This window comes from Panonychus citri, unplaced genomic scaffold (genome assembly GCF_014898815.1).
Source record: "Panonychus citri isolate SS breed McGregor unplaced genomic scaffold, ASM1489881v1 Contig00141, whole genome shotgun sequence".
Lineage (NCBI taxonomy): Eukaryota > Metazoa > Arthropoda > Arachnida > Trombidiformes > Tetranychidae > Panonychus > Panonychus citri.
The window spans coordinates 3625780-4169952 of NW_026515546.1; the positions used below are offsets into that span (position 1 = coordinate 3625780).

General features: G+C 30.8%; 72 protein-coding genes, 2 long non-coding RNA genes, 1 other non-coding gene and 2 pseudogenes across 96 annotated transcripts in view; 37 read left to right on the plus strand and 40 right to left on the minus strand.

The window, feature by feature from the left end:
- LOC128395522 (transducin-like enhancer protein 3-A) overlaps positions 1–9695 on the plus strand; it is a 39681-nt gene extending 29986 nt beyond the window's left edge. For both annotated transcript variants that reach the window (XM_053355955.1, XM_053355954.1), the window contains 4 exons: positions 7045–7401; positions 7707–7789; positions 8412–8592; positions 9065–9695. In XM_053355955.1, coding sequence (XP_053211930.1) covers positions 7045–7401; positions 7707–7789; positions 8412–8592; positions 9065–9172 — 729 coding nt within the window. In that variant the 3' untranslated portion in view covers positions 9173–9695. The remainder of the gene's footprint in view (positions 1–7044; positions 7402–7706; positions 7790–8411; positions 8593–9064) is intronic.
- Positions 9696–10228: 533 nt separating this feature from the next.
- LOC128395118 (transmembrane protein 220-like) lies at positions 10229–10729 on the minus strand. Its single transcript, XM_053355520.1, has one exon. It carries the CDS (start codon positions 10727–10729, stop codon positions 10229–10231), a length of 501 nt encoding a protein of 166 aa, XP_053211495.1.
- A 2579-nt stretch (positions 10730–13308) lies between these two features.
- On the minus strand, positions 13309–18412 carry LOC128395520 (semaphorin-1A-like). Of its 2 annotated transcripts, XM_053355950.1 has the most exons (5): positions 17598–18412; positions 16701–16721; positions 16276–16380; positions 15961–16188; positions 13309–15542 (listed from the first exon to the last, which is right to left on the minus strand). In XM_053355950.1, exons 1-5 carry the CDS (start codon positions 18151–18153, stop codon positions 14224–14226), a joined length of 2229 nt encoding a protein of 742 aa, XP_053211925.1. In that variant the 5' UTR covers positions 18154–18412; the 3' UTR covers positions 13309–14223. The 2 variants fall into 2 exon arrangements, with proteins under 2 accessions (XP_053211925.1, XP_053211926.1); XM_053355951.1 differs by lacking the exon at positions 16701–16721 and having other exon boundaries at positions 17598–18411.
- Positions 18413–131202: 112790 nt separating this feature from the next.
- Positions 131203–132704, plus strand: LOC128395535 (28S ribosomal protein S15, mitochondrial-like). The gene is made up of 5 exons (XM_053355966.1): positions 131203–131672; positions 131738–131786; positions 131863–131953; positions 132026–132087; positions 132181–132704. The coding sequence occupies exons 1-5, from the start codon at positions 131404–131406 to the stop codon at positions 132577–132579; spliced, it is 870 nt and encodes a 289-aa protein (XP_053211941.1). The 5' UTR covers positions 131203–131403; the 3' UTR covers positions 132580–132704.
- A 44-nt stretch (positions 132705–132748) lies between these two features.
- On the minus strand, positions 132749–133493 carry LOC128395543 (nucleolar protein 12-like). The gene is given in 4 exon segments (XM_053355975.1): positions 132749–133027; positions 133030–133095; positions 133098–133124; positions 133250–133493. Coding segments are annotated over 4 exon segments (408 nt in total). The 5' UTR covers positions 133329–133493; the 3' UTR covers positions 132749–132791.
- An 858-nt stretch (positions 133494–134351) lies between these two features.
- Positions 134352–146301, plus strand: LOC128395529 (uncharacterized; annotated as a pseudogene).
- A 76-nt stretch (positions 146302–146377) lies between these two features.
- On the minus strand, positions 146378–147222 carry LOC128395545 (uncharacterized). The gene is made up of 3 exons (XR_008326666.1): positions 146792–147222; positions 146656–146684; positions 146378–146564 (listed from the first exon to the last, which is right to left on the minus strand). It is a non-coding gene; the product is annotated as an uncharacterized LOC128395545 (long non-coding RNA).
- A 126-nt stretch (positions 147223–147348) lies between these two features.
- Positions 147349–148610, plus strand: LOC128395541 (probable RNA polymerase II nuclear localization protein SLC7A6OS). Its single transcript, XM_053355973.1, is given in 3 exon segments — positions 147349–147745; positions 147960–148185; positions 148187–148610. Coding segments are annotated over 3 exon segments (621 nt in total). The 5' UTR covers positions 147349–147534; the 3' UTR covers positions 148371–148610.
- A 139-nt stretch (positions 148611–148749) lies between these two features.
- LOC128395540 (coiled-coil domain-containing protein 124-like) lies at positions 148750–150422 on the plus strand. The gene is given in 5 exon segments (XM_053355972.1): positions 148750–149120; positions 149123–149158; positions 149161–149253; positions 149256–149472; positions 149561–150422. Coding segments are annotated over 5 exon segments (630 nt in total). The 5' UTR covers positions 148750–149047; the 3' UTR covers positions 149772–150422.
- Positions 150423–151361: 939 nt separating this feature from the next.
- Positions 151362–154662, plus strand: LOC128395526 (phosphatidylinositol 3,4,5-trisphosphate 3-phosphatase TPTE2-like). The gene is given in 6 exon segments (XM_053355959.1): positions 151362–151506; positions 152582–152901; positions 153042–153155; positions 153357–153754; positions 153757–153810; positions 153903–154662. Coding segments are annotated over 6 exon segments (1536 nt in total). The 5' UTR covers positions 151362–151482; the 3' UTR covers positions 154529–154662.
- Positions 154327–156624, minus strand: LOC128395537 (iron-sulfur cluster co-chaperone protein HscB-like). The gene is made up of 6 exons (XM_053355969.1): positions 156511–156624; positions 156176–156400; positions 155891–156098; positions 155691–155811; positions 155247–155600; positions 154327–154472 (listed from the first exon to the last, which is right to left on the minus strand). Exons 2-5 carry the CDS (start codon positions 156382–156384, stop codon positions 155356–155358), a joined length of 783 nt encoding a protein of 260 aa, XP_053211944.1. The 5' UTR covers positions 156385–156400; positions 156511–156624; the 3' UTR covers positions 154327–154472; positions 155247–155355.
- On the minus strand, positions 154991–155059 carry LOC128395861 (small nucleolar RNA SNORD31). The gene has a single exon (XR_008326738.1). It is a non-coding gene; the product is annotated as a small nucleolar RNA SNORD31 (small nucleolar RNA).
- Positions 156625–156699: 75 nt separating the features above from the next.
- On the plus strand, positions 156700–158634 carry LOC128395531 (nucleoporin p54-like). The gene is made up of 3 exons (XM_053355963.1): positions 156700–156854; positions 157082–157305; positions 157403–158634. Exons 2-3 carry the CDS (start codon positions 157291–157293, stop codon positions 158501–158503), a joined length of 1116 nt encoding a protein of 371 aa, XP_053211938.1. The 5' UTR covers positions 156700–156854; positions 157082–157290; the 3' UTR covers positions 158504–158634.
- A 170-nt stretch (positions 158635–158804) lies between these two features.
- On the minus strand, positions 158805–161069 carry LOC128395524 (dihydropyrimidinase-like). Its single transcript, XM_053355956.1, has 2 exons — positions 160883–161069; positions 158805–160701 (listed from the first exon to the last, which is right to left on the minus strand). The coding sequence occupies exons 1-2, from the start codon at positions 160984–160986 to the stop codon at positions 158964–158966; spliced, it is 1842 nt and encodes a 613-aa protein (XP_053211931.1). The 5' UTR covers positions 160987–161069; the 3' UTR covers positions 158805–158963.
- Positions 161070–161298: 229 nt separating this feature from the next.
- On the plus strand, positions 161299–164224 carry LOC128395119 (polynucleotide 5'-hydroxyl-kinase nol9-like). The gene is given in 5 exon segments (XM_053355521.1): positions 161299–161870; positions 162058–162089; positions 162171–162620; positions 162622–162722; positions 162816–164224. Coding segments are annotated over 5 exon segments (2250 nt in total). The 5' UTR covers positions 161299–161480; the 3' UTR covers positions 164093–164224.
- On the minus strand, positions 164042–165649 carry LOC128395532 (biotin--protein ligase-like). Its single transcript, XM_053355964.1, has 2 exons — positions 164924–165649; positions 164042–164702 (listed from the first exon to the last, which is right to left on the minus strand). The coding sequence occupies exons 1-2, from the start codon at positions 165537–165539 to the stop codon at positions 164227–164229; spliced, it is 1092 nt and encodes a 363-aa protein (XP_053211939.1). The 5' UTR covers positions 165540–165649; the 3' UTR covers positions 164042–164226.
- A 115-nt stretch (positions 165650–165764) lies between these two features.
- LOC128395528 (CXXC-type zinc finger protein 1-like) lies at positions 165765–167402 on the plus strand. Its single transcript, XM_053355961.1, has one exon. The coding sequence runs from the start codon at positions 165903–165905 to the stop codon at positions 167265–167267; it is 1365 nt and encodes a 454-aa protein (XP_053211936.1). The 5' UTR covers positions 165765–165902; the 3' UTR covers positions 167268–167402.
- LOC128395542 (actin-related protein 2/3 complex subunit 4-like) lies at positions 167319–168554 on the minus strand. The gene is made up of 2 exons (XM_053355974.1): positions 168407–168554; positions 167319–168279 (listed from the first exon to the last, which is right to left on the minus strand). Exon 2 carries the CDS (start codon positions 168053–168055, stop codon positions 167483–167485), a length of 573 nt encoding a protein of 190 aa, XP_053211949.1. The 5' UTR covers positions 168056–168279; positions 168407–168554; the 3' UTR covers positions 167319–167482.
- Positions 168555–168643: 89 nt separating this feature from the next.
- Positions 168644–170487, plus strand: LOC128395536 (40-kDa huntingtin-associated protein-like). Its single transcript, XM_053355967.1, has 3 exons — positions 168644–168971; positions 169159–169339; positions 169426–170487. The coding sequence occupies exons 2-3, from the start codon at positions 169211–169213 to the stop codon at positions 170080–170082; spliced, it is 786 nt and encodes a 261-aa protein (XP_053211942.1). The 5' UTR covers positions 168644–168971; positions 169159–169210; the 3' UTR covers positions 170083–170487.
- Positions 170488–170541: 54 nt separating this feature from the next.
- LOC128395516 (potassium channel subfamily T member 2-like) lies at positions 170542–198071 on the minus strand. 2 transcript variants are annotated; one of them, XM_053355945.1, is made up of 20 exons: positions 197111–198071; positions 177848–177927; positions 176945–177044; positions 176737–176850; positions 176563–176671; positions 176379–176453; positions 176214–176297; positions 175636–175730; positions 175213–175561; positions 174998–175134; positions 174871–174934; positions 174679–174787; positions 174489–174597; positions 174233–174382; positions 173252–174160; positions 172832–173182; positions 172229–172475; positions 171835–172152; positions 171615–171753; positions 170542–171532 (listed from the first exon to the last, which is right to left on the minus strand). In XM_053355945.1, the coding sequence occupies exons 1-20, from the start codon at positions 197254–197256 to the stop codon at positions 170706–170708; spliced, it is 4512 nt and encodes a 1503-aa protein (XP_053211920.1). In that variant the 5' UTR covers positions 197257–198071; the 3' UTR covers positions 170542–170705. The 2 variants fall into 2 exon arrangements, with proteins under 2 accessions (XP_053211920.1, XP_053211919.1); XM_053355944.1 differs by having other exon boundaries at positions 171615–172152.
- A 2375-nt stretch (positions 198072–200446) lies between these two features.
- LOC128395525 (T-complex protein 1 subunit alpha-like) lies at positions 200447–203158 on the plus strand. Its single transcript, XM_053355957.1, has 6 exons — positions 200447–200633; positions 200797–201011; positions 201212–201420; positions 201501–201688; positions 201795–201921; positions 201996–203158. Exons 1-6 carry the CDS (start codon positions 200564–200566, stop codon positions 202846–202848), a joined length of 1662 nt encoding a protein of 553 aa, XP_053211932.1. The 5' UTR covers positions 200447–200563; the 3' UTR covers positions 202849–203158.
- Positions 203159–203234: 76 nt separating this feature from the next.
- On the plus strand, positions 203235–204357 carry LOC128395538 (PSME3-interacting protein-like). Its single transcript, XM_053355970.1, has 2 exons — positions 203235–203483; positions 203605–204357. The coding sequence occupies exons 1-2, from the start codon at positions 203384–203386 to the stop codon at positions 204267–204269; spliced, it is 765 nt and encodes a 254-aa protein (XP_053211945.1). The 5' UTR covers positions 203235–203383; the 3' UTR covers positions 204270–204357.
- Positions 204358–204504: 147 nt separating this feature from the next.
- Positions 204505–205946, minus strand: LOC128395534 (uncharacterized). The gene is made up of 2 exons (XM_053355965.1): positions 205772–205946; positions 204505–205644 (listed from the first exon to the last, which is right to left on the minus strand). The coding sequence occupies exons 1-2, from the start codon at positions 205802–205804 to the stop codon at positions 204781–204783; spliced, it is 897 nt and encodes a 298-aa protein (XP_053211940.1). The 5' UTR covers positions 205805–205946; the 3' UTR covers positions 204505–204780.
- A 2436-nt stretch (positions 205947–208382) lies between these two features.
- On the minus strand, positions 208383–209967 carry LOC128395530 (heparan sulfate 2-O-sulfotransferase 1-like). The gene is given in 2 exon segments (XM_053355962.1): positions 208383–209587; positions 209590–209967. Coding segments are annotated over 2 exon segments (1134 nt in total). The 5' UTR covers positions 209642–209967; the 3' UTR covers positions 208383–208505.
- Positions 209968–210269: 302 nt separating this feature from the next.
- On the minus strand, positions 210270–213104 carry LOC128395519 (U4/U6.U5 tri-snRNP-associated protein 1-like). The gene is made up of 3 exons (XM_053355949.1): positions 210793–213104; positions 210604–210710; positions 210270–210525 (listed from the first exon to the last, which is right to left on the minus strand). Exons 1-3 carry the CDS (start codon positions 212971–212973, stop codon positions 210504–210506), a joined length of 2310 nt encoding a protein of 769 aa, XP_053211924.1. The 5' UTR covers positions 212974–213104; the 3' UTR covers positions 210270–210503.
- Positions 213105–213242: 138 nt separating this feature from the next.
- LOC128395527 (U4/U6 small nuclear ribonucleoprotein Prp4-like) lies at positions 213243–215540 on the plus strand. Its single transcript, XM_053355960.1, is given in 5 exon segments — positions 213243–213680; positions 213778–213899; positions 213971–214245; positions 214337–214683; positions 214686–215540. Coding segments are annotated over 5 exon segments (1380 nt in total). The 5' UTR covers positions 213243–213514; the 3' UTR covers positions 215156–215540.
- A 304-nt stretch (positions 215541–215844) lies between these two features.
- Positions 215845–222547, plus strand: LOC128395518 (patanin-like phospholipase domain-containing protein atgl-1). The gene is given in 5 exon segments (XM_053355948.1): positions 215845–216040; positions 216477–216587; positions 216590–216708; positions 218672–219849; positions 220597–222547. Coding segments are annotated over 5 exon segments (2406 nt in total). The 3' UTR covers positions 221399–222547.
- An 879-nt stretch (positions 222548–223426) lies between these two features.
- Positions 223427–227902, plus strand: LOC128395521 (ABC transporter G family member 23-like). 2 transcript variants are annotated; one of them, XM_053355953.1, is made up of 2 exons: positions 223427–224428; positions 225554–227902. In XM_053355953.1, the coding sequence occupies exon 2, from the start codon at positions 225554–225556 to the stop codon at positions 227711–227713; it is 2160 nt and encodes a 719-aa protein (XP_053211928.1). In that variant the 5' UTR covers positions 223427–224428; the 3' UTR covers positions 227714–227902. The 2 variants fall into 2 exon arrangements, with proteins under 2 accessions (XP_053211928.1, XP_053211927.1); XM_053355952.1 differs by having other exon boundaries at positions 223429–224428; positions 225544–227902.
- Positions 227903–231819: 3917 nt separating this feature from the next.
- LOC128395082 (threonylcarbamoyl-AMP synthase-like) lies at positions 231820–232745 on the plus strand. Its single transcript, XM_053355475.1, has one exon. The coding sequence runs from the start codon at positions 231896–231898 to the stop codon at positions 232589–232591; it is 696 nt and encodes a 231-aa protein (XP_053211450.1). The 5' UTR covers positions 231820–231895; the 3' UTR covers positions 232592–232745.
- Positions 232746–234167: 1422 nt separating this feature from the next.
- On the plus strand, positions 234168–238838 carry LOC128395081 (lethal(2) giant larvae protein homolog 1-like). Its single transcript, XM_053355474.1, has 4 exons — positions 234168–234431; positions 234766–235395; positions 235560–235741; positions 235868–238838. The coding sequence occupies exons 1-4, from the start codon at positions 234351–234353 to the stop codon at positions 238125–238127; spliced, it is 3153 nt and encodes a 1050-aa protein (XP_053211449.1). The 5' UTR covers positions 234168–234350; the 3' UTR covers positions 238128–238838.
- A 2149-nt stretch (positions 238839–240987) lies between these two features.
- Positions 240988–242674, minus strand: LOC128395301 (ras-related protein Rab-7b-like). Its single transcript, XM_053355715.1, has one exon. It carries the CDS (start codon positions 241880–241882, stop codon positions 241259–241261), a length of 624 nt encoding a protein of 207 aa, XP_053211690.1. The 5' UTR covers positions 241883–242674; the 3' UTR covers positions 240988–241258.
- Positions 242675–243610: 936 nt separating this feature from the next.
- LOC128395293 (SLIT and NTRK-like protein 6) lies at positions 243611–261575 on the minus strand. 2 transcript variants are annotated; one of them, XM_053355702.1, is made up of 8 exons: positions 261362–261575; positions 261010–261331; positions 252236–252477; positions 251868–252125; positions 249256–249472; positions 248688–248868; positions 244073–244212; positions 243611–243941 (listed from the first exon to the last, which is right to left on the minus strand). In XM_053355702.1, exons 2-8 carry the CDS (start codon positions 261236–261238, stop codon positions 243691–243693), a joined length of 1518 nt encoding a protein of 505 aa, XP_053211677.1. In that variant the 5' UTR covers positions 261239–261331; positions 261362–261575; the 3' UTR covers positions 243611–243690. The 2 variants fall into 2 exon arrangements, with proteins under 2 accessions (XP_053211677.1, XP_053211676.1); XM_053355701.1 differs by having other exon boundaries at positions 261010–261575.
- A 376-nt stretch (positions 261576–261951) lies between these two features.
- LOC128395128 (TIMELESS-interacting protein-like) lies at positions 261952–262901 on the plus strand (the record flags this gene model as incomplete). The annotated part of the gene is made up of 1 exon (XM_053355529.1): positions 261952–262901. A coding segment is annotated over one exon (924 nt), but the record flags the coding sequence as incomplete, so codon positions are not given.
- A 64-nt stretch (positions 262902–262965) lies between these two features.
- On the minus strand, positions 262966–266503 carry LOC128395290 (uncharacterized). Its single transcript, XM_053355695.1, is given in 3 exon segments — positions 262966–263375; positions 263378–265328; positions 265875–266503. Coding segments are annotated over 2 exon segments (1791 nt in total). The 5' UTR covers positions 264867–265328; positions 265875–266503; the 3' UTR covers positions 262966–263073.
- Positions 266504–266707: 204 nt separating this feature from the next.
- Positions 266708–269897, plus strand: LOC128395289 (uncharacterized). Its single transcript, XM_053355694.1, has one exon. The coding sequence runs from the start codon at positions 267645–267647 to the stop codon at positions 269586–269588; it is 1944 nt and encodes a 647-aa protein (XP_053211669.1). The 5' UTR covers positions 266708–267644; the 3' UTR covers positions 269589–269897.
- On the minus strand, positions 269897–271336 carry LOC128395299 (uncharacterized). 5 transcript variants are annotated; one of them, XM_053355712.1, is made up of 3 exons: positions 270955–271336; positions 270519–270579; positions 269897–270454 (listed from the first exon to the last, which is right to left on the minus strand). In XM_053355712.1, exons 2-3 carry the CDS (start codon positions 270568–270570, stop codon positions 269964–269966), a joined length of 543 nt encoding a protein of 180 aa, XP_053211687.1. In that variant the 5' UTR covers positions 270571–270579; positions 270955–271336; the 3' UTR covers positions 269897–269963. The 5 variants fall into 5 exon arrangements, with proteins under 5 accessions (XP_053211687.1, XP_053211686.1, XP_053211685.1 ...); XM_053355711.1 differs by having other exon boundaries at positions 270519–270628; XM_053355710.1 differs by having other exon boundaries at positions 270519–270660.
- Positions 271337–272647: 1311 nt separating this feature from the next.
- Positions 272648–275213, minus strand: LOC128395300 (ras-related protein Rab6). The gene is made up of 7 exons (XM_053355714.1): positions 275053–275213; positions 274586–274698; positions 274362–274467; positions 274146–274257; positions 273859–273952; positions 273674–273737; positions 272648–273414 (listed from the first exon to the last, which is right to left on the minus strand). The coding sequence occupies exons 1-7, from the start codon at positions 275120–275122 to the stop codon at positions 273347–273349; spliced, it is 627 nt and encodes a 208-aa protein (XP_053211689.1). The 5' UTR covers positions 275123–275213; the 3' UTR covers positions 272648–273346.
- A 26251-nt stretch (positions 275214–301464) lies between these two features.
- Positions 301465–304468, minus strand: LOC128395292 (putative uncharacterized protein DDB_G0279653). Of its 3 annotated transcripts, none has more exons than XM_053355698.1 (3): positions 304185–304468; positions 302261–303417; positions 301465–302018 (listed from the first exon to the last, which is right to left on the minus strand). In XM_053355698.1, the coding sequence occupies exons 1-3, from the start codon at positions 304231–304233 to the stop codon at positions 301626–301628; spliced, it is 1599 nt and encodes a 532-aa protein (XP_053211673.1). In that variant the 5' UTR covers positions 304234–304468; the 3' UTR covers positions 301465–301625. The 3 variants fall into 3 exon arrangements, with proteins under 3 accessions (XP_053211673.1, XP_053211674.1, XP_053211675.1); XM_053355699.1 differs by having other exon boundaries at positions 301465–301970; positions 304185–304466; XM_053355700.1 differs by having other exon boundaries at positions 302261–303428; positions 304185–304466.
- A 99-nt stretch (positions 304469–304567) lies between these two features.
- LOC128395294 (WW domain-binding protein 11-like) lies at positions 304568–306476 on the plus strand. Its single transcript, XM_053355703.1, is given in 4 exon segments — positions 304568–304965; positions 305046–305825; positions 305828–306095; positions 306187–306476. Coding segments are annotated over 4 exon segments (1458 nt in total). The 5' UTR covers positions 304568–304677; the 3' UTR covers positions 306309–306476.
- Positions 306471–308858, minus strand: LOC128395295 (zinc finger protein neuro-d4-like). The gene is made up of 3 exons (XM_053355704.1): positions 308443–308858; positions 307269–308304; positions 306471–307187 (listed from the first exon to the last, which is right to left on the minus strand). The coding sequence occupies exons 1-3, from the start codon at positions 308496–308498 to the stop codon at positions 306825–306827; spliced, it is 1455 nt and encodes a 484-aa protein (XP_053211679.1). The 5' UTR covers positions 308499–308858; the 3' UTR covers positions 306471–306824.
- A 329-nt stretch (positions 308859–309187) lies between these two features.
- On the plus strand, positions 309188–314974 carry LOC128395288 (E3 ubiquitin-protein ligase UHRF1-like). The gene is given in 8 exon segments (XM_053355693.1): positions 309188–309628; positions 309758–310130; positions 310133–310429; positions 311864–312454; positions 312457–313130; positions 313208–313306; positions 313397–314664; positions 314747–314974. Coding segments are annotated over 7 exon segments (2370 nt in total). The 5' UTR covers positions 309188–309466; the 3' UTR covers positions 313571–314664; positions 314747–314974.
- A 52-nt stretch (positions 314975–315026) lies between these two features.
- LOC128395291 (zinc finger protein neuro-d4-like) lies at positions 315027–318522 on the plus strand. 2 transcript variants are annotated; one of them, XR_008326588.1, is made up of 6 exons: positions 315027–315168; positions 315505–315656; positions 315964–316820; positions 316884–317107; positions 317190–317811; positions 317971–318522. XR_008326588.1 is itself a non-coding variant. In XM_053355697.1 (5 exons), exons 2-5 carry the CDS (start codon positions 315601–315603, stop codon positions 317655–317657), a joined length of 1605 nt encoding a protein of 534 aa, XP_053211672.1. In that variant the 5' UTR covers positions 315027–315168; positions 315505–315600; the 3' UTR covers positions 317658–318522. The 2 variants fall into 2 exon arrangements, 1 of the variants encoding a protein (XP_053211672.1); XM_053355697.1 differs by having other exon boundaries at positions 317190–318522.
- A 3120-nt stretch (positions 318523–321642) lies between these two features.
- Positions 321643–323381, plus strand: LOC128395302 (DNA (cytosine-5)-methyltransferase PliMCI-like). Its single transcript, XM_053355716.1, has 2 exons — positions 321643–321807; positions 322444–323381. Exon 2 carries the CDS (start codon positions 322471–322473, stop codon positions 323044–323046), a length of 576 nt encoding a protein of 191 aa, XP_053211691.1. The 5' UTR covers positions 321643–321807; positions 322444–322470; the 3' UTR covers positions 323047–323381.
- A 61-nt stretch (positions 323382–323442) lies between these two features.
- Positions 323443–324155, minus strand: LOC128395129 (uncharacterized). The gene is made up of 2 exons (XM_053355530.1): positions 324124–324155; positions 323443–323923 (listed from the first exon to the last, which is right to left on the minus strand). Exons 1-2 carry the CDS (start codon positions 324153–324155, stop codon positions 323443–323445), a joined length of 513 nt encoding a protein of 170 aa, XP_053211505.1.
- A 333-nt stretch (positions 324156–324488) lies between these two features.
- On the minus strand, positions 324489–326793 carry LOC128395297 (uncharacterized). The gene is made up of 6 exons (XM_053355705.1): positions 326480–326793; positions 326091–326404; positions 325528–325961; positions 325254–325460; positions 324901–325099; positions 324489–324826 (listed from the first exon to the last, which is right to left on the minus strand). The coding sequence occupies exons 1-6, from the start codon at positions 326552–326554 to the stop codon at positions 324670–324672; spliced, it is 1386 nt and encodes a 461-aa protein (XP_053211680.1). The 5' UTR covers positions 326555–326793; the 3' UTR covers positions 324489–324669.
- A 5219-nt stretch (positions 326794–332012) lies between these two features.
- On the minus strand, positions 332013–335090 carry LOC128395298 (tyrosine-protein kinase CSK-like). Of its 2 annotated transcripts, none has more exons than XM_053355707.1 (3): positions 334323–335090; positions 333148–334110; positions 332013–332808 (listed from the first exon to the last, which is right to left on the minus strand). In XM_053355707.1, exons 1-3 carry the CDS (start codon positions 334542–334544, stop codon positions 332632–332634), a joined length of 1362 nt encoding a protein of 453 aa, XP_053211682.1. In that variant the 5' UTR covers positions 334545–335090; the 3' UTR covers positions 332013–332631. The 2 variants fall into 2 exon arrangements, with proteins under 2 accessions (XP_053211682.1, XP_053211681.1); XM_053355706.1 differs by having other exon boundaries at positions 333148–334113.
- A 123-nt stretch (positions 335091–335213) lies between these two features.
- LOC128395286 (sarcolemmal membrane-associated protein-like) lies at positions 335214–338375 on the minus strand. Its single transcript, XM_053355692.1, has 3 exons — positions 337952–338375; positions 335873–337859; positions 335214–335794 (listed from the first exon to the last, which is right to left on the minus strand). Exons 1-3 carry the CDS (start codon positions 338204–338206, stop codon positions 335487–335489), a joined length of 2550 nt encoding a protein of 849 aa, XP_053211667.1. The 5' UTR covers positions 338207–338375; the 3' UTR covers positions 335214–335486.
- Positions 338376–345692: 7317 nt separating this feature from the next.
- Positions 345693–350691, minus strand: LOC128395762 (SKI2 subunit of superkiller complex protein-like). The gene is given in 5 exon segments (XM_053356245.1): positions 345693–346486; positions 346563–346703; positions 346779–348535; positions 348538–350042; positions 350148–350691. Coding segments are annotated over 4 exon segments (3681 nt in total). The 5' UTR covers positions 350036–350042; positions 350148–350691; the 3' UTR covers positions 345693–346201.
- An 833-nt stretch (positions 350692–351524) lies between these two features.
- On the plus strand, positions 351525–353529 carry LOC128395763 (uncharacterized). The gene is made up of 5 exons (XM_053356247.1): positions 351525–352042; positions 352112–352229; positions 352307–352934; positions 353029–353310; positions 353388–353529. The coding sequence occupies exons 1-5, from the start codon at positions 351649–351651 to the stop codon at positions 353505–353507; spliced, it is 1542 nt and encodes a 513-aa protein (XP_053212222.1). The 5' UTR covers positions 351525–351648; the 3' UTR covers positions 353508–353529.
- A 182-nt stretch (positions 353530–353711) lies between these two features.
- Positions 353712–355084, minus strand: LOC128395765 (protein twisted gastrulation-like). 2 transcript variants are annotated; one of them, XM_053356250.1, is made up of 4 exons: positions 354769–355084; positions 354322–354581; positions 353996–354252; positions 353712–353908 (listed from the first exon to the last, which is right to left on the minus strand). In XM_053356250.1, exons 1-3 carry the CDS (start codon positions 354980–354982, stop codon positions 354016–354018), a joined length of 711 nt encoding a protein of 236 aa, XP_053212225.1. In that variant the 5' UTR covers positions 354983–355084; the 3' UTR covers positions 353712–353908; positions 353996–354015. The 2 variants fall into 2 exon arrangements, with proteins under 2 accessions (XP_053212225.1, XP_053212224.1); XM_053356249.1 differs by having other exon boundaries at positions 353712–354252; positions 354769–355083.
- Positions 355085–355209: 125 nt separating this feature from the next.
- LOC128395766 (uncharacterized) lies at positions 355210–356122 on the plus strand. The gene has a single exon (XM_053356251.1). It carries the CDS (start codon positions 355510–355512, stop codon positions 355882–355884), a length of 375 nt encoding a protein of 124 aa, XP_053212226.1. The 5' UTR covers positions 355210–355509; the 3' UTR covers positions 355885–356122.
- LOC128395764 (DNA methyltransferase 1-associated protein 1-like) lies at positions 356107–358046 on the minus strand. The gene is made up of 3 exons (XM_053356248.1): positions 357516–358046; positions 356944–357433; positions 356107–356867 (listed from the first exon to the last, which is right to left on the minus strand). Exons 1-3 carry the CDS (start codon positions 357882–357884, stop codon positions 356263–356265), a joined length of 1464 nt encoding a protein of 487 aa, XP_053212223.1. The 5' UTR covers positions 357885–358046; the 3' UTR covers positions 356107–356262.
- A 624-nt stretch (positions 358047–358670) lies between these two features.
- LOC128395218 (U6 snRNA-associated Sm-like protein LSm7) lies at positions 358671–359340 on the plus strand. Its single transcript, XM_053355616.1, has 2 exons — positions 358671–358829; positions 358940–359340. Exons 1-2 carry the CDS (start codon positions 358827–358829, stop codon positions 359282–359284), a joined length of 348 nt encoding a protein of 115 aa, XP_053211591.1. The 5' UTR covers positions 358671–358826; the 3' UTR covers positions 359285–359340.
- Positions 359341–359597: 257 nt separating this feature from the next.
- Positions 359598–360285, plus strand: LOC128395217 (alkaline ceramidase 3-like). Its single transcript, XM_053355615.1, has one exon. It carries the CDS (start codon positions 359598–359600, stop codon positions 360075–360077), a length of 480 nt encoding a protein of 159 aa, XP_053211590.1. The 3' UTR covers positions 360078–360285.
- A 191-nt stretch (positions 360286–360476) lies between these two features.
- LOC128395131 (uncharacterized) lies at positions 360477–361559 on the minus strand. Its single transcript, XM_053355531.1, has one exon. It carries the CDS (start codon positions 361557–361559, stop codon positions 360477–360479), a length of 1083 nt encoding a protein of 360 aa, XP_053211506.1.
- A 1114-nt stretch (positions 361560–362673) lies between these two features.
- LOC128395216 (keratin, type I cytoskeletal 9-like) lies at positions 362674–364510 on the minus strand. The gene is made up of 3 exons (XM_053355614.1): positions 364266–364510; positions 363590–364132; positions 362674–363144 (listed from the first exon to the last, which is right to left on the minus strand). Exons 1-3 carry the CDS (start codon positions 364435–364437, stop codon positions 362792–362794), a joined length of 1068 nt encoding a protein of 355 aa, XP_053211589.1. The 5' UTR covers positions 364438–364510; the 3' UTR covers positions 362674–362791.
- A 910-nt stretch (positions 364511–365420) lies between these two features.
- LOC128395234 (uncharacterized) lies at positions 365421–368420 on the plus strand. The gene is made up of 2 exons (XM_053355639.1): positions 365421–367335; positions 367399–368420. The coding sequence occupies exons 1-2, from the start codon at positions 365670–365672 to the stop codon at positions 368253–368255; spliced, it is 2523 nt and encodes an 840-aa protein (XP_053211614.1). The 5' UTR covers positions 365421–365669; the 3' UTR covers positions 368256–368420.
- Positions 368421–369785: 1365 nt separating this feature from the next.
- Positions 369786–372902, minus strand: LOC128395235 (alkaline ceramidase 3-like). The gene is made up of 2 exons (XM_053355640.1): positions 370836–372902; positions 369786–370757 (listed from the first exon to the last, which is right to left on the minus strand). The coding sequence occupies exon 1, from the start codon at positions 372044–372046 to the stop codon at positions 371252–371254; it is 795 nt and encodes a 264-aa protein (XP_053211615.1). The 5' UTR covers positions 372047–372902; the 3' UTR covers positions 369786–370757; positions 370836–371251.
- A 3095-nt stretch (positions 372903–375997) lies between these two features.
- LOC128395383 (uncharacterized) lies at positions 375998–376852 on the minus strand. The gene is made up of 3 exons (XR_008326622.1): positions 376480–376852; positions 376317–376425; positions 375998–376236 (listed from the first exon to the last, which is right to left on the minus strand). It is a non-coding gene; the product is annotated as an uncharacterized LOC128395383 (long non-coding RNA).
- Positions 376853–377382: 530 nt separating this feature from the next.
- Positions 377383–378084, plus strand: LOC128395382 (U6 snRNA-associated Sm-like protein LSm7). The gene is made up of 2 exons (XM_053355801.1): positions 377383–377540; positions 377649–378084. The coding sequence occupies exons 1-2, from the start codon at positions 377538–377540 to the stop codon at positions 377991–377993; spliced, it is 348 nt and encodes a 115-aa protein (XP_053211776.1). The 5' UTR covers positions 377383–377537; the 3' UTR covers positions 377994–378084.
- Positions 378085–389554: 11470 nt separating this feature from the next.
- Positions 389555–453982, plus strand: LOC128395825 (dual specificity calcium/calmodulin-dependent 3',5'-cyclic nucleotide phosphodiesterase 1A-like). 2 transcript variants are annotated; one of them, XM_053356307.1, is made up of 16 exons: positions 389555–391100; positions 391415–391879; positions 438138–438200; positions 440508–440703; positions 444295–444408; positions 446445–446711; positions 450599–450848; positions 450931–451047; positions 451117–451257; positions 451488–451588; positions 451670–451795; positions 452009–452237; positions 453004–453085; positions 453187–453409; positions 453488–453633; positions 453764–453982. In XM_053356307.1, the coding sequence occupies exons 2-16, from the start codon at positions 391444–391446 to the stop codon at positions 453844–453846; spliced, it is 2574 nt and encodes an 857-aa protein (XP_053212282.1). In that variant the 5' UTR covers positions 389555–391100; positions 391415–391443; the 3' UTR covers positions 453847–453982. The 2 variants fall into 2 exon arrangements, with proteins under 2 accessions (XP_053212282.1, XP_053212283.1); XM_053356308.1 differs by lacking the exon at positions 446445–446711 and having other exon boundaries at positions 390306–391100.
- Positions 419158–424471, plus strand: LOC128395826 (uncharacterized). Of its 5 annotated transcripts, none has more exons than XM_053356313.1 (3): positions 419158–420631; positions 421850–422147; positions 422684–424471. In XM_053356313.1, exon 3 carries the CDS (start codon positions 422707–422709, stop codon positions 423967–423969), a length of 1263 nt encoding a protein of 420 aa, XP_053212288.1. In that variant the 5' UTR covers positions 419158–420631; positions 421850–422147; positions 422684–422706; the 3' UTR covers positions 423970–424471. The 5 variants fall into 5 exon arrangements, with proteins under 5 accessions (XP_053212288.1, XP_053212289.1, XP_053212285.1 ...); XM_053356314.1 differs by having other exon boundaries at positions 421850–422052; XM_053356312.1 differs by having other exon boundaries at positions 419161–420631; positions 422619–424471.
- A 330-nt stretch (positions 453983–454312) lies between the features above and the next one.
- On the minus strand, positions 454313–476862 carry LOC128395824 (uncharacterized). Its single transcript, XM_053356306.1, has 15 exons — positions 475437–476862; positions 460675–460749; positions 459544–459618; positions 459241–459318; positions 459085–459159; positions 458951–459016; positions 458802–458870; positions 458655–458729; positions 458338–458562; positions 457882–458155; positions 457067–457789; positions 456315–456974; positions 455832–456198; positions 455371–455639; positions 454313–454995 (listed from the first exon to the last, which is right to left on the minus strand). Exons 1-15 carry the CDS (start codon positions 476489–476491, stop codon positions 454525–454527), a joined length of 4557 nt encoding a protein of 1518 aa, XP_053212281.1. The 5' UTR covers positions 476492–476862; the 3' UTR covers positions 454313–454524.
- Positions 476863–478151: 1289 nt separating this feature from the next.
- On the minus strand, positions 478152–480018 carry LOC128395411 (acyl-protein thioesterase 2-like). Its single transcript, XM_053355837.1, is given in 4 exon segments — positions 478152–478704; positions 478835–479330; positions 479332–479396; positions 479563–480018. Coding segments are annotated over 4 exon segments (681 nt in total). The 5' UTR covers positions 479632–480018; the 3' UTR covers positions 478152–478653.
- Positions 480019–481276: 1258 nt separating this feature from the next.
- Positions 481277–485359, plus strand: LOC128395676 (alkyldihydroxyacetonephosphate synthase, peroxisomal-like). The gene is made up of 6 exons (XM_053356137.1): positions 481277–481796; positions 482158–482341; positions 482615–483461; positions 483772–483911; positions 484007–484126; positions 484366–485359. The coding sequence occupies exons 1-6, from the start codon at positions 481552–481554 to the stop codon at positions 484804–484806; spliced, it is 1977 nt and encodes a 658-aa protein (XP_053212112.1). The 5' UTR covers positions 481277–481551; the 3' UTR covers positions 484807–485359.
- On the minus strand, positions 485328–492016 carry LOC128395132 (uncharacterized). Its single transcript, XM_053355532.1, has 5 exons — positions 491668–492016; positions 489221–491460; positions 488934–489108; positions 486862–487299; positions 485328–486682 (listed from the first exon to the last, which is right to left on the minus strand). The coding sequence occupies exons 2-5, from the start codon at positions 491106–491108 to the stop codon at positions 485488–485490; spliced, it is 3696 nt and encodes a 1231-aa protein (XP_053211507.1). The 5' UTR covers positions 491109–491460; positions 491668–492016; the 3' UTR covers positions 485328–485487.
- LOC128395133 (putative lysozyme-like protein) lies at positions 491237–492106 on the minus strand. The gene is made up of 4 exons (XM_053355533.1): positions 492046–492106; positions 491668–491902; positions 491312–491460; positions 491237–491265 (listed from the first exon to the last, which is right to left on the minus strand). Exons 1-4 carry the CDS (start codon positions 492104–492106, stop codon positions 491237–491239), a joined length of 474 nt encoding a protein of 157 aa, XP_053211508.1.
- A 635-nt stretch (positions 492107–492741) lies between these two features.
- LOC128395677 (uncharacterized) lies at positions 492742–495095 on the plus strand. Of its 2 annotated transcripts, XR_008326697.1 has the most exons (3): positions 492742–492921; positions 493049–494739; positions 494939–495095. XR_008326697.1 is itself a non-coding variant. In XM_053356138.1 (2 exons), exons 1-2 carry the CDS (start codon positions 492870–492872, stop codon positions 494608–494610), a joined length of 1614 nt encoding a protein of 537 aa, XP_053212113.1. In that variant the 5' UTR covers positions 492742–492869; the 3' UTR covers positions 494611–494944. The 2 variants fall into 2 exon arrangements, 1 of the variants encoding a protein (XP_053212113.1); XM_053356138.1 differs by having other exon boundaries at positions 493049–494944.
- Positions 495096–496492: 1397 nt separating this feature from the next.
- Positions 496493–497469, minus strand: LOC128395678 (COP9 signalosome complex subunit 8-like). The gene has a single exon (XM_053356139.1). The coding sequence runs from the start codon at positions 497349–497351 to the stop codon at positions 496773–496775; it is 579 nt and encodes a 192-aa protein (XP_053212114.1). The 5' UTR covers positions 497352–497469; the 3' UTR covers positions 496493–496772.
- A 6659-nt stretch (positions 497470–504128) lies between these two features.
- LOC128395655 (uncharacterized) lies at positions 504129–509611 on the plus strand. 2 transcript variants are annotated; one of them, XM_053356116.1, is made up of 8 exons: positions 504129–504486; positions 504951–505083; positions 505401–505460; positions 505551–505894; positions 507129–507519; positions 507646–507687; positions 507789–508302; positions 508383–509611. In XM_053356116.1, the coding sequence occupies exons 1-8, from the start codon at positions 504475–504477 to the stop codon at positions 508996–508998; spliced, it is 2112 nt and encodes a 703-aa protein (XP_053212091.1). In that variant the 5' UTR covers positions 504129–504474; the 3' UTR covers positions 508999–509611. The 2 variants fall into 2 exon arrangements, with proteins under 2 accessions (XP_053212091.1, XP_053212092.1); XM_053356117.1 differs by lacking the exon at positions 507646–507687.
- Positions 509612–509824: 213 nt separating this feature from the next.
- On the plus strand, positions 509825–513645 carry LOC128395656 (phosphopentomutase-like). Its single transcript, XM_053356118.1, has 4 exons — positions 509825–510371; positions 511263–512753; positions 512849–512982; positions 513179–513645. Exons 1-4 carry the CDS (start codon positions 510261–510263, stop codon positions 513264–513266), a joined length of 1824 nt encoding a protein of 607 aa, XP_053212093.1. The 5' UTR covers positions 509825–510260; the 3' UTR covers positions 513267–513645.
- A 53-nt stretch (positions 513646–513698) lies between these two features.
- Positions 513699–520773, minus strand: LOC128395653 (GATOR complex protein Iml1-like). The gene is given in 15 exon segments (XM_053356114.1): positions 513699–514341; positions 514429–514521; positions 514627–514796; positions 514865–515562; positions 515639–516053; positions 516056–517336; positions 517435–517682; positions 517811–518056; positions 518177–518253; positions 518318–518514; positions 518592–518922; positions 519018–519510; positions 519612–519702; positions 519950–520059; positions 520735–520773. Coding segments are annotated over 14 exon segments (4587 nt in total). The 5' UTR covers positions 519993–520059; positions 520735–520773; the 3' UTR covers positions 513699–514137.
- Positions 520774–521300: 527 nt separating this feature from the next.
- LOC128395654 (G patch domain-containing protein 1-like) lies at positions 521301–524292 on the plus strand. The gene is given in 3 exon segments (XM_053356115.1): positions 521301–522090; positions 522168–523167; positions 523170–524292. Coding segments are annotated over 3 exon segments (2460 nt in total). The 5' UTR covers positions 521301–521583; the 3' UTR covers positions 524123–524292.
- LOC128395657 (uncharacterized) lies at positions 524201–525115 on the minus strand. The gene is made up of 2 exons (XM_053356119.1): positions 524972–525115; positions 524201–524888 (listed from the first exon to the last, which is right to left on the minus strand). Exons 1-2 carry the CDS (start codon positions 525030–525032, stop codon positions 524305–524307), a joined length of 645 nt encoding a protein of 214 aa, XP_053212094.1. The 5' UTR covers positions 525033–525115; the 3' UTR covers positions 524201–524304.
- Positions 525116–526522: 1407 nt separating this feature from the next.
- On the minus strand, positions 526523–527467 carry LOC128395658 (uncharacterized; annotated as a pseudogene).
- Positions 527468–527969: 502 nt separating this feature from the next.
- On the plus strand, positions 527970–530308 carry LOC128395320 (small glutamine-rich tetratricopeptide repeat-containing protein beta-like). Its single transcript, XM_053355732.1, has 5 exons — positions 527970–528189; positions 528428–528546; positions 528623–528783; positions 529178–529415; positions 529508–530308. The coding sequence occupies exons 1-5, from the start codon at positions 528090–528092 to the stop codon at positions 529967–529969; spliced, it is 1080 nt and encodes a 359-aa protein (XP_053211707.1). The 5' UTR covers positions 527970–528089; the 3' UTR covers positions 529970–530308.
- Positions 530305–532280, minus strand: LOC128395321 (UBX domain-containing protein 1-like). Its single transcript, XM_053355733.1, has 3 exons — positions 532129–532280; positions 530919–531630; positions 530305–530824 (listed from the first exon to the last, which is right to left on the minus strand). The coding sequence occupies exons 2-3, from the start codon at positions 531486–531488 to the stop codon at positions 530438–530440; spliced, it is 957 nt and encodes a 318-aa protein (XP_053211708.1). The 5' UTR covers positions 531489–531630; positions 532129–532280; the 3' UTR covers positions 530305–530437.
- Positions 532281–544173: the final 11893 nt, after the last annotated feature.

Below are 544173 nucleotides of genomic sequence, written 5' to 3' on the forward strand. Positions count from 1 at the left end.
TACTATCATGTTGATAGTTGATTACCTTTGTTATTGATTATCATGGTTAAAGTAGATTCTTGATTGATGGTTTGGACAAAAGGATCTCTCTCACTCTCTCATTGATTGTAATTGTTAAGATGATTATTACTATTATGATTATCATTGTTAACCATGATGATTATTATGGTTATCGAAGCGATATCAAAGGTACTTTGGCCGTGCAAGGACAAAAAAAAATTACGAGTCACTGGCAAAAAAGGCCACCATATGATGTTATTAGTACAACAACAACGGACTTTTCAAGTTTTACTGGTTCAACGATAACAACAAAGGCCAAGTTATCGTAAAAACCAAATGATGATGATAATATCGTCTAAAGTTATATATTATCAAGAGGATGATAAGTTTCTCTCTCTCTCTCGCTCTATGTGTGCTCAGTCACTTTATCATCCATTAACTTTCTCAGCTTAACAATGGATTCTCGTTGTATTCATTGTTGTGTTGGATCTTTGGTTGGTAAAAAAAGGTACATCATCTCACGATAATAGTTAACGATAAGCAATCAAAACTAAATCTATTTTGGTGCTTTATCCTCTCATCGGTGTGGGTTGGGATTATGACTACATTTCTGGGCTATCGAGACTCTTGACTGGACTTTTATTTAGCTGAAAGAAGCAATAATTTGACCTTGTCAATTGAACGTTTGTGGCCTTTTGTGTGTGTGTGTTAAGAAAATTTCAATTGTTATAACTTGTGTAATATTGGACAAGTTTTTTTCTTACTAATACCTGATAACAATAATGATTATGATGATTAAGATGATGATGATGATAATCAACCTAATACTATTATTATTACCAGTGACCTAATGTTAAGTTGTAATAATAATATTATTAAGGTAAATGTTAAAAGGTAACAAAAAAACTAGGTAAACATGAATGAGAGTAAGTTAAGGCTCTAGTTATCAGGGTGTTTCATTTTCGAGGTGGATAATATAATAATAATGATAATAAATGGATTGGTCATTGTTGACAGTAAAAAGCGTGAAGAGAAGGGCCAAAGTGGGAGGGGATGAGGGAGGATAAAGAAAGTAAGAAAAAAAAGAGAGAGATGATGATGATGATGATGATGATGATGAAGAAAAGAGCGAAAAGTGAGAAGAAAGAAAAAGAAGAGGAGGAGATGAAGATGAAGATGGAGATGGAGATAATGGAACACAGAGAGAGAGAAGATAATTTATATTTTAGCGGTTGAGAAACTGGACTCCCTCTCTCTCTCTTTATCTCTTTCAGATGATAATGATGATGAGAGTCTCAACAGATTTGTTACTTTGACAAGGAGGAGAGTGGGGAGTGGGTTGAACCTTTTCCTCGGTACACTGAGCACAACAACAACAACAACACATTGGCACAACAGTGGAACGGCTTTTGACATATATACCCATTTATATTTGTATTTGTATTATAATCATTTATATAACCACAACATCGCTTCGGCCTTTTGGCCTTTTTACCCGTATCTTAATAGTCTCTCTCTCTCTCTCTCTTCTTTCTTTCTTTTCATGCTGTTAATTTTCACATAGGGTTGATGTATAATCTATGTGAAAATTTGAATACATTAGTGGATTTAGTATGTAAATTTATCAACAATCAAATAACATTATCAATACAACAAAAGTTATTCATATTGTATTGTAATAAAAATACAGTTTGTCCTCCCAACCTCCTTCTCATCCTCATCATTATCATCATCCTCCTCCTTTATCCCTTTATCATTATCTTTTCATAATCAATTTTTCACATCCGAGAGAGAGAGAGAGAGAGAGAGAGAGAGAGAGAGAGAGAGAGAGAGAGAGACCTTTACCACCTCCACCAAATCGCCACCATCACCACCACCTCTAAATATATTATGTGAATATCCATTAACTCAGTTATCCTTGAAGTATCTTGTTAATATATTAACTGATTAACAGTTGGACTTTAATTACTGAACCAAAGATAACATGATAAACCCTCACTTGTAGTTTGAAATTTAATATTAATTTTTAAATGTTGGAAATTTAATCACCCATGACCTTGAACAAGCCCTTTTCAATATCCTCATGATGATGATGATCCTTCATCTTCATTGATTGTATTATTATTATTTGTAAAGATATTGCAAAATGCGTTTACCATCATCAACATGATTGTAATGTGTATTAATATATGATAATTATGATGAAGGGTATGCATAAAATGCATAACTAAATTGATTAGTTTCTTTTAATAATTCAATTTTATTACTATTGCAATATAATCAATTGAACCTTTCAATTTGATTTCTATTCAATCAAATCAATATAATCATTACAATCAACTTGAAAACCTTTTGCATATCAATATATATAATATAACAATTGCATTCTCAATATAATATGTTGGTGACATTTTTTTTTGTTAAATATCTTCTGTATATGTTATGACAACAATATCAATAATAATAATGATGTTGATGATAAAAGGAAGATAAAAATTAATATAACTGTAAATTGTAACATAATATTAAGCTTCATTTTACATCAATTGTCCTTATTGATAATTTAACCTTTGCCATTACACAATCAAATCAAATTAACTGATTTACATTGTTGATCATTTGTATCAATGTTAATACATAATATCTTTGGTTCATCTTTCATTATCACCGATTCAGAATGATGATAATCATGATGAGGGAGACAACGAGTATGATGATTATCGGTTCAGGGTAATGAATTTTTCGAGATCAACTTTTTTTTTCCTCATGATGATGACAAAATTTTCCTTCATCTCTTGTGATGAAATGTTATTTTCATCCAACAGTTTATGTCTCTATACATATTAGATTGTTATTACTATTATTACATAATATTATCATGAAGATGAGGATGATAAATATTATTCATTTATCTTCACTATTTTATTTGAATAGGATATTGAGTATCTTTGAGCATCATTGGGTAAATAGTAATGGTTAGTATATCAAAAATAAAAGGTATTGGATTATTGTTGTTGGTTTAACATATCGGGTTACCTTTTTTTTACCTTGAAACTTAATCCGTTAGAATTGTATTCAGGAACCAGAAAAGATGATTAAGACTGAGAGAGAGAGAGAGAGAATTGATTCTAATCAATTCTATCATCATGTTACTTTGAACTAATATCAAAAGTAAAGGAAGACAAATTGATGAAGATTTAGAAAATCTTTCAAGGTAAATCTTTTATTTTCTTTTTCTTGTTTACTGTTTGCTCTTATTGTTTTCTAACTGATGATGATTGAGATGAAAAACTATCATCATCATCATCTGAAACTTAGGTAATCCTGGTTACGATTGACCTGTTGTTGATCTTTGCTTTTCATGTTGATCATCATCATCATTAGATGATCAGACAGAGTGAATAAAAAATTGTTTCCAACTTGTTATTACAACTTTATCTTCATCATTATCAACTCTCTTATTAAATGAATCTCTCACTCTCATCATCTTTACAGAGTTAATTTCATCATCTCTCTCTCAGTTGCTCTCTCACTTTTTGATTGAATGTTCAATCATCCATTCAAAGTTAATTCTTGATGGTAAAAACATCATAACCTTTTAATTGTAATCAAATTGCTCACATTCAACATTATCATTATCATTTCACTCTCACCGCTCCTCTTCAATCCTCATCTCTATCGTATTTGTATCATCATCATCATCATCATCATCAACCAATTCAGATATAATTACCTAAACTACCATTCATTATAATCACAATTATTTTATCTCGTAATTACCATGAAGATGCTTCCGAATTGTTTTTTTTTCTACCTTTTTTTGTTGATGATGAGAGGTGGAAAAACAAAGTACTAAGTAAAAAAGTAACATGATGTTACTTTTTTGTTAATCTCTCTTTTCATGTTTATCCTTCCCTTTCATTATGATAAGTTCTGATGAAGATAATGAATCAATACTAATATTGTAATTTAGGTAAACCCTTTTCAATGAGAAAAAAAAGTCACTATGATGATGATAAACACCCAAGGACTCATAGTGATCATCATTAGCATTATCATTAAAGTCTCATCATTTGTTTTCCCTTTCACAATTTGACATAATTTAACTTGATCATCCTCATTATGATGATAATGATAATCATTATCATTATCATTATTATGCAAAAAAAAAGAGTCAAAGCAAATTAAAATGTTCATCATTGGTTGCATATAAATGGCAAAATTACAAGTCTATCAATTCACCAACAACAATCATGATTATCATTGAGTGAATAGCTACAAAAATGATGAATTAGTATAATAATTATCAAAGTTTATAGTAAAACCTCAAGTAAACTAATTGTAATTATGATTGGACGTTGATGTTGCAAATATTAATACTCAACACGTTATGAATGGTGGTGGGTACACACTTGAGAGAGAGAGAGAGAGAGAGAGAGATGATAAAATGAACACAAACCCTCCACCACCATCACCAAAATCTGCCACCAACAGAGCAATTTATTAGCCTAACCTTTTCTTATATTCATCATTTTCATCATCATCTTAATCATCATCAGCATAATCAACTTTTCCTCCTTCTCTCAAACATCATCATCACCATCATCTTTATTCATTATCACAATCATCATCATCTTGAAGGTCAAATGATTTCATCATTTCCCATGTTATTCTGAGTATAAATTGGTATTACCTTCTGCTTGATAATGATGATAAAGATGATGATGATGATGATGATTACTTTGTTATTATATTTTGCTTTTTGAAATTTATTAACTTTGCAATAATATAAATATAACTGAGAACCTTTTTTTTTAAATTAACCAGCAATATATTTGATATTATGTATTGAATTGTGAATGATGTGTTGATTGTTGCTATTAAATTAGCTGAATTAATGAGCTTATATATTTGTGTGTGTGTGTGTGTGTGTGTGTGTATTTATGTTCAAGTTAATTGTTGCAAACGGTTAGCAATCAAAGATGAAATGGTTTCTGTCTAACAGTCAACTTTACATTAGCAAACAAATAGAAATCTTATTGATCAGTAAACAACCATAGTGCACGTTTTTCTTGCTGTTTATGGTTGCACGCGTTTTCGTGTGCATCAATTATCACTTAAATTGCTTCTGGTTTCAATTATTATCATTACTGTTTATTGCAACAACAACAACAATCAACAGTAAATTACAATTACCTTTTTTCTTTCTGCAACAACTTCACTTGCATTTGGCACGTTGTTTGATATTATTACTTTTCAATTGTAATTCATTGGCCGTGCCAATGGATTTTGTCTGCTCTCATGCTGAGCCAAGATGATAAGAAGATGATGGGAAAAAGAATATATTTTTTTTTTCAATTCTCTCTTCCATTAGAACTTATTTTCATGTTATCATGTTAACTTTACGATGCCAAGAATCATGTTTAGGTGCTCATGTTGATTCTGTTGGTGTTTTTTTCTCTCGCCATCTTGTTGTTATTAATTTTTCATTGCAAACAATGGAAATGAATTAAATATTAATTATGATTCTCTTTCGTCATGTTTACTGTTGATTTTTTATTCGCTAATGAATTTTTTTATTCTCTTCCTACTCTTCAATTTGTGTGCGTTTAATTTAATTGAAACGTTGATTCAGTTGATTATTTAGATGATGAGCAAGAAGATTTTGTTGTTGTTTATGATGATGATGATGATGATACAGAATAAAAGAGATGAAAGTATTTTCTTGATAATCAAAAGGTTATACAACCATGATGATGAGAAGAAGAAGAAGAGAAATGATCCTGAAATGTTATTACTCTTTTTTCATCATCATTTCTTGTTCTTCAACCCAAAGATGATGAGGATGAGGATGATGGACATGATCAAAAAGAAGAGAAATAAAATGTTGTAACTTAGTGTAAAAGAATCGCCTTGAAATTGGAGGTTTATGTTTGGAGGAAAAAAAAAATAATCAAATTGATGAGGAAAAAAAAAAGATTAGGAAGATGAGAATGATGATGATGAAGTCTAGTTAGTGTATCATCATCATCATCATCTTGATACAATAATAGTGAAAAAATTAACTAACAAGTTGTGTAATCATTGGTGTGTCTCTAATTGTGGTTGAATAATTCATTCACCAAATTGTTTCAGTGAAACTTTTTTCTTGTTACATGATGATGATGAGAAGAAGATGAAGATGAAGATGAAAAAAAAGGTATCCTTATATTTTGACTCTTTTCTCCTTTATCATCTTCATCTTGCTCTTTTCTGGTCTTTGACTTTTATTTTTCTTCCAATCATCATCTTCATCTTGATCACTTTTTCATCTTCCATTGAGTCAATTTTTTTGTATCTCACTTGGAAACCCAAATTTAACAAGGTTACTTGTGAATATATTTTGTTGATTATCATTTGTAGAGATGATGATGATGATGATAATGATGATATCTTATATTTCACTTTATATGCATGTGACATTGTTGTATTGACAGAGTAAGTGAGTGAGACTTGTTTATTAAGTAGGTGGGGTGGGTTAGAGGGGCTTTTTTTTCAGGAGGTGGGAGGATTAGGTTGATAATGATAATGATTTAAATCTCAACCAAGCTGAAAGTCAAATGTTGTCACGTAAATGAGAAAAAGGTTTAACTTAAAAGTATATTAATCAACAATCATTAAATTAAAGGTTGTGTGTACTTGTCTGTCCTTGTGTTGATTGTTGTCGTTGTTTTGATCAAATGAGCGGCAAAATTGTCAACATGCGTGTTTGTCAACTCACTTTTATCGTTAATACATGATAACTCATTTTCTTATTTCATTATCACCACAATCACCAGTCATCATATTCATCATAATGATGATCATGTAAGCGCAACACCATTCGTGTTGTAAGATGATGATGATGATGATGATAAATTAGCTTCTTCTCTTTGTCTCTCTTTCATTTCACTTTTACCTGAAAATTTTATCCCCTTTACATGATAATCTAATTTATGATAAATTGTGATGACAATTCAATTTTAATTTAATTTCTTGTTTCTGTTTTTTTGTTTGTATCAATAGCAAAGAGACAACTACATTAGATCGTGTAAATTGTTACCCGATGGTCGAACCCTAATCGTCGGCGGTGAGGCCAATGCCATTTGTATCTGGGACTTGGGTCAGCAACCTCGTATTAAAGCTGAACTTACCTCATCCGCACCGGCTTGTTATGCTTTAGCCATTAGTCCAGATTCAAAGGTTTGCTTTAGCTGTTGTAGCGATGGTAATATCGTTGTATGGGATTTACGTAATCACTCAATCGTTAGACAATTTCAAGGTCACACTGATGGTGCTTCCTGTATCGATATAAGTTCCGATGGTAGCAAATTATGGACCGGTGGTCTTGATAATACAGTTCGCTCATGGGATCTTGGAGAAGTAAGTTTTCCGTTTCCTGTTTCATTCCATGATGATAAAACTGTATTAACCATTTATCTTTTTATGGTCATTATCATCATCATCATCATCATTATTATCATTATCATTTGCATTTCCATCATTATCATGTTCAGTTGATGTGTAATACAAATCAACCATATCATTATAATGATGATGTTGATGATAATTTCATTAGTATCAAATTGATTTTGCAAAAATAAAACTGATGATTGGTGCCAATAAATTAATGATAATCATTTAATCATCTCTCTCTCTCTCCCTCTCTCTCTCTAAACAATTTACAGGGTCGTCAACTTCAACAACACGATTTCTCATCACAAATATTTTCATTGGGCTACTGTCCCACTGGAGATTGGCTTGCTGTCGGGTAAGTTATCATCTTTTATCATCTCTATCATCATCATTACCAACAACAAGATTAACTTTTATAATCTCAGGATAAGGAGAGGGAAAAATGATTAACATGAAAAGATGAAGTTAATTTTGTTTGGCAAACTTTTCCTATTGTAAATAATCAAGTTTCCAGAAAAAAAAACCAGAATCAACTGAATGAACCTGAAAATTGTAACAGTTAACACAATTTAATCTAATACAAATTAGAGCCTCAGTGATTACAGTGATTAATTATAATCAAACTAATATATTAATTAACCATTTTCTCTTGAATTTCCTTTTTACAACCTTTTTTATCAAAGACATTCACACTTATTAATAGTAAACTGAAATGATAATAATAATAAAATGATATCATTCAAATACAATTCATATTACAATCAAGTCAGATTTGAATCGCATCCTCATCCCTTTGTTAATTTGCTAAACACTAATCAAAACGATCCATCTATCAAATACTAACAACAATAACAATCTAATTCTTGGTAAATTGTTATCTATTACAATCAATGGTATCGAATCTCGTATTCATCTGATTGTATTGAATTTCTTTTCACAATTAGATTAATTGAAATTTTCTCTCAATTGATTCACAGAATGGAAAGTAGCAATGTTGAGGTTTTACATTGTTCTAAACCCGAAAAATATCAATTACATCTCCATGAAAGTTGTGTATTATCACTCAAGTTTGCTTATTGTGGTAAATGGTTCGTCAGCACTGGAAAGGATAACATGCTGAATACATGGAGAACACCTTATGGAGCATCAATTTTCCAGGTAACAATAATCATCATCATCACAATTTCACCTTAATCATATTTATATCATTCTCTATGAGAAAAGTTTTTCTTGGTCCTGATGATTTACAAATGATAATGAAAATGATACTTTTCCTTCATTTTATTATTATCATTAACGTTATCATCATCATTTCAATCATTATCATCATGTCTTCATGTTTATCATCCTTACAAATCCATTGTTAACCTTGAGCAAACAAAAGGTAAACTAAATATTACCTTTGAGATGATTATCATGATAATAATACCTGATGATATATTAACTCAAGTTGTCATAGTTACTTTCATATTATTGTTACTATTTGATGATGATTATTATGATATAATCAATTTAATGTTACCTGTTGGGAAGGTTTAATTGTCCATCCTTTGATTTGTTTACTTTCGCTGATTGTTATAATATAATTATATTAATTTTTCCAACTTTTCTTTTCTCTTTCTTGATTCAGTCTCGGGAACAATCATCGGTACTCAGTTGCGATATATCTTCCGATGATAAATACATCGTCACGGGTTCGGGTGATAAAAAGGCCACCGTTTATGAAGTTATTTATTGATTCCTGTCTCATCTTCATCTTCATCTTCATCTTCATCTCTCTCTCTCTTGCTCTCATCCCTGTGGTCTCATCTTCATCATCTTCTCATCATTGACTCATTGATTTTCGATTCCTAATATAAATTGTAAACAACAAAAAACCAAACCCATTGTAGTTTAATTGAGACACAATTAGTTTACAAAACTCGATTATTTCAATTATTTCATCTTCATCATTAATCCTGTCATTTTTTTTTGTCTCTTCCCTTTTCATCCTGATATATATACACATACAAATATATCTTCTCATCTTATTATATCATTGATTGATTTTAATTGATTGCTTCGAATCAACTTTTAACCCTTATGGAAAACTTAATCAATTTGTTTCCAAACTCAAAAAATCAAACAAAATTTTGATCAATCTTAATCATCTCTCTCCCTATTTCTCTCATCCCTCTAATCTATTTGATGTAATTGTCGATGAATATTGATTGTGTAATAAATGGACAATTGACAAATAAAAAAAGAATTACAAATTTCAATTAGATTGTTTCATTTTCTTTCCATTTAATTAAACATTTTGTTTTCCAATTTGAAACAATTTATCCGGATTACGAATACACAGTCGCCATCTATTGGTTGAATTGAGCGGAAAATGGAAAATCAATTTCTATTCAAATCTCAAGACCAACAGATGGCGATGAAATAGAAACAGAAATCGATACAATTTAAATGTCACTCTTATCCCAAGTTGAAGAATTTGTAAATTAGTGTCGCCATCTATTGGTGAAGAATAAAATGTTTCTTTGGGTAACTAATTTCGAGAATGAAATTAGATTTGAAATGAGAATTTAATTAAACTGTTCAATTAAAAGAATCGATAAAATTTTTGCTTTTAAAATTCAATTTAATTGGTTAATGATTTTTCCATTAATGAATTGGTAATTATGATTGGATGTTGTAAGAAAAATTTTACAGAAACACTTAAAGAATCGTGAAAGAAAAAACAAATTGTCAAGTTAATCGTTAATCTTTTACTTTTCTTGAATTGAATCCAAATCAGAGAATCAAGGAATCAACTGTTACTCTCAAGAAGATATAAGATAAACCATAAGGTTAAAGGTGAAATGGTAAAGACGAAAATGAGTAATTTAAATCTCCTGGAAATGGCAGAATCGCCAACAGTTGAAGTAGTCGTTAAATAGATTGAGATGATTATCCAAATTAGAGCAATTAACGAACCAAGAAACTCTTTACCTTCCTCAGTCTCCAGGATGGTTAAACTTTCTCGATTCTCAATGTCACCCACCGAGGGATCGATCAAGGGAACGGAAGATCCCGAGGCCATGAAAGTACCGCCATTGGATAGGAAATAAAATCCATGGATTAGAACCAAAAGTGAATACAAGAAGCCACAAGATCTTATGAAAGCCTGGTAAACATAATGAGCGGCAATCGATGGACCAAAGGCCTGAATGAACGACATGATCGCGGGTATAATGTAGACGGTGCCCCACAAGTACCAATCGGGATCGTTATGTTGGACAATCGTTGCGAGAATGAAAAAAATTCCCATGATAATGTTGATAAAACGAGAGTAAATTGTTACCATGGTTGAATATTGATTAATCTTAATCAGTGTTATCATTAAATCAGTGAAAACAAATAATTATAATTTGAAACTTTCTCCTTGTTGAGTTGATCACTATCAGTGAATTAAAGTGTATAAACATTTGTACACTTATGATTTTGAAACAACAATTAACTGATTGTGATCAGTGTCTCTCTTTTTCACTCTCTCATCCTAATTGTAAATGATCAAATCAATGTCAATTAATAACCATTGGTAATCTTAATTAGTTAATGGTGATTTCATTAATAACCTTCATGTGTAAATCTCTAGTGTCTTTATTGTTTCAAATTTTGCAACAATCAAAATCAATTCATGATTAAAGTTGACAGTTAGTCAAAGTTAGTTGTTGGCAATTAGTTGATTGTTAGCAATTTGATTACATGAGATATATAAGATTTTAGTGACTGAGTTAATTGTTTCATTCATTTCATACAATCAGATAAATTAATATGATTACCTTTCAATCAAAATTTGATGACAAATGAAAACGCGATCATGATTAAGGTTAATCATCATAAATAACATTGGTCAATATAATTTAATTGTCTTAATTTAACTATTGATAGTTGAATGATTAGCTATTGATTTTTTTTTGCTATTACGCTGATCATAAATATTGATATTATCATAATTATAATTGATTGTTTGACTCCATTAGATATTAATTTGATTCAATTGCAAAAAAAACATCATGAAGGTTATATAATATATTGGGTGTTTACATAGAGACACCAAATTTGATGGCAAGTTAATCATAATAATTAACGAAATTTGATCACGATATAATAATAATAAAACAATTAACATCCAACAATCAACATGTATGATGATTAATTTACTGGTTGGGTTAAGAAAGTGATCGATTTAATTGTTAACCATTTCCTCTTGATGATGATGATCAATATTGATTAATCCAAATGATTCCATTGATTGATTGATTGTTGATGATGATTATCTTCATCATCATCATCAACATGTTAACCTTATCATGAGAGAGAGAAAAAAATTGAAATTAGATTAACATTACAATTTAAGTTGAACAATTTAATTCAATTATTATTAATAATACATTTTACTTATTATATTTACACAGGAACAAAGTTTTTTCAAACTTACATATTTTTCATGAGGAAATGAACTTTTTTGTTTCTCAACCTGAATCAATATGATGATGATGATGATGGATGATGAATGAAACATAGATCGATAACCTTTTCATGTTTATCTTTAATGCTGATGTTGCATTTATTCATAATCAACTTGATTGTTGGTTAAATTGTTACAATGGAAACTAAATAAGCCAAATTGAATGGACGTTCATTTGTGTGGATAATATTTTCCGATTGATTTTCTGTTTGATTCGTTCCTGTTTCTAACAATTCAACTTTTGGAATTGTAACTTTCCCGCTCAATAGATGTTGCTATGTGTTCATTAGTCTTGAGTCTTTCTCTCTCATTTGTTTCTCTATCATGTAACATGAGATGCTGATGATGGTTAAGATGATGATAAAGGGATGATAAAAAAGGAATAATAAAAACAAAGAAAGAGAGAAAATGAGTCACGAGTAGAACTTAAATTGGTTAGAAGGAGAAGAAAAGAAAATATTTTAAAGAGAAAATGAAAGAAGATGAGGGATGAGAATGAGAAGATGAAAGATGAGAGAAAAAGTTAGAGAAAATAAACAAGATGATGAGGATGGAAAAATGGGATGGAAGATGATAGAATCTGTAAGATGATGAAAAGGAAAAGTAAGAAATGAAGAATCAACCAGAGTGAGAAAAAGAAACTAATGAGAGAGAGAGAGAGAGAGATAAAGGTGAGACCAAAGTCAGTTAATATGATGAGATGATGATGATGAAATAAACAAATAACAATCATAACAAGATGAAAACATGATGATAATGAGAGAGAAGGGTAAGAATAAGTGAAAGTAAATGATAATGGATTCAATTATTATCTGAATACATTGAAAGTTCAACATGATGGTTATGTTGATGATGAGAGGAAGATTTTTATGAAGATAAACAGGAAGTTAGAGTTGATCAGGCAAAATGGTTAAGCGTGAAAATGAATTAAAGTAACAATGAAATCATCATCATAAATGATGATAATGGTTCATGATGATTAACAGGAACAGGAAAAAAAACAAGGCAACAATAATAATAATAGTTTACAAATTGATTGGAAAATTAAATGAACGTAAACAGTTAGATTAATGAATGTAAATTATTTCAATTCGAGTGAATTAAATTATCTGATTATTTAGGTGATTATCATTAGTGTTCATTTATTATTCTCTTGTCTTATTCAGATGGTCAGTGAAAGAGAGAGAGAGAGATGGACATTATTGATTCTATTAACTGTTTGGTAAATTGTTTTGGATTCCGATGTAAATGAACTTTGCAATTGACCCACTGGTGGGATTTACTTTTATCGATTTGGGTTACGATTGTTGTTGTTTCACCTGACAATGAAAGAGTGACCATCAGAATGAAATTGAAATTATGGACATTGTTGGGAATTCATTTGTGGAGAAAGAAAAAATTGTTTTTTATTATTATTGTACAATTAGAGAGCATGAAAACATTTCTGACTTGTGAGTGTCTTGTCCTTACATTGGATTTTTTTCTCAGATTTATACAAAATTATCAATTCCATTGTCTTTGTTTTGATTAGCTTGAGTTTGCTTTTGTATACAATAAGTTAAAAGAGAGAGAGAGAGAGAGATAAGATCCTTGACTGATGATGAAGGTGGTGGGTAAATGATGATGGCGATGCTAATTATTAATAAGATGAGCATGATGATGATGATGATGATGATGGTAAGCAGATGAAGGATAAAATGAACACAAGAGGAACAAGATATGAAAAAAAGTTGGCGAAAATGATGTTACATTAAAAAATGTTGTTTGTTTGTTTACCCTCGGCAGAGGCAACATTGAATTACGAGTACCCTTTCAGAGTTGAAGGCTTGAATATCCAATGAAATGATGAAGTTTTAGAGAAAGAAAGTCAACCGATGTCATTTAACTTGAACTTGTTAACCAGAAATTTTGACACAACACAAAAAAAGACATCAGCCTAAGATGAAGCTTGGATTGGGTTTGAGATCGATGTAGATCGGGATTGTGAGTCCAAATCTTCTGGTTTTCAAGATGACTATGAGCTGGTTGTTTGCGATAGATGAATAGCTTTTAAGATTGTGGTTTCGTTGTGGTTTGTTGAGTTAATTAAAACTTTAGAAAAAAAAACAATTCAATGGCTCAGAGATCACTTATATCTTCATAATCAGAATCATGATACTCAGTTTCATGTGAATATCTATTTACAGTTGATTCCCATTGTTGTGTAGGTTGATAAATATGTGAATGTGATTGTTGCTGTTGAAGTTGTTGTTGTTGTTGTTGTTTAATTGAACCACGATGAAGCCTATTCTCTATAAATATATCTTCTTCACCTTCTGAAAAGGTTTGTTGTCTGCCGAGCTGTTGGCGTTTTTTCCGTTCTTGGGTGGAACATTTAACACTAAATTAATTGGTTTATTAATTGATGGAACACCTATCCCACCGTAAGAGTCATTTGGTAAATGTCTACTTAATGTCCTATGGTCAAGATAAGCTCGACCATCGGCGTAAGGTGAACACACCCCTGGATCCTTTTTACACCGGCTACTAAAAATGTAGCCAAAAATAAAACCAATAACTAGCGAGGAAACTACTGAGGTCACTATTCCAAAGGCTAAGGTATCCGATGAGAAACACTGTGAAGCTGCAATCTCACAATTGGCTCCAGCTGAGTTTTCATCTGATCCACTGGCTCTTTCTGCTGTTAACGGCGGAGAACCACCATTACCACCACCTCGTTCACCAGAAGATAAACGATCACCTGGACGATCACTATTTCGATAACCATCTATTCCCGCCTCATTTGGACCTGGCGGTCTTCCGTCTGGACACCTATTGTCCCAAGCTTCTTCAACATTTTGAACAAAATTATCTCGATTCCAGATTCGTACTCTGGACGAGGTACATAGTGACCTGGAAATGTCCCATGCACAATATGGATCTTGAAGGGCAACACATTTTCCACAGGAATTGGCACGTTTTTCACATTTAGATAAGGGAATACCTTGTACTTCACCATCAGAGACAACAATTAACTTTGATTCAAAAAGAGTTCGGTGTATCATTAAATTGACTACAGGTCGTCCCGGGAAAACTGGTATCTCGGTTATAACCACGGGTAAAGTTTTATTATAATTTTCATGTCCATTGGGTGCATTAGAGGCTGAATTGATTACTTTCAGCACATGTCCATCAGTTGTACCAATAAAAAGTACATCAAAACGTGACCCGGACACGGTTTCTACTTGAGAGTCAACGGTAATTTTGGTAAATCTAAATTTTGGATTTGTTTGCATAATAATGGGTACACCAAAAAGTGGACGAACAGAACCCGCCATTAAGGGTTTATCTCGGGTAAAGATGACCCGGGCATCTGATGTTGCCCGTGAATCTGGAACACATTGACCTGGTCTAGGTGAGGGAACCTGTGACTCAGGAACCTCTGCCCAGATAGAGTTGAACCTTTCTTGACCAAGGAAACGACCATTGTCAAATATATCTTGAACACTTCCCATGGTGTAGGCACAAATAGCTGATGCAGATAATGCATTATCGGGTGTTGTGAAGACTCCATAGAAAATATCAGCATCTCGTCCACTATAACTTCCTCTAATTATATCACTGGTTGATTCTGTTTAATTGTGAACACAGATAATAGTTTGAAAGAAACAAACACATATCCACACACCAGCAAATCCATTGAAAATAGGAGAGAAAGAGAGAGAGAGAGAGAATCCATCAAAGAAACCAACAAAATCATAGGAACCATAAGAAGAGAGTAGTTAGTAGTTCAAAGTATATAATTTTTGCGGGTGTGTCCAAATTTAAGTGAGTTAATGATATTATCGGGGAGAACAACAAAAGAGAACATGAAAAATAGAGAGAGAGAGAGGTAAAAAAAGACCAATTAGTTTGAGTGAAATCGATAATGATTGAAAAAGACAAGGGGAGTTAAAGGTGAGGTCATCAAAATTCGCCAAAAATATTAATCGGAACCATATTGATGAAGGGAAAAGAAAATACATAAAGACGATGCTAATTAAACGTACGTAATTCATTAAATTGGAAAGGAAGTTTTCCCGGAATGGAACAGTCGAGACGGACTTTGTGATAACTGGTCCATAGACTTTTGAATGAGGGATGACCTTGATCATTGATACAAACTCGAGCAACTCTTGGGTAAATAGCTTTACCACAGTTACTGAATTCAACGGAATTTTCACGGAAGAAAAAGTAAACATGTTGACCATAAACCTGAGAATTTACAAAATTGGGCTCTGAAGAAAGAAAAGAGAAACAAACAGTTAATAGAGTGAACACAATCAATTGCCAATGTAAATAGTTGATTGTTTTACAGTATTTACCATTTAATTGTTGAACATCAGAAGTTCTCGTTTGCAAGGGTAATCTTGAAATTGAATATGAGCTTCCCGCTCTATCGGTGGGTGTAGCTGCATAAAGTTTGGATTCTAAAGAGAGAGAGAGAGAGAAAAAGAAAAGAAAACAATTAGCAAACAAAACGGATTAACTGCATAATCTTTGTTAACAAAGGGAATAAAACAAAAGAAAAACGGTCAAGATTAAGAATCAAAAATCAGAAGAGTGAAAAGTCAAACAAGAGAAAAAAAAATCAAAGTAAACGAGATAAAAGGTAAACACAATAAAGAGCCAAAGGGATGAGAAAATAAAAACAAATCAACATGCTGATGATTCTAATTAGTAAGATGAATTAAAATTTGTGGAGATTAGAATCGGAAAGGTGAGTTAATTAGAATTAGTGAAAATGTACCTGGTTTATCCTTTACAGGTTCTGGTGATGATTAAATAATCAATTGTTAGTTAGAGAGAGAGAGAGAGAGAGAGAGAGAGAGAGAGAGAGAGAGAGAGAGAGAGAGAGTTATTATCATTAATAAATTGATGATGATAATAAATTAGAGGTGAAAGGAATATCTGTTTTTCTGGTTTTCCAGGAATCAGAATTGTTAATTGTTAACCATCAGGTCAAAGAATCAAAAACTCAGCTATTTAATCAGATTGTCGACAACAATCTACACTGTTCAATATTCAAGTTGACCTCTAATTAAACTAGTTAAGGTTATTGGTCATCGTAAGGGTGTAGATGAATATAAATAGTTGAACATAATTATAGATCAGAATTTGAAGAAAAAAAAATCATTGTTATATTTTTAGTTAATTGTTTTGAGTTGTTACAACTAAACAACTGATTATATTGATGATGGTGATAATTATGCTTGGTTTTCATCATCATCACCATCATAATCATTATCATCTTATTGTTGATCAACTCAATTTAATCACTAACTAACTTCAATACCTACTGTTTAAATCGTAATTGTAAAAAAAACTGTTATGTTAAAATACTTGATTTTAACACCAATACATTAAAAATCTCATCTTTCAACCATCATCATGATGATTGGAACCTGATTACTTTAAATGTAAAGTAATCATTGTTAAACTAAATTAGGATGAACCTAATCAAAATTAACCTTAATTTCTCAACACTATCTCATTGAATTGTAATGATTGGATTATTTCAATAGTTTTTTAGTAAAACAAAGAAATGGATCCTGATGAATTGACGATGGAAAATCTCACACAAACATTGAGAAACAAAAACTGAATTCATGTTGATGATCAGGATGAGGTGATTGATTGATGTTACCTGCGAAAATTGCTGTATTATTTTGATCTGGACCAAATGGACATAAAGCATCTCCAGGGGTTTCATTTCGATATTCATATCCGTTCACTGTTTGCACATAATCTCGACACTTTGGCCTGTAAGCATGAGTACCACACACAAAAAGGCCTCCATCTGATTTTAAAACTAGAACACGAATATAATTTTGACAGCGTTTCTCCCTATTGATTCCCTTAAGAACACAAGAGTCAAGATCTTTTTCCGTTGGATACCATTCAATTTTCTTAACCGGTTCAAAGGTTGACAAGCTAATATTGTAGATTAAATTTTTCGATCCAATAATTAGATAATCACCATCACGAACAATTAACCTAAAATCATCTGAATGACTTAAATTTCCACTGAATCTTTGAATTATAGATTCACCACCACCACCACCACCACCATAACCAGTAGAAGATGAAGAACCAGCAGCAGAAACAGGAGAAGATGATAAACCAAGTAGAAGACACAGTAACAGTATTAAACCATAATATAAATGGTGGTGGAGAAAAAGCTGACACCAATGGTAGAACATTTGGAAAAGAAGAAAAAAAAATTCTCTCTAACCAGTGGACCTAAATAACCATTTATATGGTATATTTGGTGCCATGGAAAAGAAACTAAAAGTTACACTGTTTATACACAACAAAGAGAATTTAAATCCAAAAATGATCAATTTCAACACCAAGAATAAAAAATAGAGAAAAAGAAAAACAGAAAAAAGAGATTATCAGTTAAGCTAAAAAAGAAAACAACAAAAATGTTCAATGTTCAACCTTAACAACAGAACAAGAGAAAGAGACTAAACTTTCCTGGTGAAGAAAATAAAGAGAACCAGAAATTCAGTTGATCGAATCTGCGAATGCGCAGTAACCGTTTTCTTCATTGCGCAAGATCAGAAAAAAATTCAATTTCTTTTCTTTTTTTTTTATTAGTCGATCCCTTGGAACAACAGAAAAAGATGATTAATATTCAAAGTGTTTCGATTCGAGATCGAAATAAACTTTTTGCTCTTCTCTTCGTTCGAGTTGGTTTTGTTTTCTTTTTGAACTTGAATTTTCTGTGAGAGAATTTGAGAGAAAAGAATTTGTTTTTTTTCTTATTGAAAAATGAACGAAAAGGAAAAACGATTGTAACGATTTCCGTTCAAATGTTTAATTATCTGTTATTCTAAATGATTCTAATCACGTAGAACAAAAATAGCGAGAAAGAGAGGAAAATTCCAAGTTTAAGTATCATGAACATTCAATTGGAACCAGGAATTATTTCATCTTCTCACCCAGAACAATAATAATTCATAATAATAACTGAGAAAATGAATAGAGAGAAAGAGAGAGAGAGAGAAAAGAAAAAAAGTTTAGAACTTTTTTATTTTAACATATTCGATGGTTAAAACTACATAAGAATAAGATAATCAACTAAATAAAGATTCTGATCATGACTAAATTAACTGAATACTAATAATGTAAGTAAAAATGGTAAATGATAAAGTTTAACAATTTAAATTGTTTACCCATCTAATTGTTGTTTAGACAGATAATCAAAGCAAATTATATTCACATTGATATCATTGAATAAATATAATCATTAGGGAATGAAATTCAGAATCAGAACTTTTCTGTTTCATGGAAAATCGTTATTACCTTTGTTTATAATAATAAGAAAAAGAATCCAAAGAAAATCATAAAAATAAGAGTAACAACAAAGATGAAGATAAAGATGATGAGGCTGAGGATGAAGATGAAGATGAAGATGAAGATGATAACATGTACAAAACATTTAGAGTAAGATGTTACCATGGTTAAAATTTTCATTCTGCTCCTTTTATCCTTCATCTTGCTGAATATTTCTCTTCCCCTGTAAACAATAATAACAACAATGAGTCTAAGAACATGAGATGATGATGAGAGATGAGGATGGAGAAAAAGAGGGAGAGAGAGAGAGAGAGAGAAAAAAAAAGAATAAAAATAATATTGGTTCCTAGGAACGTGCTTTGAATTATATGGGAATTTCAAGAGAAAATTCTTGTTAGTTGCTTCCTACTCCACCCATTATCCACCATGTACCTTTTTCCCCTTAAAGATGAAGAAGATGATGATCATCATTTAGTAAATCTCTCTTCATTCTCCCTCATCAACACACATATATACACAAGAATTATCATCCTCATCTTTAAAGAGGAAGAGAAATAGGATTATCATCAAGAGAGAGAATAGAAGAATAAAAATATGAGAATATTTTTCATGGAGAGAAAAAAAGTTTGAGGTAAATTCTGTCAGAACTTTTCTTCTTCTCCCTCTCCATACCTACGTCTTCATGATCATCCCTTTCATCACTAGAATGATGATAAAAGATGAGAAGAAGGAGAAAAAAAACAATTTTCAATTCAATATCTTTTCTTCATCTCCACAAAAACCAATATAAAACCAACTAAAATCCTCTTTTGTCACTTTTTTTTATATTTACTCCTTCATCCTTATCATCATCATCATCCCTTATCTTCATCTTCATCTTCATCTTCATCATAATCATCACTCTCTATTTATTTTTCCCTTCGTTATCAAATAGCCTCAATCTACCTTAAGATTTAATATTATCATCATCATCATGTTCATCTTAAAGTTCAATTGCGATAATGAACAACTTCAATCAGCTTATTGATTGTTAATAACCAGCCATTCATTGGTAATTAAAACCATGATTATAATCACAATTAACCATTGGAAAAATATTGTAATCATAATTCACTGCAACAATTTAGTTTCAAAGTTTTTTTTTCTCATTCCGTTATCTGTTAAATGTTCAAATTATCAATTTAAATTCATATAAATGTCAAAATTAAATTGATCATAAATTGTTGCAAAGTTTTTTCCTTCATCATCAACATAATCACAATCATACTCATAGGTAATCAAATCAATCAGAATGATGGAAAAAACTAGTAAGCTAAATTGTTGATGGAATTTATTTTCCAACATCTTGTTAATCACAATTAACTAAATCAAAATCCAATTTATCAGCTGAATTATCAGATAGCTCAGAATTATGAAGATAAAAGATGATAAAATATCTTTTCTCTCTCTTTCTCTCTAATGACTTGAGCACAATTCCAAGAATTTTATAACTTGTCATCTTTATCATCTTCTTTATCATCTTACCCTTTGCTTCCTCATCCCTTTGGCTATTTGATGATAAAAATAATCTCTCTCTCTCTCTCTCATCATGTTACCCTGATTGTTTACCTTTGTTATTGGAAAAATTTTTTACCATGTTACTGTAATCAGACACATGGAAAGAGACAGTTAAAGGCTCAGGTGAACAGGTAATGATGATGACGATAAAATATGTAGACACCTTGAAGCAGATTGACTAAGATGATAAGAAACAATAATAATAACGATAATTTATTGATTAATTGTAAAGAGAACTTTTTTTCCTTCTCAAAAAAGAAGAAAAAAAAACTTTTTTCTTCTTCTTTTTCTACATCAAGATTCACATTCTCCTCACAGAGTAATTAGTTTTGCTATTATACAATGATGAGGATGGAGAGATGACAATGCAATGGTAATTATATATATTAATGATAGAATAATGATAATAATAATAATATCATGAAGATTCATCATAGTTAGAGTTGGATGATAATTTTTTCATCGACTTCCGTTTGTTTAATATCTTAGGTGTGGGAAGATGAAACATTACTTCCGCTTTTATCTTCTCTCTCTCTCTCTCTCTCTCTCTCTCTCTCTTTCAATCTTTATCTTTATCTTCATCATGATGATGATGATTAACTATAAAGGTGTTAAAATTACCTGGACAAGTGTCTTGTTTTCATTATCATCATTATCTTCATCCTCATCATCTGAAGGCATTCAACTTGCATCCTGATTTAATGATGTTTAAATAATGTTATGTAAATGTTTTCTTTACCTGAGTTTCAAGGTGCAAATGACAAGAAGATGATGATGGAGATGATGAAGATAAGAGGATGGACACTTTGAATGTCTAATAATGATGATGATGATATTTAATAAACATAATAACCTTTAGCATCCATTGATTTTTAACACAAGTTTACATTGGAAAACATTAGATGCTAATTACATCAAAACTAATTGATATTCAATCGTAATGATGATTGATCTTGTTCATAGATAATGATGATAAATCTCAATTTTTTTGGACCACAATTTGTTGATTGTTAATCACTTTTAACTTCCTATTCTGTATCATCTTCACTCTCGAACTCAACTAAGTTCGAGAGATGCTGGAAAAAAAAACTTTTTTTTTCACTCGAAAATTTTACCTTCTAATTAATTATCATTATAAGTTAATCAATTTGATTTAAAGCATAGTAATTATACTTAATTTAGGTTAACAGTTTCAAGTATTAGATATTTAAACTTTGATTGTTTCATAAGCCATGAGTCTATGTAAGCATAATAATCATGTTAGTATATATCAAATGAGCTCAATCCTTGAATTCTGAATGAACTTAACTGAATTTTCAACCTTCCATTTATCTAACAAGTCTAATCTTACATTGGAGAAACAAAAAAATATAAACTCTATTTACCTTGAGGTCAATCGGAATGAAACTATGGGTTATATTACATTCACCTAATACATTAGGGATTCAAGAGAAATATATTCATGTTCATATGTACACAGGAAAAGGAAAAGAGATGAAGATGAAGATGAAAAGAAAAAATTTCATTCTCATCTTCTTATGGTAACTTATCATCTTATGCATCATTTTCATCTTCACGAATACACATGGGTATTCAATGGAGGTTACAGAGGAACAAGAATAACACCAACAAAGTGAAGGGAAAAACAGTAAAAACTAACGATATCGTTAACAAAGAGAAAAACGAAGAGAAAAAATAATAATAATGATAAAAGACTCGAGAACGAAGCAAGAACTCAGATTATCATTTATCGTACCTGTTCAGTTCATTATCGAGTTCGAAGACACTTTAACCTCATCCTTTCGGAGATCTTGCACCTTATCATCCTCATCTTCATCTCTCTCTTTACCTTTTTTCCATCTAATCTATTTTATTACTATTCCAAGTAAACATTGTTGGTTTCTTATTCCAAGAGATTCTGGTTATTCAGTTTTTCTTGTCTTTCTCCTTATCTTTTTTTGCCTTTTTCTTTTTACATGGTAAACATGATTCTCTTTGCTTCATATTCATCATGAAAACACTAAACAAGTCCCTTGGACAATAATAATTCCCAACTAATCAAGTGAAAATTGAGAGTAAATAATATATACAATATTGTTTATTATTATATTTATTAGGCTGATAATTATTTTCCAACATCATGTACATGATAATGTTGTTGCTTGGTAATGGTGATGAGTAATAACTGAATATGAACATCATCATCAGTAAATTGATTGAAAAGCCAAAATATTACAATAATCAAATCTATCACTAATTGAGATACAAAAAGATGCGACATTAATGGTGATTGTTTATTTTTAGAACTCGAAAAGTAACAGTAAATTTACACATTCGTACACAATAATAATCATCTTCATCTTCATCTCCATCTTCATCTCGCTCTCTGTTTTTCTTGGCACTTTTTGGATACAATCAACCTCTTTGTTCATTATTATCATGGTCAAGCTTCAATTAGATTATTAGCCAAGAAAAGATGATGAAGATGAAGATAAGGATGAGAGAGATAAAGTTTTCCTTTTCTCCATATTTACACTATTTGTATCTTCAACTCCTTTTATATCATCAACTTGTTATCATCAAGAAGAAAAACAACAACAACAACAACATGATGTTTACTTTATCATAATCATCGTCATGATTATAATCATGATAACTAATTAACCCAACATCATATTAAGATTGAAATAAATAATAAAACTTTCCAACAATTGATAAGAAAGAGACGAAAAAGTTTTATTTGTATGACCAAAAGTAATAAGAAAAATATATGGAAAAATAAATTCATCGAACTAGTTTTTCCAGGTTGAGAAAAAAGTTCTAATATTTATTTAACGTTATCTACACATAGTCAACGGTTCATTTACCATGTACATGTATTATTATCATCATCATCATTATCATTCCCATGGACAGTTACTATTCAATATTTACCCGAAAATAACATAGGGAACCAACTACAGTAAAGAAAAAAACAAACTTTAACCTCGTCACAATATTTACCTTTACATTGATAGTCTAATAATAATAACATGTTATCAATAGTAGGCAAATGTCCTTGCTACACCGACCCTTTGACCTGACCTTTACCTATGAACTTTTCAAATTGTATATTGATACACAATTGTTATCCTTGGTAACTAGATGATAATAAATGTCATCATTATCCTCAGTTAAATGGTAATAATATCAAAGTTTAATGAAACTTTACAAAGTTAGAACTTTTTTTTCGCTTTCATTTCGATACAAAGGAAAACATATTACAATGAGAAGATGAAGATGATGAGGATGATGATAATGAATCTTGACTGTTTATGTTGAGAATTGCAATGGCTTTTGGTTACCATTGAATAATAAGATTCATCCAGTTGGTCTCATGCCAACAAATCCCATAGAGTCTCTGTTAAAGTCTTGAGGATTATCCGCTGAGCTCATCTCATGGTCTCTCTCTGTAATTTTTGTTTTGTTTCTGGTTCCTTTTTAAACCTTCATCTTCATGGGGACTGTTTATTATCATCGACTGATTGACCGTGAATCAGAAACAGAAACAGTTTAATGATGAACAAAATGATTAGAGAGAGAAAAGTAACAATAATAATTCGTGAAGATGAAGATGATGACCTTTACTTTGAGTTTTTCTTCTCCTTAGGAGGTTTCGCTTTTTCCTTCTTGTATATTTTCCTCTTTTTTTTGCTTCTCTGTGAATATAAACATGAAGATTCTTAGAATCAGAAATTAACCTAAAAGATGAAGATGATAAATGATGAACGATTATTCTTTTCATCTTTTCGCTTTCTATTCACTCACTAAAGATGGATAATGTTTCCTTGATATTCATCATTTACCGTCCACAGGTAAAGGTCATTTGATTGCAAGAGATACATAGTGGCCATAGTAACTTATTGTGATTAGTTCTCTTGTTATTATTATTATTATTATGCTTATCATCAGCATCTTATTGTTATGTTTAAGCTTTAAATGTGTTTAAACGGTAACGCATTTCTATGGACAGAACAGGTCAGTAGTAGGGTGAGATGGGTGCAAGAATAGTGGACACTGTGAGATCCAATTGGTGACCAATAGACATGAACAAAATATTGATAAGAATGATAAGTTGTAGCTCTCTCTCTCTCTCTCTCTCTCTCAAGGTAATGCCTTACATTAAGAAAACGATCACAACAATCAATGGCAATAAAAATGATGATACGAGGCAAAAGGAAGCCAAAATAACCAAAGGGTGGGTGGGGAAGGAGGAAGATGACAAAAGGAAGACAAAAATCAGGTAAATGCCAAGAAAAAAATCTTCACTCTTTTCTCATCTTCTATTCATTTCCCTTGTTGTTGTTACTGTTGTTTGGTAAACAAAGAGACAGTAGATGATGAAATAAGAAAGAGAATGAAAAATAAGATAAAGATTGCTCTCTCTCTCTCTTTCTCTTTCTTACATTCACCTTAATCTTCATCTTCCAATGTGATATATGGTTCTATGGGAATACAAAGCGTCTCCTAAGGAGTTTTACCTTTACCTCCTTCTCATCCTCCCACTTCTCCACCTACTTTTTCATCATCATCATCGTTATATTGTCTATTATATTCATTCATCCATAGGTGAAAAAACAACAACAATAAACAAGTATTTCTTTGAGAGAGAGAGAGAGAGAAAAGTTCGAAAGAAAAAAGTTCTAACATTTTCTTTTCCCTCTTCCATAGTAAATCATTCAATCTTTCATTGTTATAATAGTTTCCTTTTCTTATTAGAAATTCAATATTATCATCAACTATTGTCCTACTCTTACCCCACCCTCATTGTCCACTATCCATTCACCTTATGTCCAGTGTCCTGTTCCCAAATTGATTTGAATCACATTCAAAATTTACCTTTTATAACTTTTTTTTTAATTGTTATTTAGGGTAAAAAATTGATTACCATTGATTCATTGTTATCGTAAATTGTTACTATTAATTGTTTATTCACAATCAATTGTTGACAATTGTTATCGGTCAATTTATTCAAAGGCCATCACGTTAACGTGATGATATTTATATTGTTACAAAATATAAATTGTTGGTTGATTTTCAGTTTAAATCACAAATCAACTGATGATCATCATGATTAGTGATTTGCTGTTGATGAGGATGATCAACAATATAATATAATAGTTTCTCATGGTGATAATAATAATCACAGTAATTGAATTAACAGCTAAAAGTTAATCTAATTATTGAAGGTTAATTTGATTTTGGAAATAAATAAAAATCAACAATCTATTGTCAGTTTATCTTAATCATTATCATTGATTTGAAACAACACCAAACAATCAATTTAATGATAAGTTGACCGTTTTATCAAAATAATTGCTCTTTCAATTTGTCCAAATTAAACTGTGATTAAATTTAATCACTAATATCGTTTAGAAAAGCAGAATCGATCATGACAATCAATTGATTGAAATTGTTACGATTATTGAATTGATCTGATGATTACATTTTCAGGAAATGAAATTGAATCAGTTTTGAAAATAAAGTTATCGTTAAAATTGAATAAGAAAACTTTTCTATCAAGATCCAAATATTTATGGATAACCATCAATGACATCAATTAATATCAAATTAATTGAGGTTAATTAAGATTCAATTGACTGGAGTTCACCGATTCCTAAGGTTAAATTCAAAGCGAAGATGAAAAAAAAAATTGATTGATAAACTTATTGATTATCAGTTTCAAGTCTCAGTTATCATGTTTATCCCTTTGTTTACATCTTTCCACCAACATCTCCACCGCCATTATCATCATCAATTTCCCACCACCACCACCTTGAACAACATCTTATGATAGTGTATTTAGCAGGATGATGAAGAGGAAGACAAGTTATCCTAATAGGATCTAAAATTACAGTTGATCCACTAAATGAGCCATATACCATTCAATTCATTCATCCTTTTATTTTTATCTCTTGTTCACTCTGTCTCCATATCATCATCATCATCATCTTCATCAAGATCACTTTGTATATATGAAAAAAAACACACACTCAGATAAATATATTTTCTTATCTTCATCATCATCTATGGTTGATATCCAACTGAGAATGTCTTTGAAATACAATTCCATTCAGGATAACTTTTCTTCCTCATCTTCCTAATCATCTTTATCCTCATCCAGTTCTCTCTCTGTCTCTCCCTGAGCCTTTGGCTTCTCTCAGTCCAATACTTTTCCCTCGATTACTGTTGATATTATTCTGAGAGTTCAGCTCTGTTCTTACTCTTCGTATCATGTGAAAATGAAGAAGATGATAAAGAAAGAATCAACTATTTCACTTTCTTCCCTTTCGTCATCTCTTTTAAATCATTGATCGATTCTCATCGATCCATGATGATAATATAATCATCAATCTACGCATGATGATACATTGGAATTGAGAATAGAACCAAAAAAAAACATAAGATCGAATTTACTTTTTCTTTAGTTTGATAATTTCCATTCTCAAGATGTTACCTTATCATCATCATCATCATCAGAATCAAGAGAAACTTTAAATTGTTGAAACAATTGAACATTTTCTTGGCCAGGTAACAGTTTTAATTGTTAATCGTTGACAGTGAATTGTAACAATAATAATAAGTATTAGATAAAAATCTCAATTTCTCATTCTAACGGTAAATTGTTACTCTCTCACACTCACTAACAATCAGTCAACATTATTTAGTAAATCAAACAATTGTTACAATCAAGACGATAATGAATTAATTAATTATCATTTCAAAAAGTCAATTGTTCATGTATAAACTTGAATTGAAAATAGAAAAAAAAAACTTTTCTTTTTCTTGACAAAACAAATTATTCAATTTAATGATTCCAGGTAACTGGGTCAGTGTGTAATTAAAATCAACACCAATGACCATGATCATGATGATGATCATCAATTGTTTTCCCATGATGATAATGATGATGATAATAATCATGATGATCAAGTTGAAAATGACAATCAAAAACAAAAGAGTAAAAGTAAAGAAATGAAAAGGTTAACCATTTGAATGGAAAACCTTTTCTTGGATACAATTAACTTACAATTCTGGTGCAACAATTTACAGCAATTAAGTTAATCAACAAAATACTATAAGGATTTACTTGTATTGACAAAACAATAGTAAGATTGACTGATCACAATTAAAAAAAAAAGTTAAACAAAAGTTTTGGTAATCATTTGAAATCAGTTGATGATTTAAGTTTTTCTTGTCACTTGATAGATTATCATCTTAAAAGGTAAACAATTAAATCTTTCTCTGTCTATTTTGTCTTTCTCATGATGATAATGATGATGATGATGATGATAATCACTATTCTGTATGTTAATGGAGGCATACAATTTACAATTAAGAGAAAACCGTTTACCTGTAATTTAATTGTGAATCAATTTGAATGATGATGATGCTGATGAAAAGATTTTACTTTTTTCTTGAATCAATTTGAAAGGAGAAAAAAAAATAATGAAAAACTTTAAGTAAATGAGAGAATCAGTAAACCTTGAAGATGAAGATAAGGATGAGGATGATGATGATGATGATGATTAAACTGGTTCTCGAAAGGATGAGGATGATATATATTATTTTCCTTTCTCTTTTATCATCATCACCATCATCTTCATCTTCTTGTTTACACAATGTTCATCCTTGGAATCAATGATTTTCCTTTAAGATTTATCTCTTCTTCTTATACACTTTTTCCTGTTGATTGTTGATTGTTGATTGTAATTGTTGTTGATTATGATTAACTTATTGACGATGAAAAGGAGACCAACTGTGTTGATAATAGAAAATTTAACAGAAACATAAAATTAATTCTCCATAATCAATTGATTGTAAATCTTATTCTGACAATCAGAATTGAAGGGAAATTGGTAAAATCATGATTCAAGAATCAACAATTGAATCGAGAAAGAAACATTTCAAATTCTAAGTCAATTGTTATTGTAATTGTCCATTTAATATAAAGATAATCAGATAATCTGATGGTGATTAAGATAAGATGATTAAAAGTGAGATATTTTTGCTTTTGATTTACTGTAAACAACAATTAATACAATTGAAATTAAATCAACATCATCATCAATGAAGATTAACCAATAAGCTGTTACTCATTTAAATTGGAAACTGTTATCATTATAATTTTATCATTTATCATCTTCCTCATCATTATCATCAACATCTTAACCTCTCATTTTGATTACACTTCATTTAACTTTGACCAAATTGCAGTTCACTGATTTAAAGGTGATTTAATTAATTGTTTCTCGTTTACCTTTCATTTACTGTGAATGTTAATGATTCATTGGAAATGAATCCAAGATTAAATGTATCGTCACCATGATGAAGTTGATTAAATTAGATTTTGAACATTCCAACCTGATCATCATCATCATCATCATCTTGATCCTTATCCTAATCATAATAATCATCATCCTTAATTAATAGTAATCAGCAAATCATTTTAACAGTTAATGGTGAAATTTGATTCGGTTTCACAAGAAATTTACTCTTGACTTGTATTGAGAAAAAGTTTTCAATTTCTGATTAACTGAACAATTAGAAATTTAAATTGAAATTTAAATTTCCATTTTTTTTTCTTCAACAATTAAAATTAATCATGTTCAATCAAGTAAAAGTTAACCTTGATTCTGGTAATATAATATAACCATCATGATGATAACTTTGAATTTCTGTTGAAAAAACTTTTTTTTCGCATTAAATTAGTTGAAAAAAAAACAAGCAAAAGTTTTCACACTTTTCTGATTCTTTTTGATTAATCAACAATCAACAGGAACAATTTAAATTGCTCCAGGCAATCAAATATAGCTAAGGAAACAATCAAACAACACAAGGTACAACCTTGTCAGTTAATCAATTGATTCATAATTTAAATCACAAACATGATTTAAAAATCATCGCCTTAATTGTTTGCAATTGAATAAAAAAAAATAGGCCAAACATTTAAGGTGCTTAGGATTTTTTTTAAATTGTTGAAACAATTTACTCAAGGATTCAACTGATTAATGTAAACATAATTTTTAATCTGATCTTTTAATCACAATCAAGGCTAATCAACAACAACACCAATTTACTTTTCCAATTAAGAATCAGAAACAATTCAATTTACTAGTAACGGTTTTTTCTTGGACTTGATAATATCTCTATTCGTAATAATAACCGTAATCATTTAATCACTTGATTAGTTTGATAAAATTTGATTATCATCATCAATGGATAACAATTAGATCATCAATCTAATAGCTGAAAAAATTGATTGATTGAATAGCAATCAAGGTAAGTTAATGATAATTAAGATTCATCTAAAAATTGAACTTAAATTGTTATCGTTGGATCAACAACTAATTCAATTCTGGTTATTAAACTTATATTTATTTATATCTATGATGATAATCAATTAATACAAATATTATCATGATATCTGATACATGAAGAGTATCAAATGACTTTTCTGAACTGAATAATAAACCGGAAATAGGAAACCAAGATGATTGCAGTTTTGGAAACTAAATTGTCATCATTTTCATTTTGGTCAAGATAAATTGTCCTTAATTAGGTTTTTGATTGTTGACCTTTAACCAGAAAAAAAAGTTTCATTAATTTGAACCGTCAAATTTTGATGAATTACCTGTTCAACTAATGATGATAACGATGATGATGTTGATGATTATGATGATGATACAATGTCCATAGTATTGACATTTTGTCATCTTTAAAGATACCTAATGGTTATCCTTTTATTACAGAACCATCTTCATGGTGGAACTGATTGAAATTATGTATCAAAGGTCTGAATCTATCTGAACATTTATCATTATTTTCATCTGAAGAAGAGAGGAAAAAAATGTTCCAATTTTAGGATTATCATCTTCATCTTTAAGATTGACCCTTCAGGCAGTATAATGGTCACTTAAATTATGTAACCTCAGATAGTAAAATGATTAACCATCAATCAAAGTTTGTTCATTTCATCATCAAAAGTGAAATTGTCATTTGCAAACATCTTCAACTACTGAACTTTTTTTTCCTCAGCCCCGTTCATCATGAAATTCATGATGATTATTCATTATCAAACTGATGATTATGTAAATTAAATTGATTCAATTGCTTCTCATGCTTTAAAATTGAAGGATAATCAGGATGAAGATTGGTCATCATATCTTATAATTATCCTCTTAATTGTTGCAATTAAAATGATCTTCCTGGTTGACAATTAAGAGTCTCTCTCTCTCTTTTCAATAAATCAGAATCTTAAATCTGATTACAAGAGTTATCATTATGATTCAAATCTAAATTGCACTTTAATCATTTTCCAATCACTTTAATCATTTGGAACTAATCAATTGAAACAATTTATCAAAACTTATTAATACTCTAATAGCAATTAAAGGTTACCAATTCCAATTTTCATAACTCACATATGAAATCAAAATGATTAAAAGTTTATCTAAACTTTAATCATAATTAATAATAAAATTTTTCCTAAATCATGTTGATTAACGTCAATTATACTTAAATTAAAATTAATTGTTGATTCCTAGTAAGAAATTGGTTTGTTCAATAAGTTTTATGATTAACTTTTTTATTAATAAATCTACTTAAATTGTTAACCTGGACAAATAAATAATCACGACAGTTTGATCCTTAATTGTGATTAGAATTAAAAGTTTTCAAATATAACATGAATGATATACTTATGAGACTGATAACTTTAATGATAAATTAACTTGATTAACCAACAGTTTAACTATTAAAAATCTTACACCAAACTTGTAATCAACTAATTTTATGTTGATTGTAATAAAAATATTAATGGTAATCAATTAATTTGAAAAGTAAACATTTAAAAGTTTCATGTTGATAATAATTTTCATCCTCATCTTTTAATTTTGTAAGAAAAACAAAATTTATATATTAATATAAATTATCAAAGTTTTAACTGGACAATCAAGATTAATTATTAAAGTGAGATGATGATCATCAATTAAGGTCAGTTCATACTTAATCAATGAAGATAAAGGGGGGAAGGAGATGTAATAATATTTACACATTGAGTGACCATAAGATAACAATAAGATGAGGATGAAGATGAAGATACCATTGCAATTAATGTATTTGTATAATCGCGTGATGATCAACGTGCAAGAATTGATGAGAAAACTTTTTTTTTTGCAGAAAAAAATAAGAAATAATCAAATTTAAAATTGCAATTTAATTGCATTCGCAAGTTTAATTGTTGTTAACAATTTTACAATCAACAACAATCAATGGTCAAGGCTATAAACAGAGAGAGAGAGAGAGAGAGAGAGAGAGAGAATCATAAAACCCAAAATTGACCAGAAACCGCAACAACTTTGCTTTTTTATGATCTAATCGTGAGTCTAAATTTTACCTCGACCCTCAGGGCATATTAACGTGCTAAAGGTCACATCCGTTTCTATGTAATATCTGTTGATGTTGTATGTCTTTGTATTTACATAGATTTCTAGATTTCATTTAAACTTGATTGTTGGCTGTTATTGATTAACAATCAACCTTATATTTGGGTCAATAGTTTATTATTATCATCATGTTGGCTTGTAATCAACAATATTGCTGCTCATCTTTTTTTTAATTATTGTTGCTAAGTGTTGACTATCAATCAACAATCAGCTGCTCTGGTTAATTGTTTGAAAATTGAATTAAATCAAATTTCAAGTAGAGTTGAGATTCATCTAGCCGAGCAATTTAAATTCAAAGTTATCAGCTGACTTTTTCTTACAAGATAACAATTAGTTAATAATTAAGTTAAACATATCCAAATGATGTCTTATTGTGATCCTAATTGTTGTTAATTGAATTTAATTTCAAGTTTAAATGGTAATCGTATCCATGGTTAACTAATTTATCATCTTTAATCAATACAATCAGTTTACAGATTTGATTTTCCTGTTAATTTCCTACCAATCAATTAGTAAATTGACCATTTAATTACTAATTGCAATTAAGTTATAAAAAAACCTAGTTAATAGTTGGTTAATAATCATCAGATTGATAATATTTAACATTTAAAAAAGTTAATCATTAATTGTTGTTATCTTAGTGATAATCGTTTACTTAATGATTAAGTCAGATTTTAATTACAATTAAAGTTGATCATTTCTACTGATTAATTTGTTGGTTATAATTGAAGAAAATTTTATTATTATTTATATTTAATTATCAAAGAAACTTTTGATAAGTTTCCTATTCTTATTAATTCCTTTTGATTATCCTCATCAATAAGTTTAATTGTTGTTGATTAAAAGATTTGATTATAAGCAGATTAACTTTCAACTTTTCCAGAAATTGAAATAATTAAATTGCCATCATGATAAGACAATTAAGATTGTATTTACTGAAACTTTAATTCAATTGATAACAAATTCAATTGGTCAAGCGTCCAGTTCATCTCATGCAAATGAATCATCATCTGTCCAGTTTCAAGGTGCTGATATTAAGTATGGGAAAAAAACATGATCAGATTTACATTAATTTCCTGATTACTTGATGACCCAAACAATTTACCGTTAGATTTACCTGAAAACCGGAAAACTTTCACTAATCCTTTTTCATGATAATCGCGTTCATTTGTTAGTGTAATTGTTTATCATAATGATCATCATAATGTTCATTATGCTAATCAAAGGGGATGATTGAATTAAACTGTTTCCATTTAACTGTAATCAGTAAACAATCAACTTGAATCGCAATTAGTTAAATAACATCATTTTTTTATCGAAAATTTTTTCTTAATATTTCCTCATCTTCTTAAGATGATGAGGATGATAATAACAAGGTAGAGAGAGAGAGAGAGAGAGAGAGAAACCTTTCCAAAGCTAAATACAAGAGTAATTAGTGATAGTGATTAGCATTATTAGTTAAATTAGTAGTTAATATTATATATGAACCTTAATTGTTTACAATCTGCTAAATCATTTGCAAGGTAAATTAAGTTAATCAGTTCTCTTTTTTTATTCTTGTTTAGTTAATTGTTAGTCAAGGTAAGATGATGATTATAACCTTGTCTAATCAATCAGTTTACAGTTTGATTGTTGAAATAGAAATAAGTTAATTTAATATTTAAATGTGGAGAAAAGTTAATTAATTAACTATCATCGTCATTTATATATATAAATCTAATTTTAATTTTCAGCAATTAACTTTTAACCAATTTACAATTTAATCGCTGCCTCTTGATGATGATAATAATCAAGGTAATCAGTTGATTAATTTGATTCCTTTCAATCACAAGGCTTTAATTTTTTTTTTCCTTCTTTTAACTTAATTGTTGTTAATTTTCATTGATCAACAAAATCAACGCAATCAAATCAAGTTAACATTTCAATCAAATGATGAAGATTAAGATTTTGGTTGTTATATTAAATTTTTTTAATTGTTTCAAATTGGATGAATTTACAATTTGTTATCAAACCAAAATCAGAAAAGTTAATCAAGTGAATGATTAAGTTGATTAACAAGAAAAGGTAACAACAATCAATTACAAGTAATACAATTAAAGTTTGATTTGCTGTTAACAAAACGGCAACAATTAATCAATAGGTAGTTGTTGTTACCCTTGAAATAATTACATCTCTCACCTTAATTAAAACCCAATAAATGAGAATCAAATTAAATTGTTATTCAACTGAATTAAATTGTTGTTGAAACAGTTAATCAAGAAAATGACCAAAAAATTTTTCAATATACAAAAAAAAACATTGGACAAAATTAAATTAACCTTAAAAACCATTTCCTACTTAATGATAATCATCATTAACAAGCAACAATCAAATCAATTGAATTGTAAACAACTAAACTACTACTGCCAAATAATATAACAACAATCATTAAAAATGATTTGCAAACACAAATCAAACAATTTTAAACAGTAACAATTAAATTAAACTCGCCGTTGGCAGTAATTGTAATTTGAAAATTATCATCATCATGATAATGATTATGTTGATACAACAAGAAGACTTGAAAAAAAAACCTTGAAGGTAATCAAGTTTTTCAATTGCTTTTTTCATGCTTATTTAACTTTGATGCTTTTTCACCCAAGACTACAGTCATTACCATCACCACCACCGCCAACACTACAACAACACTTACCTCATCATCAGTAAAACTTTCATTATCATCATCATCATCATCATCATCCTCATCATTGGATTGCAATTACTTTGTAGCAGCAGCAGCAAAAAAAACCGTTACTTTTAAACGGATTTTGGTTTTTGTCTTGTCGTCAATCATATTGAGTTTCATTGAGAAAGTTGAAAAATTGTAAATTGTCAATCTGATTAATTTTAATCATCTTCTTGTATTATATTGACTTGTTAACACTAAGGGAATGGCTTTTGATAATCTATTGTCATTAATACAGTTGATGTTAATCATGATTCTAATCAAATGTCTCATTGTCATTTAAAAGCAACAGGGTAACCCTAAGGTGGGTAAAAGTTTGACGGTAAAAGGTGGTTGGTCTTGGGTTGAAGTGTTTAGTTGTATTGGTTCAGTGAATTTAGTCAATGAGTGAAAATTTAACAATTATAATCATTTATCATCATTTTAATAGAAAAACTTTTTTACTATCTATTGATGTTAATGTTGCACGATGTATTTACTAAACTGTATTGTTACATTGATTGTGCTTAGGTGCCAACATCGTAATATAAATTATCACAACAATCGAGAGGATAATCAAAAAAAATGATAATATCTTATTATTATTACAATCGCAATGGGTTCAGGAATCATTATGAAAAAAAAATACGTTACCGTTTATTTTGTTTATTATTGAATAGGTTTTGAGGTGATGAGGATGAGGATGAGGATGATGGATGAGGTTTATGAGGATAAACATTGTCACCTCTTAAAGTCAAGTAACGTACTGACCTCAAGACTCGTTTGGGCTACTTCTTGTTCATCATCCGCATCCTTATCATCATCATCATCATCATCATCATCATCATCAATTTATCTTTTGTCTTCTCTTTCTTTTCTTACCTGTCAAAGTCATTTATGGATAACTCCCTTAGCTGAGTGTGTGTGAGTGTTTTTATTTGTGTTTCTATGATGAGGATGAGGATGGAGATGAAGAGGATGATGAGGATGATGAAAGTGTTTCAAAAAACTTTATCCTCCCAAATTGTTGGCACCTTAACACTGTTACAATTTCAACAATCAATGAGCTCCAATTAACTAATTTATTATTATATCTTCGAGAAGTGATTATCAAATTGGGACAAAGGTGTAACTAAATTAACCAACAATCAATTGTAGCCATCAGGCTTATGATCAACAATCATTACTCATTATCATCAACTGATACAACATTTCAATTTGGTTAATCACTTTTTTTTTTACTTGATTAAAGTTGATTAGTTTTTTTTTCCTTCTCGTTACTTTAATATAAAGTAAATTGTTTTTATTAATTGTTAAGAATAATGTTTTTAATAATGATTAATCATCCTACTAATACAATTTGAATTAATTTGGTTTGACAGTAAATCAATTTAATTTTTTTTACCATTCAAATTTCCGTTTACAATTAACTATTCACAATCAATTATCATTATTGTTATTAATATATGGTCATTGGTTTTGTCTTAATTTGATTGTGGTCAATCACGATCAATGATTAAATCCTCCCAACAATTGTAATTATTTTTAAATCAATTACAATCAATACAGCAAAAAAAGACTGATTAGTTTTACCATTAATTGATTTGGTTTATTGGAAACTACAATTTGGTTAATTTTAATTGGGTTAAATTGTTTGTGAATAATCAACTTTGATTGTATTTGTAACTTGAGGTTAAAGTTGATAATATTTTTTACTCCATCTCATAATTAATTAACTAATCCAGTTCAGTTAATTTAGTTTAATTAACTGTTACGATAACAAATGAAAATGATTCACATGAAACAAAAAAAATACTCAAATTAAACATCAATTTTTTTGCTACATTATCAAAACTGGTCAGTTAATTATGATATTGTTAAATAGCCCGAGGGCAAATTGAATAACTGTCAACCAGGAAGACGATGAAGATGATACCAATTAATATGATGAAATTGTTTATAATTAATCAAGTTAATCAATTTAATTGTAATGGTAAACAATTAACTCTGTCTAGACTGTTAATTGTGATACAGAAAAGTTAATCCTGATTACTGATCATCAGGTTAGGGTCAGTTGTTAATTTGATTATTAATTATTGACAATTACACTGACCAAATGTTTATAACTGATTAAAGATACAGAGTCAACAATTGGATTGATTAACTTTTACCATTTGATTGAGTTAATGATAATGTTTAACTTTTTGTTTGTACAATTTGGTGAAAATCAAGTTAATTTAGTTAACTCTGCCATCCAAACGGTCAAGAGTGACCATTAACAAGCCAACAAAAAAATGGACAATCATTTTCACCAGTTATTATAACCTAACAATCAATTTTAGTTATTATAACAATTATTGTTATTAATCAATGGGTAACATGTAATTGTCCTAATGTGATTATTGACCAATGGTCAGCAATGAGTAAAATCAAATGTTGAGTTGATAACATTTATGATGATAATTATTTCCAATGGTCAATTTTGTAGGCAAGGGTCAAGAATAAGGCTTAATTGTTAGAAGGAAAAATTGTTATGAAGTAACAATTAAAGTTCATAGGTGAAAATATCTTTTGATAACAACAGACAGAAAGCGAAAGGTCATCAAAAGGTGATGTTTGTTGAGATCTGAAGGTTCATCATTATCTTAAAGGAGACAAAGATGAAGATGATGAGGATGATAAAGGTGAAAAAGGGAAACCTCTTCAAGGTCGCCCAGTAATTTGGGCCTAGGAGAAAAGGTAAGAAGACCAAGAAGCCGTTTTCCAGGTAGCAGCTCAAGAGACACATTAGTAAGATGCTCAGGATGATGAAGATGAAGATGAGGATGAAGAGTGAGCTTGATAATTATACAGTTTCGAGAGAAACAAAAATAGGTAGGAAGATGTGAAGACTACACTTTGAAGATGATAAAATTGATGATGATTCTTTGGATGATACTACAACAAAGGTAACAGCAAAATCATCATCATCATCATCTTCTTCAAGTACAACCAGAAGCAGAGGTTCAGGTAAAAATAAAGCCTCAAGGTATCATCACATTGCAAAGATAACCAACCAAGAAATAAGAAAGAGACTTAAAAACATACAACAAATATAAAGAAAGAAAAGTTTTAGGTCATCTTCAAATTATAATGATGATAATGATGATGAAGATGAGGATGAGGATGAGCGTACAAAATGATTACCTTTGATATTCAACGAAAGTAGATAAAAAAACTCAGGTAAGATTAGATTACCAAAGGTATTATAACATTTACGACATTGGACTATCTTAAAAATGGAAAATGTTTTTATCTTTTCAACGAAAATCTCTTGACCGTTTCTCGCTATTCATCTGGTGGTCAGTTTGACCCAATAGAGAATCAAGTCTAATGGTCATTTTGTCTTTCCTCTTCCTTTTCATCTTCTTATCATCATCATCTCTTCTCTCTCTCTCTCTCTAATGTGTCTCTGTTAATCTATCCTGTTAATCAATTTAACTGCTCATTTAACTAATAACTTAATGATAATCATTTACATCCCAAGGTTTTAACTTTGTTTGCATCTTAATCCTGTTTCCTCAAACCAATTCAATTATCAACAAATTAACTAATTAACTAATATTATATCCTCATGATAGTAAACAATTTAAAACTAATCATCATAAATTATTTGTCACAATTGATTAAAATTATCATTAAATTAACAATGACAAGGTTAAATTGTTGACTTTATTTACACATTTACATTTGTATTATAATTGTTTTGTTTTTATTAATTTTCCAAAGACTAATTGTAATTTGAATCGTAATTGATTGTTAACAATCAATTTACACAATTCAGTTATTTATTTTCTCTGTTAATTTGATAATCTAATTGTAACATCATATTACTTTCAGTTAATTAAATGTGATGATTAAATTCAATCAGTAGCACAATTAAAATTTATGTTACTTGATATTCAAAGAGTTTATTTTATCAAGGATAATTTAATGTAAACAACAATTAAAGTTGATTCTAAATTGTTACTAATTGTTTTAAGGATTAAGATGATGATTAGCAATATTTACTTTCCGGGTTAATTGTCAATCAATAATTTGCGAGTTTGGATTAACTTTTCTAGTTGAATTTTCTCAATTGATTATACAATTGTAATACAAAAATAAGTTTTCTTTTTGTTAGAAAATCAAATTTGATGATTGATGGGGCACAATTAGTATTAATAGTAATTAAATCCTAAAGTTAATTGTGATGTTGAAAGATGAGAAAAAGTTTCAATAATGACAAGTTTATCATCCATTGAGCTTTTAAATGGATAAGTAATCTTGCTAATCACAATTAAAGAGCAACAATTTAAATGGAAAATATAAGAAAAAAAAATTCCATCGATTTCAGATATCGAAATCGTAATTAGACTTTGATATCGATATGCTTTTCTTTCACTCGAACTACATCTCCATCTTTGTGACACAAGGATGAAGATGATGACAACGATGATCTTCATCACTCATACACCTCTCTCTCTCTCTCCTTATCATCATGATGATAAATTGAAATAGTTAAGTCACTTGGAAATATTATATTTGAGATTAAAATTGTTTCCATGTAAGTTTTTTTATCTTAGCTTCAAGTATCATCTCTGGTCAAGGAAGTGAAGTTAAGGGAGAGTGAGAATAAGTGAGTGAGAGAGAGATGACAATCAGGAAGACGATCGAGAGAGTGAGATGAAAAAATCTGAAGATTAAAGAATTACCATTAATCCTGTTAGATGATTGATCCTTTTTCACATTGAGCTAACACCTAAATCCATATTGCTTTTCAAACGTTTATCTACAAGAAGAAGATCTATCTTCTCATTTTTCTCTCTCTCTTCATCATCATTCTTAGAATTAAGAGTCTCTTGATTATCTTCTTCATCACTCATAATTCTGGTTTTCCTGAAGTTCAGGCATAAAAGGAATAAAGAATACCATGAAAAAAGTGAGAAGAAAAAAAGTTTTTCAGAAAATTCCGAGAAAGAGCAAAAAATATGACAAGATACAAGTTTTTCTCTTTCTTTTTCATCATTATCTTAAATGAATTTTCATCTTCATCATCATCATCATCATCATGAGCTACACCATATCCACCCTAAAAGAAATAACAATTCTCGGTGTCAAATCCTCCAAATCTAATCTCCACCTTGAGTCTTTATTCATTTCATCTTAAAATAGTAAAGTGAAAATTTCTCGTAGGATTAAATTCATTTCATTTTCTGATTATCATGATAACGATCATCATCATAAGCCCACCATGATGTTTGATGATAATCACGATAGTAATGAGTGGGTCATATGTCATTTTAACCTAATTGAGTTTAATCTGGAGGCGAAAAGATTATCACCAATATTTATCCCCAAATTAAATCTAATCAACTTTAATCATCTTTTTTTTCATCTCCTTCGTTTGTGAAAGTAAAAGTTTCAACAAAACAGAATTCATTATGATTCCTTAATTGTTTACAATTTAATCAAAATATCTCATGATAATCATCATTACAATGATGATTGAATTGTCTGGGCAAAGCAACTTTAAATTGTTACTGTTAACCTTTGATTAGTACATGATCATTAATCTGATCATTACTGTTGGATAGTTGATTACAATTAGTAAATTGACCACCCAATCGATGTTGTTTACATGTTTAATGATTGATAATGATTAAAATTTTTACTCGATTAACTTAATCATTTTGGTAATGATTGATAATGACTGATCAATAATCAAGGATTTACTAATCATTATCAATATTAGATAAACAATCAATATAAATATAAAATGAAAACAACAGTTGATTGTAAATCTTTGCAAAAAGTTTGACAAACTTGATTGCAAAGTGTTAACCAATTGCAATTAGGAGTTTGATTAAATTATACTTTAGCCCAAAATTTAATTGTAACCCTTAATTATGTTGATGATTTGATTTTCACTTAAAGGTTGAGATTGAAACACCAAAGGTTATCGATCTTGAATCTAAATCATAATGAATTGACTTAAGTCCAGGTGAAATCGACATTGTCTTTCAATAGTAACCTTTATATACCTTTGATCATCATCATCATCATCAACTTTATCTTCATCATCATCTTAGGTGCCTTAAGCTTGTCTGCACGTAACGAGAGGCATTAAGATAATAAAGATGATGATGATGATGAAAAAAGTGAAAAATAAAAATAAATTAATTGCGAAAAGAAAATGAAAATTATGAAACCCCCAGAGGCCCTTTTACCCTGAAGCCTTCCCACTGCCTCCCCATTTCCACCTCTTCTTCATCTTCATCCTCATCCTCATCCTCATCTTCTTCATCGCCATCATCATCTCCATCCTCATCCTCATCTTCATTATCTTAATCATCTTCACTTTTTAATCAATAACAACAAATTGTGGAAGTTGTTTTGACAACGATTAAAACTTTCATTCATCTACTGTTACAATTATGAGTTGAAAATTGAAGCAAAAAATCACTTAATTGTTTCAAATTAACTAACAATCAATTTGGTGATTCAATTTTTGCTTGATTTTGATTGTTACAATTAGATTTTGCCTTTGTAATAATAATCAACGATTGATGTTGATTATTGATCCATTAAAGTTGATTTATATTAAAAGGTTTGGCTGAGAAAATGTAAATTTTTTTTCTGGAAAAAGGTTAAATTGTTACAACAATTAACTCAACAATCAATTAATTCAGGCTTGATTATTCAAACTATTATCTTAATCATTGATGGACAAGCCCAAGTAATCAGATTAAACATTCAAAGTGTAAATTTTTACTTGATTGTTTGATTTGCAATGAGAAAAGTTTTCCATTCAAAATGATTAATGATTAATTAAATTGTTTCGTTAACAAGAAAAAAAAAATGTAACACAATCAGTTTTTAAAAGTAATTAACTGTTAATTAACTGTAATGATGTTGATCTAATTTCACTTCAACAATTAATATTCTCGGATAAGTGATAAACAAATCAAAGGTAACAATTAATTTCTGTTGATATTTTATACAATAATATCATTCGTTTGATCACAATCAACAATCAAGAAGAAAAAATCAAGCCAAGTTAACCAACAATTAAGTTGAAAACAAAACTTTTAAAAAATCACAATGATAATCATCATGACAATTAAATTTAATCATGTTAACTAAACCAAATCAAAATTAAGTTCAATCAACGAAACAAAAACTAAATAATATTTGGGCAACAATCTGATTCTTAAAATTTAACTTGTAAAACTTAATCATATATTTCGTGATTATAACTAATTAACTGGTGTAATTTATAGTAACAATTTAGTTAGTTAATTATTTACTTACAATTAACATTGGAAAATGATAAGAAAAGTAAAAAAGAAACAACAAAAACTAATAACCGAATCATTTTAATCTTTTCATTTACTCATCTGCATCTTCATCTTCATCCTCATCCTCATCTTCAAGGTGATAGTCTAACTCAATAGGAAGTCTATGCTCATAAATATCATCCTCATCCTCATCTTCATCCCCATCATTTACCTATTCATTTATATTTATATTAATATGCCAAAGGTAAGAATCTAATATATCATCATTTAAGTTTTTATCCTCATCCCACTTATCCATAATTAGGTTAATATTATCAATTTAGCTTCGTTACTTCAAATGAGATGGGTAAAAAAAACGAGTCTATGGTAATTAAAATGTCTAATAATTCATAGGGATAAGAAAGTGTTTATGTCTTACCTGTGGATTAAATCAACTCAAGATGAAACTTGAAACTTTGTATAAACTTTATTAATATTAACTCATGAATCTTGATAATAAATCAAATCAAATCTTTCCAAGTCTCATGATAATCATAATTTCAATAAATTCTGGTTTAAACTTTTTTTTTCATTCCATTTATTATATGAAACTTTTTAATTCATCATGAAATTATCATGTTTATTTTGTAATTTTTGTTACCTTTTGATTTTGATGCTTCTGATTGGTCAGTGATGGGTGATGGTGATGATGATGGAGATGATGATTAAATTATTGAGATTAATTTGAATAGTAGAATTGAAATGGTTTGATAATCAATTGATTGTATAAATCAACAATTTTTCACTTATTTAATGGATCAGATTTTGAAATGATTTTTATTTTTCAATCTAACATTTAATTTATATCAGAAATTTGAATTGAAAAGTTTTGAATTGTGTTGAGTGATGAGGATGCTGATGATAAGAAGAGGATGATGATTAGATTGGTGAATTTGAATCATCATCATCATCAGATTATCATGACAATGAATAGTTTACATAAAGGGAGAAGTTCAAGAAAACTCATTATTCTATTCAAATTTTTCTCACTTTCTCTTTCTCTCTCATCTCTCTCATCTTCCATCATTTTGTATAAGTTGTTGAATCGATTTCATCATCTTCATCATGGTGATGGAAATTAACTTATCTCCTCCTATTTTTCACCCTTTTAAGCTTCTTCATTTAGATCAACCTTCAGGCATCTTCGAGAATTGTTTTCTGTCATCATAAAATTACCATATATTCACTTAAATATGATAAAGCAATTGATTCTCATCATTTCCGTTTCCGTTTCGGGAGAAAAGTTCTGCATCCTAACAATTGGCCACAGCTATTGTTTAGTTAGAATTTCTTGTGAGTGTGAAACAAATTAAGATGCTCACAATTAAGCAAGACAATCAACTCAATGATGATCAGTATTAATTTCAAGTTCATTTGTAATCAAACCTTGAAATTAAATTGTTAATGAAAACAATTTTGTGTCTATTGTGATTAAATTGTTACAACCGATTTAAATTATTGTGACAACTCAAGGATTCACTTTCCTTTTCTGCTGCAAATAAAACTAATTGCAAATCAATTGTAAATCCAATGAAATTCATATATATTAATTTAAGTTAAGATTAACAATCAATTTTGATTGTTGTTCCCCAAAATTACTTGATTGACAGAAATTAAGGTGAAGTGTTTGAAAACTGTTAATTTAACAATAATCAACAATCAAATATCAACAAACCTTATTTGTTATTATCTTAGTTAGTCTGTTGTTTACTCTTGATGATTATGATGATTAACTTATGATTACGTTGATTGTTGAGGATAAATTAAAGGTTAAATGAAATTATGATGAAATAAATAAATTACTGTTACAAAATTGATGGTGTTATTACAATTTGAGTTAATTGCAACAATTTATTCATAATTATGATTGATTAAAAGTGGTTTGTATTGAGTGTAATCAAGAAAGTAAAAAAAAAGTAATAAATGATTAAATTGAATTGAAATTGATTTAGAAAAAAATTAAACCAGAAATTATTGAATTTTGGGGAAAAAACCCCGAAAATTTAATAGTAATTAAAGTTAATTGTTAAAAGAAATCAATATGATATTAATGGTTTACAATAAATCAATTAATTGGATTGATTCAATTCAACAATTTAACTTTTGACAATTAAATGTGATGATTTGCTTTCGGCTTTGAACTTTACTTGATTATCATCATGAGGATAATAACTGTTACTTGATTGTCGGAGGTTGAGATTTACGAGTTGTAAATTGATTCTGATAAGAATCAGTGATCACCATGGCGGTGGGAGAGTGAGTGAGAGAGAGAGAGAGAGAGCTATTCCGCCGTGGAAAGAGTGAGAGGATAAATGGTGAAAGATGATAAAGATGACAAGAGGGAAAGAAGAGGAAAATGAATTGAGATCAACAAGTAAAAGTTTTTGAAAACTTTTTTATCTTTATCCTGTTAACTTCCGTTCGCATCAGAATCAGAATCTACTGGAATCAGAGGTTCGTTATCATGATTATTATCATCATGAGGATTAATATGAAGATAGTAAACAGTTAACTTTTTAATCCTCACAATCGGATTGTGTATTTTTTACTCATCAAAATTTTCAAATTCATGATGTTTTCTTGGATCACTTAGTCTGAACTTTTTATTTTCTTCTCTACTATCTCATCCTCATCTTCATTATCTTGATTGTTATTAATGAAAGTTAATCTTATAACTAATGATGTGAACTTTTTTTCATCATTACCATGATAATGACAATGAAAACAAACACAATCTTCATACAGATTTTTACAGTAAATGAGTGTCCAAGGTTGTGTCCAGTTTTTGAGAAAACTATTTCCGGTTTCAAGTTGATAATGATGAGAAAGACTCACACTAAGGAAACTCTTGAAACACAATAGATGATAATGATAATGAAAGATAAGAGATATTCTTATATAAATAATGACCAGTGTCTTGTAGTGTCCACTACAATTACTACTTGAATATTTGACCACCAGTTCATTCATTAATTATGTGGACATATAAAAACTTGATTACAATTAAGTCTCATTTTAAAGTCAACAAGGGAATTGGATGAACTTTTGGTTTCACTATTTTTTTTGTATGAATCTAATGTTCAGAATCGTTTGATTACCAAATGAATTATGATTAGTTGATTATGATTAGCTGATTGCACGGAAGTTTGCATGTCATGGTGTTTTTTTATCATCATCATCACCACGATCGACATAATCATCCCCATGTAATAATCTCATCATGCAATAGAAAAAAAACAAAAAAGTTCTGGAACTCATGATGAAAATTTAGCTACTCAGAACTCATGTTGAGAGAGAGAGAGAGAGAGAGAGAGTTACACAAATATAAACAATCAAAGTACTAGGAAAAGTAAATTTGATTTGCTTTTGTGAATTAAATCACAATTAAGCCAAGAAATGAAAAGAAATCAATTCAACGAATCAAAAAAGATGAATTTTGATTTGATTTTTTGAATTGAAAGTTTGTTTGTTAATCTCATTAATCAACGACAATTTTGTTATTCACAAATTAACTTCCGGTAATTAACAATCAAATCAACATGATAACGTTAATTAAGGGATGATTAAGGTAACAGCAACAACAGATTGTACTCGAGTCCGCATTTGTAAACCTTGTATTTAAATTGTTTGAATTTCCCTTTCCGGTTTTTTTTTTCGTTAAAAAGTTTCAAAAAAAAACAACTGACCATTATATAGCTTTTTTCGTATGACAGGTCAGCCTAATTAAAGGTTAATGATGATGATTTGGATGATGATTATGATCATCATTTGTAAATAATATCCAAAGACAGGAAATTGTAACATTTAAATGTAGATAAAAGATAAAGATGATTACGGATTAAGATGATTGTCTTAATCATTGCAAAGACAATTTCTCTTTTTTTCCTAATTATCTCAAGGTAACCATTCGTTGTTGTTACCTGGTCGATTTATTAGTTGTTACTTGGATGATAAAAAATAGTAAATGGCAGAGAGAGAGAGAGAGAGAGAGAGAGAGAGAGTTGAAAATTCATCTTATCTTTCATCTTCTTAATGATGATGATAATTAGATGGATGATAATGGAAATAATACTTTCGTCGTCATCTTAAATTTCTGGTTCCAATCATTGATTAGTAACATCAACTCAGTAATTAATCAATTAGTGACTCTAGTGGACAATAGATTTGAATAATTATCCTCATCTTCTTAATTATTTATCATCATGAAAATCTTAAAACCTTATAAGTCTTCAATTTGACTTTTCTCTCTCTCTTTCTTTTTCATGATTAACCTTTCAACCATTTTCTTACCTTTTTCTGGTTATCACCTTAGGCTATTTAAGTGACATCAGTAGTGTCTCTTATCATCTTCATCTTCATCAAGAAGAAAAGATAATTTCTTCTCTTCTTACCTCTGTATTTCTTAAGGTAAAGACTCTCTCTCTCTCTCTCTCTCTCTCTCTCTCTCTCTCTCTCTCTCATTTTCTTTATCATCTTCATCATTCTGACTCTGGATCATTTTTCATTTTGACCTGAGGCCATGATCATGATGAAGATGAGGTAACATTTTAAGCATCTGGCTCCCTCTTATCATCTTAATCATAATCATTAGATTGTCATTCAGTATAAATTTAACCAAACAATTTACAAGAAAAAGTTATTTACCTTAAATCAACTTTCACTTAATCATAATTCATGATGATGTTCATCATGAAACTAAAAAATTGAAATATTTCTATTAATCTGTAACAATTTAGAAATGAATTATTAATCAATAAAATGTTTCCAATGTTAATTAATCCGATTTCACTTTTTTTTGATTGATTTTGATTGGCGAGAGAGAAAAACAAAAATAATTTTGTCACAATCAAACAAATCGTGATCAATGATAAACCATCATGAAAATATTTCCCAAAGTTCAGGATTCATGATAAATTGCATGATAATTTAAATTGCTACAATAAACTAGACATTGATTATAATCATTTCCATCAATTTGATTCAATTACTTAAATATTGTTATAGATTCAATAGTTTAACTAAATTATAACTTTAAATTGTTACCATTTATTTATTAACCAAATGAGAAACTTTAAATTAATAAACTTATATCATGATGATGCTCATGTTGGGGGTGGTGAGTGGTTGGGTTATTTTCATCATGATAACAAACAGTAATCATGATTATTATTATTAATCAGAATTCAGGAAATGAGCTGATAACTTTAATTTCAAGTGTAACTTGATTACTTTTTTTTTGTTTTCATTAATTTTACTTTTCGCAAACACTTTCCAAATTGAATTAAATTAACTAATTAAATTGAACGTGACAATGGTGATTATCGTACATATGATAATTTAATTGTCTCAACGTTAATCAGTCTTAATTTAATTAGTAACGTGCTAATTAATCTTGTTGTTGCTTTATCCATATATTAATTATCTGTAAAAAAAAAATAATATATAAATGATATTCAATGATAAATGATGATATTGTTTTCCGTTAACAATTAAGTATTCAAGAAAGAGAAAAGTTGTTCGGAACAATTAAATCAACAATTAGTTAAACAATTAAATATTATAACAATTTAGTAACACACTAACAGTATCTTTGATTAATCATTTTGAAAGATAATTGAAAATCAAGTGATAACAATTAAAAGGAAGAGGGAAAATAAAAGTTTATCATAATAATAATAAATATCGAATCGGAAATTAAATCTTAATCCAATTGAAAGTATTTAATTTGTTTTTTTTACAACAATTGTAAAAGTTTCATTCACTTGGCAATTAATTTAATGATTATCGTTAACAGTTTTTCAATTCAATTGAATGAAAAGTAATAAAATAAAAAAATAGTTATCATGAACTCTGCTGAAAGTAGGGAATTCTGTATAAAGCATACAGAATTCATATTGATTCAATTGAGTTTCATATTCTCAGGTAGCAAATCTTCACCCCACTGGAATCCTCATGATGATTACCACCATGAGTTCAAGGTCTACTGAGCTGATGATAATGATGATGAAGATTGGATATCATTGGTAATACTAAAAAGTATTATATCACATTAGTAGGAAAGGAGATAGGAAGTGGAAGATGACATTTTATCTTCATCATTCTGATAAAGATTCAGAATGAAATGGTCCATGTCAATCATGAAAAGATATTATTTCAATTGAACAACAATAAACGCAGAGAAAATCGTTGAATGAACAGAAGAAGAAGAAAAAGTTCTAATAACAAGAGTTATCGAAATATCGTTTCTCTGTGTATCTCAAGTGTAAAAGCTTTTTTTTATTCAGAACTTTTCTCCCCTGAAATCCTGATGACGAGTACTGAACAACACCAAGAAGTTGAAAGAGTTTCATTTGGGAACATGAAGTTTATGATGATGATGATTTGGTTGATGGAAAAGTTGTCAGATTTTCAATTCTGTTTTTCAATTACTACTAAAAACGATTTTTTTCTTACTTTTCCCACCATCATGATGAGATTATCATGTAATGAGGATAAACATGATGATATTCATTTGATGACCCATATAACGGTTCAGCTTAATTGACATGGTAGCCGATTCGTTTCTGTTGTTTCTTAATAGTTGATTGAATCAGCATGGGCTCAGAATATTCAAATTCATTATTTGCTACCTGGTAATTTCTAAAATTGATTCTGTCAAAATTGTAAACGAAAGTTCAAATTCTGAATGCTGTTAACTTCACATCATTATCTATTACAGGAACATTAAAGTATTATCTCATTAATTATTTGGTTGATATGATGACCAATGAATAAATGAATAATGGTGAATAGCATGATGATAAATGATGATAATGGTCAAGAATACAACTTATTTTGTCTGACCAATCAAACAAATTTCAAGTCTCTTTTCATCTCATTGTTGATGTTATCGTTTATTAACATTAGTTAATCATTGGATTGATTAGTTAATGATAGTTTATCAGAAAAAGAAAATGAAAGATTAGATGATGAGAAGAAAAAATCGACCAAAAGTTTAGTCTTTTGTTTTCTTCTATTGGAAAATAAAGTTCATTTAATCAGCTGATTACTATGATGATGATTACTGATTTCGAGGTGACAGTTAATTTAGAATCAAATTGAACTTGTACTGAAGTGAAAAAGGAAAAATAAATGAACTGATAGTTGATCAACAATAAGGAAACCATGATAATCATCAACAAGAATCAAAATAATAACAACCAGATGATTCAGTTGATTGGGTGGAGTTAAAACTTTCTCTCTCTCTCTCTCAGTTGAAAACCTTTTCTATGGATGATAAATGATGACGATATTGATTTGCTTTCATGAGGCAATATTTATTATCATGGAAAAGTTCATGTTTGTCTCGGTGTTTCTTTTGGAAAAGAGAAGAAAAAATAAGAAAAACAGAATTTTAAATTACTCTTAATATCGTTTATTGTTATTGTCAATTTTTTTCTTCTTCTAAATGAAAAGTTCAGTTGAGATGATTTTCTGCAGACTCAGAATTCATCATGAAAACTATCTACATGTAAGTGTATCTTTCTCTCCATGATTGGTAATAATAACAACACAAGTAAACATTAAGACTCGTGAAGAAGTTGAGAAAAAAGTTCAGTCGACCATAAACAGGAAAAGGCAAAGTTTACTCAGAATCTTGAGTTTTGTTAGTAGATTTTTTCTCCCTCTACCCTGAACTTTTTGCTTTTTACCCTGATGATGAAGATGAAGACTTGATGAAGACAATATACACTGAACCTTTGTCGGACGAAGAGGTGAGTGGGTGAGCAAGTTGAATTGGGATATTATTGAATTTTGTCAAACTTTTTTTTATTCTTTTTCCTTTTTCCCCTCTCAACTTCATGATGTTTGCTGAGGAAAAAAATTCCAAGCGTAATGAGAGTTAATTTAAGGTCAAAAAATCAGTGACATACGTGATTCCATTGAATTTCATGATGCTCATCATGAAGAAGAAAAAGTTAACCTTTATTATCTTTTCTCTCAATCTTATTCTTATTACTTTTGTTTTCATCATCATGTTGATTCTGTTTATTGTCTTTTGTTTCTTTAACATCACTTGCCCTTCTTCCATCTTCTTCCTCCTCTTCCTTCTCTTCATCCTCGTCTTCCTCTTCTTCATCTTTTCTGTTTCCTTTCCTTTTCATTTCTTTTTTTACTCAGTTCAATCATGAAAAAACAAGGTAAAGTTCATATACACATGAAAGCTTCAAATCAAAGCCCATGGTTAATATAACGTTTTTACCGTTAATCTAATCAAATTAGTTAGGCTTCAGGTCATTCATTTAGGTCTTTTGATTTGTTTCCCTTCTTCTTGTTTTAACCCTGGTTTCATGATGATTTCAGGATATAAGATGAATCGATTCATACTCTGGAATGATGATAATAAAATTAATGAATAACAAGCAAATTGGACAGAAGATGAGCAAGAGAATGAAGAATGATGAGAATGAGAATGATAGAGAAAAACAAATGATGGTGATGACCAATTTCTCTGTCATCCAAAGCTCTCTCTCTCTCTCTCTCTCTCTCTCTCTCTCTCTCTTTTAGTGTACATCTTTCTTGTGGTCAGGATCATTTATCATTTCATCTTCCAAAGATAATGATGATTATGTGTCTAATCTAATCATCAAAACGAGAGAAGTAAAGAAATGAAAAGTTTTAACTCTTGAGAGAAAAAAAACTATTCAGTAGAATTTGAATTGATTCACCTTTTGTCAATTCTGTTTGAAAATTCTGAATGAATATTTATCTCCCTTGGAAAAGTATCTCATATATTAAGAAACTGCAACGGTAAAAGAGTTTCATCTTACTTTGTTACTCGCCACTTGACCTTGTTCTGATTCTTGATGGACATTGAACAAGAATTACAACAATGAATCTTTGAAAATGACCAATAGAACAAAAGAGGAAAAAGATATTACTCGAACACTGAACTTTCTCCAAGAAGATGGAACACCATTTTTTTTCCAGAATTCTTAACATTCTTACATGAACTGACCATCAACAATTGATAATAATAAGAAAAAGCATCAGGTTATTTATTATCTATTTTCATCTATTACATAAACTTCATCCTTAACGATAGTCAGATAAGTGTAACAACAATAATGATGATAAAAGTTACACCATTATCAATGTTAATCTCCTTTCCAAACTGAGGTCACCCTGAAATCACCATGATAAACATAGACTAATAACATGGAACAGATTCAAAGACAACAAAAAGGACAATGAACACTTTGAATCTGTCAGAATAAACAAAATGTCAATATTGTTCTCATTCAAATCGAATGTAAAATCATGTTCAAAGTTTATTTTCCCTGAATTCTGACGATTCAAAACATCCAAATACACTTATCATGATTTAATTGTAAACTGACCGGAGGAAATGTTCATTTTAATCTGTTGGAATTATCGATAAAGCTCAGAATTATCTTGAAGTCTAACTCACCATCAGAAACAATCCAAAGGTAATCTATGGATTCTTGGAAAGAAAAAAATTATTTCTAAGATTACTGAGATTCCTTCAGGTTGAATACTATTATTATTATTATTATTTTTGTTCTAATCATTATAATCTAAACATGAAGTTGTAAACATTGATAATCATGAGTTTGCATGGTGAAAGAATCCATAGTTATTAAAAGCTGGAATTTGATGCAAGTATGAATTGTGTAATAATCATGAGATTCTGAAGCTTAGAGCAAATTCTGTACCTTCACTTAATGTTGAACAACTATTCAGATCCAATGAGATAAATCTGATTGTCAGAACTTTTTCTCTTCTTCTTCAACCACCATCATTTTGTTAGATTGTGAATTATTTTCCGATTATCGAAAACATGAGAAACATGAATGTTTATCGTCATCATTCAGATGGTTGAGTTACATGTTTCATGGAATCGGTATGTTTGTATATTCATTTATTATATACAATCATGGTGGATATTTAAACTCAATATGTTTTCATTTATCATGTAAACAATTTAATTGATGCTCTTAAATGGTCTCATCTAATCACGATAAACAAAATGTTTAGCATTTAATTTATCTTTCTGTTAATAGTTGAAAATAAACAAGCATCAGGGTGATGATGATGATGATGATAATCCTCATGACTGAAAATTTCATATCATGAACTAGAAAATCTTTATTCAAAGTTTGAATGGTATTCCCATTGAAAGGAAAATGACAATAGTAAATCATAATTGGTTAACAATGAGAAGACAAAATTAAAAGATGATGAGGATGAATGATGAAAGAAAGAGAGAGACAGAGAGTCAATATCTCTCTCTCTCTCTCTCTCTCTCTCTCTCTCTCTCTCTCAGCTCAATTTCTATTCTTTTGTTGGTTAAATTTGACAGAGAAAGAATTCTTGTCATCGAAATGATAATTTTTCGTCTCTTCCTCTTCCTCTATCAGATAAAAAGGATGAAAATGAAAGATGAAGATGATGAGGAAGAAGAAGTGACAAAAAATTAAACTTGGATGATTTGGAAGAGACACTGATAGAAGACAAGAAAGATGATGAAGATAAAGAAAAGATGATAACTGTGGGTGAATATCCTTTCTTTCCTTATCTTCATCTTCTCTCTTTCTGTTTCTTTCTTAATTCAGAGACAAATCTTAATAGTAACACATTTTCTTCACCAAGAAAAAGATGAGGATGAAAAGGCAATAACAACAGTATGTTTTGTCGAAAAAAATTTTTTCGAACGTTTTTCCTCCAACTCTTTCGAATACTCAAGAATACATATAAAAAAGAAGAAAATTCTTTCGTTTTTTTCCTTCTCACTCCTATTCCTTAAAGTTCTAATAGAAAATCAATCCCGGTTGAAACACTTATTCTCATCTTCTGTCTTCATCTTCTTCTTGTCTCCTTCTCATCATCTTATGTCTTATTTCCTGTAACTTTAACGATTTTCTTTTCATTCGAATTTTTTTTTCATCATCTCTCTTCATCCAATGAATCTAAGATGATGAAGATTGAAACAAAAACCTTAAAACTAGAAAGTAACAGTGAAAAACAATTCAACTTACAATAGCCTCTAGACATTGTATCCAAAGTTACTACTGTTATCATGAGCTTTATGAATTCCCTGAAAAAGTTCTGATATAAAACTTAAAGTGTTTTCGACTCCTTGGATCTCAATCGTTTTTTTTTTCATCATCTTCTCTTAGTATATCTTCTTCCATGAATCTGATTATCGAATTTTCTAATTTCTGATTATAACACTTGCATCGTTCGAGTTTCAAATGGTTCATTATGAAGATAAATGATTAGAATATTTTTTCGATATCGAATCTTTTTTTCATTCTAATCTTTTTTTTTCATTCTTCACCTTTTTCATTAAACCCTGAAGCGATAATTTCACAATGTATCTCCGATTTAAAATCAATTACAGAACCTAAATTGTTGGTGGCTCGAGAAATTTGCATAATTGAGATTCAATTTTCATGGTAAATCGTTTCCAATTAATCAATTGTATAGTTGGTAAAAAAAGGGAAACGATAATTTTGATAAGGAAAATATATAAAAAAAAAAGTTCTAAATTGAATTGTAAATTCAGAGAATGGCGATTGATGATGATGGTGAAAAAATGGATCAGTAACAGCTTAACTCATGGAAAGTTCTATTAATACCATGGATGGAAATGAGAAAATTTCATTCGATCAGATAATTTATTCTTCATGGACAGAGTCAAGTTCAGGAAAATTTTCGAATCTGTATAACCGTAACTCTCAATTCATGATATCATTTAGAGGTTCGAATTGCTTGACCATCATCATCATCATTCTCATTTGAAAGAGAAAAAAAAGCTCAAAATAAACAGTAGAAAATGAGAGAAAAAAAAGATTAGATGAGAATTGGAATGAATTCTTTTCAGGATTTTTCCCCTGAAAATTCATTGAATGAATAATCTGAGATAAGCAAGGAAAGTAAACATCAACCACCCCCTAGAAAACAACAATAATAATAACAAGATGAGTTGATAATTCAGTTTGGAGGAGAGAGCAAAAAAAAATTCGAATGTGAAACTTTTATCGATAATGGAATCAATGGTAAACCATGGAAAAGAAGATGAAATTCAGATGAAAATTCTGTTGGATGTGGTAATATTTTTTTCCAGAAAATTTCTTTGCAATCTTTTTTCTTCTTCCATTCTTTTCGGTTAACATTCTGCTCTTCATCTTCCTTTCATGAGGATATCATTTTTAAATCCACAAGGATTTACCTTTCTCTCTTTTCCGAATCATCATCTTCTTCCTCTCTCATCTTCAGAATTCATGGGATATTATTTTAAATATCATTTTCTTTTATTCCACAAAGTACAAACTCTAAATTTTTTCGAAATCGAGGAAATATGAAGATTCTGTCTGAATCTTGCCTTCTAAACATATTCACTCATATTCACATAGAGTTTCAATTCCAAATTTTATCATCATCTCTTATCATCTTCATTTTCATCTTCATCTAATCTCTTTCCACTTCCTCCATGTTTACTCATAATACACCAGTAATATAATAGAAATCGAGAGAGAGAGAGAGAGAGAGAGAGAGAGCAAAAATCATATCGATATTTTTGCACATATAATATATGATTATTATTTCATCTCTCTTTCTCGCTCTCTGTATATTAATATACAACCATAGGAATTCAATTCTCTACATGATTAAGCACAGATTTCTGTTCAATCATTTGAATATATTACATGGTGGAGAGAAATAGTGGAAAAAGTCATGAAAAGTTGAATCTCTTTCCTCCACTGGATCATTATCATCATTCATGGTGATTGTCATTGTTTTACCATCATCACCAGTGGTTGTTATTTCATGTGTAATCATCATGATATTATTATCATTTCATATTCAGATTCTGATAGATATTGAACTTTTTTTATATATATTTATTTCAATCACTCCCCCTGGACAACAATATATTGAATATTTTTACATATTACAATAGTATGATAATCACAATTCAAGAATCATCATCTTAGATATTTAAATTTTTTAGCTTTCATAAAAAGTTCAATATATATCATCATGTTTATTGTGAACAATTATCATGAAACTCACATTCATTTTTCTCAACAACAAAAACAATAACAAAACAAAAAGTTCAATCAATCAGTTTTGGGTTAGAACTTTTCTCATATTCAATTCGAGATGAAACTTTTTTTTGATAACCTACAAATTGAGTTAATTGCTTGATTTTATCTGACGATTATCTAATTGTGGCTTGATTTTCATAGTTTACTCTTAGTATTGACCATTGAGGGTCGAAAGATAGAAGAGAAAGAGAGACAAAACAGTTCTCATAATAAATTAATTGAATTTATATGATAATTCACCAAGGGAATTGATGTCAAAATAGATTCACAATTAATTAATGACTTTCAATTGAATCTGTACAGAAAAACTCATTAGATAAATACACTCACAGGGGAAGGTTTAAAAATAGAGATTGAATATTCAGCTAAATTCTGTGAGTTTTATTTTTTTTATTTTCCATCAAATAATTAGTATAATTTGTAAGAGGTTGATGGTCAGTTGGAAATTAGATTATCATCTCATTTAATCAATCTCCAGATATGAGATTATCTTTTTCCATCAAACTGACCAGTTGACCTTTTGTTTATCTCTACTAATCATCATCATCTTTTTTTTTCTTGATAACAATTGAATCATTTATCCTAATTAAGTACAAGAATAGTTTACCATCATCAATATGATTTAAGAGGATGGCCATTGATTCAATCTAATGGTCAATCATTATCATCTATGCTGTTGCTGGTTCATTTTAAATTATTATCATCATCTTATTATATTGTCAAGGGTTCAATTGGATTCTTGTCAATATACAATAACAGATGATAAATATTTGACTGGTCAAGGTGATGATGATACAATTAAATTTAACAAAATCATAATTTATATCTCTTGACCATTTGACTCTCGTCGCAACGATAATTTAGCAAGAAAGGTTAAACTTTTTAATGGTCAACACAAATGAAACACAGAGATAAACACCCAATAAATCAAACTGACCAATATCCAATTTCCAACTTACTCTTATTGTTAATATCTAAAAGGTTAAAGTTATAATAATGAGAAAATATTACTCTCAAATTGGACAGTGGTCAAGCCAAAGGAGGAGGAAGAAAATGAAAAAAAATTTGTAAGAGAAACAATAACTTATCAAAAATGATCATTAACTTTAGACTTGACCATTAAGAATCAATATTAAACAAAAAGAAAAGGCGAAAAAGAAAAATTCTGTTGAAAAATTCAGAGTTCCCATGAAATTGGATTGATGATCTTGATGTACATGATAATGAAGATAATATTAATGATGATGATGATGATGAAGGGGAGGATGATAGACCTTTTTTCAAGGGTGTTAAGTAGGTGTGTCCGAGATGATGGTGATTGTGTGTATATTGTTGTGTGTGGGATTTAAATTGAAATAACAACAGATAATAATGATAATGATAAGTGATAATATTGTATTGAAGATGAGGATGAAAATGACAAGCGAATGATAATGATAATGATGATCAAGGCATAAAGTTGATTGAGGATGTAACTTGATTTTACAATGAGAAAGTGAAAACATTATTAACATGATCAATAATTTTATTTGTTGATAAACATGATGATAATCATCATGAAGATGAGCCACTAGCCACATAGAGATAAAGGAAAAAGTAATAAGATGAGGTTGCAACACGAGTTTCTTTTTTATCTTCTTCCTTATCATCTCTCTCTCTCTCTCTCTCTTCATCTTCTTGGGTCAATCTATCATTTATCATCTATCTTGCTTTTTTCTTTCTCATCATCATTAACACAGACCAACCATCAAGGACAATCAACGGATGTTGAGTGATTATTTGGTTCATCTTCATCTTCATCCTAATCATCAATATATTTTATTATGTAAGTAAATTGAAAGAGGCTTGGCAACATCATCATCATCATCCTCTAGCATCCTCTCGCCAACGGATGTACTAAGATCAAAAGTTAACTGTAACTTTCTGTTTATCTATTGTTATCATTAAGGGAAAAAGATGAACAATAATAATCAATAATAAAAAGTTTTCATTCCTTGCAGATTCTGGTTCAATGTTTGATAGTTTATAAACACGATCATCAACATTGCCGATAAACCTTCAAAGATTAAAGCTTTTAAGCCATTAGGTTAAATCCAACATCACATACAGAGAGAGAGAGAGAGAGAGAGAGAGAGAGAGAGAGAGAGAGATGAACCATTTGAAAAGCTTGTTAAGATTGATGTTGGCTAATTGTTGATGTTTACCGGCATCACCATGGGTTAGGTCAATATAATCTGTTGCTCTCATTGATTTAAAGTGAAAAATAATAAGTAAATTTGTGGTTCCTTTACTTTGCGGTTTCTCATCATTATCATCATCCTTATCCATTATCTTCATCATCTTCCATCACCTTCCCTTTTTGTTTATCTCACTTTATTCATCCTTCTTCCCACCTTCTCTCACATTATGGATTCACCTTTGTTAATTGGATATGAGATTATCTCTAACAAACATGATAATATTACCTTTTCCTTTTTCCTCTAACCATTTAATATTTATCCTAATCTTGACCTTTTGTTGATTAAATCAGTTAATTGAAAAATTTCATTTCCATTCTTAAATTAAATTAATACCAATGGATAATGGATATCGGATTGTATTATCTGATAATCACAGTTATTATGTTTTCTCATTAATATAACTTCATTCATTTAGATAAGATTTGCTTAATCTAATTGTTACCATGTAATTTTATATAATATCTTGAATGAAAATAAGACTAAACTGAATGTCATGTTGATGTTTGCTGATGATGAGCTGCTAATTAATTGTTTCAAAGTAAACTTTGATGATGTTGATGATGATAGATTATTAATAATGAGCTGAATATGATATTAGCTAATTTCATGAGATGAATAGTTCTGGTGTCAACTGAACTTTTTGTTACTCTCTCTCTTGGTGAAAACTGAACAAGCGATTTATTCATGATCAAAATTGAATCATGAGGATGATGGAGATAGAGATGATGAAAATCATTTGACATTCTTAAATTTCTGTCAAAGTTTTTTTCTTCTTCTAAATAATATCAATCAGAACTTTTCAGGCTGCGAGAAGAAATTTATTCACCATATGATAATCGTGAACTTGAAATGATCATGACTACGGTGAATTCTTAAACATTATCATGTAAATTGATTGAATGTGATTCTGAATGTTTCAAGAGTAATAAATACAAACAGACATCATGAATCATTCAGGGAGTAAATATTATCATCATCATTATTATGGTGACTATATAACCAGATACTACAGATAATAGATTAACCAGAAATATTATTTTTCTCATCATGAATACTCTGGTGGTGAAATTGTGATATTTATTGAGAAAACTTCATTAAAGGTTTATTGTCAAATGAAGATTCAAAGTGAAAAAAAGTTCTTGAAACTTTGAATAATCTTAAAGTTTATTTATCTCTCACCTGATGAATATTAATTATGATCTTGAACTGAATTGTGAGAATCGTGGAAAAAATTTTCGAAATTTTTTGTTCTCTCTAACTAAGATTGAATTTGTGAACTTTTTCAGGAACATTTTATTCATGGGGATAATGATGATGATTCTGATGATGAATCTCTGTTGACATTTACTTGACACTTAACAGGATGACAACAAGAAAGTATGAAAACATTTGAGTGTTAATTCAGTAGTTTCAAGTGATTCCATTGAAACAAATCAAATTTTATCATGGTGACATTAATAATCCTTGATGATGATTCAAACGAAAGTGTTACCATGATAAGACATCATGTTATCACCAAGAGGTTAATTGAGTATTTCAAACTGAGCTTTAAGAGAGAGAGAGAAAGACAAAAAAACTTTCAATAAAATTGCATTAATATTGAGTTCTATTCAGAATAATCTGAATTCATTTTGTTATAAGTTTTCATCTTGATGATGGCGATGATGATTATGGTAAATGAAAAAGGAAACTGTCTTGTATTTATTTTGGAAGAGAAAAAGTTTCAGAAAAGTTTCAGGTTAACTTAAGGTAATCCCATCAATGAGATTTGAAAGCTTCTTCTCTCATGTCATCTTGATGATGGATTCGATTCAATATGAATTAAGTTCATTCTGAGGTGATAATGATAATCTCATAAAGCTTTGGTGGATGATAGATGATGAAATCAGTGTGAACTTACCTGTTGTTGTGCAACTTGCGTGTCCGAACCTCCAAGTTAAGAGTAATGTGGTTATCGACTTGTATATTTGTATTCAAGAGATTTTTCTCTTTCAATTTCTCTCATATTGGATTTTTTTTTCTAGCATTGGATAAAGATGATGAGAAAGAAAATTGAAATTCGATTATGAAAAAAGTTTTCTAAGCTCGAATTTTCTTTAGTTCTAAGAAAATTCGATTATTTTCTTTTCGAGATTGAAATGAAAACATATTACACATCTCATAACACTCGCCTGATAATCAATCAATTGCTCATTGAAACAATCACTGATTAACCATGATGATGATTTTTATGAGGAAATAAGAATGAGAAAGATGAAAAAAAATCTCATCATCAGAACTTATCCCATGTAATACTTTCGAGAGATTTTGTTTCTAATATGAATTCTGATTAATTGAATTCCATATATAAAAAGAGATACAATTTAAACGACCAAAAAGAAAAAAAGTTTCGTTCGATTTCAAGTTATTTTTCGAAATCTTTTTTATTCTTTTCCTCGAATCCCTTTGAATTGATTGAACGAACTCTCATTGTAAATTGATTGAGAGAGATGGTGCCATTGGTGAGTAATATTATTGTAACGACAATGATGATAGATTTTGAAAGGTAATATTACAAAGGTAATGTTGAAATGAGTTCTATGGAAAAGATGATCAAGAGAACGAAAAAAGATTGTGCTAATCTTTTCTCTCTTTCTGTTTCTTTCCATCAGATGTTTTCATGGAAACAAAGAGGAAAACATGAGATTCAGAGGATGATGATGATATGATGATTATGCTGAGAAGGAGCAGAGAAAAAGCTGCAAAGGTAAGGAAAAAACTGTCAGGGAAGAAAAAGATTCCAATAGAAAAAAAGTAATACTCATGAAACTGTTTCTTTCCATGTCTTTTTTTTCTTTCAAGAATCGATTGAGTTTTTTCTCTCCTTTTTTCACTCCTACATCCGCATCCTCATCTTCATCTTCATCTTCATCCTTCTCATCATTTTGCAGATTTCTATTTTCTCTCATAAAGAGCAGCATCACCTCTTCACGATGATTTGTTTTTATGGTTCAAAAGGCTTCTAGTTTTCGTGGATTGGTCTCATTCTGGTTCTAAAAACTGGAGAGATGATGATAACGATGATGATGAGAAGGATGAGAAGGATGAAGATGGAAGCTGAATCAAAGGAAATAAACATGATCAGCCGAATGGAAACGAGAAGGGAAAAGAGACAATAACAAATCGGATAAACTTTCATTCGAAGAGAAGATTTTTGTACTCACTTTCTCTCTCTCTTATCATCATCCCCTTTCCAAAGGGACCTGATGAGGAAGATGAGGATGAACACACAAGTTTATCTCAGGTTAATCCTCTTGAGTCGTAGGTGAGTGTCCTTTTACTCAGGCTACTGAATTTCAGGGAGGAAAACAGAAAAAAACTGCTTACCTTTTTATCTCATATTTTTCATCTAATCAATTGACCTACAAGATATTGAAACAAATTCTGAATCATTGAAACTATTATTTTCCCTTATCCCCCAACTCAACCTTCACTCCCATGAACAATACACTCATGGATAAATATCAAGTTATTACATAATAATAATAACAATGGAATATCAACATTCTCATCATCAGATTATTGGTTAACTCTTGTGAACTAATTGCATTGTTCATTTCATTAATAATCCAGATTATCAATGGATTAACGATATCACCTTAGTTTCATGATGAAAACTATTATCAGGATTACAAATATTCAGAGTTTCAATTGAAGAGGATAATTATTTTTAATATATGAAACAATATCTTCACGATAATATTAATTATCATCACCTAATCAACTTCAATCGTCATTTAAATCATGTTATGATTGTTAATCAGTTGAAATAATTAATATCTTGTTTGTTGACAATCAATCAAGTTGATTGTTGTTGTTGATTAGTTTAATATTGTAATAATTACCTTATACTCAATGTCAACCAAAGTTTTGATTCCAAATTGAGTTAATTGTTTCTGATTTCATGATATCGGTCAACAATTATAAGGCCTGTTAATTGTGATCAAGAGGCTCAAGACAATTTAATTATAATTGTTGATCACGTTTTTGTTTTTCTTAATTGTTTGCAAAAATTGTGATGAATTAGTTTGATTATAGTTATGATTAAGGAGAAATTAATAAATTGTTGTTGGGTTTTTTATTTTAATCTTTGATCATCTTTGATACTTGATACTGATTTAATTTTCCAATGATTTTGACCTGATCTAAATTAATTGATTAAACCATTGAAGTTGACTCAATAGTAATTAGTGATTTAAAGTTAATCAACTGTTTGAGAAAGTATCAATACAATTAAATCAAGTAAATAAATGTTAATCATAATTAACTGATTAATTAATAATTTGATATGAATATGAAATCAAATATCCTGATACAAGAAGAAAACAAAAAATTATATAATCATTATCATTTGCAATATTAATCAATTATTAATTGTTAATGGTTAAAGGGTAAATTGTATTATTGGGTTAATATGAAACTGATAATTAACATCATGATTAATTAATCAAATCAGTTAATCATCTTGGTGATAAATCAATATTTCAAGTTAAATAATAAGTTTAAAAGTTTGGCTGAAGTTTTTTTTCTGGTAAATGATTAAAGTTAATGAATTGAGTTAATTGTTTGAATTGAAATTAATGGAAAAAGTTAAACAAGTTTAACAAACTTTACAAAGGTGAACAAAAAAAAACTTGATTAGTTAACTAATTTATTGTGATTAAGACGAAAATCAATTGATAGTTTTAATCATCAATAGGATGATAATCTGTATCATAAAAAGTGTCAAGTATGGTGATGATGATTATGGATGAAATTGTCAACAAGCTTATTACTGGTGTTGATGATGAAGAAGATGAAGATGAAGATGTGATTCTTTGCAATTAAACACGATGATGATAAATTTACTTCTCTATTAGATCAATAATAGCAGGAAGGAGATGATGATAAGGATGAGTAAAGAGAGAGAGATAGAGACAGAAAGAGTAAACTTATTATCATCATCAAGAGTTAAATATAACAGTAAATGTGATGAGCTGAAATTAAAGCTCAGACTAGTAAGTTTATTACCATTATTATCACAATGGTAATGATGATAAACTAACAGAGGAAACAGTAACAACAACAGATGATCAAAGTGGGAGGATGAGGACGAGGATGATGATTATACAAAAGGCTATTGTAGTGTTACCAAAGGGATGATGATGATGATGATGATGATGATGATGAAGGATGCTGGTTGTGATGATTACCATGTTGTACCATCTAAATGAATACTCATCAGCTTAAAAAAAAGAGGGAAATAGGAAATCCCTTATGAGCTTTTGCTTTACCTTTTTCACAATTGTTTGATCATAAATTGTCTTCCATCATCTCATAACCCACTCTCTCATCATAATTATCAATGGACCTTCTCTCTCAGTCATTTACTCTTGATGATAATTAATCAGTTCCAATGATGATTAATATTTATTTCAAATTTATAATGAGAATCACCTTAGGTTACATGAGATTATCATCTAGATTATATTGATGATTTTCAACGAAAACTTTGATTCAGATTGTGATTGTGTTTGTAAAAGTGGAAGTGATATCACAAATAACAATAGAATTTGATTCTAATTTATTCAAATTAGAATTGACAAAAGAAGAAATTTATATAATAAAAAGTTTGAGACTAGAACTTTCGATGAGAGTAATTAATTTTCACAATGGAGTACGATAGAAAAGGGATGAAAATTTCATCCCTTTTATCATCTGAAAACTCTTATTGATGAAGATCATTTAATGACCTTTAATCTGTCAAAAATTTATCACCATTGGGAAGTTAAAGGTTATCTCAATTAATGTATTTCACTTCAGTAATAACAATAATATTATCCAAGTTTATTGTCATCATCATCTTCATCCTCATCACATTTGTCTCGGTTACTTAACCATACACAATATTTATTATTATATTAACAGTGCAGAGAAAAAAAAAACTTTTAATCATATTAATATTATGCTAACATGAAATAATAATATCGATATGGAAAAAAATCATTCTCTTACAAGTTCGATGGCAGAAAAAAGTTCTAAGGATATAATTCATTCTTCAGGCAACAGTTTTCTTTGACATGAAAGTCTCTCTCTCTCTCTCTCTCTCTCTCTCTCCCTCTTAGTCTTTATCATCTTCATCATCATCTTCATCCTTAAACCATCAAAGTCTCTTGATGAAGATGAAGATAAACTTTACTTCCTTGTTTTCGTAATGTTATTGTTAAGATTATATTGGAAGAGAAAAAATTTACCAAACATGAATCATACTCACACAGAAACAAATTCAAAGGTGATCATCAAATTCATCATCCTGACATTCATCATCATCATCATCAATTGATTGTTCAAACCCAATCAGTTTACCTGATTGATTATCTTTAATTAACAAGCGCTCGTTAAACACATTGTAACATATAATTCTTGGTTTATGTCTAAATGAAATTCAGCTTTTTCATTTTCTTATCATGAGATTACCATGATGAACAATCAAGCAAATAAACCGGAACTTTTTTCAAGATAAACTTATCAAATCTTCACTCTCTCATGCTCCCTACATGATGATGATGACACAATAACAATAATATTAAACATTAAATTGTCTCAATGAATAAAATGTTTACTATTTTTTTTCCTTCTCTACTTTGTCAATAATTGAATTGCAATTGAATTTCAATTTCAATTCTTGCTGTTTTTTCATCTTCATCATGCAATTGACATAATGATAATGCTGAGACAATCATCATCATCGTATTAATATTAAATTATCATCATCTATTATTAATCATTGTTATTAAGGAAACGAGATGAAAAATTTACCCAGAAGATGGTGATGAACAAGAAGAAGAGGAAAAATAATAAAAGAATTGAAATTCATTCAGAATTATTCAGAATTCATCATGAAATTTTCTTGCTTCTTGGGAAAATCATTTCAATTTCATTTTCCATTATTACTTTTTTTTTATTTCTTCATTGTTTTCTGATTGTACTTAAATATTTAATTTGATAATTGCAATTAACTTTCTGCACTCACTTCCTCCCACAATCACAATCACAAGGCAAACCTAATTAACTTTTGAATTGCAATCAGTTGCAATTGAATTAACTACAATGTTAAAATAACTAATCAATATTTAATTATACAATTATGATGGCCAATTAAAGTGATTTAATGAGTTTTGTAGGTTAAAAGATTCTGAATCTGATTGAGATTAGATTTTTTTTTCAGCAAAAATGAACCAAAAAAATTCTGGACTCTCGAAAATTCAATTCATTGGGATCAAGTTTAAGGAAATAGATGATTATCATCTTGGTGACAATTGACAACTATTATCACCGGCATCATGATAACCATCAGGTTCAGATAATGAAAATTGATGCTGAAGGAAAGTGAATTTTTTTACTCGTTCCTATGATTCAATATCGATCACAATTGAAACAAAATTTATCATTGATTCAATTTCAATGAGATGTCAAAAGAGTTTGAAACTTTATCATCTGCATCATCAGAAGGATGAGGATGTTAGAAGATGCCAAGAAAAAGATGGAGGAAGAGAGAGAGAGAGAGAGAGAGGGTGAGGGTGAGGGTGAGGGTGAGTATCTTCAATTGCTGAGGAGAGTTTTTTGTTTTCTCTTTCATCATTTTCGATGAAGTTTTCATGAGTTGTTCAGAACTTTTTTCTGTCTTCAGGTTGACTAAATTTGTTTTCATCTTCTTCTCAACTGAATTGATAAGATATTTATATACAATATCATCATCATCATAATGATGATTATCTTCATGAGGATGACAAAGGAAAACAATGAGTCTCCAAATGTTAATGTGAAATTTAAACTTGTCAATGAAGTGAAACTTTAGGAACCAGGAAGAGAGACACACATAGACTTTATCATCATCTCATCATCATAGGATGATGACAATTTACAGATGACAAAATATGAGACCATGATGATAATGACATTGATGATTATTATGATGATAAGGATGAAAAGTGACTCAATCTCATGGAAAAAGTTTCAGAAACTTTTTTAAGCTGAAAATTCAATGTCACAATTTATCTGGAAACTCATTTATCTAAGTTTGTTTTTTTATTATTCCTGATCTACACTTAACTTTATTACATCGTCGGCAAACAATTACTAAATTACTCAATCAAAGCGAAAATTAAATTATCAGATTATAACATTGATAACTTTACATAATTTCCAATGACAATCATGATTAAAGTTAATTGTGTCCATGAGAAAGTAAATCAATCAAAACTCATCAGTAAAGATGAAATTTCATCTTGAATTGAAAAACTCATTGAGCGATAATCATGTAATCATTTGAATTATTCACCATGGATGATGATTCAGAGAAAGATTGTTGAATCTTTCTGATTGTTAATTATGTAATTAATTTGATGATTAATGTAAAAAAAATGATTTCAATTCTAATCGTTAATCAAAGTTAATTCAGCTTCTTCTGTGATAATAACTACAATTTGACTCTGAATTCTTGTTCCTTGGTGATAAATGGAAACCATTTCAATTTTCATGGTAAAGTAAACAAACTTTATGATGATTTTCAGATATTAATCAAGATAAGATGATGATTAAACTGATTAGTTAACCACAAAATAGTTGATCAAGTTTAAATTGTTTGACCTTAGGCTTTGAAAAAAAAAAGTTGAGTCTCATTTTTAGCTCAATGGTGTAATTTTTTTCACCCAAACTTATCAACTTACAGATGAGATTCCAAGTCTTCATGGTGATTTCCATGATAATGATGAGAGTGGTTAATGATTGATTATATTGATTTTCCTGTGGGTGCCAATGAATATTTTTCCCACTCTCCTGAAACCCAATTAACTATCTGGTTTGTTAAATTATCATCAGTTAATCAACTCAAATAGTATTAATAAATATGTTCATTGATATTATGAAAACAATCAAGGTTAAAACATATTATATGAATTGTAAGATAATGATCAACAATCAGAGGGAAAAAAAATTAAATCAGTTAATCATTTCAACCTAAATTGTGAGACTTGAACTTTTTGCTGATTCTTGGTGAGATTAATCATCTCCAATGGTCATAATATGATTTATTTATTTGATTTAGTTAATTAATTTGAATGATGATCATGTTGATAATGAGGATAAGGATGATAAAAAGCGTTACATCAATTATCATCAGCAAGATATGATTCATTAATTATGTTACCTTATTTTTCATCCTCATCAATTTTTCTAGCATCCTCATCCTCATCATCATCATCACCATCACCATCACCATAGTTAATGATAATAATAATCAACTAATTGTATTAGACTTTTTTTTATTCAATTACCAGTGAAATTAAATTTTTGTTTTTTTCATCAACTAATTAACTTTCAATTTTCCGAAACAATCAATCCAAAATTTCAATGACACAAATTTAATTTCTCTCAATTGACAATTAATTGATTTTCCTCTCTCACTCTCACTCTCTCACTCTGACTCACTCACTTACTTTCTCTCATGAAACTTTGTAATCAAATTTTGATGATTTTGTAATGAAATTATATAAACAATCAGCTGATTAATTGTCTGACATCAATAATTGTAATTCAATTGTAATTTCATGTGGGAAAATAAATTGTCACATAAAAATGTCAACCTTTTTATTCAAGTGGACAGTTGATTTGTCCAGTATTAATTTTGATTTTTACTGTCCACTTGTTAGACTTTTAATCATCATCATCATCATCATTATTCACAGTTTTCCCTGTGAATTTCAAGCTGAGTTGAAACATATGATTGGATAATGTTATTTTCCCATGGAAACAATCATGTTAATATAACTGTAAACATAGCACACAATTCACATAAAGACTTGGACTCTTACCCTGTAGTTTTTTGTCATCACCACCACCACCACCACACTATCATCCTTATCATCCATCCTTCTTTTTTAACATCATCAATGGTTTTTACTATTATATCAGAATTGGAATCGTAATCACATTTACCTCCCAATGATTTTTCATATGATTGCCTTGGGTGCCACAGATGATAATGATGAGGATGAAGATGATTGGGTTGATGATGAATCAAATTGTTCTTGGATGATAAATCTCTTGATAGCAATAAGATAGATGATGATGAAAAATTCTGGTTAAACAATAATAACAATCCAAATAAGGTTTTGGGTACAGAGTAACCGTTTCTTGATCAACCCTTTCCTTGTTTAATCTACTTCTTATCATCATCATTATCATCATCATTTTATGTCCATTGACAAGGATGAGGCTAATAATAATAATCATTATCCTTTTACCACCATGAAGTTCAGAATTGCTGAATCAGAAGTTATCTCTCATGATGATGATGATGTGATTCTGACAACTCAATTAAACTACAAGTTTACAATGATAATAACAAAAGGTCAAGCTGAGGATGATGAAGATAATGATGATGATCCACATCATCTTCAAGGTGATGAGGATGCAAAAATGACATTTAATGTCAGGATATATAATCATGATCAAAGTGATGTAATGAAAAGTAAAAACTTCATCATCATCATGGTCATCATCAATTTCAACCCTCATCCATTGAGGAAAAGGATTAATCAAACACAAAAGACACTGAGAGATTTTAATTTACACCCTCATCATCATCATCATCATCATCATCACAATAGATAATGATTCATTCAAATTACCTTTATCATCCACCTTGATCAATCATCATCAGCATCCTCATCACTTTCACCATCATGGCAAAGGAAAGAAAAAAAGTCGAGGCCAAACAAAAACAGATTCATCTTCATTCAAATTTAATGAAGATAATAAAAAACTTTAAATATAATATAAGATGATAATGATGATGATAATCCATCTTGCGTAAGGTTAATTATCTTAATCTTGTCAAAACTCATTCACTTTGAACCAGTTCAACATCTTAATCTTTACCATGGGATCAATTAGATTGGCAAATTTTCATGCAGAAAATTAATTTTCAACTGGAATCAAATTATTCTTGTATCAATCATTTCAAAGGTTTTCTACAATAGAAAATCAAATAATCAAAGGTAGAGAGAGAAAATATTTTACAAACCAAATGAACAATTCAACTAATTGATTACAATTGTAATCCTAATCTTATATCAACAATCAAGGCAAATATCGTTGATTAATGAGGTGCTAACGTAAACATAATCCAGATAATTTCTGTTTCATTATTTGCATACACAATAAATATTAACAATTTGTCTACCTGAGTATGTATCATATATTCATTATCAAGATAAATAATCATCATCATTTGACTATAATAGATGACCTAATGAACCGTATCAATGGTCAATCTAAACAGAAAAAAAAATATATAACAATAGGTAAATATTGAAAACGATTCATCAGTTAGTAGAGAAAAAAGTTTTTGTCTACTTTTATAGTGGTCATTTGAATACTTGGACATGAAATGTAAACAAAAATACTAAAAGATAAATACTAGGATAGGTCAGTGGAAAGTGACCTCTGTAACGAATTGAGATTTACTAGAGATTGTTTCTTTCTAAGGTCACTTGACACTTTAATTGTGCGAATAAGGTCATAGACACAACACAAACTCAGAAAACCATTGTTACTCTTGAAGTAGCAGTTTAAAACTCTAGGTTAGGTTGGGTTAGGTTAGGATTAAGATTAACCTTAACTTATGGTTGTCATCTGATTACCATCTCATTTTTTTGGTGAGATAATAGTGTAAGTAAAAAATGAATGGTTGACGATATAAAATTGTCTCACCTTTTTTTTGCATTGAAACTCATGAGCTGTCTCATTGACGATGATAATGATTTGGTCTGTTGGGTCAAGGGCAATTTTCCAGTAAGAAAATAAAAGTAGGAGGTTAATTCACTTATGGGACATTTAGCTTCCATCATGATAGTGTATCTATCCTTTCCCACCCTCTTTTGTGTCAATATCTATGTGAGATCCACCCGGTACCTCGTCTCTTGCTGGGCAAGTTATGTACAGATCCATTGTTACCCATCACCCTCTTCTTAATACCTTAGGTTATGAAATTTTTTTCTCTGTAAATTTTTTACCATCAATATGTTACCTTTGTTGTTGAATTTTTTTTCTCACTTCTTTGATTTTATATTGAATTTGATTGACTCTATTATGCTATTGATTGTATATTAATAGTAAATGCATTTCTCACAATTAACTCTGTTTAACTTTGACAGTTAATTTCTTCCTCTCTCTCTCTCTCTCTCTCTTTATGATGATGATATTAGCAACAATCAGTGAACAAAAATTGCAACAATTTAGCTCAATCAAGTTTAAATCACTGGTTAAGGTCATTTGTCTATGTGAGTGTGTGAGTAATCATATCAATCATTTAATATTTATCATGACAATCAAGAAAACAAAAATCAAATAACGTGATCAACTAATCAAACTTTATTTGTTTGCAATCAAACCTCATATCGTCTTATCATTAGATTGAATTATGATTGTTTGATAATTGTTTTTAATTGTTGAGATATCTAATTATAACAATGACTGAAAGATTTAGATCTATTAATAAATTGTTATGATTAATAATTTGGGTGCTCATTATTTTCACCATTTTAAGTTAAAATGCTAAGGTGCTATTCTTAACCCTTATTATTATATTACATTAAGAGTTATCTCTTATTTTGATATAATAATTTCATTATTAACCTCAGATCCATCATTTGTTTACCTGGAAAGAAAAAAAAAATTAAAAAGACAAGTTGATTGAAGAAACGTGCAAATAAACATTTCTACCTGTACTTTTGTTTGGTGTTACCTGTGTAACCTTGTTTAGGTTCAAGTGATTATCAAATTTTATCATTGGTAAGATGAGGATAAAGATGATTATCTGAGTTTTCTAGGTTGGGTGATGAGGATGATTAAGCTTTTTTTTGTTCATCTTCTTCAAGGGAAAGAGACTTAATCACAACAGAATCAAATCAAATATAAGAAAAAAAAATTACCTGAGATGAAGATGGTGATTGAAGAGATGAGGATAAGGATGAGAATGGAAGATAAGTGAATGATCCAGATGGAGAAGAGATGAGTTCTCTCTCTCTCTCTCTCTCTCTCTCTCTCTCTCTTACTTATTTCATCGTTTTCTTTTGATGCTTTTTACTTTGATTGTAATGATTAGTTACCCTGAGGGTCAAACTTTATTGATCCAAAGAGTTAATTTAATTAATCTGATCTCTTATGGTTTAGATGAAAATTCAATTGATTAACATGAAACTTGAATCTCATCTTTGGTTACTATTAGCGATGAATATAAATTAGATTGACAGAAAAGATAAAAATTGGTCAGTGTTGGATTTAATTAACAACTTTTCTTTCAGTTAAAGAGACAAAAATCTTCGAGATTATTACAATTAAACTAGAGAGAGAGATTAGTGATTAACCCGGAAATTGAATTCATCCAATGAATCATGATAAGCTTATATTTATAAATATAAAGAAAAATTGTCAAAAAGCTACCATGTGAATCATTGAATTGGACATGATAAAATGTCATGATCAACTGATTAGTGAGAAAATTGAATAATTAAGAGAAAAAGTTACTTTCATCCTCTCCTACAAATCTCAAAGATTTAGGATTATGTTAATCACTTGAATATGAGTGAATTTCATTCGGGTAACTCATAATCTTAATCATTGTTAGTTAATTCAACTAATCAGAAATAGTAAAGTTAATATCATATCTTTTTGATTGAGTCTTGACAGGAGGTTTTATCATCCGCATCATTTTCAGGATTAAATATTGATCAGTAGAATGATATAAACCACAAATGAATAAATGAAAACGGAAACAGATAAAAAAATTATAAGTAGTCAGAAAAAAAAACCTAATCTCATGTAACCTAAACCCCAATGAAAAAAACCTGATGCCCTGGAGCTAAATGATAACATTGATATTGAATTTTAGATTTTTAATCATAATCATAATCATAATAGAGAGAAAATCTCGTTTCTCCTAATCTTAATTGTCGATCATCATAATTTCTTGAGATGAGGATGAAAATGAAATAAAAATTTTCATAATCACGAAAGATTAAAGTTGAATATGTAAAATAATTGTTATCCTTTTTGGATTAGGTAAGAGAAAAGTTTACTTTCCTCTTGATATAATTAATCTCAACCACAGGTAAAAGATTAAAGTTAATTCCTGACAATTTACAAAAGGAAATCAAAAAGTTTTAAATTGATATTAAATAAGATATATGATTAATAACTAGTTTCGATTGTGATGATTAGATAATTACTTTACATTTGATTATCTTTTTTCCTTCTGATCATCTATGGATTAACTGATAATCTTATTGATAATCTCAACACTAAGATTGATGTATTATCATAATCAGAGGGAAAAGATTAATAGAAAAAGATTAATGAAAATTAGATGAGAAACAATTTGTTCCAATTGACGATATTTCACAGTTTAAATCATCCTAGAGTAGGTGGTCAGTTTACCTGAAGATGACCAAGTGAATTTTCATCAAATGTTCAGAACGCATCAATAGCCTTAGGCTATTGGAAAATTGGAAAAGAAAATTTTCTTTTTCTCTTTTTCTTTTTCTTTCGCAATACAAATTCACCTTTACCTGTGATATTATCCATTTGAAGGTAACAAATGATAATAATCAAAAAGTTTAAACTGTAAACAGAGAATTAAATTACAATCAACACAATAATCATCATTAATTAATTGTAGTAAGTAAGAAACCTTCTGGATAAGATTAACTATCTACAATTAAAGTTTCATAATCAACAGATTAATTTGTTAATCTTTGGGAAAAAAGTTCCTCAATTCTAAAAGGTAACCTTTGATTTCTATTAGTTTCAAATTGTTTCTGTTTGTTTATCAACATTAATTCATCTGATAATCAAAATGCTGATGATGATTACAATTTTTTCTTCTCTTTACTATCATCATCATCATCATTATCTTCCTCATCATTCTCATTTTCATCTTCTTCATCTTCTTCTTTTTCTTCATTTGCAATCGATTTCTATCTGATAACCATTAAGATTGATGAGTTTCTACTTTTCTCTTATTTTCTTTGAATACTCATGACTCTTTTTCAACATCTTCTTCATCTTCATCTTCCTCTTTCATGCAATTTTCTTCTTAACACTTCTCTCTCTCTCTCTCTCTCTCTCTCTTCATCTTCTTTCTGATTTTACCTTTTTTCTACTCTCATTTTCTTCTCATGATTTTAAGGAGAAAACACTTTGCTTTTATATATTCATTCATCTTCCATCCATTGCATTTGTATATATTGCATGATAATGAAGACAGAATAAGATGATGATGATGATGATGAAAAATCCTTAAGACAAGATCCTCTTTCTTTTCTTTCTTTCTTCACCACTGGAAGATAAATGCCCAGGTATGTTTACTTTTTATACTTTGAGTTCCTCTTTTTTTTATCAAACTTTTGATTTCCATTGATGTTGATTTTATAACTATGATGATAATGATTCTGTTAATGATGATGATCACCTTAAGGATGATGAAGTTGTTGTTGATAACTTTGTAATGTTTATCTTGAGCCTACTCATTGTCATTGAATCTAATTAATCATTGATTGTTGATTTTTTCTTTGCCTCTTGTTTAATTCACACTGTGAATCCATTCATTCAATAGTTAGTTAATCAGTTTGTTGAATATTATTAATACCATTCAATTTGATAAACTCAGACTGATTAAATCAAACGAATTCAAATTGAATCAACAAACTTGTTTACCTTGCACTTTTACCTGTTAATCAATAAATTATTTCAATTGAAATGATTAACCTTGATTATTGAAACTATTTGATTTTCAATTTATTTCAAATATTAAATTTGTTGCCTTTTAAATTAATTCAACCAGTTATCACAATTAAGCTTTAATATTCATAATAAAATTATTGTTAATCCATAATTATTATCACAATAATCTGATCATTGATAATCTCACAAGTAATCAATTGAATAAATAATAATAATAAAATAAGCTTCACTTGACCTGACATGAAATAATTAGCAAACAGAAAATCAATGATAATAATCAATAAATTAAAATTGATTTTAATCTTGTCAAACAATTAATCTGATTGTGCAAAGACTTCAGGTTGTTGAGTAAAATTAAATTAACTATATAACCCAATTAGTTTTATTTTTTGGTTACATTAATGGTTAACAAGTAACAATCAAGTTAGATTGTTAAATCAAAAGCCTTACCTGTGTTGATAAACATCATAAACATTAAAGGTTTGGCTGACCAATGGTCAATTGAAAAGGATTGGTCAAGCTTAATCTTGATACATCATCTTCAACATTTAATATCTTCAATCTTCAACACCTTAAGAAGATGAGAGAGAGAGAGAGAGAGAGAGAGAGAGAGAGAGAGCTAAAGATGAGATAAAAAAGCTTATCATCATAATCACCATCCATCTATCTCTTGACCATCAGAAAGGAAAAAAACTGACCATAGAAAAGGCAGAAAGTAATATAAGAAGCAAAGATATTACCAAAGACTGAGAGAAAAAAATCCCATAGAAAAACAGAAGCCAAAGGTAATCTATTGCGATGAGATATTAACCATTATCCATGAAAAAAAGGATGACCGATGGTCAAGCAGAGGGAAAAGAAGCAAAAAGTTGTCCATCTTCATCATAAGCTTATCATAAGATATATATAATATCATACATCCATACATACCCTGTATAATAGTACATGTTGCTAATCCCTTTTCTTTATCTTTGCCTATGAAAATAAAAGATGAAAATATCTTAATACCAAGAAGATATTGTTAAAAATTTGACCATCATATGGGTTTTACTTATCCTCATCTTTGACCATCGCTAATGATATCAAATATTATGTGTCAAAATTGGTTAAACACATAACAATGTACAAGGAATCATATGTTTCCAAATGTAAATGTTGATTGACAGTTGAATGTTTAACTAGGAAAATTGTAATTCTCTGTGTGGATTGTAATTGTATCAATGTTGATTTTTTTTTCTTTTTCCATTGTTATCACAATTTATTAAGGTTATCATATGTTGCATTTGATGATGATGTTAATTGTTATTGAAACAAATTGAAGATTTAAAGTGATCATTGATTGTTAACATTTTAATCATAAGTTTTGCCTAATTGTTTCCTTTCATCGTCAGTTATTATTATTTGGGTTATTTCATTGACAGATATTAATCTGGTTGTGATTATCTTGATTGTCTCTGGGTGTTATCCTTGTTGTATTATTGTGAAATGTTGATCATCTTCTTGATGAAATTTTCTAAATCTTTCTAATCGAAAATTTTTTTTCCTCTTCCTTCATCTTCTTCATCAAGATCTAGTTTATTCTATTCTAGTGACGTTTATTTCTTTTCATCTTTTTTATGCTTCTTTTGTTAGAGAAGAGGATGATTATTCCATGGTGGTGGTGGGGATGGAGAGGGAGATGAGAAGGATAGAGAGAAGTTATCAGAATTTAAAGTTGCTCTTAGATCATCTTCTTAAAATCCATAGTAAGAATGACAAGATGAGGATAAAGGAAATAGAGAAGAAAGAGAAAAAGAAAGCAAATGTAATATCGATAATAGCGAGGAAAAAAGGTCAATGAAAGAAAGAGTATGATAAAAGATGAGGATGAAAATGATGATGAAGATGAAGATGATGCTATTTTCGTGAGCATTGGCAAAGAGTTTTTTATTTCTCATTTTGAGTTCTAACCTTTTGTTGTGTATATATATAAATATACTTTGACTTATTGATAATCATAAAAACTTTATCACAATAGAGTGAAAATAACAATAATAATAAGAAAAATACTGACCAATGGAAACCAAACTGACCAGTGATTTTGTGTTCAACAATCAAAAGCAAAAGCAAAAGAAAAAAGTTTTTTTCTGGAGACCAGTGACATCTAACGGTTGGTTTAAGAGTTTTTCTTGATTAAAATTAATCAAAATCTAATTCTAATTCTTGAAGATGATTGAGATTGAATTTGCCATGCCCAGTGGTCAATTTTCTAATTCTTATTACTATTAGATCAATATCCAATCGTTAAATGCGTTAATTGTTTCAGTTGATTGGTAGTTAATTGTATAATCCTTAAAGAAATGAGAAGAAAAAAATTCACAATCAACTAAGCAAATGGTTAACCAATTAATTGAAAATTATCCTTGATCACGGACATTGTTTAATAATAGATTTTAATACATAATTAAGTTGCTTAATTGTTACCCATTAACTATCATCATTATGATAAAATGTAAATGAAGGCTGGTAATTAAAAATGGTGATCATGATCATCATTGTTTATTGTTAATCAATATAATCAAACTATTATATACACTTTAGGTTTATTAGAATTAGCTGATTGTTACCAGAATCAAATTATAATTAAAACATTAGTTGAGTTTGAATTTTATAATACAATTATGCTTTAAACTTGAATCAACTGTTCAAAGTAACAACAACAATTAACTGGATGCAATTAACCAGGGGAAAAAAATCTCAAATAGATTAAATTTACTTTGTATTAACCAAAGCAGAGATTAATAATAATAATTGTAATCACTTGAAAAATTAATAAAACAATTTAAATCATCTGTGTATGTGTACTAATTGAATTGCTTTAGTAACTGTTTACATTATATGAAACTAAATCAATCATGATTAGTTGATTGTTATGATTAACAATGGACACACTTGATTATGAGCAAGAAAAAAAAGGTTATCATTATTTATATAAAAGATATTTAATCCAAAGGATTAGTTTATCAAGCTTTACTCTCAATTGATATTGATAATGTAAATTATTATTATCCATTGTCCAGTTACAGTTTTCACACAGTTGACGATGATGATGATGATGATAGATGAAGACAAGATGAGAGAGTGAGAGTGAGTGAAAGAATGATAAAGGATGATGATTGTTGATATAATCGTATTAAGGTTTAGTCTATAATGATTATTGGCTTTTTTATCCAAAAAAGGATAATCTGTCCTCTCTAATCTTCCTCATCTTCAATCAAATCCGAGAAAAATTTTCCAAACTAACTGTAAGCTCGGTGATAAAAGAGGAGGATGAGGATGAAGATGATATAGTTTAAGCGTCAATTTTGGGATGAAAAGGAGGAATAAGAGGAGGAGGATTGGTAGGAGTGGATGAGGATGAAATTGTCGTTGTGGACTCTTTTTTTACCATAGAAATTGACACAGATAAAGTTCAATATTGATGGATAATTTTTCAGATGTGATTCAATTGAGGGTAAACCCATTGGGTTAGAGGTTGGGAGTTGACTCTCTTATGATGAAAAAAGATGATATATCATTTCAGGATGATAATGATAATATACTAAGAGTGTGGCAAGATAAAAAAGCAATCTAGTAGAGATGATAAATATTAGGTTAGTCTTTGATTTATATTTTTTACATTTGCAGTTAGACAATCAAAATTAACGGTTTAAAAATTTATCCACCTCCTAGTTGATCATTATTACCTTGTTTTTATGTGTAACCATCAAAAATTTAGACAATACCAAGTTTACAGTGTAGATTGTTACATGTTGTTGATGATAATGGTAATCAATCGAATTGTGGAGCGGACTAAACTTGATTGAGATATTGATGAAATGTTTAATTAAGGTAAAAATTTTGCTACTTCTGTTCAAGTTTGTGGTCAATTTCGTCCTTTTTATTAACTTAATTCACTGTGACATTTATCATTGCTAGTTACTTGTGCTCTATTGTTGAATAAGGTTGTTGATAATGATGTTGATCGAATGATTAAATTGATGTGGGAGTGATTTCCAGTTGATAGTAATTGCAGCAAAAAGTTACTTTTTTCACGAACGGTCAATGATAAAACTTTATCCAATATCGATCCATTTGTCTTCCTGTTTGATTATAAAGATAAATATTGAATTCAATGGACACATGATCAATGGTCAGAATTTATGGGATAAGGAGTATTCTACAGACCTACAAAAGTCAACCGTATTATGCCTTACTCAACCTCATCTTTTCAAAAACGCAAAAAAGTCACCTTTACTTGTTTTGTTGGCTCTTGGTCAATAAATTGTTATTTCATTTTCATTGGTATTTTGTTTTTTTCTATCAGATATATCGCTACACTTGATTGTATTGTTAAAGTTTAGCTACATGGAAACTATGAAGATCAATTTAACTCTTATTGAAAATCGACTAGCGGCCTTCATTTCCTGATTATAAATGTAGCAGAATCTGCTAAGCAGATACAAATAACCAAAACGCATCGTATCTTGTTATTGTAATGTAATATCTTTCTTTAAATATTTGTACAGGGCGTTTTGTATCCACTACGGCTATTTTATTGAATATCTCGAAAACCAAAGATCATAGCAAGTTCTTATTTGACCAGTGGCTTTATTAAATCTGAAGAGCTACAAATCCTGTTTTGAGATGATGACTCCTGGAATTCAGAATTGTAATAATAAGAAAGATAAACATCATTTATGACAGTTAAAATTCGATAAACAACAGATCTTTCGAACTGGTAGCTTGTTTCACAGAAAGTTTAGCTACACAATACCAAATGGACAGATTTGTCATCTGCTAGATTATGGAACCTCCAGCACGACTAAATTGTCATAAATCCATTTCAACTTATAGACCAATTAATGAAACAGAAGTGCAAGCATGGTATGCTTCAAGTTGCGGTACGGTAAGGTACGCTTCAAGCAGACAAAAAACAAAGATAAAAAGTTTTAAATTTAGTAAAAACTAATATAGATTAAAATTCAGGTCAATAAGTCTGGACAAAGTGAAAGAAAACAACTCTATTTATAAGTCAAACATGCCAATGTGACCTGTGTCGAAAAAATTCAATCTACTTTGATTGAATCTATATAAACCCAACCTAGTAAGTGTTTATAAGAATTTTATTCAAATATACCAATGTGACCTGTGTCTAAAAAAATCAATGTACTTTTATTTTATATTCTGAAGAAGCCTAACTCAGTTAATATTCATAAAAATATTAGTCAAATATACCAGTTTAACCTGTACCTAAAAATTTAAATACAGGGCTATTCCCCTTCATTTTCAACAGATTTTTAGTTATAAGTCCGGAACCAGTGAGTTTAAAAAAATCAAACCTCGTACAAATATCTATCGGGATTGAAGGATTACATAAAAAAATTTCAAGGTCATTGAGGTCATTTGACGATCTAGAGGTCATTTGAAAGGTTTTTTTAGTAAAGAAGAACAAAAAATTATCCCATCTTTGAAGTTTTGATTTCGATGTCAGTTCGAATAACGGAGATCTGTCAATTTGAATGAAAAAAGCAGTGTTTTTTAGTACGGCATGAATCTATTTGTGTTTTTTGATCTGAAGAGACTAGGCTGAGCTTAATCAAGCAGACAAAAAAAAGAAAAAAGTTAATATAAAGTTCGTTTAAAAAGTACAAACTAATACAGGTTAAGATTTGGGTTAACGTTATTTGCGATTTCATCACAACTAAAGCAGTTAAAACAGCTGAATAGCCCTGTCTATATCTCATTTTGCCCATAGCAATGTGATCTGTGTAGAAAAAGAATTTATTTGTTATTTTTGATCTGGAGAGACCTAACCTATTATATATCTATATTAATAAAAATAAATTTTTTGCTCATTCCAATGTAACCTGTGTCTAAATGAGAATTTATTTGAGTTTACTAATCTGCAGAGACCTAACCTATTATATATCTATATACTTGATTGTATTGTTGCAGTTTAGCTACATGGAAACTATGAGGATCTATGAAGATCAATTTAACTCTTATTGAAAATCAACTAGTAGTCTTTATTTCCTGCATATAAATGTAGCAGATACAAATAACCAAAACGCATCGTATCTTGTTATTTTGATGTTTCTTTCTTTAAATATTTTGAAAGTCGTTTTTTATCCACTACAGCTATTTTATTGAATATTTCGAGAACCAAAGATCATAGCAAGTTCATATTTGACCAGTGGCTTAAGTAAATCTGTAGCGCTATCCAAAGTCTATGTTTCAAGATCATTCAAGGTCACTGCTGAACAAAAGCTCCTGATAACCCCTGGAATTCAGGAAGGTCACAATAAGAAAGATAAACATCATTTATGAACATTCGTTGTTCTGAATTAAAACTTTCAGTGCACATCACAATAAAGCAACAAGTTTTTCTTGATAGAAACAGTAATATAATATTTGGCGTAAAAGGTACTCAAGCTAGCTCAAAAGAACCTCTATTCAAAAATTACTAGATCAAGCTCATCGTTAAAATAACACATTTCAATGTCATTATAAGTCAATTTTTCTTATTCAAATTGTTTTTTCTGAATCAAGTTAAATTTTACCTTCATCATTTCTGGATCTGCTTAAAGTCTTGTATAACATTGAACAGTCTTAGGATAACAAAAGAATAAGATAAGAATCTATCCAAATTATTTCTAAAACATTTGACCTTGACCTTGAGTGAAAGTCAATTTAGTAACTTTGTTATTTTTCGATTTATCATCAATTTTCATTTCAAAGAAAATGGGTTCGCTATGTGACAGACTCAGCGGAGTCTTTTTGGTAAATACGGTTCCACATATCAACAATTCGTCGCGTTTATGACAATTTGTTGACCCTTGGTCAAGTTACAAGACCTAGTGGAGGATCTCAAAGATTAGTAACTACCCAAAGGGAAATAAGATCAGTCCGGAAGCAGTGAATTCTGCAACAACTGATGGTCAACCATCAAGTACACGGCAAATCGCTCGTGAAGTCGGCTTCAGTCATGTGTCAGCTCAGAGAATATTGAGAAGGAACTTGAATTACAGGGAACAAAACAAGCTATTAAATTATTCAGGACAGTTAGATAAATGGCAAATAGTAATGTATTTACTTTAGGGATTTGTCCACCTCGCGTTCTTGGTTCATTGTTCCTGGAGTTGATAGAAGTAATCCGATTAAAATGCATTTTTCACTTCTCTAGAACGAAAAGTTTGTGTGCAATCAAGCACAACTATTAAATAAGTCATAACGTTTGGGCCCTGACACTTATTTGTGGAACTATCACGGTGTGATAGGATGATATTATGATAATCCTATGTTATAATTTAACTATATTCGCGCATATAAATAACATGTATATTCGACAAAAAGTACTTGTATCAAACAACGTAAATATGCAATCTCAATTATTATCTAATCTCCCTCGAGAAATTAAAAAAAAATGAGCGAAAAATAAAATGCAGGTACATATAAGAGGGTTATATATGGCTAGGGTGTAGAATAGAGTTTATGGGTGAATTTGATATGGATTATTATTATTATTAGTTATTAAATCAATAATTTAGTAATTTAGTAATAGACCTTCTAACATGCAAAGGTCATCACTAACATATCATTAATTCAGACAACATATTAATCAGCCACATGACCAATCAATAATTTCGTTACATTACCCCCGTCCTCCAGACGAAAGGTCTCTCTTTCGTAACAATAATCGGTAAATCGATAAGCACAATATTTGCATAAAACAAGCACAAAGAATGCGATAAAACACCAATACAGTCATACCTCTCTTAAGTTATAACTCTCTTAAGTTACAAAACAGAGCCATCTCTTGTCGAAAGAGGAGCAACTCGTAGCATAAATAGAATTAAAATTTTTAATTTAATTCTAAATTCGACTGCTGCCACCTAGCGAATTTGTGACTCGTCCTTATAACTTAAGAGAGGTAAGACTGTACAATATTATTCATACTTAATATTAACCTTTACATATTCAGAGTTACAATAAACTTGATTATGTTCAGAAATTATAAACTGAAGAACATCTTCAGGTACATCAAATTTAATTACATTAAATAAAGCAGCAAATTCTAATAAACACTCACGAGCTTTTTCCAAAATTTTCGCTTGTTGATCGAATTTACTGTTGATTTCGTCTTCAACAACGAAAATAAGCGTATTTCATCAGAAATTGATTACATTTTATCCTACCTTTGATCTTTTCCTTGACCGATTTAGGAGCAGGTCGTTTCAGTGTTTCAACGTCAATATTTGATCGATGGCAATCCCTACCACCTTGACGAAGTTATCATTTTTATCCTGTAATTCCTCTGAGGTCATCTTTAGGTTACTGTTAGAAAGCAGAAAACAGCTAATACAATTACAATTAGATTAATAACAATTAATAACATGTAATATAGTATTAGAGCATTCGGACATGGCCGGGTCTGAATAAGATATTATCATCATAGAAATTTTATTTTATTGCAAATTAATCAGCATACATTTCTGATCTTAAAATGAATTTCATTGAAAATTCAAGATGGCGTCGAGTTTTGGCGCCAAATTAAGTAAAATAGGTCAAAATTTCAAATATCTCGAATTCGAACTTGCAAATATTCGAAAATACCTGCTCGAAATCGACAATTTTTTTTCTGTGGAATTCATAACTCCTCATATTCGAAATGTAAAAAAATTTAATCAGAATTCATAACAGAAAAATTTTTATAGCGATTTTAATCGAAAGGGTGAATAATTTTAATCAGATTAAAATCATGTTTTTGTGAGTCCCATGTTAAATTTCCCATAGAGAAAAAGGGGTAAAAACGGTCTTTTTTAGCCTGAAAATTGAACGCCATATTGGATTTTCTTAAAAAATTCATTTTTGGGTTAGGAAGTTAGCTGATTCATTTGAAATAAAAATTAAATTTCTATCATGATCACAACCTAATCAGACCCGGCCATGTCCGAATGCTCTAATAACATTAACATTAAGAATGTTAATTTACAAATAATTCATTCCAATAACAAACTCTCTCAACATTAATCCAAGTTAGAATGAGAAATTGCAATAAGATCTCCATTAACTTGATTATCACATAATTAATTATATTAAAACTAGAATTTGGTATATAAAATTCCCATGGATCCATCGGCCACGTAATTTGAAAACCATCTCCCTTGCCACCAATAACGCAATGAGTTAGATAAGGAGGAGGCGACTGTTGACGCGACAACCAGTCCACTAGGTACCATCTCCTAAGTTTAAACCCAATTCCTAGTAATCAATAAAACTAATTAATTGAGTCGAGAAGCTAATTTATCAATATTAGCTTCGATTTGATTGATCTCCATCACCAGACCATCGATTGAATTACTTGAGCTTTGATAAACTGTAAGGGTTTACAAAAAATTATAATAATAATAATAGAATTCGAATTGAGGTTTTCACTTCGAAGTCAAACAGAATGATGAATGGAGCGGATAAGGCAATAAACAGGAGACTCATTTAAGTCCTTACTTCTTAAATAACAGATTCGGATCACGGACCTTCGTTATTTATTTATCGAAGATATAACAATTAACAGATTTCTAGAGCTTATCGATAAGATAGAAATTAGAAGCACTAACACGGGATAAACGTGATTAGATTTAACACAATTGGAACAAATGTAATTCGAATTACTAACACGGGATAAACGGGTTAAAGTAATAGTTGAGATTGAGATTGACTAACACGGGATTAAACGCGATTAGATCAGGGTTAACTACCACGGGATAAACGTGAATAGCTGGGGTTCTACCACGGATAAACGTGAATAGATGAGATTAGTAACTACCACGGATTGACGTGAATAGCTGAGGTTCTACCACAGGATAAACGTGAATAGATTGGGGTTCTACCACGGGATTGACGTGAATAGATTGAGATGATAACTACCACGGGATAAACGCGAATAGTTGAGGTTCTACCACGGGATTGACGTGAATAGATTGGGGTTTCTAGAGCTTGCTTTTAAGATAGAAACTGAGAGTACTAACACGGGATAAACGTGATTAGATTTAATTGAAAGTTCGAACTTAATTCAATTAGGGATAACGATGAATTGCACTGGCGTACTCGCTACAGAATTACCAATTACATACACTAATTAGAATTAGAACAAAACAAAAGATGAGCTCGAGCTAAATTAAGCTTTTATTGAGCGTTAACACAAATGTGGAGTTGAGGTTGAAACACTTTGATCACTTGACCAATTTAACATGAATACAACAGTAACAACTAAAGATATGATGATTGTTGTGGCTATTTATATCACTACAGAAGGAAAAGGAAATTAGGAAGTTGAGGCGAATTGGAATTCGGAAATAGTTAGTAACTAACCAGATAACCACAATTAAACTTTGATTAATTATCAAGAGAATAGAAAAAATGAAAAATAGAAAATAGAAAATGAAAAATAGAAAAGAACAAAAAATGTGAATCTTAAGGGACCATTAAATAATTATATCCCTTAGGATCTTAACAATAGATTAACCAATTGATTAAGAGGGTAAAGAAGATTAACCCTTTCAGACCCCCGAACCATGACTGAGATGACACCTTCTTAATTAATGGGTTAATCCCAATCATCGAGCTCTTGATTTCCTTGAGGTTCTGGCTCAGGTTCAATTGATTGTTCTGGAATCTTTTCCAAGGCTTGATTAGAATCTTTTAGTAATAGTCTTGGAATATGCTTTAACTTGGGTTCCTTGTCTTCCCACTTTCCATCGTCTTCACGGGTAAATAAATGAGGGAAGTCGAACTTGATCTTTTTGATTTCATTTTCATCACTTAATTCCGAACACTTTTGTTGGAATAAAATTCGAAGTAGGTCACGATCAGGAACAACACAATTTGATTCGATGTAAAATGGAATGGTTCTTATTCGGGAATTTCTCCGCCATTCCATTGGCCATGATAATCGTTTAGCTTTGACTTCATAGTCCATGAAAAGTAGTAGAGCTGAAGTAATAGAGTTACCACAGGTTATTTCAGAGTTTTCATGATGAATTCCATCTGATGTGTTTTCACATTGAAATTCAATTTCTTTATATTGTAGTAGATACAAACGAACAGCAGTAATTGCCTCTACTACGGGTGAATGAGGAATAGAGGGGATAGTGTAGCCGGTGAACCAAAGGTAGGCGATTGAATGTAAATTCATTGGTGAATGATAGAAAGGTGAATAGAAGTTATTAACTTCTCGACAAATTGGTAACAATTTCTTAATTTCCATCTCAGTTAAACCAATGTTATGAAATTGATTGATTAGACCATAACCAATGATCTTAGTAGCACAGGCCAAATATCCAATGATTTGATCTCTTACCGTTCGAAGGTTTCTCGAAAAGCGAAGATCAGATTTGGTAAGTCCATGGAAACGTTTATCAATGAAATCGATTTCAGTGTATTTTACAAACGTTTCATAGATGATTTTACAATTAGCATCAACGATTGAGACCCAACATGGTCGTGGTTGATCTTTTTGTCCTTCTTTGATTCGGACACAGAATGAATTCAGGCAGAAAATAGTATGTTTATCAGGGACTAATTCAGCTGCTTCTTTAATAGCTTGAAGATGATCATCAGCCATAGAAGGTAACATAGCCTTAGGTCGTTTAAACCAAGCATCAGCTAGTAATCGTCTTCTTTCTTCACGTCCTTTAATTGATCGATGTGAAGTAATTTCCTTCGGAGGAAAACAATTGAAATCATGATTGATTGCTGACGGAAATTCTTTGATGAATTCAGTAGCCTTTTCTTTTTGTTCAGGATTTAAGAGTTCAAATGGATTAATACGAACAAATGGAGACTCTGGATCTTCAATGTTAGTTGAGTATAAAACAATGGAAGATGCATCTGAACAAATAGAATCAATATCGTCTTCGTAGCAATTTTTTGCGAATCGACGCCAATTAGTAGATGAATTGGTTAAATATTTCGGAATTGATTGCATCCTTGAAGTTGGATACCTTGAAGCTGCAGGTTCTCTGGGAAAGGTAGAAGTTGATTCGAATCCAATACTTTGTAACCATTGTTCATGTTCAGCCAAGGGATTAGTTGGATCTTTTGAAAGCTCTCTGTTATTCCAATAATTAATTCGGGTATTGGTTTGAGCTCTGATCGCATAAGGTGATTTTAAATATGGATCATTTTCATTGAGTTTCTTTTCTCTTATTAGAAATGCAAATGATTCAGCTTTTCGTTGCCAATATTGTTGATGAGTTTGTCCTTTTTCTCGAACTTTGAGATGATGAGGAACAAGATTGGCCAAAGATCTTTTTTGAGAGACTAATTCTTTTCGAATCGGTCCAGAAATAAATGGTAAATTAAGATCTTTATCAAATGTATAATCGATTGGTCCTAACCGACAATGTTTGATGTGATGAGAATAAACGTGAAATCCAAAGGCAATTTGACACCAATCACGAACACAAATGAATTTTGATTCTTCGTAGAATTGTTGGATTTCCTTATTAGTAACTGGAATTACTTGAGAATAAACTTTAGTAGTAGCGGTTGTAACCAAACATTTCTCAGTAATACACAAAAAGTCAGATGATGAGTTTGGTTTCTCTAATTGGGCTTTGATGATAGCGTTTTTAAGCCAAAGAGCACAATTAGCACAATAGAGGCGACAACAGTTATTACATTGAATGGGAGAGATACAAATTTGTTCACAAAAGTAACATAAGATTTTGTTAGCAAATTCAATTAGATTAGGATGAACGACTTTAGCCTTGATCAATCCTTTAGGAACTTCGGAAAAGTCCAAGAATGAAATGTCTTCAAGAGCATTAATTCGAATTTTCTCTTGGATAAATTTAGTATACCAATGTTGTCTCTCGTTGTATTTTTGAAGGTTTTCTTCAATTGATGATTGAGCTTTTAAGAAAAAGTCAACTTGTTGGTAATGCGGAAATTGGTCATCAGTCCATCCCATTGGGTTAGGGTAATGATGCTTTTTATAGCCAAACTCGTGAGGTGGAGGATAATCTGATGTATCGGGCAAGTTTTTGGGAATACTTCGAAGTGCATCAGCGGTTAACCGAGGAATAGGATCTCGTAAGTTTAAACGAATATAATTTTCATGACTTACATCAATCTGGAAATCAGAATTAGAATTGCCAACAGCACCAAGTCTTTCGGCTTCTTCGATATCCCAATCATTTGGTTCAACAATTACAGAATTAGCACCAGAATTGTTACCAGAATTATTAACAGGATTGTTAATAGAATTATCATTCAATTTATTCTGAGAATCTCGAGATTTAACAGATTCAGAGTCACTTTCACTTGAATGATTTGAGCTTCTTTCAGCCATTGTTAAAGATGAACTTTTTGTCACCAACACAATTTTAGATTGATTTAATTGATTAATTTGATTTAAGATGTTAACAGTTAACACTTTTAGATTCGAGTCACAATTATAAATTGATTGTTGTAAATGGTAAAGATGAAAATCAAATTGACTTGAATCAATTAAAATTCGGAAGTTGATTAAGTGGTAATTAGAAAAGAACAATGGAGAAGAGGGAAAATTTGTTCTCTTTTGTTGCTTAGTAACGAGCGACATTAACTCCATCGATTGTCCACTTTTGTCTTTATCAGCGCCAATTTCGATTAAGCGATTAATTTTAATTAGAAAGACAAATTGATTCTTTCTTTGTCTTAAAGAATAACGTTGATTGTCATTATCACAATTATTAATTTCATCGATGATTTTGTTATCAGCAATTATCTCTCGATTAGCAGTAACATAAGGTTTTCTTGTTTTCTTTTGAATGAGATTTGTTTGATTAGAATCAAGTGGATTATCATTTGATTCATTATTATCAATTTCGAAATTGTTAATGTTTGAATTTAAACTTAAAAAGGAATCATTATCATTAAGTTTATCATTGTCATCACTCGAGTGTTTATCAAAAGTATCATCTTCGAGGATTTGAGGATTAGTATTAGTAAATTTTGTTAATGGGAAAATTTCGGTTTCTAAACAATCATAATTATCTATTAACCAATCATCACTATTAGAATCAAAGTATTTGTTTCTAATAGCAAGTAAATTTTCATTAATTTCGGAATGAATTGGATTAGTTTGAGATAGATTAACAGTAAAATGTTCATAATTGATTGGATTCAATAGTAAAACTGAACCTCTTTTAACACCTAAGACGAGAAAAGGGCCTAAGTATTTAGCTGTTAATTTCTTTGTAGTTCCAAGTGATGGACCTAAATTTTCAATCATACAGAAATCTCCAACTGAATAGGGATTAGGATTAGTATTTTTAAATGCAATTTGTTGATAGTACAATTGTTGAGCTATCAAACGAGCTTTAGTTATTTTTCGAGCTTCGTCAATCGATTGGTTAGTAATGTTAGTAAGATTAAGTTGATTATCTAATGGCTTATTAGGATGTTTACCATAGACTAGAAAATAAGGTGAGAAACGATGTATCTTATGAATTGATGAATTGATTGAAAATATTGACCATTGAAGTACTTTATCTAAGCCTTCTTCAAGTCCGTATTCGACTACATAAGTTCGCAATCTCTCTCCGATCGTTCGGTTCATTCTCTCAACTACACCCTGAGATTGTGGGTGATAGGCATTAGAAATCTCATGATTTATTCCTTTCTTTCGAAGGAACTTTTCAAGTTCATCAGATACAAAATTTCGTCCACGATCAGTTTGAATGATCTTTGGATAGCCGAAAATAGAAAAATATTCTCTGAGGAAAGTTTTAACTGTAGCTGAAGTTTGATTAGGGTAAACTTTTGCATAAACGAAACGAGTTAATGAATCAACTAAAACAAGAATGATTTTTGATTTACCTCGTTTATAAGTAATTGGACCTTGAGCATCCATTTCAAGTCTTTCGAGAATATTATCTGGTATTGGTTTAAGAGTCGGCTCTGAATAAGTAATATTAGATGATTTAGAAACTTGACAAATTTCACAATTTTTGCACAATCTTTTGATTTCGTCATACATGAATTGCATCCAAAATCTTCGTGCGATTGAATTATAAGTTTTATCGACACCAAAATGACCTCCAATTGGTGATCCATGTTCTTCGTCGAATAATGATTTTAATAGCTCAGGTGTAATCACAACACGATCATTTTCGTAACCGTATAAAGGCTTACGATATAAGATACCATTCTTAATAACGAACGATTGATGAAAGTTACTATTTTGGTCAGTTTGAAGATGATTGATGATTTCAGCTATCGTGGGATTTTTAGCTTGAGCTTGAATCAATTCAGTTTTAGTGTCAGAATCGATTTTGAAATAGTAAATAGTAGCACATTTGAATGGGCGACCAAGTTGATTAATTGCATTTGTTGAAAATTGAGCACCAATTGTTTGTGGATTAATACAAAGCAATTGTTCAATATAATCTTTTTCAGGATCAGTGTATTTGCGGTGATGCCATTCAGATTGGTAACAGCTAAAACAATCACTCAGGTGTAAATTACCTTTTTGTAAATTACCTTGTAATTATAAGATCCCATAATGATACTCCATCGTTGAAGTCGTTGATTTTTGAAATTAACTTTCGGTAGTTGACATAAAGCGTGATGGTCGGTCTCGATAACGAATTCATCACCTTCCAGAAAATGTCGAAATTTGCTTATTCCAATTAGAATCGCCAAAAGTTCTTTTTCTGATACCGAATAACTGATTTGATGAGGTTGAAGTTTTTGCGAGAAAAATGAGATTGGTAACCAATGTTGAACTTTATCAATTGGTATCTCATTAAGAGTTTTAAATTCGTCAGGAATTAATTGATTCGGATCTTCCTGTAATAAAATACCACCAACGGCAATGTCACTTGCATCAGCAGATAATTTTCTTCTCAAATTTGGATCGAAATGAACCAATAGAGTAGTTTCGATTAATGAGTTTTTTAATGTTTCAAGAGCTTCGAAGTCTTGTTTTAACATTTTAAATTTTCTTTCTTTGTTCACAAGTCGATATAACGGTGAAGCTAATGTAGAAAAGTTAGGAATATATCTAGAAAATAATTGTAGCAACCAAGAATACTTTGTAATTGTCTTACAGATTTTGGATATGGAAGTTGTTTTAATGCTTCCACTTTCTTTGGATCGGGTCGGATACCTGTACCATTTACCAAATGTCCAAGTAGTACCAATTCACGACATCCAAATTTGCATTTATCAGTTTTCACTTTCAAATTCCAGAGTCTAAGTCGACTTAAAACTTGTTTAGTGTTAATTAGTAGATTTTCCCATGATTTTCCAATGATCGGTATATCATCGAAATAGCCTAAACATTCAGAATAGTTTAGACCTTCCAGGACTTTGTTCATTAAACGTTGAAATTCGAAAGGAGCACAGGCTAAACCCATTGGTAGCCTCTTGTATTGGTATTTTCCGTCTGGGGTAACAAAAACGGTTTTACCTCTTTCTTCAGGGGGAATTTCAATTTGGAAATATCCTTGATAAAGATCAAGCATATTGAAGAATTTACCATATCTAACTGCTTCGAGGCAATCGTCCACTCTGGGCATAGGATGATAAATAATTTTCGTCATTCGATTAACTGCCCTTAGGTCATTGAGTAAGCGATAAGTTCCATCAGTTTTTCCAACTAATAAAGCAGGACTACCACCAGGAGCATCAGATGGTTCAATGATATCGTTATCAATTAAATTTGATATTAAATTTTGATAGGCTTTTCTGATTTGAATCGTACACGGGTAAGGTTTTTGATAGGGAACTTGATTATCACCTATGTCAATTTTAATCGGCCATTTTTGCCATGGTACGAATCCTAGATCAGATTGTCTTTGAGAGAAAACATCAGAATATTCCAATAGTATTTCCATTAATTGATTAATTTGATTACCATTAAGATTCGAATCCATTCGTTTTAATAATCTTTCTTCTAATGGTTTTTCTTTTGATTCATCGATGAAAAATGAACTTTCATCTAAAGTTTTGTCATTGGAAATTAATTGATATTCAGGATTAATTGATTTGATGAATTGTTCATGATCAACAATTCGATGAGATGAAACCTTTTGTTCATCTTGATTGTAAGGAGAATCAGGAAGTTGATTTAGTTGTTCAACTAAATATTGTTCAGTTTGTGTTGATATTTCACATACACTTTTCACTTCATTTTGATTTTTACTTTGATTTTCATTCTTATTTTCATTCGAATGAATTAATTGTTTGAGATACATAATAGTAGATTCAGGTTGTGAACACAAATCGATTGACTCTTCGGGAGTACAAAATCGAAATAACACTTCACTTGATAACGGCTCACTGTCGATATATTCTTGAATTGAAACAGAATATTTTCCACCGTTATTTTTAATGTTAGCATAAAAAATATCACAAAATCGATTTCCAATTACCATGATAGGTTCCAAATGTTTCACTACTTGAAATCTTAACGCTTTCACAGTTTTCATGGTTGGATGTTTAATGAAGGCAAATGCAGCACCAACAACTTGAAGATAATTATCAGGTACAATACCTTTGATAGCGATATCAGAATGCATCACATAGGCTTTTAATTGATTAGCCAATTCATAATCGATACAGGCTGTGTTAGCTCCAGTATCTAACAACACTTCGCCAGTTTTAAAAGGTTGACGATCAGGGTAACAAAGATGCATTAATATCATCGGTACATTAATTATATCAGAACTAATTTTACTAATTCTTGAATGATGTGAATCGACCATAAACAAATGGTTTAAGGTATTCGGAGAAGCACTTGAGGCTGGATTATTTGCAGTAATTAAATTATTAGAGATTGATGATGAAGATGAGGACATCGATGTATTGTCTTTTAATTGAACACCACTCATTCGAAGTTGATTTGAACCAGGAAGAGAATTTGATGAATCTTCTGGACAATAACGAGCACTGTGTCCACTTTGATTACACTTTTTACACTTGAAATCTCGATAATCTCTAATGTTAGATTTCATTCGATTGTATTGATTGTTATGATTCGTATCATTTGAAATTTGATTAGATTGTTTGTCATTAGAAGGAGGAAGATAAGCTTTTCTCGGGAATCGATCGCTTTTATTGTCTTTTTGTTTTTCTTTTTCCTTCTTTTGTTCGAGGTGATTATAATATTTATGAATTAGAACACCAATTAAAGCATCTAAATCTGTATTAGCTCGAACTTCAACAAGATTGTCACGTAAATTCTTTGGTAGATGTTCCATGACTTCATAAAGGAATCCTTGACGTGAAAGATCACCTTTTACTTTGGTAACTCGATCCTTCAATCTATCGATAAATTGAGTAGGATGTTCGTCAAATGAATAAGTTAGAGAACTTAATTCGGCTTGAGCGGTAGCTAAAGCAGCAGGTCCTCGTAGATAATTTTCTAAACCGATAATATATTCATCGTAGGTGAGATCTTTCTCATCCAATGTTTCAGCGGCGGTTAGAAATTCAAAAGCAAGAGCTTTCTTAAGCACACGAAGTCGAGTGTCATCACTGACATTCTCATACTTCAATTGTCGTTTAACATTTTTAAGCCAATGCCAAGCGTCAGCGTTTTGTTTAAATTGAGGTAAAATTGGATCTTTTAAAGAAAACGGGATTTGATAAGGTTGAGGTAAAGAATTATTTATCATAACAGGTTCATTAACACTTGAAATTCGTCTCGGGACAGAATCGGTTCTTGGTCTTGGGACGATTGGTACATTTGATTGAGAGGGTAGACTAGCTTCGTCTCCAGATATTTCTTGTTGATCAACACCAGTTGGATCATCGCTAGCAATTAACTCTCTCATTAAACCAGAATCACCAGGAATTACTTTTTTAATTGTACTGGTAATGGGTTGAGAATCTGAATTCCATCTTTTAATTAGATTCCAGATAATTCGCTTTGTAGGATTGTTGACATTGAGTCGTCTACAAGCTTGTTCAGTGGTCAAGGCAATAACGGATTGTCTTGTTCCAAGATTTGAAATTATTTCTCTAATTTCAAATTCACTTACACCTTCTTTTCTCAATTCGAGAACCCAATCAGGAGTAACAATACCAACTAAAGATGAAGCAGCAAATTTCGAAACGGCGGCAGGAGTAATTGGTATATTAAGGGTAGCAAGTTGAGTAACAGCGGCGTCAATAAAAAGTATTTTACCAATTTCAGAATTAGGAGAATTCAATCCCCATTGTTGTAAATAAGCGGCTTGTTCATCTTGAGACAGAGCACTAATTTTTGGAACAGGATCTTCATTAGGATTAGCCATGTAAATGAATAACGGAGATCCTGGTATCCTCGCCATTTTGTAAGGGTTTACAAAAAATTATAATAATAATAATAGAATTCGAATTGAGGTTTTCACTTCGAAGTCAAACAGAATGATGAATGGAGCGGATAAGGCAATAAACAGGAGACTCATTTAAGTCCTTACTTCTTAAATAACAGATTCGGATCACGGACCTTCGTTATTTATTTATCGAAGATATAACAATTAACAGATTTCTAGAGCTTATCGATAAGATAGAAATTAGAAGCACTAACACGGGATAAACGTGATTAGATTTAACACAATTGGAACAAATGTAATTCGAATTACTAACACGGGATAAACGGGTTAAAGTAATAGTTGAGATTGAGATTGACTAACACGGGATTAAACGCGATTAGATCAGGGTTAACTACCACGGGATAAACGTGAATAGCTGGGGTTCTACCACGGGATAAACGTGAATAGATGAGATTAGTAACTACCACGGGATTGACGTGAATAGCTGAGGTTCTACCACAGGATAAACGTGAATAGATTGGGGTTCTACCACGGGATTGACGTGAATAGATTGAGATGATAACTACCACGGGATAAACGCGAATAGTTGAGGTTCTACCACGGGATTGACGTGAATAGATTGGGGTTTCTAGAGCTTGCTTTTAAGATAGAAACTGAGAGTACTAACACGGGATAAACGTGATTAGATTTAATTGAAAGTTCGAACTTAATTCAATTAGGGATAACGATGAATTGCACTGGCGTACTCGCTACAGAATTACCAATTACATACACTAATTAGAATTAGAACAAAACAAAAGATGAGCTCGAGCTAAATTAAGCTTTTATTGAGCGTTAACACAAATGTGGAGTTGAGGTTGAAACACTTTGATCACTTGACCAATTTAACATGAATACAACAGTAACAACTAAAGATATGATGATTGTTGTGGCTATTTATATCACTACAGAAGGAAAAGGAAATTAGGAAGTTGAGGCGAATTGGAATTCGGAAATAGTTAGTAACTAACCAGATAACCACAATTAAACTTTGATTAATTATCAAGAGAATAGAAAAAATGAAAAATAGAAAAATAGAAAATAGAAAATGAAAAATAGAAAAGAACAAAAAATGTGAATCTTAAGGGACCATTAAATAATTATATCCCTTAGGATCTTAACAATAGATTAACCAATTGATTAAGAGGGTAAAGAAGATTAACCCTTTCAAAACATTATCACTAGCTCGTTGAAGAGTAGCCTCAGCTCTCTGCGCTCTTTGAAGTAGATCATGAACTGAATGAATTTCAAATTGGGCAAAATATTGAGAAATTTCAGGCTTGATTCCTCGGACGATCAACCTTATAACCTTCCTCTCATCCACTTGAACATTAATTCGTTTAAAAAGTTTAATTTGTTCCAATATAAAAGACAAAACTGACTGATTTTCCTGTTGTCTTCCTTGGTACAGTTTATTCTCCAACAATTGAAAGTAATTTGGGTTTACGAAATCACCAAATAACATCTCTTTCATGGTACTGTAGTTGATAACATTTTTATTTTTTACATAAGATAAATACCAAAGTTTGATCGTGCCAGTTATAAACATTGGAAATCGTTGTAATCGAACATCATCATCCCAACCAACGGCCATCGTTTCGAACTCGAAATTCTCAAACTATTCGAAGATATCTTGACCTGTCACCACTCAGTCGATAGACATTCAGACTTTGCTCAAGTGAAAGGTTATTTTGAAAAATTTGACATTTTTTTGCTCAATCATTCAAATTCTACAATTTATATTATTTCAAAAATAACCTTTTAATTCATAACACCTTTTATATCAAATGATCTCAGAACAAAATATATTGATAAATAATTTGTACCTAAACTTGCTTTTGAAGCTGTTCAAGGTATTATATTTATATTATCAGTTATAACAAAATTATTCTAGTATTCAAATTGCGATATATTTCATCACCCTGACTTGCTCTTTAAGCTGTCTTAGGGTATTCTATTATATCACAATAGTAGACACAGAAACTTACCAGTCCAATGTACGAACCAAGTTAGCAATCGTTAATCAGGTTGAATAATTAGTTCTGAATTTAAAACGATTTTTTTAAAAACAATATAACAAATCAAATGATTAGCAGAAACTCTCGATCTCTGATATGTAAAACAAATGCAATTGGATCAAATCAATATCTTATGATGAATATCAAATCACTTGAAATCACTATCCTGCCTGGGTCGCCAAATGAAACGATAGTTTCGTTATTCACCTTAAGAATTAACAATATGAACTAATCACAATAATAATAAATATAACCATTAATGTAAAACTCTTAACTTTAAATATAAACTTCAGGTTTAATGTTATTACTAGGGAAAGGGAAGTGGGACTGAAATAATACATTGTATTACAATATGTAACGAAGGTGATCATGATACTCTGATCATGATCACCTTCAGAAGTTTCTAGAGCATTATTATAATCAATAAATAAACTATTATCGTGTCATTATATGAATGACCATGAGTATCATGGTCATCCCCATGGTTACATAAAAGAAACATAGACAATAATCAATAATTTCGTTACTGTGTTCTGATTTTGCAAATTGAGCCAGCAGACAGAAACAAAGAACCTAACAAAGTAAAAACTAATGAAGATTAAAGCAGTATGGACAAAGTGAAAGTAAATAACTCTATTTATAAAAATATTAGTAAAATAAACCAGTGCGGCCTGTGTCTAAAAAATTAAATCACATTTTATTTTTAATCTGTAGACGCCTAACCTAGTTAATATTTATAAAAATATTAGTAAAATAAACCAGTGTGACGTGTGTCTAAAAAATTAAATCACATTTTATTTTTAATCTGTAGACGCCTAACCTAGTTAATATTTATAAAAATATTAGTAAAATAAACCAGTGTGACCTGTATTAAAAAAATTCATATATAATTATTGATCTGAAGAGGCCTTTTCTACTAAACATATGTGTTCAAAAATGAATAAAATACGGTTAAATTATAGGAAGAAGAAGATGAGAATTTTCTTCCTCGCAGACTTTTTATTATAATATTTGCGTAAAAGGTACTCAAGCTAGCTCAAAAGAACCTCTATTCAAAAATTACTAAATCAAGGCCATCGTTAAAATAACACGTTTCAAGGTCATCTGAAGGTAATTCAAAAAAAAATATTACATTCAGATGACCTTGTTCTTTTGGTATGACTAACAAGTACCGCTCAAACTCATACCACTCAAGTCTCGTGCATCTTTAACTCTAGGTTGCTGAGAAAATCGCAAAAAACATCGGTAAAATAGCTGAATAGCCCTGTATATATCTTAAATATCACTAAAGAGGCCAAACCTATCAAAATTTGATAAAAATATAAATTTTGCTCATCACAATGTGATCTGTGTCTGAAAAAAAATTTATTTGTAATTTTTGATATGAAGAGGCCTAACCTATTGAATATTAATAGAAATAGAAATATAATTAATAACCATCACAATGTTGATCTGGACCTAAGCTATTGAGTCATTGAGCCACATATTTACATTCTGAATCCTGGATTCCTAAAATGAAAAGCCCGCCAATTATGAAATTGAAATTCATCATCAAGGTTACAGCAAACGGCCAAGTTTCCGCTAGTGCAGAAAAAGAGAGAATTACGTAAAAATTTAGTTTGCTACAAGAAGATCACTGATTGATTTTAATCCTGGGATCCTATCTAACGGAATCGGTTAATTAATTTATCTAATCATTTTTACCCTGCTATTCTCAAACAGTTTATCGATAACAATGTATATGTAATAATATATTTCTTTTTACACTTGATTAAATTAAATAAGCAACAGCTTAGGCTAAAAAATCAATCCACTACAGCCATTCCCCCTCTCCTTTTTCATACTCAACCCACCCTCAAATAAATACGATATTCTATTATTATACATTGACAATGATTTCAAATGTGAACAAAACTCAATCACAATTATGCTTAAGTAACAGCTTTTGTCTGCTTAAGATCTGAATTTTCAACCTTTAATGTTATGCAATGTTCTAGTTTTTTTATTTTCTTTCGGTTATCACCCAATCAAATGAACCTTGTGAAAATGGGGAACGGAAATTATGATGAGGTTGCTGATGATTCTGTACTTTAAGTCTATTATTTATCCTATTCAATGGGTATTGTCATTGAAAAAATGTTTTTAATCAACAGTATACATGGAAATCCGAAAATCTTTTATCATGGCTTCAAATTTTTTGTCTTAAACATTTTCTTTTTTTGCCTGCTAATGAGTAAAAGAAACAATTTCAATGATTCATGAATCAGTGAAAATAACAAATGACCAAGAAAGTAGTTCCCAGTGGCTCGAGAATTCTGTGGGAGTGTTTATCAACGGTGGTAAGGTTAATATAAAATAACTTCTCTGTAGCAAACAAAGGGAGTGATATGTGTTCATTCATGAGTTTGTGAGTGAGAGTAATAATTATTAATAATATGATTTTCTGTTAATTTTCAATTTATAGTTCTCGTTGTTGAACAGGGTGGAAAGTATGAGGTTTGTTTAATCAATCATTATCAACTTGGAATCAGGGGGATGGAGTCTGTTAAAAACAAGTCTCACATAATCATCATGATTATTATTAATATAATTTGAGCTGTTGCTCTTGGGTGATGATGAACAGTGGGTGGTTGTGGTGATGGTGGTAATTGAATTTAATGGTAAGTTTAAAATGGTATACATGAGCTGGTAAAGTCATTGGATGAGGATAAGAAAGATGATAAAGGGGGGAAATACATGATTGAATCAGAAAAGTGACAAAAAGAAGAAGAGAAAAAAGACGAGAGGAAGATGATCTTGATTGGGGATTATCCTTTCCTTTTTTCGCCCCTCTTTCACCCATTGCAACCAGAGAGGGAAAGTGATGTTACAAGAAGCCCTCACATTTCATCTTCTACTCCTTCTTCTTCTTCTTTATCCTCGCCATCTTTATCTTTATCCACCTCTGGACAGTTTGACAAGTTTCTAGACAAAATGTTAATCTTGTAATCTCAGGGAATTGGAAACTAAGGTTTATCCAACTTGGAAAAGGCTAAATCTTTATATTGCCTGTTATCGGCTGAGCACATACACGCATATGATCAGTTTAGCCTCCCAACCTTCATCTTCTTTCACCTCCTCCCTTCCATCATTCTCTCTCTCTCTCTCTCTTCCTGGTCGTGTGGTTAAATCATCTGAATGCATCAGTCCAATGAGTCTAAAACTTTCCATTGGGAATCAACAGGGAATCCTAGTTAGCAGTCGATATGACAAAAAAAGAAAGAGAAATATATTGAGGATGATGATTATGATGAAAAAGTTTAGCTTATTATCATCATTATGATTATTTAGCTTCTCTAGCTTTGGACTAACATTCACATTCAATTTCCCTGGCGGGTGACTAGTAGCAGTCTCGGTGTTGAGCTTGGACTTGACTATTTATACAACAAGTATGACAGAGAAAAAGGAGGATGATAACTCCCTCTCATCATCATCATCATCATCATAATCAACATTATCCTTGGGAGTCCTTATTTAAATATTGAATTTGAATACAAACCCATTTTAATAGATTGTAGTAGTTAAAGTAAATCAATTCCCACACCAATCAATGAGCCGCGAGCTTTAAATAATAATCAACAACAATCATCTTTTTGTGGTTACAAGGCAACAGAACAAAAAAAAACAAAACGCCTCAGGTCATCAGACTAAATATTATCATTGATTAAATATGAATATGAATATCGACCCACCGGTGGGTACACACTTTCAAGTGTGATTAAATTGCATCACTTTGATCATTTAGGCTTAGTTTTAACTTGAGAATCAAATGAAAAGTATTAAAGATGAAGATGATTATGATGATGATGATTAAAAAGATAAATAAATCATTGAGCTAACGTAATAGATGGTTACAATTGCGTGAAACTTTTGGGCGTGATTAGTGTGATGGTGGGGTGGAAATGATGAAGATAATGATCAACTTTAATCAATAAGTTGCATCACTTAATCATCACCATCATTTATATTCATTATTTACATTTATTACAACTAAATCAAACAAATGGTAATGATTAAGTTATCACAATTTACTATTTATCATATTGCTTATCAAACAATCAACTAAATAATTTTCAATTTGATTAGTTGAAACAGAGACTAATTATTTTCACTAAGATTTTGTATTACAGAAATGAATTAAAAGTAATCATGTTAAGGTTTTTTTCATCTTGATTTTCATTGAATATTAATTTGATTGAATAAAACGATGATGATAATGGGTGAGTAGTGGTAAGTGTAATGTGATATATGTAATACAGAGCTCATCATGTTAATCACAATCAACTCTGGTGGGTTATCTGTCTCATGGATTTACATGAAATCTCATGAGAATCTATGAGAAGTATTAGTTTCTATAAGTATTTCCCATGTAGTATTATTATTAAATATTATCATCATTGTACTTTGGGTTCATTGTAATGATAAGTTATCAGACACTTGGATGAGCAGGTTTACATGGTGATGAAAATGATAATAATACAATGGTGATGAAGATGATGACGAGTATCATGAATGAATTGTATTATCATTATCACCATAGAGGGATAAATATGTAAATCGTATTGAAGTTTCCCACTCATTATAATTACAAGATTAGTAGTAGACTATTATTTATCAATGGAAATTGTTTTGTTGGTTCATGATTAACATCAAAATTGTCCTTTGAAAATATTGATAATGATTATAAACTGATTTTCTTTTATTCTTATTATTAGAACTCGAAAATTTGAATATTCGATTAGAAGGAAATGAAAAGAGAAAAAAAACAAATAAAAGTCTTTTTTTTCTCTTTCAATTCAATGATCACTATTTGTTTACAATGTTGATGACATTTACTTTTTCTGTGTTGTTGATCTGTTGTTGACTTTGTTAAGAGTTGATTGCAAACTCCTTTGTGACAATTTTTAATTAACCTCCACACTAATGAGCTACTCTCAAATAGTTGCATTGTAATGATCACAATTAAGCTTAATCATCAACTTTTATCCACCTTTTCCGTAAGGGGATGTTTTAATGTACTATTATCATTAGTTATATACAAATTCTAGCTTACAAAAAAAAGAATCCACTTCTCATAAGGAACCATTGATTTCCTTTGGAGGAAAAAAAACAAAAAGTTGAATGAATTTTTTTTCTCCAACTTCATCAAGATTTTCAGCTCATCATCATCATTAGCAGATTCAGGATAATCTGAATCAACTCTAAGGTGGGACAAGGTCAACAACATTGAAATAATTAGTGTCTATGAAGGTAAAGTGTAAGCCTTGATTCACACCCCATAATTTTCCGTTGAATTAACAATTTAATTCATATCACGTTGATTAGTAGGAGTGTGAAATTGTGACTCAAGTGATTTAATAGATTGATTAACATTCAGTTGGCTATAAAGGTTACTTGAATATCCTACCATGATCATCGTTTACCTCTCTGAATGTCAATTATTATTCATATTTGAACTTTGGTTACATCTCAATTTAGTTAATTGTCCAATCTCATATTTAAATCATTACAATGTAACATCATTAACAACAATGGCAACACAAGCTTGATAATCATGTTAATTAGTTAATCAATTGTTATCACATGTATGTTACAATGAACGATGAAAATAATTAATATTTTAAATAATATCCATCTAATTATTGAGTATATTTTGTTGTTATTAAAGATTACCCTTAATTGTTGACGAGCTAAACTGTAATCATAGAAATTTATGATTCTAATTGTTTTCTCATATTTCATTGTACACTTGGCCAATTAATTAATTATAAACTTTAATCCTTATCATCTAATTTATAATTAACTTTTCTTTGTCTTAACAAGCACAATTGATCAACGAATATGATAAATTGTCAAAACTTTTAAGCTTAATGAATTCATGATAGATAATATTTTTTTGCTCGATAAAAATCAAAATTCAATCATTGGAACCTTTTATATTTTCAATAAAAAGATAGAAAAAGTTATTACTTTATTAACTGTGTTTCTTTTATTTACTTTACCCATCTCAATGCCCTCAGGCAAATTGTAAACCTGTATGATTATGAAATCCAACTCGAACCTTTCAATATCCAACCAATATTAACCATGAGCATGATGACTAACACCTCGTACACAATTGATTTATCTTCTGATATTTATTGTATTTCAAATTCAAATTGTCCATTTTAATCATAATCTTTTATCCCCTTAGCATCCTCATCATTTTTACATTAGTCTCTCTCTCTCTCTCTCTCTCTCTCTCTCTCTCTCTCTCTCTCTCTCTCTCTCTCTGATATCTATCAGGCAATATAAAGATATTAAAATCCAAGGCAAGGAAAACCATGAGTCCCACCACATGTGTCAGAAAATTAAATTGAATATAAGATAAATTTAAAATGATGAAGAAACAAAAACATCTCGAATGTTACAACATCAGAATCAATCATCATCCCTCTCCTCCCATTCCCACTCTGTAATCCTCATCTTACACCTCTCATCCTCCCACAATCTAAATCATAATCACCATCATCATAAGTGATAAAATTTCATATCTTTTAATGTTTACATTTCAAGTCATTATAATCATCTGTAACAATAACATAAGAAGATGATTATGATGAAGATGCTGATGATACAATTGATGAGACATAACAATGTGATACAATGTACACAATGTAATAATATATTAATAAATTGTTGTCTATTTGATTTGGTGACATTTATTATCATTATCATTGATCAGAATCAAATTTCAATGATTGAATCAACAACAGAGTAACAATCAAATTTAATAGTTTCAATTTGAAATCTAATATTTATCTAATGATTAACTGATGATGATTAACTAAAATTATCTACCATGTAAGGTTAATCTTTGTAACAATTCATATATAAATTTTAATCGGTTAATTGTGTCAACTGATATCCAATGTTGATTAGATTGTTAATCGTTAATTTTTTTAGTCGACTGTCTTTTTTTCCTCATTGTAAATGCTTGATTTTTATCAAATCTCTGAATGGGATTATATGGATATTGGTATTTGACTGTTGATTGTTGTTGATTAATTTTAATTGGATTTGAAAATTTTGATTTTATCGTTTTTTTTAATGTCTCTCTCAATGAGATTTTGATGAAGATAAAATTGTCAAGAGGGCAACAATGTTTTTCTTTGACACATTCAGCACGTAACACGTACCAGCACAAGGACAATTGAATTAAAAGGTATTGAGGATGTGAAAGGAGTGGGAAAGATAAAGATGACGAAGATAAACAGTAGATGATGCGTGAAGATGAAAATAAAAAGTTCTAATCGAATTTTTTTTTCTTCTCTTCCATTCTTATTAGTCATCCAGCTGAAACAACATTTAAAAGTGACCTTTACAATAGGTCTTTTTTTCTCGAATCAATTGTTGTTTGTCATTCCCTTATCATCCTTATATCATTATCGAAAGACACACTTTCGATTATCATCATCAGCTGAGTGAAAGTTTTGTCACATCTTTTTAACATCTTCCTTTTTGCAGTCTCTCTCTCTCTCTCTCTCTTTGAAAATTCTCATTAATGGAAATGCCTTCGATGGTTTTGATTAATTGAGCAAACAGATTTTTCTCTTTTACTATTACTATTTTCGAAATTGAATCGAATCGTAAACAAGGTTGCGAAACAAAAAATTGTCGAAAATTCTGTTTACTCCCACAATTGCAGTTCCAAGCATTTTCTCTTTCCTTTTCCTCTTTTTTATCTTCCTCTTCTTCTTCTTCTTGCTAATATCGAGTCATCTCATTGATTGATTAATACATAAATCACCTAAAAATCTGCATCCAAATCAATGTCAATCTTCCTCTTCCACCCCACCCACTTTTCCATCCTCATCTTTGTGATTCACTTTCTCTTTTCATCCTCATCTTTTTAAAGTTCATTTCCTGTTACCATATGATTTCACATTTACCATACTTTTCAATACATTGTTATAACTTTTTCCTCAAATTAACTTAATCAGCATAATAATCAAATTTAATTGCAAACCCTTGATTACAATGGGCCTGATTAAACAACTTTCCCTTTTTTAAAATTGCATTAAAAGTTAATTGTTTACAATTTAATAGTAAATTAGACAGGAATGATTAAAATTCATTCCATGATAAGGTCACAATTCACCAATTAAATTTCATGATCCATTTATCTTAACCTTTAAATGTGATCAAGATGAGAATTGAAATGAATCAACTTAATCGCCACAGTTAAATTATAATAAATGTCTTTCTATTTAAAATTCATATCACAATTAATATTTAAATTGTTCAATTAAATCATTTGCTTCAACACCTTGTGTGTTATTTCATTTATATGAATTCAATGGCCATTTTCTTGACAGATTTAATTGTTAAGATTACTGTTAATCATGATCAATGAACAATATATACAGAAACTTAATCTAAAACTCCTAATCCCTTACATGAGACACTTAACTGTTTGAATTGTGATTTTTATTGATCACCAACTGTAACTAAATTGTAACAATTTGAAAATCAATTGAGATTAACATGGACCGTTAGTTGTTAAATTTATTTGCCCATGTAAAACTTATGAATGATAATAAATAAATTGTTACAATTGTTAATCATTAACAATATTGAAAAAAAAGACTCTAGGACTTGATCATATGGATCATTGATTTTTGATTGTTGATTATGTTAATCATTTATTTTTACCATTGGTGATAATAATAAATAGTCAATGGTGTTTAAAAATAACAGATTAGTCAAACAAATGTAATTGTAAATTGTGTCCCCTTTGATTTGATTGTGAAAGTTAAATACATAATAGTATTTATATGAACGTAATGATTAGTGGGTAACAATTAAAGCAAATTGTTTCATTACAATTTATTTGACTTGTGAGGGTTAAATGTAAATTGTATCACAGATTAATAGGCTTGACGGTGATTTAAGTTAAACAATTTGATTTGATTGTTGACTAAAAGTAATCATATTGAGGAAACTTGAAATTTGCATGAGGATAACATTTGGTGTGGTGGAAAATTGGAAACTGGGATGATATGAATATGAGGGCGAAAGATTTTGCATTTCAATGAGATGCTGATATCACCCATTGGATTCGGGGTGTTGAGCTTCATGTTTGGAAGGCCATTCCAATATCGATTATGTTCAAGTGCCTTTTCCGAAATATGTCTCATCATTCAATCAGTGCTGATGATGATGAGCATGATTATCCTAGAGGATGATGACTCACTTGATAAGCTTGTTTAGATAACGGTTTATCAGGATGATGAGGATGACAATGAATTTATATTACTTTAAACAGGGGGACAAAAATTGCCTCTCAAATTGATAACAATTTACATCAATTGATTACTATTCATATTCAAATTTTGACGATTGATATTATCAAAAAAATTGAACATTAAATTATCCTCGAACATGAAAAATGACTCAAACTTTCAGAACTTTCGATAAATTTACTTTTTAACTCCTAAAGTTACAATGTAACTTTATGAACATTCACCATGATGACACATTGGACTCAAATTGTTTCGTTTCTTTTTTATGGAGAAAAAAAAATTTCATTCTCTCTTCATTTTCCATACAATAATAAGACTTTCGAGTAATTTATTTTTCTCAATTTACCATTACACATAATTCACGTAATTTTGATCGTTTACCGTTATAAAGAATAACCTTGAAATGTTATCAACTTGATAATCTGATTATCGATATGAAACAATATCAGCGATAAGTTTTACTTCTGATATTTTCGTTTTAACCCTTGAAAAAAATATTACCCACTCCAACCTTGGTACTCCCACTCTACCCTCTCAGATATTGTTTATTATTATTACACTTACCACACCTCATAAAGTGTATCCAATTGACTGAACTGTGATTATTATGAAACACCAATGTTGATAATAACAATACATAACATCAAGATGAAGATAGGAATAGAAAAAGAAATCAAAATCAAAGAAATCGTAAAAAATTTCGACATTATTATTATATGGATATTATCAAATTGTTACTTTCACAATAAAGGAAACTGATCTTATACTTCAACCTATCAAATTTGAACAAAAGGAAAACATTTCACGAACCAATTACTCATGATACTAATTCCATGATAATGGGAACTCATGGAAATCTTTATCCTTACCATTATTGTTATCGAAATGTCCAAGGTAATTGGTCCATAATTTTAGAGCCCATGATAGAAAAAAACAACAAAAATGTTCCCTAACCAGTGAATATAATCATTTGTTTTTCCTTTCAAAGCTAAAATCTAAATTCTGTTTCTCAGCCTTGCAAGAGAAATAAGAGATTAATAAATATTTCCATGAAAAGGAAAATGAGATAACAATGAACATGGAACAAAAAAGAGAACCCAGAAAAACAATAAAACCTTTTTTTGTTCAATTCTCTTTTCGTCTCTTCCTCTTTTCCTTTCCTGTGTAAATTATAAAATAATAGCATCTTCCAGAATTCACCATCACCATGGTAATATTATCTATCCAACAATATGCATACAAAATTCATAATAACTTGGATCCATTTGCATTTTTACAATTTTCAGGGTAATATCTGTAAATTCAGTTCTCATCAGGCCTCATCCTTTTCAGATTAATCGTAATGGGTTGTTATTATTATCATGTTGTATATATACTGTATGGTAAATGTGATCACTAAATGATGTTGTAAATCTTGAATTTAAGATGAACTTTTTTTTCTTGCCTCTTCTCATGAACTTGTATTATAATCTTAACTCTGAGGGTTTTACCATGAAAAAGGTTAAATTATTATCTTGCATGGGTAAAGTTTTTCCATGTTGTTTATCTGATGAAATGTGCTACTCATGGAAAACCTCATGATAATGACAACCCATAACAACCACAATAACATACTGAGTGTGTAATAAGATTGTTCCTGATGAGTTTGAGCTTTTTTCTTTCCCCTCTTTTTTTATCGACTTGTTGTTGTTGTTGTTTTCTTATTAAAAAGAGTTCGAGGTTGAGTTCAAGTTCGTAAACCTGAAATCTGTCAAAGGGAAACTTTTGTGAAGAAACTTGGAGAGTTGGATAGATGAAAAAACTCTTGTATGGTGTTGATGGTAATTTGAGTTAACAGGGGATGGATGAAGGTGAAGTGGGTGTGGGAGGATGGAGAGTGTGTTAGGTTAGTGTGATAGTTTTGTCGTTTTCTTGATTCTCTCCTCTCTCTCTTTTCTTATATGGTGGGTATTCAAGGAAAAAGGGATAACTTGAAAAGTATCAGAACTTTGATTATGTCAAGAACAGAGAAAGAAAAGAAAGTGAACAAGAAAACTGTTCTTTTAAAAGTTCTGAAGATAAGGAGGAGGATAAAGTTCTCATGATGATGATGATGATTAGTCAAAAGTCGGAAGCAGAGAAAAAAACTCTCCATGTGAATATGAGATTCTCTGAACTAACATGATGAACATCAGCTAATGAGATGCCCAATTAAAGGGTGGGAAACTTGAGTAATCATTGATAAACCTGATCACGAACAGTTAAGAATCAACAACAATTCATGATGAAGAGGAGGAGAACAAAAAAAATCTAATCCAACAATTTTTATCCTGTTTAATTACTGTTACCATGAAAAAAAGACCCTGAATGAAAATAATGAACCAGAATTTGGAATGACAAAGAGAGTGGGAATTATTTCAAATCCATATTAATTCTGCCATCAAATTGTGTGATGAAGGTAAAACAATTAAGATGAGTTGTCAGCCTAAATTGTCATTAAGATTTTGTTCCAATCGATTTTTTCATTTCTCATGAAGTTCAAGAAAACAAAAAATTCGGCCCATTTCCATGTATTCCAAGTTGAAATTATTTCCTAACCATTGGAAACTTGATTGATATTAAATTATATCATGATGATGATGATAACAATTGGAATTAGCTAGATAATGAGGTTTCTCACGAGATCGACATGAAATATACAGGGTGAACAAGAATATAATGGTTATATCTGAGAGAAGTAGAAAGGGAGAAAAAATTATTCGAAAAAAAGTTCTATGCTCGATAATTTATTTCCATTTGTTATTATTGTTTCAGTGGAACCTTTAATTACGCTAAATGATGCGATTAATAGTTAAATAAATTGCATCCAATTTTTTTCTTGCTTCTTTTCTCATACTGATTATCATCGTAATCAGTATGATCACCATGGAAAAGTTCAGTTCAAGGTGGAAGAGAGATAATAATAATCATAACACCCCCACTCTCGATTAGATGTTATCTCTCTCTCTCTCTCTCTCTCTCTCTCTCTCTCTCTCTCTCACTCACTCTTAAGAATCTATGGTTTGATCATTATCGTAGGAATGTACAGGGGACATGTTATATTTGTTTGGAATTTCCTCTCTTTCTCTCATTGTAGTTTTTTTGTTCGAATTCTAAATTCTAAATTAATTTGGTTTGTTAATGGTGTGATAAAATTACCATTCATGGTGATGATTATCATGGTGCGTTATCAGTTCTGACTGAGTTGATGCTTATTGGAATCATGTCAAGTTGATCTAATATATTGATACAATTGTTGGTTGTCAGACTTAAAGATAATCATCTGAGTAACGATTTGAATTGATTTCTCGAGTTCTGTTCAAGTTCGAAGTTTTTTTTTGTTGATTCTGCTTTTAAGAGACTGGAGATCTATTTTTTCTTTTTCTTCTTTGTTTTTTATCTTCATGATTAACTTTTGATTCTCTTCTCGATAATTATCCAAATCCCTTTGTTGCTTATTGTCAGAGTTTTATCATGATTTCAGGTTGAAAAGATCCATTTTCATGAATCATTTAGTTGATTTCATATTAGATTCCTTTACCATGATAATAATAGTGCCTTTTTCCAGCTTCATGTTAGATGAGTTGAGATAATTTAACTTCTGATTAGGGTCCAAATGTTGATATTTTTCGAGAGATCTGAGGATATAAATTCTGAACAGAATGTGGAGATAAAAAGTTTCGAAAGGCTCATTTGTCTCTAGAGTTTTCATTCAACCGAAATAATTAGCGATTTTATCATCAAGTTTTATTTATACCTTGATCATGATCTACATTAATTCAGTTCATTTGATAATCAACAATTGAAATAAGATTGAAAAGTTTATCGCGACCTAAACGCCATCTATCATCTCATTAGAGTATAACAATGAAATTATTTTCTAATATTGTTAAATTTAATCAATAAAAGTATTTTCATCTAAATTATAAACAGTAATTTACTAATTACCAACTACTCTACAACCCATTAATTGAGCTGTTAGTTGATTGTTGATGTTATTTGTGTCCCTGACAATCAATTGACTCGGTTTTGTTGTTATCAAATTAATTCTGTTTTCATATCATGATAATGAGTCGATGCTGAAACACAGCTAATTGTTTGCCATAATTTAGTTGCAACTTTTTTAATTGTTTTGAAAAAAATGATGTCCATACCTTGGCCTTTTATCTTTTACTAATTATGTTATTAAATTGTTGAATATTTTTTTTCATAATCTCTTGAATAATCAATAAGGACTAACAATCAACTTGAACAATTGCCCATATGATATGAATACTAATTAACTTTTACAAAATTCACTAATAATTTTCAATCATATTATGATTAACGCATCAAACTAAATATATATATAATTAACTGGTCATTTAATTGCTGGTTTAAATTAAACAATCAACAAACTCAATTAGATTTGGTTGTTTTTTACAAATGAAACAAACAGTAACAGAAATCAAATTAAGTTAAATTATCTCACCAAAATTTAATAATTAGAAAAGTTAGCGACACCATAGATTTTATGGCTAATCAATATTGATCATTACTAAATCGTTCAACTAATTAGAGTGTCTAACCTAATTTACAATCTAAAACAGTAGTTAATATTAGTCTTGTTCTGGGACAAACTGTCCACTCTAGGACAGACACTCTGGAACAAAGTTTCCGTTCTAAGCCAAAGTTTCAGTAAATGAATAAATGATATTTTCTAACGAACGCCAACATTCGGTACCGTATTTGGAATATTTTAGGTCAAATTTTCGGTGGCAAATTTCGTATAAAAGACGATGATCCTCATGAAACATAACATGATTTTACGAATCTCCATTTTCATAATTATAACAGTCATTTTACTATTAATATTCCATACAATATTTTTTGATAATATTAAATATGACCAAATCAATCTGGCCTGATTATCGTATTGATAATATAGTTTCAATATGGTCAGTTGGGCCAATAGATATCAAAGTCGATAATACAAACCGAAAGAAAAAATTATATGCTCAGGTTATACGATAATGGTGTACTGCTAGTTTTTGCATCTGGAAAATTCATAGCAACTGGATTCAAGAGTCTACCCATGACATTTCCGATATTGATAGAAAAATGAACTTTTAACGTAAGTGTAAACATTAAAGCTAATTAGAAAATCGTAATCTGGTTGTATCTTTCATTTCAGTGAATTGAATATGGCAGTTCCTCTATCTCTGCCAAAATTGGTATTATTTCCAAGTTATGGAATCATATCCGACATTGGATACTTCTGACAGAATTTTGCTTAAGCAAAGTATTACTCTACAAATAAAACGACTTATTGACTTTGGTATCACCTCCAAGATGATTGGTTTTCGGGTTGAAGTAAATGAGTTGTTTGAGCGAATTGATCAAATAACCCCAATCAACATACATTTTTTAAAGAGTCAAAATGATTAGATTTTGACTCTCTGGTGACTCTTTTTTAGACTCAAATTTTTTTCAAATTTTTTTTGAATAATTTTTATTCAAAAATATTCAAAAAAAATCAAAATTGAAAATTTCACCCAATTAAAATTAAAATTAAATTTAAATTTATTTAAAGCATTGCGCATTTAAAACACTCAAAACGCGTAAATGTTATTGAATCATAATTCCAATTAGATACATGATTCCAAATAATATAGAATCATAATTCTAATTGCAAATAATCACGCAAATTGGAATCATAACTCGGCTAATCCATATTATAGCCCCCTATCTGATTGCCCTTGAATATTTTGTATGCATAGACAATACTAACATGTGTATTCATGAGTAGTATAAAACTTGCGGAAATGTCTAGTATAGAAGTTACAGGGATTCAAAAATACAAATTTGCATTGAGCTTTATGGGATACTTACATTATTCACTGTAGCTGATTCTTGAGTACAATTAGTGTAAAACTTATTCACATTATTTCTGTATACGTAAATTATCTTCTGGCAAATTTTCAGTTTTGAAAAATTCTGATTAGGGTTGGTGGTGGTTATCAATTCATTAATGATTAATTAAAAACTTTTGCAAAACTAATTTTGAAATCAAAGTGATAACTGTTACAATTTTGGACGATGACATATGAAAAATAATTGATATTGAGGAACAAATACAACAAAATAACAAATAAAAAGAACTTTAACATTGTGCCACACCCAAGGAAAACAACTTCACTGTTCTAACAGTGTACACAGTGACTATCAACTTCGCCTGACTTAAACTTCAACTTTTACAATCATACAATGTTAAAAACTCTTTAAAGAGACTTAAATCTAACTGATTCACGCGTTCATTATTTGCTTTGTTTGCAAATTTCATTGCTTCAAACTTTACAGTTTCAGTTTACAACTGCAATTTATTTTAATTGGTAATTTGAACAATAACTAAAAGGATATTGTAGTTTATTTGTTTTTCAATTTTTCCATTCTCTTTGTTGTAAACAAAATTAGCAAAGCTGCCGACTATTTCTTGGAAAATTGTTGGATCATTTTACTTTGTACTTAAGCTGCAAAGTTATGCAGAATAGTACTATCAATGAGAGTTTGCATTGAGTATAAAATGAGAATTCATCATTTCGAAACTCTCATTTTCCATTTATCCTTGTACAATCAAAACTCTTCTCACAATTTCTCTTGACACTAAAGGGCCCTTTCATCTTTCATCTTTCATTGTAAGGTTTGTTGAACTTTCTTAACTCATATTGTACCTTTTCTTACTTTTCCTTAATTATTATAAACTAATTTTGTTCTCTGTTGTCTTTTCTCCCATCCCAGATAATGTATGTAATGTAAAGTTAACTTTTGGAAGTCATGAAATGTTACATTGGTGATAGACCAACACAATTCCATTGGTATGATCACTGCCCCTTCGTTGCTGATCAAGATCAAAGTACCAATGATGATCAAGCTGATACACCCGCTGCTAATCAAGTCCATCAAACTGGTGATGAAATTGATTATATTCAAATTGACTGAATACCACTGATAACCCCGTCCGTTTAATCATAAGGGTGGGGATGTAATGTAAAGTCAACTTTCGGAAAGAGAAACCAAAGGATAAGAAATCCTCTTTCTCATCTCTTTCTTTATTTTCTTTTTCTCTTTCTTTCCTAATTAATTTCTCTCTCTTTCTAATCCTACTAACTGTTGATTGAGAATCATTATGATTTTTGCTGATTTGACCAATAAGTTAATTGTTAATTTTAATTTATTAACAACGGTGAGTTAATTTTTGATGTTGGTCGTGGTAATCAATCAAGGAGTTTGGTTTGGACCTTTAACCAGAGATGGTTTTAATACTTGAAATTAAATAATTTTAATTAATAAATAAAGATTAAAACTTAATCAAATTAAGATTTGATTTAATTGTTTCCTTTTCAGAGTTTCTCTTGGTTGGTTATATTTCCATGGAAGTGAATTAAATTCGAATTCATATTTTGTGTCCAATTAGAATTAACTAAATTAGTGAAATTCTGGCTGTTGCCTATTTCTGTGTTTTCCAGCGCTGAAGCTGAAGCTGAACGCTTTTATTTATATATATAACCACTATATAGTTGGTGCGAAGAAAAGTTTTGTGTAATTGAAATTGTAATAATTCCAATGTGACTTGTGTCTAAAAAGAGATACATCTATATTTTTTATCTGCAGAGACCTAACCTCTTTAAGGAACGGAAATATTACGGAAATATTCTTACAATAATTCCAATGTGACTTGTGTCTAAAAAGTGATTCATCTATACATTTATCTGCAGAGACCTAACCTTTTAATATGATGAAGATATTCTTACAATAATTCCACCGCTGAAGCTAAGGCTGAACGCTATTTGTTTTATAACTATTTTCATTATTTTGTTAAATTGAAGTGGTGAACCAAAATATTACCAAAATGTCAACATCATTACTGAAGGCCTTTGGATACAATGAAAGAAAAAGGTATTCAATTGACTGTTAGCGAGTTGAGATCAGGATCTTGATGAAAACAAGAAATAAAATGGCTAAGAAAGGTGAATTAACAATAAGAATTCGAGAGAAAATACATAGAGCAATGGACATGGATGGGATTGACTTGGAAAAATTTCTCTCGTTATCCGACATCAAAACTGAGATAAACAGATTAAGGAATAACGAGAGCTTCAAGCACAGAGAATAGTTCGAGAGAAAATGTCTTGATACGATTTCTAAACAGATTATAAGAATAATTCGACGAACCGAACATTCTTAAACTAAAAGTGAAAAGAAAAGTAATTTATCATTGAACTGGTTTCTCATTCTACTTCATCGACCTGAGTGATTTAAAAGTTTACGAATCAATTTAAAGGAGAATGGAATATGCTCTAGAGCTTGACTCCCATCTTGGTAACAAAAGTGGACAATTTGGAAAACGGATCGAGCTCGACGACTTTATACAGATCAGTGAGATAAGGCTGGAAAGTGGTGATTTATCAAAGTTAGACATCGTCGAAGATAATATAGATGAAGCGGAGCTATATCTACTATATGGGTTGACAACGTACAAGCGCTATGAAAAGCACATCGCAATTGATGTTCTAACCGAAGAGAGATTCAATTTTAGACAACAAATGACATCGTTGAGTTAGTTGCCGGATGATGTAGAGGTTGTCATTGGAAATGATCAAGATACACATTAAAAACTATACACAAAACGAAACTTCAACAGTAATAGCCAGGCAACTAATTGGCTAATGGAAAGTGAACCTGAAGGAATCACCTTAAACGATGTGTTGGTAGACAGAATAATACGAAATCCGGATGGTCTGAATAGTGTTATTTTTAAATGTAAGAATGAAAGAGATGAACTTTTTGATGAACAATGGAGCATATAGATTGATGTTGAATGGATGTTCTTTTCCGATGACACTGACATGGAACAATGTCTGATATGCTGCTGTCACTATCGATATGACACTGAACATCCTTTTGTCCGAAATCAAAATTGCTCCGTATGTCTGAAGACTTCTTGTGGAAGAAGAGAAAATAGGAGTTATTGTAATAATAGCCCGACTTGTGCTTACTGTGTGTTGTGGAATCAAAAACCGACCAATCATCCGTCCAATCATCATATCAGCTGCACAACTGTTAGATTCATGAGACAAATTAAACTTAAGAACATCAACATCATCTATGGTACCTTAAGGTTGAGCTTCTTTTCACATCCTATTACTGGATTCAATGTCTACTATTGCTAAGAAATTGGAAGCCACTAAAAGAAACTAAAACTAAACCTTCAATGACAAAATAATACAGCTAAAAGAGATGGGAATAAATTTCAGCCAAACAATCAAATATTCTTTCACTTAACAATTTAGCAGAATCAAACTTACTCACGATAATAACATTAACTTCACTTCATAATTCATTATTCTCAAATTTACTAACATTAACAACATTTTTAGTCTTCACATGTAACAGCTTAATATCAGAATAAAATGAAAATAAAATAAAAAGAATCGGTTCTTTAAATTCGCGATGAAAAGTAATCAATGTCATTAGAAGAATGAATGAATAATTAAGCAAAATTATATGATATTGTTTTGTCAATCAGATGGATTAATCGTCATCTCTTTATGTAGTTTTGAGGACTAAGAAAATGATCCGAAGAATCTGTAAAAATTGATTATGCGAAAAAATAAGAATCCAATCTATTCTGTGTTGAAAAGTCAAATCGTCAAAACTAACTAAAAAAGCATCAAATGCTCAAAAATGAATCAAATCTCATCAAATCATCAAAAGACATTGACTCTCTAAGGAGTAAAAATGTCCCATCCACCTTGTTTTTTGACTCTCATGACTCTTTACTGTTGATTGGGACTGATCAATTCGATGAGCTCAAAGAAATTAATAAAAACCTTGAAGATAAAAATAAAATGTTAAAAGAATTTCTTAAGATTCAAGAAGGCCCAGAAGGCCAAAAAGACATTAAATTCATTGATTGGGCTCTCAGAAAGCTAAATTGTGCCTATGGAATCAAAAGAGAAGAGTTCCCTGCCTCTTCAAGATCCGTTTTAAACTTAATCATTGTTAAAAAAATTATCTGAAAATTTCATGGTTAACGTAAATGAAACATTTCAGTTCATTGCAATGTGTATCAGTAGTTAACTAAAGACCATCTCTGGGCCAAGCATCCACTCTGGGCCAAAGCTGACGAGGATTAATCATCTAACCCCTGATAGACAAAATGTTGCGAGATCTGCTATAAAGGAGCAGCTATTTGATTTGGTTGATGCGAAAGCAATTTTGATTGCTAAAAATACTAAAAAGCGCATCCGTGAGCTTAATTTTCAAATACGAGAAATCGATATTCTTTACAATTTGGAAGCTCAACAGAATGAGAAATTGTATAACGAAAATCGAGAATTGCGAAAAATGTTGGCAATTAAGGAAGGTGCTGAGGGTGATGAAGATGTTTCATTTTTATCCTGGGTCATAAAGAAAATGAAAGATGATTTTTCAATTAACACTGAAAAATTCAAAAATAACCCACGAGGTCTTTAAAACAAATTAAAGAAAGCTTAATAGCTTATTTTTGTATTTTCACTGAAATTTGTCTTTATTTTTTTCAAATTTCGCGCCAAAAAAAATCACCGGAAATTTTGGTCCAGAGTGGACACTTTGGCCCAGAGATGGTCTTTTGTTAACTACTTGTATCTTAATCCTTTTTTCAAATACCGCGCCTAAAAAATTGCATCAGAAAATTTCACTCTGTAACAAAGAGTAATATAAGTATATTAGTACCTTACTACTCTTTGCTCTGAAACGTTGTCCCAGAGTGTTTGTCCTAGAGCGGACAGTTGTCACAGAACAGGAGTAATATTAACTACTCTAAACACCTCTGTATTTGGGTAACCTTAATCAGCTCAACAAAAAAGCCAGCAAAAGGTTATCATGTTGAGAATCAAATTATCAATTCAATTCGTTGATTGGTAATAAATGTTCAGCTAATCAATAGCTTTTGCATTAGTTAAATTACCAGTTTGGTTCATTATTTTGGATAATTAACTTTTTCTCGCTAATTAAGCTGGTATCAATTTAGACTAAAACTGTTTACAATCATTTAATCATGAAAAGGAAACATCATTTATTAATAACTCAATGATTTCAGTTAATGATTGGACTGTTATTTGTGTGATCAATGAATTATAATCGTGATTAGATGCCAATAGATGATTAGACTGACCATCATCATGATATTCATGATCACCACCCAAATCTCATGTAAATCTTTACACAAGGTTATTAACTTACAACACTCTCACCATGAGGTTTAACTGAACCCTGAACTGTATTGAATTGAATTGATATATTATGTATAAATGATTATCATAAAGATGAATAAACAAGATGATGAATGTTATTGTTATTAAAATGCCATGAACACGCAATCATTAACATGATTACCATGGAAATGGGTGGTGACTGATAATGAATCAACTGAAATTCAGGTGAGAGTGTGATACCTTTTCCAGATTAGTGTTAACTCTCTCAATAAAATATCATGTTCAGCTGAATCTTATAATCATCATAATTAACTAAATCTTCCCCGTGATGATAAACTTCATCATATATACAGTTTCACTCAATCTCATGCTGATGATCAGGTCAATCACCAACATAATAATAACAGCCTTATGAATGATGAATCATCTAAATCAATAATGATGGACTCGAATTCATTACATGAAAGTTTATCTCAATTAAATCACCCTGATGATGATGATTAATCTTTAAATCTGATTTCCAATGAATTGAATCCATAATCAGCATCAAATTGATTGGTGAATTTTTTCCAACTGTTCATTTCAAGGGAATGATAATCATGTTCCAAAAATAACTTGGTGAGGATGAAAATAGTATCATGGATGAGATGTTAATCATAATGACGATGATGATGATTACTAGCATTTCAAGGGTAAGGTTAAACTATTAGGTGAGTGAATAAAAAAATGACTTATATCACAGGGATGGAGATGGAAAAAAAATGAGACTGAACTTGAACTGAATCAAGTTATGAAAACATCAACAGACAAATCGTATTATCTAATGTTAACCATCAAGTAAATTACTTGAAACATGAGTATCAACAAATAGATGATGATGGTAATGATGATGAGGATGATAAAGATGAAGAAGGAAATGAAATATGTCAAAAAAGTAGTCAATAAGTTTCAATATAATAAATGGATTCACATTTTGTACCATTATCATTATCATGGGAATAGGAAATAATTTTTTCCCTCCTTTTCATGACTTTTTGTAAGAAAATGATGACGAGAAGATGATGATGAAATTATCTTCCTAATCAATAGAAAATCTTTTGAAAATGAAATTGGCTTATCTCTGGATATAAATACATTGGAAGATTGTCTTTTAATCATCATCCTAATCATCCTTCTCTCTCAACTTCACTTACTTATACACACATTCATCCAGTGGTAACAGTAAATATGAAAGCTCAAGAAGAAACAAAGCAAAAAAAAACGAACTCGCTTTCCACCCTCAGGTTCATCACTCCCACTCCCGTTCCCAACCTGTGTGTCCTTTGTATCAGGTTTTCCCCCTCTGACACTGTATCTTATCTTCATCTTCATCTCTTGTGTGTGTCATCTTTCCACCTTCTCCTTCAATCTAATAATCTTTAACTTCCTCCGCGTCCTCCCAGTGTTTTTTCAATGCTGATTCTGCATTAACTCAAGAAGAAGAGAACAAAAAAATAGTAATATTTCGAAAACAACAATCCCCTGTGGGTGGTGGATCTGGGAGGTGGGGAGGGTACATGATGTTTGACTTTGATCATTGTTTGATAATATCTTACAATGAAGATTGATCAAGAAAAACGTGGTTCCCATTTAAAAGTAACATTGGATTAGGTTATACTTTTTTTTCATCTTACTCATGGTAATAATGATATCAAAGGAACTTTTTCTCGTTGTTGATTTTTTTAGATTTGGTATTAAATCATCATTCAAAATGATGATAAGGATGATAAGTATCTCTCAGGTACAGTAGCTTTCATAAGAAGTACGAATGTTTTTGTTACTGTTGTTTGCATCATCATGGATTCTGGATGATGATCAGGATTTTGTTTTTCATTTCATAGAAACTCAAGGAAAAAAAGTGATAAAAATACAATAGTAAATGTGAATTCACAGTGGATTAATTTACTAGAATTATCAATGACTGTTGTCATCAATAGCATTCACGATTAGATGATGTTGATCATCATGATAAAGGAAGATGATTAAGGATGATGATTGGTGAGGATAATCAAGATAATGAATCTGATTTAGTTTGACTGTTGATTTAGTTTTCGATTCTTCTTATTTTTTACAATTCGTTTCCGTATGTTTACACAACTGATCAAAGTTTTTCTTCCCTTTGCCTACATTTCTGATTAACTGGACTGTTAATTGTTACAAGGTTAATTTACTTCTTACATTCAACTCATTGGTCAGTAATTTAGTTAATGTCCATTGTCATTCGTGTCTCTCTCTCTTCTTTTTTTCTTTCCTTGATTCCCACCGGAAACTCAACCTTTCCACCAATAGTAAGGGAAAGTTTTACTTCCGTTATTTTTGTTAGTTCAACTTCATTGAGATTCCAATCAAATAAATAAAAGATGATGGAATAATTGGAATCAATTTAATACTGATGATTCATGGGAAGTAAATGAATCCACCATGAATGAGTGAGAAATAGAGTCTTGTTCGTTTCGACTGAAAAAAAAACTTAGAAACTTTTCTCATCTTGAAAAGTTCGTGCAAAAGGTTTAGATACATGCCAACCAATCAATTCTTGATGCTCTAAATGGAAGCTTGGATCTACATGATGATATTTTTCATTCTCTTTCATGATATTTATCTTATTTGCTCATTTTTCATACTAAAATTGTAGCAAAGACAATGAGAAGACATTTATTACCAGTAAATAGTGAAACAGTTATTTCCTCTGACATTATTGTTATTATTACCATCAAAATGTTATAACAATTCAGTCAGAATGAGATATGAGATTTCCAGTAATTTCACCCTGTTTGTATTCATATGCTCATATGATAACATAAGAGGATAAACTTTATACATATATTTATTATCACTGAACACATTTCATGAAGATACTGAACTGAATTATCTCTCTGGGTAAAGATGAATGGTTCATCATCATTATTATTATGGTAAATGTTGGTAATCATCATATTTTGATGAAGATAATGATGATAAAACTGTTAAAATAGACTAATAAATTGAACAGGTTAATCTAATTGAAAGATTTTGCTAAATATTATTCAATTCTTATCAATCTACTGATAAAATGTTTAACAATAGATTTGATGTTTTCTATTATGAATTATTATCGTTTATGGTTATCAGATGGTGAAATTTTGAACTCAATTTTAAGGTTAATCTATTTGAGAGATCAAAATTTTAAATGGTTCAGAATATCATCTGAGTTTGAGAGTGAGAAGCTGATTTACTCACCGAGAGGGGAAAAGATACTTTTGTTGTAATGACTATCAATGAAATTAATATGTTTCATTCAGTGAAAGGCTCATTGAACTTGGGATAAAATTGGATGAATAAAAAAAATTATAAATTATATTGAGTATGAAGATGATGACGATAAGATCACCATGAAAGCTTGTATGCGTGTGCTTAATATGATTCTGGTAAAGAGAGGCCTTTAAACGCATCCTCTTTAATCTTCCACCTACAATCATCTAACTCTTATATTTGCACGAGCTGTTCCCATGAAATTCAGTCCATGATGATGATGAAGATAGAACCGAACAGAGTGTATAAAAAATTTCCAATCCAATGGGGATTTATTAAGCTTCTTATATTTTTATATTGAATCAATATAAGAAAAATGATTTATCTCATACAAAAATTAGTTCATCTACTGAAATCAAATTAGTATTTAGTTGAGTGTTCATAGTTTATTAATTGCTGCGCTGAAATGCCTTGATATGTATTAATTGGCACATGATTGGTCTTATCTCAAAGTTAGTGTATCGAGTTTATAAAAAATTTAAATCATAATCACTGATTAAATAGATTAATTGGCACGAATGATTTTTTTTCTAATTAATGAACTGATGGAAGATCTTGTTTAATGAATTCTCAATTTGAAGTATTTTTAACTCTTCTCACCCATCAATACCATCCTAATTTCATCACTATTTGTATTGATCTGGATTTTTTACCCATTTTCACAAAAATTTGTTCTCTTCATTGAAAAAGCTTTAACGTTTTTTGGTTTGATTCTATTTCATCGCCATGTTGTGTAATTGTGGCAAAGACTCTTTATTTTGTTTCCAAAACTCTAATGGGTCTGAATTTCGATCGAGAACGATCGAGAAGTGCCAAGTAATGTTTAAAACCGAGTGCATACCAGAGCTCACATCATTTATTGACTCAACCAATGAGTCGTGTACTGACCAAATGCTCTCACTTGTTATATTCCTTGTAGATATGGGTTGTTGGTATTTCGGTGAGCATTTGATTAAGCTTCGAAACGCTCAAAGAACATGATGATAGTGATTGAAAGTCCACTCTTTTGAAACTTGGATCCAGAAGAGTAGAGAATGAGTAAATTGAGTTTGATTCAATCTGTCCAACCTTACTTTGAGACTATCCAATAGTTTTTTCTTTAGAGATATTCCAATAGTTGAACAAGTATATTGTAGCAATCGTTATCAATGGAATAACCCTGGATATTGTTACATATTTTTCACCTGAGATATCCAAGGTCATCTGATAAATAGGTCTGAGAAGTGAGTGTACATCAGACAAATTACTCAGCTGTTGAACATCTAACAAACAAAACCAAATACCAGACAATAAGTGAATATTGCTTCAAGAAGTTCAAGGAAACTCGAGAAAAAGGTGCAAGTATTCATGATGTTACTCTTAAAAGATGGGCACTAGAGAAGGCAAGAGAACTTGGTATGGAACAGTTTAAAGCCTCTCGTTCTTGGATACATCTGTTTAAAAAAAGGAATAAGATTGTATCAAGGAAAGTTACCAAATTTGTAACAAAAAACTATTCTTCAGATCAGATAGAAATTGAAAATAGCGGGGTTGCATTTCATCTCAAATTGTCTGACGAAATAATACCTAATACACCTGTGGATCAAATCTTTAATAGTGACCAGTGTGGACTTAACTATGAAATGCATGGAAACCGAACGCTCTCTTTCAGGGGTGAAAATCAAACAATTTGTACTATTGGCTCTTCTAATGCAGTAACTCACTCATATACAATACAACCTCTTATTTCCATGTCAGGGCAGCTATGCAAGAACCTGTTGATTTGTCTTCAAGAACCTAGCGGCAGTTTTGGACCTCGTGTTAAGGAAAGCTTACCAACAGTACCAGGAGTTTTCATCACTTGCACAAAATCCGGAAAAGTTGACAAAGAAACACTCATACAATGGCGAGATAATTGTTTGTTTCCTAATGTTTATTCTAATGCATGTCTTATACTTGATTCTTACTCGACTCAAAGAGATCCCAAAATCTTTATAACACAATCACATCATGTTTCTTTATGTACATTACCCCCAGGAACAACATCATTTCTACAACCACTTGATGTTTACTTTTCCGACCATGGAAATCATTCTTTAGAAAATTTACAGAAAGAATCATCACCGATGGTATAGAGGTTGTTCTTCATAACCGCAGTACTATAGTTAAAATGCAAATTTTGATTTGGAACCAATTCTGTTCACCTATGTTTCAAAACATGGTAAAATACGCCTGGAAAAAATCTGGATATCCAGTCGAAGTACATGACTTTCTTCATCCAAAAGATGTTCTGTTCAATGTGGAAACTGAACTTTGTTCATTTGAATGCACTACCATTGCTTTTTTAAGTTGCTCCTATTGCCAGAAAACTATATGCTGTTTTCACTTTTTGAATCTCCCGCACTATCATATGTGAGAGGTGGCAGCTAAAACTCTTTTTTTCTTTAATAATTATGCTCTATCAATAAACTGAATTGGTTTTTATACCAAAAGCAAATTAACAGATCGTGGACATCCCTTGTAAGTCAATTTCTCTTTTACCATTTTTCAGTAGTAAAATGGATATTTCACAATGGAGATCGATGTAGCGATTGATCATCAGGAAAGTTGAGTTCGATCTCCTACAAACATCTTGGATTGGCTTGAGGTCAGATTGCTCAGCTAATATCCTCTTCTCTCGAAGCTCGTTCATCATCTTGTTACTTTGTGTGAATGTTTTCACTATCTCTCTCACAGAATTTACCAATGCTGAAATCACATTACCTTTCATCGAATCTTCTATGACGAGATTTAATCTATGAGCAGCACAATGAAGATTTATCGCGAAATGACGAGCAACGCTTACAAAATTAGCTCCACCGTCGGTCACCATTGCAACAATATTTTCTTCTGGTATCTTCCATTCCTTAAGAATGTCACTTATTCCATAAATAGAAGCTCTAGTCATTGATTCCTTGATTTCTCCAGGCGCTAAGCAAATAGACATTGGTTGATAACTGTCCAGAAAGTGAGTGGTTACTCCTAAGTAGCTCCGTTGATTGAGTACATCTTTCCAACCGTCAGAAGTTAAACAATACCAATTCATCATTTTTAAATGATTAATGAGTAAATTTTTTTATTTACTGTCATCTGTTGTATTAATGAAACAATTCTATTCCTTTTAGGTGGTGAATAATGAGAATTCAAGCTTTTGGAATAGTCTTTAAAGTACTGGGAGCCGACAATCGAAAAAGGTAGTGAGAGTTTGACTATCATCCACATTAGTTTTTCATCACTATTACACTTATAATCACCGACTATTCAAACAAAAAAAGATCAAAAATGGCGAAAAATAATATACAAAAATTACGCGCACCTTTAAACGAACTGATGGTTGATATTTGTTGGTCAATCTTTGACTGTTTAGATATTGATAAATCGTTTGATTTGTTGAGACTTTCATATTCATCTCGATGATGGATCCTCAAGTGTCTGGTCATATTACTTGTGTTACCACAGGATTTAACTATACTGTTGCACAGAGCACATTTATCTCCAGTATTTGATTGAGTAAGAACGATATTAACGATAAATACATTTCCGGTTCATTTTATTTAGAAAGAGGATAAACTGATAAAGAGCAAGAGCTTTAAACTTTTGAATCAAAGGTTTTGATTCGTTCTTCTGATTTCTATTCACGTGTTTCTTTAAGATCGATCTCTGGAAAGTCGATCTCAAGTTTTTGTCAAAGCCTAAAAATTGATCGGAACATCTCTAGCCTATTCTATTCAACATTTGTGTTAAAAAATAAATGAAATTTGGTTAAATTTTCCAGAGATGACCGAAATGAACTTGATCTTTTAATATGACAATTGAGTTTATCTCAAACACATACCAATCAACTCTTTAGTCTCTTTGACTCACGATTGCTGGAAAAACCGCAAGAATAATTGGTAAAAATAGCTGAATAGCCCTGTATATCAAAGCATCTGATTTTTTACTCGCGTTATGATGAATAATTATCAATAGGATAATTTACTACTAATGGTGATAATGATAAGTATGGTGATCATCATGTTGATGGGTTACATTGAATGTATTATTTTTAGTTTCGAGAATCTTTATTCGAGAATATAACATTTCTCTTTCTTTTCATAATAATTTTAAGAATAATATTGCGTACTCCATCTTTCAGGTTAATTAATTATTCCATTTATAGCATGTTTAATTAAAAGGAGACTCGAACAATCATCGTCAGTAACATTAATGATGATGGTGGTGATAAGAAACATGGAATATGCATAAGTATTCACTTGCGAGATGAATAATTATCTTGACTTTTTATTTCTCAACTCGTTTGATCAGAATTTATCATTGAAAGAAAAGAGTTCCAAGAGTGAAGAAATGATTACCCTGAAATTGTCTTGGTGCTTTTTCACAGCATCTCTCCCACTTGTTCATTGTATTTCTGATTCCTTATTCACACTTTGGATTTCTATGAATGAAAATAAATGAACCTGAGCCATCATGTAAGAAGATAATGATTCTGATAATCATCATGATGAACTTTATGGTATCTTTAGAAAAAAATTTCTCTTCAGAGACTCAGTTGGTTTTTACCGTTATCTTCTTTGATCATGATTATATTTTGAATTCGGTTGATATTGGTTATAAATCACCATTATCATCATAACTTTCATTCTTGAATAATCATGAACTTTATCATTTTTGATTCAGTTGATGGCTTTTTGCAGCAAATTTAAATATCAATTCATTATAACCTAAATATAATTCAAGATTATGATATAATCATTATGTTAAATAATCATTCCTGGTTACTTACATAGTAATTTTCAGGGTAATTGACTTGAAAAGTGAAATTTACTTTGTTTCAAAAGAAATTTACTAATCCCTTACAAACTGAATTCAAATCTGAACAATAGTTAATTTGATGAATTAGACTAAAACTAGATTGGGCAATAACAATGATTGTTTTGCTCAATTGGAATTAAATTGTTTCTCAATTCAAAATCTTAACATATTTTGAGTATTTTTATATAATTTTACTACCTCATCAAATTCTCATCATAGACTTAGAATTCATGATTGATTTCACTTTCTCAGTCATTTATATTGAAAACTTTTTCACTGCAACAGTTATATTCACATTTATATGATTTCATTGAGGATCCAATGTTTTTGTTTTTAACTCTGAAAACATGTTCAAATTGTTTAGTCATTTGATTATATGAATTTCAAAGCATTAATTGTGCCTCTGTAAACTTGTTATCATGCAATCATAAAGTTTCAATGAAAATCTTTTCTCGTGATTTGTTCTTTTCGCCTCAGGGGCACTTCCATAGCATATTGAACGTTTTCTTGTTTTCCCATTTTCAAATTTTCTCAAGTGTTGCAATGATAATATTTAAATGCTGTTCTAACCTCTGGGAATGAGTGAGTAGGATTTTTATAAAGTCAACATCTTTTGGAATTAAAATACTCACAGTCTTCATGATTAATGGAGTTGCGTTCATTTTATTCTAAAGTATCTTCATCATCACTGGGAAGAGGGAAAGAATAAAGTGAGAGAATCTATTCTTAAGTCTCTCTTATGCTCACCTTCTATTCCTTCCACTATGTTACCAAGAGTTAGAAAAAGAAGTAAAAAACATAAAAAGTAACAATAACAACTACAGAAGAAATGAAGTAAACTAAAAAAATCGAATTTGCTTTTCTCTCTCTCTCTCTTACTCTGGTTTATTTCTCTTGTGAATCTTTTCCCACTTCACTATTCCAACTTGTCCCTCTCTCATCTTGTTTCAAAATGTAAGATAATTTATCATGAAACATAAAAAGTCTACACCAAATGTATAATGTACATACTTTAGGCTGAATAATCTGAGCATATTATGAACAGTATCTACCCTGAAGACTGTTACATGTTCAGAGGTCAAAGTTTACGAGTAAAAAGTTCAAGGTGGTCAGAGGAGAGAGTATGTGTATGAGTGAGAAGGAAGAGAGCAAAAAAAAATCAACAACAAGAAGGCAAAAAAGGTAAAGTCGTAGATAGAGTTGGAGGCAGAGGTAGAAGGTGGAAGATGATGGTGGGCACAGGGAAGAGACTCAGAAGGATAATCAATCTTATTTTGTTGTTGCTTCCTTGTTATTTTGATATTTTTTATTCGTCTGTCTTTCCAAATAAATAGTTAATGTATTAACTCCCACTAATCATATGTTATCTTTAACATAAAGGTGAATGGAAATAGTTTCCATTTTTAACTTACTCAACATTTGATACACTTAATAGTTACTAATAGTTGGCATCCATTAGCTTATATTAACTTGATAATCGTGTTTTCCCACCTTCATTGGATTAACATTGAAACTTTCCCAACCTCTTTGGATTAAGATAAATTGATCTTAAGGGTGGAAAGTAGGAGAGAGAGAGAGAGAGAGAGAGAGAGAGATTTGATTCACAATTAAATCTCAAAGGTGCTAATCTTTATACTGGAGTAGCTAAAGATTTTCATCTCATCTTTGATAATGATGATTGTTGATAAGGTTTAAGAGATTAATTAGTGACTGATTAATGATTAATTTGCATGATAAGCAATTTGATATCTCATGACATTAATATGATTAATTTTAATTGTCTTTCCACTGTAAAGTTAATCAATTCTGATGATGATTACAATTCGGTAACTACATTAATATTTAAATTGATTTAACTTTGATCATGAAAAGACTTACAATTGTGACTAAAGTTAATCCATTAAATTGATTACCGTTTGGACGGTAGTTTAAAGGTTTGAAATTAAATGTAATTGCTTCAATGATCCCAATTGAATATTGTCTAAATTGTTTCATGATTAAATTAATTTGCTGTTTGAAACTTTGTTTCATAACAAGTTTTACAATTAGTATTAATAAGTTTCATCCAAAAGTTATTCTTATGAGACTTAATGGATTCAGGATGATGATAAGAAAGATAATCATCATCATCAGGGAGATATTAAGATTCTGAATGATGATGATTGTTATTATTTAGGATAAGGTTTCATTTCATTTTTTTTTGTTCGAAGTCAAAAATGGACTTCGTTTATCATCAACATGGGAAGATGATGATAATCATATCATGATCATTATCATCATCTTATCTTCCCTTTCAATATATTAGATTTTTTTTTCTTCATCAGAACATTTTTTTCAATCAGAATTAACTATTAGATTTATCATCAATATCTGGTTAACCATTTTTATTGCTTCCTCATAGGCGATAGTCAATCACCCCACCCACAATTCAACCTCCCACTAGTGTCTTTATCATCATCATCTTACCAAAAGGATCATCTTACTCTCTCACTCACTCTCACTTTTTATCATCTGATTTTTTTTTCATCTTCTCATCATCTTATTATGAAATAACAACAGAAAGAGTAATAACAATAATAGTAATCATTATAAGCCATAGATGATAAAGATTCTGATGGGAGTTTGTGGGAGGAAGATATAAAAAATAGAAGATGAAAACTATCATCTTCATGATGATGATGATGATGATGAGACCAGTCAATGTCATAATGTTGTATCCATTAACTTTGATCTGTTCAATTGGCTGGTGATGATCATTCACGATGATTGACAATGTTACCCTGAAAAAAAATCTCCACATGAAAGAGAAGCCAAAAATTATATTGAGATGATGATGATCATCATCATGAAATCCCTCAGAACCACACCCAATCCCCTTTCTCTAAATCTTTTTAACTCTCTTCAAATCTGGATTATAATAAAATCATGATTAATAAATCAATCGGGATAATGATAATTGTTGCAAAGATATGAATCAAACTGATAGCTAGGAATGAGGTTAAACCAATTGACCGACTAACTATTTGCTATTTATTATCATTGTTGTTTATTATTATTACAAATGCAATTTAGTTTTTATTGTTATTATCATCGTTATTATTTGTTATCATCACAATTATCATAATAATAATAATCATCATCATCATAATCTTCATCAGTTACCTTGTGGCTCATCATCAGGTTACCAATTTAATACAACACTTTTTAGATTTGATTTTCCAATGAAAATATTTTCCAATGGTTGATTGTTGATGTAACTATTGAGGTGGACCATTTTCTCCAACAATTAACTTTAATTGTTATCCTTTAATTGTTGATCAAACTTTTTAGTGTAAAATATTTTCTCTCTCATAATAATAACAGTTACTCCATCTAAGAGAGTTCAGATGAACTTTTCTTTATGGATGAATATTTGTTGAATCTTTTTTTCTTTCCCATAAAATCAATACCATGAAAGGGGAAGATATTAAGATGATGATGATGATGAAGGGTTAGAATGAACATTTTATCATCCTTTTATTGTAGCTCACTTATCATCTTCTCTCCTTCTGTTTCAATTGTTTCTTCATGTGAACTGAATTATATCTTGCACCTCCTCCCATCGAGCAATATTTTCATTCAATAAAAATAATAATCATCATGATAATAGTTTAACATGGAGTTAAACAGAAACAATAATAAGCTTTGAGAATAAGAAAATTTCGAGTAATAATATTGAAGATAAAGTTTTTCTTCTTGTTATTTTCATCGATTCATTTCATGGAAAGAAAAGAGATAGAATATTGGAATCGATTTTTCTCTCTCTCTCTCTCTCTCTCTCTCTCTCTCTCTCTCTCTCTCTCTCTCTCTCTCTCTTTCTCATTGCTTAACACTTCTCTTAATCATCATCTTATCATATTCTTACTCTACTCATCATCTTACCACTATCAACTCCTTTGGTGGTTCTTAACCTTCAGTTCATGATAATACAATATATTTATACAGATATATTGTTATCCATGATATTTTATCATGAATAAGTTTCAATGTCTACTCAATGATTGAGTTCAAGTTGAAGTTAAATGTTGTATACACACATGATACTGTATGATCAATGGAGGGATGAGTTGGATGGTGGGTTTGATGATGAGAATGATATTTATCATCAATGTATTCAGAAAGATTATGGTTCAAGTTCTGGGTGAATTTCAATTCCCATGGTAAGTGTCAATCAAATAAACAAACAACTTATCAAGTTTGTTGAATAATTTTGTTTCTGGTTAGTTAAACAAATACCAACTAACCATAAGATATCATGAATATCATATATATAAATTTTTTTGCATCATGAATTTGAAATGAATTTCATGTAATGTTATTCTGAAGCGATGGTTATTACTATTGTAATGATTACTTGAAACGCAATCAAAGTTGATTGTTGTGTTTATATGTTACCATGAATTGTAAGCTAATAGTTATATGGTAATGTTACCATATCAGATTATTATTATCATTCTGATGATGATGATCATCAGTGTGTTTGATAATGATAAAATTGCCTAAGGTGATGAATCCATGATAATGTTATTTATTCAGAATCTGAACTTTTATCGTGTAAATTTTCAGCGTAGGGATGGGAGAGAGAGAGAGGAAATATTTTTATCCCATGTTGGAAAACCAATTTGCTGTTCTGCCAACAATTAAGGTTTTCCTCATGAGTTCATGGTTGAGGAAAGGAGGAAAAGGTTGATGGGAGATGAATTCTGTAAGGGATGAGGATGAAAAGGTGGATGATGAGTAGTTACAGTTTAGTGAATTGGAGGGTGAATTTATTTTTGTGTCAATAATTTTCTTGGGAATAAATTATTGAAACTGAATTTTTGTTAACTGTTCATTGGTTTGAATGAGAAACTGTTTCCAGATTAAATCAAGTATTCAAATTTTTGTATCTTCCTTAGAGAGAGAGAGAGAGAGAGAGAGAGAGAGAGAGAGAGAGAGAGAGAGAGAGAGAGAGAGAGAGATATGATGAGTATCTAGAGATATTCCTCTGAATGAATTAGACAAGAAGATAAAAATGTTCATCATGTTGATTTTCCGTGTTATTATTATATAATCTCTCTCATTTTCTGATATTATAACAATTTTGATTGCAATTAGTCAAGACTCTTTAATCATCATCCCTCGTCTTCAATCTTCATCATTATATTTGAAAATTGTATTATCATCATTATTTGTCCTTTTCCTGATTCCTTGTCATACAAACTCAACTTGAATTCATCTACAGTTAATTAACCGTTTACATCAATTAGATTTCCAATTACAATTTATTTTCTTCTTTCAATTTATCCTCTGTCTCTCTGTTTCATCTTTTTTCTTTCACTTCCGGTCAATTAGATAAAAATTTTGAGTCATCAATTTGTATGAGCTCCATTCTCAATATACTGATTTGTGAGTCATAATTGTCACCCTATTAATAGTTGTGATTAGATTGATAAGTTTAATTATGAAAATCAACTACATTTGATTTGAAAATAGCTATGCTTACATGATAGTCGATTCAATAGACTCTGTCCAATATTATTCATAAATTATAACACTTTTATCATGATATTATGAATATTCATCTAAATAAAATAAGAGCCCATCAATTATCATACCAATAAGATGGTGAGAAGTTATTAATAAATGTAACTGTAAATGAGTTTGATGAATGATGATGTTTGAATTGTTGATTGTTGGTTAACCCAAACTACTGATAGTCAAACTTGAAATAACAATTGGCTGATTAATGAACATAGAACTGATCACTTTACCTCATGATGATCACGATAAACTAAAACTTATTAGAATTAGGAAACTTGAATGAATTTTTCATTCTACCCTGTGATTCATCATCATGAACATGATTGAAAATTCTATCGAACTTTTTCCCCTTATCTTCTTCTTCGAGTTCTAACAGTAAATTTTTCTTCTCACTCAAGTTTAAAACTCGACTGGGAATTGAATAAGAAATGATATCAAATGCTGAGTTGACACTGAAACAACTAAGTTGGTTGTGGGTGAAAATAACAGTATTCATAAAGAGATGATGAAGATGATAACAATTGTAATATAATACATGAGACAATCTAATGGTTTGAATGAAAATCATAACAATAATAATAAATTGCTCACGAAAAGCATTTAAAATCGTAAGAGAAATCGAGAGAAAAAAGTTCTGGAACAAGTTGTCGAGGTGAAAAAAAACTCGAAAAGATGAAAGTGGAGAAAAAAAGTTCTAATCTTATTCTCAGGGGAGAAAATTTTGAAAAATTCGCAAAAAAAAACTGAAAGCAACGGCAAGAAAAAAGTTCTAATATTTATTACATTTCATATTTCATTTATTTGTTTCCATTATCATGATGATGATCAGAATATTATCTTTATTATCATCAGAACTTTTTTTATCTCTTCTCATCGAAGCTTAAAATTTTTTCTTTGGCTTGAAAATTTCGTTGAAAATTAATTCTGAAAACTTCTAACGGACATTTTAATTGTAACCATATTAAGCCAATCATGATGTTCATGATGATACATTGATTAGATGATTTGAATTAGCAATTTAAAATTAACGATAGAAAATGAAAAATTGAGTTAACATGACAACTTGAAAAGTTTTTCTTAATGGATGACACATACTCTTCAGTCTTCATCTTCATCCTCATCATCTACACCTCTTGTCTTAATGGGTAATAAGTAGTTGTCTTCATCATCATTCCAATGACATAAATATTATCTTCCTTTTTGGAAGGAAAAAAAAGTTCTTTTCATTTTTTTCGAAAGAAAAAAATATAACTCAACTCTAACTGTCTCATCTGATTTCTCGATAATTTATTGTGATTGATGTAACTTTATGTTGCATTTTAAGTGTTATCATGTTTTCAGAGTCAGAATTTTCTCTCCATGAAATATTTTCGGCTGAATGTTGAAGGTTCAAATAAACATATTGAGTTGGAATTTTGTTACTCTGATAAAAATAGAAATTAAAAGTTTCTTTTATTTTCCTCTCTTTCTTTCTCTGGTTTCATGATGGTAATTTACTCGCAATTTACATGTTAAATTGTTGTTTTTAAGAATCTTGTTAATCATTCATCTTGTTTCTTGTTCTGTTGATTTCCGGCTCTAAATTATGTCTCTTTAAATTGCTCTGATCAATTTTCTTCAATGATTGATTAATTTGGTTGGAAAAAAACTTCCACTTTAGAAAATTTATCTATTTATCTTTTATACTTATCCTTCTCATACTTCTCGTTGATTTGTTGAGTATTGAAAAAAAATTATTGAACCATAACAATTTTGGGAAAAATTAATGACTTTGTTATCTAAAAATACTTTCTCTTAGTTTACAATTAATGGAGAAACGTAATTTAAACTTCGCGCACTTTTAGAGACTCGAATCCAGAAAATACACTAACCCTCTGAGTTAGATACAAGTTAATAGTTGATTAATTGTTAATTGTTTGGTTATAAAAAGAAATTAAAAAATTTTACTCTTATTGAAAGCGAATTCTATACCAGCTATTTAGCTTTCTAATGATTTTTCCTAATTCCAAAATGATTTAACCTTCGAAATCGGTTGATTTTCTTGGTATCTGGTTGAATATCTGATCTTTTATTTGGATCTTTAAAATTGTTAACCAAATGTTTTGATTGTTTACATTTTTGATTATTTTTTGATTTTCTTTAATTACTTGCAATCAATTTATTTGTTTTGAATTTCTTTTCATCATGTTACCCTGTAGATTGAAGGTTCTAATGGGATCATTAGAAAGCTGGTCTAATCTCTTACGTCCTTGTGCCAGTGAATTGATGAATTTCAATCAAAATAGACACATGAGAGTCTGGAAGACTTGGCCCAACAATTGGGTTCCATTTGATTGGAAAAAACCTGAACCTCAACCTGGATTCTTCGAGTCGGGTGATCGTAAAGAAGGTTTAGATAAATTCGATCTCGATCAAATCAAACCAAATCTAAAGAATCTTGAGATTCTTAAAAAGTAATTAGTTTCACAGTGATTCTATTCTTATGATGTTAATTTGTTTCTCTTTTCTTTTATTCTAGTGCACCAGAATCGGTCAAGAAATTGTATACCCTTAGATTTGCTCGAAGAGTAAGAAATCAAATCAATAGTAATTTAGTAAATCTCTCCTTTAATTAATCTCTTTCTCCTTTTATCCATTTACTTCAGAGAATTGAAAATTCTTCAAAATTCTTTATACGAATCAAACTTACCAATACGAAGACGTTTGTTGGACAAAAATGAATATGAAAGAAAAGGTTAGCATTGTTGACAATTTAATTCTAATTCCTATTGATTCAATTTATAACTTCATCTTCTTCGGTCAACAGTAATCCGATTGACAGTAGCAATTAGGCACATAAGAGACGTGATTAGAAATGAATCTCAAAATGTAAGTTTATTTCTCTTGGGCAATACAAAAATTTCATTTCCATTTCTATTCAAATTTGATTATTAATTAACTGTAATTCTCTAATTTTCTCAGAGTGCTGGTCATAAGAATCTTGTTTCTAGATATATTAACAAACGTTACAAATTTCTGGTCGAATTGTATAAGATTGACAGAGAATCGTGTCAAATGCTTTGCGACAAATTAGAGATCGACTTTAAAGTGCCGCTACCCTATTATTGGCCTTATCCATTCCTAGAGAGAAAACGAACCATAAGAGAAACTTGTGAAACTTATTGTAAGGATATTAAAAAAAAGAAATTAGATGAATATAAGGAGATATTAAACCAGGAGAAGATCAAATTTGCCGAGGAAAAGGCTCGAAAACTGGAATGGATCGAGAAAACAATGGCCGAACACAAGATAACCGAAGATATGTTGCAAGATTCGAAGCCACCCATACATCTCGCTGCTAAATACGTTTACTTGGAATAATCAATTTCCAAATATTTATATCAGTTTATTATCCAATCATCAACTACCCTTGGAATTAGTTGATTAGTGTAGTCCTTTAAAGTAACGATATGATTTGAATAGAACCGAGTTTTGTTTTTCACCAATGCGATTTTTTTAGGCAAAATATTTTGATTGTTTGGGTAAACGGTTGAATATTACACAATTGGTTTAATTTATTAATAGTGAAACTATTATCTTTTAGCAGTAGAATTGCTAGAAACACCTTCACCTGCATCATCGTCAGGTAGGGAGGAAAACTTATTATAACCCATTAACAGATTGAGAGAACCGCCGATTTCCATAGGATCCATTGGACTAATTGTTACCACTTGATCAGGTAAATCATAGGTTTTAATTGCTTCTTTTGGTAGGATCGCTTCTAAATCAGGGTCACCTTGTTGATTAAGATAAGCTTGTTTAAGTTTTCTCGTTTCTCTTTTCTCAATTTGATTCTCAATTCTCTCATTTGTTTGTCAATCTTATCCTTGGCTTTCATTTTCTCTCCTGTTTCCTTTTCTGAAATCCTGAAATTCAATGAGAATAGATAAAGTTAGTGTTTTCATTCAAATAATCGGTCAACAATCAACAATAACAATTAAAGATTAGCAGAAAAAAAACTCAATGGAAAATATAAAACAAACCATCTTACCAGATAGATAATCTTTCCGTTCCTCCTCATCAAAGACCAAATTTAATTTCTTGATCTTCTTTAGCTTCTTCTTGCCCATAATTTAACAATTAAATTAATCACAATAAGCAAATTAACCTTTAAATTAACAGAGAAATAAAATCAAAACAATTAAACCAAAATGTCACCAGAAAAACACATGTCCGATTCAGGGAGCGTTTCCAAAGTACAAACTGAAAAAATTTCTTTCAATTTTTTCATTTTAATTGTGATTATTGATAATTTGATTAAAATTGTTATTCCAAAATCAAAATTGATAAGGCAACAATTAAGGTTAATCAAAGGTTACCATAGGTATAGAAATGGAATTCCGATGATAAGTATTGATAATTAGAAAAAAGAAATTGTATCGAATGAAAATTCTTCAAATTTAAAATTAACTTTGGAATTGAATTAAATTAATGCTCTAAATTAATGAGAGATGGAAAAAATAATCAATTCAATTCTGTTTATTAACCTTGGAAATGAAAATTTCAAGCCTCATGTTGAGGAGAATCAATTAATTGCCTTTGATAAACTAATTTTGTTATTTTAACCTTTAAATTAGAAAACGTTTCTTTTAATTTTAAATTGTTGAAATTCATCAACAATCATCATCCGATGTTTAAATTAAATTGTTGAGCAAATAAACAGAAAATTATCCAAACATTGGCAAAAGTTTCATTCAAGAATCAATCTCTCAGCAGGTAATCAGAAAAAAAAATTAGATCAACAATCAACCAGTAATATCAAATTCAATGACTTTGTAAATGATACAATTTAATTATAACAAAAATAAAAACCAACAGAGTTTCAGACAATTAACCGATTAACTATTAACTAAAGTCCACCATGGAAACAGTTGATACAATTTCAAAATCAATTTAATTGCTCTAAAGATAAATATCGCCTAAAGGGTTGATTTAATTATCCGATTTATTTGTCAAACCTTAATTAAAAAACTGTTATAATTGAATAATTATCAACAATCAAATCATGATTCCCAGAATAAACTGATTAAAGCTCGGAATTGTTGATAAACTTTCATTATAATAATATCAATAAGTTGTGACATGCTCGTAACAATCAACTAATTGTAATAATAATAATAGTGGTTAAATCATTGAGACGATGAAAGTTATTCCATATACACTTTCATTCAATGATTGAATCTCAAAGAGGCAAAGTTAATCAGAATAAGAATATAAATAAGTTACAATTAAAAGAAAAGTTTAAAATCAAATTATTTTAAATTGTGGTGAATTAATATATTCGGAAAAAGTTAAGAAAAAGATATAACTAAATTTTTCACCAAAGTTCAGATTGTCAATTCTAAATTGTTCCTATTACCATAGGAATCGTTTAATTGTTTTAGGATAAAGATCGTTGTTTAGATCAAACTGAAAAAATGGGCTATGATCTAAATCGTTTCCGTGGACCGGTCAGTTCCGTTGTGATCTGTTGTGTTTGTCAAAGTGTACTCGATGATCCGATTCAAAGTTACAATTGTAAACACGTTTATTGTCGAGGTTGTATTACTCCGATTCTCAATGAGTCTGGAGGCGGAGGTCAATCATCGTCCACTACATCAACACCAAACTCTTCCTCATCAAATCAATCCCTGAACTCAGCGGTCACCAGTTCGACTGTTGTATGTCCCAAATGTAAGAAACCGTTGGCCCCAAGTGACCTTGAGATACCCAAGAGTGTGAAAACTTTTGTATCCAATTTAGAGATAAAATGTGATTACGCTTCGAACGGGTGTTATCAGTACGTTAAATTGGACGATTTACCAGGTCACCGGGAATCTTGTTCATTTAATCCGGAAAATAGTCTAACCTGTGCCAATAATTGTGGTGCTGTAATGAAACGAAAGGAAATCGCTACACATTGTTGCCTGAGTTACTTACAATCGGTAATCTCAGAGCGAGATAGTTATATTGATGAAGTGGTTAAAGAGTGTCGAGAGTTAAGGTCAGAAAATCGTCGACTCAAGTTAACTAATGGTAAACTTAAGGAAGAAAATGATAAACAGCGAGATGAAATTCGTAAGCTTAAAAATGAACTTGACTCCAAAAAGGGAATCACGTCGCTTCTAAAGTTTGATCTTCTCTACTCGCAATCGAAAGCCGTCTCTGAGGAACATCGTGCCTACATTCGAGAACTTAAGACCAAGGGATTGATCTCTTCGAATAAAGTTTTCGAGTCTATGATTCTTGTCGATATAAATAATTTTACCACCAAGGAATCGAACACAAGAAAAGCGTAAGTTCATCCCACATAATTTTCGATGTTTCGTTCACAATTCGTAAAATTGAGCAATTGAGAGAAAGAGAAGAGAGAAAAAAAAACTTCGATTCTTCAATGATTAGTAAACTATTTTACCTTCGAAATATTATTATTACTATTTTCTATCGATTTAATAAGACAAATTTCGTGACTTGAACATAATTCTGTTGTTTTCTCTCTATTTAATTTCTCCCATCTCTCTATTTCTCATCATGATCTTCATCATGATGATTGAGTTGATGATTAGTTTATTATGATTAGAACAAAAGAAAAGGAAACAAGTTGAAAGAGTGAAAAATTTTCATGAGAAAATGAAAACTTCCAATTATTCACATTTTCTTAAACTTTTCCAACAAGTCAAATACTCGAGACAATTTAAAGATTAACCAAATTAAGAACAATTAACTTTCAACATTTAACAATTGATTTTTCATCAATAGTCCTCAAACTTTGACCTTATCAATTGATTAATATACAGTTAAATCGTATTTAAGTCAATCAAACAATCGGGTTATTATCGAATGGAAATTTCTTGTATAATTAAAATTTATTGATTGTAACAATCATGATATCTAATAATTGAATTTATTTCCAAAATCAATGGATATCAACAAATAAGATTCAATGTCAAATTCAATAGCGTTGTTTTACCGAGAAACTAAATCTAATTGTTTAATTATCACTTTCCTATTTTTGTTGTATTCCTTTAGTTAGCTAAATGATTAACGTTAATTGTTGATTATGATTGATTTCATTTCCAATTGAGTCAAAAGTTATTTACATTATATGAGGACATCTAACCTTTCTTGGTGATTAAGTGTTGACCTTAATTGTTGGTTCTATATTTTTCCATTCACAATTAATTGTCTTCAACTGAATCTATTTTTTAACAACAATTGAAAAACATGATTGATTGATTGTTATTTGGGTAAGATAAAAATATCATCATGAAGATCTATTGATTAAATTAACTAAAAGATACAATATCAATGGTGACAATTAACTTGATTATGTTTAGTGAAATGGTAAGAAACTAATCTAATTATGAGTTAGATTATTGTAATGAAAAATATTTCATTATTAATTTTTGAATCTCTAATTAATTTTGATTAGTAGAAACCACAATTAACCTAATTTATATATATCAGTAAGTTGATGTTCATTTATATGCATATATCTAATGAATTTTAATCCAATTGTAATACCCTAGTAATTAACAACTGTCAATTCTAATTTATAATCATTACAATTCAATTCTTGTTAATCTTTTAAAGTATCAAACAGGAATTAAGTTGACAATTTTAACAAATAATCAGCTAATCGTATTAATTAAAGTGTAATTTATTAGCCATTGTAACGAGATTAATCCAAGTCAATCAATAGTGATTAGTACATTGGGGATTAATCATGTAAAGTTTTCCTTCCTCGGATAAGATTAATGGTGATTAAGATAATTATATAATCATTATTGAAACTGATTATTAGCTAATTGCAAATATTGACACATTTGGTTAACAATTTAATCATGGACCATATGATTTTTCACATTCAACATTGTAATCATTGTTTTAACCATGAATTGTGATCAAGAGATTATCTTTGAATCTTAATTGTGATTAGTTTCGCTTCCTTGATTATTTTGGATCTTAATCATTTTCATCATGATAATCAAAAACACTAAGAGTATAATTAGCATGTCAATCGATGTGGAAATTAAAGATTATCGTTATTCAGAGATAACCAGAATTCATGGAGTTTGATGATTCTGTAAATTGTGAGTCTTTTGCAATTTAAGAAACTAAAACACAATTAACTGGATGATATAAGAAAAGGACATTCTCTTATCATCTAAGATGATTAAGGATGATAAAAGAATGATAAACTTTTCCATTACAACGTCAACGTTGATTGTTGATCAACTTTGTTTTCAGTTAATTGTTGTTATCAACTGAGTTCCATTCGTTGACATGGTTACTCTTTGCTGAGTTTCCATTCGTTGATTGTTACAGTTCGAGTGAGTTCATCGAGATAAATTGACGGAGCGGAAAGTTTTACAGCTAATGATAAAGATAACGTACATATTGAAAGCTGCTATAATTCCGGTGCAGTTAACAAAATAACCTTAGTTTTCAATCGAGCTGCAAATTAAGTCAAAATCAGCGGTTATTTTGTTAACCTTTTCACCGGAATTATATCGCGCTTTCAAATATCATGTACGTGAAAATTTGTTTCTATCTTTTATCATTAGCTGTAAAATTGTCAATAGTTTTATTGAATATCTCGAAACGCAGTTCGATAGGTAAACTTTTCACTCGATAAACAGAGTATCAAATGTCTATCGACTGTTGAGTTTCATTCCGTTTTCAGTAATAAATGAAAGGGACTTTAAGGTCTATTTCGTTTCATACAGCCAAAGATTTCAGATTTAAAGTAGATATTGATAAAGATCATAAATTGCTATTGATTAGTTTAAATTATTCTATGTATGAGTTTGCAAAATTGATTCAAAGTTTCGTCTATAAACCCGTTTTACGCAAAAATAAGTCCTAGAGAGACAAAAATTGAACTAAATTTATCATATCTTCTGTTCTCTTTATGTAAAATTAAATCGAAAATCTGAGTTAGAAATGGATCAAGTCCTTTAATAATTTAGTAACAATTAGATTGGATCAAGATAAGAAATACAAAGTAATGTTGTTAATAATGAAGTTAAGAAGGATAGAAATGGATCAATCCTTTAATAATTTAGTAACAATTAGATTGGATCAAGATAAGAAATACAAAGTAATGTTGTTAATAATGAAGTTAAGAAGGATATTATCAATTAAGAAAGTAAAAGTTTCAATTGCAAAGGTGAATCATCATCGTGAACGATTAATGATCTTAAGTTTCGTTAGATTAAGTTTATTGTTTATCTATCGATTTGAACTATTATTTTATCGGTTTCATCTCATTTTTGGATGAGAATTTATCATCATGAATATAATAATAACATCCGATGGGTGGAAACTGAGAAAAATCAATCAGGTAAATTTTTGCTCAGGTGAAACGTATTAATGTAATATCATCTTCACCATGATCAGTAATAGATGAATATAATCAATGGTGGAGAAAAAAAGTTCCAACGATTTAACAGAATGATAAAATTCAATAACAAGATGAAACAGATTGAAAAGACTTGAATCAAGTATTGAAACGTTCATTCATCAACATGAACAAAGATGATGAATAATAACAGTACAAAAACTTTGATAATAATATTACTTGAGTCGAAAATAATATCTCAAGTCATCAGAACTTTATCTTCATCTTTTTTTCCCATAGAAAAAAAAAACTTTTCATCATTAGATTAATTCCAAGTTTACATTTTCTAACATTCGAAATGAAATGTTACTATTTTCATCACCTTCCCATCAGAAAGTTTTCCTACGATTGAATAAGGAGAGAGAAAAACTTTTACCACATTCAAGTTGAGATAATATTATCATCACAATTCGATAGAAAAGCGATAATCATGTTGTTCATTTTGTTCTTTTATCATCAATTTAATCTTCATCATCATGATCAACTTTCTTCACTAATCAAAAGCTCAAACAATTTTATCGATAAACAATAATGAAAAATATCGATCTTAAATACTTTCAGTTGGAAGAAAACAACAACTCGTGGAAATAGAAAAGAATGAAAAACTTTCATTTCAAATGAACTTTTTTCTTCTTCTTTTAAATTGTTATCAATCTGAGAGCCGGAAGGAAATGAATAAATATCATGATTGTAATAATATCTTTTTCTTTCTTATATTACCTTTTTCTTCAGTTCTATTTTTCTAACTTATCTCTGATGATGAAGATAATCATCATGAAAGCTTAAAGGTTTGTTTTTGTTTATATCTTGATGAGCTTGAAATGTATTCCAGGTTGAATGGAGCATGAAAACTTGAAGATTTTTTTTCCATGATAGTGGCTTTTGTTTTAACTGAGTAATTCATGAGATAAAGTTCTGAATCAAGCTCTCTTCACCAGTAGTCTCAGGCTTGTAAGAAATATCTATATCTTTGTGATGGGAAATTCATTGGGATTACAATTCAACTCCTTTTCCTCAACCCATTATGAATACATATCGTTTCTTTTTCTTCCCAGAGACAAGAAGAAAACTTTAAAATGATGATAACCTGTCAAGTAAAATGTTATATCACATGAGAATGATAAGAAGAGACGAATAAAAAAAGTTCTGAACTTTTCTTTAGAAAACTCGAAAACTTGAACAGTTACAATTACGTTTCATATTAACTTCGTAGTTATTTTCTGTCATTTCTTCCACTTCCTTTTAAATTGTGATCATCTGATAGATTCAATATTTACTTTGATTGTTACACAAAAGGGAAAGGTAATCATCTTAATCTTCATCTTCATGATGATGATAAATAAATGATTCAATTGGATTTTAAAACTTGACTGGTGAATTAACGTTGATTTTTTAACCAGTCTCGTTACTTTTACCATGTATCCATTGTAATCAGTTTGAATCAATTGATTCAATTTCATTGAATATAAAGAGATAACAAAAATTCCATCATGAAAATTTCAGATTCTCCTTGTGGCTACAATTGTGAATCTGAATCTCTTTATATTAGATTTTACATCGAAGGCTATTTACTTTTTCTAGATTCTATTGAGCCGAGTGTTGAGTTTTCTGTCTTTCAATACTTTTATATTCTTCATATTCAAGGTATTAACAGCGAAACCATTGAATTAACCATGGAAAAGTTCATCTCAATTCAAAGTTGACATTTCGTTGGAATCTCTGTAGAAATAGTGTAAATTTACCATTTCAATTGGAATTCTAAGTTAATAAAATTTTTTAACCAGTCTCGTTACTTTTACCATGTATCCATTGTAATCAGTTTGAATCAATTGATTCAATTTCATTGAATATAAAAGAGATAACAAAAAATTCCATCATGAAAATTTCAGATTCTCCCTTGTGGCTACAATTGGGAATCTGAATCTCTTTTTATATTAGATTTTACATCGAAGGCTATTTACTTTTTCTAGATTCTATTGAGCCGAGTGTTGAGTTTTCTGTCTTTCAATACTTTTATATTCTTCATATTCAAGGTATTAACAGCGAAACCATTGAATTAACCATGGAAAAGTTCATCTCAATTCAAAGTTGACATTTCGTTGGAATCTCTGTAGAAATAGTGTAAATTTACCATTTCAATTGGAATTCTAAGTTAATAAAATGAAAGCTTACCTTCCAAACATATATATGAACAATTAACTATCACGACTCGATGATAGTTAATTAAAACTGCAGAAATTCACACACCCAACAGTTAAGATAATCAAGTTGACTCCTTTATTTCAATCAATTGTAAGTTTAATTGTTCAAAAGGTAAATTTTATCATGTTAAGAAAGTTCATTTCCAGTTGATTATTATTGTTTTTCCTAATGATTTCGTGATAGATTGATTTTCATCATGAAAAAAAGAGTAAAAATAAAACCAAAACGAACTGAAATTAACCTTGGGTCTGAATAATTGTCAACAATAAACTTCAATGAATCAAAAAAGTTTCAAACTCAATCAATGATTTATTTCTGGTGCAGTTAAAAGTTTCATCATAAGCTAAATATTCAACATGATACAGAAATTTTCAATCTCCATGAACTAAATTCATTGATTGTGAAATCAACACAGAATATATATTATCTCCTCCTTCCCAGAACTTGATTATGAAATTTTGGCTTGTAATTGTTAAGATAAATATTTAACAAGGATAATAATATTATCATGTTCACGATAACATGAAATTTCATCATCAGAATCTTGAGATAAAAGATCATTTTATCAGAAACGAAATTTTTCAGGTAATAACATTAATTTCAACAATCAGCTAAATGGTGTTAATAGTTTGCCCAACAGAAATTATTTCTATTAATATTATTGTTTAATTGAACTGCTCGATTGTTGTAACAATCAACAATTTATCATTAAGCTTTCGCCTGATTGTAGCCCAATTAAGTTAATTATAATGGTTATGATGATGTTCCTGTTATTATTATTGATTATATAAGTTAATTTGAATCAAATTGTAATCCAGAGTAAATATTAATATAATAGTAATCCCTGGATTTGTTTGTAAACGTGAACAAACAATTAACTTTGCAACAAGATAAACGATTGGTAAACAACAACAATTAAACATCATTAGCTGATTAATTTAATGAAAACGTGATGACCAAATGATTATGATTGTTATTAGATATTTAATTTTGAATTACTTTTCATGATTTGAGTGACAATTTAGGAATAGAAAATTAAATTTTCAATTATATTGTTAGTATTTTAATCAGCCAGACGATTAATCAAATTGCTCATAATCTAATTGAGATCAGAAAATTAAATATCGTTTACATGTTTAAGCAATTTCATTGAAGTTCAAAGATTTTGCTTCAAGATTGCTTTCAATAGATTTCATGATAATCATGATAATGATAAAAGATTTCTAGATGATCCATTAAGATAACATGTATACAAGACAGAATGAAGAAAGAAATAGAAAAGTTCTAACTCTTTTCGAGAAAAGTTTCATTTTCTGTTATTTCTCATTCTTTTCAAATTTCTTTTCATGTTTTTATCATTTTTGATCATCTTTACAATCACCCTGATGATGAAGATGATGGTTAAAGATGATGGAAGAGAAAATTGAAATTCGTAAAGACCATTACATGAAATAATTTGATATAATGATCATCATGAAAGGAAAGGAAAAAATAGAGAAAAGATTCAAAGTTTTTATGAGAAAATAAAATTGATATGAAAGTTTTCAATGTAACATGTTGACAATCAATGAAGCTGATCAATGATGATCATTTAAACATATTGAAATACTACAATAAATAAAACATGAAAATATCATGATTATCAAGTGAAAAATGAAAAGTATATCAAATTGCTCATTGGGAGTGAAGTTTATGTCTAAGCTTCAAGTATCATGATTAACTGTTAATTATGGTCCATTGAATTGATTTCATTGATATATGTTTGCACTCAACAATTAGTGGGTGTGTTGATTAGATGATAACTTTGAGGATTATAACAGATAGTCAACTTTTTGAATGAACAATCAATGCTCAGATTGTTGATCCCAATTTGATTTATCAATCGATCAGCTCTTAATATCGTTCAACTGGAAAAAAAGAAAATATCATTTACAATCAACAATTTAGTATATAGATTGTAGATTATCCTTTTCATGAGGTGAAATTGTTCGTTTTTAATATTCTTAACATTATGGTGAAAAAAGTTCTAAATGATATTCAAATACAGACCACTATCGTATTCATTTGATATTTATCATTATTATTGATGATATTAATAGTTATCTTATGTTAATATCTGCTAATGATTATGTAACAATTAGTAGTAGTAATACAATATTTTAATTGTTTACTATTATCATCCCATTATCATGTAGTCATTAGTTTGGAGTTGATTAGTAGAGCAATTAAAATGTAAATAATTTATGATTGATTTATACCAATCAATTTTGACTATTATCTCTTGATTTAGTTAATTACGAAAGGTCAATCTATCTAATAGTAGCTCCTGTTGATTAATATTCTCGGTGTTTATCAAGTAAATCGTTAATTTTGGCAAGTATAATCAAACTATTAGTTGATTAGTTTAAATTATCGGTGATTTATTTGATTCTCATCAATTGATCTGAAAGTAGTCTGTTAGATATCAAACTGTATTAGTATCAATAGATTAAAATAGAAAATAAATTTAGTTATTAATCGATGATTAGAATAATAGTAAATCAGATTTTAAGTTGAAAAATTAATTAATCTAATTGTCAATAGTAAATGTGAATCTCAAGAAATCAATATTTGTAATTATCATAACATTGCGCAAATTTGTAAGCAAATTGGCCAATTGGTCATCTATTTGTAATGATTATACATTAATTGTTACAGTTAAATGTCAACAAAACTAATTAATTCATTGTAATAACAATTTGATTCCCTTTGAATTAATGATTGGAACATAATTGTTACATAATATTAATCATTACGTAGATGCGATCTAATCAATTGGAAAGTAATTTGAGAAAATTGGGTTAATTCAAATTGTATCTAAACAGAATAGCAAGTAAATTGTTGATATAATCATTTCTGATTATGATTAGGTAAACAATGAGTATATTATTATCAAATTAAATTATCAATCTAAATTGCTGCTTCTTTTTTTAATAACTTTTTCTAATGGGATTTTTTATCTGCTTGTATTGTTATGATCATTTTTGGTAAATTTACTAATTCATTCACTGTCATCGATTGTTATTAATAATATCTTGCCCAAAATGATCAACTAAATTGTTGATAAGTTTAATTTTTAATGATGTTAGTGTTATTACTTAATTGTCAATCGATAAATTGTTTCTTCGTATATCTTATTGTGATGGACAAGAAAGTTAACTTATATAAAATGACAATAAAAGTTGAAAAAATTATAATTGTTATTATTGTTTTTCTAGTTCAAGGTTAATTGTTTGTGATGATTTATGTTCAGTTAATGTATTTTATCAAATTAAATTTGATTGTCTTGTTAATCATTTTTTTTATAAAACAGTGACGGAAGACAATTATAATTTAGATTAAATTTCAAAAGTAATAATCAAAATCCGATCAACAAAAGGAAATCCCTTCCAACTTGATAATACAATAATATGATAATAATAATAATAATATGAATGATGTAATTGTAATTGTAATTGTTAATCAATAGGAATATGGGAAAAAATACTAATCCATTGATTATGGTAATCAAAGTAATCAAGTAAAGATATTTTGATTAGATGGACAAAAGTATAAATTGGGTTTAGCAAACTACTGGACAATGTAGGTTAATACAATTAAGTAATCAGATTAGATCAGTAAAATTAAATCTGAAGTAAACTAATGAAAGAAAAGAAAGTAAAAAGTTAATTCTTACAATTAAGTTTTGATTAAAAGGTGAGATAGACATAAATCACTCTAAGTATATGAAAGTTAATTGTAAATCAATAGATTTCAACACATGGAGAGAGGGAGGGAGAGAATTAAAAATGAATTTAATAAAATACGTTAGTGGTTTTATTGGAAGTGTCATTTGTTAATCGTGATTGTGATTAAATCAGAATTGACAGGTAAATATAATGGGAGAAGATGGAAAGAGAGAGAGAGAGAGAGAGAGAGAGAGAGAGAGAGAGAGAGAGAGAGAGAGAGAGAGAGAAAATTAAGCTTAGCTAATGTGAAATGAATGTTAATATGCATGAATGAGTCAAGATTTCTTGATTCTTACTATTATTATCATTGGTAATCAGCTTATTAGATTCACCATTCCCTATGTAATATTATGTAAAAACTTTATTATTTAACTATCAGGGTATTAACATGATTATTATCTTACTGAATAATCTTTATCTATTTCTTTGATTGTCTCACCATTTTTGCATCATTATTATATCGTTAATGTGATTCTGTCTGATCATGTTAGTCGATTAGCTGAATAATGTTAAAAGCATCAAGTAAATGGTTAGCAAACACATAGATACAAATTAAAGATGAAGTAGATTAAATTAACTTTCAGGGAATGAAAAAAAAAGATCAACAATCAATAAATTATATAAAATTAACAAGCTAATTTTTAGTTAGGTTGGTATAATAGTGAGGTGTGGGTGTAGGTTGGTGTTGGTGAATAATGTATAACTTTATAAGTAAATCTAAAGGTAATTAAATTGAATAAGAATCACGGAATCCAACAAATGAGAGATCTAGATAAATATACCCTTAGGGTATTCATGTCGCTTTGTTTTCTGTTCAAGAAAGTGTGAAAATTCATCTTACATTCTCAACTTTAGTTAATTTAATTAGTACAACTTGACAAAAGGAAATGATCAAGAGTCGAGGTGTATGCAAGAATATAATCAACTAATATTGTAGCGGAATTAAGATGGCAAAGGAATCAAATTTTGGAATGACAATTGAGACTAACAAATCGGTTTCGAATTGTATTAAATCAGATTAATCTTTTGATGAATATAATTGATCTAGACATACCTGAACACTGGACCTAAAAGATTTTCAATTTAATTTTTGAAAAATCTAATTAGATTTTAAGTTCTTTCGATTTTTATCGACTTTTGTTCTTATTTTTGATTGTAATTGTCGAATCCCTTTGATTGCTAGAATGATTTTGCTTCCAATTTGCCATTTATTCTATTTTAATTCTATTTTTCTTTTCAATTTTATCCAGTGAATTGCGTCGATTTGTTCGTGTTCTTGAAATGTTGGCACCATTGATTCATCCTGAATGGAAAATATTAACCTCCAATGCACTTTACATATCGGTTTGTGTGGCTCTACTTTTGGGCACCTCAGGTCAGGTCATCGCTTTGACCAATAATTTTGACATCAAATTGCGAACTGAAAATATTATGGCTTCTTGGCAGGAAACAAATTGGACCTCATTTTGATCAATGCTGGAAAAGCGGCTATTTAGCTTTGGCTCCGTACGATTGTATTATTGGTATTTTTCCCAAAACGGTAACTAATCAGCTCAAAGAGGGAGGATATTTTTACGACTATACAACATTGTCTCGAAGATGCCCAATGGCTCATTGGAGACCATTAAAACGACCACTCAACAAGTGTAATTAAACGTAACCATCTCGATGCAAACACGTTTCACTCATTTCTCGTAATTGACAATCATAAGAAGGATATTCAAAAGATGAGAGATTCTTAGCTGATCCAAGACTTGTGAAGAAGAAATTTGTTTCTCGCTGGAGCAAAATCAACTGTTATAAATTATTTATCTTCTCGTTTTTAGCTTTATTCATAATAATTTCGATCATCTTCTTTAATCTTCCACCATCAAGCTGGTTAATTACCACGAATATGAAACAAACTGCAATGCAAACGTCAAGAAAGTCACAATTTAAAAGCAAATCAATCATATCTGGAAAGAGAAAAAAAAATGAATTGAAAAAAAGCACAAAGGCAATAATGTAAAAGATTAACAGGAGATCATTGAAACCGTGTATACTTACCATTTGTCAAAAGATTAATTGTTAACATGCTGAAATGAATAAAAAATTAATAAAATAAACACAAAATTATTTCAAATTGATTGAAAATAAAATTAAAAAATTACAATAATTGACACGAGAAACAAAAACAATTTACCTTTTGAATTTTCGGTGAATTAAAAACAAAAAACAAGTAAAAGAATCGGATAAATACACATTGAAGACCATTAAAACTGAGAGAATTTGTTTTTTACCATGGTGAACACCAAATTCATTTATTTCACAGCAAGTTCACTTTTCAGCTTTCAGGTCAAGACGGAAAAATTAGCTTCCATAATTGTCCCAATAAATGAACTAGGACAATTTAATTATGTACAATCAGTAAGAATCTAAGATGGAGAAAAATTGATTACTTTCAATTTTCATTATGATTTCGTTGATTTTGATCGTTCTTTTCACTAAATAATAGGCTGGGAGCAAGTAGTTCTCGAACCAGAAAAGAGAATAAATTAATTTTAATCCACAAACAATTAAAATTAACACAAAAAAAATTAGATAAAAGGGTTAACAGTAATTAGAATGGAAAAAAAGAAATTAAAATCTTTTCTTTAGAAATTAAATTTTTCTCTTTTTCGATACATCGTTTGGATTTCGATGTATCGACCAATTGCCATTTGTTTTCTTTTTCTATCAAAGAGACTTTTAAATACGCGGTTACAATTATTGAGAATTTAATTTAATTCTATTTGGTTTAAATTGTTTGGTTTCTGGAGAATTTTAGTTTATAATTTGATCGAGCAACAGTTTGTCTTAATTTGTCCAAATTTGTCCGATTGTGATTCTTTTGGTTGAGTAACTTTTCTCTTAAAAATTGGAGAAAACAAGAAATAGAAACAAAAAATGTCCAGTGAATGTGGTCCAAGGTATTTAAGAGTTAAACGTAAATCTGATGAGGATCCATGTTACTCTTCAAGACAATATAAACGATGTAAGTTTGTTGCATCAGTGAAAACAACCTTATTACAAGATGTTCTCAAAGTAATTAACAATCAGAACATTCAAGATGCTGATATAATCGATGTTAATCAGACTGTTGGTGAACATGACGAAGGTAAATTTTTACTTGTTCCTTTTATTTTCTTCTCAATGTTATTTTGTTTATTCTTTTTCTTTTCCTATAACCTTTTAACTATCATAATTAATATTCTATTTCTCTTAATTTGAATCATTCTAATTGACTGTATTTTCTAATGTTATTGTGTTTTTTGTTCTATTCTTTTCTCCCATTTTGTTGTTGATATCTTTGTTTCTACATTTCCATCTAGATGAAGCACAACACAGAGAGCTAAGTGAAGAAGATTCAACCTTCCGTGGATTTGTTTATGACATTTATTGTCTACAAGATTTGGATAATAATTTGTACAGTGTAAATGAAGAAGATGAAGAGTCCGATAATGATTCAAATGATGAAAATAATCCTCGTAATGATTATCCAGATGAAGAAAGTTATGATTTTAATGAGTTAAATTATTATCAGGATTGGCAAGATGAAGGATTACAGATTACGAGAAAAATTTGATGATTTTACCATGAAGGGAAGAGGTGATGAAGATGAAACTTCCAGTGAAGATTCACTTTCTCGTAATTGTGATGATGAAGCTGATGATGGTGATGATTTTGATCCAGACAAGGTTGATGTACCTTTTAGTAGAGGATTAAACAAAACCACAATTTAATTCTATTCATCAAAATCAAAATATCTTCCTCATCTTCTTCTTACCTTTGCATCTCTCTCTCTCTCTCTCTCTCTCTCTTTCTCTCTCCATATCTTCTTATATCTTCTGTATACTATCAATATTATACATTCTATGTATAATAATAATGATATATTTTCTCCTCTCCAATTTGATATCTCCCAAATTTAATGAAACAATTTTGTGAAATGATCATAATTAAACAAATTACAAATGTGAAAATCAATTTGTTTACCATTTCTAAATGGTTACATTGATTTAACATTATAACTGCACAACAACAAGACAAACTTCAGAGTCAAATCAAACCTCTGAAGTTCACTTAACCATACTAACCAATTTTCTAACAATCAATAACTAATTTGATAAACATAATTTTCTCTAATTGTAATTAAATTAAAAACAATTCATTGGAACCGCCAATTTAAGGTTGCATCATTTACCTTCCATCACTATAGAAACCCTTTAAAACGATCATATGTTTTTTTTGTTTTCTTTGCAGTTTTTTTTCTGTTGATTTAACTGATTCTTTTCTTTCTCTTCTCTTCTTTTTATAATTCAATGGTTTTATCTTCGCTTTGTGGTTGATTTTGTTTGTTTTTTCCTTCATTCTATTGGAAAGTAACCTTGTAAAAGAAAAGTGTATTTGGATTGAAAAAATGCCGAAAAAAATGGGAACCAATTCTAAGGCTGTTGAAGCTCGTGCTAGAAAAGATGAAAAGAAACGAGCTGAACACGAGAAGGTGCAAAGGAAAAGGAAGACGCTTATTGGAAGACGATGATAAACAATTAGCGAAGAAAATTCAGAGAAAGGCCGAAGCCGATAAGAAGAAAGAAGAAGCCGTCGCTAAAAAGGCTCAAAACAAGCCTTGTACGAAGAGGAAATGGCCTCGATTAAAGGGCCAAGCGGTGGAGGCGGTGGAACATCTAAAGTGACCAGAGCTGAAATCGCCTTTAAATTGGAAAATCAAAAGGTTGAAAAGCCGAAACCAAAACTGATCGAAACTCCAATTGAAGAAAATCTAAACCGAATCAACGTGGAAGGCGAAGCTCGTTCTGTAGATGAAGCAATTGCTGTTCTAAGGTGCGAATATTTATCCACTATTTTCTCTAATTTTATTCTTTTCGAATTGTTTTTCTAATTGTTTTTCGATTTCTTTTCTTCTTTCTAGTATCAAAGACGAAGAATTAGATCGACATCCAGAGAGAAGGGTTAAAGCCGCTTACAATAGTTTCGAGGAGAAAATGTTATCCAAATATAAGGAAAATCCTAATCTGCGATTATCTCAAATCAAGCAAATGGTAAAAAAAGATTGGATGAAATCTCCTGAAAATCCACTTAATCAACCACACACAGCATATAATTCATCTGGTAGGAATTAATTGTCAACCATTAATCTGCCATCACGATTATTTAATCAGCATGATAGCCTCACATTGATGACACTTTGGTTACTATGAAAACAAATTTGCTGACAATATAAATTGTTTACAAAACGAGAACAACAAAATTGTAAATTTTATGATCAATTGATTGAATAAGTGATGTGTCACCAACAATTAACAATTTACTGAATTGTCCATCAATTTGACTGGAAAGAAACACAAAGTGAACATTAATTTGAATTGTCAAATCAACCGATTGAAAACAACAATCATAATATTTGTATTGAAGAATTGATATTTTCCTAATTCTCAATGATTTTCACAATTTCATTTTTTTCTTCTTGATTGTCAATTTAAAGTTTGTTGTTTTCTAAATCAAATTATCACAACAACAATACAACATTGTACAAAATGTGCTTTTTCTCAATTGTAACTATTAATTGTATTTTGATTAATGATCGATTGAACAATCAAAGGGAGAAATCAACTCACCCAAGAAATAATTTTCTCTCCATGTTATTAACAGAAAATGTTATCATTTAGTTAATTGTCAATCTCTGGTTAATGTTGATCTCTTTTTATTTTTGCTGATCAACAGGTGAATTAATCAACATGATAATCAAAGTGAAAGATTTATATTGTGTAAATTAAAGGGTGGAATTGATGAGATAACAATTACCACTGATTGTGACCCATTAATTGTTGCTTTTTGTTAATCATTCCAATTGTGATAATCACTTTTAAAAGAGAGAGACAACAATCAGCTGAACATTGAAATTGAACAATTAAATGATGATAATATAGTAAATTGAGATGTTCCTATTTTTCATTGATGGTAAAAAATGTTGCCAAAAATATTTAATTGTTAACAATTAATCAAATTGGCAGTTGTTTAAATCTAATTGTAAACTCAAAGCTCAATGAACAATTTCAGTTGATCAACAAAAGGGAAACAAAAAAAAAGTCAAGTGTCAACAAAAACAATCAACAAATTGTGACAATCATCATGATCCCTGATTATTATTATGTGACTTTTAATTATCCACCTCTAACCAAAGATAATCAACTCAATTAATCATTTCAACCATAACAACAATCAAGTCTATTGTGACAAAATTAATTATCCAACTAGATTTAAACAATATTGTTATTAACCCTTCGGTATATAAACAAATTGATTGTCGATCCAAACACAATCAACTGATTCATTGAACTTGAGGTTAATTGTTGTAAATTGAACTTATAATTAGTAGAAATCCCAACAATCCAATAAAATCTAAATTGTTGATTGATTCTAAATTGGATGAAAAAGAAAAGTAAACAACCTTGAGAAACGATTAACCTGAACAACGAACAATTAACTGATTGATTACTTACCAATATATTCTTGATTATCATCATCATCTATTTACATCAATCGATGCAAAGATTAACAATCATAATTAAGTTGAAAAAGAAAATTAAAAGAAACCAAATTGTAAAAGTGAATAAAAAATAATAACAATTCGTCAGTTTATCTTGAGGAACAACAATAACAATGGAGATTCCCAATGAAACTAATTCAGAGAGAATTGAAAATTTCAATTCTCCATCAACATCGATCACCTCATCTTCCTCATCATGTTCATCCTCATCTTCACCAAATGTTATCAATTCAATTCCGGTTATCAAATCATCAGAATCATCATCAGTTCCTCAGGTAGTCATCATGAATCCTTGTCTAGCTGGTTCGGTAAGGCGATTTATCATCTCTCTCATTTGCCCTTTTCTCTTTCTCTCTTCTCTGTCTATTTTTCATCTTCTTCTTTTTTGTCCCTTACATCATCTTCTTCATCATCATCACCAAATTCAATTTCATCTTTAGAAAAAAAGCTAATTCTTCTATTCTCCCTCTTTTTTATCTTCTCTTTGTCTCTGTCTTTTTTTTATTTTCTTTTTTTTCTCTAATCTTTGTCTCTCTCTCTCTCTCTTTTCTGTTTCTTTCTCTGATTCATGTCGCTGGTTCTCTCTCACTTTGGCCTGCAATTGAAACAAAAAACACCCATCAACAAATTCTCTATCAACTGTGTTAATTACTCTTCTAATCAACTTCCTAAACTGTTTTTCTGTCACAATTCAAATTTGTCTCTTCAAATCAACGGAACAACAACAAAAAACCACCTACATTAATCCTCTTCATCTAATCGGAAATTATCATCATCATGGTTCATAATCTTAATCATTTGTCAACAATTTGGTTACTTTGTGATTTTTGATTCATTTGGAAAACAATGTCTCTCTCTTAAAACTGTGATAATCTCTAATCCTTGATTACCAAACTTCTTAATCTCCATTTGTTTCCCTCTACTTGTTGATTATTCTCTCTCTCTCTCCAATTGTTTTTCTCCATGTTAATGACCATTGGAATTATTTTAAATTCTAATCTTTTCTATTATAAATTGCCATCATCATCTTCATACTTTTCTCTCTCACATAATCACCTTTTTATCTATTGATTCACCTTTTGTTTATCAACATCATCTCTCCATTTTGTTGATTTGGTCTCTCTCTCTCTCTTTCTCTTCCTTCATCTTTTCTCATCCGTCAACGTTTCAAAATCTCTTCTTGTTTTCTACTTTTTTTTGGAAAAAAAATTCTATTCTATTCTCTTCTCTCTCTCCCCTGAATATATCATCTTTATCTTCTTCATAATATTCTGGTTCCTTTGTTCCTCATCTGGTTATTGTTTTCTCTTCCATTTTCTTCTGTCATAAACTGTCTCTCTCTCTCTCTCTCTCTCTCTCTCTCTCTTGATTCCATTGAATCAGCAGCCAATCAACACCATGGGCAAAGGTGACATGGATGAATCTCTAGTCTCCAATGAGGCTATTCCAACAACCAAATACGAAGAGCTTTCCAATCTTGTCCAGACCCGATCATCTGTACGTGATAAACTTTACCGATTAGTACAAAATATTTTCTTCCGTTTAGCCACTTTAATCTTAATCATAATCGATTGTATTCTAACGGTGGTTGATCTTTCCCTTGGAAACAAAGAGGAATCACTTCAGAGCTCCATTGACACCGTTGTCTTAATTTTCGCCATCATTTTTTGCATTGAAGTTTGTCTTCGTATCTACGCCATCGGGTAAGTCTTACAACCTTTTTCTTAATTGCAGTTAGTCATCAACCTCGATTAATGATCATCTTGATCACTTTCACTTTTTTTTCTTTCGTTGTCTAAATTTCATCATCTCTCTTTTATTTTTTTTCCCATTGCGCCATTAGGGTGGATCATTTTTTCATCGATTGGTACAATTGTGTTGATTTCGTAATTATCATAATGAGCTTTATGATAACATGTATTTATATCATCATTCACATGAGCAACAATTTCGCTAAGTAAGTAAAATATTATAGTTACATTAGATTTAATTGATTTGATATAACACAATCAGTGATTATCAATTGATCAAGGGTTAACCATGAATTGATTGTTGCTGCTTTTTAAATGTTTGTTTATCAATTGAACACTCCTCTTACTCTAATTTTTTTTTCATTATCATTCTGATTAATCTTGATTTTTTTTCCTATTTCCATTAGATTGATTATATTGGCTCGATTAATTCGAGTAATGGTTCTGGTTCGATTGTTTCGTGTTGTCACTGAACCTAAAAATATTCAGAAAGGTGTTCGCTTGGTTGTCTCTGAAAATAAGCGACGATATCGAGGTGATGGTTTCGATCTTGATTTAACTTATATTACACCTCGAGTAATTGGAATGTCCTTCCCATCATCTGGATCTTGGGCTTTCTATCGTAATCATATTAAGGATGTCGCTCGATTCTTTGATTCTAAACATGGTCCTGATAATTTTAAGATTTACAATTTATGTTCTGAGAAAAGTTATGATGTCAACTATTTCCATGGTAGAGTTGCACGTTATCCAATCGACGATCATAATGTACCTACATTGGAACAGATGATGAGATTTGTCGAAGATGTAAAGAATGGCTTGGACAAGATGAGAAGAACGTAATTGCCGCTCATTGTAAAGGTAATTAGAAAAATTCAATTTGATTGTTTGTAGAAGGAGAACTAATATTGTATACATTTCTTTTTGCTTCTCTACTTATGGTTCACTCAAAGGTGGAAAGGGTCGGACTGGAACAATGATCTGCGCTTGGTTGATTTACAATGGACATTTCGATGAGTGTAAAGAGGTTCTAGAATATTTTGCCGATAGACGGACTGATACATCGGTGGGGAAAAAGTACCAAGGAGTGGAAACACCAAGTCAAGCTCGTTACATTGAATATTTCAGTCGTATTATCAATCAAATGAATGGTAAACTACCGGTTGAAGGTAAAACTGTCAATCTTAAGAGTATCAGTATTGAAGGTTTATCAACGATCGGTGCTGGTGATGGTTCAGATTTAAGTGCTTCCATTATGATTGACAGATCGGAAACGTTTAATTTAGACTTTGGTACGGAAACTAATTGCACCGCTTTCTATAATAAACCCGAAGATATACTCATTATTACACCGAAAAATTGTCCATCTTTAAAAGGTGATGTTAGAATTAAATTTAATTGTCGTTCGAAAAGTGTTCCTAGGGCATATGAAGATTGTGCCTTCTATTTTTGGTTTAATTGTAATTTTATCGAAGGTAATAGTTTATCTTTAATCCGTTCCGATGTTGATAATCCTCATAAATCTAAAACATGGAAAATTTATACAGAAAAATTCAGAATTATTTGTAATTTTGATTGAGAAAATTTTTCTATTATTACTATTACTATATTCTAATAAGAGAGATTAATTAATTTATTTTTTAAAATTTCTCAAAATGAGAAATAATCAAATTTGTTTACTTCGCAATAAAATGAAAGAAATTAAAATTTTAACTAATGTATCACAATTAAAAAATTGAAAAGAATCAAAATTAACATTAAATTGTGAAAACTTTTCCATTAAATGTTATGAAACAAAAAAACACGTCAACAATTAACATTAGATTGTCGATGATAATTTTTTACAATTAAGTTAATTACATGTAAGAAGATGATGAGATGATTATTACATGAAAATTAAATGAGCAACTTTCATGACAATTAAAGTAAAAGAGGAAAACAATTAAAACGAAAAGCTTCAGAACCAAATTTGGAAAAAGTCGAAATGGTTAAAGCAATTTAGATAAAAGTAAAGATGATTAACTAATTGCAAGAAATCAACGTCTAATCAGAATAATACCGATTCATCAAACTAATCAGTCTGGGGCGGTATCTTAATCATCATTTAGACGCAGGTTTGAACCCAACACCTTGGGTGAAGGCGATGGGTAACTCAACCGATGGAGCTAAGGATAGACTCCCGGAGAAGTGAGTGATTAAAGGTAATTTAAAGTGATCTGAGGTTTGGAATTTAGTTAATTGTTGATTTAATGGGAGTTTTACTTGTTGTTAAAGGTAATTGATAGTAATTAACTTACGCTTCGTTTGCTTTTTGATGGTGTCCAACTCTTTCAATGGTCTCACTTTTTCTTCTTCTCTAATGATTTCATGTTTTGGTGATTTTTTGATTTTCTTTCCTTTTTTTTCTTATTCTTTTTCGGTTATTTTATCTAATATGTTGACGTAGAATTTTAATTTGTTCAGTGATAATTCAACTTCTTTCAGGGTATTCGATTGGAATCCTTTTGATACATTGTTCACCAATGTGTTCACTTTTTTTTCTACATCAGCTCTTATTTTCTGTAGGTCTTGGATCTCTGATTCAATAACTGCTTCGTTGATTGTTAACATTTCTTCAAGAAATTCTGGATCCATGATATAATTACCATCAACTGAGAGAGAAAGAGAGAGAGAGAGAGAGAGAGATTAATGTCAGAAAGCTTGGAAATTTCAAAGAAAATATAAAATAGTTAATGGCTAACTTTCTTCTCGGTGATTTCCTTTTAATTGTAACAAGTAGATTCCTCTCTCGTAGGGGTTAATTAAAACTCTATAAGCTTTGTTGACATAAGTTGATAGATCCATTGAAATTTGTTGATCTTTCTAATGATTAAATGAAATAATGATCAGAATAAATTAGCTCCTTATTTGAAAGCTGAATTTTTGCAAAAAAAAAACTCACTTCAGGACGATTGGTAAATTTGTCAGGGTGAAGAATCCACTGGAGATTTAAGTATTTCTTTCTAATTTGAGAAATATCAACATCATATGTGACAAATTGATCAAATATTGTAAAATAATTAATCCTTTGGTCACCTAATTGTGGAGCTAAGCAATTGGAACAGCTGATTGATAGACTACGATTAACAATTTTATCTCCACACTGCCAACTAGAGACAAAGAATTTTTGTTAAAAATATTAACAGATTATCCATGGTGGTCTATTATTATTCCTTCAGTAATTTACCATTTAATCTCCCTTAAATCAGAAAATAATTTACTAATCAATGGACGGGGCAAAATCCTTGAATCAAGAAGCCGAGAAGTGTCTTGATTAACCGAGGCCAAAGTAAACCACTTGAGATCATAATAGTCACTGGAAGGTCGAGTTAAACCATTAATAGTTCCAAATCTTTTGACAATATTTGTGATACAATTAGATTGTTTTCTAATCATAACTAAAGAAAAAAATCTGCAAATGAGAAAAAAAGCAGAAAACATTAAATCAACAATTAGAATCCAAATTAAACGAAACCAATTCACCTTAACAACACAACTATAAATGTAAACAACAACACTTACGTTTGTAGGATTAATCTAATCACTTAAATCAACCAGACAGAAACAATTAACATTACAACACTTGGCTCAACGTGTTGGAAATTAAATTTAATCTAAAGGAAATTAAATTAATTAGAACAATTAATTAAACCGACGAATTAAAATTTCACCTCAATTATGAATTCCAATTGAAAGATAAACACAAAAAGAGGAAAAAAGAGAAAAACCGCCAAAAGAAATTCAAATATCCACCAGTTTATTTTCTGTTCTTTGATCGGATTAACAAAATTGTCTCTCTTTTAATTGTTTACTAAACGTGTTTTAATTAGTTTAATTAATTTTTTCTTCTTCAATTAAATTACCAGGTAAGTTGTCGCCATTAAAATGTTACCATTTTCTTTGGAAAAATTATATTCTATCAAAATCTATTTGATTTTCTTTGGTTCGGTTTTGGTTAACATGTTGTTTCCATATTCAAGCTTTTATCCTATTCCTTTATTTTGTTAATCCTTTTTATTTTTCTCTTTTCTACCTTTAATTAATTAAATCTTTCATTTGTATTGTGTTTTTATTTTCTCGCTTGTTCCTTTAGATTGGTGTTTTACCTTTAGGTTACTTGGATCTTTTCATCTACCTTTGGTTTACCGATTGTTTTGTCTCCATTCTGTTTGGGTGGTTTGCCTATTGTTACCAAGCGTTGGAATATAATTTTCTTCATTGTTTATTATTTGATCTTTGATTTTAATCACTTTTCGTGCCAATTATAGTTTAATATTCCAAATCTTGATAGCCTAAATCAATATGGATACTAATCAGGTGAGATTCAGTTTATATTATCCAAGTGGTTTTGTGTATTTAACTAATATTTTCTTGTGTTTCGGTTTTGTCTATGGTGGAATTTAATTTTACTCAGCCGAGTGTTTTCAATCCTAAAATGTTCAATGATGAAAGAGATCAAGTTCTTGGACTATTTAATAAACTACAAGCTTATTGGGGAACTGGTAAAGCTTTTTACATGCAAGGTCAAGCTCCAATTGACCTGAATCAACATCAACCCAACCATAGATTTAAAGCTATTGGATATTCAAAGATTAAATCTGAAGAAAGTAATGAATTCAAATTTGGTGTGGTGATCAGTATGGAAGGAGGTGAAAGTCAAATGAATACTGCGATTCTACAATATGAGAATAATTTAAAAGGTATTTTCGGTCAAACCTATGGACCTAAAGTTGAGGCTACCAAAATATTACCTGATAATAAGGCGATGCTAATGATCACAGTTACCGATATGTCGACCAACCTTAAATTACCAGCTAGACAAATTATACTTTTCCTTAATCAGATGAATGTTAAAATGCAGCTACCCAATGTTTTCCAGAATAAATTCTGTCAGTTGGTACCTTTACACCCTCCCTCGAAACAAGAAATCGACGAATATCTGAAAGTTGTACCCGCTGGTATTGATGAGCTTCTTTGGAATCAAGCAAAACTTAACAATCCTGATGCTGAGAAATTTATTCCAGTTCCATTGATTGGATTTGCCGCTCTTAATGAACGTTTTAAATTACAAGAGCAAGAAGTTCATCAACAACGGATACAATTAAAGTTAATCATGGATGAGATAGAAAATATAACCAAAAGTATCGCTGTGATGAAAGTTCTAATCGAAGAATGTAAACGAAAAAATGTTCTACTCTCCAATCGAGTTTTATCTCTAATGGTTCATCAGATGATTAAAAGACGACGGTTTTATCCTGTTCAAGCTCATGAAGATCAATTAAGAGCTAAACTTGAAGACCTGCAGCGTGACATAAATGAACAGGGAAAATTAAAGGCCAATCTTAATGATTTAATGTTGAAGTTAAAGCAACTCCAAAATCATCAGATTACTCCCTCATTCTCAATTGATGAAAATCTTCTTAAAGATGTTAAATTTCACCTTTCACAGGAACAGGAAGCTATTCAACATCTCCTTGGAATAGTTAAAAGTTTACCCAAAAAAACGCAAACATAAATTTCCAACATCATGTTAATCTCCCTGCCCTTGTTTTCCAATTATGATGATCGTTAATCATCTCCGATCCATTGACTGTTCATGTTGTAAACAAAAAACGAAAAAAAAAACTTGCTATTATTAATTTCTAATTACTCTGCCTGGTCCTTGACCATGTTTTTTTCAGTTATAACGCGAATAGATCACGATAATTGTGATTTTGTGTAATAATCAAACATGATTTTAATGCGAATTAAGTTGAATAAGATTTTAGACTTTGAGAGAACAAAGGAATTAGAAAGGAAATATTAACTTGTTGAACTTTTTTTGTTCTAAAGACAAAAAAAGAGTAACATTTAAAATTGGTTAAAGATCAATTGGTTTTTTGATTTTGAAAGAATTTTTTTTTGGTGTTAATTGCCTCCAATTAGAGACCAAGGTTTAAAAATTATAAAGATGAATGATAAAGTTATCCTTTGGTTTAGAAGATTCCACTTGAACGTCCACCGGGTGGATTGTGAACTCTAATGGCTGTTCTTTTAGCTGAGTCATCAAATTGTTCACCCGTGAACTTGAAACTTGAATCTTGTTGATTGCGAACTCCACTTCGAGTTCTAGACGAATGGAAATTCATGCCTGAAGCTCCAGAGCTTGCGGTTGATAGGGCAGGTGAAGGAGGTCCGGTTGTGGGAATGGTTTCAAAGTCATTCGATTTGGTTGAGATGACCGGTGGCTCGATGCTGATTGGATTAAGTTTTATGCTGCTGGGGTTTGCTGTTGCTCCATTGTTACTGGTTAAATTGCTGCTATTGGATACGTTTGCTTGACCGGCTGGTCTAAGGGTTTCAGGTCGCTCAGATCGGTCAACCTTAACTGGTCCCATATTACGCTCTCGGTTACGCATTCTTTCATAAAGTATTGTGGGGAAAGGTGGACATTCAACATATCGTCCCTTTCCTTGCGAAACATGAATCGATCCATCTTCATCAAGAGCTACCACACCTTGTGAGATGACCACAATTGGGCCAAATTCAACCTGTAAACCTTCAAACACGTTAAAGTCCACTCGTGATTGATGAGTTTCTGCTTTGATGACTCGTGGCTTTTTACCCCAAATAACAATATCAGCATCCGAACCAACAGCGATTCTACCCTTTCGTGGATAAATATTGAAAATTTTAGCTGCATTTGCACTTGTTACGGCAACAAATCGAGTTGGATCCATTTTACCGGTTCGAACTCCTTTCTCCCAAACAACCATTAATCGCTCCTCAATTCCATTGACACCATTGGGAATCTTAGTAAAATTATCTTTACCCATTGCCTTTTGTTGTGCAGAAAAGACAATGTGATCTGATCCAACAACATCAAGAACTCCGGCAGCAAGAGCGTTAACTAATCCTTCGGGAGTGGTTCGGTCTGGTCGTAGAGGTGGTGACATTACATGACCGGCAGCATGTTGCCAACATCGATTGTAGTAATGGATTCCATCAGTACCAATGGCCGAGGCAAGAGTTTCACCAATGACAAGTACACCACGAGATCGCGCTCGATTAACTTCTTCAGCTGCCGATTTACTCATTACATGAACAATGTAAAGAGGACATTGAACATGATGAGCTAAAACGGATGCCCGATGAACAGCTTCAGCTTCAAGATCTTCAGGGCGAGATTGAAGATGACCTTCAGGTCCATTGACACCCATTTGAAGAAGCTTTTTAGCAAGAAAATCAATTAGATGACCATTTTCAGCATGAACTTTGGGAACGGCTCCAATTTTCTTACAACAGTCAAAAAGTTTAATTAATTCATGATCTTCCAACATAAGGGTATCTTTATAAGCCATAAAAGCCTTGAAACAATTGACACCTTTCTGTCGAACCAGAGTTTCCAATTCTTTATCAGTTGAACCATCTTTCCATTTAGTGATTGCCAAATGAAGACCATAATCACAACAAGATTTACTATCAGCAATCGAACGATACTTTTCAAACAATTGGGTAGGCGAAAGATTAGTATCAAGGGGAGTGTCAAAAATACAAGTAGTTCCACCGGCAAGGGCAGCCCGAGTTCCAGCATAAAAATCATCCATTGACTGAGCGCCCATGAAACTACCCTCCAAATGGGTATGTGGATCAATACCACCAGGAATAACAAAGTGACCCTTAGCATCGATAACCCGACATCCACCAGGAACAATGAGATTAGTTCCAATTTGCCTACGAAGAACAAAGGAAATATCAAAAAAAGATTAACTTCTCAGCAAAACAAACAAAAGACATCACATAACAATGAATAAATGGAACCTATATAACAGAAGTGAACAAAAAATCTGTTTCCATTTTTCATGAAGATGATCATTTTCATCTTATTGTCATAAATGGTTCACAATTAACTTACTTAATCAAACCATCTTCAATGAAAATATCAGCATCGAAAATGGAATCAGCGTTAACACATTTTCCCTGCCTGATGACAATACGATTTTGAGAAGAGGAATTCATTGTACAACTACAACAATCAGGTTACGAATAAAAACTGATTAGATCTTCTCACACCCAAAGAGTTCTTCTAACTCATTGAGAGTCTCAAATTGAGAGAGGCAAAAAAAAACGGACAAATACAAAAAAGAAGAGAAAATAGACAGAGAAAGAGAGAGAAAAGGTTAAAAAGAAAGAAAGAAAAACAAGTCGACTGAGTAAGAGGGAAACTGATCGTAGCCGAAGCTCTTTCGACTAACCCACCAACTCGGCTAACCCAAAGTTCTATAAAAAGAATAAAAGGGGAAACCGCCAAATTCGAATTAATCTAACCGATCACATTTTTGGTTCTCTAACGAATTTGATTAATTTCATTTCTCTCATTTGGTCTGTTTGTTTTTTTTCCGCAATTTAATTTCGTTTAATTTGATTGTTCTGTTTTTGTTTTTCATCAATTTTCTAATTAATCTCATGCTAGAAGTGATTTAATTTCTCTCTCTTCAATTTTGATCCGTGAAATGGTTTCGCTTAATAGAAAAGCTTATTGGAAACAATTAGCTCCAAGACCTTATTCATCTCTATGGATTTGGTTTGCTACACGTTCACTTAAACAACAATCACCTGATTATTTTTTACCGCATGGTTTTGGTTATACTGATGAAGATGATGTTGAAGACGAAGATGATGATTATGATGATTTATATTATACCAATGGAGATACACATGGTCCTCTTGAAAGTATTAATGATGACGAATCAATAGATTGGTTGGACTCAACATTGGCCAGTTTGGATACTTCTAATTTAGATTCTTCTAATTGTGTTGTTCAAAGTATTCCTGTTGTTGTTAACCAGTCATTACAATCAACTGTTATTAGTGACAAAGAATCAAATTCATCAAAATCAAAGGTAATTAATTATTTTATTTTCTATAATTTTTTTCTACTCTTTTTCTCTTAAAAAGCTTTTTACAACAAAGGATTAGTTTTTTTTTCTTCTTCCTTTGGTTGACTTATTTTCCTTTGGTTTTCTCTACAACATTGTCATTTATATTTTGTGAACTGTTTTGGTTCTATTAAATTTTTCTATCCTCTAGATTTCTCGTGTTAAATCTAAGGATAATAAGAGAAGAAACTAAATACTAATTCCAACAATAAGAGTGGTAAAATTTGAATGAATCGAGGAAGAAATTATTGCAACCGCCATTAGAAGGGAACTTATTACCAGGAAAACAAATGAAATTGACGATGAAACAATGAAAATATTGGCTATCAATGAATCGCATACAATTGTTGTGCTCAAGAGAAATGATAAAGGACAATTTTCAGTAATCAATGGAGATGCTAAGGTTTCCATGGTGGTTGGTTCAGTTGTTTGTGATGGTTTCACCCTGGAACCGGAAAAATCAACTCTCATATCAACAGGTTTTGGTAGTTACCAGATAGTTTTTGAACCGATTAAATTTCAATCATATCCTTCAAGGGAACATCTTATTGAAATTTTTGAAAATTCTACAATTGAAATACCAGAATCAACGAGCTCAACTATTCTTGATTATCTAACTAATCGTGATTCAAGTTTGTCCCAATGTATAATCATTTCATTCCAAAAATGGAGGTGGCCTTCATTAGCCGCTTTAAGATTATATATTCAACCGAAGTGACCTTTCCCATTGGCTTCAGGTCTCATTTACCGATATCCGATCACCTGTAGTCCAGTGGTCAGCAATGTTAAAAAGATTAGTTCAAGAGGTGAAATTGAGTAAGTAAATGATAAAAATTAATATATTCAGTACATGTACATGTATATTGTATTCATTAAATGTTTCATTCATCTTTTGTTTTTACCTTTCAGAAACTGAATCTGCCTCTTCCAGGCCAATTGATAAATCATCAACTCGAGGACCAAGAATCATCATGTTAGGTGGTGTAAATGCCGGAAAATCAAGTCTCACTCGTCACCTTTGTAATCAGATAATCAGCTCAGTTACAGATGAATCATTTATCGTTGATTGTGATCCTGGTCAATCAGAATTTTCACCTCCAGGGATAATCAATGCAGCTCGTTTACAAGATCCAATTTTATCACCACCATTTGTTAATTGTCTTCGTTTTAACAAAAATATTATCACAAGTTGTTCTGTTGCTGGTATTGGCCTTCAAAATAATCCCGATCTTTATATCTTATGTGTAAAGTACCTTTGGGAAACATTTCTCGATTCATTATCTGAAGAAGATTCTTGTAAACCAGTGATAATTAACACAATCGGTTGGACTCAAGGTCTTGGTATACATTTAATGGTTGACATATTACACATTTTCCAACCAAATTATGTTATTGAAATTAAACGACAACAAAATTGGAACGCCAAAGATAATTTCCCTTTCGATTGTAATCCTGATACTCTTAATCAATTGAATGGTTGGCTAGTTTATCAACCTCAACGAGGGTCAACTACAATTAGTGTTCAAGCAACTTCAAAGTGTTCACTTCAACCTTACCTTAATTATGACTATATTAGAATTTCAAATCAATCTAATGCCAAGAAAAATCCAGGAGAAGCTCGAAAGAATCGAATTAGAAATCAACTTGCTTATTTGTGTTTAATGGATGAAATATTGTTCAAAAGTTTATTCGAACTTGAATTGGTCTCTCTTAACCTTGAAAATCTTTATTTTCATGTTCAACACGAATTTGTTATCGATAAACATCTTATCCCCCATGTAATGAAAGATTCATGGGTTCATCTGTGTCTAATAGATAATCCTGAAAGTGATAAACAACCAATTGAAACAATCACTCAACCATCAACTTCATCAATGATCATTAATCCAACAACCTGTTCAATACCTCCAGGATTTACAGCCGCTGATGCTAATCCAACACTTTGGGAACCACCAATTAATGTTAATTTAAAGATATTACCATTTCTCCGGGAAAATAAATGCCTTGGATCAGCAATCGTACGAGATATTGATCTAATTAACAAGAAACTACTCCTATTGACACCAGAATCACCTGAAAGAATCGCTCAAATTAATTGCATTGTTAGACCACAAGGAATATTTATCCCAGAACAATTACAATTGGGTAGTAATCAATTTTTCATTGATAACCAAAAAGTGATTTAATCCAAAAATAAATATATATCAATGCAACCACTGAATAATAATTAGAGGGACATTAAAAGACCACAGGAAGCAGAAGAAAAAAAATAAAATATCCGATGAAAAAAACAATCGTCAATTGATTTTGAGCAATAATTTCACTTCTTAACAATCAAATTTTGCATCATATCAAAACGATTTCCATCAGGTTGAACGGTTAAAATTTTCCCCGTTGAATCTTCAACCAACATGAAACCATGATCATCGATGCCCTTGATGATTACTTCCTTATTATCAGCCATAAGAATCTTTTGATCAGAGTGCAACCAATGTTGAATATAAAGTTTCTTAATCATCTCAATGCCAGCTCTCTCTGTCTCTTTGATTAAATAATCAAGCTCATTTAATGTTCTAGCGATCACTTCTTCAATAGTTAATGGGGGTAAATTTTTCGTTTCAGGATAATTAGCCAGCAATTGATTTAATGGTTGAGTTGGATGGGAATTGTTAACATTGATACCACAATGAGCAACACAATGAACATCATTTCCAATCAAACTGGAAGAGACGATAATCCCACCAATCTTAACAGTTCGTCCCCAGTAAATGTCATTCGGCCATTTAAGATGTAAATCTATCGGGAAAAAAAAAAGAATAAAAAAAATAACAATAACATGAAAAACACTTCAGGTGAAAGAGAGATGAAGAAAAAAAAAATGAATCGAAAGAAGGAAAAAGTGTAAAAAAAAAATGGAAAGAAAAAACAACATACTAGACAGAATATTCTGTTGATTAGATTAATTGTTGATAATCTGTTCTTAATTTTTTGTTTTACTCTTTCTCTTAATTGTTTACCTGATTTCTCATAACCCAATTCTCTTGTTATCCCTCGGTAAATTGCTAAAGAAATCAAATGCTGAACCAAACCCAAACTTTGTCCAAGTCGAGATGAAAGTGGAATGTGACATGAGATTGAAAACATGGCGCATCCTTTAGGAGAAACCCAAAGATTTCCACTTCTTCCTCTGCCCTGAGTTTGCTGTCCAGCGACAACTATTAAACCATCAATAGAGGTCAATGGCTCCATAAGGTGAATAGTTGATGTGGTCACTTCAGAATAAACAACAGTATGACCAAAGCGAAATGATTCCAGATTAGAAAAATACCGATCAAAGTTGAATGAAGTAAAAGGTAATGAGGTAAGTGGAACATTAAATATGATTGGTATCCTCGGATGTGTTTCAATAACCTCATCACCACCATTTCCACCATTTTTGATGAAAACAGGTAAACTGGAATTACTATTAACCTCTCTAATTAACTTGTCATTTAAGCAATTATTGTAACGAGAGACACAATAAGCCGCAGTAATTGAAGGTGAAACACTTGAATCAACTGAATCTTTTTTCACACAAGAGGTAATTCGTTGGTTAGATAAAATGGAAGACATTCTTATATTAGGTTTTATCATAATAATAAATAAATTCTAAATGAAAACAATTGATCACACAATTCTAAATCTAATTAGTCTGATGTTACTAAAAAAACTAAAATCAACATTTAACTTTTTCCAAATGCAATCGAATTTGTCAATCCACCAGGTGGCACCAAAGAACAAAAAAGAAGAGAGAAAGTCTCCAAGAGATGGCGACACATTTTCGAATTTTATTTTCTCTTTAATTTTTTTTTTCTGCAAATGTTTTTGTTGTTTAATTTATTAATTATTCTTTCTACTGACTAAAGTTGATCTCTTTTCTTTTTGCTTTATATTAAATTTAATTGTGTTTCTCTCTCTCTCTTTCTCTCATCTTCCTCTCTCTCTCTCTCTCTAGAGATGAATAAACCTAAGGCTTATTGTATCTGTCGATCATCGGACTCTACTCGTTTTATGATTGGTTGTGATTCATGTAATGAATGGTATCATGGAGATTGTATTTCTATTACTGAAGAACTTGCTAAAACAATAACTAAATTTTATTGTCTAATGTGTCGTGACGCTAATCCTGCTCTGGTAATTGAATATAATAAGGACAAGTCAACTTCTAAACAAGGGACTGTTCGGAGAAAGAAGCAACAATCATCAAATCGTTCCAACAAAGTTGCCCGTTTGGAAGATGGTTTTGGAAGGTCAGAGAATAGAGTTAAATTTGCCGATGAAGATGAGGATGATGAGGAAGAATTTGATAATGATGATGATGATCGTGATGAGACCTTCAAAATTGAGAATGAGCTTACTGAGAAAAGTAGCCATAAGAAATCTAAAAGTCGATCAAGACCTAATAGGAAGACAACAAATACCCGATCATCAATGGTTAACAAAAGTAGTAGAAGTAACAAAACACATCGAACCAGAGAAAGAGAAAGTTATGAAAATGATGATAACAGTATAAGACAATGTTATGGTCCAGGTTGTGTTAATATTGCCAGGCGAAGTTCAAAGTATTGTTCAGATGAATGTGGTCTCAGATTAGCTCACAATCGGATGGTTGAAATTTTACCCCAACGAATAACAGACTGGCGAAGTACAGGATCTACAGCTGATGTTTTTAGTAATAGAGAATTGGAAAATATTAAAAAAGAAACTGAAGCGGCTAAAAAATTCCTCGAAGAATTGGATGTTAAACAGAAAGAATTGGATTCAATGATCGCCGAAGCTAAAAAGTTACCAGCAATTTCTGAAGATGAAGCCGATGACTCGGAATCAGGTGATGCTGAGTTAATGATCTACTGTGTAACCTGTGGCCATGAAATCGCTTCAAGAACGGCAATGAGACACATGGAAAGATGTTTCAATAAATTTGAAAGTCAAATTTCTTACTTTGGAGCAACAAAGACAAAAGTTGATGGTGTTTTCTGTAATGTTTACAGTTCTCAGCAGAAAACTTACTGTATGAGATTAAAAGTACTTTGTCCAGAACATACTAAAGAACAGCGAATCCCAGATACCGAAATTTGCGGCTTCCCGCTGGTCATAAATTGTTTCGAACCTACCGGAACCTATTGTCGATTACCAAAGAAAAAGTGTATGCGACATTATTGCTGGGAAAAACTTCGTCAAGCTCAATTAGACATGGAAAAAGTACAAAAATGGTTCAAATTAGAAGAATTATTGGAAAAAGAAGCGAAAATTGGATTCACAATGTCCAGTCGATCGGCGATTCTTGGTTTACTTCTTCATAAGACCGACATTCAAGATTAAAGTGAAAATTTATCGTTATCAAATTAATGGAAATAATGTAAAAACAAAATATTCCCTTGTAAAGTAACATTGTATTTTTTATTATTATTTATCATTCGAAAACATTTAAACATTAATTATGTTCTGTAAAACAAATTGTGTGCGTTGTTGATTTTTGTGACCAACACGACGGGAACGGGTTAATATTTTCCTCTTTTTTTTGATGTTTTTCTTTTCTAAAATCGTTTGAGAAACTCTTCAGCAGTTATTCTTGCTCTGGCATTGATCGCCAATTTCATCTCGTTGATCTCCTTATCAATCTCTTCCATAAAGTGAATAATAAAATCAATTATCTTGAAACGATTCATATATTCGGTGTGAATATTGGTAACCAGAAACGATATATCATAACCGGTAGGTGGTTGTTGGGTGGGATGGGTTTTCTCATCAAGAATTGTTGAACTTCGGTTATCACCTAGAGAAAGAGGTTTACGCCTTAGGATGACAAATTTATCCGCTCTCATCATCAAGAATCGAGTAAATTTGTGAACAAGAATCCTTTCAATATCATCTGCTTGTTTAACAGCAATTGAGATACGAACCGAGTTTATTGATGATTCAATGAGAACCCTTTCTTTATCATTACGACTGATTGTCACTGGATTCAAAAGTAATTCCTTATTACCACGAACCTCAACCTCGGGTTTATTGTGTCTCTCAACAACTTGAGAATTAAAATCAGTTAAACAAATAGCAGCTTCCAAGGTTTTACGAACCGCAGCTAAGTATGGCCTTAGAGTGGCAGACATATTGGAAATGGAAAATTATTCAGAGTCTATTGATTATTCCAGTATTTTTCTTCTTAGTAATTTGATATTCTATAAATCGGGTCACCTTGATTCAGTTGAAACAATCAAAAGGTGGACACATAGACACACAATAGATTGAAAAAGAGAAAATTTCACTTTGACTGGACCAGAAGAGTAAAAAAAATTACACTGGTAAGCAATAATATTGAGAGAAAATGGTGAACCTAAAAAAAAGAGTGAAAATCACAAAGAGAAAACAAAAAAAACAGTTAATCACAATTGGAATTAATTTGATGATTTAATCAATTCAAGAAAGAAAATCAAACATGTTGGCTAGTTAATTGTTCTTACCTGTTTGATTAACCGGATGGAAAGATGATTAATTAAACGATTTTAATCACAATTTAATAATTTCTACTCTCTTTTCTGTCAACACAAACTGAAGAGAAGAAACAAAACATTCTCTTCTTTTCTCTTTCTTTTTTTCTCTCTTTCTTTTTTCTCTTTCTACCCTCTCTTTCTTTTCCTTTTTCTCTTTTAATTTTTTCCTCTCACTACCTGGAAGTAGGTGGATTCATTTCATCGATACAATTGTAATTAATTGAAACATCCTTTTCTTTTCCTTTGTTATCTTTCAATTTTAATTGATTCTCTGTGTGAAAATTGAAACTTCTTCATCAAAATCTAAGAGATTAGTGAATAATTCATCTGATTGTTAATCTTAATTGTGTTTTCATCTTTTCTCCTCTATCAGAATTCATATTCTTCATCATCTTTGTTTTCTTTTTTTTCATATTCTCTCTCTGTCTCTCTGTCATATCGAGATGGGCCTTAATTGCTGTTGTGGTTAAATCATCATTTTAATTGTTATCTAATTGATAAGATTTGATTTGGAACTAATTTCAACCAAGTGAAGGTAAGTTGTCCTTATTAGGTTGGATTCTCTTTTTTTCTGTTTTCTGTTTACATTTATAGTGATCAATATATTTGATGTTGTATCTTTAATTTTTATTTATTCTAATTGGAGTAATCAAATTTATATTCTCAATTAATTGAGTAATTTATTTGGAAAATATTAATAATTTTATTCTTCTTTCTTTTAGATTGGTATAGTTTGCTAACTGGAAGGTGACGGATATCAGCTGATTGATCATCATGAGTGATTTTACTCAATTCAAAGCAATTAATTCTAAATTAAAGAAACGTTTTCTTCTACGTAAACCTAATTTCTCTGAGGCTAGTCAACAATTTAGTGATTTAAGTCAAGATTGCAAAGAATTTAAGGTAAGTGGCTCAATAACGACTGAAAGCTCCGATATTTTGCTTTCAATTTAAAATGTTCAAATCGTTAAATGATTTTGTTTATTTAGTTATTCGCAGGCCATTGTTGTCTGGCATCAGCACGATGTGAACACTCACTAGGAAACACTAACATGGAGTTACAAGCTCTACTTCAAGGTGCTCGTTATTTTGCCGAGGGTAAAGAAATGAATGCCGCCATATCAGCTTATCGTCACGCTTTACTTATCTCAGCGGAAGCCGCTTTACCTTATATTTACACAGAACTAGCTCGATTATATGAGAAACACCGTCGATTCAACGAGGCTGCTATTGTCTACGAAGAGGCCACAATGTACCGTGAAGCGGCCAATTGCTACATGGATGGTCACCTTTACGACAAAGCCTTAACTTGTTTCAATAAACTGGACAAGCAAAAGTTGAAAGTAAACGATGAAATATCAATCTTCTTATTGAAATTGTTTCTTTACGATGTTCGTCGACTTTCACTTGAATTTCCAGTTGTAAATTATACCTGTGAAGATGATGATATTATCTCATTGAATATTCTATTGGAATCACTTTTCTATTTTGAAACTGAACATGGAGAAGGTGTTGAAATTAAGAGTAACATTATCGCCAAATTAAATCCCTTTTTGGATGGAAGACAAAAGGAACTTCTTTCTCTTGGTGATCCGAAAACTGAATCAAATGAAATTTCTAATGGATTGTTCAATTTGAGAATCTAATCAACGTTGGAAACATCATGAAGGCAATCAAATTATTATTATTACATTCCCAAGGAATAATCCAAAGTTATGGTCGCAATTCAATCGATATCAAAATTAATCGAGGATAAAATCTTAATGGTCTTAATATTTTAATTATCCATCTTCCCAATTTTAAACCAAAGATACACTTAATTAATGGCAAATGGATTAAATCAAATTTATATTTGTCATGAAACTGACTTTTCCCGTGAAGATAATCAATTCAATCGTTGCCCAGATTAAGAGACAAACTTGAAATTAATTGTGAAAATAAGTTATTACTATTTATTTTGATTTAAGTCTTTTTTATGACAATTGTTATTTTCTTATGGCTACAATATTGCATTCTAATTGTTATGTTAAATTGTTTACTTTTTTTTGTGATTTTAAAATTGATTAACATGTTGAAATTGGCAGCAAAGTATAAATTGAATGCAAAGTGGGCAGAGATTGTATTTTTAGGAAGTTAATTAATTACTTTTTAATTGTTTGAGTATTTAAAGAAAATGAAGAGAAAAAGAAATTCTAATGAAAAGTAAACAATTAACAATGAGGCAGAAATAGTTAACAATTAAATTATTGTCTTTCTCTTAAATTAATAATTATGTCGGTGCACTAATATAAAAACAATTAGTTAAATTGTCGTGATTAAGTTGAGCTTGTGTTGTTGGTGGATTGAAATTTCCACTGACACTTTCCCCACCTTCTCCCACCATTACCGCCATATCAATTTGCCCTTGGGGTGGGCTAGTAGCCGACGAGGGTGAAAGTGTCACTTGATTAGTTAATTTGGTTGCTGGTGATGATCCAAGGGGAGTGTGATGATAATGGTGACGGTGGTGGTAGGGTAAGGGTGGGGGTGGATGGATTGGTGGTGGATTCTGGTAAAGGAGAGGGTGAGGTTGACTGAAGGTCGAAGGTGGTGAAGGTAAATCGGGTGAAGCCGAGTCAAGGTGGAGAGAGGGCACAATATTGATGGAGGGTGGAAAATGGAGTTGGAAATCTCCGAGTTCCTCGGCGGTTCTTTCCTCTGAGATACTTTGATGTCGACTTGATGAGCTTCCGATTGACTTTAAATCATCACAATTAAGGCGATTATCATTTTCACCAACAGAGGATGAACTTAATTTGGGCTGTAAGGGCTGACTAGCGCTCGGTGGTGATGATTGTTGTTGATTTTGTCCTCCTACAGAACTATGACTCATATTGGCACCGTTAGAATTTGATGTTACCGAACCGGTTCGACTTCGTTTACGTTTTAACGATGCTTTTGAAGCTCGAATTGAATTACCACGGGTTAGGAATGTTTTCTTACTCTTAATAGGCGAGGGTCTAATTAGGTAGATAAAGTCGCCCTCCTCTAATTTCAGGTCACACGAAGGGTTAATAATGACGTACGATATCGTGCTTCGTTTTTCCGATACATCATCTGGAAGAAAAAAGAGAATGAAGGTCAATTGAACTTTTTTGAGCTTTTTTTCGAGGTTTTCTCTTCTTTTTTTGCTACGAACCATAATCTTCGATGGGGCATCCTAAATCTTGCATTCGATTCTTGACCAAATTCCCAATCTCTTGACGTTCGATTTCGGCGGATAATTGTTGGTATCGAACTCGTTCATTTAGAACTGGAAAAACAAAGTCCAAGTTTATCTGCGAGAAAAGAGAGAAAGTCAGTAAAGATGATCGATTTTGTCTTGAACAGTTTGTCCATGTTCGTAGTCGCGAACTTACAGTTGTTGCATCAGGAGTGTGAGAACCTTGAGTTCGATAGATACCAATTGGAATCTCACATGTTGTCGAGCAGAGTTTCTGATACAATCTACCATAAGTTCGTATCCAAAGGTCATCTTTTGTGATCTTCATGGAGGACAGGAAACCAGAACCTGGAGCCTGATCAATTCCAAGTAACAATCTAATTATTGTTATCATGTAATCCTTGACAAACGCTTGATACAATAAAGTGTCCAGCATTGAAGCACTGAAAACCGAACCAGCGGCAAAGGGAAGTCGAAACATGTACGAAATATGTGAACCAATTTCCCGTTCATGCTGAAAAAAAAGAAAACAATCCAAACGAATACTTAGAATTCATTCATTTATAGAAACAAACAGTTTCAATTGATACCTTTTCCATTTTCGAGAGTGAAAGTGCATAAGTGTCATGGGCTCGAAATTGCATAAACCTCATGTTCGAGGATTGACTTAACTCGGTTATGATTCGGACACTTGGAAACATTTTGAACATTGTTTGAACTGCGACAATTGTATTACAATCAGCGAGGTAATCTTCCTCGGCGGAATTGGTTGTCTCCTTATTAACCACAACAACTGAATCAGCGAGATTGATTCCTGCTTTAATTAAATCATCCAAACTGAATGAGAGGATAACAAAAAACACTAACGATGAGAACTTTTCAATCACAATTGAGCATCACCATGAATTCAAACTGATTCATTGAGATGAACTGACCAGAGGTAAAAATTTTTCTTCTTTTTCAATTATAATCTTCATACTTTTAGATTGAGTTTCATACAGAATTTTATCTGAGAATAAAAGTTTTTTTCTTCTTGAACTTTAATTCTTACTCGAGGTTCTGGTTATTTGATTGGTGAATGGTTGATTAACTTTCTATCTGATTGATTGATTATTTTTCATCTTCTTCTCCAATATTGATTGGAATATCATTCCTTTCTCTCTTTCTTTTTTCTTGACCAATCATAAACTTACCTGTCAATTGAACCTTGCATCCAATAGACTAATGGAAACCATGAGATCGCATCAATAAACGCTTGAGTTGGTTCCGTTTCGAGGAGTATGATTATCGGTTGTAGAGATTTAGCTGAATGAAAATGGGCTCGAAGTGGAACTAGAAAGTTGTAAATAGCGTTAGATGCGAAATCGGCTGCTAGAATTATACACCGAGTTGTCCAATTGTATTCACGAGCATTTCGATGGGTACAATGTTCACATTCGGTGGCTAACATCATACAACAAGCGGGTTTCTTTTCCTTTACAAGGTAGCAAAGGGTTGGACTAACACCGACGTAAGGTGACACTGGAGGGAATCCTTTCACAACTCTGTTCGAGAAAAAAAAGAGTGGAAATGAAATCGAAACGATTTTCGAAAAAGGGTTTGCATGAACTTACTCTGAACTTTCGGCCGGTGTTATCCAGGTAAGATCACATAGTTTCTCTTTGGGTTCTTTAAACTTTTCATCTTTCGACTCTGAATCCTCTTCGTCTAGAGAATCGTCAAACATAACGGGAACTGCTGCAATTGAGGGTCTTCGTCCTCTCGCTGAGACCACATCGGTCGGTGATGAGTCTCTCGAGGGAAGGCCAAACTCAATTCGAGGCACTTCAAGGTGAATTCCTCCTTTTCGACTCATAACTTTTTTCGTTTTAGCGGCAAAATCGGAGACAACTTTTTTTATTCGCGCTGGAGATGAGTCGCGGCGAGATTTTCTCGATGAATCAAGGTCAGTTGATGAACCGAAAATTGAACTTGATTTCCGTCGATTTGAAGGTGAACCACCAAGCATTTCAATCATTGAATTTTTCTTACTACTCACTGAGAGACAATCTCCCGTGGAAATACTTGAAACGGAAGATAGCCTTCTGATGATATCCTGTTCATCGGCTTTCAACAAATTTTCACCCGACTCATCACCGGTAGTATCACAAGTGGTCAATCCAATTTCAATTGACCCACCAACAGATAGGCTACTATTTACTTTGATTAAATTACTCGACATGAAAGTAGTACCACCGCCCGAGGTTATAGTTGATTGTTGCTGATTGTAGCCTGAAGTATGTCCACCCCCACTCATCATGGGTCGACTCTCAGAACAAGCACTATTAGTCCCACCCCGTGCACTCACTGAACCAACTACCTCCGAATTAGGAGTCAATAGGAAAGCCGAGTTTTCCTCTTTAGTAATATTCATATAAAAACATATATCAGATGCTTTCAGGATGTAACTTGGCCCAGGGTTCAACATAATCGGCCAAGTACCTTTCATATCGGTTTGAACTCCAATCAAGGCCACTCCATATCTAATTGATTGTGTTTATAAGATCAAATTAATATTCTAAATTCTAAATTTCCCTCGAAACTTGTACACTTACTTTCGATGAGAATGAAAAGAAGCATAGGTGAAACTTTTTCCTTCGTATTCACCAAAAAATCGTGAATCACTCAATCGAATGTGATAGATTTCGTTCCCTGAACATTTACCATATAATCGATGCCACTCTTCATCTGATGTTTGACCCTCTCTGGATCAGTAGTTAGCAAACAGCGAGAGAGAGAAAGGAAAGTATCACAATTTATGAAATCATTTGATTCTAATTGATTGGTAAATTGATTTTGCTATTCACTTACTGTCCCCGTGAAGTGTGAAGCAAAAGAGTGACCAATGTTGAAGTTCCTGGACAAAGGCAATTGTTGGCCAAAAGTGCATATTTAAATTCATCTTCACAAACAACGTGCTCTATGTGAATACGAATCGATAAGATTAGTACAATCGAAGGAACAAAAAGTTCTGAAAATCTTTTTCTATCTTAAACTTTACCTGCGAAAACAACATGAATCTTATTCTCGGGTCGATAGATTTGAACATATTGAGGTACACTGGGTGCGAAATCCCTTACAGCCCAAGATCTTAAAATCGTATGTTCATCCTGATTGAGAACAATTGAAAACAAAACAAAAAAAAGACAATTAACCATCTAATACAAAGAAATCAATTTAATTGTAAACTCACAGCAGCTCCAAGATCAGCATAGTTACGAGCAGCCAGTATGAAAACAGCCTCAGCTGCATCGACCCTAATTAATTAAGATGATTAATGATTACCAGAACAATCAATAAACAAGCAAGCAATTAATTACCTCGCTCTTGTAAGATCAGAGTCTTTCAGTGCTGAACCTTGAATATAAATAACTCGCTGAGCCCACATTGGTACTTGGAGTATCATCTTCATGGTTGTATCAAGTTCACAGGGTGATAAAAGTACAACATAAAAATCCTGTAACAATTAACAGTGAGAAAGAAAAAAATTGTTTACAATTTAATGTCCAATCAATTTTCCCATGAACAAATTTACCTGTAAAAGTGGATGAGCATAAAATTCATTGAGAAAGTCCATCACGGTGTCCGTTCGTAAAGTGGTACTACAAACGACAACGTGCTTCTCAGTTTGAGCTCTTTGAACACTGTAATTACCACCTAATTTTTGTCTCTCCATCCAAGTGCAGGCTAATTGTTCAAATTGTGTTGGAAGTACAATCAGAGCGACACAAATCATAATCACCATGAACAACTGACTAGGCATATTCTCAGGTTTATAATCACCATAACCCACCGTGGCAAAAGTCACCACCACAAAGTAAAGCGATTCAAATAGGTTGACATTTCGTCCACCGGCTCGTTGACAGTGTTGAAATCCACAGACACTTATAATACAAACGATAGTTAATTTAATCTTCTATCAAACAATTTAACTAATCTTGTTAATCTTTGTAATTACCTTGTAAATATAAGACAAATTAAGGTTGTGATTAAAATTGTTAATCGCTGTGATAAGGCTGATTGAGATTGTTGCATCGCTCGGTGAACATCATTCTGTTAATTGTATTTAAATTTAGTTAATTTATTAGTTTAAATAACAATCAATCGATTGTACAAACAATTGGCTTAATGATTGTTGAAAGTTAAAGTTTTTTTTTCGGGGGAAATTAATTTTCAAATAATCAATTGAATCACGTTAATCATCAGCAAAAATTATGACAATTAACATTCATCTTTTTAAATTGTCTATCATTTGAAATCAATTGAACTTGATTAACCTTCCTGCTTCGTTTACTACAACAATCAATTTCAATTGTGAGTAATTAAAATCCAATAGAAAGCAATTTAAATTGTTTAATCCAATCAGATGATTTAATCCTCACTTATTTTTTTTACTCTCAATCTCAATCACTCGAGATTTGATTTTAATGGTGAAAAAAAGAGGTGATAATTGTTACTATTAATAAATTGTTTTCTCTGTTAATTAAATGTACAAAATGTTAAAAAATTAATCAAAGCAATTAACTAATTACTTACAAACATTTTCTCAAGTGTTTGCTTAGCCAGCCAACAATGAAGAAAAGTTGGAACAAAAATACTTCGTATTGGTGGATAAAATATCTGTAACAATTAACGAGAGAAAGTTAACAATTTACTGATTGTGATAGCAATTAATTGATTAGTTTAAATTGTTCAACTTACCGAGATAAAAAATGGTGTATTATTAACTATTTCCAGAATAAAATAGAATGAAAAAAGTGTCCTCATTAAACTGCTCTGGAAATCATGACAATCACAATTAAATCAAATGGTTAATCTCATGTAAATAGATACTAATATTTATCTATTAATTGTTGTATTATGATTAACTTAATTGTTCATTTACCTTTTTGGTTAAATAAACTAACAAGATAACCTCTGATATGAATAATATTGAAATGATCGCTTCGAATAGCCAAATGATGAAACTACGTTGAACCCAAATGATTCCCTTCCTGTAACAATTAACAGACAAAATTAGTTAATTTAATCAAAATTTTTAGAAAGTTAATCAATTTACCAATTAATTGGACCAGTATTCAAAGATATAACTGTCTTATTTTCAGAGAAGGACGGAATCGTTTGATACATTGATTTAGATCCTTTAACTGGACCAATATGATTACAAGCTGGACTGTTAATAATAAGATATTAATTAATAATTGGTGGTAACAATTAGCTGATTGTTGTAGGAATCAGGAGATCGGAAGATATTGATTGATACTTACCAATCAGCTGGATCAGGTCCATCATCAAGCATAACCCGAATTACATAAAGTAAACAAGCGAAAAGTTTTAGGACCATTTTAACTCCTCGAATACGAAAACCTAAATTGTAAACAATTAAAAATTGTGATTATCCCATTTTCTAATTGTGAAAGTTTAATACGTCTGTTGATTGATTGATTGTTTCTCTTTCTTCATATTATCATGTAAATCAATGGGAAGTTTATAACAACTTGATGATAACATAATCAAATTGTTTACGAATTGAAAGATTTACACAAAAAAGAAACAAATTTAAATCTTATTTATTTTCTGTTCTCAATTTTTCTGTTAACAGAATCTCTCTCTCTCTCTCTCTCTCTCTCTCTCTCTATCTGATGAATGATAATAATAAGAAGTCTAGAATAAGAATTCGACAGAATTTATATATCTCTCTCATACAGAACTTATCATCGCAATTCTCTTGTATCTTTGTTGTTATTTGTAGGTGAAGAATATAATCTAATCTATTTTTCGAAAAATTTTACAATCCGACATTTGTCATCAAGGAAGAGAAGATGAAAAAGAAGAAGAAAAAATAAAAAGTACAAGTCTCGAATTCATGGATAAATCTTATGGAATTTGATTTTCTATCTTCACGTCAGAACTTTTATTCAAGTTTTAAACTTTTTCCCTTTTATATAAGGTAAATCTCCATTCTCAACGGAATCTTAATATTAATATAATGATAAAGCAAAGAATTTGAAAACAAAATAACAAATAATATTGATCATAAATTGATAATATTAATACAGGAGAGTTCATTTCTCCCTGGAGAGAGAGAGAGAGGGAGAGAATAACATTTACGAAATCAGAATTGATCATAGCTCTTGATTTAAATTGTGCTTAGTTGATTGTAAACTTACTTGATTTCTTGTTCTTAATCAAATATTCCTGAAGCCTTTCCTTAAACGTATTTTCATTCACATAGAATTCAACTCGAACCCTGTAAATATGGATAAGAAAAATGTAAGATCTCAATTAGTTAATTGTTAATAGAATTCAGATTTTTATTGTAGAAGGAAAAAAAGTTTAATCAAACAATTTAATTGGTAGTAAATGTAATAAATAATGTACGAATTTGTATTCACATTAGTTCAGTTTACAAGATAGATTGTGTTGTATATTCATGATTAGGATTATGTTGATGATTTGATTATCATGATCATTATCATTTTAATAAGAGCCCATTGTAATTATAATGATGATATTTATTGTCTGATGAAAAAGGAGATTGATTTAACATGGAAGTCAAATTGAATTGAATGTTTTCAAGGGATAATCAAGGTAAACAAGATGAGGATAAAAGGTTAACCTGGTGATAAAAATGAGATGAGAATTTGAGGATTTTCATCACCATCATCGTAATTATTTCCATCCCCTTTGAGGTGGAATTGGTGTTGAACATTTACCTTGATTCAAAAGGAAAAGGATGAGTCCGGAAGATAAAATTCAGAATCAGAGGAAAAGGATGAATTTAGTTACTTGTTGATTGTTTTCATCTAACAAGATAAGATTCTAGTTAATAATGATGGTGAGAAATGATGACGATGGTGATGATATGAAGTGTATGAGAAAGTGAGAGAGACAAGTACCTGAAGAGGAAATGATGATGATGGTGATGATGAGAGACAAGAAGAGAAAAAGTAAATTCTAATTGTTACCTGATTTAGGAAATTGTCAGAAAATCACGAATTCCAGGTAATTTAGTTTAGAACTTTTTTTTTCCTCAGAACTTTATCTTCGCCTTTCCTCTAAGGATGATGAGGATGATGAGGGTGATGATAAAAAGCTTATCATCATGTAGATTCATTATCCTTTGATTACTACTTCTTACAAAATTATCTTCATCATCAAAGGTAATCATTGTTTTCGTATGTATCTTAAAAGCCTCAAGTGATGAAGATGAATAGATGATTATTATTATCAAGAATTAATTGTTGCAAGTTTTTCTTTGTGCTTCCTCGAGTCTGTTGATTGTTACGAGGAGGAAAAAAAATTAATTGTGGTTAATCTTAAACCCTAAGTGGTTATTTTTATCAACATACAATTAAAAGTTTGATTAACCATCAAGGAAGCTAATTAATTAATTATTAAATTGTATTTTCCTAGTTGAAAAAGGGAAAATCAATTTAACTGATTGATTGATGAGACAAAACCAGAACAAAGTTTCATCAGACTCATGATGATCAGTTAATTGTTGTGGATTTAATTTGTTTAATTAAACCAAATTAATTGAAATAATTGTCATTTACAGACAAACAAAATTCAAGTGACAATTATTCATTTTATTACTTGATTACTGATTAAAGTCTTAGACTATTGATCAACTGTTGTAACATGATTGATACAATCAAGTTAATCAAGTTAATTGTGACCAATTTATCTTGTCTCTTTACATTTAGCTGATTATCAGACTTCATTATTATCATGATTGACTTTTACTTTCCATGAAAATGTTAATCTTGAAATTTCCGGTTACTATTAATTGTTTAGGTGACAAACACAATTAACTGGTTAACAATTTGATATTATTGATTATGATTAATATTATTTATGTTGATTATAATCACATATTTGATGATAAAAGCTTCAATTGCCTAAGGGTAATCAAGCTAATCAAAAGCAACTGTTAATCATTATCAAACTGATGTAACAATTAAACATTGTCAACATTTTGTTTTCCCTATTATTTTAATCATTGAATTAATCATTAACCTTCACAATCAACATTAATTAAACATATAGTAAATATAATTGATTGAAATTCTGTCTGGTTTAAAGTGTAATTTAAATTTATCGTTGATTAGGTTGATCCAAATTGAACTGAATCAGTTTGGAAAGTGAATTTAATTTCATTGTTTAATTTAATTTTCAATTTCCAATAAATTGATTGTGCTTCAGGTGAAACAGTTTCAATATCAGATGAAAATTAATCAACACCATGATGAATATCAGCCAGAAAATTTGAATAAAATTCATTGATTAGAATTTTTTTTTTCTTCTCTATTATCTAAATTATCATAGGAAAATAAATTGCTAGGTAGAATCACAATTTAAAAAGACTCACCTAAATTGTGATTTAATTTAACAACAATTTAATCATTAGTTTATCGTCAACAGATGATGGTTTAAATAATACTGATTATGGACATCATGTTGATCTTAATGTTACAATTCAGTAAAAATGAATATTAATTCAATCAAATTGTGAATAAATTTATTGAGGTAAAGTTATTATCTTGTGACAACTTTGATTCATTGTGAATTCATCGAGGATATGAAACAACTATCGATCAAATTGAAATTGTATTTATATTGATTTCATGGTAACTGTAGTAACAGCGAACGAAGATAATATTAGAACTTTCATTTTAGAACTTATATTGTTCGAGAGTATATGAGATAAGATGACGAAGACCAAGAGGATGATGATGATGATAAAAAAGTCAAAGGTAAGAGAAAATGAAATTGATGATTCGAAAAGTTATCAAACTAATGATAAACATTTTTGTTCTAAAACTTGAACAAAGTTAAATTTCATATTAATATGATCATTTCAACGACTGAGCTTTAAGAACAATGATTAAGTTAATGATGCAAAAAGAGTGGATCATGGTAGTTGAATGAAATTGGTTACTATTTACTTGGTTAGAACTTTTTAACTTATTGTTGAAATCGAGGTAAGAAAGTTTTTATTTTCTTTCGATTTCGATTTCTCATCAAGATATTTGTGTGTACAAACCTCGGAGTAAATGCTAAGTTATCGTAACTATCGGTCGATTTTAGTGTACTTTCAGGGGTAAAGTACGACGGCGAAGAGGTGGAATGTAAGATGAGGATGAAAATTTCGCAAATGAATCGGAAATTGTGGTATCTTCCCGTCGCGATATGTCCGTTTGAAATGAACTTCGATTCAGTGTGTGTCGTGATGAGGTTGAAGTGGTTGAGGCTATTGAAGGTGTTCGTAATTGGGTCAAGTTAAGGCAATCGGTCATTGTTTGATGTCGAGTTGTTGAAGATCGACGAGAGGATGTCGACGGTGACCTAAGTCTACCTGGATAACGAAAAAACCAAAGGTTGGACATGATTGAAAAAGTGGTTGATGGACAAAGAGACAATGACCAACGATGTTTATGGTTTAGTGATGAACGAGTGGTCAGTAGATTTTCATTAGATGAAAGTTGAGATGAGGAAACAGTTGACCCACAGTTTGAAGGGACCAAATGATCAGAATCACCAATAACAATAACCTCACTGCCCTCTTCGTCTTGGTCACTCTCACTGGACGGTACCAAGTGATTGTAATAATAGTAATAACAATAGTAATGATGATACACCGATGAGTAGCGATTGAGTTTTACATTGAACAACATTTAACAATTAAAAAACAGTTGACAATAACAGTTAACACAATAACGATTACAAAGTGATTTTTTCAACATTGCAAACAGTGTAACAATTAGGCTAATCAATGATAACCATGAATATTTGATTAGTCTCCATCACGAATCAAGCTCAGAATTATAAATGAAACAACAAGGTGATAGAGAGAGAGAGAGAGAGAGAGAGAGAGAGAGAGAGAGAGAGAGAAAAACTCACTTCGAGTTTCTTGCTACCTGGTGAAAAAAGTTCTAACTCTAGGCTTGAAACTCATATAAGCTCAATCTCGTCTTCATCTCGAGTGTATGATAAACATGATGAAAGATGAGGAAGAAAAAAATTCTTTTCTCAATACTCACTTTTCGATTATGCTTCAATTTTTTCTCTATAAAATCATCATTCTCATCATCTAGGCCATCATCCACTCCCAATGACAACCACTTTCTACTTACTGATCATCATCATCAGCATCATGATGCTTGAACTTTATCATCGACAACGAGAAAAACAGTAACAAGTAAACATCATCAATGTAATTTAATTTAATTTTTCAGTTCATGAAATCCAATTATTGTAAATATCAATAATAATCATCCTTGAATATAAAGTTGATAATCAACTAGTTAACCATAAACTCACTGGACATTGTTACTAAGAGATTACAATTAATTTTTTTTTCTTGAATCTGACCATTAACTGGACATTACAATATTACATATTGTATATTATTATTATCATCATGATTACCATGATTTTATATTTTGATGATTATGGTGTCCATTGATTGACCTTAATATGATTAAAGTCATATTCATTAATCAAAGTTGATGGTTAGTTTGAAAGTAATAGTAATAATCATCATCAGGTTAGTGTATTTACTTGACCTGTCAAATAGTATCAAATTGTTAACATTATCATTGATTAATGGTCATCATAATCACCCTGATAATTATAATGATAATAAGAGGTAAATGTAATAATAATCAAGTAAGAAAAACAATATTACTCCAATCGAAAGTTGATCTGAACTTTTTTTTTCTGTTCTAATATTTAGTTTTATTATCATCTTATTTTTACTATAATTGATTAATTTCGCCTGCTAATTAACTTAAGGTAATCAATTGATCACAGTTAATTAGTTAGAACATTTTATTTGTTTTTTTGCATCGATTTACTAATTAATTACTCAGTCAATCAAAGTCATCGATCTTATTACTTATCATTTCTTGGAATGAAAAAAAAATCAACTCACAAAAATGTTATCGTAATTATCTTGTTATTATTTAATAATTAAATTCTATCATCATCAATAAGCGACACTCTTTTCTTAAGATATCAATAGTTAATTGTTCAGTTAATTGTTGATAAATTTTCACTCGGTGTTTATATTTACCCATAGATGGCGACATTGAACAGAAAAATTCTAGAAAAAGTTACAATTGTTTTGGAGTAAATTAATTGAATTGTGATGGAAATTAAATCAATGAGATTCTAATTAAGATAATTTTTGTTGAGTTTTTTTATTTCATTAATCTTTAGGTTGTTGATTAGCTGTAAAAACCTTTTGATTTAGTTTATTCATTTGATTGTGATGCCAGTGGTAACAATTATGTTACTTATCAGTTGATCATTGAAGGATGAAATTATCATTGACATGATTGTGATTATTTTAGGCCTGAAGAGTGGATTGGATTTGGGTAAACTGATAAATTCTGGTTAAATAAACATGAAACAAGGGATAAGATTTTAGGTTTTCTTATATTATTCTTATTATTCAGCATTCCCTTGATTCTGGTTTTCTAATCTAATTCTGATCATGTTGAGATTGATTTAGTTATGTGTATTTATTTTCAAAGTTTTGACGGAAGTTGAATATGAAACCATCATCATCATCATCATCATCATTGCCACCAGGAAGTTCAGATTAACTTGGAAAAGTTAAAGATTGATAATAAAGTAAACATATTGATGAAGATGAAAAATGATAATCATGTTGTTGGTGATAAGAAAATAAAGATGAAGAAAAAAAATTCTCAGCATTTTTTTTTGTTTCTTCTCACATCTTTTTGGTTTCTTGATTCTGGGTAACAGATAATACATCATGTTGATGTCATCAACATCTTTGTCCTGGGACTGAGTTAACATGAAGTTCATGAGGATTCAGTGAGTGAATGAATGAAGAGAAAAATACATTCATCGATCAAAATTGAGGTAAACAAATAGATTGAATTTTTTCTCATCGGTCTCTTTTTCACTCCCCCTGATCCTGTTACAGAAATCAGAAACGGAAACGGAAAAGATTCTGCGATTAAGATTAAGAGAGAGAGAGAGAGAGATGAAGAAAAGAAAGAAGATGCTTGTAAGTCTAATAGTGAATAGAGTTTCATTGAAAATGTAGATTCATAATAAAGATTCTTTCCCCTCAATCTTAAGATGAAGATCTTCATGAGGATTGTTTCTGCTTCATGATCTTTTCAGTATTATCATGATCATTATCTGTCTATTTCTTGACTCTGTATCTCAGCTTATTGATCAGAAAATGTCTCAACATGTAGTTAATACTCAAAATAAAGATAGAGATAAAAAGATGAGGATGAAGCTATTTTCATTTACTTTCACTGATAATAATGAGAGTTGAATGTTAATACTCGGGAAAAATTGAAGGAACCACAATCTCATTGAGTGAATAATAATCAATCATTAACTTAATAAGCACCAAAGTTTACGATCAACACCTATGATGAAATATTGACCATTTGGATAAAATTAACGACTTAATTACAGTTATCAATATTAGTTATTGATGAACAAACTTTGAACATTTCACTAACTAAAAGATGGACCTCACCGTAGCTAAATTGCTAACGAATGACATTCTAATCTAATCAAAATTCAATGTCAATCATGATCAAGTTAAGAATGTTTAAGAATAAAGGAAAGAAAAAAAGTTCTAAGACCTCGAATTTGATCAAAACAAAACCCAAACTTTGATCGGCAAATTAATTTAATTATTTGACTCAAACAAAGTAACAAACATTTTGTTTTAAACTTTTTCCGAAACTAAGATTATGAATAAATGATTATAATATTGATTTGATTTGGTAAATAATCAAAACCATTGATTATTTCAACCAGCAAGGTTGATGACATTTCATTTGATTCCTAATTTTTTGTTCAATCATTGTTATTGATTAATCAAAATAACAACAATCATATAAAAATAGCCTCTTAACATGATAAATTATTTGATTATAATCAAATCAAATCTGATGAGTTAAAAAACTGTATTAATTTTTTTTGCTTGGATTAATGTTTCAACTGCTATGTTAATATTTTGACTAATGATCACAATTACAGGCAAATATTAATTCACGATGATGATGATCATCATCATAACGGTAAATTGTTTACAAGCAAAGGTAAGCAACTAAATTAATGGTTTAACATTGATCCAAATCGATTTTGACTTAACCCAAATGCTTAACAATAACATTTAATGTTATTAAGGTAACACAAATAACCCAAGTAAATAATAGTAAATATTAATAATGGACAATTATATTCATGCAAGAGAGGCCATTCAAGACTGGTCAGTTATTATTAATACGAGACAATGACCAGCAATTGATTATATTCCAAATGTTATCAATTTTCACTTTGGTTTAAATTAAATTGTCTCCAAAACAAAAGGTAAACAAAAAACTTTTCACACTCCATTTCGAGATGGATTTTGATTCTAATCACTGGAGTTGTGATTAAGTTTGTTTATCAACATTTGATTGCAATCAACTTTTTCTTTGATTGTTTTGATGAATTAATTACCTTTCACCGTCATCAACGTATGGATTTTCATTGGTTGGATGTCCAAGGATAATGTCTCGTAAAAAATTGCAACTTTGATAGCCATTGATTGGCTCCAAATGTTTACTGCCATAGACAAGATTCATTGTGTTGATCATTAACTTAACGTAAACGGTTAACAATTAGTTGATTGCTCACAAAAAGTATAAACATTTTCAGTTCACTAGAATAAGGAAAATCAAAGGTAAAACAATTGATTGGCACTAGAAGGATGACAAGAAATCATCAGAAACTGCGAAAAATATCTTAACGATAATGGAGATTAACTAATAACGAATATAATAGAAAATGAATGATAATAATAATTAAAAGAATCAGTTGATTGTTTGGTGGGAAAATGTTTTGTTGTGATTGTTTGATTTACCACCGTAATTGTGTATCAAGTTGATGATAATAATACAATCTGATTGTGAGCAAAGGGAAAAGTTTAGTTCTTGCTCTATGGTAACAAATAACTAGAGGACCATAGAAAAAAAAATCCCATAGATTTTGGATATAACCCATAATAGGAGATACATATTATCATTACATCAATGGTTGGACTATCTCATGTAATAATATCATTCTGACAGACTCTTTGCTTCCTGATCTTTACAATTCATAGGAAGTTCAATGTAACGAAGAAAAAAAAAATTCGTAAACTTATTACCTCTCCCTTTGTACATCCCTGCTCACTACATCTCATCTTCCTGATTCTCTTTTGTCATCATACTTAGAACAATATTCTGCTTCGTTTATCATCAGCATCATCATCACCTTGTTATGGATTCACTCGATTTTCAAATGTTTCTTTTCTAAGATTAACTTTTATCACAGTTTCATCAGATTATTTAATCTGATTCATTCACAAAAAGGTAACTCGAGCTCATATGAATGGTGTTTCCATGATATTTGTATCTGTATGAATTTTCATCTCAACTTTGACATTGTCAAGTTTTATGTCCAGAGTGATGATCATGATGTTTGTCTGATGGTTACTGTAGTTTTTGATGTTATAACTTGATGTTGTTGTTATCAGGTTTCATTTCTTTTTACTTGAGTTTTGGTGTAAATTTTATTTCATACTGAATTTTTCATCATTCCTCTTTCACATCTCAACTCATCTTTTTTTGCTTTCATTTAATCAGATTGTCAGATTTTACCCTAGCTTTGAGTGGGAAACTTTTTACTTGTAGGAGGTTTTTCGTTGTTGTATTACAAAAAATGACATTATCTTTATGACGAAACTTTTTTCATCTTTCATCCAACAGGCCTTTGTGTCTATTGAAATGATGACCACCAATGTGAATTATCATTATCCCTTTATCATTCAAAAGAAAAGAAACTTTTAACATTACATTAATCGTCAAATTATATTAACGTCGTGGTGAACCTTTTTCTTGTTATTTGCTATCATGCTGCTCATTTCGTCTTATTATTATACATATGCAATATCAAAGTCTCCTATAAATTCATCATGATTTGTCTTTATTGGATTTTGTTATTATTATGAAATGAAACCACCATAATACTACTAAATAAATTCATTATCATCAGGTGTGTGTTGATTAATTTGACCGACCTGAGACGCGAGTTATGAAAGATTGGGAATCTTCATAATGAATATTAGACGAATCGATATAGCAATAGATCTAATTAATAATAGAATATTATTATTTCATCCCGAATTCAATTGTCATATTTTATTATCAAGGTCATTTCGGTCATTTTGTTAAGATACAACTTCAAGGTCATTTGATGGTCAGTGAAAGACCATAAAGCAGTTGATTGTTGAAAAAGAGCAATGATTAGAAAAATGGGAATAATAAACTACAGGGGTTTTCAGCTATTTTATTTTTTCGTTTAAGTTTTCAACAATTTTCTCAGCAACTATGAGTCCTAGAGACTCAATACTTGGATGGCATGATTTTGAGCTATACTCAATTTTCATACTTAAAGATCAAGGTTATTCAAGTCAAGTTCAAGTCAGAAAAATATATTTCAAGATCATTTGAATTCAATACCATAAAATAGACAACTCCAAATTTCCTACTAATGTTATATTTAATTTCCTCTTAAAGTAGAGTTTAGGTGACGAGGATATTGATGTTGAAATTGTATTAGAATCCATACCGTTAAAGAAGATACCGTCATTTAGAATAGCTCATAAGCTGGAGATCCTGAAACAGTTGTTTTGGCCGACACTTGTAGACGAAAAGGTTCAAGATAAGCACATTCATTGATTCACTATAATACTGATCTTCGTTTTCAGGGTTTTAGATTTTTTGTTTTCGGTATTGAAAAGAAATTTAAGGATATAAGCGATACACACGTGGTTGAAATAGGGAAACTCGCGAGGTTCACGTCAACTCATAATGTAAGAACTTGAGATGTATAAGAGGTTATGAAAACTAATGACTCGTAAAGTATTGGAGATTTTGAGAGCTAATAACAATATCAAAATCTGTAATATCAACAGCTTCGGATTACTAAAATAAGGGAGGTAATCATACAAGGTTACCTAGAGGTCACGACCTCTCGAGCTGTGCTCACAATTTAGTTCATAAATACCTTAAGCACTTTGTTTTGAATGCATGCTTAACTTTAGAATCCTCGCCGCGATTGTGAGAAGAGTAAATTGTTACTAGTTAAGTTAAAACGTGTCCAAGAAAAGATCTAAATTTAACCAACAAATCAAGTCAATTGATAATTGATAACTTAAGGCTAAGAGCGAAGAATAGTTTGTTGATAAGATTGAGATTGGACCCATCTGTAATTAAGAATTCAGTGAAGGTTTATCCAGAACTAACTGGGATTAATCAATACATTATTGATATTTTATCATTTATTTCCATCGAATTTCTTTATTTGACTTTTGATTTCATAAGCAAACTGACCTTTAGGCTGATGTTCAAAATCTAAGAAAGGTGTTCAACTCAGTGTTTCATTTCGTATTGATTTGCCATCTAGTTTTCGAGCTTCCAACTACAAGATTACTCATCAAATAGTCATTATTATCACCATTGAAACCTTCAACAATTAACTTCACACTCGAATAATTTAATTGAAAGTAAACTGATTTAACAATGATAATGGTAAACACATACAATAGATATTGAATGTCTATACTGTTGGATAATAATAAACTTTCATTTAAAAATTTTGACAATTGATCATCATCATTGTAAGACATTAAAGTATGATATCGATCAAATAAATCGCAATTAAATCAAATATTGTTGCGTGCTAGTGTATCACCAGTAAAATTTTAATTACTATTCATAGTCAAGCATGTGAATAATTATGATCAAGTTACAACAATCAACTACAGGTAAAAGTTGATCAGATAGAAAATAATTATCTGCTTGATGAAATCTGAATAGTTTGAAAGGATGAGATTGATTCAAATGAGATTATCATGAGAAAATTTCAATTATAATAACTTTCAAACTCTTTTAATCGCGATTTGACTGCTTAGCAATTTAGTTATATATTTGATTAAGATTTTGTTTGGAATGAAAATCAAACCAACAATTTAAATTTTGATTATCAAATAACCAACAAATCCTAAATGCTTTTATACAAAATATTAATTGATGATAATTTTTGAACGTTAATCATATTCAATGTTTCATGATAATCATGATGAATATTCAATGTCAAGGTTAATTAGGAGAAATAAAATCTTTCAATTGTAATTTTTAATTTACTGTTTACACAGTTGATTAAATAATTTGATAGATTAATTTGTTTGATCAGCAACATCATGTGAATATCATAGAGACTGAACTTCTCCTCCTTTCTGGGAATTCAAACCTCAAATTATAATGATGGTTATATAATATTCATTTATATATAAATTCATATCATATCTCATCATGAAAAGGATAATATTATTAATCAGAATCCTTTGTAAAGACTCAGAACTGAATACTTTTTGGTGTAAGTTCACAATTCTGTCTGATTGAAACTCAAATAGTTGAGATAATATTTACCTTTGAAAATTATTATTTCTACTCATCAATCTTATCTATTATAATATATTCATCAAATTATATTAATATTACAGGGAAGAGGAGATTCAGGTTCCATTGTTTATATAATGAATCCATTCCATGAGAAACATTCCTCATCAACCATAACTTTCTCCTCCTTCATGATAATCTCTTGAACCCTTTTCTATTGTTACCTTATTATTATTATCTTGAGTAATATCAGAAAGATAATCAATCTAATGATCTGTGAAGAGTGAAAGAGATTAGGATGGAGATGAGGATAAAGGTGATGGTCATTGGTCAGTAGATGGAAAGTTGTTTACTTTTTTATTTTCCTTTCTTTTTTTTTGATTGTTGATTTATCGAATTTAATTGTTTCATCAGTTATTGTTATCGATACGATTAACGAATCAAGAATTGAATTGTTTCAACCGTAATGATGGGAACTAACCTGATGGACAATGAAGAGTGGACATTCAACGACAAGTGACCCAAACAAGGGAACCAAATTTTCTCGTTCTTTTTTTATCAAACATCTTCAAATTGTGTTATAACAGATATTTTTTTCCCACCTCTCAACCTTACAATTCCCACCGAGTGAAAGAAAGAGGGAGAGGAAACACTTTTCCAGCCAAAGGAAAAACTGTTTGATTTGCACACCAATGAATGACCATTGGCTACTACTATTAACAATACAATTACTCTCAAGAGGATTTCGTTATTTCCTCTTTCTTTCCTTGTTTATCAACTAACAAAGAAACATTATCATCATCATCATCTTCTTCTTCTTCTTCTTCTCTTCATCTCCTTCATCATCTTAACAAGATTCTGACCTTTCCTTTCAGTTTCACATTCTTGAGCATCTTCACCAACGACAGACTGACCATCTCCTTTTTATATAATATATTATTCATCAGCATCAGTGGGAGTTGAGTAAGGGAGGGAAATCAGAGAAGGAGGAATGTTTCTGATAACTTTTACTTTGATAAATATCGTTGTATCAGTTACATGGTCATCTTTTCATGTGCACCCATAACTATGGTCAGTTTATTTGATTCAGACAAAGAAAGAGACTTTTATGTCATTCGAGCTAAATAACAACATGAAAACTACAATTAACTAAAGTAAGACTTAGATGATGATGATGATGATGATGATTAAATTGATGATTCCAGGTAAATCAGAATCAAATCTACCAGACTGACAATCACTTATTGACCAACAATAAATAAATCTAACTACTAGTTAAACGAATGGGTTTTATCCGCTTGACCAGTAAGATTTTTGGATGGATAAGAATTGAGATTGAATGAAAAATCTTATTCCACTTTCATGATTCCCAATGGAAGTCATAAACAAATGAAACTCGCAAGTTAAATTATATCAAATATAATCGAGATAAATTGTTACTATTTAGTTAACAAGAATGAATAGAACAAGAATTAAGTTATTATTATGTAACAAGATGATGATGATGATTCAAAGAAGATTAAGAAATGAATAGAAAAGCGAAAGAGAAAGAAAATTTCTCCTAATTTACTCTTGATCTCGAAACTTTTGTTCGAGTTCTAATCGTATAGCACCTCAAGTATTACTATTACATCCAAACCTTAATCTCCACATACTTATGACTAATCATTTAAGGTATTGATCACATTTCCGTTTCCATTGATTCTCCTTTTAATGTTTTTTCCCAATATGAAATCACTTTGATTTCACCAAGTAACAATTTCCATTCCATGGTGAAAATCATTCCCTTAAGATATAAACTTTATTGTAACTATTAATAGAGATTATATTATTATTATATATTGATCAACATTCTGATCAAGTATTAGATCCGTTGAAAGTGAATGTGATTAATGTTATCATTGGACCGATTCTAATGATCAAAGTGATCATCATCATGGTGATGGTCAAGATATGAAATTGAATATAATAACAATCATCTAATGGGTAACATTGATTTCTCATCATCTATTTAATAATATAAATATTGTTTAGGTGTTATTGTTATTAGCACTGATATTTGATATCATTTGATGTTTTTTTTTGCTTCATAGCTGCTGGATAGCCAAAAATAAAAACGTATCGTCATGAACCAGAACTTTTTTTTCATGGTCTAAAATAATGATTATCCTGAACGTGAGGATAAAACTTTGTTAGTTTTTTATTACTGTGCTGATGATTTGATACAAATGAAAATGTGCTAATATATTGTACATCTTAATTTAATCATCATTATCTTTGATACAATATGATTAAACCTTAATTATCTTGCTTGGATGATATAAATTTTCATGAATCATGAAAAATTTCACTCAGGTAACATCAGATTTGCTTTTTTTTTGTTCATGGAATCGTTTTAATAGTTATCATTAATGTTACATTGTTCATCCAATGTGCCGATTCAATTTCATGATGAATTCAGTGTTTTTTTCCTGTTAACCAGCATACCCAATAATTCATGATTATGTTCATGATCAAAATTCTGTACAATTGTCTGAACTTTTTTTTCTGTTATCATGATTTTGTGATAGTATAGCTTTATATTCATGTAGTAACACATATGATATAAAAGATTCATTTACTTTCATGATTGAGGAAAAAAAGTTTCATTCTGATAACTTGAACATTTCTATCACATTAAAGTTCATTTATTTCTTAGATTCATGGTAAACATTTGGGTGAAAATCAATTCAGCTGAGCTGAGAAATCTGAATAAACAGAAATTAATTTTCCGATTGTAAAATCAATATCTCATTGGTATTGGAAGTTTTTTCTTTCCAATCAAATTAAATGGTAAAAGTTTATTGATTAATTTCAGAATTAATGAAAAAACTTTCATGTACAATACCTTCAAGGTGCAGAAAAGTTTGACAATTTTCAATTCTGAATCAATCTCCTCAGTATCATGAATTAATTTTCCAAGGAAACTATTATTATGTTAGAAAATTTCATGGCAGTTATTGTAAGTTCATAAATCACATCAGAACTTTTTTTTTCTTCATATCATCATCACTTCCTATGAATTTATCATCATAGGCAATTTATTGAATATCAAAATATTAAGGGTGGAAAATTGTTCTGTCAGAACTTTTTTTCCTTCAAGCTCAATCCAAACACGATGATTAATGAATACGAATAAAAATTTGAACTTTAATTGTTATTGATTGTTGGCCGAAAGTATTATCTTAATTAAGATGTGTATCATGTTGCTGTTGTTGCTCAAACGATTATCATGAGGATTAAGCTGAACAATTCATGTAAAATTATCATTAACATTCAGGTTCTAATGGTGACAATTTACTTGTACAATCTCAAGTATTCAGAGGAACAATTTTTTTAACTTCTTTTACCTGTTGTTGGATTTCAAAAAATTTACATGGTAACTCAGCTGAGTATCATGGATTTATCATGATGAAGAAAAACAGATTAAACCTCAAGAGTATTAACATGAGATGAGAATGAGAAAAGTTCAGATGGAAAAGGTTGAGAAAAAATTTTCTCTTCAACTTTATGAGCTTTTATTTGAAATGAAAAAGGGCAGTTGGATAATCATCTTGGGGATAAACATGAGAAGATGAGAAAGAATAGTAAATGAAATGAATATTAAAATTACCACAGAATCAGAACTTGAGACTGAACTTTTGTAAAGCTTTTTGCTTCATTTCAATTCTATTCTTGAGATATTGAAAATTTCATGCTACTTTAAAGTAAATGAATTAACCAACTTTTCTGAAGTTAAATCTCATGATATATATTTTCCAATAATATCAAGATATTGTTTCATGGTGGATGAATTTTCAATATACAGTTTCAAGAGTATTTTTTTCATGATAAACCCAAGTACGATTGGTCAGCTTATTTCCTTTGGTCTCTTAGTACAATTGTCAGCTGACTTGCCGATATTTTTTATCAGCTTATTTAGTGAATTCTAGTTGATTTATCAATTTATCTGATTTGGTCCTCACGTTTCATGAAAATTCATTCTCGATCACAACCACTGTGAGATTTTGACTTATACACATTCAAGGTAAGAGTTCTGGTTACCCATTGAGCTTTTCGCCATCATGGCCAAAGATTGACAAGTTACCATGATGATTACAATCAAAATCATCATGATACTTTTAAAAGGTTCACTGAACATTTACTAACATGATAGTTGGAACTTTTTTCTTTTGTTTTTTATCTTTCTCATGGATTCTCAGGGATGTTCACAAACAAGACTAAGAAAATCGGTTTACTGTCAATCCGAAATTCAGAACAAGGAGCTAAATTAACTTTTCTATTATAGAAAATGAGTAAGTTTAAAATTCTCTTTGTATACCAGAGGTGAAAAAAAGGTTTTCATGATAAACACCAGAACTTAAGGAACTTGAAAGTTCAGTCAATCATTCAACCTGATTACACTTTGATTTTCATTCTAATTGTTTCTTAATCTCTCTCTCTCACTATTTTTTTTTCTTGCAATCAATTGATTTCATGGAGATCAATATCGACTGCTGATTAAACTTTGTGTTAATTTTTAGAAAATGATTACAATCAATCTCGTATCGAATTCAATTTATCAGAATCTGTTTCTCTCTCAATCTTTTTCTTGTCTTGATTGTTATTATTAAGATCAAATTATCAGATAATCAGATACAATATAAGTCACAGTTTCTGAAACTTTTGAACTGTCATAACATTTGACTTTTGATCATCATACTTTTGACAACAATTAAAAACATGAACATGATTGATTACCCTGGAGACTGTATTATCATAAGGTTATCCTGAAAGTTCAATCATTCCCCTGAACCTGAGATGATGATAAAAATACATCAAGAAATAAGAAAATTCAAAGAAACAAGATTATCATATGAAATCTATGGTAGATAAAAGTATCACATTGTTAAAAAGTGAGAAAAAAAATTTTCCCACCGGCGGAAAAACAATACATTCATATCATTGATGGAAAACAAAATAACAAGATGAAAGCCTGAGGCTATGAATCAACTCCCTTGACCCTAATATAAATACAAAGATATTATAATCTGATGGTGAAAATTGTTAATAACCTTTGCATTGTAACGTTATTAATATAATCATTAGCATCGTCATCATCATGATAAGTGATGAAGAAGAAAGTTTCAAACTCTGAATTGGAATGAAATTTTCCTCTTACCTTTATATAGTCGTTACATTATCATCATACTAATGATAAGAAAGTTATTACATGGTGGATGATGACGGGAAGAAGATGAAGATGAAGATGAAGATGATGAGCTTACAAATATGATGTAAACAAAGTGGCTTCAATTGACTCATGGAAAAGTTAATGTATCTTCAAAATGAATTGAATTCATCATGAAAAACTGTGAACACATTTATCTTATTATTTGTTCATTTTCAATGTAATTCAATAACATGGTGACTTTTTTTTTCTTACCTTCAGATTAGATTAGTTTAGGTTAATGTATTTTATCATCATCTTTATCATCTTCCTGGGAAATCAACATAAGATGATGATGATTATCATCTAAATTTCATGTTAATCATTATCATCATCATTATAATCATTTGTTGTTATCATGATGGTGAAAATCAATATGAAACTTTCATTCACTTTCTTAATTTAGATTCATATTTTGGCTCATTGTTATAACAATTTACCAATTGACTTATGATGGTTACCAGAATCATGATTATCTTCATTAAGATGATGAGTATTTTTTTTTGTTTGTTCATCTTATTGTTCATCATCTTCATCATTGTCTACCTTTCATGATACTTTTTCATGATAATATGAATCCTCTTTGTTGTCATTCATTTATAATGATATTATGATGCTACACAATTAACTGAATACTTGTATTAATATTTGAACATTTTTCTCATCCTATTACCTTGAAATTCAATATAAAACCAACGATGATTAATAAACAATTAAATTACTAATTCGTATTGTTAATTATTTTAATTGAATTTAGTTTCTTCCAAATTCAATGGTCAATGTTTAATAATAAGTTGGTGTTCATTGTGATTGTTTAAATTTGAATTCAGCTTTTGAATTATTAGTTATAACTAAACAATTAACTCTTGTGTATAATAGTTGATTGTAGGTTTTATCACAATCAATTACAGTGTAACAATTAACTTTCACTTTCTTTTTGATTGCTCTGTTATTATTAATTGGCTTGTAAAAGGTTACACTTGGTTTAATCCATCAACCTAATCAACTTTTGTTAATTAGTTTTTTTTTGTTCTTGTAACTCAATTAATGATAATACACAACAATTAATGAAAATGAGACCTTAAATTTAAGCAACAACAACAATTAATTAATCACTTTGATAACTTTCAAAAAAATATTCAAATTGTAATTAAAACTTTAATCCATCTAGACTAATTGGCTGATTTCTAACACTCAAAATTGATTATAATTAAACTGATCAACTTTATTTACAATAGTTGATTGTAAATGTTAAGTGATTGTTATCACTTTGAGTGAACGGGAATTAATTAAATTGTAAATTAATGTAAATAATGAAAGGATAACAATCAATATTGACAATCAACATATCTTAAATTAGATTATTATTAATCAATGATTCAATCACAGTCACGTTGTTTATTAACTAATTGTCAACAATTATAATCAAATCGGGTTTGAATATTGTTTTAACCTTAAATCAAATCTGTGATTTAATTGTTGTCAGAATATTATTTTTGATTGTGATTGATTTTGATTATCAAATGATTAACTCTTATTGATACTTAAGACAATCAAATTTAGCAATATCCTTAATCATTAACTGTAATCAAATCATGGAGAGTAATTAACTTTGAAGATGATAAATGAATTAACAAGTTGATCATCACTATTAATAACAATTGTTATTAATGATTAAGTTGAATCAATTAAAATGATTTATGAAAATGGTACACAATTAACCTGAGTTAATTGTTAATCAGTAGCTTTTCAATTGTAAATTAAGCTGATTGTCAATTATTTTTGTTCAATTTATCAAAAATTTTTCATCATGATAGTGAACAATTAAGCTAATTGATTTTACATGTTGAGAAATCATCAGGATAGAAAAGTTTTTAATTAACTTCTTAATTTAGTTTAAAAGTAAACACTAATTAACTTTCACTTTAGAAACTTTTTTTAATTGTTGACTAAACAATTATCTGTGTATTATGATAATTAGCTACATCTAATTGAATCTAATCAATATTCGAAGATGGAAAATTATCACTAAGAATTAATCGCTACAATTGAATAATCAGATTTTCGTTAATCACAAACCTTAATTGTCCTTCTCTCTCTTTCTCTGATTGTTAACTAAGTTTTTCGTCACAATCGCAAATGTAGAAACTGAAAAGCAGCAATTAAATTTCATGTTGACATTATTAACGAGCTGATTACACTATGATTATTTAAATTACGATTCTGGGAATTTAAATTATTAAAGTAGAAAAGAATTCGTTTATTTTTAAATCCAACCAAGATTCATATTCGAATCATGTTTTATTTTGATATTGAATCAATTCTGCTCTAAACTATATCATGAATATTTGATTTCTCAGCTGAAAAAGTGTCAGGGTGTTGAGAATTTCTAAAATAATATCATCATAATCATCATGTCGTTGGAATCTCCAAATTGTAGAGATATAGAAAGAAAAAGAAATGTTCTAATGGAATTTGAACAATTTTCGAAAAGAAGAACAAAAATTCTAGAACAAATATTTTCTCACTCTAAAGTAAATACATATATTACTATTTACTTCAATTGTTAGCTAATAATTATTAACGATTTTGACATGATAATGAAAGGTATTCATTTCTCCCATCATGATAATCAAATTTAACAATTTAGTTGGAACAGAATTCTAATCATTATCATAGTTATAAGTTCTTACCTTTCATCAGAACGTGATAATCGATGTTGAAGATCAGAAAGCGTTGGATCAAATGGTAACCCGAGGGAAGAGCGACTTGCCCCTTGGTACGAAGTTCCAGGTCCCGGTAGAGTATCACGTCGAAGTTCACTTACTTTCGAACTCATTTTATTTCTTTTGAAAAAGAGGAAAAGTGAGAGAGAGAGAAAAAAAATTCCAAATTCGAAACAATTGAAATAAACTAAACACTCGTAGAGTAAAAAGTTTTAAACTCCAACTCGAACTCGTTAAATGTACACTTAACACTTTTCAAGTTGATTAAATCGACGTAACAATTTATTAATCCGAAATTGATGAGATTTCAATTGTTTCAATGAAACATGAAAGTTCATGATAATTGTTGAACTTTAGGTTAACTTTTGAATGAATAACTGATGAAACAATAAACAGAAATGATGATCATTATCCTTTGCTATTAATCCAATGGTTTTAATCCAGTTTAATCAATCTGATTGTTAACCATAATCAGTGTATGATTATTTTGATTAAGTATTGGAAACTGGTTTTGATTGATTGTCACATAATTGAAATAAAAAGTTGCATTAAATTGATTTGATTTGTTTACTTGTCAATCAAATCCTTTTAAATGCCATGAACATTAAAATTGTTTGATAATCAACTGATTGTGATCAATTTAAGATGACCAGTTGAATTGATAAACTAATATTTACAATTTACAATTGAGATCAATCAATATTACTCAAAGTGATTATAATGGTTGAATGGTGACAATACTAATCCTAAATTTTTCCCTGAAAAGAATTGATGAAAATCTCAATCTAATCAGATGATTCAGACTGAATTTCATGGTGATTTCAATCGCTACTATTATTTTGTTATATAAATATATTGATCCAGTTTTGGAAAAAAGTTTGAGTGTTAATTTCATGAAGGAAGACAAGGAAAAAGTTCACATTCACATTCTGAAAGATTCAGATAATTCTGAGTTTTTTCAGAATTGAAAAGGTATCTTCATGATGATGATGATGAGAATGATGATTAGTATCAGAATCGCATACGCAGCTTATTCAGCTACGCAGGTTCTAAGCGAAACAGTTTCAATACTCAGGGTATTCATGATTCTTATCCCCATGATATTATATTTTATAAAGAATTGGGTGAAAAAAATGATTACTTCATGATAAAAAAAATGTTTTTCTCTTTCAATATTATTATACATTCAAATCATATTAATTTATTTTCATTGGATCATTAAACTATCCTATTAATGATTCTGATTATCATGAGTCTATTTGTTCATGAGTATCAATGAACTTTTCTACTGGATTAATTTTTAAATTCTAATCTAATAATCGACAATAATTAGCACTTTTTTTTCTTGATTCATGGTGAATTCTTAATGCTGAATTGATCTTGAATAAATTATTTAACCATGAAAACGTCATGAAGATGAAAAAAGTTAATCTTTTTCAGAACTTTTTTTATTTCCGATTCTTTTTCGATTCGAATAATTTTAACAAAAATTAATTCGAATTCAAAATTTATTTTTTGTTCTTTTTTCGAAATACTTTATGATTGTAATGTTAATTAACTCGATGATTATTAATTTATGATCTAATTTCGTTGGAACCCTTTGATTTGTGAACAGATTTCGTTTCGAAAGTGTAAAGTTCGAGGTTCGAATTTTTTTTTCTTTTCCATTCTCATGTTCTAATTTTTCAGTGTATCAAAGTTTCGAAAGGGAAGTTTCTTTCTTTTCAGTTCTTCACTCTCATGATTTACATGAGAATGGAAATAAGTTCAGTTCGATCTTTGATCTTTTTCATTATTAATTGTTATCTAATCATCGAACCGTTTATACTCAATGAGGGAAAGGCGAATATCTATTGATAAGCTAATTTAAGCTTCGACTGTTGTTCCCTTATGATAATTAACGATTGATTAGTTTATCATCGAATTAGAAATTCTAAATGTTGTAAAAAAATTCGAAAAAATAAAACATGATGATTATCCTTTTCAATAGATTTTAATTAGATTTTTATCTTTAATTTGTCGAGTTAATTGTTGATTGGGTTAATTGTACAACCAACTAATCAGTTGATTGGTTAACAGAGATTGAAATTGTTTAGAATTAGGTTAATAAGTCAACCAGTAAATTTGGAGGACAATTTATAAATTGTTACTATTTAATTCAGTTGATAAAATAGCAACAATTTATCAATTATTTTGATTATTATTTTTTAACCTCCCAGTTGATTTGATTGTTGTTCAAATCTCGGTGAAACTTTAGATTGCTATGATGATATAATAACAATTGATGATTTCGATTAAATCTTCACCATCTTAATCAACTTAAATCATCAGAGAATCGGTGTTGAGATTTAAAATTTTCAATTTAATCAACAATTTAATGGGAAGCAATTTGTTGATCATGATCAATTCCCTTTGGGAAATCACTTTGATTTATATAAAAAACGAGGTGAAAATTAATTTAAAAACTTTTCATTCACTTTAATTGTTGATCAGTTGATAAGATTATTAAATTTTCTTGTGTGATTAGTTGATTGTAAATCCTAATCATTAATCATCAGATCAACTGAATTAAAAAACTAAATCGTTGATTGTGATTAACTTTTCAGATAAAAATAATTCTGTTAATGAAAAAAGAACCACTTTCTTGATCAACAATTAGATTTAATTAAAGTTTAATTGTACTTACGGATAATCATTGAATGGATCAAATAGTAAATTAGTTAACATGTAATCTTGATTACGATTCCTCCGCCCGGACATGTAGGGAAACATTTTGATTGAAGTTAATTGTAGTAAAATTGTTTATCCTTTTTGACCAACGAGTTTAATTAATTAAATCAAATTTCATTAACCATATTGATTGTGTTAATTATCACAAAACATTGAACTTTGGTAAACTTTTTGATCAGTTGTAGTTTATATCAATTCATCTTAAGATATTGACTTGATACAGTTAAATTGTTACCATTAGGATCATAATTGTTAACCAGATAGTAATAAATGGTTGAAACAATTGATTAGGTTTCTGATCAATTTAAATGATCAGGTAAACGAATTAGCAAAAAAAAAGTGAGTTCAGATTCGATTTTCTGTCTTCTAATTCAATGTAAATGATATTTCGCGTGACAAACTATTCCACCCCATCATTGATAATACAAATATAAGACAAAAAAATACATAAAATGCTAAACAATCAACTAATCATGTTTAATGATCAATAATGTTCATTAGATCAGATTAACGGATTCGAATATCGGATCCGCTGGAGATTCGATACTTTTCTCTCGGTATCGGATATCAACACGTTGGTTCTTCCTTTTGTTTAGTCTTGAGGATTTTTCTTGTTGATTAATTAGTTAATCTTTAATTTAACTTTAATTATTTAATATTTTAATACTTGTCAACTATTAATTAAACAAAATGTCAACCACTGGAATGTTAACTGTCCAAGGACAGAGAATCACTGGTAATTCTGTGAGAACTCAAAATGGTAAAAGAAATTTTTTATTTTCTATTCTATTCCTTTCATGTCCTCACCCTAATAATTTTATTGTCTTTTCTTTCGCCATTCAATCAATTAATTATTTTGTTTTTTCTTTTCTTTATAATTGTTTTTTTTTCTTCTTTCATTTTGGTTTGGTCTTTTCCTTTAGTGATGGCATGTTCGGCTATTAGTAATGTTATCAAATCAAGTTTTGGTCCCATTGGGTTGGATAAGATGCTGGTAGATGATATTGGTGATGTTACCGTGACCAACGATGGGGCGACTATTCTTAAACTTCTTGAGGTTGAACATCCGGCTGCCAAAGTTTTGGTCGATTTGGCTGATCTACAAGATCAGGAGGTCGGTGATGGTACCACTACTGTGGTAAGTTGTGTCTCTCTTTCCTTTTCCACTAAAATCTACCCTTTTTCTTTTCCCTTGTTATCCAAATTTACGTGACAAGAATTTGGGTAAGATTAATTTTACACTTTCAATTTAAACTTGTTTTCCATTACAATAGATTTATCACTTGAAGAAATTGATTATCTAATTTTTATCTATACTTTTGTCTCTTTCGTTTAAAGGTATTAATGGCCGCTGAGCTTTTGAAAAATGCCGATGAGCTAGTCTCTAGTAAAATCCATCCTACTTCAATTATTAGTGGTTACCGGTTGGCCTGTAAGGAAGCCTGTAAATTTATCCAAGACTGTATGAGTATTGATACCGACAGTATCGGGCAAGAATGTGTTCTAAACGCTGTTAAAACTTGTCTATCGTCTAAATTAATTGGCTCGTAAGTTAAAGCAGCTACTCATCAGCAAATCTCAACATGTAACTTGTTATTTCATCTCTTTCCGTTTATCCCCTTTACAGTGAATCGGATTTCTTTGCTGGCCTTGTCTTGGATGCTTGTAACACCGTTAAATTTGCTAAAGCTGAAGACCCGAAGTCGTTTATTTACCCAATTAAAAACATTAGGATTCTTAAAGCCCAAGGAAAGAGCACCAGGGAGAGTATAAATGTTCATGGTTACGCCCTTAACTGTTCCCTTGCTAATCAAGGTAAATTATTTCGAATTGCCTTTTTTCTGATTTTTTTTCTTCTTTTATCAATTAGATTAATTTCCTTTTATGCTAAGTATTAACAATTTATTTCCTTTTGTCTCAGCTATGAACAAGCAGCTTAAGAACGCAAAGATTGCATGTTTGGACTTTTCTCTTCAAAAGGTTAAGATGAAACTTGGTGTGCAAGTATTGATCAACGAACCAGCTGAATTAGAAGCTATAAGAAAACGGTAAGATTTCAAGATTTAATCGAAGTAAACTTGATAATTATGATAATAATAATGTTATTTAATAAATTGCATAGGGAATGTGATATTGCTAAAGAGCGAATGCAAAAAATTATCGCCGCCGGAGCCAATGTAATACTCACAACTGGTGGTATTGATGAAATGTGTGCTAAATATCTGGTCGAAGCTGGTGCGATGGGAGTACGACGGGTGAGAAAAATGGATCTGAAGAAAATCGCTAAAGCATCAGGTGCCACTATGATCTCTACCATGGCTAACATGGAAGGCGATGAAACCTTTGAGACCGCAAGTCTTGGTGAGGCTGAAGAAATTGTCGTTGAACGTATTTCCGATGATGAGGTTATCCTTATTAAAGGAATGAAACATCACAATGCAAGTTCAATTATTGTTAGAGGACCAAATGAATATTTTCTCGATGAAGTTGAACGATCTTTAATCGATGCACTTAACGTTGTAAAAAGAGTCATGGAATCAAAGAAAGTTGTTCCCGGTGGTGGTGCCGTTGAAGCTGCTCTATCAATCTATCTCGAGAATTTGGCTACTTCGATTAGTTCAAGGGAACAATTGGCAATCGCTGAATTTGCTCGAGCCATGCTCGTAATTCCAAAGACATTGGCTGTTAATGCGGCACAAGACGCAACCGATTTAATCGCTAAACTTCGTGCTTATCATAACACCTCCCAAACCAAACCCGAAAACAATAACTACAAATGGTATGGTCTTGATCTTTCAGAAGGTACCGTTCGTGACAGTGTTGCTGCCGGTGTTTTAGAACCTGCAATGTCTAAAATTAAGTCACTCAAATTTGCAACTGAAGCTGCAATCACTATCTTACGAATTGATGATTTAATCAAACTCGATAAAGAAAAATCTGATCCATCGGGTGGTTGTTATGGTGATGATGAATAAATCTCATTTTAAATGAGATGTTTGGAGAAAATCAAACCCTGTAAACATTTTCACCACAGAAACTCAAGAAAAAAAGGGGAGAATTTTCAATGAATTGGAAAGAAACGATGAATTCTAATCATATTTTTATGATTATCAACGAGAAAAAAAACAATCAGACCCACACAATTAACCAAATAACTAATATTAACTAAAGCTTAATCTCTCTCTTTATACCTACCTGTTTCTCTTCATTTCTACTCTTCTTTTCACTTTGCTTTTTTGATCAATCCTTTCCACTTAACAATAAAAAACACTGTGACTTAAATAACGTTTTTCAATTAAAATCATTTAACTCAAATCATTTTCCCATTCATTTTAAATTTAATTAAATCTTGAGCCTTTACCAAATTTTGTTAGAATCGATTATTTGAAAATCTAAAATCGAAATCGCTAGTTCACAGCTGATGATTAGAGACTCTTTTGTATTTTGAGTCGTTTTGTTTATTTTATCTTTTAATTGTCCTGATTTCATCTAACAAAATTTTTATCTAAAATGAGTTTTAAGACTTTTGTCAGTGAAAATCAATTGGAAGAGAATCGAAAAACTCGCCAAGCTGAATGGGAAAAGGTGAGAAAACCTGACGATCCTGAAGGTAAGATAATTTTTTTTTTCTATTTTGAGTTGATTTGGTTTTCGCTTTCTGAATATAAAACAGTGTATTTGATCTGATTCCTTTTCTATTTTCTTTTCTGTGCTCTTTTCTCTGATTACAGAGGCACCAGAACCAGAATATGATCCGAGATCTTTGTTCGATAGGCTACAAGAGCAAAAGATTTTAAAGCAAGAAGAGTTTGAAGAGTCCCGTCGACTTAAAAATCTGATCTGTGTCCTGGATTCGGACGAAACTGCGTTCCTTGAAATGGTCGACAAGAACAAAATGGACGAAGAAATCGCCAAACTTCGTGAAGAAAGAGCAGCCGTGGAAGAATTTAGAAAAGCAATCGAAGGACTAACCAAAGACGAACAAGAATCCAAAATAAGCGAATTCAAATCAACATTCTCGTTGAAATGTCTCTCCAGAAAATCAACCAAACGAACTCTCAACGGATCCTTAGCCAATCTAATCAAAATTAAGAAAACACCTTCACATGAAAGTAAAGAAAATCCCTCATCATCTACACCAGAAAACGTTAACTGTCCGCCGGTGGAAAAAGATGAAAAAGTAAAAGGTGAAAGTGCAAGTAAACACCAAGAAATAAATGAATCAAAGACTAACTCATCCAAAGAATCAGCTGATAAATTGATGAAAATCGAATCAAAAGTTAATCAACCAATTATGAAAACATGTTTAGTTGATTATGGCTCCGATTCAGAGGATGAATCAGATGAAGACGAAACAATTAACCCTCCAATTAAGAAATCAAAAACAACAGAATAATAATAAACTCACTGAACGTGTAAATAACTTTCTACTTTTACCAATTGTAAATTGAATTAAAGCTAATTTATTGTAAAGGTTAAAACAACATTTGATCACAATCAAAGTCTCATTTTAATTGTTGAAAAGAAAAAAGCAAAACAAAATGAAAAGATAAACAGTAATTTAACAGAATTCAAACTAAGGCATAAATAGACAGCAAATTAACAATTAATTGCTATTAAACATTTAAACCTTTTCGGATTGAAAGGATTAAGCCAATGGATTAGCTGATGACGAATTGAAAGTAGATTAAAAAGACTTGATGATAAATAGAAAATGAATTAAGTCAACTAAATTGAATTCGAAGACGAAACAATCTAATTGATTGTCAAAATGATAGAATATATTTCAAGAAGAAACTGAATTAATTCAACTTGATTGCTATTTCCTTGTAAAAGTTGAGTTGAGTTGAGTTGATTAACTTGACCAAATAAATAAAACGATTAGGAAATTAACGGGAGGGAATAAATTAAGTCGCCATGTCTTCGGCCTTACGTCGCAATCGACGAGCGTTATATTGGAGTCCCAGCCAAGCGTAACTACGAGCATTTGCCGAGCAGATCGTCGATAGAAGGTGCGATTCCGCTGCCGCTTTTAAAAGTCGCACTTTATACAAATCGCCCAAACTTAAGAAATGCTTGGCATACTTTTTGAGAGAAAGACAAGTTTCGTCCATCGAGTACATGAACAGTACAAACTCGTAAATACAATCATAATCATACATGTTGAGGGTTAAACTTGATTCGGTTAAATTTTCATCTCTCTCTTCAAATATCGATGAGACCGTTTGTAGGACACACTTGTGACAATTTATCTCGCGATCATCAACAATTATGGTAAAATCGGTTCTATCACCTTCTTTGAACATTTTAAGGTATCGATCTTCGATACTCGCTATTATTGCCTCATCTTCTTCTACTTTTTCCTTATTAATTTCATCAGTACATATAAGATGTACCATCTCCAATACCAGGGTAATTGAATCGTCGATTAAAAATTCATTCAGGTCGAGTTTACAAGTATTTTCCCAAATGTTGACTCTATCAGGAACCACTGTCCATGGAAGGCCGTCTTGTAGTTCGTATGAGAATCGTGAACATTTGATTACCATTCGTAACATAACATTAATCGGATAATTAACACGTAGATGAACTGATGGAGTCAAAACACACGAACCATTATCGTTCAAAGTCCAATCGAGTCCCATTTTTGCGACACTTTTGAAAACCTCGAACGACTCACTTGAGACTCCACTGAAATTTCCACTACTCACTTTGATGATTTGACTGATATTCTTGATTGTCCAAGGTCTGATAAAATTGTTCACTGGATCCTAGAATATGAAAACAATAATAACAATAAGGAAGAGTAAAAGTGTAAACAATAATAAAGATAAGAAGATGTAAATGAAAACAAAAGATGATCAAGATGAATTTTCAGAGAAATTGACATTCAATTACCTTTTTATTGCTATTGTTTTCACGAGTTGACATAATTATGGCCGCTTAGTTGATCAGAAAGTCGATTAAACTTCGGGTTAAAATGACCACAAATTCTAATTGTTGATACGAAAACAACAACACAAATCTGACAGTTGCGAGAATCAAGTGATGGATCAAGATCACTTCTCTATTGTCATGATCTAATATTAGATAGAATAACTTGAAATCTTTTCTACGAAGCTCCAAATTTGAAACTATCTGATCATTAGAACTTTTCTGCGAATTAATATTAATAATTTTACTAATTATTTTATTTAATTTACAGAAAATAAACTTCCCTTCAATTCATTAGATCAACTTTATCTCGATTGGAAAATCTATCTTTTAGAAAATTATTCTAAAGGTAATATCATTTTCTTTTGATTTGTTTTTAATGTATCGATTTCGATTAATGTTGTTGTCTTTTTATTTGATCTTAATTGCTCATTCAATTGTTTCTGATTCACTTGAGTCATTAAGTACATATGAATCATAAGGAATGACCAATTTAACGGAAAACTTTTTTTCGATACTCGTAAAGTCCATCAAATGGTTTATTGTTGTTGTCAATTTCGAGGCATTGAAAGCGCATAAGATCAGTTGATTCGATTCCTTGTCCGACAAGTTCGATTGATAGCCAGTCTGAATTCGAATTTAAATCGAACATTTTTTAAATTCGATAAGATGAACAATCAATAAGTCTTAAACTCGATGATATCGCCCAATCCAATAGAAATGTCGCCGATTGAAATTGAATCAAGATCAGAATTAGAATAAGATTGAATTCATTTTCCAAATTGAGTTAATTTGATTCTGATGATCATCAATCAATTATCCCGAATAAGAAAATCAGAATGGTTGATTAATAATTTTAGGAGTCTAACAAAAAGATTTGCATAGATTGCCTTTAGAATCCCAATTAACTAAACCAATTGGATTTAATTGTATAATTTTATTTCCTTCATCAGGTTTTTGTTTTTTTCCTTCAAAATAATGATCACTTTGTATTCTCAATGAATCTTGTCAATCCCAATACTTTAAATTTGATCCCATCTCAATTGTTACAATTACCTTCAAATTCAACAAATGAAAGCAACTCATCAAATACCGAGTTCAGTTTATTAGCAATCATCTTGCTGGTCATCAGCTCACTGGACACTTTGGGTATGATCGTAGCTTATGTTTACTATTTCTACACATTGGAGAGTCGATTTCCAGTTAACATGAGAGTTGAATCAGAGGAGGAACCCGAGGAAATTGTTCTCAACGAAGGTGGAACTGGTGGCGGTGGAAGTGTCAGCGGAAGTGTCGGCGGCGGTGGGAGTGTGAGTGTCGAACAGCCCGAATTGAAATACTCCAAGTTAACTAAGCAAATGGCGAATACTTTTAATTCATCGGAATCGGCGGTCGCCGATCTCAGGCCTTTTAATGCTTCCGTTATTGGCAATTATCGACCTCGATCAACAATCTTACCAGCGAAACGAAATTTCCCGAAAAATTAGTTAATTGTTATTACTCTTGTTGATTATTATGCTTGGTAAATTAATCTGTTTTAAATTGTTTTCTTGTTCGCAATACAATTTATTATTTTGTTGTTGTTGATTTTATTCTTGCTCTATTGCAACGGATTCAATTTCAATATGATTTACATATTGATTTTAATTACACATTATTTTTAGAAGCTAATTGATTGCGAAAAATTTTATGATTAAAATTAATACCAATCTAGAGTTAGTTATGTGGGTAAAAGAGGGTTTTTAGTGATAAAAATGAGATTCATTGGAATGGAGCTTGGAATTGTCCTTTTAACAATTAAACTAATTGTTTAGTTTAAATCTAAATGATTAAGAGTAAAAATTTGAATGATAATACATATTCGGACGAAAGTATTAATGTAGTGTCTCAATTGTGATTGCAAGATATTAGCTGATTGTGCTTGTGTTTTGATTGGTGAAGTTGATGAACAGTTATAAGATCAAGTTGAGATAGATGGTTGTAATTTAAAAATTGTCAAAATTTCTTGATTGTTGAGTTACTAGTCATCAGAATTGTGTGTTCATTAATTGAAATTTTTGATAATTAGAGCTTAATTCAAGGCTATGGAGTAACTGTTATGATGGATATGTTTTGGTTCGTAGATGAATTAACATTAGTTGCCTTGTATTACATAATATTATGTTCATCGGTTGAGGTCATTAATTATACACATGATAATTATGTGGTGATTATATTTTTCCAGATCTTATGTCATCTTTTAATTAGTTTGGGCTTTCATAATGATTAGCATTTAATCAGTGCCGTAAATTATCTGGTATTAGACGTTTATTTCTCTCAATGTATATGAGAGTCGGTGAGATTATGATGATAACAGAGAAAATGGTTCTCTCTTGATAAACAGGAACTACTAATTTGATTTAATTGTTCAAGATATGTTGAAATTTCCACTCGGTTCGTGGCGATAATACTTGATCTCATGGAGAATAAGTTGAAAAGTAGCTTGAATTTTCCTCTTTTTTTTTGATGGAATGTCAAAGCTTGAAGTATATGACTATACAATGGCACTCGGATAGTAACGTAAAAATGATGAAGATGAAGATGAAGATATTTATAAGTGATGATGGTGATGATAAGAAGTGAGATTATAACCGGAAAGTTGAGTTGTATTACATCGGGGAAACTTTTATGTACATCAAGATAGGAAATAGAAGATGAATTAATGACGAGGTCGAATTTTTTCAAAGAAAAACTGTCTTCCAGTGAAGGTGAAAGTTGATTCACCTTTAGCCAGGAGAGTCCGTTGTTTGATGAAATTAAATTGCTGCAAGGCAAAGGTGTAGAAATCGTTTTCCATTTGCCAAACTTTTGATTGACGGATTATTTCAATGGTCTCAGGTGAAGGTTCAATTTTATTTATGGTCCGGCGAAGGTGAGATTTGTTACCATTCTCGTAAAGATGTAAGGCACCTTTGAAAAATTTAGGTAAAGTGTATTCGAGAACCGCCAGAAACATATGCATTTGCTCAGTTACACCGACCACCATGAAATGTTGAATGAGATTCCGTTTCGCCTCTTCGAGAGCCCATTTATTACCTGGTGACCAGCAATCGTTTGAATGGCCACAGAAAAAAGGAATCTGAAGCCACATATTGTTGGGATCACAGTCTTTCTCTTGTCTTTCGACACACTGGTCAAAGGTTACCTTGTTTCCTTGTCTTTTACGAACCAGATAAGGTCGGAAATCATCACCATTTCGCAGGAAATAATAATAAGATATGAGTCTTTCCAAAGGTTCACGAACCATATTAATGTAAATTGGTTTATCTTTTACACCAAATTGACCAAAATTGAGAAACGATAGATGACCATGGACAATCATTGGTCTCCTTTCTTTCCAAGAGGTTAAATTTTGGACAAAATTCGCTTGATCAGGTAATGAGAGTACGTGACTATTTTTAGTTGTATTCAAATGAATAACATTAAATTTATTTGAACCACAAAGATCGTAAGCTATACCCATTAAGCTTGTGCTCCCTGTTTTGGGAACTCGATTGTAGATGATGATTCGATCTTCACTTGAATCAATTGCTTGAGTATGTTGATTGTTTTCTTGTATAATGGACACAGAAAGAGTGGACAGTGAAGATAGAGATGGCGAGGAAGAAGCTGATGATGATGGAGATAAAATTGGTGAAGGTTCATCCAAGGTTTGACGATTTACATAAGAAGAGAGAAGAGCTTTTCTCTCAAGACTTGAAATTCGATCTTCTAAATTTTCCAAATAATAGATCAAGGCGAGGTAAGAATACCAAGAAATAGTAAAAGGTAACGTGAATTAGGAGTAGAAGTCATTGTTACAAGTTAATTGTGGTTGAGAGAAATTTGATAAAATGATCAAATTGACAGAGAATGTGAAGTTACGTAAACTTAAAGAAAAACATTTACAAAAAACAAGAAGAAAACAAGTAATGAGATAATTTGATTAGTAATCAACGATAGTTAAGTAATATTACACTGAAGGAAGGTCATAATCAATGAAATATTAAGACTATTAAAGTCTTTCATTTCAATTGATTCCATCATAATCAAATGATTCTAAATGAATAATTGATCCAATGAAATCAGAAAATAAGGTTGTAACACTTGAAGGAATTAATAAACTGTAACAATTTAAGAAAAACATTAATGATTGAAGAGAATGAAATTTTTTTCTATTAATACTTTGAGAGAAAAAAAATTCTCTCTCCAAATGTAAACATTATTTTCGATTATCGATAGATCGAACTTTCTTCCAATTAACTTTTCCAGTTTTCTTAATTAAATGGAATTGTTTCATTGGAAATTCGAGGTTCTTTCAATTAAGAACAACTAAATTACTATAAATTGTCGACAAAATTGATTGTTATTAATAATTTTGATCTTCTCATATGACAAGATGGTTAACTTAAAGACCGGATAAACATTAATTTAAGTAACAATATAAATGATTGACTTGTTTTATATTTTTGACAATTAATTGTACACAAAAAGGTTTTTAGATTTAGTTTGTAGTTGATTAATATTATTTTACATAGTTAGGAAATTAGGATTATTACACAGTAGAAAAGATCATCCAATTGGTATAAGAGTTTAAGGGTGAAAATTTATGGATCAAGTTACTCTTTGGGATGTTTATATTGAAGATTAATTAAGGTCGATTGAAGCAATTAGATGATCACTTTTTTGCCAATGATGTTCTATAAGAGAAAGAGAATGTGATATATGAATTTACTAAGCAATAACAATTAAGAGGAAAAAACGAATAAATTACTTACGAGGCTCCACTAAGAACAATATAAGGAGCATGAAGCTCTTTTTGTTTATCTTGTAATAACTTTAAGGTTCCTAAGGGAGTGTCCGTTGAATGCATTTGCCGTAATTTCTGAAAAAGATTAGCAAAAGTTAATTTTAATTGTCTATGGTTTGAAGAAAAGGTTAGAATGAAAAAAGAATAGTCAACTTACTTCTCCTTGGTCAAGTTTTTTCATTCGTTTGTCGATTTTGTTTTTACCTGGACCTTTACCATGGAATTTATGGGATAGAACTCGAAAAGCTTCTTTCTGGTTCAACATTCGACCCTTTTCGTCTACATAATCTAATTTAACGTCTGGTTTGTAGCCATCTTTTTCTTTGAAATCGGATAATGGTCCATTGTAACGGTCACCTCTTCGACCCATTTTCTCTTCATCGTAAAACTTTTCTTCAATTGTATAATTTTGAGCTTGAAGACTCGAATGTCTCGATCCTGGGATGGGTTTTCTTGGTTCTTTGTCAAGATAACCTTTTTTCATAGCAACTTTAAGAGCGGCGGCCACTCCAAGACTAACATCAGGCTCTTCTTCTAGAATGGGTTGCATTGGATCAGCCGTAGCATCATTGGAATCAAAAGAGGCAACAGAAGCTTCCATATCTACCTCATTCCATGTTCCTCTGGTTGGTTCATCACTTGTTTTCTCTGTTATCATATCGACTTGATGTTTCCTTTCATCTATCGCATCTTTTTCAAAGTCATCATTATCGTCATCATCTCCATCTTCTTCTTTAAATGTTGAAAATTCACCAAGATTACGACAAAACTCAGCGGTTGAATTGAGAATAATTGTTGATCGATTACCTTGAGAGGTACCAGGTAATTCTAGGTCATCTTCTTGCTCTTTCTTGATCATTGCCTCACGTTCAGCGATCAGTTTGGCGATTCTTTCTTCTTCCTCTTTCTTTTCATTATCTCTTTCCTTCAATCTCTTAGCTCTTTCCAAAGATCGACGAAATTCTTCTTCAGCTTCCTGTTCCTCGAATAGGATACCCGAAAGATCAACATCAGGTAGTTCTGAGTCTGATTCTGATTGATCTTCTTCATCAGGTATATCCAATTTCAAACCCGAATGACCAACTGTCGGTGTTGTTTTTGTACTTGTAGAAGGTGACATGTCATCAATTTCCATGGGGGCGGCAGTTTCGGTGGCAGTGGTCCTGTTCTTTCTAGAACCATGATCATCACTCGAATCATAAGAAATTATACTTTCAGAAATATTTTTTCTCTTACCCTTTTTTAGCTTGGCTCGTATTTTCTTTGGCTTCTTAAACTTGACCAGTTCCTCTTCCGTGTAATACTCAGAGGCCACTTTAAATGAAGGTGTATCCAATGATATTACACCGGCTTGTTGTCGCAATTTTTCACGAATCAATTCAGCTTCTTTCTCTCGATCCATAGATGAGCCAATTTGAAAGGTCTCTCTTTCCACTCCATTTAATTCCTCGTCATATTTTCCGAGGATATTCTTCTTCTTGAGAATACCAAATTCATCAAATTCTGGTTCATCATATGGACGATATTCATTCTTCTTTAATTTATTTTCCATGTTCTTTTCGGCTTTTTCAAGATCAACCAGATTAACGTTCTCAAGAACATCATCTTTTTCATCTAAAACTTCCTTGTCTTTAAGTGTCATGATAAACTGATGACCTTCTTTGAGAAATTTCTCTGAATGGGCAACTTGTAATCCTTGTAAGTCTTTCTCAGAGTAAAGTTCATTGATATTTTTTGGTTTACGATCAGCAACTTGATTATCAATCTCATTGTCCATTTCATCCAACATACGAGCTTTTCTTTCAGCTTTTAACTTTTCAATCGCAAGTCTTTTCTCTTCAATTTGACGGCTTTTCATAACCCAAGCAGCAGCATCTTCAGCATCCTCATCATTATCTAAATCAGCTAAACCTTTTTGATGATCAGACTTTGAATTATCTTCCTTGGCTACCTTAACAGAATCTCGATGAGAATCACTCCTTCTACTGGTACCTTCACGACCATCATCTTTATCCTCCTTTGATCGTACCTTAGACCTTTTACCATCATCTCGTCTTTCAGGACTTTCATCTCCAGAAGAATAATATTGCCGTTTTCTCGAAGAAGAAGAGCTCTCAGATTTTCTTATACTACTATTACTTGTAACAGTCGATGATTTATCTCTAGATGATGATTCATGCTGCCTATGGGAATCTCGTTGATGGTGATAATGATGATCATCATAATCTTCATGACTTCTATGGTGTTTATGTTTCTTTGATCGTTCCCGGTCTGGTGATTTTCGGCTTTTACTGTTACCAGACTTACTCGATCTGGTGGGACTTCGGTGTGAAGGCATAACACAGTTTTAGAATAAAAATACAACACAAATAAACAGAAAAATGGAAAAATTGACAAAATTAAAAAACAAAAACTCTTTCACAATTAGAAACAATAAATTAACAACAAGAATCAATGATCACTAATCATTAGAAAAACAATTCTATAAAATTCTGTTGCTAGGAAACCAAAATTCTTTTTTGGAAGCGCGAAAATTGAATCGAACACATGTTGAAAAGAAAAACCAACAAATCGGATTATTGTTTTTCTTCAACCACTTAATTGTCTCTTGAGAATTAAATTGTTTCCAGTTAATTTTTCCTCTTGATTTTTGTTCAATGTTCACTATTGATCTTTAAGATTCCATCGGGTGATCAGGTTAATTGTCTTGTTCCATTTGGTCATTTGTTCCAATTCTGAATTGACAATTTCTTCAAATATTCTCATCTTTCTATATTGTGATTCTTTGTTTGTGTTGATTTTTTTAACTTTAATTTTTGTTCTTTTCTTTTTTTGTTTGACTTGTTATTTTGTTGGATTTAATTTATTTAATTTCCATCATGTCTATTAATATTTCTACCGAGTATATGGAAATTGAAGAAGATTCAAGAAGTCGAAAGGCAATTCTTGAAGAATTTGAAAGAAGACGTCGAGGTAGACAAATGCCTGTTAGTGTTGATGATGGAGAAGTAAAAACTCAACTTCGACAATTAAATCAACCAATTTGTAAGTTGATTCACTTTTTTTTTGTTCTTTGTTACCATTTGTTAATCGCTACATTGATTGTTTATTGATCGTAATCTTGTTGTTTCCATTTAATTAGGTATCTTTGGTGAAGGTCCAGCTGACAGAAGGGAGAGATTAAGACAACTTTTAACTAGACTTGGAGAGGAAGTAATTAAAAAACCTAAAGAGGAAGAAAAAAGTGAAGAGAAAGAACGAGATGTAAGTGATTAATTGTTCTCTTTCTTTAATTGATTGTAAATTGATTCAATTCTTTTTCCAATTTCTGTTAGACTAATACCACTTGGTACCATGAAGGTCCGGCCAGTTTGAAAGAGGCAAGGTTTTGGATCGCTGATTATTCAATTAAAAGAGCTAAGGAAAGGTTGGATAAAGCTCGTGAAGAAAAGGCCATTCCAGAAGCTCAACGAACATTAAATCGACAAACACTTCACAAGAAATTACTTTCCTTTGATTCGGGTTACAGTCAAGTCGATGACGCTGGTAAAAGGCCACTAACTTACTGCCAATTTAGTCCAAATCAATCGATGATTGCAACTGCTTCTATGTTAGTAAATTGTTAAAAATTTAATTCATCTTATTTTTATTCAATCGAACATCAATTTCAGTGTTTTCTATTCGTTTTATACTCATTTCAGGAGTGGACTTTGTAGACTTTGGTCACATGAGACTTTAGAGCCCATTCAAACTCTCCGTGGTCATAATGATCCTGCTTGGTCAATTGTTTTCCATCCTCAATCAACATTGACCCAATCACCGGATACTCTTAATTTGGTCTCTTCGGGAGCTTATGGTTCAGTTTTTCTATGGAGTTTAAATCGAGAAGAACCTATTAGAAGTTTGGAAGGTCATGGTTCACATAGAGTTCGTCGAGTTGGTTTCCATCCCTCTGGACGTTTTTTAGGAACATGTTGTGCTGATCATTCATGGAGATTATGGGATTTGGAAGCAAATGAGGAGGTTCTTTACCAAGAAGGTCATTCTAAGAGGTTTTCGATATATCTTTTCATCCTGATGGTTCATTGGCAGCAACCGGTGGAGAAGATACTTTTGGTAGAGTTTGGGATCTACGAACTGGTCGATGTATAATGTTCATGGGGGAACACACCCAATCGATAACAAGTATTTGTATATCTCCAAATGGTTATCAAATTTTAACGGGAAGTTCAGATAATACGGTAAAAATTTGGAACCTCAGAGAGCGAAAATGTGAATACACCATAGCAGCTCATAGTGGAGTAGTTTCTGGAGTTCTATTTGAAAAGAATCATGGCCGATTCATAATAACTTCTGGTTTCGATAATACGATAAGAATTTGGTCTCATCCAGAATGGACTCACATTCAAAAATTGGAAGGCCACGATTCCCGTGTAATGTGTGTTGACATTTCTCAAGACAATCAAAGTATAGTTTCTTGTTCTCATGATAAAAAGTTCAAACTTTGGAATCCATGTTAACATTAACAAACAACAAATCAAATCAAAAAAAAATCCAACTCTAAGCACAATATAAATCACATAAAAAGAAAACAATTAACTTAAACAATTAAACAACGACCGAAGGAAAAAAGACCATAAAAATCAGTTCTGTCTCTAATCACTAATCAAATTGAAAATTTCTTCTATTTGAAATGTCCTTCTATCAACCAATTAATTTTGTAATCAATTTATTTTATTTTCCTATCAATAGATTTAAACAGAACAATCAAAAGAGAGAAAATTAAAGAAAATTTGAAATGAGCGCTAAAAAGAATAACCGAATCCGGAAGCGAATTCGAGATGAGGTGATTTTTGGAAAAGAAAATTTTTTTTTCTTTTCTCATTAAACCGTAAAAGCGTAAAAGTCAAAAGAATCAGTTTTGTTAATTATCTTCTTAATCACAGTTATTTATTTATTCTGATTGAAAATAGTTGATTGCCAGAAAGAGATTGATAATTACATTATTTCTCTATGCGAATTCTGTGAATTATTTAACTAGTGTTCGGAGTATATATTTTCTATTTTCTATTGTTATTTAATTGACCCAAAATTTTGAAATATCTACAGTGTTTAAAGGCTGATAGTCTATTGAATTTATTAAATTGATTTAAAGAGAATTAACAAAAAAAAACGAACTAATTGTTTGGTTAGCGAGGAAAGGAACATAATGATTCGAGATAATGTTAATATTCCAGTGGAAAAGATGAATCTTTCCTTTGCTGGTTGTGGATTCCTGGGTATTTATCATGTCGGTGTTGCCTCTTGTTTCCGTGAATATTTACCAGAAATTGTTCGTAATAAATTTTCTGGTGCCTCTGTCGGTGCTCTTGTTGCCACTGCGATGGCTCTTGATTGTTCTTTAGGTAAGCATTTACATTTCTTTATTCGTTAATATTCATTATCATTCATCACTCTCAGTCTATTTGATGTTTAAGGCAAAGAGTAAAGATCTTCTTTGTTTGTTTACTTTTTTTCCCATAAATGTCAATCTCTTCTGTCAATTACATCATCATCTTTTTCTCTGTACTCTGTTGATTTGACTGTTGACCTTTCTCTCTCGTTTAATTTGTACTCCGTTTACTTAACAGGATCTTTAAAAAGTTAACTCTTGTGTCAAGATTCATTCATATCAGCCCTTTGACAATGAACTTGTTAACAGTATCAATACATTTTGACAGAAAATCTTCAAGTACTTTGAGCCCTTTCATTTACTGTAAAAGTGACAAGATTTATTATACAAAAGAATTGAATGTTTTTCTTTCTATTTGTTTATTTTAATTTGTTTATTTTCTTTCTCAGCTGAAAGTACAAGTGATTTGTTAAAAGTAGCAATTAAAGCCAGATCTCGAGCCTTAGGTCCTTTCCATCCGACATTTGATGTAACCAAAATCTTATACGATGCTCTGGTTAAGCTTTACCCGATGATGCTCATAAAAAAGTTTCCGGTCGTTTATTTATCAGCGTTACCCGTGTCAGCGATGGTAAAAACAAGATAATCTCACATTTTGACTCTAAAGACGATCTTATCCAGGTTGGTATCTTGTTGTTTTCTTTAATAATGCCAAGAAACTTAGAAACCTTAATTTATTGTTGAACTCGAATAGTTTTTCTAATCAACATTCAAGGTAATTTTTCAGTGTTTTCTGGTGTGTAAACCTCATGACTTCCGAGTTACAGCCATGCAAACCTGACTAGTTCATCATCATATGATGCATCATTAAGCTTCAGCTTTAGGATATCCCCACTTCAAGGTCACATTACTCACTTGAACAACTTGTTTACTACGTATTATTATGTACATTGAATTCACAATTACTGTTTTTTTTATTATTCCTCTTAATTGTTATCGTGCAATTATGCAATAATTAACTGAATAACAGAAAATACCTTTCTACCTGTGATACTTCAAGTAATCAGGTCGATGGGTTATCCCAGTTCATTAATAGATATCAACGTAATTATAATTATAGTTTTTTGACCAATAATTTAATTGTGACACCATAGGGAAGATAATTGTTAACACGTGAAAATAATCAGTTGATTCTATTGTCATTTGTTATAATTAGTTTTTTCTGTTTGTTACTACTACAACTTTTTCATGTTTATCCATCGTTTTCTCATAATTAACCTTGTTTTTTCAATTACCTGTTGATTGTAAACAATCAACTTTTGGTAATTTAAATCTCATTTAAATCTCATCTCTTCAATTCCAAAATACAATTACCTTGTAAGAAAAGTATCTAAGTTAATTCTTAAGGTTAACGAGTATCCCCAATAATTAAAGGACATCAATAAATTTATGAATCAAAAACATTTTTTGATTAGCTTTTTCTTCACACACAATTAACTGGGTCAAGATAAATTAAAGATAGAGGAAGTGACAATTTACAGAATCCAAATTAATTTCTGAATGAGTTTAATAACTGCATTAGTATTATTCTGATTGTTTTTCAAAATGAAGTAAATTATAATTCAAAACATAATTAACTTTCATTTTAACTAATCAGATTGAATTGAGTGTAAATGAAGGTTATCATTATGAAATTGGTATTATATTAGTTGTTTTCGGTAAATTTTTTCTGGTTTACTCATGCTTTCCAATTAACGATGATGATCATCGTAATTATCATTGTCTTTTTCAAATATAATTATCGTTAGCAATTGATTATAATTATATCAAAAAAGATTAATTATCTCTATCTATTTTCTACCTATTTACATCATAGAAAACTCTTGAAAAGTGTTTTCGATTTTTACTATTTTAATCACCTAATATTTGTTTAATATTTGTCAATCAATTGATGTTGATTATTTGATGATTATGTAGAAAAGGAAACCAATCAACTGATTTACTTAAACATTTCTTATAGTCAATATCATCTCATCAATTGATTTCTATCTACTCAAATATAATAATTATTATTAATTTTTTTTGTCACATGAAATATCATCTATCTAATCACTACTAATACCTATTTTGAAATACAATTGTAGTTGTTAGTTATACTAGTAAAGTGATTTCATAATCACAATTTAATCAGCAACACTCACAATCAGTTGATTAATTTACCATTGATTATTTTATATGTTCCATTATTATTAATATTAAGAGGCATTAGATCAGGGGAAACACATAAAAGGAATTAGTGCCAAATGAGATATCATCTTTAAATAATAGTTTTAAATGTTAATCGTGATAATCATATTGAAAGTGAAGGCTAAATTAACTAATAATAGTTAACCAAGGTTGATAATCAATAGCATGTGACAATGAAAGTGAGAATGGATTAATGTGTTTTTCTCTCGCTGAATTATTATCTTGATTTGATTATTGATAAACGAAACTAAGGTGATTTGAGACCTTGAAGGGCTTGATAATCTATTTCAACATATTACTTGATTGCTCATGATTTCTACTTGATAATTATCTCTCTTTCTATGCTTTTCTGTTTAATTTGTCTAAATTTGTTTCTTTTCGTTATCTCTATTTACAGGCAATTCAGTGTTCTTGTTTCATTCCATGCTGGTCCGGAGTATTTCCCCCTAAATTTCATGGCGTTGCTTACATGGACGGCGGTTTTTCCGACAATTTACCAATTCTCAATGATTTTACTGTAACCGTAGCTCCTTTTGCTGGAGAAAGTGATATCTGTCCACAAGAAAACACTTTCAATTACATGCAAATTCAATTGAGTAATACAAGTTTCTCCATTAGTCCGGGGAATATGTACAGAATCACTCGAATCTTATTCCCACCACATCCTGAAGAGATGTCGAAAATGTGTCTACAAGGATTTAACGATGCTCTCAAATTTCTCCAACGAACAAATAAAATCTCATGTCTTCGGTGTGTTGCCATTCAGTCAAGTTTCCTTCTCGCAGAATCTAATGAGTCTGAACCCGAAGAAGAGATGATTGAAGATGTGGTCGAAGAAGAAACGGAAGATGATGAAGAAGAATTTGAAGATGAAGATATGGAGATAATAACTATGGAAGATTTAGATGTAAAAAAGAAACCAGATAAAAGTAAAGAAGTTCCAGGATTTCGAGTTGTCGATAATTGTAGTGAAACTTTTACTAGCTCTGATTTTCACTTGGACGATTCAAGTGAATGTAAAAGTTGTCGAGAAATGCTTGACCTTCACTCATTACCCGATCCAGTAGCCAAAGCCATTCAAGAAGCAATTGACTCTGTTAACAAAGGTTTAATCAATTGGATCTACAAACACCGTCCAGTTCGTGTCCTATCACTTTTGACCATTCCCATTACTCTTCCCTTTGATTTAGCATTAATATTTACCATTAAGAGCTTACGTATGGTTCCTGTTATTACCAATGAACTTAAAAGAAGCCTTATCAATATGTTAGCATTTATCCTTAAAGAGGATAAATATAACAAGAAAAAAGCAACCACACGATTCTCATGTCAACTTGCAATCACTGAATTTGGGGGTAAAAATATCACCAATGATTCCAATGGTCCATCTCCTACTAAAATATCCAAACCTAATAATGTTAAAAGAAAAGAGAGTGTATTCAACTTGGAATCGCCATTTAATCGTAGGAAAACATCAACATATGATAATCCAAAGTTATTGTCTTCGTCCAGTTCAAGGTTGGAAAAATCTGAAACTCTCCCACCAATGAGTTTATCCTCAGCATCTGATTTAAGGTAAGTTCTGATAAAATTATATTCTACCAATTATTAATTCCTTTCTTTCCCCGTTTTATCATCAAACAATTACAATTCATTTAATAATTATATTAAATGTATAAATAAACCAGATTAAATATTTTAGATGTCATTAGTATAAATGCTCACCTTTCTTACTGAAAACACTTTTACCTGTTCTCTACTTACAATGACATTATTAGGGAAAGAGTAAAAAAAATCTAAGGATTCCCATAGCTTTGAGAAAATCTTTTACTTTAATCTGATTTATAAATAACTTATTAATATTAATGGTGATTATTTGATGATTTGTGCTTGAAACGATTACTTTTCTAATGATTTGCTGACATAATGATTAACCAGCAACTGTGTAAATGATTTAACTCATCTCATATCACCTCATATGTTGTGATCATTGAATCGTCAGGTGACGAGATGATGATGTCAACCAGAATCAGATAATCTTAATGTCAAATCAAGTTTCTTACGAATTATATAAACTTTTATTTACGAAATAATTTCTCATTTTGTCACTCAAATGTTTTTGCTTTTTTTTGTGATTTGATTGGTTGTCATTCACATGTTCCTCATATTTATTATGCTCTTATGTAAGGGGAAAACTGAGATAAAATCAATAACATTATCAATTTTGATATTAATCCATATAACTTGTTCTTTGTTTATATCATATCACTAATCTTTGATTATCTTTATCTCTGTTTTTTTTGTTCCATGTTGTTTTTTTAGGTCAAGACTGAGAGAGGAAAGTAAAATCAAACGCAATTCTTATGCTGGTAAAGAATTCTCATACTCTTCTAGTAATCTAACTCGAAGCTCTTCCTGTCAACGTGAACGTCGCAAAACGGTTGCCGGTCTTTCCAATAATATTAGTAGTAATAGTATCAATGGTTCTAGGATGAACTTTGGTTTCACAGTTGATCTTCCAATCGATCGATTACCTTCAGGATCTCGTAAAAACAGTACCCGTCGTCGGTACGCCTTAGGTGAAATGGATGAAAGCTATGAAACCTCCAGTACAAATTCAACTAACAACCTGAGTAATTGTAATGATGTATTACTTACAGTATTACAATCATTGGGTGAAAATGTTGATCCGCAAGAGATTGATCTTGATGCTAAAGAAGTGACCAACAAAGCTTTATCCATTGAGAAAGAGTATTTTGAACGTTTCGCCAACAGTGAATTAAGTGGAATGGTAAAGAATAATGAGACTTTGGATAAAATAATGGACGTTGCTTCTAACAGTCAAGCATTAATGGCTTTCTACTATTTAGATGAAAAGAAACGAGTTAAAGTTACAGAAATATTCAGTATGCCAGCTGATAAAAATGATTCAAATGATGATATTCAACGATCACCACCACAACCACCAGCACCTACTTCAGGTCAAGATGAAGAAGATGATGGAATTGAAATAATTGATGATGATTCTCGTAACGATGAGGAAGCTCTTCATGCCCACCAATCACCAGCAATTAACTATAACAACAATCGAAATAACAACAACAATAATATCCTAGTTGATTGACTTCACTAATCATCCAACTCCAATCATACTTATCATTACTTAACTATTTATTTTTTAATCAACCATGAAAACAAAAACCACCAAGAGAGTAACAAAAGCGACGACAATTGCTAAGCATTTTACCCACTGAGCGTCACCACTTCGTCTTAAAACTCTTACCACTTGATTGCTGATTCTTAATGAAAGGATTTACAATTAAACATTTATACTTCATAATGAGTTAATGCAATGGTAGACAGAGAAAAAAAATTATTATTACTAATTATCAAATAATAATTTAGACCATTTCAATCAATGTATTATATTTACAATGAATATAAATACTATTGAAACAAATTACTTATATACAATACCTGCAACTACAAATATCTACAAGACCTTTAAGTAAATCACCACCTAAGAAACAATTAATTCAACAATTCTCACCATCGATCAACTTTAATCAACAAACAATTTACCAATCACATACCCACCAAACTCTTAAACAATTCATTAATCATATTAGTCAACTTTTCCACCGCCCAATGTTTAACAAATGCTTTAAATGCAAATGAAGACACAAAAAGCTTATCAATCAAAACAATTTGCTAACCAAGGAAAAGAAAATCAATCTAATTAATGATCAGCATCCATTTCATCATCTTAATCACCATTATATCAACAAATACCATTAATTCATGTTCATATTGTGCCTACAAGATTTACATCAAAGCCCATTGTAAAAAAAATGATATTACCCAATGAGAAAGATTAAGTTTGATTCTTTTTCGTTAATTAACAATTAATCCTTTTCTTTTTTTGTTCACACATCAGTAACACAACAATTAACTTGATTATCCTTCCCCTCTAACTGATTGTAATTACACATTCCCATTATATTGAAGACACACACAAAAAGAAAATATTTATTAACTGTTATGGAGACAAAATTAATCCATAATTTAATTTAATGAAACCAAAAATCAAATTCAATTAACCAATACAATTAAACTGATGCGATGTTGGTCAAAAGGTAAACAAATTAAATGTTAATCAACAATCAAGAGTCAAACTTGAAAACTGTAATTCCCAAAGATGTTTAATTCTCAAATTAATACAATTAAATAAATGAATTAACTTCCTCAAAAGTTAATCAAAATAACAATCAAATTAATTGACTAAATCAAGTGAAATACAATCAATGTTAAATCATTGATGAGGCCTGAAAATTTGTACAAAAAATTAAATTGTTAACAATTAGACGATGTAAATTGCCTTAGGCAAGTTAATTGTCTTGCAAATCATTAAATCATTTTGTCTTTTTCCTCAGCAATTTAATTCACAATTAATGACAGGAAAACTTTTAATCTACTCATATCATCTGATTGATTGGTTAAAAATGAAAACTAATCATTAATGATTAATTAGTGAGAAATTGTAAGTTAGTTTTTAAATTTTTTCAATTTTCAATCAACTAATTGTTAAATATTAACTTTTTAAACTCTTCCATAATTTAATATAATTGTAAAATTAATGTATTAACTCAAGGTGAATGGTTAATGATGATGTTTAATTAATGAAAATGGTTACAATTAATTATTTATATGATCAAATAATATTTTTACTTCAATCAATTAGATTGATTGATTGAATTAATTACAAGAATCGAAAAATTTTAAATACAAAAAATGATCAACCATTGATATTACTAATCATCGAATTGTTGATTAATTTCCCTCACAATTAACAATCAAATTGTAATTAGTTGATCAAAATAATGATCAATTTCCCATTCGTTAACCATGAAAAAAAAATTAACCATAGTTTACATTGGAAAAAAGCAATAATAATAACAATTAAACTAAATTTCGGCTGGATAATAACAATTAAGCCATAAGAATCACTAACAATTAAATTAAAACTGAACAATTAACTTTGAACATCCAATGTTCACATTGAAATGAAAACTTTTACCAGACAAAATACTCAACAATTAAAAGATAACAATCAATAAGTTGTGATATTAAATAATACAAACTAATCTAAATTAGTGAATTCCAATGACAATCAACAATTAATAATTGATTAACAATCAACAACAACAATTTAAATAAGTAAACTCAATGTTATAAATGTAACGATGATAAAATCAAATTGTAAAACTAAACAAAAAAAGTTAAATATCGTTGACCTTTGAGTATTTGGTGGTTAACCATTTGGCTGATAATTTACAATTAACTTAATTGTAAATGATTTAGTTAATTTCTAAGGTGTATCAGTTACATAGTTGTTACCCTTGGATTTGGTGCTAAAGTGTTTGTCCTAATTTCAATTGTTTTTCCTTGACACTTTTAAGATTTGCGATCAAGAGGAAGGCCAATATATCGTAACTATATTAAAGGAGGAGGAAGTTAATTGTCGTGGTTATAATGACCATGGACCATGATGAATATCATGATAATCATCAGGATATGAGAAATTGGGAAATTGATGCAAAAGTTTCAGGAGGAGGTTCAAAGGAGTCGGAGTGGAGAGGATTTCTTTTTGCTGGACTCTCTTCACATTCATTTGTCCACTTACACGGAGACCATTTAGTTTCCATCATTGGAATCAAGCTGATTAATTACTTGATTGTTGAAATTCCAGTTCTCTTTCGCCGTCTCTTGGTAATAAGCTGATAATTGTGATTAGAATCTTTTTTCTTTATCATCAGTGTAATTTGTGTCGGTGTTTTCGTTGCTCATTTCTGCCTCCGGCCATTTGGAGTTGATGTCTCATTGTAAATTAAACCATAACACGAGAAAAATGGATGATCAAGTTTAATTTGCTTGTTATATGTTCAATTTATATATAATTCAGCTCAGTCTTAATTCATTTAATTACTTAATTACTGTTAATTACTGTTCCTTTCCTTGTGCTACTCTCGATTTTTGTTGCTGTTATTGTGTTGTTCAAAGTTTCCAACAATTAATTTGTGCTCATATCTAGTGATTAAGTTACTGATTGTTTTTGATTTACTCTAATGTACAATATCATCTGATCATAATTAAGGTAAGAATTTTCAATCCAATTCAATTAACAATAATAATCAACTTCTATTTACATTTGGTCATTTAAATATTGTAATTAAAGTGAGTCTAACATATAAGAATTGATGACAAGTATCAAATATTGTTGAATTTACATCAGCTAGAAGTTAAATTAATCAATTTGTAATGATTAAAATTGTAATTTACTTTTTTTTTCCTGGGTAAAATTGTTACAGAATCAAAAGTCAAGTATTAAATATTTAAAGTTAACCTTAATTCCCAAGGCAAATAGATTAAGTATAACAAACTATTAACTAACTATAATTAACTAATCATAATCATCGCAAGTATTAATCGTGCGTAGGAATTATAACATTTTTAAACGTTCAATGTAAACACGAAACAATTAAAGGCCCTCCAGGTTAATAGGAATATAAAACTGTTGATAGAAATGAAAAAACAAATTCGAATTTCTTCATTTTCTCATTAGAACATTAGGAGTTCGATTAATCGTTGTAACGTGCTGATGATTTTAATGGTTTCTGTTAATTCTTAGCACGTATTCCTCCACCTCCTCCTGGTCAAGGAAAACTTGAGACTTTGGTATGAGAATTTGAATCTTTCCAATTGCCCTGTAGTTAAATTGTTTCGATTCGAGAATCAGATTAAATAACTTTAATCGTGAGAGTGCTGATTAGTAACTTCCTGAGCTGATGAGCTTCCCGATCACCTTGAAATTCAATCCATTTTTTGGGATAAAAATGGTTCCTTTTAATTTCGTGCTACTTATTAATGTTTACAGTTTAGTATCACAATCAAGTTAATTGCGTGTTTTCCAGACTTTTTGATTGCCAATTCATTTACGGCACGAGGCTAGCAGCATCATCATCATCATAACTTAAACCTCAGGCTGGATTAAATCACTTTCAATTAATCCATAATTAATCTTACTCATCTCTCTCTCTCTCTCTCTCTCTCTTTCGATTTTTCTTTATTTAAATTATAATAATGAAGGTAAAAGTGATGAGAGTTAATTGTAATATGAGTGGGAAGGTTTAGATTACATTGATGAAGTTTATTTTCAGTCTTGATTTTTGTTTCAAGTCTTTAATTGTTGATTTTATTTTCTTGATCAAGATAATATTAGATGGCAGCGAAAGTGAATGATTATGCCATTCTTGGCCTTAATTTGGGTCTAAGTTTGGGACAAAGTTGGAAACCAGTGACTATTTTTCAAAATTTATCGATAAAAGTGCCCAAAGGTGCGATTTATGGTCTAATCGGTCCATCAGGTTGCGGCAAAACGACCTTACAACGATGTATATTTGGCTTTTACCGACCAACTCATGGGCGATTGTTAGTTTTCGGTAGATCACCATTGGAAAAAGGGTTCGGTGTTCCTGGTCCATTGGTTGGTTTTATGCCGCAAGATTTAGCACTTAACGAAGATCTAACAATTAAGGAAATGTTAACTTTCTTTGGACGATTAAACGATCTTCCTATGAGTACGGTCAATTCCCGAATCGATGAACTTTTATCAGTCATCGATATTCCATATCCCCATAGGTTAATAAGTAACCTTTCAATTGGTCAACGTCGTCGTATCTCTTTGGCCGCATCACTTATCCATCGGCCGAAACTTTTACTTCTCGATGAGCCAACCGTTGGTTCAGATCCATTGTTGGTCTACAAAATGTGGACCTACTTATTTCACCTTCGTGACACCTATAAAATGACCATTGTAGTGACCACTCATTACTTAGAAGAGATTGTGAAAGCAGATCGATTCGGGCTAATGAGAAAAGGTCAAATTATCGCAGAGGATAATCCAAAGTCTTTCATGGAATCATACAAAGAGACCTCCTTGGAAAAGGCAGTGTTCAAATTGTGCACCGAGTGGGACAAACAGAATGAATCATCATCCCCACCACCATCATCATCCTCATCATCAACTTGCCCCGAAGCGGTTGATGTAATAACCTGTGCGAATAAATTTTCACCGGAGGAAAAAATGACCAAAGTAACGGTTGAAGGTACAAATCAACCCTCATCATCATCTTCATCATCATCATGTTCAACCTTAACATCAACCACCTCATCATTAGCATCAACCTCAAAATCATCTTCATTTTCATCTTTAACCTCATCCACTGAATCATGGGAACCACTTTCCAATTGTACAGTCTTGTCAATATTAATTTGGCGACTTTGGTTAAGGTGTAAACGTTTCATGATCTATCCGATTATTTTATCTTGTTTCGTTATCTTCATCATCATCGGTACTTTCGGTTCAATGTTTGGCCGTTTCCCGAAAGGTCTTACATTAGATTACATGTATTCTGAATCAGGAAATCAAAACATCTCTGAAAAGTTCCTTTACCATCTAGCACGAAACAATATTAGCCTTAATCGAGTGTATTCTGAGTTACAAAGTCGACGGGACCTTGAGAATGGCCTCATCGATGGTTACTTTATTATCGGTGAAACTTTTGGTGACCTTGTGAAAGAAAGGATTGAAAAAGGTTTATCATCATTTGCTGGAGGTCCAATGGTCAGTGGAAGTCAGGGTTTCAGGCCATCGGTTGCAGATAAAATTTTACTGACCGTTGACTCGTCCAATCAATTCAACGTGGACACACTCGACATCATGTTAACCCGTAGTTTGAACAAATTGCTTGAAGAAATTAGATCAAGTCTTAATATTAGCGTCAATTATTATCAATTTTTCACCATTGACCCGATCTACAAGTCCCATGAATCCGATGACCTTATGTTGTCTAATGAAATGGTTTTGATTCGTTACTTTTTATACGCAGTTGAACAGTTCACGATTCTATTAATGATGAGCTGGACAATGCAAGAGGTCAAGGAAAAGATGAATGAACGACTAATGGCCGCTGGAATTGGTCGTGTCCAGTTAATTTTCGCCCTGATTTTGACCGCAACCATGGTCATTGTGCCGATCTACATGATTCTATTTACAATTCTAATACCGACTCTTAACTTCCCCATGCGAGGCTCTTTTCTTGCGGTTGTACTGACCACCTTTGCAATCACCCTTTGCGGTATAACTAAAGGTGTTCTCACCGGTCTAGTCTCAAGTGACCTTATTGTGGCCGCTTTCGTTCATTCGGGCTACTGTTTCTGTAGTCTCTTCATTAGTTACCTAATTTGGCCTTACGAATCACTTCCCAATTTCATCAAACCCTTGTCTATTGGTTTCCCTTTGCACCTTCGGGCGATTCGTTGGTCTGGTCACTGGTCAAGGGAAAACCTTTCACTGACCCTTTGGTTTACACCAACATAGTTTACTCCCTTTTGTATGCACTCATCTCCACCATCTTGGTGACAATTGGTTTCCGTAAATGGTAATTAAATCAATTGCGAACAATTAGTTTAACATTTTCACTAATTTCGCTTCATTCATCATTCACCTTTAATTGTAATCCCTTAATTATTTCGTGATTGTATTAAAAATTATTTGATAACATGTTAATTGTTTCTTTACTTAATCAAATTTATTTCTTTCTGCAATTTAAATGCTACTTAATTGTAATAACAATTTAAAATACTCTCATATATTAATATAACCTTAAACACCTTGTTAGCTTAATTGCTTATGATTAACATTTTTTATTGTAACTAATCATCATCCTAACTATCAACAATTATATAATTAGTTAGCTTAATTTTGTATTTCTTTAGTTTTCAAATTGATTCACTCTCTCTTGAATTGATTGATTAGCCTTTTTTGTTGTTGTTAATTGTGTTATGATTGAAATGATTAAGTGATTAACTGGCAAGGACAATTGAAGATTCAATTTGATAACAGAAATAAAATAAACAAATTTAATGGTTAGTTAATTTAATTTTGTTTGTCTTAATTCATTACTAAATCATGATGATTAGTCAAACACCTTGTTAATCTAACCTTGATCATGTTTATTATTTAAATTGTTGATAATCAGTTGTTGACTAATTAAATGTCCATTTGTTATTTAATTTAGTTTCCAAGTTTGAAAGTTAATCAAGGTTGATGAATTGAAATTTGATTAGGAACAATTTACTGACCATAACTAATCATGATTAGCTAATTTATGTAATGTCTCTCATTTGTTGATGTTAATTACAATCAGAATCATTTAATTATCTGTAAAAGTTGTTAACTCTTTGTTTAAATACTACTAACTTGTTTTCTCAATGCAAACAATTTAATAATAACATTTTGTTGATTATTTACAAAATTACTTAATTTTAGTTATTATTAAGCAATATGATGAAAATAACCGTAGATATGATAATTGCAATTAAACTTTTCATCTTGATTACATTTACTTTCCCAATTCATAACTGAAGATCTTAATCACAATTAAACCTTGAAATTAACTGATTGCTGTTAATAAAAGTTGAATAAAATTGATAAGAATCAAAAATTGAACTTGATTGCCTTTACCTCGGGGTTTATTATTATATATCATAATTAATGATAAATTGTTGACCATTGGTCATAACAAACCTTGAATTAATTTGGAGGTGAAAATGATTTAGCTAATTGTTACCTTTGGTTTTTATTTGTCAATCAAACAAAATCAAGGAGAAAAACAATCAAAGTACTCATTTGATAATTTGATGATAACAATTTCGATTGTGTATTTTGAAAGCATTTTAAAGTTACGATTGAAATTTTGGAATCAATTATACAAATGATCTTTGTGATCGATTAGCCAAGAATCAAATCAGCACCCGAATTGAGGAAACGATTAAAGTGTCTCTGAACTCGTCGGAAACCTCCGCCGAACCGGTAAACAGTCTTGGCAACATCTTCGATACTATCGGCAATTAGTCCACCAAGATTATCGTTATCAGAAAGGGTCAATACGTTCCCGTCTTCATCGGCAAGAGGATCATCATAATCGTAATCAACGGAGTCTAAAATAGGTTCAGTGACTACTGCGGGCGATAAACGGACTGGAAGTTGCGAAAGTCCAGAATCCATTATCAATGTGTTACACTTGAGGCCAAAAAGGATACAATCAATTTCTGTGGTAATTGGTAATCGAGCGACACGGAATCGATGACGTCGCTGGTAAATTGGATCTGAATGGAAGAAAATGGTTCGACCTTCGACTCCAGGGGACATTGAATTCGAGGACAACATTTTACCTCCTTGTTTCTTTAATTGTCTAAGATACTGCCAGAGAACCCAACGAAGTCGAACGAAGAATATTTCGACTCGACCATCGCCTCGCTCTTTTCCTGGTCTTGGGATAACATTTGGCTGTTCGATTTTATCTGGCCTCTCATTTGGACGTTCGATTTTACCCGGTTTCTCTTCTGGACGTTCGATTTTACCAGGTTTGACCTTAGGTGGTAGTTCTTCACGATCGGGCTCCTCTACTTTCGGCTTTTCTTCTGGCCTGAAACTACCAAGTCGAGTTAGTCCAGTCGCTGTTTGTCTTAATAATTTCAATCGTCTCTTTGATCGAAACGCTTTAGACTGTAAACACTTGAACATTTCGTCGATAAATTGAGACAAAGTATAACTTTCGAGGCGATTTATGACATCGTCAATGGTCGGGAAACGTTTTCCCGTTGCTCGTGAGACACAATCAATGAATGGAATCAATTCTAATTGTGAAACAAGTGCTTCGTCGGCGACCAATTGAACAGACGCATCGGTCACATGAGATGAACGAAGCGACTCCAGGTCACCCGATGGGATCGGTAAATCATCCAATTGTACAAGTGAATTTAATCCATCAACTGATGGAGTTGTCAACTCTTCCGATCCAATAGATGATTTAATAATCAATAAAATGAACAGCAGATTAACAGTAATCAACAACATTGTAACAATAAAGTAAACCAACTTCCACTGATTGTCAATGATTAAATGATTACAAAACAAAACTTTTGACCAGTTCAAAACGAAAAGGTTAATATTAAATTGTCATGTCACTTAACTAATCAATAAATGGCTAATTGCTGGAAAAGGCAGAGATTACAGTTTATTAACCATGGAAATTAATTGATCTCATTGGGAATTGTTTTAAGGTTTTACCCATGAGGGTAATTAGCAGGTGACAAATTTCTAGACCCAATTAACAATTAATATTTCTTCAATTGATAAACATCATAATCAACCATTTAATCAATCACTTGATTAGATAATTAACCAAATCAACAAAACAAATGACACGAAAAAAAAATGTTAACCAATTTAACTACGAATTAATTAGCTAAAGCTAAAAGAGCTCAAAGGTCTCAACTCATCTCTCTTTTTTCCAAACAAAGTTATTTACTTTCAATCAAATTCTAAACAATTAAATCTCTTTAAAAGATTTAAAAAAAGATAATTAAGAAAATTTTGATTCGAAAAAAAAAATTAAATTTTAATAAAGAAAAGAAAGAGAAAAAGAAAGAGAAAAATTTAGAATAGAAAAGAACAAGTGGCGACATCTCTTATTTTCTAAACCGAACTTGGTTTGTTTTCTTAACATTTTTTTTAAATTGTTCACTTTTAGTTGGAAATTTTTTTTGTTCTTGTTTATTTGTTTAATCACTTTGGTGAGGATAATTGGATGTGTTTTAAAATGGATGAAGTATCAGTTTCAGTTACTGATAGTAAATTTGATTTCTCTTCTTTTCTAAAATTTGGTGATACCCGAGATCATGAATTTAAACGACGAGAACCGGTGGTTCATATAAACAATCAGAAACATGAGGCGACAAGGAAAAAGATTCTCTCATTTATCCAAGAGGTTCAATGGACGAAAAGCTCATTATCCCAAGGAATACATTTAGCTTATTTATACCATAATAAACCTTCACAACTATTAATTGGATTAATCAAGATGGAACCTCGAGCAATTAAAACAAATCAAAATAGTGGACCAGTTGCCCATAAATTTTGTGTTCTCACTGGTGAGGTTAATGTTCAAATAGACGAGACTCCAGTTTATAAAGATAATGGTGTTAATTCAATAATTAGAATTCCTGTTCAAACCTGTTACTCATTAACAAATATCCAGAACGATGATACTTACCTGTTTTTTAAAAGTGGACCAAATATCTAATTACAATTAACTCTCAAAAAAGACCAAAGGTTGTTTCATCTTTTTTTTTTCTATTCTCTTTACTCTTTTCCCTTTTACTCATTTTCTCCATTTTTTAACATTGGCTTTTTTACTCGGATGGATACGAGACAATAACTGTTGACTTAATATATTTACTCTCTCATCTCGAATATAATAAACAAAATTGGTCTCATGTTTATCCACCCGTATTAATCCCTCTCTCTCTCTCTCTCAACCTGAAATCGGGTGTTAAACGTTTGGGTTTCTCTATGAGAGATTGCGCCTAATCCAAGGCTCTCTCATGTTGTTTTTAATCCATGTTTTTGTTGTGTGTTATTGTTGTTCATCATCAACAATTTGCTGATCATCATCTCACAATCACATTTTCCATTAATCGTTAATCTTTTTTTGTTATGATTTCATCAATGGCCAGTAAATTGATTCCTGTATATAATGTTAATGGGAAGGTTAACAGTAAAGCTGTTAAATTAGCCTGTGATTTAATTACCAATGGAGGTGTAATCGGTGTACCTACGGACACAATTTATGGAATCCTTGGTTTAGCTCAAAAATCTTCGGTTGTCTCTCGTATTTATACAATTAAAGGTCGTTCCAATTGTAAACCATTGGCAATTTGTTTATCTTCTGTTGAACAATTAACTCAATGGTCTCTAGTCAATTATCCATTGACTGTATCAAATTTACTTTTATCAACCTTATTACCTGGACCATATACCCTAATATTTGAAAGATCATCTTCACTTAATCCATCTCTTAATCCGGATACATCTTCAATTGGTATTCGTATTCCAAATGATCCATTTATCCTTTCAATTGTTTCATCTTTGGGTCAACCATTAGCCCTAACAAGTGCCAATATTAGTAATCAACAAAGTAGCATCTCTGTAAATGAATTTAATTCACTTTGGCCTCATCTTGATGCAGTTTTTGATGGTGGACAATTAAACCAAGATCCAGATAGATTAGGGTCAACTGTAATTGATTTAACGGTCAAAGGAAGGTACAAAATAATTCGTCCAGGATGTGCACACATAAAAGCCATGAAAATTTTAGAAAATCAATTTAATCTCAAGCAAAGACAAGACTAAATTAATTGTAATTTTCTATCTTTCACTCTCTCCCCGTTGTTGGTTTTTTCTTCCAATGATAATAATAATGTAATTATTGCTCACTCACATTCAATATATTCTATACAAAAAGAAATGAAAACAAAGAGAAAACTTGATTGTATTTGATCATAAATACATTCGATTGACTAAATTAGTCGGAAAAACAAGTGTTCCTAATTAAATGGAAACACATTGAGAAATATCAACATGTGGTTCCAGGGAAAAGAATAGAAAAAAATATTGTCTCCATATTGGAAGATTTTCACTCGAAAAGAAATGAAAAAAAAACGCAAGCTAATTAGCTAATCACTAATAACAATTAAATTCTCTAAAAAAGAGATGAACAATCAATCAGAATGATTAACAATCAACAAGATTAGGTGACAATCTACAGGGCATTTCACCAAATTTCAAAAAGTTTTTCTCGAATAACTTTTCTTGTTTTGATTATTCAGACCCCAGAATCGATTTATGGGAGTTTGAACGCTACCAAGGTCATTCTGTTTGGACAACGTTTCAAGGTCGTTTTGTAAAATCGTAAGCAGCCTAATCATGAGCGTGATTTCATTCTATCAAATGACCTTGAAACTTTGTCCAAACACAATGACCGCAATGACCTGAAACTTGGTGAAATGTAGATTTTGGATTCCAAATATTCCAAAGTGACACTTTACATTTTCGAGCCGCGAATTTCAATCAAATACTATTATTAATTAATCGATTTTTTTCTCGAGTTTATCAATTAGATAAATGTTTGAAAGAGAATCAATTTACAATTTAAATTAATCCAATTATAAGATCGAGAGAGAGAGAGAGAAATAATTTAAGAGAATTGAGTTTAGATCACAAAGTCGAATTATTTGTTCTTGATTATCTTGATAATCGACAATTTACTTCTAGTCAACTGAATGGATTTAGTTTTCGCAATCAACTTAATGATGGTTAATCAATGATTTAATTTTTAATCCAAAATTGATTCTTATTGTTATTGAGTAAGAAAATTAGTTAACCATTTTCACTCATTACTATTAGTAATTTACTAATTCAGAAGAGCCATTAGTATCTTCACTGATTGGATGAACAATTAATCTTAATTCATATTCCACCCAAATAAATCCAATTCAATGATTAACAATGAACATTGGAAGCATAGACTTCATCAATTAACTAATTGGTGAACTTTAATTGAAATCAAATCTTAGGATCAGAGAGAAACAATTAAATCCGATTCAACTTAAACCATATTATTTAAAACAATTAATTTTTCACAGTTTTTATCAATTTGTGAAAGAAGTTCACATATACCAAATGTTATTAATTATTAACCATTTCTATCAGAATCAGATGATAACAAACAATTAAAGTTCACCAATTAGTAAATTGGTGAAATGGAAAAACAATTAAAGCGAATTCAGTCCGTATTCGGTTATCTAATATCTAAATCCAAACGGGTTCGAAACCCGATAAACTGTTGTTCTTTTCTCTACTAAATTGATTCTCATTCTCTTTTCGGATAAAAGATACTCTGTTTTCGGATTCGCTTTCTTTGCATTTTCTGCGCAAATGTAAGCGGGTACCCGAGCCGAACCCAACCCAAAAAAGTTGACAATTTCTCTCTCATCTTTTGTTTTATTGTATTTTAATTTAATTTTTTATTTACCTTTTTTATTATTATTATTTTGTAACCTGAAGTGAATTATTTTGTTGTGTTCAATAAACGATTAATAAGCCAATCAATATGTTGAAATATTTGAGAGGAAAAAGTTACAAATCAGCTACTAAATCTAAATTGCCAAAGGAGGCATTCGCTTTGAAACAGGTAAGAAGAATTTTCTCTTTTTTATTTTCTATTGTTTTAAATATGTTACCTTTTTTGTTTAGTTTATTCCTTTTTTATTCTAAATTTTAGCTTAAATAAGCATTGTTTCTGATTCATGGAAATTGGTATTAGTGTTTGTAGAAAATTTTAAATAAGGAGAGAAAGAGAGAGAGAGAGATTTAAATGGAATTGAAAGTTTTGTGTTGTTTTCTTGTTGTGATGATCAATTTTCTTCTGGTTTATTCTCTTTATTATTTTATTTTGTTCTATTCTTTTTTTTATTAATCTCTCCTATCTACCTTATGGTTTTAATTTATTATTATTATTATAATAGACAATTTCTCATGGATTTCCACATTCACCAACTTGTATGGCTTATGACAGTAAACTTAGTTTATTTGCCATCGGTTCACAAAATGGTGTTATTAAGGTTCATGGTCGACCGGGTGTTGAATTGGAAATATCACTTGGAGAAGAAACTGAAATTCGTCAAATTAAATTTGTCGAAGGACTTGGACAAATTGTTGTTCTCTGTAGTGACAATAGTCTAAGTTTATGTGAAATTAATGTTCAAAAAAAGGAAAATGGAATTGAAAGAAGCTTCATTGAAAAAGTGAAAACTTGTTCTCATTTTCATAAGGAGCAAAGAGAAGGAAATCTTAAACAAATTACCACTATGACCATCAATTCTACCAATGAAATTTTACTGGTTGGAACTCAAGGAGGCAATATATACATCCTTTCATTAGCAACATTTGACCTCACCGATGAGATAATCTATCAAGATGTGGTCATTCAAAATATACCTGAAGATTCAGTGAAAAAAAGTAATCCAGGTGAAGTTGAAGTTATTGTTGAAAAACCTCGTGACGCTGGTAAATTCTTAATTGGTTACAATAGAGGTTTGATTGTTCTATGGAACAATAAAACATTAACTACTGAGCATTTTTACATCGCAAACCAGGTAAGTTTATTTAGAGATAATTCTCACTTTTTCTCTTTCATCTTCTTCCCCAACTGTCTATGTCAATATTTAACTAACCTAACTTTTTGTGCTTCTTTTCTTTCATCTTCTCCACTTTTCCTTCTCTTTCTCTCTCTCTCTCTCTCTCTTTTGCTTATTTTTAGCATCTAGAATCTGTTTGTTGGTTGAGAAGCGGTGATCAATTTATTAGCTCTCATGCCGATGGTATTTACATTAAATGGAAATTAGATGACAATTTAAAACCCTCTCAGCCTCCAGAAAAGGAATACGGACCCTATGCATGTAAACCAGTTCACAAGATAATTGGCTTGACAACTATTGACAAGTAATTATTTCTTTCATATTTCAACTGTTTCATTAATCTCTTATTCATCTCTTATTCTTTGAGAGAGAAAGACAAACTCTAAGATAATTGTCTAATGTTAATTATCTTAATTATTATTCTTTTCAGGGAAGAATACCTCATTTTTGGTGGTGGCCTCCCAAGATATGATTACTCTCATAAATATCCTGTGACAATAATCAAAAACGGAGCCGAAAAGAAGCATCATGTCTTTGACTTTCCTTCCAATGTTATTGACTTTATTGTTATCAATTCTGACGATAAAGATGAAAAAATATTTGACTATCCGGAAGCTTTGATAGTTCTTACAGCCCAAGAAATTGTTGCTATTGATCTTCAACATCCAGATTGGCTTCAATACCCATTGCCATATCTAAATTCAATCCATTCTGCCGATGTGACCGCATGTCAGTATTTCTCTGACATACCTGAAGATGTTTTCAGCAAACTTCAATCAATCGGTGCTAAACAGAATGAAAATAAGTACACTATTCGTGAATGGCCTATTAAAGGAGGAATCGTCACAGAAAAACCTTTTACCGTTACAAATGACGTTTTAGTGACTGGTCATGACAACGGTAATGTTAACTTCTGGGCAGCCGGAGATGTTTCTCTTCGCCATTTGTGTTCCCTTGAAACTTCGAAGCTTTTCAACTTCCTAGAAGATGATTTAATTCCTATTGATTCTGACGAGGTTCCAGCTAATGAGAGTAACAAAGAAGTTGAAGAAAAGTGGCCACCTTTTCGAAGCGTTGGTTCCTACGACCCTTTCGCTGACGATGTTAGATTGAAAGTTCAAAAAGTTATTTTCTCCCCATATTCATCAACTCTTGTCGTTGGTGGAGGCTGTGGCCAAGTGATTGTTTTCAGTTTAGCAGATGATAATAATTTTACTCCTCTTGTGGTAAAAACAATGAATATTATTCGTCCAGAAGAAAATTTCCCATGGAAAGGTCAACCCGCCCCTAAACCTCGTTCAGAGCATGTTAAATTTGTTGGTTTTACTGCACAAGCCTTAATTCAAACAAATCCTCCCTCGTACATAACCCATTTAGCTTGGCATGCTGAATGGAATCTACTTGCCATTGGTACTTCTTATGGTTTTGGTCTTTATGATTTTCTTCAACACACCGTCGTTGTCACCAAAAGTACATTAAACACCAAGGATTCTGCTGCTTTGTCCGAAAATGATGCTCCCTTCTCTCGGCATAGTTCATTTAGGAAATCTGTTCGTTACTCTTTCCGTAATTTGAAACGTCTTAGATCTCTGAGAGATTTAAAGAAACCTGATTCCTCTCAGGCATCATCTTCATCTCCTGCCCAAGAAGTTAAAACGTTTAGAGTTAAACCAAATGAGAGGCGTGTTGAAGCTCGCCCTAAAGATGAAATAACTGGAGCAGTAGTTAATTTTCTTTATATTGGTCTAGCCGGAATAGACAAGAAAGATTCAGGACAAGCTCCAACTTTATGGGTTGGTACCCAAGCGGGTGTTGTCTATGCATTTGCTTTCAAAGTTCCAGGTCTAACGCCCAAAGAAGGTGAAGAAGAAATGAGAAAAACTGAAAAAATTACCTTCACTTATGGCAGAGAGATAAAATTAGCTCATGCTGCTCCCGTTGTATTTATTCATCCAATTGATTCTACTGGGTATCCATTACCTGATCCCTTGGAGGTTAAACATGGTAAAGCCCGAGCCCCATCAGCAGCTGATAAAGTTTTAGTGTGCACAGAAGAGCAGTTCATCTTATTCACACTTCCTCAACTTAAACATCATTCTAAATACAAGTTAACTGCAGGAGAAGGAGTTAAAGCCTCACATGTATCAATCTCATCTTTTACATCAACTCTTGATGAATCAATAACAGAACAATGTATCACTTGCCTCACCAACAGTCGAGAAATTGAAGTTTTTACCACTGATTTGGAGCAGAAGATGAAGGCTCCACTTGTTGATTCTCAATACAAATCACGCATCTCTTTATTACGATTTACATCTCACGCTGAGGCTTTATATCTTCACTCATTCAGTGAACTTAGAAGATTTTCTCTGTCACCTAAACGTATCGTCGAAGCTGTTTGCCTTATATCTGTACCAGAATCTGCAAGACCAAGGAAAGTCGTACAAGTTGCACCCAAGCCCGCGGTTGAAGTAAAAGATGAAACTAATGTTAAACCCGCTGAAGTATTGGATACGAAAAAGGAGAAAACTCCTGAAAAAGATAAACAACCAGAAGCAGCAGCTGATAAATCGGTGGAGGTTAAACAGGAAACTGAAGTGAAAACAATAGAAAAGGAAGAGACACCGACAGCGACAGAGACAGAGAAAGAGAAAAGAAAAAGAAAGAGAAAAAGAAAAAGAAGAGAATGAAAGGAAGGCGAAAGAGGAAAGAGAAGAGAAATTGAAGAAGGAGAGAGAAGAGCTAGAGAAAATAAAGAAAGAAAAAGAAGAAGAGGAGAGAATAAAGAAAGAGAAAGAAGAACAAGAGAGAATAAAGAAAGAGAAAGAAGAACAAGAAAGAGTGAAGAAAGAAAAAGAGGAACAAGAGAGAGTAAAGAAGGAGAAAGAAGAGCAAGAGAGAAAAGAGAAGGAGGATAGAGAAAAGAAAGAGCAAGAAGAAAAAGAGCGAAAAGAGAAAGAACTTTTAGAAAAAGAGAAAGAGAAAAAGGTAGAAATTAAAGATGAAGAGAAAGAAGAAGATAATAAAGAGGGAGAAGTTAAAGAGATCAAGGAAAATCAGAATCAAAATCAAAAGAAAAAGAGAGAAAGAAGAAAGAAAAATCGAAATGACGGACGACAAGAAAAGAAAGAGAAAGTTAAGTAACCCCACATAATATCGAAAAACAAATAACGTTAGAAAATTACCGAGGATACAAATTTTAACGATAATTTTTGCTAATTTTTTTAATCATCATCATCGTAAAATCAACAAAAACAAAAATATAATAAGAAACAAATTGTTATGCAACTTCTTGATTTGATTAACCTTAATAATGATAATATCTACAAAGGAAAAACAAAACAAAACAAAACAAAAATGACAAGTACATTAAATTAAATTGATATTTTTCAATATATTAATACTTCTTGTATTTCAATATCTAAACTAACAAAAATTCCCTATTAACAGAAATAACAATTGATCCCAAATTTAAATTGTATATTTAAACAGAGACTAACAATTCGAATCCATCAAAAGTTACTACTGAGGTGGAAACACTTGGAGCAATTTATAAAATTACTGAATTACAATTAACTATTTAGTATAAATTTTACTTGTATTTTACCACGAAAGTGTAAACAATGATGCGAATAACAAAATCAGGTAAAGGTCGAGGTTTAATCAACACTAATGATGATCAATTTTCTTCTTCTTCTCAATTTCTCATGGATTTCCACATTCACAAAATGGTGTTATTAAGGTTCATGGTCGACCGGGTGTTGAATTGGAAATATCACTTGAAGAAGAAACTGAAATTCGTCAAATTAAATTTGTCGAAGGACTTGGACAAATTGTTGTTCTCTGTAGTGACAATAGTCTAAGTTTATGTGAAATTAATGTTCAAAAGTTATTCTTTTGGACTTGTTATCTTATATACCTAAGCTCATAATAATCTAAAGTAAGATTATTGAGATCCACATGGCCGAAATCAACTCGAATTGACATCTAGCTTTCCCATTATAAATTTCTCATTGAGAAAATCGCGATTTTGGCCTTTAAATAAGAAAATTATTCATTTTTATTTGATCGATGGCGCTTTTCAATGACGTTTGAAACTTTACTCACTTACTTTACTGAAACTCTAGAACCTATCATTCTTGAGATGCTCACTCATTTTCGGTCACCCAATATACATGATATTTTAACCCACATTCACCGCGTTTAATTCGGTTTTTCATTTAATGGAAAAGTCCTCAGATGGAAATTAGATGACAATTTGAAATCCTCTCAGCCTCCAGAAAAGGAATATGGATTCTATGCATGTAAACCAGTTCACAAGATAATTGGGTTGCTGCAACTGTTTCATTAATAATTTCTTGTTCTTTGAGAGAGAAAGAAAAACTCTAAGATAATTGTCTAATGTTAATTATCTTAATTATTATTCTTTTCAGGGAAGAATACCTCATTTTTGGTGGTGGCCTCCCAAGATATGATTACTCTCATAAATATCCTGTGACAATAATCAAAACGGAGCCGAAAAGAAGCATCATGTCTTTGACTTTCCTTCCAATGTTATTGACTTTTATAAATTTGTTCTCATTTAAGTAACAGCCCTTTAAATGAATTCAATCGGTCAAATTAGAGCTCGACTATGTCCTCATCTTGCCTTTTCTAAAGGACTTTTTAGTCTGGGAGTTCATTACGCTCGGTACAGTCTAAAAAGCGACTGGTTACTATCGGGTAGGTTAGGTTAGGTCGCGCAAAGAAGCTTGTAACCTTTTCCAGGATGTGCACACATAAAAGCCATGAAAATTTTAGAAAATCAATTTAATCTCAAGCAAAGACAAGACTAAATTAATTGTAATTTTCTGTCTTTTACTCTCTCTCTCTCTCCCCGTTGTTGGTTGTCAAGTAGAAGAACTGTTTCAAGGTCATTTGATGGTCATTTCAGTATTTTTCACGTTTACTCGTGCTGAGAACTAACCAATTTTTGTCATTCGACGTAAAAGTCATAAGAACAATCGATTTCGCTACGGAAAAGAGCTAATCTTTTTAATTTTTCTGATCGTTTATCTCAAACAGTATAAATATATCGAGTAATTTTCATTATTTGACACAAAAGTCCTAAGATTGCTTCTTTTATTGATGACCGGAATGACCTTGATCTTTTTCTTGACATTTCTTTTTTTCGTTTCCGACAAGTCAAACAAGTCTAAATCAGTGATTTTCTGAACTTTTTTTCAGTGAATCTCAAGGCAAGTGGACACAGTACAATGGCTTTCGTTAAAGAGCAAGTTGACCAAGTTGGTCTATTCTTCATCCGTTCTCGTGGCAGGATAAACTGGAAAAGGTTACAAGCTTCTTCGCGCGACCTAACCTAACCTAACCGATAGTAACCAGTGGATTTTTAGACTGTACCGAGCTGAATGACCTCGCAGACTACCAAGCCCTTTAGAAAAGGCAAGATGAGGACATAGTCCATATAAGAAAAACAATTGCTTATTTATTATCAATTCTCTTGAAATTTTACCAAGACAGTGTAAAAAATGATGCGGTTAACAAACCAGGTAAAGGTCAAGGTTGAATCAACACTAATGATGATCAGCAGTTAATTATAATAATCGTTTTATATATAAATTATTCAATGTACATGAATGAATTGATTATAATAATTTTCATACTAAATGAATGGTGAATAAATAATATAAAAAGAGAGACAGTGCCAGGTATTAATGATGAATACATTGTATTTGGACATTGAGGGTTATGATTATGATGATGAATATGATGATAAGGTTAATGATTATGATTTATTCCTATGGTTGGTTGATTAACCTTTTTAATTTGTACGATTAGAATCAGACCAAGATCTAACTAGATGATTAAACGATTCCTCGATTCCAATATTATCTTTAGCACTTACATCAAAGTATCTCATTCGTATATGTTTAGCCCATTGAGAAGATTCCTCTTCATCTACTGACCGTTGCTCTGTAAGGTCAACTTTATTACCTAAAATAACACCAACCACACACAAGGGGGCAAATGAATTAGTTGTTGTTGTATTGGTAGTTGAGGTTGTTGATTGATTGTTGTTCTCATTAAGTTGTTTACCAAATTGTTTCATATAATCTGAAAGAACGGTTTGTAAGTGATAAAATGATTCCTCTCTGGTCACATCGAAAACACCGATGACCAGTGAAACATTATTGGCCCAAAGTGAACGGACAAGATCAGTATAAACCGAACGACCGGAAAAATCGTAAAAATAAATATCAACCAAGCAACAATCTTCTCGAGGCTCAATTAACTTAATCGACTTCGAGACAATGTTTACACCTTTGGTTGTATTGTAACGTTTACTAAACGGAACCGGATAACCAAGTAAACAATTAAGAATTGATGTTTTCCCAACCGCTTTATCACCAAGTACAATTGCTTTACAGCGAGAGACACTGGCCATTAGATTACAGGGTGGGGCAGTTCAAGTTTTACCACAAAGAAAGAAAGAAAGAGAGAGAGAGAGAGATAAATACAAACACTGTTGACAATTTATAGCCTTGGATTTAATGGTCACAGATAATTACAAGATTCTGACAATCAACTAGATGATGATGAGAAATTAGCATTGTTTAAACTTGAATTTAACTTGGAATTGTAAAGAAAACCAATTAGTTGACCAGAACGGAATGAGAGACAACAATCAAGAGAGAGAGAGAGAGAGAAAATATTGAAATAAATAATAAGCACTTTGGTTGACTGATTTTTGTCACAGAATTAAACTCGAAAGTGATTAATGTTAACCTTTAATTGTTGTTGTTTAACAATCAATAGTATGAGCACATATTATTTAAAGAGTCTGATGTTGATTGAACAGTTGAAAACATTAACTGAACAACAATTTAAATATCAAAGTGAAATAAACGATTAGATGAACAAAAAGAAGAGAACAAAAAAATCGAATGAAATTTTGTTCCATCAACAAAATAATCCAGGTAACCAAAGAAACCAGAATAACCAGAATCACAAACCGACCTCTAGTGATCACTATTCCCAACAATTAACCATTTTGATTGTAGATTTTATTGAATAACAATCAACGAGTTTTACTTTAATCATCAACAGTAAACTAATCAATTTAATTCATTTCTCCCCAAGTTTCATGTTCGTGTTAAAACAAATTAATGAATAAGAAACAAGAGAAACAAAAATATTGATTAACTTAACCTACTATTCATGATGATCATCAATTATAATGAATTAACTTTAATTGTAACAATACAAATGGTTTTTCAATTTCATTCAGTTGATATTTTTTACTTTTAATGTTCAGTTATTGGATTTATATTGTTGATGTTATTAGATTTCCAATCGTTAGTTATTGTAATCGTGTTGATTATTGTTATGATTAAAGGGATTGACTATTTATGGATTTTTAATTGTCGCTGGAAACAATTAACTTTTTACCTTTTGTTTTACTCTTTTCAAGTGATTAAAATTTTTACCTGTCGTTGATTTTGTAAATCATTAAACCATGAAGCAAGGACACGATTTAATTGTTACTCTTGATGTTAATTGTTGGCTTTAGTCATTAGCATTTAACTCTCTGGGTGAAATAATTAAGAAACAATTAGCTAAGAAAATTGGATAATTGTTATTCTCAGAAAAGTAATTTAATTCTCAACAATTTATCATAATGTTTACAATTTAGTTTCGATTATTATTAACTCATTCATCTATTTTAATCTATAAAAGTTTAATTGTTGAAAACTTTTTTCTCTTCCCATGCTAATAGTTACAATCAGTGAATGAAATTAAAAATTGATTAATCAGTTAATCGATAAATTTAATTGACTCCAATTAACTTTGATATTTACTGAAAATAGAGCAATAATAATTTATTGGAGAAAACAGTTAATCAATAACAAGAAGATTAATCAATTTCAATTGTTACCCTATTAACTGTTAATCATTTAAGCTAACAATTGATTCTTCGAGTAATTAATTCAATCTGAATAATAAGAAAAGTTAATTGCATTGGAAATGATTAATCATCATGTTCGTGTCAATTTGATTTGATAAAAGATGGCGCTAGTTGAGCAGCTACCATTTTATTGAATCAAATTATTGATTTTAATTTAATTACTTGATCAAATTGTATTGATTGATTGTCCTTTTATTGAGGAGACAATTTGAACTGTATAATTGGACTTTAATTACTCTCTTTTCAACTGTACAGTTTAAAATATGTTACAACGTTAATATTGCTGATCAAAAGATGATTGATAAATAAACTATTCCAATGGTGAAAACTGTTAATAGATTTGATTGTTGACCACTGGTGGCTTGATTAACGCAATTAAGTGAACTGCTTTGAATCTCACGAATTGGCAATTTATTGATTGAACTTGAAGAGCCCAATGAACACTCAGTTTTATCGGGCATGTTAACAACTTGTTTACCTTCACCACGAACCCAATCACTGAACCAAACTAAACCACAATGACATTCAAATGGATTATCTGTATTTAAATAGTAACAATTAAAGGAAGAACAAAAATAAAATTAAACAATCACATGATACAATTAGATTATTGATTGAGATTATTCTTGTATTATTAGTTAAAATGAACGAAAATGAATAAACTTTTACCATGTAAATCAAGAACCTTAAGTGAATCAATGATCGGGTAAAAAGTTTCGTACGAAAGTTTAATCAACTGATTAGAATCCAAATAAAGCCACTCAAGTGATATTAGCTTGTCAAATGCACCAGGTTCAATTACTTTTATCCTGTAAGAATGAAAAATAACAACAATTAAGTAAAATGAATCAATAAATTCAATTCAGCTGAAAGTTTATTAATGATCAACACGAGATGAGAGACGATTGATCAAATTGTGATCTAATTCTGAGATGAGAAACGATGATGAAATTAAAAAGTCAACATAAACATTAGGAGGAACCATTTCACTTCAGAATCAAAGTTTATAATCATGATTAAGTTACAATAAAAAAGAAACAATTGTGATCATGATTGAAATGGATTTCATTTCATGATAAATGATTAAAACTTTTGTAAACATATTTTCAGACAGAAATTTGATCATCAATTTTATTCAGTAACAAATTTAAAATCATCTTCGTCCATTTGGATCAATCTTTACATTGGAGATATTGAATCTTGACAAAAAGATTCATGATTCATATCCTTACATGAATCATCTTAAACTTGAACTTTTTCTGATTTTTTTCAATCGAAAATGATTGATATAAATTCATGGAAATCTTGGCCCTGGCCATCGCCAACCATATCAATCAATAATTAATAATCTGACAATTTATCTAAATCATTAAATTCATCACAATAATCTATGAAATCTCATGATTCTAACAAGAAATATGAGGAAGAACTCTAAAAGAATTTGAAATTATCTTTGAAAAAAAGTTCCATTCTCATTCTATTTTTTTTGTTCGTTCTTACTTCAAATGAAAAAAAAACTATTATCATGAAATCGTATATGTATCATGATTATATTGAAAATAATAGAAAGCGCATAATAATAATATAAGAGGTTGAAAGTTTGATCCATTTACGTTGATCAGGTTCAATTTGATATTGTTGTTGCTGTTCAATCATCATGTTGATTCCTGTTAACATTGAATATGATTGAAATGAAATGAAATGTAAAGTAACATGAAACAGGGAAGAGAAACAAAATTCATGGTAATATTTATGATAACAAGAGCATTTGAAAAGCACTGAAAGTAACCTATGCAAAATTGATTTACTTTTTAAAAAAACATTTTCATCCTTTCACATTTTCCTCCCTGTCTCAATCCCTCTCCCTCATCTCCATCCTCATCTCCATCCTCATCTCCATCCTCATCCTCATCATCTTCAACATTTTCCTATTCAGAGAGTGTAAAAAAATCAATAGTAATTTGCTGATACTTTGTGTTCAAAATCAATGTAACCCTGAGTTCTCACTGAAAATTGAAATGAAATCAAATTAATAATATTATTTCAATCTGATGAAAGCTAATCAACTTGGAAAAATCATCTTAATCATTTGATTAACTTTTCATCATTAAATTTTAAAACTTTCTCACTGTTCTAACTGGATTGAAGTCTTACCAATGATAATTTGGTTTGCATTATCTTTATGATTAATTAATAATTATACTAATTTCCATGGAGTATTTTATATATAATATCAAGTAGATGATCATCTTGATGATAATTATTAGCACAAATTTTTGATATTTGATTAATAAGAAAATTTTTCTCTCAATTAAATTATAATATTACAATTTCTTAATGTTGATTAACATGAGATGATAGCTTAATGATGATAATCATTATCATTATCATTATTATTAACAATGATGATGATAAATTATATTGATTGAAGCCAAGAAACAACCAAATAGATGATATTAAATCATAATTAAGATTATGTGAGTATATAATTAGAATTGATTATCATTTCCATTATAATGACAATTAGTGATCAATTATCCTCTCTTTAATAATGTTGAAAAATGTAAAGTTAATTTAGCAAATTGAGTTATGATTATGAAAAGTTGAATATTATTATTGGATTCAATTTATAAACAGAAACGACAATTACCTTGATTATAATTGTAATTTTAATGAATAATAATTTACTCTAATTGTTGATGTTTTCCCAATTCAATTGCAAAGGTAAAGTGTTTTGTTGACAAAATTGTTGTTGTTTGTTTGTTAATTTGCATCAAATCAAGCAACCAATTTAAATAAGTAAACAAAATGAATAAATTGCTGAGGTGAATAAAAGTTGACAATTGATGAAAAAAAACAACAGTAAATATAATCATCAATTTACTATTTACTCAATGAATAAATATAAGTAAAAAAGTTCTTAGACTCATTTACAATCAATTAGTTAACAATTGAGATACTTGAGCAATTAAAAATTGATTGAGTGAATATAAAGAGTTGAGAATCAATTTAATCCACTTTAGTCTCCAGGTAAATAAGAAAGTATAGTTTTCAACAATTGGAACTATTATTGATTTAGCAAATGATCATTAATCAACCATGTGATTTGATCAACAGAAACTGACGATGATCATCATTCTGATTCATCATCATCATGATAAAGAAAACTTTCACTTGGTTAAATCAAGTAATCATCAGTTGTATTGGAAAAGGTGAAACAATTCAACTGGAAATAAGAGATGAACAGAGTTGAATAAGAATTTTTCTTCCTCTATAGTAGATATAAGAGAGTTATAATTCAGTTTCATGATACAAATTCTGATGGTGATAATAATAAGGTTCAAGTTTCGAGATTGAATCAAAAGACTGTAAACAATTGAGATTGCACTTTTTGAGAGTTTACAACAAATTAAAACATTTAGAGTTGATTGTTGATTATTTGTTAAAGATTTAAATTGTAAGTTAATCTCTAGATTAACATCCTCATCCCTAAGTTTACTATTGGTCATCAATCTAACAATCTAACAATCTTGTAAGATTCCGTAATTTTAGTTAATGAAAAAGTGAATAACATTAAAGGTAAAGATTTTATCGATTGGTCAACATATTGCAATGTCCAAATCAAATGGTCAGTCTTTTATATACTTAAAAGCTCAACAACTCAAACCTCTCAATCTTAATTTTCCTCCTTTCATCCCACCATCACATCCACCACCACTTTCCTCCTTCCCTGTTTCTCCTCCTTTTCAACCCCTTCATCAGTATTTTCATCTTCTTCCAATGTGATGGTCAACAATGGTCAAGAAAAAACATCAAATTGGTTTTCTTCACGAAATCTTATCATCATTAAATAAAGAGTAAAAGAAAGACAAAAAAACATGAGACAAAGGAAATCAATGAATGATTTAACTTAATTAGATTGTAAATGATGGACAAAAGGTAAAACTTGTGAAATCTATTGTCAAGACTGATGATGTTATAATAATATGATTTACCGATTGATTTACTAATCAATGGGGTGAAATGAATTGAATATATTAATCAAACCGATTCTGAGTTAGGGTCAGTGTGATTGGAGAGATACAATAACTTGATTGCAATAATTTTCAACATGATTATCATTAATTGCTCACAGCTATCATGTAATTTATACTTATATGTGTCACATGGAAATAATCATCATCATGAAAATCAGGGATAAGAGGAAATGTCAAGAATAGTTATGAAATAATATTATTAGATAGTGTTACTGTCAGGGAAGATGAAAATTCTCAATTTTCTCAATTTCTCTATTCCTGAATCTTTCTATTCAAAGATTCATCTACATGATAAATCCATAAATTTATGTAGAACTGAGCAAAAAAAGCCTGAGAACAACTTTTCTTTGGTTCATTTTACATGGTACAAGCAATTACAGTCCAGTTAAGATGATGGTTCATTGATATTCATGGAAATACACATTCAACTGCAAGTTTAGAGTTGATTATCATCATGAAATAAATAATATCATGGGAATGATGAGAAAATAGGTTTTCTAACATATCATCATCTTCAAAGTTACCATAATAATATAATAAGATAAATCCAGAATTTTCATCAGAATCGCAAATAAATCATTTACCAGGTAGTTGAGTTTTTCACCCAAGGTATTTTTCATGATCATGATTGCTCAGTAATTGAATTAATTAGAAAAGCACAATTGATAAATAACAACAAACTTATAGACATTTTTTTTTCAATTGCCTCAAGGTTATTGTTACTCATTATAAATCATTGTTACAATTAACTGGAATCAAGAAAAAAAAACTGTGATAATATAAACTGTAATAATGATTAAATCCTTTTATTATCATTTGGATAATTTGTTTTTGCTTCCTAATGATAATTATTATGATAATAATAATCATCAAACAAATTGCTATGCTAATTGTTTATATTCAAAGGATTGATTGTTTCCCTTTAATCATAATCATGATTAACACAAAAACACACTTAGTGATGAAAATAATGATCAAAGTTAATCAATATTCAAGGTTCATCATTAAAAATCCTAATCAATTAATGATGATAGCTAACTCTTCAATCCCTCGATTGTTATTATACAATTAATGCCGATTATTATTATGATTAACCAAGTATAATTTTCATTCATAAAAAAAACTCATTCATTAATCAATATTAATCTAATCAGATAGTATGATAGAGAGGAAGATCTCATTAACTAACATGATCATCAGCTGATTGAACTGGTTAATTGTTAACGTTTAAAGTTAATTGTACTTACCTGTTATTCTTGAGATACAAAAATTTCAGGTTTCCTCCAAAATCTTTTAATGAAGTTTCCTCGACAATCGTAATATTATTACCTCGTAAATCTAATTGTCTTAATCGTGTTAAATTTTGCAAGGAAAAACTTGGAATACGATTTAACAAATTTTCACCTAATGTTAACCATTCCAGGGAATCTATAGAAAGTAGTTAATAGAAACAATCAAGAAAACCAACATTAATCAATGAGATTCTAAAATGATAATCAGTATTAATAATTAACTGTTTCTTTTATGACAATTACGATTTTTAATTGAAACTGAAACTGAAAATTTCATCTTTCAAACTCATTGAATACTAATCATCACTAATGAATCAACCAATTTATAAATAACTCATTTTCAAATGACAATTAAATTGCTGGTGATGATAATAAAATAAGAGTAAAGAGGAAATTAAATATTTACATTTCATCACTTTTATGCTAATATGAAATTCAGAGTGACAATTGGTAAAGGTTTTAGTTCAAATGGGTGGTAGAGAGGAGGAAGTTGAGGAAACGGAAGTAGCAACTTTTGTAATACCTTCGATTCCCTGGAATGCAAATGGATGGATTGTTGATATTCGATTTCTTTCAAGTGCAAGTGAATTGAGAGCACTTAACGATTGGAATGATTTCTCAGGTATTTCCTTAATATCGTTGGAAGCCAAGTTAAGTGCGTCTAAACTGTCAGCGGCAGCGAATCCTTTAAATGTATTCATATTTATTTCACTTATTTGATTCTCATGAATCTGAAGTCTCTGTTGGGAGTGTAAAGGAAACAATTCAAATTATTATCATGATAATCGAAAGGCATGATTATCATAGTTAATTAAGGCTAACTAATAATCATCAGTTAATGATAACTTTCAATCTTTTCCAGTTACTGTTAATCATTTCAAGCGTACACTTAATTATTAGACTAACAATGATTTAGATAATTTTGATTTACTTTCGCTATATTAGTTTATTATTAATGAGAGGCTTTAAATTTGTAGATTGTCATAATAATTAGATCAATTTAGATTATCAATATAATCTGAATATAACAATTTACAACATTTTCCAACACAGTTAATATTATTAATAGTTTTAAATAACAATTAGAGTTAATTGTTAACAGTTTGAGGTTGAAAATTATTATTACATTTCTATTATCATTAGTATTTGTCGTTAGTTCAATTATTTAAATTGTAAATGAATTAATGATAATCAGCTAATTTAAAACACTTAAATTTAGTTAACTAGTTAGTTACAAACAATCTGATTAACTATTCAAGGAATCAAATTAGTTAATCTTGAATGAAAAGTGTTGGAAAAAGTTTAAATTGTTCAAAGTAAACAATTTAAAATATACAATATGAAATTTTCAATAATCAACATAATGATAATTGGTTAATTTAGATAATAAGTGTAACAATTTAATTCACTAAAGTAGACTAACAGTTAATGAGAAAAGAGAAAAAAAATTAATGATATAGAACTTTTTTTCTCGAACTTGAATAATTTTCAAAGTTTCGAAGGCTAAATAGCAATTAAGATGATTAGGATAATATTAAAGACGATAAATAATTTTGACATTAATTTGTTACAAAGGAATAGGCAAAGAGAGAGAGAGAGAGAGATTAATGAAAGATAATCTAATCGGTTAAACTAAATCTTAATTTAATTCGATTAATTTAATCATTGGTTCCAGAACATAAGATGATAAGTAATATTTTCATTTACCATTAATCGTATTTATTACCTTTACCATGATAAAAATGATAAAGATAATCATGGTAAAGGAGATGGAAACAACAAGAGGAAATCCCTTCCTGATAAAAGATTATCATGAAAGAAAAGCTTATAAGTTTATCCCATCGTAATGATGATAACATCAAAGTGGGAGTTTCAACCTTCATCTTCATCCTCATCCTCATCCTCATCTTCCACCTCTCAAGATATATAAATAAGGTGGTAAAGTTTCATCATTAATATTATTCAATTGTTGAGAGTAGGTTCCATTTTAATAAGCTTTCCCTTTATCATCATGTCGTCTGTTAATATAAGATAATGATGGTAATTTTTTTTTCATGTGGATTAACCTGAATAATCATTAATCTGGATCAGAATGTGAAAAAGGAAATGATTAAAAAGGTAAACCACAAGATAATGATAGATTAAGTTAGTTAGTAGTTGGAAATCTGAATTTTGGTGAAAATAATGATCATGAAAAGGAAAAGGGAATGAGACGAGATTGAATTTTCAAGTTGAGGAATTAGGGTGACAATGGTTAAGTCCCCTGATGATAATATGACTTGAAATAGAAAATGAATGAATCTTTTTCTTTCCATGTTTGAATCTTCCCTGTGGTTATCATGAGATTTTCCAAAGGTTAACGTTTTCTATTCAACCTTTGAAATTAAAATTTACTTCATATTCACTAGTAACCTGATCAATACTGTTAATGATCATGCGATAATTTATTATCTATGGTTAATATAATATTCATTTGATTGAGAGTTTGGAAAATTCAAAACCAGAATTCAAATTATACTATTTGGAATTATCTTTTTCCTCTTTCATCATCTTTTCCTTTCCTCATCTTTTTTTGCTTCTCATGATGAATTCTAATGATAAAAGTTCAGGTTCATATGACTATTAGGTTTCATGAAAGTAACGGGGATCATTTTTTTTCTCAGAGCTCGGATTGAGCCTCAGGCGTTGAAAGGAAACCAGGAAGAGAAAAAAAAAGTTATAAGTAGATTTAACTTATTTTCATCCTCATGATGAACTTCACCAATAGTTATCATCATGATGGATAAAATCTGAATAACATGTTGATTGAATGAAAAGGTAACAATTGTTTGACTAAACTAATATTAATTAATATTATCATCATTGATCATTGTTAGTTAATTAAGTGTTTCACATTTTTTCCTAATTCGTGGCTTTTAATCAGGTTGAAATAGGAAACAGGAAATCAATAGGAAATAAGTCAAGTGAATACATGGAAAAATCCATGATTATCATCATCATAATCATGACAATAGTTGGGATAGACTAAGATATAAGAATTCTTCCTGACTGAATCCAAGTCAATTGTATTCTGAGGTTATTTTATTGTACCAAAGTAAAAAAAACACGATCAATTTATCTCAATTGATTATTTACCTTGAGAGTTGTTAGATTAAAAAAACTAGTTGAATCAATGGAAGATAATTGATTACCGCCGAGATTAATTCGAGTTAAATTACCGCCGATCCCATGGAAAACATTTTGATCAATTGTTTTAATCTTGTTACCATACAAAGATAAACGTAGGAGCGATATGAGTCCCCTGAATGCACCATAGTGAAGCACTTGAATGTTATTATAATTAAGGTTTAATGATACAAGGGATGACAACGTTTCTAACGATTTAGTTGGAATCTAATTGATTGAATATAATGCGAAAAGAGGAAGATTAAAATTCAATTACAATTGAGTGTAACATGTAAATTAGTCTGATCTCAAGGGTCAATAATGGTCATTAATATTACCTTTGTTAATACATTTTCAGATAAATCAATCGATTCCAATTTATCTGATAGACCAAAAAAGGCCGTCTCTTCAATTGAGCTTATGTTACAATGGTGAGCAATTAAGTGGGTCACATCAAGTCCATCTAAAAGAAAGGCGGGAAAAGTGGGCAGAGAATTTTTTCGAAATTTCAAATAATTTGCTCCATATCCCGTTTTCGCAATACTACCAATGGCTTCCTTTAGTTCATTCATTTCCGCTCCTGGAGGAAAAATTGAAGAAGGAAAAAAATATCATTAATGATTGATTCAGTTCTCTTTCATTGTGATTTAAATGATTAAGGTGATGATGAGTTTATGGTTGATGCTTTTTCATCATTTTGTCTCAATTCAACTTAGAGTATATTTTATATCACATTTAATACACTTTCCAATGTGATGGTAATTTAAATTGTGATCGTGATGTGAATCACCAATTAGATTGTAACTTTCAACATTCTAACTATAAATATTGTTATTTAATATGGTTGATGAGTGATATCAGAAAAAAATAATACGATTTTCTTTGAACGTTTTTTTCCCCATGAAAATATCACAATATGAAGATAAGATAATCAAAAATTCAAATGATGATTTATTATCATTTGTTACCAGAGAGAAAACAGAAATTGATCAAAGTAATTATGTTAATGATAATGATTGCGATTAATCAAAAACAACAGCAAATTACATTAAGTTAACATGATATTGAAAACAAGGTAATGATTGAACATTGATTATCAATATTGATGATAATAATCAAAGTGGACAATGGACTATCATCATTATCACTAGTTCTCATAGGAATTGACAATGATGATTATGAAAAATTCAAAGAAATAATCATGTCTAGTTAATCAACAACACTATTAATCAGAATCATAATCAAGATGATCAACTTAAATTCCCAATGAATCAAAAACAATTGACCAAAAATGATCAAGGTTAATCAGTTGTATCAGCAGAATATATTATCAACATATTTCCATCAGAACCATGAACCAGAATTATCATCATGTTATCATTAAGATTTCCTGGTGATCAATTTCAATCATCATTCGTAATTCATGAACTAAATGACTACAAGATACACTGGTCATTGCAATTCAATTTCTCAATTGATGAAGAAAATTTTTCATATCTACCATGAAAAACTCAGTAGATAACCATGAAAACCATTAACCATACACTTCCCAAGGCTATTTAAGGTTAGAGACAAATTTAAGGTTAAAAAAAAGTTTGAATGATATTTATTTTACCATTAGTTTTGTATCTCAAATTGTTTATTTTTTTCATTATGAGTTTCATGATGTTCATTACAGAGGAATCAGAATCATGTCTCATGTTAATAATTTATGACATTACCATTTACAACTTGAATTGAGTTTGAATTAAATTGTTTGACTTGAGAGGAGCAAAAAAATTTGATTCCAATTGAAATTGATTTTGATTGATAAAGTTTCCTTTTGAAAAGGAGAAAATATCAAAAATTCATATATATAGGGAGAAAAAGAGTTCAGAACTTTTTTTCTTTTCTTCTTATTTCATGATGAAAATTCATTCTTATATCAGAGTATTTCATTCTTGACTAGTTATGAACAATAATACACATGAAACTTTTTCATGGTGGAGAAAATTTTCTCATAGTGTTAATGATATTCAAAATATTACACACATACACCTTCATGATATTATTTCATGAGATCGATATGAATTCTGAAGGTATTCATGAAGAAAGTTTTCAGAATAAGAATCAAATGATAATTGATAACGATAATGATGCTAATATGGATTCTCAATATAATAATTTTTCTTTTGTTAAAGAGCAAAAACTATTTCATTCAGTTTCATGGTGATCATTCAGAGTAATCCAATTGTTGAATTTAAACAATCTTCTTTTTAAAATGTTGATCATAACAATGAAAACTTTTCAATTGTTCAAATAATGGCAACAATTGATTATCGTGCAAGACAATATTATATAATAATAACATAAGATGAATGTTAAGTTAAACAATAGCGACAATTTATCATGAAACATTTCACAATAATAGTTTACCATGATATCACTTATTACATGGTAAGAGATGATTGTTTAGGATTTGATTTAGGGATAAGTTTTTTTGTTGATTAAAAGACTCAATGTTGGCATAAGTAATTTGTTTTCAAGATACAGTTAACTTTGGGAGTGTTGATGAGTTGATCTATTAGATGAAAATCATTTCAAGGTGGTTATTGTTTCACTGCTATTACCATCAATGTAGATTCTGTGTGTGAAAAGAGTGACAAAATTACTCGGTGGAAAAATTGTCATTGGATAAAACGGTTGTATACATTATTAGATTAAATTGTTGCAAATTTATCGGTTGTCAGTTAGGTTAAACTGTTGTTGTTGTTGATTATGCAATTGTTTACATGATGATCATTATAACTCAGGATAAGAGGATGAGGAAAAAATTCCAATGCTCAGAAAATGATGTTACTTTTTTAACCGTTGACTTCAATTGTTAATGGATTCACTTATCTTTACATCATCATTATCATCTTCATCTTCATTTTACGCTGTTATTTCAACTTCTATCAATTTTTTTTCTACATACACTGAAGCTGATGTTAGTTTTGTTATTTCTGAAGATGATGAAGAGGATGATGTGAAAAAAAGAGTAACCCTCTCTCTCTCTCTCTTTCGTTGTTAGATCTTTTCTTATATTCTAGAGAAAACTCAATGTTCAATATCATTCATTTCCCATGGAAAAATATCTATCACTTTCTTTCATTTCATCTTCTTCCTTGTATCGATCTTGAATCTTTTTTCCTATGGATAACCAATGGTAAAGAATAAAAATCGATAGTGAATTTTTGTTACTTCTTTTCTCCTATTACTCTTTCATCATCGTCGTCATCTTTCTTTCTCTCTTTCATTTATTCTTTCGACTTTCTTGCTTTCCTTTGCTTCTCTGCATCATCATCTTGAAATGTTCAAACTCTTGCGAATGTAAATTTGTTGATAGTTGGTAAAAGAGATGAAGATAAAGACGAAAAAAATAGTAAAAAAAGAGAGAGAGAGAGAAATTTTTTAGCTTTTTTTCTTCTCTTTCTCCAACCGCTTGCACACCTTAATCCATTCACCTAAAGGAAAAATGATGATCATGATAGTATTACATGATGGGAAAACAAGATGATGAAGTTGCTGATGATGTTTTTTGATGATGAAAGCCATGATGAAGATACCTGGTGACCTGTAAAACTGAATATCAACTAACATATTATTTTCGTAAACATATTTTTACTTGAGATGAAAATCTTTTCTCATATTTTTTTTTTCCTTTCATGCTTATTAAACCTGCTTAACATTACACCAGGTAAGTGGAGTAAGAAACAAGATTCAGTTCTGTTAGTAAGTATTCAAGCGATTCTGTTTCAAATCGTTTTAAATTCACCAAAGAAAATGCAATTCCAATGATAATTGAATTGCTTCAATCTATGAAGAAGAAAAAAACAAGTGGATCAACAATGATATTGTAAAATCAATTACATTGATTATCGACATGAAATTGATATGACCTAATGTAATATACATGAACTAATTACTGGTTTGCTTTATATATTGTATCATATTTCATTCAGATTGATCAGAATCATCATATTATTATTTTCTTGTTCTTGATTATAATGTCAGGAAGTAACTTATAAAGTTATTTCGTTTTTTCCCTTACTAATTTAACATCCAGCAAAACCTCATGAGACTCGTGGAGATTCATGAAATGGATGAAATTTTCATCTTTCCTTTTTCATAACCTTAATATACTTTTTTATTCATCATTTTTTTACATAAAACATTTTTCACGTTTATCAAACTTTGATCAACCTTGTTTACTGCTACTTATCAACTCTAATTTTAAATTGTGATTACTTAATTAATTTTACAAGACACAGACATAAACATTAATCAGACATGATGATGATAAACATGAGAGACATTGGAACAAGAACGAAAGTTGAAGAGAAAGAGAACAAAAAAAAATAATCAATGAAATCAAGAAAATTTGATTGGATTGAACAAAAAAAACTTCTAGTGTCAAACTACAGGAAGAGGGAAAAAAGTTCTAATGACTTGGAAGGAGATAAATCGGATCCATCATGAGGGAAAACAATTGAAACATCGATTGTAGTTTTTGATTTCTCATCATTCCAATAAACTCAATTGAGTTTAAATTCAATAGCCCTGGATAATAAAACAGTAACAATAATAATAACTTTTGAAAAGAAAAGGTGAAAATGTCTACCCTTTTTCACCTGAACAATCAACAATAATGATAAACATCATATTCTTGAAAAAGTATAAAGGTGAGAAACTTTGTATTATCAAGTTAAGTCTCTTACTGTGATTAACTTAAATTGTAAATGTTAATGATAACAGTTGACTGGGAATGAAGATCTATTGTTGAGAAAAGAAAAATTTAATTCTCTGTGATAACATTTACTGAGTTAGAATTTCATTTCATTTTATTTTCTTCATCATTCATTCCTCCCACTCAGATCATAATGATGATTGTAAAAATCATCATCATCATAATAGAGATACACAATTTATATTATTTCTGAGTAAATTGTTACAATAACATGATGATTATCAGTGGCAAGGTAATTTAATTGGTATAACTAGTTAACTTGGAATGATTATTTTCACGTAATTTAATCACAATCAGAAATTTTCACTCTATTTATTAATAGTTGAGATTAATTAAGTTGATTGTTATAAATGGGAATAGGATAAAAGGAAAGGGTAAATGTTGTATCAAGTATCATTGGTTAAAATTAACTGTTGCCATGTAAGATGATTGTGTCTTTGTAATTTGACTACATTGGTTATGGATTAAACTTGATCTAGTAATCAGCTAATTGCTGTGATTAAATTGTCAAAACCTTTTGGCAAATAATAAAAATAGTTTAGTTTTAAATGTGAAAACTGTAGTAGTGTAATTCAACCAAGTCGATTTAATTGATTGTCTCTTCCTATCTCTTAGCCAATGGATCAATAATCAATTTTTGTTCATAATCATATAGCCCAAAGGGATTTGTAAATTTTGATCAAAGGCGTAAAATTAAATCGATAAACATATTACAATAAATCATGATAATAATTTTCGAGTATAGAGATGATTTTCTAAATTCAATAGATCAATGCTATTGTTTAATTGAAACAATACCATTAATAATTTACAATTAATTTAATCACTTAGATTAGACTAAATAATATTAAATTATATTATGTTGATACTAAAATGTAAATGGAAGATAAAATAAAATATCATGAATAAGATTCAGCTTTTTCATTTCTTCCTGCAATGAAAAGAAATGAAATCCATTTACTCCAAGTGAGTGAATTAATATCATCATGCTAAGCATAAAATTTGAAATACAATTAACTGAAATTGTTAAAAAACTCAATCATCAAGCTAACAAGAAGGAGAGAGAGATGATAATTACAACGAAAAGCTAGAAATTAATTGAAAATTTTCCTTACACTTTCAGCATTATTATGATACATCATTAGCATGAAAATTTATTCAGGTATTTCAAGATATAAATACTAGAGTTTTTTATGTGGATTTCACTTTGCCTGAAATCTATTGGAGAAATTCAAAACCAGTGAATCAGAGGAAATGAAAAAAGGTATTAATTCAGAAAGAGAGAGGATAAAATTTTCATGGTAAAATCATAACAATCTCATAGAGTAACAGTAATAGTTGCGAAAGTCCAAGAAGTAAACAGAATGATAATAAAAGTTTATGTGCATCAGGTAAATGATGATGAAGAAAACATATAATAGTAATAAAAAGTAATGATAATGATGAGGATGAAGTATTAAGGAAGTTCTCAGTCATTTCCGGAATAGGAATGTAGGTTAACACGAGGACAGTTGAATCAATTGTTTATCAACATGAAAAGAATCATAATAATAACCTATTCGGAAAAAAGGTTGGACTCAAATTTTGATTTCTTATTTCTCGAAAGTTAAATTAGTTAGGATTATAAAAATATATAGATCGATAGATTGAACATTGAAGTTTTATATAAGAGACATGATTTCATTTTTGGAAGAGTAGGTCACTTTTTGGACAATGTTTTTCATTAAGCGGCGAAAACATTGCTTATCAAATACGACTAAAGCGCCACCGCATCGTTATGGACGATGAATCTTATTTTGACCTTAATGGACACAATTTTTACGTTGAAAATTTTTTTTCGTTTCCAATGACATCAATGATGTACCTAATGCTGTCCGATTCCGAGAGAAGGCCAAATTCGGAAAAAAATGATGCTTTGGATAGCAATCAGCGAGGATGGACACTCGAAACTTTTTCATCATCAAAGTTTAGGTGCTATTAATGCCGAAAGTTATATCAAAGAATGGGTTTTAAGATATCAGTACCAATGTTATCGTCTAACCCTACTCATCGCTACATTTTTTTGGCCTGATTTAGCCTCATTTCACTACGCTAAACGAAATTTAGAAGTTATAGGTGGCGCTGGTGTCGATTATGTAAAAAAGTTCGAAAATCCTCTAGCAGTACCAATGTTGAGGCCAATAGAAATTTTTTTTTCACATTTAAAGGCCAAGGTCTATGCTGTTGGATGGAAAGCTCAAAATCATCGTGAACTCATCAAGAGGATAAATAATAAACTAAAAGGATTTGATAAGCAATGTTTTCGCCGCGCAATGAAAAACATTGTCCAAAAAGTGATCTACTCTTCCAAAAATGAAATCATGTCTCTTATATAAAACTTCAATGTTCAATCTATCGATCTATATATTTTTATAATCCTAACTAATTTAACTTTCGAGAAATAAGAAATCAAAATTTGAGTCCAACCTTTTTTCCGAATAGGTTAGCAAAATGACAAATTCATTGATATTATAATAATCATGGTATTACAGAGGGGATATTGATTCACTATTAAGTCATTATCTCGATATAAACAACAATAAGATGTAAACACGACAAATATTAGCAGGGTGAAAGAAAAAAAATCAAAGATTATGATAAACTGTAAAATGGTTATCAGAATTCATTGTTTCATGATAACCATGGGATCAAGATAATTTTCATGATATAGTTAGTAAATTTCACTGATTGGTTTAGTTGAGTTTAACAATCAGTTATTACTAAATATACATGGAGATGTTCATTATTGTGTAATCATGGTGATTATAATTGTGATAATAATGATAAAATTACAGGAATAATAATTGAATAATTTAGGTTTAAAACTCTGGTCAACTATTGCCCTGTTTTTCATGGTTGACATGATTTTATCTAAATATATGCACCTCACAGCGTATAAACTATAAGCTAATAATGTGAGTATAAAAATTTTACAGGGAGACGAGAAAAAAAACTCCATGATGATATAACCTGTAACAGTGTTGATATACTGACACGGAATGTGAATGGTTGAGGATTTGAGTTTTCTGTTCATCGGAGTTGAAAAATCAGGCTAACACCCAAAAGTAATTCTGGTTAAATACTTATGGTGATAATAATCATTATGATGAATTATATGAATATATCTTCAAGAAATGAGTTAGATGATAAGATGGACATTCTGTTAGAAATGATGAAAATAATCAAATCCCAATACACACAATCAACTCTATCATTTACCTTTTTTTACCTCATCTTCCTCTCTCTCTCTCTCTTCATCATCCTTTCATTATCATCATCTCTTTTTCTTTTCTTTTCTTTCATGATCATCATCTTCATATACGATGTTTTTGTTCATTTTCATCATCCTTTTGACTTTAACAAGAGAAAGAAAAAAAGAAAGAGTGAGAGAGACAAGATAAAAGGACAAGAGAATCGCCTGATTAATGACAAGGCTTTAAGATGGTAAAAGAGGATTTCTTTTCGTCATCTTCTCCTTCATCTTCTTCTTGCTTAGAGTCCATTCGAAGTTAAGTTTTTACCTGATTACAAGATAAGATTATTATTATCTCGATATAAGAGAATCAGAATAGGAAATTATAACTGAAACAACAATCAATCAGAATTAGAGACTTTTCTACATCTTAAACATTCTTATTATCTATTTAGGATATTTCGTTTTCTAAATCTTCAGATTCCATAATGATAGTAAATTATTACTGTTGATAATAATTCTCAATCAGTTGAATTTACTATTATTACTATTATATTATTAATATGTGGGACACTAATTGGTTACTATGTCAACGAATCATTTTCTTGCGTTCGAAGACCTTTTTCAAGGATAAGATTATTTTTCCATTGTGGTGATGTTTGATGAACTATCCTAATCGTATTTATAAAACTACACTAAAGATATTGATTCATCATTACACAGTAAGAGAATTGGGAGAGAGAGAGAATTCTTATCCATCTTCCTGCGTAAATTATTATCATGATGATGATAATAGATTCTTGTAGTGGAAACAATTTAGTCTTATACTGTTTACCAAAGAAAGAAATTTAATATTATTCATATTCACTTGACTTTTTTCCTCATTCACTTTTCCTTTAGGTTATCCAATTAACTTTACATTTTTTGTTTGCATTGTTAATAATAATTGTGATGATTAATTCATGCTGAATTTGTATATAAATATTATCATTACTATTTGGATAACAGTTAACTTGTTATACAGCCGTGAAATCGAGTTTGTATAAGAGAGAATTATTATTCTCTCTAAAAAAACGATTAACCGTGAAAAAGACAAATAAAGTTCCATTTACCTTCACATAATATGTCGAAACCTTTGTTCTTTTCTTGGCACGTACAGGGTTTAATTAGTGATCGCTGTGGACAAGCATTTCGTTGTAATGAGCCTGAAATAAGTGATAATATAATCCAAAACCAGGTCCAGTTGATTAGGTTGATTAAAGTTAATGATGACGAAGGTGAAGGTGAATGAAATATCACCAGTAAAAGATTTGATCTATGATGGTGGTTAATGATTTCCATCAATCTGAAATCTTTACCAGAAGCTCTGGATGAGTTAAAGATGAAACCATTAAAATCTTGACGAAAGAGAAGAAAAAAACATTCTTTTCTTTCTAAAGGGTGTGTAGTTTAAAAACTGAAATTTAGAAAACACTATTACTCATCTTGGTCATTTGATTGTCGCCATTTTGAAATAGTGTCACTTGGAATCGATGGGTGATGATTGTTGTGAGAGACAATTATTGGCTTACAATTAAGCTGATTGATGGACACTGATTGATAATGAAACTCCGGGTGAAATAAAGAGAATTGAAGTTTTTGTGTTGAAAAGATGAGAAAATGAAAAGAGTCACCTTACAAACATAGGGAACTTTTCTCTCTAACTGTTTCTACAAGAGATTGCGTAAAGTAAGAAGACTTGAACAGCAGAATTTCAACTAAATTCTTCGTTCATCCAGTTAATTGATGAGAATTAATTTTTTAAATGTCGAAATTAATTCTAAACACAACAGAAATTAAGTAGAAACGAAATGGCCCAACAGAGAACAGATCAAAGAGTAGAGTATTTCACTCTTTGGAACAGATTGAATCTTAATGATTCTTTTTTCTTTTAGAATAAAATTTGAAGAGAATTTTTTCTTTCTGTATTATATGGATGGTCCCTGGTTCTTTTTGGCGGATAAAATTTTCTTTTGTTTACAATTTGAGTTCAATTTCTGTTGTTTTAATTGTTTTTAATTCTCCACTTGTTTATCTTGTTTTTTAATTGTTCCAATTATGGATTTGTTTTAACCGAAGAAGATTATTTACCTGCTGAGTTTGATGAACTTCCTTTGGATGAAGCTATTCTTAGAGTTCGAGAATTGGAGGACGAGAGACCTTCCTCTTCAAAGGAGAAAAAGTCTAAAGAGAAGAGAAAAAGAAACAAAGATGATGATGATGATGGCGGTGATGGAAGTGATGGTGGTCCTGATGATGATCAATATTCGGATGATGATGGTTGGCTTGTTAATGATTTAGGTGATGATGGTTATGTGGATGATGATGAGGAAGATGAACAGGTTGTTTCTGTCAAAGATGGAGTTAAAGTTTTTGCTGCTGATGAAGCAGAGGAAGAGGATGATGGTGGTGGAAAAAAGAAAAAGAGAAAACCTAATGATGATGATAAGGAGAAAAAACCACGTCGTCGAGTTAAACCTGGAATTAGAGTGATTCTTAATGTTGACCGATTGAGAGATGTCAGAGGATTAGCTGCTCTACCAGATATCCAACGAAAATTAAGGTTTAAAGGTAAAGGTCACGAGGAAGAAGATTTATCAATGGTTATGGAAATGATGGAGCAATGGGCTCACCGGTTAATGCCTAAAATGAAATTCGATGATTTTATCAAGAAAACTGAGATAATTGGACGTAAAAGGCCCATTAAAATGTTCGTTCACAACATGCGTCATAATTTGCCACTAAACACTATTCGAAATGGTAAACCTGATATAGATTTTGAACAATTGGCTCGCGATAGTGATGAATTTGCTTTTGATGATGATCAACCACCGGCCGCTCCGATCAATGCTGAAGATGCATTCGACGCAATGATGAGAGAAGCCGAGAAAGTGGTCAAGCAACGAGCTGCTGCTGCAGCCACTGCCACTTGTATTTAGAGAATAAAATTATAATATTCATAGTATTTATGTTCGATATCAATCAGCTCATTTAAAATAGTGTATTAATAATTAGTGTAAACGAAAACATTAATCATAAATCAAAGGTACTAAACCTCGTTAAAAATTTACTAATAATTTGTTAATGCGAGATGGTCATTCTATCTTTGTTGATAGGGTAACAAAAATTGGTTCATTTTAAAATTCAAGTGCTTCGATTAGTTTTTGAAGACAAAATTTGGACCCTTTGTGAGAAGCGTCACTGAAATGGGTCATATTTAGGAATCCGTGGGGTAAATCGGGCATAATGTCAAGTTTTACTTTCCCGCTCAAATTTTTAGCATAATCTATTGTCATATCAAGGAAAGGGTCAAATTCACCGATAACCATATAAATCGGTAAATCGTCTAGTGTGTTAATATCGTAAGAAACCATCGGGGAAATATATGGTAACTTGGAATCGGTGACAATTTTTGAACTTCTTCTATCGAATTCATTTTATCACAAGTGTACCAATTGTTATCCGAATTGAACCAAGTGTTATAAACTCGTTCCCATTGTGAATCTTTCGAGTACCTATTGGAATCTTGGTTATTATTGTTATCATGATTGTATGATGAACTTTTTATCGTCTTGTTAGATATTCCATCATGTTCATTTAATGTCTTTAATGAGCTTTCAAAGTCTGAATCAAAAGTAATCCCGGATGCGTACAATGAAAGACCTTGATAAACGGTATTCAGATTGAGGAAAGTGTCGAGAAATCCCATCACCAAAGAAGGTATTTTACCTTGATGATTGAAGGAGAAAATGGGATAAAATCCAACGAATGCGGTAGGAAAGATTGGAACAGATTCTTGGGATACTTGTTGAATGTCTCGTAGAACCGCTGCCAAGGTGAATAGGAGATAAGCTCCACCAGAATCACCACAGAAAACAATTCGACGAGGTGTAAACCCAAGAGTTTCCGTTACCTTTGTTGTTTGAGTGACCAACCATAAATAAAGATCAAGTATCTCTTGAAGTGCCACCGGGTATCTGACTGCACGTGTATAGTCAACGTCTAAAATGACCGCTCCACCAAGGTGAGGAATCCATTCCATGAGATAAGTGTCATGAAGTAAAGGAACATCAATGACAAATGCACCTCCACGAACATGGAAAACTAAATCACCCGAAGGTTCAAGTCCAGTGTAGGTCAAAAGTCGACAGGTTACAAAATTGTTATTCCCACTATCAAATGGAGGTTCAGTTGGACAGAATGTAACTCGTCCTTTTCCTGACTTTGGAATCATCCAATCAGTTTGTCGTGAGATGGTTAACTTTTTAATCTCGGTTCGATGGTAATACGAATGTAATGTACTAATGGCTGAGGTTAATGGATTGTTGGCCGCATTTAATATCGAAAGAGGGAAAAAAGCATTGGCTCCATAGAGAATCTCGGACATTCGTGAGTAATTTGAATCTGGTGAGATTAAGCTGGATAGAGAATTGGGAAATCCCGAGATGAGGCCAGCAAAAAACGCAAAAAGTCGAAGTGCTGATCGAGATTGAGGTTCAACGAAAAACAAGGAGAAATGTTTCCAATAAGTTTTAATCTTATTCTGAACCTTAGATCGAGATGAGATGAAATTATCCAAATGCCAAGAAGTTGATCCTTTGATTGATGTTAAATTTGCATGATGTAGATCAACAACCATAGTAAACAAATCAACAAATAAACTGACCACCTCGATCAAAGGTTCAGTAAGCTGGACATTGGCCGATAAAAGGGTTTCCTTAATAATTGGTAAAATTTGATCGATAATTTTCAATAAACTTCGACATCCATTGAATTGAATATCATTATAATCATAAGAAGGAGCAAATTGTTCAATCTCCTTAGTTAATTGTCCCAAATGATAAAGGTTATCCATTAATTGTTCAGGCACATCTTTAAATAGACTAGAGTTTAAAGTTGTAATCAATTGTTGAATTTTAATTGAAGTCATTGTTAATCTTGAAACTGTGATAATTGGCAAGTTAACAATTAAACGACGGAGAACACAGCTAAATTAAATTAACACTGATTACAATCAACGGGGTTTTGCTGTTTAAATTATTTAAGGAATTGTTTCCTCATGAGCCCGTTCAACTGGTTACTTGATTACATAGACAACTTTTTGATGATTCTAATTGCAATTTAAATCTTGATTGGCAAATGTTTGATGGTCAAATTTTGTAATAATTTAATAGACAATTACGAAATGATTTAGTATATGTAGTAAATTACTTAGGCCAGGGGAATATATTAATAACAACACTGTGGTAATTAAATTAAGCTGATTGTGAATATGATGTTTACACTTTCAACCAACGTCAACTAATGATTAGTTGACAATTAAGTTTATAAAATGGTTTCGTTTGATAATCACAATTGATCCGATTCAATTGAAACAGATAAAGTTGTTAATCTAAACGAGAAAAAAAATATAAATCATTAATTGTTGATCATTTAAAGTGATGGTGAAAAAAAAGTAACAGTATAATTGTGGTGATTAGTTAACAATCAACTAAATGTAATTATATCTATCATTTTATATCTTTGGTCTAATCACTTGTTGAGATAATCAATTAACGTATGATGTTGATTTCTATCATTTATTTAGATTGATTGTTGAAACATTGATTTGGTTCTAATGTGATTTGATTGTGACAATTTTTCTCGTTCTTTTCATGTTAATTGTATTGGAAAAGAGAAAGTTAAAGATAATCAATTTAATCATCAAACTGGAAAACTGGATGGAGTTTAATTATCGAGTTGATCAATAGGTAAACGGAATTTCATTCATATTAATTGTTTACTTAAGACAATTTATCTTTGATTAGGATGAATGATAATTAACAAGTAAATGTCACTAATGTTAGAAACTCAAGGATATAAATCAAATTAACAATTGAAAATTAGACTAATCTAGTAAAAGTATTGAGAGAGAGAGAAAATATAATTAGTTAATTACCTTGGATTAGATTGTAACCTCGAATTTGTTGATCTCCTTGTGTGATTGATTTGAAGTAAAATAACAATTTAATTACAATTGATGACTAATCAATAGTAACAATTAAGTATTTAGAGAGATTTGATTGTAGAGTGAAATCTCAATTTCAATGAGGTTAATTGATGATTATGGTGATGAATCACTGGAAGAGTTCAAAATACAATCACAATTTATTTTATGTACATTTAACTATTTGCTTGATGTTAATGGAACGACAATTAACTAACAATTAATAATGAAATTGTTGAATGATGATGACGACAAAAGATGAGGAAGATTCTGCTGATTTATTGATAATTGAGATAATTTTAGTTCAAGTTAAGTTGATAATCGATATGAGATGTTATCTGGTCAATAAGAAAAAATCACCTGAGTGACCTGCTATTGGTTAGACCCAAAGATCAGGCCACTTAACGGAACCTCCTACTTGTGGCCTCCTAGTTCCGTGTTGGGTCAGTTTATGATATTAGAATGTTACAACAATTTTGGCCAATAGTTGAGAGAAAGTAACAATTAAATCAATAAATCACCAGAATTAAGATAAGCTGATGAGATAAAAAGTGAATAAAAATAATAACTAATCCAATTGGTTTCTAATCATCAACGAGAGATTACAATTAACCATACAAACAATAAACATACGAACAAAATTGTCAGAATTAAACTTGCTAATTGTTAACAATTAAACTAAAATTGGTTGGTTGTTGATTCTCATATTAGATGGGGTTAGTTGTCAATTTGTTTTTCTTTCTGTCAACCTTGAAATCATTTCTTAAATTGTTATTTACTAATTGAATTAATTGTAAATAATTTATTATTAGTATTCTTATTCTTTGAATTATTGATTGTTAATTATGTTTAACTGATTAAATCAGGAAAATGGATCGTCAAGGATTTAGTGTTTTCCCTCTTGAAAATTTCCACTTTCTCTTCATCATGTTACTTATTGTGTATCTTTCTATGTTTATCTTGATTTAATCACTACTATCAATTGATTTGATTATTTATCTTTTCGTTTTTCTTTGCTCAATCACTTAATGAGATGGTCAACCTTTCTTACAATTTAAGAATCAAATTCTGTATTCAAGGTTTAAAGTAAAGTTTTTATTGTTCCAACATTCAACCAACCGGTTGCTCTCTCATGCTCTAGGCTTTCCTACACTTGATTGTTATTGCTTGAAGCTTCAACGAAATCATTGTTAATTCTGTTAATTTTCTTCCCCTGTTCCCATTGATTAATCAAGTTTTCGTTAATTATAATCTCTCTCTATCTCTCTTTAACGTCCCATTTCCATAGACAAAAAATTATCATTGGAATCTGATGATAAATCGGCTGAGCGTTTATTCAGCTTCCAACATCCAAATTAGTTGATTTCTATTCTCTTGTTTACTAATATTCTTTATTTTCTCAAATCACTCATCATTTAAATCAACATTTATCTTCTCAATCAAGTTAAATCAAATCAACACCAAATTGGAAATCGATACAATTGATTGTCTACCAAAACAATAATCAATTTCTTCACCTGATCATCTGTTCAATCCGGAGCATAAGGAAATTGATGCTCCATTAAAACTGTGGATCAATTTTGTCAAACATAATCAACCAGCCCACAACCTTAATCAAAAGGTTTAATTGTTAAACCTTAAGTGTAACAATCAACCCAAGTGTCTATTGGATTAATCTTATTATCTTATGTTTACACCTTTACCTTGACTACATTGAACGAAATGGACAAAGGTAAATCATCCAATGGTCAACCGATTGGTTTCATTGATAATACTCATCATGATCTGACTGGAGAGCAATTAAAAACAATTAGACAATTGGTTAAAACGTTGAAAGTTAAAGATGATGGTGCTAAAAGTAGAAATCAATTTATCCATCAATTGTACAATGATTGGTCCAAATTAAGCTTATTGTGTGAACAAATCTCTACATCAGCAGTTAATTATGATCATATTGGTATTCATGACAATCAAATTGTTAAAGCAACTCCTTTAAACGATGATAACAACAATTACCATGGAAACAAAGTATCACAATATAATGGTGTTAAAAGTTTGATCAAAGTTGTCAGTAAATTTGTTTACCATGTTGAAAGTGGCCTTAAAAAAGACGATGGTAAAAGTATCGACTTTGAACCTTTAATACAAATAACCGAGATGTTAACTCACTTGATTGAGATTGTAAGCAGAATATTTATTCCCGGACAATCAATTGGTACTGGTAAACATGCGACACTTTACCTACTCGATACTTATTTAGAGTCGAGAGATAAAATAACCAATGGAATCAAAGCTTATTGGTCCAGTTATCCCGCTTTTTGGTTAGATGAAGATTCTCAATGGCTCTCATCCGTTTTCTCACTTGCATCCTCGTCTCTCAGTAATTTACCTTATTCATTGATGTCCTTGGTTTCTCGTTCTGCTCATGGCCATTGGCAGGAAGATTTACTTCATTCAGCTAATCCTTATTTTCCACTCAATTTGGTTAATTATCTGAACAATCCGTTAACCTCAAGTATCAACTGGTTATCATGCAAATATCATGGTCTTCATGTAAGAGAGATTTTGGTCGACAATCGACAAACCGAATGGCATATTCCCTTTGACGAGGAAGATGGAGATGGTAAAGTAAAGTTTATTCCGGCTGATGTTTCGACGGGGGATAAGTTGAAACCATTGAAGTGTCGATTGATTCACCAAGCCGGTGCTAAGCCGAATGGTAATATTATCTTACATGCACAAGGAGGCGCGTTTACTGTTGAACTGCCTTCCGTTTTTGACCAGTGTTTCCGTGTTTGGACTCCACAATTAGAAGGAGCTGTTATTCTTGATGTTGTTTATTCTCGATATGTTCGTTATCCTGTTCAAGTACAAGAACTTCTTGATGTTTTTCTTTGGCTAACCAACTATCAAACGAACGATGTCGAGTCGATTCTTGGTTTTATTCCAAAGAAAATTATATTCTGTGGAGACTCAGCTGGTGGATTATTCTTCTTCTCCTTGGCAACTATTATCCGTGACATTCAAATTCTCTCATCGTCACCGTCATCATCATATTCACTTATAAATACAAAGAAACCTTTTCCCGATCATTTATACCCAAAGGCATTGGTTACTTTCTATCCAGTGCTTTCGATCACATTTCCAACTGTTCAACCTTCGTTAATATTGTCATTTTTGGACCAATTTTTGACCCCATTAACGATTCTCAATTGTCTATCTTTATACTCATCGGGTGTCATTTTTGACTCTGAATGTACTAACCTTGATTCCCCTGATGCCTCTCGATACCTTCAACCCGATCGATGGCAAGCATTTTACAACACTTGGATGGGGAAGAGAAAAAATTGGCTCGAATGTGATAAAGAAACTCTAGATGAACGGGTCGAGAAAATTTCCGAAGCAGCATTAACACCTTACAAAGCTCCGCTTATTTCATATGATCTTGACCTAATTAAAGATCTGAACATTTACCTGGTTGTTGGTGAATTTGATCCATTCCTTGATACAAACATTGAATTCGCACAAAGATGGCCTGGAAAAATAAAACTCGACGTAATCGATGACCTGGGCCATGGATTCTTAGCGCTATCATGGTCAAGTCCAAGATGTCGCAGAGCGGCTCGTGTTTGTCTCAACAGAATTTTGGAAGCTTTCAATGAGTAATAATCAACAATTAACGCGATCAAGTTCAAAATACATATCGATCAACCTACTCAGTGACAATTTCGTTATTATATTTTTCTTACATTTCATTATTTTCAATAATCTCAAACTTATATAAATACAATTTAAATTAAGACAAATCAACTATTTTATATAAATATTGAGTTAATTTACAATTTAAATTGTTGTAGTTGAAAAAAAAACTACTAATTTGTTTTTCTTATTATATAACTTTTTCAATTGTATTTCTGTGACATTGTTAACAATCAACACTGTAAATGACCAATTAAGTATTTGAAACATTTGCTGTTAATCAAAAATCAAATTTATTGATTGTTTTGTTTAATTCATCGATACTTCAATTGCTGACAAAGTTTAAAGTAAAATTAAATTGTCCTCTAATTGTTTGAGGTAAGTATCGGCCATCGATTGATTAAGTGAATCAACTTTAAATGAGATACCCTGAGTTGGTAAATTATCACAATTTAAATTACGGTTAATTGCTGATCTTTTACCTATGATAACAACATCACTATCAACGGAATCAATTATTTCACCACCAGAATTAATTGTTAGAAGATAATTAAAAAGATGATTTAATGATCCGAACAGGAAATCAGCCGCATTAACAGTTTCGTTTTGGAATACAAATTGACCGGTAAATGGATCTGAAAGTGATCTTAATTTACCTTCAAAGTTAATTGTTGTTGATGATGATTGATCACTTGAAGATAATAGAGACGAGATAAATTGTTTAGCAACTTGATTAACAGCGTCTTCAGGTTTAACACCCGAAACAATCAACTGATTAAAGAGTCGACACAAATCAACGAAATCATTATCACCGATAATTGTTGAAGACCAACCTGAAGATTAATCATATTAACAATTAACAGACAATTAAAAAATTTTGTATCAAGTTTTACTTACCAGTTGATAGAGTTAAAAATGTAATTAATCCGATCGCAATTAAATTGTTCATAGTGATTAACTGTACGTTTAAATTGTCAGGATTAAAGGTTTGATGTTCAAAGTAGAGACTACAATTAAATGGAAAGCTAATTGTTATCATCTAATTTAATTAAACCAAAATTAAAGTTGGTATGATAATTTATGAAAATCTGGTTAATTTTGTACCATTTGTTTTAATTGTTAATGGTTAACAACCTTGATTCAGTTATTAACTAATCAACTAATCAAACTTTGATTGTCCAGTTTGAAAAGAAAAGTTAATTAAAATTGTTACAATGATTAAATTGTCTTTAACCCTGATCTTGGTGGTCAAATTGATGATTAGTTAAATTGTTAAAATGATTAAGCAGAAAAGTTAATTGTAAACAAAATGATAATAGAAAAGTTTATTTACCTTGAGTTAATTGTTGCAATTGGTTAATTGTCATTCTAATTGCACACTTTCCTTATGAAAACGTTTTTCTGAATAAACGAGACACTTAATTGTGATTAACTTTGACAATTGTAAACCTTTAGTTAGTAAATTAATCATCATATCACAATTAATAATAATATAAATTGTCCAAGGATAAATTATTAATAATTTGATGGTAAAAGTTGATCAATCAATTTGTTTTCATTGCAACAATCAATCAACATCAGTTTCAATTATGATTAAAATTAACAGTTAAATTACCAATTGTTATCGAATCATAATAATCACTATCAATAGTTATCTAACAATCAATCAGTTTGCGAAACTTTAATTGTGTTAAACTATCGGCCAATTAAATTGAATTACTTTTTAAATTTTCTTGCTAAAAGTGATAAATAATCAATCAAACATGAAAGTTAATTGTTACTATTTGCTAATTGTTTCACTTTTTTTCATCTTTTGTCTCATTGGAAAAGCTAATTGTCAACAGGAAATCAAATCATCAACCAATGGATCAAATCTGATTAACGGTAACAACAGTTTACCAATAATTAAGCCTCGATGCTTAACTGGATTAATTTCGGGCTTTACTAATTCAACTAATTCAACTCGATTAAATTCCTCCGGTGGTTTATTTTCACCGATATTTAATTTGTTCACTTCACTTCGAGATTCGGTTTTTGGTACAATTAGTTCAATTTCCAGCGCGAATCCATTAACTTCATTATTTTCTCGAACCGCTAACAATTAAACTTTAATTGTAATCGAAAATTATTCTCTGGTTAAATTTGTGTTCAACTAATCATCATCACCACAACTGTTAATTAATGTAATCTATTAAATCCCTACAGGAGGATTTACAGGCATCAAGCGTAATTAGTTAATCTAATCAACTGAATTAATGATTAATTGAAGTAAATTTTACTTTTTAACTTTACTTTTGTAGTTTTTATCAACTAATTGTAATTATTAACTGGACTTAATTAAATTTGGATCAATGGATTTGTTTTTCTTGTTTTACTTTCTGATTGATTAGTTAATTGTGAATCAATTTACTGTATGATTTTTATGGTCTAATGAGTTGATTGTTTTCCGATTTTTTTTTTTCGGGTAATAATGTTAATTTGATGACTACATTTGAATGATAATTAAAAATCACTTATTGATTGTCGTTGTTTTAATTGTTGTTGTCAATAATCATTTGCATAACGCTCATATTTTTATATACGTTGACTAAATTAGCGACTGATTCACTTGATATGTGATCCGTTTTAAAGGCCAATATCACGCTCGATAAAAAATCTATCCGTTTGATTTTATAATCAACTAAATCACTTGGAAGATTTTAATAGATTAACTTGATTAAAAGAGGAGAAAGATGAAGATAATGATGCTCATCTTCAATGAAAAGTGATTACCGGGTTTCTTTCATAAGTATTTAAATGACAATAGTTATTCAAGGTTAATTGATATTAAACCTTTAACACTGATTATCATTTAAACCAGTAATTAACTAATCACAGTTTGTAGATGAGCTTTTTCAATCTTTTCTTTTGATTGTAACGACAAATGATCGCGATTATGAAGATTCCAAGTTGATTAATCCAAAAGCTTCACGATAAAATTGATGAATCTCGAAGATGATGAGGTTACAATTGTTGTAATTAGCACGTTGATTATTGAATGTTGATCGTTTCTTTTTTTTCCAAACAAAATTACAAAAAAAACTTTATAAACAAATTATTCTTTTCATCCAATGTTTTGCATGCCGTTTGTTTTGCTCCAATTTTCAAAGATTTACATTAAAAAATGGCCAATCCTCTTTTTCCGTTTCATCATTTCATCTTCCTTCTGTTTATGAGTGTAGGATCCACTTGGTATGTAATTGGTAAATTAAAGGTAAAAAATGAGCTCATGTGAGAACTAAGATGATTGTGAATAGTAAAGTGTGAAAATCAACGAAAAATTGTTAGATTTTTAAAAAAAAACGGTACCAAGAAAAAAAGACGAATATTGTTGATGCAAAAAGAATTGGAGATAGGAGAGAGTTGCCTGGTTATCCTTTTCCATGGAGCAAAGATTGAATTATATTACTTTACAATGAATATCAGAAGGTGTAAATATATAAAAGACGGATCATCATGTTGAGGACTTTTTTGTTTCTTTCATTTTAAGCATCATCAAGGGTTAATGTTTGTTTCTCCTATGAATTATTTATGAGATTTCCAATGGATTTGAAAAACAGTTTAGTTTAAATCCGTGTTGTTAAATCACTGATGGTATTGGGTTTATGTTGGATGTTTAATTGTTAAATTTAGATTGGAAAGTGAATGTGCTTTTGGTTGCTTTAGCAAAGTGATAAATAAAAATATTAACAGGAGCAGCTATTTTCATCCCTAGGTGTTTCACTTGGAGTATCCTTTAGGTCAACTTCCACAACTAGAAAAATGGAGAAAAATCAAACAATTAGTATTCAATTGGATAAGTCAACAATTAGTCTACAATCAAGTGACAACATGAAACATGTATAAAGTGCAATAAACTGTAATGATGAAAAAGGAGATTCAGGTTAATATGGAAATTTAAGCAATAAATAGCTAAGGAACTTGGGAAGACACATTAACTTAATCTCGTTTTATTGGTGAATCTGAAAGATTTCTAAGGATAATTAAGAAAAGTAATTAGTAAATTAACTTACTATCTTCTTTAACTTTAGATGTTTGTTCCATTCCAGGTAATGCTGCAGCAACTCTTCTGAAAAGCTAATGTGAGGATAAGAAAGAAAGAAAGTTAATTGTCATGAATTAAAACGATAATAATCTAAATATGGACATATGATTAAATTTTTCTTTCATCACGATTAACAATCAAGATGGAACTTACTTGTTTTACATTATAACCTGATTTAGCGCTTGTCTCGATGAACATTACATTTAATTCTTTGGCTCGTTTTTCACCTTCCTCAGTGGAAACTTGCCTGGTGGGGAGAGAGAGAGAGAGGATTAGAGTGGAATGTTGTTGTTGTCAGTTCTCAAGTAGAGATGAAAGGAAGAGAATTATAACCTTGACATGACTAATTTTCTGGTGCAATGAATTAAGGTATGAAAAAGAAAAAGAAAAGAGAGAGAGAGAGAGAGAGAGAGAGAAAGAGATGGATAGAGAACACCAACCTTTTATCCTGCAAATCAGTCTTATTACCGACCAACATAATGATGACATCGTTACCTCTCTCAGTTCTTACATCATCGATCCATTTAGAGGTTTGATGGAATGAGTTGGCATCTATAAATAGAGATAGAGAAAAAAAATAGTTCATTGGATTAATCAATTATTGAGAAATTAAGATGAAATAGATTAAAGATTCACAAGAACCATGGTAATCATACTTGTTATGTCATAAACGACAACTGCGACCGTTGAGTCTCTAATATAACTTGGAATAAGGCTTCGGAATCTTTCTTGACCTGCTGTATCCCATAATTGCAGGCGAACCTAAATTAGAAGACAATCAAGGAAAAAGAACAGAGGAAAATTAATCTCCTTATTATAGATGTAACAAGAAACATGCTGAGGTGACAAAAAGAGAGATATTATTCAACTGTCAACTTACTGTTCTTTCCTCAAGGTACATGGTTTTAGATAGGAAATCAATACCAATCGTAGCCTGATAAGTATTATCAAATGTATCGTACATAAATCTTGTAATCAAAGATGTTTTGCCAACTAATTGAAATTAGATCGTCCAATTAAGTAAAATGGTCCAAAGATGGTAACATGAAGAGTTTTGTTCAATCAGATGCAAGAGAAGTAGAGAAAACCGGTGAAGAGAAATTAGATTGTTTCATTGTGAGATGCATCAATTGGAATTGATGAGTTGATTGTTTCCAGGATGAAAGTTATATGGTGATGTGATGATGAAAGGAAAACAACAGAGCAAGGTAATAAATGAAGAGAGAGAGAGAGAGAGAAAACAATCGTCACACAATAGAAATCAAAAAGGTCAATAGGAAACAAAAAGGAAATGAAAAATATCATGTCCATGTAAATGGACACTTTTCAATAGAAAATGACACCAACCTGATTGTTCCCCCAAGAAAACCAATTTGAATTTTTTCAAGGGATTACCAAAATCACCCGGAGACGACATTGTGATGTGATTAGTGATTTATTACTTTTCTAAAAAGGGATTAAATGTAAGAGAACAGTAAAGAGAGAGAGAAAACAATCGTCACACAATAGAAATCAAAAAGGTCAATAGGAAACAAAAAGGAAATGAAAAATATCATGTCCATGTAAATGGACACTTTTCAATAGAAAATGACACCAACCTGATTGTTCCCCCAAGAAAACCAATTTGAATTTTTTCAAGGGATTACCAAAATCACCCGGAGACGACATTGTGATGTGATTAGTGATTTATTACTTTTCTAAAAAGGGATTAAATGTAAGAGAACAGTAAAGAGAGAGAGAGAAAAAAACTGCACAAAGATGAGAGATGAGGTGGAAAGTGAAACAAATTTGCAAAAGAAAAGAAAAGGAGCCCTAACCGAATGAGAATAAACTGAAACCCGCGAATTTCGAATTTCCAATAGAATTGATGTTCGATTTTTCAATTCGAACAATAAAAAAGCCAAACTGTTATTACATCGATTATCAGCTGATACTATGGATAGTGTTTGAATTTCTTATTCAGTTTCGTTATTGGTCGATCGGTCGGTCGATTGGTCTGGATTTTAAGGGAGATATTTACTTTTATTGAGATTATCTTGGTGAGAGTTTAATTTAATCTCTCATATTTCAATCTTTAGATGGCAGCAGTCAAATCTTTTAATGAAACGCAAATCGAAATTGTTGTTTTTTAATGTTATTCGTTATCATGAATACTAAGTGGGATTTTAATCAAATTCCGACACCGATTAAGGTCATGAAAGACTTGATCTTGTCGATCGCTCTATGTCTCATTGACATTTGTGATGGTTGGAACTTCAATTAACTCTCAACTTGAGAATGTCAAACTCATACTAAATTTGAATATTAATAATACGATTTTCGTATTTTTTTCAGTACAATTGAATTCTTTGCCTTCTCATTGGAATTAAATTGTTATATTGGGCTAGTGACTTAAATATTACGATCTGAAACTCTTTAATTATATTGATATAACTGTTAGAATGTAATTATTTCGAAAATCATGTTGATTGGCTTATCGATTGACCTTTATTTTTTATTTTCTAGACCAATAATGGTAACCTAGTTAAAAATCCTTCGTAACTTTTAAATATCACTTTCGACTTTGGTTTTGAATATAAACCTAGTTTTCCACCTCGACAACCAAATTTAACCAAAACCAACTAATTTATCAATATTTTCTATCATTAAACAAATTTCTCTGAATATTTCCAATCAATTCCCGTTATAAGTTAGCCGAAAATCTCAACTTAAAGTATCAAGTGTATCAATATGGGTGATGTTTTAAATTACTTTTACTCGAAATCCAATGATTAGTTAGTTATGAAAAAATTATCATTCAAAGAGAGATTAAGCTTCAAAATAATATCAATTAGGATTCCGTAGTAATCTGAGGCAGATTTTTACATTTTTTGAACTTTCGAAGTGGCCTTTTTGGACATTTGAAGGATCTAAAAACTAGTTTAAACTTCAGAGGACGAAGACGGTCCCCCGACAATTAGAGACCTTGGACCTTTCCTTTCTTCCCTTTGCTCTGAAGGCTCCGAGGGCTTGGAAGGGTTCCTCCGACCGACTAGTCGATCTGGTTCTACCTCTCTTCTTTGAGGTGACCCAGTTGAGGCTCTTATTGAGGAAAAGTTGTCATCTGATTGTCATTCCAGAAACATAAAGTTGTTCATGTAAATTTCAGTGATATTTTACATGAATATTTGCACTAATCAAATCAAATCTCTTCTTTTAACAATCAGCCTTTATTAGTAATTAACTTTTACATAGATCGCATTGTATTGTTTTAAGATAATGAAAATCTATTTACATGTTAATGGTTAAATTGTTGTCTTCTAATTGTATTACGAGCAATTCAATTCCTTCAACAGCAATCAGTAAATCGTGATTGAACTGAGCCACCAAACATTATTCACAATTAATAATGATCATCATAGTTTATTGATTGAAATGATTTCATCTTAATTAATGTTCAAAAGTTTTAAACTGAAAGAAAATAATACAGAAAAATCAATTAGTTAACAAGGTTAAACTTGAATTACAATTAAATAATCATAACAAGAGTAAAAATTTAAATTAAATTAATTAAAAATCAACATTGAGAGTGAATAACATGTAAATCATGCAAACAATTAAGTCTTACAATTGAATTTACTATTGATTAAACAACAATAATGATAATAAACAGGAGCAAAGAGAAATTGAGAAAAGTTGATTAACTTAATTGTTATCAACCATTAATTAATTTAATTTCCTGAATACAACCAACCCTTAACAATTTACAATGATAATGATTTAAAATTAATAAAAAAAACTGACCTGAATCAATGATAACAATCAGTTAACAATTAACCAAACCCATGAATCTAATAATCAACAAAATGATAACTTAATCTGGTAAATGGCAACAATTAAGCCACACACAACGTTAGTTAATCATAATCATTATCATTAATAATTACTGGGAGTTTAAATTGTTGTCTTCTTGTTATTGAAAATTGTTATTATCATTTTGATTGTGATTGTTATCATTAGTTAATTGTTTGTTTAGTCACTATGTGTGTGTGTATTTGTATTAGCGTAGGCTTTTAATTGGTCTTGATTAACAATTAAAGCTACAATTTGATTTAACTTAAATTGTGTCCAATGTAAAATTTAATTTAATTTAATTTATCCTATAACAGTTTTAATAACTAATAATAATTAAATTTATACATCAATAATATTGATGTTTTAATCATGATTAACTTAATTAAACCTTTCCCATTAAATCAGCTCCACCTTAATTGTTGTTGTTTTGTATTTCAAATGATTAAATCAATTGTTTATAGATACAAAAATTGATTTCAATTGTTTTAATTACATTAATTGTTAATTATCAGTTAATTGAGAGACAATCTTAATTTGATCAAGTTTAATTCAATGAAAAATTAGACCTTAAATTGTGGTTTCATTTATTGAATTGAACAATTAATTGATTTGATAACCATGAAAACATCAATTAAAGATAATCATAGATGGTAACAATTTAATCATCTTCTCATCAAATTAAATTAGATTAGCTAACAATTAAGCCTACATAATGTTTTACTTCAACCTGTTAATTGTAATGATAATTAATTTTTCACCAACAACTAGATTGACTTAGTTAATTACGATGATTAAGTAATTATCAATAATAATAATCATCACCTTTACTATCAGATCAGAATTTTTTTCTTGTGTTTTAATTAGATTGTTGTAATAGTAACAATTAAGTGAACAATTAAGTTTAACTACTAACTAAGAATGAAAATTAAACACAATTAACTTTATGAATGCGTTTGAATGAAAAAACTTTTCGTGATTAAGTTAACAATTGTAATTTCAATTATCTAAATTAATTCAAGAGGCTTTGATTTTTTTGTTTAAATATTAATTTCTAACAATCAACAATCAATTTAATTGTAATCCAATAACTAAATTAGCAAAAAAAAAAGTTGGCTAAATGCTTTGATTAGAAACAATAATTTCATTGATTGTTAGATGAAACAATTTAATCAAATTCAAAGGAATCAATTTAACTTTGATTCAGTTTACTTTAATTACTGTTGATTGTTAATTCACTTCAATTGTATTTATTTAACTAAATCAGCGAGAGAAAATTTAAATCAAGGTTTCAATCAACACGATTACTCAATGATAATTGTTACAATCAAGTATCATCATCAAGTTGATCTAATTAACTATTAATAATAATTGTTACGAATTACACTAGTCAGAAATCGTAGTCGTCTTTAAGAGTTATTGAATTACTTTATTAAACACAAAACACAGAATCACAAATTATTTTAAAGTTCACAACGGTCAGAGGATAAGGGAAGGGACAAGGGTCTTTGAAGGTAGCTTAATTAAGCATGGGAAAGGGGTTGAGGCTTAATTAAACAATGAGGGTTGACTAATGTAATTAAACAAATAGCACATGTAAATGTGTGTCAATTAGTTGCTGGACAATTGTATTTAAACAATTGGCTTAGCAACGCCCCTAGTGATTGAATGAATTAGATAAGATTAAATTGAGGGAAAGTTACAAAATTGAATAAAGTATAATGGTAATGAGTATATCCCTAACAGAGCCCCCTCCTTGACGTTGATTGGGGTGTCAAAGAGTGACTTTATAAAATTCGGCGTCCTGGATGTCGGGTTTTTCCAAAGTCCAAATGCCTCCGATCAACGATGTTGTTGGAATTCTTTGGATTGAACTTTAGAAACAGTTGATCGAATTTTTCTAAATTTCTTGAACCATTCCAAGTCCACTTCCGAATATGGTGGTACCAATTGAACCGAATCGGTTTCGATGATCTTTTCTGGATCAAATGATTTTGACCATGGCCAACTCTTTATTGGTCTTCGTCTTAATTCGTCTGGCCAATCGTTGGTTATTTCCATGATATCGATTAACAGTTTAGCCATTTGTTCATTCGGTGGATATCGTATATGAGGGAATGGCTTGATTGACACGATTCGTGTTAACGCTGAGTCATATACCTCTTCGAATCTTTCAAAATCCACTAAGTAGGTTAACAATGTGTAAAAAGCGTCCACAACAGGTGAATGGTCACTTTCCTGAATGACTCTTCCAAATAATGCAAATGTAATATATTTAAGAGCTATTTGTTCATTTTCTGTACGGCAATTGTAGTAATAGTTGACGTCTCGCACTTTTGGTGCAATGATGTTCCAATCGTCGGTGGTGAAGTCCATCGCATCGAAATCGGTTAGTCCACCAGCAACGACGATTATGTCAAAATCTGACAATATTTCCACTACTTTTCTTCTCACTATTCCATAGTGTTTTGCTCCTTTGATTTCGTTCCATGTGAGTCCATGAAACAATGTATTCATTTTCTTAATTGTTTTCTTTGGGTATCGGCAAAGTTCGTTGAGTATTACATTTCCTTCCATATCGACAATTCCAAACCAAAGCGGCATTGCTTTAATTACTCCATTTTCTCTTATAATTTCACATTTCTCAATGTCGAGAGCACAAACTTTCAGATTCTGTTGTTTCAATTTCTTCCAAGAGCCAAAGATTCTTTGGGCATGGGGAAGGTGTTTAATTTCTAAACCTTCCTTTGGAATTGAATTCGATTTCAACCATTCGATTATATTCTTTTCTCTCTTTAAATCTTGACTTCGAACTCTTCCTTGTTCAATTCTATTCTTTTCCAACATTCTTTTCCTAATTGCTTTTCTTTTCGCTTCTTTACTCATGTTCGGATCAGCTTTTATCTCTTCGATCGTTCGCTTTTGTTGTTCAATTTTCAATGAGGCTTTAGGAAGCTGATGAGGTTGAAGATTTGGATTAAGTTCATTGGTGCTCTTAATCTCTTGGATCGGTTGAGATCGAGTCGACGAATCGTCGTCATCAGGCCATACAATCCGATCTGGAGCACTAACTTTAGCAGCAATTGCTGACCATGAACCCCAACTTGGCCAATCATCGAATTCGACATTTGATTTCGAGGTACTTGGTCTTGGTGGTGTTCCTGGAGGAGTATACGATCTACTTGCTTTCTTCTTTGGATGAATTGTAGTTGCAACTCTTTTCTCTTGGCTTGATTTACTCGATTGACTCGATTGACTTGATTGTTTTGATTTAGAAGATTCTTCATCGGAATAGATTAAATCTTCCTTGTTGAGATCGTGCCAGAAATTCTGTTCTGATTGATGAGAGGTTGAGGGCAAAGATTCTTTGCTCTGGCCTCCCATCACATGAACAGTGTAACTCTTAGATGGATCATTTCGATCAGTAACAATTTTCTTTGCATAAAATGGAGTTTCACTTTGATGATATTGAATCATCAATCGTCGATCCAACGCTTTGTAAAATTCGAGGCCATTTATAAAAGTTCTTTTTCTGATTCCAATTGAGGCACTTCGATATGTTTAGGATTTTTCTTTAGATGAAACAAATAGTTGAGAATAGAATTTATTTTAAATTCATTTCCTTGGCAAGTCATAATGTGTTTTAAAACTTCCCAATATGGACCAGCAACAGGGCAGTTGTAGTTTCGACACTTGACTTTTAATTTTCCAAATTTGGTCACTTCGTCACTGTTGATACCAAGAATCTTGGTTAACCGTGACGGAGGACAAACCATACACTTAAATCTTTTATCTAAAAGATCGTCGACATTTGGTTGCCAATTTCCTCTTTCTCGATTTTCCATAATGTACAAAATAATGGTACAAAATCGGCAGTAATAGTGTTTGCATTGGGAACACATTAATGGATTAACGGCAACATGATTACAAAAGGCACACGATATTGAGATCAATGACTTTGGGTCATCACGTTCAGGATTTTCTTCCAAAATCAATCCAGGTAAATACGATTCGATCGCCAAATCAGCCCATTTTTCACCAAAGGTTTCTTTTAGCTTTCCCTTTACAATTTGGATTAACACGGATTTAGATATGGAAAATAGCCATCTAAAGTGTCCATTTTGAATTGATGACTCAAATTGATTTAGCTTATTAACTCACTCAAGCTTTTAATTGCCAAATTTTTCACTAATTGTTGACTAATTTGGTTCAATTAACAAATTTTAACCTAATTGTTGGTTAATTGTTAAGGGAAGGAGAGTGAATCTACGATTCGTGGATTCTTCTCTTCCTTTATTCTCTTAACAATTGTTGAAAACACTTTGATTTCTTTAATCACTGATTGTTGAATTTTTGTCTATTGTTAATTGTTTCTTGAAATGTTACACTGATTTTAGGGTAATGAGATCACAATTCAGGGAAAGACAATACACTTAATAGAATAGGAATTCACAGTTGTAATTGGCACAGAATAAAATTGAGTTTAGAAAATTTCACAATTTGTATCGACAAATTTGTCAATTGGATCACCAACACTGAACTTTTGAGGTTCAGAAGAGAGTGACCCTGCGAATCGCAGGTTCTTCTCTCTCTGTTCTAACAAAATCACAATTAAAATTAAACATAATTAAGGTTTAATTAAAAACAAAATCACAAAATGAAAATGAAAATGAAAATTGACCTTAATGTGTCAGAACGAAAACCTAAAATGATTGATTGATTGATTGATCGGGGTCATCTCAAAATCTTTAAAACAAAAGGGTTACCATTGGTGACAAAGACGGTCCCCTAGTGGTAGCTTTTTCTTTAATTAAAATTTGTTCTTTTCATCTTCAAGTTAATTGTAATTAATCAATTGTGTTTGTTTAATTAATTCAATTAGTTAATTTGTCAATTGTTTAACTTTGGTTGTCCTTATGGATCCGCGATTCGTGGATCCTCTGGATGACCAATTGGACACTTTAAACTTCGTTTGTAATTGTGATGTGATAATTGTTAATAATCACATCTCTTCACTTTGTGTTAATCAAATTTGGTGTTTTAATTTGATTATTTTACTCAGTTTACTCTTTGTTTTAACTTGTTAATTTGTTAATGAAAGAATTTGTTTATTTAGTAATCAATTGATGAGGGACTTAGATTCTAAGTTCCAATCAATTGATTAACTTGCTCTATTTTAAAATTGTTAGTAAAAGGTTAATAAGAGACTTAGATTCTAGGTCTCGATTATCCTTCTTGTGTTCATCACCATGTTGTTACCATGACGATTTACCCATTCAAGGAACGGACAACCAGGATTATCTAGTTTCCAAGTCGATTTAAAACATTATTAAACTTTACGAATTTTATTTGGTGGTTTTGTTTTGTTGGTCAACGGATTTTCGATTACGTGTTGACATTTGATGAGGAGCCCATTTTCGCTTATTATAGCTTCGCTTTTTCTTTTCCACTCTTTCCTTTGGTTCCTCAATTTCTGTGTCTTTTTCACTCTCTGAATCTCTTTCACTATATGTCACTTGTTTTTCATTCACGATTTCATCACTTAATTGTTTCTCTTCATTCACTGGGATTGTTAATTGTTCACTTTCACTTGTTAAACGTTTCTCTTTACCACTTAACTGTTTGTCTTTTTCATTGTCATTAGTTGATTGTTGAGAGACGGAGAAAGGACTCAAAGATTCTTTGAGTCGCTTCGTCTCTTGGTTAGATTTTTCTTCTAACGGAATCCAAAACACTTCACTGTTTTTACGTTGAATTGTTTGATTTGATGAATTCACATTTTTCTCTATCACTATTTCACTTTCACTTTTTGATGAATGAATTGATTGTTCATCAATGATTGTTTTCTCTGAGTCACTTGTTTCACTTTTCTTTTGTAGTTGATTTAATTTTCGTTGATTGTGTTTCTTGGTCGAGCCTTCGATTCGAAGGTTCACCTTGAACAATTTCATCTTCCTTTTCTTTCTCTTCCGGGTTTTTATCCAATAGTTTACCATAGTTATAAGGTGGCATTCCCATCGCTAGTTTCATTCTGTCATAATTCACAATTTTGATCTTTTTATCGTACACGTCGATGATTCTTGCAGCAGAATCGAATGTTTGTAACACGATAAATTTCCCAGAAAATTTCTTTTTCTTGATTCCTGGACCAGTTGTATACGGAATCGGTTTCACTTTCACAATATCACCTCTTTTAAAACTCGGTTCTTTTAGATTTTTGTTTCTATTGTAAGCACTGATTTCACTGTTTCTTTCGAATTTTTGTTTTGCTTCTAATCTCGCTTGAATAATGTCATCTTCCTTATATAAAGGGTTGATATCGAATTGATTATGGACCACGACTCGTGGTTCATAATTGTAGAGAAGTTGAAAAGGTGATTTTCCCAAATCGCTTTTAATCGCTACATTATAACTGAATACGTTTTTCTGTAGATCTTTATCCCAATCTTTATCATCTTCGTTGTAAATTTGCATTCGTTTCTTGATGATTCCATTGATTCTCTCCACTAGTCCATTACTCTGAGGGTGATAAGGTGTCGAATTGATTAACTTGATTTGATTTTTATTAGCATACTCTTTGACCTCCTTTGCGGTAAAAATTTTACCGTTATCCGATTGAACTTCTTTCGGAACTCCAAATTTCGCACTTATTGTTTCCAAAAACGTAATTGTATCTTTAGCGTTACCATTTCTCACAGGCTTGACAACTCCAAATCTTGTCAAAACGTCCACGATTACCAGAACATTTCTGTTCCCATTTTTGGTCGGTGTAAACGGACCAATCATATCAATTTGAATTCGCTCGAAAGGATTATCAGGCACTTTCATTGCTCTCGCTTTTCCTTCCTTATGAGTTTTCTCTTTAAACTCTTGACACTTAATGCACGAACTTATTTTATCCCTTATTATTTCCTTCATGTTAGGAAACCAAAAGTCTTGTTTGATTTTCTGCATCGTTGGTTTGAAACCAAAATGTCCAGCCTCGATTGCATTGTGGTATTGACGAAACACTTTATCGATTAAAGAATCGGGCAAATAGAATCTATTGCCCTTATCCTTATTTAATCGATATAAAATACCATCGATCACTTCATAGTTTTTTCTTAATCGACCTTTTCTTAGTTCTTCCTTTAGTTTATTACACCTTGAATCACATTGTTGATGCTCTTTTAATTCACTTTGTTTTTCACTCGCGATTCTTGGGCCTTTACAAGCCAGTAAGAATCGTTTCTCTTGGCCTCGGTCAAAGTAGTCGAACTCTTTGACCATACTTAGTAAAACTTTCTCTGTTTCGAACTTGATTATTCGTTCTTCCTCTCTTAGTTCTTCATCTTTGATGATCATATCATCTTCACATAGCACTGAATTTAGATATTTATCGAAATGTCCTTCTTCGATTTCTCCTTGTTGTCGATGAGACCATTCGTTTGATCTCGAGAAACAATCAGCAGGATGTTTCTCACCTTTTAAATATTCCACGTCGAAATCGAACTCTGAAAGGTCTCGTTGCCATCTTACGATTCGTAAGACTTTGAAACTCTTTTTCTTTAATTCACACAAAGCACAATGATCGGTAACCACTGTAAATTTTTATGCCTCAGGAAATGAGCAAATTTCCTGCAAGCAAACACAATAGCAGCACACTCTTTCTCTGTTGTTTGATAACTGTATTGGTATTTCTGTAATTTGCACCCAAAGAAATACACAGGATTCCAAATTCCTTCATCATCTTTTTGAGTTAGAATTCCTCCAATTGCACAACTCGATGCATCAACAACCAATTTCGTCTCCCGATTCGGGTAGAAATGGGTCAACATGCATCTTTTAGCTAAAGCATTTTTCAGCTTATTCCAGCTCTCCAATTGTACCGCATTTAATGCAAAAGTTATTCCTTTGTATTTATTTTGCACCAATTCTTGTAAAGGGGCAGCAATGATTGCATAATTCTCGATGAACCTTGAAAAGTAATTAAATAAACCCAAATGAGATCTCACCTGAGTGTGAGATGTCGGCGGTTCAAGCTTCTTAATCCGCTCAATTTTCTTTGGATCTGGTTGCACTGTTTTTCCCGAAACCAAATGACCCAAACACACAAATGATGTAACTCCCGCTTGGAGCTTCTCGACTCGATTCTTGAAGCCATAGGCTTTTAATGCATTTATCACTCTCTCCATGTTGAAACATAATTCAGCAACAGATCTTCCATAGATAACGATGTCATCAAAGTACCCGAAGCAACATGAGTACTTTAGATCTCCCAACACTTTGTTTATTACCTCTTGAAAGTACGAAGGCGCATCGGCCAGTCCCATTGGTAATCTCTTATACCTGAAGCAACCATCTTCAGTCACGAAACTTGTTTTATTCCTCTCTTCTTCCGGAATCTCTAATTGGTAGTAGCCTTGGGCCAAATCCAAGGTTGTGAAGTATTTGTTTCCCTTCAGTTGATTGATTGCATCGTCGATGTTTGGCATAGGGAACGCTCTCTTTTGAATTAACTTGTTCAGTTCGATATACGATGTCACCATCCTCCATGTACCGTTAGGTTTAGGAACCACAAATGCTGGAGCACCTCCTCCGGCATCAGAATCTTCAATGATTCCATTTTCCTTGAATTCATTAATAATTTTTCTCATTTCCAAACGCATTTTCTCACTTGACCTAAATGGTTTTAATTTAGGAATATGTTTATCTCCAATGTCGATTTTGAATTTTGTCACTGATGCTGGAACACAACCAAGATCATATTTATGGGCCGAAAAAGAATCTTTTTCTCGCACCAGAATTTCATGAATCTTTGTTTTCCTCCTCGGTTAACTCTTGATTAATTTGATTGTATAATCTCTGAGACAAATTTGTTATGTCTTCAGGTAGATCAGGCTTATATCACAAAACTCTTCCACTCTGTTGATTAGATGATCAGCATCTCTGGATAAGTCTCTTTGAAGAACTTCACTAAACTCACTTTGAACATTTCTCTTTCATTTGGTTCCTTCGATTCGAGGGGACTAGATGTAATTCGAAATAATTTTTCCATGTCATAATCGTCACCAAACCATTTCTTTAGAAGAATTTCAATTTCTTCTTTTGTTGGAGCTTCCATTTCCAATTTGTATTCCTTTGATAAATCGAATTGATACAATGAGTAAGGTTGGTCACTTCCATTGGCCTTAATGATTAAATTTGTATATTTGATTATGTTTTCACCAATGACTATATCATTTGATAGCCAAGGGATTACATACACTCCCATCACTTTAACCCGTCACCCATTTTGACCTTCACTGGTAATACGGCTTCACAATTTACCCTTGATGAGTTAACTGTTTGGAAGCTAACATCAATTGGATAAGCTAAAATCCCAAGTTTAGCTGCCATGTTTTTGTTAATTAAAGTTGTACACGCTCCAGTGTCAATTAACGCATTCATTTCGATTCCCAATTTGTTTACTATTATCTTAATCATCGGATATCTCGTACTATCCGGAACACTCGTCGCTGTTTTACTCTGCCATAAATTTGTTGAAGAAATTGTTTGATTGTTTACCTTGTAGTCCACATCGAAACAGGCAACGGAACTTCGATTCGAAGTCCCTTGTTGTGTTTTCTTTTGTTCAGCTCTCTCCTTTAGAAATTTCGCCTTCAGTTCACATTGCCATGAAGCATGACCATATTCGTTACATGCATTACACGTTAGTTTACTTGGATCTCTTTCTCTCCTTGAGTCTCTTCTCTGATAAGAGCTCTGATCACGATTACCATACCGAGGTGACATTGATGGGTTACCCGATTGACTTCTATCACCATAACCTTTGTCACCATTACCTTTGTCACTGTTACCTTTGTCCTCATAACCTCTGTTGTACCTTTGACCTGGAGGACCTTTTTGTCCTCTATCACCTTGATTTACCCTTTTGTCATTGGAGGCCTTAGATTCTAAGGTCTCCTTTGACTCTTTTTCGTCCTTGTGTTTTTGCCAATATCCAATTAGCTTCGTTTTTAATCTCTCCGTTGAAAATACAGCCTTTGCCGGAATTAACTCGTTTTGTATTTCCTTTGGCAAGGTTGTAGTAATTAGAATCGCCATACCTTTATCATCTAATTCTGGATAGATCACTTTTATCACTGTTTCCAACTTTTTCACATGTTCCTTTGGGTTCTCTTTCATATCGAATTTCTTTTGAAATAACACGTACAATGCTTCGGATACATCAATCGCTGTGATGTTAGATTCATTTAGATAATATTTCCACTCATCCCATGAAAGATTAGGTTGTTCTCGATTCAATTTCTCAGCTATTTTTCTAGCTTCACCTTCGAATAAAACTGTTGTCGTTTTTATCCACAATTGTTCTGTTGGATCGTAGTCCTTTAAATCGAACTCGAGACTCTCGATCCAATCGGTAAAGGTTATTTTTCCATCCGGCCACTTCTTCTTGTTTATTCGTCTAAACGCTTGTTGAATTGGACTCATTTCACTGTTCGATGATGGGACCGAAATACTTATGTTTTTCGTTTTCGACCCATTTGTATAAGCGTTCATGATGATTGCTGTCTGAGCAATCGAAATTCCTAATTGAATTAATGTGTCTCTCTCTGTAAATAGAAGAGAATCAATTGATTTGATATCTCCTTCTATTAGTCTACACAAACTCTCATAGTTCACACCAATTTGTCGCATAGTAATACCGTCACCCCATTTGTAACGTATCTCTTCAAAAATGTTAACCTTTGATAAATCATCACACAATTTGTTCGTTGAGTAATACTTCTGCACTGCAATGGCTTCTCGTATTTCTCGTAGTAACATCTCATCATCCTTGAAATTTGTTTTAGGTATACCCCAATCTTCACTCAGCTTTATAAGATCGGCTCGTGTAACCTCCTCTGGGGTCTTCGATTTCGAAGATCCCGGATCACTCATCTCTTTATGAGTCTCTGAATTTCCACCACTTGAATTTACCAATTTTAATCCACCAATTTAATTTACCAATTGAATTTACCACTGAATTTACCTTAGCTTACCAATAAGCTTTACCTTTGAATTACCACAAAATTTTCCAATTGATTTCTCTTTTAAATCACCTTGGAACTTAACCTTCGATTTCTCTTTAAATCGCCAATGAAATTTACCTTCGATTTTCTTTTAAATCGCCAATGAAATTAACTTGTGAATTCTCTTTCAATTCACCTCTGGTACACCACTTAAATTTTCACTTGAAAGAAAATGATTATAGCAAAAGACCTTTGTGTCCTTGACTTACCTCTAGACTTAGAGTTGTGACAAAACAAACAAAATAGCTTGTTAACCTTCTCGCTTCTAAGAACAGAATCTGAACTCTCGGGAACGGAAGTATAATTGTGAATCAAACCAGCGAATTACCAGTTCAAATGTTTAATGTTGAACAACAGCAGAAACTTGGAAAGGGGTTTCTCTAAATAGAGAAACAAATGAGCTTTATCTGCGAATCGCAGACAAGAGCTCAATTGTTTCTGTGTTGACTTGGCCAAGATAAATAAAGCAAAAGACGCAATGATTAGGTATTCCTAAAGACGATGAAGCATCTCCACCAAATCTGTTATGAATTACACTAGTCAGAAATCGTAGTCGTCTTTAAGAGTTATTGAATTACTTTATTAAACACAAAACACTGAGAATCACAAATTATTTTAAAGTTCACAACGGTCAGAGAGGATAAGGGGAAAGGGACAAGGGTCTTTGAAGGGTAGCTTAATTAAGCATGGGAAAGGGGTTGAGGCTTAATTAAACAATGAGGGTTGACTAATGTAATTAAACAAATAGCACATGTAAATGTGTGTTGATTAGTTGCTGGACAATTGTATTTATACAATTGGCTTAGCAACGCCCCTAGTGATTGAATGAATTAGATAAGATTAAATTGAGGGAAAGTTACAAAATTGAATAAAGTATAATGGTAATGAGTATATCCCTAATAATGATTTACTTTTGATTCTTAATTTAATTATCAATACAATTTAATTCAGTCTTTAAAAATTTAAATTAGTGAGAAAAAAAAATTTTGATAAATCATCTTAATTAATATTCATAATAATTAATAACAATTAATAATCATGGGTATGAATGATTAACTTGATCACCTTGATCAAATCAAGGTTTACCTTTGATAAATATTATTGCAACAATCAACTAATCAATAATTGAAACATTTTCAAAGGTCTAGTACAAATTAACTGATCAACAATCAACATCCATTGATATTAATAGCAAACAATTAAATCCATTGATCATACAACAAACCAATCAATTATCTAACAATTTAAACAACTAAATTAAGAAAATGATTATAGTAATCATAAAGTTCATAAACAACAATTAGCATTTACTCAGGTAGGGAGGATTAAAACTAATAATCAACAATTTAAAACTTTAATCACTCAATCAAATGAAATATAGACTCTAAATTACAGACAATTAAATTAAATCAACAAGAAAAAGTATCCAAATCTTTGAAATTAATCAATGGATCAAAATTAATTGTGACCAAGACTAAACAATCAATAGTTTAATGATTAGGAGGGGGAAAAGTTTCTATGAAAAAAAAAACACTCAATGAATTATGATGATTAAGTAAATTGTCATTTCCATTGACTACCAAATCAACTCCACCCAATTCCGGTTATTGTACAATTAAAGTGAAATCAATTGAATGAATTAAGTTATCATGATGATAATGATTAACTAGAAATGAAAACTTTCATTGATTAACTTAAGTGCAAAAGTGAAAGTAAAATCAACTATTTAATTGTTGAGACTGAAATTCATTGTAACAATCAAAAAGATTCATATTATCATAATAGTTTATTATTCATCATCATTATCTTCATCATCTTCCCAGTATTTACCTTCTCACCCTTTGTCCATTGAAGAGAGAGAGAGAGATGGTCAGTAAACAAAAAATGAAAAAAGAATTTTTTTCATCTTCATCCTCATCTTCTTCTTGAGACTTTATTGAAATGAGGATGATGATGATGATGATGATAAGGATGATAATCTGATAGATCGTGATTTACCTTCTCCTCGTTCTAGTCAACAGTAAATAGCCTCAAGCTCAAATTCAGTGGAACTTTTTTTCTCTTTTTCATCTCAAGAAAATTTTCTTGACCTTCCCAAAGATTTTATTTATCTCTCATTCCATTTGATTATCACTATTATTCATATTTAGTTATCTTGTCAGATTATTACTGTTATCATGATCTTAATCATGATTGTGATTAACATAAAGATTATTATCAGTGATTGAGAAATGATTTCTCATTAATCTCTATGATCTTTGATTGTTGATTAGTCTCTTATTAGTGATTAGTTTGTTTTCTGTGTTAATTGTTGCTCATTGTTAATGTTCATTGATTGTATCATGTTGATTTCTGTTTTTTTTTTCAAACATTAGATTAATTCATTAATTGTCAACTTATCCTTGGTGATTTGTCAAGGTTTTCTCATTCTAATTTTTAATTGTTGTCTCTAATTATCACGATAATGGTAATAATCAACATCATTTTGTTGACAAATTGTGGAGGTTTTTTTTTAATTGTAATTAGCAGTTTGTACTATATTTCGTTAATTATTTCAACTTTTTTCAGCCAATTTCTTAATTTAGCTTATTAACAACCTTTCGGATTGTTGTTGATTAAATGTTGATACATTTCAATAGTTAATTGTGATCAAACTAATCATCAATAGTAATTTTTTTTCCTCGTGTTCAATTTCTGAATGTAATCTTGATTTCTTAGTCTCTAGTTAAAATAAATCAGATTGTCATTTGATTGATGATTGATTTATTTGGTGTTCACGGTCTCGTTAATTAAATAGATTTGATTCCAAGCAATCAAGAAATATTTTCACGCCTGAGGCTTGATGATTAACTTTGGTAAGAGAAAAAAAAAATCAAATTAATGAATGAATCCAAAGACCAGAATGACAAACGGAATATGATAAACATGATCAAAGTTCAGATAATAATAAATGATGAATTGTTGAATTCATGATTCTGTTAGATTAAGAAATTAAATAAACAACATGATTTATATCATTTAAAGTGAGCAATTAAATATAAATATAATCAAATGGTAATGATTTAGATGTTAAATATTTAAAAACGTTACTTTGATATTGATCAAATATTTAGTATTTTCATCAAGCAAAATAAATCAATCACAAACTTTACAATTTACTAAATTGTTTTGCCAATTAACTAGAGTAGAAATGTAATTTTCTCGTAAATTAATCAACCGATTGAAGATTATCAAGATTGGTAACATTTAATCAAATTCTGTTTGTCTAATTTGATTGGATTTAAGTTTCACTAATCAATTTGTTTGATTTTAATTTAATGATGATGATGAAAATTACCTGTTTAATATTTGTCAGTTTTGATTGTTGTGTTTAAATTGTCTGGACAAATCTTTTAAACCAGTTTACATGATTAAATTGTTATAGGTTTTGATTGTTTGAATCTCCTATTGTCATTCAGGGTAATCAGTTTTAATCCGGTTTCATGTAGGTTTTAATTGTTTCAATCCATTTTCGGTCTTAAAACTAATAGGTGAGAGAAATGATAATAAGTAACTAATACATGAGAAAGCAACAACTATCAATTAATTAGCTAATGAAGAAAATTTTTACAATTAATTAGGCATATTAATTGGATTAAATGTACTTACACTAAGTTAATGTGTTAAATTGGAGGTTTAAAGTCGTTAATTAAGTTAACATGAATTAATTGACTTGAGACCTCGCGTTGAGCAGTTTATACTCATCAATAAACTACAATTATCTCAATGGTTTTAAGCTAATTTGCTGGAATCCAATTTGATTAGGATGATTAAGAATACCACTCAATCAGTATTCGCAAATATATTATTATAATTGGAGAGAGAGAGAGAGGGAGAAAGAGGCTAAACAGAGGATTATCTTTCTCTCTTTCGCTTTTCTCCTCCTTCTCCTTCTCTCTCCCCACCTTACGTTTTCACCTTGCGTAAGAAAATGCCCTTAGGGCTTTTATCAAGTAAGAAAACAAGCAAAAAGGTAACCACCTACTTCCGGTGAGTCTAATTGATTTAAGGCTCATCTTTCATTCTGGCACGAGGCACGATCTTTGTTTCTTTTTGTTTATTCTAAAACATATTAGCTTTTCTGTTCACTTAATCATTAGAAACTTCAACAGGAGAAAGAGAGAGAGAGAGAGATAAAGAGATGAATAGGATCGCCATAATCAGGGAAGAAAAACTTGCTTGATGAGTTGATTCATGATGGAATAGAATTAAATCTGTAAGAGAGAACACAGAAATAAAAGAGAGAAAGAGAGAGAAAAATATCAGAATGAAGAAAAAAAAAGTTCTAAACAGCCATTGATAACTTGTTAACCATGAAAATGAATCAAGAATCATAATCAAGGTTCCAAGTAAAGGATAAATTTGATTCTTAACTTGTAAACCTTAATATCTTTTTTTAACTGTCTCCAATTATCCATAGAGAAAATTAAATAAATCACTGATTAAACCTAAACCCTCAATTTGATTGTTTTCATCCATAATTATCGTTATTATCCAGCAAACAATTGACTGGTCAAATTGTTACTAAGAATTGGCCAGTTTTCAGTTGAAATCGAACCTGAAATTGGATTGTCAATTAGTTGATCACTCAGTGATTCAATTAATCAGATTATCATGGATTAACATGAAAAGGTGTAAATAAATATGACTTAATTGTGAATGGTGAAGTGTTGACTGATTGTTGGGATTAATGTGATATATTATTTATTTGATAAGTAGATTATGATTAAGTAGTCAAGAATTGGCAATCAAAAATCAACAGGTAGTAAGTGTAATGTTATTATGAATGTTAAGAAAATCTGAATCAGAATCTATTATTTAATTTTTTATTTGGATTAATCAAAAGGATTAAGATGCTAATCCTAAATCTTAGTTTGGGATTAGAATCTATACAAAAGTGGAAGATACAAAATAACATTAGAAACAAATAGTTTTAGTGTTTAAATTATGCCAAGGACAGAATTAAGAAATTAATCTCAATGAAGGTTTAACTGAACATCGTAATTGACTCGTAAATTTTTAATTCACTTGATTAATTTTGATTGAAACGAAACAATTTAATCTCTGTGGTTCTTTGGTTCGATACATGGGAAATTCATTTTATTTGAATGTTTTGGTCAACCAGAAAATCGTCTTCTCAGTTAATGGATAAGATTACATGTTGATCATCATGGAAATTAGAATCTGAATAGAAAATGAAAATAAATTATTCGAAAATGAATTGAAATGTAAATAAAGAAGAACGAGTTTTAGATTAACATGGTAGATGATAAAAGAGAGATAAACATGATTAATATTACGAAAATCGTTCTTACCTTATGAATTATTTTCCATTCATTTATAACTGAATCTTGGTGGTTCCAATTACCTTTTTCGGTGATTTACTGATAATCGTATTTCTTATCATGTTAAAGAATAATTAATCGACTAATTAAGTCGATTAATAGACAATTTTCACAGTTGATTTTTTCTTCTCTTTTTTTTAATTACTTTTTATGTTATATTTTCCTGATTGATTTAGTTAATCAATTCAATCGTAAATTCTCATCTTGTTATCATCACCAACCATGGAAAATGGTTAATTAGAAGTGAAATGTTGTTCCTTTCAACGGTTAATTAATATTCTCATACCATAACTAATATGTCGTCTTATTTGCTTCCGTATTTATAATCAGTGTTTTTCTAAGAAAGGAAAGAACTGAAATCAGAATAATTATCACAATTTCCATGATAATCGCTTATTATTATGATTCTTCTATTATGATGGAACAAAAAGTCGCTTTGTTTCACTATTTTCACTAATTTACTTCATTTCTCTGGGTTGATTTTACTTGTTCTTCGTTGAAACGAATTTTCCATCTTATCTCTCTAATGAATAATTTCATCATGATTACAGAATCATTTGCATTGAACTGAGAATTCTGGTTGTTGGAATCTGTTATATCTTCTGTACTTCTTTCCTGTTGGTAACACTACCTTCATTAATATGATTCCATCCATAAATTTGGTGTAACAAGGAGATGGTGAGAGAGAGAAAGATATATGAAGTATCATTTCTGAACAAGAATACCCGCTGATTATGAACAGATTCATTTAAAATTGAGATTTTTAGTCGAATCATTGGAAACTCAATTTAACGCACTTCTACCTTCTTCATTTCCCCCAAGAATTTGGTTCTGAAGCAAAGGACATATTGAGAGAGAGAGAGTACGTATCAGGGTAATGGTGAAAAAGGAACCACCAGAAGTAGCAACAAGTGAAAAAGAGAGTAGGCCCTTAATTTTCATCTCTCTCTCTCTCTCATTTTCTTACTCATCTGAATAATCATCTTCTTTTTTTTCAGCAAATATATATTGAAACCCCTGAAGGAGATTTATCCTGTTGAGCTCCACATGAAAGCTAATTGAATTCCAAACGCTTTGGGCCGTTAAATTGTTCATAACCAATTGGTATCTCGCTCTTGTATTCTGTTTGTGTTGGTTTTGCCAAATGAACAGAAAATCTGACAACTTTCTTGTTCCAATAATTTTCTGTTTACTTTGGTCTTTGCTCGTTAATTTAATTTGATTTGGTTACAAAAAAGCGGAACAATTTTTACTGTTGGAAATTACGTTCTATTACCATTATGATTACCATAATACACCATTATAAACATCATCATCTTCATCATCATCTTCTTTTAACCAATTAGGATACCTTTTTAATGATAAATTTGATCAGGATAAAGATATGAACCTCTTTACAATTAGTTTCACCAGAATTGATCGGACGTTGACATCTCGTCTAATTGCTAATTATGAAAACATAAATTTAAACCTAATCAACATCACTAAACGTCAACTAAGCTAATTAACTTTTTAAAAGGTAATCAGTTGGTCAATTGATTGATTGGTGTTTATGGTGATTCTCATTAACAAAATACACTTGGAGACACTTAATTACCTGTTGAAATTTGGTCACAATTTAAGGTCTCATCTTAATCACCTGGTTCACCTAATTGGAAATTAACTTTAATCATCTTAAAAGATAAAAAAATGACACAATTAACTTTTCTTTTCAGCAGCCAATTGATGTTGATAATATTTTTGTGAAAATAACAATCAATTAATTCAATCATAATGAAAGCTAATCTTTTGTTATAATCAAAAATATTTAAATTGTTGATAAAAGTAAAAGCTTACAAACAACAACAATGATTGTGATGATAAAAGATGAGGATAAACAATGATGATAATGATGATGAGAAGATGATGTTTATACAAAACGTTGACAAGCCCAAGATTTTGTGGTTTCCACACCTACACTTGAATTAATTGTAATCTGTTTTCAAGATGATTAAAAGATATTCAACAATCAGTTGGCTCACAATTAATGCTGTTAATTTGATACAAAATGCTTTGAAAAGGTTAATCATGATAATCATTATGATAAACACGTGAACCCATTGAATTAAATACAACAACAATCAAAGTAAAACCCGTGGTCATATTAGCAATGGTTAAGCAACACAATTAACTAACACACTCACCTTATCCTAATTAATACTTGAAATTTCATTAATTTTCAATGTTTAATTAACACACAAAATAATCTAAACAAATCTAATCTCCCAATGATTTCTTGGTTTGCACAATTAAACATTTACCAACAATTTAGTCAACAATCTAAATCTATTATTAGACAATTAACTTCATCTTGAATCAAAAATGAAACGGTTTTTAATTTTAACAATTGAACACAAATTGTAATCTAATTTACAAGGATATAAGTTGTAAATTTGACATAATTTAAGAAAGTTTCACAATTAACTGATTCTCCAAGGTAATTATAGATTAGTTGATCCTCTTTATTACCCAATGAGGCTCCTATTTTAATCATCACAATCAAATAATCAGTTTATTTTAATAGTTACACCTTATTATTAAATCACCTCCTCTTCTTGAATAACGTTCTGATTACAAATCATTTTGATTTGATTGTTGCCTCATCACCAGAAAGATTATCATGAAAGTTAATCATCAACATGATACAAGAAGGACAGTGTTTATTAATCAAGTTAAATTCAATTCAATTAGTATAATGTTAATTATAATAATCAATGAAACCTATATAATCAAATTTAAGTTTATATAGTTAACGAAACTTTAATTGTTCAACAAAAAAATGTAATACAATTAACATACATTAGATTAATATCTCAATTAAAGTGTAACTAAATGATTTCTTTTATTTGAACAATTTAATTTAATTCCTAAATTATTGACTATTAATTGTCCAAATGGGAAAAAATATATTCTCGCCCTTAAACTTTTGTTGTTGTACAAATAAAATTAGTTAATTGTTACAGCAAATTTACACACTCAACCCTCTATTGTTTAGCTTTGATTTGCACCCATCAAAGTGATTAACACTAATGATTTGTTGGATTTTGTTAATTCAGTGATTTTGAGCAACAATTTAGTATTATTAACAAAAACGAAACCATCCAAACACAATTAACACAAAATCGTAACTTTAACAATGAGAAAAAAAAGTTTTCAATACATTTTCATAAGTTAGAAGAGGAAAAAAAAAGTTCAATCTCGATAACCATGAGAAATGAATCAAAGATGATAATAGTAATCATTATGTTGATGATGATGATGATGATGATGATTATAATGATGAATTAAAAGTGGCCTCAGTTTGGCCTGTCAATCCTTGACAGGAAACCCCATGGTGATTGTTTTCATCTTGATTCCGCCAACATCAAGTTGACCTTAAAATAATATACATATCGTGATAACCACACACCTTGTAATTGCCACACAGATTAATATGATTAGTTTAACAGGATTAAGGGTCCATCTTAATTGTGAAAGCCATTTATCATCAATCTCCCAATTGTTGAGGATCACAGAGAGATGATAATCATCATCTACTTCAATCAATGATCAACTTTTAATGATAAAGTAGCGATTTCAATATTTATCCTTAATTGTTGTTATTCACCAACGGGATTTACCTGATTAACTTTCAAACAATTTAATAACAAAACAATCCCTGAGACCTTCATACCTTTTAAATTGTTGTTATTTTTTTTATTTCTCCAATATTATTATATTGGAAATGTAATGTGATTAAGTTAATCAATATTCAATTGTTTTCTTTAATTGTATTCAAATTAACTGTTGTTGTTTTCTCACAAATTGATTGACAATTTATTTCATTAATCTTATGATTGATCAATTGTTTTTCATTTTGAAGGTGAAAGTAATTTATGGAGACCTGTTGACATGGAAAATGAACAATTTAGATTAAATTAATTAGTCATTATTATTAATTATTCTTCTCACCTTTTCAATTCTGTTAATTGTTAGAACCTTAATTTACGTAAATCTTTTATATAATTGTTAAATTATCATCTCCATGTGAAAATCAATTAAAAACAAATCAACTAACTGTTGATGAACCAAATTAAAAACGGCAATCAGATCAACCCAATGGCGTTGTTGTTGTTTAATTGTGACGTTGTTGTTTCTTAATTGTTGTACTTTAATTGTTTCGATACTTTACCATCAATGTGTACTAATAAGGCCACCCGCCAAGACCCACTTTCGGGTGTGTTCAATGTTTAGTATTGAAATAATTAATTAATTATTATGTGTTGTTGTTGTAATGAATTATGATTACTAATAAATTTTATTTTTCCTCTTTTTCATTGTCTTACCTGTATATTCATACACATAGGGATTGGTTAATTGTTAATCACTTTTTTGAAGGTAAATCAAGACCAGAAGGAAGTAATCACGATTAAGATTGAAGTGTAATTAACACAACAAACAATTAGATGCAATAGAAAAGTTTAATAATTGGATTTACAGGGAAAACAAAATCATCGAAATGAACAAAATATTAGAAATGACCGAAAGATAATCAAATTAATTTCAATATTCCATTGAATAGATTGGTGAAAGATTAACAAGATGATTGAAAAATTGAACAATTATCAATGGAAAACAATTAATTCTAGTCAAATATCAATTTAATTAGAAAAATTGAACGAAACAATTAGTCAGTAAAAAAGATTAACCCTTTTCTCCGATCGTTAGATGAGCGGATCAAACCAACGATTAATTGAAAGCCGTATAATCAATTTAATCCACTTAATCAACTACAATTAACTCTTTTTTTTTATATTAATCATCCGTAAATTAGAATTGTATTTGTCCCATTGTTGAAAGTTAAGCTTAATTGTTGATGATAATTAAGAAAAATCTCTTGGATTCTTCCTGTTTCTTCAATATCTTTTACCTTGGTTAAGATTTACAATCTTTTCTGTATTCGGGTGGTTCCATTAAATTGTGATCTTTAATTGTTAACCACAATCATCAAGCTGACATTTTAATGATGATTACCTGTACAAGAATAATTGAAATATCTTTTGTGTCCAGGTAAATTATCATCATTTAATTCACATTTGATTGACAATTTAGACTCTTTTTCAATCTCCCTTACCAACAACAACAAGGTAATTTGGTTAATCAATGAAATTAATGATCACTATGATAACCTAGTAAACAAAGGTCTCAATTTAATGTCATCATAATGGTTAAGAATTGATTTTTTTTTATATTCTCATGTGACTTTGAGTTGTAAAGAAAAACAAAATGTAAACTGTCAATCAAATTGATCATCATCATCATCACAATCATGATCAGGTATTTACCTCATTATTATTTCAATGTACATCTAATATCCAATAATGAATATACACTCACTCATTCACAATTAAACATCCACTCACTTACTACACACCAACATTTAATTAGAGAATGAGTTGAAACAAATTGAGTCAACCAAAGATTAAGAGATTTTAATTATTTACAACAATTAAGAGAAACATGTAAAAGTTTAGAAAGCAACAATTTATTGAGATTTAATGTTAATCCAGGTAAAGAGATTAGTGAATGGAAAACAATTTAAGAAAAGTAATAATAATTAACCTGACAGCAATCACATTCTCATTATTATTATTCAATTTGAAGAAACAATCAAGTAAACAACTTTACAATTACAATTTAATTTAGTTTAAATTGTTTGGCGATTTTTTGGTTGGACGGGTTTCGTTAATCATGGTCATAATCGTATCATAATGTTAATTGTAATTAAACTTTTTCTTTCCTCTTTTACCATTTTCATGATTAAATGTTGAAATGATTAAGGTGTTTGATTGAATTTACCAATTGAAAAGATTCACAATTAACCACTTAAAGTGAATAACTTTTTTTTTGGTGAAAAAAATGATAATTTCAAATTCAATTGGTTGATTGTTGCTTGATTATCATGATTAGAATGATGATTTTCAATTCATTTAGCTTTTACTTGTTTTCTCAATTCTCAGCATGAAAATCACGTAGTTGAACTGATCAACATTGAAAGTTGATTAGTTAAATACATTACTATTAATTATAACTACAATCACTAAATCATTAATCAATATTTACTCCTCATGGACACGTAACAATTTGCTGATTATATTGGAATTGGTTAAATAAAAAGGAATCAAATTAACTTTATTGATTGAACTAAACGAGTGATTTAACTAATATTAATTATTTCATAATCTAATTGATGATTATTATTGATAATGTAGGCGAATCAATTTAATTTACTGTTAATTGTTACGCTTCTTCATTTGATTATCTTCTCGTTTTGAAGGTTAACCAATATTGTTAATTGTTTACCTTTCCAATTAGAAACATATTAATTTATAATATAAATCACTTTTTGCTTGTTTGTATTAATTAATTAATTAATTGTGGAAAAGTAAATTAACTTTTTTTTAAATCATAATCATTTCCAAAGTAAATATCATCAATAATTAGCTATGATTAGTAAACTTCAATGATATTGTAAGTGTAACAATCAACGTAATTGTCACACATTAAGTGTGAGAAACAAATTAACAATTAATTATAAAAGGTTATCACTTTGATTAATTGCTATTTAGTTGTGATTAATTACTGGGTAAATGTTTTGATTGTGTAAACATTAAGATTATAATTTAATTGATTTAATTTTGATGATTGACCGCGAAAATATTGTTAATATTTAACTAGAAGGTTAAATTGTTCATTTTTTTTGGATGATTAAAAAATTTTCTTGTCTATTTAATTTAATTTCTCATCGTTAATCAAGGTTAAATTAAATTTCGGAACCAGAAAATATAATTATCATTATCAACTCAATCTATTGTTATGGAAACAGAAGTTTAAATTGTAATTGATATTATGATGAAAAAACTTTGTGATTACTGACCAACAATTAGCCTGATCAGTTAATCAAGGTTAATTCAATTGATTTGACTCGAAATTATCAATATAATTAACTATTGAAGATAAACAGTAATTGTTATGTTACTTTTTTTCCCGATGATTTGTTGATCATTTTACACTTTTCAATCTTGATTGTTGCCATTAAATGGATTAAAATTTAACATAATCAAACTAATTGCTGTTCAGTTAAATACTATGTATTTACCTTGAATAGTTAATTATTTAAAATGGTTTCTAATTAACATGGTCAGAAATGATTGTCATGGAAAATTAAATGTTTCCAAAGTTTATCAACAATTAGCTGATTAGTTTGGTTTCCTCAGGAATCTTTTCATTATCCAACACCAATTAACTAATCAACTAAATTATAAGAAAAGTTAATTTTCCCGATGAAAATTAATCTTCACCAATTAAGTTTGAAGAAACAATTAACTTCTATTGGAAACATATACAAACAAACAAACAAACCATTTCGATTGATTTGTTAATTGTTGGACAAAAAAAAACGTTCAACATGATTGAGTTGATGTTCACAATTACATGATTGTGAATGAAACAAAAATTAGTATCAACAGATTTACATGGAAACAGATTATCAATTAACTTGGAACAATCAATTTGATTGTTGAATAGATAAAAATTACAATTATGGCAACAATTAATTTCTTTCCGTTGATTTTTACATGTTAATTGTATCACTAATTGGTTGGAGTGTTCGTCGAACACAAAAAGGTAAATGTTTAACTAGAATATCATTTAATCGTTGCTCCTCTCGTTTTAAATTTTCCATCTCTTCTTTTAAATTGTAATTAGTTGATTCCAATGTTTGCGATTCTTGGCACAATTTGTATACATGGACTTTCTTCTTGTTGCGACATTTCGTTGCGGCCACTTTGTTACGTTCCCGTCGACGTCGACGTCGATCCTCATCTTCCGGACTGAGATACTTATCGAAAGATCCGCCGCCTCTACTTTCAATTGATCGATGATGGTGATTCCTTTGGTTACCTGTTGATGCCTTCGGCTGATTATTTAAATGATTTTCATTAATATGATTAGTATTTGATTCGGTCTATGGGAAATAATCGAGAAAAGATTAAATCAAATTTGATTGAATGAAAAGCGGAACAAAATTAAAAGTTTTCTCGCTAAAATTGATAATTAGTGGATAGATTTCAAATTAAATTACTTGCTAATTAATTGATTAAACTCTAACTAATCTTGTCTATTATTAACTGTTCAATCCTGTTAACTCATCTACGATTTACAAATAAACAAAAAAAACTTTAATCAATTAAACGTTGATCACCTTACCTTGATTAAATTTGTATCGATTTGTGATTTTTTAATCTTATAAGATGCTCGGTAATTAGTTGATTTGTTTATAGGATTAATTGTGTTTTTGGCTTTAACACTAATGTCTTTATTATGATTGTTGTTGATTGTGTTAATGGTTGAATTATTATTATGATTGTTGTTGGCGGTGGTAATTACATTATCATTAATTGTATAGGTATTGCTTTTATTATCATCTAAATTGTTTTGGTGTTGAATTTGTTGTTGATGTTGAGCTGAGTGTTGATTGTGGTAATTTGTTGCAATTGAATGATGATTTTGTTGATTGTGATCATGTTGATGTTGATGATGGTGATGGTGGTGAGGATTATGATCATGATGGTTTGTTTGCTGTTGTAGATTTAATTGTTGATCTAAATTACAGTGTTGATTGAGGTGTTTAACATTATCAGTTAAACCGTAATTTTCCCAAAGGTCAGGTGAAGGTGAAGGTGATGAGTATGATGTATTTGCTGGACTTTCCATTGAGGTTGGAATTGAATAATTTGTATGATGACTTAGAAATGACGATGATTGACCATTGGTCAAATCACTATCGTTATTATTATTACAATTGTAATAATCACTTGGTACAACATCATTATAACTGATTGTTTGGTGATAATCATCATAGTTAACGACAACCATGTTTTCATTATTTTCATGGGTCATCGTGATGTTGACCATTGGTGTTGTTGTTGTTGATAGTGAAGGGTCAAGAGTGGGTGAGTAAAACATGTTACTATTGGTACTGTTATTATGGTTATTAAATATTCCCGAATCACAAGTCACTGGAGTCGGTGGAGTGTCACAACCAACAAGGTAACTTGTAGCCGCCATTAGAGCAGCAATAGTAGTTGATGAAGATGAAGGTGATGAGGATGAAGATGAAGATGAGGATGGAGATGATGATGATAAAGAAGAAGATGATATTCCAACACTATCACCTTTCGATAAGGTTGTTAGGTGATATTGTTCACCTGGATTCCAAGAGGAATACAGAGTTTCCATGATGATGATTAAGTTAATTTCTTTGTAATCAAAGGTAAATATTGAGATTTGGCGATGAAAAAGTAATCCAATTAACGGGGAACATTTAATATTAATCGAAAATAGTAAAATGTTACTTTTCTTTTCTGTTGATTAACTTAAACACGAAAAGAAAAAGGTAAATAAATAAATTCGATGTGAAACAAATCGATAGTTGGAGCAACTTTTTCGAAACTTCTAATGGTTAATATACATAAGAATCAATTGAAGATGGAACAGTTTTTTTTTCTTCTTTTTCTCTTCAGTTATAAGCTAATACTTTCCTCTAATTGAAAGACCATCTCACAATTAACTTGCAACTTCATTCACAATTAAGCTCTCTCACTCTCTTTTCTCTTATAATCTTTTTCTCACTCTAACTCTAATCATCTTCATCTTGTTCTGATAACAATTTAACAGAATCAAACTCAAGGAGATCAACTGTTCATTTCAACTCTTCTCTTCATTTCCACCCAACTATCATCATCTATCTTCATCCCTACACTCATAATGCTCCCTATCATCTTCTTACTTTTCTCTCTATCATTTTATTTTTCTTCTTTTCTCTCTCTCTCTCTCTCTTCTTTCTTTCTTTCTTTCTTTTCTATTACTTCCCAACCTTCTTCTTCTTTTTCTTCTTCATCATCTTCTTTTCTGTCTCACAAATCTTGTTTCTTACTTTTCTCTTCTCGTCTAAGATTATACAACTTTCTCTTATTTTGTTTTCTCTCCCTCTCTCACTTACTATCTTATTTCTTGATTCTATCGCAATCAAATTCACCGGAAACTCGAGCCCAACCCCACTTGAGAGTAACCACTTTACTCTCTCAGTTGACTCATCAATGGACAGACAATTTCTGTAAACATTGTTTACCTTTATGGAGATGCACTTCCATTTCCATCATTTTTTTATTTTGATCCATTGAAACGATTAACCAACCAATCCAAATAACAAATTACCTTTACTCTTAAAGATTAACGGACAAGAAAATTAATCCATTGGAAATGAGAAAATCAAATTTACCAAATTTCACTTTGAAAACATAAAGATTTTTAAAGAAAACTGAGATTATTTTCATAGGAATTGAAATTATTTCCATTCATTTAGATTTAATTCAATGACTTGAAATAACAATCGATTGATTAGTTAAGTTAAATTGTTTAGAAAAAAAATTAAATTTGATTAAGAAAAAAGAATCCGAACTTGTGTCGCCATCTATCGGCGAGTTTAGAGTTAATTCTTTTTTGTTTATCTTTTTTATTCATTTGTTTTGGTGAACATGTTTGTGTGAATTTATCTTGTCTTTTTGTTTTCTAAATTAAATTAATTGTTGTTCGAATTTTGGTTTTTCTATTGTTTTGTGGTCATGGGTCGAAGATCAATTAATACCACGAAAAGTGGTAAATATATGAATCCAACTGATCAGGCTCGTAAAGAAGCTCGTAAAAGGGAATTGAAAAAAAACAAGAAACAGCGGATGTTGGTTCGGACGGCGGTTCTTAAAGGTAAAGATCCTCATCAAGTCTTAGCTGACATGGAACGTCTTGACCAAATGGAGTTTAATGTTGACTCTCCGCCGCCTCTAAATGAGAAGGTTTTACGTGATAAAAGAAGAAAATTGAAAGAAACATGGGATCGTTTGTGTAGACTTTATGTAAGTTGATTTTTATTGCATTTTCTTGCTCAGCTGATGTTTTCTTTTCTCTAAAAATTTTGTTTTCTTTTTTTTTACAGGTAAAAGAAGATCATGAAAAATTTTTGGAACTTAAGAGGTTGGAAGCTGATTATGAATTGAAAAGAAATAAACTCATGAAATTTTTTGAATCCGTTAAATCAGCTCAAGAAGTTGCTCTAGATGAGATTCCACTGCCTTCAGGGCCTCCTGAACAAAAATCGGGAGATGAAAACATGGAAGAGGAGCCCGAAAGTGAACCCTCATCGATTCTTAAGAAAACAAGTGCTTCTCTAGTAGTAAATAAAAACCCTCCCGGTTTGCCACCAGGTCCACCGCCAAGTTTAGATGAAATTGGCGATGAAGATTCTGATGATGAACAGGAAAGAGATAAGAAAGTTCATTTTGGAGACACCGAAAAGGAAGCGGATATCAATGAATTCTTGAAAGAGATAGAAGATGTCGAAAAGACTGTCGCTGAAAATGATAAAAACGCTCCTTCACCACCTGAAGACAATCAACCCTTAGAATCAAACCTTTCAGAACCAGAAGACTCATCGGTCGGAGAAGAGGCAAAAATATCCTCACAAGAATCAACAGAAACAACGATTCCCTCGAACAGTTCAACAGTCACATCTAGTACAATACCAGCTACTAACTCTACGTCAACCAATCCTTCATCATCCACCTCCACCTCATCCATTCCACCCTCCACCACGAACACTCCTATTTTCACTATGGCACCGACCAAAATTCAACCCGCTCCTCCTCCTATTCATCCCGTTCTACTACTTCGTCCTCCATTATTACCCAATCAGATGAGGCCGAATATGCCTCCACCAACAATCCACCTCCTCGAATGGGTCCTCCACCCCACCCTAGACCTCAACGTCACAACGCACCTCGAGGTGGTCATCAACGGGACAGAAATCAAAGTCATAAAAATCGTAGCGAAGATAAATCCAAGCCATCTCATGTTGTCTCCGATAAAGCAACAATTGAAGCCAAACCACAATTAAGAAACCTGAGTGCGGACGCAATTAGATTTACACCTACATCATTAAAAATTAGACGAAACGAAAAGAATCCGAAGAAAATTATTAAACCAGAAGGTTCGTATTCAAAACTAAACATTAATTACAATCTAAATTTCTTCAATCAATCGACTAATTTAATTTCTTTTCTCTCTCCAAATCTTCACAGGTCAAGAATCAAATTTCAGCTTCACATCCAATCCATATAATGAACAATTCAAACAACAACAACAACCAACTAAGGACGATGCTTATGAAGAATTCATGAGGGAATTGAAAGATATCATTTAAATTTAATTAGAATCATCTAATTAAATAAATTGTACAGTATAAATTCATCAAAATGTAACAAATCTCATTTAAATTCACACCATCTTCAATCAAACAAATCGTCACAATTTTGACCATCGAAAACTATTTCATTGGATCAATAAACTCGATACAACAGAAACATTTAAATCACGATTACTTTAATCGATTAACAATTGATTGGGAAACGTGATTGAAAAATTAATCTACTGAATTATATAAGAAAGGAGAGATTACAAAAAAATAAAAGAGAGAAAGTGACATTAATTAGGTTACATTGTTTTTCCTTGAATATCACAACAGTTGATTCATTGATTCGAGTTACAATCTTAGAAAAAGATTATCCCATTAATCAATAACTGTTATTGGCAAAATTAAGAAGATAATTGAAGCTCATGAAGATATTTCCATAAATTATCCATGTAAATGATGAATAAGATGAAAAATTTGCGATTATTTATTGGCATCGATACTTGGTGAATGGGGGAAGATGAAGGTTTACTTTTTAGAAGCTCGATTGAAGATGACTTTAAGCTTTTCCTCAATGGAATCACTTTTATCATCATCAGTATCATCTTCGTCATCATCCATTTGAGATTCTTTAGTCAGATCATTGGTTTTATCTTCACCAGAGAAATTGTTCCTTCCCGAATTATCTGATTCCCTGGTGTCTTCTTTTTCTCGCATTTTCCCTTTTTCGCTGAGTTTTTCATTCGCATTTTGAGATTCGTTTTTAGGTTGTTGACAATATTTGACACAAAGAACACAGATCCAAGTTCCTTCTGGCGGCTCCTTTATCGGCGGCTTTAAGCAGTACATATGATAACCTCGATCACAATCATCACAGAATAAAAGTTGCTCCTGTAGAGAAATGAAAGTCGATTAGTATTTAAGATATAAAGTAATTGGTGTTAATAAAAAAAGTTGCAATAAGAAACTTACATCATTATCTGAGGTTCCACAGAAACCACAAGATTTACACTCGATGCACTGCCATCGATATTTAGCCACAGAGATGATCATTTGTGGGGTGAATTGAAGACAGGATGGATGAGCTGAACGGCCGCAATCAGAACATGAGATCATTTTTTCTTGAACTTTACTTTTCTCGTTTTCGTCAACGAGGCAAAAATCACAATAAGGATTAGGAGGCGCGAGCGATTTCCCATTTGATGAGCCGTTTGTTTGTTTACTATGACGAGTTGATGGTCGGTGGTCATCTTCATCTACTGGTGTTGAGTTTTTAGAACGTTTTTCACCTTCATTTAGATGAATGTGAGTAAAGTGATAAGTAAGTCCAGGTCGTGTTTTGTATCGAGCATCACAAAGATCACAAGCATAAGGTTTGTCGTTTTCTCCTGATTCTCCTTTTTTCCGCCGTGATCTTCTTTTCTTCCGTTTTGTTGAGTATTCATCATAATCATCTCCATCTGAAACTGGATCATCAAAATCTTCTTCCATCAAATCAATACTATCCTCATATTCAGCATACATCCAAGCATCTTTCGAGTTTTCAACAAATTTATCTGAACTATTTTGATTCAATTCCGATGTTGATGTTGTTGTTCCTCCTCCTGTCACTCCTCCAGTCGCTCCTCCGGCCATTGATGTTCCGGTTGTACTCGTTGTTGTTGTCAAATCATTTTTCATTGATATCATTTCGGAACCATTTCCTTTGCTTATCTCTTGAATGTCACCCGAGTTCTCATTAATCGCTTGACTCCTTGAATAGTAATTCTCACGGAATAGATAACCTCGTCTTCTTTTCTTCCATTTATGGGCTGGGTACGTGTACAATTGTCCATAGGTTGTTCCAGGCATCCGTTGCCATCTCTGCATCCAAAGGTAACAATCTCGTTGAGCTACACCAGTTTGAGAATCAATAAAAGGTAAACGTGTTTTCCGATCAACAACCAATCGATTATTATATTTAGCTGAATTTTCAATCGCATTTCTATAAGAAATATCACTCAGCGCTCTGAAACAAAGAAAAAGACAAAAATTAAATAAAACAAAACACAAAGAAAGTCAAAGAAAAACTCAAATGAACAATGAACAAGCACATGTACTCAAATCTATAAGAGTAGTGAAAGGATACTTAAAATTGTCAACTTACTTTTCAATTTTCTGAAGCACATGAGGTCTTAAATTGTTGATCTTCGTGTCACCCATACCTTAAAATGTAGTAAATTAAACAAATTTAAAAATGACAATTGAAATTGGACGATGAAAAACAACAAAAACCAAGATGAACCAAACGAAAACACTGAGCCTGAAAGTGAAGACAACCTAAAGATGCAACACAAAGAACAGCTGAAGAAACAAAGAGAGTCAATGAAAAGTAATCGTAGACACAAAGGAAAAGGTCACAATTAGTTTGATGTAATTAAGAAACTGAGTAGAAATACAATTAAATGTGAGACATGATTGAAGAGCTCAAGACTGAAAGGAAAACAAAATAGATTTCAAAAAAGCCGGAATAAAACAGACACATGATGAAGAGATGTAAACACAAAGTGAGACATTTACACCAAAGGAACAGGAAACTCAATAGATTTAAACCTGGAGGAGAAAAATCAATTAAATCTACTAATTAACAGAGAAAATATTAATAGTTCAATGGAACAAAAATAAACAAAACAATTAACTTGAAAAAGAAAATCGAATCTCCAATTATATTCTCAATGATATACCTGCAGGGTAAAGTTTTCTTGCGACAAAGATGCAAATCTAATTGTCATCGAATCGTCAAAATCGAGGTGACAATTGTTTCAATAGTTAATTGGATCTAATTTAATGTTGAACTTGGTCTCTTTTCTGTGTGAGCCCTTTGACCTTAGATGAAACCATATGCTGAAAAAATCGAATGACAAAAAAAAGGTAAGCATCTCATAGGTTATTTGAATTGAGGTCGAAGGGGAGATTTGGGGTCGGTTGGATTTTTAGAGTTTTTTTGTTGTTACCCTTAGATAACTTCTCCTCCTCTCCTCGTCCTTTGTGTCCTTTGAGGTGAAAGGTAAAAGGTTGTCGGGAAAATTGTTCTAAAAAAATGGAGATCAACTCATCAGTGGAAAAAGTTACTTCCAATTAATCGTCTTCTCTGCAAACTAACTAACTGATTAAATTGTTTCGCCCCAATAATGTACATCAATTTAAAGTCTTTAAATGTTACTGATTGTTCAACAATTAGATATCAATGTGTTTCCATTAATCAGAAAATCAGTGACATCAAGAAGGATTGTTTCAAATTGTTCAATTGTGATCATGATTCTCGGATTAGACTTTTTTTTCATGGTAAAGAGGTAAGTTTATTTTCTTAATTGTTGTCTAATTGTTTGGGAATGGAAAGAAAACGAGATAATCAGATTAATTAGCGTGTCAATTGATCTCAATGTCTAATTTTTTTCTCTTCAATGTTAATCTTAAAACAGTTACGAGATTCACTTACTTTACTTGATTATGGAATAAAAATTAATGAGATTGTTCACTTTTGTACTCAAAAAGTTGACAATCAAATTAAATCAGCTGAGAACAAGGAAAACAGTGAAAAGGACAAATTATCATCAGATGATGATTTAAATGTGACAAGTGATGTAAATGAGCACAATGATTATACCAAAATTGAGAGAGATGATTACTATTCAATTGGTGATCATGTTGATTGTCTTCACCCCGATATTGGTGCTTGGTTTGAGGGACGAATCGTTGATCTATTTCGTTCCGTTGGGATCAATCAAACGATTTATGAGATCAAATTTTGGAAATCATCTTTACCAGAGACAGTTAAGGTTAACATTAACGGAATTGACCTCAATCAAATCAACAGATCAGATTAAGTGAAATTAAACCAGGAGATTTACTTTTAGCCAATAGTAATCTAACTAATCCAGGCCAATTGGGCTATTGGTACGATTACCTGATTACCAGTGTAAATATTAAGAGGAAATTAGTCCAAGGGATACTTTTTATCGGCGATAAGGTCACACTGGACGATCATCGTTTAACTGGTAATTCGGTTTTCTATGTGACCCAAGGCAATTTACCATCAGTAGAGAGAAACAATCGCCAAGCCAAATTGATCGCCAATGGGTCAGAGAAGAAAAGTAAGTTTCAATCAAATTTGATTGCTGAATTAACGAATTGAATGTTCAGAGAGAAAAGTAAATTACCTTTGATGAAAAGAATCATTTGCAACCATAACATTAATATTCCAAGGGATTGTTATGTTTTCTTTGCTTGGAGATCTCATTAGATATTCTTGAAGAGGAAAAAAAGTTTCCGTTGATTCTAATGAAAACATTGGCCTAGAGGGAAAGAAAATGGAGTCGATTGAATAGCGATCGAAGAAAAAAAAAGAGTAAATTTGCTTTAGAAGCAATTGGATCACTTTTTTGTTCGAATTCTATTTTTTTTCTCCAACCCTTTCATCTCCATAGTACCAACTAAGGTCGTGTGGCAATATAACCGAACTTTTTTTTCCATAGACAAATGTAGCTCCTCTTTTGTCCGTTTTTTCATTCGCTTTTTTATTTCCTCTTCTAATGGAAACCACTTCACTTCCTCTTTGGTTCCTTTTCTTTACCAATCGATAGGAAATGATGATAATCAGTCAATTATGTCTATGAGAGTCAAAGAAGTTTTTTTGTTCCAACTCTTAGGCCTTTCCAACTGATCTTCGCCATTTTTTTTTCTCCTTCTTCTTTACCTTATCAAAGAAATACAATTATTACTTCCGATCGGATTTTCACTGGAGAGACCGTTTTTTACTAGATAAAGGACGATTCTTGATTGTATTCAAGTAAAAAAGGGAAATTGAGATTGAGAGAAAAAGTTATTAATTGTTAATTGAATAGTGTAAAGGTTAAGGTGCGAAAGGAATATTGGGAAAAGGGTTAAGATACTCATAGGAAAGAAATTGTAATTGATACTTGATTCCACTTGTTCCACAATTTAAGATGATCAATATCCGTTAGATTTGTGATTTATTACAAGAATTTGAATAAGATTAGAAATCTAATTGTAAAGATGAAAGAAAACAAAGAGTTTCCTTTTCTTAACAATTAAGATTAATGAACAAAAATCGAAACAATTTGACAAAAGTTACGAAACAAGATATCGTTTCGATCATTAATCTGATCGGATATCGATTCAATTTTTTGTCCATCATTTTGGGGGAAAAGTTTCTTCATAATTGAGTTGATCAGAATTGAAGGAGAATTTGAAATTTTTATTCTTTTCAGTCAAGATCCGACTTTTCAGCTGATAGAGTTTTTCACAAGCTTTTCAATGGTAATCTTCAATTCTGTTTCTTATTAATCGGAAGTTATTCAAGGCCAAAGTGCCAATGTTCGGTTGTTTTGGTTCTATTCATATTCGAAACAAATTTTCTCTAAAAGTTTTCTTAGAGTTTCGATTAAGTGGATAGAGAAAAAGTTTTTCTTTGACTCTTTGTCTCACCATTGGAAAGTAAATCTTAAAGTTGATCGGTCTTTTAATTTGATTGTCTTTCGTTTTTTTTGTTTCTTGAACAATTTAAGGAATCACATTAAGTGAATGTTCAAATTGTTCCGATGATCCTGATTCTCTTTGCACTGAGTGTTCGTGTAAATTTTGTGGATCTAAAGGTGACCCTGAGAAGCAGATTGTCTGTGATGAATGTAACAATGTTTTCCACCTTTGGTGTTTACCCCAAGCCCTTGAATCTCTTCCGCCGGAAGATGAAGATTGGTATTGTTATAAGTGTAAGAATACAGATGCCGTTGACATTGAGATGAAAGAAGAAGCCTCTAGATTGGCTAAAGGGTTGAAAAGGAAAAGGAAATCACCTTCAACCTCATCAACTTCCAGTGCAATCAATTTGAAAGAAGCCGATGACAATGTTAACACTAATAGCACTTCATCACATCAAACCCTCTCTTCCGGACAGCTATTAGCTAATTGGGGCCGGGGTATCAGTTGTATTGGACGAACAAAAGTTTGTGAGGTTGTACCCAAGTACCATTTCGGTCCAATCCCTGGAGTTCCTGTTGGAACAATTTGGCGATTTCGATTTCAGGCCTCAGAGGCTGGTGTTCACACTCCTTTGGTCGCTGGAATTCATGGTAAACAATCAATCGGTGCCTTTTCAATTGTTTTTGCTGTGGGTACGAGGATGATATTGACCTGGGCGAGGAAATTTATTTCACTGGTTCGGGTGGCAAAGAATCATCAGCAAGTAAATGTCGAGTTGGTGGACCACAAATAAAAGATCAACAATTAACTCGATGTAATAAATCTTTGGCTATTAATTGTTATGCTCCATTTTCGGATGAAGGCGCTAATTCAGGTCAAAATTGGAGATTAGGTAAACCGGTGAGAGTTTTAAGAAGTGGAAATGCTCGAGGGTCAACTAAAAAATCTCCCTATTTACCTAAACTTGGTGTTCGATATGATGGAATCTACAAAGTGGTCAAATATTGGTCGGAAAGGAAGACAAATGGCCTGTTAATTTGGAGATATCTTCTGAGACGGGATGATGAGGCGCCTTCGCCATGGACGAAAGAAGGTAAAAGAAAAATTCGAAAGCTCGAATTATCTCTCATCGAACCTCCAGGTTATGTTGAGAGTCTTTCAGCCAATCCCACAAATCGAAAACGTAAAAGATCAACAAACAAATCAATCGATTGTAATTACGATCAACAATTTAAACGAAGTAAAATTGTTCCATACAAAGTACCTTCAACAATCGTCGAGTTAATTAATCAAGATACGAAAAACTGTCACCTCTGGGAAGAAATAATCAAATCAGCTCTCGAAGGAGAAAAGGTAATTAGATTTCCATTACAATTAACTAATAATCTAAATCGATAATTAACCAATTGTCTTTGTTGTTTATCCCATAGGCTTTTCTCTGGCGAGTTGAAGAGTCATTCAGATGTTCCTGTTGCTTGGACATTGTGGTCAAGCCAATTACAACATTCTGCTCGCATAATATTTGCCAGGTAATTTATTTCAATATCCAATTAGCAATTGAAATTTTTTTTTCTCTTTTTCAACTAATTAACTTTTCTAAATTAACTTTAAACTTACAGGAATGTTTCAATCACTCAATGAAATCATCAGTTTCAACATGTCCAATTTGCAGAGCCGAGTTAATTAACAAGACTAAACCTGAAGTTAATCATTGTCTTGATCAAATCTTGATTAAATTATTCCCTGATTACCATGAGAAATCAACACAACCACCACCGTCAATGGATCCGTGAAATTATCAATATTAATTATCTTTTCTTCATCCATTTAATTAACCATATGATTAACACTTCAATTCCGTTAATCAACCTGCAAATTAATCAATCAGATCTTATTATTTTGTTATTTTCGATACAACAATTAACAAATAAATCGTTTGTTAGCATCATCATAATCAACTTCGTTCCTTTAGTTTCTATTTACCGGAAAGCGAATAATTTTCAATTAATTAGATTAATCAACGATTAACTTGATTAGCGAAAGAATCGCTTCTCGATTTGAATAACTTTCTATTGGTGTTTTCGATTTCAGGTCAAATTGTTGTATCGAAAATCGTATTAATTTTTTGAGAGAAAATGATCAATCAGATTATTATGATTATCCAACATAATCAATTGTTTAATTGATTCAGTTTCTGATTGTCAATCAAACTTTCAAATGATCACCTGTATTTATTTGTAACAATTTAATTGTTTACATGTCGATTGTTACACAATTGAAGGTCAGAAATTAAATTGTGATCATTATTAAAGTGATATTTTAATTGTCACATTGTTTTTCAACAATTCTTAACTATTAGCTAATTCAATTGAAAATATTTTCTGCTGATCAATTGATTATCGGTAATCACCTTTTTCCACTAATCAATTTACTCATTTGATAGAAAAATAAATTGTCCAATTTGATAATTTCAATTGTTATTTTCGATTCAACAATCAAATCTAATTGTGGTAAACCTGAACACCAATGATCATCAAATTGTAATTATGTCAACTAATGATCACTCCTACAATTAGTGTAACAATTAAGTGCTCATCGAATTGTTTATAAATAGTAAATACTTAGACAATTGTAAGATCACAATTAGCCAACAATCAACGAGAAGAAAACAATTAATTGAAAGAAAGTGAAAAGATGATATTAAATCAACAGCAAACAATTTATTTGATCACATTTTTAATTGTAATTGCTTTTTGTTCAATTAATTGTAACCCAATTAACCAAATCAATGTAACCAACGGTCTAATTGGATCTGATGATCAACTAAATCAACAACCAATCAACGAAACTGTGATTAAATCTCGACATCATCATTGGATGTCCGATGGTAAGTAAATTGTAGACAATTAATTAACTTCTTAAAACAATTAACTCAAACTAATTAACTAATTTCTCACTCTAATTTTAAGGTTATGGTTATGGTTATGGTTACGGTTACGGTTATCCAGTTATGCCATTAATGGGTTTTAATTACTTCTGGTAATCACCAAACAATCAACTGATTATCCATGTTAATATGATTAACAATAAATTGTAATTTGTGTCCATCTAAATTGTCAATCAAATTGTAAAGTTAAAAATGTAACAATTTTAAAAAATAAACGAAAATCAAACAACAATTAAGACAAACAATCTAACCGAATTGAATTGACTCTTATAATCCATTAATCTGAACATGAACAGGTCACAATTTAGTGATTAACTGTTGGCCTTTCAAAGATTAATTACAATCAAGGTTAAGAGATCAAGTAAATCAGGTAAGAACTTGATTCTTGTTGTTGACCAGAAAATCAGTTTAACTTGTTCACTTGAAGAATCAACTTGATCCAAGGTTAGTTGTTTATCTTCATCTTTTTTTTTTAATTTCTTTCTTCATTTAACCTTTGTAATTGTCTCTGGATTGTAGTGATTAAGTTGATTAATTTACTTTTCGATATTCGATTATTGAGTGAATTTGTTTATTCCAACTTATCCCAAGGAAAAGAAGGACAATTTATCCATCGAAGCGAAATTTTCTTCATCATTTTCTTTCTTTTCTCCTGTTGGATCTTTTCTTTGTTCTGTTTCTTTCTGTAGTTGTGGCTCTTTTTTCATCTTCTATCTTTCTCTTTCTTTCTCTCTTTCTCTCTGTCTTTCAATTTGTCTTTTTTTTTTCCTCCAATTTTAGTGTATCCATCTTTCTATTGGGTTTGTAATTTTCTCCATTTTCTTGATTAACCGTCGCCATTTTAATTCTATTCGGATAATTGTTCCATCCTTGAAGATGGACAAACAAAAATTATCCAACTTAAGACCGAATGTCCTTCAGAAGATTGAAAAGTAAGTTATATTTTCTCAAGTGATGATTATTTCAATTATTTTCTCTTTAGATTGTCTGTGATTTACAATCGATTTTAATTTAAATTCTATTCCATCGGCAATGTAATCAATTTGTTTTACATTCAATTTTTAACTGGAAAGTTTATCACCATGTGAATTAGTGTTTTTCCCAAGATAAAGTGTCACCTCATCCTATGGATTGACAGTTGTTGTGTTTACATCATTTTGACATTTTCTCTCAACTGTTTTTTGTGTTTCTTTATTATAATATTTTGTTTCTTTTATATCTTTCAATTTTTTGTTCCAGAGCGCTGAGTGATATTTCTTATAGAAATGCAATTGAAAATTCAGCTAAATATAATAATCGATTGGTTGTTGATCGGAAAACACGTTTACCTTTTATTGATTCTCAAACTGGTGTAGCTCAACGAGATTGTTACCTTTGGATGCAGAGATGGCAACGGATGCCTGGAACAACCTATGGACAATTGTACACGTACCCAGCCCATAAATGGAAGAAAAGAAGACGAGGTTATCTATTCCGTGAGAATTACTATTCAAGAAGTCAAGCGATTAATGAGAACTCGGGTGACATTCAAGAGATAAGCAAAGGAAATGGTTCCGAAATGATATCAATGAAAAATGATTTGACAACAACAACGAGTACAACAGGAACATCAATGGCCGGAGGAGCGACTGGAGGAGTGACAGGAGGAGGAACAACAACATCAACATCGGAATTGAATCAAAATAGTTCAGATAAATTTGTTGAAAACTCGAAAGATGCTTGGATGTATGCTGAATATGAGGATAGTATTGATTTGATGGAAGAAGATTTTGATGATCCAGTTTCAGATGGAGATGATTATGATGAATACTCAACAAAACGGAAGAAAAGAAGATCACGGCGGAAAAAAGGAGAATCAGGAGAAAACGACAAACCTTATGCTTGTGATCTTTGTGATGCTCGATACAAAACACGACCTGGACTCACTTATCATTATGCTCATAACCATCAGAATGATGGAGATAAACGTTCCAAAAGCTCAACACCAATGTCGATGGTAGATGAAGATAGTCGCTCATCAACACGTAACAACAATTCAACTACAACGGGTAACAATCAATCTGGAAATGGTCCATTTACAAATAAAGATTCAAACAGTAAGTTGAATCTTGAAACTCAGTCAATCATGAATCTGATTATATTTCCTTTTGTTTACTTAGATAAACCCTTGGCCACTCCTAATCCTTATTGTGATTTTTGTCTCGTTGATGAAAATGAGAAGAGTAAAATTCAAGAGAAAATGGTTTCTTGTTCTGATTGCGGCCGTTCAGCTCATCCATCTTGTCTTCAATTTACCCCACAAATGATCATCTCTGTGGCTAAATATCGATGGCAGTGCATTGAGTGTAAATCCTGTGGAATCTGTGGAACCTCAGATAATGATGTAAGTGATCAATCAAATTCTCATTGTGATTGTAAATCAATTCTCACGTTTCTTCATTTTCTCTCTCTCTCTCTCGCTTTAGGAACAACTTTTATTCTGTGACGATTGTGATCGAGGTTATCATATGTACTGTTTAACACCACCGATTTCGGAACCACCGGAAGGATCTTGGAGTTGTCACCTTTGTATCGAACAGTATCATAAGCCGAAAGGTCAAAAAGAATCATCGGGAAAAAACGAAGAAGAAGAAAAAATGACCGAAAAAGAAAAGCAAGAAAAACCAAGAACCGAAGAAATCGACAAACAAACTGTAAAAAACGAAACAAACGGAAAGGAAACACCGACGAAATATGAGAATCTCAAATTAGTCGAAGATGTAAATTGCGAGAAATCTAAACTGATTGATCATGGAAAACAATTGACCGACAAAAAGACAACATTAAATCAAAGTGACAAAGAGAAAAAGATTGACAAACCAATACCAATAATCGAAGAGAAACTGAAAAGTATTTTGGAAGAGAAAAAGAGAGAAAATGAATCAAAGTGTTGAGATAATTTATCGAACATTAATTAGGAATCAATTAATCACAACTTATTGGCTCTTTCTCTCAAAAGGATATTTATTAAAATCGCTAATTAATCCCTTGGAAATTTCATCAAGGATACTCAAAACGCTGCCATACAAAGACAACAATTTGTAATCAGTAATCAAAACAATCAATTAATTTCTACTTTTCTACTAATTGCCAAACCTTTTCATGTCCCCTAATCACTAATCACTAATCACTATCTCCTAATCCAAAAGAGATAATATTTGTAAATACATTTTTCTATTTTGTTAATTATTTTTTTTTCTCCTGTAGAATCTTCAATTCTTATAATATACTCATTTAATGTAAGGTTTTGTTTTGTTTTAACCGAAATCTATAATCTCTAAAATCCCCCTAATCAATTAATCAACGCAACGCACAATTGAATTGCTCAAACATTCACCAATAACAATAACAAAGCCAATTGGAAAAACAAGAAAAGGAACCAAAGGCAAAAGATAATCAATTAAATCCCACAACAAGTAACAATAACAACGAGGGAAAAACAATCAACACATTCTCTTGAGAATTAATAATCACAATAATTACAATTTAATTTGTTTAACCAGAAAGACAAAACATGTAATGGGTTAACAAAGATGGAAACGGAAACACAACCACAAGGAGATAATGAAGAAGGAAAAACAAGAAGAGAAAATCAACTTTCTCTCTCTCTCCTCTCTCCCTTTCTCAGAATAAGATTAACATTTTGAGATTATTATGATGATTAATTTGGTTTATCCTTTAACCACATCACCATTGCGAAAGTAAAACCTGTTAAAGCTTTCAGATTATATAAACTCTGTCTTGATGATAACAATTGAATCATATCATTTGTCTATTCGGACTTTTCATGTTACGCTCTCATGATGAAGGTTAAGTTGAAAGAAGAAAAGAAAAGATTCCGGTTTAATTTTCTTTTCTATTCTCTTTTCCCCCTTTTGTGTTTTTCTCCTCCCGAAGTTCAACCAATTAGAATCAGAGAATTGGATTAATCTTTTTTTTTCTTTTCTCTTCCATCTTGATTATTTATTATTCTCTCTTTGTTTCTCTCTGAGTTTCAATTTTATTCTTTCTAATGATTTTAATCACTTTGTTAACAACGGAAGTTGAAATAATCGTTAATTTGATTAATACTTGTTAGTTTCTCATTCGATTGGTAATAAGTTTCAATTTCTGTGATTTTGGTTATCCCATTGGAAGATTATTCAACTTATAAATTCTTTTCTCTCATGATCATTTTGCTTGTGTTTCTTTTTTTCTCTCTCTCTCTCTCACCCACATCTCTTTCTTTCTCTCTTTCTCTATCTTTTTTTTTCTCTCTTACAATTCATATTCTTTCTTGATATAAAAGAAATATCCATTCATTTATATCGTTTTACTTTCTTATCTTTTCATCATCTCTCTTGTTTTTTCTTCAGCTTCTCCGAATTCCTTTTTTTCTTCTTCTTTCTACTTAATTCTCTTTCCTTTCTCTGTGTTAGATTTTCCCTCTTTCTTTTCCCGCTTTCCCTTCATCATCATTTTCTTTAACTTCTCTTTCATCTTAAATCTTTACTTTCTTTCTGTCTCTCTTTCTCTCCCTAGCCTTGTTTCCCTCTCTGTGTCTCTCACTTTAGTTGTGTTCATCTTTTTCTCACTCTCACTCTCACTCTCATTTTCTTATTTCTTTAGAACTGAGTTTTGTAAATAAAAAAATCACCTTAGAAACAACTTTTTTGGCCTCACCAGAAAGGTAGCTTGTTGTCCGCTCACCAGAATTACCGAGTATTGAATCAACCTCTTTTTTTACTTTATCATCTTCTCCATTCATCTCTTTTCATCATCATCGTCATAATCATCCTTCTCTCTCTCTCTTTCTTGGATTTTCCTTTCTACTCCTCCTCCTCACTCCTCTTTCTTCTAGCTCTTTCTTTTTCTACTTAATATTACTACTTTTCTGCTATTCCGTTGAAAATCTTCTTCAACAGTAGCCTTTCAGGTCGACTGAATCGATTTACCTTCTCTCTCTCTCTCCTCATTTTTATACCTTCATCATTTTCCCAGTCAACAAACTTATTCCTTTTATTTCTTCTTGTATCTAGTTTGTTCGATTCTTAGTATTCTTTTCCTGTCTTCCCTCTTCTTCTTACCTCCCTCTGTTCATCATTTAGCTTCTGTATCTTTAATCGTGTCTATTGAAAGAAAAAGAGATCTCCACCTTTTCCCTCTTTCATTTCTTTCTCTTCTTCTGCTTCTTTTCCTCTCCATCTTCGAGTTTAGTTACCTCGGTTCTTTTCCCTGTCATTTGCCTTCTACTTCTTCTTCCTTCCTCCCCCTCATTTTCTCAAATATATTTGTTATTGTAGATGTACCAGTATATTTATATCTTGTACAACTTAAAGCGATTCTACTGTAAGTAAAATCAATAAATACTGGGGATCGACGAGTGAAAACAATTCATTTATGCGCAATACTGGAAAAACTTTCATCTCATTACACTTAAACCCACTGAACACATTTCAGGATAAAAACTGTAAATGCCATCGAGTATATGATATCTACAATTGGTTATGTCATCATCATTCTTCATCCATAGACTTTGTGAACACTAAGGTAACCATTCATTAGGCATCATCACCATCTAAACTCAGACATGTTGATACTGAGCATGGATTTGGCCCTGAAAAGGATAAGGTTATTTCAGGTCAAGTTCAGATTCTTTGATGAGGAAAAATAGTCAAGAAAAATATTTCACCATCTTCCTCTTCTCCTCCCACTCTTTACTACGTAATGGATAAAAATCTATTCACTGAATAGAAGCTCAACAGGAAATATCGTTCAAACAAAGAGAGAGAGAGAGAGAGAGAGAGAGAGAGAGAGAGAAAGATGAAAGATTGAAAATGAGAGAAAACATGTTTTAATATGTTTCTCATGATTAAAATTGAACCAAATGGTATTTTGGATTAACTTGGAAGAGGACAAATTGAAGACAGTTGAAAACTTCCTTTGTCCTCCAACAATTTCCACTAATTAACAAACTAAAACAATTAGCTCACAATCCAATTAATCCTGAAAATGCACGCGCTGAAGATAATAAACATTACAAATGATTTGTAATGTAATAAGTTTACACAAAATTAAAAAAAGATCCTTCACCAAGTCAATGATATAGTTGTTAACATCAAGCCGGCTTAGCCTTAAATTTTTTTTTCTCCTCTCTTCCTCTCTCATTACACAAATCAATCAAGGTCGGTCCAAGAGACTCTTACTTTTATTCTTCTCAAGAAAAAGATGTAAGCATAAAACGCACACACAGACACACATAAAACATATTCCAGAAAAAAATACAAGTTGGATAAGAGAGAAAAGAAAACCAGCAAACAAGAGTAATGGCATCAAAAAGAACAGATGATGAGAAAAGTGTAGCTCTCTCTCTCTCTCTTTTCACTCTAAGAAAGAAGAAAAGAGAAGGAGCAACATTTTAGGAAAAAGAAAAAAAAGAAAGAAGGTAAATGCACGCAAAGTGTATGATAAAAAGAGACCATAGAGAGCAGGAGAGAAAAAAAAAGATGAAGAGAATAGAGAAAAATACATTGAACTGATTAAATTGAAACAAACCAAGCCAATCAAAAAGAGAAAGAAAGAAAAAACCGAAAAGAGAAATGAACTAGACAAAAATCAATTGGAAAACAGAATAAAAATAAATCGAAACACACACACAATTAACAGAGAAATGAAATAATGATGAACTTGTAAACTAAATTGGTTACAATTAACAAATGATGATCACAATTAAATTGCTGATATTCAACAATTAACAATAAAACTCTGAATGAGATTATTGAAAAGAGAATTTAAGTTAACCGAAAAAGAGAAGCCCAGATGGCAGCACATTCGACCGGCTTGTCGAAGAAACGGACCAATGAGAGAAGAGAATTTTTGCTCTACCCGCCATTTTGCACAATTTTTTTTCTCTTACCGCATTTAGACGTTATTAGTTGATCCTCAGACATCATCTTTTCTTATTCTTGTTATTCTAATTTTTATTTAATTTTTTTGTTCAAATTATTATTAAATTTTCGCTTAAATTGATTATCAAATTATTTATTACCCTTTCATCTTATCAAGGTAAGTGTTGTTAATTAGATTGTTACATTTTTTTAATTAATTTTTGGTGTCCATTCAATTTGTTGAGTTTCCTTTTTGGTTTTTCTTCGCCTTCTCTTTTTTTTCTCTCTTTCTCTTTCTTTTTCTCTTTCTTTCTCTTCTTTTTCTGGATTCTGATTGCGATTCCTCTTTCTTTCTTCTTTCCTTTTGTTCTCGCTCTTTCTATCTTCTCTTTCTTTCTTTTCTTTTTTCTCTCTTCTGCTGGTTAAAATTTTATATATACTTTTTCTCTATGCTTGTGTCTGTATTGGATATCTACATTACTTTTCTATTATACATTTTATGTCTATGTCTGGTTCCTCTTATTCTTCTCCCTCTTCTTTTTAATTCTCTTTCTTTTTTTCTCTGTCTACTTTCTGTCTCGTTACTTTATTCTCATTTTTTTCTTTTCGCATACTGTTGCTTCTTTTTCTACTCTTTTTTTTCCTTTACTTTTAAAAGTGTGGATGCTTTTTGGTTTGATTGTGCTTTTCTCTATAAGTAGTTGATAAGTCGGTTGTTACTTTTTTTTAATTCTATTTTATTTTTGTATCCTTTTGTTAAGTGTAATTTATTTTATTATTCTTTATTTTCTTTCTCTTTTCTTCTTAATTCAAGTTAAATACATTTACTAATATTATCAACATGCCACAAACAAGAAGCACCAAGAGAGTTTCCACCCCAGTTAAAGATGGACAAGTCGATGGTGATGCCATTGAGATCAAGAAAAGTAAACTCGATGGTATTGATTCAGTTGATGAAGTCACCCCATCTACCGAAGCTGTTAAAGAGGTTAAAGAAGTCGAAACCACTAATGGTAAATCTGAAGTAGTTGAAGATAAGGTAGATGTTGAGGAATCTACTGAAAAAAATGGAACCTCTAATGGAACCTCAGAAGCAGCAGCTGCAAACGGTCACACCGAAGAAAAGACAGAAGCCAAAGAAGAAGTTCCTGTTGAATCAAGTGAAACCGAAAAGGTTGATGCTGAAGAACCAGTGTCCGAAGAAGCTAACTCAGCTGCAGCTACTGAATCCAAACCTGAAGTGGAGGATGCAAAGGTAGTAGAACAATCATCATCATCATCATCAACTGAAAAACCAGCGGCAGAAAGTACTGAACTAGCTAATAAACCAGATGAAGTTGCAGCAAGTGACGCCGATCAAAAGAAACCCGAAGAAACCGTTGAACAACCCAGTGAAACCGCTGCTGCAGCTAACTAATTGATATAAAACAAAAAATGATTGAAACAATATCATTTCTTGGTTTAAACTATTAACAATTTTGTAATTCATTATAAAAAACCCTGTCTCTCTATCTTTATCTCTCTCAATCTCTATCTATCTCTTTAAAATTATCTCACTATGATAATAACCATACTAATTGATGAAACAATTAGTTACAACAACCCAAAATTCAATTTGATTTCCAGTGACAGAATTAAGATCAATGAAACAATTTGATCATTTGTTTTTTGTGTTCAATTTTCAATTCCAATATTCATCAAAACAAATTAATAAACGCAAACAAAAAGTTTGAACTTAAAACAAAACAACAATTGTTACACTTTTAATTAAACATTTGTTAAACACCTTTACAATTAATACACTAATTAACGATTAACCTTTTCCCTTCTTACCTTTTTTCGGTTTCTTTTTAGCTGGAGGCTTTTTCGCTGGAGGCTTCTTTTTAGCCGGTGGTTTGCCTGCGGGTTTCGCCGGTGGTTTCGCAGCATTGGGTGGACCTTTTTTCGGCGGTGCCTTGCGAGGCGGTGGAGGTTTGGCCTTTGGCACATTCGGCGGAGGCTTTCGCGCCGGTGGAGGCTTTTTCTTGGCTGGTGCTTTTGCCTCGCCTGCGGCTTTCGGTGCGGCTGTGGAGGCTTGTGGCTGAGGCGCTGGTCCAGGTGCCGGTGCCTGGACCGGAACCGGATATGGATAGTAAACAGGTTGATAGTATTGGACTGCTGGTCGAGGCTGTGGCCTTGGTCGTCGGTAAACTTGACCGCCGCAGTTTCCACACCCACCGAGTAAATCTAAGCAAAAACGTTTCCCACGAATAGTTTTAATTGTCGCCGTTTGGTGGACTGGATTCAATTTGATTCTTTCAATTGGTCGCAATTTAAATTGATTATCAGATTTTAAATTAACGCATTTCATTGAGCTGATTAATTGAAGGATCCACAACAAATTAGAAATTAATTTAATCATGATAATTGATTTGATTTTGATGTTGATTAATTATCAATGACGTTGATTGAAAATTATCACAATTAATGTTGATTCGGTTCATAAATACATTACAAAAGTATTTTTGTAAATTTAATTGTCAACATTTTAGTAAATCATTTGCTGATTTCATCACTTTACAATTAAAATTTAATTGTTAACTAATCACAAGAAGAGAAAGAGAGAGAGGAAAAATTTGTCAATACTTGATAGTTAATGACAATTAAAATCTTCAACTGATCACTAAACTTAAAAGTTAAATGACAAAGAATCAAATTAATTAATCAAATCATGTAATTGTGGCTAAACAGTTAATTAAACAATCAAACAAAATTAACAAAATAAAGAAAAGGGAAAAAATTGAACCAGTTAAATAGAGAGAAACCAGAAAAGCAATTGCTGTAATTTAAACTACGAATTAATTAACTAACAACAATTAATAAATTGTCAGAATATTGAACTTTTAATTGTGAGATTTACAATCAAGTCGATAACAAATTGGAAAAACAAAAACAACGATCAATGTAAATGGTAAGTACAAAATAAGGTAACATGATATACGATTAAATTAATCAATGATTAAGTATTAACATGATGATTGTGATGTTAATTGTTGATTAATTATTCATTGGAACAATTAAAATCAATGTAACAAGGCAGTGAGAAAGCATCGGGAGCGAGAATCGCCTTTAGAGCCCAAAATGTACAAGAGATTCCGCCGATTGTACCGACGATTGTTATCTTATAATAGTAAATTTTTTCGATCAATGAAACCTTCCTGTGGGGTTGAATTAACAGATAATCAATTGATTAGTTGATAATTGATTGCAAATAATTAACTAATTAACTCACCAAACAGGCCAGGAATTGTTATCGTCTCTCATTGAGCAAAGTTTCATGTAAAAAAGTGGAGGTAAAATATAAGCCAACATGGTGATCGCTGAGCCTCCCATTAGGTCAAGTATTTTACCAAATTTAGGAATAGTTTCACTGATGAAAACAACAACAATTAAGGTAATTGTCCTGACAATTAAACGTTTCCATCCAAATCCTATTAAAAAAACACGAAACAAACAATCAATTGGAAACAAATTAATCAAAATTTTTGAAAAGTCCAAAGATTTCAAATGTTTCAAGTTACATGATTGTTGTTATTGTAATTTGATCGTTGATTGGTTTTAATTGTTTACAATTAAAATGCTTACGATTTGGTACTTTCAGTTGATGTTCAATCTCCAGAATTGCTCCATTGGCAACAATTAGAAATGCAAAAAACAAATGTCCAGATAATAACAAAATGGCGGCATCTTTTTTCACTCCGTTCGGAATTGATGAGATTATATTGTTTTTAACGCTCGAACCATAGGTCAGATATCCCATGACCGCGATCGGAATATAGAGGACAATTAACACTGATGATTAAAAGATGAAGAAACAATTAGCTAATTGTTGGGGGAATTGATTGAGAAATGAACTTACTAATATAACCAATGATAACGGCCTTGGGAAATTTGGACTTGTTTTTCATGTCATTTTGATAGTTTGGGAAAACGGCAGTTCCTCCGAAGGCAAAAATAAAAGTACCAAAGGCCAGTGAGACACTGGACACGGTGGGTGGGGTGGTTGGTGCTGGTTTACCATCGGCTTCAATGAAATCTTTACTCGTATCGATCATGATTAAAACAATGGCCGTTGTAATGGTCAGTAGGGCGCCAGCGGCCACAGGCCACATTTCCCCTGGCGATCCAAGCATCATAAAGGGTAATAGGACAATCGAAACAATTAAAATCCATAAAGCGAATGGCAAATGGAAATATTGATCGACAAATTGAGCAATTAACTCGGCACAAATTAACAATATCACAACAGCTGATCCAAGAAGGGAAACTTGTAAACAGATCGAGACAATTACCCTAAATCACAATTAACGAAATGGAAGATAATTTAAAACGTAATTAGTTTCTCACAGAAAACAAACTAAACCTTGGTGTTGATTAGTTAATGATAATGAATTTGGAACAATTAAAAAACAAGAAACTCACTTCATCTTATTGCCATAAGCCATTTGACCGATTGCCGCGTATGGATTACGACATGACTGTCGGAACTTAGGCCATCTCTCCTCGAGAATGAGCCAACATTTACCGATCAGAATGCCACAGATTCCAGCGTCAAGCCAACACATGAGTAGCAACGGAAGTCCGCTCCATCCCGTGCGGTCAAAGGAAAAGGGCAAAGCCAAGACCCCACAACCTGCGTTCTCACCGGCGATAAACAAAATAGCCACCAAAGTGCTCATCCCATGTTTCTTTTTGATTAAATTTGATTCTTCTCCACCGCTGTAACTATCAAATGTCTAAAAATCGAAATGATTTAATTGTTAACAATTAGCTTGATTCGTTTGATGATTAAATCAACAACTTTTACTTACTGAATTTGTATCAAGACTCGTCTTAGATTCAGTTTTATTTGAAGATTTTAATCCGTTAAACTTTTTATTTGGCATTTTAATTATCACAATTAACACAAAAACCTAATAATAAATTGAATTGGAATCACTTAATTGCATAAAAAGCAACAATTGATTAACTATTAATATAAATAACGATGAAAATTTGATGAAATTATTTAATAAAATCATTAATTGAATGATGATTATTATTTTTTCAGTCAATCACAATTAACTAAATCAAATAGAAAGTTTTAATTGTCTTTGTTAACCTGTTCCACTAATTGTTACAATTAATACTGATTCATTTACTAAAAAAACCACAACTATTAATAATTAATAATAATTAAATGGGCGGAATTAGATTAACTTGATTATATTTTGATTGTTATATTGACTCTCGTTGTTAATTCAATCAACATTTAATCAATGATAATAATCACAATAATCAATCATTAATCAAGATTAAATATGAAAACAAATTCATTAATTAGATTAATAAAAATGGTTACAATTAGTGAGGAAAAAAACTTTAAGAGTTGATTAACTTTTGATTTGTTTTGGGAAACCTCCAGTAGTCAAGTTGAAGTAATTAGACAAACAATTAACTAATTAATTGATTAAAGGCATTTTTATGAGGTTATAAAGCAGATTAATTGTGTAATTAATAAATAAAAACGAGAAACAATTTACTCAATCACAATTATGTTAACACTTCGACTTTGATTTTCCTTTCCTGTTGAAAATTTTTCCATTAATTGTCTTGATTGTGACAATTAATTGTTATGATTGTTTATTTGATATTATTGGATAATCTAATCAATCAAAAGTGTATGTGTTGATTAGCATGAGTTAATTGAATGATGAAAAGTTTTTAACAATTAACTTATCTAAATTGTTCCGATAACAATTAACCGATTGAAACAAGTGACTTTATTTAAATAGCAATATTTCATAATTGCAACAATTAATTAGTTAAATTAAATTCCTAATAAATACATAAATTGGTAAACCAAATCAAGATAATTAGTAAATTGTAAAAGTGAGGATTAGACTTGTTGATAACAATTGATTGTCTCACAATTTAATTCAATTCAATCAGAATAATATGAAAGTTGATTAACTAATTGTTATTTGTAAATTACAAATGTAATTAGGACTTGGTGAGTTTTCTGGTTTACGATTTAATTGTTATCACTTAATTATACAATTACAGTGGTACAATTATGATTACAAAAATTTTCCATGTAAATATTTTCATCAAGATTAGAACAATTAACTAAATTGTTTAATCATTTGGTGACAATCAAGTCAATCTTTTAAAGGTAAAGGCTATTGATCATTGTTACAATTTGAGATAAGTATTCACCTTGATTGTGTGTTAATCATTAAGCAAAAAATGATTATCATTAAAACGTTTTTATTGTTGTTTTCATGTAATTTGATTGTTCATAATAACAATTAGCGTTAATCAACGAGGTTGACTTTTAATTAACCAGGAAACAGTTTTTAGCTCCGTTTGTTTAATTGTTGCTTGATTATCAGAGGTTCAGATATCGTCGGTTTTTTTTATCGACTTTGATACTATTAATGGTTAACGAATTAGTTTGATTATTGATTAATTGAAATTGTTGAGATTGTCTCGAGTGATTAATTAGACTTGTTTGATTGATTTGATTGTCCTTTAAATGTTGAGTTGATTTTAACGACCTGGAATCGGCGGCGGTGGTAAAGGAGGTACTGGTGGGGGAGGTAGAGGTGGGACAGGAGGTGGAGGTAGACCAGATAATGGAGGTAAGGGTGGCGGGGTAAGCGAGGGAGAGGTGGAATCGGCGGAAAATTTGGGATTCGGGGGAAAGTGAACCGAGAAAAGGGCGGAATCGAGGGCCAACGAGGTAAAGGAGGGAAAGTGGGTATTGAGGGAAGAGTGGGTAAGGTGGGAAAATTTGGAATCGACGGGTAAGTGAAAAGTGGACTGGGTCGAAGTGTTGGTCTAAGCGGTCGAGAAATAAAAATGGGAGGTAATGGACGAAGTCGAGGTCTTGGACGTGGCCGAGGGCGAGGGCGAGGTGCACCGTAACAGCCACAGGATGAACAACAGAAACGCTTATTTCGTCCTTTAATTTGATCGTCATCATCTGAAGATTTACTTGATTTCATCGGTCTAGTTGGCTTAATTGTCACCAATGGCGATAAATTCACATAACACCAACTAACAATAACAATTAAGATGATGAATATAAACTCTACTAAACTGATTATCGGAATCATTTTGTAAATTGTTTCCAGTGGGAATCACACAATCACAATTAAGACGATTGGTGAATAACAATTGACTGACCATATGAAATTTAACAAATTAATTATATGAATCATAATTAATAGTTAAATTTTATAATTAGTTGGATTGTTGATTATCAAGTTGTTATTTACTAGTGAAATAAATTCAATTACAGTTGAAATTAATTTGATTATTTAGTATTTGCTTAGGTTAATCAAATTGTCAAGTTTAATGCTCTAAATTTAAAATTGTCAATATCAACTAATTGTTGATCAGCTCAACAAAAACGAAACGAAATTACCAGAAGTAATTAAGTAAGTTTGTTGATTACAATCACGAACACAGTTTGCAGTTAATGACTAATCAACAATTAACTAGAATGATTATCTCAATTAGTAGATGAGCTTTAAATTGCCAAAAAACTAACAATCAATGTGTTTAAATCATGACCAACAATCAATATTTATATCAATGGTTTACTCAGACGTAATAAGCAAGTTAATTGTTACCGATTAGGTTACAATTAGGCTTGAGAAAATAAAATTTTGGTCAACTAATTAACTAACCATTTCTTTATAGTAAAAATTATAGCGACTCTCAATGGAATCAACATTATTATTGTTAAATTATCGATAACAATTGAAAATTTATCTCAGGCAATCAGTTAATTGTTGTGATGAAACAGCACAAGAAAAGTTTCTGTTGAAACGTGTTGATTATTTCTCGTTTAACCGATTAAATATTTGATAATCATCGCAATTAAAGGTCGTGATCAAGCGCGTGGTTTGGACCACCAGTATGTCCGTTATCATGAAAAACGGTAGTCAACTAATTACAATTAGATAATTATTAGATCGTGATGATCAAAGTTGTGCTTATTAACTTTATCTATTAATTAGTTACATTGTTATTTTGTTTCTATGGTCAAACAATTAGTAAATTATTGAGAAGTTGAATGAATGAACAAAAGAATAGATATTTTTATAATCAAGATAATTGATTAAATCTAATTATCAACTAATTGTTACATTGATACATTAAAATAATTACCGTTGTAATAAGTTGGTGTTTGAAAGAGTGAAAAAAATTGAGAAATCATTTGAATGAATTTTAATTGTTAAAATTATTTTTCTCGACTCCTTTTAACCAAGGGGTAGCGGCGGTGGACCTGGAGGAGGCGGCGGTGGCGGTAGAGGTGGCACTGGTGGGGGTGGTAGAGGTGGGACAGGAGGTGGAGGTAGACCAGATAATGGAGGTAAGGGTGGCGGGGGTAGTCTAGGTAGTGCTGGAACTTGCGGAAACCCTGGTAAAGCTGGGGAAGGGAATTGAGGAGCCGCTGGAATCGAAGGCCAGTAAGGTAGAGGCGGGAAGGTCGCAAGGGTCGGAAGAGTGGGCAATGTCGGAAAATTTGGTATCGATGGATAAGTGAACAGTTGATTGGGTCGACTTGTAGCTGCGTACGATTGTGGCCCAGAGATGAATATCGGAGGTAATTGGCGAAATTGAGTTCGTGGCCTTGATCGGGCTCGTGGTCTTGGTACACGGTTACAGTTATTGCAACAATTAAAACAATAGAAACGTTTATCACGTCTATTGATTTGATTGTTTCCTCTTTTTGATTTAATTGTTACCGCTGATGACACTAGACACCAACCGATTATGATAGTTAATATCGATCCAATTAACGAAACCATTTCTCATGTGAAGATGGAGACAATTAAATCTTGACTAATGAATTAATTACCAAAGGACCATAATCAGTTACTTAGTCATGATTAAAATTAAAATGTAAATTAATTTACTCATTAAAGTATTTGAAATAACACAAATCAGATTGAGTAAATTGATTACTTGATTAATAAATTATCACTTTATTATTAATATTTTGTTGACTGTGAAATTAATTATTATAATATTACATTGTATTTAATGAATTTTCAAAGAAAAATTTGTTGATTAACTTAATTTTAAGGTTTAATTGTTAATTAACAAAAAATAAACAGTGAAAATTTCTAGCTACAAGTTAATTTGTTCAGTGACTTTAATCAACACGAGGAAATTGAAATCAACTGATCAATTAACAATAACAATTGAATTTATTAATAACTAAATTTTAATCTATTTATTGTAAATACGGAAAAATAATTAATTACAGTTGAAGATTTTTAAATTGCAACCCAAAGGCTACTAATTAAATCTAATTGCCGTTTTTGAGTCAGAATTTACTATGAATTAAATCAAAATAGATCAATAAATTAAATTGTTAATTTCGTGAATAAGTGACTTTTAATTGTGGTAATTAACTCGTTCTTTGAGCTTACAGAAGCGTTTGTACCTTGAAGGAAATATAATTAGCACTTTAACTACGATTCCTTTTGATACACAATCAGCGAATGATTAACAAATCAACTGTTCAAATATCGAGTTGGATGAATACGTTTTAATCAATTTGTCATTTAATCAGGTTTGTTTTCAATCTAATTTGAAAGTTAAAAGGTCACAACAAATTATCAATCCATTTAAATTAACATCTAATAGAACCAAATGATTAAATGTCATCTCATAAATCTGATTAGTATTCTGATTATTGATTTCTTTGAAAATAAACCACCAAAATGAGACAATTTAGTTTCCAGCACAAACAATTAAATGTCATAGAAAATTAATTTAGGTAAAGACTTTATAATTAACAAGATCCTGAGTCATGATCAAGAGTAAATTTAAACAATTGTCTTTCTCATCATATTAGATTATAATTAGAGCTCCAGGTAATCAAACAATTCAAATTGAAATGGTATAAAAAGTGAGGAAAACAGTGAAAAAATCATCAGTCAATTCTCATCTTTCTTCAATCAAGTTAACTCAAGTTTCCAATTCAACGATGAACTTCAAAATCTTCACTCTTTTCGCCATCTTCTTGGTCCTCGCAACTCTATCGGCCGTCCAAGGTGAATCGGATTCATCATCTTGCAGTTCATCTAACGGAGAAACAGTTTGTACTTACAGTAACAGTAAAGAGGGTAACAACTACAAAACATGTACTACTAAAGGGGGTGAGACAAAGTGTACCACGATAAAACAGAATTAATTAATTGTGATTCCAAATTCAATGTAACCGCAATGGTTGAAACAATTAAGAATAAATAAAGAATATCAATTGAAAAAGTATTGTCAACTTGTCCATTTTTTTCGGTTCTAAACAATTTCGTTGAGTTTAAATGATTAACCAATTGATTATTAGTACATTTAAAGAAATTTAATAAAGTTCTTTTCTATGATGTAAAACAATTGAATTTAATAGTTTCGTTGTTTTCTGTTAATCATGTTGATTTGTTATGAGTAGAAAAATAAAATGATATTGTGGATATAATACAGTGTGAGTTGGCTGATTTTCCCTTTCTTTTCTTAGTTCATCTATTTTTTTTTCCATCAGAGAACAAAATTTCATCATAAATCAGCTCCTTTCCTTGTTTATCTCTATTTCTTTTTTTGCTTCTTTGTTCTATTCCATGATTTCCAAATGAGAACAATACTTTTGAATCTTTTGTTTTTTTTCTTTCTCTCCCTTTCCTGTTGCTGTCGAATCTTCTCTATCCTTCTTGTTGGTTTTCTCTTCTCTCCCTTTTTCGAGGTCACTTTTCTTGTTTTTCCTTCGGCTTTAGAAGACTTTTAACACTTTGTTTCTCCTTCCCTTTTGTTTTCTTGTTTGAACTACACCTTATTGAAAAGAATGCTGCATTTTAGGTTGTGGTTTAATTGTGATCGGGAATTTTTGGTAAGCATCATCATCATCAAACATGAATCTCTCATTCGGTATCAGTAAACAATATAAATTTGTCATTCGTCTTTCAATTTATACAGCCAAGGTTTTTAGATGTTCAAGTTTTTTCAGTATAAGTGCAAAAGTGGGCCGATTATCTGGATCAAGATCCCATGATTGTTTCATTATTTCATAAATTTCAGACGGACATCCTTCCGGTGCTTCCATTTTATATCCTTTCTCAACATGTTTAACAACGTCATCCAATGGCTATGAGAGAGATAGAAAAAAAAAGAAAGAGTAAAAAATAAGCAATTCAAAGAGAGGGAAAGAGAATAAAACAAGAGAGAGAGAGAGAGAGAGAGAGAGAGAAGTGAGTGAGGGAAAATAATGATAATCACGATTGACAACAATGCTAATAAATGGTTGCAACTGAATAAACACATGACAGCAAACAAGAAAACAAACAAGTCAAAGGAATTTTGAAATAAGAAATGATTCCACTAACAAGGGCTTCTGATTGTTGATGATAATGATGATGGAATTATAAACAAGAGATTAATACAGAAAGAGAAGAGATAAAAATGCTAAAAGAAGATGAATACTTACAATGCGAGGATATGGAACTCTTCCGAATGAATAAATTTCCCAAAGAAGAATACCAAAAGACCAAACATCCGATTTATTTGAAAATTTGTTGTATCTTAATGCTTCCGGGGCTGTCCACTTGATGGGGAATTTTTCTCCCCTCAGGCTGAATGATTCTTCTCGTGCCAAACCAAAATCACACACTTTTGCAATTCCATCTTCTGAGATGAGGACATTACGTGCAGCCAGATCACGATGGACAACATGCTTTGATTCAAGGTAAGCCATTCCGGCACAGGTATGGGTAGCGAAGTTAATTTGATCTTTCTTATTAACATGGAGTCGACCTCGAGATCGTAAATAGTCAACAAGTGATCCTTTTGCCATGTATTCGGTAACCAGACAAATTGATGGACCATCGAAAACAACACCCATCAATTGGACCAGATTTGGATGACGAAGAGATGTCATAAGTGATGCTTCGGCGAGAAAATTTTGTGCCGCTTTGGAACAGTCTTTTAAGATTTTAACGGCAACCTTTTGTCCTCGATAATAGGCCAGTCGTACATCACCAAATTCACCTCTTCCAAGTACCTCACGAACTTCACCAAAATCAAGATCTTCTACTGGCATAGCCCATCCCGCTTTTTCAAATGCAGAAAATTCTAGGCCACCTCTTTTAGGAACTGACATCCGTAAACGGGTACACAAACCATCAGCATCTTTGTGATAATGTTCAACTAATTCTGATAATTTGTCAAAATATTCATCCTCGTCAATTGTCACCTTGTTATCCTTAAAGATCACTCGGTAATGTTCAACTTTGTTATTAAAGCAAACACATAGCGTATAATCACCAGGAAAATTGGTACTTTCACGGACAAGGAACAGTCCATCTTCTCGTGGTTGCAGGAGACTTTCGGCTTCTTCGCGCTTGATTTTCCCATGGAACCAAGGCATGGCATTTAGCTTTACTTCATGTCGCTGCTATTGATCAGATGGTGTCAGGAGAGCACACAAATAGTGTACAAGGGAAAAGAAAAAGAAAATGACAGAAGAGAGAAAGGGAAAAAAGAACAAATACAAAAAAGCCCATTGAAAGGTGAGAGAGAAAAAAAGAAAGAGAAAAAAGAGGTTTAGACAAGTGAAAGAATGTTGGAATAAAAAGCAAAACATTACATGAATTTGATACCTACAGTTAAACCATCGTTAAGACTTCCAACTGGACTGAAATCGTTGTGTACTTTAGGTGGACAATCATTATTATCATCTGTAAGTAAGGTGAAATATTCTTTTGACATCCCATCAGGATTCATTTTCTTCATCAATTGTCTTTGAACATCAGTTTGTTGATTGTTGGTTGAAGGTGTTGACGGTGGAGAACTCAAATCACCCATTATATCCCAAACATCAGACATATTTTTTAGGTGGAGAGGGGATATAATAGATAATGCTGATGTCACCACAAAAGGAAGAGAGATACTGATACAATAGTTCAAAGGGATACAGCGAACACACCGAGAGAGAGAAAAAACCAAAGGAGTAGTAAAAGAGAAACTCAAGAGATATTCCAACAACAGAAAAAGAAGGATTAAGAAAATTAAATTTTTGAAGAAAAGAAGAGGAATGGAAAATGGGAAATGGAAAATTAAAGAAGAAAAGTTTTCACTTGAAGAATTCACATTAACACTGAACCTGCAATAAAAGAAGATAAATATTTAAGTTACATTAAGCATGTTTTCCACTATTTTTTACCAATAAGACTAAAAGGAATGTGAAGAGAAAAAAACACTTTAAAAGGTAAAAAGATACAAAGAGAAAAGAGAAAAGAGAAAACTGAAATTCTCTCAACACCGAATTGAGATAATGAACAAGAAGCAATTAAATTGAATTTATAATTAAGTTGATTAACTGTTTCGATGTAGAATATCGGAAGACACAACAATCAAAAAGAGTCAACAATTAAGAGAGCGAACAAAATAACAACAAAACTATTCGTTTGAGAGAAAAAATGAAAAATTCTACGAGACTTAAGCGCCTCTTTTGTTGAATTTGTTAACTATTTTTCTTTTCGCAATTTTATTGGATTAACTTTTCCAATTGTGATAATTTGTTTATTAGAAATGTCATAGAATATTAGATTTTTTTACAACGTTTACAGTGCAACTGTTCAATAGAAAGATTTGAGAGCGATTATATAATTTTGGTGTTTTTGTTTGTGATGCATGGAGAAAGAGAGAGAGAGAGAGGGAAAATTGTTGATTTGTTGATTTGTTGATTTTTCTTTTTGTTTTGTTTATCCTCGATTTTCTTGTTTTCTTGTTTTCTGGTTCTTCGTTTTTTTTTGTTTTTCTCTCCTTTTAGAAGTAAATAGAAAGGAAAAAGAAGAAAAATAGGAAAAGGTATATTATGATAAATAGAAGGGAGAATAGTGGAAAAAAGAAAGATGATAGAGAAGAGAAAAAGGTGAGAAAAAAGAGAAGAGTGAACAGGATTAATTGATAGAGACAAAAGACAAGACTATGGATGAAACGGGATAGAATTAGTGAGAAGAAGAAAAAAGATGAGAAAAAGAAGAAGAGAGAGAATGGGATGAAAAAGGAGAGAAAAAATGAGAGAGAGAAAAAAAACAAAGATATATTAAATCCCATGTTGGTTTCCCATTTATCTGAAAAGAGAGAGAGAGATGATTAAAATCAATTCTTAAATTGATAATATATTCAAATGCGATCAGTAATCAACTTACTAGCTGGGTAATCTTTGTCAATCAACAGACTAGATTCATTAATTTTACTTGTAATATTATCGTCACTCATTGATTGAGCTTCAGTTTGAACACTATTGTAATTATTTCCAATAATTGTTGGGCTAATTGGTGGCATTTCCATGTTTTCTTTTGGCACAATATTGGTATTGGCAGAAGATGATAAAGGTTTGTAATCCTTTTTAATTTCGTAATTAGTCATTTCATTCTGTTTATCGGTGACACTCGCAACTTGCTTTTCATTATCATCATATTTATATGGCTTAAAGTTAACGGCATCCGTTTCATCAATGGTGCCAACTTTTAATTCATTTATCACAGGTATCGACATCATCATCACCGTTGTTGGTGTTGTCGTCGTGTTCATCATCTTTATCGGCGCTTCTAAAATAGTTTCATTTGAAATTAATGTTTCGTCTACAATTAACGAATCATCACCAAATGATTGATTGTCTTTAGGTGAATAATCAGCAATATTTTCTTGAGATGAATTAACAATTGAATCGCCATTTCCGATTGTTGTATTTGTTTCATCATCAGTGTTACAATCGCTTTCCTCTTCATCGTAGTCATCACTCTGTTGACCATCGTTTAATTGTCCGGTTGAATTATCCAAATCAAGGGATTTCTTTTCATTAGTTAATACATTTGATTGGGTTGTTATTGATTCATCGGGTGTTTGATTATTGCCAACAACCATTTCCTCTGGATTTAATTCTGATGACATCAAGGAGAGAGCTGATTGTGATTCAATATGCTTTTGGATTGCTTGTCTAAATTCTGACAATTTATCTCGAGAATCTGATATTCGTGAATCACTTATGTTACTGGCACGAGTTTTATATCCTAAAGATGAAATTAAATCTTGTATAGTATCTTCATCATCATTTTCCATAAATAATTTTGCCGTCGAATATGAAGTTCGACGAGTTATTCTATCAGCTGATGGAAGTGTTTGTGGACGGATCAATTCATCATCAGATGACGAATTTAATTGACCAACTTTTTTCTCTTTAATGATAGTCGAATATTTATCCTCGACCATTGAATCATCTAGTTGATCACAATTTTTATCAAAAGAGTTTTCCCTTCTGTGATTCTCATCGATACCATTTTCTTTAGGTTTTCCTTTTTCGCTTGTTTCCTCTTCCGTTAATTGTTGTGATTTATTTCCTAACGATTTGGATTCTTTAGAGATACTCTCAAAGGCTGCAGCTAATACTTTGTAATTCTCTTGCATCTCTTGTAACTCTTTGAACTGTTTATCGTGTTCTTCGGCCAATTTTTTCATCTCTTCCAACAGAGAGTCACAAGCGTTTTTATAATGATCTCGTTGCTCTTCCGCACTATTTAACGCAACTTGAAGTTCATAATTTTTAGAAATTACCAGCAGCTTTTCTTGTAGTACATTTTGTATTGCTTCTTTTGCCTTTGTCTCGTATCTTTCTCTTTCCTCTTGTAAGTTCATAACCTCTTTCCAAAGATGAACAATCACCTCATCAGGTTTATTATGATCAGGTGATTCGAGAAGTGATTTAATTCTAGTTTGAAGTGATTCAATTCTGGATAAAAATACATCTTCTTCAATCATAGATTTCCAACTGTTTTGTGACGCTGAAACAGCCTTGTGTATTACCGCACTCAAGGTGACCAATTTATTACGTAAAGCCTCCTCTCTTTGGCGAGCCTCTTGCAGCCAACCAGTTAGCTCAAAAGCGTTGAAATGTTTAACATTTGAATTTAAACCAAACTCGATAGCCTTTGCCTCGGAACCATCGGGGTGATAAAGTTTTAGTGATGCAGCTATACAAGGTATTGTTAAATATTTGGTGCTCTCTGTAACATCCACTCCGAACTGTACATGATCACCGGAAAATACTTGTTTGGGTAATGAATTTTCATTTGAAGTAGATAAACGTACATCGTTAACAAAGGTACCATTGGAACTTCCAGTATCTTGAAGGAAAAACTATTGAAGAAAAGAAAATGAATGTCAAATTTACATGTGTCAAGTGAGAAGAAGAAGAAGAAGAAGAAAAGAGAAAAACAAAGTAAACAAACCTTATTTTTCTCATAAAAGAGAAGAGCATGATTACGTGATAAAACTTTACAATCGAAGACACCATTTTCTGCTGTAGGTCGACATTTACCTACAGCTCGACCAATTTTAACAGGTTGGCATAAATTGAGATTACGATCTCGAAACGAGGCTTTACCCTTACAGGTAAGAATAGCTCTTGGGAAGGTTTCACTATCTGAACAGTTTTCATTTAAAGTTGATTCATCACATACAAAAACATTGGTCATGTTGTACATCAAATTAAAGAGGATAAGTTAATTAAACAATTTTCGTAATAAAATTAATTGTATCACCTTTAATTATTTCCAAATTAATTGAGAAATTAAGAGAACCATTAAAAGAGAAATTGTAAACAACTCCAAAGTCTCTGTGACTGTTGTTCCCTCTTGAGGACAAAAGAGAAAAAGAGAAACGAAAACCATATGATGAGAAAAAAGAATAGCCTTGAAGCTCTAATCAAAAATAAGTTCTTTCTTTGCTAAAATTATATTGTCAATCAAAACTTTAATTAAATTTGTGTTGATAACGTCCTAAGCTACAAATTGATACCGAAAAAATGTCATCAATGCCACCGGTAAGTACAACACGACACGATACACTTGACACGCTTCCCATGACCACGTTGCCTACACGACAAGATTAACTAAGACACGTTTTCTTTTCAAAATTTCTTTTCTTTTCTTCTCAAATTTCTTTTCGGATACCAAAATAGAACCTCATTTTCCCTTACTTCGCTAATCCCCCACCGGAATTAAAACAACAACATGATCGCCTTAAACAACAGGTTGAAAACCTCTTCGAAAATGGACAATTTAGTGGACAAAGATTAACGGTTTACCTAAATACCGGATCAATGGAAGATATCGAACTCAGTACAAAGTTGCTGTTACAGTTAATGGAAAAACCAGTGGATGAAGAGGGTAAACCTGTCCCGAAAAAGCAAGTCGAATGGATGAAAAAAATTACAACAGCCTATAAAAAGGCCCTAAGCATCCGACAAGCAAGATTTAACAGGAACCCAATGGAAAGTAACCCAATGAACGAAGAAGGAAATGAACATGAAGATTTACCTATCATAGAGATTGAAAACCAGAAGAAAAGAAAAGCAGTTGACGATATGGATCAGGAAACACGTGCTAAAAGAATACAACTGGAGAGAGAAAACACCACGAAAGCAATGAACTTGGTTGCAAACACGTTTGAAATTCCTAAGATGTGGTGGCAATGGCAATCAAACACACGCATCTTTAAACTCAAAGTTACCGGAGAAAAAGATGGGAGATCAGTCAATCGACTAACAGACATCATAACCATGTTAGAGATCGACTACCAATTTAAAATATCAGCATGGAAAGCATACACGGTAATCATGGTTAACCGAGAAAACGAAAGATCTGACTTGTTTCGTAAACTCAAGGAAGCAAATGTTGATGTATCGATTATCCCTTGGAAACGCCCTCAGATTAAAATCAATTTCCTACGTCCACCAATCAACCAAAGTTGGGAGAACCATATAAACCGAATTATGCACATAAATGGTTTTAGAGACACAAGTCAATTCAAGATCGTTCACTATTATGAGATGGGCCTGAATAGTGATAAGTGGGGAGTGATCCTTGAGGTCTCTCCAGCCATACGATCGATAATTGAAACTAAATTACATGGAAAACTTTCCTCTGGCAGCAATTATCACAATGTTGTTGACAATTTCCCAATAATGGCTTGCAAACTGTGTCATCGAATGGGACACACCAAACGTAACTGTCGTAACCAACTAAAATGCATTAAATGCTCACAACAACACTTACCATCAGTCTGCCCGGCCAAAGAATTCCTATGCCCCACGTGTGGTAAAAAAGGTCACCAGGCATACAGTAAGGACTGTAAAATATATTGTGCGGAGTTAAACATTGTCATGTCCGATTATGATTATTCATACAATTACATCATGATGTAATTTAAGGCTAACCCTATCTGGCGTCACCCATAAATAAAACATAACAGAAAAAAGAAAAAGATAAATAAATAACAGCTAAGCCGATCCGCATTCACTATTGTAACCACCCAACATAAAAACACGAAAACTAAAACAATTGATTTTATAAATAAATAAGTGCCAAAATACTTTTTGATTAAACATTTCATTTATTTATCACCAACATTAGGATTAGCATTTGGTAAACACTCAGAGTCAGATAACTGATAAAAAAGGAGAGAACCTTCAGTATACTTTAGAAATAACTCAGGTATCGGGTCAAAGAAACAACCGTTATTGACCTCCTGATAACCACTATTAGTTTTAATGTTCACACAAGTATGCCAATCATCGTTCTCGTAATCGTCTTCTCGAGCGCGATAGCGATTACCTAAGGAATTCCCGGATTTATCCTTATATGTCATGAAGACACTGCTAAAAGCCAAACGAGTATACAACCGTTTTTCACCATTAAATATAATTAACATCTGCTCCTCAGGAATAATATTAAAACTCTCATCATCCATTAAAGATCCACGTAAACTGATGACCAGGAATTCAGGCAATCGCCTAATACCAAACGACTCGATCATCTTATACCCACTGCCACACACTGAACCATAGACGATGTTGTTACAACTAACCTTTATACAGTCTCTCCAATATTCAGCCTTGGTTAGAACGTCAGAAATACGAAGAGGACTGAGAGATCTACAGGCATCATTAGGCAACTCAAGTAAAGGAAAATCATAATTGAATTTGAAACGATGGTCAGGACAATGTTTACAAACAAACACACCATAGACAGAATAAGTAAACTTTGGGATAAAAGATGGAAAATCATTAGATAACTTTCGAATTAAATCAAAATAAACCAGACTTTCCATCCCACCAGGAGTTTCATAATCACGACTACAAAATTCACTAAGATGTCGCAGAAGAATCATCTGATGATCATCAAGATCTAAATCCAAAAACGGGCGTCGTTTCACAGGTGTTGATGTCCGAAGATCAGGATAAATCTTTTTCTCAAGATGAGGTGGAAAATTATGGATACAAAACTCAGAACGAGTCGAGGCCTTAATAACGTCACGTAAAAAGTTAAACAAAACAATCGTCCACAGATATTTAGGCTCATTTCGATTCACCATGTTTTCACGTCGCCTTGGGTTCGGAACCTCACCAGTACCAACCCTGCTTGCTGCCTCAAGATAACAATTGAATAACTCAGACACGAATATATGTGAATGAAACAGGGGAAGCAATGCTGAATTGAGGAAACAATGACCTCGCCAATTAGGTAATGACATAAGAACCCTAGGCTGAATGAAATTTAAGAGGATTACACGCTAGTCCAATCTGATGTCACGTTTGAAATATATCTTAAATAACACTTACCATAAGAATCTGAGGTTGCCCTCGAACCATAGCGAACATTAAATTGTGACAACTCATGTCATACGCTTTCCGGAAAACCTGGTGAACACCAACACCAGTGAATATAGATGAATAAGAACGGAGTTTAACTTTCACAATAAAGAAAGAAACATCGCCAACAAGATACTTAGTGTAAATCTGATCGGTAATTTGAACATCACTCTTATGAACTGTTATAAAATCCTTTAAAAGAATAAAATTGGCACCAATGAAAAAAGGTTGATTTACATATTTACGATAAAGAGTAACTTTAATAAAACCATTAAAGTTTCGAAAGCAAAAACCAGTAGGAATTACATCAGACATTTTCTATTAATCACTAGTCACGTTTGAATAGCGAGCCAGGGAAATGGGTTAGCAACTACCTGACGACGACGCAACAAACTGATTTATGATTCAAAGTTAAGAGAAAGTATCATGGATATAATGTTAAAAGTTTCTCACGCCAATTTACGGAAAAACGTTAATTTAACCCAACAATTAATTAGTGAAACAACGACCTCTTCAAATACAATATGCTCGATATGTGAGCCAAATTTAAAAACTCTTTCTGAAAATATAAACAATCAATTTATCTTTGGGAAAAAGACTATAAGTGTAGTGCTTTCTAATGAACTTCATGGTGAAACAATTGAGGTAGCATCAGAGGAATTACTTGCAGTTAAAATAACGAAAAAACAGATCCTTATACTAGCGATATACATAAGACCATGGATTCAACGAAACAGAGATATAATGATAACAGTTATCCGAAGCCTGGTAGAAAGTTACAAACACTACACAATATTCATAATGGGAGATTTGAATACTTCAGACTGTTTCTGGCAGGATACAAACAGAATCCATGAACAAAGACAAGGAAGAAACAAAACCTTCTACGATCAGTTGATTAAAATTATGAAGGAAAACGAAATCCATCCCATCAGCAGAGATTTTGAAACAACATACCGTACAACGAAATGGGTAATTGATATGATCTTCTCGAACACAAAAACTGCATCGGCGAGAACTCAGCTAATAGAGTCGGACCACTTAATGTTAACCACAACAGCGGAACTAAGTCCAAGGAAAAAAATGATTAAATCCGCTCAAACGAAGGAGAAAATCTTTGGTTCATGGATAATCAAAAGGCCGTTCAATGATGACTTTACGCAAGAGGCTAAATGGAAAAAGAACCATCCATTGGTAGAGATGACAAAAGAGATAATAAATTTCCCAGATAACCATGCGAAATGGGGAATAAGAAAGAAAAAGAAAAACAAATATAAAAGATTATTAAAAGAAAAAAAGAAGATCATCTCGGGGAAAAAGGAAAACTGGGAAACAAACCTACGGCAAATAAACGAATTACTCAAGAGCAAAATGGAGAAATTTAAGATCATCAAACTATTCAAAACAACACGAAACTCGAAAACAATCTGGAAGCTGATCCACAAACACATCCTAGTACATAAAAATCCCATTGACTGGTCAGATCCGCGAACCATCAAAAGCAAAAATGAATGGCTCAATGGCTTCTCACATCGGAAACCGGAATATAAAGATGAACCAGAATATGTACCAGGGGGCTTACTGCCGTACGAACGCGAAATGATAAGCAAAATGAAAGCAAAAAGCTCGAGCCTATCAGCCGACAATTTCACAAAAAATACCTGGAATAAATTTAAAAACATTAATGGAGAGAAAATTATATGGTTAATTGAGAGTTTCTTTAAGATCTCACATATACCTAATATACTTACAACAGTTGGTTGCGGTTTCGTGCCCAAAGCAGAAGGTAAACTCAGGATGGTTAGAACCCCATGCTACCTCCTTAAACTGATAGACAAAGTGATAGCTAATAGACTACTTGATATCGCACCGGATTTCCTACTACATGGTACACAATTCGGATTCCTGAGAAAGACAAGCAGAGAAAATTTTTATATAACAATAACAACACACAAGAACTTCATGGAATCGACAATATTAAAGATAGATGTCAAAACAGCATTCGATGATGTAAGCCTTGCCCCAATCCGGTGTCGACTTATCGAATCTGTTGGCATGTCGACATTTAAAATAATCGAATCTATTAACAACAACAGTTACCTTACCATATACGATGATGGGAAAAAACTGTATAAGAAAAACCAATCCGAGGTATCCCAGGGTTTAGCGATTGGTCCGCTACTATTTATTCTAGCCTTAGATCACTGCATACGCAAATGGTGGGCAATGGGCATTGAGGTCTATGCATATGCAGACGATATGCTTGTAATGATACCACCAAACTCAAAGAAAACAATACAAGAAATAATGAATGAACTGGAAAAAGTCCTTATGGAAATTAATCTGCAAATAAACAGAAACAAAACAGAGATATTATTTCCAGGAAACAGGGAAACCCATGAACTTGTTGGCTTTACCATGATAAGATACAAACAAACAATCAAACAATACAAGGAGTTGATCAACAAAACGTATGAGGACAAAGTTCTTCCCAACTTATCCACGAACTGGCCCTCGATAAAATTTCTACCGGAAGAGATTAAAAAGCTGTTATTCACATCCTTTGTTTGGTCAAAAATATATAAACACACATTAATGATGTTATGCCAAGATAACCCGCCGATTGAACAACTTATTGAGATCATTGGATCGCTGATAAACAGATTCACGGGAGATGTAAAACGATCAAGATGGACATACCTCGTGTTACTAAAATATCCAAACTATATTAGAAACACAATTAGAATAATTGAGAACCACAAGGCCAATCAAACAAGGAGATTTATGAATCAGAGATGGATCACAGAAGTTTGGACTCCAGTAACAGACATTTTATGCCGACAAGTTGAGGGAGGAAGTAAGATAACAGCCTACAAGATAAGTCAGGGGAAAGGGAGGATTGAAATAATACTCAAAACATTCATGGAACGTGAAACAAGATTACTTACATTACTTATACCAGGGAGAGCAAGTGAGTTTGAAGGCTACCTGATAGCAGTGGAGATGATAATACAGATATACCATAACAAGAATGTAACGATTGAACTAGATGAGAAGACATCTAAGTACCTATATGGATCCTCACGATTTGCGCTGGCAATGAGACAAATAATGACCAAACCGGGCAACTGGACATATAAACTAAACCAACCAAGAGAATGGAATGACGGGGAATACGGATTAGAGGTACCTGTCAGTGGCAAGCCAATAAACAGACTGAACCAGAACAGAGAAATGGCCAAACGGATAGAAAATATCATAAAAGAGGCATATGAGAAAAGCAATGGGACATTGAAAAAATTAGGCCTCAAAATCAATGGCAGATATCACAGAGGACTCAGAATGGCACTGGATCACTTCACAAGGAGATATTTCTTACCGGACTGTTGCAACACAAAAAAGGACAGTTATCATATCATGTATGAATGTACACACACACAACAGCGATGGCCACAAATCACAGAATTAAGATACAAACCGACAGATGAATGGAAGACTAAAGATATCGAGCTAATCAATGAGATAACAGCAAATTTAAAGACAGAAATGTCAATTCATTGTATATCCCTTTCACTAATCGGTGGCTTAAATGACCGATCGAGAGCAGCACTCGAGGCTGCTCAGTCATTTGACGACTGTTATTAGTCACCCCAAAGGGGAAATAAACAAATAATAGAAAAATTTTCTCTTCTCTTTCTTTTTGTTCTTGTTTCTTGTTTCTTTCTCTCCATTGACAATTATCCTGATTGTTTCCAATTAATTGTTAATCATTGTAACTCCTGGTTACCTAATGATTACATTTTTAATTATCAGCGGAAATGTGAATTTGCTTTTCTTTTTTTATTGGATTTAGTTTGGTTAATCTGATAACATTTTTTGTTATCCAATTAGCTTAATGTTTACATTTCAAAGCCTTTTGGTGACAAACTGATTTAGTTAATTATTTTTATCTTCATGTAAACAATTTGCTAATCATTTGTTGTTTTCTCTTTTTGATTAACTATTAACTGTGATTTATTGATATTTTCATTCTCTTCAATGTGTTCATCTTTCCTTTTTTAATTATTATTATCCAAGTGAAAACAAACTATTTTAATCAACTAATTTTCTTTACGTTTCATTGAGTTTTTATTTGTTTGTTTGTCAACAATTAAGGTTACACTTGGATTGATTGTTACTCTACAATTAGAGAGTAACTTTTTCTACAGTTGAGAAAAATAATCAATTGGAAGCCCGAGTGTAAATTACTTAAATTGTTATCATTTTCTTGAGGATGGAAAATCAGTTTTTTTTTACTGGAAAAAAATATGAGAAATTAATTAAATTAGTTCAGTTTTTATGATTAAAGGTTAGACGATACAATTAGTGATTTACAAAAAAAAGAGGAAATATTTAGTTGAATATACAAAGACCATTGGTCACAATTAAATATTAGATTATTAATTTATATATAAAAATTTTCATCAGTCGATTAGTATTTGTTTTGATAAGAAAATCCGTAAACATAATCATTAGCTAATTGTTGTTTCAAGGGATTATAATTGATTTAAATCATCAGATGATTAGCAACAATCAACATCACAGTTTGATTAATAATTGATGATGATATTAATAATCGGCTGATTGTTTCAATGGTGATCAATTGATGATTGATTGGTTGATCTTTTTATCACTAGTTAAACGTGATTACGAATAATGATAAATTGTTGCAATCAACTGATTATAATCAAATGAAACAGGAGATCAAATGTTTTTCCTTCAGGTAAAATGACCAAAGAAAAGTTTTCGATAATTTCGATCAACAAAAAGATGACAAGAAACTATTAGTTTACGGAGCGATTAATTCACCAATAGGTTTATCTTCATCGTCGTCTTGTTCATCTTCGGCCTCATTTGAACCATTTTCATCGTCATCTTGAATGTACAAACTCGCAGCGAAAACGATATCACGTCTGATCTTTTCCGATGTTTGGTCCATTTTCTCAGCTAAATTTGGATTTCCCATTACATTTGCTGCTACTTTGAGATCCTTGAGTAGCTCATCAAGTCGCTGGATACATCGGACAATTAAACCTTCTTGAACATCAGTTAATTGCATGATATCTGAGAAAGGCTGTAAACAAAAGCAATTAACAATAATCATTAGTAATTATCATCATGAGAATCACATTACAATCATTAGTATTTACCATTCCACAGGCCCATTTGTAAACAACAATCATTAATCCATCTTTAAGTTGATTAACAAAGTCTATTGGTGATTCTTTGCTTCCAAATTGTTGTTGAAGTTTACCAATGTTCAAAGCGATTCCTCGGACTTTGGTCAATAACTGTTGGGAAAATATAATCAACAAATTAGATGTTATTTAAGCTTAGAAAATTAGATCTCTCTCTCTCTAACTGACCATTTTCATTGTTTCATCAAATTCTGGTGTTGCTGAGTTTTGCTGGTAAACGAAAATTGATAATAAAGATGCGATATAAGGTGGGTCAAGATTGGCGAGTAGATTTTCCGTTAATAGTTCGGTGAGGACTAATTCGTGTTCGGTCATTAAACATCCGATTTTACCCTTTAATTTGAGACACATATCATTGTCGTCGGTTAAATAGTCTAAACACTTTAGTACGTTTACTTTGCACTCGTAATCAGGAAGGCAACTCAATGATTCACGGGATAGTTCAAATTTCACTCGATTAAGTTGAATTTCGAGGATCACTCTTTCCATCATTACTTTGTAATGGGATAAAAATTTTGGACATATGAGACATTCACGAGATCGAAGATGATTCCTTTTTAATTCAAGGTTATCAAACATTTCCACTTGTTGTAACTGATTTAGACCCATTTCTTTTATTGGGTCAATTTCATCGAGGAAAAAAACACCCATAGAACATGAAAGTGGCCTTTCATGACTTCGAATACTCATTAAATCGAGCACATTTTCGATACACTTTAAAGTCACTGGTTTGTCGTTTAAAGTTGTACCAATGTCTTTTTCCCGAAGGATACGGAAATCAGCGCCTTCGGTAACATCTTTAAGGATCATAATAATATCCGCTGGAGTTATTTTCGCATAAGTTATTGATAACTTATTAGTATCACCGTTAAAGGCCACAATATCGTCCGGAATTAAACCTATCACGTCAAAGGTAATTTCTTTGAAAACCGTTCTCGAGTCGTAAATGATTCCAAGCATAAACGGATGATCAGGATGATCGAACACAATAAGTCGACCATTTGTTTTCATCTTTTTATGTTCAACTAAATGTCGACAAATAAGTGGCATTACATTTTTCCGCAATCGTCGACATTCAAGGACATCATTACAAAATTCACGAAGATCAAGACAAAAATCACAAGGTTCGATTTGTAGAGAGCTTAACTGATGTTGAAATTGGACAACTTCGGAAGATCTTTGATTGGCCATTTTCTGAAGCGGATGTTCACCAAATGATCTTTCCATGATCGATTCAATTCTAATATGTTCTCTGGCACGAAGATTGTTCAATATCATTGAATAAGTTAATCGAAATTGAGATTGTAATTCAGTCGCTTTTCCAACCGCCATTCGAGAAAGAATTGACATTTCTGGTACATCACCTTTACAAAGAATTAGAACATTACCCGTTTTGTCTTTACCCCGTCGACCAGCACGTCCAGCCATTTGGATGTATTCGGAAGGTTCCAGGTCACGGAAAACTTTACCATCGTGTTTTCTTATCGCATCGAAAATGACACTTCGAGCTGGCATATTGATGCCCATTGAAAAAGTTTCCGTTGCAAAAAGAGCTCGAACCAAACCCTCGGTGAATAATATTTCCGTTATTTCCTTGAGAAGAGGCAAAATGCCGCTATGATGAATTCCAAGGCCATTTTTCAGATATCCCGATATCTCTCTGACCTGAGGAATGAATCGATCGGCAGGTTTAAGTCGCCTCAAAGATCGATTGATGAACCTTTGTATTCTACCTTTTTCCTCGTTAGTTGTTAAATCTAAAGGTCCAGATAACATTCGAGCATATTGGTCACATCGTCTTCGGGAAAAGGTGAAAATAATCACCGGAAGTTGTTGTTCTTTGTCTAAATGACGAATCACAGTGATATAAATATTTCGATCAGTTTTATCCGATCCCGAACTTGATTTATTAATTGGTCCATAGTTTTATGGAATTTTGATTCTCTCTCCTTTTTCGCCGCCATCGCTTTACGATAATTTTCATCACGTAATTTTCCTTGACTATCGATGAGTAAAAATTTCTCATTAATTGTTTTACCATCACTTCCAGTGTAAAGATAATGTTCCAATGGTACTGGTCTTTTAGTTGTATAAACAACATGAATTTTACGATTACGAGTTCGTCCTAACCAATCAGCAAAATCGACAACATTTGGTACCGTTGCTGAAAGAAGTACAATGTTTATATGATGAGGTAACATGATAAACACTTCCTCCCAAACGTGACCTCGTTCAGGATCATTGACATAATGAACTTCATCGAAAATGACCCATTCAATGTCTCTAATAAGAGCCGCTCCTCTATACAACATATTGAGTAAAATCTCGGTGGTCATTATTAAACACGGAGCATCGGCACGAATTTGAACATCTCCAGTTAATATACCGATGTTTGAAGATCCAAAAGTTGTACAAAAGTCTCGAAATTTTTGATTGGACAAAGCTTTGATCGGCGAAGTGTAAACAACTCGAGTCAAATTGCGTTTAATTGACAAAGCGATCGCATATTCAGCAACCACTGTTTTACCCGCCGATGTGTGAGCGGCAACGAAAACATTTTTCTTCTCTTCCAAACAAATAATGGCCTGTTTTTGGAAAGTATCCAGTTCGAAGGGATAAACGAAAGCCGGAGATTGTATTAGCTGAGAAAATGGTGGTAATTCCTGGTCAACATCTAAAATTTCAGCAAATTCTGTTCCTTTGAAAGCTTCATTCTTTTTGGGTGGTAAATTTTTCACCGAAAGAGAGACAACCGAAGCTTTTGTCTCTTTGATAACCCGATCAATCAATTTCTCTTCAAGAAATGATTCACTTGATTGAATCTCAATTCCACCATCAGTAACATCTTTATAGACTTTCTTTTCATTTAAATTGTTCACTTTAACCTCTGAGAAAAGATTATCCAATTTTCCAATCTCATCAATTTCAGAGGTTAACAAATTTTCAATGGTAACTCGTTCATTACAAAGTAATGTATTTAATTTTGATTCCAATGGTTTGAGAGGATTTAAAAATAATCCAAGCGGTTGATTACCAACTAAATCATTAGATTGTTGTAAAGTAGATTCACTTGATTGACCATTGATAAGTTCACTTGTTTGGTCAGCTTGTTGAAGAAGACGCTCCCTTTCAAGACTTAATCCAGCGGTTGCAGGTTCAAAGGGTAAATTGTTGGGATCACCTTTGACCGATTCCGTGTGAGGTGAAGGGTAACGAGATAGTGAAAGGGAATTAGCAGCATTTATATGTTCAGGGCCAGGGAAAGGTAATTCATCTTCAACAAAGGGCAATAATGATCCTGTTCTTGGATCTCTTTTGAAGGTAAACGTTGTGGCCAAAGATTTGGGACGGAAATTGGGTAATATCAGGTCACGAATTATTTTATTCCAATTTTGTGGTGTCAAATCATTCTCATTGCAATCCATGGAATAGCTTAAAGTGAGGGAGAGAGAGAAACAAGCTAAATAAAAAGAGAAAAGAACACTTTAAAAGAGAAAAGAAAACTAAGCGAAAAAAGAATAGAAAAAAACAACAAACCTTTAAATCTTATCACGTGTAAATTGAAGTGTTTGAAGATTACTTGATTATCTTGCAATTCTTGGTTAACATCAGTAAATCGGATTAACCATTAATCATATAGAAAACAAATGGTAAGTTAATCGTTTGGAAAGAGGACAAATTAGTCACCATCAAGATGATTATGATTAACACAATTGTGATGAAAATAAAATAAAAACAAACATTCACATGTTAACCAGTCACTTAAATGTATCAACAAAAAGTAATATCACAATTTAGTGAGAATGGAGCACATGAGAAAATCAAATTATCGATTGTTAATTGAATCAATAGAAAGAGAAGAGAAAATTAATTTTAAACAGTCAAGTAATCAAGAGAAAACACCAAAACAATTAAGGAAAACAATCTGGTTAACATAACGAGTTCAACTCTAAACCTGAGAGAGTGGAAATAGCCAAGAGTAGATTTTACCTTGATTCTTGTCTATTTACACGAAGAATTCAAATAATTACAATTGCGAACAATTAATTTGATCAATTGTCACAATTTAGAAAATTTTCTCTAACATTGTTAACATGATCATCATATAGATTGAAGTAAACAAAAAGCGAGTCAATTACAATTAGATTTCAATTGTTAGAGATGTTAAATTGTGAAATAATCTGATACCTGATTAATAATAATTGATGAAACTTACATTAACAATTAACAATTAACAATAGCAAACTGACGGATACTAAATTTTTTAATTGTATTCAAATGATAATAAAGGTTAATGATGATGATTACAATTGAATTTTCAATTTTTAATCACGTTCCTTAAATTGACTTTGATCTAATTAAATGATACGATTTTTAAATTTTATCATTAATTGGGAATCATCATTGATTAATCACTTCCTTGTATCTAATAGGATGAACAAAGTATCAGAATTAATCAACAAAGTATCAGAATTAGTTGATTAGTTGACTGAAATGTCCTTCCATTGATTGGGTTACAATTTGTTAATTGTTGTGAAAATTAATATGAAAGTGAAATGAATTTTTAACAAAGAGAAAGACAAAACTGATTAGACAAAAGACCTAATCGGGTTAATTAGTCTTCTCGTCTAATTAATCATCATGATTTACGTGATTGTAATTGTGATATGAAAGATACAAAGATAATTAAATTAAAAAGTGAAATTAATTTTGTATTTACCCAATTTGATTCAATGTAATTTAATTACAAATCTTTTGTACCAAGAAAAAAAAAGCAAAATCAAGTTATTGAAACAATAATTTTCCAGGTAAAGTTAATTGTTAACAATTAAGGACAAAGATTAAACTTGAAATAAAAAAGGTTTATAATCTTGTGATTGAATCTGTGTAATGATCAGTTGGTTAATTGTCGTTTCGTTGATAACGTTAATCGTGAAATTTAAATTGTAATAAGAAAAAATTTGGATAATCATTAATCTTATTAGTTAATTTGTTGTTACTAATCATTTGGTCGCCTCGTTATCAAACTTTTATCGTAATGACACTTTTATTTGCAACGATTGAATTAATTACTGTCTTAATTATCGCGTCAACTTTTACTGACCACTATGGGTCAGCGTCTTTCTGGCCTTCAGGTTTCTATGCTTTCAATCGTGATCCTCCAAATCAACAATCATCACCACCCTCACCTTCATCACCTTCATCATCATCATCATCATCATCACCATCCTCGTCTTCACCATCATCTCCATCACTTGATCCTTTAGCAAAACTAACCGGATATAAATCAGTTCTTGACCAGGCAACTTGGGTCACTTCAACTGGATCAGTTCAGAGTCCTTCCTATCTCCCACCATCACCACCCGCCGTCCGATACAATCCCCAACCTCCACCACCTCAATCATCTCAAACAACCTATTTATCAAATTCAGGTAAGAAAGTGAAAGTGATCATTTCAATTTCCAATGAAATTAATTTCTAAATTGTTGACAATTGCATAGGAAATTCTTACCCGAACAATGATTGGCGAACTTACAATCAATATCCAACACGAGGTTCTTTTGATACTAATCAACAATCTTCAGGAGATCCGATAATTTATCCACCATTTAGTGGAGAGTAAGTTAAACATAATCAGGGAGTAAAAAATTAAAACCAATTAACTGATGATTATCCTTTTAACTTTTTGTTCAAAGTATGGCGATTGATTGTAAATATGCATCAATAATTAGACCCATTTACTCAGGATCATCTTCATCAGGATCGACAGTCACTTTACCAGTTCCATTGATTCCACCACCACATCCACATCCACCGCCGCAATCATCATACAATTCATCGCCACAATCCTCTTATAATCCACCGTCTTACTCAGCGCCATCTTATTCACCACCATCATCGGCATCTTATCAACCCTCGTATACAAATTCTGTAGCTGCATCTTCCTCCCCTTCAACAACCAATTATTTCACTTCCTATGGTGGCCATTATCGTTTCCCCGCTAATCCGTGTTTCAATATTATCCCACCGTCATCATTTGTACCAGCTGATTACTCACCTTACCAGGGATCTTCATATCTCCCATCGGCATCCAATTCAGTTCCACTATGGTCAGCACCTCCTCCTCCTCCTCCTCCGCCATCAGTTTCATCACCCATATATTCAGTCATGGATTCCCGACCTTCGAGTGCAATGATGGAGGAACCAAGTCGAAAAAGTTATCAAAGTGGTTCACCAAATCCCACGATTCTTAAATCGACTCGAGCTGTCGCTGAGCTATCAGGTCCATCGGGTGTAACAGGAACAGTTGTTTTCAAACAAACGGTAAGTTAAACGAAATAAATAGAAAATCTTATTTAAAGAGTTTCATTAAATTCAATTGATTTTAACTTCGTTAAATTAATCATCCAAAATTAAGGGAAATAAACCAGTTTCGATTGAAGGTAAAATAATGGGCTTAGCTTCGGGTCCACATGGAATGCACATCTATGAGATGCCCTTTATTGGCGGTGATTGTGTTTCCTCCGGTGATCATTATAATCCACAGAAAACTGAACACGGTGGTAAACATGATTGGAATCGACATATTGGTGATTTAGGAAACATTTTCGCAGATTCTGATGGCGTCGCAAACTTTGAATTTACCGATCTACTTATCAGTTTAACTGGAGGTTATTCAATCATCAATCGCACACTAGGTGTAAGTCCAGTCAGTCCAACAAGTAGCAAACTTTTTAATTGTTATTACTTTTATACACAATTTAAATTTCCTTCCAGGTCTCTGAAAAAGCCGATGATCTTGGTCGAGGTACCGATGTCCAAAGTAAGAAGGATGGAAACGCTGGTTCACCAATAGCCTGTGGCATTGTCCATCTTAGTCCAATCTTATCTAATTAAATACCAAAACCTAAGGGAAGAAATTAAAAACAATCAACTAATTATGTTGTTAAAAGTTATTCTTTAAAAGGATCGAATTGAAATTTTACTTACCTTGTTTTTTTTTATTACTTATCGAAAATAAACTTTCCATTAAAAGATTAATTGTCTAAAGGATTTAGATTTAATTTCTTCCTTTTCAAGAAAAAAATATAATCTTAATCGTTTAGGATTATAACAATTAAGTATATTGTTTATTTGACTGGTGGGTGTTTTAAATGTTACACATTTACTTTTTGTTTTCGGCTTATTTACATTGAGCTCAATGAGTGAGAGGGATATGAATGGCGAGAGATTATATTCCAATCTCTCTATTTCTCTGTAAATTAATCACAATCCTTAGTCTTTTTGTGTTGCTTGGCCTTTCGTTGAATAAAAAGATAAATTATTGTACATTATTCGTACATTTCCATGGGTTTCACATGTGATTAGATAATTGTTGTATTTACATTTTCTTTTCTACAAGTCATTAGCTACTGACAACTGAATTTGGTGCTGTTTCGGATGGTTCGTCATTCTTGTTGCCAATCAACGGACAATGAAGACATTTGGACTCATCAAGTCCGAAATCAATACAATAAGGTCCAACGCATTCACAGCAACCATCATGAAACCATCGGTAAGAAATTGCACCCATTGAACTACAAGATGATTTACACTTATTCCAAGACAAACAATGTGATAAGTAAGCGACTGTACAATTAGCCTAAAAGCATATAAATTGTTGCAAAACAAAATTAGAAACAAAATTAGAAACAAAATGCTAAAATCTCACCTGAATATCTTCTTCTGTATCTTGACCATCAGTTTTCATGGTAACTTTTACTTTTGGATCCGAAACGATTTCTTTTGCCTGTGATTCACTGGGAACGATAAAACTTTTTCGTGTTGGAAAAGTGAAAGCAACCCAACGTTCAAGAGGATCTTCATCTCTGGTTAGAGCAGTGAAAAGCTCAGCTGATTGAGAGTCAAGAGCTTCAAAATGACTTTTGGTACTCAAGATGCTATACGTTGAATTTTGAGGTGGACACATTTCTGCATAGAAAGGAAAAGGATAGAAAAATATCAACAAAAAAAAAATAATACAAAAAGAACAAGAGAAACACAAAAGTAAACAAAAGCAAAGAATAAACAAAAGAGTCACAAAGTAAAAGGAAGTAAACGGAAGATAATCTTTCAGATTAATTATGGATTAACAGACCCAAAGAGATTAAAAACTTACCAAGGCAACTACAGCATTCAGAATAAAGATAATCCAAACATGTTGAACAATCTTTTGAACAAGTTAAATTATTTAATGTATCACATTTACATGATTGGGTTAACATACATTTACTAACAATCGAGGCACAAACATGTTCATTACAAGTATCAGTGTTCATTGAAACCTGGAGAACTTGATAGATTGATAGAAGAGCAAGAAAAACTATCAACATGATAAAAGAACGAAAATTAAAAGTGCAACAATTAATCAACGATCAACAATCAGAAGAAAAAGAAAAATTAAAATCCACAATTGAAATGATCGACAAAAAGAATAACAAAAAAAAGAGAAAAAAAATTCTTTTCGATGTATCGGATCCGATGTTCGATTTCGGATCCACTTTCTTTTCTCTTTTTTATTTATCCGTTGAAAAGATTTTGAATTTTCTCTTCATTGAGTTGATACTTTTTCTCAATCAAATGAAAAGAAATTAGTTAATTTTAATTGTTTGTGAGATTTTTCCAAATCAAAATAGTGTTTTAATTACCTCGAGTTTTAGCCAAAGTCTTTCATCTCATTGAATATTTAATTCTAAACTATTGAATTTTTCTCTTCTTTGTTTTCTTCTCTTCTTGTTCTACTTTTGTGTTTCTCCATCTTGGTCTTTCATTTTTTGACCGGGAAAACAATTTGATCTTCATTTTCTACAACATTTACTCTTGGAATTGAAATTTTGTGTTCTTTTCAAATACTACGATCATGACTCGTACCATTAAACAAGTTATCAAAAAGAAACAGCGGAAAATTTTACCCAGTTTTAAGAAAGTTACCAAAAGACGAAATAAACCAGGCGTTCGATCATTGAAAGAGATAAGATTCTATCAGTCAACTACTGGCCTTTTATTAAGGAAACGTCCATTTATGAGATTAGTGAAAGAGGTTACAAAGAACATGACTTTCCAGGCTCATTTTTGGCAACTTTCTGCTCTTGAAGCTCTCCAAGAGGCTGCTGAAACCTACCTCACTCATCTGTTTGAACAAACAAATCTCGCTGCTCTTCACGCTAAAAGAGTGACCATCTTACCAAGAGATGTTGAATTTATCATGAGAATCAAGGATGATAGGCTCATCTAAGAGAAAAAATTGAACCAAAAAATTTATTTACTAAAATATTCCATCAAATTTCTCAACTTCCAATCATCATACATCTAATAATCAATTATATTTTCTACATAACCAAATTGATCTTTAATCTCTATTGACATTTGATTGCCAAAATTAAAACTAGTTTGATTTATAAACTTTTACCTTGTACTCAACCCCAACGATTGTGGAAAAGAAAAAGATTGAAATTGATTTTTCAATGACTGTACATGTACTTTTATTTTTTTTTTGTGAGAGTACAAATTTGATTGCGAATCGATTGCAACCTTTTGTTTGTGATTGGAAATAATTTAAAGTTAAACAGGATGTAAATGTCCTAATCGTTGAGATTTTGTATGTCCATCAATTTCAATTTTTCTTGAGCTTTTTCAATAGATTTTCCTGTTGTAGAGCAGCTTTTCTCTTACGAATCGATGAACCAGGACCAGAATCAACATCAATTATTTCGGAAATTTTCTTAGGAGTATCCGGAGTCGCCGATAGATTAGTCGTATCATCACCAGTTGTGGTCGCAGTTAAAGATGATTCAATTGCTGGAATTATCTGATTTGAACATCCGGGAGCAAGAGCTTCGAATTGATGTTTAAGAGTTTGAAGTTCAAATTCTGATGAGGCAAGAGCCATTTTAAGTTCGTAAAGTAGAACCATATCAGATCTAAGTTCGTTGAAATGTTGACAAATTTCCTCCGTTGGCATCGGTTTAAGATCAACATTCAATTCTATTAATAATTGTTCGATAGCCTTTGATTTCTTTGTACCAACCGATCCCGGTAATTTCATCTTATGCGAACGTAAACTAACACCACTAGATTTAACTTCGGGAAACTTAATTCCAACCGATTCCAGAATATTGGTAGCGCTTGGTGTTGATGTATCGGCACTTTTACCGACGGCATTGAGTTTAAGATGAGATGTCCTTTTCCTGCCTCTTCCTGGACCAGGGCGACCGGGACCTTGATTGGGAGAAATTGAGAGAAAAAGTTTCGTTAGCAATTAATTAGGTTGATTTTGATTGAAGGGAATAATTACCTGGATTTTTGTTCGCTCCAGGAGTATCTGCTTTCGAATTGTCGGAATTTTTATCCGCTGCGGCGATCAACTTTTGTAGATCTTGTGTTTTCTTTTCCCTCTCTTTTTTCCGAGTCTCTATTTTTCGCAATTCTTCTAATAGTTTTTGCTCTTCTTCAACTTGTTCACTTGTTCTATCATATAATTTAGTTAATTGTTCTTTTCTTTTCCTTTCATGATCAGCATCGAAATATTTCATTTTCGGTTCTTGTCCTGGCGGTGCTCTAATCTCAGCTAGAGAATTAACAATTGTATAATATCTTTCCTTTAAATCTTCAACACTTCGAGGCAATGGAAATGTTGATCTATCCCACCTATCATGTATCACGATAAATCTTAAATCAAATCGTTTACAAAGAGCAAAAAGATGATCAGTTTCAGCTTTTGTCCAAGAATCAGTTTGAAGATGTTGCTGATATTCAACTTCTGTATAAGATGGAATCATAACTTTCTATAAGAGAAAAAGAAACATAAGATAATTAGAAACCAGACCAACAAGAAGTCGAACAAATTAGCAAATACAATCTACTTACTGTTGAAAATCTAGCAAAAGGATAATCTTTCCCTTCATCGGCAACTCTACGCCAATGAGATAACTTGAAACCATCGGTTCTCCCTGAGTTTGAAAAGAGAACCCATTTCCAGGGGCGAACTTTTTTCAATCCCAATTTGGCTTTAATTTGTTTATAACCATCAGTTAAATTACCAACAGGGTTAAAATCAGTGTGTGTAATCGGAGCACCGTCATTATTATCATCGGTAAGTAATGCAAACAATTCTCGAGTCATTCCTTCAGGTTTCATTTTCTTAATCTTTTGTCTCCTCATATCAGCTCCTTGTTGATTACCAGCTCCTGATGGAGCTGAAGGTAAACCACCCATGATGTCCCAAACGTCTGCCATGCTTATTAAACTGTCGCACTAAACACTATGGATCCTTAATCAAATAAGAGAAAACAAGTTAAAATAATCTACAATTAAGAGATGAACAATTAAAGAAAAAAACATTGATTTTAATTAGAAAACAAAAACAAGAAAAAAAATTTTCTTTCAAAACCCAACATATGGAAGAGAATTCGAAACGCCATCTGGTGTTGGTAAGATTCGAACTCGAGTAGAAAATGAAACATTTCGATTCTGATCATGAAAGGAAAAGAAAAACAATTAGTTAAATTGGAGTAATTGGAATAATTGAAATAGAAAGAAAATTTATCACCACATTTATCTTTCTCTTCATGATGATAGTTTTGAATTCTCATGATTCATGAATAGTTAATACGTAAAAGTTGAGATGAAATTTTCATTTGTTGTTGTTTTTTTTATTCTTGAATCTTTCGTTCATTCAGTTACTTACCATGAATTTTGTTTCTCCATGGTTCATATTATCATGTAGTATGATGATTCTTGTTTTTGTAATACTTTAATTTTGATCGTCATGAAATTTCATGAGATTTTTGCTCTGTCAAAAAACTGAGACTCTCAATAGTTGAACTTTTGATAGATATGAATAAACTTCATGGGGAATGATAATTTTTTTTACAAGAAATTGGGTTATCTTGATGATTATTATCATTCTGTTAATATTATCGTTTTAATCATCATCAATGATCAATTGATTATAATGATGAATTAAGATAAACGTAAAGAATTTAGCGAAAATGGACTAATTCTTTTTTCGAATCCGATAGATGTCACTGTTTTCGCGGTTCAAATTCTCGGTTTTCTTTTCATGTTTTGATTTAAAAAGAGTTTTTTTTAATCATTTGTTGTCCACAATTAACTAAATTGTATCAATTTCTCAATTAAATCAGTTCTTTATTCGATTGTCAATTTGAAGATTAAACTATGGTAAGTGAAACAGTGAATGTTAATTCCTTTTGTTTGATCTGAGTAAAATTTGTTAACCTTTTTGTATGTTTGGCTTTTTTTTTACTTCTTTTGGTGTTTTCGCTATTTAGGAATCTGCGGGTGGAGGTGTTAAACTTGGTGGTGACCAAAAGGTGAATCCATTGGGTAGGAAAAAGGAATCAATTGTTGACCTGACAAAATACATGGGAAAACCAGTGAGAGTTAAATTCCAAGGAGGCCGAGAAGCAATTGGTATTTTAAATGGATTTGATCCACTGTTAAACATTGTTCTCGATAATACCAAAGAATTTTTAAGAGATCCAGAGGATCCCCTGAAATTAACGGAAAATACTCGAGATCTTGGGCTTGTGGTATGCAAAGGACCTTCGGTTGTTGTAATTTGTCCCGTTGATGGAATGGAACAGATTTCTAATCCATTCGGTGTTAACCCATAATAGATTGGCCCAAAGAGGAAAATAAACTAATCGAATTAAAGTGATCAAGATAATCATATTATCATCTCTCAGTGAATTTATTGGTAAGGCATAAGATATGTCCGTCAACTCGAGGTTCACATTATCCTGTTAATCTTGTTAATTTAATTTTCTTAATTACTGATAATTGTAGATATTTTCCTTGGATCATTTCTCTCAAATAAGTGAATTCCATTTTCTTTTTCGACCATTTCACCTTAACTGGTTTACTTTCTCTCTCTCTTCTGGTGAATTTCGTGTACACGTAAAACATAAATAAATCTACATATTCACTATGCCGCCGACAGTAATATCTTTGGATAGAAGAGGATTTTGGGATCCGATAACTTCAACCATCGACTGGTGTGAAACCAATTATGAGATGAGCTATTATATAGCAGAATTTTGGAATACCCTGTCAAATTTAACCTTCATCTTACCACCGTTAATTGCCTTTGCTCATCTTCGCCGTTATGAGATTGATTTTCTATTTCTTAGTCCATTATTGTACCTTTCATTTGTCGGCCTTGGATCAGCTGCTTTCCATATGACCCTCAAGTATGAGATGCAACTATGGGACGAGATGACCATGATTTGGGAAGCCCTTTTGGTTGGCTATATTTTCATTAAGATGCTTCATCCACCAACAGCAGCCAAACGATCAACCAAATTATCGTTAATCTTTTGTGGTCTTGGCTTAGAAATATCCTATCTTGTTGCTCATCACGCTAAAGACTATATCCTTAATCAAATAAGAGAAAACAGGTTAAAATAATTTACAATGAAGAGATGATCAATTAAAGAAAAAAAAACATTGATTTTCATTAGAAAACAAAAACAACAAAAAAATTTTCTTTCAAACCCAACATATGGAAGATTTTTATGATTAGTTTGAACTTCTATTGGTAACTTTACTCGATTTTTTCGATACAATTTGTTGACAAAACTTTTTTCTCTGAATAAAAATTTAGTTTAATAATTGATTTGATTCTTGATGTTGATTTATGCAATTTAAACTTTTTTTTTATGTTTTTTTAATATTATTTAAAGAATAAGTGACATGACAACAAGCGGTAACAATTTTCTTTTTACATTATGTAGTTAATCAAATTTTTGTGTCCAGAAAAAATGATTTTTTGTTATTTCTTTTTTAATTATTTCATTAAAATTGCGTTCAAACTGTTCCAGAAGAAGCTGTTGTGACAGCGACTGAAGCATCAGCTGAAGCACTCATGCCTGAATTACTACCAGAATTTGACCCGTTGGTTGAAACTGAAACTCCTAATGAACCGGTTGGTGCAGCTGACATACTTGCTGAAACACCAAGATCAGCTTGACCATCAATTGGACTACCGATTCCGAAACCTCCAATCTGTGGACCTCCAAAACCAGGGATTCCTCGTCCACCTGGACCTCCTCTAAATCCTTGACCTCCAAAACCACCTTGCTGTTGACCTCCAAATCCTCCGGGACCTCCGAAGCCACCTTGTTGATTTCCAAAGCCACCAAATCCTCCAGGACCACCAAATCCACCACCGAAACCACCTTGTGGTCCACCAAATCCAAAACCTCCTTGACCATCTTGATTACCTTGATTACCTCCAAAACCACCGAAACCTCCAAATCCTCCTGGACCTCCTGGACCGCCTGGACCTCCAAAGCCACCTTGCTGTTGACCACCAAATCCTCCGCGACCACCTTGTTGACCTCCAAAACCTCCTCTGAAACCTGGTGGACCACCAAATCCTTGGTTACCTCCTTGACCACCGAATCCACCAAAACCTCCAGGACCTCCAAAGCCACCTTGTTGTTGACCATCAGAGCCTCCAAAACCTCGGTTACCACCAAAGCCTCCTTGTGGACCACCTTGACTACCTCCAAATCCCCCACCGAATCCTCCAGGACCACCAAAACCACCTTGATTTCCTTGGCCACCAAAACCTCCAAATCCTCCTGGTCCACTAAAACCTCCTTGACCATTACCACCAAAACCTCCCTGCCCACCAGGTCCACCAAAACTAGGAACACTCATACCAGCCTGTCCTCTGGCACTTCCTTGACCAGCCGATCCACCCAAACTAAATGGACCCATATTGAAACCAAAACCTTTTCCTGGTCCACCCAAACCAATAGTCGATGGGACACCAAGAAGCGACGCTCCTGGTCCATCAACAGCAACTTGAGCACTGATAGAAGGATTTTGACCATTGATCACAGGGACGATAAAAAGAAGACAAATTAAACCTTTAAAATTCATATTGATTAACAAGAACAAATAACAATTCAACTACAATTAATATTTATCTTTCCACCACGAAGATCAAAAAGTAAATATTATCATCAGTAAATCACCCGATCGTATATATATTACCCTCTCTCCCTCCAAGTAACACCTCATGAAAAAATTACATTGATTAACAATCAACTCTCACTAATTAATAACATGATAACTCCCTCTGTTTAAACAATGAAACAATTAATACTTAACCTGTTAAAGAGTTAATATAAATTTGGTTACTAATAATATTCAATTAGACTTGAAAAGTTTTCATCAGACAAAAAAAGTTTAATTGATTGACAGGTTAACAGTTGATAGTTAATGATGATTAACTTTATTACATCAAGAAAAACAATAAATTATAAGTTTTTGCTTCTGTTTGCTGATTGTTATTAATTGATTAATTCATTAATTGTAAACCAATTGAAACAATCTCATAATCAAAAACATGATTTAACCAAAATTTACATTAATTGAAGGTTTCCCTTTGTGATCAATGGTTTTTTTTGTTCAACAATCAACATGATAATCTTGTGATCAATCAAAATATATAATAACTAATCAAAAATCATCATTCCACAATCAAGGTTATCAATCTCAACAATTAATTTTAATTCTTGTTTCAAATTTTTCCAATTGTACTTTTAATTAGATTCTCATCTCTACGAATCACTTGATTATTACAAATCATCTTTTCCCGATCATCATTATCAATTATTGTTGATTAAATAGGATCATGACGATGACACAAGAGCAATTAACGAATAGAACAAAAGATTAATTTGATTCGATTACAATCAAATAAATCTAATTATCAGAACAATATTTTCCAAGTACAAGTATAGTAATAATATCAACAATTTATCGTCATCAAGTGAATTAATTGATCAATTCTTCAACCCTTTGAATGACAATCAACTGACAGAATTGAGCTGGATCATGTTTGGAACAATTAATAAATCATTTGATCAACTATCAAACCAATCAAAAGTACAAAAGTTTTACCACACAATCATTAAGCTAATAAGATGTCACTGCAAGGATTTAATCACCTCAAACCTTTGGACAATTAACTTAACGATCAAAAATTAGATTCGATTGAGTTGATTTTTATTACGTACAAAAAAACGGTATAAAAAAATTCAATTGATGATTAACTTTTCCAGAGATATTAATGGATTTACTATTAATTGATTGATTAGAGAGATCGATTAAGATCCTCCTCCCCCTGAGAAACTTTGAATGAGGCTCGTTGCTTGACCGATCATGGCACTTAGATCACCACCTCCACCGCCCCCGCCAGCTCCACCGCCGTCACTGTATAAAGTTTGTAACATTTTCATGTAATTGGACCAAAATTCTGGACTCATACCAGAACTTGAACCGGAATTCGAGCCGGAGCTAGAACCAGAATTTGGTCTACCCATTTGTCCGCCATTGTTGTTCCCTCTTCCTCCATTGTTGTACACACCGTTTGATCCACCGCTGCCCACACCACTTGAACTACCGGAAGGTCCGAAGAGGAAAGTGAAAATCTGTGAGAAAAAATCACCACCGCCACCACCTTAATTGATTGAGAATAAAAAGTAATCAAACAATTAGAAAGATACTTAAAGAGTCAATCAATTTCTCTCATATTGTTTTTACTTATCGTTAGAAGCAAATGAAAAAAAATGGACACACAAGCTCAGAAATGGTGTCTTCCTTTTATTAAGTCATCATTTAACTGATTGATTGCAATTAAGTAAATTGGTTAATATATTGTAAGTCGATTGTAATTATTGGGGGATGATTAAAGTTTTGTTCACAGTTTCATGTATTTGATAAGATAGTTAATTGTAAAAGCAAAAAGCCAAAATGAAGATATTGGTCAATATATTTGACAATCAATTGCCAGTAGCTGTCCAGTTGAATTTGGTAAAACAATGAAGCAAAATAGGTAATGATTAATTAATGATTGACGAAATCAACAATTAACTTGGCTCAAGCTGTAATTTCATTGGACGTACCTCCATAATCACCATAAGGATCATTAGTTGACATGTAATCTAATTGATTCCCCATCTGACCGTTCATTTGACCGTTAGGTTGACCATTTCCTGCGTAATTTGAGCCAAACCCTCCTTGTGAATTCATTGGCGGTGTATATCCAAATTGAGACTGTGAGCCAGAATTCTGACCCATCGGCGGTCGCCCCATCGGTGGTAATCCCATTGGTGATTGACCCATCTGAGGTTGGATCATCGGTGGTGGAGGTGGAGGTGGTGGCCCCATGGGTGGAGGTCCTATTGGCGGAGGTCCCATCGGTGGCCGTCCTATCGATAACTGACCCGTCGATGGTCTTCCCATCGATTGCATTCCAAATCCATTAGAACCGAAATTAGAACCAAGTGATCCTAACGAAGCTTCAAATCGGCTGAATGGTGAATTAGAACCCAAATTTGGCCTTAATAAGCCCCCAAGACCACTGAGACCATTAAGACCAGCAGAGGTTTGACCCATTGATTGACCACTTAGTCCATTCATAAGCCAACTAAATAATCTAGTTTGAACTTGAAAGAAAAAGTAAACACAACAATTAAACTTTTCACGTTAAATAAACAAGAAAAATTTCCAATTCAATGGCCTGATAATTACAATTAATTAACAACTAAACAAATACGAAAACAAATTCAGTTCGTTTACCTTTCGGAATTGAAATGTCACTCGAATTGAGCTCATTATTATTTTCGTAATTGTCAACACTAATTGTGGTCACTTCAGTAGACGATTGTTGTCCATCAGCTGATATAATTGAGATCAATGAAAAACTGATTAACCAAATTGTTTGCAACTTGAAAACTGTGATAACTTTCATATCTGATTACAATTAGAAACAATAGAAATAAAAACCTAACAATCAGTAACAATTAACCAAAATGAAAGCCTTAATTGTTTCCCTGTTGTTATATATAATTGAAGATTTTAATTTAATTCAGTTCCACATCACTCCACTCTTAATTATCTACACTTACTATTAACAATTAAGTTAAATAATTAGGGATGACAATCTAATGGTGATGTTGTTAATCAATTGTTAATCAGACATTTAATTTGATCCATGAAATTTTTGATTGTTGTTAATTATTATTTGTAATCAATGGTGATTGGCAAATTTGTCTTTCTCCCAACAACCAATTAATTTAATCATAATCTAATAAGGCTTTGCAAAAAAACAACAACAATTAACAATTGACAATATTAATTGTGTGCTGATTGAACATTGGGAAAAAAACAAAATTAAAGTAACAATTAAGTTGTATTCAAAAGTACTAAATTATTTAGTTGATTGTTCCCAATGATCAAGGCAAAAAAAGTGCAATTTAAATTGTACTTGACTTTGAAATTAACAATTTACTTAAAACAAGGAAGACAAACAATTAACAGGTTAATTGTAATGAGAAACAGAAATTACCTTAATCACAATTAAGTAACATTTTTACCGTTCAAATAATTAGAAATGATTAATCAGACATCACCTAATGATAACAATTAACTAGTATTTTCATTCATTAATTTATATTCATAATTAGCAAGACAATTAATGTTAAATGAGTGAACAAAAATGGTGACAATTTAATTAAATCATTAGTAATCAAATAGATTTTAATTGTAGTTATCATAAGTGATGATCATATTGTTAAGAGAAAAGTTAATTGTACTAATTTAATTTTCTCATCATAATCATTACATTAATAGAAAAGTATTCTAATCATTATAATCTCACAATCTAATTGAAGACTAAGAATTATGATTAAGTTAATTGGTGATTAACTATCAACACAAATAATGTTAATTGTCATCGATTATTTTAATACCCGCTTAATTGGTTACAGAAACGATACAATAATCAAAGTGATTAGTTAATTGTGTATTTGTGAAGATAGTGAAATAAATGTATGTGATTAATATTCTAGTGGATTAGATTGTTGATTAATTTTCACGTTCTTTGATAATCAAGGATTTGATGAAGATGATTAAGGTTAATGATTTAATCGAAAGGTTGAAAGAATATGTTTTTCCATTGGAAGTTAATTGTGACTCGAAATCATGAGACAATTAGAGTTACCGATAAATTGTATTCTATTGATTAGTTTGGTGATTAAATTTTGTTGTGGTGAAATTTTAACAATTGATTCTGAGCAAATTGAAACTTTCGCTGAGATTTACAAAGATTGTCGAGATTATCGTAAGTTAAATCAACGATGTTATGGTTGGTCATCTGTAGATGACCATAAGTGTTTTAAATCGTCAACATGTGATTACCTGGTCATCGTTAGGGTGCTCAGCGATTCGTTGGACACTTTTTCGCCGAGTGAATCGGAATCACCTTCGATATCAGAGTCACCATCTTATGTAGACATTGGTGATGAACAATTGAGTATAAATCTTTATATTTTCAAGTCTTTATCAAATTTTTCGTACAACTTTTGGCTGACCAATGGACAGTCAAAGTATTTATACCAATGTCAAGTTGAGTGTGAAAGTGATTGTGATGAGCCAACACAAACACCGGACCTTTGGAGGTCAGAGAAAAGGATGAAACAATTAGATGTACCAGGAATCGATGTACCTATTTTTGGGTGTTCTTGGTCAGTTTCTCAGCGGAATTCAGAGTGGCCTTTGAACGAGGAAAACAAACCCATTGACCTGGTCTATTCTCACTATTGGTTAGTCTTAGGATCGGTATTCAAATTGGACGAAAATTTCGATAAACAGAAATCAAGAGATTTACCATTATACCAGTGGAAGTATTTGTATCAGGGTTGTGACAATGGAAGAAAATTTTGCTTTGGTACCGATAATTGTGTCGAAAGTGCTTCTTGCTCCGAGTTATTGATAATTAAACTCAGAGAATATGATTCTCTGTATCATGATTATCTGTTCATGGTACCAATGGAAAAATCGTCTTACACCATTGATATCAAACCATCAAAAAGATTATTAACTTTTCAAGATGATAAGAAGACAGAAATGACCAATGGTCAATCAATTTCTCTTGCCAGTGAACAATTATTATCGATACGAAGTCAATGTGATCAAATTAGTTGTCGTCACAAGATAATCTCACCTGACAATTCATTGGAGAAAAAAATTGACGATCAATTATTAGCCCATAGTGATAATAAAGTAATTGGATCAACACGTAAGTATATTTGGTCATTACCTTTGGAGTTTGATATTGATGGACAATTAACATTCAATGGTAGAAATACAATGTATCAGGTGACAATTAGATCAAACAATTTGACTTTAATTGAATCAAAGATTCCAGGTCTTCCTGGTTACTCACTAAGAGAAGATATTTACAAAGAATGTGAAACAATTAACTTATCCAATCAACAATTAGCAAGTTCATCGATTTGTTTTGGTCTAAATAAAGACAATCCCAAGCAAGAGTGTCTCAAATGTTCAACTTGTTCAATGGTAGCGATACTCAGGCCATTGTTAACACCGATCGCCAGCAATTTAACTAATCATCATGGGATTGATTCTGAGGCTATTGAATTACAGTTATTTGGAAATGACGATGAAACCTCATCGATTGGTTTGAATTTCATTTACAATAACGACGATGGGTCAGCATTTAGTTATCAATGTTTGACCAACAAGAGACAAGATCAATCACAATTAGTTGAAAATAAATCAGGACAAAAGAAAATTCAATTCGCAAATGAAGCCTATGGTTCAATATATTGTCGATTTATTATCTCAGGTAAAAGTGATCCATAAATTAAGATAATCAAGTTAATTTCGAAAAAAACTATTCTAATTGTAGAGAATCAAGGTACTTGGCCAATCATGAGAAATGGCGAAACAATTAACCTAATCAATGAGAAGATTCCGATCACAATTAACTGGAATTACTATTCAAAAATGGTCGATCCAAATGGTTCACTTAATCCAGTTCATAGATTTAATTATCTTTACCAATCTTGTAAAGGCGAAGAAAATATTTTATGTATCGGTTTTAATGATTGTATTAATCATCGTAATTGTACCAATTTAGTTGTAATCAAATACGATGGTAGTGGTCATTATCCTCGATCCTTGTTGACCACTTCGGGAAAAGGGAAAAGGACAAAATCAAAATCTTCGGGTAAAAAGAAGGACTCGGAAAAGGATGAGGACGATTCGCATGGACTATTGAATTGGGCAGTTTATTCAGCCGATGATAGTGATTCGTTGATTGTTTCATTTTCGGGTGACAATTTGTACGGTGATGATTACGCTATCATGTGCACACCGAGTGGATTCAGTGAACATTATATTTGGGAAACAGGGAAATTGAAGCCAATCCGGGAGAAAATAATTCTTAACTCAAAACGGAATCAACAATTGGTTCCAGGTTCAGGGGGATCGGGAGGATTTCGGTGCTTCTGGTCAATGCCTGGACTATTTTCCGTTTTCTTTCAAAACTATCGATTCGATGTTATCACCGATACGGTTTACATGAATGTCACCTTTCAGAGGGATAAAAAAGCCACTCAGGCAACCAGAATTTTCACCACCCTCCCTGGTTTCAGGGGAAACTCAAGACCAAACTCTGGATTCAATTGCTACTTATCATTAGTGAACAAAATTTTGTTCATCCTGCTCTTGATTATCAATCAAATTCACACTTTTCCAGGTTAATTGTTGGCAATACAACTGATCAACTTTGTTCATTGATTGTTTCCAATGAAAACAAATCAGTTTCCGCTTCAATCAATAACCATTAATAAATTGTAACTGTTTGTGTTTCCTCAACAATCAATGTTTTTGATTAACTTGATCACCATTAACAAACAATTATCATGATTTACAAGCTAAATTAATTTCATCAACTATAATTAACAGCTCCTCCTAATCAGGACTACCGGTTATCGTTTATAACACAATTAACTAAATACAATCAAGTTGCCATTTTGTATTACCAAACAATTAAATTGTGTCAGTTAATCAGTTGTTAGTAGTTAACATAATCCATAAGTAATTACCATCATTATGACAACAATTTAAAATTAGAATTCAAATTAACCTTGTTAACCTTAGTAATCATGTTAATTGTTTGATGGATTAATCTGAAAACCGATTGAAATAATTGTGCTCGTTAATTGTAACGATTAATTTTGATTCTTTAATCTTTTAAATACTTTTACCTCACTTTTTTTTAATCACAACAATTAAAAATCATATCGAAATTAATCAAATTTGTAAATTGTTGATACCTCGATAAGTTGATTGTATTATCTGATTCATGTCAACAATTAACAGAGTAAGAAAAAATACAATTAAACTGAAAGAAATGAAAAATAGTTAATTACAATTACAATTAGATATTTATGTAGACAATTAAATGATAAATTGTTACAATTAATAATTGATTAATCAATGGTCACTTATTTTCGTAACTATAGTTATAACTTTCATCTAATCAATTTTAATTTGATTGTTACAATAAAACCAAATTAACTTTGGTTAAGTTTCGTTGTGATTTAAATTAATTGTTACATTTATAATAAACAATTAACTACAATTGAATTTTTGATATTCATTTAACTCAACTAGATAGATTTTGGATTCTCTTCTTATTTGAATATTGATTGAAATTCAGTTAATTGTTTACAATTAATTCAAGAAGAAAATCAAATGGGAACAATAAGGAAGGAGGAAGGAAAAGTTGATTGAATTAAGAATTATGATTAAATTAAATGATCATAATAGAGAGAGACTAGTTAAGTTATTTGATCATGATTAGTGGTTATTTCATCATCCTGATCAAATAAATTGTCAAGATGATCAGGTAACAATTTGATTGGGTTAATATTACAAAATAATAACAAAAGTGATTGGCAACAAAAGGTAAAAACGTAAATTGTGATTAAAGTAAAATCTTAAATCGGATTAGATTTACTGATTGACATACAATCAGATTGGTTGTTATCATCATCAAAAGAGTAATTAAGCTAATTGTTGTAGAGTAACATTGATTGTAACAATTTCAAGCACAAGTCTATTGATTATCATCATTATCATATTGCAGGTTGATGGTAGTAATTAGTATTATGAATGATTGTGATTACTTAATCGCTAATTAAGATGATTGAATTAAAAACAACGAAAAATAAAGATACTTGAAATTAAATAACGGAAATGGAAATAACAAGATGGACCAAAAGTAAAGAAAAGGTTGAAATGAATTAACATAAATTGTGGAAAATCAATGATTAAGTTAATTAACTAAAAATTAGATTTTGAACTAATCAAGTTGAGCAGTAATAACGTTAATTGTTAACATAACCTTTGAGGTTCGATCATGAATTATTGGATATCAAGACAAAACAAATGTCTTTAAGGTGAAAAAGCATCAGGATTTTTTTTTTCTGTTGAATTTAAATCAATTGTTCAGTGTTGGTACATGATTATAATTAACAATTAGACTGAATCAGGATGTTATTTAGGTTAATTTGATGCTTGAAAAGTTTGTTCATGATGATGACTAGAGTGAGGGAGAATAGAAAGAGAGAGAGAGAGCAAAGAAAGTGTGAAAAGGTATTTTCTACATTAATTGAATGCTGCATCAACCAGTTTGTTGATTATCATGATAATGATGATGATGATGATGATGATGATCAGGGTAACGGTTTCATGGAAAAATAAAGTTGAAAGTCAAAAGTGAAAGTAAATTTCCGCCGGGAAGGTTAGAAATCGATCGTCATGTTGACCTCACTCATTCTCAGAGTGGACAATCAAGATAAACTAGCAAAAGGTAAGATTTTTGCTTATCGTGATGATGGATAATGGTGATTGTCTTAATGAGCTTGAAGCTTAATTGTTGGTCGACGGTCGCCTTTTTGATCGTGGTTTAAAATGATTAACAACCTCGTTTATTTGATCTGGTTAAATCAATAAGATAAATATCATAATCCATTGACTGTTATCAAGCTAATGACAATTTAAGTGGTTGAATAAAAGAGCAATTATGAAATAATGATGATGATGATTCTCAATCTTCTCTTTCAATTTCCAAACAGTTTACACAATATTTTCATCTAGTATCTCACTCGTAATATAAATCGACAGGACGATGATGATGATGATGATGATGATGATGGTTGAGAGAAAAACACCAAATGAGAATATCCTTGTTGGAAACTGATCGATGAAAGTGGGAACAATAAATGATGATGAGAAAATATTCGTGAGTGAGTTGCAATAATAATGAATATTTACCATAATGTGTAGATAATAATAGAATATTATTTAGAGATGATGGTAATTCCTTGGTGATAATCATTATCATCATGGTGACATTATGTTTTGGATACAATATCTCTTTTGATAAACATGAAGGTTTTTGTTTCATTCATCAATCATGATTTGAGTCCTTTTCCAATTCAGGTGAAGTTATTTACTCGCTTCCGCATCAAAAGATAATTTAACTGATATTTAATGGTGTTTACTGGTTTTCCATTCATGTCTCTCCAACAATTTGTCATGGTCCTTTAATTGTTACATGACTATTCACTTTACCATATCCTATTAATAATTGTAATTGATGTCGTGTTATTATTGTATTATTATTGTTACTGGTTGTTGATTGTTGATGAAAGGATAGGTTTAATTTAGAGAAATTAATTTCTTTGCTTTTAAGTTTTACTTAAAATTAATCCGGTGAGTGGATGTAATTTGATGTAAAAGTATCTTCGTTGACTGAGAAGGTGAGTGTGTATGGCGAAAGTTATCATACAATAGGTCGCAAAACCGGCAATCACGTGCCAAACTGCGTGTAATTGTAAAATCGGTGCTAACATGTTGGGTAGACCGCACCTAAGCCCATCCAGTGAAGAGCAGAATATATTATCAATATTCCAAAGGAAGAAAGCAAAATGGTTGAGAAAAACACCTAACCAGAAGAGTCTAGGTGATGATGGGCAGGTTCGGGTGATGCGATATCCAAGATAAATGACCATATAATGAATAGCGGCAAAGCCCAATTGAAAGAAAATCGGCTCATTAACAACAAGGTAGGATATTTCTAAGCCAAGACCACAAAAGATTAACGATAATTTGGTTGATCGTTTGGCTGCTGTTGGTGGATGAAGCATCTTAATGAAAATATAGCCAACCAAAAGGGCTTCCCAAATCATGGTCATCTCGTCCCATAGTTGCATCTCATACTTGAGGGTCATATGGAAAGCAGCTGATCCAAGGCCGACAAATGAAAGGTACAATAATGGACTAAGAAATAGAAAATCAATCTCATAACGGCGAAGATGAGCAAAGGCAATTAACGGTGGTAAGATGAAGGTTAAATTTGACAGGGTATTCCAAAATTCTGCTATATAATAGCTCATCTCATAATTGGTTTCACACCAGTCGATGGTTGAAGTTATCGGATCCCAAAATCCTCTTCTATCCAAAGATATTACTGTCGGCGGCATAGTGAATATGTAGATATATTTATATGTTTTGTATTGAGAAAAATCGATTGATTTATTAAACCAAAGAGAAATTGATTTTAATCATCAAACAGGAAGGAAAAGGAACTAAAAGGAAGAAGATACCAGAACCAGGAAGATGTTTAAGATGCACGAAATTCACCAGAAGAGAGAGAGAGAAAGTAAACCAGTTAAGGTGAAATGGTCGAGAAAGAAAATGGAATTCACTTATTTGAGAGAAATGATCCAAGGAAAATATCTACAATTACCAGTGAAGAAAATTAAATTAACAGGATTAACAGGATAATGTGAACCTCGAGCTGTTATAATAAATTCACTGAGAGATGATAATATAATGTAAATTCACATTAAAGTTCAATTGTTGTCAAGAGAGAAAAATAGGAGAGAAGAAAAAATCACAAGCCAAATATTCACATGGAAACCAAAAAGAGAAGAAAAAAAAATTCTATTCTCCTTTGGATGTTTTTTTTTGCTTTTCGACACAAACGCAAAACACAAATTTAATGATTTACATTTGAAACATTACCAAGAATAGAATTAACAAATTAAAATAGATTGTAGACAATTAATGAGTGAAGTAAACAATTAAGAAAATTACCAGAGAGAGATAAACACATTGGAGAGAAAGTGAGAGGAAAAGGAAAGTAACTCATAGAGAGAGAAAAATAAACAAAATGGAAAATAAGAGAAAACCAATTGAAAATTCAATTGAAGTAAAAATGATCAACATGATGAGGAGATTAAATTGTTTAATTACGAAATCAAGAGATGATAATAGTTCATGATAATCGTGAAACAATTAACAGAATATGAGTGAAGAGAAATAAACAAGATGAAGTGAAGAGAGAAAATGAAAAAGTAAATAAAAAAAAAGAAAATGAGTTAACCGAAAGAGAGAAAACTGGATTAGTCCGACTCACTTTTTTCTCTTTCTTTTTCTCTTTCGAATTAACTTTCGATTTCGCTTTTCTTTCTCTGTCTAATTCTCACTTGGCTTCGAAATTGTTGATAATCTCCTAATTCTATCAGTGTGATTAATCCGCAATCAGTGATTATCTTTAATTGGATTAGTTTGTTTTTCTCTTTGGGTCAATCAAATTTTCTGATTGTTGTTGTTTGATTTTCCGTTGATTCGGTTGATTGTCTTGATTGGGACAAATTCCCACACACCCAAATACTGATTGTCGTCAATTGATTGGGAGAAATGATTCCATTCAATTGATTGATTATGTTAATTTACCAATGGATTATGTTGATTACTTGATAATCATTATTTTCATGATGAATAATTTAAAGAAATCATCATGATCATGATTGACATCATTTGATCAACAACAACAATAATAGATCACGAAACAATAAGAGTAACAATTTAATAGTTAAATTGAGAATCTCCATAAATAATGATTAGTTAAATTGTTATTTCTTGGGCGTTGGAATCACAATTAAAATAAATCATCACCTTGATGGTTATTTAACATGATAACAGAAGTTAATTTACTTTGATCAATAATGATTACTAATTAATTGTAATTGTTACAAGCAGATGAATTTTATTGTAAATTGTTAATTGTTGGTAAGGTGTAAGAAAATCAAATAAATTAATACGAAAATGATTAAATGTAATAACGTAAATGATTAGTTGATTATGTGATAAAGTAAATTGTAAGTTGACTTAAGTTTGATTGTTTCAACTGGCAAACTAAAAATAGATGAAAAATGTTAATTAAATTCAATTGAATAAACGATTAATTTGATTACCTTGAATTAATTGGTAACAATTAACAATCAGTGTGAAGATTAAATAATCAAGTTAATTATCAACAGAGAGAATCCTTGATGGTTTAATCATTTCCATGATTAAGATGAGAGTAAAAAATCAAATCTAATGAGATGAATTAATTGTCACTCGAAAAAGACTAAGAAAAGAAATTAATTAAGTTGCCCCGAGGGCACAGAACTAGTCGTCCAGATGACAATTAACTTGTTACAATTATTACTAATTGTTACAATTAGAACAGTTCACAAATCGATTATTTTTTTCGAAGCCACAAGATGTCGCTCTTTTCACTTTTCCATTAAAGTCAATTTTTTTCTTATTCTTTTTAATCACAATTAACTAATTATGTAAATGTTAAGAAAATTTTATTTGAACGTAGTAAGGAAGACACAATTTAAAGGAATAGATCAACACCAAATTAACCATCAGAATTTAAATATGGAACTTAAGAAATTCTGATTCTTCTACTCAGGTTAATATTCACTTTCACAATTTAAATTGTTATTTCTTGGGAGTTTTAATCTCAATTAAAATAAATTGCCTCTTTGATGGTTGTTTAGCATGATAACAGAAGTTAATTTAGTTTACATAGTTGATTAATTACTTTTGTCAGCCTAACTATTCACGAAAAGGAGGATTAATTTAATCGTTGGACAAAACTTTCCATGAAGTTAGAATCAGATCAATTTAAATTCTTCCTCTCAAAGTATTGAATTCATCTTTCTGAACCAACCAAAAGTCTTCCACCTTGGGCGAGATTAGGATAATCCTCATTCGGATTGAATTCATCTTACACAAGAAACTAAAAATCTTTCTTCGTTTTCAATTCGTCTCTTGCTCTATCGAAGACAAAGATGAATGTCAACCCTAAAATCGACCTCTGTCAAACTCAAAATCAAAAATTGTTTTACATAGAATATTCAATAAAAACTCTTTAACCTTTTTTAAAAGTTCTAAAAAATTCTGGGCAGGTCACAATCGGCGATCAAAGTTTTTCGATTATAACACATAAACTAAACTCAATTCTGTCACCCAATTTGAATTTGTATTCATCCAATACTCTTGATCTCTTGATATCTTATTTGTCTGTCTCTTGTTATTACTCTATATGGTTACAGAAGTGAATATAATAATTGAATATTGTCTATTGATTCATATGGAATTTATTTAATTGTAAATAATTCTCACAGGTGATTAAAGTGTCGATTACCATTATTCAATAGGAATAACCTTGATACCCATGCCGTATAAAAAGAAAGGCTTCCAAGTTTATCATTATCACTTTCAATCATCAATTGATTTAATCGACGTATCTTTTGCTTTCAAGTAACAATCAACAACTTTACTATCATCAATTTGTCATCATGAAATTCAGAAGTTTCAAAGTTTTCATTGACTTCATCGTCTGCAGCACCTTCATCATCCTCATTGGAACCAATATACGGCCAATATACAGCCTCGAGGAATCAACGAAAATCACACTCGACGGTGACGGAAGAAACAAAAATCAAAGTCCCGAAATAAAATCAAAGCCGTGATGTTACCGGGAAGCAAACGCAAAAAAGGAAATTAATAAAATTCTCAAGTTTTTGAATTACAACTAACCAATTTAACCATTTCGAGTTAGAAGTTCTGTCATTTATGAGCTTCACCGTTTTCAACCAAATGCTTTTCCTTATTTATACATGTATTATATTAATAATTTATGTAAAGTATAAAAGTGTAACTATCACTATGAATGAAATGTTCAAGAAATTAATAAAATCGATATGTAATCAATAACCTTCTTAAATCACACAATGTACACCCAAATTGTAATCTCAATTTTGTATCCTATTAATTCACAAATCAAAGGTGTAATATAAATGAACTAATAATATTATTAGTTCATTTGATATCAAATTTTACACAATAGAATTTCAAGAAATAAAAAATCATTGATCTTGATTTACGTAGTTAGATAGAGCAAGAGACGAATTGAAAATGAGGAAAGATTTTTAGTTTCTTGTGTAAGATGAATTCAATCCGAATGAGGATTATCCTAATCTCGCCCAAGGTGGAAGACTTTTGGTTGGTTCAGAAAGATGAATTCAATACTTTGAGAGGAAGAATTTAAATTGATCTGATTGTAACTTCATTTCACAGTTATGGTGACATAAATTAATTAGAAACCAAGTTAATTGCTGTTTAAATTTTTAATATTCTCATAGAGTAAAAATTGTATGCTTCCCTTTTAATTACATTGAATTGGAAAAATATGGATTTGATTACAAAAAATAAACACTCTGATTGTTGATTGATTTAGTTATTGGATCGATTTGAAAAACCATCAAGATTGGAAACAATTGTAACTATTATAATGATTAGGCATCTCCATTAGAGCTTTGAAAATCTGTTTAATTGTAACAATTAAGAAAACAGTTTCAATTGAAAAATTTGCTAATCAATAAAAGAGGAAGACAATTAACTTACAATCAATAGTAATCAAAGCCAAATGGTGAAGGTGGATAACCGTAACCAAGACCATAGCCAAGACCGTAACCATAACCGAGACCGGGACCGGGGCCGTAATGAGCTGAAACTGAATTAGATGATTAACAATTAGCTAAACAATTAGTTGATTAGGTTAACTTACCCCCTGGTAACCAGTATTGTCGAGGTTTTAATTTGGTTGTTGAATCTTCATTGATTGCTGATTTATTGATTGTTGTTGGTTGACGATCATCAATATCATCCAATTTTTCACTTGACTTCATTCGGTTGATTTAATTTCCTCGATTGGATTACAATTAACAATTAAAAGTTTAACAACAATTAGAAAAATGATGAGATGAATCAGTTGATTGTCCATGTTTAAGGTTTGATGTTCAACGATTAAATTAATCAATTGGATTGAAGTTGAGTCAATATTTATATGTGATTTTTATTGTCATAATAATTAAATCAGCTAATCAATTGATTTATTTACACAAAAAGTTAATTATTATGAGCAATCACATAATTAACTTAATTGTTATTAGAGAATCTGCTTACCTATGCAATTAAATTATTTAAAAATAGATAATAAATCAATCGTTCACCTTGATTTTGTCAATCACAATTAATCGGTTAATTGTGTAATAGAATTAGAAAAATGTTAATAATTAGTTGATTATGTGATAGAGTAAATTGTAAGTTTAATTAAGTTTAATTGTTTCAACTGGAAAACTAAAAATAGATGAAAAATGTTAATTAAATTCAATTGAATGAACGATTAATTTGATTACCTTGAATTAATTAATTGGTATCAATTAACAATCAGTGTGAAGATTAAATAATCAAGTTAATTACCAATAGAGAGAATCAATGATGATTTAATCATTTCCATGATTAGAATGAGAATTAAAAATCAAATCTGATGTGATGAATTAATTGCCACTCGAAAAAGACTAAGAAAAATAGAAATTAATTATTATCGATTATCAAATGTCGAGAATTAAGCTAAACGTAGAGAGAGTTTAGTGAAAATAGACTAATTCTTTTTTCGAATCCAATAGATGTCACTGTTTTCGCGGTTCAAATTCTCGGTTTTCTTTTCATGTTTTGATTTAAAAAGAGTTTTTTTTAATCATTTGTTGTCCACAATTAACTAAATTGTATCAGTTTCTCAATTAAATCAGTTCTTTATTCGATTGTCAATTTGAAGATTAAACTATGGTAAGTGAAACAGTGAATGTTAATTCCTTTTGTTTGATCTGAGACAATTTGTTAACCTTTTTGTATGTTTGGCTTTTTTTTACTTCTTTTGGGTTTCTCGCTATTTAGGAATCTGCGGGTGGAGGTGTTAAACTTGGTGGTGACCAAAAGGTTAATCCATTGGGTAGGAAAAAGGAATCAATTGTTGACCTGACAAAATACATGGGAAAACCAGTGAGAGTTAAATTCCAAGGAGGCCGAGAAGCAATTGGTATTTTAAATGGATTTGATCCACTGTTAAACATTGTTCTCGATAATACCAAAGAATTTTTAAGAGATCCAGAGGATCCCCTGAAATTAACGGAAAATACTCGAGACCTTGGGCTTGTGGTGTGCAAAGGACCTTCGGTTGTTGTAATTTGTCCCGTTGATGGAATGGAACAGATTTCTAATCCATTCGGTGTTAACCCATAATTCTAACAGTTTAAACGTTTAACAAAATTGATTTTTATTCAACCTGTTTACTTTGGATTAAACAAAAAGTTCTCTTCTCCTTTTCCCTCTAGCCAAGTTATACAATCTTTTCATTCTTCCAGCAATTCTTCAATATATTAGATCATCTAATTGGTCGATGGTTAAAGTTATCGGATCGAAAAATCCTCTTCTATTCAAAGATATTACTGTCGGTGGTATGGTTTTGCTATTGAGAAAATCGATCCATTTTATTATCATGATAAACCAAAGAGAAATTGATTTTAACCATCAAACAGGAAGGAAAGAATAAAAGAATTAAAAGAAGGAAAGAGACAAAGAAGATACACGAAATTTACCAGAAGCGGAATTATTATTATTCTTCGTACAATTAGTATCACAATTAGATCAGTTCGTGGTTAAAGATCATCAAAGTTAAACATCTTCAATGATTATCTTCAGCTCTTTGAGCTATATGATATTTTCATTGATAATAACTGAAGATCATCAGATGATAATAATCAGGGGAAAAAAGATAAATATTAACTTGTAGTTGATATTAACTTTTAACAATTAGATTAAAATTGTGTTGATTAGTGAGAAGAGTCTTAACAATTGGACATTGAAAGAGTCACTCGTGTGGTCAGCAAATAGAAAAAAAAATATCAAATGATCAAATATTGACCTTATCGATTATTGAAATACTAACAATCTAATGAATTAGATTTTCTCTTTGATCAAATAATAATAAGTGTAGATTATAATAATTTAACCAATCGAATGTAATTTAGGTGAAAAAGAACAAAAAAAAAGTAGTTTTCTCTCTCACCTCAGGAAGTTCGAAAAAAAAAGAAAAAAGAAAACATTAGTCAGTTAATTGTTCGACTAACATGATCAGCTTGATTCTCTTTTCTGATTACAATTGATTTTGGGTAAAGAATCAAAATGGGAACTATTGTTTCTTGTAGTCAAAGAGAATTACCTTCAATTGAGACTTGTGATGGTTATTTAATTGAGAATATTGGTCAATGTTGGAATTGTCGATTGGTCAGTTCACCTTTAAATTGTGAGAAAAGTTTTTTCCCGAAATTTGGAAAAGTAAATGAAAGTAAAGTGAAAGATGAAAGTGAAATTTTTGTTCCAAAAAAAATTGGTCACTATCAGAGTCCAAATCTATGGAAAGATCATGTTAAAAGTAGAGTGACCACTAGTGGTCAACAATCAATTTGTACCAATAGATCACACCAACAATTGTATAATGAATCACTTCAATGTCCTTTGTGTTGTAATGGTAAAAGATCAACAGAAACAATTAAATTGAGTAACAATCAATTACCAATATGGCGACAGAAAGTAATGTCCAGTGTTTCACCTCAACCCTTGACCAAAAAGGAAGACAGTGAAAGTGAATCGATTCCAGAACTCGAACCATCGACCTCTAAACACGTAACCATGGCGGAGATCAATGAAACGGTAAGAATGTGTTTCGATAACGAAGATGACCAACGAAAACTGACCAGTTCTGAATTCACAACATCCGTTGAATTATTACCAATCGAATCAACGTCAACGATGATCGATGATAATATTAACAATGACTCGAAAGAAGTACCAATCTTAATTGTGGAGGAAAGAAAATCATCTGAAACAATCAATAAGAATAAAGAAAATGGTGAAAATTTATCTAATCCAATAAATGTTATAACACCAGAAATGATACAAGGAAAATGTCAACATGATGATAATAATGATGAGAATGAGACTCTGAGAAACCGGAAGAGTGAAGATGATGATAAAATGGAAGGTAAATTTTTCGATCCTCCAGAAAATGGACAATCAACTGATCCATATATCCGATTATCACTTGAAGATAAAACTTTTCAACAACAACACCAACAAGAAGATGCTGATGATTTAATGAAACCAATTTTACAACCGGAAAGACAATCAACATCACCCTTATCCTCCTCATCCTCATCCTCATCATCTTCCATTGATAATCATGTGTCATCTAAAGGTAACAATGAAACTGGAAGTAATGAAAGCACTTATGGAACCAATAATGAATCAGAAAATTGTGACAATCATAATCTAAACAATGAATCAACTAAATCCAACGGAAATGATTTCGTCCTAAACTCTTTGGACAATATTAGTTTGAGTAGTTTATCAACAGTTGAAAGTGACACTGATTTAACTGAAAGCGAGTCCAATGGTCACTTGGTTTCTCGTCGATTGTCAAATTCAATGTCAGCTTATCAAACGCAATTAATGATCTCACAATTATCTAAATCATCTTTCACTGGGTCCATTGGGACAATGAGATGTTCCTTGTGCCGTTTAAATAGATTGGGATCAGAAAACTTTTGGCTCTCCCTGGATGAAGATATACTTTCAGTTCTTAAAACTTATACCGATCTAAGTGAATCCCTGAAGATAAAGGAACGCCAATTGTGGACTAATAACAATGTTGACCTGGAATATAAGGAAAGAATTGCTCGACTTCGAATGAGAAATCGAACTCGAGTGACCATTGAAAGACAATCGGAAAACAAGATTATCATAATAATCAAAGATGGACACACAGTCTATTGTATCGAAGGTAAGTTACATTTACTTTCTAGAAATTAGTTCAAAAAATTCAAATCATTCGATGAGAACAACAATCAAAATATATAATCAATTTCCATTATCTCAATACAATTTAAATCATTAAGATTGTCCAAATCAATTAACTTTACGAAGGGAAAAGTTACTTCCATTGAGAATCACAAGATGGCGCAACAGTCGAGTTCGAATAATTTTTTTAAATTTTCTATCAAACTAATTGAGAAACTTTCACAATAATTAAACGGATAGAAAATCATTAATCTTAATTATCTTACAGTGTTCATAATCCATGTGTTACCACAGAAAAGTGATGAATTAAAAAGGGAACAAGATTAACTGAGGTGAGAAAGTTGAGAAAAAAGAGAAAAAGAAAAAAAAGTTAATTAACTTTTATTAAATCGAAAAATTATTCAATTGTAATTAATATGATACATTTAAATTAAATCAAAAGTAACAATTGATTAATTGTTCACTGGTCATTGAGAATTAATTGCAATATAAGTGAATGGATACGAAAAGAAGACGAAGAGAAGAGAAAAAAAATTCTTTTCGAAATTCAGTCTGAATTTTTCTCTTTATCTCTCTCTCTTTCTCTTTTCCATCAATGAACATCATTCATGTTCTTCCATCTCTTACTTACTTTTATCTTCATAATCATGATGATGGACGAAGAAGATGATGATCATCATCAATTCCTATCATTACCTGAGTCTTATCATGATTATCGTTAGACAGAAAAACGATTCTGAATTCTCGGAATGTGAGTAAATAATTTTCCACCAAGTTTTCATCTTCTCTTCATCTTCCGCCCTCTTTTTTCATCTATTTCGATCATCATCTTTATCATCATTATCTTTTCTCTATCTCTTTAAATTTCCTGGTATTTAACCCAAAAAAAAATGGACTACAAAAAGTGCTTATCATCATCAAATTCAATCAATATCGATCAACTCACTCATATAATACTCTCTCTCCTCTCCTCTTTACCTTTCCATAAACCACCCTTAAGATATCAGGCTCTTTCCCCTTTTCCCCTTTTCATCTTATCATCATTATCTTTCACTTATCATCATCATTTTCATCATCTCTCTCCTCATTCATTTACCTTGATTCCGTTTTCCACTAAACTATTACCTTTATCAATCCATTTAACTATCAATCTTATTGATAGTTTATCATTATCATCTTTATCCTCATCAGTTTCATCCTCATCTTTCAGATTCACTCTTTCCAAACATGAGAATCAATAATAATAATATTAATAGAAACAGAAAATCTCAATTCCAAGGTCCAAATTTACAATGATAATCAACTTCCTCCCACTAACCCTTCATGTAGATCATTTAAATTACCCTAATCATCACGACATTTCAGTCTAACTACTCATGAGAATCAATCAGTTGTCATTCAGAATTATCATCTCATCATCATCATCCTCGTCATCTACATCCTACTAGTCTTCATCATCTTCTATTGCCTTCCGATGGGAGAAAAGGAAAAAAAGTTTCAAAATTTTTTCTAAAAAGTAAAAGAAAAAAAAACATTAACATTACATTTGGAACTTGAATTTTTTCAGTTTCTTCATCAATTCAACTTAATCATCATAATCAATTCAATTGATCATTGATGATGATTAAAACGATAATATTAACAAAATGATAATAATCATCAAGATAACCCAATTTCTTGTAAAAAAAATTATCATTCCCCATGAAGTTTATTCATATCTATCAAAAGTTCAACTATTGAGAGTCTCAGTTTTTTGACAGAGCAAAAATCTCATGAAATTTCATGGTGATCAAAATTAAAGTATTACAAAAACAAGAATCATCATACTACATGATAATATGAACCATGGAGAAACAAAATTCATGGTAAGTAACTGAATGAACGAAAGATTCAAGAATAAAAAAAACAACAACAAATGAAAATTTCATCTCAACTTTTACGTATTAACTATTCATGAATCATGAGAATTCAAAATTATTATCATGAAGAGAAAGATAAATGTGGGGATAAATTTTCTTTCTATTCCAATATAAAATATTAATAATAATCATGATGAAGATAAGAATTCAAAGAATGAGTTTCCAATTGAAGAAATTCTGAAAAATTCTGGTCAAGGTGAATGGTTATATATATTTTTTTACTCCTTTCATGATATTGAAATGCTATCTATTCACGTTTTAAAAGTTTCTATGTATCTTGAAGCCATGAGTTGATTTCATGAGGATGATTTCTGAATAATAATATGATTATTATTAAACGATCATAGATAGAAATGTTGAATAAATGAAACAGGAAATTGTAGTCAAGTTTTAGTTTCCGTTCTGTATTCATAGTTAATACAAAACTCATACCAACCTTTTAACGGGGAGGGTGGATAATTTTACCATGTTCATGATGATTGTTATTAAGGTGAAAGAATCAGGATCTGGATGGTGGTAATAGTCATCATGGTGGTGGTTGTTTACTCAAAATGTAATAATGATAATACAACAATAATATCAAGGAAAACGATCATTAAGTTATATTAGGACATGGAAATGATTAGACAGACGATTCGGTTCATAATCATCCAGAGTTATCATGATTCATGTCAATTGGAACTGACCAATCAACCGGATAACATTTATCAAATTTTCTTCTCATTTCTTTCAAATAAACTTAATCTTAATCGTTAATCTGATTATTTATATCATCATCTTAATACAACAAATAATGTACGAGATGATTATCAATGAAACAATTAATACTATGGTGAATGAAAAATATTCACCAAGATGAAGGTGAGTTTATTGTGAAATTTAACCATGAAACTAATTTCATCATCTCTCCATTAGCATTTCAATTGTATAACATTTTCACTCCCAGAAATTGATCAGCATTTCAATCCAACATACTTATTATTTTACCATCACCATGATGGTTGATCGGGAATTGGATTTTTATTAAATCTCAAAGATTTAATCAAAGTTTCCAAAGTTGATAAGTTAATTTTTACCTTTTCCAACTCGAATCATTATCATGGTAACTTTCATATAGAGAGAGAGTAAACTAATGTCTTCATGTTAAGAAAGAGTAGTTATTGATTCATGAACATGGAGATTGAAACTTCAGCCAGTTAATTGTTACTCAGTCAAATAATTGAGTATTCATCTGAACTTGGAATCTTTTTTTCCCTTCGCCTTTTTCTTTACCTGATTATTTGTTCTCAAAGTTCAACTTTAACTCTTTTTCTTCCTCCTCTACTTGAGCACCATTTCTACCTTCACCTCCACCTACTCATTAATTGAGTGTTTCCAAGTTCTACCTGGTTCATGGGAGAAACTGAATAAGAACTGAAATGAAACAATGAGAGAGGGAAAAAGTCGAAAAATGTTAGTAACTAATCATCACTCAGGAAACTGAGTATTTTTTATTTATTTCCTTAAGAATTTGTGTAACCAAATCAATTGAGACACAAATGAATGTGAAAAGGTGAGAAGATGATGATGAATAAGATGAGAGAACAAATGAAATGATGATGTTGAAGAAATTGAAAGGAAAACAGTGATAGGGAGTGAAAGTTTTCGAAGATGATGAAGACAATAGGATGATGATGATCATGGTGATGAATTTTCGTTGTGAAAAGGGGAAGAAAAAACTTTAAATATTTGAAATAAAGTTGAGAACTTACAGAACAGATCAAGTGGGAAGAGAAGAGAATTGTCAAGATGACAAAGATGATGAAGATCATGATGATGGTGAAAAGCCTGGAAGGAGAAAAGAAAATGTAAAGAAATAGAGAGAAAGATTAAAAGTTACCTGGAAAAAAAGAAGACATTGAATCAAAGAGAAGAGTGAAAACTAATTTACATGGAAATCGAAGGGAAAATTCATCAGATTTTTCCATAGATTTTTCTTCCATCTCACTCATCATTTAATCTCCTTGAAGATGACAAATTCAAATGAAATTACATGAAAAGAAAGGAGGAACAAGAGAGAGAGAGAGAGAGAGAGAAACTTTTCCAAATATCAAAATCGTTGCAACGAAAACAAAGAAAAAATTTCAACATCAACGACAAACTTAATCACAATCACATGAGTCTTTTAAAGATACAAATTAAGATTCACAGCTTCAATTGTTTCAATTACTTAAAAAACTCTTAATTGTTGATAAATATACTTAGTTAACAATTTATCTTTACCTGTCAGGTATGTTGGATATAAGTTTTTACCTTTTTTTCAATTTTCCAAACACAAATAAGTGACATTAGAACTGATCAACTTGAATGCTAATACCTTTCACCTAATTAATGATGTTGATACAATGTTGATGATGATAATAAAAGTAGATTAGTGAAAGTTTTTCACTAAATTGAAAGAAAGGATTATCATCATCATCATCATGAAGATCTCAGGTAGAGCTCAAGGTAATAGTGAGATTAAAGTTTGTTCAATATAATGTTTGTTTAGCGTCTTAATTGTGTCTATCAGCTTAATCATTATCTGACACAATTGTAAATGATATTATCTTGTGAGAGTGGAGGAAGTATAATAAATAGACTGAGTGATAATCATGAAACTCAGTATTTATCCATCAAGAATTATTCTGATAATGAGAAGTGTTGAAAATTAGAAGGTATATTCAGAAATCTAATTTCATGATGATAATTACGCCTAAAGGAGGTGAGAGATCGTTTATCACCTGAATGCTCATCATCTCCATCAAGAATTCTCATGATTTTTCTGAGGAAATTATGAATAATATCACGGAATAAGTATAAGAATGAGGAAGGAAAAAAATCTAAATCCAAATAATTCTGTTTTTTTAACTTTCCTCGTTTCATTCCTCAGTTTTCATGGATTATTTTCATCATGGAAATTAACTAATCATGATGACAGTTAAAGTTTACTAAATTCTCTTACTTATTATCACCATGATTGTTGACGTTATGGTTAAGAAATTGCTTTCTATCTCTCTCTTCACTCTGAAACTTAAATGAACTTTTTGATTATCATGTTGCAAGAATGAAAATTACCACAGATACTCACAGGATCGAGTCAACTACTCATCATCAGAATAACAGATTAACTTTATGGAGAAAAAGTTTTTTTTTTCTTCTTTTTTTATACTGTTAACATTATTCTTATAATTCAGTCAGAATGAGAGTGAGTTCTCAAATAAATTCAGTAACTTGGAACGAGAAATCATGAAGATAAACAGATAATTCACTCAGAATATTTGATAAGCATGAATAATAGTAGCCAGAGAAAAAATTTCCTTCTAACTCATAATCATGGAGCTCATGACGATAATTCATTTATCATGATTATTATCAATTTTTATCGTCTCTTAGCGAGCAATTTAATCATCACCATGATGAATTACAATCATAAAGATATTAATAACAAACTGTAAGTAAGAAAATGAGTGAAAATTGCCCATGGGCTGAATAAGAAAAAAAACTTCTCATGAAGATGAACATTGAACATTTTCAAAATCAGAACTTTTTTCCCTCATTCCTAATCCGAACGGATTTTAACCACTATTACAATAATATTATTGGTGATTAAAGTTAATTATGATTGAAAGTGTAATTATCATCTGAATAGATTTGACAAAAAGAGCATTAAAACGTCAACAATTTAAGCGATTAACAATTAACTCTTTTTTTAATTAGTTTACTTTGAATTAGAACAAATTTTTTCTTCTCTTTTTTATTCAGTCAAGTTATCTATTCATTTCCATTATTTCAAATTGTATTCAGAGTTTTTTACCTTACACTTTAACCCTTGGAAAATGATATTATCATGATATTACATTCGATGAGAACTTTTCCTTCTCATCTTGTTACCTTCTCATCCCAGTTTTCATGATCATCATTATCATGAATTCCAACCCACTGAGATGAGAAACTTCAACTTGAATAACTTGTAATTATAAACCAAAGTACAGTTGATGAACATTTATCATGGAAAAAGAAGCAAAAACTTGAATCATGTTTGTCGGAGTTTTCCAACTGATTATTTGGTTCCATGGATTTGTTATCACCACCATGATACTGAATTTCATCATGATCAGTATAGATAGAATTAGATTTTCTCAGTCCAATTTGTATTACAAATGATGAAACTTTTTTACGATTTTACTTTTTCCTTTTGATTCAGTAACTTTTTTCATCTCGCACCAGAAAAAAAAACTTGAAAAATTCTTGATTCATATTCAGTTGACTATCAACTTGAGCTACTATTCAATCAGAATCAGTGATTCAAGATAAGATTAACTTTCTGTTGTTTCATCATTTATGACACGATGATCATCATTGTAATCACCATGTCAACTGGTTCATGAGATGTTGAGCTCAAATTTTATTCAAGACAAATCAACACTTGAACATGAAACTTGAACTGATCAACTTAATTGTTACAATTTATCATCACTCTGTTTCATTTAATCATTTTATAAGTGCTCAAAACTCAAGAGCTGAATATTATTATTTGTTTCAATCTTTCAACTCCATGAAACAACATCTTCAATCAGAATGATAATCATGATATAATTTTTTTTCTTTTTGCTTCTACAATGATTGATCTGATAGCTTCTGATGATGATGATGATGATGATTTTCATGAATGATAAGTTGAGTCAGAATTTAAGAAGCCTGATCAATATTTTTCGAGTAAAATTTCAAACTCAAGGTTATCGAGTATAAATAAATATATCAGTTTTTCATCAAATTTAGAGTAATTCATCAGATTATTTATCAATCATCATCATCATCATCACGGGAAAAAGAAAGCCAAAGAGAGAGAGAGAAGAAAGTTCAAAATGATCAATTTGATTGCCATTTAGATTTTGAATGAGAAGGTAAAAGAAAATAAAAAAGTTCCAAGTTTTCAAGTTTCATGGTAGAAAAAAAGTTGAAAAGCTTCTCTCTCTCTCTCTCTCTCTCTCTCTCTTTCTTTCTTTCTTTCTTTCTTTCTTTCTTTCTTTCTTTCTTTCTTTCTTTCTTTCTTTCTTTCTTTCTTTCTTTCTTTCTTTCTTTCTTTCTTTCTTTATAATAATAAGATGTAACTCTTACCCTTGAAAAGTAAAAGTTTCAAGAATAAATAATGATGTTTATTAAATAATTGAACTTTCAAATTGGAGTAATAATGAGATTGAATTTGGGGTGGAAAAGACTCAGAGTGAAAAGATAGGAGGGATGAGGATGAGAAATACAAGAGGTAGAAGGTGTAGATTAAGTTGAGATTGATTCTGAAAAATAAGGAACCATTAGAAACCATTTCAAGTTATTTTTTTCTTCTCCTACTCTGGAAGCTTTTTCAGCATTCGGTGAACCATGAGTATAACATGGTAAAATATCCGATGAACAGGGTGAATGGTTCTAAAGAAAAGAAAAAGAGAAAGATTAAACAGAACTATCCTGAATTTTCATTATTTCTCCAAGAATCTGATTCCATGATGATTATTATTATTTTCATCATCATCATCAAAGGTACTAGATCTGGAATAGGAAAGAAACCTTGTTTCAATTCTGGTTGGAAAATTAATTCTTATTTGTTTCAGGGTAAGCTTCATTTCTTCCATGAAATTTCATGGTTTTTTACTCTAAGGAGGATGAGAAGTCAAGATATTGGTTTTCTATTTTCCAAACCCCCCTGTCCTCTTGATCAATCTATTTAATCCAATGAAAATCTCATGAAATCGAAGATGTAAAAAAAACTAGCACGAATGCTGTTGAATTAAATAAAAACATGAATATTTGATATTTTAAAAATAAAAATTCTCACATGACCAGGACAATGCTCGTCGTGGTTGTCATGTGGTAAATACAAATGTAATATTGAAATCAGGAAAAGAAAATCAGAATTACGAAATTCTGATAAACGCTTCTTAATTTTTGTTTACTAGGTTTTTTCATATTCATCTTATTAATTTATCTCTCTTACTTTTCCGGAAGAGGAAAGAGTTTACTTCCAGGATATAGTATTAATAGTCGATTTTAAGGAAAATACTGATTAAGATGATGAATTAGATGATTGAGTAGTTTGATTATCATCTTGCCTACTGATGAGAATTCTTGTTTTATCAGTAGGAGTAAATGTGATTTATTGATAATCAGAATCATCTCAATTCATTGGAATGATATTTTCTCTACTTGAATAATATGTTTGATCTTGAACTTTAATCAGTGGATATGAGATGAGAATTGTGAAAAGCATGATGACCAATTGGTAAAATAATTGCTTCTTATTTTCATCCTTTCCTGTTGATAATTCATTCGAGTGGCAGTGTAAGCAAAATCAGTCAGAATTGATGACAAGGTTGAAGATGAAGATAATCAAGATACACTCAATGTATGAAATGATAACGAAATAAAGTTCTAACAAGTTCGATTGAGCCTTCAAAGTGAAAAAGAAAAATGATTTAATCGAAAGACAAAGTTACAATGTTTTCAACGTAAATTTTTACTTCTTTCCTTAAGATTTGTTGGGTTAGAACTTTTTTTTATATTATTATTATTATCTGCTAACCAACAGATAACTTTATTATTTAGAAAAGGAAATTATCAATAGAATTGTTGAAGAAGAGAGAAAAGGAGAAGAAGAAGAAGAAGAAGACGATGATAATGAAGACAACATTAGTTCTCGTCATCGACAGAAAGAGAGAAAGAGAAAAAAGTTTATCTTCAATTCTCAATGTCAGATTCGACTCAGATGCAGTCGATCCCCTTTCTTAGAACTCTTCTGAACTATTATCTTCATCAACATGGATATGAAATAGCATGACTGGTAAAACAGAATCAACAGAATCAGAATTGATCCTGAAAAAATGAAGAAAGAGGAAAAAGAAACAGAGAGAGAGAGAGAGAGAGAGCAAAGTGATGAGGAGCAAAAGAGGAAAAGATGATGAGGATGGAGAAGATACTTCTGAGCTATTCAGTTTCTCATCATCACTCCAACCAAAACAACAATAAAAACAACAAGAAACAGAATCAAAATCTACACTTTCTCTCTCTCTCTATTCTCATCTCTCCATCTCTATCACCTCCTTTTCTCACTCTTGCATCTTATCCTCTCTCTGACTCTCAGTAATCACTTTAATTTCTGATAATTTTCTGTTCTCATCAACACTTAACTCTTATTATCATCAAGCCTTTATTTTTATATTGATAATCTCATCATAATTGTGCTAATCACCGTCATCTTCACCAGCTGATCAAAACTGTGTCAAAGTGCTTCATATACTCTCTCTCTCTCACACACACAAGAGCTGATATATATTTATTTGAGTGATAAAGTGTATGTGATAAAATTGTTTAAGTGTCAAGTTCATATTAATAATTTGAATCAACAATTTTTTCCCTTCACTAATTGATTGATAACCAACTCTATTCAGTCAACAAATCAGTGCTATTAATTGTTACATATGCAAATTGATTTTAGTATCAAAGTTAATCTGATAAACCAAAGTAAAATCTTAGATTACAATTAAGTCTAATTGCGATTAACTAACAACAAGTATTCAACTAAATTGTTAAATGAAACTTGTTGCTTCCTAAAAAAACCATTAGTCTCATAATAATCATTAGAATCAAAGATTCGATACAAAATCAAGAAGGAAGAGAAAAAGTTCTAATCCATTATTATCATTTTCGAATCTTCTTCGCCACTCTCTCTCTCTCTCTCTCTCTTTTATCAACAATCATCCATCAAATTGATTGATTTCATCAATAATTTACCGATAAGTTAGAGAAACAGAAAAAAGTTCATTGTGCTAATTGGATTAAAATTGGTTCGAGCATCGATTCTAAGCTAAGTTTACATCGAATTTGAAAAAAATTCTTTTCTTTTTTATTGATGATAAATTTCATCTTCCTTATCATTCTGTCTCCCATAACCATGGATACAAACCATTATTGTCACCATTGAATATTTATCATCATCATCATCACTATCATCCTAACATCAATCTCTTTGTGTATCATCATTTAGTTCAATTCATATATCGAGTCCTTACAAAACCATAATCTTGATCATCATTATCATCTTTAGTCATCCTCATCCTTTTCTCGTCCCTTATCAGCATCTTCATCTTCATCATCATCTTCTTCTCATCTCCTTTTCTTCCTCAATAACCTGTCAAATACGAATAACTCTAGACAAAACCAACGAAAGAAAAGATTACGAATATTTTTATCTTTCTCTTTTCTCTTTTTTCTTTATATCTCTTTCATTCCTTTTTTCATCTCTTCCTGTTCATCATCTTCTCCCTTTCATCTATTATAATGCTATGAGATGATAGAAAGGCCGGCGATGATAAACTAATCAAAAGAGAAAGAAAAAATAAAAAAAAAGTTCGCATTAAAACAAAAGAAAACGATCTCAATATAATCAGAAAAGAAAAAAGAACTTTCATCTTTCTTGTTGTTCTCTTGAAGAGTTCAAATCATCTGTTCCATCATCATCACGCATCACAGTTTATCAACATTTCTATCACCAATATATTCAGTAAGTGACAATCATCTCCATCATCTCATTTCCTTTTCCTCATCATCCTCATCATTATCTCTTTGTTTTAACCTTTCATCTCAATGGCACGAAAATTTCATCATCCATTTTTTATATATAAATACCATTGTTATCAAATCGTTTTGTCACCTTTATCTTTATCCTTATCATCATCACCATAACCTTTTCTCACTCTCTCTCTTTCTCTTTCTCTCTCACTCTCAGTATCCTTCTCATCCTACTTATCATCATCACAATCTAATACCTTGAATCTTTTTCTCACCTTCATCTTTGTGCACACATGAAACTAACAGGGAAAGAAGAAAAAAATTAGGCAATAACAATGGATGAGGATAAAAGTGATAAATCAAGTGAAATCAAATCAACTGAAAGTAATTTAAGTAATCGTAATAATAAATGCAACCGATCACCAATGATAATTACAAGTGTTGATGAATCTTCATCATGCTCAAATATTAATCTTGATGAAGATCATCATGACCATCATGGTGAACTGAAAACTGAATCAACAACAGCAACAACAACATTAAATAGTAATGATAATAATAAATCATCATCAACAGTAACTCTAACCCATTCAACACCATTATCACCATCATCAAATGAATTATCTGCCCGCAGGGATGTAGCAAAATTAACCTCATCTTCACCCTCAACGGGACATGAGGTCAATCGTAGGTCAACTGAGGGTAATGTTGTCCACCATTTAAAAAGTAAAGCAACAACAATATCAGTTGATGGATTATGTTACACAATTGGTGAGTTTATCTTATGGAAAATCAAGTTGATGATTATATTTGCATGAAGATGATGAATTCATTCAAATTCAATGGGAAATTTTTTCCTCTTCACTACTTGTGTGTATTCATTAACTGATAATACTAATATTAATTTGATTCTCAACATTTCTCTTGATGATTCAAGAAGAAGAAGAGGAAAAATTATCATCACTATAATTAACAAAGGCACAAAAAAGCAAAGTTACTACAATGTTATCTATTATCATGAGTTTAGGTGATGATAAACATGAGAATGATTCAGAGATTCACCAAGATAATCAGAGGATGAAGGGTTAGAAATATGATTACCATTGAATTCAATTGTAAATAACCATGATTATCATGATTATCATGATAACTACATCGTTAACTAAGTAAATTTATGAGGATAACATAATAAATTATCATCAGTTCAATAATATTAGTAACTTTTTTTTGTTGTTTTGTGTCTCTTGTTGTTGTTGTTTCCATCTAATGAACTTACATCAAGTTTCATTCCCATGAATATTTGTCAGATCAACTTTATTTTTGTCCATAAATTGTGATTGTGAAATAATTATTATTACCTAATAAATGGTATTAGATGATCAAAGTTAGAGCCCAAACTTTCAGGATGAGAACAATTTTTACAAGGGAGGGGGAGGAAGATGATGATCAAGGCAGTGGGTAGGAATTGGTAAGATGATGACGATGGAGGAAGAGGGAAAAAAAATGTCATCCAAGATAAAATGTAACTGAGCATCTGAATCTGAACATTCTGGCTCATTATTAGTATCTTGTTGAAGTTCACTTATCATTATAATCAATTTAATGATGATAATAGTCGGATGATGAAGATGAAGATGAAGATGAGGAGGAAAAGATCAAGTCAAACCTTTTAGATGGAGATGGAAAAGGATGAAAAAAGTAAACCTTATGAAGGTTAATTGGTTAACTTTACCTGACCTGGAATTGAACATCGAAAGGTGATGATAGAGAGAGAGAGAGAGAGAGAGAGAGAGAGAGAGAGAGAGATGAAATATATCCATGGGTGAAAGGCGATTAAAAGGTTGAGGGGTTAAGGTGGGTAAGAGTTGGAAATTGATGGAGGATTTATTTTCCTCTCTCACTCATTACTCAGACTCTTTACTCAATCAATTGTTGATGATTGAGTCATTTATATTGACAGTGGGTCTTTTTTAAGCTAAACCATTGAATTAAATCATTTATTGATTCATTGGATTGAATCAAGTTTTCAGTTCATTTTCAAGGTAATTCAGAGTATCAACAACAACTGAGCGATATTATATCATTGTTGCTGTTATATTATTATTATTATCTAACTCCCTGAGAGCCCATTTAGCTCAGGGTGTATTTAGATATATATTTCAAGGGATTGATTTTCACCATCACATGATTAGTTAAAACCTTAATCTTAATCATGGAGGGAAAAGTTGATCGGGTAAATTGTATCACCTTGAAAATCAAACATTTCCATTGTTGAGACTAATCTTTTGAATAGCAAAACAAGACAGCAAACCCCATGTTATATATCATGTTAATTCACGTGGGATTCAGTAAGTAAACCAGGATATTTAAAGGCAACAAATGAGTAAATTTTCACTCACGTATTGAATCAGAACTACCATTGAATTGGAATCAGACAAATTCAACTTATTGGAAAAAAAAGAAAGAAGAAAAAAGTTCTGAAAAAACGAAAATGATACAATTTAGAAATTCATTCGGTTACCGAACAGATCTCATGTGAATTAACAGATTATCGATCAATAGAAACAATTTAAAAAAACATTATCATGATCATGATCCTTCTTCAGGTGAGATTTTTATCTTTTCTATGGATTTTTCATAATCCAAACCAGAATTTTACATGACAAAAATTATGATTCTTCAATATTTCTTGATAACTTTATCATCATTTATTCAGATTAATATTTGGTAATGAAACTTTTATTATAATTTATCAAGAAGTTTATTACCACTGATTATTTTATATCAGCATTTCAGAAATTCATGAGATGTCGTAAAATTGGCTGATTGTCAATAGATTGGCAATTTATAACAATTAATCACGATGAAAAGGATGATGATATACGATAATCTCATCAGATTATTATTATAATATCTCTACTATTAATATTATGAGGAATATTAGGTTTCTGATTTCAAATCCAGGTTCAGTTTCAAGGGATTGAAATAAACTCCAACTAATGTTTTCTCATGAAATTTTTTTTTCGAAATGAGGCAAAATTTCAAGATTCACTTTGTTTCTATTTGTTGTTATTTTTTTCATCTTTCTTTCCATGATTCATTTTCCTTTTAATCATCATCTTATTTTCTAATATCCTTTTTGCTATTTCCTTTATCTAATATTATCCTTTTAACACCTTACACATTTATTTGAATCTTCGTCTCATGATGAATTACAGTTTTTCATCATCTTTTGCTCTTTTTCGGCTTCTCTTACTTTCTTATTTTCTTCTTCAGTCTGTTCAGATACAGAATTCTGTATCTGTTCATTGTCATCCTCTCTCTCTCTCTCTCTCTCTTCCTGTTCTTTCTATGATGTAATGAGGATTTTCCATAATAAAATATGTATGCGAAGCTCTCGTTTTATTTTACTTTTTGTCTCCTTGTTGCTTAACCTGTAATACGTCAGCATTTTCCTTGTAAAAACTGAATTTCTCCCATGAGAGCATCTGATATTCTGAATATTGTTCTGAACTCTTGTCTGTTTACAAAGAGAAAGAAAAAAAGAGATAGAAAAAAAATAACATGGACATTTGAAACTTCTTATCATTTCTCTTACAATGGAATCTTTTTTCCTTCTGTCTATCATCTCTCTCTCTCTCTTACTCATCTTGTTCATCTTGATCATCTTGCTCCTCTTCCTTATCTACTTTCTCATCTTCTTTCGTTTCTTTATTTGCCCCTAGTTCATCTGATATTGTTTACATTAACCAATAAACAATAGAATACATCATTTAACTGTAATCAGAATCAGGAAAAAGAAATAAACTTTTCCCTAAGTTAATTGATTACATGATAAACCGTTTCAGTTGAAACATTAAGGTTACATAATTTTAGATATGAAATTGAGTTTGACAGCGATTGAAGCTGAAAAAGAAGATAAAAAGATTCAGAATTTTTATATTTCAACTTTTTTTTATCACCAAGTCAAAACTTTTGAATGTCATCATGATTTGGAAAAGGAAAATTACTGATATCAATTCAAAATCAGAATAAGAATCCTGAGAAAAGTTAAGAAGATAAATTGTTGAATAAAATTCTGTGTATATAAAGCTCAATATGAGAGAATGAAGAAAAAGATGAAGAAGATGATGATGATGATGATGGAATTGAATTTTCTATTTGAATACCTGATGGAGCATATTAGTTGTTTTCTTTTTTTCTTTTACTCTCAATTCGAATAAAAAAAAACCATAAACTATGTAATAGTCACATTTTTCTTCCTCCCTGTCATCCTCATCTTCATCTCTTACATTTTCTTACCTTTCATGAACATTCACCAAAGCTATGAACTAAGAAATGAACTTAATGATTATCATATATGATGATAAGTACATAAATTGTAAGTACATTTCGAGAACAAGTTTACCTTGAGAAAATTGTTTTCTCATCTCAGTTGGAACTCTTGCTTCAAGAGGTCATTTTCATATGGTCATAATTTAAAGAGAAAATTTTTCACTTTGTCCTGACAAATTTTGGACATCCAGAAAAAGAGTTGAAGAAAAAAAGTTCAGTAAACTTCAGGGTAACATCAGGATTATCGATGATATTCATGAGGTTGGTAATTCTTTTGGTATTGAAACTTGTTCACTGATGAGACTGGATTTAAATTCTAATGGTGAAAAATGACTCCGGGCATTGGCAGGGAAATGATGATGGTCGAAAAGTTTCAATTTTATCAAGATCAACATGAAGATTGTTCAGTTATGGTGATTAAATATTTCACCAGATGAAATGGAAAGACAAACAATCTACTTTGTAAACTTGAATTTCAATTAAATGGGTGGACAAAAGTTCAGTTGAGATCATTTTTTGTTTCCTTTAGATTCAAAGTGTTGACATTTTCCACTTTCATGGTACTTTTTTCATCTTCTCAGCCTTTTTCTTATTCATTGATATATCATCATGAACTTTTGCCTTGTCTTGAGAAAAATATTCAACCCAAATATTTACAATGAAATTTAATATATAACTATTACCACTATCCTCCTTTTTACCACCAACGAAACCCCAGTGTTTACTTTTGCTTAAGAATTTTTCAGAGTTTCCTTTTTGCTATTTTCGTTTTTCTCTTTTTCATCATGAAATTTTAATGCTTCTCTTCAGCATTGAGAAGGTGAGTGAAAACTTTTGACACACTCGTGGAGAAAAAGTGTTGATGAAAAAGCCCATCAACTTATGGGAATTAAATTAGATCAGATTATCTGATTATCCGTGACTTTCAATTGAATTTTAAAAATTCACTGGATGTAGATCACCATGTTTACCTTAGGAATATGAATTCTCAAAATAGTGCTGAGTTAGATAATGTCCACCAAACCCCTTAACCAGAAAAGTAGCTCTTAGATCATGATAATGATAATGAAGTGTCAGCAACATAATAAGTTTAAAGGAATAAAAAATTCAGTAGATTCATGAGATTCCATGAAATTTTCATCGTTAATGACATTACTTAGACTATTGGTTTTCTCAACAAAATTTTGTTTTCTCATTCAAATTTCAAACCTCATCTGTTATGACCAACAATTTACTCAGCTATCAGAATAAAAATAACCACCATGATCCAAGAGTTTCCATGGTTATTCAATATATATTGAACTTTTTTTTCACTTGTTAAACAAATTGAACAAATATAAACATCATCATCATCTTTACTCCAGTGTAAGTTAAGATAAACATTAATCTCACTATCATCTTCATGATACTCTGAATTATCCCCATCAGAATTTTTATCTTTCCTCATTTACCAATTGTTACTGAATTTTTTGGTTACAGGAAAAAAACATTAACGAACATTATTTACCTTTTTATGTTTTCACTGTTTCAGAACTTTTCCTTCCTCTCAATGAACATTGAATATTGTCAACATAAAGTTCATGGTAGAAATACATAAAGACCATGATGATGATTGTTTATCATTATTGTTATTTGTTTTCACCTTTTCTCTTTGTAGCTTCTTGGTTTAGAGAAGTAAAATTCCAAATTCATGGGAATTCCAGGTAATGAGATATACATAATTTCTTCATGTTTCATGAAGATGAAAAAACTCCTGATAATGATTGAGAACAGTCAAAATGATTAAAGGTTAAAGGGGTTGGTGACATTTCCGTTTCCTCCGCTTGTAACTACAAATGAATTTGAAATTATTATCATCTGAACTCATAACTTATTAATCATTATCTCTATCACCATGATCGTTGAAATGTTAACATGGATAATGATAAAGGTGAAAAAGTAAAAAACTTTCCAACAAACAAAATCAACAAAAGTGAACAAATAGTTTAACTTCCGGATTGAATGATTAATGACTGTTTCCGGTCTCTGGTGCTAATATATTGTAACGAAAAGGTAAACATGATGAAAATGATTGAGTACAATTTTTCAGTCTGTAACTTTTATTTTTTTTTATTCTGATTAAATAAAAAAAGCAATTAAAACTGATTTCAATTTGAGCTGATTATCAATTTCAACAAGTACGATTATCATTTTATCAATGAAAAGTTAATTGTTATCAATTGCTGATGATTAAGTAATCACAATTAAATCAAGGTAAAAAAGTGACACATCTTGTTTACTTATACATATGTATTCATCTACCATGACAATCATTAATCAATCAACAGTTAATTAACCTGAAAAACTGTTGTAATTAATTAACTTTGCATTTAGCAGGGATAGAGAAAAAAAGTTTCACCTCATAACAATTAACTATTACCATGTAATAATATCAACAGTATATTAAGTAATTAAAAGTGATGAATTGTTGATTAAATGCTGTAAGTAAAATACTATAAACCAGGAGTCTTTCAGAGCACTTTTAATCTCATGGGAGAATGATAGTGAAGACCTAAAGTTCCATAATCTATCATGAATCAGAATTTTACAATTTTATTTGCTTCCAGAGCTTGAATCAAATCTTTTCATTACAACTTTGTAAATTTTTCACATAATCGATGAATTTATTCAGTTAGCCGACTTTCGAATCAGTTATCAAATTATACCAGAATTGATGAAAAAATTATGATAACTTGAGAGAACGAATTTAACTTAAAGAATTTAAATTCAGTAAGCGATGAGTAGATTTATCTCATTATGATTAAAGAATTGCTTGAAGGCAATTCAGTGGGAATAAGATAATTATTATATTGTTTATTATACAGGGCGTTTTTTTATCCACTACAGCTATTACACTGAATATCTCCAGAACTAAAAGTCATATGAATGTTAGACTTGACCAGAGGACTGAACAGAATTGAAGCGCTCGACCCTACGATTTTCAATGTCATTGAGGTCATTTTCCGAAGGTAGCGTTCAAAGGTCACTTTAAGTAAATGAGCTAGAATTTTATTTGATCTTCCAACCACCGCTTTACCAATTTTGCATTCTTTGCAAATACATTTTGAGTATTTATTTGGGTCGTCCTTATCATAGACCATAAGTTCTCGCATTTTTTTGAGATGGGTAGATGGATCGATTTCTTGACCTCTTTGCATAAATTTTACGAAGAATCGTTTTGAATTATTGTGGCAGTTCAAATGTATGGAATGGCCGTTTTGCTTGGAATTTCTAATTATGAAAACATGAATGATTAGTATGAAACTCAGTCTAGTTCAATGTTATTTACTTACTCTGCGAGCGATGTAGCAGCAGAAATTTTCGCCACCTCGTTGGCCAAACTGTCCAATTTATCGGAAAAAATTTTTAAAACCGATTCAAGGTTTCTTTCTGAAGCGATTGATTCTGACGATGATGGTTTGACTGTTCCTTTCCGTCTAGTTGAAGGTGATTTCAGTCTTTTTTTCGTTTCCTCATTTGTGAAATTGTTCTCTGAAAATGTAAGAAAACGAATCAAATTAGAATTGATTAGATTACATGTTAAATTAATACTTACCTCGAAACTTTCTTTTGGCAACTACAATAGGTGATAAAGGGGGACTTTCAACTATCTGTGAAGTGATCAAATTGTTTGAAGATAATGATGTTGATAATGGTGGTGATACACTTTCACTGTCTGATTGTGAGAGAGGTGAAGCAGTTTCAGCAAGAGCCTCTCCATTGGATGTCGAAGATGATGAAGCTGATCCATTTGTTTCATCCTTATCCTTATCTTTATTTTTCCCATCTAAATTATGACAAATAAATAAAATTAGAACGAAAATTTCTTTGCTGCCAAGATTATCTCTTGGTAAAATAGGGCAAGAACCAAGATATTTTCATGGTTTGAGTTACCTCGAAACCATGAAATTATCTTGGTTCCTTGTGTATGACTACCAAATATCAAAGTATCTGTTGGTTGTCATCAACAAGATTATTTAATGAAAATATTGAAATTACCTTTTTTAGTTTGATTCCTAGTTTTTGATGTTAATGTTTTGACTGTTTTATTAGGCTTTGTTGATGATGATGATGATGATGATTGTGGTAAACAGTAAAGCTGATCAACAAGCGAACATTTTTGAAAAAGCTGGTGAGTGTTTATTAGAATTAGCTGCTTTATTTAATGTAATTAAATTTGATGTACCTGAAGATGTTCTAGAATTTATAATTTCTGAACATAATCAAGTTTATTCTAACGCGGAATATTTGAAGATTAATGTAAAGGATAAATAATATGTTATGGTGTTTTTATCGCATTCGATGTGCTTATTAAATGCAAAAATTGTGCTTATTGATTTATCGATTATCGTAACGAAAGAGAGACCTTTCGTCTGGAAGACGGAGGTGATGAATATGTTATTATAACACAAATACAAAAATGATATTGGTCTCAAAAACGCCGATATGCGAATGCATATTGAGTAATTTCAAATCTCGATTAATATCCAATCTCCCTCGAAAAGATGAAAAGGAGGAGGGAGAAAGAGAACGAAAGTACGTTATAAAGGGGTTGACTGGGGTATGGGCTAGTGTTTATGGAGGAGTTTTAAAGTAATTTGTCATTATGTACCAAAATAAGTTAATTAATTTTATTTTTAGACATAAAGTAGAATCAGTTAAATCAATTCTAAAATTAAACCTGCAGACAACAAAAACAAAGAAAAAAAGTTTAAATAAAGTTTGAACTAATAAAGATCTTGAATTAGGTCAAAACGTCTGGACAAAGTAAAAATGAATAGTTCTATCATAAACTTTATTGCTATAAATAAACACACTGATATAGCTAAATAACAATGTTAAATGAGGCAATTAAGCCTAACAATCAAACATTTAGGGTTTCTAGTAAAACTATGGACAGAATTGGGCTTTTTACAAAATTTTTAAAGTCAAAATTTTTGTCCAATTGAAACAATTTAGGTGCCTCTTGTAAAACTTTTTTCCAGGTGATTAGGGTATAATTTAGACATTAGTAAAGATTGTCAGTCGATCCGAATGATAGTTTGACTGTAGTCATTGATTCATATAACCCCTTGAAAATTTGAAGGTACACTAATTAAACAAAAACCATGGGTCTGAAAGTAATGATCAGCATATGTTCTTGTTAAAGATAATCTAATCTAACATTCTAAATTGTTAAAAACACTATCAATATCGTAGGTAAAAAATGGACCTTTAGTCCCGAAAAATCTAAAAACAGCTTAATTATTGATTGTTATCAAGAAATTCTGCTTTTTGCTGTAAAAATATTTAAGAAACGCACAATATAGTTTTCTAGTTGATTAGATTCTAATCTAGATGTTGGTAAAGGTTGCGGGTTTTAATGCTATGCTTTTTTGAAAAACGAACTCTAATTATGATAATGTTTCTGCTTCTTTTAACAATGTTTTCTAGTTGCTTAGAGTCTAGAAAAGACGTTAATAAAGGTTTCAAGCCGATCTTATGGAAGGTTTGACTTTTATAATTTATTCTTATAGCCCCTTTGAAATTCCTTCCAATGCTATAATCCGATCCGCAAATGACCCAGGTGGAGAAAGAAAACGGGCAGGCACATTTAATTAACAGATTAATTTTTTCCATTTAATGGAAGGAGAGCCTTTGGTGTTTATCACGTTTGGTAAAACTATCTTTGTTTGTTCATCATAGAAGATATGAAGAAGATAAGCTTATTCAGCTTTGATGAAAAGAACGGTATAAAAGAATTGAAAGAAGATTCAAATTATCAGTCAACTAGTTAACTGAATGATAAATGGATGTTTAGAAGATGAATGTGACCTTTAGTTATTTTTGTTACATATTCCGGCCGCCATTCAAAACACTGTTTGATCTTGAATCCAATCGTTTATGGTCTCGAACAAAAAACTATTCCATAATCCAAGTTTGCCTGAATGTTTCAAATTGACGGATCTCCGTTATTCGAACTGATATCGACATCAAAACTTCAAAGATGTAATAATTTTTTGTATTTCTTTTCAAAAAAACCTTCAAATGACCTCTAGATAGGTTTATCGTTAAATGTCCTCAATGACCTTGAAACTTTTTATACGAAGTCCTTCAGTCTCGATATGTATCTGTACGATGTTTGATCTTTTTCGACTCATTGGTTCTGGACTTATAACTAACAATCTGAGTAAAATGAAGTTGAATAGCCCTGTACTTTATCTGAAACATTATCCATTCAACATTCTGAAAATTTGTACCTATTAAATGTCTAAAGCGTCATAATGATTACTGATTTATCCAATTCTGAGTCAATCACAAACTAATGTAGACGTTTTATAAAAGTTTTTATTCTAAAAAATAACCAGTTTTCTCCTATGAAAAGACATTTTTGAGTCTAAGTAATGGATAATGATGATTATACTTTGGATCCACCTAAAAATTATGTCTTGAGGCAGAAAGAGAAAAAAAGTTCTGAGTGGCTGATGTTTCTTAGTATAATAACAGTGGATAAAGTAAATAAGAGTTGAAGTGATGTCAAGTTTCACTTTTCTGCAGAAATTAAGAATTAAAATGTTTCCTCAAGGATAAAACTCCGAGGCAGGAACCAAGAGTGGGAAGTTAAGGACAAGGTAGATTTGCCTTACATGATACTAGCATTTTATGTTACAGTTCAGAATCTTCTTTTAACCCCTGCAAACTGATTCTGGAATCAGTGAAGGAAAAAAATCTGAAAGGCTAAAAAAGGAAAAAAGTTTCTCTTCTCTTAAAACTTTCCAGTTGAAGTTTTTTTCATTCGCTATAAATAAGAACACGAATTATCCGTTACAAATTATTCTTATGATGATGAAAGAATATTTTTTTTGTTTACTATCATGAATATCTATTCATGAAGAATCACATGTATTCTCTGTCCTTCACGAGAGATCTTATTTTCCACTTCGATATGAGAAAAAGGAATTGTGAATGAAATAGAAAAGATTATTTTTCTTCTCTATTCATTTCTCGTTGATCATATTCCATTAGTCTTCCTTTTCACCTTTAGCATTATGATTTTAATTCTGAATTCATCAATTCTTTTGACCATTATCTCTACCTAGTGGACAATACGGTCTACTCACAAGCTCCTCATCATTTTCAATTCTTTTCACGATAAATCTTTACCTCTTCACTATTAAATCATTTCTGTTATAACGATTTCTTATATTTTATATCTTAATTGACTACTAGTGACCAACGAAATGATGAGCTTACTTTAATGTCCATCATCATTATTGTCATTTGATGTACAAATCAGCTGATCAACAGAAGAGTATAATTTGTAGTCAATATTGTTCCAGCTAATTCAACTTTTTCTTTCCCTTCAAATCTTGACAATTTCATCATCATCACAATTCATTCAACCATTCATGAGCTTATATGTATCTCGATCAACAAACTTCCACTCCCAATACTCAACTTGATGTTTCTCAACTGTCACTATCTGATTCACCATTAAATCCTAAACTCAGCGTCAATGGAATAATTTTATTCTTTCCTCTCTTCCTTACTCATCCATTCATCAATCTCATTACATCAGAATCTCTGATGATAACTGTTGAGAATGATGATGATATTACAAATGAACATGACGATGTTCATGAAAACGAAACATGTTCACCATCAGAATTATCGTTATGAACAATTCAATAATGTTCATTAACATTATCAAGGAGAAAATTTTTCCATAATCATTCATTGAAGCTCAAATTTTTGTACTTCATTATAAATATTACATTTCAAATCATCTAATTAACATGATTATCATCATCAACTTCATATTATGTTTGATTATCAGTTTAAAGATAATTTTTATCTTCATATAATATAATTCAGTTTCTCAGGCATATAAATTTGCTTTATAATAATATGATAAAAAAATCACGATCAAAAAATTATACGAACAGTTATAGTAAATAATTAATTTCTAACCTAAATTGTCAACAATTAGCTTTAAAAATGAAATCAGTTCTCAATAACCAAATAAATTACAAGATAATTTAAATTTTAAGCAAGAAAGTTTTTGATTCATATTAATAAATCAGGATCGAGAGTGAATTAAATTAACTAATCATTAACACTTTTCATAAATGATATAATAAACTAAAACTAAATTACCATTTTAAATGATAATTCATATTCAATGTTTGTGATTGATTTAAATTGCAAATCTAAGTAGACTGTTAATCTTAACAATTTAAAAAGCAATTTAAAATCCAAGAAACCAGTTGATTTATTAATTAACTTGGTTGTAATATTAATAAAATGAGTGGGAAAAAATTAATATGAATTTGAAGACTCCATCCAATAGTGCAAAGCTTATAATCTAATTTACTGCTTGATTGTCTTAATCTGAGTTAATTAGCATCATGGTAATATTAATGAGTAGATTGTGATAAATTCATAGGTAATGTTATCTTAGTAAATGATCAGAACATCGTAGCATTTTCAGTTGAACATGAAGATGACCATTAGATCAGGGTGCTGATTAGGCTGTTATTTACCACTCTAATTTTCCACTTCTAATGTGTATATTAACCTGAGATGGGAAAATGTTGCTCAAAGAAAACAATATGATTGTTGTTGTTGGATGAAAACAGAATCTGAGAAGAATGAAAAACTTTTCTTACTCAGGTGAACAGTATTCTAAAGTGATGAAGTGATGGAGGAGGAAGTGGATTCTATTCAGTGGTTTGGGTTTTCTCTCAGTTATAAACCTATTATCCACCGAGAACATGATGATGATGATGATGAAAAAGATGGTGGAAACAAGAATAACAGAATTTTCTTGTTAGAATATAAAATTAACCGTTAATACACCAAAGGATTTCAGGTCTTTCTTTTTCATTCTTTCACTTGTTCTGCTCTTAAATCACCTATTCCATCCTCCATCATGATCCTAAGCTTTTTACCTTCACCTCCGCCTCCTCTTTTCCATCACAAAATCCTCGTTAACACGAGGTTTCCATGTCTATTACATCAAACATTAATTTCCTTCGAATGGTTAATATGAATGAGACCTTTTTTTTACTACGAAATCAAATTATATGCTTTACCATGAACCACCATGAATATTACTCATAAGAATAATATTCACCAGCATAACTGCATTCATCGGTCTTGAATAGTAAATTATATCATATTATATTAATATCAAATTATGAATCTGAATATAAACTTATTATCAAGTATTCACTCTGAATTTCAATTCCATCAACATTCAGCAGAGGATATAAGCATGATGATGATAATCGATGCCGGCAGGTAAACTTTTTATCCTCACATGAAAGTCCTTTTGATGGATCCCTTTTGGTCAAAGTTTGTTTCCTTCTTTAAGTTTAGTGCTCTCAACAACCAGAACTTTTCTTCTTACACCATGGGTTCAGTTGGATCCAAATGAATTCAGTCAATTGTATTAAAAGGAACAAGAAACTTTAATGGTCAGTTTATCTGTTTCTTTTTTAACTTTACTTTCTTTCTCTTGGAATTTTGTTCATTTAGCCAAGAAAAATGTCTTCGATTTGTGTTATTACATGTTACCTGTTCAATACCCTGTTCTTTACAGGAATAGATGAAAATAAAAGCTTCAGAATTTTTCAAAACAAAGAAAAAGATACAAAGTATAATATCATTTATCTCCATGTATTCACCAACCATTACTATTATTTGATTCTTTACCTGGATGGTCATTTGATCATATTCAGACTGCTCAGTTGATTTGTGACATTCTTAATCACCTTGATGTCTATTATAATCATCTAACAATCGTTAAAAGATAAAATTGGAACAATTAACTTTCATTGTAACAGAATATTGATCAAATGTTGACAACTCAAAAGTCTCATGAATCTGTTGATCAAGATGAATTTGTTATTCAATCTTAAGAATTATTTTCATCTTCTTCTTACCGACTAGAAAAATTGTCCATGAGATTTATTCTTCATATACAATACTTTACCTCTTCTCCACATGAACTCTCATCGCCAAAGGTTTTGAATTACCTGAGAAATAAAATGCTGCGTAAAAGTTGATGAGCTAATATCAAGTAGCAAACATGAAAAAAACCCAAAAATAACGGTAAAAGTAACTCAAACATCAATTTTTCATCATATTGATTTATTGTATACACCTGAGAGTTTGAGTATCTAATTGAATACATGGTAAAAAAGACCAGAATTCAAAGTTCAGCATAATGAATGATAATTGCGATTAATTATCACGATCATAGACATAATCTAACTTGAAATTATCCGCATCATTTGAACGATGCTTATTTACCGTGATAACCAAGTTGAACTGCCTGATTAGTATCATGATAGGTGATGAGAGAGAAAAAATTCTGATAGAATTTTACAATTTTGGAAAATTTTCTTTCTTTTTCTTTTATATAAATTACACGTTTCATACCAATAGAAGAAAAATTTTGATATATAATTATATTTGTAGATATTCTCATCTCAAGAGTTTCAAGTTTCCCTGTTACTTTTACTCTCTCTCTCTCTCTCTCTCTCTCTCTCTCTCTCTCTCTCTTTCATGGGAAGGAATTGATTCAGAGTATTATTCATGTCTTGAAATATGTTTACTGTTTTCATACATATCTGATTCTGTAATAATATTTATTTTCAACCCTTAAATTGAATGTAAATAAATTATTATTAAATTATCATGTTTACCCATTTTAAGTGTATTCAAATTGAATCAACATCAAACGCAACAAACAAACAACATGCAAAAACCTTTTGGTGATTCATGTTCATCATCATCATCATCATCTTGAAATCGTTGAATTTTCATCATGACATTACCATGAACATAGAGGGGAGAGAGCGAGACATTGATGAGATGGTCTTGCATGTTATTTATACAAAGAACTTTGAAATTTAAGTTCTAGTGAGAAAGAAAAAGAAAACAGAAAGAATCAGAATTATTTTCAGATATTATATTCAAATTGCTAAAAGATATTTACATGAAATCCGAGAACTCAAATTCATTGATGTGAGTTTTTATCTATTAAAATGTCATATTCATTTGGCTACAGACCTCTCATGAAACGAAATCGATATGGAACTTCATCTCGGAACATGTGACTCATAATTCTGATTTTCCAATATAATAATAATCTAATATCAAGTTGATTGTGAAAACTGAATCAGTACAGAGAAAAAAAAATTCTGGATGGATAATCAGATTCACTTATTAACCTTTAATTGTGCATCAAGAGACAAAATTATGACTTATCATGAACTTGCATCTACTCAGGACATGATATAAATCAGAATTTGTCCAATTAAATCAGTAGATTATAAAATAATGGTTCAATTTGAATTTGAAATTTGAAAGAATTTTTTTCCTCTATTCCAATTCAGAACTTTATAATTTACTAATATCATTTTATTGTGATAAATTCAACTGTGAGTCCAATGAATTTGTTCTAGTTGATTAAAAGTTCATACTTCATGAGAAAAGTTCAAAGAAAAGGTAATTATAACACAGCTATCATGGTGCTTTATTTAAATTGTTCCCATAGAAAAAAGTTTCCATTTATATCTGAAAGTTTCAAACGAAACTCAGACAGTGAAAGAGGTTAAATGAAGTTTCAAGATTCATTGGAATCAACTGAATTTGCATGATGATGATGAATTTTCTTAATGAAAATGTCTTAATCATTTTGCTTCTCTATCTTAATTATCATCATTTCAGCCTCAGTGATTCATGTAATTAGTAATCAAGAAAAATCATCATCCCCAAAAAACAAATGATTAAGACGTAATCAGTTGATTGTTGAATGATGAGGGATGATGATGAAAACCATGATAGATTGTTATCTTAATCAACAATACTTGATTAGATTGTCATTCTAATCACAATCGATTAAAATTAATGACCAATGAAATTTTTACACTCATCAAATTGGATAATGATTATTGTCATTGTTTAGTTTGATCTTTTCCCTTCTTAATTAGTTGAAGGTGACACAGTTAATTGTTGATTTGGTGGTTTAATGGTAATCAAATATTTCTAATTTCAATTCAAGTCTCACAATCCGCAGTCTTCCAATTGAAAGTTAATATAATTTGTAATCAAATTAATGATCTGATTAAGATAATTACCAATGGTCAAGGCTAAAAAAAACCTTTTCTACGATTAAATTCATTTCATGATGATCAGTAAACCATTTATCATAATTAACTATGAATTTATCATGAAGGTGAGATGATAATTCATGATACTTGGTAACAATTTAATTTGATTATCTTGAATGGTACAGTAAGTAAATTGTAATTGATAATTCAATGATTTCTTTTTTTGTATGAAGAAAAATAATTAATCAAATCATTCTGAATGGCGGATGAAAGTTCATAAATTAGTTCATCATCATGAATTCAGAGAGATAATTTCACCTTGTGATATGAAACTAAATACATGATAACAAGCTAATGATGATAATGCAAATGTTGATATGCTCAATTTAATGTGAGACTCAATGAATACTCATCATGATAATACCCTTGAGATAAAATGAATTAGATACTGAGTCCATTATGAGCAATTCATTTAATCACCATGATAGATTATTAATCTGATAAATGAGATTAGCATCTGAGAAAGAGTAGACAGAAAAGTTCAGGTAAAAAAAGTTCTGATAACAAAGAAAAAGGAATTTTAGATTTGCTGGAATTGAGAAAGATTCAGGTTGTTGCTGAATGAAAAGTTCTGAATGAGACTGAATAATTTTTTATCTTCATCCTTATTATCATGATAAAGATTACATTCAATTTGATAATCATCTTGTTCAGCAGAAAAAGAAAACAAAATGTTAAATGTTACAAAGTTTTCTCTTCTCCTGGAATAGTTTTGAAATCTGAGATGGAAAATATTGAATCCATGATGATGATAATTCTTGAGTTTTTTTTATCATGAAATCATAAGAAGTTTTCAAAATTCAAGGATAGACAAAAGGTAGAGAGGAAGAGAGAACAATGAAGAAAAATTCTGAATAAAAAATGAGCCAGAACTTTCAGCATTTTAACATGATGCCCATGGAAATTCATAATAGCTTATTCTTTGAAATAATCTAGATGACAAATATTATCAATCCTTGAACAGAAAAGGAATCACAATATACTATTCCCATGAAGGTATTAGGAAAGTCAGGGGGGATAGGATAAAGAATAGAATGAAAGTTTTTCAGGTGAAAAACCGGTAAACTTTCATTCATGATTCTACTGAATTTGGATGATCAACATGAAAAAAAGATTAATTGTCTGGAAATTCAGAGATAAATAAAGAGACTAATTTACAATATTCATGATCAAAGGGTTGATTCCAATGAACAATCAATTTGCTGAATATTCAGATTTTTTCATGATCATTTTGTTAGATTATAATTCAGACAAGCAATTGAACATTGAACATAATATATTCAATCTCGAATAATCCTTAATCAGTTGTTAAACCTAATGAATTTATATATAAATTGTTTGGAATTATCATCGAGAAAAATTGAAACATTAATCAAATCCCAGTTTTCATGGGTTTTCAGATGAAATAATTCAGTAGTTTTCAGGGAATAATGAAAAAAAGTATATAAATATTATTGTTATATGGTTATCATGATTATTATTGAATCTTAATCATTAGTGTTGAAACTTTTTTCCATTTCATTCTTATGATGGCTGAGGAAAATTTCATCCATTCTCATGATACTTATCTGTTCATGATTGATGATTAAATTCAATTCCATTCTCTACCTTGGTTAAATTTACAAATTTGATTGATTATTTCATAATCGAGGTGATACTTTATCTTGGTATATTTCCCTTTCCATTGTTAATTTTAATCACAATCAATTCTAACAATTGATCATGATGGTGATACGATAATGTTCATGATTGAAATGACAATTGATAACAAATGAAAAGGGTAAATTTGTAATTCAATGAATGAACTTTCTTAATTTGTTACCAATTCTTTAGAAAGCTCAATTCATACCTCATGAATTATCATGAGATAATGACCAAAGAAATGTGATTAATTGTAAATGAAAACCCATCAACAATTAATCAGTTGAGAGAAAATCTTAATTTTTTTTGTGCTCTTAATTGAAACAATGTATTAATTAATTTGAAATGTTGAGAGTTAATTGCTGTGTCAATGTGTTGATTGCAATTCCGGTGAGAGGTTCATGATAATTAGCTTGATTATTATTTAATGATGATAATTTGGTAAAACTTAAATGTCAAAGTCAATAGTTTGTCAAGAATTTTTGTCTTCAGGTTAAAGAAAAGTTTTTTTTTTCTTTGCTTCATGATAACATGATACACTTGAAGTAATATGAAACAATACTTGGAACACTGAATCAGATTTATCGACAGTTTAAATTAATGGATACCAGATTTCTGATCAGATATTAGTTGTTTTCATGATGATCATCATGAAAACATGGTTTTTTTTGTGTTAATGGATAAAAACTAACCCAAATATTATCAATAATATAAAGGAAATTGTTGTTTCTGCTCGGATTAACATGAGAAAATATCATGATGATATCGAAATATTTGAGTTATTATTCAAATCAATGGTTAGATTTGGTTTATGGTGAAGGTGATGGGTTAAAGTGGGTGATAAGATGATGATGATCTGTGATTGAAGTGGAAAAACAATAGAAAGCAAAACGATGAAGATGAAATGATGAGGAAGTGAAAAAGTAAATAGCTCAAGTTTCATTTAACGATAAATCTATCGGAATATATTTTGTGGTCATCATCATGGTTACCTTTTATTTTCCTCTTTCCTCACCTTTTCTCATCGCCCTGATCGTTTCCATCTTCATCAATATATTATTTTCTGTTTGTGATGAAAATAAAAACAACAAACCATTCAATTGTTCAGCTGATTCATGATTCGATTCATGGTTAACGATTTATTCTGTTATTCAATGGAAACAATGAATAATTGTGGGTGGAGAGGAGGCGGTGAAGATAAACATGATGGTGGAGATTTTGGTTTTTCCAACTCTTTCTTATTTCCTCATCACCATCAAATCCTCCATCATTTTCCTTCATCTCAATGTGTTCACAATATTATTATTCTTTATGCTCAAGATTTGATTTTTTGCTCCATGAAATTTACCATTAAAGGTCCAGTAAACTTTAAAAATCACTTTCCCGGTCAATATTTATCATCTTCTCTCAATTTCATCTTCATATATCATCTTGATATTTGTTTTACTATTTTGTTTCAGAAAAAAACTCATTGAAGCTCAACATTCATAGACTTTGCCTCTTCTCTTCCCATGGAAATGGTTCATTTTTGCTACATGAAACATGAAACATTGATGAACTTGAAAACTTGATTCAAGTTTTTGTTTTCCATCATTATTATTATTATTTTGTTAACTTTTATATTCCAAGATGGCCAAAAGTTTCAGGTTACAAAAGGAGAAAGTGTAATATACATGAATCATGATTCATGGTGGGGAAGAAATGAAAACTTTACTAGTTTCATGATGAATTGAAAATTAAATTGAAACAGATTTCAAATGTCATCAATTTTCATCAATTTTAGTTGCAACAAAATTCTGACTTCAGGTCAGAATCAGTCTAACATGGTGTTCATCAATTTCCTTTTCTAAATCTCAAATAAATGACAAACTTTTTCGAAACCTTTGAATTGATCAGATTCGTACAAATTATATGAGTACTCGGAATCTTCATCTCTCTCCCCAATGTTATGTGTTGAAACATAAAGACCTCAAGGTGAGGAGAAAAAGAATCTATTTTTAGAATTGAAATTCAGGTAGAGAAGATAAAAAGTTCTGATAAACCCATTTAACTTTTTCATACCAAACATAAAGGGTGTTTGGTTTAAGAACGACCAAAGTAAACAAACTAATCAATGTCTCAATCTACCTAAAAAATGATATCAATGATAATTAAGAAAAAGACAAGATAAAATTGAAGGTGAAAATGAAAAACAACAGAGGTCAAAGGCAAAGTGTTGACCTTTTCCATATCATCACCTTCATCCTTATCATCTTTTATGGTGAGTTAAGTTACTGATTAGTTTGTTTACCTGGTCGTTTCTAAACGAAACACCCTTTATAAAAATGTAGAAAACTAATAATAATCATGAAAATGTACCCATAATATTCAGAAATGATTTGAAAATTAACTCAAACCATTTAATCAGTCAAATTGTTGAACATTCTGTTTACAATAAAATTCTAATCCAAATAATTAATCACAGTACATGGATAATAATTGAATACGAATCATCTGTTTACCTTTGATTCATGAATTTCTAACCAGAAATCAGCCCCTGAAGGTGATCAATTTTTATCACTTTCACTTTTCCACCGGTAAATAATATCACTCCAATCATTGGTTCATCTTTTTCCTATTTTTATATTACCTTGTTGATCTGTAGACTATTACACAAATCATTGTTTATTTATCTCTCTCTCTCTCTCTCTCTCTCTCTCTCTCTCTCTCTCTCTCTCTCAATGTTTATGATTATTATTATTTAGATAGAAACATCATTGTAATGTATTAATAACATACAGACGATATTGAAACTTTTACCCTGCAGGGTAAATGTGTGTTCATTCATTTATCATTATTATGATTATTATCTTTGTCAGCTCACCTGAATAACCTAATCACTTTAGGCTATATTATCATTTTGTGTCTTTGACTCTTTTTTTATGTTGGTTAGTCATCATTATGTTTTTTTTTCATCAAGCTCAAGTTTCTTATAATAAACAGGATAAGAGAATATGGAAAGTTACATAAAGTATATATAACATGTAACATGTTGATGCATTTTTTTGTTGTTCTGAGGTAATAAACCAGAAGTGATTCAATTTGTCCATGATAATCATCATCATCACTAGAGTAATTATCACAGTGAGAATCTTCAAAACGTAACCAGTTGTATAATAACCAGAAATGTTGATACAGAAAAAAGTGACCAGAGTGACTAGTAGATGAGGAGTTCAAAAGTTTTGCCAATGTTGTAACTTATTTGGAATAATAGTCATTAGAAATTGTTTTTTATTCGATTTTTTATCAGTTTTCTTCTTCTACCTTATATTTCGTTGGCTAATCTGTTGTAAGCGATTAAATCACAGAGAGAGAGAGAGAGAGAGAGAGAGAGAGAGAGAAAGTAACCAGGAAAATCTAAAGGTGGATGTTGAATAAAATCAATACTGGAAAAAAGGAAGACAAGTCAATAGATGATCGATTAAAATGTTCATCATCATTATCATCTTCTAGTCTTCATCATCAACCAGTAATTCTGTGAATTTCTGGTTAAAAGACTCACAAGCAGGGAGTCAATTCTGAAGATGAAGATACATATCATCATTTAGGTTTCAAGTTTATTGACATTTTTAATGTAAGATTGATTGATCACTCAGGTAGATCTGATTCCTAATTACAATTGATTTTATGGTCTTTTTTTATAGAAATTCAATTTTTTTACCAATGATTGAAACAGTTATGTTTTCCTCTTTGATCTGATAATATCATTTTAATCGTGAAAATAATTAAAGAAGACAAATGGAAATGTTTACCTTTTCTTTTCTTTACCTTAAATTCACGTTTATCTCAAAAGATTTATCATGAAAAATGACAAAATTCTGTATGAAAAAATAGAGAATCTTTTTTTTTTGTTTATAAATCTAATGCACTTTGATGATGATCAGTTTTCTATTTCTTGATTGTTTATTTGATAACAATTAAGGTTACATTTTGAGCTTAGCAATCAATTAGATATCAATTATTGTGTCAACCTTGTAACAATGATGTAATCATCATTATCTTTTGATAGATAATAATGAAAAAAACTTTAACGACCTTTAATCCAATGTTAATGGTGAATTAAAGTAAAAAGTTATGAAAAGATTAACACAATCTTCATCTTTATCCTTAATCTAAGAAATAAACAAACAGATTAAATGTTGATCATCGTTAAACAATCAAAGCCTTAACGGATTTTTTTTTCTTCCTTCTCTCTCTCATTCATTTTGATTGTTAATCCATTGGATCAAGTAGACAACCTTTTTCTTTACTTATTGACCGCTAGATTCACCTTGATAATACTACCGAAAGATACAGTGACCACTTTGATTCAATTGACCCAAAGGATGGTTAAAATCTAGACTCAATTGATTCAATAATATCACTAATATGTAGTAAGGTAAATGATAAAAGTATATAACAGGAAATAGAGTAAATTCATTTTCATCATCATTCTCACAGGCTATTGCCTTCACATCAACCTTTTAGCAGCTGATAGATTAAAAGATGAGGAAGATAAAAGAGGATAATGATGATGATAAAGTGGAGGTGGAACTTGAAAAATGACCAATGATATTGCCTTCAATTTCCTCCTCATCGTTTCATATCAGAAAACATAAATGAACTAATATCTTAATACATATTTATGTATTTATCATGATGGTTGTTACTGAGGATCATGGTTTTGATGATGATGAAAAGCAATAAGAACTTATAAGAGATGATAGAGAAGACATTGTTAATCAGACTGACCATGTACACATGTACATTTTGAGTTACTGACCATTGAGAGAGAGAGAGAGAGAGAGAGAGAGAGAGAGAGAATTCGATTAACATATTCACCATAAGAACGAAATTCATAGTTAATCCGGTGATTCTGCTTTTCTGATTCAGTTTTATTGCCATGATACGATAACAGATTGAGCTTGAAATAAGTTTTTCATCAGATAAAATAGCTTAGCATTATGATAATAATACTATATTTACAAACCATTAAATGTTTCATGATAAATGACATCACAATTGTTACCCAAATGATTTCGTAATATTGATAAAAGTTAATCAACTAATCGGAATGAATCTTGAATAATCAAAGAAGATGATGAATTAACATGAACCAGAAAACAACAACAACAGCAAAATCATTATAATCAAGATACAGATAGTTAGAGAATAATAATTTCCAGATTATCAGGTAAAAGACCATGAATAATGAATGAAATGAATATTATCTCTGGTTCTGATAACATTTTCTTACTAATCTTTGGTGATACTAAATTTGGATAATCCTCTTAGCTCTTGCACTAATTAGTACCAAAGAAACATGAGTAACAATAATCTGATTAATATGAGTTCTTGTGTGTATGTGTGTATGTGTGTTTGTTTCTAACTGTAACTTGATGCTGAAGAGATTTGAAACCCCATGGTGGGTGTTGAGTAACTCGATAAGTTCATTCCGAGTGTCTAATTGTTTGAATCAAAGTTATTATCGAGTGAACTACCGATCATAATCATGAGTACCCACAACTCTTATCAACTCAACTGGAACTTAACATTCAATTACCTTATCTAAACTGAATGAGGGCCAAGCCTTGAGTTTAATGGTCAAAAAGGTCATTGAAGGGTTAGTGTTGAGCTTGAGAAGTTTTTTTTATCCATTTTCGAGTTAATTGTCTCTGGAATTATTGAAATTACTACAGATTAGGACTAATAAGAAATGAGAATAATTCAATGTTTACTGAAGATTATCGAAGTTATCTTAATGTTTGGTTCAATTGTTTGATCTTTTTGTCGAAAATTTAATGAAGTTAATATGATAGATATGAAGAAACGGAAAAAAATTCTACTCATTGTTGATGTAACCATTATCTTTTGGGAATTCGTTATATTAATAACTATTAGATAAAAGTTCTAAGAATTTTTCTACCGTTATAAATGTAGATAAAAGTTTGATTTCAAAATTTCTGTGTATTTGGTTGACTGAAAATTAGAGAGAGACAATTTTCCTTACACCACAAATAGTAAAGATAATTCGTAAGGTGTAATAAAGTTTATCTATTTTTCCTTATATCGAACTGAAACAAAAAACGAAAAGTTCTGATTAGAAGTAGAAAAGTAAATGTTATACATTTTAGTTTAAAATGAATGAAACAAATAATCGAGATTCTTGTTTACTCATCTTATTTACCTTCCATCAGAATTATTAAAACAATCGATAAGAAGAGATTTGTTAACATTGTCAATTGCGATTAGAAGATAAGAGAAACTTTTTTTCTCTGTTTGGTTTATAAATAAGTTTCACTCATTCCGAAAATAAGTCTCGTTCAGATATCATGATATAAAATTGGATATTATTATATTAATATTATCGATGAATATTTTTCCTTCCCCCTTGGAATTTGATTCATCTAATTTAATAAAAAGCATCACAAGCATAGAATTTTTTTCACATGGAATATATTAAAGAACTAAAAATATACTAAATAGAAAACGAAAAAAATATCAAATTAGAATTCATTTCTTATTCCATCGTGTAGATGGCGACACTAAACAGGGAATGATAAGATGATAACTAAACAGAGAACCTGTTTATCTTTGATATAGAACAGCAGATGGCACCACACAACAGAGAATTCAACTCAGCATTTATTAATTTATTTTTTAGAATTCGAATAGAAATTATCCTTAATTGTTAGAGAGAAAAGTTGACAAGAATAATTAATTCAAATTCTCATTCAATTTTCCAGGCAAAAGTTCATTTCTTATTTTACTAATCAAAACTCGATATGACTGATTAAATTTTCCAAACTAAATGTAATTCGATATCTTTTGAACTCTATCGATATTAATAAATATATTCTCTATGGTAGATTTCTAGAAGAAAATTTTTCTTTTTCATTTTTGTTCTCATATACAATATATTATATCTTTTTTTGTTCATTTTTCTTTCGAAATTTTTTTTTTTTGAAAAATTTGCTACGAAAATGTTACAAAATGTTCACTGTAACATTTTTCTCACCAAAAGAAAAGACATTGACAATATTTGAACAAAATACCAATAATAAGATAACATATGTCCAACAATCAATTGATTGATTAACGATGTAATAATTTACACTTTCATGAACATGGGTCAGTCATTCCATGAGATGGTCAAGTTTTTTTTACTGAAGCTGTTACCATGATGAGGAAGAGGTAGAAAAAAAAGCTTTCCAATTCAACACACTGAGTACTAAACATGATAATATTAGTTGTTCACATCTTCAGAACTTTTTTTAAATCTACAAAAAGCAAAGATAATCAAATTGATAAAAATTTACCTGAAATCGATTGACCGATGTAACTTAATTTTTCAACCACGAAAACTAACCAATGGTCAGTAAAATAGTGAATAATAGATTTCGAAGTCATTTCCTGTCATTATCATTGTTATATCAATGGTCTAATATGATCATGTACATTATTCAAATTACTTATTGACCAGCGGTCATAATAATAAAATGGATGTGCTAGTTTTTAAAAAGAAAAATAATTAAATTTCTATTCAAGATCAATCAATTGAAAGGTGACAATTATCATTAAAAAATATTGGACTAGAAAAGCAGGAAGAGAGAAAAGTAAAAGGAAAAATATGAAACCGGAAACAGAATTGATGCTGTTAGAGTGATAATGTTGTACAAAAACTTGGACAAAATGACTGAGAGAGACTCAAAAAGTGTGGATGAAGATGAATATTGATTAGATCATTTTTCATCCATTAACCAATGGCTAAAATAATAATAGCCTTTAATCATCAACAATCCCCGCTCCCCGCCGACCCAAGTCATCATCATCATCATCATGTCTCCCATTTGGTCATCCTTATAACTATAATATTAATAATATCAGATCGATAATTTTACCTTAACACTTGAAATCAATTGAATATCATCACAAGTTGATCATGTTTTCCAAATTATCGTCATCACCATCATGACCATCATGAGAAATTTATTTCTTCCTCTTCATTAGCATCTTCCTATTTTCCATCATCATCATCATCATCATCTCAAAATCCACTCCTCTATGTATTAACTTTTTCTAAACATGAATCTAAAAATATTTTCTTCCTCATGATAATAATAATAAAAACTCATGATGATGATGACGATGAGATGTTAATTATATATCAGAATCAATCTATTCTTCATCATCTTCTTCCTACTCGAGATATTTAATCCTTATTATCATCATTGACCTTAATCTTTTATCTTTGCACTAATGAGGATTAACTAACAACTTAATTTGAAATTACGCTTTTTTCTTACAACATTCATCCACCCACAGGATTAACATGTGACTAACCTTATTAAAAGATGACAAGACTAACTGTTTTCCAAATGATCAATCTAACAATCAGTCAATCACTGATTAACATCAGACAATTAAATACATAAAATATCAAAGAGTATAAAACAAAAATCGTAAGACTTTATAATAAACATTGAAAGTGTTCAAAGCTCAATGAATCAAATCATTAATCGTCCTTGTCATATATATAAATTGATCAGATTTGATTGTATTATATTGATATTATCATCTAATTGTGATAATAATGATGTTGATAATGATCATCATCAATATCGCAATCATTAAGAAGATACATTGAAATATCATCATGATAATACCTTTTTCTATTAGAAACTCAAAACAATTGATTACATTTATCATCTTTAATCATCACAAATCAATGATGATAATATTAACTCTCCGTATGATTGATGTTAAGTGTAGGATAAAATACTCATCATTTATTTCATGATATCAATCGCAATTGTTATTATCTTATCATTGAACTTTTATATATTTTTTTTCTTCATCAATTAAAGATAATTATCACCTTGAAATCTATTGTTTATATTTATCCATCGGTATGGATCAGCTGAAGTCACTTATCGTGATAAAGTTGCTGGAGTTATCCTCATCTTTATCGAGAACTGAAAAGTTCTAGTTTTTTGAGTTTTCGAGAAAAAAAAGTTTCTCTTTCCATTCAATTGAAACTGTCACTTGAATTAATAATTAATTGCTGGGTTTTGATTGTTTCCTTTGTTTACTATTTCACAATTGATAATAGAGATCAGGGTCTATCTCATTCTGTTTTTTTTTTGCTGTTCTCTCCTCTTTTCATGATAAATCATAAAGATTTGTAACTGTTACTGAAGAGGAAAAAAAAAGTTCCAACTCAGGAGGAAAAGGTGGGAAAAAATTCTAGACAGAAAAGGTTGATTATGATGAAGAAGAAAAGAAATGTGAAGATAAAATCCAATGAAAGATTTTTCTTTCTCACTTTCTTTCCAATTTCTAACAAATCAATCGAAGGAAAAAAAAGAGACGAAGATACAAAAGAAGAGAAATAGATGATAATAATGATGAGAAGAAGAAAGAAAGATAAAGTTACTACAGGGAGAGAATAAGAAGAAGAAAAAAAAATATCGAAAGACTCGAAAAACATAGAGAAAGACAATTCTTTGAATCTCTGATCCCGCGCTTCTCTTAGCATCCTCATCCCTCATCTTCATGGTGATGATGATGATGATGCTACCAAACCATCAATAGAGATTGCGTACATAAAGAAAAACAAAATCATCCTCGATTCTGATGATAATAATGATGGTAACTATGAGTTATCATCTCTACTCACTTTTATCTTCCTCATCCTTTATCATCATCAGCACAATAACAACAACAAAATTATCATCATCATCGTCATCAAGGATACCAACTCAGCTTTCTTGCGTGTTGGCTCATTTCTTGCTCGCATCTCTTTCACCCTTTCCCTTTCTTTCTCTTACATCTTCATCTTCTTCCTCATCATCATCATCATCTCTCTCTCTCTCTCTCTTAACCCAAAAATCTCACTGACGTAGACTACGAACATTCAATCTTCCATGACCTTGCCAATAAGCTGTAAGCATGGAAAACAGAAATGAACGTTTTCTCATTTCAAGTTACATGACTTTTCAGTGTATATCCCCTGTAATCATTTCCAATGTTTACCAACATATCGTTTTCAAGATATCATCATCATCATCATCATCACCATCTTCATCATTATTATACATCTCTTTTTCATCATAACAGTAACATCATCATCAGTTATTATCACTTTAATCATTCCTACTAGACAACAGCAAAATTATCTTTCAATCTTTCATATCCAAGTGATTTCATCTCTCTCTCTCTCTTTTCCTAAATCGATTGATCATCTCTCTCAGATAGAGACTCTCTCATTACAAAAGTATATCTCATCCTTATGTACTGAAGATAATGACCACCACTGACCAATAAGCAATGAGATGACCATCACCATTTGATTAAGATTGAAACAGAAAAACAAACTTAGTTCAACAAATTGTATTGATTGCAAAGTTTGTAGTTGATTTTTTTTACATTCTGTTGATTATCAACAATTTGATTACCACAAACAATTAACTTGTATTGTTACATTTTAGTTGCAATTGGAAAGATAAACTTAATGAAATTAAATTTTCATTTGCTATTTGATCATTGATTGTTTTTTATAACAAATCGACACGAGTTAATTGTGATTCAGTTTCCATGGTGATTAACTAATGTAATATGTTGATAATATTTAATTATGATGAAAATTAACTTTGATTGTTTATAAAGGTGATATTGAGATAAGTTAAATATGTCAAGTGTTTCAAGTCACTTAATCAATTGGCACAATCAGTGTTAATTGTTGTTTATTTATAAGTGATAACCATCAGAAAATTTAATCAACAACATTGACGAAAAGAAAGAGAAACAAAAAATCAGCAAATTGTCTTGAATTAAATTCTGATTAAAACAACAAAATCTTAATCCATCAATAAGATTATCTCCTTTCCGTTTCCTTTTTCCCTCCAATTGATTAAACCTTTCCACCTCCAACCTCACCTTTACAATAATAATTCACATATATAAGATGATGAACATGATGAAAAGGGAGTTTGTTACTGTCAACAAGGAGATTCCATACTTTTAATCATCATCATCATCACTTTAATTCATCATCCATTCAACAACATCAATTATTTGGAGATTATTACTAAACTTCCGGTTCAACTACTTCCTGATTGAAGAAAAAAAAATCTTCTTAATTTTGTTAAACTTTGTGTTCTTTTTGTGTTGTTATTGTCATTGAGTTTTCCAATGATAAGTGATCATCACCATCATCATCCGATGATAAGTTGCAATATTGTGAAATCATAAACGATTAATTTATATATTAAAAGTTCTGATTCTTCATTGAAAATTGAATTTCGAACAGCCTTGAAAAAAGAAAAAGGTAAGTTCCATTTCCTTATAAATGAATATTCTTTAACTTTTAATCTCTTCATCCTGTTTATCTGTTAAATCTCAGAATTTATCTCTATTCTTGTTGATATTTATTTACTATCATGAAATATATTTATTACGATTCTCAATGGTTGTAGATAATATTAGAAATTGAGTTTCAATTGTATTAATCATTTTGTCATGAACAAAGGAAAAAGTGTTCAGAATCAGATTGTTAATGAAAAAACAACATTGAATTTATATCTCATGTATCTGTGAATATAATTATGGAATAATTTAAATAATAATGATGATAATATAATCAACCTTTTAAATATCATCATGATCATCGTCATAAGCTCCTTTGTATTTGTCTCTTACATGATAATATGATGATGATTATGATTATTATTATATAAGAATTGACACAATCTCATGTCAGAATTCATGATGATGATGGAAATTTACTCAAGGAGAAGAAGAAGAAGAAAAAATCAAAGTAACAAAGTAGAAACTCTGATTAGATTTAAAAAGTCATCCATTAGTTAACCTCGATAGACTAATTGTCAGAAAAGGTAATTAAGACTAATTGTCATTCTGTTAACAATTAAATTAGTAGTAAGAAAATGAGAAAATTAAATATTGCAAATTGAAAAAATCTTCAAATATCAAACGATGATAATTAAATTAAATTGTAAATTATCATGATCATCAAACATGACTGAAACTTTTTCAATTGTAGCTGATTAGTTAACTGTGATTAACATGCAAAATTTAAATTGAAAATTTTCATTATCATTGAGATTTTTTCCTCTTTTCCTGATTCATTTTCAACAATCAAATTACGATGATAATGATTGAATATAATATTAATTATTCATTTACGATTGACACAATCAACATTGTTCATCACTTTACCTTTTACATGTATCATTTATTGATAAACAATCAAAACTAATTTCTTGTCTCAAGGCTCATGACAATTAACTAAATGACACAATGATAAACAATACAATTGTTTCAGATTAATATTTGATTGATAGCAAATAATTAAGATGACAATCAATCAATTTCCATGTTGTATTTATTATCAAAGAAATGGGAAAAGTTCTGAGATTATTAATTATTCATTTTCATGAGGAAGAGATGAAAACTCTGAATGAAATGAGAGTAAACATGAATAACCTAATTGTTTCTTTCTCTCTCTCTCTCTTTCTTAATCTCATAGATTTGGAATAATCAATCGGTTGGAATAAACAATTAATTTGCTTTATTGTTACTCGGGCAAATTATTTCCACTAATTAACTTGCATCAAAATTAACTGCTTGAAATTTGATTAACTTTCAACTTGCATGAATCAACATATCAGTTCACCAAAGATAATGAATATAAATTGAATAAAATCAAAGAGCAAGAAAGGAAACAGAAAAGTAAATATTACAATTGTATTAATAGTAAAAGGAAAAAGTTAATATAATATAATAACAATAATAATAATTATCTTGTTATGATTAAGATGATAAAGGTAACAATCAGGGAGTGAGAATTGAGAAGTGGGTGGAAGATAAAAGGAAGAGAAAAAAAAAGTTCTAACAAGAAGAAAATTAACATTCGATAAGATATCATTTTCTTTTTATCGAGTAACATAAACTCAACCAGCGAAGTAAGAAGATAAAGAAAGAGAGAGAGACACAGAGAGAGAGAGAGAGAGAGTGAGAGAGTGAGAGAGTAAGAAAGGAAGAAAGAAAGAGGAAGATTAAAGATGATGGATTAGATAATAATGATAATGATATTTGAATCGAATGAATTGCTTTTGGTGTTTAAGGTTGTTCTTTCATCCTCCTTTGGTCAGTTATTGACCACAGTGAGCTCCAATGTCCAGGGCTATGGATGATAAGGAAGACAAAGATAATAATAATAATAAAGAGCAAAATTTGAGAGAATCATCATTATCATCCTTATCATCATCTTCTCTTTCCATTCTTCTTGAACCTAGTTTATCTTCCACCTCTACACCAACAACTACTTCAACTTGTACACCTTTTGGTTTTAATCGTTCAGTTGATTCATATTCATTGAACATCATGGGTCGTAAAAATTTCAAACCAGAATCTGTATCATGTTTAACTGAATCTCAACCAGTTCCATTGGCAACTGTTAATCCATCTGATGATCAAACCAATAATGAAAGAATGATTAAAATGAAACAATTTCAATCATCGTCATCATCATCATCATCATCACCAAGAACACCAACAGTTAAATCAACATGTACACCATATCATCCTCATCATTATCATCATCATCGTCTTCATCGTGACCATCAACAACAAATGACACCTTCAAATAGACCATCAAGTCATAATAAACATGATGATGATAAAGATAATATCCCAAAGGAAGAGGTAAAAATTTTAGATACATCGACTAACCGATCATCAACATCAACACCACCACAATCAACAACATTGAAACAATCATGTTACTCTACTGATTCAATTGAAGATGATTCAATTTCCATGAGAAAATCAGATAATACTAATCCACTTGGTTTACCTGATTGGAATCAGAATGATCAAAGATCATCATCATCATCATCATCAAATATTAACACAAGTTTAATTAAAAAAGTTTCTAATCCTGTTGGTGGATCAGTAAAATTATCATCTCATTTACCTGGTTCATCATCAAAGGTATCTGATGAATCATCTCGTCATCATGATGCAAATACTAATAGTAGATATTATTATCGACAATATCATCATACGCATCTTCATTCACCTCGAAAAAGTAAAAAGATTCCATGTTCCTCTTCTCGTTGGCTCCATCGATCCTCAAGTGACCCAGGAATGGCTTCATCAGCCACTTATTCAACTCACACTTCAGCTTTACTTTTAACTACTGGGGCTTATTCTGGATCACCAAGTTTACTGACATCATCACTATCACCATCACCAACCCAATTATCATCATCGTCGACAAAAACAACAACAACATTGCGTAATAAAAGTTACTCACCATTTTCTATTTCACCAACTATTACACCAGTCACAACAAAAGTTATAACAAATAAAACAACAACTCCCTCTTCATCTCCTTCACCAACTCCTTCTTGTTACATTGTGCCTTCCTCATCCTCCAATGCCTCATCAACTAAACCAACAACAACACCACCACCACGACCACAATTTGCTCGTTCTCGTCAATTAACCGGTTCACCTGGTCCATCACCATCTCCACCACGAACACCACCACCACCACCACCACCACAACAACAACAACCACAACTTGTGGTTTTAATAAACGAAAAGAATCACCATCATCATCATCATCATCTTTCCATGTGAATCCTTCACCTTCCCCTCCTTTACCTGCATCAGTTAAATTATCATCCACTTGCCAGTCTAACCTTGCATCATCACCAACTACTTCCGGATCATCTTCAGCGTCAAACTTTTTTTCATCCCAAATGTCCAACACGAAAAGATGTGTCCTAAGACTTGATGGATACTCTTATCTTATTGGTAAGTGACCCAAAGTATCATCGTCATCATCAAACCATAAAGCAAGACAAAAAAGCTATGAAAGAGAGAGAGAGAGAGTGAGTGAGATTATCAGAAATTGAACCCGGAAGTGTCACCTAAACACAGAACTGAAAACTAACTTGATTATCATCATGTAACGTGAGATATTATTTGTGTACACCTTGTATCCATTATGCTTGATGAACCATAAAAATTTCACATTTCACTCTGATACCGTTACCATGATGATGGTAATCATGATAGCCAATACTCAGAGAAATAGATGAAATAAAATCTGAGACAACAGAAAAAGTTTCAACATTTACATGGGAATAGTTTTCCAAATGATTTTATCATGAAAAAAAAAGTCCATTGATCTTTATCAATAACATTACATATATTTTATATACTAAATGATATTCAAAGATAATGTAACTTTAATGATGATTATCATTAGTTGATTGTTACCAAATTGAATTAGTTTTTCAAAACCATTAGATACTTTTGATGATGGTTATTATTAATATTTTAAATTGATATAATTTTTTATCATGTAACAAATTTCAATGGATCATCATGAAGATGAGATTACCTTTATTTATTTGAGTTTTTATGAAACGTTTTTTATTTCATGTTAAATTCAATGAGTGAAGATGAAAATTAAATTATCACATGTATTTCATGATATTTATTCTGATGATGATAATAAGAGTAAAATTATATATTAATTGAATTGAAATGAAATCTAATGTGATTGTTATTTATTAACCACCGGTGGATAAATACAATTAATCTGAGACTGAATGTTCAGTTGATAATAAGAAATGTTGAAAGCCATATTCAGGGTAACCAAAAAGTTCAAGTCAATTGGTTTGTTCTGTGTGTGTATTTGAATACATATTGATTGAAATGTGAATATCCAGTAAACTAAACACAGAGAGATGATGATGAGGTGGGTGGATGATGAAAAAGAGTGAGTAGGAAGAGGAACTAAAATCAGATATAACCTTAAATCGATACTTGAATCGATTTTTCGTCTCTCTCTCTCTCTCCATTTCTTTTCCTTTGCTCTCTTTTTTGGCAACTATGCTCATTGAACTTATCATGAAAATATACATAATAATGTTTATCTATTACATATTCCATTGAACTTAATCATTTACTACTCTCATCTGAAGCCCCAGCACAATCTTTACCTCCACCCACCCTCACTCTAGTTAGAATCTCTCTCACTTACCCCACCCCGCTCTCATTTCTCGATACTGAGTATGTATATATATCTCTCTTTCTCTCTACTTTTCACTCTCCCGCTCCCTTTAACTATTTATCCCACTTTCCACTCTGGGCTAAGTGAAAACTAGGTCTCGATAACAAAATGATTAAATAATAGCTCCTGGGAATTTAATGTTTCTCCCTCCCTGTAAGGATATTCATCATGATTATATGACGATTATCATATAACAAATTAAAAAGAAACATCGTCATCGATATTTAATTGAATCGATAACCATTGATAAAATAATTCCCAATCCTCATGATTGACATTATCTCTTTTATCACTCATCAACTGGCCAATATTAAAGTTATGATAATAACAAAATTTTCTGAGCATCAGAATTATTGACATTTAAAAGTTTTCTCATTCCAATTTGATTCCATTCAATATCTTCTTCTCAAATAGTTGAAAATTATTAATACTACATAATCCTTTCTGAGTCTCTCTCTCTTCATGAATTAATGATAATAACTTTATTTGCGTGAGTATGATGAGTGTTCATGATCTGATTCGTGATGAAAAAAAAATAAGTCCCATCAACTTATATGTGTAGTTATTGAATTGGATGAGATTGAATTAGAAAAGTGTTCAAATTTTTAGTTTTCACTGATGAATGAACTTTACTTGTAATGAAATTTAAATCTAATTACATTCAATCAACTGTAAATTATTATCATGATAATCACTGAATCAAAAATGAATCAAATGAATGATGAAATTGACCTATTGATGCTAACTCTTTGAGAGGATATATGATTATAAGAAAAGATGATGAATGGATTTGGAAATTTTTTTTCTCTCTCATTTCTATGGTGTGAAAACAAAGAGGGAGAGAAAAAAAGTTCCAAGAATCCATTAGAATACAGGAAAAAGACTATAACCATTATGAATATATGATTATCATCTCTGTCCACAGGCAATAAATTTATTACCTGCCAAGAGCAGAGAAGAAGAAGAAGAAAAAAAAAGAGTTTCGAACTCTCAGAACTTTATCTGATTGTTAGAACTTTTTCTTTCCTTTTTTTTCCTCTCCTCCTTAACCCACTTTTCTTGATCTATCCGAAATAATCATCATTAAGGTTGATGAGTAGTATCATCATCCTCAATGAACTTTTGTCTGAATTAATCATCACCATTATGAAGATGATAAGAAACACAAACACAGAACCACAAGATTGATAATCAATGGTTTAGTTTGACCAAGAATAATAGGAAACCGGAACTTGAGAAGGAACGAAAAAAATTCATCTTGAACATTATAATTTTCAAAGTTCTTTGTGCTTCACTTTACATTTTGTTATTCTTTTTTTCTTACAGTCTGAATCTCTCGGTGAAATTATATTCATGATAAATATAATTTCTTTATTTTTAGTTCTCTCTATGATATTAAGATGATGAGAAGATCATTATTAAAGTAATCATCATCATCTTTCTCGATCCACGCCCATCATTGAATTGAATTTTCATCCGTATCACACATATTTGATATTCTGTGGATCACTTTAGGTCTCTCTCTCTCTCTCTCTTAATGATAATCATTCCAAATTCAATCTTCATGATAGAAATATTCATATATCGAACAGATAGATAAACACAAACATGGAAAATTATGGCCACTCCTTTAGTTTGCGTTAGAACTTTTCTTGATATTCGAGCTGCAACCAGTTCGATAGTACCTGTTTATCATTTAGGTTTTTTGTTTTCTTTTCTTCCATTTACTTTTTTTTCTTAGCTCATTTTACTTTCATTCATCTGTGAATGCTCATGATGATGATGATGATGATGATAATTTACTTCATTGTTATTAACATTATCAGTAAGAATCACCATGTTATCTACCCTGTTGAATAATTTATTTTCTTCATGATATATTCAGGTTTCACTCTGAATTGTAAATAAGATGATGAGAAATATTTGTCACATTATCTTACTTTCTATCTTATCTTTATTCTCTGTAAAGATAATAAGGTTAAATCTTTAAGAGTGAAATCGATGTGAGTGTATCATGTATATGGAAATGAGAGAGAGAAATAGGAGAAAAAAATCTCTAAATTTGGAACTTTGTGAAATTTATTGATGAACTTTTCTTTTTCTCTCCATCTATCCGAAAGCTAATCTACTCATTACCTGGAAAATTGATCGAATCGATTGAGTAACATTACTCATATAATTCATGAACTCAAGTAACAATATCGCCTCAGGGGTCAGTTGCTTGTTTCTCTCTCATGAAAAGGTTATCATAATGATAATGATGAAAATGATAACAACCATGTAATCGAATCAATGAGAATGTAATGATTCTTATTAAATTCTGATTCAATATTGTCCATGTTCATGAAGACATGAATCTGTCTCAATGAATTTCATGTGTGATCATCAGAATGAGATGAGATCATGAATATCTTATGTTTCCTTTTCTGGACAACAACTTCTTTTTCCTTCTTCTTTAGCACTGATAATATACACGAATTCTCATCGACTCCCAGACAGATAGAACTCTCTCTCTCTCTCTCTCTCTCTATCAAAAGCTATTCTTCTCTATTGTATTTTTTTACCTTACTCTGGATTCTCTTTTTATCATCATGTGGTGATCGAAACAAGATCATAGCAAAGTCAAGAAACCTTTGGAAATACAAAGTTCCCTGTTCGACTTAATCCATAATCTAATACAAAAGTCACTGTACTTTCATTCAATTTACGTTGACATCATTTCTCATCAACCTAATCATCTTCATCCCTCTTTATTTTCATCATTATCTCTCCATCATCTCTGTTCCTCCTCAGAACTTTTTCCATTTTCGCTTATTCATTGAGAATGATTTTTCTCCTCCACCATAGTTGCACTTTGATAATCGAATATCATTTTTGATATTCTATCACTCCCTCTCTGTCTCTCTCTTTTTCAGACACAGAACTTTTCCTTTTTCTTCAAACTCTTCTGATCGTCATGTAATATGGACCTTTCATCACATTTTCTCTCTCGAATAAAGATAGAAATAAATCAACTGGTAGATAAACATTTCGTTTCCCCTTCAAATCACATATTCCGTTAGATTTTCATTCCAATTCTCTATTCAAGTCTGAGCTCTGACTCTTAGACTTATGCATGAATTGAAAGTTTGAACTCTTCTTGGTGCACAAAACATGATAAATCTTGAATCTCCATGACCTGTAATCTTGTGAACATTTCATTCCGATCTAATTTTGATAGAACTGTATTGTTTATCCAATAATAGTCCAACTCATTCCCATGAAAGTTTGAAGAAAGGAAATTTTCAAGTATATAAATCAACGATTCTGAATAATCATGATTACATTTTGGTTTGCAGTTACTTAACATTCACAACTCAACATGAGTCATAACCATGGTGGTTGTTATTCAATGAGATTTTATTGGTAAATTTCATTACCATGAGAGTAGATAAAACAATCATGAATCAGAAAATTATGAAAAGCTCAGAAAGCAAAGAGATGAATCGAGGAAAATTATCTGAATTGAGAAAATTGGAAAATTGAATTTTCAATGTTCCAATGGTCATGTAACAAGAAAAGATGATGAATCCATGAGGATAAAAAATAAGATCAGAATTGAATCATTATCTTCTTAAAGAGGAAGAAGAAAAAAAAAGTAAAAGGAAAAGTTGTTCTTCTTCACTTTGAATCGATATTTAATATCAAAATTTTATCAGAATTTTAATGATGTCATCTTGATTCTCATCATGAAGATAAACTAGTCATTGTTTTTCAATATCCAAAGGAGAGAATGAGGAAAAAAAATATTTACTATGAAAAATTTCACCATGAACAAATTTACGATTGAATTACTTGAAGAAAACTCAATCAGAACTTTTCTCAGTTTTCCCTCATCATCATGTTTATCAGATTTATTCCTGAGCCCTGAATCTTATTTATACAAACCAAATATTAATAATAACTTGAATTTACTTCACTTTTGATTATATTTTTTTTCTTCCATAGGATTCAGATTCTATTCCCACTTCATGACGATTTTTCTCAAACTTTCTCATGTATTCTGATGATTAGATATAATTTTTTCTTCTCTCTCTTTTCATCCTGACTCTTTGTCATCATGGTTATCATCAGATTCAATTCACCTTCCATTGATTTACATCATGTTGTCAGAACCTTTTTACATCATGGAAAAAATCATGAAAAGCTTTTTATCAACTACTTTTCACCCTTTTCTGAATTTCGAATTTGAAACAAAAAAAGTAATATATAACACATCAAGTTCTATGAAATTGGTGATTATTCAGTATTTGAATCATAATCACCATCTTTATCTTCATCTTCATCATCATCATCATTTCTCTTCATGTTCATTTTCAATTGAAATTGAATTTTGGTGACTTTTGGGTTAGAACTTTTTTTTTCTTTCTTCTTATTTGGAAAACTCAGAAAAAAATGATGAATTGAGAAACTCACAGTTTCGATCATCATTATCTTTCAGCTCATCTATTTCTCTATCATTCTAATATTATTTATCTTCTTTCATGATGGGAAAGGAACAAGACATTTACCCTGAGGTGAAATTTCACTTATTTTTTTCTCATCAAAATCTTTCTCATATAATAACTTGAAGCAAATTGAATGGAAACAAATGAAATACTAGAGAGTGAGAGAGAAAGAAAAAGTTCTTGTCTCGAATCGACTATTCATCCATTTCAGTTCAGAATCTTTCAGAACTTTTCCACCAATTAGCACACATATAAACACCTCCAATACCCCAAGAGTGGTAATAATTATCACCTCGAATATTTTACTCTCAAGTAATTTCTGTATATTGATCAACCTAAATATCAACAACTTTAAGAGCAACAAACAAGTTGACTAATCAACCAGAGTAATTGTAATCAAAGTTAATTAAGAAAATGAAAAAATCTTATATGTATAATAAATACTCAAGTGCCTATTGTTTAAATATAATCATCTTGATCATCATTATCATGGTGCTAATATGATTTCATCGATCATGATGATTTAATTATATTCAAATTGTTGATTAGTAGGGTGATTAAAAGCAAGAGCATTAATAATAATGCTAATCCAATTTCTCATTTAGTTAACAATTTAGTGTGATGATAATACAATAGTGAAGACTTATAATATTATTTGATTGCGAGAAAAAAATATCAACTGAAGATTCATTGAAAAATATTATTCATGAAGATGAGAAAAAAAAAGAATGGGGGAAAAAGTTCTGAGATTGTTTCGATTTTCATTATGATCATTTAATTAGATTTTTAATAGTTAATTGATTTTCTATTTATATTCATCATGAACCGTTGCCTTTTCCGTTCTGAATAATAATCATTTACTTTTTTATTCATCATGTTGATTTGTTGATTTTATCTCTTATATAATCATGAATCTCTCTGAACTTTTTCACTCTTGTCAATTTCTCTCTTTTTATTCTGTACTAGTTTTCATTGAGAGAAAAAGATATTTACTGAATAAAATGTTTCATTTATGAGAAAAACTCAGAGAATCGGATCAACGAATGAGATAATCTGTAAATTCTTGACACAATTTGTTAATATTATTAAAACAAGATCCACAAAGAGACATATAATTTAATAAGAATCCATGATGAATATAACATATATTTTATCATGAATAGACTCAGATTACTTTAGGGTGGGGAATATAATATGAAGGTGTAATAATATGGTGACTGAACGAACAGGAAGTTAAAGCTTATCCACCATGAGACTGAATTTCATCTTGAATTTAATGATAAACTAACAAGGTTAAAGTTGATGTTATTGTTGTTGTTGCTTAGATTTTGAGTATTATCAATAGTAGATATATAAAATGTGATATAGTTGCAGGAAAAAAATACTGACAGTGTTGACCATTAGGTTAACAATTGATGGACATTGATTGTGGTCAAAAATTTTGTAATCATTAAGACTGTTGGTCAAGTAACATTTTCAAACTATTGATCGAAAAGCATTTGAAATGATTTGTAGTTAATGATTGTTGCCCATTAGTAATTTGATCGGGATACTTGAATTCTGGTAGCAAATTGAATATCACAATCAATGAATCAGCTATCATATGATTGACCATTACTGGGAATGAAAATTGTGGACATTAGGTAGACTTAATTGAGAAGAAAAATTTGATTTTCCATTTACTTACCTTTTTGTATTCATCGTTTTCATGATTTATGGATTCGAATTGGAAGTTAATTGAATTGTGATATTACCTCATGATAATCGATAAACTATTGTTATCGTTGAAAGGTATCAACTGTTGACCTATGGTCAACAAATGATCAATCTTGGATGATTACCAATAATTAAACGTTGAAATTGATTAGTTGAAAAGAGGGAAATAATTTAATCCAAATGATTAATCATTACGAACCATTGACAATAACTTTGCAATCCAATTTTGTTTGAGGTGAAAATTTCCTAATCATTTCAAGACCAGGAATCTTATCAACTTGATGATAATTATCATCATCATGTTGGTTCGTGAGCTTTGATACTTTTACCATTCAATAGACCAGAAAGAGAGAGAGAGAGAGAGGCTATCGTTTCATTCACAGAATTGTGAACAGAATGTTTTTCAGAATTGATTGTAAATATACTTGAACTTTTCCCTTTCCCTTCATTCAATGAGATTAATATTACACTTGGTGATTCTTTTACAGTTGAATGATATTATCATGAGTCTCAGAACTTTGTTGTCTCTATGTTGTTGTTCAAAACTTGTCTCAATATTTAAAGATAAATCTTTGATTCCTCCATTGAAACTCTGTGTTTATTTATCTTGAACAATGTTCATTTTTGTTATCACCATGAGGATGAGATAATGAATCAGATTGAATAATCGCTTGGAAAATGGGAATGAAATTTACATGGAGAGTGGAAAAAGTTCAATTTGAATTATTCAAACATGAAAGAGGAAAAGAATAAAAAAAAAATGAATTCCAATTGAATAGAGATTCACAAAATTCATCTACTCAAATTTTCGTTCATTTTGTTCATCATTGTTTACACTCAGGGGAGATTCGGAAATAGAAAGAGAGTGAAAAAGAGAGAGAGAGAACTAACTTATTAATCAGAAAAGTTAATCAATTGATTGTTGATTGTATCATTTATCTCATGACAAAAAGAATATCCGAAAAGTTCTGATTTCGAAATGAGGAAAATTGTCTTGTTGGATTAAGACCTTTCTTTTTTCCCTTCGACTAATCAACAACAATTGAACCTTAGAAGCAAATTCAACAGGGGGAAATTCGTGAATCTGAATTGAGTGAAAGACTGAGATGAGAGAGAGATAATGAGAAAGTGACATGAATACAAATGAATGAGAGTTTATATATCATGATAAATACACATGATGATTTGAAACTGAAACTGTTTTGATATCAAACTGTGAAGGTAAATCAGATAATAAAATTGTCAGTATTACAAAAACATGATGAACGTCATCATCATCATCATGGAAATTGTTTTCAATAAGGTAGAGAGAAAAAAATTCAACTCAATCATCCGAGGAAGTTCATGAAAATCTTCATGAAATCAGAATCAAAATGATTGAACAAAAAAAGCAAAGTTCTGATTAAAAGGGAAGGAAATTCAATGTTAAGCTCGAATTTTTTTTTGTTCGCTCAATTTTATCTCTTTTTTTATCTTCTCTCATTTTCTGTCTTCTTTTTCATCCTCTTTTTGCTCTATCAAAGTGATCAAACCATGATCCATGATAATATGTATTGTTTTCTTTCAAGAATCAGAATAATTTCCCCTCTTTTCATGATTAGTTAATCTTGTGTGTTTATTTGTTCAATTTATAAAATGAACTTTTCCAAACCTTTTTAATTTTACCCTTCGTACTGATACATGATGAAAATGTAAATATATTCCCACTGAACTTGATTCAGAACTTTTTTCACGATTATACTTTTTTTTACTATTTCACTGAATACTCTGAATTCACTATAAAACCAGAATCAATACCATGAGTGAATCTTCATGGTGATTTCATGTGTATTTTTTATACAACAATTGAGTTTATCCATTCAGGTAGTTAATTGAATCTTTTGACAAGTTTATTAAAATTTGCTGATGAGTTTTCAGCTCAACGATTAGGATAACATTGATTCCCGATGCTTAATTAATTGATTTACAATTAAAACAACTCAAATTGGGAATTTACTTTGAAATGTCAACAAATTTTAATGTCAAATCAGAATCGATAGCAAAATTGTAATAATTCACTACCAGAATTGAATATAACCATGAGTAAAGTACTTCTTGATTCAATTGACAGGGTGAAAGATGAATGTAAATCCATGAATGATATAACTCAAAGGATACAAAATATTGATACAATTTTGTCACATTCAGATTAAGATAAATTGACAAAAGGATTTTTACTTTCAAAGGAAAATTTTGTCAACATTTCATGATTAGTTTACATTTAGAAATGGTTGTTAATTAGTTAATCAATTTGGAATACTTTTTTGCCCTTTATATTGATTAATATCAATTAGTTTTACTCTTTCAACTAAGGATGTTAATCTTTAACATGATACAGGTAAAAATTGTCAACAAGATGCTCATGATGATGATTTGATTATTTTCGGTTGGATAGGTAAAGATAATGAGGATAGATTACAATTAAAATTGATTCTATGGATGCATATTAATTCAGTTGAATAAGATTACAAGGAATAGAAAAGAAGAGAAAAAAAAATTAGTTCTAAATATATTGGAACCAGAAAAAAATGGATCATGTTGAAAGTCAATGAATCAAATTAATGATAATCTGATTACAGAATGGAAATGAAAGTGTCATCATGATGAAAATTGAGTGATGAAGGAGAAGAAAAAAAAAATGAAAGAGTCAAATTTTCAGCTTCAAGAGTGATGAATATCCTTTCAAGATGAAGATGAAGATGATGATGATGAAGATGTTGATGATAAGAAAGATACCAGAATCAGAACCAGAGTAATAAGTAAGTAGATGAAACTGATGATGACGATGAAGATGGAAATTGTTATAACGGTAAATAGTTTTACTGTCTATGAGACCAGAAAGATAATCACTTAATCATTGATTTACCTAAATTCTAACTGTATGTGTAATATTATTGTCAATTTTTGGTCAATCAATTGTTACACTTGCGTAATAATATTTGTCCTCGTTTATCTTCATCATTAATATTATTATCTCATTGGACTTTAATTAACTTTATCATAGTTTTTGTCTTTATCCTCGTGACCTTTATCTCTATTATTTTATCATCTTCATCTCTTTTTATCTCACTTATCATACAATATATATACTCTTTATTACTCTTATCCTTTTCCCCATCATCTTCATCTTCTTCCTGTCAAAGCTTATCCATCCTTCCCACTTTCAATTTTCCTTCATCGTAATAGTTGATCAACTTTGCGATTCTTAACTTTGTGTTCAGATTCAACTCTTTCCTTACAGTTCTCTTGATGATATAATATGAACCTCTTGATGTCTTTTATTGTTTTCCACTGTTGTTTTCTTATCGATTAACCAGAATTGAACATTAATCCATAGAATAGACTATTAAGTCAATCGTCATTTCGTTAATCAATTGGCTTTCTCAATCTTTTATTCCAATGAAAGGTAGAAAGAGAGAGAAAAATTCATTGGTTATCCTTTTTATCTTCTCATTATCATCATGATCTCCTTTTCTTTTCTCAGGTAAAAGATTCATCTCAGGCAATGATTCACTTTCCATTAAAACATGACAAAAACAATTACCAAAAATGTCCAGTTTTATATTTACTTCACATCTAAAATGAATTAACCTCGAGTTATAAACAAGACTAACCTTTAACCTCACCTTTTGGTAATCTCTAAGTAAAAAATAGATAAACTCAGATGATTATCCATCATGAAGATAATAGTTGTACATGAGCATCGATATCGTTTCATTTGAAACTTTCATGGTAACCAAAATTGATTGGAAATATTTTCCTTTCATAAACATTTCATATGTTGGAATTTTTTTATCCATTTATTATCCATTTACTATTGGTCATTATTGCATAATAACAATAATAGATTGAGATTATATCAGGAGTGAATTGGAATACCTTTATTCATTTAATCTCCATGAAATATCATGATTATGCTTAATGTTGACATTAGCTCTCACTTTCTCTACTATTATATAATGCTAACTAATATTTCCATCGTCATAAAAACCATTATAAATTCATTGATGCGGATGGATTGACATGGATTCTGATGCAATCATATTCAACATTATCCATGATATTATTTTCATAGATAAAACTTGAATAAGTTTAAAACAAATACGATATTCAGATAGTAGATTCTGTGAATCTCCTCATGGATTATTGATGAAAAGGGTCAACACTTTAGGTCATCTTTTTTTTGTGTTTGTCAGTTTGAATAAAAAAAATTCTAATCATGAATATCCTTCATGATATTCAGAAGATTTCAAGTGACAATGAGTTTAGAAAAAAAAAATGATTGAAATCTAAGTGGTTGTTCATTGTAAGAATTCAGTGTTGAGATTTTACTCTGAACTTTTTTCCTGATTCTTTTTTTTTCTCGAAAGGATTTATTTTCTCCCTGAATATTTTGTCTCTTTATTCAGGTATCCATCATGAACTAATAGACTTCATGATGATAATTTTGTTGCTTTTCAATATATTAACATGATACCAAGAAGATTGGGTGGAAAAAAATGATTTCTTTGGAAGAGAAGCAAAAAAGTGAAAATGAGTTTGAATTTTTTTCTCTTTTTTTCTTTCTTTCGTTTTCTTGTCTACCGATTCTCATCTTCAAAAGTGGTTTCATTTGTGTGGTTCACTCTGAGGATCATGATGATTATTCAGATGATAACAATAATAATGATCATGGGGGAAACATTAGAATGGAAAATGTTAACTCAACCATTTAATAAGTTCCCAAGGATTAGAAAAAGAGAGCGAGAAAAATAGAAATGAGCAAAGGAAAAAAGTTCATCAAATTAGAAGGTTAAGTTTTCTGAGAAAAGAAAAAAAAATATTCCATAAATTCAAACATCATGATACGAATCAAATTCGCCAAAGTATAGAAAACGTTCTGATACAAAATCAATGGAATTTATTTTCTCACCTTGAGCTTTTTTTATCGCCATCATAAGATAATCGTTCAGTCGTTCTGGTTCATATAATAAACAAAAGTTTCAAGTTTATTTTCATCATGTCATTTGAAAAACGATTATTCGAAATTCATTGGTGATAATACCCATGGAAATATTTGTTCTGAGGGAATTTTCTCACTATGGGCTCACTCTTTCTTTCTTTCTTTCTCTCTATGAATATTCTGATGGAATGGATAACAAGAGAATATGAACATTTCTCCATGAATATAGTAAAGAATATCATCTTTATATCCACAAATTGATATTATTTACTTGATATCGATTCTCTAAGTCGTTGATTAAACAAAAGCAACAAAATTCCCAGTTAATCCATGATTACACACCACAAGTAACATGGAGGGAGAATTTATCATGCTGGATGATATCTTTTCGTAGATAGAAAATGATGGACGAAAAATCTCAAAGAATAATATGAATTTTTCAATTTCGTAAAAAAGAGTAAAAAAAAGAAAAGAAAAGGTAAACCTCCAAATCGACCCTGTAAGTTATACATGAGACTCGTGAGAGGGAGAGGCAGAGAGACAGAGGGAGATGATATAAAACGACAACAAGTGAGCAGAAAAATTTAATAACTTCCATCATAATCATCATAACAATAATACCTTTTGTCAACTGGAAAGACAGAATGAGTTTAAATTACACATTGAAATTCAGCTCAAATTCAATTGGAACTTTATCCTTTTTTTTCACCGAGAAATTCTGATCATCTCTTTTTCTAATAGATAATTGAGAGAGAGAATAAATTTTTAGAATTTCCAACTTTTCTTTTAATATTCTATTATTCATTAAGTAACTTTCAATTCTTTATCAATAATATTTGATAATCTTTCACTTTATCAACTATTAATCTCATTTTCTAGCATTTTAATATTTTCTCTGTACACTGTCGCCATCTTGTGGTTAAATTATGAAAATATTTAATTTCCTGGTTAATTTTTTAATCACCAATCAGATTGACAATTAACCTTTTCCGTATCAACGTTTTAAATTGTTATCATTATTGGCTCATGATTAGATTAAAGAAAAAGTTAATCACAATTGATTGATTATTGATCAGAGATGTAAAATCATCTGATTGCTGATGATTCAATTGAAAAATCAACAATTGACTGGCACAAACTGTACATTAATTGTCAAGCTTTAAATTGTTATGATTGTTACATTGAATTTCAACCACACCCTGAGTCTTTATCGTCTAGGAACTTGACAATTAGGTGTCTTAATTGTCAATCAACTTGACCTTGTACCTTATTTACAAGGGGAAAAAATTATTTCGTCATCAAATTATCCTTGGAAATGACAATCAAATTAATCGTTCTAAATGATAACTGACAACAATTTAAAGCTTTTTTCGCAATCAAGAAATATGTGAAAAATAATCACCATCTATGTAATTGGAATTCTGAAAAGTTCATGATATTTATCTCATCTAATGAATTTGAATCAATGAATGAATCTTTGGAACGAAGATTGAATTAACTTAATTGTAACCAAATTGCTTTCTCTTTACGTTAATTTTAGTTGCAAATCCACCAGAAACCAAGGTAACCAAAGATGCTATTGAATCAAATCGACCCACTGAAAGTAAGTAAACAATTAAGTTTAATTCTCAGTCTTAAATTTATATGATATTCAATCAATTGATCCAATAATATGTAATGTTGGTTAATCGTGAAAAAAACACATTAAGTGACACTGATTGTTGAACCATTAAAAGTAAATTGTATCATTAAGTTGATTAAAAAAATTAACGATAACTGTTGTTATTTGTGATTCTGTAATTGAATCGTACTCGTTTTCGAGTCAATGGTCCGTTGAACTTTTCTTTGCAAATAAAAAGAGTCGAAGGTTAAATCAGAATTAGAACTTTTCTTTCAATTACCTAATTCCTGCTTCTCTCTCTCTCTTTCTGATCTTTTCTTCTTCCTTTTTTTGTTCGTAATAATTTTCATCATCATCATGTTCATTTTCATTCATTCAGAATCTTCATTTACTTTGGAATCAATTTCTCAGCCCGATTCGTGACTCGACTTGATAAAAACTATACGATAACTTACAATTGAGACAATTCCGAGTATTCCAATAATTTATCTATTATTATATAACATGATAGTAGGATTGTCATGATGATAATTTATTAAATGTGAGCTGAATCATGGAGAGAGAGAGAGAGAGAGAGAGAGAGAGAGAGAGAGAGAGAGAGAGAGAGATTCTAATCAAAATGTTGAAAATTCTGATTATTTCATGAGACAAAAAAAAGTTCAAGGATTAATTGGATTCACTCACAGGAAATCATTTAAAATGAATCAAAGTTTTAATCAGGAAGTTGCAATAACTCAATAATAATTTGATAAATTGAAATTATCACTAAAATAATTACCATTCATGATGAATGATTAGTAACTTTTTACCTTTGCGTGTAACCAGATAATCATTAACGATTAAGACAATATCATTAATCCATAATATTAAAAGTGATACTTTTTCGTTGTACTGAAAAAAAGTTTCAATTCAGTTCATCAGAATATTGATTGTTAAGGTTTAAAATAGATTCACCTGATTATCATTCAAGATGATGAGAAGATGATCTGAGAAAAAGAAAGAGAAAAGAGAAAGTGAAAAACATTATCTTCCATTATCATCCACAACTTTTTCCTCCCTAATTTCCTCCCTCTCTCTCTCACTCTTCTCATCCTCTGCTAATTTACTAATCAGTGTTTCTATTGTCATCTCATCATCTTATTTTCTTCATCAACCCATAACTCAGTTCCCTTATTATCATCCTTATTTCCAATCTTCCATATTCAGTGGTGACCTCTTTCTTTCTCAAAAATCATCCCTCTCTTTTTTCATGCAAAGATCATCATCATCATCTTCTCAGAAAAAGTTTATCATAAGTAGATGGCAGTGTAATGTATTATCTTCCCATATGATTATCACCAGAATCTTTGTTTTGGAAGAGAAAAACTTTTTTCAAAACTTTTCATCGTTTTGTTTACTTATTGGTGAATTTTGTTTACTCCTTGATGATAATGATTATTGATAAACACTTACAGTTGATTGTTTAACAATAGAATTGACTGTCAATGAGAATTAACTTTCGATTATTCGATTTGATTAACTCACAATAGTTTATCTACACTTTCTTATCTTCCTCATCTCCTCTCTCTCTCTTCTCATCCTCTGCTAATTTACTAATCAGTGTTTCTATTGTCATCTCATCATCTTATTTTCTTCATCAACCCATAACTCAGTTCCCTTATTATCATCCTTATTTCCAATCTTCCATATTCAGTGGTGACCTCTTTCTTTCTCAAAAATCATCCTCTCTTTTTTCATGCAAAGATCATCATCATCATCTTCTCAGAAAAAGTTTATCATAAGTAGATGGCAGTGTAATGTATTATCTTCCCATATGATTATCACCAGAATCTTTGTTTTGGAAGAGAAAAACTTTTTTCAAAACTTTTCATCGTTTTGTTTACTTATTGGTGAATTTTGTTTACTCCTTGATGATAATGATTATTGATAAACACTTACAGTTGATTGTTTAACAATAGAATTGACTGTCAATGAGAATTAACTTTCGATTATTCGATTTGATTAACTCACAATAGTTTATCTACACTTTCTTATCTTCCTCATCTCCCTCTCTCCCTCTCTCTCTCTTTATTATTCTTGTTTTTTTCTCTCATTCAATTACTCTCCTTCCTAACAACCTCATAACCTTATCCTCAACCTTATCCTCATCATCATCTTCATCACCGACACCAACAATTACTCATTACAAGATCAAATTGATTTCGATGACATTACAATTAGTGTTTCTCCATCATAACCAGTAAATTGTTTAATTATCTCTCTCCCTCTCTTTAAATTCATCATTTTCAGCTATTGTTGCTCGTCGTGGTGTTCAGAAAACAACAGTTCCATCGGCTATTTCACCATGGAATGCTAAGGATAAGGATATTTCGTCATCTATTGAAGATAAAATCGTAACCGATACTTCATCAATTCTGAAGGAATCAACGATGGAGACACTTCCACCGGTGGACACTGTTGAAGCTTGTGATAAAGCCGCTTCCAGGTAAGTGGATTAGTTGATTAATCTCATCATCTCTTGTAGTTTTTTTATCAAATGAAATCAATATCAATCCATTTTTGAAATTGATTGGATTCAACTTGATGGTTGTTTCAAATTGTTTCAATTCTGATGAATGGACTAAATATGAAAATCTACCAGTAATATCCTTGATTTGATGGAAATACAAAAGTTGTGGTCAAAATGAAAACAATCAACTATGAGATTGTCTATTTAACTGTTACTAATTTGATTGTTTCACTTTTAATTATCACTGGTCAATGAAACAATATCCAATCATATTAACGGATGAATCAATCAAATCAATAGTTTCCTTGTTTCAAAATCAATCAATTTAATGTGTAAAATTATCAAGGTTAAAATTGTTATTTTTTCTTCATCAAAACAGCCAATGATTAGCTAATTGTCATTGCAATTATTAGAACAAGTATCTATTTGATTGGTGAATTAGCAACAGTAATTAGTGAACAATTAAAAGTGAATGCAATTAACCTAGAAAGAGAATCAGAAAGAGATAACAATTAAATGTATTAATAATATTTACCAATATTTGATCACAATCAACAAGCAGAAAATAAAGTTAACAGCAATTAACGAGCCAAAAAAAATCACAATGAAAACAATGAGAATTCAGATTCATCCCAATGAATTTAGATTATCATGAATTTCATCATTTTCTCAGGTGAATCTTCAGAGAATGAATTTTAAATTGAATAAGATGATTTCTAGTTATGACCTTATAATAAGAAAATAATTGTCATTAGATTTACATGATGTATAATTAACTGATTACAATCAAGATGATTAAGTTGAATAGGATCACGATATATATCGATTGGTAAAGATTGTTATTATCATCATGATAATAATGATAATTATCATGGTGATATTAAGGTTATGAGATGATAATGTCAAACGTTATTAGCTAAATTGTAGTAAATTGTAAGGTAACAAATTTGCAATTAGAGTCTAATTAATTAACCAAGAAAGTAAAACTTTTTTTCTTGTTCCAATGAAAGTTCATATTATCCCCTGAAAAAGGATATACACTCATTCATGAAGGGATGTTCATGGTTCATGATAATCATGTTATTCATTTGGGGACCAAACAAAAACCTTGAACACTTTTATCTGATGATTTGATTATCTCTTAATTGTTTTAAATGTAATTAAAGCAAGTTAACCATAAATGATTACCAACAATTGACAATACATAAAGAATTGATTATTGAAGGAAATCACCAATGGATTGATGATTAACTTTTATCAGAATTTGATTCTTAAAAATTATCACATCTTTTTCCAATATTTTCTTGTCTCCTCTTTCAATTGAATTATATCAACAATTAACTGATGATAATCATCATCATCAGGAAGGAAGTTAATTGTTATCAGAATATCTTTCCATTGATATTATCTAGTTGATCACCTTTTCCAACTTGACCAATTGAACTTAACTATTCAGGTCAAAAGCGGAAATAGTAATCATGTTTCTCATTTCCGTTTCTGTTAAAATTTGTCAACACTTTTTTCCTCCCTCCTCTCTTAATGATAAGGTTACCTGAGCAATTAAATTTGATTGTTAACAATTAACATTGTGTAAGTGTTATGAACAAGTATATTATCATTACATGGATTTGAAAAGGTTGACAATTGATTAACAACTTGACTGATAGCAAACAATTTAAGATTATGATTGTTTGTAAATTAACCTTGAGGTGTTGATTGTCAACCTTCAAGTTGATTGTGATGATGATGATGATGATCAATGAATTGATTTAATTGTCATGAGACATGAAACCAAATGATTATTAAATCCAATATGATTCAAGCCCATCCAAAGGCCTTAATTTAATAAATATAAAAGTTCAGGTAGAAAACAAGTAATTACTGGTAATTGATTAGCAATTAAATCATTACAATCAAATTACTAAACAATATAATTGGATGATGATTTACAATGGAACAGAAAAAAATTGATCAAACCAATATAACAATTGATAATATTTAATTGTAGGTCTAAATTGTGATTGGAAATGGTTAATAGTATCAATCAAATCAATTGATTATTAAATATTTACTTTTTTTTGTGATGACAATAAATTTTGATGATGATGATGATGATTAAAGTTAATTGTTGCCGTCAACCGTTTAGTTAGAAGTCAATTGTTACAATTGTGTATTTATTTCAATGTATTGCAAACAATTAAAAACAAAATTGATTTGGTTCAACAACAATTTACCAATCATTTGCTAAACGTCATAGACTCAGAAAAAAAATGAAATGTATCGTTTTTGATTAGATTACAAGTTAATCACTTGAACACAAATATATATAACCATTGATTACTATTGATACAATTAAACATGATTGAGTCTCACTCAGAGTCACAATTAGTTATAATTGATTGTAATCAATGAAAATTAAAGTTCCAACAATCAAATGAATAAATTGATAATATAATGAAAGTGAAAAGTTTTTCATTTCTTGAAAATATCTAAAAGTTGAATCATCATCATCACGAATTTGTAAATTGTTTATGTGCTAATTGTTACGATTAATTGGTCACAATTAAAGCAGGGATAAAGTGAACAATAGTTAACTGTGTCTATGTACAAGTTTAATTACTTTTCAAACTATTAATATTAATAGAAAGTGAAACTAATGAGAAAAAAAGTTCTGGGATTATGATGAAAAAAACTGAAACCATAATCATCTTACTCTTATGTGCTCATATTTCATGGTTATTGTTATCATCTGAGTATCAATGTTTCAAATATTAATACCAATAAGGTTTAACCTAAACCTATCATCATCATAATCATCATGATGATGATGATACAAAATAATAATATCCAGGAAAAAAGATACCAAATGAATGTTTCCATTTCATGATATACACTTGAATCATCATCTTTCATCGTATATAAATATAAAGTTTCAAGTCAATCAGTTTTCACCGAATCACAAATAACAAATCCATTGAAATCATCATTCCAAATACAGATCATCATCATCATCATCATCATCATCATCATCTTGATCATCTAAAAGTCAAACTTATAAACTAAATCAAATATGAAACCCAAAGAGATGGTCTCTCTTTGCTCTGAAAGGTCTGACACTTTTACGTAATAATCATGATGATAAAACGATGATGATTATAATATTATCATCATCATCACCATGATGATGTATTATTATTACATTATTATCATTACTTTCATGATAATATCGGATCGATACATAGATATGGATATAAATTTTCAAGGATTCAACGTATTTCCTTGAAAATTTGTTCCTCGAATAAAAAATTGAGTCTATTGATGTTGTTGAATATTTTTATTGATATTATCAAGTTTATCTAATGAACGATAAAACTTCAATCTCATTAATGAACATTAACTCAGTCAGAACTTTCTTCTTATCCTTTGTAACTAAATTTTCATACTTATCATCATGATGATTTCAATTGAATGAATCTTTTATATTGTTGGTTAATCTTACCTAAAATTAATTGTTCTATCGTTTTGTTTTTCCCCTTTATTTTGATCATTACGATAATCATCATTTAGATTAAGGGAATTGGCTCAACATTTGGACCATGGGGAAGTACCGATATCAATACTCAAGAAGACACTTCAATATGCTGCCTGTGTCTTGGATACAGTGACCATGGATGAAACAAGGTAAGAACTTAATCATTGACAATTTAGCAACAATTAAAGTAATCAGTTTTCGTCATTAATTTTACTTTCTTTACGAGATATTTTAATAAACTATTTCCCCCTTATTAGTGATAGTCTTTAATAACATAAAATAGATTCTAGAAAAGTAGAAAGAAAATTTAATTACTACTAATTAAAATCTAATCATCATCATTGGGCTTTAACAATCAGCTGATCTTTTCTACAATTAACCTGTAATCATAATTAAATGTTAATCTAATTTTGTTTCGGTTTTTTTTTCTTTACTCATTCATTCATATTCATATTATTATCTGTTTATTTGTTTTCCAATCATTTTGGTGATAATTTACTACCACAAACATATATTTAAATCTAATTTACTAATTGTAATATTATTTGTCATCATAATTATCATCTTCATCTTCATCATCATCTAATATAGATAATATATAATAATAATTATCGTGTCCAGTTGATAACTAATTGAAACTAATGTATAGTTAATAGTTGAGGTCAATTGTGTTATCTAATTATTTTTCACTGGTCAACCAGAAAACTGGACAATCAGGTAAACTACAATTAACTAATCATTATTAATTGTTGATACGGTTCAGTTGATAATAATGGTAATTTTTGTTTGATAAAAGCGAAAGGGAAGAAAAAAATTTTAAAAACAAAAAATTTCGCGGTAAAAAAAAAGTTTCACTTCAATTTATTATCTAAATTATATTAATAATTTAAACACACACACACACACATACATACATACACATTTGACAGTCCAATTTAGCTTAATTGTTATGCTAATATAATGATGACGATGATTATGTGTCCATTGATAAATGACCATTGGTCAATAGGAAAAGGTTAACAATGATAATGAATGAACAATTATATAATGAATAATAGATAGTGAATTGAATATAAATGCGAAAAAAAAATTTACGAATTTTCTGTTCAACTTTACTGAACTTTTCTTCCTTTCGATAGATAAATTAGATTCTTGATTAGCATATAATTAATTAATGAGGAGCTGAAATTTATTCGTAGAGAAGAAGAAAAAAATAATAAAACTTCAGAACTTTATTCAAAGTCAACATAACCTGAAACTCTGAGAATCAGGTGAACATTATACTCTCAATAAAATTAGACGAATCAATTTATACTTATCATTGAATTTTCCTTATATTGAAGGCTAGATTTCGCTGAAATAATATTCATCATGACTGAACTTTTCTATTCCCTCATGTAATTTATATTTATATGTGTTCTATGTGTTAATGTGAGTGTATATCTGTTACATTGATACATATTAGCATCAATTGATATCCATTCATATAATAATGATAATAATAAAACCATTACCATGTGAATTTATAATATCACCATGAATCTGAAACTGAGAGTGAAAAATATTATTACCATTTTTTTGTTGTTGTTGAAATATTAATATTATCTTTGTAACTTTACTACAAACAATTTATAAGAAATCAACTATTAATGATCAACAATCCAACAATAATAACAACAGCAACAACGATCCAACAATCAATCAAATTAATTTTTAAACATAATGATTCAGTTCTCAGTTTATGAAACTATCATGATGATTCTGGGATTGAATAACGATCAATATTGAATTTGAAGATTCTTTTTTTTTTCCAGAATTCAAAGAAAGTTCAACAGTTATTACGAATTCATTAACAACTTCTATTCTATTGTGTGTTTATATGTGTTCATTTTGTTTATCTTCTCTCTCTTTTTTTCTTTCTCTCTCTTTCTCTCTCACTTTCGATTTATCATCATCATCATCATCATCTTTTCAATCTTCTTCTGTGTTTTGTGGTGTATCTTCTCGTCCTTCATCATTTGCCTTTATTTCCTTTCCTTTTCTCTCTCCCTCTCTGTTTAACCTACTACCTTATCCTCTGATCGTGATTAACACTAACCATGAAAACTTGAACATCATGAACAATATAACATGTTGATCCTCATGAAAACAAAACAAACCATTTTGAAAATGAATTTAAATAAAGGAAATGGCGACCAGGATTGGTTAGGAAAAAAGGACTTGGAGTAAGAGCTCCAAGTGATCCAACTCCATCACTATTAACAAAATCCCTTTCAATTTGTGGACCTGTGCCAATAACTAATCAATCATCATCTCTATCTACAACAAAACCATCATTACCATCAAAAACAACAACAGCAACAACAACAATAGCATCATCATCACTTGAAATGAGTTCAGATTTAAGGAGTTCATCAATCAACAAAACCATTCCAACAACACAAATTTCAAGGTTTATACAAAATTCAAAAGTTGTTATTGTTTATCATGAAGAGACGTAAAGAATAAGATACTATTCTTGATATATATATATCCTTCATTCAGTCATTGATATTCACCTTCCAGAAAACAAAACCCACCTAAAGACACACTCACATATACACAGTCACAGTCACACACACACACATACACACACCACAGCACACAAACACCCACCTTACCAATATCTTAAAGGCATAATTGTTGCAAAGCAAAGATGCACAATTAACTTTGTCATAATCATCATGATATTTCATTCTGAATGTTGCTGTTGTGGTTATCTAATCATTTGCATCATTACCTTTTACCTTTTCAATTTCAACTGCATTCTAATATTCATTGCACATAACCAAAGGCTCAAAGTTTTCCTTTGCATACCCTCCCCACCCACTTACCTGGTGTATTTAACCGTAAATGTGCAATACCTTTTTGCTTGTTATCTTAATATCATATATATATATCATTAATTCATTGCCATTCCTTGATATCATCTTATATTTCATCATCATCATTATGACTAATTTCATGTAATCTAAAATGTTTATCATCTAATATTTAAGTTCTGTGTTCATTAGAGCTAATTGTTAAATCATTTAAATATCTTCCAAGTTACAAACTTTACATTTTAATTCCAATGTACGAAAACACTTTAGTTAATATCACTCATCTTCCCATGAAGATTTAATCATAATTATCTTTACATATTCAATTCTCTTGCTTTCTCTTGATTCTCAAATTCTCAATATTCCATGAGAAATGTTATCGATTAGTAATCATATTATCGGTATTAGTTGAATGGTAATTATATGTTAATATCTTGATTAAGATAATCACTTTACTCTGACCACAAATCAATGGTCATTTGATTTATATTGAATTTGTTTTACTATTAAATAATATGTTTGATTTGTGAATATAAATGTTCACACATTTTGATAGGCAATTATTTTATTCAAGTTAATTGGATTCATTTAGCTTTCATCATCAACAAAAAAAAACTGGATACTGATGATTAAACATTTGATTGTCATTGATTGTTGTTGATTGTAATTCATTAATCATAAATGAATTCATATAAATGCATCAATGATGATCAATCAGTAACAAAATTTATATATACAAACATATTATCAAAAGGGAATCTAGTTAATAATAATAATATATTATTGATATATGAATCTAATCATCAAGATTCTGATCAATATCAAATTGACAGTGTTGACAATTTAATGTTGATAATCAAATTAGATTAAAAATCGTTGATCCAAAAATTTGATTGCTAAATGTAAATGGTTACAATTTGCTGCTCTTGATCATTAATATAAATGAGAATTAGTTATTTTATAGTCAAATTGAGCTGATTAATAAACAACCAATCAGTTAATTGTTATCAAGTGAGAAAATTATTCTCACCTCGAAATTGGTTATTAATATAACCTCAACTCTATCGATTGATTAATAAATCATCATCTTGGTTGAAGAGAAAAAAAAATTAGATAAGTAAACTGAATTAAATTAAATTGCTGAATCGTAAGTTTTTTTGTTCTCATGTAAATAATACTGATTATGCAATTTAGTTGATTAAATGTTAATCCAGTTGATTGATCAGTGTTGTGTTTGTTTTTTTCTGCTTACATCTTCATCCTCATCAACATTATCATCTTCTGTCATCATCATCATCAGATTTAATGTGATTCGAAAAAGAAGAAAACTTTTATTATCTTCATCATCTTCTTTTTCATTCTGAATTCCATCTCCTACCTTTTTTTAAATGAGCATCATGATGAAGACGATAAAGACTGAATTCTATCCGAAAAATAATAGATAATTGGATGAGAGAGAGAGAGACAGAGAGAACAAAAAATAAAGATTCTTTCTTTTATATCTTCATCTTCTTTTTGTTCATCGTTATCTCTCTGTCAGAGAAGAGCTTTAAATGAACATTTTACCGTTATATCCAAAAAGATGAGGATAAAAATGCACACACAGGTAACACCAGATTGAAGAGGTAACTTTTATCATGTCAGAGACACTTTAATGAGCTTTAACTTTGGATCAACTTTTTTTTCAGTCTTCAACTTTCACCTATTCTGTTAAATGAATTGTGTATCTTGATCATTTCATTTAATCAAAATCGACGATGATCATTATGATCATTAGTTAATCCTTTACGGTAAAGTCTCAGTGATTTTACTTTTCATTTTCTATTATCCGTTTTTCTAATTGGAAAAATTTGATTATCTCATTAGATACAATATGATAATTACTATCATCATTGTTACGTCAGAAACGTTTACAGTTGATTTTTACAAGACAATTAACCTTCAACGATGACCTTTCCAACTTTTCCAACACTTATTCTGGAGGAAAAGCTCAGTTGAAATAAGATAATCATCTAAATCCATTGATTCTAAAGTAAAAGTTAATTAGAAGTTCAAAGTTTAATTGTAATCTTATTGTGTAACATTTGAGCGGCTTTTTCCTGTTTCATCTGATTATAAATTGTAATTAAATCTCATTATATTTAACTAATCATCAGCTTGACAACTTTTTTAGTCTCATTTAGTTTCTAATTGCTAAAAAAAAGAAAATGAATCTCAACTGATCAAAGTGATTCAGTTGAAACTTGGTGAATGAATTTGATGAAAGTCTGAATACTTGGTGTAAGTTTTGTAATCGAAATAATTTCCTGAGTAAATCTCATGGAACATGATAAAAAGAATAAGATTTAAAGGTGTAAAATTGTAAATAGATAGAGAATCAGGGTGAGAGAAAAGTTCTAAGTAATAAAATAACAAGTTCGTAATCATATTTATACAAAAGAAGAGAAAAAAGTTTTTCCTCATTAAATGAATTGAAATTCATGATTCCAGGGGAAAAGGTAAACATGAAAAAGAAACTTAAAAAGTTAAGAACTTAATTTACATTTAAAGTAACTAATTTAATGAGAATCAAAATGAGACATTTCAACTATTATATTATTATTACGAATTGAGAACTTTTTTTTTTACCAACAACTATAATCATGAGCTAATTTAAAATTGAGCCTTAATTACACCAAAAGTTCATGATTAGTTAAAGTATCATAGTTACAAAAAGGTAACATGATAAATATAATTATCCACATGATTACGTTTAATATGCTCCAACCAAATGATACAATTTAGATAAGTAAGATGAAAGTAATTAAAGTTTATCATGATTGTTGATTTTACACCAATGGAGATGTGAAAATTTCAATTTCTCATTAGAATCATCATCATCATAATTATCCCTCATTCTCATTAATTTGATTGTAACTCAATCAATCTCATCTTATTCATGTTTTCACCTTTGCAACTTTTGTTTCATTGTTTGCTTATGTTTCTTGTTTCCTGTTAATGTTTTAATTGTTGTATTCTGATTGTTGATCAATTTAAAATCAATGTCTCTGTTTGTTATTTATTGTTATCTTATTTATGTGTTGATCGCCTTGATATTTAATGTTATTTCCGAGTACGATAACATGATGAAAAACAAAGAAATCATGAGAACAGGAAAATGATCAAAATGTCAGATAGAAGAGAAGAAAAAAAAACTTTGATCGAATTTTTTGATTAGAACTTTTTTTTTCTCCTTTTTCTTATTCGATTTTTATTAGCAGTTGCTTAGATTTTGTTCTAATAATTCGAGAATATTTCAAAGATAAATTGATATTATTTTCTTTGTTTCTCATTTTCTTTCAATCATTTTCTTGATATTTGCATTTTTGTCCATTGTTTCGATTGAACTTTTCGATCGTTTCGTCTATTATTAGATGATAAGTTCTAACAGGAAGTTTATTTTGGTTTTTTCTTTTTTGCTTGCTTCATTTTTCAATAGGAAAATCTTGGATGAAGAAGATGATTTATCTGAAGTTCAACCGGATGCAGTTCCCAATGAGGTTCGTGAATGGTTGGCCTCAACCTTTACCCGTAATAATACCGCTCAAAAACGTCGCTCTGAAGAGAAACCTAAATTTCGTTCAGTTGCCAATGCAATTAGAGCAGGAATCATGGTTGATAGATTATATCGTCGACTTTGCTGTTCTAACATGGTACAAATTCCACCCAAAATTGCCGATAAATTAAAGGTATAAAACGAATATTTTTCACCCTTCCTTCCGCCATTGAAAAAATCATAAAATTAAACATTTTGTCACCACTTCGTCACAGAGTATCGACAATTGGTCCTACGATTGTTTCAAGTTAAACGAAGCATCAAATAATCAGGTTCTCAAGTATATCAGCTACGAGCTTCTTAATCGCTATGGTTTAGTTCATAAGTTCAAGGTAATTCAAACGTAAATTCAAATTCAAAATAATCAACTAACCTTTTAATTCAATTGTTTCTTATTCAAGATTCCATTGGAAACATTAGAAAGCTGTTTAAATCAATTTGAACAGGGATACACTAAATTCAAAAATCCATATCATAATAATATCCATGCAGCCGATGTAACTCAAACCGTCCACTACATGCTATCAAAAATGGGATTAGTTGTGAGTATTAATCTAACTAATCTTCTTGGATTAAAAGATTGGAATAATATCAATTCTCATTTCATTCTAACCAATTGAATAATTGTAATTACAATGTATAAATTCAATGTGTATCATGACTGATAAACTTGATTACTGTTTCATGGTTGTAGCACATTAGTTGACAATTATTTTCAATTTTTTCGCTTTTCTTGATAAATTGATGAATTTTTCATCTATTCATCCAACAGAATTGGTTAACTGATTTGGAAATATTTGCAACTCTTTTGGCTGCGATAATTCATGATTTTCAACACACTGGAACAACAAATAATTTCCATGTCATGTCAGAGTATGTTGACTAATATGATATTTTCGAAAAGTAAATCATAATATTGACAACTTTTTCTTTCTTCTTCTTCTTATCATTCAGATCGGAAACTGCGCTTCTTTATAATGACAGAGCTGTTCTGGAAAATTTTCACATCTCGGCAGCATTTCGTATTCTTAAGGAAAATGATTGTAATATACTTGTAAATTTAAATAAAGAAGAATACAGGTAAGTGTAATTGGTCGAATTTTTTTTGTTTCGAAAAAACCGGCAAATTTGAAACTCGACTAGTAGATTTTCAAAATTTCTCTGTTGACTAATGACATCTATCAGTTAGAATTGATACTAGAATAGAGAACTTTTTTAGCTTGGTTTTTTCTTTCAACCTTCTATCGGTTTTCTATTTTGTATTAATTGGAGTTTTCTTTTCGATTTTTGTAGAGAGCTGCGTACCCTTGTGATCGATATGGTTCTAGCGACTGATATGTCTTCACATTTTCAACAGATAAAAACGATGAAAAGTTTACTTTCAAATACTAATGAATTTACGGTTGACAAATCGAAAGCACTTTCTCTGGTTCTTCATTGTTGTGACATAAGCCATCCAAGTAAACAATGGGATATTCATCGACGATGGACAGAACTTTTATTAGAAGAATTTTTCCGTCAGGTGAGAAAAATGACCGACGAGGGAAATTGAGAAAATTATTATCAGAATTGTGATATTTTTGAATAACGAAAGAAGAAGAAAAAAAAATTATTCTTTTCCTTGTCAAAGTTTTATTTTTCTCTTTTTCTATTTCTCTCTTCTCATTCTCAACATTCTTGTGACATTATTATTCAGCTGAATACATGATTATTATTATCATGATGATGGAAACTGGATGCAGAACTTTTTTTTCTCTCTCTCTCTTTCTCTTTCTCTTTCTCTTGTTCTCCCTCTAATACGGTTCTCACCATCTCAGTTATGTAAGATGTTCATTTATTGTCATTCACCTGATTTACTGACGATTATGATGGCGAATGAAAAATAGATGAACAATATCATGGTAAATGGGGAAAGGCGAATGTCAGTAAATTTTGTTTGACAGATTCTCAGGGAATCAGTTCTTGGAATTTTTTATCTTATTCTGTGAACCAAAATTCTGGAAGAAAAAAATTGCAAAAAAAAACTACTAACTTTCCCTTTGAATGATGACAATGATTTAAGATTTTGTTATTCATAGAAAAAGTTATCAATCTATTTCCATGATATTTTCTTTATTTGATATGAACATGAACATTATGACTTCAACCCTCAGGGTATTTCATGTTTCATGTCAAATTTTATTGAAAATATGATACAAACTGATAAGATGGTTGATGCCTATTGAATTTTTTTTTGTAAATTGATTGATGATTTAACTTTAATTTCCTTCATCGATTGATATTTACAGGGTGATAAGGAACGAGAACTTGGGTTACCCTATTCACCGCTATGTGATCGTAATACTACATTAGTTGCAGAATCACAGATAGGTAAGGTTATCATAATTAATTCAATTCGATTTGAGATGAAGACGAAGATGAAAATGCTATTTAATTTTTCGTTTTCGCGTGGATTGGAACAACTTTCTCAGGTTTTATCGATTTTATCGTGGCTCCTTCTTTGGAGGTTTGTGGTGACCTTTTGGATAAGATTTATCAACAAATGGAAGGCTGTAGACACTCATCAGGAAGTTCAGAGGAAAGTCTCGAAGAGAGATTACCAGATAACGGAACTCGACCTAAATCCTTGTCCACATATAAGAATAAGAGAAGTGGACTTTCCGTCGATTCAGCTGATTCTCAAGTCAATTCAAGGTAATTTCTAACAGAAAAAGAAACGAATATAATTCAATTCAAATTCGAGCTCATTTGTATTCTTTTCATCCATTTTAGACCGGTCGCAAGTGCACCCGCTTCCCCTCGATTTTCACACTGTACATCATTCGGTAATTGTAAGGCTGAAGGTGGTCGATTGAAACGTCCATGGTTCGATAACCTAGAAGAAAATCGCAAGAGATGGCAAGAAAGAGCGACCATTGGTTAGTTTTTTTTGTTCGAACTTCTTTAAACATCAATAGATGGCATTAGAATCTGAATTCTCTAAATTCTCATTTTATTGTCAACACAATTTTGATTATATTATTAATAATTTCTGTTATTAAACTGTAGATGCAATTCAACGAGAACAAAATGCCCGGAAGCAACCAGCCGATGGAATTAGTTTATCAATGAGTCCAGAATCAGAACTATGATATTAGCAGTCGTATTCTTGATAACAACCAGAATCAATTTCGTTAAAAAAATAATATCACTCAATCGACCGATAAACATATAAATTATATAAATAATTCTTCAATAATTAATCATTTGCACGGAGAAAAAATGAGAGAAACAAAGATCATTATTGACAACACCAACACCTCCTCGGAATCGAGTATAAGTTTAATCGATTGATTTAACACCAAGTTTTCATCGGTGATCATTTGGTAAACAATTGATTAACCAAATTGGATAACAAATGACAATAAAAAAACTATTTCTTACCTTTTTTCAAGCACCTCAACAATAGTAAATGCAGAAAACACCAAAACAAAACAAAAAATTATGCAAAGAAATTGAAATTTACCTCGAAATCGGTTAATTGTTGTAAAAGTAAACAAACAAATTAAGACAAAGTTTCATTTCATATTTATCATTACCATAAACGACGACATAATTGCGATAAAATTATTATTAATGATGGAAAAACATTGTTGACTGTTATTATTATTATTATTATTATTATTATTGGAACACAATATTAAATTAATTGTTAAATTTACACTTCAAGTTAAATACCAAATTAAAAGATACAATTTGCATTTCTATTAATTGGATTGTTATTGTTTTTGTTTATTCCAATTGATTGTTGGAATGGATTTTGATTGATTTTAAATTTCTGTATCATCGGCAGCGCTATTTGAATGGCTGCTAATTATGTAACTACCGTTTTCAATTGTAATTTGTTTACAGTGTTTACAGCAAGTTGATTTAGTATCTGAGTCGATAGCTGTTGTTGTCTGAATTGCATCGGCTCCATTATTTGTACCATTGGTGTTGTTTGAATTTCCACCGCCGCCGCCGCCGCCGCTACTTTTTTCTCCCGATGAGCTATCACGCTGAATCCATGAGGTGCAATTTTTATGCGATTTATGGATTGATGAACAAGAAGTCGAAGTTGTCCAAATTCCCGAGCAAACAGTTCGACTTGGATTTGTTTGACCTTCGGTAATAACTTTTTTCAATATCTCATCACGTTCACAACTTGGTAATCGACGAAGCTCTTTACCATTTCGAATGACCAATGGACTTTTCTTATTAGCCGATATTGATGAGTTACTTTCATCATCAGAATAAATTTGCTAAATATAATAATGAGAAAAGAAAAGGAAAGGAAAGGAAAACAATCAAGTTAATTGGATAAAAGATTATCACAATTCCCGAAAGGTTAATCAACTCTTTGACTATTATTTTCTGTAAATTGTTATAACTTGTTAGATAATCTTATTGAGTAATTAAGTTATCCAGTTGTAATTAACATGCAACAAAACTGATTGACTGATTTAGTTAATCATATTGCCTCTAGTCTAATTAGTTTTTGCTTCCAATTGCAAACAATCAGTCACAGTGACGAGATTTAATCAAAAGATTTAGTAAGAAAAGTATTACCTTAACTAATCAACACAACAATTAACTCTGATGATGATCAGATTTAAAGAGATACAAAAATATCTTACCGGATAGTGATTCTGACATTTTTTATGTTTCTTTTTATTATGTGAACATGTATGATGATGATCACAAATAAAATGTCCCATTTTCAATATTTCATGAGACGAATCACCGGAAACTGAGGAATCAGGATAAAAGTCAATCGCTGAATAGATCACTGAACGGCCAGAATTTTCTTCCGAGGAACAATTTTGATGGACACAATTTCTACTTCGATATCGACTGTAACGATCATTACGAGGATCATAAATTACCTGACCACATTTAGGAATTCCTGAGTTGTGAAAGAAGAAAATAAAATAAAATAAATCACAAAGAAAATCGATAATTGTGATAGTAAACAAATATTCTCAGTCTACTGAAAGAGATAGAAATCTATTTCCTGACTCTTCGAGAATGAGGATATTATTATTTATGAGAAATTTTCTTTTTATATTGTATATTTATCTTATATAAGAATGATCACCTTTTCTTGATTTAATTGATGGTTTTCGGTGGTGTTTACAATTAGCTGAGGTTCCCTTGTATCGAGCTGCTTTTTTAGTACAAAAACCATAACGTGAGGCGAGGATGAAAAAATCTCGTCGATATTGTTTGGTTAAAATTGCATAAAGAAAAGGATTAGCACATGAGTTGAGAGGATAAAAGAAAACTAATAATATCTTTGAATTGGTCAGATTAATCAATGGATAACCAGCCACAGCGGTCAGTCCAAAGAAAGCGATAGGAGCCCAACAGGCGAAATCAGTGAACACGAGTAAGGCCATTCGCTTGGCCACAGTTTTATCACTTGTGGCAATTCGTGATCTTTGTGATACAATTGCAAGATACATCTTTCGGGTAAAAGCGGAAACAGAAAAGATAAAAACACAAATTTAAAGCTCATCAATGTTATTTTCAAAAGTTCTGGTGAGGTTGTTATTCATTCATTGGTGATGATAATAATTACCTTTCCATAGCATGCAGATATAAGCACAAAGGCAAGAGCATTGATTGTCAATAATAAGGTTAGATAGACAATGTCAACGATATCTTTGTTTTCCATTGGGAGACATATTGAAGTCTTTGAATAACCGGAAACACCAAACAGGGGAAGTGATGCCATGATGATTGCATATATCCACCCACCGATCATTACTTTAACTGCAAGGCCAAGTTTAAGTCGGCGATTTAAATGAATAGCGTAAGTAATTGCATACCAACGTTCAAGGGTAATTACAGTTAAGGTAATGATTGATAATTCACTTGCAAATACCGTTATGAATCCCGTTATTTTACAGCCTAGACCGTGTTGCCAATCGATGGCGTAATTAAAGTAAACACCGATTGTGTGTAGATCGATTACAGCAATGATTAAAAGATAAACACCCATACAAAAATCAGCGAAAGCCAAGTTACACATGAGAAACTTTGAGACGGACATTGTAAAACGACCTGACATGAGTACGATCATAACTGCTAAATTACCGAGAACTGCAGCTACCGAGATAATCCAATCGGCAATACGAAGAGGTAGATTGCCCATGACATCCTCACATGGGTTAAATGCATCAGGTTCTGGTGAACATTTTATATCACGAAAAATTTGAGCATATTCACCACAAAGAGCCTAAAGGTATATAAAAGTTGAATTTAAGATGATATATTAGATTATATAATAAATATCAGAATAGTATTGAGTTGATCATTAGATTTACTTACATGAATTGGTGGTATTACTGAAGCCGTTGTTGGATGAAATTGTCCAAGGATATCTTCATCATCTCCATGTTTAGATTTATCTATTGAATGTGGTACCAATGATGGTGAAAGTTCAAGAATAGGAGGTTGAACTTGACCAAATCCGGGATTGGGATTGAGAGCATCTTCAAGTATATCAAGTGAAGATGAATTTTTCACAGAATCGGATGGATTAGCGATAATTTTACCAAAAATATTTGAATCAAAGGAATTTGTCTGGGAGGTAATAAATTCACCAAATGATGAGGGAGTAGAAAAGTGTAAAGATGATGTTGGTCTTGTTGTTGTTGATGATGGTGATGATAAGAAACCGTTACTTTGGTAGGAAAATGGTGAAATGTTAAACCAATTGGTCTGATCAGAGTTAACTCTTATTGGATTGTCATTATTATTATCGTTAGTATAATACTCAGGGTGCTCATTATCATCACCTAGAGCAACTGAAGGAGAATCAAAAGATGAAGATGATAATGGTGATGATGATATTTTAGAGTGATGAGGAGTTGTTAAGGAGTTTAAATGAGACGAGGAATCAATAGGATCAAGGGAATTCATTGATTCGATAAAACTGTAATCACTTAGAAATGAATTTAATCGTCGAGTGAAATGTGTAATTCTATCACCAATATACTGCCAATAGGGAGCATTCTGATCAGATTGAGGCACATGATGAAATGTTGGATACTAAATGAACATGAGAATTTGAAGAAAAAAAAATGAATCTTGAGACAATTGAGAGAAAATTATTCATTGAAATGAATTAATAATAAGGTTACCTGGTTTGATTGATAGTGATCATGGTTATATGGATACGGATTTTTGTTATCCCTGTGATTAACTTTATGCTTTTGGTGTTCAAATTGATTGTCACTAATTGTTTCATAACTGTTTACCTTTTGGTGTAAATATTGACTCAGATGATTAGGATTAGGATTAGGATGGTAATGACTATCAAAGTCCAATGACGGTGGAGACAATGTAGTCACTAATGGTGATAATTTTATATTCCCTGGTGAAATCTTATTGTTACTTGCCCCTTGGCGACAATATCTGATAAATAAGCGTTAAAAATTGAGAATTGATGAGAACAATATTAGTACAATGTAACTGTCACAATTATTAGTTTATACTTGGAATATTATCAAATTGCTTCAGGCAATTTGATAATATTGATATTGGAGAAATTGTTAAGAATATAATTGTCAAATTAGGATGAGAAAATTGAATATTACCTTCGTCCTTCGTAGGCTCTTGAGGCAAATTCTTTTGGATCATGAGTGGCAGGGAATTTGAATGCACAACAATGATATGGATAAGTGAGCTGAGCTTCTTTCAGATTCTTGAAATTAAAAACCGATGGAAATACTTTAAGTGTAAATGTATCTACGATTTTGATAACTTCCACTTCCTCTAATCCTTTTGTAGGTAAACGAGTTATACTTGTTTCAGACAAGTCTCTGAATTGAAGATATTATTATTATTCATCATGCAAGAGTAATTTTCGTTATTAATATCACGATTAACAGTAAAACTCTGTGGTGATACTTACAATTTCCCTAAGTTTTTCAGTCCAACGAAAGCTTCGTCGTCTATTTCAACCAGTTTTCGATTACCTTTTAGGCTTCTATTTAAAATTACAAAAAGCTTTTAGTTTAAATTATTTATTAAATTAAAATTTGTACAGAAAAAAACTTACAATTTTGCTATGTGAGATCCAGCGAAAGCTAAACTATGAACTCGTTCAATTTGATTGTAATCAAGGATCCTGAGAACATAAGTTAATTGTTAGAAGTTACTTAGTGTTTTTGACGAAATATGATTTGAACAAATTGTTTGATTACTTACATCGAACTAGCCTTAACTTTGATTGAAGCAATTGTTATATTTTTCAGTCGATTGCTGTCAAAATCTCTACACGGAGTTAAAAGATAACATGAGATGGCTTATTTTGAGGCGAAAATGATGAAAAAAATACTAACAATATTGAGATGATTCCTTTGGTTACGAAATGTGTCATGGATGGTAAAACCTCTAAACCAGAATGTATAATTTTCCTTTGAAAAAGACAATCGCAACAATTGTTGAATCTCATATTTAACGGTCGAATAGCAACTAACCATAGTTCGTATACTTACAGAACCCTGAATTTGGGGAAATTTCCATAGAAAACTCCTTCTGGAATGAATCTCAACAAAGGCGCTTGTTTTATGTACCTGAAGATGAAACGAAAAAAGTAATAAATTGTCGCTAAATTAAGTAAACTGATATTTTAAGTCAATAGTTATAGTGATACACTACAGTTGATGTTTAATCGAATACAAGTGCGAATAGAGTTTCATTTTTTTCGCCCTTATATTTGTGCTTCATTCTCAATCGTTCCAATATTAATTGATCGATATTTTGGTGCATAAAAAGTTCGCAATTAGTTGATTACTTACACTGTTCTAAGTAGATGAAGGTTCTTGAAAGCTTCAGGCTCAATTCGTTCAAGTTTCTTGTTAGATTCAAAATATCTAAGAGAGAGAGAGAGAGAGAGAGAACAAATAAATGATATCCAGAATTAGTGATTAATAATGAGGTGGAAAAAAATAAGAATAGAACTTTCATTTTTTGAATCGAAACTTTGACGAAAATGGTTAGAAGAAATTTACATGCTCGAAAGTATAATTTCTTTGCTCAAAGTTTTTCTTTCATTTATTCGAAGGTTAGTTTTTTATAAACATTATTAGGATAACAATTGATTCCATTGTCATCTAATGACAATGTTAAGCACATTTGTAGTTGACAATGAGGGAGTTGATGAAATACGAGAGAGAACCTTGAATAAAACATCGTCTTCTTCCGGATAGAATTGAGTGTGTGCTCAATGAAATGAACAACATGAATACATGAGTATGTAAAAAAAGATTAATTCATTTTCTTTTATGATCAATTTATCTCATAATTGAACTATTAACATTAATGTCAACAGTAACTAACTGTTAAATTATAGCAACAATCAGCATGTCAACCGATTGAATTATTATTCTTTCTCTGAATTCTGAGAATTTTCTCACTTCTCATTGATATTCAATCATTTTTGACGCTTAATAATTGATAACTTTTCCTTCTTTAGTATTAAATAGGTTGACTTTTATTCTAATTCATTAGTTTGATGATAATAATCACCATGATAATATCCTAGCCACGAATTATAGTTCCTACTAATAACTTGAAAAGTTCAATAGTTTTAATCCGCTAAATTTGATAATAAATCAATTTAAATCTCCTCTTCATGATGAGCTTAAATATTAACATTACAAGCTTAGAATCAGCAACTCATTTAAATGATCAATATTCAAATTTAGAACTCGATCGAAATGAAACTTGATTGAACTGTTCAATTATATACTTAAGGTTCCGATCAGTTAGACTATTCATCAAAAAGTATCATCAAAGTCACTTTGTGGTGTTTTAGCTGCAAAATTTTGTGCTCAAGATTAACATTATGTAAAAGGTTGAGTTATCATGCTCTTCATGCAATTCATAATCCTGAATTTTGAAACTGAAAATTGACACTTGGAACTTACAAATCTTGAAGTGAAGTCGAATACATTTGAAAGGCATTTGCTGTTATCACGCGAATTCCTGTTGATAGCATTGACCTGTCAAAGGTTAAACAAGTAAATCGGACCAAATGAGGAAAGAAAAAAAAAGATCAAATAAGAATCTTGATACGTTGAATAAAAGAAATATATTTGATGAAAGTTCCAGATAAGTGTTATCCTTATCAACGTCAAAGATACAAATATCACAATAGGCAAATTTTAATACCAGCCAACGAGATTTAAATCTCATGGTTACCAGGGTTAGTTGAAATATTCCCATGAATCAAAAAGTCACTTGGTTACTCTTGTAAGATTGTCTCATCATCTCATCAGCTCATCTGGTTCAATAACATTCACCTTTCTCAATAAAACTACTATGCTTTTGATAATGACAAAATCAATTCCAACTCGATAGTTGACTGTCCATGAAAATCGACTCGGCGATTATTATAAAAGGAAAATTATCAATTATTTGTGTAAAGAATAAAATTTAACTTCACCGACAGAGACACCGACCTCACCCAAGTCATTATTACCTTTTTTTGGATGTATTCAGCCTGAATTTGGGCTCAGCTGACAATCTGACTAACGTTTCAAATGGCCCTGATTCGTTACCATGATTCTAACATGGTTCAGATCTTTTCTGTTCCAGGATCATAAAGATTTTTTTTTGTTCTATCAGAATGTATTATCTAAGCTTGCTTTATTTATGGTTTGCTACTTCCAGTGCCCAATACGGAAATATCTTGATCCATTGTTAGGAAAGAAAAAGGAATGAATTTTCATCAAATTTACTCTATGAAAACTCAAATCAACTCAGAGTTTATCAGGAAACGGAACTTAAAACGATAGTAATCATTATAATGGTAAAAGGAACTTTGAATAATTAAGTGAACACATTGATAATAAAAAGGAAAAAGATTATCATTATAATATGGAGAAAAGATTTGTCATCATACTTTCATTCGTAGAGATAGAGAAGAAAAAAAAAGTTCCAAGTATTCGTGTTAAAGTGGAAGAGAGGACAATAGAACAGAATATCCAAGAATAGATCGAATAAGAAAAAACAATCTACAGAACTTTCATCATTCTTCTGTTCAGCTTTTCCATCTCTCTCTCTCTCTCTCTCTCTCTCTTTTCTTTTAATATGTCGATTGTAAGATTCTGTTTCCAAGAAATGAGTTTCCATGATAATGTCCATCAACGAATCTTTATCACCATGATCTTTTCATGACTATAGTTAATGATGATAAGAATGATGAATAGAGATTATCTTGCAAAGTTCCGGTGGCAACAATTATAATCATAAACAGTATTGTTACTATTTAGAATCAAATCTAATCAATTAAACTGATTCTTCGTGATAAATGAAACGTCAGTCGAAAAGGATAAAAGTTTCCCTTTTAATCATCGATAGATGAAAATTAAATTCACTAATCCGACTGAGCAAAAGAAAATTAATTAAATGCTCTTTTATTGTATTCTATTAATCCTGATAATCCATTTTATTAATTTGAAACATTTTTACTCTCCATTCTCATCTAATATTAAGAAGGAAATTTTCAGAAAGGAAAAGTTTTCTCCTACTTTTCTATCACTTCTATCAGATACTCTTAGCTAATGTTGATAATCAAATGAGTTATTATGATTAACCAGGTAAAGAATTTGGAATGGAAAATTAATACCATGAAGAAATTCATGTTATTCATGTAAATAATTAGATAGATGGACATGAGATGTAAAAAAATAGATTGAAAATGCTTGTAGATTCTGGCGAAAGGGTTAGGATGTTTGCGATTCAGGTTGATGATGAAAAAGCTTTTTGAAAGATAATTTTTTATCCTCTGATTTATCAATTAAAATATTCAAAGCTTTTTGGTATTCGTTAGGGATTTCAAAGTCTCTCTACATATTCATAATTAATTGAATTGAAACTTTTAACTAATTGACCAAGAGTTATAGTGTCAATCGATATTGAAATTATCCTCTACTCAGATTTTTCTGTTCAATCAAAAAGTTTCAAATTCTTGAATTTATATTCTTACAATAATAGATTATAGTGCAAGAATTATACGAAAAAAAAATATCATATGAATTTCGTAGGAGTGAAGTTAAGAGGTAAATCTTATCTGTCATAACATGTAATCGGAGTATTCAAGGAATGGAGTTCAAAATATTTTTCAGATTCGATAGGAAAAAGGACTCATATTTACTCGGAAAATAATGAACATATTCTGATCGGATTTATCACTAAGTGGCTGCTTTTCACTCTCATGGTCATTTTTGCATGAAGAAAAAGTTAATTCAATTGAATAACATTAGGTAAAGTTATGCAATCTCCATTCAATTCATGAGTTTCAAGGTGAATCTATCTGACATGGATTTTGTAACATTTACTCTGTCTCAAAATCAGAATTGAAGATGAAAACTCGTTGAGCTTTTGTATGAATAAAATCATTTATCAATAGTAACCTGTTGATATTTTATCTGTAATATTTATAGTCTTGAACTGTATCAACAAGATAATATTATTCTTACAATAAAACTGTAATTCAATAATAATTATATGATTAACATCATCTGAATGATGATCAATGGTAAAACAATAAGGATAATCATTGAGAGAGTGTGAAAATGAAAGTTATGAACATTAATCATCAATCAACTAGAATGATATTTTGATTCATGTTTATCAAAATGAAAATGTCCATAGAAAGTGAGAGATTTTTTTTCTGATTCATCTCTTGATTTTGTCCACAAAGATGAAGATGAAAAAGTGAACAACTATTTTCAAGATTCACGCCTCTCCTACTCTTCATCTCTTCATCTCATCTTCTCATCAATCTTTTTTTTGTGAGTCTTGATATTGTCACTGAGCTTAGTGAGCTTATGATATTATCAAGGAGGGTTATGTTTATCTTTTATGATAACAAATTCGAAAAAAATTTTGATACCTACACGAAACTGATCACAAGGTAAGAATGTCTAGAACATTGAGAAAAAGGAAGAGGAAGAGAAAGAAAGAAAGAAGAAAGAAAGAAAGAAGAAAGAAAGAAAGAAAGAAAGAAAGAAAGAGAGAGAGAGAGAGAGAGAGAGAGAGAGATTTACTATTCTTTTATCGAGTGAAGCTTAGGAATCATGTTGCTGATTCTTGATCATCATGAGATGAGATCACAATCTACCTCTCAAAAACACCTTCATCTTCATCATTCAATGGCTGAGTAACTCTTGGAATGGCAATGATTAACATGGAGCAACTTTATCATCTAATTATTCAAATCTCATTTTTTTTTTCTCACTCATCATCCATCCTCTTTCTTGCTCTCTTTCTTTCTTTCTTTCTTTTTTCTCTCTTTAGTTTAAAGAAAAACGAGCGAAAAAGTTTTTCTTTTAGTTTTTTTCTTCTTCTTTTTCTGATTAGTTTGAATAACCATTCTGATTATCATTCCTAACCCATTCACCCATTTAGCTAATTCATATCCTCAAGTTATTCCTGTTCAACATTAACAGATTAATCATGATTGATTGATCATTGGAAAATTATTATTACCATAATGTAATATTCATCTACGTTTATCCTAAATGTTCAATATTCAGATAATGATTAAAAAAAGTGTTTCATAAAATCTTTAATAGGCTTCAGATGGAAGAGGGAAAAAAGTTGAATTTCATTCTTATCATGCATGATAATAATAATGAATATAATTATTTAGATGATGATAATATTTTTCGTACAAGAAAATAAATAATTGATGCTATTTATCATTATAATTAATTGAAACAATTTAACAAATTCTGTAATAACCTTAAAATGTCACCAGCAAGTGAAATAAACTCAATGGGCAAGATAACGGATCAGAACTTTGAAAATCCTTTTTTTCCTTCATGTTCAACATCAATTCTTGGAATTCTAATGATGATAATAGGAAAGAAAGAAAAAAATGAAAAGAGAATATCAAAGTTTCAATACAGAGCATAATGTCAGCTGTTTACTTCGAGCATTCAAATTCATAATTACTATTTTGGTGCAGAGATTTTTTTTCTCTCAAAAGAATATCTTTCAATCCATTTTCAACTGAATAAATGAATTAACTGAGTTCTCTTGCAATTTTCAGGATTATCACCAGGATAATGTTTCCATTTCTCATCTTTCTTAATCTTTGGCATCTTCATCAATTTTTCTCCATCGAATGATAAAATTCCAAAATCTATTCTCACCATCAAGTGATCATGTTTTCATTCAACATGATCACTTTTCACATTATCCGATTCTCTTACAAGCCACAGAAACTGTTGAAGAAAAATAAAAATAAAAATAAATAATTCGATAACGATCAAAGAATAACTGTAAAGTTCTGATTTTTTTTTTGGTTTACCAGAATTTCCCATATAATATTTTTTTCTATTTCCATTGAGAGAGAAAAATGTAAGCAATTTCAGTGCTTTTTTCTAGTCTCGAAACAAATGATAAATCCTTAGAAACTTTATTCAGTGCAAATTTGGTTCATCAATCAGCTCAAGTTTAATGTTTATAAATCAATTTGAATACCTTTTCAAATGAACTTCAAGACATTTTCAAGTGAACATAAAATATAACATAAGAGTAAATGAGTTCTGGTCAATCGAGGAAGTCATTTATATTTTACTAATAGATAGATGCTAATATTTTAATCTCGTGTTAAATTGTGTCCTGATTATTCAAGATTCGCTTCTCTGGTCTCAGGGTGTCTATTTTTCCTTAAATGACAAACAATCATTTACCATGACAGGGTCATTACTATTTTGTCAGAAATATCAATCTTATACCTTTGTTGTGGTATAAGAGGATGATACCGATAAAGTCATGATGAGATCGAAAAGGAGAAATGACAAGAACATGGTGGAAGTTCAAGAGAATATGAGAAACAGAGACTTCTGATAACTCTGATGATAAAATTGAAGAGAAAAGAAAGAAGAAAAAGAATAAGATGATGATGAGAATCCTTAAGCATGAAGAAGAAAAATGAGAAGGAGTTGACTTTCTGATTCTTATTCGTGAGTTTTGATATTCGATAGGGATCATGTTCCTTAATCAACTAATAGATGTTCATTAGAAACTCATTACTCTTATCTGATGAACTCAAAAATTCAACTTAAATAATATTCATACAAGACGAAAGTATTTCAATAGTCAAATTATTCAATCTCATTGAACTTTCAGCTAACATTTATGATGAAAAATATGAATTAAATTCTGTCAATTTAATAGTATCGATAACTGTAATATTGGCGAAATTGATTTTACGATAATATGTTTACACACACAAATTGAAATTCACTCGCGAAACTTTAATCTTGTCCTGATTTTCACCAGAATAATATTTTCATGGTAAACATTATGATATTGTTAAGTTGTTATTTTGGGAATTTACCCTGAACTTTATTTGTCGACTTTTTCTCAGCCCTTTGGGCAACAATCAGAGTTTATGAAATGGATGAATGTAAACATATCAACATACAGAACTAATCTCAATGTAAACACTTCGATAAACACAATTATAAATTAAACTGAAAACGAAAATCTGATAAAAAAAAATTCTGTACATAATCAACACTGATAATTGTAATTCTAGACTGAGTTTAAACTAGATCAGACACTTGAGACTTGTGATTATCATTTCATTCATTGATAATAATAAGTGTTAAATATTCATCATTGAGTTACAGCTTAAGACAACATTATAATTACAATGGACAATTAAACTGTTTGTTACTAAAGTAACTATTGACAGTTGAGATTAATTGTTGTATAAAATTTGATTATCTACGTTAATTGTTGAGAGTTTTTTGTTCATCATCGGAATATCTCCTCTTTCCTGAGATAATTTAACCTTTTCCCTTTTACTACTCTTCATGTATCAGGAATTAATGCTCTTTGTGTCATTGTTCATCATCTTCCCTCTTCTTCATCCTCTCTCTTTTTTTTAATGTCACAACTAATCAGGAAATGATTATTATGATTATTTCAATCTCGATAGGATTTCTTATCATCAAAATGACATGAAATCCTGATCAAAGGAAGATCAAAGGAAAAGGGAGAAGATGAGAATTTTTTTCTCCCTCGTTTCATCTGCTCAATTTTTCATTAATAATCTTGACTCCACGTTCGTCCTCCTGTAGCTTGAAATAATTATTTTTACCTTCATCTCTCGAATCAAGTTACTAGAACTTTCTTCTTCTTTTTTTTCAGAATAATATTATAATAATAATGCGAGCATAATATGATCATGTTATACATTTCATGTACTATGTAGTTATTGAAGTTCTGAGCTCAGTTTTGTGGCTCACGTTGAGTTCTCATATTTTTTCTGTAGATTTCTTATTCCTCTCTATCTTCTTGTTATGAATATGAGGGATAAGGTGACGATGAAGATTCCATGATGGAAAATTAAATAATAATAAATAACCAACATAATACTTTTTCCTTACTGATAAAAGGTAATTTTGTTTTTGTGAAGGAAGATAAAATTGTTTCGTCGATTTCTCATCCGATGATTGATTGAATTTCGTTAAGTTGTGATACGTTCACAAAGTTAATGATAGAATTCATGTCTACCAAGTTTGAATTATATTCTCAGAGTTTCTCCTTTATTTTTACCTTTTTTTTTATTGTTCCAATTCCCTAGATGAGATTATAAATGCCAGATGAAAGTCTCATGAAACAATAAAATCATTTACTTGGTAACTTTTATGAGTTAAATTTAGTCCATCAAACTTTATCCGATTTTATTATAATGTTTGTACAATGTAAATATGACGAAATTGTGTCTTTACTTTACCATATATTACATGAATCTCAAGCTTCGAATTTGGTTCAGTTTCTTTTGATGAATAATATCCACTTTGTTTCTTTTCAAATCTCAACTTCACTTTGCTTGATGAACATTGATCAAAGTAATTGGGGAGAAAAAAGTTCTAATGGAAATATGAAACTCGTTCAATATTATTTTCCACCTTTGAATCAACCAAATCGATGCAAACGTTATGTAATTACATAAGTCCCAAGTCGAGTATCTATAAATACCAAAATCATTAGTAATTATTATCATATAATGTTAATGCTGATTAAAAACTCTTGTCAACTGAATCTTATATCATGATAAAATTTTCTAATGCAATTATTGGCTCTCATCATAATTGCAAAGTATATGAAAACAGTTGATAAAATAATAAGGATATTAGCAGAACGAGTCAATGTTGCTATCAAATTATTATTAATAATAATAAATATTGAAGATTGAATTGATTAATCTCAAGGTTTAATACGTAAATTGATTAATTTACATGAAAACTATCGTTAATCTTTCTAGGCTCATGATGGTGAATAATTTCTGAGAAGATTTGAAAGTGAGAAAGAGATATTTAAGTTAGAATTAATCATCTATCGAGTAAATGTTGTTCACCCTCAGGGTATATTATCATTTCTGATGAATGTTATCATTGAGAAATAATGTTACATCAGGAAAAAAAAACTTTTCTCTTGCGTCCGTTTAGTGATATATTATTTGTATTACATCATGAAAATGTTGATACTTTGGTATTAATTGACAATCCTAAGGTGTAATATTTTTGATTATCATGATGATACTGATCATTGAGTTCAAATATTTGGTGGTTACAATTTTAGTCCTTGAAAGTATCAAATATCTCTTTTTTTCAAGATTCTTGAACAATATTTCACCCTGAAAATATGATTTGAGTAAGGGGAAAAAGTTCAACACTTTGAAGTATTGATAAGTAAGAAAAAAAAGTTACTCTCAACGTAAATTTTCACAGAATCTGGAATGAATACTGAACATGTTTACATATTGTTCACATTAGATTAATGTGTAATACATGAATATATATAAAGTATTCAGATCGTATCATGTCCATCATGATCTCATCATCAACTATCTTCTTGCTAAATCTTTTTTTCCTTTCTTGGTTATTCATGGGGATTTTATTGTTATCATGATAACAATCTGATTGTGGATGATAAACTTTGACAGCTACTCAATGAGTTAATCATTCATGCTATTACAGAGTCATAACTAAATTATACCTATTGATCTGAGTTTCACGATAGCAATGTGTAAAAGTGAAAATTCAAAATTCATAATAATAGTCATGAAAATAAAAATCTAGCTCATGAACAGCATAAAAATGAATTTTAAGTAAATTAAGACATTTCTGTCACATTTATATTGTTAATATGTCAAATTAAAATGTCAAAATATCATTTCAAAGTTTTATGAGGAAAAAACATTTTAATCTTCAATTCTGAAATACATCAAAAAATTCCCACTCATTCTCATTATCTTCATGATTTTCAAAACTTTTTCAGCCAATAAGAATGGACTTTCCCTTCTTCCTACTCAGTGACATTTGTCTTATGATTTACATTGTAATTATTACTACAAGCAATGAATAGAGACATTACCATCATACTATTTAATTAAATATTTTTAGAAATCTAGTAGTGCTAACTAGCTAGATTAAATGTTGAATTTGATATTGTGGAAATTTAAGATTGAACTTCACTTATTCTTGATGAATTTGAAAGATGTGTGCAAGTTATCGTTGCTTTTCCTTTCAGGTATATTATGAATGCATGATTCCAGTTTAACCTGGTATGTATTGATCTGAATCCAAGTACAATTGATAAATCCCACAAAAAGATTTCTTGATGAATCGAATTCAGGCAAAATCAGGGTGAAACTTGAAACCACGGTGATCACAAAATGAATTTGGCACGGCAAATGCTGGTTACTTAGTATTTAGATGTGTGTACGCTTTGGCACAATTAAACTTCATCTTGGTTCACCCTTCCCATTTTCAGAATCACTTTTTTGATATTTCAAGTTCAGTTGATGGCTAATTAGTGTCTGTCTTTGAATAGAATTCATGTTGAAAAAGGATCCTTTGAACTCAAAGTACAGCCTATTATTAGTCTTTTATGAGGTTATCATTATAACAGTTAAAGTTTAACTTATACAGTAGGCTTCAGTTAAGTTGATAATTTTTTCAGTGCTCCCTAAAATTAATGATAATTGAAGCTACAAATCTAATGACCAATAAGATTAGAGATTAAATTTTAATAGACAAAAACTAATGTGACAATAGATGGCGACGTCGAAACAAATATAAACTTAAGTGAAGCTCTACTGTAATAGTGAAAAAATGAAACAAAATAAAAAATAAAAAACTGAAAAGATACTTTTAAGCATTCATAAGGGTTTATATAATACGGTACTAAGTTTAATGATGCAAAATGAATGCAATAATGAATGACATTTAACCATAAAATTCATTAATAGCTTAAAAACTTATTGATCAATCTTCTGATACAATACAATTGGTCTACCGTGTTGAATCAATATGATTGCACATTACTTTATTTTTGAGTTCAATGTAATACAGTATTTGTTTATAACATTCCTTCACATTCATACTCATGGCATTTCATCTTAGTTTTACAATTTTAAAATTATAGAGATTCTTAGTACTATCGGTGAACACCCAATAGCTAGAATCTTGCACCAGTTCAACGATTTTCGATCTTTCAAAGCTTCAAAAGACTCCACTTAGGTATTTTACCTAATACCTTAAGGGCCTCGACGATACTTGTGGAAAATGTTCACTCGTTGCTTTTTAAGGAATCGAGATGTCAACACCAATATGAACATCAAGACGTAGATAAAAAGTTTGGAAAACAGCACAAAAGAGATAATAAAAGTGATATGTTAGTTTGATGATTAAATCTGGTGACAAACAACTAAGGGTCGATCCGGTAGCTCGGTTTAATGTGATTAAATCTAGTTAACTGAATTAATGTGAATTAATTCAGATTAATCTTGATTAAAAGAAGTACTCTTTTAGTCGACTAAAGGTAGTGAAATCTAGCGGTTAATCAATAGATAACAATGAGAATCTAAAAATAGCTTTTTAATTGTTTGTTTTCAATCAAAACAATTGGGATTATTGTCATTTCATTGTTTTTTGTTTATTTTTCGGTAAATTTTGTTCATTTTTTGTTTAATTTGTCATCATCATCATGGTAAATTTTTCACCGATTGTTGAGCTTCCCTTCACAATAAGTTTTGATCAATTCATTGAATCTCTTGAAATAAGCCAAGAGATAGAATTACAATACTTCATTTCGAAGTTGCTACTTTTTGACCTGCTTTCCGACCTCTGTGAGGCTTAGAGACAGGGTCGTGTACCTCAACTAACGTGTCTTCATCAAAAAACGAAGGGACAAAATCGTCCATTGTTTGAAAATAAACACAAAATCAAATTCAATAATTATCTTAATGAGCACAATTAAAGGTAAATCAACATGTTACCTTTGTTATCCCTTACGCATGACTTCTTAAAAAATCATTTTTTATATCCACCGGACAGGTAAATGAATTAAACAACAAAAAACCAGTTTTTTTAATCAACTTTAAATCAGTTTGCTTAGATTAAATCACATTAAACCGAGCTACCGGATCGACCCTAAAATGGGAAAATTAAATATGGATTGATGTAAGAATTGATTCGTAGAATCCACGATTAATTAAGCAGTTAAAAAATGATTTCTATTTCAGTATCTAAATTAAGGGTCTCAAACTTTAAGAAATTTTGTTAAAAACTATGCATGAAGAGTTCTATGTTTTTATTACAATTTTTATCGCTCTAGATTAGTCTCGTTTGATGATATTTTTTATCATCATGTAAACATGATCCAATTGAGAAAAGAAAGTTCAATTATTTTAGTTGATTCAGTGTTAATATATATTAATGAATAGATCGGCAATTCGTGATGAGAAATTAGATTGAATGAAAGAAAATCAAGTTATCACTTAAGAATCAGGGAAAGTATTATTTCAATTCAATATCCGAAACTAATGATAACACAAATCAAAGGTGATCTTTTATTGTTTTTTCTCTTTCTTCCTGATTGGAATCGCTATTCAGTAAATACAATCGGATTACAATATTAAAAACCAAGGAAAACGAAAAAAAGCTTAACAATCAAGAGCTTATTGGTAAACGATTCCTATTAAAACATTTTCCCCTTCATGTATTTCAAGGTAAATATTACATGTTAACTGTTAGTATACTGATATCGTATTGCTGTTGTTGATTGATTCAGTGTAATAGTTGAGATAACAGGGTTTCCTTTGTTTACATGGGTTGTAATCTTTTGGTCAAGGGTTGAGAGGATCACATTAGGTGATTGTCCACTTTTTTTAAAAGGAAAAACAAATGAATCTTTACCTGAAATTGAAACAAGGAATTATTTGTCTCAAGGGATAGAATCAGTGATAACGGACTATTTCATTAAGTGTATTGTCTAATAGTACCAATCAATGTTAGAAATTCAGCAAGAGATAAAGTCGAATGTTTTTGGAAGGTGAAATTTGGAATGAAACACCAGAGACATGAATGGAAAAAAGAACGAGTAATCGTACGATAGTTTTTATAAATTCGAGCAAAACAAAGTTATAGCACTTTAGATATTGATTGAAGGCGAATGACCATTGGAGAGAAAGAAAAATATTTAATCTCATGTTGTTTCCATGAGATTAATTATTTTAATACTTACTATCTTCTTCTGAAAGACTTGCATTGAAAATAAAAACTTTTAGTTCCTTGGAAGCAACGAAAGTGATCATTCAATGTTTTCCTATTTTATCAATCATAACGATTGTTCAATTCTATTCGTTGTCAAATCATCTTCTTTTCCGTGATAATCTTTGCTTTCTAGTTTTATTTTTATTTTTTCAGCTCAATTCTAAATAAAAAAGGAAATAGAGAAAATAATTCGAAGTTTTCTCTTTATTCATCCTCATTACTAGTTGAGATTCGAATTCAGCCTCTCTCTTTATCTCTTTTTCTCGGCTCATCTCATCTCTTTTTTTTCCACCATCTTAATTTTCATAGGAAAAGAATCAGAAAAAAACTTCGACTTAAGTTTGATTCTCTCTTTCGAACCAGAATAATATCAATACTAAATTGGACCTTATTGGAAAAAGTTTCATCTATCTTAGACAAACAAAGGTGGAAACTTTTTTTCTTCTTCCTATTATCATCATTTTCTTGAACAAATAATAGGGAGTGAAAACTTTATTTACCTTTATTCTGGTCAGTGTTTTTTTAGTTTTCGTCTTCTATAAGTTTCATAGTTGAGATAAACTCTGAACTTTTGCATTTCACCATGAATTTTGTTGACATAATATACTAGAATATCATATATAATAATATATGTAAGAGTGTCAGTAGCATTTAACAGGATAATAATATCAAAAGTGATACAATTTTTTTCTCGCTGACCCTTGAAAGATGATGACCAAAAAACTCAATCCATCATTTGAAAGTCCAAGCGATTCATTTACATTCAATTAACTAATCAAACAATCATTTGATAACCAGATTACTTTCTTTGTATTTAGATTGTATAAGAAGGTAAAAAGCAATAGAAAATCGGCCAATTAAATATTGACATTTTAAGAAATTAAATTAATTGTAAGTAATTCAATGATTTCCATGTAATATTAATATCTTTGAATACTTTATATTCAAAGAGAAATCATTTCAATTCAGTCTGCCTGCTTATGGCTATCAAACAAATAGCTTTCAAATGAGCTAAATTATTACCTGTGGAGACTAATTTGATACCTATGAGGTTGATAAAAATTTCTATGAAAATTTTCATGAGAGAGGAAAATTCAGTTCATTTCATAAGACGATCATGATTGTTTCTCTCTCTCTCTCTCTCATAATCTGAGTGTCTTTTTGACTTTCAATATAAATAATGAGAAAGTCTCAGTTGTATCAATAAAAGTTTCTCATAAAATGATATAAAAAAGTTACTATTTACTTAGCATGTAAGTGAATGAGTGTGGAAGAGAGAGAGAGAGAGAGAGAGAGAGAGAGAGAGAGATATAGTGAAATATTAATCATCTCTCTTCATATTGTTTGTGAGATAGATATTGAAAACCAGGTAACAATTTCTAATGAATAAACATTGAGCCAAGTGATGTTACTACTTTACTATCACAATCAATTTCTTGAAAGTAATCAGGAAACTTTCATCATGAAAGAGGTGAGATTGAATATTGTTATGCAAATTGAGCCATCATGAATTTATTTGAGTCTTTTTTTTTGTTTACTTGTTCAGATTGAGATGTATGGTTAACTTAATTTACATCAATGATTGCAATCAATGTGATACAATTACAAACCATCATTTATAATCTAGCTGAATGATTAGTTTGAAAAGATTTATCTTAACAACGGTTTAGATTAGAAAACTGGAAATTGATTAAAGATTAATATAAGTTAATAAAAGAAAAGATTATCAATCTAATCTTATTGTTTGATAATCTTGTAATTATAATCAATTAACCATAATAATCAATAATGAAAAGAAAGGCAATTCCTATTGAACTGAGGACTCGTAGTGATTGAAATTAGATTTAGTTGATAACAAAAAAAAAGTGTATCTTTACTGTTTCACTTGGATAATTTTCTCAGTTCTGATGTTATCTGAATTCACCATGAAATTCAATGAAATATTCACTTTACAATGAAATTTTGCTTAGAGGGAAAAATAAATGATATTTTCTCATCTTTTTTCACCGTTTCTTTTTTCAACTGAACAATAATCTTATTCAGCAATAAGAGAATCCCCTGAATATTTCATCATGAAGAAACTAAAGGAAAAAATAGTTTCGACTTTGTAAATGTTCAGATATTACTTTAATCATCAACACATTCATCTTTCATCTGATTATGATGATATATAATTTAGCTTACGAAAATTCAGAAAAAAAGTTAAGTATCACAATAGATTCAATTTTTTTATCATCGTCATCATGATTATCACCCTGAAAATCATCTGAATTGTAGTAAAGTTCATTATTTGAAAATATCAACACATGAGTTTCATAATATTCATGATAATCTCATATTTTTGGTCAGCACTTTCAATAGGTTGTAATGAGCCCTGATAATGAATACATGATAAGTTAATCATGATTGATATCAAATTGTGAACATTTTCAAGTATTCAATTAAGATGATGCCAAGATAATCATCGTTAACGTATTAACACAACAATCAACACTCAGTGCAGATTTAACTCAAAGTAATCCCTTGATATCTATTAATTTTCATGAGTTTCTAACTGATTAGATGATAAAATCTTCATCTTTCTCTCTCACTTCCTCTCCCTTTGTCATGGTTATCGATAATATTTCATCATCTGAAACTGAATTATATTAAGTTTCCAATGAATACTATGATATTGATGAAGAATGCAAGTTCTAATTATGATCAATTTATTGGATGGTTGAAGATGAATAAAAATCAAACTTGATTACGATGATAAATAATCAAATTGTTTTACTAATTCTTGGTGATAAATTAGATACCAAGTTGAATGTTTCACTGAATATTTTATCGTACAATCAGTTAACCTTTGTAAATATCGATATTCACCCAAGTTTGATCACCTATGGAAAGAAAAAGGTAAACAAACAGAATTTTCAATCAAAATCATGTTTACTTGGGTTGACATGGAGCCCAAATTTTTTCACATCTTCATCAATTTGTTTGACTTTCAGTGAGTATAAACAATCAAGTTGACACTTTGACCATGAATGAGGACTTTGATTTATCTGGAAATTAATCAGTTAAGGACAATTTATATGTTAATCTAATCCAATACTTACAGTTTGGCAACTCCTTTTGTCATATTTCCAGGTATTCTGATGATTGTTTCACCGATACAGCTACAGGTAACTTCAATACGATCCCAACTATGAGTTGTCTCATTTTTACATTCACAATAATGTTTCTGATTATCATGATTATTGTTGTTGTTGTTGTTGTTTCCGTTTCCTCCTCTTTCACTTGGCTGTAAACCTTTTCCTCCTTCATCAACTCCCACACTAACACCAGCAACTTCATCTTGAGCCTCCATCTTTTTTACCTCATCGATAATTTGATTAATTTCATCTTCAATGGATTCCTTAATTGTAGACTCTGAATTGTCAGAATTATTTGTAACTTGAATATTTTGATTGTTTAGAGGAAGCAAGTTGACAGTTGAAGTGGGTGATGATGGAGTGAAAGTTGATAATGATGGTGGAGTTGTTGTTATTCTTGATGATGGAGCTGATGAAATCGGAGTGGTTGATGAAGATACAACTGATAATATTGAAGGAAAAGTAGATGTTGATGATCCATGATAAATGTCATTAAACGAATCACCTGAATCACCAGGGGATGAAACTATTCTTGGTTCTTGATCGGGATAATTTAAGGGAACCGATAAGACCGGTGAATCTTTGGTAACATCAGAATTAGATTGAACATTGGCTTCCAAATTATTTCCATGTAACTTATCCTCAGGATCTATTTGAACACTTTCATCGCCGGTATTGTCATTTTTACTCTTTAATTGTCCACCATCATCATCGGGAATTGCACCAAACCAGCCTCGGGGTAAATGTCTTGAATCTGAATCTCCAGAATGATGAGACAAAGTATTCACTGGCTTTTTGGTGCTTGTTGAAACTGTCAATGGACTTGTGGTCAATACTTTTGTCCCAATCTTATTTCCAGTCACCAATGGTGATGGTGTGGTCAAGGTTGGCGAGGAAAACAATCCTTGAGTAACGGTCAATCGATTGGTGATCATTAAAATGAGTACCAGTTGATTTGGAAGGGAATAAAATCTCAAGTAAAGTGGAAAAAATTTCTTATCACAAACGTAGTTGAACATTGTTCGAACTGTTCGAAAATACTTATCACAATTTAGAATTTGTAGAAAAAAAAAGAAACAATAACAACACTTAACTCGATAGTAAAAGATTCATTGTAAACATTTCAAGAGACGATAAAACATTTGTACAATTGATTCGAAAAATGTTCAATGTTTTATTGCTAAGGAACGAAAATAAAAGTTTATCGAGTTTCTCATTTGTTTACCTTTAACATTTGTAGAAATGAATAATTTTTGTTCAGTTTCGAGATGATAAGAAATCGAGTTCAAGTTTCATTTGGACATATCGAAGACTCGTTAAGAATCAATTACAATTTATCTCTTTCTCACTTAACTTTTATAATGAATGGTTAAGTTGATCAAGTTTATTTCTCATTCTGATCATCAGAACTTTTCTCATCTTCAGATTAGACTCATGCACATGCGTTCCGATCAATTCTGGATAAAGAAAATGCTTTTTACTTAATAATATTAAACGAATGCTAATATACATGAACATTAATAAGTTTCAGTAGAATATTTTTTTTTTAAGATAATCAAACAACTTAATTAGAATAAGAATAAGTTAATTGAACGAAAATTGTGATTCTCGATCAAATATGAAACCATAGAAATCCATTAGGAATTGTTTCATCTAATGAACACTTAGAAAATCATTTGAATCATAATAAGGAAAAAAAAACTTTTCCGTTTTCTTAATAATCATTATTAATTCATCGGCGATTTCATGGAAATTTGAATAAAAAAAGCTTTTCTCTTCATGATTAGTTAATGAATTCAATCAACTAATCATATTATCCTTGAAAACTTACATATTGATACATTTGATTGTCAAAAGTTTCCAACTGATTTAATCTCATTTGAATCTATTGACCTTTCAAAACTTCAATTACCTTCAATAATTTACTATTTAAATATTTAATTGAAATGAAATGAAGCAAAATTTAAATTCAAATCATTAATACAAATAGATTGCTGATTGTTAATTAATTTCAAATCTCAAATTAAATTGTCTCTTAATCACATAGAGACTAAGGCCATCTATCAACAGAAATTAACACTAAACTGGTTGATAATTTCATCTTTTCAATTGTTATCAATTTAAACTGAATTAAACCCGATAAAGTTTCACTTTTTTTTTATAAAAATTAATCAAATTACTTTTCCTCATTAAGCTCGAGTACAATTGAACTTAATCATCTTGTTCATTCATCAGAAAATTACTTCCCAATTAACTTTACACTAATTAATACTACAAATTATTAATCTTTAATACAATCAAATGATTAGATTGTTACATTGAATTGAGATTTTGTGTTTTCTTTTTATATATTACTTTGGTTGTCATTTTATTAATTACTTTTCATTAAGATTACTAATTGTTTCGTCTATTACAATGATTAGAGTTTAAGATTTTGTGCTCCAAGAAAACGAATCAAAAACAATTGGATTAATAAGTGAATTAGTGATAATCTATTTTGTTTTAAAAAAAAGTTATTCCTTTGCTCCAGTTAATTGGATTAAAAATAGTACAACAACTAAATCAGTTTAATAGTATTAGTTTACCGTTACTTTCACTACGGATTTCAAATTGATTAATTAACCTTGATTGTTTCGAAAGACTTTTGTTTTTTTTTCTCAATCACTGATAATATGAAAATAGAGAACAAAAAATTTTCTAATTTATTTTTTTTTTCTCCATTCATATTAATAGTAACAATACATTTACGTTTCTCTTTCCATTGATTAGTTTTCCTTCTTGCTTTGAGTTACCATGATGATTAAACTAATTGCTTGGTGAGATTTCCCCTTGATTTTGATTAGATTTGCACAATTGTAAATATAATTGGTTAAGTTAATCGTTAGTCTTTTTTTTTCTCTCTTCTTCTCTCTAATCATCATTCTAATCAACAATTTACGTAATAATAATGATCATAGAACTGATATAAGAATGAAAGTAAAACTAACAAGTGAAAGTGATGAAGATGTTGATGGAAATGTTGATGATTATTGCTTGATGAAAAGTAGGTTAAGTAATCGGATTTGTTGATGTTGATTTTTTTTTCTCGAATTAATTTAAGTGTAACATTGATAAAAGTTGATATTCTATGGCCATAAATCACTTTGATTGCATCACAACTTGTCAGTATTTCTCCTTTAATTCATTTAGCTGGTAACCATTTCGAAATGAATGCTGAAGCATCTTTCAATTCCTAGAATTTAATCAACAACAATTAACCAGAAAGAAAGAAAGAAAGAAAAGAAAGACCAAAAAGGTAACATAATGATGGTGAGATATGAATAGGAAAAGATAATCAATAAGATGATGATTATTATTATTACCTCGTTGGAAGATGAATGAGCCAACCCTTGGTAGACTTTAAAATGATAGTTCGTTAGAAGTGGCCTCAGAATCTCAGCGGTTTTATTGCCCCAAATTCTTGGGACAACCAGGTCAATATCTCCATGACATTGTAATATGGGTACATCTTTATTGGCCTTAATAAGAGCTGAAGGATATTCCTTGTGTAAAGGTAGCCAGCAGCTTAGAGCGATAACTCCGGCTAACGGTTTAGAATAGCGTAAAGCTGTGTGAAGGGAAAGTGCACCTCCCTGTGAAAATCCGCCGAGAATTATTCTGTTACTTGGAATTTCATGAGTTTTCTCCTCTTCTTCGATTAATTTAACAACCAGAGAATTTGCCTTTTTAATACCTTCAATATCTTCCGGACCATCAGCGCTTAAAGCCAACAGATCAAACCAAGAGGTCATCTTCATACCGCCATTGAGGGTTATCGGTATGGAAGGGGCAGTTGGACATATTAATTTACAGTATGGGGAGAACCGTTCCAATGGTATCGGCCCAACTCTGACCAGTATCACCTAATCCATGGAGAAAGATAATCTAAATACACAGGAGAGAGAGAGAGAAAGAGAGAGAGAGAGAGAGAGAAAGAGAGAGAGAGAGAGATATGATCATCATACAGAGAATCTAAAGTGGTTCAATTGATTTGGAAGAAGAAAAAAAATGGTGAAAATGATGGACAGAGAAATAATTTGAATCGACTTACCGTTGCAGTGTGTTTACCATTTTTCGCATTTACAATAGCGAAATTATTTGGACCATCGCTTGAGGCCATTTGTAAACAACAACAGTGGAAAATATTGAATAGAGAAAAAAAAGAGAGAGAAAATAACAAGAGAAAAATAAATGGAAGATGAAATTATTATGATCCAAATACAGAAAAGATGAAGATGAGGATGAAGATGTTTAAAAGAAACCACAGTTACTGTACCATGCGTATCATGGAGAGAGAGAGAGAGATAATTATGGTAATGAGCTAATGCATGGAAAAGGTTAACTGGTCACTTATTGATTTCGAATAGAACAGAAAAAAAGATCAATGGATTATGTTCGAGATGATTATCTTTATGTGGACAGAACAGCAATTTAATCAACACATTGGAATAACAATTTACTATTGGAGAGAAAAGGTTACAATCGATAATCCTAAATGAACAATTGAGACAACAAATGATTCCAATGGAAATCGTAAATTAAACGATATGATACAAGAATCATTAGTTGATTATTTAGATTGTCTCAATTAAATTGTTCCTTTTCTTCAACTGTTTCCCCGTACGAATAATTAATTGTTTGATTAATTGTTCGCATCGGATCATTAATTTTCGGCCTTTAAACACGATAAAAGCTCATTAATCAATTCTCTGGAATGGAAATGATAATTAATAACAATTTTCTCCAATAAAAATCCTATTGATTGATTATCGATTCTAATTAATGAGTAAACATTGTGTTTAATTGTCTCTGAATTGTGTTCACAATTAACTAATATAATTGTTGTTACCAAGTAGAAATGTCTGATTATCTCTTAATATTAATTTGATTAATTAATTAGTGGAAATCCTTTTAAATTGTTAATAATAATTTGTATCTTTTTTGGATTAATCATTTGAAAAGTTTTGTTTTTGTTTGATTTAGTTTAATAGTTTAAACAATTTAATCCGATAGGATTTGTGATTAAGTGAGAAAATTGGATTATCATTAATCTACATCTTCTATTATTAGTTTAATGAAGGAAAATACAATTTAATTAGAGGATGAATTAATTATGCTTCGTTAGATTGTCTCTCTAATCATGCAAATTAAATTAACACGAAGTAATTTAATTTGCAGAAATTAATCATAACAAGATGAACGATAATGATGAAGGTAAAAATTGTGAACCATGAAAAAAGAAACGGGTTAACATGAGAGATTCAAATGAGATCAAATTAAAGTATGTTAATTGTTTCAGAGTTTAATCAACAATCAACAATAATAATGAAGATAAAATGATGATTAGTAAATTTAAACATCGAAAATAAAAAGCAAATCTTCATGGAGAGAGAAAGAGAAATCATTGACTTGGTTGGATTAGAATCTCATTCCAATTTAATTGTCATTATTTACCATCAATCGACTCTCTCTCTCTCTCTCTCACTCACTCACTCACTCGCTCTCTCATGAATTAACTGTCATCATAATCAGAGAAATTGAAACAATTGAAACTTGGGAGTTCAACAGAACGGGTTAGTAAAGTGATTCGATTTTCGCATTGGAAGACAATTTTGTCACAATTAGTCTCTCTCTCTCTCTCTTTATAAATGAGAGCCTTTGAAAGAGAGAGAAGGAGGAAAGAGAAGAGAAAAAAAGAAAGAAAAGAAAGAGAAACTCATCATCATTCTAATAAAGAACCATTTTGATAATCATGCTCATAGTCTTTCATATTCTTTACACCAACACAACAGTAAATCTTATTGAACAACAACAGAACATTTCTCACTCACTCTCTCCATTTCTCTCTTCCTCTATTCTCACTCTTTCTCTTCAGTTTATCTTCTTCTTCTTCTTCCTTTACATTATCTTAATATTTTCTTTTTCTTTTTTATTATTTAGTCATTTTTTGTTATTTTCTCTTTTTTTCATAAAATGTTTTCTATCAACAATTAACTCTCTCTCTCTCTCTTATTGTCTCTTAATCTCAACACCAAGAAGCATGTCCACAGCCAAGGAAAGGTTAACTGCTATTTCGGGTCATGTTAACAGTAAAAGTGAATTTAATTGTGATTCCAATGGATTCTCAGGTAAACCGATAATCTCACCTAGTGAATTAACAACGGACATGATTGAATCTTCTCAATTATCACCATCAATTGCCATTAGTGATTCTATCCAATGTGAAAATAAATCAAATCAATTAGCAAAAGATAACAAGGAAATCGGTTCAATACCCTACAAGAGGTAATCAATTTTTCCTCGCCTCTAATTGTATCTCTGTCTGTTTGTCTCTTTCTCTCCTTTAATTGTAACAATTAATGTTTTTCCTCCATCATGTTAACCTCTTTTCTTGTTAATTTCTCCATTTTTTTAATTATTTCTGTTCAATGGATTAATTGAAAGGGGATAATCTTATTAGTCAAATTATTCTTTTTGTCAAATATTCTCTTCTGCTCTTTTGTTTTCATTTTGTTCTCTTATCGTTCTCTTTTCTATTCTTATTTCTCTTTCGCCATTTTTATTTTTTCATTTATTCTTTTTTGTTTTTTTTTCTCTTTTCTCTTTGTTCTTTGTTCTTATTTTGGTTTGTTTTTTATTCCTACAGACAAGATTTACTTAAGTGGAATGGTTGGGGTTACAAAGATTCTGGTTTCTCAGTTGATCCTGATTGTTATGATATAACCTTTACTGGAGATCGGTACAAGATTGGCAACCGGAAGCTCCCATTGTTCAAGAAATGGGTTGAGTTAACACTATCAGTTGATCTCAGCAATAAATTGACAAGTCAGGTTTGTTTATTTTTCTTTTATTCCTCTCATTTATCCTCTTGCGAGGTTAACGAGAGAGAGAAAAAAAAATTACAGTTTAAACAATTATACGTTTAACCTCATCGTTTATACAGTATCAATATTAGAATAGCTTTTGGTAGTAAGATGAGATGTCGTTAATCCTGTTCTTGTATTGACTTTTGGCCTCATAGTTGTTTCATCAGAGTTTCCTGTCAATCATCATTAAGAATTAATTTTCTAATCTCAATTTTTGGTCTTTTCTTCTTTTTACAGTGTCAACCTGATCTTGAAAAGATACCTAAACCGATAATTAACTCAAAATTTGTCAAAGAAATTGAATCGATTAACATAAAAACATCAACAGATTCTGAGGATCGTTTATTTCGTTCTCATGGTCATTGTCTCCATGAGATATTTACCCTTCGTGCAAAGGGTACACTTGAACGTATTCCTGATTTAATTGTATGGCCTCGTAATCATGATGATGTAGTTAAACTGGTTCGTATTGCTGATAAGAATAATGTTGTTATCATACCTTTCGGTGGAGGGACCAGTGTCTCGGGTGCCTTGGAATGTCCAGTTAATGAGAATCGTATGATTGTTTCAATGGATACTTCAAGAATGAATAAAATCCTCTGGATTGACCATGTTAATCTAACTGCTCATGCTGAGGCGGGTATTATTGGTCAAGATTTGGAGACACAATTGGCCAAATATAATCTTTGTACCGGCCATGAGCCTGATTCATTTGAATTTAGTTCTCTTGGTGGTTGGGTTGCTACCCGAGCTTCTGGGATGAAGAAAAATATCTATGGTAATATTGAAGATTTACTTATTCACGTTAGAATGGTTTCATCTATTGGAACAATTGAGAAAAATTGTAATGTTCCAAGAATCTCTTCGGGACCTGATATTCACCATATTATCCTCGGTTCTGAGGGTACATTAGGTGTAATTACCGAGGTTACACTAAAAGTCAGGCCACTTCCCGGATGTAAAAGGTACAATTCAATTGTATTTCCATGTTTTGAAGATGGTTACCGGTTTATGAGAGAATTGGCTCGACAACGATTAAAACCTGCTTCCGTTCGTTTAATGGATAATCAACAATTTATCTTTGGTAAGAATTAATCCAAATCCTATTGATCCCTTTAATCTCCTTAGATTATCTCACATTTTCTCTTAATCCTTTCGTTCTAAACTTTTCTATCATATCTAACTCTAATCACCATCTCTGATAAGTTTTTTTCAAAGAAAACTACTACCACTGATTAATCCAAAAACTGAATAGTAAATTAACTTGATTTGATTTACGATTCAAGTAATTTAATGAGCATGGAAAAAACAATTAATCTTTTCTCTATCATTAATATTTAAATTAATACAATCTCTCTCTCTCTCTCTCTCTCTCTCTCTCTCTCTCTTTTTAGGTCAAGCATTAAAACCAGAGGCTAGTTCATTATGGACTTCGATGAAAGATTTTTTCAAGCGATTGTACATAACCAAACTGAAGGGCTTCCGAGTTGACGAAATGTGTGTAGCCACTATACTAATGGAAGGAACCCTAGAGGTTTGATAATATAATTGTTATTTATCAATCAAATTGTTCAGAGAAAATTAATTTACCTAATTGTTGAAAAATAATTCTCTTAATTATTATCGTAGGAAGTTGAGACCCTGGAAAAAAAGTTATTGGAAATATCATCGGAAAATAATGGCTTAGCTGCTGGTGAAGAAAATGGTAAAACTGGTTACATGTTAACCTTCGTGATTGCATATATAAGGGTTGGTAAATATTTTCTAATTTAACAATTTTCCATCCAACAATTAGTAAATTGTTGTTTCCGTTTTCTCAGCTCATTGCTTTTTCTTTATATAAATGTAATATATTTACAGATTATTCCAATATCTTTCATTCATTTGATAAAATGACTATTAATTTTTATTTTTCTTTCATTTATTTTCAATTTTCTCCCTCCTTTGATCAATATTAACGATCAACGATTTAATTGTACCATAAATAGGATATTGGACTTGATTATGGTGTTTTAGCGGAATCATTTGAAACATCGGTACCATGGGATAGATGTCTCGATGTTTGTACCAATGTTAAAGATTGTATCGCTCGAGAAGTTAAAAAATATGGTATCAAAAAACCCGCTCTGATAACTTGCCGGATAACTCAAACATATGATACCGGAGCTTGTGTTTACTTTTATTTTGCCTTTAATTACCTTGAAGGTGTTACAGGTGATCCTGTTGAAATTTATCATGCAATTGAAAATTCAGCTAGAGATGAGATAATTGCCTGCGGGGGAAGTATCTCCCATCATCATGGTGTTGGAAAGGTTAGAAAAAAATGGCTCCGTGAAACTGTTTCAGATACTGGATTAGGTGTGATGAAGGCGATCAAAAATTACATGGATCCACATAATGTTTTCGCCAATGGTAATTTGATGAGCTGATTAATATTCCTGATGATTAACACAAGGGAAAAACAAAAAAAAAATTTAACAAGAGAAACAACAATCAAATTAACCAGAATAATAATCCAACCGTTTGAATATACAAAATTTAACTATTTAACCTTATCCTAGGACGATAATTGAATTTAAATCATGTATGTATATTATCCGAAACTGCTAATGGATATATTTTATCATCATCGACACAAACAAAAAGCTTTTGTACCCAATGCCAAATCAAACAGAGACAACACAATTTACATTAATTGTTTAACTAATTTACAATTGTTTGTAAATTTAAATTTTGTTTGTCTCGTTGCTTTTTTTAAAAGTTCATCATTTTAAACAATCAACAAAATCTAAAAAGTTGATCAAGTGTGATATAAGAAAAAAGAGGAAGAAAAAGTGAAGACAAATCGAAGCAATAAGATTTAAGTGTAACAATTAGTAAAAAATCGTAATTACGACGAGAAAAAGAGAGACGAATGAAGATAATCACAGAAAAGAAACAAAAGAAAACATAATGAATTAAATATTAATTTTATAAATTTCATTCTTTGATTGTATATATATATAAATATAGTTTAAATTAGTATATTTATATTGATCATAATTTAACGATAACCTTAACAAAAAACATAATTAAGACACATTGATTGCTATATATCTCGATATTCATTTTCAAAGGTTAATAAATTTATCTAATCTTGGCCGTCCAATTAGTAGTTGATTGTTACTGATTGGACCAAGGCAGACAACATTTTCCCCATCGAAAGTACAAGCCTCACGATATGATTGAGTAATATTCCTATTAAAATCATCTTCATCATCTTCATCATCATCTTCAGTATCAGTATCTTCTTGGTAGTCGTCATCATTTCCATTATCTTTATCACATTTGTTTCGTCTAATATTATGTTGATTGGCCTTAAAATTTTTCGATGAAAATTTAGAAGATGATTTAATGGTTGATTTTAATGAATGAGATGGAGATTGCATTTTAAATGATGGCGATGGTGATGATGATAAGGATGATTTAGATGTTGATGGTCGAGATGGTATTGGTGGTGGTGGAAGAAAATCAAAATTTTGTGGATCATCTTCATCAACCTCTTTTTTAATCCAATCGGTTGAGAATTTAGATTCACCACTGGCACTTGGTGATGTGTCTTCTTTCAACTTATCGTCATTATCCTCACTAGTTGTGTCATCATCACTATTTTCATCCTCATCTTGATCTGGGTGAGGATTAACATCACAATCAGTATGAAGGAGATCATATACCAAACCAGATCGAGTATCAACTAATTCCATTTTACCTGATTGGTACATTCGTATTTTACCAACGTGTCCCTCGCTGCTATTTAATAGCATCTCGGGTAATTGGAAGAGAACCATTTTATCTTGATCGTTTTTGGTTGCAGTCCATTTATCAAATCGTCTTAATGAACATTTAATATCTTTTTTATCTTCCTGTTTGAACGCCTGATGTTGACTAACATGTTCCCAACCAATAGGTGTCATATCTTGTTCGTTTGGATCATAAAGTGGAACAAAATCATCCCGATAAAGAACACGTTGAATTTTTTCAACATCTTCTTCGACTATTCCATCATCACCACCATCTTTTTCTTTGTGATAATCATCACCTTTTAGATTATTATCACCATATGATGATTCACTATTCTCCAATTTAACAAAACAACCATTAAGAGAAACGGAACCACCGCCACCACCACAACCACTGGTCCCGGAAGAACCAATTCCTTTTAGACTATCTGATTGACTAGATCGAAGTGTTCGAGTATCACTGGTTTGACCATAACCACTTCCTCCTGGACTGATGAAACCTTTTTCTGGTTTAATGGAGTTTGATCTGTGAAAGATTAAAATTAAACCGAGAAACAAAACAATAAGATGAAAATCAAATTCATGGGAAAATTCAAGAGAAAAAGAGAGAAAGAGAGAGAAAGTGAGAGAAAATAATGAGTTAGAAAGACAAAATTTCCAATGACTCAATTAGTTAATTGTTGACTATATTAGGTCAATACTCACGTTATATTTATACCATTAAAAGTTGCATCCAATTGAATTAAATCTTTTTTCCCTTTTGATTTTCTAGTCTTTTCTTTACTTTTTACTTTACCATTGCAACTGTTATTCTGATCTCGTCCTTCCCTGTTACCATTTCCACCTCCAGTCCCACCGCTACCTGGAGTTACTCCTGATCCTCCACCTGATCGACGAGTTGTTGGGATAGTCGGTTTAAAGACTCTCTTAGCAGCACCTCCTTTGGTGAATGCATTTAAACCAATGATTGAATTTATGGCCGAAGTTAATTCAGTTTTACTCGTTGTTGTTGTTGCTGTTGCTGTTGTTGTTTTGGTTGTTGTTGCTTGTGATCCAAATGATCTGTTAAAATGATGGTTACCAGTATTTCCATTAACTTGAACACCCGAAATTCCTGTTAATCGTTCTTTGGCTGTGGACATGCTGTTTCAAAGGTAAAAAATAATGAGAACAATGTAAACAAAAAAAAATTAACAACAACACAACAACAAAATTAAAATTTCTCTTTGCTATTCTATATAATACAAATCATAGATCATAGAATCAATGATGACGACGACTATGAGTATGATGAGTATGGAAAAAGAAAAAGAAAGAAAAGTAAAGAAAAGAAAACGCTAACAAATTATAAAAAGAATATCAAATTTGAGATGATGAAGGGAAGACGGAAAAAGATCAAGTGAAGAAAAAAAGAAAACAGATCAACATGGAGAAAGAAAATTTTCTTTCTCTTCTCACCAGATGGCGATCATTTCGAACATGCGATTTAATTGTTACGATTCGCGATTTTTATCGATCCTGATAAACTTTAATTTAATTAACTTTACCTGTGAATTTAAAATTTAATTTCATGTTATTATTTTTTTTCTGATACCAAAATTATGATAGTTGAACAGTTATTTTAGTTGTTTTTGTTACTCTTAAAACTGAGCCATTATTGCGTCGTAATAATTTCAACCAATTTTGTTTTCTTGATAAGTTTTCACATTTTAAAAGTTTGAAATTCTAATTTCATTTTTTGTTCGTGTCATACCTAATGAGCTAACCCTTTTGGACCAGTCGCCCTATTTTGGGATCAGTCTTGAAAAGACTCTTGTCTATGGTGAACATATTGGTGGAGAACAGCCATTTATGGGATTTTCGCGAACAAGACTTTTGTCCATTTAGTTTTAAATTATTCGTTAATTGATTTCTCTTAAGTAATTTCGACCTCAGGGGAGAAAATTTGTTATTTTTATTATTATTATTTTCCATTTTATTATTATTTTTCCCTTCCTTGTCCCTGCTTTCCCTATCCCTTGGTACGGTATTCATAATCGGAGACGATGAATTGAAATTCATCGGAGCCTCTCCTGAGGTCGGAGTTAAAGCTTAAAATAAAATGCGATTAATTGTTAACAATTAGTTTCCATTTGCAAATTTCACTCTGGTTGAATTCATTTTCTTTTTTTTTCATTGTACTTTTATTTAAAGAATTGGTGTAAAAAAACAGAAAGTATAAAATTAATGATAATTAATATTAGAGAAAAAAGTTATAAACTTTGATTGAGAATTTTTCATTAACATGATAACAATTGATAATAATTTACGTATTCAAATTATCGGGATGATCACAGGTAAGTTTTATCATTTTGGTTATTGAATACGATTCAAGTTTGGGTGTTTGTTTTGTTTTCGTTTTGTTTTCCTTGTTGATTTGATTGTACAATTTGCGAGTTTGTTGGCACTTTGCTGGTGTTTTTTTAAACAAACGGAAAAACTATGGAAAAAATTGACTAATTAACAATATAAATTCTATAGAAAAATTGATTGAAAAAAAATAATAACAATTTGCACAATTGATTATGTATAAAAGATGGAATAGTCATTAAGGAAACAACGAGAAGAAGAAGAAATTAATTATATTATGTTATACACTTGAGAAAATGATACTTCAATTTTTTCCGTTGAAATTTCATTGTCTTTGTTTTCCTTTGTTACTTATGGCACATGAGATCGAAACTATTATCAACAATTTACACACACTATTGGTCCATTTTCTTAGTGATTAATATTCATTTCTTTCCACTTTGTTTCGATTAGATTGTTTTTCTGTCTTTCTTTTCAAAATGGTGACGAGTTTAAGTTCGATATCGCCAAGATATGGCCTAGCACTTGGATCTTTAGCCCAACAAGCTTCCATTATTGCCCAGCATTCAGAGTCAAATTCAGGTATCCGTTCAGGTCGTAAACCTAAGGGAAAAGGAAAGAGTAAAAATGGAAAAAAAAAGTTAAACCAATAGTGAAAATGTTAATTTGTGTTCTCTTGATTAAGATCAAATGATTAATCTCATCGGGTGTTTACCTTTTCTCACACAGGTCCATAGTTGATCTTTATTTTGACATTGTTCAAAAATGAATGGTAATCGTACGTGTCCAGCACAAATGTACCAAAATAATATACCAAAAGCATAAACATCAACAGAATTATCGTATTTACCGGTGAATAGTTCGGGTGCCATATGAATCGGTGTACCCACAATTGATCCTGACATCATTGCTTCCGGTTTACAGAATCCAAGATCAGTAATTTTGGCTCGATTACGTTTATCGAGTAAAACATTTTTCAATTTAATATCACGATGAACTAAACCTTGACTATGAAGAAAACGTATTCCTTGAACAACATCAATAGCGACCTGAAGTCGACTCAACCAATCTAAACCATTCTTAATGGCTGAATATAAATCTCTTGAAAGTCTATCCATAATGAGTAATACTGCAGGATTAGAACCATTCCCGTAAGAATAGTCGATAACGGAACCACGAATTTGTACAATACGATTATGTTTTGGAATTGATCGAGTATAATAAAATTCCATAGCTAAATCATTCCAGTGTTTCTCATCTGGAGGTACAACTGATTTAACCGCAACAGGAGCATAACCAGCCCAAGAATTACAAGAGTAAACAACACCATATTGACCTCGGCCGATTTCCCTTCCCAGTTCGGGCATCCCATGTAGGATAACATCTCGTAAACTTGTCGCTTCAAGGGCACAACGGGCAATTCTTGGTGCATAATATTTACGAACACGATCTCGAAGTTCTTCAATCTTTTCCAATCTACCATAATGTAAATTTTCCAATTGTTTCATTGCTGTGGCAAATTGTGTATGTGATTTTCTCAATCTTTCCTTAAATTGAGCACAAATTGACTTTGCAAGTCGAGATTCCGACAATGAGCTTAAAACGTCAATGGCTACCTTACGTTTCCATTCATCGTTAATCACAGTCTGATTTCTCCAAGATAACGAAATGGAAACTAATTGTTTCATTTTATCCCAGAAGGCACGTAATAGACTAGATGATGTTCGCATGTTTATCTCTACTTGATAAGCTGCATTCAATATTTGCTTGAGTGCATTGGAGGCTTGAATACATTCATTTCTAGATAGGGATAAGGGAAAAGCAGATGATGTTAATGAAGAGGGCGATGACTGTGATTGGCCTCGAGATTGGGATATTGATGAAACTGATGATGATATTGTTGTTATTGTTGCTGTTGTTGTTGTTGCAAGTGATCCTTGTAACGGTAGTGGAGGAGGTGGAGGTGGAGGTGGACTGAGTATATCACAGTGTGGTGACCAATTCTCTAGGCTTCCTAAGCATCTTTCCAATGTTCCAATGTAACTGCTTCTTAGATAATCAACTGAACCAATTAATTTATCGGCGATTGCAGCGTTTAATTTATTTAACACAACATCTTGAATTTCAATCATGACAAGTTGAATCTCTCTTGAAGTTAAATTGGTTGTTGTTGTTGTTGTTGATTCATTTGAAGAAAGACTCAAATTAAGGGTTGAATTTGTTTCATTGAAATTTTTCTCCGCTGATTCAACTAGATTGTTGGTTTCGGTTACACTAGATTCTTGATTAAGAATATCTTCTTTCATTGAAGTAATTGTAGAGGTGATGAGATTTTTAATCTCTTCTTGTTTCTTATTGGCGATCACCATTAAAGCTTCAAACAATTGTTGCTCTTTTTGCTTGGCATAAGCTATTCTTTTAGGAGTAATCATCATGTATCGGGTCATATCGAAGGCCGTTAATACGAACATTTTTAAACATTGATTGTGAACATCATTCAGATAATTTACGGCTTCGTCGATTGAACCATCTTCACCCATGGGACATTCTTCCTGTTTGAACGTCTGAGGTTGACCAACGAATTCCCAGCCCGTAGATGTCATATCTTGTTCGTTTGGATCATAAAGTGGAACAAAATCATCCCGATAAAGAACACGTTGAATTTTTTCAACATCTTCTTCGACTATTCCATCATCACCACCATCTTTTTCTTTGTGATAATCATCACCTTTTAGATTATTATCACCATATGATGATTCACTATTCTCCAATTTAACAAAACAACCATTAAGAGAAACGGAACCACCGCCACCACCACAACCACTGGTCCCGGAAGAACCAATTCCTTTTAGACTATCTGATTGACTAGATCGAAGTGTTCGAGTATCACTGGTTTGACCATAACCACTTCCTCCTGGACTAATGAAACCTTTTTCTGGTTTAATGGAGTTTGATCTGTGAGAGATTAAGATTAAACCGAGAAACAAAACAAAACAAAAAATTAAGATGAAAATCAAATTCATGGGAAAATTTTTAAATTAAAGAGAAAGAGAGAGAAAAAGAGAGAAAGTGAGAGAAAGAGAGAGAAAATAATGAGTTAGAAAGACAAAATTTCCAATGACTCAATTAGTTAATTGTTGACTATATTAGGTCAATACTCACGTTATATTTATACCATTAAAAGTTGCATCCAATTGAATTAAATCTTTTTTCCCTTTTGATTTTCTAGTCTTTTCTTTACTTTTTACTTTACCATTGCAACTGTTATTCTGATCTCGTCCTTCCCTGTTACCATTTCCACCTCCAGTCCCACCGCTACCTGGAGTTACTCCTGATCCTCCACCTGATCGACGAGTTGTTGGGATAGTCGGTTTAAAGACTCTCTTAGCAGCACCTCCTTTGGTGAATGCATTTAAACCAATGATTGAATTTATGGCCGAAGTTAATTCAGTTTTACTCGTTGTTGTTGTTGCTGTTGTTGTTTTGTTGTTGTTGTTGCTGTTGCTTGTGATCCAAATGATCTGTTAAAATGATGGTTACCAGTATTTCCATTAACTTGAACACCCGAAATTCCTGTTAATCGTTCTTTGGCTGTGGACATGCTGTTTCAAAGGTAAAAAATAATGAGAACAATGTAAACAAAAAAATTAACAACAACACAACAACAAAATTAAAATTATTTCTCTTTCGCATCTAAATAACACAAATCATAGATCATAAAATCAAACAAATCAATGATGACGACAACAATGACTATGGAAAAAGAAACAAAAAAAACACAAACAAAGTAAAAAAGAAAATAAAATTCAATCAACTAACTAAGATCATCAGTTGATTCACTTGAATCATTCAACTTAATGATTATCTGATTATCGCCAATTAAGTAACTAACTTCTTCCAGATGGAGCCACAAACAAGTTCGTTAATCTTTAAATCGAGAATCAGCTGATCCTATTTATCGCATTTATCTCACAGCGATCATCTGTCAACCAGAATATCGAATGCGATTATTAGATTTTCCAATAATCGATTAATCGACACAATATTTTTCTCTCAAAATCGATGATGAATGAAACTTTGCTGAAAGAGAAAAAGACACAGGAAAAGTAAGAGAAAGAGAAAAGTGGGAAACATTTTGTTGGAAGGGAAAATTACGATATAACAAGAAAGAGAAAAAGAAAGAGACCAATAAATCGATTTTCGGTTTTCGTTCATCGAATCGGATAATCGATTATTCCGATGATCGAAAGCTTAACTAATCCTTGTAGTTTGTCAATTCTAAACCTCGACCTTAATTGTTTGTTTGTTTTCTTCTTCTTCTTTTAATTAAAATCGTTTAATTTAAATGAAATTAATCTTCCATCATGGAGAGAATACCTGAAACAAGTCAAGATCATCATGGAACAAATGTTAATGGTAATTGTTCATTAGAAGAAAAATATTCTTCAAGTTTGTTTACTATTTTTTTTTCTTGTTCTTTCGGTTTTACTAATTGTTTTTCTTTTTCGTTTTTTATTTCTATTGATTTGATTTCTATATTCAGGTTCCGGTGAATCTGAACATTACAAGTTATGTTTAACTGCTTTACAAAGAGCTTCAAATGATACCGAAAAGCTAATTAGTCTATTGGTAATCGCTAAATATTTAAAACCTGGAAAGCTTTCAGAATCTGAGCTTCTTTGCCTATTTAATCATATAGGAAATGAATTTCTATCAAGATTACTAATAGTTCCAGAGATTGAACCCAATTTGGAAGATATTTCATCAGGATCTATGCATTCGATTGGTGTTAACATAATCCATGTAATATTAAAAGTTAAACCAGATCATCTTCCCCATTATGTTATGGTTAAACTGTTCACTCAAATATCGGAAATTCTTACATCATTACGACCGGAAAGTGATGAGAATAAATTACTTCTAGATGATATTCTTTCTTGTTACCAGTGTTTACTTGAAATTTATCCTGATCGACAACGTTTATCAATCATTCTTCACTCATCTAATTCCATACGTTCATTGGTCTCAATTCTTACCAATCCAAATTTTGGAAATGTTGAAATTTATCTGTTATTATGTAAAGCATTCAGTGAATCAGATATCTCATCTAAAGATCCTGAATCTTTCCATAAGTTCATGTTTTTTGCTGCTTTAACCTTTAAAACTGTTCAAAGTCAACAAAAGTTTGACATTTGTAGTCAATTGGTAAATTTAATCCAAAAAAATGAACAAACGTTAATCACTCAATCTCAATCATGTTCACCATCAACATCAACATCATCATCATCATCATCATCAATGTTTCAACCACCAACAAGCACCATTGGAGCAAATAATTGGTTACCCTTAATAACTGAAGGATTATTTGATATACTATCTAGTCGTCTTGATAAACAAAGACGAGATCCAGCGTTTTATTTAATTGTCGCACTTAACAAAGTGTTTCCGCTTTTCGTTTGGATGACCTGTGGGGTAGAAAAATTTGAGGAAACTCGTTGTAGAAATTTTCTCCCTCTCGTCTTACGATTGGTTTGCATTGAAATTTGTCTCGAATTAAGGAAAGAAGATGAATCAATTGATGAGCATCTATTAAATGCTTGTTTCATACTCGTTGAAAGTTTAATCAATACAATTTGCGCTGAACCGGGTTCACTTGAGATTACACTTAAACTGACACCAAATGATATTGTTAATTTGTACAATTCCCTTCGTGAGACAATTTTAACAGTTATCGAGTTTGTTAAGAATGTTATTAATGATTGGGAAGAGTTAAGTTCTAATCAAACAACATTCTCAATAATTATGGGCTGTATTCGAATAATTTGCTTCTGGACATTGGAAGATTTAAGTGGAATCGATGATAAAATGATTGATTTAATTCCGTTTATGGTTACACTTTTACACGATCAGAAAAGTTTTAACATCGTTGGACATTTTATTCTAACCTCTTTCTATGAAATTTGTGTTAATTGTGACGATTCTGATCCACTGAAACGATCAATATTAAGCTACGATATTCAAGCAAATGTAACTCGATTTCAAACAATGTCACCTTTCAATGATCAAATGGATAAAATTTGTGAAGCTTTTCGTAATCTCAAGTGAAACAATTAACCGAGAGGCGGGAAAAAGCAAATTACACATTAATTAATCATAATTGTGATCATTATATTGGACTTATACAAACTCCTGATGGTCGAAACTTAATCATCTTTAAATTTTTTATACTCCCTGGTAAATGATAATCATTATCACTTTAACAATTAATGGTTTTACAATTCAATCTTCCAATCAAACCTGAACACACAACAAGTTAACTCACTATTTAAATTGATTTGAAATGATTTCTAATTTCAAATCATCTAATCAACTTTCCAACCTTCCATTTTACTCATTAAAAGTACTCACGAGTAATCAATTTATTTTTAAACAGATTTAATCATCAAGATTTGTATAAATACTATTTCGAGGAGAAGATGATGAAAAGGGAAAAAACGAATTTAATTGTGAATTAAATTGTTACAAGTAAAAAGATATTCAATGAGAGATTATGATGAATATGATGATGGAAAGATTATTCTAATGGTTGATTAAATCATCTCAATCAAACGTACATCGTCCATATCTGTTTGATACAAGCGACATCGGGATCATAAGTCATCGCCATGGTTTGAACTCGATAGCCCAACAATTGGAACCAATCGAGGACACAAATGTTTGGATATTCAAATTTATAATTGTAACAATTAAAATTGGTGAATTTAAGTGGCTCCTCTATTATCCTTAGAGCTCTCAATTTCTGTATGATATTTGCATCTCGAGTAGTTACATAAGTTGGACCATCGGTTCGACTCTCATAGCTTGACACAAGTAGATACATTCTTCCAGCTCCAATGAGGCTTCCACCGCCGCCGCCACCACCACCTCCTCCTCCGCCACTTGAACCTGTAACACCGCCTAGAACACCAAGATTACCTGGTCCACCAACGATTCCAATTCGTTTGATTTGATTGTTTATTGGGGCAGAAACGCTTGAAATTAATTGAGGACGTATTAATGATGAGGTTGATGGACCAGCTCCTTGATGATGGTGATGATGATGAAGATGATGCTGATATAATCGTGGATGAGCTGATTGTTGATTATGATGGTGTAAATGATGTGAATTGGATAAATGTGAACCTGAGCTTGATTGATGGTTTGATTGTGATTGTATTAATTGCTGGTGATGATGGTGATGGTGATGCTGTTGCTGTTGACCTTGGTGACCCTGTTGTTGACCTGGTTGTTGATTATGATACCTGAGACCTGAAGATGAGGAAGATGCCACTGATGATGAAGATGAGGGTTGCACTGGTAGTTGAGGTTGGAAGGTCCCTAGTCCTCCCGAACCAGTGACAATTGATGAAGATGATGAGGGAATTATATTGGTGGTGGAGGTGGAGGTGGAAGAGGAACCGGAAACTGATTGGCGGGGAATGGTGAAAATGGTTATTTGAGACACTGAAGATGAATTTAAGTTAGACAGTTTGATTGATTTTCAATTGAATTCTCGATAAAAAGGAAACAATCAATATTAATCAACATCTAAATTATGTAAATATGATCCAAGATTTTTTGACACTTTTGATTAATTCACTTTCGTTTTCATTTGTATTCTGAAAATACAATTTATCTTCTTTCTTTCCTATCTTTCCTCCCTGTCTTATCTTCATCTTCCTCTCTCTCTCTCTCTCTCTTCATCCTTCCATCCTCATCCTCTCCCATGTTTCTCTCTCTCTCTCTAATTCATCTGATTCTATCCAATTGAGCATCTCTTACTTTTCTCCTCTTCAAAATCGATCCAAATGTCCACGAACCTTCAGCATCCATTTTCCATGAGTTCTATTAACTGATAGATTTTGTAATCATTTGATAATTTAGGTCAAGAAGGTTGATTGTTAAGGATTCGATTCTAATTCTAGTTTCGATTTCGATTTCGATCAAATAACATTTATGAATTTCGTTTATTTCTTTATCATTTAAATAATATAGTAATTCATATGAGCTCCTTTCGATCAGTTTATCATTTAGATTATCGAGTATTAATTGTTCGTTTGGAGTTGATTGTATTGTAAGGAATGAGAAGGAAAAATTTTCAGAACTTTTATTATTTGTTATCATTAGATTTTCTTTTATTCCTATTTATAAGTAAATTGAAATCTTATATTTAGTATAACGGAGATAGAAATGATAAGAATACACTGATTGGGTGATGATATTGAGTGTTAATTCTCAAGAAAAGAAACATAATCAGTGAGTTTTTCCAATTGTTCTTGATTAGATGAGAAACTATTCTCTTCATCAATGGTAACATTTTTATCGATGGTAAATCCGAAAGGAACATCAGTCTTCCAACCAACCGATTGGCCCAATTTGATCATCTCTTCTTGAGAAGAACAACCAGTAGTTTTAATCACATCTTCCAAACTGATCTTCGTATAACCTTTGCTAATCAACTGAATTAATCTCGATTGATGATCTTTTCTTAATTGTTCCATGATTGGAGACACATGAATTGGCCATGTTTGTCCATCTATTTTACCATAAACACCAGCGAAATCATTGGTCATCAAACATTTACCAACTTCCCAGATTAACTTTAAACAATCAGATTTCTCCTTAATTGTGACCGGTATCCTTTTCCATAAAAATTTGGCATTAATTAAATCATTTTGTGCCAAATAAATAACAAGTAATTTCTCATAATCAGCTGATTCAATTTCTTTCATTTCCAATTCTTTCTGTTCCAATTGTTCCATTTCACTTTCAAGGTTAACAGTAAATGTCATTAAAATATCAACCATGATTGATAATCAACCAATTTAAACACAAGAAGAACAAATTAAAAAGAGTAAACAAATTAAATCACAAACAATTGATCACAATCAAAGATTTACTTTTGTTTTGTTTTGAACAAATTGAGCAAAACAAAAATGAACATCAGTTAACTTATAATAGAAACAAAAGGAGGCGCCACTTGCGACGAAATTTAAATTGCGACTTTTGGTTTCGGCGAATCGGGAAAAATGTTCAAAGTCGTTTTTTGTTTTCGAGAACTGAGTATCGTAGAGAAATTAATTCAATATTTTTCTTTCGAGAATTTTAATAGTCCTTTGTGATTTTATTGTTTTTCACTCGGCTCTCAAGATTGTGAAAATTTGATGTACGATAAATACTCACTTTCTGAAGAGATCGTTAGTAGCTGTTCGACATGACCTTCGCTACTGCAGACCGATGGTATTTTTTGTATACTATCAGGAACTATCGTTTATTTTTCCATCTTGACTTGCGATTTTTGTTTTCTTTCGTTTTTATCTACTCAGTGTGAATTCATGGGGAAATTTTTACATTTTGTGCAGTTAATGGTCGCAACTTCCAATCATAGCTTCCGGTTCAGACTCTTTTCCAATTATAAACTCCAATCGCTTCATGTTCAATTCGTCGCAAATTTGTTCAAGGCAAAAGTGCTTTTAACCAGTCTAGTATTTTTGAGTATGACAGTTCTGTAAAGATTATTGACTGCGCCATTTTCATCCTATCCCCCAAGGCAAGGCTTCCCAATGGTTTTTCTTATAAGCTCGTTGTTTGAACTAGTTCAGAACTTTTTTGGCGACAAATTCGTGATGAGTTATAGCATCATTATTAGCTCTAAGCATCAGTAGACTTTGGTTCTTAAAATGATTGTCTTTTCTGTCCACATTAAGAAGCCAGCACGATGTGGTACGATAGGACTTTGCTGACCATAGATCGAGCGACGTAATTCCGACCCCAGAAACTTCAAATCAATAATTTCAGAGAGAGAGAGAGAGAGTTTTATCATCAACTAATCAATTCCGTTAATCAAAAATCTTGATTATGATTCGATTATTTGAACAAAAAGGTAAATCATTTAAGTTAAATGGCGATCATGATTTCGTGATTAATTCAAATCGATACTAAATCGTGATTCGTGAATCTTTTCACACGGCCTAATGTCCATTTATCAGGCTCATCATCATCATCATTGAGACACTTAAATTAATCATGACAATCAATAAATCATCAAAGTGCATATTTAATTGTTGTCTAATGAAACGGTAAAAAATTATGTATCAAACAATTAGAAACAAAAAAAAAGGTAAATAATGATAATTAAATAAAAATCAATCAACAGTTAAATTAATTCGTACATTTAATCAATTGGTTAACCAAGAGAAATCAAATTCAAATGTAATTTAATTGTATATTCAAGGTAATTAAAACTTTTAATTGTTTATGTTTGTTTGCTGTTCATTGGCCTTAATTGTAATTAATTGTTTTAAATCCTCTGAAAATACAATCTGTTGATTGATAAAAACATAAATGAGATTAACAGATTTTCATTTAATTTAATTAGCTTAATTGTAATTAAGGTTAATCTGTTACAATCATCTTAAAGTTTTGAATGAGATGAAAAAAATATCTTATCCCTTAAACTATAGTTAACTAATTGTAACCGGAAATTAAATATGATCAACTAATCAGTTCGTAATTGTTATGATTATTTATTTGTTTTATTCAATTGAGATTTAATAATCAACAATCATTATTAATTGTGTTCCTGGTCACGAAAATGATTACTCAAATTTCAAGTACAATTAGTAAATCAATGTAAACAAAAATATCATTGTCAATATTTACTTTAATTGTTGTCCAATTTAATGTCAGTTACAATTGAAAGGTAACGTAATTAAAATATCCCCTATGTGAATTAACTGATTAACTCAATTAATCATCTTGATTGTATTCAATAAACAGTAATCAAGCTAATGACATAGGTAAACGTAACAATTAAATCAAATTAACAATTGAAATTGAAATTGTTACTCTAATTTGATTTTAGTCAATCAATCAATCAATCAAATCAACATAAACTTCAATGGGATATTTTAATTGTCAGAGTTAATTAGTTGTAGCTTAACCTTGAATATACAATTAAACATAATTTGATAATTAGAAGCCAAAATTATCAAATTAAATAATAATAAGTTATTGACAATTAAGGTTACAATCAATGAAGTATTCATATTATATTTTTTTGATTAACTATTTGATAAATACACTAATTGTGATGTAATAATCATGTAATTTTTAAATTGAATGCTAATTAAATTAAATTTGAACAATTTAAGTTAATAACAAGTTAATTGTAGGTAAACTTTTCCTATTGTGATTAAATTGATTATCATCATCATCGTTATTGATTGAATTATGATTTTAACCAATAAATATTAGTAAAAAAGGTTTAAAGTTAATTTAAAATTAAATTAACTTAAAAAGTATAAGATGATAATAATTAAGATGATTAAGTGATTTAATAGCTTAACAATCAACTGAACGTGTTCCCAATTAACTTTAAATCAAAGTGATTAAAGTGGATCAAGAAGAGACCAATCTTGTAATCAAATCGTAAGTAATGTTAATATAACAAGAGACCATTTTGTTTGTGATCAGTGATTAAACTAATCATCAAGTTAATCATGTTGATCATCATCATCGGTAAATCATTTCAATTACAATCAATGAATTAACAATCCGGAAACTCAAACTCCTCCACTAGTAAAGGTCATCTCTTTAATCACAATTAAACCTTAATCACTTATTGTAAAAAGTTTTTCAACAATTAGTAAAGTTATCTAATAATAATTATTGATTAATCTCCTGTATTGTCAACAATTAAGCTAATCAAATTAATCTGATTGTTGTCCAACTATCATATGATAACCATTGACTAATATCAATTGTTTTAATTGTGATGATTTATTCAAGTAGTTAAAAAATTTCCTGTGCAATTTAAATTAGTTAATCAGTTCAGATTGATTAAAAGTGACTTGAATATTATTATTTGAAGCTTTAATTGTTATTCAAATTAATTAATTATTTACTATCATGTTGATGTAATTAACTTGGCAAATATTAGTTTAATTTAAATATTAACAATTTAAGTTGCACTTGATTTGGTGATTAATTGATTTGCTTTTAATTTTTGACTCTAATAAATAATCAAAATAAATTAGATTGTCGTTAAAGATTAAAATTGATCATTTGATTAACTTAATTCGGGAATTAAAAAGTTGGAATGAAAAGTTTTTTTTTTCACCATAAAGTTAATTTGATTCAGTTAGAGATTCATCATGTTAATTTTAATAGAAAATAATTAAACCATGTGAATCGACCTACAGGTTGTTCAGGTCAATCAATGTGGATTTAAATTAACTAATATGATTAAATTGGGATTAAATTGTTTCAATTAATCAATTGGTAACCATTGGCTTCCGGGAAATTGTAATCATCACAATAACATTGAACAATCATTTCTTATTGTTATTGTTGTTGTTGTCGTTCATTAAACTGTTACAATTAAACTTGAATCTTGATGATTGTCCTTCAATAAATTGATTGTGATTAAGCAAATTTAAATTATAACACCAATCAATTGTTACAATTGTGATTAGTTCAACTCTACTTTTTCATTTTCCCTTTAATTTTGTAATTTTCAATTTTCAATGATATTTAACATGAGCTATTGTTGATTGTTGATTTGAATAATAAATCACAATTTAATCAGTCTCATCTTCATCAAGTTAATTGTATCGTATTTAAAGTTAATTGTTGTACTTTCCGCATTCCAATTTAATTCTGTGTCAATGTTTATACTTGTTAATTGTTTCAAACGGTTTTCGGTTTATATTTTCAATCAGCTTAATTGTGATTATCAAGAGGATCAGATTATCAAACATTTTCCTTTCATTGTTAACATATTAATACAATGATAATGATTAGTTTTAATTAAGAATTAACTTTTAATTATTTCATCGTCTATTTTAATTGTTCAATTGCCACACACAAATTGTAATACATATTATAAAACATAATACCAACATGATTAGTTAATTGTAAACATGATCATGAACTGGATTGACTTTGTATTCACATTGTGCTATTGTGAATAGTTGATCAAAAAAGTTAATTGTGATCAAATTATCTAATGAAATGTTTAATTTTCTAGGTTATATTATTGTTGTTGTTGTTGATTAAATCGTTACAATCAAATTTAATTACGTTTGAAACAATAATTATGATCAATGATAGTTAATAGTTTTGATTGGTCTTCCTTTTCATTTGATTGTTGTTGTTAATAGATTGACCTTTTTTTGATTGTAATTTAATCAATTTAACGGCAATTATCAAGTTGATCAATTAATTAGTAGTAGAAACATAATATTGATTACAATTAACGTCTCAAAAGTTGATTGTAATAATTAGTATCATTTGCTATTATTATTGGTCAATGGTTAATCCAGTTAGTCAAATAATTAAATTTCTCGATTAATTTTCTCGTCTAATTATGTGGTTTAAGTTGTTTAAATTGCTCCTTAATTTGATTGTCAAGGATTGAATCAAATTAACTATGGGAAACTACAGACAATTAATTTTGCCCTTTAATTTAGTTCACATCGTAATTAGATCAACTTTAATTGTTTCAATACCTGATAATTGATTGTTTAATCAACTGTATATTTAGATACTAGTAACTGTAATTAATGGGAAGGAAACAATTTAATAATTTATGTTTAAATTGTTAACATGGAATCAACTGATTAACCTTTGGTTGATGATGATGATTAAATTTTACAAGGTTAATCATAATCACAATTTAAATTGTGATCATCAAAAGTACTTCAAAATTTTATTGATTTGCGTGATTTTCAACTAATCAATTATTTCCTTGTTAATTATCGTAATTATTTAGATTATTTTAAATTAAAGTTGATTAACATTCAAGAGAGAGAGAGGAAAATTAAGTCTAATCCTCTCAATACAAAATCTGAACACAATTAACTCTTAATCAGTAATTTATTTACATTCAAATTTACACAATTAAGTTAATTTCTTATTAGATTAATTAATATTCATGATTTCATTACGATCAAACAAAAAAGTTAATCCAAACAAATCAAATGATTAAAATCTTAATTGTGAAATTAAATTGAGTGAAAACATGATCAATAATTACAATTTAATTATCTTAATCTTAATTTTTGAATCAATATTATGAATGCTGATGATTAGTTAATTGTTTAACTTCAACGAGATGCTCTTTAATCATTAATTTTACACCTTAACAATTAAAAATATCAAAATTAATTATTAAAGGTGAAGATGGTCAATAAGATTACAATTAGATTAATAAATTAATTGACAAACTAACAATTAGTAACAATTAAAAACACAAACCATTGGGCGAGAAGATTAAAGTTTGATTTAATCAACAGTTAATTGTATTTCCTTACAACAATCAACTACTAATCTTATTGTGATCTCAAGATTTATGATAAATAATCAATTTACAATTTGGATAAGACAATTAAATCCTGTTCTTTACCTAAATCACTAATCCAAAAATTAGCAAACAATAAATCACAATTAGAATATAAATTGTTCACAATTAACCTTGACTGATGATATTGTTTTCATTTTCAACAATAAACAACATATTTGAATAACTTTAATTGGAAACAATTTGTTAATCAAATTACTTACGACAAGGATTATGATTAAAACAATTAACCATAACCTTGACTGATTGATTTACTAATTGTCGATTGAAACAAAAAACAAGACATTTAAAACAATTGATTCCAAATCAATTTAGTATTACTTGATGAATATTGATTTACGATTAACCTTTGATGATAATTAAATCTGATATATAATCAAATGACTTAATCGTTAATTACTATTGTTAATCTGATTGTACAAACATAATCACAATTAAGACAAGAAGAAGATGAATTTAATAATCTAATCACTATTAAGAAGAAGTAAAAAAAAATCAATCAATCAATTAGATCAATAATTGTGTTGTAATAAAAAGGTAAATACAGTTGTAAGAAAAAAAAAGTGAATGGTCAAGTTGACCCTTACTATTGACCAATCAAATTATTAAGATGATCAATACAATAATCATCATATATACAATCAGGATTCTTGATGGTGATGATCATCACCATTATTATTATGATTTAATTAATTACAATTGTGGAGGTGGATGAATAATATTCATGATAATAAATAAATGATAACATAATTGTGTCTCAATCAATGCAAATTGTTATCATCATTATTAATCAATACAACAATTTAAATCAAGTTTGTCTTTAAAAAGTTTACACAATGAGAGTAAATTGAGAGTCACTTAAATACACAAAATGATGATGATGATGATGATGATAAGTGAGATGGAAAGAGAAAGAGAAAGTGAAAGGTGAAGATGATGAGGATGAGGATGGAAAAGTAAAAGTGAAAAAGGTTTGTCCAGTTAATTGGTGAATGGGAGTAGTAGTTTCAACCGAATGCACTGGATTAGATTACCGATTTACTCCTTTCTTCACTTTCTTTTCATCTTCATCCCTCCTCATCTTCATTTTTCTCTTTCTTTTCTCCCAAACTGACCACTGACCACTCTCTTCTCTCTCTCTCTCTCTTCCTCTCTCTTTTGTTGTCTTACTTTCACCGATTTTCGAGCAAAGTTTTTCCAATATAAAAGGAACCACAAACTGACCATTGATCATCAGTCTCATTGATCACATCTTCCAGTTAACTTGATCATATTTTCATCAATTATTCAACAATTAACGTTATCATTAGAGTAACGGGTTATCTCATCAATTAATTGTTCAATTACTTTTCTATTCTTCTCTCTATATCTTGCAACGAACAAGATCAAAAAAGTTTCTTCTTTCGTTAGAACTTTTTTAAGAAGAAAAAACTTTTTCTGTGTTCCCATAACTTTCGACAATTTTTTTCAACCTTTCAACGTTTCCTTTGAAATCTCAAATAAAATTGAGTTATAATCAATAGGATCTCAAATAATTTAGTAATTACAATTATCTTATCATCATCATCATGATTTTCAAGGTAAGTTTATTATATAAGTTTCTAATCACAATTAACTCAATGATTAGTTTTCCAACTCCTCTGATTGACAATTGAGTTTAAAAATAGATTCGTATCACGAAATGATATTAATCATTAATCGTAGTTAATCATATTTGTTATTTTCATCAATCAAATTTAAATATCCACTTACTAAATTTAGTCGTAGGTTAGTTGATGATGATAATAATAACAATCAAATTAAGATACAAAACAATCAGTAATCATAGGTTATCACAATATCAGTTGATTAAACTAATAATTGACCTTTACCATTGAAAGGTGATTGTTAACTTGTCCAATTAATTGTTATACTAATCATTAAATGAGTTGCCTTAATAGTAAATATATTATTTCATTGACAAGACATTTAATTATCTTAATATTTCATATATTTATAAATAAGAAAATAATAATAATGATGATGTTTTTTTGTTTCTTTTTAGTATTTGTTACTTTTATCATCCGTGGCTTTGGTGACCATTGGTCAATACCAAGCTGAACCCGCTTATATGAAGACTGCAAGCTCAGAATACTCTGATCAAGAGGCTGGTTTTGAAGCTGATGACGATTCCTATGGTAAGTTGTATTCATCTTCAGCCAACTTATCCCGAATCTCAACCTCATGGTGGAATAAAAAATTGGCGTCATTATTTGGCCGTATTTCCGTTTCCACCTCAACTGATCCCCTACAGGCTAGCAACATAACGGAAGATTAGACATTTAGATTTTGATGAAATCTTTACCTCTCTTTCTCTCTCTCTTTCTTTATATTGACCACTGGTCAATGGTTTTTCTTATTACTTCCCCTACTGATCCTAATTCAACAATAAATTGTTCATTCAAAGCATAATAATGGACTCACTTTCTCTCTCTTTCTGTTTTTAATTTTTCAGGCGGAGGTAAAAGTGGAGGCTCAAGTAATGGATTAAGCTATGGTACCAAAGGAGGTTCAGGTTGGTTATTGTTGATAAAAATAATTCTGATCAATGATTATCTTATTATTTTATTAATTCTCAACTTTTTCTTGTCCATTTATCTTTCAGGAGGCTCAGGAATGGGAAAGATGAGCATGGGCGCTGGTAAAGCATCTTATGGCTCTGGAATGGGCTCCGGAATGGGCTCAATGGGCTCAATGGGTGGAGGTTATGGCGGTATGAGCTCAGGTATGGGCTCTGGTATGGGATCCATGGGCGGTGGATACGGTGGTAGTATGAACGGTGGTATGACTGGTGGATCCTCGAGTGGATATGGAATGGGATCTGGAATGAGCTCTGGAATGGGTTCAATGGGTGCTGGTTATGGACAACAACAACAACAAACTTCCGGTGGATACGGAGGTGGCATGAATGGAGGAAGTGACGGTTATGGTGCTGGTGAACAACAACATGTAAGTCACGAAAATTATCACCTTCCGATAGACACCTGATGATGTTGATTATCAGTAATCATCAGAAACAGTTAATCCAATGATATGATTAAAAAAACAATAATCTTTTGTTCAGATGAGGAGATGATGAAGATAATGAAGATAATGATGAAAATGATGATTACAATAAGTGCAAGTAAGTGATTGATTAAATAGGCCAATAGTAGTTAGTAATAGTAAAGTATATTCATGATTTAAATTGTTACCAACAACCGAGTCACTGTTTGATAGTTTTCATCAGAATCAGCTTGAGATCAATTTATTGAAATGATTTAACAACAACAAACATTAATTGTTAACACATTAGACTTTTAATCATTTGTAATAATCTTGATCAACAACAATCAGTTAGATTAGATAATCAATAACAATAACAAGCCTCATATATTAATGATCATGATCAACTCATAATTACTTTGATATTTTGATCAATTGTTCAATTAATTTAAATATATACACTCAATTAAGGTAAACTGATTGTAAAGATTAGTAAATGAACCAAATAATCAAAAATAACAACAAGTTAATCAGCCTCAGGGATTTAAATTACACTTCAATTTGATTATTAAGTGTGATGATTAACTATATATACATGATTTAATTCATGTATTTACCTGATTAAAAAACTTATAATGAGAGAGTTAAATATTAGATGAATTTAATTCAGTTTCATTTGGATGAAAATTTTTTTTTTAGTTAATCGTAATTAATGTTGATCATCAGGTAGGGAAAAAAAAGTATTAATTGAGTGGAAATTAAAGTTTAATTTAGTTGATTGATTAAAATGTTGATTAATAAAGTTTTTCGAGACTTTAATTATTATTATTATAGTGAAAATCATATGAGAGTTAATCATTTCCGTCAGATTAATTTACTAATCATGAATCTCTAGTCTAATCTTTCCCTGTGATCGATTGTTGAACAATTTAAAAGATTAAAACAATCAAGATCTAATTGTTTAATTTTCTCATGATTATTAAGTTAAAGTTGATATTATTACAATTAAATGAAGATTGAAAGTTGTAAGATTAATTGGAAACAAATGATCTAAATAATTAGAAGAAGAAATTAACTTGGATAAAAGTGATAATCAAATTAATCACGAAAATAAGTGATTGGGGTCATCAGATTGATGAACATCTATTATATTGGATAATTTGATCTGACGATTTGTTAATTGTTTCGATTTGTTTAGCCTCCTCGTCCTTACCAATTCGATTACAAGATCGATGATGGTTATGGTAATGGTCACTATCAAAATGAAGAAGGTGATGTTTATGGTAATAAGAAAGGTAATTATGGTTACATGGACGCTTATGGTGTTTATCGACACGTTGAATATACCGCTGGCGAAGATGGTTTCAAGGCTGTTGTTAAGACCAACGAACCTGGAACTGATAATAAGGATCCAGCCGATGTTATGATTATGGCTGAGAAACCACCGGCAATGACCAATCCTGGTTCTAAATCTTCAGGAAGTGGTTACGGTTCAGGAGGAGGATCAGGCAGTGGATCAGATTATGGCTCAGGTTCAGGGGGATCTGATTATCAATCACAAGAACAATCAACCGGTGGATCAGGTTATGGTGAGAATTGTTTTCTTTTCCTTGTTTTTAGTTTCTCTCGATAATTTAGATTAGAGGAAAATGTTTAGCTTCTCATTGATTTAGTTGATTGTTGAGTAACAATAATTTTCGATTGTTAATGATTAGACCCTTCAGCAGCGAAACCTTATTTAGGAACTTCTGAATATGGTGGGTAAAAGTTTCTATTTTTTATCTTCATCGTTGAACTTTTTTTTTCAACTCATATGGTGAAAGATTTTCTGATAATTGTGATTATTATTATTCTTCAGGTTCAGGTTCAGGATCTGGCTCTGGATACGGTGGCATGAGCGGAATGGGAGGTATGAAGATGAACGGTATGTCCGGAATGGGTGGTATGCCAATGGGAGGTATGAGCGGTATGTCCATGGGTGGAATGAGCGGAACTAAAGGAGGTTCATCATATGGTTCATCTCCAATGTCCATGTCAATGTCCATGGCTCCTGCTTATTCAGCTTCATCTCCAGTCGCCTCAAGTGGAACCAAAGGCGGTTCAGGATCACGAGGAGGTTCATCAGGATATCGATCACCAATGATGACCATGAAATCACCAATGAGTTCAATGGGAGGCTCAATGTCCGGTGGTTATGGAATGTCCGGCGGTTCCATGGGAATGGGAATGGGCGGAGGTTATTCCAGCGGAGGCTCAGGAGGTCGAATGGTCCCTTCATCACCCGCTAACGCATACAAGTCAATGGGAATGGGAGGTATGAGCGGCGGTATGAACGGTGGAATGGGAATGGGCATGGGTGGTTATCGAATGGGGTAAGAATCGCAAAAGAAAAACAATCGTCAAGAAGATAAAAGTTTCTCAAAATCAAATAATTAATTTTCTTTTCCTTTAGCGGTGGTAAATCATCACCAATGGGTCAATACAAAATGAACGGTGGTTCAATGGGCGGCTCAATGGGCGGTAGTTATGGTTCAATGGGCGGCGGTTCAATGCCCATGCAAATGCAAATGAACGGTATGGGAATGGGTAAAGGTAAATCAATGGGAGGATCAATGGGCGGCTCAATGTCCGGCGGTTATGGCTCCATGGGAATGGGAATGGGCGGTGGTATGCCCATGCAAATGAAAACCGGTGGTGCTGGAAGCATGTATGGTGGTGGCGCTGGACGCCCAATGATGATGTCCTCAGGCGGTGGATATGGAGGTTCCGGAGGTCGAGACATGACCCAACAGAAACAAATGAGTGGCGGCTCATCAGCTGGTGGCTATGGAATGTCCGGCGGATCAGGAATGTCAATGGCCGATCAACAACAAATGACCGGCTATGGGTCATCAGTTGTGACACTTCGAGTCCCAGTCGCTGCTGCATCAACATCATCAGCTTCATCCACCCTCCCCAAATCACCTAAATCATCATCATCTTCATCCAAAGCTCCATCATCAGTCTCACCCTCAGCAAAACCCTCATCAGCAATTAAATCAACAATTAAACCAACCAAACGTTACTAGGCCAACAAATACTCACAACCAACACTCAACTGAATTAAGAAGCCAATTTTTTTTTAATTCAATCTCAATCCTTGGTGCTAATCTAATCAACCTTTAAATCTTGATGGTGATAAATGATACAAATGAACAACAATTAACAACAATCAATCAGTTGATTAACCCTTGATTCCCATCCCTTAGTTTTTTTATTTACCGTTTCCCTTTCAACTTGATTAGTTAATTGTTGACTATCGTTGACCATCATCTCGATTAATATCGTTGATATTGATTAATTTTTTTCAACTATTTTGTTAATCATTTAATTATATTGTTCCAAACAATCAGCAAGGCAAATCAACTACTTAAAAATATTCTGAATCACTCATTTTCTTAAATTATTAATTAACTAAACTCTCTTGTTCCTTAATCAATTTCTTGATTACAATCAAGAAACAAAGCATTGCAAATGAAAAAAAAAGAACCAAAAAAAAAATAATAATAACAACAATCAATAAAACAGTATTGATTATAATCAACAATCAATTCTAAATCAACTGTAATCATAATGGAAACACAATTGTGATCAATTTATACAAATAAAGAAAAAAAATTTACTCTATTTTTCCAACATAAATGAAAATCTATACAATTTTTACTCAACACATTCTACTAATTATAATTGACACAATTTGGAAAAATTAATTCCCAATTAAAAAGTTAATTACAATTAGAGAAAATCGAAAATGGAAAAACGAAAACACTGCCATCTAGTGTTGGTGATTAAAGAATAAAACTCAAAATATAAAAGCAAAGAAAATGAATTATCTTTGTTTCATTTATTAATATCTTCGAGTTGAACTGTTCATTGATAATCTTTCTTGTTTTTATTTCTCTTCCTCTCTCATCTTCTTCTCATCCTTAATTATCTTCCTCCCTCACATATTCCATTTATTAGCTGATTACAATGATTCTTTTCTCATCTTCCATTGATAAGACAAACCTAATCTCTCTCTCTCTCTCTCTCTCTCATTTCTCAGTGATTCTATTGGAATTATTTATTCTTATTCTCTACCTTAACATCATCATCATCATCATTGTCTCTTCTCATCATAATTAAATCTCCTTCACAACAATTAATAACAACCACTCACCTTAAAAGCTAAATTGTTTTTCCTCACTTTTAGTGCTTTGTGATTTTTACACCTTTCCCAATATTATTATTATTTTTCCCTCTCTTTTACCACAATTAATTCAATTTTTAATTAGCAGGTTAATCAATCACCATGTCCAAGCCAATTTTGTCGAAAACCAAATCACTTTTATCGGATAATTCAAATCTAAGTGGTGATCCTAAACTTGACAAAGTGATAATTGATTATCTTTCTTGGGATCAGGTGAGAGATTTTGTTTACCTTTTTTTTTCAATTCTGATTAACGGTTAATTTAAATGTTCACTTTCAAGAAGAATCAAAATCTTAACCATTTCATCATTTAACATTCAATTATTAACAACTCATCAATCTAATTAACTGTCATCTTGATCATCTTGATCATCTTACTACTCAAACAATTAATCACAAAGATAAATTTATTATCTTTGTTTACAATTTCATCCTTACATTTTATACTCTCCCATTGATACAATAGTATCAATCTTATTGATTAAAATCAAAGATTGAGACTTAATCATCATTCATCTATTGATATGATTTCCCTTTAATTGTTTCCCTTTCCTTAATTAATTTAATACATTTCTATCATTTCATTCATCTTAATCATATTGTTTGAAAATTTTAATTTGATTCACTTTCCCAATGGACTTTTTTTTGTATTTACTGATCACTTAATTGGATTAGCTATTTATGTATTATTATTTTAATCAAATTAATTGCTCATCATCAAGATCGTATTAACCTTAACAATTTACTAATATTAAATTGAGATGATATATTCTAATGTTGGTGATTTACTAATCATCTTAAATCACTTATCTCTATTTACCTGTAATCCTTAATCACGCAATTTCAATGTCACCATGATACTGATTAGTTAGTATATTTTTTTTTATATCTATTAATAATTACGATTTTCTTTGACATTATGATAATCAAATTATCTGAAAGTTAAATCAACCTTATTATTATCACGGTGTATTTTATTATGATTAAAAGCAACTAATTACAACCATTATAATTTAGGGGAAATGATGATGATGATAATTGTTCATTATTATTATCATGTAATTTACTAATGATAATTTTTGATTGTTGATTTCGCACCCTTAGTACCCAGAGACTCTTGATTTTGTCAAAAAGTTGGTCAGTCAAAAGGATTGGTCCGAATTGCGTGAAATTTTGGGCTCAAGATTGCACTTTGGTACGGCCGGAATTCGAGGTAAAATGGGCCCGGGATTTTCACGATTAAATGACCTGGTTATCATTCAAACCTCTCAAGGTGTGGCCAAATATTTGATTGAATACGATGATAAGGTAACCGAAAAGGGAATCGTCATTGGATATGATGGTCGATACAATTCAAAGCGATTCGCTGAACGGGTTGCGGTCGCATTTCTTTCACGTAACATTCCCGTTTACCTTTTCTCCGATCTGGTTCCAACACCTTTTATCCCGTTTAGTGTTAAGGTTTTGGGCTGTTCAGGGGGTATAATGATCACCGCTTCTCATAATCCCAAGAACGATAATGGTTACAAGTTGTACTTTGGTAATGGTGCACAAATTGTTTCACCTCACGATAAGGGTATTCAGGAAGCGATTATGAGTCACCTTGAACCATGGGAAGGAGCCTGGAAGCGAGATAAATTATCCCTGACGATTGATAAACTGGCCGAGATTGAGACACTTTTCTACGATGAGGTTCGTAAAAGGATTTGCGATCGATCTCTCATCGAATCATCTGATTTGGGAATAACTTATACCGCCATGCACGGAGTTTCCCATAAGTATATGACCTGTTTATTGAAGTTGGTTGGGTTTAAACAGATTCACCCGGTAGCTGAACAATCAGCTCCTGATCCAGAATTTCCAACGGTTCCTTTTCCCAATCCTGAGGAAAAGGGTGCACTTGATTTATCAATTAAATCAGCTGATGCCTCGGGATCAACGCTGATTCTTGCAAACGATCCGGATGCCGATAGATGTGCCGCCGCCGAGAAACAGCCTAACGGTAAATGGAAAATATTTACCGGCAATGAATTAGGTCAACTATTGGGAGCCTGGTTATGGGCTGAACATTGTCGCAAGGATACAACGACTTTAGCTAAAAATGTTTACATGATCGGCTCAGCGGTTTCGTCAAAGTTTTTGGACACCATGGCAAAGGTTGAAGGTTTTAATTTTATCGAAACGTTAACTGGATTCAAATGGATGGGAAACAAAGCCGATGAATTGATCAAAGAAGGGAAAAAGGTTCTACTTGCTTTCGAAGAGGCAATTGGTTATATGTGTGGAACTCATATTCTGGACAAAGATGGAATCACCGCTTCCGCCGAAGTCGCTCAAATGGCCGCTTGGTATAAGAAAAACACTGGACGAACCTTAGCTCAACAATTGGATTATCTTTACGATAAATACGGAATCCATTGTAGTAATAATGGTTACTTTTTCTCATCTGATCAAGAGTTAATTAAATCAATATTTAATCGTCTCGCTAATTGGAATGGATCTCACACTTATCCAGCTTCACTTGGACAATATAAAATTGTTCGAATTCGTGATCTTAATCGAGGTTATGATACAAGCGAAAGCGATAAACGAGCAGTAAGTAAACTGTTAATTTCCTTACTAAATGTTTGTTAACCTTAATTGAATCAATTCTAATTTCTAATTATCCTTAATTGGAAAATCATTCTCAGCGTTTACCATCAGATTCATCTAGTTTCATGTTAACCTTTTACTTTTCCAATGGCGCTTGGTTGACAATACGAACCAGTGGAACAGAGCCAAAGGTCAAATACTATTCTGAAATGTGTGCACCATCAGAAATTAAGTAAGTAATTGCAGTTCACCTTTTCGCTAATTGTTAACGTGCTGGTAATCAAATTGTAGCTGAAAAAAAAGATTAACCAGTTTGTCTGTTTCTCCATAATTACAATTAACATTCATCTTTGATTTAAACTCTTTTTTACGTTCGCAAGGATCAATAATTTTACTTTTCTCCTGCTACTTTTTTCTTCTCCCCATAGAGATCGAAGTAAGGTCGAAAAAGAACTGTCCCAAATAATCGAGCTCATGACGAAACAATGGTTACCGGAATTGTCTTCTTCTTCTTAATCCTAATCCTTCATCTTGTCGATCATTCCACTAGTTATCATCTCGCAACCATAAAGAAGAAAAAACTTTCTAAATTCCAATCAACATCATTGAGAATCAAGTGGAAAATTAACTAATTAACCAATGATGTGCTCTTAAGTTTCCAACGCTTTGCCTTTTCAGGTTATTCCAAATATATTCCTACCTTTAAGTTGATTCCGTTGATCACTAATTTTTAATAATTCAGTTTCTAAGCAGGACAATCTAATCGTTGATGCTTCAAAATCAGGGATTCAATTGAACATTGATCAATCTAAACTAATTATTCTGACTCTTTATAAATTGTTTCCGTTTGTTAAACTTGAATAAAAATTCATCAAATGCAAATTTATAAATCTAATTTGGTGTTTCCATTAAATCAACTTGTACGAAACGATTAGAAATCTTCAATAATTTTCATCTGAAACAATTATTAAAAAATTTAATTCATCCAAAATGAGTAACAAAGATGATGATCAGTTAACAGTTTGCAATTAGCTGTAATTATTATGACTTCGAGGTTGTTATGATGTTGATCAGTAGGAAGTTTTTTAAATGATATGAGTGATTTTGTGCATCTTGGATTCAAGGATTTGGTTTTCCTTACACTTCCTTTGGGATTCAAATTAATGATATTCGCAGATTATCAAATCAAATTAATGATTAATCTAATTTGATGATTGTTATGGCTTAGGCAGCTCTCTTTCTCTCTCCATTTAGATTTGTTATGATCAACAGAGTCCGAAATTTGAATGATAAGAAAAGATTTTCATCTCTTCGTATGTTTTGACTTTGTTTCGAAAGTGAGAATTAAATGTTTTGATTGATTGATTAAACCTAAACGATCAGGTAATTAGACACTTGATTCAAATGCCAAAGATGCATCTTTAATTGCATTCTCACTATACTCATTCCAAAAGGCAACTAATCGTCCCCCTGTATTCCAACAGAATCGACGGAAATTTCTCATGAATCGTCTCATATAAGTTTCATCTCCAGTAACGTTGCTCCTCCATCGTTTGGTTATCATGTAATTCCAAGCCCATAAGAACCCATTCTATTAGAAAATTGGAAACAAATAATCAATATAAACAGTGAAAAAGAAGACAGAATATATTAAATCATTTAGAATTATAAATCTCACTCTGATATCTTCTAATCCATTTCGATCCGTTTGCTTGACTCCAGAAAAATGCCTGGTGATGTATTCTTCGTGGGGACTGCAAATATCTTCAGCCTGAAGAGAGATAGAGATAAGAAAAAGATTTATTAGAAAAGGAATTAAATTGAAACATGATAATCCATGATGACTATTAATCCATTTTCATTGCGAGTAAATCACCTTTGATACTCCTTTTTGTGATTTCGTTTCTGAACTTGTATCAGGTAAAAGGACAAAAATACTTCCAGAGACATGGATAAATTGTTGCCGCTGATCTTGAGCCGCTTCGTTAAAGGTTAAAAACCCGAATCTTTTAAGAATATCTTTTCGAAAGTTAATCAGATTATCTCCTGTAATTAGATAAAAGAAAAGTATGATTAATACAATTGAATAGTTTTATGGGATGCATCATTTTTACCTTGAAGATATTGCCGAGCTTTAGAAGGTAACTCATCTAGATTAAGTTGTATAAAAATGGGACCACGAAGAGGATCTGATTTACTTGCGAATGGTAAAGCAAACGGATCATTTGGAATTGGGACTAAATGAAATCCACCGGCACCCGTTTTACGAGCCCATTGTTGGACAATATCAACAAGTTGACTACTTGTAGCAACCATCCATTGGAGCTCCATCTCATATGAATAATCTGGATGATAAGAGGCCTGATATTTAGCGTGTAACCATTCAACTCGTCCACCTTTACCCGTAGCATCTAAATCAATTACTGCTCTATTAAATTGCATAATTGACTTTCTAAGTTTAACAATTTCACTTGGTGGTTTTGACCATTCACTTGGACCTGATACTCGAGCAGGTAATAATTTCACTTCAAACCAACTTCGCTGGAACAATTCATATTTACATTCATCATCATCAATCAATTGTTCATTACATTTGTCAACAATAAAGTAAAAATGTAAACCATATTCAAATGGAATCTTATTATAACCCGATGCATGACAAATTAATCCACAATTTAACATCTCTTGGAATAGATCAGAAGCATTTTCCTCATTGAATACACCATCAATTGATTCAATAGCCCATGAAACCGCTTCAGCGCTGATGAATGTAAATTCTGGGAGACAAATATCTCTACCAAAGAAATAAACACTAAAGAGAATAAAAGAAAACAAAAAAAATCAAAGTTATATTTCAATTGAAATTCTCAAAATTCTGATTGACTTACTTTGAGTGATTTTTCAATTTATCGACCAACGTTTTATGGGACATACTCGTGTTCAATTTTTTGGGCTGAATCGATTCAATGTAATCCTCTGTATCGGCTTTATCTAAATCCACTAAATTTAATCCTGTTACGGGAACAATGACGGAAGAAGAGTTACCATCTATTTCATCGCGATTGTTAGTAAGACGATTATCACATCTTCCAGTTAATTTATTCCTAACATTGATTAGATTATTGGATAATAGTCGATCCTTGGTTGAACCATTTTCTATTATTTTGTTAGCAAGAACAATTGATTTTAAACAGATACCTGATTTTCGTTTACTTTCAGTATTCTTTTGTGTATCACTAACTAATCGTCGTCCACTTGTTGTATTTCGTCTAATGGTATTAATTATTTCGACAAATTTTAAAAACCTTCTTGTAATTGATATTTTTCTTCTAAATCCCAATTGGGATAAAGTTCACAAGTTGGATCAGAATTGTCAGCTTCATAAAGAGAATCAATTACTTTACGAGTTATCGATTCACGTTTTGGTAAAACTAGTAAACGAAGTCTCCAATATTTAAGATCATCTTTCAATTCATATTCATTATCACCTCGAGCACAAACATAATTATCTAAATAATTCCATGTATAAGATTCTAACTTTTCACTAGCAAAATCAGCCCATGAAACACCGTAAGTCTCATTGTCGGGAGCACGGAAACGATAACAGTAGTGGATCTTTTTAACCGGATAAGGATGACGAGGCCGATATACTTTAACATTGACCATTGAGCTTTCCAATTTTAAACGATGAAAAATCCTACCAATACTTAAAGTTTGATCATATGGATCACCTTGAGGATTAAGAATCATTGAACTGGGAACATTATCTTTAGGGTAAACAATTGTTTGAAAACCCATTTGAAGTCTTTGACAGATAAGCTCTTTGTAAACTTGTGTAGTAGTTAATGGGGACCGAGTTAATTGATTTTCCATCTCATTATCACCAGAACGAGAAGAATCATTTACCAATACTTCCGGAAGTAAACTATATTCTGAGGTAACATAATCATTGTCTAAACTACGATTATCAGGTATAAAATCAGTGGTCAATGGAAGACAGGCTGGAATAACAAGTGACTTCCAATCGACACCGGTTGTAATTGCTGGAGTCCATTCCTGTTCACCGGTAGCTCCCCAGGCCCATGTTAAACTTTTATCGGTATGAGGATCAGCTGATATAATTGAAGCGGTTCGACTTCCAACTCGCTTGGATCGAGTTGATTCAAGTGAATGTGGACTATCACCGCTTGGACTTAAACTTCGACCAACAGATGAATAACTATCACTACGTGGATGTTGTTTGGGTCTATGGATACCGACACAATCGTTAGACTCATTGTTACTCTCACTGTTACTATTTCGTGATTTACGATTACAAGCAGATAATGGAAGTAAAGTACACGCTGTATTTTGGGGAACTGCTTGGTAATGATGTTGTTGCATAAAAATACCCGTTGGGCCAAGAGGGAAAACGTGAGTCCAACGACGACGATTAGAAGTCAACTTAATGGATACATGGGAAGGATCAAACGGATTAATCAAGGCTTTTGGCCGGGATGTAGTGGCTCTACCTCGATATGGCAGTGTTGGGTTATTGTACCTGTGGAGAGTAAGGTCATCCTTGGATTCTAATTTAAGTCGGAGGGCTAGAAGATGAAATAATAGAAAAAGGAGAAGAAAAAAAATTGGCTAATTAGCTAATGAATTGTTTACGAAAATGAGTTAATATTAATGCTGTCGTTACCTTTTGTGGTTTTACTTTCAACAGAAGTAGAAAGAGTTCCGTGACTAGAAGCGCTTTGAGAATTGTTATTTGTAGGTATTGACATAGCAGTTGATATGGAATTAGAATTAGTTGGTTGATTGTTCATCTCCAGACCAAAAGCTAAAGCGTCAGAGGCTCTTCGTTGATTCCGATCAGTTTCAGAAAAATCAGCAAGATGAAAATGAGAGCCCATTGTTGATTTCCTTCGAGTCGATGGTTGGCACGTACTTTGACCGAAAAAAAAGAAAGGAAAAGAAAAATTTTCATATAAATATTATGTTGATATGGAAAAACGATTAACGTGGGCAGCATTCAAATACGAATCTCGGATAAATAAAACATGAGGCAAACTCACTAATTGGCTGCAAAGACATGGGATTGAGCCTTGAAAACTTTTTCATCATATTCATCATAGTCAAGAACCGACATAATCGGACAGAAATTATTGGCTGAGTCATTTGAAGTTAAGTCTCTACTAGGTGAGCGATAAAGGTTAGATTGCTTGTTCCAATTGGGTTTTTCACTCTTTGGTAAAATGTTTGGCATCTTAATACGAGGTACATAACTTGAGCAAAAGTGATTATTAGATGATGAGTAAAAACTGTGAAACAATTGTAAAAGAGAAAATATTGTAATTAGTCAATTCTATTGATAATATCATGAATAACAACTCAACAGGGTTACAGATACATGATAGAGTGGAAAATTGCATGATGATTACCTTAAATTGATCCAATGAGGCATATTATAGAGATCAGCAGCAGTCAGTGGATAAGGTGAGGTGTTACCACGATTGAACTATTATAAGTTAGAAATTGATTAGCAAGGTTTAATTATCTCTGATTAGTAAATATTATCGAACCTTGAAAAGAGGTACAGCATGTAGAGGTTGCTCTCCGAGACAAACTAAATCACTGCCGATACCGTTGTCAATGATTCGTTGTTTTGTTATGTTACTAAGCTCGAAATCAACCTCGAAAACGCCAACTCCCGGAGAGATAACTACAGATAATTGTCCAGTTCGGTCAAAACTACGATCAAGATAATGTTTTTCAAAGACTATATGAAGAGGAGAAAAACAAATTATCAGAGAATTGATTAGTGATGATTAGATGAACAAGAGATAATTGACTTACCGTTGAGTGACATGTTGAGGACTTCAAGAAAATTACCCTGAGAAGATGTTGAATTGAATGCTTTGGGTATTTTCACTCCAGGCTTATCATGGTATCTTAATACCTCTTTTTCATATTCATTGAAATGTGTCTTGAGTTGAATAAGAACTGAATTCCAATCTTCAAAGCGATCATTTTGTACAGCAACTCTGTAAAAATCTTCATAGAATCGATTCTTGTAATCTTGTTGAAGACATTGTCTCATCTCATGAGGAAATTCATCAGTACTTTTGGCTTTATAAAATGTCCGAGAAAACAAAACAATGGTTACATCATGTGTACAATTGAATCTCTAAGAGTGAATGAGAGGGTAAAGAGAGAGAGAGAGAGAGAGAGAGAGAACAATTAAGAAAATGATGATTAACAATATGATTATTGTTTTGTTACCTTCCATTTGGCAAATAGATTGTATAAGAATCCGTTTATAGCCTTTTCGAAGTAGAGATCACCATTAATATCATAGTCCCACATTTCACTGCTCATTTGAATAAAAAGATAAACCATACTAGATGCTGATCGAAATACAACTTTAGTATCTTCACCAATATAACCACAGGCAACCCGTTCACCCTGAGACCACATCTCGAACACTGTACATCGTATATTAGCATAGATTATCGTTTTGTTTAGATAAACGCAACTTTTTAATAAATGACATTTTATCCTCCACATATCACTTCGAGATAGATATTGGTCTTTAAAACTTAACTCAACAGAGTCAAGGGTAACATCTTTCGGATTAACTTTTCGCACTTTAACGTCCAGGTAAGGTCGAAGGTGGAAACTACTGGCGATTGATTGTTCAATACTAATACATTGCTTATCCTTTGATTTAACATCTTTAGGATCCAGGTAACCCTTAAGACAGAGCAATAGATGACTGAAAGAGAGAAAGAGAGAGATGAATAAACAAAAGAAAATCATAATTTTGGGTGACAAATACTCTGTGAGCTGGACAAGTGATTATCTCAAGTTCTTTACCTGTAATTAACTTCATCTGAATAGATTTCTAAGACATCATCTTTTTTAAAATCAGCAGCATCTTTAGAGCTAATCAGAAGTTCCTCTTCTACTATGGAGAAATGAAAGTGTCGAGAGATGTTGAGATTACCATGAAGAAATGAAGAGTCAGGGGAAAAGAATAAAAATAAAACAATTAATTAGAATAAATATTTCATGATGATGAAAATTATAAAAGAATAAGAGAAAGAGAAAGAGAGGTTCAGGTTAGCAACAAGAGAAAAGAAAACCAATCATCTTTATGAGCTTTTCTTTCATCACTTTTGGGTTCTCATTATGGAAATTTAATTGATTCTTACCTTTAACACTTCCATGGACTTGAAGTTTGTATACTCTCTCCATAATTGGAGAGTTTGTGTCATTTGTAAATAAGCTAATTAATCACTTGTATAGATGATAATTTAAAATTCTGGAGAGAAAAATAAGAGAGATTGATTAATAGAAAGACTAGAGAGAGAGAGAGAGAGATTGTTACATAAGCAAAGTTTTTCCATTAGAAGAGAAAAATAAATAAATATTAATAACAAGAATAAAGAAAAAATAAGAAAGAGAAAAAGAGAGTAAATTGAATAAAGAGAAAGGGTTTTACAAAACAATATATTCTCTCTATTCTTCACACATTATCTTCTTCTAAATTAATAACGTGATTAATTAATGGTAATTAGAGTAAAGTCAAAGTGTAATTCTAATTATTCATCATTGTTGTTGAATAAATGAATCAAAGTGAAAGAGGGACAAGAGACATTCTCATTGTGAGATTAAGTTACTAACCATTTTGCAATTTGGATTAATAAAGAAAAAGGATGGACAATTAGGGAACAATTAACTAGAATTGGAATTAAATTTGATTTAATTAGTGAGAGAGAGAGAGAAACATTTAAATTGAGAATAGAAAAATTTTCACATTTAAACCTTGGGTTTAAACGTGTAGATGGAATTGGTTTTTACTGGCTTGATTTGGTTTCTAATTGATTGGTGATTTTAAATGATGAACGATTGCTGAAATGATTAATCAATTTTCTTGCTAATAGACTGGAATAACGATAGTAAATAGATCAACCTATTCAATTGGATTAAAACTGACCACAATAATAGTGTAACAATTAAATGAAAATCACAGGAAAATTTTCCTTTGTATAAAATGTTACTTATTATTCAATGGTGATGATGATGATCACCTTTTTTTGGAAGCACAAGATTAGTAGTTAAGTGTTTTGTTTCACTGTTTCAATTAATTACAATTAATTGGCCGATAAATATAAAAGATTAATTCACTAGTTGGTTAATTAAAATAAATAGAAAATAAAAATGAAAATAGAAACAAAAATTGGGTAATTTAGGTTGACCAGTTTTCTGGTTAAAGAGAACAAAGAAAAAAGTGGAAATGAGAAAAAAAAAGATCAACTTACTTTTTAATTTTATTTGATTTGGAAAATTAATCAACTCATTAAAAAAAAGGTTAAACGGTTAACAGAAGAAACGAAATTAAAATTAAAATTTTACAAATAAACTATAATATAGATTTAATTAAATCCATAATCAGGTAACAATCAAGGTCGAGGTTTGGAATTGACAATTTAAACTCTTCTGGTTGACAGATGATCGCAAAAGGATAAGTGTGATAAATAGAATCAGCTGATTGGAATTTTTTTCAAACAGAAAAATAAAAAAAATCTCTCATTTTCATTTTCTATTGATTTTTAGTGAATTAATTATTATTATTATTCTTTTAATTGTACCAATTATTTAATTAGTCGATTCTTTTGTGTATTTAGAGTTGTTTTTCGTTGTATTGGTTTGGTTAAAGTTTTCTACTTTGTGATCGTTTCCATTTTTGGATCTTATTGATGTGATGATTTTTTTTTGTTTTTCTTTTCATTTGTTTTTTATTTTTTAATTGTTGTGTCAAGTGATTAGATTGTGGTTTTTGATCATGTTTGATGAAGATGGTGACGATGGTATTATCATCTATGGGACTCCGTTGCCACCATTAGAGGATAATGAGAATGCCAGTAAAAAACCTGAGATTGACCTTACGGTTAGAGACTGGAAAGGTAGACGTCGATTCCATGGTGCTTTTACCGGTGGATTTTCAGCTGGATACTTTAATTCTGTTGATACTGAGAAAGGTTGGATACCCTCACAATATGTGTCCAAGAAAGGTGAACGTTGGGATAAAAAGTTACTCTCAAATAAACCGGAAGATTTCATGGACGAAGAGGATTTCAGTCTATTCGGAATTGCTCCGAAAAAGGTTCATACCAAAGATAATTTTAAGGGACCAGAGCCTGAAGCATTTGCTGGTCTTCGAGATTCTAATGCATCACTTATTGATGTTCTCAGGGATATAATTAAACCTACTAACCAGTCGATTGGTGTTAAATTGTTCACAATAATGAAAAAAGGACGAAAGTATAAAGGAGCGTTCATAAAACCAAAGGTGAGATTTTAAATTATTTTCATCATGTTTTAAATTTCTTTTGAAAAATAATTTTCTTTTTCTCATTTCAATTCCAGACTAATGCAAAAGTCTATGGATGTAGTATGCCTCCACAATTTTCAACATCCAAAGATGACAATGAAAATGATTCTGATGGTGAATCGATAATTAGACCAGAAATATTTTCCTTACCATATAAACCTAAAAATGATTTCCATGGAATCGGTTACAAGTCTTTAAAATCAATCATCTCAAATGAGAAAGAAGAATCTATCCCAATAGCTGCAGTTCTTGGTGGAAATAAACGTCTAATGATTTCAGGTGAAGCATTTGGATATGGGGCTTTAGAAGAAGATGATGATGATTACGCAGAGGATGCAATGGTTTACTCTAAAGTTGATCTATCAAAATATGATTTCGAAATCGGATCAGTTAAAAAGATTAAGCCCGAACCAAGTACTTCGGCCATACCATCAAATCGAAAGGGAATCCTTGAAGGATTTACTCTCGCCGCAAGAATTGAATCAATTTACTCGTCCAAGAGTAAATTGCCCGATATTCCAAGAAATTGGAAGCCTCATCCTCCCTTTTTAAAAAGCAAACGAACCTCTAGATGGAACCAATCTTCGTCTTCCTCTTCAACAACAACCGAAGATGTCAAACCAACCTCAGCAATTATCGAACAATTCAAATCGCTTCCTTCTTCAAACTCTAAGCCTGTAAATAGATCTAAACCCCTAGATGCCAATACTCGAGCCGTTTTACTTGGAGAGGAAGTTGACATTGTGGTGGGAATAAAAAAGCCAAACGAATCTAAGCCTTCAACTATCACCTCCGAATCTGAGGTGAAAAAGAGTCAATCAGATCGACCGGTAGCACCTTCTCATCCCATGAGTGCTTTTTTCTCGAATCGATTTGTTCAAAGCTCTGAACTTGAGGAGGAGAAACTTAAACCAGGATTAGTTGAAGCAAAAAGTATTAATTACATGAAACCAAAATCTACACAAGAAGATGAACTAAACGATGAATCAAAAGTTGGTACAACTAAACGAGAAACCTTCCAATGGCATCCACATACTCTCTGTCTAAAAGGTTCAATGTTCCTCATCCTTATCCACAATTTCCTGATGTTGTTGGAATAATCAACATCAATCGTGATCAAATGATCTCAGATAATAAGAAGATTCCAAGCTCCAAGCCAAATATTTTCAGTTCACTAACAGATTCACCAACAGTTTCATCAACTCCTTCCATCTCGAAAACTGAGACGAATACAATTCCTCGTCCAAGTTCATCATCAACCTCTATCATTGAGAAAAATTCTGAAGAAATTCCTGAGAAAATTGAACGACCTCCTTTGGATTTATTCAAAGCAATTTTCGCTTCCGATGAATCAGAATCAGATGATGAAGATGAAGATGAAGATGCCGAGAAGAAGAAGAAGAAAGATGAAAATAAAGATAAAGAGAAAGAGAAAATAGAAATAAAATCAACTATAAATCCAACAAGTTCCGAGAAAGATGAATTAAAAGAATCATCAAAAGCGACTATTGATAAGTCGATAAATTTATCAATTGTTTCTCGTGATCAAGTTATCCAACCCCAACCATCAACATCTAAAGCGGGAATTTTTTCTGGCCTCAATTTAGATTTAATCAACAAGAAGATCTCATATGCATTACCCACCAAAGATCATGGAGATTCAGATAATGATGCGCTAACACTAGAATCTCAAGTGATGAAAAAGGATAAACAAGATGTAGAGAGTGTTGATGATTCTTATGGACCCGTTTTACCACCAGACAATTTAAGTACATCATATGAGAAAAGCAATTATAAGAAAAAAGATAAAAAAAGGAAAAAATCTAAATCTAAATCTAAATCTAAACATAAATCAAAGAAATCAAAATCTAAACATCGCCGACGATCAACATCAAGCGAAAGTGATTCAGATGAAAGCAATTCCAGTGATTCGGATGAGATTCATGCTAAAAGACACAAATCGTCTCATCATTCAAAAAGATCAACATAATAACTGATGAAATTTTATTTCATAAAATTAAATGAATTTATTCAAATGAAAATTGTAAAAATCTCACCATTATATTAATTTTATGTAAATGAATCAATAATGTTTTTTATTTGATTGTTTCGTTAGCAAATGAAAATGTTCATTATAACAATTAATGGCCATCAAACTGATCAGTTGATTGTTTAAGCCTTAATACTATCACATAAGTCTAATCCCAAGAGACCACATGCATATTTAAATAATTGCCGATTATCTTTAAGATCGTTAATTACGGTTTTCCAATCAACATCCTTTGATCCCGATTGTGATTTGGTTTCTTCAAGATAACTAATTAAACCATCGACATCTCCAGCGTGAAGATGTTCAAGTAAATCAGTTTTCTTTGATAAAATAAAGGAAACCAAAGTTACTCGATCAACACTTTCCAATGAAGTTCCGGCTCCGGTGTTTCTCATGGCCCAGATAACGAGAGAGGGAAGGCCATGTTGCTTTTCTTCAGTGGTTCCAATGGCTTTTAAGAAAGCGATCTTTGCGAAAACTGCAGGCCAAATGACACCTTCGGTTCCTGATTCGGCTCCATTGTTGGATAAAAACAAAGTCGCTCCAACAATATCGTTATCGTTGTAAAAGTTGAGGAATTTTTGTCGATACTTTTCAGTGAATGCGTAAAATTTGGCAGCGTCAATCCGACCTGCTTCACTGTCTTCAGCTGGATCGTAAGAGGCCCAGATCAATAATGGAATTGGCTCGGTAACGGGTCCATCGGCTAAAGAAAAAAAGTTTCGGAAAAGTTTTGTTAGAAAAATTTTCGATCAAAATTATCAATAACTTTTAACCAACTTGATTTACCTGAGATAGGTTGAGAAAAGGCAATTAAAAGGGTAACAAAGGTAATAGTTAACTTAATCATGATTGTTGATTAATTGTTTTACTTGAGAGATTGGTGATTAAATTAGAACTTCCCTAAATCACTATTGGTTTTTATACCAAATTTTCTTGTGATTAGTAACAATTTATTGTTGATGATTGATTTTCGACATTGATTGTTGATTGATGTAACCATATTTTTTTTTGTATAAGTAAAATTAAACAATTGCAATACATATAAATTTGTTTATTTTATCACTAATTATTGTTGCCCTGATTAAAGTAATCAAGTTAGGATCAAATTAAGTACAATCGTCTTTATTATCAATGCCAAAACTAATAATACTTGTAAATCATTTCAATAACTAAACAATTGAACGTGAATCACCTGTTAATCAAAAAAAGCAATAAACTGAGTATTAATTAACTTTTTAAAAGCTCAAAAAGCATAAGAAAAATAGAAACGAACAATTAATTTTTCTTTTCTCCATCAATTTGATCCACATCAATTTCATTTTAAATACACATATGATGTACATATGATCCATGATGTCCAGTGGAACCTTTTCCTCGTATTCTGACAAAGCCCTGCATGATATCATTATCATGATCATATGAAATTGTCTGTAAGTTAATCTTAAAGTTACGATAAGCCGACTGAGTTTAATCACATGGCCACTTTTCACCAACATTCAAGTCTCAATGGTGACGCACCTTTGAGTGGTCATTCTCGTCAATCAGGTCCAGTCGAACCATTTAGGTTGAACCAAGTTTCTATTTAGCACAGAATTTTCTCTATTTAGTTTGGACATTTTCTTTAATTATTTATTATTTCTACTTCGAGACTTTTTCCAGTGTAAATCATAATGTTCTCATAATAGTTGATTCAATCGTTTTCACTTGCAAGATCAACTCATTGAAAAACATCATCAGGGTTATTTGGGTTGAATCGATTATAATTTTCGACAATTGGTTTTTTCTTTTCTTCACTCATTAGAACCATGGTTCTGAATAGAATGAAAAATCAGAAGAAAATATCCAAGCTAAATAGAAAATCTTTCCGTAGAAATAAAAAAGATTTCAACCTTTTTAGAAAAAAAGATTAACCGATGGACTGTACCTTGGGACTCATCATGCAACTGAGCCATGGATTGAGATTCATTCATCTTTGATGATGATAAGTCATCAGGCTGATACAGTCGCTGCATTGGCGATTCCATCAACATCATTCGCTTCATCTTCATCAGATATTAAGCCCAATTGTGTTGGTTTCAACACCGGTGGAAACAAAAGTGAAAGTAAGGAGGAAGTAGGAGGAAGGAGGAGGAAACATGATTAGTTGAAGCTAAGAGTAAATTAACTAAACGATCAATCAAAATTTAAACATCGTCGGCGATCAAGATCAAGTTAAAGTGATTCTAGTGATTCTGATGAGATTCATTCTCAAAGACAAATCATCTCATCATCCAAAAAGATCAACTTGATAACAGTTAACGATTTTCGTTAAATTTATTCAAATTACTAATTGATAAATTGAAAAATCTAATCAAAATATTTATTGTAAATGAATCAATAATAACAATCAAACTAATAAGTCGATTTTTTAAGCAATTGTGTCACATATTAGTAGTCCCAAAAATCCACATGCATATTTAAATAATTGCCGGTTATCTTTAAGATCGTTAATTACGGTTTTCCAATCAACATCCTTTGATCCCGATTGTGATTTGGTCTCTTCAAGATAACTAATTAAACCATCGACATCTCCAGCGTGAAGATGTTCAAGTAAATCAGTTTTCTTTGATAAAATAAAGGAAACCAAAGTTACTCGATCAACACTTTCCAATGAAGTTCCGGCTCCGGTGTTTCTCATGGCCCAGATAACGAGAGAGGGAAGACCATGTTGACTTTCCTCAGTGATTCCAGAGGCCTTTAAGAAAGCGATCTTTGTGAAAACGTCTTGCCAAATGACACCTTCGGTTCCTGATTCGGCTCCATTGTTGGATAAAACAAAGTCGCTCCAACAATATCGTTAGTGTTGAAAAAGTTGAGGAATTTTTGTCGATACTTTTCAGTGAATGCGTAAAATTTAGCAGCGTCAATCCGACCTACTTCAACATCTTCGGCTGGATCGTAAGCGGCCCAGATCAATAATGGAATAGGCTCGGTAACGGGTCCATTGGCTAAAGAAAAAAAAGTTTTGTTAGAAAAATTTTCGATCAAAATTAACTTTTAACCAACTCGATTTACCTGAGATAGGTTGAGAAAAGGCAATTAAAAGGGTTACAAAGGTAAGAGTTAACTTAATCATGATTGTTGGTTAATTTAATTGTTTTTGCTTTAAAGGTTTATGATAAAACTTGAGGTTTCTAAATCATCGTGGGTTTTTATATCGACTTTTTTTTGTGATTAGTAACAATTTATAGTTCTTGATTGATGTAACCATATTTTTTTTTGTCTAATTAGACAATCGCAATTTATAAATTTGTTTATTCTTTCACTAATTAACTTATTACCTTGATTAACTCAATAATGGATCGATTTAACTATAATTGGTTTAAATAATCAGTGTCAAAACTAGTTGAAAAGGAATCTTATGATCAAACAATTAAACACAGCTACAATTGGATTACTTCTAAATCAATTAATTAAATCACCTGTTAATCAATTAAACCAATCAACTGACTATCAATTGAAAGCTCAAAGAGTATGATTAAAATTGGAAAAAGAAAAATGAAAATCAACAATAAATTTTCACCTTTACCAAATCTAAATGCCATGGAATCAAATTAAAGATGATTAGTTAATTTGGGCAATAATTTAAAACAACAATCTAATGACAATTCAAGTTGCAACAATTTAAATTGACTCGAAATTGAAAAAACTATCGAAAAAAAATAGAAAATGAAAATCGCGCTTTTCTTTGGGAAGATTTGATTGGTTGATTTCCAACCGAATCTCAGTTACAACAAATGTTGAATCTTTGGTTGGAAACGTTTTTTTTTACTCAATTTAATTTGTTTGTTTTCTAATCAATTTAATTGATTTTAAATATTCTCTCTTTTTGTTTTAATTGTTTCGAATTGTGAGTTAATTAATCATGTCATTTGAGAAGCGTCTTGCTGCTAGTATTGTTCAATATCTTGGTGATCAATTACGAAGTGATGATTTAACTGGTGAAGACAAGGAAGGCTTAGAAGGTAAGAGAGAGTCTTTGTTATTTTCTATTCTTTTCTCTGTCTATTTTACTTTCGACCCTTTTCTATTGGGTACTTTCTCTTTCTCTCTTCCCTCTTTTCCCTTTCTTTTTGATTAGTAAAAAAAAATAATTAATTCTATTCTTTTGATGATGATTAATCTTATTGGTTGAATACATTTCCATTGTAATTAATTCTTTTCTCTTCTCTATTGTCACTATTTGTGATTTATTCTGATCAGTTGCTATCCAATGTCTGGAAACCGTTTATCGTATTAGCTCAAGTGATGTCCATCTTTTACCATCTCGATCACTGGTGGAAATTTATCAAGATGCCATTAAAAATGAGCCTTTGGGCAAGGTAATTTACCTTTTCTCGTTTGGTTGTTTTAAAAATTTCGCACAAAATTAATTCACTTTCTTTGTCCATGTCTTAGGATTCCGATGAGCCTGTTTCTGAAGAAGATCGTAGGGAAGCGGAAAATCTTAAAACTCGAGGAAATGACCTGATGAAAATGGAACAGTACAAAGATGCTTTAGATTCTTACACCAAGGCTATCAAATTGGATCCAAAAAATGCTGTTTTCTACTGTAACAGGTTAGTAATAAGAAGAGAGAATATAAATTAATCTTCTCATCAACAATTTATTTTCTAATTTTTTATCACCATGGTGTTCAAATGTTTCCATGTAATTATTGCTACTCTCTGGATACTCAATAGTGAATCGGATTTCATTCAGTATTTTCCAATCATTATCCTCTTATCAGCTTCACTTAATGCAGAAAAATTAATTTAATCCATTATTTCTGATTAATTATTGACGTTTCCTTTACCATTTGAGTTCAAAACATTACCAACATTTTGATAATTAATTTTAAATGACTTGCATAAAATTTTCAATCATTTTCTGCTGCTCATCTTGTGACAAGATCTATTGACCATATCAAGAGTAATTTGTATTGACTTGAAATTTTTGGTTTCATTTTACCAGGGCTGCTGCTTATAGTAAATTAAATCAACACACCTTTGCTATTGAGGACTGTCGTAGGGCTATTGAAATTGATCCCAATTATAGTAAAGCTTATGGACGAATGGGTTTAGCTTATGCTAATCTTAATAATCATCATCTTGCTCGAGACAATTACAAGAAAGCTTTGGAATTGGATCCTCATAATGACAGTTATTCCAGCAATCTTGCCGTTGCCGAGGACAATATAGCTGAACTTGAGGTGAGTAATTTAAAGATAATTTGGTTTTTGTATCTCGGCAATTTAATGTTGATTTTAAAATTTTTTCTATTACATTCTGATTTATATTATAGAGATCGAATCCATTCTCAACCTTCCTTCAAAATCCAGCGGTGGCTCAAGTTGCTGAAGGTCTTCTTCAAGATCCAGGTATGCAAAACATGGTTCGAGGTGTGATGAGTAATGTTTTTGGGTCTCTGGCTGGTGGTGGTGGTGGACGACCTGGAGGACCTCCGTCCGGTGCCCCATCAGGTATCCCTAATCCTCCTGAGGATTTTCCTGCACCAGGTGAAGGTGGCCCAGGAATACCTCCTATGGGACCCGGAGGTTTACCTGGAGTCTTACCAGGAGGTTTATCAGCTGATGCATTATCTGGTATAAACATTGAAGCAATGATGAATATTGGTCAACAATTAGCACGTCAATTTCAAAATATAAATCCAGATCTTTATGATCAGATTCGACGAGGAGTCGATGGTAATAATCCACGCAATAATGATAATAATAATTCCAACGATGGATCCAACAATTCATAAATTGCTAAACAAAAACTATTATTTCCTTTTCTCCTCATCAGTGATCATTTGGTAGACACTGAAATACTGTTTGATAAACAACAAAATGTTTCCAAATATGATAAAAAAAAACAGAGTTTAATCCTCACAAATTAATTAGCAAAGGTAAAACAAAACTGAAATAATTTAGTTCAATACGACCCAGAGACCATTTGTTAACCAAAAGAAATGATAATATAAGAAAACAACGATAATTTCAATCCTAAATCAAGAATATGAAATTTTCGTATCAAGTAAAAGTGTTGCCATTTGTATTAAAAATGGGGAAAAAAAATTTTCTCGTAATTTGTAAAAGATTAATCTTCTTAATTGTTAAATTTGACAGTTTAACTCAATTCTAGATTTTATTCAACCTATTTGCAAGTATAAAATGCCATTAATACAAGAGAATAGTAAAAAAAAAATAAGCTCATGCTTATTTTCCCATTTCTATGGTCTCCTTATATCGGTAAGAAAAAGTCGAGCGGACGGGCAAAGACCCAAGTCCAATAAAGTTCGTTCCATGTCCTCTTCGGTAAACGCTTTATTCGGTGGCATATGAAGTTTAAATGGTCGAGTTGCACTATCCGGTCCAAAGAGATCCTTTCGATTCAATTGAATAAATAATCTAACCGCTGCAAGTTGTTCATTTGGAGTGAACTTTTGAATAAGCGAAGATCCATCCGGAAGTCTAATGGCCAATTTACATTCGGATGCATTGGCCCCACTTGTTCCAGTGTTGGTCACTTTACTAGGAGTCGATCCACTTGTAGAGGGTATTGACGATGTATTTGTTTGATTTTCTCTCTTCATGGCTTCCCTGTCTTTCTTTATTTGCTCTGGGAAAATTGAAGAGAACAATTTGTTAGAAAAAAAAAAAGATAAATAGGAAGTGATAGAATTTCGAAAATGGATCATGTTTAATTCTTACCAAGAACGGATTTTTATGAGCTTCTCGCTCCAATTTTTCCTTCCTTATCTCTTGGGCGATACGAATTTTCTCTTGAGTCTCATATTGTTCACGAAATTTGCTTATCTCTGATCCAGTTTCCCGTCTTTTCTTTTCCTTTTCAATGGCTTGTTTTCTTTCCTCTTCTTCTCGGATTAAACGCCTCTGTTTAATCTTATCTTCAAGTTTTTTCTTTTCCGCTTCAATCTCTTCGGCAGTTTTCACTTTCTTCTCTTCGGTGGCAACACCATCGTTCAAACCTTTACTCAAATTGGCAGCGACATTTTCACTTGGTAAATTTGAATCTTTCGCAGGTGAACTACCATCAGCACCAACAGCGTCAGTGGAAGGAGGAGAAACAGCAGTGGCAGTGGCAGGAGAAGATGAATTATCAACCGGAGGATTGAATTCTCGTTCACTCTCAGTTATAATCCATTCCATGACTTGATCCAGAGATTCACATGTTGTTGAATTACAAGCTCGCTCGATTTTGGCTTCATCGAAACCCATTTCTTTCAACTTGATTACAATATATTCTCGCATTTCGGACATGCTTGCAATTAATCAAATTCTTAAACCAAAAAATAGTAAAAAAAATAAAGAGAAAACACTTTGAAGATGAGTAACTTGAGAGTAACACCAAAGAGACAAAAAGATGTGGATTAGGTTAGAGAATGGATCAGATCGATGTTAACTGCAAAGAGAAGAGAACATTAAATTAGAAGATATTCTTGTCAAAGATAATCAAGAGATCGAATTAAAGAGGAGAATAAATTAAGAAGCAAAAACAAAAGAAAAATATCCGAACCAAATGGATTTAAATAGAAGAGAAAAGAAAATGTATCAACACTGAAGAGAGAAAAAAAAGTGAAAAAGAAAATCTAAAATTCTAAAATTCTAATTTCACCCTGTTAAACAAATGAATCTCTATGAAAAAAAGAACAGACAATTTAACGAAAGCAACATGATCAACTGATTAATCTTAAAACACAGATCACAATTAATGTCAACGATTAATTAACAAGATGGAAAACAATTAGAAAATAAGATTCTCATTTTGTGGAAAAATTGAAAACGAGAATTGAGTTGATAAGAGAATAGAATGAGATTTGATTTAATCTAATTAAAAAGCAAAGAAATTGGGATCAACTGTCACAGGATAATAGGAGAATTAGTTTAATTGTCTACTTACCTTAATTACTGTCAACAAGAAAAAAGTATTAATTAATTGTAGTCAATTGAAACAATGAACATTTAAATCTGTCAAACATTAAGAAAAAGCCTCAATCTTATCAATAGGATCATCGGTATCCAATCAGTTGAACTAAAGACCGGGCAAATTGAATGAGAAAAGAAAATGAAATTAATTAATTTTCATCCAACAATTTAACTAATTTAGAGTTAATTTGATTTTCACTTCGGGGAAAAAGTGATTGAATCACTTAGGCCTTTCGATTGGCACTGAATCGGCAAAGTTTTTTTTCCTTTCGCGGTTGATTTTAGATCAAAAATCGACATTTTCAAGTTCGAGCTGAAAAAGTTCAACCAATTAATTTAGAATTTTAATCGAGTATTTAATTCAATTAGTAGTTTGTTGATAATTAACTCGCACGTTAATCTGAATATTTAGCTAATCATTTCTATTACAATTAGTGATTAAGTTACAATATTGTATTCACATGAAATGCTTGACCAATGGTTGGTCAATATACTCAACAATCAACTGACAATTATAATGAATGATTGAGGCTTTTGATTATGAGTACAAATTTGAGTGACGAAACAATTAATTAGTTTTAATTTAACTCGAAAAATTGTTAATTAGTTTAAATGTTTCAGATGAAGAAATTAATTCATCCTCGACTGACCAATAGTTGACCAGTTATATTTAAATGGCCTAAAAAATATATGGAAACAAAAAGATAATCATTAGTAATTAAGTGGGTAGTTAATTAACAGTTGAAAGAATTTATGTTCAACAATCAACTGATTTTCACCACAAAACAAACAATTAAGGATAAATGGTAACAATTAACTTTCTCATTCACTACAAACATAAACAAACATTTAGTTAATTGTCATCCAATCGTTTAACATTCAGATTGGAATCAAGGTTTTCGTTTAAATTGTTGACCATCATGTAAACAGTAATTTAAAGTGTAACAATTAAGAAAAAAGTAAATTTAATTTCCACTAATTAATTGTAATCAAATGAAAACAAATAAGACAATAAACAAAATCAATTCTCTGGTTTAATTATCTAAATTGTTAAATCAATTGAACTAAAGACCCGCGGGTAAATTAAAATGAAGAAAAGATAATCAAATTAAGTTAATTAAGTAAATTAATGATCACTAAAGGAGAAAGAGAGAAAGAGAGAGAACAAAAAATTGTTAATCAACAACAATTAAATTAAATTGGTGACTTACACTGAAAGGATCATTAATTGAACAATATAAAAGTTACGAAAGGGTAACAATTAACTCTTGAATAGCTGAACTAACAATTTAATTTAAGGAACAATTGAAAAGTTAATACAAAGTTAAACAAGTAGATCAAAAATGGACCAATCATAATTTTTAATAGTTAATTGTGATACTAATTAAGAAAAAAAGAGAAACAATTTAAACAGGTCAAGGTTTACCAATCAATCAGTTGGAATCAAGTTTAATCATTTAACTTAATTGTCGCGTTTAAAATGTGATCTTGTTTGGTTTTGTTTTTTTCGTCGTTTCTGTTGTACGAAAAGTTTTTACCAATAAACTAGTAATTTAATCACCTTTGTAATTGAAATTGATCAATGGATCAATTTAATTATCAATCGGGTTAACAATTCGTAATGTTAATTGTGAGTACTTGATGTCGCTGCGTGACCCATAGAAAGAAAGAGAAGACAAGATTCACTTTCTTTTTCATCTTCTTCATCTTCTTCATCTCCTTCGCTGTGACATGTTAACCTAATTTCGTCGTTTCATCCAAAAGCGATCTCGAACTAATAGAAAATGAAGAGAGAGAGAGAGAGAGAGAGAGAGAGAGAGAGAGAGAGAGAGAGAGAGAGAAAATCAGGTAGAAAAAAATTCTAATTAACTTAATTATCCATTTAATTGAGTAACTATGAACTTAGATATTGATTCATCTTTATTGTTAATAATTTGTGATTGTTGGTAGTTGATTAAGATGATCAATTGTTATGTTTACAAAGTTTAATATTGCGACACATTTGTGAACATGATTAACGTTGATTAACGGTGATTAATTATTGAACAATTGATAATGAATCAATTGAAAGTTCAAGAACCATGAAAAGAGAAAACAAATTGACAATCTGAGAAATCACCGAAAAGGTAACATTAAATGTTAACTTGTTACCGATTGTGATCATAATTGAAACGTGAACGTGTTTTTATTATTTTCCTGTTCAAGGGAAAATGCTAATTAAAGGTTTGATTACAATCAACGATTTGAATCAACGATCGTTAATAAGATTAATAAATTGTGGTTCTAATGTTGATTATCTGGTGTTTGTTTCTATTCAAATTCAAATAGGAAAGGAAAAGAAAAAAAAATTCCCTTCTCAACAATATCAACAGAATTGATTGTAATTATAAATCATCACAATCAAATGGTTCATGTTGATTATTTACTAAGATTATCGAAAGGCTTAAGTGTGAAAAACAGTAAATTGGTGATTTGGATTAATTGATTCACAAGAAGATGAGATAAAGATAATTAATCGGTTAATCTAAATACGGATGTTGATTAATTTTGAAAATTTTAAGATGATTAGGAGGATGAGAAGATCAAGTTTATCCCAAAAATAGTCTCATCATCATGAGGACACACGAAGTACAAGTATAAGTAAGTCAGTAAAAGGAAGAGCGATGATGAGGATGAGGAAGAGAAATGAGCTTTTGTTATCGTTCTAACTGTTGTTATAATACAAAAGATTATCAAGACAAGTTTGGGAAGAAAAGAAAGAGAAAAAGAAAGAGAAAAGACCTTTGACCTCTAAGATTTTCTCTCTTCGCTTAGATATTCTTGTTCCTTTCTCTCTCTCTCTCTCTTCCTCTCTCAAAAGTTATGATGATCATCATCATCTTCCTCTGTTTTGTAAGGTCAATGCCACTTTCACTTTCGCTTATCAATCGTTACCGTTTCGATTGTTATCCCATTAGAACGGTTCCTTTTTCGAGGATTTTCACTTTGGTTCATCTTCGCGATCAATACGTTTGTATACTCGTTAATTGATATCGATAGGAAGTCAAATGGACCCAACGGAAGTGCCAAAAATAAGATTGAATATCTTGGTGGTTCTTATTGATTCTTAGGTCTGTGTGTTTACTTCACGTTCCAGTGAAGAGTGTGTGAGAAAAAAATGGTTCCTTTGTTGTTTAAGCTTCTCTTTCTCTTTTTGCTCCATTTACTGGCCTCCGAAAATGACCCTTAACAAGAGCTAAAGTGGGAGAGGTCAGTCTGTCAGTCGGTGGCAGTGAAAACATTTCTCTCTCTCTCTCTCTCTTTTTTCAAGATCAATGGCAAAATAGCAAAACAAAAGGTGTACATAAGGTTAACATAAGGCAGATGAAAAAAGGAAACTCTAAACTTACTGGACATTTGACTCGGACCAGCGGTCGAAATGATAAATTATATTTAACATTGAATTTTCTGTTCCGCATTTCAATTGAAATTTATCAATAGGTAAATATGATTATTTATATAATCATTTGTGCTACAAATTAACCAATTAAATTTTTATTATGATGATGATGAATGAAGATAAGTGTGTGTGAAAGGAAGAGGGAGAATTGGATGTTAAACAGATTCAGTTATAATCATGGAGATGATAATGATAAATTAAATGGAAACAAGGTTATCAGGGGAAAGGGGGTGGAGATGATGATATAAATGACCTACAAGATGAGTGAGAGAGAGAGAGAGGGAGGGATGAAGATGAAATCGAATTGAACTCATCAAGGTATAAACAGAAAAATCAACGTTCTTTTTCAATTCTCTGTGAGATTTGATGGAGAGAAAGAGTTGCAAGAGAAAGAGAACAGGAGAGAGATGAAGAGGAAGTGGGAGTGGGAGTTTGAGGGTGGTGGTGACGATGACGATGATACGAGTAACTGGGAGAAAGAGAAAAATATATGAAGGGGAAAAAGTCCTTCACTTTATGAACCAAATTCAGTTTCGAGTCTGTTCGTAACAGAATAAAAATCTAGGGCATCATCATCATCATCGTCATCATGATCATTATAAGATGAGAGAGAATAAGAAGAGAGAGAGAGAGATGAAAGTGTAATACGATAATCACACAGGCGCAAAGTTCTGTGACCTTAACCCAGACTGTCTCTTAGCCTATTTACCCAAGTGAGATAGAAAAAGAAAGAAAGAAAAAAGTTCGAGATAAAGTTTATTTCGAACTCGAATCAGAGTCAAAAATGAGAACGAATTTATTGTAACAAAAACACTAATACGATGATAATCTTTAAACAGATCAATACTTTGGGTTATACTAAACAATTGGAATGGTTTCGAATTTTTTTACATCATGATTAACACTTATGATGATTATTACGATGAGATTAAATCTAACCCAGTGAGAGAGATTGAATTGATTGATTGAATCATTTAAATTTGATTCTCACTCATTATCTATTGATTATAACCATGTCGTTGGCCCTAATTGATAATACGTTGACAATTTGTTTACCTTAATAGTTTTATCAACGTTCTCATCATCATTCTATTAAATTCTATTCAAGGCAACGAACATCATGATTTCCATAGTAACCTTATTTTCCTCATGAAATCAGGTCATTCAATCCTAGAACTTTTTCCCCTCTTTCTCTCTCTCTCTTTTCTATTTCTTTAGCTATTCTAGTGCTACACATCTATTTTTCCCTTTTTCTCATCACCATGATGATGATATTTTACCAGAGAAAAACACTCAACGAATAACCTCTATCATTAATTTTCTACCAGAATAATTAATATATTCTTACATGAAAAGTTCACATGAAACAGGATAAAATGATTGAATGAGAAAAGTGCAAAGAATTGAAATATCTCTGAACAATTTAATTTCTCTTTCATATTTCCATTGTTTTCTAATGAGAGAGAGAGAGAGAGAGAGAGAGAGAGAGAGAGAGAGAGAGAGAGAGAGAGAGAGAGAGAGACTGAGAGAGACTGAGAAGGAGCTATGAAGATAGACAAAGAAACTCAATTGATAACCAGTTTTGTATTATCATGAAACCAGAAAACTAATAATACGAAAACATGAACATAAAGGTAAACTGAAAAGGTGAACAAAACAAAACCCAGAGATTTATAAAAAGCATTCAAATAACAATGAATATTAGAAATGAATTCAATTCTTATCGTTTCTAAGCTGTTGTTGTTGTTATTTTCTCCTTGGTACCAACATCATATATATAATTCACAACCTGGAGAAACAACCGGTGGGTGTGGTACCAATACAGATTCACGTATTTAAGTGGTTTAAGTTGTTGGTGTTTGTGTTGTGTGAGCGTTTATTTTACAGGTAAACAGCGTCAGAAGGTTGAAAAGAAAGAAAGAAGAAGAAGATGAAGATGAAGATGGCGAGAGAGAACAAAAGGATTGGAAGAAGGTGACCTTGGACTGTTATGATGATGATGATGATAATGTTCGGGCTCAAAGAATTGAACAGCAAAGTGAGAGAGAGAAAAAAGAATAAAAATGAAAGAGAAGAAAAAAAATAACCAACAATTTGTTCGGTTGGGTAAAGTTGCTGTTATTGCTTCTGGTCGTTGATTATTTCAACATTTCTGGTTCTGATTCTGGTTTTTTTCCACTGAATTATTCATTGTAACTGGTTAACAACAGCTTATCCCATGACGATTCATGGTGGATACTTTCATTTTTTGCTCTCTCTCATTGTGAGTAATCAAAGACTTGTAACTTGTCATTAACACGACATTAAAATTGTCAATTGATTCATTTCTTTGATTGGTTTAACATATTATCACAAAGGAAAAGGTTAATCATGATTAACACCAGAGTCTATTTCCTTTTTCCGGTTCCTTCTCCATGTAAATATTATTATTACATTTTGAGTTTGAGTTTGATTTTGTTCAGTTCATTTTTGTCTCAATCAATTTTGAGTCTTGATTATCACCAGCAATTAGGATTGTATTATGTACTTAAAGATACAATCATAATAATAGTAAATATTACATTGTGTAAATATGATGTTAATTGCTGATGATTTAGTAGACAAAATAATGAAAAAAATCAATATTAACACACTCATACTTTTAATCATGATCATGATATAAATATACATATATAACCCTTGATTGTTGTACATAATTTACCAACTATTAATAATAATACATTAACAGTTAATAATTTGATATGGATAAAGAAAAAAAAACAATGTTAATAGAAAACCAAATGAAACAATCAACAACAACAATCAATTGATTGATGATAACCTACAAAAAACAGTTCAAGGCCATTGTTTATTAATGGTTACCCTGGTTTCCGGAGTTAATCAGGTAATCATCATGATAATTATGATCATCAACATCATTATCTTTATGAAGTTATAGCTTTAAACATCAGCATTATTTTTATATTTCATGTTGATGATGATGATGTGTAGATACATGAGCACGATGATGATGATTATTATTATCATGATGATGAGAGTGACAACACTTGAATGAAATTTACAGTCTATCATTTAATCACATAGATGATGGTGAGAGGGAGAGTGAGTGAGAGAGAGAGAAAACTGAAGGTTGTTATAACATGGAAGAAGATGAAAGATGAAAAAGAAAGAGAAACTTTCAGACATTAAAGTAACTCTATCAATCTCTTATTTATACGAAATGATGAACATTTTATCATGATGATAATCAGATAATCTGACAAGCTGAAAGAATAATCATCATTTATTATAAATGAGAGAGAATTTTTTCTCTTTCTGTTTTAAAGTTTTTTTTTCTCTCTCTCTCTCTCTCTCGTTTTCATCTTCGTTTGAATCGTTGCAACGAAATGAACGTTGATTCTGGAGGCGTTGGTGAACCAACGATGCTTTTAGAGGCGTTCGTTGGTTTCTTGTTGTTGCTGTTGCCTGATTGTTATCGTTAATTAATATTAACATTTTAATTAGTCTATTGTCTTATTAGGGTTTTATTGTTGTTTCTATTTAAGTTGTTGTTGACTAACAATCAACGTTTTTGCCAATTTCAAGTTTATTTTCTCGTTTTCTTTACTTTCTTTTCCGTTCCATGAATTATCATCATCATCATGATGAAAGTAATAAAAAAGAAATGTTGATTTGAGTTTGGAGATAAAAATTTCAACTTGAAGTTCAGAGAAGAGAGAGACAGAGAGATGGTGATGATGATGATGATGAAAAAACAGTCTGCTTGAAGAAAGAGATGATAAAGGGGAAAAGAGAAAGTGAATGAGTTAAATGCAAGAAAGAGAGAAAGAGGATGATAAGGATGATGAAGAAGAGCAGAAACTAAATGGCTTAAATCAAGGTTAATCATTGAATCGTTGACGGTACATGAAAAAAGGTTTAGCTGGTTTTAAGATGATGAAGAGGAAAGAAGAAGATGAAAAACGAAAGAGAGAGAAAGAAAGAAAGAAAGAGAGAGAAAGAGAGAGAGAGAGAAAGAAAGAGAGAGAAAGAGAGAGAGAGAGAGAGAGAGAAAGAAAGAGAGAATAAGAGAGAAAGTCAAGGTCAGCTTCTCTAGGTACATTTTCGGGTTGGCCTTGAAGAGAAAAGAAAGAGAAGAAAAGAAAGAGAGTTGTACAAACAAGATGAGAAGATGAGAAGAAGATGAAGAAGGAAAAGAAGAAAGAGAAGAAAAATATTAAAGAAGGAAAAGAAAGAGCGAAAAACTAAGATGAAAATTGTCGCATTTTTATCCTCTTTATTTTTCATCTTCTTCTCTTTCAATCTGTTCAATCATCTATTTGGAATGAAACAATTAACGATGAATACACTTCGATTTACCGATAATCGTAAAAAAAACAAACACACGAACCAATTGAATCGAAACCAAATGTTAAGGTGAAATTTTCGACTCTCTCTCTCTCTCTCTCCTTCTCTCTCTTATCCCGACATCTTTCGTCATTCGTAAACTTAACCTGACCTTTTCTCTCATTCATTTGTATATGGTTAGTGCACGAAAATGAAGGCCAAGAGATCAGAAAGAGAGAGAGAGAGAGAGATAAATTTTCTCTCCAAGAAAAAGTGATTAACTTTCACTTTCACTTGAAATGTGAGTTAACCTAAACTCCCACTTTTGTTCATCCTCCTCCCTCTCTCTTTCTCTCTCTTTCTCTCTTATAACTGGATTTACTTGTCCATTTGATTTCATGTACCTTTAAGCATGTGAGTGAGTGTTTATATCTTTCATTGTTAATCAGGTCACTTAAACAGTTCACTTTCACTCATTTACTATTATTATGAATGATTGTTTCAATTTAGTCGAAATTTTTTCAGTTTCAAATTTTACCAAACCAAAAACTGTACAAATTTTGTCATAGTAATTGTTGTATGTAATAAACGAAAGTGAATGAAAGAAAAAAAGTCCAAACTCAGAAGAAAATTGAAATTGCTCGAAAATTTCAATTTCCATAAATAATTGAACGAAAAAAGAAAAAAATCCAATGGTGATTATCCATTAGGTGGAGACACTAGAACGTATAAAGTGTTTGTTGTTCTGCGATCATTTGAAGCTCCGCCCTCGTCTTTACTTTTCTTCTACTTTCCAATGTCAGCATTTGAAGCTTCATCTTTTGTGGAGTAAGAGTATAACCTGATGAAACAGTTTCCTCTTTTTTGTATATTCTTTTGCTTCTAATTCTCTCTCACTTTCTCTCTCTCACTCTCTCATTTTTCTGGTGTTTTCTTTGCTCTCTCTTTCTCTGTTTCTTTCTTGTGATTTGTCTTTATACACCTTTAAATTGATTACCTATTTACTCTTGTGATCATTGGCCATTTTAAATTGAAAGTTCATCTCAATTCTTACCCAAACTGGATTATTTAGTGAATTCTTGGTTTACCCAAACCTGGGCTGATCGGGTAAGTGAAAATTTAGTTTAATGTTTATATAAATATCACCATAATTTTCCTCTCTCTGTGTGTGGTTTATGGTGTTTTCTTCATGTTTGTTTACTATCTTCCATTTTGAGAAAAGAACAATTTTTATTCTCTTTTTCTCTGATTTCTGCAATTTCATTTTCTCTTTTGCTTGTTCGTTGATTGAACCCGATCTTTCGTTGAATCGTATTTTCTGCGACTTGTACTTACCTTATTATTCTATTGTTTCCGTTAGTAAATGAGTGAAAGGTTCATTTTTATTCCAATTCAAGGCAAAGAACATCATAATTTCCATAGTAACCTTATTCTCATTTTTCAATCTCTCATGAAATCGGGTCATTCAATCCTAGAATTAGAATTTATTTTCTTCTATTCTCTTCCAACTACTCTTTCAATGTTCTACGTTCTTTTTAGCCTATTTTCTATTCTCTTTCAATTTCTTTATCAATCTATTCTTCACCTTGATTGTTGCATAATTTTTTCCTCATTTTCCTCTATTAATTAATCAGTGAACATTTTTAATAAATAATAAGATGATCACCATGATACAAGGTTGAATAAGGTGTTTGACTCAGTGGTTAACATTTTCATCTTGTGTCTACATCTAGTGAGTCAACTTTCACTCTTTTATTGGTTTTCTTTTCTTAGTTTACAAATATCAATAATGTCACAGGTAATTAGAAGATATTAATGTTTATTTATTTCTAAATTTATTTGTTTCAACAATCAATCTGATGAAATTTAATCCAATTAATAATTAAAGTTGCTCAACAATTAATCTTTAAAATGTAACAATCAATTGTCGAATACACTATCGCCCTCTTTGGAGTTGAAGTTTAACTAAACATTTTGCGTAATATTTTCAAAAAGTTTTTTCTTTCATTAAATAATAATAATAATATTTCGTAATTATTTTTTTTTCTAAATTAATTATAATTTGACAATGACCTGGAATTAAATCATCTTTCATTTCTTTTTTGTTACTCATAATTAACCTTTAACATGAAGAAAAAGATTAAATTATAATTATAATTATTATTATTATGATGATGATTACGTGAATGATGATTATGAATCAACAATCAACAACAGAAAAGCAACAATTTGTCATAATTAATGTAATAGAGAAAAATAATTTACTCACATTTTCATTGAGTCTTTTGTCTTTTTAAATGTTAGTTAAATTAAAGGAAATTATTAATTTTCAAGTTTAATTGTTTTCAGAATTGATAACATGAAACATAAATTTATTTCACTCTTTTTACCAGGCAAAATTTCATGGTCGGTGAAAGTATTTAATTGATCCAATTTCCTTGATACTCAATTGATTTCAAAGATAAATATCTCTGTTCAAACGACTATAAAACACACACACACACACACACACAAATAAACAGCAATCTCTCTGATATTATCAATTAATAGTCATTAAGTATTCACATTTACTAATTGGTTGTTTACCTTTTTTTCACTTTCAGGAATCTCAACATCATCATTACCAACAACAACAACAACAACAACAACATCATCATCATCATCATCAACAACAACATCAACCTTCATCGTCTCATCAAGCCATAGAGATTCGTTGACGAAGGGATTTTTTTTTACCATTTCTAAGGGATATACAACTAGTTGCAATATATTGAAAAAAAAAATGAACTTTTTATAGTGATATCAACCATAGGAATATAAATATATAAATATAAATACATACAAAATGCTGTTACAAAAGGAGGAAAAAAGTGATTCAAATTCAGATTTAACTGGTATGTTAACCTTTTTATTTTCATTCATCATCATTACAATTAATCATTATCACAGAACCGTTGATTAAATAAATTGCATAATTAACTCTGATTAATCAGAATAGTCATTAAAAACCTCGTTCTTATTGTTGTTTGTGTTTTTCTATTAATCATTTAAACAACAAATGTAATTGTTATCCATTGCATATAAACAGTATTATCGTTTAATACGATAATATAAATATACTATATATATAATATTTAATTGTTTCACATGTTTATCATTTGATGATGATAATAATAATAATCATTTGGTGTTTTTCTATTTTATTCTTTCTTTTTTCTCTGTTCAATCTGATAGTTACCCTGTTAGATCTGAGACTGTGTGTTTGTCTTGGTTATGTTGATTTGTATGTGTATATTAAACCTTCTGAGACTTTTATAGCTCAATTGAAATGTCATTGTTCCCATGAAAAGATTCAAGGTTATTCGTGTCTTCTCATGTTGAGCATTCTCTTTCTCTCTCTCTTTCTTTCTATCTCTTTCTTTTTCTCTCCTCTCATCTAGTACTTCATGATAAAATGAGAAAGAAAAACAAAACTCATGATGTTATATAGAGAGAGAAAGAGAGGGTTGTAAGTTCTTGAACAAGTGAATATCTTGCTCAGTTATATTCTTGTTGTAACGAATTCAACTTGTAGATAATGTGAAAAGTCAAGACACCACACTGAACTTTTTGTTTTCCTCTCACAATAACACACTGGCCATTAGTTTAAAGAGCGATGAAATTATTTCTTCATAAATGTAACACAATTTTTTATACTTCATTTTGGTAGTTTCATGTAGCACAAATCAGACCAGTTTACCAAACAGAATCTGAAGAAATTCAAGAAGCGCCTCAACTGTAGTATTAAAGATTAAATGTTCAATATTGTGCTTTTAATATAAAATTAGTAAAATTTGCTTTGATAAGAAATTAGCGCTCTGAAGGTAAACGTTTGTTCAGATGAACAGGATCCAAAATAAACGAAATACTTGTTAGAAACGTAGCCGAATTATTCCTATGGACGATTCTAAATAAGAATCTTACCTTTCCAGTATTCGAAAATGAAACGAAAAGAGAAATAAAAAACAATCTGTATCAGTAGGCTTAGAATCTGCGTTCAATTAACTCAACGATGGTGAAATTGGTTGTTTCTTTTTCATTCTGATTATTATTGCTATTGATTCAATGATAACATTGAATCTATACCAATAAATTGTCATAATTATTAATACACATTAACATTGATATATTTCATGATTTTTTTTCTCTATTCCATGAGGTCAATTATCTTTCTCTATCGTTCTCACTCTCATTATCTAAATTGGACCGAGAGAG

Excerpts from the sequence above, each read along its gene's own strand:
- LOC128395519 (XM_053355949.1), bottom strand. The coding sequence starts at position 212,973 with ATGCCTTCACACCGAAGTCCCACCAGATCGAGTAAGTCTGGTAACAGT. Across the intron at positions 210,711-210,792 it reads AAAAACTTGACCAAGGAGAA|AAATTACGGCAAATGCATTC; the intron begins GTAAGTTGACTA and ends AATCTTTTTCAG. Across the intron at positions 210,526-210,603 it reads ATTGTTCTTAGTGGAGCCTC|AACATCATTGGCAAAAAAGT; the intron begins GTAAGTAATTTA and ends TTTCTCTTATAG.
- LOC128395299 (XM_053355710.1), bottom strand. The coding sequence starts at position 270,660 with ATGATAACAATTAGCTTTCCATTTAATTGTAGTCTCTACTTTGAACAT. Across the intron at positions 270,455-270,518 it reads ATTTTTAACTCTATCAACTG|GTTGGTCTTCAACAATTATC; the intron begins GTAAGTAAAACT and ends ATTAATCTTCAG.
- LOC128395676 (XM_053356137.1), top strand. The coding sequence starts at position 481,552 with ATGTCCACAGCCAAGGAAAGGTTAACTGCTATTTCGGGTCATGTTAAC. Across the intron at positions 482,342-482,614 it reads GCAATAAATTGACAAGTCAG|TGTCAACCTGATCTTGAAAA; the intron begins GTTTGTTTATTT and ends TTCTTTTTACAG. Across the intron at positions 483,912-484,006 it reads TAATGGAAGGAACCCTAGAG|GAAGTTGAGACCCTGGAAAA; the intron begins GTTTGATAATAT and ends TTATTATCGTAG.
- LOC128395297 (XM_053355705.1), bottom strand. The coding sequence starts at position 326,554 with ATGCCAAATAAAAAGTTTAACGGATTAAAATCTTCAAATAAAACTGAA. Across the intron at positions 325,962-326,090 it reads GCTTATGGCAATAAGATGAA|GGTAATTGTCTCGATCTGTT; the intron begins GTGAGTTTCTTG and ends ATTGTGATTTAG. Across the intron at positions 325,461-325,527 it reads CGTTATCATTGGTTATATTA|TGTTAATTGTCCTCTATATT; the intron begins GTAAGTTCATTT and ends TTTAATCATCAG.
- LOC128395538 (XM_053355970.1), top strand. The coding sequence starts at position 203,384 with ATGAGTTTTAAGACTTTTGTCAGTGAAAATCAATTGGAAGAGAATCGA. Across the intron at positions 203,484-203,604 it reads AAAACCTGACGATCCTGAAG|AGGCACCAGAACCAGAATAT; the intron begins GTAAGATAATTT and ends CTCTGATTACAG.
- LOC128395129 (XM_053355530.1), bottom strand. The coding sequence starts at position 324,155 with ATGTTGACAATTAAATTTACAAAAATACTTTT. Across the intron at positions 323,924-324,123 it reads AAATTTACAAAAATACTTTT|AATCAAATTGAATCCAGTCC; the intron begins GTAATGTATTTA and ends ACCAATTGAAAG.
- LOC128395082 (XM_053355475.1), top strand. The coding sequence starts at position 231,896 with ATGATTTCATCAATGGCCAGTAAATTGATTCCTGTATATAATGTTAAT.
- LOC128395292 (XM_053355698.1), bottom strand. The coding sequence starts at position 304,233 with ATGGATCAAAATAAAAAAATGATGGAAATGGAAGTGCATCTCCATAAA. Across the intron at positions 303,418-304,184 it reads GGAAGTGCATCTCCATAAAG|AAAAGAAAAGTAACATTTTA; the intron begins GTAAACAATGTT and ends GTTAATCAACAG. Across the intron at positions 302,019-302,260 it reads TCGATACAAATTTAATCAAG|ACCGAATCAAATACTAATCA; the intron begins GTAAGGTGATCA and ends TATTTCCCATAG.
- LOC128395300 (XM_053355714.1), bottom strand. The coding sequence starts at position 275,122 with ATGTCGTCTCCGGGTGATTTTGGTAATCCCTTGAAAAAATTCAAATTG. Across the intron at positions 274,699-275,052 it reads TTTCTTGGGGGAACAATCAG|TTGGCAAAACATCTTTGATT; the intron begins GTTGGTGTCATT and ends AATTTCAATTAG. Across the intron at positions 274,468-274,585 it reads TGTACCTTGAGGAAAGAACA|GTTCGCCTGCAATTATGGGA; the intron begins GTAAGTTGACAG and ends CTTCTAATTTAG.
- LOC128395534 (XM_053355965.1), bottom strand. The coding sequence starts at position 205,804 with ATGTCAACTCGTGAAAACAATAGCAATAAAAAG. Across the intron at positions 205,645-205,771 it reads AAAACAATAGCAATAAAAAG|GATCCAGTGAACAATTTTAT; the intron begins GTAATTGAATGT and ends TTCATATTCTAG.
- LOC128395217 (XM_053355615.1), top strand. The coding sequence starts at position 359,598 with ATGCCGCCGACAGTAATATCTTTGGATAGAAGAGGATTTTGGGATCCG.
- LOC128395521 (XM_053355953.1), top strand. The coding sequence starts at position 225,554 with ATGGCAGCGAAAGTGAATGATTATGCCATTCTTGGCCTTAATTTGGGT.
- LOC128395132 (XM_053355532.1), bottom strand. The coding sequence starts at position 491,108 with ATGACATCTACGGGCTGGGAATTCGTTGGTCAACCTCAGACGTTCAAA. Across the intron at positions 489,109-489,220 it reads ATGGACCTGTGTGAGAAAAG|GTTTACGACCTGAACGGATA; the intron begins GTAAACACCCGA and ends CTTTTCCCTTAG. Across the intron at positions 487,300-488,933 it reads CGAAACAAAGTGGAAAGAAA|CATGTCCACAGCCAAAGAAC; the intron begins TGAATATTAATC and ends CCTTTGAAACAG.
- LOC128395525 (XM_053355957.1), top strand. The coding sequence starts at position 200,564 with ATGTCAACCACTGGAATGTTAACTGTCCAAGGACAGAGAATCACTGGT. Across the intron at positions 201,421-201,500 it reads TCGTCTAAATTAATTGGCTC|TGAATCGGATTTCTTTGCTG; the intron begins GTAAGTTAAAGC and ends TCCCCTTTACAG. Across the intron at positions 201,689-201,794 it reads CTGTTCCCTTGCTAATCAAG|CTATGAACAAGCAGCTTAAG; the intron begins GTAAATTATTTC and ends CTTTTGTCTCAG.
- LOC128395825 (XM_053356307.1), top strand. The coding sequence starts at position 391,444 with ATGGATGAGGATAAAAGTGATAAATCAAGTGAAATCAAATCAACTGAA. Across the intron at positions 451,048-451,116 it reads GTTTAGTTCATAAGTTCAAG|ATTCCATTGGAAACATTAGA; the intron begins GTAATTCAAACG and ends TTCTTATTCAAG. Across the intron at positions 451,796-452,008 it reads TTAAATAAAGAAGAATACAG|AGAGCTGCGTACCCTTGTGA; the intron begins GTAAGTGTAATT and ends CGATTTTTGTAG.
- LOC128395235 (XM_053355640.1), bottom strand. The coding sequence starts at position 372,046 with ATGCCGCCGACAGTAATATCTTTGGATAGAAGAGGATTTTGGGATCCG.
- LOC128395081 (XM_053355474.1), top strand. The coding sequence starts at position 234,351 with ATGTTGAAATATTTGAGAGGAAAAAGTTACAAATCAGCTACTAAATCT. Across the intron at positions 234,432-234,765 it reads AGGCATTCGCTTTGAAACAG|ACAATTTCTCATGGATTTCC; the intron begins GTAAGAAGAATT and ends TTATTATAATAG. Across the intron at positions 235,396-235,559 it reads ATTTTTACATCGCAAACCAG|CATCTAGAATCTGTTTGTTG; the intron begins GTAAGTTTATTT and ends GCTTATTTTTAG.
- LOC128395301 (XM_053355715.1), bottom strand. The coding sequence starts at position 241,882 with ATGGCCAGTGTCTCTCGCTGTAAAGCAATTGTACTTGGTGATAAAGCG.
- LOC128395535 (XM_053355966.1), top strand. The coding sequence starts at position 131,404 with ATGTTACCCTGTAGATTGAAGGTTCTAATGGGATCATTAGAAAGCTGG. Across the intron at positions 131,673-131,737 it reads AATCTTGAGATTCTTAAAAA|TGCACCAGAATCGGTCAAGA; the intron begins GTAATTAGTTTC and ends CTTTTATTCTAG. Across the intron at positions 131,787-131,862 it reads CCCTTAGATTTGCTCGAAGA|AGAGAATTGAAAATTCTTCA; the intron begins GTAAGAAATCAA and ends TCCATTTACTTC.
- LOC128395528 (XM_053355961.1), top strand. The coding sequence starts at position 165,903 with ATGAATAAACCTAAGGCTTATTGTATCTGTCGATCATCGGACTCTACT.
- LOC128395766 (XM_053356251.1), top strand. The coding sequence starts at position 355,510 with ATGACTCGTACCATTAAACAAGTTATCAAAAAGAAACAGCGGAAAATT.
- LOC128395763 (XM_053356247.1), top strand. The coding sequence starts at position 351,649 with ATGACACTTTTATTTGCAACGATTGAATTAATTACTGTCTTAATTATC. Across the intron at positions 352,043-352,111 it reads AACCTATTTATCAAATTCAG|GAAATTCTTACCCGAACAAT; the intron begins GTAAGAAAGTGA and ends ACAATTGCATAG. Across the intron at positions 353,311-353,387 it reads TCATCAATCGCACACTAGGT|GTCTCTGAAAAAGCCGATGA; the intron begins GTAAGTCCAGTC and ends ATTTCCTTCCAG.
- LOC128395131 (XM_053355531.1), bottom strand. The coding sequence starts at position 361,559 with ATGAATTTTAAAGGTTTAATTTGTCTTCTTTTTATCGTCCCTGTGATC.
- LOC128395302 (XM_053355716.1), top strand. The coding sequence starts at position 322,471 with ATGCCACAAACAAGAAGCACCAAGAGAGTTTCCACCCCAGTTAAAGAT.
- LOC128395677 (XM_053356138.1), top strand. The coding sequence starts at position 492,870 with ATGGAGAGAATACCTGAAACAAGTCAAGATCATCATGGAACAAATGTT. Across the intron at positions 492,922-493,048 it reads TCATGGAACAAATGTTAATG|GTTCCGGTGAATCTGAACAT; the intron begins GTAATTGTTCAT and ends TTCTATATTCAG.
- LOC128395286 (XM_053355692.1), bottom strand. The coding sequence starts at position 338,206 with ATGTACAACATGACCAATGTTTTTGTATGTGATGAATCAACTTTAAAT. Across the intron at positions 337,860-337,951 it reads TCTTTTATGAGAAAAATAAG|TTTTTCCTTCAAGATACTGG; the intron begins GTTTGTTTACTT and ends TTTCTTCAATAG. Across the intron at positions 335,795-335,872 it reads TGACAAAGATTACCCAGCTA|ATAAATGGGAAACCAACATG; the intron begins GTAAGTTGATTA and ends CTCTCTTTTCAG.
- LOC128395656 (XM_053356118.1), top strand. The coding sequence starts at position 510,261 with ATGTCCAAGCCAATTTTGTCGAAAACCAAATCACTTTTATCGGATAAT. Across the intron at positions 510,372-511,262 it reads ATTATCTTTCTTGGGATCAG|TACCCAGAGACTCTTGATTT; the intron begins GTGAGAGATTTT and ends TCGCACCCTTAG. Across the intron at positions 512,983-513,178 it reads TGTGCACCATCAGAAATTAA|AGATCGAAGTAAGGTCGAAA; the intron begins GTAAGTAATTGC and ends TTCTCCCCATAG.
- LOC128395293 (XM_053355702.1), bottom strand. The coding sequence starts at position 261,238 with ATGGAAATCATTAACCACCATCATAGATCAAATCTTTTACTGGTGATA. Across the intron at positions 252,126-252,235 it reads CTGAAAATGTATTAACAAAG|ATTCCAACTAAATCGTTAGA; the intron begins GTAATATTAATG and ends TCAATCAATTAG. Across the intron at positions 249,473-251,867 it reads TTAATCTAACAACTCTCAAG|AGACTTCAGATTCATGAGAA; the intron begins GTAAATAATCAA and ends CACTCCCAACAG.
- LOC128395765 (XM_053356250.1), bottom strand. The coding sequence starts at position 354,982 with ATGTTGATAGTTTTTCTTGCTCTTCTATCAATCTATCAAGTTCTCCAG. Across the intron at positions 354,582-354,768 it reads TGAATGCTGTAGTTGCCTTG|AAATGTGTCCACCTCAAAAT; the intron begins GTAAGTTTTTAA and ends CTTTCTATGCAG. Across the intron at positions 354,253-354,321 it reads ATACAGAAGAAGATATTCAG|GCTAATTGTACAGTCGCTTA; the intron begins GTGAGATTTTAG and ends ATATGCTTTTAG.
- LOC128395678 (XM_053356139.1), bottom strand. The coding sequence starts at position 497,351 with ATGGTTGATATTTTAATGACATTTACTGTTAACCTTGAAAGTGAAATG.
- LOC128395657 (XM_053356119.1), bottom strand. The coding sequence starts at position 525,032 with ATGATTAAGTTAACTATTACCTTTGTTACCCTTTTAATTGCCTTTTCT. Across the intron at positions 524,889-524,971 it reads CTTTTCTCAACCTATCTCAG|CCGATGGACCCGTTACCGAG; the intron begins GTAAATCAAGTT and ends TTTTTTCTTTAG.
- LOC128395133 (XM_053355533.1), bottom strand. The coding sequence starts at position 492,106 with ATGTCCACAGCCAAAGAACGATTAACAGGAATTTCGGGTGTTCAAGTT. Across the intron at positions 491,903-492,045 it reads TCAAGTTAATGGAAATACTG|GAGGTGCTGCTAAGAGAGTC; the intron begins GTAACCATCATT and ends CATTCACCAAAG. Across the intron at positions 491,461-491,667 it reads TTTAATGGTATAAATATAAC|ATCAAACTCCATTAAACCAG; the intron begins GTGAGTATTGAC and ends AATCTCTCACAG.
- LOC128395655 (XM_053356116.1), top strand. Across the intron at positions 505,084-505,400 it reads AGCTGATGACGATTCCTATG|GCGGAGGTAAAAGTGGAGGC; the intron begins GTAAGTTGTATT and ends TTAATTTTTCAG. Across the intron at positions 507,688-507,788 it reads TTTAGGAACTTCTGAATATG|GTTCAGGTTCAGGATCTGGC; the intron begins GTGGGTAAAAGT and ends ATTATTCTTCAG.
- LOC128395516 (XM_053355944.1), bottom strand. The coding sequence starts at position 197,256 with ATGAGTTCGAAAGTAAGTGAACTTCGACGTGATACTCTACCGGGACCT. Across the intron at positions 177,928-197,110 it reads TTATCACGTTCTGATGAAAG|GGTTCGAGTTGAATTCTATG; the intron begins GTAAGAACTTAT and ends CCATATTTACAG. Across the intron at positions 175,135-175,212 it reads ATGCTCATCCACTTTTACAG|GATTTTTATGTTGTACTTTT; the intron begins GTAAATTTGTTC and ends TAATTGTTACAG.
- LOC128395291 (XM_053355697.1), top strand. The coding sequence starts at position 315,601 with ATGGACAAACAAAAATTATCCAACTTAAGACCGAATGTCCTTCAGAAG. Across the intron at positions 315,657-315,963 it reads GTCCTTCAGAAGATTGAAAA|AGCGCTGAGTGATATTTCTT; the intron begins GTAAGTTATATT and ends TTTTTGTTCCAG. Across the intron at positions 317,108-317,189 it reads GTGGAACCTCAGATAATGAT|GAACAACTTTTATTCTGTGA; the intron begins GTAAGTGATCAA and ends CTCTCGCTTTAG.
- LOC128395320 (XM_053355732.1), top strand. The coding sequence starts at position 528,090 with ATGTCATTTGAGAAGCGTCTTGCTGCTAGTATTGTTCAATATCTTGGT. Across the intron at positions 528,784-529,177 it reads GCTGTTTTCTACTGTAACAG|GGCTGCTGCTTATAGTAAAT; the intron begins GTTAGTAATAAG and ends TCATTTTACCAG. Across the intron at positions 529,416-529,507 it reads ACAATATAGCTGAACTTGAG|AGATCGAATCCATTCTCAAC; the intron begins GTGAGTAATTTA and ends TTTATATTATAG.
- LOC128395542 (XM_053355974.1), bottom strand. The coding sequence starts at position 168,055 with ATGTCTGCCACTCTAAGGCCATACTTAGCTGCGGTTCGTAAAACCTTG.
- LOC128395520 (XM_053355950.1), bottom strand. The coding sequence starts at position 18,153 with ATGTTCTACCATTGGTGTCAGCTTTTTCTCCACCACCATTTATATTAT. Across the intron at positions 16,381-16,700 it reads ACCTGTAAAGGATAAACCAG|AATCCAAACTTTATGCAGCT; the intron begins GTACATTTTCAC and ends CTCTCTCTTTAG. Across the intron at positions 16,189-16,275 it reads TGATGTTCAACAATTAAATG|AGCCCAATTTTGTAAATTCT; the intron begins GTAAATACTGTA and ends TTCTTTCTTCAG.
- LOC128395524 (XM_053355956.1), bottom strand. The coding sequence starts at position 160,986 with ATGAATTCCTCTTCTCAAAATCGTATTGTCATCAGGCAGGGAAAATGT. Across the intron at positions 160,702-160,882 it reads ATTGAAGATGGTTTGATTAA|GCAAATTGGAACTAATCTCA; the intron begins GTAAGTTAATTG and ends TGTTCTTCGTAG.
- LOC128395537 (XM_053355969.1), bottom strand. The coding sequence starts at position 156,384 with ATGATTAGAAAACAATCTAATTGTATCACAAATATTGTCAAAAGATTT. Across the intron at positions 155,812-155,890 it reads AATTTACCAATCGTCCTGAA|AAAGATCAACAAATTTCAAT; the intron begins GTGAGTTTTTTT and ends TTTAATCATTAG. Across the intron at positions 155,601-155,690 it reads AGGAAATCACCGAGAAGAAA|TTGATGGTAATTATATCATG; the intron begins GTTAGCCATTAA and ends TTTCTCTCTCAG.
- LOC128395536 (XM_053355967.1), top strand. The coding sequence starts at position 169,211 with ATGAGTGATTTTACTCAATTCAAAGCAATTAATTCTAAATTAAAGAAA. Across the intron at positions 169,340-169,425 it reads AAGATTGCAAAGAATTTAAG|TTATTCGCAGGCCATTGTTG; the intron begins GTAAGTGGCTCA and ends TTGTTTATTTAG.
- LOC128395532 (XM_053355964.1), bottom strand. The coding sequence starts at position 165,539 with ATGATAAAACCTAATATAAGAATGTCTTCCATTTTATCTAACCAACGA. Across the intron at positions 164,703-164,923 it reads ATTGGGTTATGAGAAATCAG|ATTTACATCTTAAATGGCCG; the intron begins GTAAACAATTAA and ends TTTTCCCGATAG.
- LOC128395321 (XM_053355733.1), bottom strand. The coding sequence starts at position 531,488 with ATGTCCGAAATGCGAGAATATATTGTAATCAAGTTGAAAGAAATGGGT. Across the intron at positions 530,825-530,918 it reads CTCATAAAAATCCGTTCTTG|CAAATAAAGAAAGACAGGGA; the intron begins GTAAGAATTAAA and ends ATTTTCCCAGAG.
- LOC128395289 (XM_053355694.1), top strand. The coding sequence starts at position 267,645 with ATGGACAAAGGTAAATCATCCAATGGTCAACCGATTGGTTTCATTGAT.
- LOC128395764 (XM_053356248.1), bottom strand. The coding sequence starts at position 357,884 with ATGGCAGACGTTTGGGACATCATGGGTGGTTTACCTTCAGCTCCATCA. Across the intron at positions 357,434-357,515 it reads CTTTTGCTAGATTTTCAACA|AAAGTTATGATTCCATCTTA; the intron begins GTAAGTAGATTG and ends TTTCTCTTATAG. Across the intron at positions 356,868-356,943 it reads TGGAGCGAACAAAAATCCAG|GTCCCGGTCGCCCTGGTCCA; the intron begins GTAATTATTCCC and ends CTCCCAATCAAG.
- LOC128395118 (XM_053355520.1), bottom strand. The coding sequence starts at position 10,729 with ATGGGAATTTTTTTCATTCTCGCAACGATTGTCCAACATAACGATCCC.
- LOC128395216 (XM_053355614.1), bottom strand. The coding sequence starts at position 364,437 with ATGAAAGTTATCACAGTTTTCAAGTTGCAAACAATTTGGTTAATCAGT. Across the intron at positions 364,133-364,265 it reads TGACATTTCAATTCCGAAAG|TTCAAACTAGATTATTTAGT; the intron begins GTAAACGAACTG and ends TTTTCTTTCAAG. Across the intron at positions 363,145-363,589 it reads TCCTTATGGTGATTATGGAG|GTGGTGGCGGTGGTGATTTT; the intron begins GTACGTCCAATG and ends CAATCAATTAAG.
- LOC128395826 (XM_053356310.1), top strand. The coding sequence starts at position 422,497 with ATGTCCAGGGCTATGGATGATAAGGAAGACAAAGATAATAATAATAAT.
- LOC128395295 (XM_053355704.1), bottom strand. The coding sequence starts at position 308,498 with ATGGGTGACACGAAGATCAACAATTTAAGACCTCATGTGCTTCAGAAA. Across the intron at positions 308,305-308,442 it reads GTGCTTCAGAAAATTGAAAA|AGCGCTGAGTGATATTTCTT; the intron begins GTAAGTTGACAA and ends TCTTTGTTTCAG. Across the intron at positions 307,188-307,268 it reads GTGGAACCTCAGATAATGAT|GAGCAACTTTTATTCTGTGA; the intron begins GTAAGTTTCTTA and ends ATTTCTCTACAG.
- LOC128395298 (XM_053355706.1), bottom strand. The coding sequence starts at position 334,544 with ATGTCTGATGTTTGGGATATAATGGGTGATTTGAGTTCTCCACCGTCA. Across the intron at positions 334,114-334,322 it reads GTCTTAACGATGGTTTAACT|CAGCGACATGAAGTAAAGCT; the intron begins GTAGGTATCAAA and ends TCTGATCAATAG. Across the intron at positions 332,809-333,147 it reads GAGTTCCATATCCTCGCATT|CCATTGGATGACGTTGTTAA; the intron begins GTAAGTATTCAT and ends TCTCTCTCATAG.
- LOC128395824 (XM_053356306.1), bottom strand. The coding sequence starts at position 476,491 with ATGTTCAACTACGTTTGTGATAAGAAATTTTTTCCACTTTACTTGAGA. Across the intron at positions 460,750-475,436 it reads ACAAAAGGAGTTGCCAAACT|GTCAATGCTATCAACAGGAA; the intron begins GTAAGTATTGGA and ends AACCTTTGACAG. Across the intron at positions 455,640-455,831 it reads ATCAATTAAATCAAGAAAAG|GAATTCCTAAATGTGGTCAG; the intron begins GTGATCATTCTT and ends TTCACAACTCAG.
- LOC128395234 (XM_053355639.1), top strand. The coding sequence starts at position 365,670 with ATGAGACAATTAGAGTTACCGATAAATTGTATTCTATTGATTAGTTTG. Across the intron at positions 367,336-367,398 it reads TTGTCGATTTATTATCTCAG|AGAATCAAGGTACTTGGCCA; the intron begins GTAAAAGTGATC and ends TTCTAATTGTAG.